We start from the raw sequence: 567,817 nt of genomic DNA, 5'->3' as shown, positions 1-567,817 counted from the left end.
CACTGTTTTGTTACAAATTCACTGCCCCATCATAAAACCCGATGAGAACCTTCCATTCGGGAATCACTTTTTTTTAACCTGCTGACTGTGATTTTCTTCCCCTGGCATTTCTTAGTGATGCCATCTGTATGATCACTGGGCTTCTGTTTCTCCAGATTCCATCAGCTTGTATAGCTCATGTCTAACCCAAAGCAACTTGCAGAGCACTGTGTGCAAGTCTCCTAGCAGCTCTTTGCCTCAGTTTCTCCATCTGCAAAATTGGGATCATAATCATTCCCTGTGAGAATTAGCAGATGTGCCCCCAATGCATTCATGATGCAAGGTGTTATACAAATGCTAAGTATGGTGGTAATGTGTGAAGACCAAGGGCATACATGCACAAAGCTGAATTGTTTGTAAATTCATTGTTATCTCCACACACCTCAGGAGATTTGCCTAAGCAGATTTGTAAATGTCATGAGACTCTATCCGCTTGGATCCCTTGAGCAGTTCGAAGCGGTTGTGGTCATTTCTTTTCCCACAGATTCTCCTTTTTAAAAAAAATTTGCACTATGTTTTGATTCTTGTTTGCTTTATATCTCCTCACAAGCTAGTTACATGCAGTAGATTTCAGAATTCAGTGCTAGCCTTTTTAATAATTAGCAACCGCAACATGGGTGCTTAGATTGGTCTATCTCGATCAGTGGACTCCTGAATAGCCTGCTTGCTTTTAAAGCTCTCTAAACAATTCGTACTCAAAAAACAAAACAAAACAAAAAGTAGTAAGATGTTTTCTGAGGTTATATTTTTGTTTTGTTTTTTTTTAAATATTATTTGGTGCTTGTTCTTAATTGCAAGCTGGGCTTGCAAAAATATTTATCTTTCTGTTTATTTGAAAGAGATCTGGTTTAGAAAAATTTATTTTGTTTTATTTTTTTATTTTTCTTTTGTTTTTTTAAAGATGAGCTCGATCAACCCAATGGTTTTATTTTGTCATTGCACAGTACAAAACCAGGGTGTGTTCAGTGCTGCATAGCAGCCCGTGTCCTGCCTGAAGAGCGGTTAGGTACAAGTGATTCCGGCTGGAGAGCTACTTTCAAGGCAAAATATCTCCAGGCCAGATAAAAATTTGGGAAGAGAGGCAGTGATTTTTGGTTGGAACCTTGCTGGCCCTCCGTTTTCTTGTTTAAACAGGTTTGTGTTATATATTCCCATACCTCTTGGAGGCAAGGTAAAAAGCCAAATATTGTGCTTGGTGGAAGGGCGTGATTCTCTGCCGTTGGAAATCAGTGGGTGTCTTTCCATTGGCTTCAGCGGGCATTGGTTCATCTCCTAAGGCTGGAGTGTGATTTTTAGAAATAGGAAAAAGCAACAGCCATAGCTAATTTAAAGAACCTCTTCCGTAATATTCGCCTGTTTGTGAAAGTGAATCTGCTAAAAGGAAATTTGGGACCCCAATCCAGTGTATGGCATGGTTACCACTTTGTACCCAGAACTTGGCTGGCTGGTATTTTTGAAGGATCCCGTTTAGTTTGTAGGAGCATTTGCCTGTGTAAGTGCATTCTTCTGCCCCAGTGATACAGCTCCTCTCCCCAGAGCCAGCACTTCTTGATCTTACAAAACAGCACACCTAAATAGAGGCACCTCCCCCAGGGGCAGTGGGGCTGGATTGCTTCTCTCTCTAGTCCTATTGTAAATAGAATGGCATTCAATGCACTGTATAAGCTCAGTCTGGATTTCACCAAGCGGCTGGCTGCCCATGTTGTTAAAGTTATTTGTGTTTGTATTGTCATGAACAGAAACCCTTTGTCATTGGAGGATACAAATTGCTGTGTGATTTGATTATATTCGATTAAAGTCTGTAGTCCCGCCCTCCTCTTTCCTCCATTTTTTCATTTTTAGGGAACTGAACATTGTTTTTTTTATCCGTTTTGCTCAAGTTTTCCTTGAAAAGTTGGAACTGGTCTGTGGAGATGGATTCCCACCCTGATCATCCCTGCAGATTATCCAGCATTACCCAGGTGTAGTGTTAAGTGGGTCAGTTTCAGCAGCACCGATGTTTTATTTTTTTCCTTTCCTGGCCTTCATTAATGAATTATGCTGTTCCATTTCCATGCTTGGCATCTAACTCGTGTTTCTTGAGTGCACTTTATTTCTTAGCACAAACCTGACATCCCACTGGGCTTCTAAGGCATCGGTCCTCTCAAAAGTCACCTGCTATGTGTTGCGCTTCTGCTGTGCAGGACAGCAGAATTCACAAGTGGCTGCATGAATTCCTTACTGGTGCAGGGAAAAGAGTCATTTGCAAGGAGCTGCAGTTTGAGCTCCCTTTGCTAGTTTGTCATTGATGGGAGCGTCAGATCTCCCTTAGGCTTGTGGCGAGGCTTGGCATGGTGGCTCTTACTCCATAGTAGGAGGAGCTTCAGAGAATAGCATAGTGAAGGATGCTATTTCAGCATAAAATATATCAGGTGTCAGAATTAGGGAACTTCTGGCCACACCAGCAATCTATGATCAGACTGCAGCTGTAGCAGATGGTCCCTAGAATCAAAGGGATTGCCTGGGATTTGATGTCATCATCTTTTAAATGAAGTGATCATCTCAATATATAATTTTCTGTGGTGTTCGATGCCATAAAGCGCTTTAAATGGAATCTGTCTTGTCACTTCCTTTGCTGATTTTTGGTTATATTGAGACAATCAGGTGAATTCCTTCCCCTCCTCATCCCTAATACAGTCTGGGAAGGAGGTTAGAAGTTACAAAATATTTAAGTGTGAAGTCTGCATAGTTTAGGCTTTGAAGAGAAGAAAAGCCGTGGTGGGGAAGAAGCTTTCCATGTCATTTTTTTTTAGCCCAAAGTTCAGAATGTATTAATTTTACCACTGTCCTCTTCTAAATGTAGTGAGCTGAGAACCCTCTCTTTCCTTGTGGGATTCATCTGTTACTCAGCCTTTCGGTTAATCCCTTCAGAAACCTACCCCAACTCCCCAGCTTGGAAAACTCATCTTACATGTGACGCTGGAGGAAAATCAAGAGTAGCAATGCTGCCAGAGGTTTGAGGCAGGTGCAGGAGGGATTGGCTTCCCCCCCCGGGTAAAGCAGAGACGTGGCATTGGCATCAGTATCACCTCCCCAGCAAGGTTGGAGAATGCTGTATAAAGAGCAACACTTCCATTGAGGTCTTACTAGAGAAAGAGGAGATGAAAAGTAAGAAACCCAGAGTAAGGACTGTAGCCAATGAGTGAAGTGCAATGAGGCTATTTCCATGTACTAAGCTCTTTACAGTACCTCCATGAACCTCATAGGCTATGTCTCTGGGATAGGAACACTTGCTTTCAGTTGAGATGGCTGGAGCTTTTCACTACCGATAGCTCTTGAAGTCTGACCACAGGTCTAAATTTAGATTGGTCTCATTTATATTTTCTTTGACGGGTATTTGTAGAGTCTGGTAATCTTCAGACCTTCTTTAGGTTCCTAAAACACCCCTGATGCTTTCACTGATCCAGTCCACTATGCCAGAGAGCCTTGAAGACATCAGGCTAGAGAGAGCGTAGTGGGTGCCAAATCTCATTGGAATTGTATGGGATAGATGGGCAAGAGAAGACTGGTCAGAGGTGGCAACAAAGGATTTGACTGCCCCTTTAAACTTACCGTAACATTCCTTGTTAACCAGAACTCTGGAAACTATTCTGCCTGCTGGCCAGGTTTGTAAACTTAAAATAATTTAAGTTAACCTATGAAATAAATCATCCCCAAGTCCTTGTAATTCTTATTTCATTTCTCAGAAGGGGCAGCGATCCGTGATTAGTTCTCTCTCCAATGATCTAGCTACGTTTTAAAGATAGGCAAGCTGAACTGGTGTAGTCTTGGGCCTCTCATGCTCTTGAGTAATCAGAAGACCACTATCAATATACCTTTTAGGACCTCATTGCCTTTTCCCTGCGCATGTACTTCACTGACATTGAAGTTCTGCCCTAAAATATTCTGCTTCATTTGGGGGAAAAAAAGGATGTAGTTCGCTGCTTTGCATACAGCAGTAAGCTTTGTATGTATTTTTAAAAGTCTATAAATATTGATCACATTCACTCTCTGATGTATTTTAACTCTATTCTTTATTCATAATAAACACTGACTCAGAACATCTATGTCCAGTTCACTTTGCCTATGGTTAAAGTTTAGCCTGGTGTTTATTTTGTACTAACATGGAATGCACTAGAGCAATCTACAGACTGTTGAGGATGTGCATTACAATAACACTCTATACCTCTGCATCCAGTTCTTGGGGTTTTTTATGCTTTGCATTCTTTTGTGTTGAATCTGTAAAATAAATAAAAATAAAAAAGTTAAAATGTTGCAAAAATAAAATTTAAAAAAGAGGGTAAAACAATAATTGCTGTATGTTAATTTGTAATTATGTAAAAAGTGAGCAGGTTATTGACTGTAAAATTCTTCATTTTTCTGTAATTTGCCAGAAACCATCAGGTTTTGTAACATTTAGCTTTTATTTATCTTCCTTTCTAGTTAGCAGCAGCAACCTCTTGTAAAGACATTTTTTTTCCTCTAAATAAATTTGATTTTAAGTCTGAGCACTGTGTCCGATTCACTGCCATCCCTGTAGTTTTCCTTTTATTGACTGGATTTATTGCAGTGAAGGAGAATGAATGGGGAGGAAAGAGAATTGACCTTACTAGTAATGAATATTCCCAGCTTTAACTTAAGAATCCCTACACGTATGTTTGAGGATGTTTAAAATATGTGAACATTTATTTCCCCCTCTGTAAAGTTTAAATTTTCTGGAGAAAAAGGAATTGTCTTGATTGGGATGAGACATCATGTGGGAGGCAGATTATCCCACATCTGCCCACTTCAAGGTTTCTTGCACTTTCCTCTGTAGCATCTGGTGCTGGCCACTATCGGAGACAGGATATGGGATGAGATGGACCCCTGACCAGATCCAGTCTAGCAATTGCTGTGTTCCTGTGTCTACCCTGCCCTTCAGGGATCATCAGAACTGAAAATAGGTCTGGTTGTATCCCTGAAGAGTACAAGCAGGGCCATAAAGCTGTACACATCTTTGTAACAATTCTGCGGTCATGCTGGTCATGAGGAACAGAATCGAGATGTGGACAGGGAGGCAGGAGAGTTGGATTCTGTTCCTAGCTCAGCCAATCAGTAGCTATGTGACTGAAAGTAAGTTGCATTTCCCTCTGTATGCCTCAACTTCCCCAACTGGAAGATGGGTGTAATGATATTTGACTCTGTTTGATTCAGCTTTTTGTCCATAGATCTCGGCTCTTTACAAGGCAGGTAAGTAACGTTACCACTACTTCAGCACCTTCAACCCCAGAAACACAGACTTCTACTGTTACACTCTGATACATGCTATTAGCTGGGGTAGGCTGTCCTATGGCTTATAGCAAGGATCGACAATGTTTGGCCCATGGCCCAACAAGGAAAGCTGCTGGAGGGCTGGGCCGCAGGCCAAAGGTTGCTGATCCCTGGCTTATAACTTCTGTAGCCCATTGGCCATTAGAGGGCAACATATTACTGTATAATGGAGCCATAGTTGGCATTGCCTCCATGGTGGCATCGTTTTTAGCAATCCAAGAAGGTTATTTGTCCCAATCCTATGTTTGCTCCACAAACTGAACTTCAACATACATTCTCTCCAAGTGTAAGGACAACAGAGCCTGCACCACCTGTCCTTTTACTTTGATTGTGGATGCAGATTAATTGCTTTTACTCAATGTATGTTATTTTACCTGTCTTCACATGGGAGCTATGGAGACTTTGATCAATATACTCAATATTCGCTAAGTGCCTCTCTCTCTGACTTCGGCTGGAATGTTTGTTAGTGGCTTCTGAGAGTCACATCGAATCCCAACATGTCTTCCTGTGCCACCTAAACCAATAGTGCACAGCAGGAACTACTTGTTCTCTCCTCTCTATCTCCGGGTGGGTGTACAGTATTTTCCCCAAAGGCCATGTCATGTTAGGGCACTAGCCTTTTCTGAACTGATCCCATTGTGGTGAAGTGCTTATACGAAATTCGATTTCCCCAACATCCCACCCCGTGGTCAGCTAGTTACAAGCAGTATAGCCAATTTAGTCATTGGTTGGAAATGTGAATTGAAATTGAAACATGAATACACACTTTGAAAGCATATGCAGTATATGATAAAATACTTTTACCTGAAAAAGCATAGGTTTGAAAAGTATGAACAAAGACTAGCTTCCTCACACAGCTGTTGATTTTTCTGACAACGCTGATGCATTCATTCTGGCAATGCTGGTCAACCTAATAATTTCAAATTATGATTTGCAAGCACGGTTTGAATGAGCTCTCCCCTGACAGCTGGTGATGAGCCGGGGTGGAGAGGGAAGTCTTCAGGACCAGTCTGCAGAAGAGACTTGCCCACCTTGCCCTAGCATTGAGGTTCCCCCACTGAGAGCTAAAATCACTGAGAACTGGTGGAATCTCAGGAGACCAACTCCCAGAGGTCACAGTGGCAGGGGGCAGCAGAAGGTGATGGCACAGGGCCATTGGTAATGGAACAGTGGAGTGAACGGTGGGTGGCATGATGAACAGTAGTGGCCAGGGTGAATGGCAAGCAGTGAGCAGCTGGAGGAATGAGCAAGGTGCCTTCTCCCTACAACCCAATGCAAAAGCACCTCTGAACTCTGGGTCTCCATTGACCAAGGATAACAACTCAGTGCAGCGTCGTGCAGGGAGAAGGGAGGAACACGTGAAAGGAACATCTGTTTGTTGGACTATGTTTTAGTGACTTTGCTCCAGAATTAGGGTGCCTAGACAGCAAATGTGAAAAATCGGGACTGGAGTGGGAGGTAATAGGAGCCTATATAAGAGAGAGACCCAAAAATCAGGACTGCCCATATAAAATCTGGATATCTGGTCACCCTATCCAGAATGCTAGATTTGTGACTGGGAAACTGATTGAAATATACATTTCCTAGTAGGCCAAGATTTTAAAATATATTATTTGCCAAGGTTGTTATCTCACATTGTTGCCATCTTGGGGAGTTTCTGTACTAAACATTTTATTATATTATAATTACTTTTTACATAAGAACAGCCATCTTGGTCAGACCAATGGTCCATCTAGCCCAGTATCCTGGCTTCTGACAGTGGCCAGGGCCAGGTGCTTCAAAGGAAATGAACAGAACAGAGCAACTATCAAGTGATCCATCCCCTGTCGTATACTCCCACCTTCTGGTGAACAGAGGCTAGGGAAACTCAGAGCATGGTGTCACATCCCTGCCCATCCTGGCTAATAGCCATTGATAGACCAATTTTCCATTAACTTATCTAGTTCTTATTGGATCCCTATTAAATTTTTGGCCTTCACAACATCCCCTGGCAAAAAGTTCCACAGGTTGACTGTGCATTGTGTGAAAAAGTACTTCCTTTTGTTCGTTTTAAACCTGCAGCCTATTAACGTCATTGGGTGGCCTCTAGTTCTTGTGTTAAGAGAAGGAGTAAATAACACTTCTTTATTCACTTTCTCCACATCAGTCAAGATTTTATAGACCTCTATCATATCCCCTCTTAGTCGTCTCTTTTCCAAGCTGAAAAGTCCCTGTCTTTTTAATCTCTCCTCATTTCAGAAGCTGTTCCATACCGCTAATGATTTTAGTTGCCCTTCTACGTACCTTTTCCAACTCCAATACATCTCTTTTGAGAGGGGGCGACAAGAACTACATGCAGTATTCAAGATATGGGTGTGCCATGGATTTATGTAGTAAAAGTAGAGGAACTTGATTTGCCAAACTGATCAGCAAAACCAGTGCTGACAACCTTTGTGAAAAGGTTACAAAACACCAAGCCTCTGGACTGACCTCCCCGCACCATGCACCATTGCCCCCATGGGGGCCCACAAATATGTTTGGCACTGGGCCCACAAAAGGTTAATCTGGCTCTGGTTCCTAGGCGTGACAAATTTTAAATCAAGATTGGATGTTTTTCTAGAAGATCTGCTCTAGGAATTATTTTGGGGAAGTTCTGTGGCCGGTGCTATGAACTGGCCAAAGGGAAAAAGCTCATCTTGTCCATCTAGGGAAAATCTTCACAGCTGCAAATCTCTGAATCTGGGCACAGCAGCTAGCCAGGAGTGGGCTGATACTAGAAGCCTCTGTTCACTCAGCTGTGCCTGTGGGATCCCCTTTCACAACAGTAGCTGCAGCAGGGCTGGGGATTTTTCCAAGTCCTTGCATTGTGGCCCAAAAACAATGGAATCCTCTGCCTCAGGGAACATGAGCAATTGCTGACAAGGGGGAAAACAAAAGTATACACAGGCCTGACAGAGCTGATTTACTGAGGCTGCTGCAAAACAAGAAGCATCAGCAGAGTGGTGGTGGGTGAGACTGTTTGATTACATTTCATATGGTAGTAAACAGAATTCTCAGGGAAGACAGCATGGGCTGGGAGGGGAAGCGTCTCAGGGGGAGCCTAGTTCTGGAGCCCATTCTGCAGTGTTGCAGCCTTTAGCATCCAAACCAAATCGCACCTGTCTCTGCAGGAAGGGAGTCTGTGTTTGTTTTCCCGGGGGCTTAGTGTGACATAAGGGGTTACCCCTGCAGAGCAGAAAACACCCAGGAAAGGTGGCATCCTCCACGTCCAGGACTGTATGATGTGGTGGGTATATGTGAGAGGGGTTCACTGACCAAAATGAACCCATTCGTTTACAGCACATGGTCTCTCGGGAGGGAACGTGTGAAATGGCTGCACTGGGGGCTGGAACAGCTGCTTCTAGAGTCCAATAAGTCCATTTTGCTCCAAGTTTCCTCCGGTACAAGGGCGAGGTGTTTCATGCATTAACTGTGGTAGTTAGTGGCTCACCGGCTTTCCCTGCAACCCTGGAGGTAATGGAAGGTGCAGCAAAACCACCATGTGATCCCAGCCTGGCCCTAATGGTGAGATGTTTGCTAAAGTCATTGGGAGCTGATTGGTTTTGGATTCACCTCTTCACTTATAGGCTAATAGGTCTCAAAGGGGGAATTTTACCGTAACTGGCAAGGACCCTAAAAGAGCGACATACTGTACTGTACTGGGGTGGATCCTATAGGAGGGCCATCCTAAAATGCTGCTGCAGGATCCATTTACTTATGCACTAATCACATTTTCTGCAACCTCAGCTTCCAGATTCTGTGCGAGTGGGCTCCATTACCATGATAAGTGCGAGGAAACAGTGGGGCTGTGTGGCAGCCCCAGGAATCAGAAGGGATAATTAGGGTGACGCCTCCCCCAGCCTGCAATGGCTCAGACCTACCATTCCCCTTGGTCCTAAGTGCTTTTATGGCCCCCATCACCGTAGTACCCAGATGCCACTTAAAAAAAATCTACAAACAATTTCCTGCTCTTCATTTCACGCACCTGCCTTCCCCCTCCTACGTTCCCAGCTGCTGCTTTGCCCCTGGGTGCTGCTGTAGGCTTAGCAGCTGTCCCACCCCATGCTGCTTGCACAGCCACGGCCCTTGTCCTTTTTGCACTGGGGGCTCCTGCCGCCTTTCATAGGGTAATTGCTGTTCAGTGGGCCTAGACATAGAAACCTGTCTTCACTGGCGGCTGAGGCATCATCCCGGTGCCTCAGACAGATATTCCCTAAAGAGTACAAATCCAGGGATTGTTTTCTGCTACCCTGCTGGCAGAGAGGCTCCCTAGACAGGATTCTTCCGAAGCGCCTGCTATTCCCTGACCTCCGGCTGTAGCCTGGTGTCTCTTGCTAGAGGGCTCAACAGCTCCAGACACTTCCAGCCCCCCACCCCCCCTTTTCTCCAGGAGCTGGTTCACACTGGTCACATTTTTGCAGCCAGGCTGTTGAGTCCCTGACTGCAGCGTGAGAGCTGTGAGGTAGGAGCGGGGCCTCAGGGGCAGCCAGGGAGCTGTCGTGGAAAACCTTAGCCCAGTGTGTGGAGTGGTGCTGTCCTGACAGCTGCGCCATCACTCAGGAAGGCGGGAGAGCAACAGCGAATGCTGAGAAGGGCTGATGTGGGTGAAGCCAAAGCAAGGAATGTGTGGGGTGGAAACGCTGCTGTCTAGGGTAGGGAAGCATCAGCCTGTTGCTGTGGCTAATTCTCCCAGACGACGACCCCTAACAAAGTAATGGGCGTTTGCCAGTTTCGTGCACTGAGCTCACTTCCTGCATCTGCCCGTAAGAGCCAAGCAGGGACACTCCAAGAGTCACGTTGACTCTCTGAAATTCATTCTGCCAAGTTGCACCTGGCCAGCTTTGGGGAACCTGGACACCACACAGCAGAGTGGTGTGATGAATGCAATGATGCACTGGCACGACCTGCAAACCAGCACACTAAGGATTAAAGGGCCTTGCAATGGCTCTTTGCATCGCTCCAGGCCCAGGAAGCAAGCAAATCTGAGCAGGAGTCAATCAGAGGGCTCCCGCATGGCATGGTGCCTGCCTGAGCCTTTGGCAAGGTGCAAGAGGATTCTTTCACTCTGCTGACAGCCTGGCATCTATGTAGTGACTGGACAGGGGTGCACAAGAGGGGTGGGCACTGGGTGCCTGGGCAGCACAGAGTTGAAGTTAATCTAATTTTCTCTTCATATTTCTAGGGTTTGCTATAAGCTGACCTACAACCACCTGGCAGAATGTCAGTTCTCCACCCAGCACTGCCAGGTGGGTGCTGATCACACAGGGTTAAAGTAAGATTGATCTGCTCTGAGGTCACAGCCATGTGGAAATTAAATGACTAGCGACTGAAGCCTGTTGCTGTGGCTGACCAAGCGTTTCCTAGCAAGTCAGCCATCAGCTTTTAGAAACTAGAGGGATTTTCCTGGTACTTTTCATCCTTTTCCTTTTTCATTATGAAAAAGAGGTCAGTGTCGGCTGAGTGGAACTGGAGCAAGAGGGTCGGATTGCACAAAAGACCTCATTTGGTGTGACGGCAAGGGCTGAGATTCGCAAGCTTGGCCATACCACCTTAGACATATGCTGGCCTCTCCGTAAAGATCTTCCCCACCACTCTGCCTGCCTGCAGCATCCCTCGTTGCTAAGGAAACAGCCAGCATGGCCCTAGGATCAGTGTCTGTGAGCTGCAAAGCCAGCAGAGGGAGCACAAAAGTCTTATGTAGTGTTTATATGTAGGCCCTTCGAAAATAGCACGCGTGGCCTTTGTGTGCTGTCTCTTGATGACAGAGCAGTGCGTTTCCACTTTGAGGCTCTGTCCCAGGAACACAGATGAGACACCCTTTCCCCCCAGCTTAACTGCCACGTGCTCAGAAAGAAGGGATGCGGGGGTGGGGGAGTCCCTTCATAGTCTGGTAAAACTGCTCTTTGGCCGAGGAAAGGGTCTTTGTGTTGTGGGCTCAGCAGAGTTGCCCTCTCCTGCGTAGGGGCCGCCCCTCCAGCACGGCCAAACACTGCTGGTGTGAGAGTGAGACAATCAAGCAGTCGGGTTTGGTTTCCACTCCTATTTAGACCCCAAAGAAGGATTCTCCCTCCCACCCTGAATTTGCCCCCCTAATTTTTGCAAACGTATTTTTGGGCTAGGTCCAGCTCAGCATCTTTGCTGAAGTAGGGTGACCAGGCAGCAAGTGAGAAAAATCAGGACAGGGTGGGGGGTAATAGGCACCTATATAAACAAAGCCCCAAAAAATCAAGACTGTCTCTATAAAATCAGGACATCTGGTCACCCTATGCTGAAGGGACACGCCCCTGTCTGTTCCTAAGGCTGCTGCAACCCCAAATTGCATTGTTCCCATCGGAGATGGGGATGCTTTCCAGGGAGAAAACTAATTGGACATTTGGCATCTCAGCCACCCATGAAGACACCCTCAAAACCCTCACCCACATACCTCTTTCAGCCTCCGTAACTCTGTGACTGGAAGGCATCATTTTCTGTGTATGGCATCTGTAAATATAAAGGACTCTCCTGGCTTGCTGCAGGGTCTGCTTCCACTTTGCATTTCAGCTGTTGTGTGTGTGCGAGAAAGAGAGACAACAAAAGCACAATAGCCAAAAAAGTTGTATTTACTAGAGTGCCGTCCATCCCAATGGAGCCCAGCCTGCACAGCCTGGGCTCGCTCACTCACTCACCAGTGCGCTGTAGCCCCATCTGGGGTGGCTGGTGGTCGTAATAATGCACAGTAGTTTTAGGAGAGGAAAAAAATGGAGGGTTTTTCCAGCTGCAACAGCTGGAGCGTCATTAGGTGGTCAAATGTAGTGACCTAATAATGGGCCCCTCTGCAAGCTGTGTTAGCACCTGTGGCCTGGCTAAACTGCTGCAGGATTTTTAATGAACACAAGTGATCAGGACTCACTTTGCAACTCATCTGAAGGCCACCACGCCCAGCAGCACGCTGGCCCCTAGTACCACACTGTGGCTAGTCATTTGGAGGCAGTTCCAAATGCATGCCAGTTTGTTTGGCTTCTCTCACCCTTGTAGTGACCCAGGTCAGATTATTCTTCAAATGTGACTAGATCAAAAGCTGAAGTGGGGGAGAAGTGCAGATCTGGCCCAATGCATTCACCCCTAGTGAGCTGTTCCTCCACCCCAGGTGTGAAGGGCTCTGCCTGATGCAGGACTTCCCCAGCCAGCCAGAATTTTAAACTACAGCAATTTGATGGCTGAGCTTAATGATCCAAAGAGGAAGTCAGACCTGTCAGGCGCAGCTGTAATGGCAGGAAGCCAATACAAGTGTGACTGCATCTCCCCAAGGAACAGCTCCTTCCCCGTCAACACGTTCCTGGGGAAATCTCAAGATACGCTCCTTAGTGATGATGTTGGGGAAAATCAAATAGCTGGCGCTGTTGCATGCACCAGGGGAAGAAAGTGAGGCGTCCGTGTGTCGAGTGAATGAAAGCCAAGCTTTCTTCCATCTAATCAGGTTTGTTATTCAGCTGACAAACTCCAAATGGATTTGCTGGGCTCCGATCTTGTGATTTTAATTAGAAAGTCAGCAAGAAATTATGAAGGAGGTCACCCTTTGCTGGGCTAGGGTTTGCACAACAGCCGATGAAGTTATTTAGAGGTGGTGAAGTAGAAAGAAAAGAGAGATTGTCAGGAGAGAAGGAAAATAAGCAGAGCCCTTGATGCAATGCAGTACTTCAGAAGCCTGCCTTCCAATCCCTTTCCCTCCTGACTCAGCCCCGGTGTGTTCCCATACAGCCTCGCCAACCCATCCCCAAAAAAACCAGTGTGGACTAGGAGTATAAGAGATTTGAGGCCTCACTCAACCATTCTGCTGGCAGTTGTGTGATGTTGGCCCCAATTCCTCGCACTCCTACCTGACAAAAAGAGAGTGTAGTTCTGTCTAATCCAGGGATCGGCAACCTTTGGCCCACAGCCCGCCAGGGAAAACTGCTGGCGGGCCAGGCTGGTTTGTTTACATGCGTTGTCCACAGGTTTGGCCGATTGCGGCTCCCACTGGCCGCAGTTCGCTGTCCCAGGCCAAAGGGGGCTGCGGGGAGCAGCACAGGCCAAGGAATGTGCTGATCGCTGCTTCGTGCATCCCCCATTGGCCTGGAACAGCAAACTCTGGTATAATTAGTAGCATGAGACTCTTCGGGCTTCAGTTGCTGTCACTGCGGCCTAGGATGTTGGTCCTTGTATTTAGATACAAAAATGACAGTTGGCACGGAAACGCCCTGGGAATGCAGTCATTTGGGGGGGGGGTCATTTTTGGCATCTGAAAACAGTCACCCCAGTCATTTGGTGTGCTAGAGAGGAAAGACAGTTTACAAAAAGCGCTTTCATGCTCCTTCCCCTCCCCAATTTCAGAGCCATTGTAGCATTAGCTATTGTTTTCTAAAGAGTTCACCACCACCACCCCTATTTTACTTACTGGTCTCCTTTTGCTGCTTTTAACTAAGACTCTTTTGTTGCTGGCATCACATTTAATCCCCTAGCAACAGGTTGCAGCTGTCACAGCCACTGTAGCTCTCTTTTGAATCGCCTTTCATGCCAGAGCAAAAATAAAGACAAAGGGGAACTTCTTTTGTTTTGCTTTGATCAAAACGATCAACTCTCGAATCCCCCCCCCTTGTTTTTAAAGTGCCAGAGCCATGGGTAACATGCGAGCTCACAAACATGAATGGGGATTTCTATTCTACAGTTTAATGGGAATTGCATAGCCTTAATGCTGAAGACAGTGAGCTGGGCTTCAAGGGGCTCTTCTGTTAGCCAGCTCTATAGACTCCCGCACCCTAGTAGCTTAGCATCTCACCCATATGAGAGTGTTTATCCTCACAACCCCCTGTGATGTAGGGCAGCGCTATTATTCCCATTTTATCCATGGGAAACTGAGGCACAGAGCCACTCAGGCCCAGCTCCTCAAAGGTATTTAGGCACCTAATGCCTGCAGCCTTGTCCAGCATCACTCAGACTCTGTAGTTGGGCCGGACTTGAACTCATGTCTTTTCAGTCTCAGTTAAGTACCTGAACCACCCTATCCAGCAGTGGTAGAAGAGCATCTGTACACATCGTGCTGCATTGTCGGATGCTCCTGGAGACCAACTCACAAAATTCCTCAACTAGAGCGACCGCCTCACCACAATCCTGACCCTGGGGTGCGTGAGGAGCAAAATGAGACTGACCTACTCCAGTCATGAGGGCCAGCTAAGAACCTACAGAGAAAAGCAGGAAAGCTAGTCAGAGTAGCACCATTAACCTTTCCCTATGACAGTCTAGAGAAGGGGGCGGACAAACTTTTCAGCCTGAGGGCCACATCTGGGAATAGAAATTGTATGGCAGGCCATGAATGCTCAAACAATTAGGGTTGGCGTGTGGGCTCTGATTGGGGGTGTGGGCTCGGGGTGGGAGCAGAAATGAGGTAGGGGTGTGTGTGTGTGTGCGCGTGCGTGCGTGCATGGGGGCTGGGGGGTGTTTGTAAAGGCGTCGGCTGGGGGGGTACAGGCTCTGGGGTGGGGCTGGGGATGAGAGATTTGGGGTGCAGGAAGGTGCCACGGGCTGGGCTCAAGCGGTTCAGAGGGCAGGAGGGGGATCAGGGCTGGGGCAGGGGGTTGAGGTGTGGAGAGAGGCTCAGGGGTGCAGGAAACAGTAGCATGTCCCTTCTCTGGCTCCTGCATGGAGGCATGGCCAGGTGGCTCTGCACTTTGCCTTGTCCACAGGCCCCCCCACCCTCTTTGGTGCACTGGAACAGGTCATTGGAGTGCATAGGTGCCAGAGGGAGGCCATGCTGTGGCTTCTGGGCTCCCCCGTGGGAGCTCGAGGACTGGCTTAAAATGGCTGGTGGGCCGAAGTTTGCCCACCCCTGGTGTAGAGCTACAGTGGTCACTCAACATTCCTCTCAACACCACCGGTTCCCCAGCCACCCGTGCTGTAACGTGGGCTGGCCCCCAAAGTCCACTTGACTCCTCTAAGGCCAGAGTCGGGCTCTGAGGTGTTCATGCTTGTCCCTTATTGCTCTCCCTGATCTCTGACTTGCAGACAGTGGCAGGATAGCTGTGAGGTGTGTGCGCATTTTAGTGTCTTCAGAGGTTAGTACAGCCCCAGCTCACAGAACTTTATTTCCATTCCTGCCACTGACTCATTGCCTTGACCTTGGACTTGATCCCTAACATGGTACCTCAGTTTCCCCAACTGTAAAGTAGCAAGAATTACAGCTTGCTACAGTTGTGAGGCTAGTTGAACTGTGTAGGGCTGAGGCACCACTTGGTGCCAACGATACTAAGAACCCTGTTTTTAGTCATAAAGCCCATTGGTTTGGGAAAGAAAACTCACACAGCCTCCCTCCCCCTCCACATGGCTTCCCAAATTGTTTTATTAAAGTTCTCAAACAGCGGGGGAGAAACAACATTTAAATCAATCAACAATTCAATCCATTAGTGAGGCAGCTGTGTAAAAAGTGTGTGCTCATCTTTACAGAGAAGGGAGCGCTTCCCTCCTGAAAGGCAGCTGTGTTTGAGGCCAGGTCAAGGGTTTCCAGTACACTCCACTATTTGGCTGGCTGGGCTGCAGCTTAAGCTCATCTACTGAAAACTCAAGCGTACGCAAAGGCATGCTGGAGCCGCTAGGCCTGCGGCCAGCAGTGGTCGGGCTAGGTATGGAAGAAGTTGTAGTCCATGCTGTAAACAGTTATCAAAGAGCCCTAATCCATGATGAGAATAAGGGGGGGGTCACTCAGAATTAATGGGGTCTTCATGTAAAGCAAAATGCAGGCAGAGCCCACCGCCAAGTTGACAGCCCTGGCCTGCGGAGATCAGCCACTGAAACTTCAGAGTTGCTTATGGGTAATTTATGACCAACCACCGCGGCAGCTCTGCAGGCTGGCATCAGGGTACAGTAACCACAGGCATCACCTAAGGGTAGGGAATGGATTTTTTACCAGTACTCCCCTTCCATAATTCACCTTGCCAATTGTGTGATGCTTTACCTTTGAAGCATCATGTATTAGGCACTGTTGAGGCAGGACACCCTTCTCAATGGACTGAAGATCAGAACTGGTACGGTAAATTCTGTGGTCCTGTTCATTTGCTGATAACCCCCCCCTTCTCACCTACACACCCAGGATTTAGGGGATGTAAAAGTGCAGAGGAGTGGCTCAGAGACCTGCTCTGAATGTGCAGCGAGTATCATCCAGCTTTATGTCAGCCCTTTGCAACATAATTAACCCAGATCCTGACACGTTGACAGGTGTACAACGCCTCTCCCCAGCTGCTGTGGGAAGGGAGCTACCAGGCCTCAGACAGACTGCAGTAGAATGCAGAAGGAAGATGTTCTGATGTGAACACCGGGTCCCTGCCTTCTTCCCACAAGTTACCTGGCTGCCTGGGGTGTCGGCTTCCTGGAATTTTTTTAGCAACATCAAAGGGCTACTGATTTAAGTTTCAGCAGCCAGTGTCCCTGCCCGGGAACAGGAGCAGGTACTTGGGTCACGCAGGAGGATCTATGCACGGGGCTGGCTCTCTGCTACCTTTCCAGTCTGTGCAAAGCCCAGACTCGGATTCTCTGATCCTCGCCCCACTGGCAACAGCCACTCGTCCCACAATCCCCTGCTGTTTGGATCACTTTGAAGTGTCCTAAAGACCCGGGATCACCAACATAAAGCACGTTGCAAAATTAACCGGTTTTTAAAAGTGTGGCACCCTCTCGCGTGCCCCAGTACAAAAAGCACCTAGTCGGGTTACTGTGCTGTGCGCTCCTAGGACTGCCAAAAACCCTGCTGGGGTCCTAGCACAAACTCCAGAGGAATCAGGTGGCAGGACAGGCCCAGCGCACCCACTGCGCTCTGTTTAATTCAAGCTTGTGCCTTCTTAGGTAGTGGCAGCAACATCCATCTCCTGCATCTCAATAGGCTTAATGCAGCGTCGATGAATAGTTCATCTTTCTTACCCTATTAAAACCAATTCCCCTCCCTCCTTGCTCCCACAAACGAGAGCCCCGATGGAAAATGGCCCTGACACAACAGGCCTCCACACCAACACTAGCTGCACCCGCTCCCAGCCCGAACGGCACGGCTTCATTCTTAGGCCAGCCCTTTTCCCGTGTCCTGAGCCAGGGAAGGGCTGCAAAGGCCCCTTTGCAGGCTTTGGGTGGAGGCAGTAAGAGCACGGCTGGTAGCATTCCGTCACTGTGCAGACTCCAGCAGAGAGAAAGAGAGATGAATTTGACAGTGGCATCTAGGGAGGAAATAAGAAAGAAAAAACTCATTAATACCCAGGTCACTCATCTACCACAGCCATGAACGTGTCCCTCCCACTCCTGGGGGATCACGTCTGGGCCTAATGAATCCCCAAGGGAGACAATGGGCTCCACTCTCTCACTTGTCTGGAGAATCTCAAAAGGCTTTGTATTGTCAGCCCTTGTAATTCCTGCTTCACTGCATCCCATTACGGGGCCACTGATGTAATGACAGCCCTGCCCTTGATGGAAACGGGGTGGGGGACGTGATGGAATGTACCTGGCTCCACACCCTGACGCTATTGTAATAATCTCTATACTACGTATGCCTTGTGCGTTATCATCTGAAAACACATAATTTGCTTGTCCTGATAAAATGTGTGGGGGAACATTGTATGTGAAGTTATAGGGTGGTGGTAATACATGTTCCAAGCTGAGGTTGACGGACAGGTCTGTCTCAAACAAAGAAATGTGTGCTCTGCTAAATTTGCATTTATGCAGTAAATAGAGTCTTCAAGCAGGAAGGGAAACAAAGGATGCTCAAACCAGGTGAGGAAAGAGCAGCAGGGAAGATCCTTCCATAGAGACTCTTTGTCTCAGCTGGAAATGTTTTTCAAGGTGGGGGGGACTGATACTATAAAAATGAGGAACAAACACCCCAAGACGACTCCTCTCTCTCCTCCGGCCCATTGCATTCATGGCACCAGAAGTGACTAAAGAAGCATTCGTTTAACTCTGAGAGAAGGGATCCTGACCTAAAAAGTTTGGCCAGTAAGACTCCTGAAATCATGTGGTGAGAATCTGATACAGTTTGTTAAGTTAGGTACCAGTTGTGTTTTAATTTTATGAACTACAAAGAGAGAGATTTTAGGTGAGTACAAGTAATGAGGCATGTAAGTTAGAAATGGTTACAAGAAAATAAACTTGTTTTATATGAGGCATTTGGGAAACTCCATTTGGGGTGGCTAGTTGAGTGCATATTATTTCTATTAAAACGCTAAGAGACTTTATGTAAACTTGTACTGTCCAGGAGAGGGCTAGGCAGTGCAGGACATACATTTCTGGGGGAAATCTAAGGCTGCAGTATAAGTAAGGCTGGTAAGTGCAATAGGTGTAGCTGGCTGGCTGCAGCACACACACAGACATTGCTGGGAGTGATTTGCACGCTGGAGGCTGTTTGTGAGCCATCCAAGCTGGAGGCTACAGCAGCAAAGCACTGCAAAGGGCATCCCAGGTCACACAGCAGAGGTGGCCCAGGTACTCATTAGTCTAGAACAGTGTTTCCCAAACTTGGGATGCCACTTGTGCAGGGAAAGCCCCTGGCGGGCTGGGCCGGTTTGTTTACCTGCCGCGTTTGCAGGTCCGGCCGATCGCGGCTCCCACTGGCCGCGGTTCACTACTCCAGGCCAATGGAAGCTGCTGGAAGTGGCACGGGCCAAGGGATGTACTGGCCGCCACTTCCCATTTTCCCACCAACCAGCTCTTAAAAAACCAACCACACCAGTTTCCAAGGGACTCATACATATAGCCTGGGGCCAGATCTCAGGTTCTGCATGGAATGAACGAAGCAGGTGTTTGTCTACCCAAACCCAGGCTTAGGAAAAGCTTGATTTTCATATGCCTGGCTCTGCAGGCCAACCACTCCCTTCTGACTCTGTCCGAAAATAGGCTTCAGAGACAAACATCTGCTTGTAAAGCGGCAGCAAGCTGCAGCCCCTGCTTGTCCTGCCTTTGCAATCCAGTGGAAGCAAATTAATTTCTTCACGAGACACTGACAAAAATTATCTGTGACTTGGTTACTTTAGTAATTACAAAATGCTCAGCTGCTGTAAAACTACATTAAGGCCTTGCCCATAGAGGGAGTTAGCTACAGTAGTTTAGGAATAGTACATTTTTTAAATTGATCCTGTGTAGCCACGCCGTGGGCAACTTTTATTAAGCTTTTGCACGTTTTTGAACTGTGGTTTCTAGAGGCCCAAAGAGTTCAAATAGGTCAGTATAAAAGAGCCAGTGTGAAAACCCAGCAATGTCCATTAACAAGGAACTACAATCGGCCTCACCTAGGACTCTTGAGCTTGGAAAAGAGGAGACTAAGGGGGGATATGGTCTATAAAATCATGAGTGATGTGGAGAAAGTGGATAAGGAAAAGTTATTTACTTATTCCCATAATACAAGAACTAGGGGTCACCAAATGAAATTAGTAGGCAGCAGGTTTAAAACAAATAAAAGGAAGTTCTTCTTCACACAGTGCACAGTCAACTTGTGGAACTCCTTACCGGAGGCTGTGAAAGCTGGGACTATAACAGCGTTTAAAAGAGAACTGGATAAATTCATGGTGGTGAAGTCCATAAATGGCTATTAGCCAGGATGGGTAAGGAATGGTGTCCCTAGCCTCTGTTTGTCAGAGGGTGGAGATGGATGGCAGGAGAGAGATGACTTGATCATTACTTGTTAGGTTCACTCCCTCTGGGGCAACTGGCATTGGCCACTGTCGGTAGACAGATACTGGGCTAGATGGACTTTTGGTCTGACCCGGTACGGCCGTTCTTATGTTCACCAGAAGATGAAACTGACTAAGTTGTTTCACTGCCCCCAGCAGAGAGAGACCAGAAGGGACGAACAGTAAATTATATTTTATAAATGCTTGTCTTATGACTGAGATCCATTAAACTATAGCATAGCTTTTGAATTGGTATTTAGATACCACCCTGAGGTTCTCCTCACATAGGACAGATCAATTGGAGAGCGAGAGACTCCTGGTCCTATACATTCTCTCCTTTCGGTGTTACCCACTGAGAGAGGAGCAAAGTTCTCCTTATTTGGTGTTGCGTTTGTTTAATGTTGACTGCTCCGCTTGAGCTCCATTTCTATTACAGCACATTTCTATTAAGCAGTTAACCCAGCTCCTGATTTGCATTTATACTGGACGTTTTTGGAGTTTGCATTTGCCTCTTTGCATTGATTCTGCTAGTCATGATCTGATTCCTGTAGAAGTGCCAAAAGTTGGCTAAACTAATTTTATGTTGTCTTAATCAGTGTGTTTAATACAGAAAGTTTCCATAAATATAATTGCGGGGGGGGGGGGAGGTGAGGGGAGAGGAAAGGTGAGAGTTTTGTCTTAAAAGAAGTACTTGATTAAAACTCATCTAAGACACCAAATGGGAAGAGGATTGATTCCCATGCCTATATAGCCCCTTTCCGCACAGCACTGACAAAAGTCTATTATTTCATGGGTCACTGACCCTTGGAGGCACACAAATCAGCTGGAGGGCTGTGCGGCGGGAGAGATTAGGCTTTTGCTTTTTAAGCTGCTAATCATGGTTGAGCCCTGGAATTACAGCTTGCGATCAGCACTAAATTAATGTCACACTGTATTCTTGAAGGGAGCACGGAGATCCTCGTTGAAAGGTAGACTGATGCCAACCACCTGGGGCTTAAACATGGCCATATTGGAGGCCAAGCCTTCTGCAGGAAGCAATTCGTTGTTGTTAGGTTTGTTATATTTTCAATTAAAGCAGGGTTGGAGCTTTTGGGCCAGGCTTTTTCAGGTTGCTTTTCAAAGGTATAAAGGGCCATTAGGTATCCAAGTCCCACTGTGCGTTAGGTGCCTAACTTCCCTTTGAAAAAACTCCCAGTCATGTGTCGGCACCTTCCAGTTCTTAACACGTGGTTAAAAAGCCTGGTCCTTGTGCTTTACAAACCCCTGGGTTTGATTTCTGGGCTTGGTCTCACACCCCTGGATCAACTGTGTTTGACAGTGGAGAAAGCACATTGTGTCCCTATAGGGTCACTCAAAACCACCCCTCCAGAGCAGTGTTTCCCAAAGTTGGGCCACCTCTTGTGTAGGGAAAGCCCCTGGTGGGCCGAGCCGCTTTGTTTACCTGCTGCGCCCCCACGTCCAGCCGATCGTGGCTCCCACTGGCCGTGGTTCACCGCTGCAGGCCAATGGGAGCTGCTGGAAGTGGCAGACAATACGTCCCTCAGCCCGTGCCGCTTCCCGCAGCTCCCATTGGCCTGGAGCAGCGAACCGTGGCCAGTGGGAGCTGCGATCGGCAGGACCTGCGGACGTGGCAAGTAAACAAACCAGCCCAGCCCACCAGGGGCTTTCCCTACACAAGTGGCGTCCCAAGTTTGGGAAACACTGGTCTAGATGAATAAGGAGTGGTACAGATGGACTCCTTGCTATGCTTTCCTTGCTCAGAGTAGGGGTGACTGCAAGGATGGATTGTGGGAAAATCCTTAGGACTCCCACAAGGATCACAGGGAAACCTTCTAGACAAATAAGAGTTAGCAGCCAAAGATGGCAAAAGTTCTGTTTGGCCTCTAAAGGACAAACACGGCTTAGCCTTTGGTTTGGTATGTCCGAGGGTGGAGAGAGAAGGACCGGGGGTAGTTGCTTCTTACTGAGAACTCTGGTCCATGGGACAGTATAAAGGGCAGTAGCAATCAAACCCCTGCTATGAAGTACAGCAGAGAGGTGACTGGGCCAAAACACTCCATACCTTCAAGAGGATTAAAAGTCTATGGGTGGCAGGTTCTTCCCATGACAGAAAAACAGGAAGTGCCTCTGAACAGAGCTTTCCAGAGAGAATGGGTCAGATTCTCTGGTCTATCTTGCTCCTGTGGAGCAAAGGGAGTGGAATGCAGCTGGCTCTTCCTTGCACTTTCCAGTGAGCCAGAATAACCAGCCCCTCATCACTCCCTACCACACTCTGCTTCTCCCAGTGTAGAGCATGGATCAGGGAGGGGGAGGAATTCAGAGGGGGTACAGTGGAAGAATGCTGCATTCTGGCTGTCCCTGCTTGGTGGATGGTCCTTGGGGTACACAGCCAGCTGGCTTACTTTACACCCCAGCTGTCCTAATCTATACTGGGGCTGGGGACAGCATAGAATCCCATATTCAGGAAGCTACAACTGACTCCCATGAACCCCCACAACGTTTGCAGGGGGAATATGGACCAACACATGTAATGTCCTGGAGACGTCCTCTCCAGATTCCTAACAGCATTTTGGATCAATCAAATTAGAGACCAACTCCCAGAGCACCCTTCCCAGTGTTTGCCCAATATAGATCAGGGCAAAGTGTACAGCTGATGCATTGCGGGGTACACATGCAGGGCACCTTTTCCAGTATGGGCTTCACTCTCAACGCTCAGTGTGCTTTGATTTACGGAGCTGTCAGAAACCCAGGCCAGAGGACACAACAACCAATTAGTTAAAAAATAATGGGATGAAAAAGCTAAAATATATCAGGGACAGGGACACCTGGTTAGCATGCCTGCGCTTTTAAATGTCTTATTTCTTTGGGTTACTAATAACCCATCAGAGGTGAGCCAAAAACCTTTAATTCTCTACATTGAATTTACAGTAGCTCTTTGCAGATCACTCATCTTGAATAATGTGACCGTGCTAGTCATTTTCACTTCCTGGTTTTCATGCACTAGTTCAAGACTGCAGACAACCGGGGAATGTCTAAACCTAAAAATGGTTCTGTCTAGAAAGTCTTAAATTTAATTTTAAAAAATCTGCCCTTGTTAGTGGATTTGGCGCATGCAGGACGTAAACTCCCTATCCCTTGCAGAGATCCAGAGACTTGAGCAAAACTGAATTCAGTAAATGAAGCATCACAGTCTACCCAATGCAATCCCTAGCCCCATTCCCACTTGGGTGGCTGGCATGGTGGTTTACTGTTCACCAGCTCAGTGAGAAAATTAATTTTCAGCTCTAGGATGGCTCTTGAGGGGAGGCCCCATTGACCCGAGCTGAAAATGATGGAGTCCTCATACTCTTTGCTGTGATATTTAATAGCTGAGTGGCAGTTAATTAGATTACTGAGCCACCGCGACAGATGCTAGGCAACCCGTGAGGAGGGGAGGAGAGGGTATTTGGAAAAGCCATTATCATTCAGTGCAGGGAATGCACAGTACAATGCCATGTTAACCCCTCACATCCTTGCTGTGCCCTACAAAATGGTGCAGCCGGGTCGAAGCCAAACGTGTCTCAGAATCCTAAGCAGCTCAGTGTTTTGGGTGCTTTTTCCATTATGCACCAAATGTCTATGAAAAGCAGGCAGCGGGCAAGTGGGGCAAACTGTATACAAAGGTGCTAGCAGCTCCTTTGATGCCAGCTGTACAGGCAGAAGAAGTTGAAGGGGAAACACTGGAAGGCTGCTGTAATACCACCCTGTTGCATTTTCCCCCTGACATGTCTGTGACACTAAGCGACAGGGGAAACAAGAGGGCGTTACAGGGGCTGGGCATTATTCTTCTCTCCAGCTGTAAAATGAGCTTCAGAATAAAAGGAGGATTTCAATGCAGATGAAGATCCTTTCTGGAGTCCCTCATCCACCTTCTTGGGATTAAAACTCTATCGAGGAAATCTGCCAATCCCCCGTCCACCCCAGGAGATGCTTCCAGGTTCTCTCATTTGGCTCTTAACAGGCTTTCAGACTCACACGGAGGGATGCAGACATCCCAGTGGTAGAGGAATCTGTGCAGTCCGTGTCAGAAGTGGTGCTAGATTTGCTGCAAAGGCAGCATTATTCCCCAGGGAGTGATGCCCAGATCAATACTTGGATCATAACATGCAGTGGGAGGGATTTTAGGAAGTGCCACCTTTCACTGGGGAACTGCATCCTGGCACAGACTGAGCAGATGCCGATATATACAGGTTAGTGATTTTAAGGTTAAACCATAGACCAAAATCTTGCAATCGGCATAGCAGCCAAAAGGCCCACTGTAGATGAGTGGGTGGGAGCCAGATGCCAGGGTTCCTGTCCAAGTTTCCACTGCGCCTCATTTCAAACAGTGCTTTCCCTGTTACTCTGACCAACTGGGGAAAATAGACTCAGAATTTATGTACCTGGGGTCAAATATCAATGTCTTTCACAGCCCATCTCTGTATGCACACACAGCAGCGCAGCAAGTGCATTTTTCTTCAGGTTATTACATCCCCTTCCCTCCCAAACAGGAGTCTGGTGGTTTTCGATTTGATAGGGGACCGCTCTGGTGACAAATCTACATCTGATCCATGAAAATGTGTCATGTCTTCTGTGCTTTTCCTGCCCTATCCACTGAAGGATACACACAATATAATTTGTTTTACCCCTCACTGACATCCATGCCCTCCCTCCCAGCATGGCAAGGGTTAAGTCATTTTAATACCTACCTATCAGCATGAAATACTTACCCAGATGCTAGCACAGGGACAGACTATCTATGCCTTTCTTAAGTGCTCATCACCACAGTGTCTACCCTATCAGAAGGTGTTGAATAGAAGTATTATTAGAGTCATGATTGGAACATATTCTCTGTCTCACCCTGGGATACAAGTGGATGAGTTGCACTCTAAGCCTCCAAGAAACTGAAGGGGCCAGCTTGAAATAACTATGGTATGAGAGCAGAGAGGTATCAACATACAATGCCCTGGACCTGCTCAGCCTTCTATCTGTTCACATCTCTCTGTTTCAAATGTAAATGCAGGGAAACGTTGGCTTCCCAGGAGCAAGTCTAGATCCAGCTGTCTTGACATGGGGTGTGGCTGCAGATTTTAGATGGTGGAGGTGAAGTATCACATTAAAATATATATATATATAATCTTACCCGGTTAAGCTCCTGAATTCTGGGCCTGAGCCAATGCCTCTCAAGCTGGCAAGTGCTTCCATGTGCTGATGAAAGCCGTGGGGATGAGTGAGTACGGCACTGTTGTTATACAGTTCCACGTGTCCGAGGTAGGGTCATAACAATCCAGCGTTTTACACCTCTGCGTCCCAAAGTAACCCCCCACCACGTAAAGCTTATTCCCTGAGGCCAAGGCGTGGCACGACATGCGCTTGGCAGTCATGTCCCCGATCCGCGTCCACTGGTCCGTTTCACAGTCAAAGCGGTAGGCAGATGCAGCTGTGAATTCAGTGTCCCCGCCCATGATGAAAATCTGGCTGCCTAGAACAGCGGCGGCAGTGTAGCGCCAAGGTTGGGGGCACTCTGCTTTGATCGCCCACCGGTTCACGACAGGATCGTAGCACTGGACTTTGGACACCATGTCCCGGTGGATGCTGGTCCCGCCAAAGACAAAAAGCTTCAGCCTAGCACTGACGACTGCAGCGTTGCTGACTCCATCCCTTAGAGGGGCCACCATGGTCCATTTGTTGGAGGCAGGGTCATACTTCTCTACCTGCTTCAAGGAAACAGAGGGAGACGCTGGAAAGACACCGGCCACGGCAGTGTGTCCACCCACCACGTAGAGGCAGTTCTCCAGTTCAGCTGAGCCATGCCCAAACCTAGCTATCAGCATGGGAGCAGCTTTGGACCATTCCTCATGAACAGTGTCATACACCCAGACGTCTTTGGAGACCCCATTCTCTGAGCCCCGCCCGCCGGTGACATAGACTTTGCAGCCAATGGCACAGGCACTAAACTCTTTCCTTGGGCTTGGCAGGTCTGCTTTGGGGATGATCTCTTTTGCCTTTTGATCCACCTGGTAGATCTTATCACACATAAAGGTCTGCCCGCCCAGGATCAGCAAGGTGTGCCCGGCTTTGCGGGGCCTGGCACAGGGGCTGGTGACGACCCCATCATTCTGGAGGATCTTCTTCTTGCAGTGCACGGCCTCCTCCATGATGAGCTTGTTCCTCTCATCCGTCATGATCAGGTCCTCGCAGCCCATGGCTTCCTTGAGGCACTTGGAAGGCAACAAGGCCAGACGCACGTTCCTCAGCAGCTCTGGGAGATGCACCTTCCGCTTGTCCAAGTCATACTTCACCCACTGAATGATGGCCCTGAAGACCTTCTCCTCATCCTCTATCTCCAGCTCGTCACTGGAGATCAGGTCCAGCAGGGTGTCCTTGGAGAGGTTGTTGAAATCCTCGCTCTTGTGCACGGTTTCAAAGTTGACCAGGCACATCCTCCAGGACAGCTCATAGAGTCTGCGGCACTGATGAACATCCGAGAGCAGCATCATGCCCAGGCAGTTGGAAGGGTAGAGATTCTTCTCGAGGAACTCGGCCGCTGCGTCGCGGACGTCGTGGAACTGCAGCATGTCCCCAGCCTCCAGCAGGGACTCTGCGTTCTCCTCATTGATGATGATCTGGGAGGAGTACGCAAAGTCGAGCAGCAGCTCCAACACCTCTGGGTGAAGGCTGTCATGAAAATTCACCTCATCATCCAGGCTCTCCCGCAGGCCATTGCTGAACATGGCCTCAAAATAGCAGCTGGAGGCAGCCAGCACAGCCCGATGGCATGGGAAGGACCTGTTCCCGGCCCAGAGGGTGACATCAGTGAACACGCAGCGCTTCCGAAAGGTGTTGAGATGGGACAGGACGCAGTCTGGGTGGGAGGTTTTGTGGAAAAGCAAGATGTTCATAGAGCCGGTGCTCGTTCGGGATTTACGATTCTCGTGGACGCTGACCGACATGATGACAGTGACGCGGTCTGCTGAGGAGTGAACAGAAAATAAATGAATTAGTGGTGCTTATAGATGAGAGAAACCGACAGCATTAGCTAGAGCCAGCAGTAGAGTGTGGGCATCTGCTGTGCTAAATTCCTTCTCCCTACTGATCTGCCAACACATCTCAAACCTACTCTGGTGTCCCAGCACTGGGTCCTTCCCAATTCTGCCAGTGCTCCTGAGTCCTGACCTGCAGCACCCCCCAGCTATTCCAGCCACAGAGCACCCTGTAACGTCTCGCTTATTCTTCTAAAATTTAATTTTGGGTAGTCATGGCAGAAACAGAGAATACTGCACTTTGGCATCAACAAGGAATAAGCAAAATACAGCAACCAAAGCCTCAAACTAAATGGCAAATTTTCTCAACAGCCCCTGGAGGGCAAACACACAAACCACGCAATGTTTATTTTTCCTTCTTAAAGAGAATGGTCTATTTAGGGTTCTGGCCTGTTCTTGGCTCAGTTCATGTCATGTTGGCTCCTAGTGCCGAGATTATTACAGGTTTAGAAAAGGCGATTGCAACCGTATTCATTTATGGGGTATCTAGCTATTAGTGAGAACCAAAGATTTCAACAGACTTTGCAAAACCCTTCTAATTCCAGTTTCTGGCTGAAGAATCCCAGCAGACTCTTCCACGTGACTTATCTACTTTGTAGAATAGGCAGGTTTCAGGGAATATGACAAAGCTCAGTGTCGACGTTTCTGCTTGGGCTGGAACCCAGGCTCTGAGACCCAGTGAGGGGGGAGGGGCTCAGAGCCTGGAGTCCAGCCTGTGAGAATGTCTACTCTGCTCTTTTTTGCCCCATGGTGCAAACCCAAGTCAGTTGACCCGGGCTCTGAGACTCACTGCTGCTGGGTTTTTTGCAGTGTAGACATATCCACAATGGCCTTTAGGGGAGAGAAACTGAGTTTGGACGATGGAATCTGGTAAGTTGCTTGGCCTAAAATATCCAAGGCTGCATTTTCAGTCAGTCTGCATTTTTCCACGTGCATCCAATGTGCAGGCACAACTATGCAAGTGATCCTATTCTGAAAGTGTAAATCAGGTAATTGGTATGCTGACTGATTGATTTGTATTTTGTAAACATACAAAAAACAGAGGCTAAGACTGGAAAATTTAGTCCACAATTTACAAAGTAAATGCAGAAGGCACATCCATCAGCGTTGCTGGAAAATAACATGTTTAAGAGAGAAATTGCAAGTCACTAAAAGCCAGTCTGTCAGTTGCAAAGAATATAAGAAGAGCTAAAGAATACAGCTGGGAAAAGAGATTTAGAGAGACAGACAGACAAGACTGCAGCCACACAGATGCAGCTACAGTCTGACAATCCCCTCCCCCTCCACCCTTTACCTCATTGAGCAACCAGATCATAGGTCAAAGCCCCAAAACAAAACCCCACAACTGCCATCCTGGTGTCATCCCATTACAAACATCCTGTTGCTACAGCACCCCACCAGTGTCTGATATTAAGGGCTTGTAACAAACATTAAGAGGTGACACTGTCTTACCAAAAGTCAAGCATTGTTTTATTTCATTTTGCAAAAAACCAAAACACACACACAGCTAGAGTCTGGGTTTAGGGAGCAGGCAGATAAGTCCAAACACGATAGATAGAAATGGGGCCAAGTTGCAAAGGTCAGATGCAGATCTGGGTTCAAACTGCTCCAAAGTACAGGGATATTTGCTCTTTAAATGCATATCCACAGGCTGTGTCTGACAGTGGTTGCCAGACTGTTGGTAAGGGCTGTAAGGACTGCAATGCAGTGCAAATAGATTGCTCTTCTTCAATAAGATTTTGCTGGGAGTGAAGACAAACAAACTGGGCAAGTGTCAGGATCTTGGGAAGGCAGACCTCATTCAGAAGCAAGCTTGTTTACTTTAAAGTAGTGTCCAACTATGACCAGCCCCTCACCTCCATACCAGAGCTGCTCTTCTCTTTTTCACCTCTTTCGCTCTAAAAACCTCTCTGCCATTATTCTGCTTTTTTAGCTAGGGACAAGGTTATACCATAAGTCAGGCCCCAAAATCAAGAGATTCTTTAAAAATCATGAAACATAAAAAAAATGTTGGTTTAAAATAATGATTTGGGGAGCTTTTTATTTGCCTTCTAGTTGTATGAGCCTTGAGCATGCACTCAGCTCACATTTTCAAGCTTTTCTCTGTAATCACACAGGTTAGAAACTTAGCTTTCATGGGAGGAGAGGGAGGAAAGAGTGAGATTCTCATGACACTCCTCAATTCCAGCAGTTGGGACATTAAGAAAAAGCACCAAGTATTGCAAGAGTTGGAAAAACACTGAATTAATAAAATCCTCTGTTCACCATGAAGCCAACGGGTCCCTGCCCCACCAAGTCAGCTAGATCAGGGTACGGTCTCAACACTGCTAATGGAGCTCACGGTTCCGAGGTAGCTGCTAGGCTCTGAGATATCCAACCCAGGGGAGACAGTCAAATCTGCACCTCATGTCAGAAGAGTCAACAAACCCTGGATGACAAGTGGGTCGTGTACTCATGTTTTGCTGGCTTCATGAGAGGGAGAGTGAGCACACCCTGTGATTTACAGGGCAGGAGTCAAGCAAGGAATTCTGAATAACTGACCTTGGGTGAGAGGCAGTGATCTCTCAGAGGCCAATGGCAGGTTAGCAGCCCCACAGAACACAAAGCTGAGACACTGACCTCCCAGAAACCCGAAGCAGTACAATGCTCCCATGCTTCACAGAGCCTGGCTGCAGATAAGCCAGACACAGACTCAACCACAAGCTGCCCAGACACTTGCCAACGCCTCAAACAAAACATAAATAAATCCTAATCAATAGGAATAATTCTGAGTTGTGTGTTTTCTGCATCTCCCCACCTCCCTTACAGCGTTCTGCAGGGCAGACATAAATGGGCCAAGTTATAGGCCCTGGGGAAGCCTCCCTAGACTTCCCAGTCCCCAAACAGTACAGCGTAAATAACGCTGAGTCGCTGCAGCTGTGGGATCTTTGACATTCTCAGACTCCTAGCAAATATCCCCAAGGTCCCAGGCTGAGACTGCAATACCCACTTGACTTGTGAGCAGAGGCAATCTTCAATGCAGGGCTCCAGAACTGGGCAGGAAATCACATTATTAACTGGTTGAGCTGAGCTGCAAGGGGAAATGTTTCTAGCATCATCAGGATGCTTATTCTACACCCACCTCAGGGCTAGTACAAATTTCTAAGGGTTAATGTGGATTCTGGTGACAATTTTACAGCACCAAACTCAGAGGTGCTGAAACTAGCAGTGCTGGAAGCGGATTCTATTATATGCCGGGTTTATAGTTTGGTTCAATGGCTCTCAGCACCCCCACAATACAAATTGTTCCAGCACCCCTGATCAAACTGAGGAATACACATGAAACATTTATGAGTCTGCTAAAAGCTATTGATTCCAGCTTCCATTCCTCCAACCTCAGAAAACACCCTCCCAATCTACTGCTTCCTTTGAAGACCAGACCCGAGTAGTGAGTGGATGTGTTAATTTTCCACAGATAATCAAACCAAAATATTAAGCAATTCACACAGAACAGCCATAGAACCAAACAGAAGAGCCCAGAAGGGGAAAGGGACAAGGATAACTTTTCCTAAGCCTGAAGGAGGAAAAAGCACCACTCAGAATAGAAGGGGTGGCTCATTTATAAATTAAAAACACCTACATAAAATACAAAAGCTGCACCAGGACACAGGGTTTTTTAAAATCCCATATCCGGCAGTTCTTAGGTGGGTAGGTAGTGGGCAAGGTACATTTCCATCCAATTGCTGCTTAGTGATGTCACCGTGAAATGAACTGGTGGGTTTCAGTCCAGTTCCTAGAAGGCCTGGTGCCCATGATACAAACCCACCAAAGCTGGCACTACATGGTTCCCTTTGTGGCAGAGAGGCCAAAAGACTGAATGGGCACTGGATCATCCTTCCACCCTTAGAGATGGTCCCTTCAGCCAGGTGCAAGGTTCTGACATCTACGGTCACCTGGCCTTCTCACAGACAGCTGGGCTGGCCAATAATGAGGCTGAAGCAGGCTGCAGAATTAGTGAGGGCCATCCCTAAGAAGCATCAAACTACTGTACACTTAAAAAAAGCCTGTGGCCTGATGCAGCTTTTATATTGTATGTAGGAGTTTTTAGGAGGCAAGTGTTATAGTGGGACCTACTTACCTGCCCTCCTTTTAAACTGTAAAGGCCTGAAATCTTCTCAAAACACCTAGGATTGAATCCTACCATGGCTGAGTAAAAGCAGAAATGTGGAAGTTCTACTTCTTGCTCTCAAGCTGGGTGTAGCTCAGACTACCACAGAATGTGGCACAATGGACAACCCTTGCTTTCCCAGGACTTTCCCTAGCCCACCAGTAATGTGGGATAGTCCCATGTACACATCAGATGAACAGAAATTGCAGACAATAGCAACTTTCCCCGATTAATTTCTTCTCAAATTCTGCAGCCGTATGAAATTTCAAAAGCTGTAAGTGAGGTGATTTCCTCTGCTCCTTAATCAGAATATGCCCAGGGCTAGTCTTTAGTCCTGATTCAGCAAAGCACTTAAGCATGCGCTTAACTTTAAGCACATGTTTAAATGCAGTACTGAATAGGGCTTGACGTAAGAATATGTAGGGTGACCAGATGTCCCGATTTTATAGGGACATTCCCGATTTTTGGGTCTTTTTCTTATATAGGCTCCTACTACCCCTCTCCCAATGTCCCTATTTTTCACATTTGCTGTCTGGTCACCCTAAGCATATGCTTACTATTAAGCATATCCTTAAGTGCTTTGCTGAAGCAGAAATGTATAGAACAGCATTTGGCCCTAGGTTATGACAGAACATTTCACTGGCTTTCCTAATGAACCTTTAGAGCTACCAAAGTAAGATGGGGCACTCCAGATTAGGAATATTTTGCAAACAGAAATCTGCCGTGTCCTTTTCCAATCTCCCACCTGCTACGCAGAGCTCAAAGGGCTATCTGAGAGCATAGCAGCCAGCATCCTCGAGGTAGGACAGGGGCAGTCATTTGAATGGAAGCTACAGCTCAAATAACAGAGGACCTGACCTGAGCACAGTGGGTCTGGGATACACTCATATGTTGCAGTCATTTTGTTCTTTTAAAGGGAGTTATAAAAAATAAACAGTGATGGCACTGCCTTTACAGGATCTCAGGGCAGGTGGAGGCAGACGGCAGCCCTTCTTCCACATAGATGAGGGCCTGGGAGCATCAGCCTTTTTGTCAGATAGCCAAGGCTGTCTGCTGGCTAGAATATTTCCCTGGCTCTAGTCCATCTCAGCCTAGTAGACCTAGGAGAGACAGAGTTCTTACAACACAGCAGCATGGGGAGGGGGCTTCGGACAGCCTTTCACACACCCGTTCAGGGAGGAAAGCACAGACAAAGATGAAAGTTCACTGAGTCACGGGGAGGGCAGGCGCCTCTGATCCCAGAGCACAAATAAAAGTATCTCAATAGCCCCTGGAGAGGACTAAAGCCAGAGTAGAGAACAAGGGAGAAAGGTGAGACCTAGAACTCTGATTCTCTCACCAGCTGTGGCTACTTAAAGCTGCTATGGTGGCATCAAGAAAGTGAAACTGTTGTGTAAAGGGGCTTCCCTGGTGGTGCCGGGATAATGAAGCATCCCTACATCCCACCTTGCAACCCCTGATACTACAGGTGACTTGGGGATGGAGGCATGACTGGAGCTTACTGAGTTCCAGCTATTCCAGGCTGGCCATGTAGCCTGTAGGTATCTGAGGGAAGCTGCAATAATTTAGAGCCTCTCCTGATTATGCTCTAAGTGGGGTTGGGAGGCTCTTGGTGGGGCCAAGAAACCAGGAGGCACAAAGGTACCTTAGAGCTACCTTTGCTCTCTATCCCTATGTGAGCTCTGCATTCTGAAAGGCCAGCTCAGAAGCAGGGCCAATGCTTGTAGTAAATGTAGCTTGGTTTTGTTTTAAGCCAGCAGGTTGTCCATGAACTTTCCAACACTTCCAGTATCTGTAAGAATTCACCGAGCCATATGAACAAATAGCTTTGCAGCCCGAGAGCTGTTCAGAAACAGTTCGATTGCACAGTTCATGGTGCACGGTTGGTCTAATAAACCACGCGATATAGTTTCTGCTCCTTGATTGGGCAACCAAGTTTGTTTATTCGGTATTCTCCTGTAAAATAAAACAGCAAGTAGCAAGTTCCCTGCTATGAATTTCTGGTCCAACAACTGCTAAAAAGTGTGAAACGTCATTCAGAAATGTTTTTGCCAAACCCTGCCTGGTAGTTAGCTGAACACGCATGGGGAAACCTGACCCTGTGAACCAAACCCTGTGCTTATAGTCCCAATACAGGGCTTGGGGGAGTTGTTTAAGGGTTGCTTTCTATTTGACCGTCGCTACAGAAAACTACCTACAGCATTAAGGGTCACTGAGGTCTGATATTCACTTGGTTCACAACTCCTGGGGACAAACAGCCCATGCAACATTGGAGGCTAGAAAAACGGGGTTCTCATAGCAGGGTTCTGCTCCTCCTGGCTTAGGGAGGGGCTTTCATTAGCAATTAAATGCTAACCAGGCAGCTTTGGGATCAAAGGCATTGGCTTCAAAGAGCTCGATCTCCCTTTTAATATATTCTATTTTGTTTTTGCTGCCTCTGCTGTTCTTGTCACCTTCTTTGTCTCTTTTCACATGGGCTGTGGCAGATGCTCTGAGTTTAAAACCTTCAGAGAAACAAGGACAGGGTCACCGGCACATATGTTTCTTGGCAAGGTGGTAATGGAAGCAGCAGCGCAGACTGGAAGGAAACCGCTGATCTGTAAAGGCAGCGCACTGGTCGTATAATACCACTGGTACCCCTGGGAAATCTTCTGGGAAACCCATGAGTTACTGGGTCAGGCCACAGCAGTATCCTACATGGTGTTTTACTCTCATCTCTGCACCAATAACCACAAATCATCCCACTTCTCACAAACCTGGGGGAAGCCTTAAGGAGGGATAGGGAAATTCAGCCACCAGTGTATAAATACAAATGTGCAGATCAGTGGTCAATAAATACAGCTACATGGGCCAGGGCAGTAAATAGCCCTAAAGAAAATGCCAGAAGCATCTGGCCTTGGGCACCACAGTTTCAGATCTATTACTGGGTACAATGTTCTTCTCGGCTACAACTGTACATCTGTAGTGTAATCAAGGGAGTCACACCAGGAGACCTGTAAGGCGATGTGGACCTTCCATATCCACTGGGCTGTCTTGGAGTAGCACTGGCACCCAGGGCAAGCAGGAGAGCAGAGTTTCAGCATCTGGGCTATAGCGACACAAGGCTCACCCACGTTGTACCCAAATCTGCTCCCACGGAAGTCAACCACACTCCTACTGCTTTGTGTTGGACCAGGATACACACAGAAGCCTTTCTTTCCACATCGGAACAGGCCTGCCTGAAGGGCCAGCACTGGATTCTTCAGAGGAAGACATAAAACACCAGATAATCACCCAGATTTTGCAATACAATCCTTAGGGGAAATTTCTTCCTGACCTCGGCCGAAGATCAGCTTCTCTTTCTAAATGCTATCTAAATTACACGCTTCTTTTCCACTCTCCCATCCTCAGTGTTAGGTTCCTAGGCTGTTATTCTCTGAGTCTAGGACCCACAGATTAATTTGGATAGTGTGTTCTTCACTTCCTGTCCTGAACAGCTGCACTGTTAAAAGAGTTGCCCACTGCACACCAGACATGGCTGCATTTCTGCATTAGGGAAACTGATTCCTCCTGTGTATACACACACACACACACACACACACACACACACACACACACACACACACACACACACACACACACAATCTGTAAAATGGGTTAGGATGATGTGCATCTTTAAATGTGAGGTACAATTATTCACATAGTCCATTACTCAAGAAGACCTGGATCAAACATTTGGACAGGAATCAAAAATAGCAGACACAATGGGGAAGACAAATCTTGCTGAGAAAGACAGAAGGGAGATGGCAAATAGACAAGATAGGGGAATAAATCCTCCCTTTTGGAGATGTCAACAGCAGCTCTAATTGGAGTTTTGAAGGTTTGGTGCATATATGCCACTTTCACGTCAATTCACATAAACAGTTCAACATCTCTGGAATATATACTCCTCCTTGCAGGTTCCAAACCGCTGTTCAGTAGACACTGGTCTATCCCTGCACATACTAGGGGATCTGCCTTCGACACCAAACTTTCACAGCTCCCTGTGTTCTGGCTGCAGCAATACACTCCTGTCCCCTTAGGCTGGCCCCAAACAGACACACTTGTTACTAATTACATCTTCCAGGAAATAGTACTTGAGATGAGAGGAATAAAAATAGTAAACCACACTTAGTGCAATACAGAAAATGTTGACAGGGAATCCTGGCCAGTTGCCAGATAGAATGGAAAGAAGAAGTATCCTGCCAGGTTAAAGAGAAACAACACCTGCTTCCAGCCATGGACTTTCTATTAAGGTGTCAGTTCACAACCACTGAGTCATTGGATGCTGTACTCCAGGGGTCACATTCTGTTCTCAGCTACAGCTGGGTAAATCTAGAGTAACTCTACTGAAGTCAGGGCTCTGCTCCTATCTGTAAATTTGGTTCCCTCCCTCTCTTCTGTCCTAAGACAAGGACTAATCCAGAGAAGATGCAACTGTCATTTTGCACCCTGTGATTCAGGCAACATCACTCCCTTGCAGACAGTGGAGTTACTCAGGTCTGCTCTACACTAACGAGAAAAGTCGACCTAAGTTACACTAGTCAAGTTACATAAGTTATGCAACTTAAGTTGATGTAGCTTAGATCCGTGGTTCTCAAAGTCGGGCTGTCACTTGTGTAGGGAAAGTCCCTGGTGGGCCGGGCCGGCTTGTTTACCTGCCCCGTCCGCAGGTCCGGCCAATCGCGGCACCCACTGTCCGCAGTTCGCTGCGCCAGGCCAATGGGAGCTGCTGGAAGCGGTGTGGGCTGAGGGACGTACTGGCTGCCGCTTCCAGCAGCTCCCATTGACCTGGCGCAGCGAACTGCGGACAGTGGGTGCCACGATTGGCCGGACCTGCAAACAAACCGGCCTAGCCTGCCAGAGGCTTTCCCTAAAAAGCGGCATCCCAAGTTTGGGATAAACTGCACTAAGTTGACGCTGCTGCATTGATTGCAGTGGTGCCAGTTTAGCCAGTAGTGCAGACAAGCCCTTAGGATTCACACCTGTGTAACAGAGCAGAAACTGGCTCACTGGCACGCTACAGTACCTTTCTTTTATAAACACATCCCATTCAGAAACAGGCACCTGAAGCAGGAAGGGCCAACCAGACCAAAACATTTAAGCTCTGACTCAACTCAAATCTTTGCCATCTGAAAGATCCTCATTGACAATTTTTTCCTCCTTCTTATTTCATGTTTTCATGGCAGCCCTGCACTCCCTGGATGGGAGGCAATAATATCAAGAAAAATGCTGTTCCGCTTGCACCAATTAAACTCAAACCGCAACAATGTGGTTTTCTAAGCCCAAATCTGCAGGGATTGTCTGGAGAAAGTCTGGGCAAGCATCTGAACTTCTGCGTGCTTATGCACATGGATCTGAACTCGGAAATGTGCTCTGGTCATCAATATTTCATATTCCAGCCTGTCCAGAAACATGCTGTATCATGTTGTACCAACCTTCCCTCATGCCTTGCAGTGACTCCAGTTCCAAGGCTATCACAAAGACTTATTAAATGCCTGGGTCTCAAAAACTATGAGCTATGTTACAGGCGGTACTGAGCGGAAAGCAGAATTCTTATTGCATCTGGCAGGGGAGGAGGAAAAGAGGATTCTGGTGCTGCCTATAAAAATGGATTACGCTAAACCAAAATAAGCCCCCTTCAGACCAAAACAAGACTGTCTGTAGACAAACCTGGTTTAAGAACACACCTTCAGTTAAACCGGTGCAAGCCTGTGTGTAGACCAACCTGCTCCCCACCCGCCACAGTGAATGCTCTGTAAACTTACTTATTAAGCCAGCTCCAGAGGCAATAAAGATGGATTAGTCTATGCTCATTATTAAACCCTCTGGCTTTGCAGTGCTGGTGATACCCCTCCCCCTATCCTTTAGCCATTATCCAACCAGGAGAAATCATGTTTTGAGCAACAGTTAAGGCTGTGGACAAAAGCTTTTTAATGTCTCAGCCCAGCAGATCTTTTCAAAGCCTGGAATACATTTCAGGAGCTGCTGTGAGCTTCCCCCCATGAAACCTGCCTTCCAGATCAATGAGTGAATGAATCCATCAGCTAGATCCATCACAATCTATTTGTGAAATGAGGCAGAGTGGTAGATGAAACTAGAGCATGTCTCCATCCCCCCCTGCCCACCATCCAAGTCAAGCTCACGGGGGCCTGGAATGGAAATGACCCATTTGATCCCAGCGTCTATCACCAGGAGAGAGTCCCCTGAAAGAGAGCCTAGCTGCTACTACACTTAGAAAGAGAGGTGTTTACTTCAAATGCCCGCACATGGTACCGAACCATGCAGCTCCCAGTGGATGTGCACTGGGCGAGAGGTGGTCCATTGAGGTGATGGCAGAGTGACTGCTGAAGATGCTGCAACTTTAGGGGGCAGGCAGATATTCCCGCCCTCTGCTCACGGGCCACCCCTGACTACCAGCACAAACAAATTTGTTGGCAAAATTGGGGGTTTGGCTGATGGTGTCAATCAGAGCCTCTACCATGTATTTTCTTATCAACAAGGCCCAGTTCTCCTCACAGCTTTCAATCCAGAATTTAAATTCAGCTCCCAATCAAATAACCTGATGCTCTGTATTGCTCTGCCAGAAGATCTTGGTACAATTTCCAGACACTGGAAGGGGTTCAGCATCCCACGCAAGTCCGTGAAGATGGGAGGACCTCGTGTCTCCGTAGATGATTACTCGCTGGTGTTGATAGGCACTGGAGGGAATTCAGCACTGGCCAGCAAAAATGCCAACCCCTGAAGGAGATTAAAGACTTTAAGGAGAACAAGAAGGGACTCTTCCCCTCGCCTCCCAGCCAGAAGGGAAGATTTAGAGATTAAAAAAACATTCTTAGCAAGGATTAAAGGAGGTGGGAGTGTTACTCTGAGAGAAAAAGGGCTCTGAACTAACTCTTCAGGGCTACATGTGGCATCTACCCATGAATTACTGGGTCAGCAGTATCACAGTTGCTCATGTTACCTTACATGGTGTTTTACACTCACCTCTGACCAATCAACAATAAATCAAAGGGACTTCCAATGGGCTGCAGTATGAAGTTTGCCTGGCCTCAGGCTGATAGGTTATCAGATAAAACTGGTGGTCTCTCCTGAGTCTAAGCATTTGCAAGCAGGCAAGTTGGGATGGATCAATCACAGTATTCTAGGACAAGCGAAGCAATGTACTCAGGCTCCAGTGGAAGGGATGATGCAGCAGCCCTTGCTCACTGGACTGGTGCTAACAGCCACCATGGGGATGTAAAATTTGATGAGCAAAGATACATTGATGTGATGATGGTTAAAGGGCCCACCAGGGGGGCTGACGCAGCTTGTTACTGCTAAATACATCCTAGCAGGCATTCTAGCAGCCACAGTTTAAGCAATGTTGACTACATTTGCCTCAATTCAATTACAATCTATAAAGAATGAGAATATATCTGCCTCTTGGTAATAAGCTCTGACATTTGTATTTCTAACCTGACCCTTTCAGCAACCCATCTGTCCAGTGAGCAATTCCAACACCACAGACCCATCAGGCCAGGTCTGCCCCTCCTGCTGCACTTACGCATACACATGGCCAGGACCTGCCTGACCTGTACCCTTGTGTCCTGTTCCCATCTCCCTCCACATCTGACTAGGCTCTGCCTGTGCTGTTCCACCCCCACAGACAAGTTGCCACCACATAATGCCTCTCCTGTTCCATTCCATCATCCAATAAACGTTTCCTAAAAACATTACTGGCCACCAGGGAAGATTACTTTGTGTCCCAATGAGTTTGTATAGGAGGCAATTTCCCCTGCAGGGGTAGTAATACATCCATCACTCAACAAGAAGAAGTCATACTCCTTCTTGACCTTGACTCTACATGGCAAGGTCATGGTCCTCCCTCCTGCACCACGAAACCATATAGCACACACAGCGTACACACAGCACACAGAATAAAATTTGCCCCAAGCCGTCTCTCTCATACACTTAACTACCCTGCTCCTTTGCTGGTATGATATTAAATTGGCCTCCTCTCTTCCTTTCTACACATGCAGTGAAGGTTTCTTAGGTGCAAACCCCATCACGTGGGCCATTTAAAATTGGGCTGCTTCAAGTCATGTATGTTTACACTACGGTTTGATTGAACTGACCTCGTTATCTCTAGCTTGCTTGCTAGCACACATATATATACCTGCCCCTGGATATTTCCATTACATGCATCTGAGGAAGTGGGTATTCACCCACGAAAGCTCATGCTCCAAAACGTCTGTTAGTCTATAAGGTGCCACAGGATTCTTTGCTGCTTTTACAGATCCAGACTAACACGGCTACCCTCTGATACGGTTTGGATGTTAGCCTTTTGGAGTGAATTTGGTGCTGGGTTTGGCCACAAGAATATTGTTTCTTTGGGGGCAAGGACCCATCTTTTTGTTCAGTGTTGTACAGCTCCCAGTGCAATGGAGTCCCGGTTCATGACTGGGACTCCTCTGCACTCCAATAATGCAAATAATGACACAGTGAGACTACTTTAAAGAGGAACGCTGCAAGCCGTCACTACTCCATGCACCCTTACTGCACACTGCAAACCTCCATACAAATCTCATCCCAACACACCTCATCAACAGAGATAAATGGCAGCAAATGGCAAGAGAAATTAAAAAAGATGAATGAGACATGATTTGTTTTCAGATATGATTCGATTTGAACCAGCAAACAGAGGAGGGGAAAAGATAATGGGAGGCTCTTCCAGAGCTGCACAAAAAAAAAGTTCCTATACCAACAGCAGCCAGGTTCTGGGGAGAGGAGACCCAGGATGGGCTAACAGGAGTAGGAAGGGGAGTATGAGAGAGGGGCAGGTAGAACAGGCAGCACAAGTTTCTCCCACATCTTCTCCCCGCCTCCCCCCAGCATGCTTTATGCCTACACTGAAGGGAGCACCAGTAGGATGGCAATCACTAGCACTTGTGGTGGCTATGTGCTCCTATTTATACAGCACTGTACCTGATGCTTTACAGATGAACGAGAGATTTCTCTTCCTGTGTCTTGTGATGTTCAGCAAAGGGCTGGGGTGAGGAAGAGAAGGGAGGTTTAGACAGTAAAAGTGAAGTCACTTGTTTTTTCTGGGACCATGTGTCTGTGCTGGAGTGAGAGAAGTGCATTTGGAGGAGGGATCTGAAGAATAGTAAATGAGGTTGCAAGGTACACAGGATCCAGGAGGTGACTCCAGGTATACAGTCACAAGAGGAGAAATCACCCAGGCACTCATAGGAGGAGGAGAGAGGTTGAACAGACAGGCTATCACCATATGGATAGGGGTCCATGATGGACAGATGTCTCCTCCTGAAAGGAGTGATTGTACTGAGCTCAGAGTTTATTTTCTTTGAAGTAAAGAAGACTGAAATCAAACAGTGTTAATGGGCTTATGAAAAATATAGCTGTAACTTTTGAAGTACAAGAGGGCCCCAGGGAAGGCCAGAGTTACATGGGAGATGCTGTCCTAACCGAACAAGGAGCTGTAACAGCCAGTTTGAATCAGCCATTTACACACAATTGCAAACTTTCAGAATTGTGTTGCTGCTGCTATTTCTGCTGCTCATCATTTTATCAGAAGGATCACTAGAGCAGGGTCCATTGATCCATAAGTAGTTTTACAGAGATTATATTTAGAGTCAAACAAAAAATGAATAAATGTTGCTGGATTCATAGGCTAGGTGTAAATGGCAGCTTTTTGTTTTATAAAGCCAAATATCTCAAGCATTTGTTAAATATTTCACTGCTAATGTTCTAAGTGTACACAACCTGCACCGTGCTCCAGGGTTACAAGGGAGCAATATATCCAAGTATCCACCGACAGCATGCTGGGATCACGCTATCACCGAATAGTCTGACACCGTATTGTTGGGTCCTTCCATGCCGCAGCTACACATTTTAATAAACGTGAATTTAGACCTATTAAGAGAGGATTGTGCCACTATCCTGGTCCTGGGCTTGGCAGACAAAACCTGATCATTCAGGTGCGCAGACACAAACATGTGCACAAATACGAGCGGCTGTTGTAGCAAATTCAGTACTACAGGGTCAGTCCAAGAGAAAAAGGATTTTCTTCCTAAACCTCCCCCCAGCCTTAAACCCCAATCTGTAAAACTAATCTCCATCCAGGCTCAATAAAAAGAACAACAACAAAACACCCCAGGAAGTGTTCTTCCAAGATTATCCAAACACTCCTGAAAGAGGGAAAAGACACACCCTGGCTCTCATCATTAACTGCAGATACTTCTTAGAGCCTCTTGAAATGATTTACTGACTGGAACTGAATAAGAGAAAAAGCTGGGAAAACATCCTGCCCTCACCTCCAGCGTCCCTTTGCCATCAAAGCTCTCTCTACCACTTAGGGTGACCAGATGTCCCGATTTTATAGGGACAGTCCCGATTTTTGGGTCTTTTTCTTATATAGGCTCCTATTACCCTCCCATCCCCTGTCCTGATTTTTCACATTTGCTGTCTGGTCACCCTACTACCACGCACTGCATGCAGTAGAGAAGGGACTGTCACTGCCCCGTTCTCTCCCCTCCTCCCGAGCTCAGATCTGCCTCGCAGATCCCCCCTCTTCAAAGCACTTTGCAAATGACATGTTCGCAACCGCACAGACAAGAGTTTGCTGCAGCTATCCCAGGCGCTGGGAAGTAACTCTCGCAGCCCGGAGTCTGCATTCGCCTCTCTCCACACACTTCAAGCAGGACTGGGGATGGAGATGAATCTACACAGATACTCACAGGCCAGCGATCCGCCCCAGGGGGCTGAGCGTGTCCCCAGGTCACTGTAGATCCCCGGCGGGCTGGTGCCCCAGGTAACTCCCACTCGCTGGATACAATGTAACACCAAGAGCTTGACACTCACTAGTTTCCAAGCTGGAGGAGGAGACACGAGCCAGCAGGGCAGCCAATCAGAGCTGCGGCATTGTGACTGATAGGGGGTGACAGCCAGAGGAAGGGAGGGGCGGGTGCAATAGCGAAGCCAACCAATGGGATTAGAGGAAGCTGCTGCTGGACGGAGTTTATAGGGCTGTTCTGAAGCAGTTGGGGTCCCGCCCCCAGCTGTGATTCTTAAAGGTAGAGGAGCCTTTCATCAGGCTGAAGGGACAGGACGGGTCAGGTGACCAGATGTCCCGATTTTTGGGGGCATTTTCTTATATAGGCACCTATTTCCCCCCACCCCCGTCCTGATTTTTCATACCTGCTATCTGGTCACCCTAAGGACGGCGCACCCAAGGGAGTTGTAACACATAGTGAAGCATGGCTGGATTTCAATCCTAGCCTGCACCTAAGCCTAATTCCAGGCTTGTCCTCCGGCCGGGTCCTCCACCACAGCTCTGCCAATGCACCTGCATCCTGACCTTTGCACCTTCCCCTTCCCCTTCCTCCTTCTGGGCTCCCCTGGAAGCACTCGCAAAGCATTTCTAGCCTGCTCTGCTGCTCCCCTGCTATTGCACTTGTGAAGCCCCATATTGCACTGGTATAATGCCCCTTAATCCCCACCCTGCAACAGGCCCTGCACTTCCCACACCACTCTGCCAATGCACTTCAGTCCTGGTGTGCAGCCCGTGCTACTCTGGTCCTGGGCTTCCCACACTGTGCTGTGGAGCCACTTCAATCCCAACCTGCAGAGCCCCGCTGCTCTCGTCCTAGGTGTAAAAAAATGTGCTGGGGAGCAGGACCGGCGCTAGGGGTTTGAGCGCTCTAGGCTGCCGGCAATTTCGGCACCCCTCGCGCTGGTCCTGTGGCTCCGGTGGAGCTGCCGCAGTCGTGCCTGCGGGAGGTCCATCCGAGCCGTGCGAGCAGCCGGCCATCCGCAGGCACCACTGCAGCAGCTCCACCGGAGCCGCCTGCCGCCCCCTCCGGCAAAATGGCGCCTACCAATTATTCTGGCGCCCTAGGCAATCGCCTAGGCTGCCTAAATGGTAGCGCTGGCCCTGCTGGGGAGTGAGCGCCACCAAACCTCTCCAGTGCAGGTAAAATTATTGAACCTAATACGCCCCTCACTGGCCTCCACTTAATGAAGGAGAAATAGCATATTGTGCCCTCCTGGTGTCCAGCACAGCCACCTCTGGTCCAGCACAGTAATCACAAATACAAGGTCAGAGAGGTAAAAGCCTCAGCCAAAATGAGTACTGATTTCTTAAATTGCCCATGTTTGCACTGAAATTTCTCAGCTGCTTTAACGTATGGGACATTTAATGTAAAACAAAACTTTAAAGGGCCACATCTGCTTCAAAAATATGCATAGCACGCTGGAATGGGATGCTCGGTTCTATTCCTGTCTCTGCCACTGGCCAGTTGAGTGATCTTCATCAAGTTGCTTCATCATTCTGTGCCTGTTTTTCTATCTGAAAGATGGGGATAAAATAGTTACCTCGTTTGTAAAGTGCTTTGAGATCTCTGGTGAAAAGCACTTACACTGTATACGACCATTAATTGATCATTAGTAGAAGTAGTGTGGCATGCCATATTTGGGCTAGAGTCTTTTGAAAAACTGGCATTTGAAATTTGCTCCACAGCCTGGATTTTTTTCTCTTGAAAAATAATGTACTCTAATTCTAAACAAAGTGCACCTCAGCTGAAAAGGTGTGTCTAGGGCACAGGGGGAGGACTTCTCCTCTCTTCTCCCATCACCTCCTTCACTTCCCTAGGCTTATACCCTTCTGCTTTCAGTAGGTAGCTTACAATAAGGGTCAATATTACAGTGAAGAACTAGCAACTTTATTGAGCACACCCAGCTGGGCTAGTGACCCACTGAAAATATCCTGTCCCCAAAGTGTGTAAGGCTTCTCTAAAACCAAGTCTAGAGTATTGAAGGCTGCCTGGAAGCCCTTTGCTCTAACCCAGAAAAGTTCTCTGTGAGTTTCCTACCATAGTTATTTATGCCTCTGCTTGTCCCTGTTTCATGCTGTTGACTCACAAGGTGGCACTGCCTGCAGGGCCCACTCTGCAGAGTGTGGGGAGAGGAGGAGAGGAAGATTTATTGAAGCACAATCCCAATAAAAAGCTGCATGATAAAATACAGTCTCATACTTCCTCCAGATTAGAAATGGAATAACATCTTTTCACTACAGTTAACAGGGACTATATGCACTAAATAATAGCTATGGTACATCAAACTATTTTAAATCTTTGCTCCCTGGATTTAACATAAGAAAAGCCATACTGGGTCAGACCAAAGGTCGGTTCAGCCCAGTATCCTGTCTACTGACAGTGGCCACTACTACGTACCCCAGAGGGAGTGAACCTAACAGGTAATCTTAGAGTATCATGGTCGGAAGGGGAGATTATCTAGTCCAACCCACTGCTCACCGCAGGACCAAACCCTAGATGGCCCTTTCAAGGATTGAATTCACAACTGTGGTCTTAGCAGGCCAATGCTCAAACCACTGAACTATCCCTCCCAATGAGTACTCCCCTACCATCCATCTCTCCCTTTGACAGAGGCTAGGGACACCATTCCTTACCAATCCTGCTTAATAGCCATTAATGGACTTAACCTCCATGAATTTATCCAGTTCTCTTTTAAACCCTGTTATAGTCCTGGCCTTCACAACCTCCTCAGGCAAGCACTTCCACAGGTTGGCTGTGTGCTATGTGAAGAAGAACTTCCTTTTATTTGTTTTAAACCTGCTGCCCATTAATTTCATTTGGTGGCCCCTGGTTCTTATATTATGGGAACAAGTAAATAACTTTTCCTTATTCACTTTCTCCACACCACTCATAATTTTATATACCTCTATCATATCGCCCCTTAGTCTCCTCTTTTCCAAGCTGAAAAGTCCTAGCCCAGGGGTCGGCAACCTCTGGCATGCAGTTTGCCAGGGTAAGCACTCTGGTGGGCTGGGCCAGTTTGTTTAAGCGCCACTGGCCGAGGGATGTGCTGGCTGTGGCTTCCCGCCTCCCACATTGGCCTGGGACGGCAAACCACGGCCAGTGGGAGCCGCGGTTCGCTGAACCTGCCAACGCGGCAGATAAACAAACTGGCCTGGGCCACCAGGGTGCTTACCCTGGCAAGCCGCATGCCAGAGGTTGCCAACCCCTGTCCTAGCCTCTTTAATCTCTCCTCATATGGAACCCGTTCCAAACTCCTAATCATTTTAGTTGTCCTTTTCTGAACTTTTTCTAATTTTTCTGAGATGAGGAGACCACATCTGTACACAGTATTTGAGATGTGGGCGTACCATAGATTTATTTAAGGGCGAAAAGATGTTCTCCGTCTTATTCTCTATCCCTTTTTTAATGATTCCTAACATCCTGTTTGCTTTTTTGACTGCCGGTGCACACTGCGTGGACGTCTTCAGAGAACTATCCACGATGACTCCAAGATCTGTTTCCTGATTAGTTGTAGCTAAATTAGCCCCCATCATATTGTATGTATAGTTGGGGTTATTTTTTCCAACGTGCATTACTTTACATTTATCCACATTAAATTTCATTTGCCATTTTGTTGCCCAATCATTTAGTTTTGTGAGATCTTTTTGAAGTTCTTCACAGTCTGCTTTGGTCTTAACTGTCTTGAGCAGTTTAGTATCGTCTGCAAACTTTGCTACCTCACTGTTTATCCCTTTCTCCAGATCATTTCTGAATAAGTTGAATAGGATTGGTCCTAGGACTGACCTTTGGGGAACACCACTAGTTACTCCTCTCCATTCTGAAAATTAACCATTTATTCCTACCTTTTGTTCCCTGTTTTTTAACCAGTTATCAGTCCATGAAAGAATCTTCCCTCTTATCCCATGACAACTTTACGTAAGAGCCTTTAGTGAGGGACCTTGTCAAAGGCTTTCTGGAAATCTAAGTACACTATGTCCACTGGATCCCCTTTGTCCAAATGTTTGTTAACTCCTTCAAAGAACCCTAATAGATTAGTAAGACATGATTTCCCTTTTCAGAAATATGTTGACTTTTGCCCCAAAAGTTATGTTCTTCTAAGTGTCTGACAATTTTGTTCTTTACTATTGTTTCAACTAATTTGCCCGGTACTGATGTTAGACTTACCAGTCTGTAACTGCCGATCTGTAATTTGACCATGCTGTACCAGACGAGTGAAAATTAACCCTTAAAACTCTGCCATTTTCTAGCTTCCAGCAAAGCTGCTGCTTCAAATGGATGAAATACCCTGTTAATTAGTTTAATGAGTAGCGGCGGATGACAAGTGGAATCTCAAGCAAGGTGGCTGCTGTGGCACCTAGAAAACATCTGTTGAACAACAGCAACATTTAAAGACAAAACTAAATTGATTTTTCCCTTTTTGGTTGAGTCTCATCCAGCTGCTCCGAACTATAACAGAATCATTGAGGAGTGTAATGAAGTAATTGTTAATTCTCAAAGCAGTTTCCAACTGCTACCCGCTCAGGCTGACAAAGTCCTTGTCTCCGCAAGCTGTGTGTGAACCCAGACTGACATCCATCCTTTTATAACTGATCCAGAGAAAGGGGAGGGGTAATTCGTATCAGTTGTCACTCACAGAAGGTCTGAGGGGAAGGGTTTCATCCCCTCTTACAAGGGATTCCCCCATTTCTTCAGTTTTGTTCAGAATAGCTTTTTGCAAATTCATGTCTTGGAAGGTGCTTCTGTCCCTCATCCAACACATGAGGCCTAATGCTGATCTCTCTTATGCCAGCTTTACATTGGTGTAACTCAGTTGATTTCACTGGAGTCACTCCTGATTGGCACCAGTGTAACTATGAGTAGAATCAGCACTTAGAGTGCAATCCCCAATACAGGGCTGGCCTTACCATGAGGTGACCTGAGGCGGCCGCCTCAGGTGCCAGACTGTGGGGGGTGCCACTAGGACCCAACGTGTAGAAAATTGTGTCTGCTGCTGGTGCACATGTATTCTCTCTGCTCTAGATGCACAGAGATGGGGGAGTGCTGTGCTGGAGGAAGGAGGGCACAAGAGACTTACCAGGCAGGCAGGAGAAAAGGTGAGAGGGAATAACAGAAAGCAGCAGGCGCTGCAGGGAGAGAGAGGAGGAGGAGACTCTTATGTACCTCTCTAGAACCCCCAGGAGCCTGGACTGATTCACACCGGCTTCTCAGGGAGCTTCCTGTGTCTTGCTGCTTCCCTGAACCCACTTGAGGAGAACAGGCAGTCAACTGAAGTAGTAGGAGCCAGTTAGGCCCTTAAGACGTTGATATCTTCCCTCACTCAGGCCCTGCTACCAGCCTGCTTATTTATCCCCTTCAACTGAGTGCTGAGAGCCACTCGAGCTGGCACAGAACAGCAGTCATGAGTGAAAGAAGAAGACGCCCCTCTGGGGCAGCATTCAGAAAAAGAAAGAAAGCAAAGGAAGCTTTTCTATCTAAGCAGGAAGGAGCTCTCCTGAGATACACAGACACAAATGTTCATGGTGAGCCTTCCAGCCCTAGTGAGGATGTGAGTGGTGAGGAGATGCCTGATCTTCCAGTTGGTCAGAGTGCAAGTAGCCTGGCAGCTACTGCAGCATCCATATCTCCATCTCAAATGGATGTAACCATGCACATTCCTGAAGAAAAGTGTAGATCAGAGAAGAGTGTGGTGGAGGCTCAAGAAACAGCTGCTGCTGAGTTTAGTTCCTCAAGTCTAGATGATCCAGGACTGTGGACCCATTTGAGCAGTAGCCCGAGGGACTTCCTTGTACTGCATGGGCCACAGCAAGTGAAAAATTTCATGTTCCCCAAAGACAATGACAATGTGAAATCCCCAATGGTGACAAAGTGGAGAGGCCAGGGCTTATGTACTCAAAAACCCAGAAAGCTGCATACCGTTTTTGTTGCAAACTCTTCCAGTCTAATGTTTCAGCCACATTGGGTTCTACAGGAACAAAGGACTGGAAAAATCTGGCTAGAAATCTGGCATGCCATGAGAAGGCAGCAAATCACCAGAGAGCATTCCACAGGTGAAAAGAGCTTGAGATGAGATTAAGGTGAAAGGCCACCATAGATGATCAGCATCAGGAGATTGCATCAGAGACTCTTTACTGGCAAAATGTTCTGAAAAGGCTCATTGCCATTGTGAGAATAATTGCTATCCAAAACCTAGCACTGCATGACACTTCAGATCAGCTGTATGTGTCAAACAATGGAAACTAAAATTTTGGAGCTGATGGCTGAGTTTGATGCTGTACTCCAGGAGCATCTAAGAAGAGTCACCACCCAAGAAATGTACACACACCACTACCTTGGAAAAACAATTAAAAAAGAAATCATACAGTTACTGGAAAGAAAAGTCAAACAGAAATTTGTGGCAGATCTGAAATCAGCAAGATATTACTCTGTTATTCTGGACTGCACACCTGACATCAGCCATATGGAACAAATGACTTTACTGGTGCGTTTTGTAACAACAGAACCTAGTGTGACAAAGTTCCTCCTCTACCTTGGTGGGTTCTGTACTTATTTGGCAGATTTGCTCACCTCAGTGATCTTCCCCACAGTCTGGGTTAACTTCTCGTGTGTCTGATCAGGAGTTGGGAGGTTTGGGGGGAACCTGGGCCCGCCCTCTACTCCGGGTTCCAGCCCAGGGCCCTGTGGATTTGCAGCTGTCTATAGTGCTTCTTGTAACAGCTGCATGACAGCTATAACTCCCTGGGCTACTTCCCCATGGCCTCCTCCAAACACCTTCTTTATCCTCAGCACAGGACCTTCCTCCTGGTGTCTGATAACACTTGTACTCCTTAGTCCTCCAGCAGCACAGCCTCTCACTCTCAGCTCCTTGCACCTCTTGCTCCCAGCTCCTCACATGCACTTCCTCTCCTCTGGCTCACCCCTCCCTGACTGGAGTGAGCTCCTTTTTAAACCCAGGAGCTCTGATTAGCCTGCCTTGATTGGCTGCAGGTGTTCTAATCAGCCTGTCTGCCTTAATTGGTTCTAGCAGGTTCCTGATTACTCTAGTGCAGCCCCTGCTCTGGTCACTCAGGGAACAGAAAACTACTCACCCAGTGACCAGTATATTTGCCCTCTGCCAGACTCCTGTACCCCACTGGCCTGGGTCTGTCACACTAGTGAAAATGTCCCTGCAATGGTGACTGTCAGAGAGCATTTTCTAGAATTTATTGACATTTTGATGATACTACAAGAGCTGGTATGACAAATGTGCTTCTTAAAAAGCTGGAAGATACGAGAATTGTGATAGCTGACATGAGAGGTCAGGGCTACGATAATGGTGCCAACATGAGAGGAAAGAACAGAGGAGTGCAGACACGGATCTGAGAGTTAAACCCTCAAGCTTTTTTTGTCCTATGCAGTTCTCATTCATTGAACTTGGTGGTCAGTGATGCAGCATCATCTTCTAGTGAGGCTGCTGAATTTTTTAATGTAATTCAAAGCATCTATGTATTTTTCTCTGCATCAATTCATCGATGGCAAATTTTGAAGCAACGTCTGGGAACATCCTCTCTGTCACCGAAACCACTGAGTGACACACGATGGGAAAGTCGAGTGGAGGTGATAAAGCCTATCAAACACCAAGATGGGAAGATTGATGATGCCATAGTTGCCATTATGTAGGATAATGCTATGACAAGAAGTGGCAGAGGAAGAACAGTGGCAGAGGGTAATGGAATCACCAGAAAAATACATAACTTCAAATTTCTGTGTGGCTTAGTGTTGTGGCATGATGTATTGTTTGAAATAAATGTTGTAAGCAAGAGACTCCAAGGTGTTGACCTTGATATACCTGGAGCAATGGAACAACTGGACAAAGCAAAGTCATACCTACAGTCTTACTGGTCAGATGAGGGATTTCAAAATGCTCTGAAGGGTGCACAGAAGTTGGCAGAGGAACTTCACACTGAAGCTATTTTCCCACCCATTCAAGAATACAAGAGTCACCGAAGAAGAAGACCTTTTGATTATGAGGCATGGGATAATCCGTAAGAGATCCCAAACAACAGTTCAAAGTTGAATTCCTTAATCAGGTGCTAGATTGTGCAATATAGTCAGTTGAAGAATGTTTCCTGCAGCTCACGGAACACAGCAGTATATTTGGGAAGTTGTATGATATTCCAAAACTCCTCACTATACCTGAAGAAGACCTAAACCAGCAATGCAGGGCACTAGAGACAGTGTTGACACATGATGACGTGCGCGATATTGATGCGAGTGATTTAGGTGATGAACTGAAAGCCCTTTCTAGATGCATTTCAGCAGGATCAACTCCAAAGGCTGTTCTGGAATATAGGCGCACAAATAAGCTGACCATCCTCTTTCCAAATGCTTTTGTTGCTCTGCACATTCTTCTAACACTTCCTGTAACAGTCGCCAGTGGAGAACACAGCTTCTCCAAGCTGAAGTTAATAAAAACACATCTACTCTCCACAATGACACAAGAGAGGCTGGTTGGCTTTGCAACCATCTCAGTAGAATAGAGCGTGAGCTGGCCCAGACTGTGGACCTTCAGGAAGCAGTTCAAATCTTTGCAACCAAGAAGGCACGGAAAGCACCACGTTGATTATTCAAACAGATAAAAATGCCAGTGTTTACTATGCAGACAAGAAAAGTTACATTTCCTGTTCAGGCGTTTGAAAGTTAAGTAAAAAAAATGAGGAGTCCTTTTTTTTTTTTTGCTGATACAGACAAACATGGCGACCACTGAAACTTGAAAGTTAAATGTTACTTAAAATTTTTGAACAAGGCATTTTAAATTGTTAGTTCTCCTTTATTGGGATAGGTAGAAGAGAAGTACGATGAGAGGACTAGAACAGGAAGAAGGCAGAATTGAGACCTTTCAAAGTTTTGGCCCAAGCGAGGGGGCATGGGGGGCATCATCTGAGCTCCCCGCCTCAGGTGCCAAAATGTTGTGGGCCAGCCCTGCCCCAATAGAGCATGTGTCTCTCCTCATCCTACCCTGCTGCGTGTCATCCTCATTTGTTCCATCCCTTCGGACAGGGAGACTGTAGCCCACTGGAGAATGGCACGTAGAGTTCTGTGTCTGCTGGAAATCACCTATAACGTATTTGAGTGCTATACAATAATCAATGCCAGGCCCTGAAAGGACAGGGCTACGGAACAGGCTAAGACCTATGTTTTAAAGGAAGTACCTCCCAGTCACGCACAGCATGATCATAAACTAAAGGTGTAGCAGCCCTGAAAACTGATGGGGAGGAACTTGCCTACATGTATGGTAGTAGCAGTGGGGAGCATGAGCTTGGCAGGCAGTAGCCCTAGACAGCATGGTGATGGGCACAACACAAACACACAGACAGGCAGATAGCCTGACAATAAGACAAACTGCTGGAGCGAATCTGACATCCAATGAGGCAGAGGGAGCTGCACCTGAGGACACTTGACAGTAAGGGAGAGAGTGAGGAGGGAAGCAGTGGGAGGAAACAAGTGGAAAAACAATCCATCTCTCTCCATACAGAAATCAGAAGATTTTCTAAGGACTCCAGCTGGGGAGGAAAACAAGAGCAGCTCCTCCCTAAGGGAAGAATGGGACACTCCTGGAGATGGCTTCAACCATTCCATACTTTAAAACCAGCACCTCGGACATGATCTAGAGTGGAGAATCCTGCCAGCTGGGGAGAATTCTCCTGCACTATTACAACACATCATACCTGCCATGGTCTTCCTTTGTTTTGCCTATTGTATGGTCAGCATTCAAAAACCAACCTGACATTTAAAAAAAGTTATTAAAATGTTGACATTGGAAAAAAAAGTAGGAAAAAGTTGGCTAAATTCCCCTACACACACACACACACACACACACACACACACACACACACACACACACACACACACACACACACACACACACACACACCATTTTTTGAGCAGCTATGCAATGGATTGAAGTGTTTTTGTTTTTCAAAATTCAAAAGCCAAGAAGCAAAATTTAAAAAAAAAATCCTTGTAAAATGTTTCCCCCTCTTTCTCGACCAGCAGTAATCATCTCTGCATTTGTTCAGTTTAATGTTTACTTCAGATGGACCCAAGTCACAGACTTTGGAGCCAGTTAAAACTTTTCCCAAAGTTCAAGGGGATTTGGTCCTGCCGGTTATGGAAAATGCTCCCAGTTACCAACTTCCAGTCTAGATCCTAACTTACCCAAAGTTTGGTGTTTTTCAGATATAGGGTTTTTTTCTAGCCCATTTCCCATATTTACCAGTTTGTGTCACCTATCTAAGTAGATCTTGCTACCAAGGAAATAGATTACATCGCCATTTTTTTCAGAAATAGCAGGAGAGGTTAAAACTGGCCCAGAACCTTTGTTGGCTTCCTTGTATGTTTTTTGTTTTTCCTGCTTCTGTTTTTCACTTAGCATTTCCATCCTGGGAAACTCCACTGCTGAAGGGGCTAAGTAAAGGGATTCAGTGCCTTTTTCCTCTAGGTCATCGATCTCAATCCACTTCAGGTCAAGAGTAAACAAATGTTATGATCAGTTGATGGCTCTTTTAGTGGTCTGCATGAAATTCATTAGTGGGTCACCACAAAAAAGCCTCCTTGTTGGCAGTCACAGCACATAAGTCAAGGCCTGAAGAGGCCATGGAAAATAAGCAGTTCTCTGGAGCCACGTCTGCACTCGAGTATTTGGGGAATATTTTCTACAGTTGCTATCACCAGGGGAGCTCCAGTGCTCAGAGAAGGTAACGGCACAGTAATACAAACAGCAGTGGCTGTGGGAGCTAACTCTGCATTAACATTCCCAGCATTGCTACCGCTGGAGAGCTGCACTGCCATTAGCAACGGCAGAAAATTGTTCTGTAGACACAGCCCTTAGGTCAGAGGGGAGGCTCATTGGCAAAGGGAATTGTGGTGGAAGCTTGCATTGTCATAGCTCATGCTGCACCTGTGCCGTGGAGAGAGTAGCGCAGATTCCTGAGTTGTCAGTCTTGCAGCCTTCACGCACATGAAATTGGCATTTGACAAAGCGAAGAAACAAAACATCGGCATGTTTCCTTCAAAGAGGAAGAGAACGCCCCCCCTTGCCAAATGTAAACATTACTTTTTCTGGCAGTTGCAAACGTCTGCTATTAAATATAGAACCCAGAGCAGACTTTCAGATGGAAATTACAGCATGGGAACAACAGATGGCATTGTTTGCTGGGATGGAAAGGCCGCATCTGCGCTCTATAAGAAATGCTAATGAGAGCTTAATTAGGCATTCAGAAGGAACAGTTCCCCAGTCCCGGCGACAATGGCCATGTGTACATGATCCTGACAAACACCAGGAAGGATGTAGAAAGTCATCAAAGATCCTAGTTGGGATCAGTCCAAATTAAGTGGATAATGTGAGAGCACAACATTCTGAATGTCCTCACTTTGAAATCCTCCCAATCACCCTACAGCACAAATTCAATTTGCCGAGGCTTCCTTTATTTTGTTTTCAAGGGGCCAGCGACTGAGTTGCTGCATTCAAAGGAAAGGATTCTAGTGTTAAAAAGCTACAGCAGATCACCATCCACCTGCTCTCTGTCTCTGTGAAGTGTGGTGAGACTGGAAGGAGGGTTGAGATCTTTATAGGAAGCCGTGAACATAGGGTGGTTGAACAGAAAACAGAGTAATGTGTTTCATTTCTGGAAAAAAGCCAGGAGCAATAGTGAAGATGACATTATGGAGCAAGGGGACAAAAAGAAAGAAGATTTTGGAGTAGGTTCCCTGGCTCATCCTGATCAGCCAGTGTTTAGCCACAAAATGGTTCCCCAAGAAGAGTGTAGAATGAAGCAAAGTAAAGAAGGCTCTTATTCCCTCTCGTAGGAAGGCTTTGCTTTGATAACGTGCCCTGGAGATGGAGGTGATAAGACAGAGCATGGTGTCCTTCTTACACATTTCAGTGCTGTCTGTGGAGCAGCCAGCTCTACAATGACAAAAATCATCTATGAAACATGTCCAACGTTTGACCAGGAGCTGGGCCCAAGCTGCAAAGTTCAGCTCCACATCTGAATAGCTACAAAGCTAAGAAGGTTCCCATTTGGGGTTCAGATTCAGGCTCATCTCCAGATTTAACATTCTTCTCCTCTTCTAGCTGGATTCGCCACCGCCAGTCATAGCAGCAGCTGCTAGGTGCTGATTATCGATGCATTTTCTAATAGGCGTGGTAAGACATTGAGAGCACAGCTGCATTTACTAATTAGAAACAAAGCCCTGTATATTTGAAGGGTGTCCAGAAATGAGGCCTCTTGTCCATTTTGACACTTGTACTCTCTGAGAGGGCCAGAAAAGTCCTGAGAAATAAGAAAGGAGAACAGAGGCAATTGACTCAGAGTGATCTTAAGGTAAGACCGCCCTTGGACTCATGCAGGCAATTCCCTGAAACTTCAGAAGCTGAAGGGTTGGGAAGGGCTATAGTCTCTAGCGTTCTCACATGCAGTATAGTCTACCCTCATTGGGATGTTAAACCATGGTCTGCAACAAATAAAGAACCAAGGCATTTTGAGGAGAATACGATAGAGGAAAACCCTGATGTCTTGGGAAATTTCCAGGTATTTATTTCTCATTGGGTTGACTGGTCACTGCATAGCTGCTATGTAATGCTCTCTAAGATGCTTAGAGGGTGGCTTCGTGCTGTGAGCATGGAAGGCGCTTTAGAAAACCAGATTCAATACGCCACCAAATATCATTACTTATACTATGTCCCTCTGGAAAGAACTTTGTTCATATACATTCTCTGACTCTCTTGTGACCCATTGGCAGCTGATTTGGTGCCACCCTGCCTGGAAGGAGGGATCCATTGGGGATCATGTCAGTGGAATCCCTGAGCATGCAGTCTGCTTGGTGTCATCAGATCTGCCTTTCCCCCATGCACTGTATTTCCAGGGCAGGAGCAGCAGGTCTCCATATTCAGCACGAGTGGACAGGGGAAACAGAAGCCAGGAAATGTGGTCTGCAGCTGTACAGCAGAGGCATTGCTCATCTCCAAGGGATTAGATGAAGCTTAGCGGGTGCCACTCTTTGTTAGAGGTCTCTGTGAACTGGTCCCTGCAGTTCCTGGTGAACAGAGCGCTTTGAATGCGGCAACTGTCTCGTTCACCCACAGTAACTTTCTGTGGTTTGGCTTTCTGTGCACAGAGGGGCCATATTGCCTGCTATTTAGTGAATTATTGGAAACGCAAAGGTGACAAGGGGTCCAGCACTGCAGCTAACCTGAGTCTTAGAGTCTATCTGCATCACTGCCACTGGGGGTGACACAGGGCACACCGGCTGGGAGTGGGACTAGATGACCTAGAGGAGGGGTAAAGGGACATACTGTTTTTCATATCTATGGGAACGGCTAAGATCTAGCCAAGACCCTAGATTGTTACCATCTGCTGAGCATGTGGTGGCCTCTGAACAGATGGTCAGTCCATAAGTCAGTCCAGTTCCAGTGGTGCTATAATAACAGCCACCCTAATTAGCATGAACGGGCACCCTTTTTCGTTTCAGCTGAGAGGCAAAGAATTGAATGAGCCAACTCTTCCCTTGCCCTATAGGTAACCTCTCTGAGTTATGGGTATGGTACGTAGGCAGTTTGGGTGGCAAGTCTGCACTGCTGAGGCCTGTGCCGTCATTGTTCTGTGGCTAGAGACAGAGCTTCGCTCTCCAGGGTTGTTAAGCCAACACTTTTCACCATGGTGCAATTGCTAACACCTCCCAAGAGGCTGGGAATGGGATCCTGCCTGGGCTGCTGTCCCACTGTCATTTGTTACCAATGCACTGGTGTGTTAGGAAGTTGTGGAAGCCTGACTGAAGGCAAGAAGTCTTCACGAGTTCCTTCCAGTTTAGGCCATCCCGCTGCTCCAACAATGAAGACAGGTGGTTTGTGAGAGCAGATCCGGTGTAACCTCGTTACACAGTCCATTCCGTCTGGACCACAGCAGGCAGCCTTCAGCCCTAGGCTTGGACAATGGCAAAGGTGCTCAGGTCTCAAGGTCACCTATGAGGCCTGGTTCTAGCTCACCTGCTCACCCTATAAGATGGGGACTCAAAGCAGGGAGGCGTTTAAAGAGGCAGGTTTATTCTGGCCAGAGTTCCGCCCTGACTCCTAGACCTAGCTGGTGTTTGGATCCCAAAAAATGTTTTTATTTCCCTGTCATTGGCATTTTCTCTCCCCTCCAGTAACAGGAGAGAGGAAGCCATCCAGGTGCCTGAAAGGGGAGGGCAATGACTTTTTGGAAGCCGCCATGAAATGTGCAGAGGGAGAAGGTAGAGCAAAGGGGTAATCCCCAGGACACCTGCCTCAGAATAAATGCTGCCCTACTTCTGCTCCTTCTCTCCATTAACCATGGCCATGGGGCCCTCTAGTGGCAAACTTGATTCACTCATGATTTCAAGCCAAGCAGACTTGGTGTCAGGGGATGCTGTCAGGTGAAACTTGGCCACAAATGTAGGCTTTGTAAAAAATATAAACCTCAGGTCCAATACAATTGGGCCAATAACCTCAAAGGATATAGTTGAAAACTCAACCATCCAACCCCGTCCAGTGTTTGCAGCCAAACATTGCAACCTCATTCTAGTGCATGAGAATCTGAGCAAGAAACCAATCAGGAACTCAGCACAAAACTGACTAGTCTGCTTTTGTTGTCCCAGATGAGAAAGACATCAGAAGTAAAGGAACAAACTGTATAAAAAGTGAAATGTACATTAGATTTGTGTATGGAAAAAATAGAGCAGTTACTCTTTTAGATTGAAGACATGAGTCTGCTTTATTGCTGCAGCATTTAGTTAAAGAACGCAGGTCAGTCAAGCTCTCAAAGCCGCCTTCTAGTGGGCTTATGTGAAATACAGATAATTGGGGTCTAGTAGGATGGCTTGGCAGGTCATTGGAGAGAACTGGTGCAGCCAGGGCTCTGAGTGCTAAGAAGACAACTCTTTCTGTCTGGAGCTGGTGAAAGTGGCTTGACTTTGGCCAAAAACTTCTAATTTTGAAAAAAAATAAAAGAAAAAAATTGCAATATTTACACCCTTCACCGCTTTTTTTGTCCATCCAGCTTTATATCTGTCTCCAGAGTCTTTCAACCAGTACAAGACATGGCCTCAGCACAGCCAGAGACCGTGCAAAGCATAGAGGGAAAGGAAGCTCACAGAAATTTCAACAGACACATGTCAGGGAAACTCTAGTGCCTGGATTGGTTCTAACTTCCTGAGGAAGTAACATCTTCCATCTCCATCGTGGTATAGGCCATTTTACCCTCCTAATGAGATCATCAGGTCCAGCTGACCTTAGCCCCCTTCTCTTCAGGCCTAGTGGCCTATCAGTGAAGACAGACACCTCCTTGAATGCTTCTGCTGAGAGCTTGGGCTTTAACCCTATCCCTGCTAAATACTATGCAAGATGTGGATAAACTCTGAACATCATTGTTGATTAAACTGACTTGGGAAGTGTTTATTGCAAATATAAACTGGCCTGCTAGCCTGGCATCGATCCTTACTGGCTGCATCAATGTATATTTCTCACCTGTGTCCAAATCAGTGATGATCAATAATATTAATAATGGCTTCATAAAACTGAAGTTATAGAGATTGTTATTTCTGCTGTGGAACTGAGCCCCGGGAGTTTGCTCCTTTGGCTAATATCTGTGGTTGCTGCATCTCATAGGAGGATTTCAAAGCACTTTCAAAGTGCCTTTCTATGAGAGAATTGATAAATTTACCCTGACAAGGGCCCTGAGAAGCAGAGATTATTACAGCTGGTCAGGAAATGATTCCACCCCTCGATGGAAAATTTTGACACCGCTAAATTTGTTTTAGTTTTCATTGAAATCTTTTTTGGAATGTTTTGGGTGGGGTTTTGTTGAAAATGGAAATTTACTAGTTTTTGGCAAGCAATTTTAAACAAAAATATTTGTTTTGATTCCCTGTCACTGAAAACCAAAATATTTTGGATGTGGGTTTTTCAATGTCCCAATCCTCCTGCCCCATCCCCCAAAGATTTTTGACAATAACTCATTTCCATCAGGAAAATAGTTTTGATGGAAAAGTTTTGGCCAACTCTCATTATTTCGTTTTTGCAGATGCAGGGCTCATGTTTGGAGAGGGAAGGCACTGGAGCCCAGATCCTCAAAGGTATTTAGGTGTCTAAGAGTTACACACCTAAATACCTTTGAGAATCTGGCCCTCAGAGACTGTGGTGATGGGCGTGAACTAGAATCCCTGAGATCACATAGGAAGTTCCGGACAGAGCCTAGATTGAGGCCACGCCTACACTTATAAGCTGTGCCGCTGTAAAAGCACCTGTGTAGCTGTGTTATGCCAACGGGAGAGAGCTCTTCCATTGACATCATAAAACCAGCTCAATGAGAGGCGGAAGCTACGTTGGAGGGAGAGCGTCTCCCTCTGACACAGTGCAGGGTGCACAAGCGCTAATGCCAGCAAAACTTAAGTTGCTCGGAGGGTGTTTTTTTCACACCCCTGAGCACCAAAAGTTTTGCCGACATAAGATCTAGTGTAGACATGGCCTAAAACTCAGCTCTTGACTCCCTTTGAGACCCCACTTCCTCCACAGTAAGCTGCGTTAGTTCCAACACATCCCAAACACAAGAGAAAATCATATTTTTTAAAGCACTAAAGAGTGGAGCCAAAACAGTGGTTGGTATCATTTCCAGTTCCTGGCTTCTCACATCTTGTTCTTACAAGACCTAAGAAAGAGACTGGAAAGTCTGTTTCCAGGGGGATGTGAACCAAAGAGATTCCCCTTTACAAGGTGAAGAAGGACAATGCCGCACTTTGTCTTTCTTATATTTTCTTTTTGAAGGCATCAGCTAAGGTGGTTGTGAAATGCATGGCCTTTGGAGCAAGTCCCAGCAAGGCCTTCCCTTTGGGGAGCATGGTAGAGCTGTTGCCTTCACTTCCTGCCTTCTACGAGTAGCACAGTTTCCTGCTTAAACATTTTGCCCTGGGTTATAACAGTTTTTTCACCCTCTTCTTCCTGCCCCTCCCCCCGATGAGACATAAAGGAAAAGAACAGCAGAACTCCCACTCCTCCCTCCCCTCTCTAGATGTTAACTGTTGGGGATAAGTTTTTAGGTCACGGTCAGGGTTACTGAACTTAGTGCAACCTGGTGATATCTGCAAACCTAGCACACACAGGGCTGCTCAGAGTCAGTTATCATGGTGTGTCTGACTTAAGACAAGGTTGGCAAAGCACCTTTTTTCCACTTTGCAGAGCTGCCACTTACCATTCTCCTTTTGCATCATCATGCTTTAAATGGCCTTCCTGCATGTCTGACTTGAATACCTTAAAGGCCCCTAGGATTGGGTGGTCAGTCACACTATACATCACTGAACAGAGAATTTCCCCAGACAGGCAATACATTCTCAGATGTGACCTCAAAGCTTCACGCCATGAAGGATTAATGATCTCTGTGCTTTTGCTCTGAGATCCCTTGAACTCCCACTGCAGGAGCGGACGGGCGGTGTACAGAGCTTAACACCTATTTAGTCTTGAACCTGTCTATGGCACTCCTAGGTTATGGGGATGGGCACTGAAGTAGGGACCCACCCCATAGCCCCTTGTCCTGCAAGGAGTCTCATTAACTCCTAAGGGAGTTTGGGTTGAGATGCTCTGCCCCACCCCGCAGTTAAACCAATAGAAGAGGACTTGGGTTCAGGGTGGAAATTGGAAGGCTTCCCTCTGGAGTCCTCTCTGATCAGACTGCCAGGGGAATGGGATTTTCTGTATATGGAATGATGCAGAGGGCCATCCCCAAAGCTTTGCTGATCACCAGGGATGTGGATAAGGGCAGAGACGGTCTACTCCTCTGTTTGTGCAATGCCTGGCACAATGGAGCCCTGCTCTTGCGTGATCTTTCTCCACTGCCGTAATAGACATGACCCGTCTGAGGCCAAGCCTGTCAAGGATGAAATGTTGTAGCTCAGAGCAAGCACTGTGCCACCAGGCCCTCCCCCCCTCACAGCACCCTGTTCCAATGGAATTGCTCTACCAGGGATTACCCGTGGCTGCAGTTCACCCCCTTAAAAAGGAAACCCCTATCATGCAGTTGGCTCTGGAATTACCTTTCTCAGGTAAGCTTTGCAAGGTTGGAGGGAGGATGAAGGGCGTTCACCCAGTCCCACCTAGTGCAAGCCATCACTCCCTGTCTCCACCCTCTGCACAGATCCCAGTGCCATGAAGACCCCACCATGAGCTCACAGACAGTGGGAATGGCCCTACAGAGGAAGCTTCCATCCCTCACTTCCATGAAGGAGGGATGAGATCCAGGTGCAGGCAGCACCCTCGCTACGTGGACTGTGGGAGTGGGGAGGGTGTGGCATGGCCTTGATTTGGCCCTTAGATGGTGCCATATTTACTTTATTATATGTTGACTCATAAAATATTTCCATTACTTATGTTAAATAATTTTCATGTTATAGGGCTGAAGCTTCTACCTTACCAATGTGTGTGATCTCAGTGATTTATTCTTAGTTACTCTGTAATCAATGTGAGCGTATTTGTGTCTGTTCCCCTCTATTGGGCCCTTTTCAGAGAAAGAGAGAGAGAGAAAGAGAGAGAGGGAGGACACAGTGATAGGATCTCCAGGGGCCGTAGGGGAGGGAATGTTGTAGAGTGGACAGGGAAAGGAACAAAGGCCCAGATTCTCAAAGGTATTTAGGCACCTAATTCCTATTGAAATCAGTGGAGGTGCCTAAATAACTTTGAGAATCTAGGCCTAAGAGCCAGGGCACTGTTTGCATTGAAATCCTGTTCTCACCATTTGGATTGTATTGTTTTCCCTATGGCCCCAGACAAACACTGAGGGTAGATTTATCCTTGCTCTGGAGCAGGTGCAGTGCAGGGACAGAGGGAAGGTCACTTGTGCCTCCCATATTCAGGGGCTTGAGGGGCCTGGGGTGGCCCTTAGTGCCTGCTAGGGCCCTAAATCACACCTCTGCTTCACTGGCCGCTATGAGACTTTGCAAGAGTGTAGAATAGCTGCGGCACAAATCTGACCAGGCCACACTTCCTCTTGCCCCCCCAACTTCTCCCCTTGTTTCACCTGGCCCACACTCTGCCCCCAGCCGATCCCAGATTACCCACTGCGTTGAGATTGTTCCCCCAGTGGGGTTTATGGCAGGCCTTCATCCCCTTCGCACAGAGGGGCCTTAGGGCTATGATCAGTTGGGCCCAGGATGTTCATTATTAATTGTTTCAGTCATAATCTATCTATCTATCTATCTATCTATCTATCTATCTATCTATCATTGTCATTCCCAGTCTTAACACTTTTCTTCGGGGATTTCCATGCTCAGTATACTGTACAGTTATCACATTACATTTTTTTCTCAAAGCTCTAATTTATCTCCATGGCTTATGATTAATTAGGAGGCACATCCCCCTCCCTATCTCGCTGTCCACACAGCACAGCAGCAGAGGGCAGGAAGATAATGAGCCCTCAGTAGTCTTGATTTACATGTTTACACATTAGCTCTTTGCAGGCACACTGGATCCTTTATTATTCCACTGTTATTAAACACAAAAGGAGGTGTTAGAAGTAACAGAGCCATTAGCGATGCTGATACTGACAGGGCTGCCTCCTCTCAGAGCTAAGAGATGTTCTCGTCACAGCCAGTATTTGTGGGTAGGAAATAGGGAGTTTGGGGGAAAGGGTTCCACAGTTACATTAGCAGAGTTTGAGGGGTTTGTTTTCCCAAATGCCTCCAGTTTTGCAGTCCAGAGTTTGTGATGGCAGAAGCAGAAATTTCCTGCAACTCTATCCCACGGTAGGCAGCCCTTACTGCTGAGATGCATTCTCCCTCGTGGTATATGCTGTTGTGCATGGGTTTCCAAAACTCTGCTGACTTCAACTGAGTTGTGAGTGATCAGCATTTCTGAAAAAAAATCAGCACAGGTGAAAATGGAGGCTACTCCATTGAGTTCATGGAATGCCACAACGATGGCTTTTTGATCCAGTGACGTGTGACAACTAGGATGTTGCCATCTTTTCATTTTTTAATCTTACTTTAAAACGATTTATTTAGCTTCCTGGGGTTTTGTTGTTTTCATTCAAATTCACGTCATGTGCAGATGGTAAAAATAAATAAATTTAAAAAAAGGAGAAATTTCACAGTTGGAAATTTGACTCCTTTCTTAAAATTTGAAAATTCAACATTTCAAAATGCAATACAGTTTGATCTGCAGAAAAGAAAAGGGGAGCAGGGGAGAATATTTGTCTTAACATTGTTGGGACGCTTCCTGGTTTTACTTTTCAAAATTTCAAAACACAAAAAGTTTCCACCAACAATATGATCATGTGTTTGATACATTGGCGATGGAGCCTGTTTCATATCTTCGGTCGGAAAAAAATGGGACATATGCGATTTATACAAATTGAAGAACTCAGTCAGACAAATTAGTACTATATTTTTAATACTAAACAGTGTTAGCACTTTGCACATATCTAGCACCAGTCCTCTGCGGATCCCTAATTGCTTTACAAAGATGAATCAGTTATGCCTTATGATGCACCAGCAAGGTTAGCCAGAGTTGTTATCCCTATTTTACAGGCTGTAATCTTGCGAGAACAGCTCAATAGGTTTTTGGCATCATCGACTTAGAACCTGGACTATAACCGTGAGTCCACCTCAAACCCTAGCACTGAACCAGACTTGAAATGGGGGCTATTGGAGGGATCTATATGTCGAGGGGTGGGCAGGGATGTAGACAAATCAGTGAGTCAGAAAGACAATTTTGAAAGAGCTCTGTGCTTCTCTCTCTCTCACCAACAGACGTCAGTCCAATAAAAGATATTACCTCACCCATCTTGCCTCTCTAATTTGGGGAATTTTTTTTTCAGATGGACTAAAGGGGAGTGAAGGGAATTTCCAAAAGACCAGAAGGAAGAGGTTGCCGTTATTAAGGTGGGGGATGATTGAATCACATACTGAAATACTGGGCGTGATCCTAACCTCACCTACACCAGGTTTAGGCTGGAACTCAACTGACTCCCGTAACATTATTCCTGATTTGCAGAGGTGGAAACAAAACCAAAATCAGCGTTATCACATGTGTGCATGCAGTTGATATATCTGGTTTGGGCCAAATTCTGTCCTTTGATGCATGCCTGTGACTCCTTTGAAGCTGGTAGAAGCCCCACACTCACTGTTGAAGGAAGAATTAGGCTGTGTGCTGCACAAGGAAAATATAAACTTTTTACAGTCTGGGCTCTGCAACATTTATTGCCAGAAAAAAATCAGGTTGAGAGTGAGCATTCCCTTAGGAACACAAGGTATACTGTCTGTGGCCTCTAGGTGTCACTGCTGACCTACGTTTGGGGTAGCCAGTATCTAACTGTTCCTATGGCAACAAGTTTATTAATGAAGGCAAAGGCTTTATTTTTTGTTTTCTCCCTTCTTTCATCAGTCAGTGAGTGTCTGCTGCCTGCAACCAGATCCGTTGAGATACAGCTGTCAAAGAAAGAGAGTGAGAATCACCCAGACATGTTCACACTGTGTGCTAGGAAATAAGAAACTTCAAACACCAGAAATTGCAGCTTCTCACACAGTGACAAGCACCACGATTACACGACGAGTGATACTCCGACTGCTGAGTAGTCAAAGTAGCCTAAATAGTGTGTTTCCAGGAGGCAAAGGGATGCAAATCCCACTGATGTTCTGCATGGAAATCAGGTGCTCTGTGGAGCGAAGAGGAGCAGGAGGAGGGCGCCATGGTTATTTTGGTATCTGGTGTGATAATCAAAGATATTCTGAGCCTAATTCTCCCAGAGACAAGGGTGGACTGGAGATCAGGATTGAATCAGTCTGAATGGAGAACAGGCTCTTAAAGCAAACAGAGACAGAAGTCTAGATTCTGATCTCATAATAGCTATAAACTGGGAAATATTAGGAGATCATTAGGGACATTCAAGGGATGCTGAATTATACACACAACCTCCCTCACCCATTCTCAGATGTATTTGCTGCACTGTTGATCAGACAGTAATTATCTCAGATTCCTCAGGCCTCTGTTTCTTTTTATTAGCTACAGTGTACTTTATGCTTAATTAAAAGCAGAGGCGTCTATTCCCCTCACAATGCATGCACATAACTCCCTTGTTCCAAGCTTATCGGAGATTGGAGGAGCCCTATTGCTGTCTCAATGCTGACTTTTGTTTCTTCTTAATTGCCAGTAGGAAATTTTGCCAGCACTGCACTTGGGGTTAAATTAATTAGAAGCTACTGGGGAGGCAGCGTGCTCAGTCCTAAAGTAAGGGGTGCTGTGGGAGAGGGAGGCCTTCCTAGCAGTATAGACTAAGGGACTATTCTCATGAGTAAGGGCATGCCGGGTCAGGTCCATAGGTAGATATCTATAGGCATTTTCCTTTCCAACCTTAACTAAGGCATTTGCCACCAAGAGGATGCTGTAATATTAATAAATTATACACATACACACCATATATGTGGAGGTGATACTCACATGATATCTTGTGGAGCCATGTGATAAACTGCAGAGATACGTGATAATATTTCATTAATCATCTACCTTTGACAAATGTCACCTGCACTCTGCCCACTGATCTACCTCCTCCAGACTTAGTGTAACATTCCACCCACCTGAGCAGCTTGCACAGCCCCCAGTTCTTTTATCTATCAACCTGCCAGGAAGATGTTTCCTCCTTCTCCCCTCCAAATGGGGAATGCACCCCACCTCCAAGTAGCTTTGCTCAAGCTCCAGGAGAGGCAAGATTTAGCCCTGCACCAGTACCAGACTGTACATAAACAGGTCATGACTTTAAAGTCTGCTGTCTCCCATCCCTGCTGGGCTTGAAACTGGAGCTCCCCACCCTCCCTTACCACCCACTCTTCCTACATTATTATGTATAGAAAAGTTATTTTAGGTCATTTTTAGATGTTTTCAAAATGTACTGTATTTTCCCCCTCTCTCTGAATCCAGCAGAGTGGAACTCATGGTAACGAAGGCACCTGGTTTTGCAGGCAGGAGGATAAAATATAATCCCAATACAATTTTAAAAAAAATCTCTCTCTAAAGTAGCTTCTCTGGAACATGTCTGGCATCTACAGATTCCGTGACAGGCTGGGTTGAGATACAGGCTTTGATGGCTCATTTGGGATGAGCTGCATAACCCACTAGTACCTTTGTCACTCGAGCAAAGATGAAGTCATCCAAAATTCATCCTAATGAAATCTGCCTACCACACCATTATGCACAGTATTCATATATGAAGATTTTCAAAGGAGATTAGTGGTTTAGACCATTACTTTTGATAAATAATATATGTCTAAATCCCAAAACCTGTTCTGAAAATCTTAACATGTGGGTGTATACCTAACTGAGATCACGGCCCCATTATGCTAGGCGATGTACATATGCATAGAGACAGTCCTGCTCTGAAGAGTTCCCCATCTAAGCAGATATAACAGACAAAGGGTGGGAGAAAGGGATATTATTATTCATATTTTATAGCTGGTACAGTATATGTCTGATTTCAATGGGACTACACAAGGGTTTTCAGGAATATGCTCCATTTATCTGATGGCTTCAGGAGGGGGGCAGTAAATCTCAGAAGAACAGCTGACCTCCTAAGATTTCCACCATGTTGGCCAAAGTCTTGCCAGAACAGGTTGAATGCAATGAAATTCCAAACCCCAGGGATGGCCTGGGCTCAGCCCAAAACTCAAAGCCCAAATCCTTACCTAAACTTAATCCAAATCTATTGTTCAGACGAGCCTTGTCCTGATTAGATACCAACAGAGGGAGATATCTGACTGACTGATATAGTTAACATTGTGATTATCAGGAGATAAACACATCTTATAGTCAGACTGTCTATCTATCTGGAGATGCTTTTATCTCTCCCTGTACAATCTGGACACTGCTCAGCCATGGCACCTGCTTATCAATTAAGGAGGGAAGATTCATGGACTGATAAACTCAGCAAGTGCCTCCTGAATTCTAACTGGCAGAGGTGATCCACAATCATTGTATTAATAACTCCACAAGGTGTCCACTGATGTTATCATCTCATGTCTCCTCCTTTCATTAATCTCCCTGCACCCGCCACCACTGAAATTTTCCACTGTGACAAGCCTAGCGTTGAGATTTCATTGACATGAAAAAATGCCTGCCTTGTTAATGGTGTAAACGGACTAGGAGCTGTGCCTTCAGCTTCATTCAAGAGCACTGTAGGCATGAGTGGGTTACAAAAGCTCTTTCTTAAGTTAAAAGACAGCTTCCTGCCAGAAGCAGCTCAAACATCTTTATGACATCCTAGCACAGAAAACAATTGAAAAGAATCGTCATAAAGGGAACCGTGTCAGTAGTGAACTTTACTGAATTGAGCCTAATGCAAAATTCATGCTGAAGTGTCACCAACGAAAGGCAGTTTATTAATTCAACTTATCTGGAGCTGGGAGGCAGTAGTCATGGCACATTACCAGCATATGACTATTCCTCAGGCTCATTTAGGTTTCCATGCATGCTCCCTCTGCTAGGTTATACAAAGGGGCTCAGAGGGGTCTTTTGACCAGTAAAGCAGCATTCTCTCCTTTTCTCCTTCATGCACTTCTTCATATTTGTCATATGCCGAGTGCAGAAGGCCTAAGTAAAGATTGATATCTCTGCTGTCTGACTGATCAGAATACAACACCGAGATAACTATGTGTCATCCTTTTTTATTCCAGACAGGCATTAGGAAGCATTCTATTCCTCCATTATATTTTGTACCTTCTCAGGCTAACTTTCCTTATTGTGGAAGGACACAGGGAATTCAAAAGACTCCCTTTTTTATGTGATCTCACCTTTACTTAGTGACTTTGTCCCTGGAGACTTCCCAAACTGACGTCCGGACTGTAGGAATAGAGGAATCATTGAAATGAACCCCTGTGCCTAAAGAAACCACCAATGCACCTACAGAAAGCCCATTCGATTCTTCACAGGGAGAGCTGTGAGTGTGGCAAGTTTTCCCCAGAGACAATTGCACACATCCTGAAGAAGCTGTGTGTGTGGGAATGAGGACTTTCTAAAGAAGAAGAAATTGGAATGACTTGAATTAAAAGTAGTGCAGGAACATAATCTGTCCCCATTGTCTCTCTGCACAGCAGGACAGAAGCCAGGACAGATATTGGATGAGACTATAATATATTGCTTAGAGCTGGAAGGGACCCTGACAGGTCATTGAGTCCACTCCCCTGCCTTCATTAGCAGGACCAAGTACTGATTTTGCTCCAGTTCCCTAAGTGGTCCCCTCAAGGACTGAGCTCACAACCCAGGGTTTAGCTGGCCAATGATCAAACCACTGAGCTATCCTTCTGCCTCAGTTATAGATATGTAAGCAGATCACAGCAACCCTGGCAATCTACATCCATGACCTAAGGACTTGTCAAATTCAGTGGGTTGGATCCTGCCCCTTTGAAGTCAATGGAAGTTTTGCTATTGACTTCAATGAGGCCAGGATTTCACCCAATGTGTAGGGAAGGCGGGAAGGACTTGTCGGTCAATATTATGTAGTAGATCAAAGGTCAAATTCACCCTTATGTAAGCAGGCTCCACTCTGTTGAAGATGATGGATTTTTGCCTAGCTTAAAGTAAGGTTGAATTTGTCCATAAGTGAATGAAAATCGGAGAGGAGACGAAGAGCCTACAAAAGATGACAGGGGAGATGCTAAAGATGATTGTGTGATTGGGAAGTTGGATACAGCAAGATGGCAGCTGTAACATTCAGATATAGAGAGTGAATCAACTTACTAAGGCCTAAAGAGTCTTTTGAAAAGGAAGCAGTATTTCAGTTCTTCGAGACCAAAGAGAAGAGGATTCTCCCAGAAAATCTGAGCCCTATGGATATAGCAGCCTGGTGCAGATCTTTTTAGTAGAAGACTTGAACACACATTTTAAAAACTTTTTAATGTTAAAAATTGTTGTCATATTGATGGATGTTACCCAGAGTGGCTTTTATCAGTTGTGCATTTGGCTTGGAACTGAAGCGTAATTGCAGCTAAACAGTCTATAAAAAGAGACACACAAATGCTGTAGCGATTTAGTGGGCCAAAAACTGTCTTCATGTACAGCCATGTAATCCCATTGGCTTTAATTAAGTTGCATGGATATCATTGATGGCAAAATTTGGTCTGGAGTATTAAGGAGAATAGAAGGGAATGTATTGAGTGATTATGGAAAGGGTCTGGGAGTCAAGACTGGTGGGTATTCACTTTGTTACTGACTCATTGCCTGACTTTGGCTACATCACTTAATCTCTGTGAGTCTCAGTTTACCCATTGGTGTTACTCATACTTACTAGCTCACAAGGGTATTATGAAAATTAATTAATGCTTGCAAAGCTCCTTGGGCATGGTATATATGTAAAGCAGTGATAATAACCAGTAGGAACAAGTGAAAATTTGCAAACCAGTCAATGTGTGAAACTTAAAATACCACTACATTGCTTAACTCAGCTCCACTCAGTGAAAACGCTGACAGATAGGGGAAATTCTGTTGTGTTACAGAAAGCAAAAGCAAAAGACCTGGCATGTTAGTCTTTTTGGGCCCCAATCCTGCAAAGACTTATTCATATGCTTAATGTTATGCACTGCGAGAAGTCTCATGGACTTCAACGGGACGCCTCACAGTGCATAATGTGTAAGGTTTTGTAGGATGGGGCCCGTTGATTGTAAGTGCTCAGGGTCAGACACTCTGTCTTTAAATGTGTTAGAACAGCACCTAACACACTGAGGGCCTCAAACTGATTGAGGTCTCAAGGATGCAATGGTAATCAGTCATCATATTGGTCTCATTGGTCTCATTGGTCCTGACATTAGAATCCAAAGCGAACAAATTAAACTCCCAGGTTCTGTTCTCTCAGCCCATCCATCAATAATATGGAGTGAGATACAACTGGTCAGATCCCTGGAACTGACCATTTGACAACCTGTGCAGCCCAGGCTGGAATGCTGCAAAGGTACCTTACTGCCATCCTTCCTCTCTGATCTTTGGGCCGCTGAGCCCCAAAGAGTGTGAGAATAGCGCAGCTTCAGGATGCTGTACATTGCACTGCATCGATGCCCCCCAAAGGGCAGTTCTGAAAGCTGGGAATCACTGAAGTGCAAGGATATACCACATTTTCCTCAGCCACACCCCCTCTGCCGGGTGCGGGATGCTGTGAAGGGGCCTGGAATGAGTCGGCCAGGCCAATTTTCCACCACTGGAGGATTTCTCTGCACGACAGGAATTCTCAGCAGTCCATTTAAGTCCACTTTGCACCATCAGAGCAGGACAAAGCCGGCTTAACAGGGCCGAGGAAATGTCCCATAGTTATATTGCTTTCCTTCCTCACACTGTTGCATAGTTTTAGTTACATTTATGTAGATAGCTGTTTTGATCTACCACTAGATGGCAGTAGCTGCTAATGCATCAGTCATCTTGCGATCCGGCTGTTTACTACGGTTGAGTTCAATCACAGATGGGCCCAAACTGATTAGCTGGCATTTAGGTTAATTTGACTAATAGACACCAAGAAGCTCCAAAGGCTGTCTTTGACTTAGAGTTCAAACTTCATCCCTCAAGTATCTCCCCAAATTGGATCTTTCTAAGTGGACAAACTGGGACAGGAGAGACTACAACCCCCCACAATCTGATATAACTTCTACCCCTCTGGTTTTCTCTGGTGACAGCTCTCCCCACATGAAAGCACGCTATAGCCAGCACATTAAAATCTGTGTGCTAAATTCAACCTGACGTACATGGGAAGTTACTAGAAGCTGCCCCTGCTTACACCATCTATGAATTTGTCCCTTTCTTGCAGTTATGTCCATCGTATGAGTTCAGTAGATTTAAGCTGTAGTGGTCATTGCAGCTTGGGAGCCTCCTTTGACTGAAATGCAACTGTCAGATTGCCAAAGGAAAGGATCTCTTGGCCGTAGAATGGTCTATTGGCTGTAGCATTGGATAAGAAGCCATGCCTTTTAGTTTCCCCCACAGACCATAATTTGGGAACCATTGCTCTACTAAACGAATAGACCACACACCCCAGAAAAACACAAGCTAACTCACTGGCTTTAGTTCCATTATTATCTCCGACCCTGTCAAGCGTAAACTCCAGTGGAATCTGAAATGAAACCAGGGTTTAAACCCTGAAGAGGTTTCTCTATCACTAAAAATACAAATAGATGCCTTTCTTAAAGAAAGAAGCTACTGACTCAGAAGAGTCACTGAGGGCTGAAAGCAGCAGCCACCTGCAGTAGCAATATCTCCAAACCCTCCAAGTGAACATATGGGACATAACTTTGCTACAGTCTCTCCAGAGGACCATCAAGAAATTACTTTATGAAATGAGATATCCTACGTTATTATACTCATCATCTGATATTGCAACATTACATCTCAAAGTTACATACATAGGTGCAACTCAGTTGCTATTTGTGCCTGTAGGACTTCTCTCTTTGCTATAAAATACTCACTTCAAAAGAGAAAAGAGATCAGGATGAATTTGGTTTGTGGGGCAGTACTGTGGGGAGTGGATGTCTCAGGAGATCAGTGTTGGAATATGGGACATAGTAGCAGTGCAAAGACTTCATGATCCTTATTCTCCTCTCATGTTAATGTAAATCAGGAGAAACTCCATAGAAACTACTACCCCTAAACTGGTATAAAATTGGAGTCAGAGAAGAGTCAGGCCTCCTTTATCTGTGATCAACTTGGAAGCACCTAGGATCCTTTGAATTGCTGTTTGGTAGCTTATGTGAAAGGGGTTGGGGCTCCCGTCCAGTTTCTACTTGACAGATTCCATGCCCCAAAAACACATCATTTGAATTTGCACCATTGACATTTCTCAACTAATAGGCCAAGGACCAAGTGGACACAGAGGCCAAACTCTGCTCTCATCCTAGAATTGATTTCTTTATACTGGAGTCCCTTCAGGACAACTTATACTCTCACTGTCCTGATCTGGGGCAAACAGAAGTCTTTGATCCCATTTGGTATCCAACGCCTTTCACCATTAGTCCTTACTCATGTAAGTTGTGCCATTGAAATCAATAAGACTCCTTGTATCAGAGCTACTCATATGAGTGAGAGTTTGTGTAGTCTCTCCCTGATAGCACTAGTCTGATAGCTCATCTAAACAGGGGCACTTAGGAAAATTAATCCAAATGAACTTTTAAAGTGGATTTGTTAAACCTCGTTGAATCCCTATGTGAATGCTATTATTCAGAATTAAAGTAGCCTTAATTCAGTTGAATTTAATTCGCTTTGGAAGTGAATAAAGCTAAACTGAGTTAAGGCTACTTTAATTCTGATGAGGTTGTTCACACAGGGATTTACTGTGATTTAATTAGCCCACTTCATATCACACCATTAGTTAATTTGGATTAACTTTCTTGCATGTCCCCAAATAGGCAAGCCTTGAACGGTTAGCCATACTGCATTGTCTTTCCCTCCTCACTCAGTCCGAAAAAGGGCTAGAGGGGAAACTGAACTCTTCCTACGAGGGATATTAAAGAACTGGAGAACTTTTCCCACATTTTTCCCTCTTCCAGATTTTAGCTCAATTCCTGATTGTGTGCAGTTTCCAAAGCCAATTCAGTTTTGATCGAGTTATGTTAAGTTTGAAAAGCTGACTGACTCTATCTTAAAATGGATACACTTAAAGGTGGATGAAAGGTCTTTTTTATTGGTGTTGAGAGAAGTAGTTCAAAAGCAGAGACAGCTTCTTTCTGAAGACAAAAGAATCCCTTTCTCACTCCTCTTCTGCCATGAATGGGATTCTTTGTGAGAGTAAAGTTGTGCATCAGAGAAGAATCAAATACACTGGAGGTGAAGTAGGAGCATATCAATGATTTTATTGCCAGCCATATAATATATGGCATTTAATTTTTATCTGATGCCCATCCATGCCTGTTCTTATTCCCAAATCTCTCTTGTCAAGGAAGCTTTTTTGGATAGTGTCTTTTCTATACCTCTTTTGAAATGACCACTGGATGGTTTCGTGGCAGCCGGGTTGGCTACAACCTGACGGAATTACTGGCTCCTTACCAGTCTACTCAGAGAAAAAGTCTAAAAATAACCCCTAGGATGGATGAAGAGAGAGAGGAAAAAGACAGAGATGGTGAATTCTGAGTCCCAGTTCTACCAGTTTGTGAGGCCACCAAGATAAGACGCAAGGAAGCCATGTTGCAGGGTTGAGTCCGTTGTTTGGCAACTTGATTCTAAACACACATTTCATTTTGATTTCCTAGAACACTCATGGCACATTGAGGAGATGGTGTGAATGTTGCTGGGTCTGCTGCCACACTCTTGGGCTGTTACTGTCTTAGATCTTAACAGCTCAGTGGGGCCTCAGTAGGAGAGACCCAAGAAAAAGCCAGTGTGCTTCCAGAGGTGTTGCTGATGACTCGGTGTGGGACATTCTTCTCTGGAAGTCAGTGCTAAACCTGTGACCTGGCATTTTGTTGGGGGTGCTGTGCTGCCGGAGGTGCTGTCTTTAGGTTAAGATGGAAAAGAAAGGTCCTGATGACTTGGGGTTATTAAAGAGCTCAGTGCTCTTTATGTAAAAGCAGGGGTGTTAACTCTGCTGTTCTGGTCATATTCCAATTCAAGCAATTAATTTCTACTTACTTACTTCCCCCTCTTCAATTTCTAGTAGATACAACATTCTTCACTTTCTCCCTTGAACTGTTACATTGTGGTGCTGTGTGCTGTTTAAAGGCTGCTGTGTTCTACCCCACAGGTTGTTGCCACTGAGGTGCGATCATTTCCATTTTCATTGTGTTACCTCCTTGGACTCAGTTTGAAATGTGCATCATACTGTGATGGGGTTTACAAACCCCACGCTAAACCAAAGGCATGGAGCAGTACTGGGCCAGGGAGGCCCTGCCCCTCAACAGTTGCTGGGAATGCTCCAGGTGGACTGGCAGATCAGTGAGAATGAGTTAGGGGTCACAAGCTGCACCAGGAAGTGAGGCTGACACCTGGAGCTGTGGGCAGATTGACTGCAGCCTTGCTAAAGCCACTCTGGGAGCAATGATTCATATTTCTCACATTTTGGAGTCAAGAACCCAGGAGAGTCCCCGAAGAACAGGGTGTTGTCCGTCGACAGACAAAACAGGTACTTCTAAGACTCTGACCATGCCTCATATGTACAGCCACCACCAGGTAGGAAGCAACTGGTGAGGAGTGTAACTTGGCATGGACCAGAGTGGTCCAGACACCATTACATCACTTTAGAGCCCTGAGTTGGGACCTGATAGAGTGGGAGGGCTTCGTACACCTCCCTTTGCTCCCCCTTCTTTCTGTTGTTACAGAATCTGAAGGGGAGAAGAGGGGCACACAGGAGAGGTGGAATCTGCTACATCTGATCTGGCGCAGCCCCCTCCAAGATGGACAGACTGAAAAGAAAGGTGAAGCCACCTCCTGATCGCTAGGCCAGCTGGCAATCAGACTGACCTGCTACACATACCCTTCAGAATCCTCCCCTGAGACAAATGTCAGTCATTCATAGGTGTTTTTCCCACTGTACATAGTGTTCTTGTCTGCTCTGCTGGAACTCACAAAGCAGGAGTTTGGTTCAATGGACCCAAATATGCTTGACTGAAATTTCTGTTCACTCTGCCAAGAAATGACACCTTTCTCGACATGGGTATTTAAAGCAAATCACATTACTGAGGGGTCTCTCTCTGGGTTACATTTCTCCTTCTTCATTAAACGTGCAATGACAACTTCATCTCCCAGCTGAAGCATCGTATAAAGGATTTCCATGCCTAGCTGGCCTCTAAAATGGGAAAGAGACAACACACACATACACACATAGCATCACATAAGCATATTAAGCATGCTCATATGAATTATTAAAGACAATATCACAGCAAAGCTGGCAGAAATATAACCTACATAATTGGCACCAGCGGGCTGCATGTGTCAGGGAAAAATAACCAAGAATTAAATGGGTATCAGAGGAAATCCAAAATACTTTCTTAGTCTATTTTCTCGTTGACAACTGAATTCTGTTCAGGGGTGTGTGAAGGACTTGTAAATCTAGTTAACCCTTTGGAGACTGCATGTAGGCAGGCATAAATATCCATGCACTGAGAGTGCATATATCCTCTTATGCATTCGTTTTTGGCCTGTAGTCAGGAATATGTCAGCATTCTAATTAACAATATACTTTCAGTAGAAAAGTGATTCAGAGTGTTGGTTTAAGCATGTGAGCATTCAGAGTGTTTGCATTTTCTAAACCCTCCCGAATCCTGGACAGAGAGAAGAATATGTTTCTCTTTGTCTGGATTTCGACATTTGGGCTTGACAACTCCAGAACGGCTGGCCTGGGTCTCACTTGGAGTTACAGAGATTGTAGATCATGGGAGAGGGAAGATTGTCAGTCCTGTCTGATGCCTGCGAACATGCCAAGTTCCCAGGACCGGCGCTAGTGTTTTTAGCGCCCTAGGCACACAGCCATTTCACCGCCCCGTGCGCTGGCCCCGCGACTTCGGTGGACCTGCCGCAGGCGTTCCTGCGGAGGGTCCGCTGGTCCGCGGTTTTTGTGGAGCTGCCGCAGGCATGCCTGTGGGAGGTCCACCGGATCCGCGGGAGCAGCGGACCATCCAATGCCTGCGGCAGGTCCACCGGAGCCGCCTGCCACCCCACCCCCCAGCAAAATGCTGCCCCCCAGTAATCCTGGCGCACTAGGCGATTGCCTGGGCCACCTAAATGGAAGCGCCGGCCCTGCAAGTTCCCCCTGAGACATTCCCCCTGAATGAACCAGAAACGATGCACCTTGCTTCAAAGCTCAACTGCTGTAACATCCAATCAACTGTCCCTCATCTGTACTATGACTCACCCCCAGTGAGCTGTGATGTGTCTCCCCACAATTCCCTATTTTCCCAATCTGTCAGCCCTCTCTTGTCTGGGTCTGTATCACCCCTTTTTAGTACAGTTAAAGGCAAAAGTATATGTCTAGAAACAGAATGGGGGACTAGAGCCTGGAGTGCCGTGACTCTGAAAAAGATCCAAGGGACATGATGGTCCCTTCTGGCATTAAAGTCTATGAGTCATAGTGGACAAGCACCTGGCCATGAGCTCCCAGTGTGATGCTGTGGCCAAAATGGCTAAAATGGTCCATGCATGTATACACAGGGAATGGCAAATAGGTGGCGGGAGATGATTTTACCTCCATATGTCATTGGCAAGACTGAAACAAGAATCCTGCATCCAGTTCTGGTGTCCACATTTAAAAAGGGATGTTGAAAAATTGGAGAGGGGAAAGAAAAGACCCACAACAGTGATTCGAGGGCTGGAGAAAGGCTCCTACAGTGCCAGCTTCAAAGAACTAAGGAGATGGAGAGGTGACTTGATTACAGCATGTAAATACCTGCATGGGCAGAAAATGGCGGGTACTAAAAGGCTATTTAATTTAGCAAAGAAAGGTGTGGGAGAGAAGAACCAAGAGCTGGAAGCTGAAGCTAGACAAATTCTAATTAGAAATTAGACACAACTATAGCAGTACTATCCAGGGAAGTAGTGGATTTTCCAGCTTGATGTTGTCCAGTCAAGTCTGGATACCTTTCTGGAAAGTATGCTTAAGTCAAACCTAAGCTGTTGGGCTCCATAACTGGGTGAAATGTAGCAAACTGGAGGTCAGACTAGATGATCTAATATCTTTTCTGGCCTTAAACTCTATTATTCTCTCCGTCCTTCTGCACTGATGTCCAATTTAAGGCAAATGATGTTGGGGAAAACTGGCCTGCCAAAGAAATGACAAAGTGCGTTTGACATTGGAACACAAATATGTGGTTCAGCATGAATCCTTGTGTAGAGATTCGGCCCAGCTTTGCAAGGTACTGTGTTAGGGGAGAGGACCAAGACCTATGGCACACCTGGTCGAAAGTGGAAGCCATCCTGACAAACACAAATTTCTGCAACTCAGGCTAGGTTGCTGGATGGTGTACATGTAAGCCCTGCTTGGTGGGGAGGGAGGGGCTCTCTGATTGGCTGCTGTCCCCACTTGCACCCCGACCTCCTGGGGTGTAAGCAGTCAATCAGAACTGCTGCAAGAAGCAGGCAGAGCTCTCTCACCCTCCCCTCAGGAGCCCGCACTCTTCTCACAGGAAAGGAAGCATGGGAGTAGGAGGATAACAGCCTACTAATGTCGCTGGCTACTGGAGTTTCTCCTTTATCTCATATGACACAGACTTGTGTTTTTGTGCTGTTTCTCTTAGATAGCAGCATTTCAGCATACTGTTAACTCTAAGCAAGAGTGTCTCTTGCTACCTGGGTTTGATATTCTTCAGACTGCGTCCACTGGCAGATCCAATATACTCCACACTCGAGATGTATTTATGTTATGTCTTTATTTCCTTTTGGTGTGTGAACAGTAAAAATCACCCACGCACAAGGTCTGAGTGCCCTGCCAATTATGTACAAGTACACACCAAATACAGTTTAAGCAGCTCACGCCCCCTCTCCAACAGTGGCTCATCATTAAATGGTAACACCCCCATTCATCTTCAAATCCCCCTTCTGCTCTTGAAAAGCCAGGTGAAGCAGATGGGCTCTGCAGCCTGCCCTGGAAGTCAATAAATCAAGCTATTTTGGACCAGGGGCGAAGGGAATTCTACAGCCGTAGAGTTCTTATGAAGAAAGCCCTGCCAACCACCCCTTCGCTGTCATACTGAGGGCTATCTAACCTAAGTGGCTCCACTGACCACAATTACGGCAGTGTGCCATGGGGAGTGAGGTGGTCTCTCAGATGAAATGAGGTGAAAATCAGGGGCTCAATATAAAAAAAAGATCATCACTCTCTTGATTTCAGAGGTACTACTCCAGTTTACAGCAACTGAGGATCTGTCCCTGGAAATGGAAGCACTGCGACATGAGAAGAAAGGATGCTTTCATGGCATCAACTTCTCTGACCACATGTGCCATCTCCTCAGATCCCTCCGCTGACTTCTTTGCTCTATTTCCACATGCAGGTCAAGCTCCTTCAAATCCCTGCCTACCTCACTGCTTGTTTCCTCCTATGTCCCTGGCTCCTGCCTGTGATCCACCAAGTCCGCTCTTCTAAATGGCTCCTGTTTTCTCCTTCTCTCTCTTTGTGCCTTTTAGAAGCAGGAGGCTGTTCCAGACATAGGTGGCAGCAAGAGCAGTGGGGGATGGGGGAACAAACTTGTCATGAGAAGGAGAAGGTGATCAGAGATATAGGCGGAGCCTTTAAGCTGAAGTCAAAGGTCAAGAATCAGCTGTGCCCTTCTCTCTGAATCTGCAGTCCAGTTTTTTTTGGGGGGGGGCGGGGAAGGGAGGATCTTTCAAGGGATATACAGATGCCTCTAAACTGCTCACCAAGGTTAGAAAAAGACCAGAAGTGCTGCTTTTCCATCATATACGTTTTTTCCATAACCCAATAATCTAGTTAATGGCAGCAAATACATCCACTTATTAATAAAAGTACATAGTTTTCAATCTGAGGTCAAAATGACATGCTTAATGGTAGCTTTCAAACCTCTTTAATACTCAGTGAGAAGTTGGTCGTGACAATAAGTTTGCATAATAAGAATGTTGGTCCTATGTTAAGGCATACATGCTGCGCAGTCTGCATGCGGCTTAACAAAGGAGGAAGCCCTTGCTATTTTGTTCCTCTGTCTCCCCAGCTATAATAGTGCATAGTCCAAAAGGGTCAATTTGTGCATGTGCAAACCCAACATTTATATATGCAGACAGGTATATGCACACCTGATTCACCTGAGTAAACTGAATTTGCGGGTCTGTAAATCAGGTAGTTAGTTCCCAAATGCTGATCTGTGCACTCAGATACAGGGTCTGTGTGTACACATGGGTGCAAGAGTGCATTTTACACATGCACTGAGATTAAGAAGGCACTCTGAGAATTAGACCTCACAATTTGAAGGTTAAAGTGACGGCATCAAGAATAAAATAATAAACAAAATCCTTCCTTAAAGTAATTGAACTAAAATCATTTTAAAACTTTGATTTATTTATCACCATGTTCCTTTATGCTAGGCATTTCACTTAGCTTGGACCGTGAAATAGGCTAGTCTGTTTCAGTTTCCGTTTCTAGTCAAATTTATTTTCTGCTCTTCATGCCCCATCACAAAACTTTTGAATTTGGGTCTCCATCACTGCAGGTGAATATTTAAATGCCTCAGAGAATGGGGGAAGTGTGTGTCTGTGTGTGTGTGTGTGGGGGGGGTTAAAGTATATTTCATAGCAGTTCTATTCAAGTTACTGTAGATTTTGTGCAACTGTTTTTATTTTTCTTTAAAAATGTATCATATTAAACTACTTAACTGTGTCTTCTGAAAACAAAAACTTGGGACATTTCTTGCTATTGATGGGTAGTGATAGGTTCTGAAACACTCATTGAAGAATACCCCCTTGACAAAGAATAAATTATATTTCATTTTAATAGAAAACCCTCCAAAGCTTAGCATTGCCTGCATGTTTATTAAACCTTAAATGAAATGTGAGCCTTACAGCATGTTTTATGGCCTATTTTAACACTAACTACTGTTTTACTTTAACTAAATGCTTTTGTTTTAATGCATGTATTTCAAAACCTAATAAAAAGAAGTCATAAAAAGGAACTGCACAATACAGTCTAGCTTCCGTTGTTCCCATCTGTTGTAAGGTCTGATATCTGGAGAGAAGCTGAATTCACCACCATTTAGAAGCATGCTAGACTCTAGAACATAAACCAGATGAAAAAAATATTTTGAAAAAAGCTTGTGTTTGATCACCAGTATGAGGAGCAGGGCAGCTTTCCATCCATTTTCTACTTTTAAGGCCAAAATTCTCCTCTTTCATTGTCCTCACATTGCAGATCTCTTTCTTGTATACTGGATTTTCTCTATGCATAGAGCTGCTACAGGAATTCTGCATAGCAAACACACATAATACACTAGTCAAAGGTGTGTCATTGTTCACTCTAGCTGCTAGTCCCTGTGGAGGATAACAGCCTACTAATGCTGCTGGCTACTGAAATTTCTCCTTTATCTCATATAGCACAGACTTGTGTTTTTGTGCCAATTGTCCCATGTTCAGGGTTGTATTAGGTGTTATGATGCACACACAAACTATGCTAGGAAGTTCCACTGTACAGAAAAGAGGAATATTTTTGCTTGGATATATTTAGCTTACTCACAAAGGGACTGGTTTCCAGCAGTGCTTCTTTTGCACTGAACAGTTTATTATCTAGATCTAATGAGAGTCTAAGGATGTATAAGCACATCCAGAATTTATCTGGCCCCACTTACCCTTGTTACTGAGTGTCTCACACTCCTTAATGAATTGTTCCCCCTTGAGGTAAGGCAGTGCTATAATCCCCATTGAACTGAGGCACAGAGAGGCTAAGTAACTTACCTGAGGTCATGCACGGAGTCTGTGGCAGCACCAGGGCTCAAACCTAGCTCTTCCAAGCCCTCTGCTAGTGCCCTAAACCCTAGACTATCCAGCTTCTCTTCCTTGGGAAAACTGACCTGCTGTTCTGGTGAGGAGTTGTAGGTGCTAATTTTCTTTCCTAAGGTAGAATTGTATGGTTGCTGCTCCTCCATCATATTCACCAAGACCCTCCCCCACAGTAAATGCCACAAGGCTGTTTGATAAAATACAGCTTATTATGACTCCTGTTTTGTGTACCCTCCTCTATACAAATTGTACCTCAGCATCTCTACGTGCTTTTTAGGACTGAGTAATAAATAACTGGAGAGGGAGAGAGAAATTAAGAGGCAAAGGCAAGGAGGGAAGGATGGATCCTCAGCTGAGATCTGAAAAAAGGACAAAGTCAATGTGATGGGGAGGTATGAGGAGACAGTTCTAGATGGTAAGAGCTGCAGCGGAGAAGGCTCTTGCTCCCACAGTGACTGGATTTTTCTGGACGGTTTCACATAGCAATCTGTGCATAACTGTCTGTGGGCTAAAGAGACGCTATTTCCTTATTAGCCCATCCAATGTTTTGCATAATAATTTATTGTAACTGATCTTTTTTCCACAAGCATCAGCTCTCAAAGTGCCCCCTTGAGCTTTAGGTTTGGGGCACTTGCAAGGGACACAGAAATACTGCCCCACTTGAGTCCTTTTGCCCACAAAGAGCAGAGAGCAGTACTGGGAGCAAATTGTCCACTTGGGCCATGGGCTAGAAGCAGATGCCAGCATGTTGTGAAATAGATTAATTTTCATGATTGGGAAAGGAGTCTCCCAGGGTCCATCACTAGCAGTAAGTCTTGCCAAGGCTCTATGTTGTATTCTAAGCCACCTATCTCTCTGCACACAAACATCTTATGGAAACCTCACTGTCAGAAATACATTGGTCAACCTCAATGGTAGGAAATGAACGGAGTTGTTCAGGGAGCAAACCGTCTGGCTATGTCAGGAGTACAGAACAGTGACTCTCTGGTGAAACACCTGTCTTAAATGTGCACAGGGACTGGTGAAACAGCTGTAGCCAGATGTGCACAGTGACTAAAGAAGACTGCCTTTGTCCTCTTTTACCATCAAGTAATGCCAGCCCAGTAATCGAGAATGAGGATTTCCCCCCATCTGGGGATTTGTTATCATGGGTACCACATTGGCTTTTGACATCAGAATTTCAGGCAGGGCCGTATTGTGATTTGATAGCCATTTTCCCAGCTGGGCAAATGGCATCTGGGCAGGAGCACCATTAATTTGTGCATGGGGGGGTAGGCAGAAAAGTGGAGTATCCCAGTAGCTACTGAGTTAACTTCAACCCCTGTGTAAGAAGGTGCAAGTCCATTGGCTTCAACAAAGTGGTGTCCAAGGCTGAACTTGGTCCATTATTTGTGGGAGCTGGGAAGGAAGCTGGAAAATGTGGGTCACCTGCTCTTGAATTTAGTGGCAAAGCTCCCTTTGATTTCAATGGGGCAGAGTCATGCCCTTAGGGTTGTGAACGGAAGTGCGTTCAGCCAGACTGGAGTATCTCTGAAGATAAACTGTCATGCAGAGGTCTCTGCAGGATTGCAGCTCTGATCCACTCTTTGCATAGCAAGGCAATAGCCTGGACCAGCATCCGGCATGGCAATATGTCAGCTAACAATGTTCCAGGCAGCTCTCTCCAGTATTAATACACGTCTGTCCTCTTGATCTTTGCTTAATGGAAAAGAGACCTTAGTGTATGCAGAGCAGCAGCTGATGAGTAATGTAGTTCTGTGCAAGGTGATGTGCTTTGGCATGGGGAAAACCCAGGGGGGCCGCACTGCAAAGAATAACAAGCTGTTGAATTGCAGTGAATTAATAGATCTGAATCTGTCTGCTGACTTATTCATCAGAAAAGCTTGTATTATGATTGCCTCAACTTAAGATTTCCCCATAGGTCTCAAAAAAGATTTGTCTGGGGTCTGCATTCACCGCATCTGCACCTTATGGTAGGTGAGACACAGAGGCAGATCAGCATCAACAAATAGAGAGGAGGGCAGCCAGGAGGATAAAGACATGAAAATCTAGCTACTTATCTGTATTGTTTTCACATTCACCTAGTCTTCCCCCTGCCTCTTCAGCACTCATGGGAATAGCCCAGTGCTTCAGGTCTCCTGCTTCTGGTTGTCGCCTGAGTCTAGAAGGCTGAGGTAGACCTGAGCTTTAAGTATAATGTGTGAAAAGTTATTGGGACTTTTCTGAACCTCCCAAAGGATCTCTGTGTGGAATGATAGGAGTGTGGGATGCCGGTTTGTGTTAGTTCACAATCTGTCCAGACCAGGGGTGGACAGAGATGCAGCTTTGAGGATTCAGCCCTCCCCCCACACTTTTGATTTTTCCAATGCCACTCTCCCACCCCAACTCCTCCTCCCACACCAGTCCATCCCCCCAAGGACGGACTCTCCTTCCCATCCACATGCAGTGTAGTCTTCCTTCATCTCCTGTCTTCTTGAGTTTCCTTTCATAAGGCAGCCATCCTAGCCCAGTCGTGTGCTGCTTGCTGTTCTGTCTTGACTTTTGTTCCTCTTGGACCACAAGCTTGGATCTCAAATATTTTATATTAATTTGCCTTTGATCCACTGCATTGCCCATCACTGTGAATAAGCCTTGGGGAGCAGGGAAAACACCACCACATGACTCTCTGGCTAAACAAGTCTTAGCTGGCAAAACGAACCCACCTAGATCTTATTAGTGGTGCTAGTGACCCAGAATCAAAATGGGCCAATTTTGCGGGGACTGGAAAGTTCAGGAGGTTGGGATTTGGACTCTTCAAATCACTGATTCAAAGGCTGTCCAGGTTGACAATCATTCCTATCATCTGACAGCCATTGAATGAACTATGTGAAATCTGTTTCCCTAGCTGGGTTCTAACACAGTGACCATCACCAGAGTAACTGAGTGACCCCATGTATGGAAAAATAGAAATATAAACAACACACTTCTCTCTCTTTTTCCTCCCCAGCCAGCAAACTGCCAGAGTAAATAGCTTGATTTAGGGCGTATGAGGATTTTTGTGAAGGTTTTGTGAGAGTTTATGAGAGAGAGGGGCTAGCGGAGGCTGGTCTGTATCTATAGGCCTGATCCAAAGCATGCCGTAGTCAACAGAAACACTCCCCTTGATCTCAGTAAGTCCCTAGTGGGTGGGTGCATGCAGCCTATTCTGGGAAAGCCGAGTCTCTGAACGCAGCAAGCTGAGGTTGTGGCTTCATCTCTTCTGCCCGTAGGGTGACCAGGTGCCCCGATTTTATAGGGACAGTCCTGATTTTTGTGTCTTTTTTTTATATAGGCTCCTATTACCCCCCACTCCCTGTCCTGATTTTTCACAGTTGCTGTCTGGTCACCCTATCTGCCTGTGAATTCATAGGAAAGAGTTGGTGGGTCTCAGTTTAGTTCTTACAGGACAAATTGCCCACAATACAAACCCCATCACCAGTTAGTTAAGCCAGCCCTTCTTGCAGTCCCCACAGTCCTTTTCTGGTTCATGGTGTTTTGTGTATCTTTGTGTGAGTAGTAAAACGATGATTTTTGTCACAAACAGTCACAGGCCCATCCTGAAAAGTTCAGAACTGGATGCAAGCTTTCCTAGTGTGTGGGGGTACCGAGATGTGAGGCTTTGGTTTGACTCCTTATGGAGATGGGACCAACTGTGAATTTCAGATCATGGTCCAAACATTCCCAGCGTTCAAGGGTGCAATGAGCCCTACTGAGCACCCTAAAACGGAATGAGACAAACAGTAATATGCTGGGGAAGCACAATCCAGGCCAATGAAGAGGAGAGGAAAGCTCCACAGCCAAACACAGTGTAACTGACACAGAAGGGCGCTCCACATCTGGAGCTCGAAGCCGCAAGTAAAGAAGAAGGAGGAGGGACTGCTATTCTGAGTAATGGGAAAGCTGACTCTGTCCCTGGGAGTGGAAGGGGGATTTGCACAGCACCAGAGGTCAAGGGAAGCTGGCGCTTGGAGTTTCTCATTCCAAGTTGCTAATCTGAGACTAAATAACCCGCCACATCTTTTGTACCAGGGGTTTTTCAGTGTGAAGAGATGGGATTTTAAGGATATTAAACTCAGCCCCTAGTGCAATTACCAGGCAGCTGGCGGAAAATAGGCCTTGGCAGATTTAGTGTGAGTGTTCAATGCCCCGTAAAGCTTGTTTCTGCTGAGGAAGCATTGGGCAAACACCATGGAATAAATCTCAGTTCCTCCACGGCTCCAGAACCCCTGAAATAATCAGAATATTCAGAGTGGCTGCTTGGATTCTTCTTTTAAGTGTAAAATATCCAAACAGCTCATCTCTCTTTCATATATATATTATCTACAAGTATTAGTTTTGGGATATATTTGGTGACTTTTTGCTCATGGAAGGGAGATGTTGATAGCATTCAGAACCACACAACTTTGCTGATGTGCAAACCCACGAACCACCACCACAACTCTGCCAATAGATTTCAAACCGGACCTGCAGAGTTACCTGCTATTCCGCAACAGGTCCCTACACACAGCTGTGCCAATGCCTCTCAATCCTCACCTGCAGAATGTCCTTTTATTCCAGCTTCGTGCTCTCAGTGCACCTCCCTCCTGCCTTTCACCACCCTCTGGTCCTCGAGTCCTCTGGCTCTTCTGTGCAGACATTGCTACAAACTGAGCTGTGCTTAATCATAGTGTGGATTTGTGATATGACAAAATAACATCTGAGGGGCCTGATTTGAATTCAGGACTCCTGAGGGGAGAAGGTAATGAAAGTTCTTACCCTCCTTCCACGATCTATGAAATACCCTTTGCTTAGTTTATTTGTTTCTCGTGTCTCTTAACAGATTGCTGCAAAGCTCCTACATGGATGGTTTCACCAGTAGATGGATTTAGCCTTTTCTATTGACTCCTGCTCCACAACGGTTACACTTGCTGGGCAGCCTGCTAGTGTGAACTAGCCCCTGCTTGAGCCCTGTAGCGAGTGAGTCAATAGTCTGGCTGGTATCTGGGTAGCATTCTCCAGTCTTTATTAACTGGAGCCAAGAAGATAGATAGCCGCTCCTTGGTCCCCCTCTGTCAGGTGCAGCAGCGCTAGATGAGGTTTGTAATGAGTTCTTCCACCAACCCTTCCAGTCTAAATGGGTAATTGCATCACCTAGGATTAAAGCACTTTCTATCCCCTTGGAGCATGGCTGCTCCCGGGAAGTAGACATTCAGTGGCCATGCCTGTAGAAAGTGCATTAAAGCCCAGTCAAGCTCAGGTCTGCAGTTCAGGTTCAGTGCTGGCATAAAACCTGAGGAGGAAAAATACCCCTCCGCCTAATCCCCCAGAGAATAGAGAAAGACAACAGTGGAGATTTGTTACAGACACAGCGCATTGCTGCAAGTGCTCCCAGTGCCTCACAACATACAGAGCGCTGCAGAAGTGACCCACTTTCCTGCTATTTCAAACAGATTTAGTTGCTGTTTACAGTGCACTCTGGGATATTGCACACTTAAAGGAAAAAACTGAGTGAAATTTATGCTGGGGAAAGTTGCTAGGTGGTTTGATCTCTGAAGGAGGGGGGAGCACCAATGGTATCTCACGAGGAACAGGGAGGGGCCACAAAGAAACAGAGGCCAGCTGAGAGCAGAAGAAAGCAAAGGGGAGATGAAAGATGCCCCATTGACAGAGCTGGAAATTGATGCCTAATGTTAAGCTACACTGAGTACAGGTCGGGCAGTGACGGAGCAAATTGCCCCACTCCCCAGTGCTGGATCATCAGTGTGTGTCATGCCTGACATGGAGGGATGTTACTTGGCAGCACGGGTGAAAATGAGTGTAGTAGTTTCTGAGATGTAATACTTGGACTGAAACCCACCAGCTCATTTCACATAGATTGATGGATGGCCATCAAGCAGACTTTTATAGCTCAGATAACGTGAAAGTCTGTCTCTCCCAGAGGCGATGCCACGCTGGTTTCTCCCTGTAGGACATCCTGTCCCTTGCTCTACCTCTCTCTCATCTTAGATAGACTTCTTAGCTTTTAGAGTTCTAAGTTGAAGCTAATGAGACCAGTCTGATCTAGCTGCCAGGATGAGTAAGCAGGACAGATCTGCACCTGCAGGGTTTTAATGCCTGAAGTTCATTCACATGACAACAAGAGATCTTTCATAAACCTAAATACTAACTGATATCAAGTTTTGTAGTTTTTTTCTACACCTGGAAGGAGAAACTTCCTGCAGCATCATGTCTGGAAGTTTTGCTTCCAGTATACCATGTTTCTTCCAATCATAAGATGGGATGGAGGTCAGACCAGGCATTTCACTTTCTCTGTGTGAAGAGATATATATGCTGCATTTTAATAAGAGATAAGACAAACTGGATCCACAAATCTGAGCCCTTTTGAATTGTGGATGTGAGTCCTTCTCCATTGTTTGGTTCTTGGTCAGATCCAAATTTATAAAGGACCTATTTTCCAGCTCAAGTTCACATGTAGCCAAAACCACTGAGTTCCTTCTGAAGTAAATAAGTAAGTCAAGGCAGCAGGTTTAAACTGGAAACTTTATTCAAGCAAACCCAGGCCACGTCCACACTATAGAGTAAAATCGAAATTAATAAAATAGATTTTATAAAACAGGTTTTATAAAATCGATTTTACGCGTCCACACTAGGGCACATTACTTCGGTGGTGTGCGTCCATGGTCCCAGGCTACCATCGATTTCCGGAGCGGTGCACTCTGGGTAGCTCAGTAAAAGAATGGGACCAATAACTTTGATTTCCGCCCACACTAACCCTAAATCAATATAGTAATATTGATTTTAGGATTACTCCTCTCGTTGAGCAGAAGTACAGAAATCGATTTTAAGACCCCTTAAAATCGATTTTAAGTGCCTTGTAGTGTGGACGAGTACAGCGTTAAATCGATTTAACGCCGTTTAAATCGATTTAACGCTGTAGTGTGGACCAGGCCCCACAAATGTAGTATCTCCACTCTGGTGTCTCTTGCCTCCCATTGTCCTCCTGAATGTCTCTAAGCCCTCTAGTGTTCCCACTAGGTATTGCACATACTCCTTGCCATTTTATTGAATCAGCTTTAGATCATAGCAGAAATTTTGACTCAAATTGGCTTAAATTTCATGCAACAAACTCTACCATTTTGAGCCAAAACTGGAGCCTTAATGACAAACTCAGGGACCTTTAGAACCAAAAGCACTATTTGGAGGTTTCTTCCTCAAAAGGAAGAAACAATAGGGTCAAAATATAGCCTGCTTTCAAATTGTTTACAATCAGATGGGAGATGAACCACGAAATGTTTGTCTATTAAATTTAAATCCTTCTGTGTGAGAGAAAGATCTCTCTCTCTCTCTCTCTCGCACACACACACACACATACACACACACACAATATTGGCTGGACCTACCAAAAATATCAAAGCCTACCCCTTGCTGACACACAAGTGCTATAAAAAAGGAATATTCTTGTCTTAAACTTCACGTACTATTTCCTTCCCTCCCCCTCATCCTCTTCACAGATTCCAAGGCCAAAAGGGACGACTGTATCATCTAGTCTGACCCTCTGTATAACACAGGCCCTGGAACTTCCCCAAACTAATTCCTAGGACAGATCTTTTAGAAAAACATCTAGTCGTGATTTAAAAATTGCAGTGATGGAGAATCCACCACAACTGTCAGTAAATTGTTCCAGTGGTTTATTACTCTCACTGTTTAAAATTTACACCTTATTTCCAGCCTGAATTTCGCTAGCTTCAACTTCCAACCATTGGATCCTGTTATACTTTTCTCTGTTAGATTGAAGAGCCCATTATTAAGGACTTGTTCCCCGTATTACATATTCTTAGTCAGTCTTACTCGTTATATCACTAATTCATATTGACAGAAATGTTTACATTCTATGCAGGGTCGTCCTTACCCATACGCAAAGTACGCAGCTGTGTAGGGCACCAGGAAATTTGAGGCATTTCATTTCCTGGTGTCCTGCACAGCTGCGTGCTGCTCCAGCCACTGCTCTGTCTCCTCCTGCCCCTGCTTCACCCTGGCCCCACCTCCACTCTACCCCTTCCCCAAAGCCCCTGCCCCTGCTCCACCCCACCCTGCCTCTTCCCGCCCCTGCCCTGCCCCAGTCCTGCCCCCACTCCGCTGAGGAGTGCAGCAGGGCTGGGCCTGCATTCACTGGTGGTGGGAAGTACAGTGGCCCGGCCGCAATCATGCCACCGGTGAGTGCTGGGGGGTGGTTCCCCCCTGTTCCCCAAGCCAGCCTCCTCCACCCCAGTGGAGGCCTGGGGCCAGCCTCCCTCCCCTTCCCATGGAGACCTGCCACCCCCCACATGGGGGGACTGCATAGGGCTCCAGAATAGCTAGGGATGGCCCTGATTCTATGACAGGAAAAGATTTAGGAGCTGAGGCCCGGATCCTCAAAGGTATTTAGGGTCCTAACTTCTATTGAAATCTACAATTTAATTATATTATTATAAAGATGTCCAAACAAAAAGGAAATCCTTCCATGGCCCTCAAGAGGCCAGGCCTTCTTCCTTGGGTAAGGGAGAGGGAAGCAGTCTGTCAGACCCCGAAGGAAGTCTAGGCATCCACTCTTCTGTGTGGTTGAAAGCCAGGGCTTGGGCCTGAGCGTTTCAATAATAACAAAGCAGCCTGGCCTGTCTTGTTCCTCAAAGGGCTTGAGTGGATGGCATTCTCAAGCCATATGTCAGTTAGTGCCAGACAGCCCCAGGCTGGGGGTTTTGGGTCCTGGCCCACGGAAAACCTCTGCTTTTGTGGCCCTGGAGCTGGGCAGCCCAGCCCCTGCTAATGGTATGCACCATGCATAAGATGCATACAGCTGTGGGCACCACTGACTTCAAGGGAGTGTTAGATTCACATTCCTGTTGTAGGAAACCCTGAAAGTTATGGAAGTGGGATACATAGGTTCAAGAAAGCAAATTTTAGAGTGGAAAACTGGAGCAACCTCTCACTTTTCACACCTTTTCACTGTTTTACTGTTTTCCAACTTTTTCCAGTCAGAAAAGGAGAAAACATCCTATCTTTATCACACGGGTCTAACTTTCTTCTCTTTGTACAGTGGAAAGAAAGGGGTAAAGGTAATACAAGGAAAAAGCCCCCTGAAAATCCCAAAAGTGAAATGGATAACAAATATTTTTGCTGAAAAAAATCAAAAGAAAACACAAAATGTTGAAATGTTTCATTTTGACATTTCCAAATTGAAATTTTCAGAACTTTTCAGTTCATTACAATTTTTGATACTCCAACTTTTCATTCTGAATTGGGATTTAAACACATGTTAAATTACTGAAACTGATTGGTAGATTTGACTGGCTTTGCTGAGATTTGAGGCCTGCAGCAGGAGACTTCTGGGAGATCATATGCTGTCATTGCTTGGGGGAGAAGAGAAAAGCAGTCATGGTAGATGAGATTCAGTAGTGCCTTGTGTACACACATCATTCCTCTATGATGCCTCAGTTAATACCATTCTGCTACATCAGGATTTGGAGACATTACTCCTCCCTTCCTCGGCTAGATCCAGGGCCAGTGCAACCATTTAGGCAAACTAGGTGGCTGCCTAGGGCACCTAGTGGTTGGGGACGCCTAAAAGTCCCCTCAGGTGAGGAGGTGGAGTGGAGGTGAGGTGGGGCGGGAGGGGGGCACAGTGCACAGGGGAACAGCTCCCCGCCCCAGATCACCTCCACTCTGCCTCCTCCACTGAGCACACAGCCCCCGCTCTAAGTATCCTCTAATTAGCACCGCAAGCCTGTGAGAGGAGAAGAATTAGAGTGTTAGGGTGGTCTGTACAAGCCCATCTGGGACCCTGGGTACGTACTCATATTATTAGCCTGCACTGAAACCTATGCTGCCGTTTCTTCACGGCTATTTTTAGTCATGCTAGTTAGATTAAAGATAGCAAGGATATGCCAACCCATACTGCCAACCCATACTTCTCATTGCAGTGTAGATATTGGACAGAGCTCACAGCTACAGCACACCACTCTGTTCCTCCTCCTTCTGTGCTGTGCTTCATCGCATGCCGCAAGCATGGATGTGAACCAACGGAGAGTTCTTATTTGCTTTACTTGTTCCTCACTTGGCTTCTCTTTCATTAGCTTCCCTTTCCCTTTCTCTCTGAATCTAATTTATCGCTCTACTAAAGTATGTCCCCTCATTTAACAGGGAGAGAAACCTGGCATTTTGCGGACTAATGGCTCAACAAATGGTCAGGAAGACTGGGGTATAGTCGACACTGCATGGATGCTGAACAGAAGTCCTCCGTTTCGAGAAGAAAACCATCAAAATAGCATCAGCTTGGCTTTGCGCCGAGCAGCCTCTCAGCGTCAGTGGATGATGAGCTCCTCTAAGTCCTGAAACTGAATAATGTGCAAAGAGCAGGAGGGTAACAGAATATTAGCTGGCATCCCTGGGGCATGCCACACCAATATATTTATATTTATATCAGCCCTCACTGGAAGGGGCTAAATCTGCCGGGCCATAGAAGGACCTGACTCTAATGGTCTTATGGAGGAGGAGGGGTTTGTGTCTGAGGTGCCTTCATCATGCCCTATTCCTAAAGCTGTGGGATCTGGGCTTGGCTCACATTTGGAGGTGGCTGTTTATGACAGTGACAATGGCCATGATTTCCTTGGGAGAGTCACCTTGGTTACCATCATGTGAGATAGGGAAAGAGAATGACCTCAGTGTATGTTCCAGCTCATGTGGTGATGCAGAATGAGGGGACATATTTAGGGTTGGGCCTCAATGGAATCTGATAATTAGACTCGAAAGGGGCATCAAAAAATCAAAGGCTACTTTTGAAAATGTGGACCCAAACTTTGAGAACATAAGAACATAATTTGTCCCTCCCTTTAGCCTCCATGCCAAGATGTCTTCTCTGGATTTTCACGGCTCAAAATATCATGAAAGTGGAATTGAAAGGAGGCCATTCAGCAGTCCACATGTTGGAAGGCTCAAGTGACTGGAAATGGGAGATAATGATTTAAAGTAAATATCTCGAGACATTTTCATCTCTAGGTCATCAGTTCAAAATCCAGATCAGATTGATAGTGAGCAAAAGTTGTTACATTCTGATGGCTCTTTGGTAAGCGCAGTAGGGGTTTTCTGTTCAGTTCCTAGTGGGCACATGCCCACATCATAAAAAGCCTCATCAGAGCTGGTATTAATTGCCCTCTTGTTGGCAATCTCAGCTGACAGGCTAAGGCATGCATGAGCTTAAACTGCCCTCTCAACCCTCCAAGGGGTCCTTTACAGGTCGGAAGCACTTTGGCCGCAAGCAGGATGTATGGGAAGTCTGCACTGAAACTACACGTTCTGTGAATAAGCAGAGAAAGAGTTCAACTTCCAGGACGGACATTCTAGTATCAAGTTCATTCAAAAATGTTCAAATAATGGAACCTTCCTGACTACTGAGTGGGAGCATGGGCAAAGAACATCAGCCCTTACTGCAATATTTATGGATGTTGTACGTAATTTCTCTTCAAGTTAAGTTCTGTAAAACTGCTTTTTTAATATATATCCCAAACCTAAATTGTGGGTTTAAACCACTTGATACTTTAAATGTAAATGTCTTTAAAACCGTGTGCTGTATGAAAGATTTGGAAAACGAGTATTTCTAAAATCTGTGATACAGTTATAATATTGCAATGAATAACTAGTAGAAGTGTTTCTTATTAGAAATGGAGTCAATTTAGTTGTGGAAGAAGGGTTCCATATAAAGTCTATGAGCCAAGAGAAGCTTAGCTTTCTAAATCTCTTGCTATGTATTATTGCATATCCCAGCATTAAGTCCCAAAACTGATTTCCATGTGCACTCCAAATTGCTCATGAAATCAGTGAGAGCTTGGGGCAAACAAGGAATTCAGGTTTTGGTAGTTAGTCTTCAGAATGCTTTAAATATGGAAGACTTGACCATCAGTATTAAGACCTTTGTCTCTCTCTTGGCTCCTGGATGTCATTAACTTTGTCTCTATCACTGTTTCCAATTGATATGTTTTCAGCGTTCTTCCATAGGTGGCATTAGTTGTCAGAAAGATGATCCTGTGTCTTGCAAGCAGGGCTTGCATGTCAATTCAGCTGCCTCCAAAATTGCTTCTAGGGTTGTGCAAAATTGTGACATCGTGACAGTTCATTGTGATGTGATAACACTGTGCATCATGGCATTAAGAAGAGATGGCATCACAACATGATGAATTTTTTGGTGATAATATGAAGATGTTTCATGGTGGTGTTGCATGATGCAGTGATTGCAAAAGGCTGCAGCCTTAATAACATTAATGACATGTTTCTTCATGCACCTCTAGGTGGCAGAATGACTGAGCTTTTATTTAGAATTCATCGGTGAAATTCTCCAGCCTCAGCTGTGTTATACAGAAAGTCTGACTAGATAATCTAATGGTCCCTTCTGACTTTAAAATCTATGTATACATGAAAATCACAGCACAGCTAGTGCTGAGTGAATAACTCACAATAGAAAAAATATATTTAATTCAGTTCTTTCTCCTGATCATGAATGATCTACAAACCGACTGAATTTCATAAATCAGCTCACTGATGGTGATTATTCCATAAATGTTCAGTGCAAATATATTTCAGCCTCTGGGCTGCTTGTGAACATTTGCAGTGAATATTGTTTTGATATTCATAATTTACTGTTTAGGTTGTTTGGATTAGATATAGCGCTCACATGGTATATACCAGCTCTTCATTGAATAATCCATCCTAACGAAGTCAGGTTTCTGGAGTGAATACTCATCGCAACAAATTCAAAATCCACTTGTGGAGAATATTCTACAATACTTGCTTTAGGAACATTCCTGCTCCTATATTTGTTTGCTAACGTGCTGTGGAAGGCAATTGCAAAATGGGCACCAACACAATCAAAACAAACACTCAAAAATTTGACAATAGAAAATGTTCTACCTAACTCACCTCAGAAGGATCCCAAGATGACTCAGAAATGCTTCCCATTGGTATGCACACTGTGGTATGTCATCCAGTAATAAACATGTTTCAAATGGGACAATAGACACAAGGATTCAATTTAGGATGATGAATGGATAGCACAGAATCTATGGAATTTCTGGAGGTCAATCCCGGGCTAGAGAGACACATTATACATCATTTTGAGACACCCAACCCTTATAGTGTTCTGTATTCTTGCATTCCACATTCATGAGAGAAGGGATCTCTGTAATTGAGACAGTAACTGAAAGACATCAATCATTTAACTTGGAACTTCTAGCCTTGGGGTTATGTCCAGTGGAAGCTGATCAGCAAGGCCTTGCTTTATCTGTACTTGGAGCATTTACTGTACTAAATAAGTCCCTGATAACTTTAACCCTCCAATCCAGAATACCAGCTGAATAAGGGCTGAAAGCTACCTTCTATCTGTGTAGCACTGATGTACCGGCAAACATCCACTTTCTTTGTATAGAATGGAGGACCTAATCCAAAACCCATTGAAGCTGGTGGAAAGTCTCCCATTGACTTCAGTGTAAATTGGACCAGACCATAGATTTTGTGGCACCATGGCTCACATTAAACCTCCCTCCTCGTTGGAAGTGCCAGCAGAGGAGGAGGACTGGAACTTTCCACTTTTAGAGGTGGTCTCTTGAGATAAGGAGTGAGGCATAATGGTGAGGCGTTCTAATGCTGTGTGTGAGAAAGGCTGGTTCTTCATCTTCCTGTCTGATACTTATTCTGTAGGGAGAGGATTTCAACATCTAGAGCTCTGACTCAAGGCCACCTTTCACTATCGCTTCATTCACACCAAAATGTAAATGCAACAGTGCAAATTCTCAAAGGAGAAAAGCTGTGTGGGTTCTGATCTTATTGTTCCATTCTCCTCTCCCATCTTACACCTCTGATTTACTCGGGAAGCCTAGGAGCATGAACAGATGCCTGCTTCTGTGCTGCACAGCACAACCTCTCACAGTAGCAAGCTTTTTAAAAGGGTTATTCAATTAGACTCAGACAATGGAGTAATCTGATTCATGGTGCTGTAGCAAGCCTTTTGTGCCCTGTGTGCTGTTAACAGCTACTACATTCCCTCCCAGAGGTGGCTGGATATAAGTGGTATTGGTGGGGGTGGTTAAGTGAAACGACTTCTGTATGTGTGTGTGCGTGTGGGTGTACGCAATCTCTGAAGCACTTTTTAATCCTTCAGCATGAAAGAAGCTATGGAAATGTGAGATAGTTTTACCATTACTTTTATCAATAGTACAACATTGTTCCCTCACTTACTTCATTATAGTCCCATTGCAATGCTGCTGTTGTTACATGGTCCATTTTAAAATAAATTGGAGTTTAGTTTTATCTTTTGCTGGGTTAGAAACCTCGCTGAGAGATCGAGCTACTTTACGTCAGAGCTGCTGAACAAGCGTGTTTTATGAAGCCAAATAAAAGTTTGCTTCATCAACCACTGCAGAGTATAAACAACTGTCAGCCGTCTTAGGGAACAGACATCATTTTATTTAATTGCAAATTAAAAAACATAAACCACCTTAAACACAGAGCTAATTCCACATCAAATCAATACAATAATTGCACTCAGGCAATTTTAAGGCACACACAGCGCTCAGCACCTTGCATACTAAAATAAGTCAGTTATCAGAGCAATAGGCAAGCCTTATGATATATTATATGTTGTGGAGAATTAGCACATTTTGTATTGTATGACTGACTTTCCCTCATGCTCTGGGATACATTTAATACTGAACTTGTGATCAAAAAGTTGTTAATGGCTCCTTTTGTACTTGTGAATTCTTGGTAAAATGAAAGTTGCTGGAATAAAACAAGAGATTTTCAATTTATACACAACCTCCAGTATCTCCCTTCACTGTCTGAGAATGAGTTATGTTGATTTATTGTTTTGTATGCTGTTGAAGTATTTTTTTTTGAAACAAGGGATTACGTTTAAAAATAATTTTAAGTGATTTTAGTCATTCTGAAGAAAGGTCTTGGAGACTGAAGTCCTCTGTCTGTCAATCTATTTGTCTGTCTGTCTATGGCAGAGGTCCCCAAAACGTAGGACATGGAGGAACATCCCAGGAGGAGGGCACAGCAGGACCCAGGCCAGTCCCAATGGGAGTGGGGAAGGAGCGCAATCCAGCCCTCCACACCACCAGCTCTGCTCTGTTCCCCCACAAGCCCAGCTGCTTCCCTGGCTCCCAGTCCCACTCCTGTCCCTGTCCCCAGCCTTGGTGCAGCTCTGCTCCTGGCCCCAGGGTCAAGGCTGGGAGTAAAGCTGGGAGCAGAGCCGCACCTGGCTGTCAGCCTGGCTGTTGCTCTGCTCCCACCTCCACCCCTGGCTTCTGTCCCCAGAACCACCCTCATCAGCTCTTACCCCTGTTCGTGTCCCTCCCCCCACCCCCTGGAGCTGCGGCACCACTCCCGGCCCCTGCTCCAGGAGGGGCAGGAGGGCATGGACAGAGGTAAAGGGGCCATGACCCTCAAACATTTGGGGACCGCTGGTTTACAGAGAAAATATTTCATACCTAGAAACAGTGCAAGCTTGCTCCACCCCATCCCACTAGAAGGCCTTAACTGTGACTAAGGGGATCACCTCTAGGAGCAAAGGAAAAGTTTTCATGAGTTATTCAATACCTAATATTCAAAAAACCCACCTTCACGCTGTCTCTCATGCTGCCCCTCTTGCTTGGCAGGTGCTTCTTGTCAACATCCACAAAGCTACCTTCACATCCCTCCTCAAAACTCTCCTTTTTAATCAAGCTACAAAAAACTTGACAACAGTTAGGCAGCTGGTGTGCTGAGACCACTGCTTACCATGCGAACCAGTGTTGTCTCATTATTTCCTTGGGCTCCCCATTGATCTGGAGCCACCTGTTGTCTCTTGTCTTATGCTTAGATTGTCAGTTCCTTTGTTCTGTGTTCCTACAGTGATTATCCCAGTGGGGTCCTGGTCCATGACTAGCGCTGCTAGGCATTATGGTAATATAAATAAATCATAATGCTTGGCCTTTCTGCTGAAACCACCAACAAAGGTTTCATTAATTGCTCTGATGTTTGTGAGGAGGACAGCTGTCCACCAGCAAGGAGTCTGAGACTCACATAGCTGTGAACCACTGTGGTTTGAGAAAGACTTCTCCAGACCTCGCGATCACTGGAAGTAACCTCACCTCAAGGGGTCTAACAGCATCATCTTTATTTAAAGGAACATGACATGTGGCATCTCAAGTAATATTGGGAGCTTAGACATTTCATGGCCTAGTCATGAAGGCCAGAGTCTTCCCCTGTAAACAAGGCCCAAGGTATAGACAGATGTGTAAGGTCCCCTGAGATACAGCTGTTTACAGGCAGATTATGAATGGATGAAACTAACTAATGTCTTTAGCCAGTTCCTGGTGTGACAAGAGAACATGCTTTGAATTCCCTAGTTGTCCATATCCTAAAGCCAACATATTGTTTTGCATGACTGGAACTCTCTTTTTAAGAATAGCCCAGGACTGGAATAGCAGAAGATACTATGGGACAAGTGTATAACATGCACTGGCAGAGCTGTAGGGATTCCCCAGTTGGAATAGCAGTGGTGCTGCAGAGCAGGATTGATGTGAGTTGATATAGCTGGCGGAGCGGGGTGAGGAAGGACTGCAATGGCAGCAGCGGCTGCAAGGCAGGATGGGTGTGCATTGGCAGAGCTGTTTGAAAGCCCAGAAGTGGGTTACGAGGAAGATGTCTCAGGTATCTGGATTAATGTGCCCAGCATCTCTAAAAGAGATCTCTAAATCATGACTGAATCTCTGAAATTGATCCTTTCCTAGCCATCACTAGCCCAAGTTTTGGCCAGCTTTTGACTTGACAACGGCAACTTTGATCCATGATCATGGAGGGAGTAATGCTCTTTCAGGCAGTGAGGGCCACTGCCATGAACAACTCTAAATATCAAGACAGAGCCCATGAACTACTAGACTTTGCATTCAGTGGAGAGCCTTGAACCACTCTCAAAACCTTACAACACCCTTCCTTCAATACCATAAAGTCTATCAGAGATAGCTCACTTCACCCTTGCATTGCACCAAAATTCACCCAGATATTTCTGTATCAGTCTTGGAAACCTCTGGTATGTCAAAATTGGAAAAAACCACATGGGATGCATTTTATTGTAACCAGCGAACTATAAAACTATGAACAAATTAAACTTCCCTAGGTTCAGAAACACACCACACAGTACTTGTGTTGGGGTCTAACTGACCCCAGGCTCAAACATTTTTTTTTAAAAACTACACACTAGACAAGTGCTGGGGGTTGAACTGACCCCGTGTTTAGACTATGACAATAGATAGCAACAGCAACCAGACAAAGGGCACAAACACAGCAAAGTGGCAGTAAATGGCCTGCTACTTTGGACAAATGGAGCAAACAGGTGACGTGTTCTGCACATACAAAGTTTTTACACTTTGCATATTTTTTATGTGTTCTTCTGTCTTATTTTCTAGAACATCTTTTCCGTTCCTTAGTCTATGGGTCAGTGCCCAGCACACTGGACACTGTTTCCCTAGGGCCCTGAGGCAAGGTTGCAAAAATGGTCCTATCCTGCATCAGGAGTTTCACCATTTTTTGTCCCCAGGTCCCGAGAAAACGCCCATCTCCTACTCAAAGATTTACTGTTCCACGTGTGATTCAACAACATCCAAACAACATATGCATTCAGACATGCAATGTGCATGTGCAATGCATGTCTTTGCCCCAGCAACAGGGGGTCTTTACTCAGCAACTGCATCTATCAGCAAATGTATTTGACAATTGCGGTTTCCTCAGAAACTCTTTCTAGCAAGTGCAAGCTTCCCAGAAAATCAATCTGACAGTGTTATCTTCGAAGAAACTCAATTTGCTAGATTGTGGTGATACATGAGAACAAAGTTATCGTGGGGTCACAGATCTCCAGGACCCTTTGGGTGAAAACCAAAACCACTGAAACTCTGGTGATAAAAACAATACTGAAAGATTCAAATAATGGTATCACAACTGCTCCCTGAAACTAAAATAAATCTGCTGCTCGACTGCCTGAATAATTAGGTTTGATATAGGAGTGGATGGGTGAGATTCTGTGGCTTGTGTTGTGCAGGAGGTCAGACTAGATGATCATAATGGTCCATTCTGACCTTAAAGTCTATGATTCTATGAATTAATTGAGGGTCTGACTGACCCCAGTATGCTTTGAGTGACTTTTTTCGCTATACTAAAACAGCAACAGGGACTCCAGCAAAACCAATGCTAACAGCTGGTCTCAAAGTAGTTTGCGAATACGTAAAGAAAGAAGAGGCAGTGGTTTTCCTTTCATGTTTGATTTAATTTTTTTTATGTGTTCAGGGTCCAAGAAACAGCCAAAGAACTTGGAGATGTAGTACTTTCATTGACTAAGCTTGAAAGGTCTAACTGAACCACTACCTTTTTAGTGACTTCTTTTGCTACACGAAAACCACAAGAGGCTGGATGATAAAACCGGTGTGGACTGACCTCACCCTGGTTTGAGAATACTTAATGTTGGAAGAAGGACAGGTTTGGCACAGAAATTTGTATTTTGTGGGCATTGGAGTCAGATAGATACCAGGACATTAGGAGGGTTAAAAAAAAAATCCACTTCATAGCAAGTCTGCACTATTGTCTGCTATATTGCTCATCTTAACCTAGCTGTCTGCCTAGCCTAGATTGTGAGCAAATTGAGAGACTGTGTCATCTGCACTGTGCAAAAGCAAGCAGGTGAGCAGTGAGAAAGAGAGGAAGAAGGCATTTCAGCTACCTTGCTAGCCACGTCTTGCTTCTTTCCTGCATATTGAAGAGGTGACACTTTTGAAGAAAGGATGGCTCTTGCCTATTCAGACTGAAGCGTTCAGACTTGGAAGAACCCAATCTCTACTCCTTTTCCTCATAGTCAGAGAGTGAGCATCACTTTTGGGACTAGAGGTCTGAGTGAAGGCACGGCTGATAGCTGTTTCCATAAGACAGAGGTAAATTAAGCTCAGGATCTAATTTGAGGATCTCCCTTTTGTTGTACCCAATTGCATTTTGAGATCTCTTGTTGCCTTTTAGGCTGCTCTGTTGAAGGAGACACTTCCTGTGATATGTAGCACTTACGGATAGGGAAGATGATAGTAGCTGCAAGTTTTATACTCCATGGATGCCTCTTAAAGGAAGAAATTGTTTTGCTTCTGTCTGTCTCAACTGCTTCTCCCATACCCAGATCTCTCTGATCTCTCTCCTCTGATCTCTCTCTCTCAGCAAACTTCTCATTGGCAAAGACAGTAAAAGGGCAAAAGGTCTGTCATTGAAATGGTGGATTGCTAGCTTTCACAGCTGTGCTGCTGTTTTAAAGCTGGTCCAAAGATTGATCTAACGCTGTCGCTTTTTCCCCTCTTTTCATAAATAAAGCTTTAGAAGTGCTTAGTGCAAATACTCGGATTCAGCAGCAAAGCTCTCATCCCACCAGTATGTTTTTCATACAGCTCTTGCCTTTATTTTGCCCTCTGTTTGCTCTTCCTACTTCTGCTCTTTCGCTGCTATTACCAGGAGGTTAGAGTTGGAGAATAGCTTGCAGTGAGGGCCCATGTGTAGAGCTTTGAAGACCTCACACCATAGCCTTTGCTCTGAACGTAGTGCAACGTCTTGCAGCCACGTGGGGAGAAAAATCCCATCTCAGTAGGGACCAGTCTCCTGTACCTCTCCACGAACTGGCATAGGAGGGGAATTTGTGACAACCACTAAGAGAGACTCAAAGGGAGATTAAAGAGGTTGAGCCTGAGAAGATCTTTGTGGGCAGTACCATATTACAATAAAGCAGACCATCCTTCCCTATGATGACCGTAAGTGTAGCCTATGTCTCTCCATGTCAGCTTTCTAAGGGCTCTTATTCACTTGGGTGTCCTGATCTCAGAACCTGGCTATTGCATTCAGCCTAATATTAATACTTTACTTTTGTATAGCACTTTTCAACTATAGATCGCAAAGCGCTTTGTAAAGATGGCTGTGAACATCCCTGTTTGTAAGACACAAATGGGTCACCTCGCAGGTCAGTGGTAATAGACCACAGGTCTCCCGAATCTCTATTCCACATCCTAGCCAGTGGCTGCCCTGCGTCCTCAAATCCTAATAGCCTTCTTTCACTTTCTGTTTGTAGCTACAGCTTCTAGGTCCAGACTGGGGGAGCTGCCATTGAAAGGGAAGATGACATTGAGCTATACCATAAGAAAGCAAGACATGACAATTCGCTGCAAGCAGAGATTTACGGGGGGTGAAAGTATTACCTAGCAAGCAAAAGGCACACATAAAAAGTCCCAGAGGCATTTGGCAGTAGGCCCTGGGCTCTTCTCCTAAGCCCCTGTCACCCTACACCTTGCCTTGGTGGTACCACATAATGATAGAAGCAGTTTATCCATTCGATACCTGAGAGAAGTTAAAAAGGAGTCATCAATTAGCTCTGGATACCAGTGTTATGTAATAGGAAACGTACAGCTATGCAAGGAGCTATTTGACAGAGAAAATATAGCACGAGGTCAAACACTGGGACCACAGCCGGGCTTCAGTAGTGACTATTTCAGTCTCCTTTGCCATGCTAAGCCTCTCGGATACAATATCATCTATCACTCCAGCTAGCGACGATGGCCAAGGAGTACGCCTTCCCACATTAGTGGCTGGTGTCTTGTTTGGAAACAGACAAGATGCTTTTTCCATTAGGATTGAGTGATAGGTGGCAGCGACCATTCTGTAACCTAAGCCAAGTTCGCCTTAGTTCAGAAAATTAGGCCACTTGTTTCTCAGCAATAGGAGGGTGTTCACGGAGGAGGAAGGTGACAGTGGGCATACTCTGATCAAGGAGGCTACCCTGTAGAACCGAGCCATCTGCCCCTGCTGATCTGGAGGATTACAGGTCAGCATATGAATCTTGTACTAGCCAAAAAGCCATGAGACAGCAAGAGGAGAAAATTTCAACCCGAGTGACAGTGGTGGCATCTTTTTATGAGCCTGTGTACCAATGGCAGATGTCGCACTCAGCATTATTTAAGCCTTAAGAGACCTATAATTGGAGACTTACGTGTCCTCATCATAGCTGACCTTATTTATGGAGGAGCTGACATCTGAATGTCAAATTTGCATCACTGACTTTTCTCCCCTAATAACCACTTTAATATGTAAATAACTGCATCTGCAAAAGAATAAAAATAAATAAAAGAGCTATTTTGGTTATCTCTGGGAAGATTTGTGTTTGCTGTGACTGTGGAGACTGGGCTGAAATTAGGCTCTGCCACTTAATCAGGAAGAAAGTGAGAAAGAAAGACATTTACGGATGCAGGGATATGTGAATTCTGAATTGTAAATAACCTGCAGTGCAATCTTAGGCAAGAAGAGAGTATAAAGCACATTACAGGGCCATTTGCAGTTCTTTATTCAGGCATAACTGACTCTTACAGTTATTTTGCTAAATCATCTATTCACGGGTATATGTTTTTCCATCCTGGCTAGGTAGCAATCCCAATCCCTGGAGTGAAAAAGATTTACAAAATACCTGAAATTACACATTCACGTGCAGACTCAAGCTATTCGTGGAACCATGAATCTAAAGAGTAAGGCATTGGGAGGGAGAGAACTGAGAGAACAAACTTTGTGGTGGGTGATGTTGCTAAGGAATTATGCATTGTTGAGAATAAACAGAACCACTGTAGCTTGCCATGCTTTGGGCATAGGGCCTAATAACTGTGCTATTACTGCAATATGACTGGTTGTTCCACAAGGTAAGATTTATGTTTGTGTGGGGCACCTTATTACTGCCATAAAGACAAGAGAAAGATACACAACTTAACCCCCTGGCACGGGGGTCTGAGTCTCTCCCAGCAGGATATGCCAATAGAAGTTACTTGTATCTGAAAGGAAGAGGGACTGTTATGCTCATCTGAACTTGGTTAATCCTAAAGGGAATGGAGAGATGTATTAGTCTGTACAGTGAGACAAGCAACTGACTTCACCCTGCTATTCACAAACACCTTTTCCGCTCAGTTCACATGAGCTAGAGTGGGGAGATGTCAAAGGACCTGCTGGGAGGCTCATTTATGGAACTGAAACCTGTCAGCATGTGATAAATTGTATTAGTCTAGGTTTAGCATTCAGAGTATCATTTGCAGTTGTTCACATCTGGGTCTTAAGTCGTAAAGGAGAATGAGACACTTCTTTAGATGGGTCCTGAGAGCCCTGGAGAAACATGCCTGCTATCTCCAGGATGTTTGCTGCTTAACTTCAATCGATGCAACAGTTTATGCTGGTGCCCAAATACAATGCAGAAAAAAGGACCATTGTAGTTAAAATCTGCAGCTTGCCAGGTACAAAGCTGTCCATTCACAAATTCCTCCATCCTATGTTCATCAATATATCATCTAAGTAGCTTAGTTCAGCTGTGCTGGTGTTGGCTTTAAGATGATCTTGCTAAGGATCAGAATCCTACACCAAGACTGTGGGGAACTTCGAATCCAGATCAGGATCCATACTTTATGGCTTTGGCCATTCTCTAAAACCAACTCCTTATTGAAACAAAAAGGTCTGCGCCAACGCCAGCAGAAGAAGCTTCTTTCACACACAGCCCCCAACCAGTGTTTCTCAACATTCCTTTGGAGAGACAAACTCCAGGGATCAAGGGGAGTTCAGGCTCCATGGTCCATTTAATCCTTGGCTTCTTTGCTGGCTTTGATTGTGTTGGTGGAATTAGAGATACATACACCTGGTCACCAAACAGAGACAAGAGAATTACCAAAACACCCGGTATGAGTCACGACAGCTGCCAGAAAATAAAGCTATTCTATCTGTATTGACTCGGGCCACACGGTGACCCAAAAGTAACAGACTCCTTTATCTCATTCTCCATCCAATTCCTCAGTTTCGAACAATTTTAGAGCAGAGATACAAACAAGTAGAGAAAAATGATAATTCTGTGTATATCATTCTATAGAGCTCCTGCTCTGTACCCAGAAGATACGAATTTAAGCACAAATCAGACCCAGACAAGAAAATAAAATAATCATGTATAACCATGTTGCTGGGGCAGCTACTCTGTGTTATCATTCAGGGCACAACTCACCCAGCTGTGGGTCTCTGCTGGTATCTCTCTGCTTCTGTGAGGTCCAGAGGTCTGTCCAAAGCATCCTTCAGTTCTACTTCTGGGCCACTAAGTTTCAGATGTACAAAGATGGACCTCTGGAACAAAACAAATGCAACTCAAAAACAGGGTTGTCCCTTGAACCTTCAGTGAAGCCCCACCCTTCTATTGGGGTTTCTCCCTGGGGTGTGGTCTTTTCTTCTAGGGAGGGTGATCCAGCTGGCTAGCGAGCTCTCGCTCAGGGCTGTAGCCAGGCTTCTCTCCCATCAAGAGAAGTTGAGCTCTGTCAGAAGGTAGTTCTCATCCTTTTCTCCATGTCTGACATTGGCTGCCTCTTTTGCAGGTAGCAGATGGAGCCACAGGCATATCTTAATCCCCTCATTGCCAATGTGGGGCCTTTCTGGCCCATCTTACATGGCAATGCTAAGGGAACTGCCATGATGGTTGAAGAGGCCAGAGCACTGGAAGAGATTAACACTTCTTTCTTTCTTTCTTTCTTTCTTTCTTTCTTTCTTTCTTTCTTTCTTTCTTTCTTTCTTTCTTTCTTTCTTTCTTTCTTTCTTTCTTTCTTTCTTTCGCAAGAACAAATTTCTTTATCAGGTTAGTTATGAAACTAATTCCAATAAAATGTCTCCATGAATTCCAAGAGGGATGTTGATAAACTGGAATTGACATTCAAGATGCAGCAAGATGCTGTGATAAAGACTATTTTGTCCATAGCGTACAATAAAACTTTTACTGTAAAGCACCTTTTATGTAAGCTGGATCACAAAACATTTTCTAGAATTAAATTAATGTCAGACAATATATGGTATAAATTACAGAAAACAGTGGTCGTAAAGACATTGTATGGTGAATAAATTTAAGCACTTAGAAGATTGATCGCAGAGGATGAGTCAAATTAAGAGGTAGAGTCAAGGGAGAACAGGAAATATACATTTTAAAATGAGAATTGAAAAGAAATGGAGAGTTGATGAGGCAGAGAGATACAAGAGGCTGTTCATTACAGATGGCAGGAGATACAAAGAAGTAGGGCTCTTGCTCTGAAACTGTGGGGGGATGAAGAAGACAAGAGAGGAAATAGATCTAGATGGGTGAAGGAAATAGGGAAGAGACAAGGTCTATGACGTTGGGTGTAGCATGTTTCTACTAATGACGTTCCCAGATATTTAATATTGCCAAAGTGGAGCTCATTTTAAACTAGTCAACAAAGGCCTTTGAAATGCTGCTCACCTGAGCAAGCCCCCTAGCAGTTTCTGGCTGACAATAATGGAGTGGAAGGTAACATCACATTAGATACCAAAGATTCTCAAAGATGTGGGCATCTATCCTCTGGGTGATGATATTCAGTGTGTGCATGCACACTAGGTATTTGTGCTAGCCTTTGGGCATCTGGATGCCTAACTAGCCAGGTGTAAGTGCAGATTTCCACAAGTACAACAGGCACCTGACAACATTTATTAGCAGTGTGCTGAAGTATGTGTGTGCAACTGTGAATGTACATCTTTGGAAATCTGCCTCTGCCTATGTCATTTCTCCCTGTGATAGCAGGTATGTGGAACAAAATGTCCTTCTAGGTACCAGGTATTAAAAGAAGCAGTAAGTGATGGAACATTCTGAATTTAATCACCCAACATTTGGTGTCTTTGCCTGGCTTTCTATCCTTGGATGGAGAGGTGGGACTATGTATAATTATATCCTTTGGCGCAAAGAGTCATATAGTTGGCTTGAACAGCCAGCTGGCATACTCCTTGGCATAGAGTCTATGCCATCTTCCTCCCAGACCCTAGCATAGGGAGTGTGTCAGGAATGGGTGGAGGCCTGGCCAGAGCAGCCGTACCCTGCAGTCCCTGGCTAGCAGATGGTCCTTTGGGGATCTTTGCGACTGAGGTGTAGTTTACAGCAGCTGCTGGCTCTAACTGGCCTCAGGTTTGGGGAACAACTTCCATCCCCTTTGTGGCCCCTCACCTTTGTGGTGCCCAGGGGAGACAGGGTGCAGAAGAGAACTGAGCCCAGACTTACACAGCAGCACCACAAACGTAAAATCTTTTTGTGGGTCAGGGAACCATAGCAGTAGAGACGGCAAATATCCTTAGGTCATTCAGTCCATACTCCTGCCAGCGCAAGTTACCTCCACCAAGCACTGCACTCTGCAGGGTGGATTCCATGGAGCAACACTACAGGACATGAAGAATTTCCTGGTATATATGTGTTCTGTTGCTTTGTGTAGTCTAGTTTTAAATGAACAAGCTTGGGAGACTATTTTACAGTTTCACAGGTCTCAGATGTATTCAAAGTAAGGGCAGAACTGCAAGATCAGCTATCAGAGAGTCCATATTATTTATTAATAATTATTTTCCATAGAATTGGTCAATTTTTTTAAAATCAGAAATCTTTGGAAACAAAGTTTGCTGATGAAATGTTACTGTTTTGATGAAATTGGAAAACAGAAATTAGCTTCTCTTTGGTTTTTCGGTTTATTGTTTTTCTCCCTCTCATCCTTCCCCTCCTTTTCTCACTTTTTTTCTGTGACAAAATGAGAAAAAAGGAGACAGGAAGAAAAAGTGGGTTGAGGAGCATGGAAAATTGAACCCTACCCCAAGAAATATGATAAAAGTCAAAGCTGAAAATTTTTGATAGACATTTTTATGAAAAAATTCAAAATGACTTCAAAGTTTTTTGCGATTTGGTTTTTCCTGTTTTCCACCATCTTCAGTTTAGCACCATGTGAACTGCAGAGAGACAGGATCACCTAATGCAGCCTAGGCATGGAGAGAATTCAGAAAGGAGTGCTGTGGAGTTCATTTGCTTGCTTATCCTATTGACCCTCTCCAGCAGAAACACTGAGCCAATGGAGTTATGGGGAACATTTGCAAAGTGAAATGATTGGCCTTTGAGCTGATTTCCATCTATAGTCTTACCAAACATAAGAACGGCCATACTGCGTCAGACCAAAGGTCCATCAAGCCCAGTATCCTGTCCTCTGACAGTGGCCAATGGCAGGTGCCCCAAAGGGAATGAGCAGACAGGTTATCCATCCCCTGTCACCCATTCCCAGCTTCTTGCAAACGGAGGCTAGGGACACCATTCCTGCCCATCCTGGCTAATAGCCTTTGGTGGACCTATCTTCCATGAATCTATCTAGCTCCCTTTTGAACCCCGTTATAGTATTGGCCTTCACAACACACTCTGGCAAGGAGTTCCAGAGGTTGACAGTGCGTTGCATGAAAAAACCTACAAGATTGTGTGATGTCACCACACCATGGCCCTTGTGTGTTTCTAACATAACATAAGAACTATGGAATAAAAGTCACACAAAATATTTTTTATGTTTCATATTTTTACATGTTCAGAACTTAAAGTCTCAACCTAGATATTGCAAACCATCATGTAACTGTCTCACTATCTGATTATGTTGCATATTTTAAAGGGAATGTATGTTCTTATATAGCACAGATGGGCAAACTATGGCCCGCAGGCCACATCCGGCTCACAGGACCACCCTGCCTGGCCCTTGAGCTCCCATACGGGGAGGTTAGCCTCCATCTCGTCCCCTGCTGTCCCTCCTCCCCTGCAGCCACGCTCTGGCCACATGGTGAGGCTGCCAGACATGCTTCTCTGAGCGGCATGGTTAGAGGGCCGGGGGGTTGGATAAGGGGCGGGGAGTCCTGTGGGACAGTCAGGGGACAGGGAGCAGGGGGCAGCTGGATGGGGCAGAGGTTCTGGGAGGGGGGCGATCAGGGGACAGGGAACGGGAGAGTTGGATAAATGTGGGAGTCCCAGGGGCCTTGTCAGGAGGTGGGGGTGTGGATAGGAGTCAGGGCAGTCAGCGGACAGGGAGCAGGGGGCTTGGATGGGTCAGGAGTTCTGAGGGGGGCTGGAAGTGGGACGGGGCAGATAGGGGGTGGGAGCCAGGCTGTTTGGGGCGGCACAACCTTGCCTACCCAGCCCTCCATACAGTTTTGCAATCCCAATGTGGCCCTCGGACCAGAAAGTTTGCCCACCCCTTTTATATAGGTTGGTAGAAATTCTAGGTTCAGAGCTTTGTTGGACTTTTAGTGGGATTTGGTGGAATTTTTAAAACACTAGGTACTGAGCTCTTTTGAAAAACCAGGCATTTATTTTGGCACCAAAATGCAAGCAGAGCTCTTTTACATTACATTACAACAAAAACTGCTTAGAAATGGGTTGGTTTAGTTCAACAGCTGCATTACTGCTTTTGTAGTTAGCAACATTAGTCACATTTATCGATTGCCTTCACCTTGTACAAATGACGGGAGTGGACATGAAAATTATTTATATTTCATCATGACAAAGAGACTGAATGGGCACACATGGCCTGAGAGGGGAATTTGGGGACTATAGGACTGGAAAGGGAAGGAAATATAGATACAAATACAAATGATCTGTTTACAATATAAAAATGTTGTAAATCTGGTGCAATCTGATTTATGAAGCTTGTGAAGAAGCCACAGAGCTAGGGGATATGAAATAAATGAAAAGCTTAGTTTTTGAGCCTCTGCAGAAGTAAAATAAAAGGCCTGCAGTCTGGAGACACACACTGATCATCAGAGTTGCTTAGCAGCGGCGCCTAACATGAACCTTCTGTGCTTTGAAGGAGTCGCTAGTTGAAACCTCCTGGAGAAAGAGGAGCCATGTGTGAATCTGTGTCGGTATGGAATAGGTGATAGTAACAGGAGGCCAATAAATGTTATGCAGCATTAGAGGATACAGAGTTAAACTGATGTTCGTTTTGCTTGTCAGGTGTTCAGTGATAGTCCTAGCCCCTAGAGCATTTGATATCGTCTTTATTTGTACAGCAGTAGCACCCAGGAGACCCAGCAATAGACCAGGACCCCATTGTGCTAGGTACCGTACAAACGAAGAACAAAAAGATGGTCCCTGTCCTAGAGACCTTACAGTCTGTTTTTTGGGGACAGTGATGCTCTCTCTCTCAGTAAAGTAGGTTCTAATGTCTCTTGCCACATGTGAGCTATTCCTGGGCACATAATAGCTGTAGCGTGTCCATATACAGCCATTGCAACGACAGGGTCTTATGCTGATCCAAGCACAGTGTTAGACCCTGATTCAGCAAAGCACCTAAACATGGGCTTTCCTTTACTAGAATCAATCCTGATTTACACTGGTGTGAGAGAGAGGAATCAGACCCTGGGTATCGTGAGACTGGCTTTATAAACCATTGTAGAATTCCCAAAGTACAACACTCCATAGAAATAAAACAATATTCCATTATAGTTTTGTCCTGTTGCTGCATGATCATCTCCACTCATCAACAGAGATGCTGTCAAAGCTGTCAAAGAAACTCCCCTTTGAAACTGAGTTTCTCCAGCAGAACCTACATATGACTGTTCTGAAGGGATTTGGGTTCTGACTTTCAGAGGATCTGAGCACTTAAAATTCCAGACAATCAATGAGAGCTGCAAGTGCTCAGTCACCTCGATAATCAGCTCCTTTGTGCTGACCCAACCATGCAGCAAGTGGTACTGATTGCTAGAGATGTGGGGACCAGGTTGCATGCATTAAAGAGACCCCATAATCTTCACAAAATCGCAAACAAACTTTTTTTTGAGCATTCTGATATATTTGGAGAACTGATTTTCACTTCCAGTTTTCACCCAGAATTGGAACAAACAACTACAACAAGGAATGCCAAGCTACCATGAGATAGGCTGTTCTTCTTACAGTATATTTTAACTGAGACTTGAAGCCGAGGTCATGAAAATCTCACAAGAAAGTTTGCTTTCATGCAAATGGCAGCCTGGTTTTGCACATTTCAGAGGTTCAAACAGCTCATATAAGCTTCTGAAAAATATCCACATTTTGTGATGGTTATCTGTAGTGTTTTGAATGCAAACCATTTTGAGCATTGCCCATTTATTCTCAGGGCTGGTGGTCATGGGACTTGTTCTGGAGCTAAACAACTGGGGTCCTTTAGTAGGGTCTTAAGGAAACTCCACAGAGTAATTGCACACATTTCCACACTGAGTAGAACGGATCTGGATCTTTAGTGTAATATGTGGTATCATTCTGATTTCTGAGGCATTTAGGACACAGCATCCTCCTAACACACTGCTTTGTCTTCATCCGTGAGGGATGCAACAGAACATGCATGTTGATACTCACCAGCTATGTCTTCTCATCCACTCTGTTAAATTTCAACACCTCACCCTACAGAAATGGCGGGGTACCTCAACATAGGTGAACTACCTGCTACAATCTCACAGCAAGTTTTAATGTGGAGAATTCCATATGTCCGCACTGCTTTGCCTATATCTGATTTAAGGTATTATCCCAAGAAGCACTGAATGCCTGCTGACTTTAATGGGGTGTGTGGTGCACTATGTTTTGATGGGGCAGGGACTTCCTCTTCTCATAGACTTATAGACTTTAGGGCCAGAAGGAACCATCATGATCATCTAGTCTGACCTCCTGCACATTGCAGGCCACAGAACCTTGCTCACCCACTCCTGTTAGAGGCCCCTAACCTCTGGCTCAATTACTGAAGTCCCTGAATCATGGTTTAAAGATTTTAAGTTACAGAGACTCCACCATTTACTCTAGCTTAAACCTGCAAGTGACACGTGCCTCATGCTGCAGAGGAAGAACACCCCCACTCCAGGGTTTCTGCCAATTTGACCCAGGGGAAAATTCCTTCCCAGCCACTAATATAGGGGCCAGCTGGACCCTGAGCACTTCAGCAAGACACAACTGCTAGACACCTTGGAAATAATTCTCTGTAATAACTCTGAGCCCTCCTTATCTAGTGTCCCATCGCTGGCCATGAGGGATATTTGCTACTAGCAGTCACAGATGGTCTACATGCCGTAGTAGGCAGTCTCATCATACCATCCCCTCCATAAATGTCTCAGTCTTGAAGCCAGGTAGGTTTTTGCCCCACTGCTTCCTTTGGAAGGCTGTTCCAGAACTTCATTCTTCTGGTGATTAGACACCTTCATCTAATTTCAAGCCAAAACTTGTTGACGGCCAGTTTACAGCCATTTGTTCTTGTGTCAATGTTAATAATAAGTGCCAGAATATGATGGAACCATCCATACAATTCGGGTGCTGAGCAGTAAGGCATGATCATTACCCTGGTGAAAGTGTGGTGTGATGGGATGGCAATTATGTATCCATATTATATTTACCTTAACAGATAATGTACATCTGTTATTTGTGTCCCTGTTTCACAGCTATTAGGGTGAAAAGGACCACATGGGACATTTCCCCCTTTTAAAATCAATTATTATCTTTTATTTCTGTTTTATGATACCCATTGTCTGGTCTGTATTCATAACCTTGTAATTGCTTTTACTTTGAGGATCAGGTTTTTTTTTACTTCCCATGTACACAAGATGCCCCTGGTCCTTGGCTCTAATTCTGCCCATGACTCAATGCAAAGGTGCATCTTTATCCGGCAAGTTCCCAGACATAAACCAATGAATTTCTGACTCTCATTATTTGCTGTAAAAGTCTATGAATTGAAAATATAAAGAGGCTGTTTATCAAAAATGCTGAGTTGTTAAATCAGTGAACTATGCAACTACACATTTGTTCCTATTAGGTCTTGAAAATGTGAAAATGTTGTGTGTAGTAACTGTGCAGTACATATTTCGTTCACATAAAAATCCTGAAGGCTCGGCAGCATCCCTTCATAGATATCTATAACTTGAAAGAGTTACCCTCAAAATGACAGTGCTCATTGGTTTGGTGATACTAGAGACACGGGTTTAGGAATGCTCTTCCATGACCACTGTAGAAATAGGTTCTGTCCAGCTGCTCGTATGGCCCCATCACTGGCCTATTTAAGCACCTCACAATCATTCATGGATTTACCCTCACAACACCTTGGTGTGGTAGAGAAGTGCTGTTATATCCATTATACAGATGGGAACAGAGACAGGGTAAGTAGATGACTAAACCCAAGGAAGTCTATGGTGGAACTGGAAAGTGAGCCCCAGTCTCTTGAGTCCCAGTCCAGTGCCTTACCCACAGGGCCATCCTTCCTATGAGATACTTGGCTTAAGGTTGGGAGCCACATCGCTCTTCTGTGGCCACCCAACTTGGAGAGAGATTGTTGCCAGCTGTAATGGTAAGGGTCTCTGCTCTGCTTCTTAAGCTGGAAGATGTGAGATGGGCAGATGGCTCTTATAGGAGTACAGTGGGGAGGTGTTTGCATCAGTGTTGGGAGCATCATCTATGTTCCGCTGCTTGACCTGGGAAAACAGGGATAGCATGAGTCACCCTGCCCTCTTCCCAACACACAGTTGATGAATGGATTGAAGAATCCCTCTCCCTCCACTTCTGGGACTGAAATTATCCTCTCTCTGCCCCTTTTAGTTTTATTTTCTTTTAATTTGCTTTCTCTCCATTTCCCCCCAAACTTTTATATTTGCCCCCAGTTTTTTAAACTATTTTGCATGTTTTCAAATGTATTCCTACTTTCCCCCAGAAGGTCCCCTTCTTTCAGCCTTTTCCCCAACTTTTTGATCACTTCTTTTTAACCTTTGAAAAATCTTTACAAGCGCTAAACCAGTTTGGAGGCAGGAACTGTGCCTTCCTGTGTGTTTGTACAGGTTCTAGCACCGCAGAGCCTGGGGATGGATTCTTAAGGGGCCTGGTCTACTTTGGTTGTTTCAAATCCCAGAAGAGGCACGCAGAAAAGATCATTCCAGGACATTACAATGAGGGGATAGTCATAGGCCAAATCAACAAGACCCCAGGCTGACACTCCCCATCACAGCAGGCTATTTTCTAGCACATTTACATGTGCGTGCAAAGTTTGATGCTTGGAAGCTGATCAGCAGTTGTTTGACAGTCGTGTGATTAACTGGAAGGGAGTCCCAGTGAAAGAACATTGCTGTCATGGCATATGCAGGCTTCCTCATAGGGAAAAATGACTCATGCAAATGAAGTTATATTTTCCATGACAGCTGCACGGAGCCGACCCTTCTATGGGCATCCCAGGTAGAGCTCTTTATTCTCACTGCCCTATTCAAAATTTGTGAGCGCTGCCACGGTTATTGCAAATAACAAATGGAACCAGTTCTCCACGAGCATGTTTTCTTAACTGAATTCCTCTAGCCATGACCCACCACCGTGCTGATTCTATTGTATTGGAAGCAAAACAAGACCAAATGAGCATTTTGCATCACAATCAGTCTTTAGCTGGAATAAATTAACTTGACTGGGACTGTGAGACGGCTCGAGTGTGGAGTGCATGTGCATTCACTTGTGTTTGTATGTGCACATGAGCAGATATGTGTGCAAAATCCATCTATCATCCTGGCTGGCCTCAGAACACTGGATGATTGAAAACAGCAGGACGATGTGTAAATGAGCCACATATAATTCTGTTAACTGACCTTCCTCTTGTGTAGTCATTGTGCAAAGTAGGTGTACAAATAACACCAGTCTGAGCCAGTGGCATTTTACACCTGCTTTTCCTGGTGTAAATGACAGTGCAAGGTGCAGAACAGCAGAGAAACAAACCCAGGAGCCATAGGCTCATCGATGTTACAAGAGGGAAAAAGACCTGTTAGATCAGTAAGTGCAACTACACAAAGTGAGATAAGCCTTGTAGAGCTGTCTATTGCATGATGTGAGTAATACCTCAGCTTTCCCATGCAGCCTATTGGGACAGGATTGTTTTGGCACTTCTCCACACAGCACGATTTAAACCCATGAGTGTAACAGTGCACAGGGACTGAGGCACCAGCCCCAGAGTGGCCAGCAGTTTTGCTTATAGTAAAGGGGTTGGAGTGGTTTTCAAAGTCAGATGGAGAGGACCAGCTGAACCAGGCCAGTTGCCAAACCTGTGACTTCCTTACCATACTAGGTAGAAACTGTCATTGACAGCAACCACTGATTCAGCATGTGCTAAGCCAGAAACCTCAGATCAAGACAACCAATGCTTATCAAATGCCTGGCATAGCTTTTGTGTGTGGATGCAAAAGGGCTGTTCTTAGGTCTGATGGGGTTTATGCAAGCAATATGCAACTCTCTGGGCAGAGTGGAGGTGTGTGCACAATGGTGCACATTCTTGTACCCCTAGCTAGTGTGTCTGTCCAGGTGGTACACTCTCTGTTAGCCATTGCTATAACTTCCAAAGACCCTATGGGATGCAGCTGATATCCTAGCTATATCTAATAGGGTCCCCATCTTTGCCTGTTTTGGTAGTGTATCAACAGCACTGCAATCTGGAATGTGGGATGCTTACTCTGAGGATGGTTTTGTTATGATTATATTTTATTTAACGTTGGTATTGTACTAGCACCCTGATGCTGCAGTCCAGCCCCATTGTGACATGCGCAAAGTCAGAGGCCCTGCCCCAAAGAGTTTATAATTTAAAGTTAAATTTAACAATTCCACTTTAAGCCGGCTGGGAGTAACTGATAATCTAGAGACAAACGGACAGCTGGCCGCTCCATCTCCTCTCCCAAGGCTGCTTCCTCTCTTTGAGAAATTATTTCTCTTCTTTCGAGTTACCCTTTTCCCTTCTAATTGACCAAATCTCTTCTGGAACGTCGAGTCTGTTTTTCCTGCTCTATCTGGGAAGCAAATAAGACAGATTTATGGCTCCTTGTAAAAACCCAGCCTTGTTTATAAATTCCTGGTGATTGATTAAGTAATAAAAATGCTTTTAAGACAGGGAGGTAAATCTCCCAGCTAATTGCTCAGCACTTTACATTATAACCTTGTTACACTGCCTGCCTCACTCTGGGGCTGGACGGCTTAGCTATTTCCGTCTCACCAGAATGTCACACTGGAAATATCACCCACAGCATTCTACTATATCTTGACTATTAAAAGATATAGACTGATACTTAATGGATCAATAAGCAGAACTAATTATATATTTGAAACACAAGGAACAAATCTTTTCTTTTCAAAGTTAACTCCCTGTATTGAGATGATTTCACATAAAGGAACCTTGCTAAGTTCAATGCCTGACCTGGATGGAATTCAGTGGAAAGTTTACCATGTACCTTTCAGTAGCCTCTCACCTATTCCAGCTGGGGGACCTCAAGCAGAAAAACTGTCAATGGTGCTGAATTGCATCCATCTTGCTACATGGATAAAACAGAGACAAGCCTGGTGAGACTAGCATGGTTAAAATGGAAACTACTTAGCCTGTGAGCTCTTTGGGACAGGCACTGGGTTTGTTCTGTGTTTTTACAGTGCCTATCACGATGGGGTTCTGGTCCATCTGGGATTCCTAGGCACTACAGCAATATAAATAATACATAATAATAATAATAGTCTGGGCAACATAAACTACTTGTAAGCTTTTCCTATGAACCCAGGCCTCCAGATGGAAAGGAAGAGTTGGGCAGTGCCTCTCTGCATTCCCTGGGTTCTTTGGCATCGTTCTTGCAGTTCTGGTAGCAGCTGCTGGAGCCCTGGAGCGAGGAGATGAATGCGCATGAGCTACTTACAGCAGAGTCTTTCTGATGAGTGAAATCCAATAGACACGTGTTTGGAAACAAGCACACACGGTGTTGAAGTAATGGCTAGCAGAAATATCTTTCAATTAATCAATCATTCACTTAATACGTATAAGTCTGGTCTCATCTGCCTTCTTCTGCCCCCTTCTTGAGAGGCAACAAAATTAGACTTCCAAAAATAGCACCAAAGTGGCAGGGAATCTGCTGCAATATTGAACTCCAGTGTATCTTTTCCTCAGCTCACTTGGGCGGGTCTCATCAATCTAGCGAGGGCTGCTTTGCTGACAAAGAGCACCTGATTAACTCTCATAAGCAGAGAAAGTTTTAAGATTTCTGGCCCTGTATTCACACCCGCTATGTTGAGAGGCCTTTTCCTGTTCTCACTGGCTTTACTCACATAGCTATACCAGCTCTGGAGTTAGACTTACAGAGTGGGTTGACACACAAGAATAGTGGACAGCCGGAGAAGAATGACTGTGCAGCTGTTGGGACAGAACTGGAGAGTTAGTTCGCCATCATTGAATACACCACGGAGCCTGGACAAGATTATTTCTCAAGTGCTCAAAGACTTGCCATCCTAAGAGAGGAAGAAAATCTCTGCATAACTCTAGAAGAAAGGAAAGGAATGTCAGGAAATAGCATCAAGCTCTGCCACCAAATCAGAAATGGGCTACAGTGCTAAACAGACACAGGGGATCCTACCCCAGGCACCCCTGCAAAGCTATGCACCGATTCTTCTGATGGCTACTCTTTGCTACTGTCTTCTAGATATTTGGCAACACTTAGGTAGCTTGTGTCATAACCTAGTCCCAGATTTGGACCTTAGCATCCAAAATATGGGGATTAGCATGAAAACCTCCAAGCTTAGTTACCAGCTTGGACCTGGTAAAGCTGCCACCACCCAAAAAATTAGAGTGTTTTGGGGCACTCTGGTCCCCACAAAAACCTTCCCTGGGGACCCCAAGACCCAAATCCCTTGAGTCTCACAACAAAGGGAAATGAACCTTTTCCATTCCCCCCTCCAGGTGTTCCTGGAGAGAGACACAGAAGCAAGCTCCGTGAATCTAAACAGAGGGACTCCACCCTCCCCGTTCCCAGTCCTGGAAAACAGAAACACTTCCCTCTTCACCCAGAGGGAATGCAAAGTCAGGCTAGTAAATCTAACACACACAGATTTCCCCCTGACTTCTTTCTCCCACCAATTCCCTGGTGAGCTGCAGACTCAATTCCCTAGAGTTCCCCACTAAAGAAAAACTCCAACAGGTCTTAAAAGAAAGCTTTATATAAAAAGAAAGAAAAATACATAAAAATGGTCTCTCTGTATTAAGGTGACAAATACAGGGTCATTTGCTTAAAAGAATATTGAATAAACAGCCTTATTCAAAAAGAATACAATTCAAAGCACTCCAGCAACTATAGACATGTAAATACAAAAGAAAAAAAACAATAACCCCTATTGTTTTTATGATCTCTGTACTCACAACTTCGAAACAGAAGATTAGAAAGCAGGAAATAGAAATCCCCTCATAGCCGAGAGAGTACAGGCAGAAGACCCAGAACAAAGGACTCACACACAAAAAACCCTCCACCCAGAGTTGAAAAAATCCTGTTTCCTGATTGGTCCTCTGGTCAGGTGTTTCAGATACTTCTTTCCAGGTGAAAGAGACGTTAACCCTTAGCTATCTGTTTATGACAGCTTGTCATGCCCATAAAGCTTTTGAATCTGAATGGAAATCTTTGGAGTCAAGCTGCTCAATTCAGCACAAGGGTTTGTGATGCTACGACAGCTTTTTTAAATGTCACCTTTCCCTGTGTAATCCCTACCTTCTGAAAATGGCACTTTTCAGTCTTTCTTTTATTCTACATCCCAGAGTGGCTCTCACTCTGTGCAGCAGACAGGTGGTGTGGAAACCTCCCTTGTCTCCTTTTCACCCCAAATACCATATAGTAGCTGAGAGCATGATGCAGACCTCATTGCTTTGGGTGCAGAGCTGCTCTTTCACTTCCGCCCTTAGGGTAGCAGACATGGAGCCCTCTTTCATCTGAACTGCTCGATGTAGACCAACCTGGGCTACTCCATGCCCCTTGCTTGAGTAGGGGTAAATTTCAAGTGTGAGCTGAGTTCCCTGATCTGTCCCACAGAAGCTTCAGACGCACATAGAGAAAGAACATAACAGGGTCCAAAGGTCAGACATGTTGAGTCCTAGCACTTCACATCGCTTGCCACCCACATGCCCCTTAAATCCAGGTTTGGGTTGAGTCTGAGACAGTTAAAGGCTGGATCAGGCTCTGAAGGCCTGAGCCAGCAATCAGATAATTTCCCTGGCCTCATGAGCTACCTCAGAAGGTGAGGGAAGAGATGAGCTTTTTTCAAAAAATGACAATGTTGTCTCTTGAGTCTCCCCATTAATTATCTTGGCCAGAGGTAGGTGTTTGATTGCCAGGGCTGGTTACAGTGTCTAAAGGGCTGACTGCAGGAAGATAATTGCAAAGTCTAATGGAAGACTAAAAATGGAAGACTAAAAATGAAACCCATTGGGGAAAATGTGCCCAGCTTCCGTGGAGAGTTTGTCAGTGTGAGGATAAATGGCTCACTCTCAGAATGCACTCTGCCTATCTGCATGGGAAAGGCTCATCTCAGAAAATACCAGCTTCCCTGGCAAGCCTTTTGGGAAGGGAAGGACAGTCATTCAAAGGAGGTGGTTTGCTCACAGGCTCCCATGCAAGATCATTGTCCCATGAGAATAACAGAGACAATGTAATTTCACATCTCATTGCTATAGTGGGGTGTTCAGGAGGCATCAACCTTATTGGGTGGAGGGAGACTTTCTGTGTGACCAGCCTAGATCCCAGGGGCAAGGGGACAGATGGGGTGGTTACAGGCTAACTTAATAAAACTTGGCTCCATCCAAGTATCCAGTCAGATACAGACTAACATGGCTGCTGCTCTGAAATCAGTCACTGAGTGCAGAACACTTGCAGGATTCCACTTTACTTCCAGTCTCTGGCCTCACACATGCCTTTGAGCTACGTGCACACAGATCACAAGGCTTTAGCTTGCCAGTGCTGGGTTTTCTTCCCCTTCCTCTGAATATTCATTAGATAAGAGCTTGAGCTAATCAGTCAGTGATTTAATAGGCTGCAAGAGAAAGGTTGGTTTTCTTAGCCCCTATCCAATGCACACTGCTCCATACAATGAAATAACCTCTGTCAATCCCTTAGGATTGAACTGCAAGGGAGGAAGCTCAGACAACAATTTCAGGCACTAAGCCTGACTCCAGCTACAGGATCTGCCTCCCACTTTCTGAACCACCTACAGAAAATTAACTAGAATTCACACTGGGGCAAGGGGGGGGGCATAATATATTTTTTTGTTGGCATTGTGCACTTGTAATAAAAGTGCCTTCTTTAACACAGATCAATGGTGGCTTAAAATACACACTAAATGTTGCAACATTCATAAAACATGCTACCCATTAAGTTAGACTTTGCTGTGCGACTAGCACAGCCATTTACAATCTTTATTTCAATCCTTCTCATGCTTCCAGTGGAGAGTGAAATGGTCTAAAGCAGCTGTTCTAGGAAATAAAATTAATACAGCTGCAATGTAAATAAAATGCAACAGACTCCTTATGATTTCCAGACTCTGAGCACTGAGAAGACTCCTAGATAAACAGAGTATGAAGGGCCCATGTGTGGAACTCAAGCGCTGATTAAAGCTGATTCTAGGTAGCAGCTGTTTAGAGTATTGAAGTGCAAAGGCTGCAAGCAGCAGCAGGGGCAAGGGCAACACATAATAGATCATTCTAGCTGAAGGACCTTAAAAACATTAGTGGGTTTAAGGCCCCTCTTTTTGTGCCCCTGTGCTTTGTGACTCCACCCCCTACACTGTGCATACAGAAGTAGGTTTATAGTTTAGAGCCACATGATATTGGTCACTTCACCCTTTTAGTTTTAATCCTTCCTGGCTCCAGGAGCTTGCATTGAGGACTTTTGGAGAATTCTATTCTCACTGCCACTAGAATGCTGCTGATTTACGTGGGATTACTCTTGATATACACTGATGTTAAAATCTGGTGCCAGATTTCCAGAAAAGACAGGCATGTAACTGTATGTGCAAAGAAGATATATAATAGGCAGAAAAATCTCTTTCTTAATGATGATCAACTAACACTGTGGAAGTAAATAAGAACATAAGAAAGGCTATACTGGGTCAGACCAGTGGCCCATCTAGCTGAGTATCCTGTCTTCTGACAGTGGCCAGTGCCAGTTGCTTCAGAGGGAATAAACAGAACAAGGCAATTCCTGAGTGACCCATCCCCTGTCATCCAGTCCCAGCTTCTGACATCAATCCGTAAAGCACTCACTATTCCTTGGAAGGACTCACTGATGTATCCATGACTATTGGAGAAGTGAATCCGATTAGGGTGACCAGACAACAAGTGTGAAAAATCATTGTGCACTAGATTGCACCTGCAAAAGTGTCCAACTAGGTAGAAAAACCTGACAGACACACAGACAGACAGGTTGCGTCAAACAGTCATGCTTAAGTGCATATGACTGTTTGCGTGTGAAAACTGGATACGAACCCCCCCTCCTTTTTGTGGATGCAATGTTACATGTGCAAGAATGTGCATGCAAACTTGGAAGGTGGCTACGGGTTAGCTAAAAATTTGGCCTCATATTTTGGTAGCAGAATTAGCAGGGGTAAATCCAGACCTGGTGTACATGGTATGACTCCACTTAAGGAAATGTAGCCATATTACTTACAACAGGTCTAAATCTGGCCCACTGACTTTATATATCATAGCATCACAGACATTAGAAATAGAAATGAGGTCATCTAGTTTATCCATCTCTCCACATCCTTCCAGTTCAGGAAGATTTGATAGTTGCTTCTCCTGTCTATAAGTTTAAATGCCCCAAACAATAGCTTGCCATAGCAAAGGGTGGAAGCACTATCTCAGAGGATACATCTACACTGGATAAAAGACCCATGGCATGGCCGTGTCTGACCTGCATCAGCTGACTTGGGCTCGGGGGATTGGGTTGCAGAGCTAAAAATTGCTGTGTAGACATTAGGGCTTCGGCTAGAGCCCTCTTTCCTCACAGGGTCCCAGACCTCAGGCCCTAACCTGAACATAAATATCTACACCGCAATTTTACAGCCCCACAGCCTGAGCCTTGCAAATCTGTGTCTGCTGACCTGGGCCAGCTGCGAGTGTATAATTGCTGTTTAGACCAGGGGTCAGCAACCTTTGGCATGTGGCTCGCCAGGGTAAGCACCCTGGTGGGCCAGGCTGGTTTGTTTACCTGCCAGGTCCGCAGGTTCAGCTGATCGCGGCTCCCACTGGCTGCGGTTCGCCGCTCCAGGCTAATGGGGGCGGAGGGAAGGGGAGTGGGCCAAGGGATGTGCTGGCTGCCTCTTCCCGCCGCCCCCATTGGCTTGGAGCAGCGAACCATGGACACTGGGAGCTGCAATCCGCCTAACCTGCGGATGCGACAGGTAAACAAACTGGCCCGGCCCACCAGGGTGCTCACCCTGGCAACCCGCGTGCCAAAGGTTGCTGACCCCTGGTCTAGACATATCCTGAAAGGCCTGATCTAAAGTCCACAGAAGTCACTGGGAATCTTTTCATTTACTTCAACGGGCTTTGGATCAGTCACAGTTTAATGTATTTAACTTTCAGGAGGAGTTTCCTGATACATGGCCCATATTTGCTTTCTATTAATCCTGTTCCTCCTAGTTATCTTGGGACCACTCTAAATAATTTCTCTCCATCACTGGTATTTACAACACCCCTTCCGATACCTAAGACTATTATTATGTTCCCCCCATTAGCATTGATTAGCCATGTTGGGTATTTTTAGCAATTGTAATTTTTCCTCATAAATCACATTCCTTCCAGCTCTCTAATCATTTGTCCATCTTCTCTGAGCTCCCTACAACTTGTCCTCAGAATGTCTTTTTATATTTTTGAAAACACACTTTTATGTTTTAATTTCAAGTGGCAGGGGAGATCATGGTAGTGATGGATAGACAGAGTCAGTGAGTCACTCAGACGTATGGATGCAGGGCCCAGGGGTGTAATCCATCCTCCCAATGCACAGGGCAATTTACACATATAACCCCTTAGCATCAAAGGGATCAAAGACAGCAGCTTCTCACTGCATGGCAAGAGAATGGCACTGCTCTTAATGTTTTAAACAAAACCCAAAGCTACACAAAAGTCACCCACTTTTGGGTATTGTCAAAAATTCTAACGTGAGTCCAACAGACTCTGAGCAGCAAAAGGGCTTGCGCAGTTTATGAAACTTGCAAATGAACTTTGGCTGCTTTATGGATTTGCATTGAAATAATGTGAAACTGATGCATGTGAAATTCACAACCACACATGGTTTTGTGTGATCTGAACAAGCACAACAAATCCAGCTGCAGTTAGCTTGGGGAAAGTTCAGCCCCAGATCCAAGCCTGAACTGTATAGCTTACCTGGGTCTGTCTCTAGTTTTTACTCAAACTCAAGGTAAAACTCAGAGATCCTGAAAAAGTTTTGTTTTGAGATTTCTAACATCAAGCTCCAAGTGAATCACAATGGGACTCCTTCAAAATAAAAGCACCACACGTGTCACCCAACTCTCGAGCAGTCACCTCTCCACCACTCCGACCCCAACCTCGGTTCAATGGATTAGGGTCAATTTAATAAATACAATCTGCTGCATATTTTCATCTTCCTTTCTTCCTTAAACAGCTGGAGGCGAAGAGCAGCCCTTTTTGTATTTTTCCTGTGGAGAGAAAAAAGGCCTCAAACGTTGCCTTTTCAGACTTCTCAAGTTATTCATCAATCGGAAATATAGACCAAGCTGTATGGCCAGGTACATTGTAGGCACAGCATAGCCAGAAAACATCCCGCCCTAGGCACTAACTCAGGATAAGTGTTCTCTGTTCAGAATGAGACCATGCACAAGATCCAAGTCTCTCATCTTAGGTCAGCCTCTGTAATGGACCCTAATGAGCACTTCAGATCTGAGACGTATGGAACTCTGAGAGAATTTGGATCTGAATCCACTTCTGGGATGCAGCTTGGCCCCGTCTCCAGAATAAAGGCAGGTGGGAGTGGGAGATTAGCGACTTTACATCTCTTTTTTTCCAGTCTGAGTACTGGTCCATACTGGCCACCGACATGACCCTGGATTTGCCCCCCAGCATTGCTCCCCTTTCTATTTAGAAATGAAGAATGATATAATGGGTGCTTGGTGCCTAAGAAACCGACACAGCCACGAGTTAATCTCCACTTGCATAACTTCACCTGAACCCAGCAGGATTTATGCATATCACTCCTCATGCTGAGAGGAGCAGAGCCAATGTCATCTGTCTCTTTTTTATTGTCCCTCTTAAAGTTTATGTCTCCAAATATGGTCTAGTTATGAGTTAATAGTACTGGAAAGATCAATACCAGAGTCTGACTAAGGGAGCTCGAAACATGTTCGTAAAAGTTAAATTAGAATCATAAAATGATTATGGGCTCCAGTTTTTTCCTTACTGGGATTTGGCTTCCTGCCAGCAGGAAGCTGGTCACATCTGCACTTGCTTTTTTGGCTTTGGAGTAGCTTTGGAAGCACAAGAGGTCTGATCTAGTGCCCACTGGAGTCAAAGGAAAGACTCCCAATGACTTCAGTGGGCCTCACACCTAACCTCTAATTTTTATAGTCCTGCCTCAGAAGCAGGATTTTAAATGTACTTTTCAGAGATGAGCTCCAAGAATCACCAACACAAAATCGAGGCACCCGTCATGTGCTTGATCTTCAATAGAAGAAAGCTGCAGACAGTGCCCCTGCCCTAACACCTTCAGGCTAGGCTGAGCTCTCATTCAGTGCCCTGGAGGGACACAATTCCTTCCCTGCTCTCTCCTTGCTCCCCAGCAAGCTTTGGTTTACTGCCCCCTCTTGTGCTGGCTCAGCTCTAGGCAGGGTGAGTGGGGTGGGGGAAGGACAGAGCCAAGGCTGTGCTCATTTTTCAACCACCTTTGCTGGAGGGAGTACTAGGCATGCATCACCTGTTCTCCTCCCAGGCAGCAGCCATGATCCAGGGAGCACTAGGTAGTAGGGGTGAAAGCATATGCTCTGCGCAATCGTGTTAGGCTGGTCATAATCTGGCAGAACAAATCTGTATTAACAACAATATATCATTGTCTATATACCCCTTTAGAGATGGGTGTGTGCAGAGATGTGTTTGTGTGTATAAGCAAATCACAGATTCACAGACACACACACAGACACACAAACACACACACACACACATCAGTGGGTGCCATTAAAATCTGCGCTACTTTGCCATTAACATCTCCAGTAGTTTGCCTTTTCAGATAAATACCATTATGGGGGTATTGCTGATATCTAGCTATGGTACTCCTATGGCCCACATTACCGTAATATCGGAGCACCTCAGATTCTTTAATGGATTTCTCCTCACACACCCCAGTGAGGTAGGGAAGTTCTAGTATCCCCATTTTACAGAAGGAGAACTGAGACACAGGGAGACCAAGGGTACGTGGCAAGACAAAGAACCTGGGTCAATTGAGTCAGGCCCGTGGGGCTCGGGTTGTGGGGCTAAAAATAGCAGTATAGACATTCTTGCTCAGGCTGTAGCCTGGGCTCTGAGACCTTCCCCTGTCGCTGGGTTTTCAGAGCCCAGGCTCCAGCCTGAGCAGGAACATCTACACTAGTTTTAGCTCTGCAGCCAGAACCCCATGAGTCTGAGTCAATTGATCCAGGTTCTGAGACTCAGGGCTGCAGGTTTTTCTTTGCACTGTAGACATACCCTAAAACAAGTGGCTTGCTCAAGGCTGCATGGGAAAAGCAGGGGACTGAACGTAGGCCCCGGCTTGCACATAATCACAGGAACTACCTTCCTCCTAATAGTTGGCATAGTGACCCCTATTCAGTAATAGTAAATTTTTGCCGAGGCATTTGCAAAGACAACCACACTCTGTGTGTGTATGTGTGTGTGCACGCATGCATGCAGCATGTGTGTGTGTGTGTGTGTGTCTGTGATATGCTTACACGCACACAGAGATCATGGTTGTCTTTGCATTTGTGTGTGTGTGTGTGTGCATAATGTGAAATTTCGAACCACCTTTTAGAACTACATGACATAGCTTCACTCTCTTTCAACAGAAACACTGCTCAGTGATTTACATTCCTTTGTAATCTCATGCAATGATTAGAAAATCACTTCATTGTAGTTTTTCCCTTTAATGTGGCAACTGGCGACCCTTCCATGAATCTGAGAAGAAAATGTCACCTCTTTATGTGGAAATGAGTCATCTGAATGTCAAAGACCAAAGTGAAGAGAACATGAAATTGATTTTAATCTGATCACTGGCTTTGGTTCTTGGGAAGGGAGGTGCATGCTGGAAAATAACTAGAAGAGACTGGTGGTCCCCATTTAAGGAGGTGTAGACATGTAAAAGGGGGTATCATAACCTTAGTCCCAGATTTGGACCTTAGCGTCCAAAATATGGGGGTTAGCATGAAAACCTCCAAGCTTAGTTACCAGCTTGGACCTGGTACTTGCTGCCACCACCCAAAAAATTAGAGTGTTTTGGGGCACTCTGGTCCCTCTGAAAAAACCTTCCCTGGGGACCCCAAGACCCAAATCCCTTGAGTCTCACAACAAAGGGAAATAATCCTTTTTCCCTTCCCCCCTCTCTGTTCCCAGTCCTGGAAACAAAAGTACTTTCCTATTCCCCCAGAGGGAATGCAAAATCAGGCTAGCAATCCAACACACAGATCTCCCCTGATTTCTTCCTCCCACCAATTCCCTGGTGAGTACAGACTCAATTTCCCTGAAGTAAAGAAAAAACTCCAACAGGTCTTAAAAGAAAGCTTTATATAAAAAGAAAGAAAAATACATACAAATGTTCTCTCTGTATTAAGATGATACAATACAGGGTCGATTGCTTAAAAGAATATTGAATAAACAGCCTTATTCAAAAAGAATACAAATCAAAGCACTCCAGCACTTATATTCATGCAAATACCAAAGAAAAGAAACCATATAACTTACTATCTGATCTCTTTGTCCTTACACTTAGAAACAGAAGACTAGAAAGTAGAAACTGCTTCTCCAAAGCTCAGAGAAAGCAGGCAGACAGACAAAAGACTCAGACACTCAATTCCCTCCACCCAAAGTTGAAAAAATCCGGTTTCCTGATTGGTCCTCTGGTCAGGTGCTTCAGGTGAAAGAGACATTAACCCTTAGCTATCTGTTTATGACAGGGGGACACTATGGAAATACTGTATCATAATATTACTTCCTATGATCAGAAATAACACCACAACATCTTATTACTTCCAATTCTGATCTGTACGATCCCCTCTGCTTTTTACATAGAAACATAAAATCATAGAATATTAGGGTTGAAAGAGACCTCAGGAGGTCATCTAATCCAATCCCCTGCTCAAAGCAGGACCAACCTCAACTAAATCATCCCAGCCAGGGCTTTGTCAAGCTGGGCCTTAAAAACCTCTAAGGAAGGAGATTCCACCACCTCCCTAGGTAACCCATTCCAGTGCTTCACCACCCTCCTAGTAGTGTTTCCTAATACCCAATCTAGACCTCACCCACTGCAATCTGAGACCATTGCTTCTTGGTCTATCATCTGCCACCACTGAGAACAGCTGAGCTCCATCCTCTTTGGAACCCCCTTCAGGTAGTTGAAGGCTGCTATCAAATCCCGCCTCACTCTTCTTTTCTGAAGACTAAATAAGTTCTGCTTATCACTCCCTGCTCTCCTTGCTCCATCACTCCCTGCTGTCCCACAAACTCTGATTTCCAGAGAGGGGATGTTATCAAACTGCTCTATTTAATTTTTTTTTAAATTACACTTTTAAGTCTTCATAACCAGTCACAGGCAGTGTTCCAGATAGCTCTGTCCAAATCCACCCTATAGCTTCTCCTGCCCCCGGCTTCCTCCTTGATTGATCTCAGAGACCTACCTTTCGCTTGCATGCATTAACTCACCAAGCAATACCACTTTCATCCAGTATCCCTAGTTCTTGTGTTATATGAAGGGGTAAATAAAACTTTGCTATTCACTTTCTCCACACCATTCATGATTGTATGGACTTCTATCTATAAAATCATGAAAGGTGCCTATTCATTTTCTCACACCTTTCATAGAATCATAGACTATTAGGGTTGGAAGGGACCTCAGGAGGTCATCTAGTCCAACCCCCTGCTCCAAGCAGGACCAATCCCCAGATTTTTACCCCAGTTCCCTTAATGGCCCCCTCAGGGATTGAACTCACAACCCTGGGTTTAGTAGGCCAATGCTCAAACCCCTGAGCTATCCCTCCCCCATGATTTTGTAGATAGAAGTCTATACAATCATGAATGGTGTGGAGAAAGTGAATAGCAAAGTTTTATTTGCTCCTTCATATAACACAAGAACTTGGGGTCACCCAGTGAAATTAATAGGCAGAACATTTAAAACAAACAAAAGGAAGTACTTCTTCGCACAATCCACAATCAACCTGTGAAGCTTGTTGTCATGGGACATTGTGAAGTATAACTGGATTCTTACAAGAATTAGATATTTTTCATGGATAGGTTCATCAATGCCTGTTATCCAAGATGGCCGGGGATGCAATCCCATGCTCCGAGTGCTCCTAAATCTCCAACTGCCGCAAGCTAGGATTGGATGATAGGGGATGGACCGCACAAAATTGCCTTGTCATGTTCATTCTCTCTTAAGCATTGGCCACTGGCCACTGTCAGAGACAGGATACTGGGCTATACGGACCTTTGGTCTGCCCCAGTATGGCTATTCATATATTCTAATGATTTGCACTTCTATATCACCTATGATCCACAGACCTCAAATCAGCTTATGGACACAGGACTCACAATGTTTTCTGAGGTGGTTTAGTATGGGCAACAGACAGGGAAACCAAGGTGCAGAGAAGTTAATGGACTTGCCCATGGACATACCAAGTAATTCAGTGGAAGACCCAGGAATAGAATCCTGGAATCCCCACTCACATTCTCCTTATTTCTCTACACATCTAGGTATCTGAGTGTTTCCCTTCACCATAGCATCTGAACACCTCTAATCACTGATTTCACTCATCCAAAATGTCTGAGGTTGCACCAATGTAACTAAGAGCGGATTTTGGCCCAGCCCTGTTTCTTAGCCCTACAATATACCTACCAGGTCTTACAGAAGTTCCACCCCTTTTGCGCAATGTTTAGCTCTGTGGCCTGCGGTTGATTCTCTCATTCTTAGGATGTCTCTTCCTTTTTCTAACTTGATGTGTTTAAGGACAGTTTTAAGATGTAGTGATCCCAGTTAGGGTTGCCACCTCGCCAGGTTTTCCCAGGATTACCCCTCTTTCAAGGTAGCTGACTTGAGAGATCTGTAAGAGTGCTCAGTACACACTGAAAGATATCCAGATTAATGATCTCAGAATCATCCTTGATGTCCCAGTTTTTTGTACCTCAGAGGTGACAACCCGAATCTCAGTGTGGCTGTAAACTGCTGGCTGAGAGAGAGTCTGAAAGTGAGCTTTAGTGGGCAGTCAACCAGGCTGAAAAAATTTTACTTTCTTTAGGCAAAAAAATAAAAAAACCAAAATATTTCACTGCTGCTAGGGTGAATCATGGGAGTTGCAGCTTGTGTGCCTCATGCTCTTTTCTATGTGCTGGAACGCATGGTTGGACTACATCTCCCATAATGCACCACTATCTCACTGAGGAGAGATGGTTGCATCGTGGGCATCATTGACTGTGTTGTATCCTCAGAGATGTAGTTAAGAAGCGCTGCCCAAAGAAGAGAACGAGGACAAGAGGAAACTAAACTATAATTTAACTGGAGTATTGTGTCCAGTTCTGGGCACCGCATTTCAAGAAAGATGTGGAGAAATTGGAGAGGGTCCAGAGAAGAGCAACAAGAATGATTAAAGGTCTTGAGAACATGACCTATGAAGGAAGGCTGAAGGAATTGGGTTTGTTTAGTTTGGAAAAGAGAAGACTGAGAGGGGACATGATAGCAGTTTTCAGGTATCTAAAAGGGTGTCATCAGGAGGAGGGAGAAAACTTGTTCACCTTAGCCTCCAATGATAGAACAAGAAGCAATGGGCTTAAACTGCAGCAAGGGAGATTTAGGTTGGACATTAGGAAAAAGTTCCTAACTGTCAGGGTAGTTAAACACTGGAATAGATTGCCTAGGGAAGTTGTGGAATCTCCATCTCTGGAGATATTTAAGAGTAGGTTAGATAAATGTCTATCAGGGATGGTCTAGACAGTATTTGGTCCTGCCATGAGGGCAGGGGACTGGACTCGATGACCTCTCGAGGTCCCTTCCAGTCCTAGAGTCTATGAGTCTATGAGTCTATAATTCCCATGAGGCACCCTGGCAGAATAGCTGAATCAAAATATTTTTGGTTTGTTGTATTTATTTTTTGACAGAAATTGAAATTTCCCGCCTAAAGCAGACGTTTTTGACAAAAAAACCAAATAAACAATTTTCCATCATAAAACAGTTTTGGCAGAAATTCTTTGACAAGTCCCACCGGGTATGGTGGCAGGCAGCAGCATAGCAAAGGAAGCATCCGCTCTAGCGCATACAAATGGTAATGTTAAGAGGTTGTCGCGCTTCTCCAACTTGATTGAGAGGGATATTGGCTCACATCTCCTAAGGTTACCAACTGATTCGACTCAAGCTCTGGAATTTAGAACTAAGCCCCAGCACAGCTTACAGAGATGTTGGGGCAGATTCTTGTTCTGTTCTGCTCCCTTTATGCTACTCAGATGACAGACCCTATGTCACCTTCCCCACAGCCCACTGAGCAGGGCACATATTACGGGTGGCCAGGAGCGGCGCCAGGATTTCTGATGCCCTAGGTGGACGGCCATTTCACCACCCCCCGCGGGTCCGGTGGAGCTGCTGCAGTGATGCTGGTGGGCGGTCCGCTGGTCTAAAGGCTCCGGTGGACCTGCCGCAGGCATGACTGTGGTAGGTCCGTCGGAGCCTTTAGACCAGAGTACTGTCCGCCGAAATGACTGCGGCAGCTCCACCAGAGCCTTTCCAGCAGCGGACCGTCCGCCAGCATGACTGCAGTAGGTCCACCGGACCCGCGTGAAGCCCCCCCAGCAAAATAGCACCCCTCAAAAATTCTGGCGCTGTAGGCCATTGCCTAGGTCCCTAAATGGTAACGCCGGCCCTGGGGGTGGCAAGGGGAAGGGAGGGAAATGGAGGGTTGGGAACATGATGCACTCCAGACATCTCCAACCAGCAGAAGGCACCAATAGGCTGCTCTAACCTGTATCCAGAGCTGGACAGAGCATCAGGGGGTCTCTAAACAGCTCCCTAGATTTACTATGCTCATTGTAATCAGGAAACAACATATAACCTGGCTCGATGATTTTTCACTGCCTCTTTCATGTATCTAGGGGGGCTATGGCACAGCCACATGCATGGACATGTATACAGGCATTAGAGTAGACATAGCCTATACCACCAGGGGGATCCAGTGGATATAGTGAATTTAGATTTTCAGAAAGTCTTTGACACGGTCCCTCACCAAAAGCTCTTAAGCAAAGTAAGCTGCCACAGGATAAGAGAGAAGGTCCTCTCATGGACTGGTAACTTGTAAAAAGATAGGAAACAGAAGATAGGAATAAATAAATGGTCAGTTTTTAGAATGGAGAAAGATGAATAGTGGTGTCCCCCAGGGGTCTGTACTGGGCCCAGTCCTATTCAACATATTCATTAAGATCTGGAAAAAGGGGTAAACAGTGAGGTGGCAAAATTTGCAGATGATACAAAACTACTCAAGATAGTTAAGTCCCAGGCAGATTGCGAAGAATTACAAAAGGAGCTCTCAAAACTGGGTGACTGGGCAACAAAATGACAGATGAAATTCAGTGTTGATAAATGCAAAGTAATGCACAGTGGAAAACATAATCTCAACTCTACATATAAAATGACGGGGTCTAAATTAGCTGTTACAACTCAAGAAAGAGACCTTGGAGTCATTGTGGATAGTTCTCTGAAAATATCCACTCAATGTGTAGCAACAGTCAAAAAAGCAAACAGAATGTTGGGAATCATTAAGAAAGGGATAGATAATAAGGCAGAAAATATCATATTGCCTCTATATAAATCCATGGTACGCCCACATCTTGAATACTGTGTGCAGATGTGGTCACTCCATCTCAAAAAAGATATATTGCAATTGGAAAAAGTCCAGAAAAGGGCAACAAAAACGATTAGGGGTATGGAATGGCTTCTGTATGAAGAGACATTCATAAGACTGGGACTTTTCAGCTTCAAAAGAGATGACTAAGGGGGGATATGAAATCATGACTGGTGTGGAGAAAGTAAATAAAGAAGTGTTATTTACTTCCTCTCATAACACAAGAACTAGGGGTCACCAAATGAAATTAATAAGCAGCAGGTATAAAACAAACAAAAGGAAGTATTTTTTCATACAACACACAGTCAACCTGTGGAACTCCTTGCCAGAGGATGTTGTGAAGGCCAAGACTATAACAGGGTTCAAAAAAGAACTAGATAAGTTCATGGAGGATAGGTCCATCAATGGCTATTAGCCAGGATGGGCAGGGATGGTGTTCCTAGCCTCTGTTTGCCAGAAGCTGGGAATGGGCAACAAGGAATGGATCACTTGATGATTACCTGTTCTGTTCATTCCCTATGGGGCACTTGACCTTGATCACTGTCAGAAGACAGGATACTGGGCTAGATGGACCTTTGGTCTGACCCAGTATGACCATTCTTATGTTCTCATGTTCACTGGCTGTGATATTTGTCAGTCCTTATGAGATAAGCAGGGCACCAAATCTGAATGTGGATATTTACTTTCTGTCTACTTAAATTTCCCTGTGTAATTTCAATTCACTTTTGCTTCACTTTCTGCCCTAAAACTTGTTGTGTAGTGTTTCTCTGCAGTAAGTACTTCTGTGCTCCACTTCAGAGGCAGCTGCATTTCAGCAGTGTGTGAACCACTCCTATACAAACAACTATAAAGTGCATTGGCATTCTTGAGCATAAAAAGCATTGCATAGAAACACAGAGATCATTCTAGGAGAGAGAGTTCATTTCCCCACAGCACCCTTACCCCTCCATGCATATAACTTTCTCCTTCATTCCCTCCTCCTATACATATTCAAAAACCTTGCTCAATAATCTAAAGGTGGGTCTGTTTTGGAGAAAGAGCAAGAAGTGCAATAGTCAGGTGGTCAGATACCAAGCTGAGAGGTATCTTAAAATTAAGATAGATAGATCAATAGATCCATCCCATCTAGGTTATAACTTCTCCACAATGCCGGTTGTTCACTAACTGCCCTGCCCCCAGATGAAATGAAACAAAACAGGCCTCCCTTCAAAGACTCTGGTCTACGCGTTTGGAGAAATCCACCTAGCTGTGCTGCCGTCACACACAACCAGGGCCGGCTCCAGGCCCCAGCACGCCAAGTGCGTGCTTGGGGCGGCATGCCGCGGGGGGCGCTCTGCCGGTTGCCGGGAGGACGCCCGTGTCATAACTTTCCTACTCAGATCTGAACCTTAGAGTTCAGAACATGAGAAGCTAGCATGAAACCTCCAAACTTAATTAGCAGCTTGCATCTGATATCGCTGCCACCAGCCAGAAAATTCCAGTGTCTGGCTCACTCTGGTCTCCCCAAAACCTTCCCTGGGGGACTCCCAGACTCAGATGCCCTGAGTCTCACTACCAAGGGAAATAACCCACTTCCCTTCCCCCTCTTTACCTCCTCCCAGATTTCCCCGCCCTGGGTACTCTAGGATATTCCCTGCTTCAAGTTCTTGAAACACAAGTACCGAGAGGTCAAATCTCTCCCTCCCCTCACCCAGAGAGTATGCCAAGTCAGGCTTAGTAAATCTAACACAAAGAGATTTCCCCTTCGTTTCTTAGTCTTAACCAGTGAAAAAACTCAAACAGGTCTTAAAAAGAAAGCTTTATATAAAAAGAAAGAAAAAGACATAAAGATGGTCTCTGTATCAAGGTGACAATATACAGGGTCAATTGCTTAAAAAAAAAAAAGAATAAACAGCCTTATCCAAAAAGAATACAATTTAACACATTCCAGCAACTACACACATGTAAATACAAAAAAACAATATAAACCTATTGTCTTACTATCCTTGTACTTACAACTTGGAAACAGAAGATTAGAAAACTTGGAGATAGAAAGATCACTCTCAAAGCCGAGAGGGTCACCGAACCAAGACAAAGAACTCACACCCAAACTTCCCTCCACCCAGTTTTGAAAGTATTTTGTCTCCTGATTGGTCCTCTGGTCAGGTGTTTCAGGTTACTGTTTGTAAACCCTTTTATAGGTGAAAGAGACATTAACCCTTACCTATCTGTTTATGACAGCCTGCGGGAGATCCACTGGAGCCGCGGGCCCGGCGAGCTGCAGAGCGCCCCCCAGCGGCATGCCGCCATGCTTGGGGCGGCAAAATGGCTAGAACCGGCGCTGCACACAACAATAGGCTTTATCTGACTTTGAGAAGTAGTGGGGGAGGCTTGGCACAGCAGCTCACCACAGTGGGTGGCTACCTGCAGCTTGGAAGTCTGACAGCTCTCCAGGGACAAAGGAGGCAAGGCAGCAATTAGTCTTGCAGCTGGAGTATCACTGCAAGATTGTTGGCTCTCAGGTCACTTCCCCGAGTGCTAGTCGCTAGTCTGCTGGACATGAGGAAAGCAGAGGCAAAGAAGTTTTCTGCAGCCTGGATCTTCCTCCATGAATGAGCTGTCAGGGGATGTTTGCAGCAGTTTGCTCACTCAGGCTGTGATGGGTATATGTGATGATTTTCTTTGCTCAGATCAGAGTCTTCCCTTTGTTTTCTGATTATAGCTGATAAATGATTTTTAACTGCTGACATAAACACAGATACTGCAGCTAGACAATGGGTAATGGATACTTTTTATTGTAGCCACATTCCTCAGTAATATATAATTATGTTTGCACTTACAAGGCCCCTTTCATCCTAGGAGTACAAAGTGGCCAAGTTTCATAACTCCCTTGTGATGTAAGTCAGCGTTCCGGATGGGAAACAAAGGCACAGGGAGCTGATATTGCTAATCCAAGGCCACAGAGTGAGTGAGAGGAACAGAATGCAGGAGTCTTTATTTCCTTTACAAGAAGGATATGCTATAGCATAAGCACAGAGCATCTGATTTTACAAATGGCTGAAGTCAGTGGGTGCTCTGAAACTCAGGCCACTGCCAATCTAAAATATCCAAATTAAAAGGTGATGGCCAAGTCACTCACTAAAAGGTCAACATGCAGGTTCTCCTACACACACACACACACACACACACACACACACACACACACAGATCTGTGCTGTATAAAGTGTATACAGCATGCCTGAAAATTAAAGATTCCAGGTGGAACCGCAGAGGTGTAACTGACTTTGAACATGGCATGCCCTTTCTCCAGCCCTGCACTCTGCGTCCACCTACCTTTTGGCATCAGTGGATGGAACTGGAAGGATGACAGGTCAGTGTAGGTGTTCACATCAAGGTCTGTAGGGTCACTCTCTCATCTGAAAGTCTGCTTACTTCACTTTCTCTGGACTGCGGTGTTAGAGCTGTAATCTGAAGATCACAGAACCCCATAGAGATGGTTGTCTAGGGTCTGATTGCAAATAAAGGAGACAGCATAAATTCACCTGGAATTACTAGATTAAAAAATATTTGCTCCTCTTTCAGTCCTCAAAACCCCTCCTGCATCCTGTGGCAGCTTTGCTTTGTGTTCTACAGCTCATAGGTTTTGAACCCCTGGCATGAGCTCTCTATCTAGCTATCTAGGGACTGTATTTCTGAGGTACACCTCTACCCCAATATAATGCGACCCAATATAACACAAATTTGGATATAACACGGTAAAGCAGTGCTCTGGGGGGCGGGGCTGCGCACTCCGGTGGATCAAAGTAAGTTCGATATAATGCGGTTTCACCTATAACGAGGTACGATTTTTTGGCTCCTGAGGACAGTGTTATATCGGGGTGGAGGTGTACCTATCGTTGTAATATCTAGGTGTCAACATCACGAAAGGGCCATAGAGTGCACTTACTTCTCCCAAGGAGAAGGGACTCTCATGGGCCAATGGTGGGGATCCCAGAGGTGTTGATCATCTAATGGATTGTGTGGGCCACATTGCTGAATACAACCAGCATCTCCAAAGTGCTGGACATTGGCACTTTCCCCTTTTATTGTTTCACTGGCACAAAGAGGAAAGTGGATGATACAGAAAGATCCATGACTGACTGGTTCGAGGATTGCAAGAGACTACAGAACTTCACACCTCACACCCTGGTCAAATCCAGTCTGGCTCAAGGCCTATATACCATTCCCATCTAATAGCTATGGTTCCCATCTGAAATGAGCTGAGGTGTCTGTGTCTCAGCCTGGTTTCCTACAGGTGCGGGTGTTTCCATCACCAAAACCACTTCCACCTGTGACAGTAATTTCCCCCATGCTGGCAGCCTCAACAGGGAAGCCAGACATGGAACAGGCCTTGGAGACTAGACTGTTTCCACAACCCTAGAGGAGGTGCAGTCAGGTTAGGACATAGGCGTATTGGAAGGACAGTGTGGGGGAAGTTTTCGCAGTCGCTACCTTTCCCTGAGCACAGCAGAGCAATCGTCAGCCTCCGGGGCTGTCAGCTTAATGCCTTTAACCAGGACTAACTTCACTTTGCAATGTAAATAGAATAAAGCAAAACTTAAAAAAAAAAAAAAGGCTGGCTAAGGATTAATTAATCATTCAGAGAGTCCTGTCAGCACTCAGACCCCTTCCACAGGGCACCCAGTGCATCTGCTCTATGTGCTTAAAGGCAGCCAATGAGCAGGATCTGATTCACTGCTTGAATTAATTTGTATGAATGGCTTTGGGATCCATTTCAAAGCCTTCCCGAGAATTGGTCTATAAAAAAGGCAGCCCAATTTGTCTCAGAAACTACAATGTGAAATGAATGAGGACTTTACAATCTCCTTCAGCCATAAAAAAATGTACACATCTCAGACCGCTGTGCTCCCATTTTAATTAAACCAATAATTAAATTTTAATGAAATGAAAGCTTTCTTTATAAAGAACCAGCACAGGCATTTTTTTCTAATGGATGTGGGAGGGGGAGTAGGTACTGGACCATGCCACCCCCTTCTCCAACCACCCCTAGTACAGGTGAATAGATGAGTGGGCCTCAAGGCAATGAGTAGAGCAGAGAAACAGACACTGACAATGGGGGAACTGGGGTGAGAGGAGAGCCTCATTTCAGACTTTTCTCTCTGCCAGTGTATTCCTATCCCTAGTCCTCCATTGCAGAGCCATTGGTCATTCACATTCCTTGACTTGCACCCACGACTCAGCGAGGCTGTAGTTAAGCCACAGGTACCTACATAATGTGATATGGCCGTTAAAAAAGCTAATGCGGTTTTAGGATGCATCAGGCGAGGTATTTCCAGCAAAGATAAGGAGGTGTTAGTACCGTTATATAAGGTGCTGGTGAGACCCCACCTGGAATACTGTGTGCAGTTCTGGTCGCCCATGTTTAAGAAGGATGAATTCAAACTGGAACAGGTTCAGAGACGGGCTACTAGGATGATCCGAGGAATGGAAAAACCTGCCTTATGAAAGGAGACTCAAAGAGCTTGGCTTGTTTAGCCTATCCAAAAGAAGGCTGAAGGGGGATATGCTTGCTCTTTATAAAGATATCAGAGGGATTAATATTAGAGAGGGAGAGGAATTATTTAAGCTTAGTACCAATGTAGATACAAGAACAAATGGGTATAAACCGGACACTAGGAAGTTTAGACTTGAAATTAGACAAAGGTTTCTAACCATTAGAGGAGTGAAGTTCTGGAACAGCCTTCCAAGGGGAGTAGTGGGGGCAAAAGACATATCTGGCTTTAAGATTAAGCTTGGTAAGTTTATGGAAGGGATGGTATGACAGGAGAGCCAAATTTTGGCAAATTGATTATCACCAGATAAGTATGCCCAGTGGTTGGTGATGGGATTTTGGATGGGATGGGATCTGAGTTACTGCAGAGAATTCTTTTCTGAGTGCTGGCTGGTGAGTCTTGCCCATATGCTCAGGGTTTAGCTGATTGCCATATTTGGGGTCGGGAGGGAATTTTCCTCCGGGGCAGATTGGCAGAGGCCCTGGAGGTTTTTCGCCTTCCCCTGCAGCTTGGGGCATGGGTCACTTGCTGGTGGATTCTCTGCAGCTTGAGGTCTTCAAACCACAATTTGAAGACTTCAATAACTCAGGCATAGGTTAGGGGTTTGTTATAGAAGTGGATGGGTAGGGTTCTGTGGCCTGCTTTGTGCAGGGGATCGGACTAGATGATCACATTGGTCCCTTCTGACCCTAGAATTTATGAATCTATGAATCTATTAATTGATAAAGTCATCGACTGTGCTCCATGAAGCCTCTGGATAGAATTCAGGATAGTCAGAAACACAGACCTCTCCATTTCCTTTATCACTCAACACAAACATAGATTCCATCTCTATCACCCCGAGGAGGCAGCATTGCACAGCTTGAGTTTAGCATTGCAAGGGCCAGGAGTTTCTGACAGACCTGCCGCACACACTTCCCAAGTTTCTTGCCACATGAATTCAGATATGAGATGGTGATCTCCATGCTCTTCCCTAATGGAAGAAGTCAGCATGCCTTAAGAGATATTCTTGACCTCAGCTTCCCTAGGAGCAGTTAGGGTACATCTACACTACAGGATAAATTCGAATTAGATTAAACCGATTTTATAAAACAGATATTATAAAGTCGATTGTGCACGTCCACACTAGGCACGTTAATTCGGTGGTGTGCGTCCGTGGTCCGAGGCTAGCGTCCATTTCTGGAGCGGTGCACTGTGGGTAGCTACTGTAAAAGAATGAGGCCAATAACGTCGATTTGCGTCCACACTAACCCTAAATCGATATAGTAATATCGATTTTAGCGTTACTCCTCTCGTTTTGTAGGAGTACAGAAATCGATTTAAAGAGCCCTTTAAATCGATATAAAGAGCAGTGTAGTGTGGATGGGTGCAGCGTTAAATCTATTTAACGCTGTTAAAATCGGTTTAACAACGTAGTGTGGACTAGGCCTTAGATCTTCCTCTCCTTGGACCATTCTCTATTTAGGCACTTCATTTTATGGTAAATCTCAATAAAATACTTTCAGGGGGGTCACATTTCCACTAGAAATGGGTCCAAAGCACTGGGTCTAGCCAGCCTGCCCTCATAACTTCATATTCAGTAGGTGTGTTCAAAAATGATGGCTGGCTACAAATCTGTCCCTAAAGGACAAAAGGATGTGAAAATTCATCACAAATTAAGACAGGTTCACCAAAAATTGGACAAATACATAATCAGCAACAGTCTCTTTAATTCTAGTGAGGAAAACCCAGAAGTGAAATGAAGGAACTGATTTCTTATGTCTTCTAACTGCAACTACCATTGAGAGCTCTCCTGAGATTTCAGAATTTGTGGGACAGCATGAAATAGAGTCATGAGAATGAAGAACTGCTGAATTCTATTCCTGGTTCTTTCATTGACTTTCTGTGTGTTCTTCAGCAAGTCACTTAATATCTCTGACTCAGTCTCCCCAAGTGTAAGCTGGGGATAATAATACTTACCTAACCCATGGAGAGCAAGTTGTATGGATCATTTGATTAAGGTTTACACAGTGTTTTGCAAATGTCAAGTGCTATGCAAATGCTAAACATTATTCGTTTTCTTTGATGGATTTTTTAAATGAAAATGGAATTGAATCATCACTTTTCTAAGAGCAGTTTTGTTGCATACAGAATTTTCCAAAGGGCTGCACTTTGACACAAGAATTCCTATTAAATTGTGTTAGATCAGTTTTCTTCTGCAGACTCTGAGAGATGCCTCAATCCATTCAGAAAGGGAGCCCAGGGATCAAATTAATGAAGTCAAGAGAAGTGGATTCTTGGAGGTCGAAGTAGGAGGTCCTATTATTTAGTGTGACTCTAGTTACTGTATTTAATGTGTTAGCATAAGCGGAAGAACAGGCTAAAACCACTTTTCTGCACAATAGCTGGATCAAGTTTGTGACAAACTGGGAATGTTCTTAATGTTTTCTCTGAATACTGTGTTGGCGCCTCAGTGTCCCCTAGGCAGTTCTTAAGTGTCTGGCAGAGCAAAGGGTCAGTGCACCTAAATGCCTGAGACTCTGTCTCCTAGCAACTGATGGCCTGGGCCTCTCCCCTGCAAAAGTGCCAGCTGAAGGTGTTAGAGACAAAGGGATCAGGTGACCTCCTGGCCCAGGAAAGGAGCTGAGCAGAGAGGAGGGGCTGGGAGGGGTTGTTAGTCTGGAGCTGGCTGAGGGCAGATGTGGGGGTCTGGCTCACTGTCCCCCAGAATGGACCCGGCCGAGGAGTCTGGTTCGCTATATCTACAAGCTCTGTTTTAGACCCTGTTCCTGTCATCGAATAAACCTCTGTTTTACTGGCTGGCTAAGAGTCACGTCTGACTGCTAAGTGGGGGTGCAGGACCCTGTGGCTTCCCCAGGACCCCGCCTGGTTGGGCTCGCTGTGGGAAGCGCACGGAGGGGCAGAGGATGCTGAATGCTCCAAGGAGAGACCCAGGAGGTGAAGATGGGTGAGCTTCTTGCCCTGAACAAGTCTGCTCCAAGGGAGAGGAGGCTCCCCAAAGTCCTGACTGGCTTTGTGGGGAGCTGTTCCAGAGCATCGCCTGGTGACTCCGTGACAACTGGTGGCAGCGCTGGGATGTACTGCACCCCGTGAATAGCGCTTCTTGCAGTAAGTGACTGGGGAGCAGTAAAACAAAGGAGGGATAATGAGGACCAGGCGTGCTGAAGGCTCAGAGAGGGATGGTTTCAGGGGGCAGTTAATCTCTGGGAGTGTGTGACCTGCGAGAAGGACTGTTGGAGTAACGGGGTCCCCCTGAGGACTGCAGCGTGCAGTCTCAGGGCGGAGGAGCTTGCTGCTCGACCCTGGGAAAGAGAAGGATTTTTGCAGTAGCAGGATTCCCCTGGGGATTGCAGGAGCAGTCCCAGGGGCGGAGGAATCTGCAGCTCGACCCTGGCAAAGAGGTGGTGATCACGAGAAGGGCTGGCACACCAGAGGTTCTTCCTGGAAACCATGGAGAAGCCAAGAGCACACAGGCCTGTGAGTCCAGAGCCACTTGGGAACAGTGAAGTGATGGCCTATCACCATCTCCTTCAGAAGGACTTTGTGATCCTGTGCACAAAGAGAGGGTTACGCATGGGGAAGTTCACCAAGGCACAGTTAATCGTGCAGTTGGAGGAGGAGGACCGCTCTGAGGAGCAGATTCCTGACCCAGATGGGGCTACAAGAGGATCTGGGAGCAGCTGGAGCATCAGCCAGGCATCCCCAGGAGTCTGGTCCCCAATCAGACTAGGGTCTTCATGACTGGATTCCCCATCAGGAGATTGGAGACGGATGGGATGGGAGCAGAGCCTGAGAGAGCGAGAGGACCGTGAGAGAGAGCAAGAGCCTGAGGAAAAGCTGCAGGAGAAGCAGCAGCAGCGTGGACTGGTGATGGTGGAGCGGAGAGACATAGGGGGCTGCCCAGGGGTCAGTGGGGAAACACGCCTGGGGGGGGCGAGACCCTGGGACAGAGAGAACTGTGGTGGTGCAGCCCCAGATGCTGAGGGACTGCGGGACCTGGGTGAAGTTCCCTGGAGTGAAGCCCCTTGCCCTGCCTATGGCCCAGATCCCTGTGCAGACCCAGGAGGGGTCCTGGCTGGTAGTTGGGGTTCTCCAGGATATCGGCTCGAAGGCCCTGTTGTGGGGTGACTGTCTCCCCTTGGGACAGGATCCAGGCCCCACTCCTGTAACGGCCGAGGGTTTTCAAATCCAGGGAACCAATTGGCTAGGATGGAAATGGTCAGTGAAAATGCAAATAACCTGGCTGACAATGGGGAGGGGCTACTGGGCTCAGGATACCTGCCTACCTGTAACCAGCCCCCTGGAGCTGAGTGGGAGGGAGAGATGCTCCCCGCCCCCCTGCACACTGGAGAGGGGGCTCACGCTGGCTCTGATGCTGTGACCAGAGCAGAGAGCTCACTGCCTGCCCCCACTGGGACAGCAAGGGCAGCGCTGAGCATGGGTGGAGCTGAGACCCCAGCTGAGTGGGGGGACACCCAGGCAGGGCAAGTCAGCTGCCAAACAGCTTTGCCTGGTCCAGATGTGCTGCTGGGAAGTGATTACACAGCAGAGAGGGAGCTATCAGGGATAAGGCTCAAGGGGGCTGTGACCCCAGGCCCAGCCAGTGAGAGGGAGCAGGTCCCACTCCCTGCCCCAGCAGCTGAATCCCAGACCGAGCTGCAAAGGGATCCCTCCTTGGAGAAGCTGAGGGAACTTGCTGGCCACAGCGCTGCAAACCCCTTTGGGGAAGGCTGCAGGGACAGAGTCCTGCAGGAGAAGGGATTCCTGTACCGGGAATGGGCTCCCCAAGGGGAAGTAGAACTGGGGGGAATCGGGAGGCAGCTGGTGGTGCCCCAGGAATCCACAGGGTTCTTCCCATTTGAGCTGCTGGATGGGAGGAGAGTGAGGGGACCCCTGGACCTGAAGGGGGAGGATTGGATGGAGAAGGGGGAAGACCCCCTGGGGGATCTCTTCCCTGAGGTGGGAGCCAATCTCCCCTCAGATGTTCCCCGTTCAGAGTCACTGGGAAAGCAACCCAGATCGTGGAGAGAGAGGTCAGGAACATGCTGACTTTAGATGGGATCCAGCCGTTTTACAGCCCATGGGCCTCACCCATGGGGCTGATCCCCAAGGGAGACAGGATGATCTGGTTTTATGGGGGCTATCAGAAGCTTAAAGCCATCACAGTGTCCGATGCCCACCCCATGCCTAGGCCTGGGGAGATTCTAGACAAGCAGAGGGCGATGGAGAACTTGGCCCTGGCAGACACTGATAACATGTGCATCTTTAGCCAGACCTGGGAGGAACAGGTGTCCCAGGTGAAGAGGGGGCTGGGCTGCCTCAAGGAGGTGGGACTGACATTAAAAGCTGGAAAGTGTAAGTTGGGGATGGCAGAGGTGTTGTATCTGGGCCACAAAGTGGGAAGCAGCTGCCCAAGCCCAGAGCTGGCCAAGGCCAAGATGGGGGCTCTTAACCAAGGGAGCCTGAACTGCAGTCCAGAGTGCTGGGAGAAGACCCCATCCCTGTTTGAACCCCAGGGGTATTGGATATAGAAAAAGGGTTCAAGCCGCAAAAACCTTCCCACATGCGGCCTCCAAGTGCCATCAAGCACACCCAACCTAAGGGAGGGCGTGAGACTGGACTGTCCTGGTGTAACTCACACCGAGGAATGGGAGAGATGCTGGGGCATCCATGGGAAAGTTGGTGGGTTCAAACTTCCCCAGGTCACTGGCTGGAGTGACCTCGCTCAGTTCGGTCTCGAAGGGGGGAGAGATGTGACGAACTGGGAATGTTCTTAATGTTTTCTCTGAATACTGTGTTGGTGCCTCAGTGTCCCCTAGGCAGTTCTTAAGTGTCTGGCAGAGCAAAGGGCCAGTGCACCTAAATGCCTGACACTCTGTCTCCTAGCAACTGATGGCCTGGGCCCCTCCTCTGCAAAGGTGCCAGCTGAAGGTGTTGGAGACAAAGGGATCAGGTGACCTTCTGGCCCGGGAAAGGAGCTGAGCAGAGAGGAGGGGCTGGGAGGGGTTGTTAGTCTGGAGCTGGCTGAGGGCAGACGTGGGGGTCTGGCTCACTGTCCCCCAGAATGGACCTGGCCGAGGGGTCTTGTTCGCTGTATCTACAAGCTCTGTTTTAGACCCTGTTCCTGTCATCGAATAAACCTCTGTTTTACTGGCTGGCTAAGAGTCACGTCTGACTGCAAAGTGGGGGTGCAGGACCCTATGGCTTCCCCAGGACCCCGCCTGGTTGGGCTCACTGTGGGAAGCGCACGGAGGGGCAGAGGATGCTGATTGCTCCAAGGAGAGACCCAGGAGGTGAAGACGGGTGAGCTTCTTGCCCTGAACAAGTCTGCTCCAAGGGAGAGGAGTCTCCCCAAAGTCCTGACTGGCTTGGTGGGGAGCAGTTCCAGAGCATCGCCCGGTGACTCCGTTATAGAAGCGCACGGAGAGGTAGAGGATGCTGAATGCTCCAAGGTCAGACCCAAGAGGCGAAGACATGTGAGCTTCTTGCCTTGGAGACTGTCTGCTCCGAGGGAGAGGAGGCTCCCCAAAGTCCTGACTGGCTTTGTGGGGAGCTGTTCCAGAGCATCGCCCGGTGACTCCATGACAAAGATGGGGAATGTAATTCCCTGAAATGAAGAGCAGATGAAAGTCAGGACACATCATTCTAAGAGATCCTCTTGTATTGTTTCCAAAGCCAAAGCTTTGGGAACGCTCTGTGCTTCCACTCAGTCAAGCCAGAATGTGGGCAAGTACAATCCTTCAACCTAAAATTTTTCCCCTGGTCCTGGAGAAGAGCTCATTACCTGCAATGTGAATTCCACTGGATGAGACTGAGTTCCTGTTTGCAAAAGAACACTTCCTCCATTCAGGATGGGTGGAATTTTAAGGGTTCATTATGATTAATACCTGGCCACCCACTGCATTTCCTACACCATCCTCAGAGAAGCTGTCCCCTTCCTTAACATCTCTAGAACTGCTGAATTTAGTAGGTCATAAACTGACGTTCAGGTTCAGCCTTAGCCAGTTCTGAACTTGCATCCTGAATTTCCACCAGACCTGAAGAATACATTGTAGGCTTCAGGATGTCTTTATAGAAACCCAGGCTAATGGGACCCAGCAGCAGATATGAGGAGATTTATCTGCTTGAAAGGAATGCTTTGTTGTCCTTGGAAGGGCTACAGAGATATGGGGCAGAGTGAGAGTTCATGGAGAGTGCATCAAAAGCATCATCATCATCCCCACTTGCTGCCTCACACCACATGGCGAAGGAGGAAGATCCTCTAATCCTCTTGGATTTCATTGGAAACATCCCGTTACATCAGGGCAGGGAGCAGGCACTTCCATGGCTTGTGATACACCAAGTAGATAGGCAAGGGCACTCAGGATTGACTTGTGGGAGGTGCACCCAGCTAGCCAAGGCAAATGCTATAAAAAAGAGACACAATTTTTAAACTCCAATGGCCTCGCACTGGTGGAGTGTTAAACTGGATTGGTTAAAGTGCTTGAGAACAGTGAGCAGGCTTTGTTACCAGTGATGGCCAAGATTAAGTATCTAGTGACCTAAAGTAGTTCCCTATTTCCCTAGAGGTTCCTTATCCCTAATTTTCAAAGGGTCCCTTCAGTCACTTTCTCTGATAAGCTACTTTGCCTAATACTAAACATGAATACATGAAAAGGACTAACGTCTTCAACCTCAATGATAAATCTAAGCCACTCCCCTTCGCACTAACCCATATCCTTGCTCACTGATAGAGAGACAGAGAGAGCATGCATGTGTTTGTACCCTTGTAATTCAAGAACATCCGAGGGATACAGTTTTACCTTCTGTAGTAAACAGGAACAAAACCAGCATAATTCATTCATTTTCTTTCCTGCTGCAATCACAGAAGAATAATAGGAAGGAAGACAGGCTGCTAACCTGAATGTTCCTGGGTCAAAATATTCACAACAGGCTGGCATTCCATGATCTAGTCACTATTTGGTCTCTGATGCTGATTAATACCATATCCATCAGAGAAAGCTGTGAACACCCGTAAGGCACCTTAATGTCTTGCCTGTTCAGCTTGAGTTCTTGCTCTCCTTTTCCCACATTTCTCACCTTTCAGACCTAGTTTTTATATTACTTCTATGTATAATGTATGTGCATCTAGCCGAGTGGTTAAAAAAAACCTGATAGTACTGAAAAGCAGACGCAATGCAATCTCTTCCTGTTAATGGGCAAGTCAGAGTAACATGCATGACGTTTGTCTGGCCAGAATGTTGTCCATTTCCTAAAACACTCAATTAACCTGATTCCTCAGTGTCTTGCATTTTATGTTGACATTTACACCTATGCAAAACACAACTCAATTGGAATGGTAGCATTTTGCACTTTGCACAGATGCAACTGATGACACGAGGTGCAAGAGATTGAAGATTAAGGGCATAAGAATTCCGATAGTTGTCTAAGCATATGAAAAATATTACTATGATTTACTGAAAGAAAAGGGGATGGCTGACATTTGTGTTAGAAACATTCAGAGAGCCATAAAAGGAGGAACAAGGAATCCCTTTGTTTTGTAACTATTTCATTGCTGCTCCACTATTGCACCTACTGTTGAGATCATGGAATATTAAGATATAAATGCAATGTTCATCCCCACGGAATGTGGGTTCTACCCACAGATATCCAGAGAATTCAGCAGCACAGCAAGTGCCTCCCACCTGGATGCACCTAGAGTATGCAGCAGTGCAACAGATGAGTTGTACTGGGATGAACAGCATTCAGCAACATTGTAGGTCAGTGGTGGGCAACCTGTGGGCCATGGGCCATATGCCGCCCATCAGGGTAATCTGATTGTGGGCCACAAGACTATTTGCTGACATTGACCATCCACAAGCACTGGCCCCAGCAGCTCCCAGTCACCATGGTTTGCCATTCCCAGCCAACGGGAGCTGCAGGGACGTGCTGGCTGCTGCTTCCCGCAGATCCTGTTGGCCAGGAACAGTGAACAGCAGCTACTGGGAGCTGCGGGGGGAGGGAGGAGGCTGTGCCTGCGGGTGGTCAACATCAGCAAAATGTCTCGCGGCCCACAATCATATTACCCTGATTGGCCTCATGCGGCCCATGGGCTGCAGGTTGCCCACCACTGCTGTAGGTGCACACTACATGCATCCAAAGAAATGGGTATTCACCCATGAAAGCTCATGCTCTGTTAGTCTATAAGGTGCCACAGAACTCTTTGCCTACCTGAATGTATCTGACGCATTCATTGAATGTACCTGGACCAGTCAGTACAGGATTGGTGTGTCTGACTTTCATGTAGGATGACCAGATGAGAGGAAGAAAATAACGGGACACGTGGGGGAGTGCCGCGAAATATCAGGACAAATTGCATCCTGACCAAACATCGGTTGGAATGTAGGACAAACGCCTAAATATTGAGACAGTACCGATTTTATTTTATTGGGATATCTGGTCACTCTACTTACATGCACATGCAGGATTAAACAGAGCAGGTATTATCTCCCTACATGTATCTGAGGCATTCTGGGAACATCTGATAGTAGTCAAGTGGTTAAATAAATCGATTTCAGTCCAAGATATGTGTTTTTATAAGGCCAGGCGTATCATAAACCAGAGGGGAACATGATCATAACAAAACATATTGCAGAAGCATTTGACAAACTGTCAAGGTAGAGGAAGCATACCTTATTCTTGAAAAAAATGTTTATTTTAAATAAACACTATGGAGTGCAATCTAACCAGTGCTTTTCTCCTCAGTGTCTGGTAGGGGTGAACCTACATGCCTCTTTCAGTGGGAAAGCAAAGTTTCTGAGTGATTTCATAAGCAGCTCAAACTGTCATTTTCCAACATATTGCCATATATCTATTCCAAAAGAGATTTAGAGACTGGAAGGACCATGTGAAAGTTTTGAGAGTCTAGGCAGGTACCATATGCAAAATCAGTTATTATCATCCTACTTGCTGTCCTGGGATCTCTGGGTTAGTAAGTCTCTTGATGGGAGGCAAAACGAGGTCTCTTTTTTCAAGTCTCTTAACATTTGTTTTTAAAAAGTGTGAATTTGATGATCAAGAAAATAAGGGACTGATAGCATCAATGGGGAAAAATGATCAGAGCCAGGCATATGAAACAGAAGTTCTGTACAAAAATACCCCTGATCTCCCAGTCCTGTGTCCCTGCACAGCCTTGCTAATGCATTGCAGTCCTGACCTGCTGTGCCAGTCCTGCGCTCTCACAGAGCTTTGCCAGCCATTATGAAGACCTCATAAAGATGAACCATATAATATATCCCCCCAGTGACTGCTCCACAGAGCATAATAATACAGCAACAACACGCTGCAAGGCAGATGTTATCGTGACCTCTGATGGGAAACATCTCTAGACTAAGCCAGATTTCTCCAGCCTAGACTGATACTTGATACAGTAACAGCTTATTATTAGATAGTAGTAACATCAAAAACCCAGTGTGTGTGTGTTTCAAAGCCAGAAGATGTTAATTTTCCCTTCTGGTGGCAGCAGAATCCACTTCCATCAACATCTCATTTTCACCTGGGAGTGATTTCATTTTCATTTGAATCCTTTCACTACTCCAGTGTGGTAGTAGTTTCCAGCAGGAGATCCAGGCAAAGGAATAGGGCCTGAGCTGGGTGAACGGATTTTCTTTTCATTTTACTTTACATATTACCCACAACACTTGTTAGAAAGACAATGAAGACAAAGTGTATGTCACTGAAAAAGTTTGGAGGAAAAAGAAACAATATCCCCATTCTTATCTTGGATACACATAACTCTGACATGGGAAGTGGGTGCATCTACTTAATACACATGAAACTTGGACAGATAATCAGGTGTTTTAAAAATGGATCTTTTCCAAATCATTTATCCCAGCTCAGGCAGAACTTTGGAGGGAATAATTTATTAAACTCCATGTACTTCTCCTTTACTTGTTGTGTCTCCTGATTCTTCTCTTATTCTGGGGTAAATCAGGAATAACTCCACGGAAATCAAATGTGACACACTAGATAGATCCTTGTTCTGTTTCTGCATTTCATGGAGATCAGATTGACACTGCACTATTTAGACCATTCATCAGTCTGTTTTTATGTCCCCAGATCAGCAAACACTTAAGGGTGTGCTACAGTCTAAGCACTTACTTAAGTTCCATTGACATGAAAGCTAAATGTGTGCTTAAGTGTTTTTCTGAACTGCGCCGCCAGTGGATGATGGGATTACTGGACAATAAATATCATTGGTCTTTTCTAAGAACAGATTAAAAAAAATTATTAAAGTTAATGTTTAAAATCAAATTTACACAAGTCAAGAGAGAAGTAGTACATCAGAAAGCAGGAAATCAGCTACTGTGCCATTTTTTTTATGTGGTGCAGTAGGAGATGGGACCCGCCAGGCTACCTGGGCCATTGATCGGCTCTTATACATCACTTCTCATTTTCTTTTGAAAATTCATGCAGCAGTTTCACACAGCTCAGCTGACAGGTACCACTGTCACTAGGAACAGAATGAGAGACAATGCAAAACAGCTTCTTTAAGCTGCCTTTAATTAGCCCTTAAGTCATTTTCCGTTGATGGATTAATCATTCTAAGGCACGAAGTGCTAGCAGTGCTCATAAAAATGTTTTTGAATTTCTTTCCAACTCATCTGAGGACGCTGCTTCTCCCTCATTTCTTACACAAAGTTCTGTTATTAGATTTTATTGGGCCCCACTGATATAAGACAAAGCTCCAAAGTCTGGCCCTGGGAGTCAATTTACAGATATGTTAATTCTCGGAGACTGATTCCTTTAGGATCTGCAATGTCTAAGTACATTTTTTTAGGATGGCGTGTGTAAATCTTTCTGCTTGGGGAAGTGAGGGATCAATAGAAATGAAAGGAGTGGAATACAGTGCAGGCTGGTAGAGCACAGTTACCACACGAGTAGAACTCTGCCATTTCACCTTTCCAATACCAGTGGCAGCACCCCTGCCTTTCCAGTCTTAGGTCTTCATAGGGCCAATGTGCTTCAGTCTTGCTACACAGGATCCCTGCTTTTCCTGCCATGAGCACCTGCGTGGCTCTATCAATGCACCTTCCAGCTAACTGCAAGACCCACACCCATTCCAGGCCTTGGTGCTCTCACAGCTTAGCCAATCCATCACACAGTAACCCATGGTAGGATTAAATCAGGTCTGCACAACATGCAGCTGCGGCCCGTGTGGGCTCACTGTGAGGCCTATGGGCAAACAGCGGGGTGGGGTGGCTGGGTTCGCCCTCTGCCGGGGGGGGTCCCCGCCTCACAGCCCCACGCGTGCACCGTGCTCCGCTTTAGCAGCCAGAACAGCAGGTCTCCATCTCCTGCTTCCGCTGCCTGGTGTACAGCGGGCACGTCACTTCCTCAGCGCTGGGCACGAGGCAGAGCCCGTCAGTGGGGAGCGAGGGGAGGGATGCCCTGCCTGGGCTTAAGCCGCAGCTCTGTGTGTGTGTGTGGGGGAACGGGCCAAGACTCCCTCAAGCTTCCCTCCCCCTTTGGTTGGGGACGGGGCAGCTACTGTGCTGATTGGCCCCAGGGCAGCTTCCGTAGTGATGGGCGGGGGGGGGGGTTGAACTGTCTGTGGGCAGCCAGGAAATCCCTGTGTGTGTTTGTGTGTGTGTGTGCGTGTGTGTTGCACCTGCCCTGCCCCGACTGCTGCCCCCTTCCCTGGTTCAGGGACCTTCCCCCTCCCTGGCCCCTATCATACTGCCTCCCTCCCCGGGCTCCCTGTGGCCCCTGTGTTTGTGTGTTGGACAGTCACATCCAATCCCTTCACACTGCCCCCCTTTCCCCTCCCCTTAGTTCATAGCTGCAGAAAATCCCTTCAAACTGTCCCCCTTTCCCTCTCCCCTTATTTCATGGGGGGATGATTCATAAAAAAAAAATTAAAATAATTTAAAAAAATATTGTTTGCTTTAATTGAAAAATTCTTAATAAAGTATCACCCCACCCCTCACACCTTCTTTTTTGGCCCACAGCTGTTTCGGCGGGGCGGCGTTGGGGAAGGAGGATTTGTTTCCATGGGGTGGGCGGCGTTGTGGGGGGTGTTGTTTCTAGGGGCTGGGCGGTGCTGGGGTGGGGGATGTGTTTCGGGGGGGCTGGGTGGCACTGATGGGGGGTGTTTCGGTGGGGCCAGGGGGTTTCAGCCCTCAGCTGTTTTCTTTGGAGTAATATGGCCCTCGCCGCTTTATGAGTTGTGCAGGCCTGGATTAAATCCACCTCTCCAGCCCTGTTGCCCACTGCCCACATAAAAGAAAGAGATGCTTGTGTACTTTGAGAGATCCAGTATGTTTTTCTTCGGTGCCGAGTTCTGTAGGTTGTGTCATTAGCCGTGTGGAGGGGTCTTTTTGCCCTGGGAATTGTCAGCAACGAGGAGGGATGTGAGGGTAGTATGTGAACTTAATGATGGGTAAGTGAATGCATAGTATTAGATGGGTTCCTGTGTGTAAGTACGAAGGGGTTGCAAAAGGGGTGGGGGTGGGGATTGTAAACTTTAGCAAATGCAATATTGTTTTTGTGGAACAGGCTAAGTGTTTGTACGTAGGGTCAGTGTAGGTAGCTCCTGGTTCAGTGCAGCTCACCTAGACCCAAGTTTTGCCTTAGCAAAAGAGATAGCCTCAGAGTGTCATTGGGCGGTCACATGTTCTATTCTCTGAATGTTCTGTGCTATTTGCAAAGGCAGACTTCGAGTATGTCTGTCTGTTGGCATATTAGGCTGTCTCTGAAGAGGGCAGTTAAGCTTGCATCAATGTGTACTTAACTCTGTATTTTCTGGTTTTCAGAGGTTTGAGTTTTGCTGAACTTGATGTTTTGGAGGACTTGAGATACCACCAGGCAGCCTTAACTCTTCAGTAACTAAGTTTTTTGTCAGTGAATGTCCTAAGTTTTCGAAAAAATGTTTTTTGTAGACGTCTCTACTAAGAAGCTGCCATCCTTATTTTTTTAATAAAATAATATAAAAATAAAATGGACCATTTTATTATGTCATCCTCTGACATGTTATATTATGCATTCCTATTACTACTGACATGTCATGAAATAAAAATAATATCACAATGCCCATAAAATCAAATACATTTTGAAAGGCACTTCCATTTTGAAACAAAATTTCAGTTTTCTTCAACATGAAATTTTCCAAAATGACATCTGTTTTGTTTCAGGAAAATTTGTTTTTGTGACAAATTTCACCAAAATCAAGGTAATTTCACCAAAATTGTTCATTTGTTGGGATGGCATTTTCTGATGGAAAGCTGTTTTGACGAAAAATTTCCAACCCACTTCCAATATACAGATCATTAACAACATAAGGAAATCAAGTATCACGGGGTAGCCGTGTTAGTCTGGATCTGTAAAAGCAGCAAAGAATCCTGTGGCACCTTATAGACATGCATCAGACGAAGTGGGTATTCACCCACAAAAGCTCATGCTCCAAAATGTCTGTTAGTCTATAAGGTGCCACAGGATTCTTTGCTGCTTTAACATAAGGAAATGTTTCCTAAACATTTAAATTGGGGGAAGGGTTTGCAGTTCCCCTAGAATCTCTCCCCATTTTACTGTTCTTCCCCATGTACACCTCTGCCTAGATATAACGTGACCCGATATAACAGGAATTCGGATATAACGTAGTAAAGCAGTGCTCGGGGGGTGGGAGGAGGCTGCGCGCTCTGGTGGATCAAAGCAAGTTTGATATAATGCGGTTTCACCTATAACGCAGCAAGATTTTTTGGCTCCCGAGGACAGTGTTATATCGAGGTAGAGGTGTAGAGGCATTGAACCATGGGGAAGGACTTCTAGGTGAAGGAAGCCCACAAAGGAGAAGAACCCTAATATGATAGTAACTAATAGATATTTCCCTTTAGTATCAATGGCAGGGGACTCGGGTTGGGGGGCAGAAAGTCCAGAATTCTTTCTCACTAAGTAGTATGGCATTAAATTAATTAATATAATTCCAATTAAGCTACAATTCACAATTTGCACCCTCAGATTGCACTTCAGTAGAGTTTGCACACCAGAAAGTGAATCAGACCCAAAGTTACAAAAGTTACATAAATAAAGAGGACCATGAATCAATACAGTGAAAATATAAATAGTGCATTAATGTTTCAGTATTTGAGATGAAGCAAATCTGGCTAAATAAATACCAGGAGGCATGTCAAGTATTTGAACTGAAATTTGCAAACTTCAGCATTTGAAGTTTTTGATTACATTGCACATTTGCAAAAAAAAATTCCCATTTTGGAGTGAAAACTGAGAAAGTTTGTAGTTTTGCACCCCCAGGAATTGGCCCAGTTTTTTAGTGAGAACCTCCAGACGTTCAAGGAAGCAAAATTTTGCATTTTGTGCTGACAAAGACTAATTTTTGCAGTTAAACATAAGAGAACAAGAATGCTTGCATTTTCTGATGCAAAACTTGGGTATATAAAGAAAATGTCACAGGAAGTAACATTTCTGGGTTGCAAAATAGCCCAGGATGCATTTTCACAAATTGACAAAGTGCCTGTTGTGCTTGCTTAATAAATAGTAACAATATCTGTTATTGCTATCAGTCATCGAGGTAATACACATACTCCTCTCCCCTTGAACCATTCTAAATTAATTAAAGAGCAGAATCTCCTGCAGACCAAACTTATCTAAGTGGAATGCCAGGAACTTGTATAAATACCAGGGATCAAACGAGCACACACACAAGGCAATACATTAGCAGTGGGTACATCTTGAAATGTGTGAGTTTCAATTAGCAAGCAGAACCCTGAAGTCTAGACACTTCTCTAAATATACCCAAAGGAAAGCCTAGATCTGACTGGCAATCTTGTGACAGCTTTTTTGATCCTTTGCACTTATGGTTGGAGCCTGGACAGTCAGAATCCATATAAAACCTAATGAGGGAGAGGGAACATGTTAACCAAAACTCTTCTTTCATATCAAGAAAAGTATGGTTTGCGTTCTGGCAAGTGTAGGGTGTTGAGGATCTTCCCATCCTTTATATTGATCAAAGAGTTTATATGGAACACACACACATACACACATACACACATGGTGACACTGGTAGCAACGCATATTATTAAAATTGTCTGACCCTTTTCATATTAAGAACCTGTTTTCAGTAATTTATAACTTTGACAGATTTGACTGTTTGGGATGAAATTTTCCATTCAACCTGTCTGCTTCATTCTGAATTATTCTGGAAAATTTTAGCCAAAAGTGTTGAGCTGTTTCCGAGAATGAGGTTAGGAGAAAATATGTGGTTTTGCCCATGCTAAAAATTTCTGGTGTCCTTCTCTTTAAGAAGTTCTAGTGTCCCCATGCTTTGGAGAAGGGATTTGAAATTCAGAAGGATAGTTGCCTTTGCATCAGGGATGTGCCAAAGTCATCCACATGAAAAAGTGCCCAAATTTGGCCAAATTATAAGCTTTTGAAAAATCAAAGTTTGCACTTGCTCAGTAGAAACTTGCTGGACCTGATTAGGTCCATCTTGTGGGATGAGGGAGGGATCGGGGTGGGGGAAGAGGAATGTGCTCATGTAATTAAAGGCTATCATCATACATGTGGTGCACAAGGGTGCTATATTAAAGTTGCAAAGGCAACTTTAATTCCGGCATTTCCTAACGTTTGACTGCTTGATTTTGCAACCTTAATGTTTTCTCAACATTGTTGCTGTGTGCGCAGGGCTGCCCAGAGGAGGGGGCAAGTGGGGAAATTTGCCCCAGGCCCCAGGCCCCACAGAGGCCCTGACAGCCCTGGCCGAGAATCGCTTCCCTTGCTACTCACCCGATGGTGATCTGGGTCTTTGGCAGAACTTTGGCGGCAGACCCTTCACTCGCTCCGGGTCTTTGGCAGCACTTCGGCGGCAGGTTCTTCAGTGCTGCCGAAGACGCAGAGCTAGTGAAGGACCCACTGCCGCTGAAGACTCGGACCAAGTGAAGGACCCGTCGCCACCAACTAGGACCACCGCCCGGTGAGTACAAGCCCCGCAGCGGGTGGAGCCTTTTTTATGTCCACTCCCCTGCTTTGCCCCAGGCCCCCTGAATCCTCTGGGTGTCCCTGTGTGTGTGTGTGTGTGTGTGTAATATATGAAGAAGAGTTTGACCATTTAAAGAACCAACCAGTCCTCATAGTGATTCCATCAGTTTCATCTAGACGCTTAGGGTTCACTTGTTCCACTGAATTTTTGAGGCTTACCATGTTCTATGCCCTCAGCTGTTGGATGTACTGGATAAGTGATCAGGTGAGCGAGCCTAGAACATTAGGGAGGGTCCCCTGATTCCATTCTCCCTGTTCCTTCTGCCATCCTTACATTTCAGTTCATTGTCAGCACTAGCTAATGTTGAGTGTATCTCTGTGTATGTGTGTCTCCAATTTCATTAGGACAGAGACAGACAAGTGTCCACTTAGGGCCTTCTGGAACTGATCAGCAGGTCAGCTGGGAACGTCTGTCAGGAAGCCAGGGCTATAGCTCTCCCTCGCTTCTCCCCAGGCTCCTGTGAGGTTCGTGGCTCTCCTCCTTTCTCTTGTTATCATTGCCACCCTCCTGACTCCCCCTGCCACACACCGAACACCCAGACCTTTTCTGAGCCCTTTGCTTAATCCCCGGGATTCTTTATTTAGGAATTAATCTCCCCGTCACAGTGTGTGTCTGGAAGTGGGTGGGGGCAGGGTGGGGGGTACATTTATCTCTCCCGCTGAGGTCTAGAGTTGCATTGCTGTGATTATTAATGGTAGCAGCATGCCTGTCTCTGGGATCTGTGTTTAGTGTCTTCGTTTCTTAAACAGGACGGGGGCCACGGCAAGGCAATTTGGCAGCTCTGTGTTCCAGCTGCATTGTGTCTGCAGCTGAGAGGCAGAGAGTGTGAGTGGCGATCAGCATGGCAGAACAAGAAGCCAGTGGCTTGCAGCTCCTTCTCTCCAGCCTCCAGGTAAGAGGAGCTTGAGCTAAGGGGACAGACACTTGGGCTGGTTTCCTTTGTAATGGACAAGCAATGACTTGCAGAGCTGAGGTTGCTGATGAGCTCCCTGCTGGCTTGTCTCAAAGGCATCAGAGAACAGGAGTCCTGCACTGCATCTCCCTCCCCCCGAAAGCTTTTACAAACTGAAGTTTCATTCTTCAGAGATTAACTCTGGTGATTAATCACTGAGCCCAGTTTGAGGGCAGTGTCTCAGACCCTGGATCTGTCAGCGTGCAGCAGGGATAGAAAGAGCCTGGTTTGCAGTAAATGGGACCGGTCAGTGCTGTCGGCTTATGAGTCAGGCTGGGAAGGCAACAGCAGATCTTTCTGAGATGGGCAAGTCCATACTGTGCTTTTCCGTACTTAGAGACGTGGCTGTGCAAATTCCTAAGGACAGGACAGCAGAGGCTCTTCAGACAGGCTTTGGCGTCATCTGCATGTACCTAATAGATGAGAGCTCAAAAGAGCAGAGAGGGGGAGTTCTTGTGAGATCCTCACCCAGGATCATCATCAGCTAGCTGCGTGTGTCCCACACAAACAGCTCCCTGCAATTGTAAGGAGCCGCAGACCTTGGAGCATCTTTTTCTAGCATTTGTGGTCAGGCTCCAAGGTTCAGTTCCCAACAGAATTTAATGCAGAGGAAGAGGGGCACACACATCTTCGACCTCACAGCCCCGTGCTCTCATATTTGTGTGATGTTGTGCCATTTGCATGATAAAAGCTCCCACTCAAGTGGACAGAGTGCTCCATGGCCATTCCTGTTGCATGCTCTGGCCAGGGGAGCCTGTATTTTTTACGAACACAGTGTAGGTGCAGTGATTGAACCTAAGACATCCATATTTTGGCATTAGGAGCAGATTGGAGCTTGTGCTTCATTTAGACAAAATTCTGCCAAAAATTGGTTTTCAGAGTTTTTAAAATTCCAAGGCATCCAAATCTTTTTGTGATTCCCTGACTTCCAAAGTCTATAGCTGAATAGAAGCAAGCATGAATGAGATGCAGGTAAACAGTCTGTTTCACTCACATCCCAACACCTTTGAAGGCAATAGCAGCCTGTGAAGTAGACTGCCCTTGTTAATTGTGTGTGTCAGAAACCCGCATGAAGACAAGTCCCAGAACAAGAATAGCAGGGGTGCTGTATTAAAAACATGGGAATTTCCTTATGGGATCAGACCAATGGCTTATCTATTCCAGCATCATTTCTCTGACAGTGAGCAGAGTCACATGTTTAGAGGAGAGTATAAAACCCTACCATCTAATGATTGCCATTTACACTGCAGCGTGGGGGTTGACATTTGTTATCCAAGATGATATAACTATGAATATTTTGATAAAACACATTGATGTCTCATCTTGCTATCTTGTGGCAAAGAGTTCCACTGGTTAATCATGTATTGTATTTAAAAAATCTTGTCTCATTTTTCTGCCTTTTAATTCCATTAGATGTCCCATCATTCTTTTATTATGAAGAAGAGTAAATAGAAGCACCCAATTTACTTTCCATATCACATTCACTCATTTGTGTACTGCTCTTATGTCCCTTCTGATTGGTATTCTCTCTAAAGCAGTGTTTCCCAAACTTGGGACACCTCTTATGTAGGGAAAGACCCTGGTGGGCCAGGCCGGTTTGTTTACCTGCCGCGTCTGCTGTTTCGGCTGATCACGGCTCCCACTAGCCGCGGTTCGCTGCTCCAGGCCAATGGGAGCTGTGGGAAGCAGCACGGGCCGAAGGACATACTTCAGTCTTCATTAAAAAGGTAAACTGGGACCAGATATTTAACACAATCAATATTAACAAGGGAGGAGGAGCACAAGCCATAATGGAGAAGAAACAGTTAAAAGAATATTTAGATAAGCTGTATGTTTTTAATTTTGCAAGGCCAGATAAAATTCACCTTAGGAACCCACTGAAGCAATATTGGAACCATTAACAATTGTCTTTGAGACTTCCTGAAGGACAGATGAGGACGAGAGGAGGACAGAAGGGTAAACTTTGTACCTATCTTTAAAAGTGGGAAAAAGAGGACCTGGAAAATTATAACCTACTCAGCCTAACTTCAGTACCTGGGCAGATATTGGAACAAATTATTTAGGAATTAATCTGTAAGCATTTAGAGGATAATAGGGTTATATAAGTAATAGCCAACATGGATTTGTCAAGAACAAAGTGTGCCAAAACAACCTAGTTTCCTTCTTTGACAGGTTTACTGGCCTAGGGGATGGGGGAAGCTGAAAACATGATGTATCTTGATTTTTAGTAAGGCTTTTGATGCAGTCCTACATGCCATTCTCATAAGCAAAAAAGTGATGTGTGCTCTAGATGAAATTACTATAAGATGGATGCATAATTGGTTGAAAGACTGTACTCAAAGAGTAGTCATCCAGGGTTCCCTGTCAAAATGGGAGGGTGTATCTAATGGGATCCCACAGGGGTCTGTCTTGGTTGGTTACTGTTCAATATTTTCATTAATGACTTGGGTAATGGAGTGGAGATTATGTTTATAAAACTTGTGGATGACCCCAGGCTGGGAGGGGTTGCAAGTACTTTGAAGGACAGGATTAGAATGCAAAGAGATCTTGATAAACTGGAGAACTGGTCTGAAATGAAAAAGATGAAACTCAATAAAGACAAGTGCAAAGTACTTCATTTAGGAAGGAAAAATTAAAGTCAGAATTACAAAATGGGAAATAACTGGCTATGCAGTAATATTGCTGAAAAGGATCTTGGGCTGATAGTGGACCATAAATGGAATATGAGTCAACAATGTGATGCTTTTGCTAAAAAGGATTCTATCATTCTGGGGTGTATTAACAGGAGTATTGTATGTAAGGGACGTGAGGTAATTGTCCTACTGTGCTTGGCACTGGTGAGGCCTCAGCTGCGGCATTGTGTCCAGTTCTGGATACCACACTTTAAGAAAGATATGGACAAACTGGATAGTCCCCAGAAGAGTAACAAAAATGATAAATGGTATAGAACATCTGACCTATGAGGAAAGGTTAAAAAAACTGGGCATGTTTAGCGTTGAGAAAAGAAGACTGAGGGGGAAACTGATAAGTGTTTAAATATGTTAAGGGCTGTTATAAAGAGGATAGTGATCAACTGTTCTTCATGTCCACTGAAGATTGGACAAGACTTTCTAACTATAAGGACATGTTAGCACTTGAATAGGCTTCCAAACGAAGTTGTGGAATCCCCATCATTAGAAGTTTTTAAGAATAGGTTAGACCAGGGATCAGCAACCTTTGGCACACGGTCCGCCAGGGAAAGCCCCTGGCAGGCTGGGCTGGTTTGTTTACCTGCTGTGTCCTCAAGTTTGGCCGATTGCGGTTCCTACGGGACGCGGTTCACTGCTCCAGGCCAATGGGGGCTGCTGGAAGTGGGGCAGGCCGAGGGAAGTGCTGGCCGCCGCTTCCCGCAGTCCCCATTGGCCTGGGACAGTGAACCGCAGTCCGTGGGAGCTGCGATCGGCCAAATTTGTGGACGCAGCAGGTAAACAAACCAGCCCAGCCCTCCAGGGTCTTTCCCTGATGGGCTGCATGCCAAAGATTGCTGATCCCAGGCAGGGCCAGCTCCAGTCATCAGGATCCCAAGCAGGTGCTTGGGGTGGCAATCTACAAGGGGCGGCAGTTCCTGTGTTTTTGCCCCAAGCAGTGCATCGAATTGCAGCTGGGGCGCAGCTTCTATCTTCCGGCTGAGGACAGAAGCTACCTCTGAATTGCTACTGCTGCGGAAAAATACGTGCTGCCCTAATGGCATACGGACTGCCCCTGCCTTCTGGTGGCAATTTGGTGTGCTGCTTGGGGTGGCAAAAACAGTAGAACCGGCCCTGATTCCGGGTTAGACAAACACCTCTAAGGGATGGTCTAGCTACACTTGTTCCTGGCTCAATGCAGGGAGCAAGAACAAGACAAGACGACCTCTCAAGGTCCCTTGCAGCCCTACATTTCCATGATTCTGTGATTTCATGTTTTACGACAACCCTAATAAGCTGATGAAAAGCATTGCAATACCTGCGCATTCTGATTTTCTCCCAGGAATGACCTCCAGTGTAACTCAATGATGCCATCACCGAGCGCTGTTCCAAGAATCCAGTGATAAAAAGACCATTGCTGGAACTTAAAATAGCTGTAAATATTTGCTCTGCTTTGGCAGCACTCAGCTGAGAAATGATGTCTTATGTTGATGTTTGCATTTCTTCATGGTATCTCTCTGCACTTAGTTATTTTCTACAACAGCTCCCACACAGCAGTCTCTTTGGTTTTGTATCCTGCTGAATTGTCAATATCTGTTTCTGTTCTTTTAGTGAGCACTAAAATCTTTGCTCGTTAGGTCCAGCAAGCAGTTCTGCGGGAGGTTTTAGTCACTGCGTATTGTTCTGGTTGTTTTATACCATAAAACTGCCTTTTTCACAAATATGGTTATTCCAAGAATTTGGGCGCTTTCCACTGTCTAGCACTAGGGCAGACTTCATTAATTGCAGATCCAGGGAGCCTTTTCCCCTTCCAACACCAGCTCCTGACTTTATTAATCTCAGATGGAGTGAACCCTCCCCTTCCCACACTGACACAGGCTCTATTTGCTTCGGCTTGAATGAGGAAGCCCTACTGCTCTCTTTCCCCAGTGAAGGGAGTTCTTTCTGCATCTGGTACCGGCCACAGACATCCTTACCTCTAGCCTGAGGGAACCCTGTCTTCATTTGACGCTGCCCCAGACACCATTGCCCCCAGCCTGAGGGAACCCTCTCTTCATCTGACACTGCCCCAGACTCCTGAGGGAAACCTCTCTTCATCTGACACTGCCCCAGACACCATTGCCCCCAGCCTGAGGGAACCCTGTCTTCATTTGACGCTGCCCCAGACTCCATTACCCCCAGCCTGAGGGAACCTTGTCTTCATCTAACACTGCCCCAGACTCCTGAGGGAAACCTCTCTTCATCTGACACTGCCCCAGACACCATTGCCCCCAGCCTGAGGGAACCCTCTCTTCATCTGACACTGCCCCAGACTCCATTGCCCTTTGTGGCAAGCTGGGCTCAGCCTTGCCCATGACTTGGCAGCAATCCTTCCACCTCACTGATGAGCTGGCAACAGAACGGCTAAATAGTTAACCCAGTGGGGTATAATGAGGCTTAATTAGAAAGACTGACTCCAACTGCAGTGGTGAAGCAGGGAAGCGCTACTTGAATAGAACTGGAGAGAAGAAGGGGGTGGTGGTGTTTCTCTTTAGAAAGAGCCTGAGGAAGTCAGGCTGAGGCACCCACAGGGAGCAGAGTAGGCTCTTGTCGGGGAGCCTTGTCTTAAGGCCTACAAGAAGCTGGGAGATTCCTCAGAGAGAAACTGCTGGAGTGCTACGTGAAGGGAAGCAGTGGGGGAATCCTGCTGGGGAAGAAGTGGTTCAAGAGAATGTCTGCAGGGGCCAGGAAGCAGAGGATTTCAGTCAAGCCTGAGTGGCTGAAGAACTATATGTTTGGACGTGGCTTGCAAACTTTAAGCTGGACCTTTAGATACCCTAAAAAGGGAGTGAACTGTTATGTGACTTGTCTGGAGGGTGGTGATATAGAAGAACCAGAGAAGGAGTTGGGAGAAGACATTGACTGGGACTGGCTATTGTGGAGCCAAAGAAGTGGCCACCTGTGAGGATGTGAGAGGCTAAGTCCCCTGCAGTGCTGCATCTGGACACAACGGGGTGTGTTAGAGGTGAGGATGTGTGCTTACACTGGGCTCTTCAAAAAGTCACCTCAGTGCAATTAGGAAAGTATCTCAGTATCTCTAACCATTGAACCTCATGGGGTTTATAGAGGTCTTGGGACTGGGGAGTTGCTACGGAGAACTGACTGGGGCAGCAAATGGTTCTGCTACCATCTTCAAGGCTGTGACAGTCCCATGCCATGCCCCTTCTCCTCTCCCTTTCTTATAGTCCAGTTATCAAAGAACGGAAGTGATGCCTCCTTTCTAGTCTCTTCCCTCCTTGTTAGGCCCAGCAGTGAGACTCTACTTAGGTTACAGTTCAGGATGTCATATGAGGTATACCAGATTGCCTGCCCACTCTCAGACCAGATGGGAACTGTGCCCACATGCCTCCCAAGGCTGAAGCCCCTGTGCACAGTTTCTGCTTAGCTGGCAATTGCTGGGGCTGTTGGCAGATCTCTGGGCTTGAACGCTCTCCCATTGTGCTGGATCACAAGGTTCACGACTCCCACACTTAAAAAGGAAAGGAGTGAAAATTTTACATATCAGTGGGACACATGTCCAGGTGGATGGATTCCTGTCTAAATGACACTGATGCCCAGCAGGAAACAGATACAGGATCCACTAACTGCACACATGGACCTCCCTACTCCTTTGGGCCAGGCTTTTTAGAGATGCTTTGCTGGCAGGCTGACCAGCCAATTCTATTGGTTTCTTTAAGTCAAGTGGGAAGATATTTGCTGCTTTAGTGACAAAGAATATCAATGTATTTTGCAGAATACTTTTGCCTCCGTTGCATCCTCCTTGCACTTATCCAGTTGGAAAAGCACGGGGGTTGCTGGGGTTTGTACAAAAAGGGGTTGCTAAGGTTTGTACAAAATATGGGCTAAGTCCTGAGAAGACCTGAGCAACAGCAACTCCTTCTATCTTCAGTGGAAACTGCAGGAGCTCAGGGTTTGGGTCTATGTTAGTGGTGGGCATTCTGAGTCCCATGAGCTGCATGCGGCTCATCAGGGTAATCTGATTGTGGGCCGTGACACATTTTGCTGACATTGGCCATCTGCAGGCACGGCCCCCCACAGCTCCCAGTGTCCGGGAACGGCGAACCACGGGCACTGAGAGCTGCGAAGGGCCATGCCTGCCGTCGATCAACATCAACAAAAAGTCTTGCAGCCCGCAATCAGATTACCCTGCTGGACTGCGGGTTGCCCACCACTGATCTATGTGTTTGGGAAGAGAGCCAGGCCTCTCAGGCAGGATGCATTGAGCATCTCAGGGGAAAGGAAAAGCAGAGCTCAAAAGCAGATGCCATTTATTGTGCAGATTTGCAAGCTTGGGCCCTGAATATTTTCCAGCTTGTTGCACCTAAAGTGGGGTGCAGCCTTCAATTCCCCCAAAGCAGTCCCCCAGCATCAGAGCATTTAATGTTAGACCGGATGAAGCATATGAGAATAGGCTCACGGGAACTGGGAAAGGATGGGTGCTCCAATAAGTGTTTTCATTCGCTAATTTCTGTGCTTCTCTAATCACAGACATTCACTTCATATTTTAATTGAGGAGGAAAAAGAAATTATTTCCCCCAGACTGGTCTGAGGACATTCCCCATTTTAATCACCCATCTCAGCCTTCAAGGGCACAAGTCCTGGTCTCAGTTGCCATCTCCTCCGCTATCAAAGGAGGACTGGGTCGGACTTTATGGAGCCTGTAATTCAATACAGCTCCTTATTCAATTATAGTGGCTGCTAACAGAGACTCTCCATCTCCTGCTGGGGCACAGAGTGCTGGCAGCAGCCCCACATTCCTGACAGTCTGCAGAACAAGGCCCTGAGAACAAGTACTCAGACCTGCAGCTCCTGCTACCCAGTATGGAACACTAGACTCTGCAGGAGAAAGATTTGGTCTATTAACTCCCATTGACTTCAGTAGGGCCAGAACTTCAGTCCATACACCCAGCTGGCTTCACTTGCAGTCCTATGTTAATGCCAGATCCTTCCCAGATCCTCTGGAAATGTCTGATATTGGATTGATGGAGGAATCTCTCTGACCCCAGTGCCTAAGTTGCAGGACCTTAGTGGTGTGAAGTCTACCTGGAGTGGGGTCATAGCAGCAGAAACTAAAACTGGGCTGAGCAACTGATTCTATGCCACCTCAGGGCTGAGAAGGACTTTTCCTGCAATTGTTTCTCTCAGCTGCTGTCGGCCGCTCTGGCATCAGCTACCAGAACTGAATAACAGGGAGATTCTCTCCTGTGCTGTCAATACTCAATACTGGCAGGAAACCCAGGGTATGGGAGAGATTCCAATGTCGAGTGGTGAGGAATGGCATGTGTGTGTGTGTGGGAAACCTGCCGAGTGGAGGGACTGGACAGGAGCTCTGAGGGAAGGAGGGAGGATAAGTGTCTAAGGGGGAAGGAATGGTGGTGATAGACAGGAGCAGAAGAGGCAGAAGATCAAGGGAGGAGGGGGCAGGATGAGAGGGACAGTGGAGATGAGTAGCAGCTGGGTTGGGGGAGCAGGAGACAGGGTTGCAGAAGCTGGTGGGCTGGGGCAGGAGTCAGGCAGTAGTGGGGCAGAGGGATGAACAGGAGCCTGGGGTGGGGAGAAGCAGAAGAGAACTGGACAGAGGCAGGAACTGTGCAGGAGGAGACAGGGACAAGAAGAAGTTGGATGAGGGAGGAGGTGGCAACAGACAGAAGGGTTTATAACTGCTGGAGAATAATTCTGTAAGAACCCAAAATTAAACTATTTAATCCTGAGTTTTAATGTTATTTTACTGTATAGGAAATAGGTGTGAAACCCACTGGCAAACTATATAGCTCCATCCCCTTTATAGTGGCAGGGCCATGTAGGAGGAGATAATCTTCTACTGCTACCAGTAACTCCATTAGCTTTGTGTTGTGGGTTTAAAGATTCCCAACCCTGCTGATGATGGGTATATTTGGTGTGGGATGACATAAGGTCAATATTGCTCCATGTGATTACATTTTTGTTTGTTCAATTTCTGCATTTTTTAAACATGTATTTAAGAAATTTATGTTTAAAAAACCAACTACCTTAAACGAATGTTAAACTTTAAAAGTCAAGCACTCAAAAGTTACAGAGTGCTATAATTAAGGTTGCCCATGCAACCTTAATTCAGCCCACCCCCTTGTGCATAAGTGTTATGATACAGTCTTCAATTGTGTGATCAAATACTTTTTTTTTCCACAGGACCCCTTCCTCATTCAGTGCACAGGATGGACTGTGCTTTAGGAATGAATTAGGACTGTATGGTTAAAAGGCTGTTGTCTGTCAGACCCCCTGTCTCATTTGTTGCAGATGAGGGAAAGGTGTGTTGTCAAGGGGGCAGTGGATTGCAAGAAAAGAGAAGACGATCTTGTGGTTAAGGTAGATGAATGCTGCCCTGTAGAATTAGTCTGTCCTTTCCTCTGCCATGGAGTTCCTATGGGATTCAGGGCAAGTCAATTATATCAGACTTTTCACTGGTGGTCACTAATGGTGCATTCTACATCTTCTGGTTGGGTAACCTGAGCAGCCTGCAGTTTGATTTACAGACCTCCTGAGAGTTAACAACTGCAGCTGACATCAGTGGTAGCTGTGCTCTTCACATGCTAAATTATCTGAAAAATTAGGCCCTATGCTTCTTGAGTTGGTCACCCCAAATTATCTGATACTTTTGGCTCTAGTCTCTGTCTTAATTCCCCACATGTAAAATGGGGACAATGACAGCATCTTAACTCACACGGGTGTTGTGAGATCAGTTCATTATTGTTTGTAAAGATGTAAGATATTACCGGGAAAGCACCGTTGAGAAGCTCAGGACTAAATTAATAATTCCTGTACTGAGTGCCAGGTTTGGCTGTTGTACAATGAATACTGCATGGGGCACGCAGTGAACAATGAGGAAAAAATGGAATATTGAAGAGCTTACTCATTCGGTGAGCACCATCCATCCTGTGCATGGAATGAGGCAGGAGTCCTGTGGAAAAGAATGTATCATAATGCAGATACATAAGGGGGCTGAATTAAAGTTGCATGGACAGTCTTACTTCTAGCACTGCAGAACTTTTCAGTGCTTGACTTTTCAACCAGTATATAGTATAAAAAATGCACATGAAATCTGCCTGGAAGCACAGAACAGTGATGCATATTTATATGCAGGTGCCCTGTATAAATATATATATTTATCCATCACATCAGCTCCATCAGCTCCATTGTCATATGTCATCTGAAAACATCTAATTTATCCCTTCCCTCAGCTTCGTATTTTCTCTTCCCCTCTATCTTAGGATAGATAAAACACCAAACAAAACAATACCTGACTGTGTAGACCTATCTTGCCTCCATTTATACATAATGTGATCATATTTGGTTTGTTTGGCAATATTTTGTTGGCATTTTTTCTGACTCTTTAGCCAGACTCCCCTGTCATTTACACTGGTCCAGCCCCATTGGCTTTATCTGCACTAGGGATATGGGCTGTGTTAGAAAATGTTAACAGAAAGTTTTAATTGTTAAACATCACTTAGTACCTAGTGCAAACAAAGGCAGCCATGTTCTAAAACTGTTAGCAAGTCATAGCTAACTCTGGGGGGAACCTGCTGACTTGAGCAGACTTTCACTGGTGTAACCTAGAGCGGTAGTTATCAAACTAGGGCCACTGCTTGTGTAGGGCCTACTCTGCAGGAAGGGTGGCCAGCATATCCCTCAGCCCGTGCCACTTCCCGCAGCCCCCACTGGCCTGGAGCAACGAACCGCAGTCAGTAGGAGCTGCGATTGGCTGGACCTGCAGATGCGGCAGGTAAATAAACCAGCCTGGCCTGCCAGGAGCTTTCCCTGAGCAAGCGGCGGCCCTAGTTTGAGAACCACTGACCTAGAGTGTAGGTGTCCTCTGGATGTAGGTCTTGGCGTGTGGAGTTAAGGGACCTCACAGTCTTTAGGCTCCTTTTTAAGATCCCAGCCTAAAATCCTGTGCTCTATTCACTTGCCTAGGAGTTGCCTTAGGACCTGGGCAGTGTGCCAGACTCTATCCCCCTGACTGCATTCTCCTCACCAGGGCAGGAGACATAAAAATTCACTGCTGCCTATCCCTCTTCTCCTAATAAGTGTGTGTCTCATGGATAGTCTATGTGCACCTGTTACACAAAGAGCCAGATGGGCTGTGGAGCAAAGCATGACAGACACATCGCTCTCTCCCAAGGAGAGGGACGAATGGGGAGTGTGAATTTCAAGCAGAGAAGATTGAGTTATAACTCCTTCTTGCCATGAAAACCAAGTCTATCCCAGAGGGTGTGAATGCGGATGGCAAGGGGGAGGTATGTGCCACACAACTGCTCAGGCAATTACATACTAATTTGCCCACATAATCAAAGCAATTGTGTATATATGGTTTAACTGTGCCTGCAGTCCTGGTAAATGTGTGTGTGTAAATTAGGTGCAAAACTGTGCTCTTATTTTCTGGGAGAGTATAGTTACTGGAGATGAGCTTGAATCAAGACCATGAACCCAAACACTCAACATTTGGGAAATTTGGCTCCATATTTCTTTTATGATCTTTGAGGCTGAACCCATCTTTACAAGGGGCTGAACCAGAATATCAAATGAACCAGAACTTTGGGGAAGTCTGGATCCAGGTTTGAATTTTGCAGAATGGGCTTATTTCCCATCTCTACGTGAGCAGGGTGTGCATGGGGGGGAATCCTTGTTCGTCCATCTATAGCTTTGATGTTAAAGGTCTAGTGCAATGAAGGATGCCCCTTAAGATATGGGAAAACTAGTCACCCTATTGGTCTGCAGCTCCACATTCCTCTACTCTGGACTACTTTTAGAGAGTCACCATCTTTTATGGCAATTAAGGTGTCCTTGGAAGCCAGGAATTTGTTCTTGGGTTTTATAATAAGGTGCATTTAACTCCTCCTTCATGTTTTCCAAAGAGGACAGAGAATGAATGACATAATGGAGAATCTCCTGCACAAGGTCACTGCCAAATAATGGGTTTGTTCATTTCCAGAACTGCTATTGATTCATAGAATTGCATCTGCCTGAGAGGAAATTCAGAGGGCAAAGCTAACCCTTCATCCTTTAGGGGGTTTGAAGAACAATGCGGCTGCTTTTAATCATCACAGACTATTCTCTAGGAAGAATGCAGCTTGTTTTTTCAAGAGGTGCTGTAAGTTGAAGTGGAATTAATGAGAGTTTCAAAACTTTTATGATGAATATCTTTTAAAAATTGGGCAATCCTGACACGAGAGGGTCCTGCAGGGAAATAATTGCTCTTGGTATGTTCCCCTCTTCCAACAGAGGGATACTTTGACAAGAAAATGTGTGTGTGGGTTTTTTTTTTTCTAAAACACCAACCCTCTGGATGCTGCTTTAGAGCTGTGTTTTCCTGCAATCAGTTACTGTGAGAGGTCTTTCATAGCCATTAATTGTCAATGCAGTTTTCAGAACTGATGCTGGTTCTCAACTGAGCCCAATGCAAATTTGACCGTAAGTGGAGGTAAATCTCACCCCACCTTTTTTTACTGGACCCAGGCTTGCAATTATTTTCTCATCCTTGGAACAATGAGGGCCAGACTGTTTTCGTGGCTTAAGACCAGGACTGAGAGGCAGATCATATGACCTGGGATTTGTTCTCAGATCTGTCAGAGACAGAAGTTGGTCCAATAAAAGATATTACCTCACCTGCCTTGTCTCTCTATTCATCCTGCTGTAACTTGTTTAACCTGTGTGCCTCCACTTCCCCCTCTGGGCAACGAATGGGGATGGTATTCATCTACCTTGTTGGGAGCTTGGAATCTTTAGTTCATAAAAAGGATCTAGACTGTCACCCTGAATCATATTGATAAGTAACTTTTATCAGCCCCACTCCCAGCATGTGTGAGATTGGCTCAATGTCAAAAAAATGCGTTGAAATCTTTGCATAGAATTCACTCTAGAAGAATAAAGCAGTAGTAGTAGTATAATGAAGATAAAGCTATATCCTTTCCTCTCCTTCACAATTAACCTGGGAAATATGAGAGAGAGATTTCCATTAAGCAGCAGCTTGTTTGGCATACTGAATGCCCCCACTCCCCACACTGCAGATGGAGGAGAGAAGGGGCAATGGTCTGTCTACCTGACCTTTTCTTGTGATTAAAATTCTGAGCTGCTGAAGTCACAGGAACAAACTGACCCTGCTCCTCCAGGCAGAATCTAGCATCGTATATCCAAACTGGGATAGTTGCTGGAGCAGGTTGGGGAGAGGAGAGCTATCCTCCCAAAATTTATCCTTGGGTAGAGTTCCCCTTTATGGGAGTTCTCATGTTTTGAGGGTGCCCTTGCCTCAAGCTAAGTTCCAAGAGTGAGCATCAGTGCTTCAGATGGAAAATAAGAAATGTATGTGCCCTGATCTATGTTTGTCTGGGACAATCTCTCCTCAAATGGGTTTTGGATGCTTGTCTCCTCAATAATGGAAAGGCTTTTCGAGGACAGCTGGTGGAAGAGAGGCATTAACATGATGCATGCTTTAAAAAGGAAAAATTTGCCTAGCAGGTTGTTCTGAAGGTATCCACTGTGGAAAGCAAATTTAAGTGTAAGCTCTGGAGAGTGGTTATCTGAATAGGAGGCTGTCAGTGCTTGGCTGAACAAAAGGGATGGCCATGTTCCTAGCTGAAACTGGCAAGACTGTCCCTAGTCTTGTCAAGATAAAGTGTTCAGGACAGTGACCCCCACTGGACATGCCCATTTATAATTCTAGATGGGAACAGACAAAATGGGAGAGAATAATACTTTGCCTTTGTGGTGGCCTCTCCATATAAATGGTAAGTTCTGCCCAGGCAGGGACCAGTTTTTAGCATTAGCCAAAAACCACTACCAATTTTTCACTAGAATATGGACCTGCCTCTCTGAGACCAGACCAGACTGCATTTGCTCAGAGCTAGGGCAGAGAGAAGTTGCTTGTCCCTGCCTTGCTGTTTGACCTGATTGGCTGAAAAATAGATGGCTTCTGGAATCTGCAAATAGTTCCCTCTCTTCACAAGGATCACATTTTCCTTCTCACTGCTGAAACTGCATTACTTTGTGGACCACTGTGGCCTGCAACACTGTGGCTAGGAAGAAACTATCAATAGCAGCCATAGACTGGGCCAAGACCAGCACACACTCAACATCTCTTTTTGCAATGATTCCTCAGAAGTTGATGGATGCACAGTTCAGCTTCTGTTCCCTTGTCAGGTACCCACACATGTTATAGGAGCATATGTAAATCCTCAGCCCAGTGAACTTTGAATTCAATCAGAGCATGTAAATTGATGTAGTGCTCATTGCCTTTTTAGGTCTGTACATATTGGGCCAATGCTGCCCCTCAATTTCCTGTGGGCACAGAAGGCCTTAAATGCAGAAGCAGTGCAGTGCTGCTGCAGAGGGTGAGGCTAGCAGGCTAGGATGTGTGGCTTCTTCGCCTGGTTTCTGGCTTCCATTTCTTACTTTGCGGTTCCTCTGGAACCACACGACCCAGAGGTCTCATCCTGGAGGCATGTCAACTAGGACAGCAAGCTGGCGTTTCTAAGTTTAACTCCTGTCACATTTGCCCACAGCTTAAGCTCAGTGATGATCTCATTCACTTACACGGGGCTAATAAAATGTCAGCTGACCAGACATGCTCGGATTGAGGTCAAATGTGCTTATTGTGAGCAGCCAACCTGGCATATCCATGGCTGGGAAAAAAAAAAAAAAATCCTTCTTCCTTTTACATGGAGGAATCCGCTTTCTGCTGCTGTATATTTTGTGCATGAGTCATAGATTTTTTTTTAAAGGCATTGTTATAGGGTGGTCTCAAAGCTAAGTGTCCAGTTCAGACCCTTCAACAACTTGGCTTCCTTTTAAGGGAGACAGGTTTTGATTTTCAAAGGAACATTGCCAAAATCTAGATGAAACAAACAGTAGATATTGTCCTTTCCTGTATTACTAGTCCTAACAAGTTAGATCATTAACAATTTCAAAATAGAATTTATTCTTCATTATGATGTGGAAAGGTTAGGGGCCTAGTTCAGGAGTACATGAGGGTCCATGGCCAGAAGATCAGACTGGACCAGGGGTAGGCAACCTATGGCACGGGTGCTGAAGGTGGCAAGCGAGCTGATTTTCAGTGGCACTCAGACTGCCCGGGTTCTGGCCACCAGTCCGGAGAGCTCTGCATTTTAATTTAATTTTAAATGAAGCTTCTTAAACATTTTAAAAATCTTATTTACTTTATATACAACAATAGTTTAGTTATATATTATAGACTTATAGAAAGAGACCTTCTAAAAATGTTAAAATGCATTACTGGCACACAAAACCTTAAATTAGAGTGAATAAATGAAGATTTGGCACACCACTTCTGAAAGGTTGCCGACCACTGGACTAGACGATCATAATAGTCCTTCTGACCTTAAAGTCAATGAGACTTAGTTTTCAGGTCATGGGATGGTAATGCCTTTCATGTATTGATGATGTTTGGTTTTGGTAGATTTTTTTCCTCACTCAGGTTGGACAGGAAATTTAGACTAGTCATTCTCAGGATCTGTCTACACTAGGAAAATGACATGTTGCTAACAGTTGGCAGCAATTTGTCTCCACTACTTCTGCCTTTTGAAGTGTTAAACAGTTTAGCAGCTAGTGTTGACTGAGTCAAAGCATTGCCATTGTTGTCCCACAAAGAAACAATGATACTGGGCTAGATAAGTGCAGAGGGTGGGGCACCACAGCAATTGAAAAGAATGGGTGTGAAACTGTATTAGGATATTCCTTACTCACTGCTCTAGCATGCAAAGGATAAGCAGGTTAATGTGTAGCAAGGGAGTATTACCATACTGGCATAGTTTTGTGCTGCCCCATCAACCACAAACTAGGCCAGCACCATTATAATATTGATTGAGAAAAGGTGTAGTTGTGCCTTTACCTTGCCTCATCTGAGCAGGAGCACAGAGAATTAGGCCTTGCAGTGACTGCATCATCTCTATTTATTATGGATAGCTTATTTCCACTAGCACATGCCTGCACTTGCTGTGGGGCATTTCCAGAGGACTGAAAATGCCCCATCCTAGAGACTGTTGTTACCTCAGAGGCTATGGTTTTATTTACAAGTACACCTGGAAATCATAATGGATCCCGGAGATCATTTGGACTCTGACAAATACTATATCTGGCAAAGACTTCTTTAATTCACAAATCTACTTTTTTTGGAAGGCTGCATATTCCCTGGAGTGACCGCTATAAAGTCTTCTGAACGCAGATTATAGCATTTGTCCTGCTGCTTTTTCATCATCACCATAAAAATCAACAGTCATATTGCTGGTTTTCCTATGTCATTATTAAACTTAGTTCCCAGCTGTGTCATGTGAAGGCTTAATGTTTGAATCCAATAGTTGTTTTTTTAAATTCCTGTAGTTATTTTATAATTAAAAATACAGTAACAGCACAAGTATAAATCAAATAAATACAAATAAACAGTAGGAGTCAACATACATAGAGGAATCATTATGCAAGAATCTCTAAAGCCATATAAAAAGCTTATTATGAAAGAGTGATGACAGAATAATGGCACTAAACAAGCTAATTCTGCATAAATGTAGAAAATAGATTAAAAAAAGGAAGACGTGAATGATGATAACATTCAATCCGGCCATAGTCCCTAAATATCACAAGCAATTTATTGTGAAATAAGAGATTAACCCTGAGGGGAAATTATCTGTGGTACTAATTACAGAGGGAACATTAAATAAAAGTCTAAAAGCCTCTTGCAAAATATCAGGTGTTTTGATTTATCTCAAAGTTTCTTGATTTTTTTTTTTAAAAACATTTCCAATTTGATAGAAGCAATTTAAGGTTATATACTAATGTGTTTTACCACTAGTTCTGCATAATACAATAATTGCTCTATTAGATATGCATTAGTAATAGAAGGAGGAAGTGACACAAAGGAACCTAGTGTCAGGAGGAACTTTTACAAAAGGACATATCTGTTTATAAAAAGGAGAAAAAAAACAGGAACCAGGAAATTGCAGGCCATCAGTCCTAATTGCTGCAGCAATCTATATTTGAATAAATGCGTCTCTTCCCTGACAGCCTGCAGAATTACCCTAGTATGCAGCCTTGCAATGAAGTTATGTAAAATGCTTGTACACCTTTTCAAGCAGTGTAGGTGAAGTTCATCCCTATGCAGAGAGCCAGGTCAAGGTCTGTGCACTACTTACATTCTATGTTGATGGATTCAGTGGTGAATAGTACTTGTATGCAGGGATGAATGTCATTCTCCGTAAACAAGGGCCGGATTCTGCTATCCTTACTCATGCTGAGTAGTGCTTTTACTTTCCGAGAAGTTCCACTGAAGCCACTGAGCCTCTTGGAGGATAAGGTACTACACAACATGAGTGAGGGTGACAGAATCAGGCCCGTAATGAATCATACTAATAAATGAATGATACGTCTTTGCTCATGTCACAGGGCACTGTCACATGGATTCTTTTAGGATATGACATTCCTCTCCATGACTTCCTAGCTAGGTGGGAGGAGAAGATGGGTTCAAAGGAGGAAGTCCTTGCTCAAACACAATAAACACTTTGTGTTTTATTAGTACTTAAAGAGCAATAGGAAAATGCAGTGATCCATAATCCTGCTAATGAGACAGATGCATGTGTTTGACTAAGTTAGTAATTCCTTCACCATACGAAGGTCTTTCACCAGATCTTATTGCAACTGATATCTGGGCCCTCTTCCTGGCTTTGCCACTAATTCACTGTGGGGCTTTTGCTTCACCTTCCTTTTCCTATCTGTAAAATGGGGGTAATGTCTCAAAGTGACCTACTTCATGATGTTGTGAGGCAACTGTGTGTGAAGGGCTTTGTGATTTTCAGGTGAAAGGTGATATATTAGTGCAATCAATTGTATTTTATACTGTAAGTTTCCTTGGGCACATAGCATATTCCTAGACACATGTGATTTCCACCAGTCCCATATTGTTCGCTTTTGTAAAAGTAATTTTGGTTAGAGATGAGTCCAGACTAAAATGCTACATTTGAACACCCCCAGATTTTGAGGATATTCAGATCTGGGTTTGGACTTTGCAACTGAGTTTGGATCAGTTCTATCTTACAGTGTGCTGCATTCATTACTTCCAATGAGCAGAAGTAAAGCAATAGCAGATGCCACAGAGAAAATCACTTTGATGTAATGGCTTCTGTCCAATTGTCTGGACAGCCCACCTCCCATTGATCTTGAATGGAGTCTAGTCACCGTAGTCAGTGGTGATCTGGTGTGTTTTTGGGAGACTCCTGCAAGTTATCACATTCAGTGGCAAACAATTGAGAGGAAACCAGAGCTTCAGGTTCCTGGGTGTTGTGAACCAAACACACCGTGTTTCAGTTGGACACAGAGATGAGACCTTTTCACCACCATATGCTATATACATGGTATAAATTCTACAGCTGCTTCTTTTGGGATGATGAATAGCACCTGGCTTGGTAGTTAGTTCTAGTGGGAATGGAGACTGGTGGGGCATACTTAAGCAGAATGCTGGTCTAAGTGGTGCCTAAGAGAAGCATTCAGAAGCGAGAGGGTATTAGTTCCAAGATTTGGGAACTGGAGCAAGAACTTGTCAGACGCTTTTCCTGTTTGAGGAAGGCCCCCTTAGATACACAATGTATAATTTGAGGACTATGTGATTCTCCACAGGTGTGGCCACCTTTCTTGGAGGTTTAAAGATATTCAAGCAGCCAGCGCCTCCCCTTAGCATCTTTAAATAGGCCTGTCACCAGGTTCACTCACTGTTGGTGGTGTCTTCTCCTGGCTGTCTTGCAGATTAGTTGTGTATGCCCCCACTCCCCCATCAATTATGTCTCTTCTGTCATCTCACCCTGCAGTCCTTCTTGCTCAGGAACCAAAGTCTCCTCTGGAGACTCAGCCCTTTGGCCAGGTCACTGTGTGGTTTCCCTTCTGGAAAGTCCTCCTGCACAGTCTCAGACAGTCTTCTTCAGCACTGCAAGTTCAGTAGGGGAACCCAGGGCTGTCCACTACTCCGGGTTCCAGTCCGGGACTCTCAACCAGCAATTCTGGGCTTTAATGTCTCAGCCCTCACTACTCCTTCTTCCTACAATTTCTGGTTCCCTCCCTTTCTATGGGTAAACCAGCTCCAAACCCTCCTTCCTCTTCCCAGCAAGCGACTGCTGCCCCATCTATTTCCAGTTTCCTGGCTTTATAGGTCCTGCCTCTTCCTCTTCAGCTGGGGTCCCAGCCCTCTCTGGCTTCTTCTCCAGGTACAGCTTGAACTACCAAACTCACAGGATTTGCCCTATGAAGCTGATGTCACTAGCTGATCTTTTATCATTGTTCCTATATCAATGGCTGTATGATGGGGCATTTTTTATGCCCTCCTGAATCTTGGTCAAGTGGCGTACCTCTGCCAACTTAACCAAAGCCAGAGGGTTTCAGAGGTTGATTCCCAAACTGATGTCAGATGAAGCTCGGGGTGGGGGCCACTACCAACTGGGAGCTGATTAAGCACAGCTGAATTTAACTGAGTTCTATTCGCAGTTCAGAGGGACAGATGGGGCTGTGTTGAACAGAAACCAAGATGAAGAACTCTGGGCAGGCATAAGAATATTGCTGGGTAGTTTGGATTGTATATGTTTTGTATTTTTTAAGTTTGGTCCTCATACAACTGCATGCCATGAAGCACAGCTAGATACTGTTGTCAGTGGGTGACAATTTGGCTTAAACTCAAAATTCTGTCAGTAAAACCCTTCATGGAGAGGGTTATTTTGTGTATATGTTATAGCAGATATCTATAAATGCTGCAGGAGGAATGGCAAAAATTTAACAAGAGGAATTGTCCTTTTATCCTTTTTCTGTGTCTGAATCCTTCCTGTGCCATCAAATATTGCTTTAAAAAATAAATCTTTATTTTACCCAGAACTGGGCAAGTAATTAGCACTGAATAATTTATTCTATGTATCTTTTATAGTCCTGGCACAGATTGTGTTTTTCTCAACTGTATTTGTTATTTAAAATTATTTGCTAAGTATTTTTCTTTGAATGAATTCTTTGTGGGTACTTCATTCGCAAAGAGCTTGTGGCAAGTACTAATTAAACTTAATTTATTTTAATGGGAATTAAGTCTTTGACAGCTTTGAAAATCTCAGCCTAAATATACAAAATTTTTGCAGCCTCCATTGGACACAGAAATCACGACAGTTTGTTTTCTTATTGCATAAACATAACTTTTTGACATCAGTTTCTTACACTGACGATTATGAATTCAATATTTGCTTTTCACAAATATTCTCCAATACTCACTTGTTGCAATCCTGGCACCAGTGAAGTCAAGGGGTGTTTTGCTATGGTTTTGGATTTGGTTAACCATTGTTGTTATGGCCTGGTTGGCTGGCGCCTTGCATTCATGGTAAATGTGAAGAAGTCATTGTAAAGTGGCTGAAAGGATAGCAGTAGTACCCAAAACACCAGCGCATGAAAAAGCTTGACTAGACGCTGAATCATATTGCCCATATGGTTTCAAATGCAGGGCCTAGGGCTTGGATTGGTGGAACTGTTTTATGTGTGTGACTGAAGGAGTAGAGAGAGAGACATAGTCAAGGAGACGTAGCCCAGAAGTGCACTGTATGGCCCTGAGAGAAGCTGCGAGGTGGGTGGCTTTGGGTTGGGATGCCAGCTGAAGGAGTCTTGGACCTGAGAGCAAGGCCACTGTCTTCTGCTGTTTGATTCCTCCTGCGTTCCAGCAAACAGGACATTCTTTGTAAATAAGCAAAATTGAATCAAAGAAATACCTGACTCCCAGCAATTTCTCCTCCTAATTGCAATGACCTTTAAGATTCTGAATTTTTGGCTAACAGCTCAGGTCAATAGGTGACTTTGTTGGGACCAGTTTGTCATCCATTTGTTACACAAACACACCTGCCAGCAAACTCCATCACTAGTGCATTGATGTCAAGCAAATACAAGGATCATAGACACAGTCCGAGTAAATGTGTTTAAATATTCAGGATAAATGTTCAGAGAATGTGTGGCAGTTTCTGCTGGCTCAAATTTTAACATTTTTAAGTTCGCTCCCTCATGCCCCTTGCATTCCTTGTCCATTTGAGTCCCTCAATAAAGCACAGAGCAACTCAGAAGATACCTTGTGTCATCACTATTTGTGTTAATGGCTTAGGAAACCCGCAATCCAATCAGCTAAAATAAACAACCTAGTGTAATAGGAGCATTAATCAATGAAGACTTCACTGCTGAAACCTAAATGTGAAATCCATTCACCTACAAGATAAAGGGATACTGAGAGACAGCAAGAAAAAAAACGGAGAGGACAATGATTTTTTTTAAAGGTGCTGAGACTCACATCACTAGTTGGAGCCCATGAGTTTATGGGTGTTCATCACCTCTGAAAGTCAAGACAAAAAGGGCCAATTCTGCAAGGTCGTGAGCACCTGCTGTGAATTGGGTACTGGCCTCTTTTCTTTCCTTTTAAGATCAGTGAGTGTTGAAGGGATATAGTGTCTCACATGATTGAGCCCTGGTAAAAAAAAAGAAATTAGCAAGAGAAGCATATGATCTAAGCATATGTCACCTAGAAAGAACAATTTGCAGAATTGTGCTGGGATTCTGCAGACGTTTTTCTGAGTGGCTCATGGAGCCAATACTGTGAATTTGGACCCAACCTCAAAAACAAACCCAGGGGGGACTTCAAGAAAAACTGTTGTACCTTGGGTTGTTCAGAGGACCCAACCACATCAGTTATACCATCAGGGGCTCATTCACCTGCAAATTTACCAATGTGATATACGCCATCATGTGCCAGCAATGCCCCTCTGCCATGTACATTGGCCAAACTGGACAGTCTCTACATCAGTGTTTTTCAAACTGGGGTTGCCACTTGTGTAGGGAAAGCCCCTGGTGGGCCAGGCCGGTTTGTTTACCTGCCCCGTCCACAGATCCGGCCAATTGTGGATCCCCTGTTCTCTGACTGCCCCGAACCCTATCCACACCCTGCCTCCTGTCAGCTCCCCCCCAAGGACTCCCAACCCCTATTCAACTGCCCTCTGCTCCCTTTCCCCTGACCACCCCCTCCCTAACTGCCCCACAGGATTCCACCCCCTTATCCAACCCCCTTCCCGCTCCCTGTCCCTTGACTGCCCTCTGGACCCCTATCCACATCCCTGCCCCCTGACAGGCCCCCCGGTACTCCTATTCCCAACCTTCCTTGTTCCCCATCCCCTGACCACCCCCCAGAACCTCCACCCCATCCAACCCCCCCTCCTCCCTGACTGCCCCCAGGACCCCCCACTCCCTTACCCCCTTACCAGCAGCAGAAGCTCACAGCCGCAATACCTGGCCAGAACCAGCTGCACTCCCCATGCTGCCTAGTGGGAGCCATGGTCCAGAGCACGGCCCCCATGGCGACATGGCTGTGGGGGAGGGGCTGGGGACTAGGCTCCCTGTCCGGGAGCTCAGGTGCCGGGCAGGACGGTTTGCCCCGCGGGATGTAGTTTGCCCACATCTGGCCTAATCACTGGTTTCCCTCTCCCCAAGTACAGCTTAATTTATCTGATTCCCTTAACTACAAGATTTGATTTGGGTCCACTATACATTTGGAATCCGCATAATCTACACCGGATAACGTTAATTTAGTCCTCATTAAAAATATGCCTAGAGAATCTCTCGTCTTGTGAAAATTCCTGTCTGCTCTGTTGCTGTGGTTGCCAGGCTTTGGAAATTCCATTATAGGGTACAAAACAACATTTAAAAGAGATGAGATTGGGACACCGAGTGATTTTAAGAGGTGCCCTTGCTGCAGAGTACCCCAAACCCCTATTTTTTGTGTTTGTGAAGTACGTCTCCTTTGCCACTTTCAGAATGGTAGGTGCGGATTTAAAAAGGAAGAGCTGGCCAGACCAAGCTGAAAAGAAGAAATGAAGTTTAGAAAAACAACATACAACCTCAACTCCATCATCAGCAAATGATGGAATCTCTGGGGCTGGCTAATCCCAAAACACTTGGATACAAGGCGTTAGACAGCGATCAAAGTTGTTCCATATTTCACCTCTTCCTGCATTTTTTCTCCTTTGTTAAAGCTGTTGTTAATCCACTGCAGACTCCGGTTCATTGTTTGTGCTAAATTAAGTTGTGTGTTGGGGATGATGTCAGCCCAGGCAATACAGTGGAAGGGTGTATAAACTGAATAACATTAAAGCAGTAAGGAAATATGTAAAGTAGCATTGGTCAGGCTGGCTCATATGAAGAGATTTCTCCATGGTTTCTTCTTTCCCATTGCTATCCCCCATGTCTTAAACACTACTTTTTATGTGGTATGAGTAATATGACACCAGATGGCCATTAAAATCCATGAATCACCTCGGACCACCCACACTCATTGCCCATATGGGTCTAGGAGGACCCATTATCCAAGTGGGACAGCAATGCCTCTGGTCCCCGGAGACCTCTGCTCTCTAATCTAGCCCTGCACAGCATTGAATGCCTTGGAAAGTAGACTGCTTGCTTCACTATATTGAGTTCATCCATCAAGATGGGCATTTGTGTTCCTCTTGCAGAGCTCCCATGACAAGGATGTGATCCTCAACATTCTCAGCATTCTCACAGACCTACTGTCTGTCGGTAAGTACTGATGCCTTAGTGTCTCATTTTAGGTACTTATATGGTCGTCTTGGTTTTAGACTCTGAGAACCTCACGACATTTGAAATCTCTTTACAATCCTAACACCCCAGGAGACATGGCAGTGCTATTATCCCCATTTTACAGATGAGGAAGTGAGACACAGAGACTAAGTGACTTGCCTTGTCATTCAGGAAATATGAGGTGGAGCTGGGAATTGAATCTGAGTCTCTTGAGTCCCAGTTAACACCCCTGCCACTGAACCATCCTTCCTGTCTTGTAGAGTGAAGATGGGTGGACTAAAACAGGGCACAGAACATACATCCACATATCTCTGTCAGTGTTTGCTAGATCAATTCTGCCTAGTTTGTGTGAATAGTCCTTCAGCTTTTCCCCCTATTTATATGGAAGAGGGGGAGGGGGGTTCCCTTGCTCAACTCCTCTCTCCCCCACTATATAATTTTATAGCATGGTGAAAGAGGGGAAAAATGTTTCCATGGTTTTCAAAGGTGACCATTAATTTAACTGCTTCTCAAGATGTTTCAACCTTCCCAGGGAGCTGAATGCTGGAAACGTTCAGTCACAGGCCCATTGGAAAGAGAGAACCATGAGCTATGATCAGGAGACAGCCTCCTGGGTTGCAGCAATTTGATTCTGTAGCGGATTTCCCCTCAGAAAGAAAAAGTACTTGGAACTGTCAGGGGAATGAACAGCTTCTACTCAGCTTCACTTCAGTGGTATGAAATCTTCTCCATGGGTGTAGTAATCCTACCCCGCCCCCCTCCCCGAGACTACATTATTTTCAAAGTCTCCTCTATCTGCAAGTTCACAGTGAAGATGATTCTTCAAGGTGTCCAGGCCACATGAAGGGAAAATAAGTTGCCAGCAGAGCATTTAACCTCAATTTTTCATCAAAATTTCCTTTAGTTGAAATTTTTCCAACTAAGTCTAGTTGCCAAAATGCAGGGCTTTCTCTCTCTGTGTAGTTTTTACATCCCTAGTGCAAGCCTCATGTGCTTCTACTTTACACTCTTCTCCTCCTCCCAACTCCATCAGAGACATCATAACCGCAGCTGTGACACTGTGTTGGAGTCTATATCATTCTTCAATCAGCTAGACAGATTCACTGTGGATGATATGAGCCCCTCAGGGACTGAATGTACTGCTTCTACAATATTCCCAGCCTGTGTTTGCAGTAGAAAACTTCGCAGCTGGCCAAAGATGCCTCTGGATTATGAGCTGTTGACACAGTAGGGCCCAGAGGATTAGCACTTGGTTTCTCTGGAGACCTTATTTGTTTGGAGGCTGACAACTAAGTTTTCCTAGGATTCATTCCCCTATGTTAGGCATTGCTGAAACTCTTTTCCTTCACTTATTTAACTTACAATATCAAGGGAAAGATCATGGAGCAGTGCACTCCTTTGAAATCTGTCAGTGTCTCTGTTGATTCTTTTCCAGCCCATTTCAATGCACACTGGAAGCTTCAGCAGGTGGTGGCTTATATAGATAATGGCAGCTGGCGAAAGAAGCAGTATCACACATGGTTTTAATATAGAGCAGAGATGGGCCTGAACCACAGCTCCAAACTCTAGAGGGTGTTTGCAATCCAAGTCCAGATGTACGTTTTGCAAATGCCCTTATACTTATAATGGTCTGAGCAAGAAAACACCAGAGAAGGGTCATGCAACAGGCTTCTTTAGGTTTGCTAAGCATTCTCTGAATCATATAATGTTCACTTATTGCTATGTTTAAAGCTCTGCGACAGGAAAGTTATTGACTATGCCTCCTTTTTAATTTTCTGCCCTTAGGAACAGACCGACGAATTCACTACATAATCAGCAAAGGGGGGAGTGAAGCTTTGTTGCAGGCTCTGATGAATGCTGCACAGACAGCCCAGCCAGACTACAGCATCCTTTTACCTCTGCTTCGCTTGCTGGCTAAAGTAGGCCAAAGAGGTATTGCTGTGCCATTATTGCTTAAAGGATGGGGAGGGAGGAGCAGAAGGCTCCAAAGGTCACAGTAAAGGTTAGTACTGGAATCTGCAAGTCTTTTAACAAGTCAGGACACTTTGCACTGAATGCTGGCTTGGTGGGACAAAGTGTTGTAAGACCTCATAATGGTTTCACCCTCTAGTGGCTAGAAGTTTGTACTAAGCCTATAAACACAGCTGATGGAGATCCAGGTCAGAGAGATTCTATAATGGAGTTTATTCTGAGCTCCTGAACAGCATTTTGTGTCATTGATAACGCCCAGCTGGGCAGCAAGTGATTCCCATACAAAATATGGTCACTTACAAAGGCTCTTTCTCTTGTGACTTGCTTCCTGTAGCCCAATAACACATTCAAAACCATATTTCACTTGCTGCTGTGTCTCTATCATCAGAGAGATTGTTGTTCAGTGTTTGCAGCACAGCTAGGCTGGCTAACCTAGTAAGGAGGGCTTTAAACTAGGTTCGATGGGGACAGGTGAGCAAACCCCACAGGTAAGTGGGGAACAAGACCTGGGAGATGGGTTGGAAACAGGAGGGAGCACAGGTTATAATGGCAGAGAGGAAGGAGGGTCAGGGCAAAGCTGGGAGGCAAGATCAAACCAGTATCTTAGATGCCTATACACAAATGCAAGAAGTATGGGTAATAAGCAGGAAGAACTGGAAGTGCTAATAAATAAATACAACTATGACATTGTTGGCATTACTGAAACTTGGTGGGATAATACACACGACTGGAATGTTGGTGTGGATGGGTATAGTTTGCTCAGGAAGGATAGACAGGGGAAAAAGGGAGGAGGTGTTGCCTTATATATTAAAAATGTACACACTTGGACTGAGGTGGAGATGGACATAGGAGATGGAAGTGTTGAGAGTCTCTGGGTTAGGCTAAAAGGGGTAAAAAACACGGGTGATGTCGTGCTGGGAGTCTACTACAGGCCACCTAATCAGGTGGAAGAGGTGGATGAGGCTTTTTTCAAACAACTAACAAAATCATCCAAAGCCCAAGATTTGGTGGTGATGGGGGACTTCAACTATCCAGATATATGTTGGGAAAATAACACCGCGGGGCACAGACTATCCAATAAGTTCCTGGACTGCATTGCAGACAACTTTTTATTTCAGAAAGTTGAAAAAGCTACTGGGGGGGAGCTGTTCTAGACTTGATTTTAACAAATAGGGAGGAACTTGTTGAGAATTTGAAAGTAGAAGGAAGCTTGGGTGAAAGTGATCATGAAATCATAGAATTTGCACTTCTAAGGAAGGGTAGAAGGGAGTACAGCAGAATAGAGACAATGGATTTCAGGAAGGCGGATTTTGGTAAGCTCAGAGAGCTGATAGGTAAGGTCCCATGGGAATAAAGACTGAGGGGAAAAACAACTGAGGAAAGTTGGCAGTTTTTCAAAGGGACACTATTAAGGGCCCAAAAGCAAGTTATTCCGATGGTTAGGAAAGATAGAAAATGTGGCAAAAGACCACCTTGGCTTAACCACGAGATCTTGTGTGACCTACAAAATAAAAAGGCGTCATATAAAAAATGGAAACTAGGTCAGATTACAAAGGATGAATATAGGCAAATAACACAGGAATGCAGAGGCAAGATTAGAAAGGCAAAGGCACAAAATGAACTCAAATTAGCTATGGGAATAAAGGGAAACAAGAAGACTTTTTATCAATACATTAGAAGCAAGAGGAAGACCAAGGACAGGGTAGGCCCACTGCTCAGTGAGGAGGGGGAAACAGTAACGGGAGACGTGGAAATGGCAGAGATGCTTAATGACTTCTTTGTCTAGGTCTTCACTGAGAAATCTGAAGGAATGTCTAGTATAGTGAATGCTTACGGGAAGAGGGTAGGTTTAGAAGAGAAAACAAAAAAAAAGCAAGTAAAAAATCACTTAGAAAAGTTAGATGCCTGCAAGTCACCAGGGCCTGATGGAATGCATCCTAGAATACTAAAGGAGTTAATAGAAGAGGTATCTGAGCCTCTAGCTATTATCTTTGGGAAATCATGGGAGACGGGGGAGATTCCAGAAGACTGGAAGGGGGCAAATATAGTGCCCATCTATAAAAAGGGCAATAAAAACAACCCAGGAAACTACAGACCAGTTAGTTTAACTTCTGTGCCAGGGAAGATAATGGAGCAGGTAATTAAAGAAATCATCTGCAAACACTTGGAAGGTGGTAAAGTGATAGGGAATAGCCAGCATGGATTTGTAAAGAACAAATCGTGTCAAACTAATCTGATAGTGTTCTTTGATAAGATAACGAGCCTTGTGGATAAGGGAGAAGTGGTGGATGTGATATACCTAGACTTTAGTAAGGCATTTGATACAGTCTCGCATGATATTCTTATAGATAAACTAGGAAAGTACAATTCAGATGGGGCTACTATAAGGTGGGTGCATAACTGGCTGGATAACCGTACTCAGAGAGTAGTTTTTAATGGTTCCCAATCCTGCTGGAAAGGTATAACAAGTGGGGTTCCGCAGAGGTCTGTTTTGGGACTGGTTCTGTTCAATATCTTCATCAACGATTTAGATGTTGGCATAGAAAGTACGCTTATTAAGTTTGCGGACGATACCAAACTGGGAGGGATTGCAACTGCTTTGGAGGACAGGGTCAAAATTCAAAATGATCTGGACAAATTGGAGAAATGGTCTGAGGTAAACAGGATGAAGTTCAATAAAGATAAATGCAAAGTGCTCCACCTAGGAAGGAACAATCAGTTTCACACATACAGAATGGGAAGAGACTGTCTAGGAAGGAGTATGGCAGAAAGAGATCTAGGGGTCATAGTAGACCACAAGCTTAATATGAGTTAACAGTGTGATACTGTTGCAAAAAAAGCAAACATGATTCTGGGATGCATTAACAGGTGTGTTGTAAACAAGATACGAGAAGTCATTCTTCCGCTTTACTCTGCGCTGGTCAGACCTCAGCTGGAGTATTGTGTCCAGTTCTGGGCACCACATTTCAAGAAAGATGTGGAGAAATTGGAGAGGGTCCAGAGAAGAGCAACAAGAATGATTAAAGGTCTTGAGAACATGACCTATGAAGGAAGGCTGAAGGAATTGGGTTTGTTTAGTTTGGAAAAGAGAAGACTGAGAGGGGACATGATAGCAGCTTGCAGGTATCTAAAAGGGTGTCATCAGAAGGAGGGAGAAACCTTGTTCACCTTAGCCTCCAATGATAGAACAAGAAGCAATGGGCTTAAACTGCAGCAAGGGAGATTTAGGTTGGACATTAGGAAAAAGTTCCTAACTGTCAGGGTAGTTAAACATTGGAATAAACTGCCTAGGGAAGTTGTGGAATCTCCATCTCTGGAGATATTTAAGAGTAGGTTAGATAAATGTCTATCAGGGATGGTCTAGACAATATTTGGTCCTGCCATGAGGGCAGGGGACTGGACTCGATGACCTCTCAAGGTCCCTTCCAGTCCTGGAGTCTATGAGTCTATGAATTATCTGGGAAGCTCTACCATTTTTATGATTTTGTTTTCTATGTCCGGCATCTCTACATTTCTGGCAATTGGCCATCTGCAAAAACAGCTGCCATTTTGTGAGACAGAGCTCTGAGACAGCATGTTACAGAGGAAATGCACCCACATAGCTCTTTCTTGTGGAGACTTTACTTTAGTTCTGTCTTGTTTCCCTTAGCTTAAAATAGGTCATTGAAACTGAAATTACATGGTTGTTCTTTGCATGTGAAAAATGTGACACCAGGCAAGTCACCAGCCTCCTCTGTGCCTCATCTTACCTATTTGTAAAAGTGAGGGGGAGAATACTGATTTTTCTCACTGGGGTATTGTGAGGCCTTAGTAATAAATGCTGTTTGTAAATGCTTTGAGATTTTCCTCTAAAACTCCTGTAGAAGGGTTTGGTGTGATTACGCCACAGCATGCAGCATTTGTGTCACTGTGAAAGCCACTCTTTATTTACCATCCTTTCATTCCTGTTTGCTTTCACAGATAGGAAGTTTGGGTTGAAAGTGCAGAAACTGGAGGCAATTGATGTGACACTGAGCTTGGCAAGGAAAAATCTGACTCACCACCTGAATCTCATCCACTGTCTCTGGGTCCTGCGGGTTTACGCCTCTAGTGGTAAGTGCTCCTTTCCATTTATCATGCCAGTGAGAGTCTGAGCTCCTTCTGCAGTTGCTACAATGCAAGCTAATGGTCCCTCTGGTACAGAGATGTGCACCTATAAGCAAGCCTATTGATAACAGATAGGACCATATGCAACAGCTAACATAGTTCTAGGTATGCTCTCATAGAAAGGTAACTCTTAGAGGGATCTTTCACTGTAAGATTCAGTGAACTTACTCACCCAAAGACTATAGAAGATAGAAAACAGCCATGTAAAAAAAAAACCAAAACAAATATTTAGTCCAGATGATGCAGGATCCTTCCCTTCAATCTATTCTAGATGTCTTAGGCGCTCACATGGCCCCAATACTATCCTCCTCAGAATTATTAATGCATTTATGCTCACAACACCCCTGTGAGTTAGGGAAGTACTATTATCCCCATTGTGCAGAGTGGTAACTAAGGCACTCAGAGACAAATGAGTGATTCAAGGTCACACAGGAAGTCTGTTATGGACTGAACCCTGACCTTCTGAGTCCCTGACTAGAGCCGTACCCACCGAGCCATCCTCCCTCTTATATTCTCTAGTGTTCAGTGATTCAAGAATTGGGATTCCTAGCTCATCCCTCAAAAGACCACTGTGCATTCAGATATTTCCCCAGGGGGAAACGTTTTCTGAGAGGCAGTACAAATTTTCCTTTGCTCACTTTCATCCTGTTGCATCCCTTTGCATCTTCTAACCGCTTCCTCTCCCTCCTGGCTACTTTCCCCCTGCAGATGACTCTAGATGGTTGTCATATTCTCCTCTCCTCTGCTATATACTCACCTCACTGGCTGGCCAAGCTGTACACATCCAGCTTTCCAAATCTTTCCTCCTAAGATTTAACATTACTGGCTGGCAGCCCTTTAGGTCTTGTATTTACACAAGAGCTGGCCTTACGCTATGGGCCCTCTCAGGCAGGCAGCCAGCTCCCAGCGTTCTATCCCTTTGCCTGAGATAAGCAGCATTTGAAAGGGTGAGTGTAATAGAGACAACAGTTGAAATGTGTCTTAATTTGGGTTACAGAGCTGCAGGTTCACCCAGAGCTGCCTCCCACACTGAGCCGCTTTCCACACTCCCTCTGCTCTCATTAAGTGCGCTTGCATCCCAATTCAGAGACATTAGCCCATTGCACCGTGGCCTTTAACCCTTTCCATTAATGTCAGGACGTTAAGCCCTGCAAACACACTCTCTAGTTCATTAAAGTGACCCTAAGCTCCCACTGCAATATATCTAAGCATCTCCATAAGAAGCTGGTGCAAAAATGCAAAAGTTTTGTTCCCAGTCACCACTGCCCCTCAATTTCATAGTCAAAATCTTTCAAAATCTCTCCTGTCAGTGAGTTCCTATGTCCCACCAAGGGCCTGAGGGGAAATTCATTACTGTGCTGTGCCGTGTAGGCCTAATCCTTAGGATCTGCACAACGTCCCCTGGTGAACCCCACCCCAGTGCCTCAGAACGTCCTACCTCCTTCACCCCGTGCAGCACTGGATCTGTTAGTTCAGTGCCACATCTGCACACAGCTGGGACATAGGCGTTGTTCTGATATAGGCCTAGGCTTTTACTGATGGAGGGAGGGAAATTCTCCAGTTCTTCACCACAAGTCATCTAATTGACTGGAGCAGTAGAGAACCCAGGAGCATATAACACCCTGAAGGCTCCTTGGGGGTAGGAGTCTAAGCAGCCAGCCTGGCCTCATTAAGATCTCACTGTAGCTGCTTATTGTCCTGGGTTGCTCCTTTCCCAGCATGGGCTGCCAGCCCTGTGTGCAGCATGCCCCCAATCTGCAGGGAGCGGCATTTAAGCAGCCTTGTACGCTGCACTGTCCCAATGAATAGTTTGCTATTGTGAAAGTAGCCAGTGAGCCTTCCAAGACTCTTCATCAGCAGGATGACTTGGCTGAGACCCGCATAAGCTGATGGGCCCTTTGGCAGCTTTCTGGTCAGTGGGGGACAGTTAGTTACAAAGCAGCCAAAAAACCCAGCCTTGGATAGGCATCCAAGACTCCCGCTGGCTGCTGATGGGGATGTTGATTTCTCATTCTTTCCCCCTGTTAGGACAATAAACTGTCCTTTTTCAAAGCACTTAACTATTTTGGGCTGTATGCCCTCCCTGCTCACCTAGAGAGCCCCCATTATTAGCTTCACGCCCTCGAGCCCCTGCTCTCCCCTCTCCATGTGAGGTTGGAGGTTTGATGATGGACTGTTAGCTTTAAAGCCAAGCAGCCAATTTCTGTGCAGCCCTTTCCCACTTCTTCCTGCAAAAGTTAACAGCATTGCCAAGGGAAGAATTAAAGATAGCAGTGGCTGAGGTGGGGCTCCATCTGCACTCTGGAATACCTCTCCCAAGAGCAGAAAAAAAAACCCGGGGTTAGTGCAGAAAGGAAAGAAATCCTTCTCTCCTATTTCACTCCAAGCCCCTAGGAGATATTCCATGTGCATGGAATTGCCCCTGGAAATTGTGAGTGGATTGGTTGGCCCCATTTAACCCTAACCTGTCTTTAGAGAGTGCAACATCTTCTGCAAATGATGAAGCAACTGTGATCTACCTGAATAAGCACAGGGCTAAGAGTTAGGAGAATGGGGTTCTAGTCTTGAATCTGCCTGTGAGTCATTCTGTGACCTTTGATCTTTATGTGCCTCAGTTCCTGCATCTGTAAAATGGTCAAAGAGACCCATTTGGAAGCCCAGAGAATCTGCTAATAATCCCAGCAGCTCCTCCTCTCTTCACTGCTCCACCTGTAACTCCAGCAACCCAACCTTACTGCTCCAGATCTAAACTCCCTGTCTCTTTTGTTGTCACAGTCTCTGCAGGAACCAAACTGGGCATTAATGGCACCATGGAGCTGCTTTTCAAAGTCATCACTCCTTACACCAAGAAACACTCCAGGACAGTCAGGTAGGCAGCAGCTACAAAGGTCTGTCAGAGTGTAGTTAATATTTCAAATATACAGATGGATGAACAGGTTTAGATCAGAGCTAGAACATGCTGCACTAGTCAGAGCCAGACATGGAGCCAAATGATTCTAAAGTTCTAGGGCTGTCTGGAACTGAGAGGTTGGTGCTACCTGTAAAGAAAATGAAATCAGAACTGACACAACTTCACTTCAAATGTGAAATGAACATGTTTAGAGGTACAAAAACATTCAGCGAATTGCCACTGGGCCCTGGGGATTCCCGGTGCATCACAGTGCCATGCTGGGGAATGGAGTTCAGGTCCCAGCATCACTCCCTAGCTCCCCAGTGTGGTGAGGCATTAGGCGTAAGGTGGAGACAGCCCCTCTCAGCAACTGATGGTAACAAGCCCTTTGTATCACTCTGCAGCAGGGTTCTGCTCCACTTGACGTGAAAGATGCAGTGATTGTCTTAAAGCAGAGCTTTGCCCAGCCGTTCTCAGATGGAGAGTAGTGATTGGCCCAATGTGGGACTTTTAATGGGCTGGGACCCCTGCCACCTCCAATAAAATCCTAATGTCTGGGTCTATTTTTAAGCACATGGCAAATGTTGTTTCAAAGTGACTTTTTTCTATAGAGACTAAACCTGCTCTGCTTCTCCAGCTTGCCACTAAAATTAGCCATGCAGCTGTCTGCTCGGGCCCTGTCCCCAGCCAGTTCTCAGGGTAAGATTTATGAGGCCTGCACGCCTGTAATGGGAAAGGAGTACATGGTTGAGGATAACAAACACCAACGGCTTTGCACCAGCCCAGCCTGCTACAAACAATAGAGAAAGAATGCAGGCTGCTACTATGCATGTCTGTGCAGTGCCCTGCACTCACAGCTCACACAGCCAGGCACACAGTCACGAGCTTGCTCGTGTAATATTCAGTATACAAGTCTGTGCAGTGCCCAGTGTGCACAGTTCACACGGCCATGTGCTTGCTCACATAGTACCCGGTGTACACAACTCGCACACAAAGACACATGCTCAAATACTTGCTTGTTGAACACACGGTGTTCACTCACTCTCACAGGTGCTCAGCCTCCTAACGACTTCAGGCCCTGCCTCCATTCCAGCCCTCCCCCAAGGCCCCACCTCTCCCTGCCTCTTCCCACCCCACCCTTTCCTCCAGGCGTGCCCCGCCCTTGCTCCATCCCCTCACTGCAGCACCTCCTGCATGCCATTGAAAGCAGGAGGCGGGTGGCACTAGGAGGGAGGGGAAGGAGCTGATTGGCAGGACTGCCAGTGGGTGCTGAACACCCACTATTTTTTCCTGTGGTTGCTCCAGCCTCAGAGCACCCATGGAGTCGGAGCCTACGCTCACTCTCACTTGTCTCAGCAAGGGTCATGGATGATAGAGAGGCAGTCAGGAGAGTCTGTGGTGTTTGAGGGAGGGGATGGCCCTTGTGTGGGTGCTGTTAGTTGCCCTGTAGTTGGCAGGTAGGGTGGGTACATGCTGGGCACTAGTTATAGGCCGAAAGGTCTAGAAGGGAGGAAGAGCAGATGGACATGCGTGGTCTTGGAACTCTGATACTTGCCGAACCAACTGGGTCATCAGTTTACCATGCTGAATGAGACCATTGGTCAGTCAGGCCCAGCATACTGTCCCTGTCAAGGGCCAATACCTGGTATTCTAGGAGAAGGTGACAGAACAACCAGCCCAAATCTCACAATAATGCACCTGGCCAATTATACCCTTTTCATGGGGAAGTGATTTGAAGGTGATCAGCTTACACCTTGACTCGTGATGCTGTCATTCTTTAAATACAGTGTAACAATGGCACACATTGCTCCTCGTCCTACATCTGTCAGGTTTTCTGGAATCTGGCTGAATTGCTGGCTTTGCCAGCTGCTTGGTTCTTAAGACCAAGCGGGCCCGACAGATGTACAGCTTCCTGCAGCTGCCTTGTTAGTGAGACTCCATTAACTTCTGCTGTGGCTGCATTTCCAGCCTTCCAACAGTGTGCTAAATACCTGGAGCTGCTTTTCAGCTTCTGTAATCTCCATGGAGCCTGCCTTTGAGCCTGGGAGGAGTGCAGGACATTCTCTGTGGAGTGGTTCTGATACCACTCACTCTGAGAATACTGTCTCCTACTTTCCTAGGCTGTCCGAGCCCCCTCCAAGATTCCTCTCAGGCCTTGCATTGTCTTCAAGACTCAGGTTCACTGGGGAATTGGTTAACATGAAGCTGTGGGACCCAGAATATGTTCACTCCAGAGCGCCTGGGCTCAGATACTGTAGCAATTGGAAGTGATTGATGTGTCAATGCCTATACTTAACTGAGTAGGCAAATTCTCCTCCCTTCCCGTCCCCCGTCCTTCCTCTGGAATTGCTGTCTCTGATTAGAATAGTGTTAGTTATAGTAGCACAATTGTCTAACTCTGCACTTTCTAGCTCAGAATGTGAGTGTAATAGCACTTGAACTCATATCAGTTCAGTATGATAGAGCATGGCTGGTGAATTTTGTACCAGTGAAAGCTGGCCTGGAAACTGAACTCTATTTACCCACTGCACAGATAAGGCACAAGTGAAGGCAATGAAACCTTCCTCCTTTGTCCTCTACCTAGGGCTTCATGGGGAGTTCAGTCTCAATGGCCTTGTTTAGTTACTAGCTCTCTGCTGACAGCTGCTCACAATAATACATACGCGTGGTTTTTGTGAGGAGCATTATGAAGTAGGCTGAGACTTCACTTTAGGAGAAGAAGGGCAAGCTGAGGACCTGCCAATAAACAGTGCATTTCTTTCTGACAGCAATGATTTGAGTTCGTCATCAGCAATACTTTCATCTTGTTTTCCTTTATCCTGCTCACTAATGCTGGTTGGGAACTTTTCCGTCTGTGTTTTTTGATGGAAAACACAGTTTTGATTTTGGCTGAAATTTTGTCATTTTTTCTGTTGGAAAAATCAAACCCAAGCATTTGAGTTTGGTTTGGATTGAGCCTAATCAAAATGTTTCATTCTGAGTCAGTTCCACGTTAATCTGCATCTGCCTGAGCTGCCGTGGTGCCTTGTGGGAATTGTAGTCATCCTATGATGACAGGTGAATGTGGCATCTGGGTCCTGGAAGGAGCAATCCCCATGCTCCAGCCCTCAGCCCTTGTGGTGAGACACAGGTTAACCAGCAGGACCTGAATCAGCAGAAGCCTTTTAGCCTCCCAGGGAGCCAGCCCGGAGCACAGACTTTGAATTACGTTTTAAGAGCAGGGAGATAGGAGTGGCTGAGCATCTCCATGGCTGGACTGGAGACAGATTGCTCTTCTCTAAAGGAAATGCTACTAACTTTGGCATAAACCTGTTTTGGTTTAAATAGTGTGTTTATTCACAGCTTGTTGAAAGGCTTTATTTTCCTTTTGTTCAGAAGAGAGAGAGGCTGCACCTGTTTCCAGCCCATTTGAAGGTTTTGCTCTCACTTCTGTTCCATAGAGAAGCAGAGACTTGGTTTACTGGGCCGTGGGCAGTGCTCCCAGAGACTACTGGCATGGATTTAGAGTCCAACATTGGAACTCCAAAGTGCAAGGAGGGTTGGAGATTCCCTCTTCCCTCAGCTCTAAGGGACTCCTGGGACAATGATGGTCTGAAAATCTCCAGCATCTTTAAATTTAATCAGAAATTGGGGTATGGGCGGGTGTGGGGAAAGAGTGTGAAAATGTTCTGTTTTCTGGTCAGCTGTAGCTAGAAATCTCTGGAGAGGCAGAGGGAGACTAGCTTGCTATGGTAGAGCTAGCTGAGCAAGAGAGCATAGGTTTGTTTTTGGGTTTCTTTCCAGCTTCTGTTTGGAACCTGAAGAGGGACAAAGGGGGTGGCCTGGGCTATTTGGGGAGGTTTTGCTCACTCTCATATTCCAAACAAGCCTCTGATCCTCCCCTTTTCCCTGCCCTTGACATTTTCATTCAGTTTTATAGCTACATGCCACCAGGATTTGCCCTGCTGCTGGGAGGAAGGAACAGCTGGCATCCCCCGGGGGCTGATGTTACCTTTACTTTTTGATCAGCTGCCAGGAATGCATAATGGAAAATACACCCACTCCAGTTACTATGTTCTCTCTCATGGATGTACTCTGATTCTACTAGCTCAGGCAGTAGAAGCACCAAGGTCATTTTAAGAGTCCGGCCTGTAGAGCCCTAGGATCAGAGCTATTTATTAAGCCAACAAAGATGTGGAAACAAGATACATAGTGCTATTTATTTTTCACAGTGGCAAAGCTATGAGTTATTTAGACACAGGCTCTTCCATGCCCCAACTGACCTCTACCAGGGTATATACCAAGTGGCTTTAATTCCCCCTTAGACTGTAACTCATGGACATTGTTGGTCTCAGTTGGGTGTATAAGGTACTTACGTTGTTATGCCATGATTGTGTGGGTCTACCCAAAAGTAACCATATTTGGAAGAAAAGGCAAAACTTTATGAAAAAGTCTTATAGAATTCAACAAACATCTACAGGGTTCTATAAAACTTTGATAAGGCTCCACTGAATTTAAGTGAAACTGAAGCCCTTTCAACAGACTTTCTTATCCATCTTGTAGTGTTCTATGACAGAGATAATTCTCTGTTAAATTTTATAGGATTTTTTAAACCCTGAAGAGTGGTTCTCATTTTCTGTAAAAATTACGTGGGCTTCTTCCATGGTGGAAGGACTAGTGTCCTAGCAAACAGTAAAAGATGATGCCAAATGTACCTAAGTAGCCCAGTCTCTTAGGAAGACGTGAGACTGAAAGAGACAGGGTGGAGTTTATTGAAGGGGAAAACAGCACCGCAGAGGTATCTTAGGCCATGAGGGGGCAGTTGCATAGTGGTCAGCCCTGCCAAAGCTAATTCAGTTGAACATTTGATTTATACAAATTCTTTGAGTAGTATTTGACCATTGCTATTTTTGCCAGCTCTTGTGATTTTTAGCTCCTGTAAACATGTTTCTGAGAATTTCACCTTCTGTTTGTTTTTTTGGTCTTTTTTTTTAAATGAAAGCATCCAGCCCTCATGATTGCTGAGGAAGGCTTGAAAATGTGATGCCTCCCCCCAAGAAAGCTCAAAAATCAGAAGACAAATTTAAAAAAAAAACTAAAAAAAATCTTAAGACTCTTTGGGGGTTAACACCTGGTTTTTGAAAGCTTGGGGTTGGCAATACTGTGGTGCCAGAAAGTAACTCATGTCAGAATGTGAGAGAAGTGGAAAACCTTCACTGGAGCTTTGTAGCCAGAACTTCTTAAGAGTATGATGGGTTGGATCACTGAACGCCCCCCTGGGAGCTGCCACCTGATGTGCCAAAACTACTACTACCTCTGCCTTCCCTTCCAGCTCCAGCACCCTGTGTTGCTGAGCCAGACACTCCTGTCTGCTCCAGCAAAGACCCAGGGTCTGAATTACTTGCCCCAAAGCCGCAGGTTTACCTGAAAGCAGCTCACAGAAGTGTTCATGTCTTAAACACTCAGGGTATGTCTACATCTACAATTTTGCAGCGCTGGTTGTTACAGCTGTATTAGTACAGCTGTATAGGGCCAGCGCTGCAGAGTGACCACACTTACAGCAACCAGCGCTGCAAGTGGTGTTAGATGTGGCCACACTGCAGCGCTGTTGGGCGGCTTCAAGGGGGGTTCGGGGAACGCGAGAGCAAACCGCAGGGAAGGAGACCTGCTTGCACGGGGGTTCGGGGAACGCGAGAGCAAACCGGGGAAGGAGACCTGCTTCCCCGCGGTTTGCTCTTGCGTTCCCCGAACCCCCCTGAAAACCACAGGGAAGGAGACCTGCTTCCCCGCGGTTTGCTCTCGCGTTCCCCGAACCCCCCTGCAAACCGCAGGGAAGGAGACCTGCTTGCACGGGGGTTCGGGGAACGCGAGAGCAAACCGGGGAAGGAGACCTGCTTGCACGGGGGTTCGGGGAACGCGAGAGCAAACCGGGGAAGGAGACCTGCTTCCCCGCGGTTTGCTCTCGCGTTCCCCGAACCCCCCTGCAAACCGCAGGGAAGGAGACCTGCTTGCTCCGGGGTTCGGGGAACGTGAGAGCAAACCGGGGAAGGAGACCTGCTTGATTACCAGAGAGGCTTCCTCAAGTATGCTGCGATACCTGCTTATTCCACGGAGGTCAAGAAAAGCGCTGGTAAGTGTGTACACTTGATTACCAGCGCTGGATCACCAGCGCTGGATCCTCTACACCCGAGACAAAACGGGAGTACGGCCAGCGCTGCAAACAGGGAGTTGCAGCGCTGGTGATGCCCTGCAGATGTGTACACCTCCTAAGTTGCAGCGCTGTAACCCCCTCACCAGCGCTGCAACTTTGTGATGTAGACAAGCCCTCAGATACCCAGCTCCCAATGGAGTCTAAACCCAAATAAATCCGTTTTACCCTGCATAAGCTTTATACAGGGTAAACTCAAAAATTGATCACCCTCTATAACACTGATAGAGAGATATGCACAGCTATTTGCTCCCCCAGGTATTAATACATACTCTGAGTTAATTAATAAATAAAAAGTGATTTGATTAAATACAGAAAGTAGGATTTAAGTGGTTCCAAGTAGTAACAGATAGAACAAAGTAAGTCACCAAGCAAAATAAAATAAAATGTGCAAATCTATGTCTAATCAAACTGAATACAGATAAGATTGTCACCAGTTCCAGAATGCTCCCTTTTACAGACTGATCTTTTAGCCTGGATCCAGCAATCAATCACTCACACCCCTTGCACACAGTCCTTTGTTCCAGTTTCTTTCAAGTATCCTGGGGGGTGGAGAGGCTCTCTTTAGCCAGCTGAAGACCAAATGGAGGGGTCTCCCATGGGCTTAGATAGACTTTCTTTTTGTGGGTGGAAACCCCCTCCCCTCTCCTATGCAAAGTCCAGCTCCAAGATGGAGTTCTGAAGTCACATGTTCATGTATGACTGAGTTCCTTACCAGCCAAGCCACATTCCTGGGAAAGCCCAGATGTGTATTGGTGTCTCCAAGTTCATTGTTGGCTTAAGTGTTTCTGGGTTGGGCACTTACTGAGAATAAACTTTTCTCAGGAACCTGGCCAACTGCTTCACTACAGCCTACTTAGAATCAAACAAGTATGCAGCCAATATTCATAACTTCAAATATAAAAATGATAAATGCATACAAATAGGATTAATAGATCCAATAGATCATAACCTTTACAGAGATATGTTACATAGCATATGTAGTATAAAACACATTCTAGTTATGTTATATATATATATATACACATTCATATGCATATTTCCATAAAGCCTTATGGGAAGTACCATCACAAAGAGAACTGATTCAGTCACTTCTCGAGTCATGGAAATCAGATTCTCAGGTGATTTGAATAGTTTGGTAAACTGGTTGCAAGTAAACAATATGCTTTTTAATAGGCTAAATGTAAATGTATGCATCTAGGAAAAAAGAATGTAGGCCATAGTTACAGGATTGGGCTCTCTGCTGGGAAGCAGTAACTGAAAAAGATTTGGGGGTCATGAAAAATATTTGGGGGTCATGATGGATAATCAGCTGAAGCATGAACTCCCAATGTGATGCTGTGGCCAAAAGAGTGAATGTGAACCTGGGATGCATAAACAGGGAATTCTTTCTACTCTTACTTGAGGTTATTTTACCTCTATATTGTGCATAGGTGTGACTGCTGCTGGAATACTGTGTCCAACTGTGGTGCCCACAATTCAAAAAGGATGTTGATAAATTGGAGAGGGTTCAGAGAAGAGTCATGAGAATGACTGAAGGATTAGAAAACATGCCTGATAGCAATAGACTCAAAGAGCTCAACCTATTTATGTTAATAAAGGGCAGATTAAGGGGTAACTTGATTAGTCTATAAGTATCCAGCTGAGTAACAAATAATTAATAATGGGCTTTTCAGTCTAGCAGAGGAATGCATAAGATGATCCAATAGCAGGAAGCTGAAGCTACCCAAATTCAGGCTGTAAATAAGATGTAAATTTTTAACAGTGAGGGTAATTAATCATTGGAACAACTTACGAAGGGTTATGGTGGTTTCTTGATCACTGACAACAGTTAAATGAAGATTGAATGTTTTTCTAAAAGTTACGCTCTAGGACTTATTCTGGGGAAGTTCTATGGCCTGTGTTATACAGGATGTCAGACTAGGTCATCACAAAGGTCCTTGCTGGTCTTGGAATCTATGAAATATCAAGCTGAACAGAAATTAATGCCTGCAAGTCACTCTGTTGGGTTTGGGTTCAGTGATCCCACATGTGTGACTGGCCATCCAAGAATGTCACAGTGGGATTAAAACACATGAAGTGCTGAGACATAGAAGTGCAAGCACTGATGGTGGCTTCACAATAGTCTTGAAATAGACACAGAACAGTACTTTTCTATAAGAGAGATTTTGCTTGCACACATCACAGTGACTTTGGTTTTTCCTTCTCCTGCTCCAAGCAGCCTCCCACATCCCTTCTCAAAGCATGTTTCTTAAGACAAGATAAAGGGATGATGTTGCATTCTCCTGAAGGATGACCTGGTTAAAAAGTGATCGGGTGCCTACTGTAATAAGTAAAGGAGACATCACAGTGGCTTCAGATCAATGTCCACTTTGGATATAAGGAGAAAAGATATGGGTCATTCAGGTAGAGCAGAGAGGGTTGACTACAGTATTGGAATTATTCCCGAGCTCTTGGGCAAAACTTTTGTTACAACTAGCGAAATGATACATGAAAGGCACCCAACCATTGGAGGAGACACTTTGGCCACTGTAATAGGGCTGGCTGCCACGCAAGTGCCCCCTCTATTCGGCTTAGCACTTGACCTAGTGAAGGCAGTTTGAGCTCCCCATCTTTAACTCTGCTAATCATAGGAGCTATGTTCTACCACTGGTTGACACCTGTGTACATTTGTAGCACACTCCATTTCCCAGTTGTTCTGAAATTCCAGTGCTCTGGTTGAACAGAAGTGGGAAGCACATGTCTGCCCCACCTCTCTCTGCCCACCACCAGCCAATATTTTGAGCATGAGAAATGAACTCAGCACGCCGACATACCGATTAGTTCCTCGGCAACCTGACACAGCTGCTGCCATGACTGATGTGTTGTGAGGAATAGCCAGCTGACAGCTTTATGCATGTGTTTTATCTGGCAATGGGTTTTGATAGGAGTTTGGAGGCGAATCATCCTTAATTCCTCTTGTTGGTCTGTGATTTCTTGTTAATCATGTTGAGCTGTTTGGGTATTTAATTGGAGGATAACACATAATTCTGCTGGAATGTGATCAGAATTAATCATTGGTTAATTCCCACTTATTTGAAAGTTGCTATTTGGCTACTTGGCCCCTGTTGAAAACTCAGAGGAAGGGCTGAAATATGTCTCCTGGACTATGTCACTGGCAGAATTACATGCTTTCTTTCCAGGTCTGATTGAAATGGGATTTAGTCTAGAACATCCTACTAAATAAACTGGTAGATATTGTTTGGATGGATACAGATGGAGGATGTCAACAGAAGATGGAAAAATGGTCCATTCAAGATTCTCCTTTATACCAAGTGGCTATTCATTTTGGTTAATATCTTAGATGACATGGAACAGAGATGAGTACATCATTGGGATAAGTAAATAAAATACAGCATTTGAATGTAATGTAATGAGTCCTTGTAATAGGACAAATGAGGTCTGAGCCAGAGGAGACTTTGTTTATGCAGTTCCTCATCCCAGGTTCTCCTTGTACAGTCTACATTGCTTCCCTGAATAACCTGCTTTAATAATAAGTAATAACATTTTATTTAATATCAGTGCTAGCTCAGAAATAGAAATGCTTTGCAAATATAGTTACACAGAAAAATTATCTGTTATTGGCCATGTACTGTTACTAACAGAAGGAGAGAGAAATTGAAAAATTAAGAGGCAGAGTCAAGGGAGAAAAGAGATTCTTTCTGATGAGATTTGAAAATAGATGGAGAGTCAATGAGGCTGAGAAAAATAGTGCACAGGAAAGTTGTTCCAGATGGCAGGAGCAAATGAATTCGTACAGAAAGCCTGGTGCCATCTATTGGTAGCCACAAGTGTTTTGCAATTACCACAGTTAAAAAGCTCTGAAAAAAACATTGTGTACAATATTTGACAAACATAGAAATCCATTTCCACATTTAACTTAATTTCTATAAAAACGGATGGGAAAGAACAAGTTGACTAGCTTCATTAATAGTATTATTCCAGAGGAGAGAAGCTCATTGTTGATTTTGCTCACAGAGATCAATGGCCATTTCATTTCTATTCCAGAAATGGAATGGTTGGGGTTAGAAAGACCTGATGCTTCCTAGTCAAGTGATTTCTTTGCTTTCCCATTATATTGTCCCCTTTGCTGGCCTATTGGGTTATGTTTGAAAAAATGGCATCAGGACAAGGTCTTGCTATTCCCCATGTCTTGACTTTCACACCCAATGGTTATAGCTGTTGTAATTCCCAGTTGACCTTGCATGATGTCTTTTGAGGCATGTCTTCCATCCAACCCAGACATTATTTGCCCAGTCTAATGAGATATTCAACTCTATTTCATATAGTATCTTTCATGCAAGCTGAATACCGGGGTGCTTCCCAGAGTTAGATAATACGTAAGGAATAGGTGATGTACTAATTATCAGAAGGATGAGGGATCAGGAGGTACTTCATAGTAAAAGGAGAAAAGAGCCTCTGAATAATTTCTGAAAATAGATGGATTGTGGATGAGGTGGAGCAGTGGAGGAGATGGCTCTCCCATTGTAAGAAGTGGAAGTCAAGAGTCTGGTGTCAGTTGAGAAAGGATAGTTGTATGGTTACAGCACTGGTTTGGGATGTGGAAGGGGTAGGCTCAGTTCCTGATTGTACCACAAATTTGCAGTGTGACCTTGGACAAATCACATGGAGCCAGGGGCTCAGCACACACAAATGGGGCCTGGTTTCCAAAATATCTTAGAGCCCATTTTGGAACCAAAATAAGGGCATGATTTTCAAAAGAGCCCCCAGCAGTCTGATGTGTTGAGTTCTTTTGAAAATTGGACCCTTAGTTCCTCTGAGTGTCAGTCTTCCTTTTTACACTTGAGGTAATGATGCTTCCTACCCCACAGGGGTGCAGTGAGGAAAAATCCTTTAACATTTGAGGCTCTCAGATATTATGGTGTGGGGAGAGGAGGCATCTGAGCAGGTAGAGACAGGGATGATCCATGTGGCAGTCAGTAGAAATCTATGAACGGCTGCTGCTTTATGCACAGGAAGGGCATCTTTTCAAGTGGATTGTGGAAGGAGCAAGTGAGGGAAGGGTGATGTGCTCACACTACCTTGTATGTGTATGAGAAGGGGGTCAACAGCAAAGCTCCAGGAAAGCAGAAATATTGATTAGCAAGAGTTGTATGGAAAGCCAGACTGTCGACTAGCTATAGCTGCTGCGGCACTTACACCAAAGGAAACCATAGGCTGTCAGATCTTTGTTTTGTTTATAACCTAACTGAGCAAACCCCCCTCCACCCCGCCCCATCCCCAGGGGGTTGTGATGGATGGAGGAAGTTTCTATGTGAACCCTATCTGAATTCTCGCCACTGAGGAGATAAGCAAGCATTCTCCCTGCCTGTTTGCTTGGTTCCATTCCCATGTGTCAACGAGAGAAAGGAAGAATCCTCCTCGGAGAGTGCTGAGCTATATGATGACATGTGTTTCCTGATAAGGGGCAGGAAAAGCGTGAGCAGATAAAACTCAGACCACACACTTGGATGTCAGCACATCCATGTTGGTCCAGTAATCTGCTCCCAGGGTAGAGATATTGATTGTATGTATTTTGGATTTTTATTGGTATGACACCAAAGTGTGTCAGGTGCTTCACAGAGCAAAGGAAAGCATAGTCCCTGCCACAAAGAGCTTACAATCCGAATACAGATAAGGGTATCAACACATGATAGGGTGAGGAGGATCAGAGGGAATAGTTATAGCAGTAAGATCCCACAGTTATTCGATTAAGGCGGATCCTTTTTACACTAGGAAATGTTCCTAAAGAACTTCCCAGTGCTGCTATGTCTGTTCAGCCCTGCCTGGCAGAGCAAGTGTGACTAGGACTTCAGCTGCCACTACCAGTTTCAAACACTGTATTGTTTTGTACACAAACAGTAATGTGACACTGTGTCAAAGTCCTCAGCAGCAGCCCATTTACACTAGGAATCCTCATGCTGTTGGCGTTGGTGGAGCTGAACAAGGGTTAGCAACGGTGGGTACTTATGAGAGCATTTCTCTGGTGCAGATATGCTCTTTGGTTTCGTGTATACAGTGGACTAATAAGTATGACTGGCTCACTTCTGGAAGCCATGACTAAAGAATAGTCCCCAGCACTCAGTGGTTGACCTGAGGCCCGGCTCCCAACATTGTTTGCATAGTTAGTCTGTTGACTGGGGATGGGAAGGGAGTGTTGAATAAAAAAGCAGCTTAAACATAGTAATGTTCAGCCCAAGTCTACGTGAAATGTGGTAAGGTGTGTGAAGAAGAGGGTTTTCTGATGGGTGCTGCTGCAGACACAGCACGAGTCCATAGCTTGATAATGCTGTCAGTGCTCTTCTTAGCAACATTACCTGCAGGGCAACACTCAGGATGGCAGCTACAAGAACAAAACATGTAAATAACCCCTGAGCTGTGTGGCCCTAGGCTGTGTTCAGAGAAGTGGACTGGAACACATGGAGGAGAACCTGAAAACTTTGAGGAAGTGGCTGGTGAGGAAGACCAGTTCTTCACTGACTCCAAATATGGCAGAGGCAGCAACTTTGGCAATGAAGCCTCCCTCTATTCTTGAAGTGTAAACCCTGAAACTGTCATGGCTCAGAGATTGGGCTTTACAGCAGGCTGCAGCAATAGCTGGGCCATTTAGGAAGTCAGATAAAATCATCAGATGATTTTGGCTTATGCACGGAGCTTTCCCCTCCTGTTAAATGGAACAATGTTGTTTGGACTTTGCGCAGGCCATATGACATGCACTTCAATAACATGACAATGCCAGCTGGGTTCACCTCCCACTATCTTGTTGGGAGTGGTGGTCTGCTGATTTTGTGTGTGTGGGAAGTTGTTTAAAATCACACTTTCAAGTCTGCAGTCATGCCAACTTTCGCTGCTTTCCAAATTGTTCTGTGCAGAAAAACAAGGGCACATGGTTGAACCAGCCTGATAACATTTAGATTTTGACTGAGCTCCTATTAGCTCGATCGATTTATTTTTATATCTGCAGCTAGACCCTGCCACCATGGGCTGTTATCTAGCTTGTTCTTACATACTGACCAGAGTTTGAGTGGGGTGGTTGGGAGCTCTCCAAGAAAAAAAAATATATATATATATACACACAATTCATAAGTTATAACTTACTTAGGTTTCTGCAAATATTGGTCAAAAATGTCCCCTCAGTTATGCCACTGTGACCCCACTAATCTCAAGTGGCAACTGTGCAGTGTAACCAAGATGAGAGCTTGGCTTGATATTTGCTGAGTTCTGAATTAATAATTTTCCTTCTAAATCTCCCATCCAAATACAGTACTGATCAGGCCTGGTTCTATGTAGCTGTTGAGATCTGACCCGACAGCTGATTCCCAGAGAGTTGTACTGGCATACCTGAGAAGAATTGGACTCATTTTGATTAATTCAGGAAGTGGCTTTGGTGAGTTAATAGGAAGCACTCTTCTCTCTGATTGCAGGACTAACTGTCCCATTGTGGTGCTAGAGAAATACCAGATTTGTTTGTGCAGGACACCTGCCTGCATCATCCCGACTGGCGTCTTCACTGACCCAGTCTTCATTCTCCCAAGTGATGATGAATTTCTTAGGGCATCTGTTCCACTGCCTCTGCGCTTACTATTAAAACCTCTTTCCCAGACTTCAAGTCCAATAGATCCCAAACTGAGGTCTCTGCATCCCTCAACAGCGGTCTGCAGAGAACAGAGAGGTGGCATCTAATTTTTTTACACCTGCTAAATTGAATTAAAAGGAGCTTAAAACGGTTTCCTAACATTCCTTTTCCCATGTAAGCATCTGCTGTTGATGCCAAAAGGACTTTATATGTTTCAAATGGGAGGAGAGGGGTCAGGATGAAAGGCGAGGTGCCCGTGGGGCTAACTATCTGTTCAGATTTGGCTCATGCTCTGAAGAAGTATGAACTACTCCCCCCCCCCCCGATCTAGAGTGATATATTTCTTTCATGTTCATACTCTGCACTAACACTTTGAAGAGCCAGCTTTCAGCAAGGTGCATGGAGAAATGAGCAGGTAGATTCAATTGCCAAGAAAAATAGACTCTGCTTTATATTGGAGATGTGTTTCCATCCATGCCTGTGATGGGGCTGTCTCCCCACTTCTCTGCCCTGCAGCTAAAAGTGATTCCCTGCCTGGTGGCCAAAATAGCTGTTAGCGCATACTGCATGATGTTGTCTGAGACCCTCCTATACAACATAGGCATCATTTTATCTTGGGGGCCAAAAGGGAGTCTCCCTCTTGCTGAGACACTATAGACCAGATGTTTAAAGGCAGTTAGGCCCCTCAGGGGCATAGGAGTTTTTGAAAATCCCACTAGGCACTCATCTGCATTTTTTGGCACCTAAATAACTTTGGTGCCCAAAATGCATCTGTAAAATAGAAATATTTAGCATTTCTCTACCACCTTCATCCACTGATCTCAATCTGTGATTTATCAACACTAAATAATTAAGTTTATAGCATCGCCCTAGTGGGGCAGGCACGTACACATAGGGAAGTACAATAGAAATTCTTGATCTGCCTCAGGCTACACATTAAGGCAGTGGCAAAGTCAGGGGTGGAGGGTTGGGACTGACAATTTCCACAAATTTTCCTCCCCATTTTTGTTGAAATTTAATTTAGATGAAAACTTTCCAACCAGCTTTAATATCAGCCCACATTCAATATCAGTGTATATAACATGTATAAATTGCATAATCCTCATCTAAAATGGGGATAATATTACTTACCTCCTTTTGTGCAGGGTTTTGATATATACAGATGAAAAGCACTGTACTGTTACTAATCTTTCCAATTACTCCCTAATGCAAATGTGTGTGCACTGGTCATAATGATGTTTCCTGCATTGTTACCAGCTGCAGGCAGTGCATGTGCCCTACTTGCAGTTAAACAGTGATTTGGAGGCTTTTACGGAGTCACAATGCGGCTCTAATGCCCCAGTCGGACCTGCACAGTTGGACCCCAGTGCCCGCAAATTCAGGGTTGAAGTGTGTAAACTGGAGGATTGAATCACGTGGAATTACTACTTGTTTGCACACATTTCTTCATGCAGTACAGGGAAAGTGATTCCGAGTATGTCTATAATGCAATTAAAAACCTGTGGCCAGCTGGCTTGGGTTGTGGGGCTGTTTTTGTCAGGTAGATGTTTGGGCTCAGGCTGGAGCCAGGGCTCTAGGATCCTGAGCAGTGGAAGGGTCCCAGAGCTCAGGCTGCAGCCTGAGCATGAAGGTGTACTATACTGCAATTAAACAGCCCATTAGCCCAAGTCACCTGGCACTGGTCAGCTGTGGGCTTTTAATTGCAGTACAGTAGAACCTCAGGATTATGAATACCAGAATTACAAACTGAGCAGTCAACCACACACCTCATTTGGAACTGATGTACATAATCAGGCAGCAGCAGAGACCAAAAAAAAAAAAAAAAGAAAAAAAAGCAGATATGGTACAGTACAGTACTGTCTTAAACATAAACTACTACTAACAATAAAGGGAAAGCAGCATTTTTCTTCTGCATAGTAAAGTTTTTAAGCTGTATTAAGTCAATATTCAGCTGTAAACTTCTGAAAGAACAATCATAGTGTTTTTAGAGTTACGAATATTTCAGAATGACGAACATTCCTCAGACATACCCTCTATCAGCCATGTTTGCATGTGACCACCAGCTGCAGTGGTGTATTCTAGAAAGGCCTGCAAGCTAGCTCTCCTCTTTAAATCATTATCTTGAACACTTTCCTTTGGCTGGACTTTATAGATGGGCTTCATCTGAACAGAACCAGAGGGGAAAGTGAAGTGCTATATAAAGCTATTAAACTGATGTATCTGAGACTAGCAAAATGGCAACATTTTTTTCACGATTCCATTAGATTAAAAAGAACAAACATTTTTGCCTTCCAGTTCCAGTATCAATCAGTCGTCTTTTTCTTTCTTTTGCGACAACCAGAGTGTCATCAGAGAAAGGCTTACACAAATTAACTCCATTTCCAGGAGCAAGGGCCCTGTACCGTATTCCCCCCACCCTCATTTCAGTGTTGCATCTTCACATATCTAATTCTTTCCATATCTATTAATTTTTAAAGATTTTTTTTAAAAATAGTTCTTTTAAAATTTCTTTTTAAGCATACAATGCAGGTATGACTGCAATCAAAGCCATATCTCCCATCCGTTACTGCAGCCTTGTCACATCCAGTAAAGGATACTTTTTAGTGAATAATATTTTACAACTTTAGAGCATCCCAAAGTACTTTATCAACATACAGTGCCTTGGAAATGCTGCCATCTCTGGGATGGAAGGTACTAGCCAATGAGTTATGCTGTAGGAAGAGAAGGAGAGCTTTGGCTATGGACCTTGATTACGTTGAAACCTGCCTCCCATTTTGTACTCATAAATGACTATGGGCATAAATAAGGTGGGCGAGGTAATATTTTTATTGGACTAACTTCTGTTGGGGAGAAAGGCAAGCTTTCAAGCTTACACAGAGCTCTTCTTTGGGTCTGGGAAATGTATTCAGAATGTCACAGCTAAATACAAGGTAGAACAGATTTGTTTAGCCTAAGTAGTTAACACACATTTAAAGGGAGCATCCAAGGTAAAGTAACCCGTTAACACCCCTCCTGTCATGGCGAGGGAGGCAGTTGGAGGGGGTTGTTCATTGCTTATAGATTGGATTTATGGCTTAATACAACAGTGTCTCTACTCAGTCCATAACTTTTGGTGTCTAGAAAAGTTATGAATTTACATTCTCAAACTCATCTTTTGAAAGTGCTATTCAGGTTTCGTTTGCAGATGAGGACTGATAGGTCAGATATAGAGTGATCACTTTGTGACAAGTGTTCACCCACAGGTGATGTGGTGTTTTTGTCTTTTATCATTTTCCTGTGTGAGTTCATTTGAGACTGTAGTCATTGTCTAGTTTCACCCATTTAGTTGTTATTGGAGCATTAATGCCTGGGAGCTTAAATTCATTACTTTGCTAGACACTAAAAATCATGGACTGAACAGAGACACTGGATTTATGGCTTCTTACAACAATCTGTAACCCATTAACTTCCCTTTCCCCGCTGCTTCCCCCCCTTTTCCTTTCCCCCCTATTACTGAAGCAGTGTTAATGGGCCACTTCGCTTTGAATGGTCCGTTGAAATATGTATTAACTACTTATGCTAAACAATCTGTTCCACCTTGTATTTAGCTGTGACATTCTGAGTATCTTTCCCAGACCTGAAGCAGAGCTCTGTGTAGCTTAAAAGCTTGTCTCTCTCACCAGCAGCAGTTGGTCCAATAAAAGATATTACATCACCCACCTTGTCTCTCTAATATCCTGTGACCTACATGCATACAACAACATGGCATAAATAATGACATTTAGAAGCCCTGTTACCTGGTTTGCTGGCACAGCTAGATATAGCTGGACATCTAGTTGCTATCATTTTGCTCACAATTAACTGCACCCCCAAAACTATGCATTTGCAATTACTTGTGGGCAAAACTTTGTGAGTACAGTTTGGGTGGCTGGTTTTAAGTGCCAGGCTCTAGGTATCCTCAGAGAGCACTTTGTCTTTTAAGAGCAAGTCTGAAAGGTTCCCATGTTGCAAAGTTCCTGGAAATCAATTTATCCTCCTCAGAAGGCTGAGTCTGTCTCTGCCAAGATTTGAACTTGTGCTTACAGGGATTTGGCATAGGTGTCTAAGGGCTTGTCTATATTACCCGCTGGATCGACAGGCAGTGTTCAATCTAACAGGGAGTTGATTTATCGCGTTTAGTCTAGACGTGATCAGTCGACCGCCTAGCACTCTCCCTTTGACGCTGGTACTCCACCAGGGTGAGAGGCGCAGGCAGAGTTGATGGGAGAGCATTATTCACTCAGCTGAAGTTGCGTAACTTAGATCAACCCCTACACCCTCCACCAGTGTAGACCAGGCCTCAGACATGCTCTTCAGCTGAGTCAGTGACACAATATACCGGTTTTACTTGGCAAATGAATTGTCTGCTTTTCTTGTATTGCATTGAGTGGGTTTAGTCCTCATAAAAGTGTGAATCAGAGAACTGGCTAGAAGTAAGCATAATGCAGGCACAAATGGGGCTGGATCTCTTCCCCCATATCACTTTGCTGATTCACCTCGGTCTTGATGTGCAGCACAACGTTTTTGATGTGTCTGCTAGTTCGGGGCTGTGAGTCCTCCTGAGCATAGGCTGCCGGTCCTAGTAATCTGATGTGATGTGAATAAGTATCAGCTAAGGACTTGGCTGAGAAACCACCAGACTCATTTCCACTGGTGACTTAAATGAGATTGAAAGGGGGAAAGGGACAGATCAAACCTCCTTGACTGACACATTTTAATTACATATTGGATGATTTGGGCCCACATTATGCCAACATGCTGTACTGGCTTTGTTTGCATATGGTTGTATGATAATATGTTAACACACCAACCTAAGAAGAGCATTCCTATTCCCTGCCTTTATAGGTCTATTAGGGATAACATCAATGCCTCTCTCTCAGCCTCTCCATGCATGCCATTTGGGTGGGGAAATTGGGTTCTCATATGCTCAGACTGAAGCCGCTGTGGGTAATTAATCTGTTAAGAATTCTATTGGATTGTGATCCTTCCAGCCCTTCCATCTTGATGTGAGTGACAAGGTGTCACAGCCTGCCTCAGCCATACTGGTGACACCTGACCCTGGAGAAGGAGTTGATAAGAATGGAAATTATCGGATGTGATTTCAGCCTTCAGAGGTGGTGCTACCTCTGGGCTGCCCTGAAAAAGAGCCACTAGTGCTTCGTTTGCACATGAATTAAAATGTATGTCCTTGGCAATGAGTAAAATCAGTCTCTGATGAGAACTGTATCCTGGGGGCTAAGAGGTTGGATGGCTCAGAGACCACCTGATTCCCTCAGGCTTTGTACCACACACACAGATGTAGTCGGATTATGTGGATATGAAAGAGACAGAGAGAGATGCTTAAGCTGGGACTCTTTGCAGCAGCCCTTTTTAAAGCCCAGTGATTCTTCTTTTCTGCCAAAAACAAACTCATTGTGGCACCATAAAATGCCCCAGTGAGGGGTGGGTGAGAGGCAGGATTTGTATTGGGAGACATGGGGGATGAGACAGAATGAGCATCAGTTTAATCACTGCTTTCTGGCTCTCATTCTTCTCTGGCATTGGTTTTACATGGGTGTAGTTCATAGGTTTATGGCCAGAAGGAACCATTTTGATTATCTAGTCTGACCTCCTGCATCGCATCCTCTCTTAGTGACATCTGGATCATACCCATAACTGCAGCTTGAGCCAGGGAATATCTTTTAGAAAACACTTAGTGACTTTAGTTCACCATGGTGTAAGTGAGAGAAGAATTGGGCTTGATGTCCAATGAAGGCATTTAAAGAGCAGGGGCCCAGTATATTTTCGGCAGCAATGGGTGCTCTGTGCTGTTAACAGTGACTTGGCCTCCATCTATCTTCTGACTGCATCCTTTTCTCTCTGATTGTTAAAACCCATAAAGCTGCAGAGAAATATTATTCTTTAAACAGGCGTAATTTCTGTATCACTTATTTGTATGTGGGATCTCTTGCTTGCTAATTACATCCAGCAGAACGGTTAGAGTCACAGAAAAGATGTGATTTTTTTGGATGAAATATAGGGCTCCCTTAAAAAAAAAAATCCTGGTAGCTGGAACTAAAGCAAACATTAGCAAATAACTTGCTGGTAGAATGGGAAGAGAGATTAATGTTCAGGGCATCTTTGCTATCCTTCAGCATTCCACCAAACCCACTTCTGTGCAGAACAGCTGGAGTGCCACCTGTTGATGTCAAGGGGGTTATTGCAAACTGTAAGCAGGCTGGAATTAAAGAGATCATGATGATGGTGTTTGTGTGTCAGTCTTGGACTAGCATTGGCATGAAAATGCCAACAGCAGCTGCGGCCTTCCTCAACCACATTTTCAGGATCCATAAATCAGTTTTTAAATCTTTAAACCAAATCTTTATGCAAGTGCCTGCATGTTTATGCTTGGTATTGTTGGGCCACCAAGGAAATGATTATTCAAGGCATTTATCTCAGATGAGATCTACCTCTTGTACAACACACCTGTTCTTACCCGGGGTTTTTTCAACCCAAAGCTCTTGATAACTTACTCTGTACGAGGAGGTGTCAGGAAATAAATCAGAGGAGACATGGCTGTCCGACTGATAGATGGCTGCACAAACAGGACAACACAAGAGTGCTTTCACTTAAAGCTAAACTTTACTAGACTCAAGCACTTACACATGTCCGCAACAAGATTAGTAAAACATCCCCAACCTTTGATAATTACCAAAGCTGAGTGTGGCTTTCGAGTGACACAGCGGCAGGCTTCCAGTGGCCAAATCTTCCATCTGCCGGTGGGGACCACAAGATGTATCCAGAGGGAGAGTCCAAAGAGAATCCAAAAGAGTCCCCAAATGAGTCCAACTATCAAGCTTTTTCCCCTTATTTATACATTAGTAACAGAATGACATGTCCCTTAAAGAAACCTTATTAAGAAAGCAATTTCAATGATCCAGCAAGAGGTTCCCTCTGATTATTGATTAACCAGGTGTGGGTCTTTCCAGGGTTTGCAGCCTTGAGACCCCAATAGACATTCCTGAGGGTACATCCTGTTCTTTTAAAATGCATGTATCAGCAACTTCAACACAATTCTTATCAGGAAGGACACGGGGTCAAGCTGCCCTTGCTGTGGCACCCAAACCCCTCTCCCCTCCTGCCTTGGTCAAGCTGAGATTGCTGAATGGCCAATTTACAGCCTGCTGACTAGGCCGCCTTTAACAATAAGCCATAGCAGTTTTAGGCACTTTACTGGTTTGCCGAAGTCTCCTCGTACACTGTTACCATGGTGTCTAAGTGACCCTTGTAGCTAAGCGCTATGTATCTAAATGACCCTTAGCTGTCAACTGTGAAACTGTATTTTTAGCAGGATTCTCTGCTGACTATATAAACCCCGAGAGTGAAGCATGAGTCCCTAGGGTTGAAGATAAAATACAACCTGACAATAGGTATAGCTTGAGTGTAGTTTATTCCCTTTGCTGCTCTGGGAAATGTGCTTCGAGTCAGAAAATTGTTTGTGGCAGCACCCAAAGGGCCCAAGTGAGTGTAAAGAGCAATAGGAATGTGGGGGGGAGAACAGGAGGGGGGCCATGATAAGATCATGCCTTATGCTAGCTATGTACAGAACCTCATGGTTGCCAATCACCTTTACTTTCCTTCAATAAATCCTAGGAATCTCCTACTTAGCCATTGTCAGTGTGCAGCCTTCTCTAGGCATCATGGCAGAAGGGACTCTGGAAGGGCATTTGACCAACCAAAGGGTAGAGGCTTTATGCACTAGTTTGAGGTGGGTGTCCCATGTGCAAGCATGGAAAAAGCGCAAAGACGTCCATGGGAGAGGTGGTCAAGTGCGTGATTAAAGCTATAGGAGTTGGATTTGCAGAGATCTCTTGGGTAGTTCCCTGCCTATCCAATCTTTGGCCTCCCTGCTGTCTCAGGCCAGTTGTAAGGTGGTTCTGAGATGTGGACACCTACCCGGTAGAACTGGACTATGACCTTTCAACTCATTTCACCCAAGCCATCAAATAGGCTTCACGTAGTTTCACTTTTCGTTTTCAAAGTGCTGTACAAACATCAGTTTAATCCTTCTGTGTTTGGTTGTGATGGGTTACTTGCTATGGAGTTAGCTCAAAAGGGGATATTAAGGGAACCAAACAGGAATGATAAAACAATGACACAGATAACTAAGAGTCCTTGAGAAAACAGTGGGGGCTTCACTCAGACTCAGAATGGTTTCTTATCAAGGCTTAAGCTAGGATCAAAAGGAGGATATCAGACATTAGAGGAACCCCTGGCCTAAAAAAAGGATGGAAGTTGAGAGAGAGGTCAGAGTGTCAGCAAAAGCAAAAGCTGATGGACTGGCAAGGAGACAGACAAAGGCAGAAACAGCAGCAGAGGACTCTGCTTCTCACAACCCAGAGATGGAGGTAACTGAAACATACCAAAGCTTGCAAGGAAAGTTTAAGGATTGGGTAGAGGGAAATATGCATTAGATCTTTATTATTATTATTTTTTTTACTCTTCACTCTGTGTGCTTCCCACATATGAATACATAACGCTTTGTTTTGAAGAAGCTGTTGTTGTGTCATTTTAACCACCTCGCTGGTCTAGGGTTGCCAGGCCTCCAGAACTGGAATATTAATCTTTTAATTAAAGATTATATCATGTGATGGTATCTCCAGGAATTCATCCAACCTAAGTTGGCAACCCTACTTTGGTCACAGGTTACCAGACTGAAAGTCCTTAAAGATGCCAAACTGAGCTGGGCCTGTGGCATTAACACAGTTGATGAACTAGGGAGCTGCGGCCCAGAAAGTCAGTTTACGAGAGGGTGGACCATGTGGTTCCACCCAGAGTGAGGTGCAGGTAGTCAAGGTTGTGCTCAAGAGGCACTGAAAGTGATTTGTTTCATTTTCCCCTGTACCTATGACACTGGTATGAAGCACAGATGAATTATCTCTACTTTAAAGATAGAGGGACTGAGGCACAGAATTAATCAACAGCTTGCCCAAAGTCACACAGTCAGATAGTGATGGATGCAGGCAGTTCGAGCTCTAGGTACTTTGCTCCTTCCCCTAGACCAGGCTGCATCTTCGCAGAAACTTCCAGCCAATGCCAATGTAGTGGCTTGGATCTACATGGGTGACCTAGAAATAAGACTTCTTTTCTTATAATTCATCTTCTGGGGTGTCCAATTGTGCTGGATAATCCAATTTTTATTTGGCGCAGAAAATAGGGGAATTTTTCTTGTTTGTTGTTTATGGTTCCTACACACTGAATTTGCAAGAAGCATTTGTCTATCTGTTTTAGTTGTGCTCATGCCCTGTTATCAAACCTGCTCATTTGGAAGCACTTCAAAGCCCTTTATTCTTCAGAGTGGCTGTCTCTGAAGCCATTGAGGGGATTTTTTTTTTTTTTTACGTTTTCTGATTACAGTACAGCATTTATTATTATGCCTTTTAAGACAGGGTAACTTACTTTATATGTTTTTTACTGAAAGGTATAAATGAGCCCCCTTTGGCAGGGTTGTTTTTTAAATTCCAGTGTATGATCTTAGTGATTTATTACTGCAAAGAGCAGAGAATTAGTCAACAACATCTGGACAGGTCTGTAAGGCTTTTTTTTTTTTAAATCTGTTCTTTCCTGAGACAAATGTAAAGTTTTGCACTGGGCATGCTATCAAGTTCTCTAGTGTAGCATATGCTCACAGCTTCATCTTTCTTGAGCTTTGCAGCCTTTCCCTCCTGTTTCTGTCTTTTTTGTTCTCTTGCGCATGCACGGTTTATTTTTCATTATCTCTTCATTTCCCTTGTCTGAGGTTTTTCATCTCATTATTTCTTCTGATGCCAGAAAAGGGGCTGTTGGTTTACCGTATGGTGTTACTAGGTGACTGTGTGGTACCAATACCGGTTGTCTTGCTTGCTAAAGTTCTCTCGGTGTATCAGTCAGCTTGCCCTCTCCCTCACTCAATGTCTTTCTCTCCCTCCTCTATACAACTTCAGGTTGTGTTTATTTCTTTCCCCTTAGAAAGTTTTGGGTGTTTGAATTTGTTCAGAGCCCCAGATATTGATTATATTCTGTGGAGGCTTCACTAGCCATCAGCTCAAAGACTCTCTGTCTCTTTTACTGGTTTACTGCCTCATGGGAAATACTGCATCTAAGCCCGCACTAGCATAAATCAATGTAGCTCCATTGACTTCAATTTATCTGAGCTGAAATAACACCAGCTGAGGATCTGGCCCAATATCTTTATTTTCCAAATGTCTTTTCTTCCCTTTGCTTGTGTTGTACCTAAATTTAAAATGTGTGATCCTATATGGAATACCTGTAAAGTAGATGCTATGTGACACACAACAGACTATATATTTCGTTTTCTAAAATCCTTTTGATTGTGGTATTTTCAGAATGGAAATTGAGATGTTTCATTCTACTCAAGTATAATTACAGTCACACACCTCCAGGTACCAGCTGAATTTGGGCCTGCTTAGGGTGCCAGCCTGGAACTCAGGAGACCTAGGTTCAAAACCCTGTTCTGCCACAGACTTCCTCTATGACTTTGGGTAAGTCACTTAGTTTCTCTACACCAGTGGTTCTCAATCTAGGGCTGCTGCTTGTTCAGGGAAAGCCCCTGGTGGGCCGGGTCAGTTTGTTTACCTGCCACATCTGCAGGTTTGGCCGATCGCAGCTCCCACTGGCCACGGTACGCCGCTCCAGGCCAATGAGAGCTACAGGAAGCGGCGCGGACTGAGGGATGTACTGGCCGCTGCTTCCCGCAGCCCCCATTGGCCTGGAGCAGTGAATCATGGCCAGTGGGAGCTGCGATCGGCCGAACCTGTGGACATGACAGGTAAACAACTGGCCCGGCCTGCTGGGGATTTCCCTGAACAAGCGGCAGCCCTAGTTTGAAAACCATTGCTCTATACCTCAGTTGCCTATGTATAAAATAGGGAAAGTAGAACTCTCCTGCCCCAAAAGGGTATTGGGAGGATAAACGCATAAAATAATGTGAGGAACCGGATGCTACTCTGATGGCAGCCATACAAGCATCTTAGCTAAAAGGAGCGTGGAGCGGCATGTGGGGCCGTCCCGTGCCCCCCTTTAGCTGGTCCCCCTCTGACATGGCAGTGGCATATGTCTGTGGAGGTTCCTTGCGAATGTTCAATACTTCATTTTAGATAAGGCCTCAAAAGTGCGTAAGTGAATCCAATGCCCATTGGAACTACTCCAACCTCTTGGATCCGCCGGATGGAGCCAGAAACACTGCAGGCACAGCCTTTCTTATGATATTCTGGGCTTTGGTGTCTGGTTCAGGAATCACCCAGGAAATGCAGAGGCCAATGCCCAATATATGTATACACGTAATGTCAAACCCCATTCATGACTCATATTTGGATCTGAGTTCTGGATGACAGTTTGAGCTGGGTTGAGATTTGCTTGGAAGTTGTTTTCCTAGTCTCTAATTGAAAACTTGGGGGAAAGGGTAAGTAATCGTTGTGTGCAGTACAGCCCCTTCCAGCAGGCGGCAGTCTATCACACTGAATGGTTGCATGTCACACTGAACACAGGGCCAGTGCAACCATTTAGGCGACCTAGGCGGTTGCCTAGGGCTCTGGGATTTGAGGGGCGACATTTTCTTCGGCAGCGACTGTGGCGGCCGGATCTTCGGCCGCCCTGGTCACCACTGGCATTTAGGTGGAGGGAGCTGGGGCAGGGGAGCACGGGGAGGGCCGCCTGCAGCAAGTAAGGGGGGGGCAGCATGCAGGGGAACTCCCCGCCCCAGCTCACCTATGCCCCACCTCCTCCCCGAGCACGCCGTGGCTGCTTCACTTCTCCTGCCACCCAGGCTTGCGGTGCCTAAGCTGATTGGTGCTGTAAGCCTGGGAGGCGGGAGAAGTGAAGCAGCCACAGCGTGCTCAGGGTGCTCATGCTCATGCACAGAGCAGGGGTGAGCTGGGGTGGCGGGGGTGCCTCAGGGCGGAGGGTGGGGAGGTGCCGCAAGGGGGGCGACTCAGGGGGGCGCAAGGTGGAAGTTTCGCCTAGGGCGCGAAACATCATTGCACCGGCCCTGACTGAACCCCTTCCATCAGCTGACCGGCTGTTGTCTAATTCCTGCAGAAATGACTATGACTTTCCTGCTTTTTAATTGGTGAGACCTTAGTTGCTGAAATGCTGCCACATTGACTTTTTTTGCCCTGTTTGCTGTTTGTGTGTCTGACAGATTAATTCTGAGAGGGGTAGGTTTGTGAGGGAAATTGGCCTGGAATGTCAGGTGCTGGCAGGAGTTGGTTCTGGAAGCTTTCATCTTCTCAGCTGTTGAGTGGACACACAATAAGTAGTAGTTTGGTGAAAATAAAATATTTATTTCCTGCTGCAGGATGATAATTGGCTCAGTGTGGAAGTTAATATGATTTATTTGGGGATTTGTTTATAAAGAGATTATATTGTAATGAATCTGTGGGCATGAAGGGCTTTATAGATGTAGTTATCTGACATGCAGTCATCGTGTAGAACTTCGCAGCAACAGTGGGGCTGGAACTCTAGTCCTTCTGCTCCAAAAGCACAGGCTGATATAGGAGAATCTCTTCTGCTGCTATTTATATGGTGCCTATGCCACACAGAGAAGTTGCTCTGATTCCATCCATTTGAGAGCAGAGGTGCCTATACCCACCAGCCATGTCATTGCGATATGAAATGAGTGACACACTGAAGCATTTGATTGTCCTTAGCGTGGATTTCAGAGTGGGCACAAATTGATCCAGCTCCTGTTTAAATCCAGACCCAATGACCTGCTTTGACTTGGCAGCCGCCGGGTCAGCAAATTGTTTAGTCTCCTCGCACAGCTCACCTGAGCACCAAAGAGCATCTGGTTCTGAACCCTTATGAGACTCCCTAGCTATTCGCTTTCTCCCTTCTCCTAAAGCACCGTTAGCCCAGCAAGAGTCGGTGGAATGCACTAGATGGTATTTCCCTGCGAAGAGAACCCAGTGCATGTTGGTAAGGGTATGTTTTAGCGAAGACAAGCCAAAGTCATTGCTAGGAAGAAGACACAGCAATCAGGGGAGGATAAGGAGTGGGTGAGATTTGGGTTTCTCAGTGGAAAGTAAACTCTAATAGAAGTTTAGTCCATTGTGGCTTCTCTGCATTGTGAATCTAGCACGTGATTGCTCTCCTATCAGTGACACTCTTAGGTAAAATGACCCGTTCTTTCTTTTGAATTATTGAGCTGTCAAAGGCTAGCAGCTGGGAGCTTCGGCAGTGATGGAAGTTCAGAGACAGGGCAGTGATGTGGGGACATGAGAGGACTGATGGATGTTTTCATGCACTCCCCATGTGGGTTTGGGACAGTTGCAGGGAGCTTGGCTTGACTACATTGGCACATTTAGCCCTTTGTGCAGTGCACTGTATGTATGTGTATTTCATTGTTTTCCTAAGGAGAGGGAAACAGTTAAAGGGAAAGATCAGGAGCATCTGACTCCATCTCTCCCTTCCACCTGTATTTATTTAGCTGAGCAAGAACACACATCTAAGCATGCAGTTTCACTGCTGGCACCTAGTGAGGCATAAAGGTCAGTGTCAAGATCCCTCAGCAACTGTCAGAGTGTAAAAGGACCTTTGTCAAAGTTCTTAGTTTTACAAGTATATTTTGTTACAATTTTGTATCTGTTGCCTATAGAATCCTGAGCAGCATGGGATTGCTCACCCTCTGAAATACAGCTGTCTCTGAGTAAGATGCAGCAACTGTTCTGCCTCAGCAAAGTTACAGCAATTTCTAGCAGGGAAAGAATCAAGAGGCAGTGTTGTCTAGTGGATAGGGCACTCATCTGGGACGTGGGAGGCCTAGATTTTAGTCTCAGCTCTGCCACAGATTGAGCTGTGTGACCTTGTGCAAGTCACTTCATATCCACCTACCTTGTCTATCTAGATTGTAAACACTTTGGGGAAGGGGTTGTCTCTTATGTTTTTTTCAGTGCCTACCAGGATGGGGCCCTGATCTCAGCTGTGGCTATGGTAATACTAGTGATTGATAATGATAAAGGGAGAGGCTGCTTTTCTTTTTAAATTGATGCTAGAGGGGGGAATGTTCAGTTTGGCAAAATGAAATGTCTTAAGTTGGAATTTGGCCAAAACCCTGGAGCTGACACGTCTTATGATGTACATGTGTCTGATGACCCAGGCGGCAGAAATATATCCCCGTGTCTGGTCTGGATTTGTTCTGAGTCTGTGATGCAGACGGAGGGCTGAAGGGAAACAGTTCAAAGGCTGAAGACTTGTCTCATTTCTTTTGATATGTGGATGTTTGTTTATTTTTAATGGTCAGTATAGATCAACGTAATGTTAAGGCTAGAGGGCTAACGCTGGTCTTGTTGGATAACTGAATCAAACATGGAGGGCCTGATTCTCAGCTGCTGTTATTAAGTGTAGCTCCATCAATGTGAGTGATGTCCTGCCAAATTATACCAACTGGGGATCTGACCCAGAGACTGGGAAGACCAAGGTTAAAAACAATTATTGAAGAAATTGATGATATTTCTCCATTGTTTTTCTCTCCCCAGGGCTGCCATTGAGGTTCTAGCAGCTTTGCTGAAATCAAGTAAGCGCCTTCTTTTTATATTCTTACTGTCATACCTGTCTGTGCTGTGCACCTGGATAGACGTCCCATTAGGAATGGATACGTTCTTCTCCAACTCAATGTGCCCCCCCCCACACCTCTGAAATGCAATAGACCAGGGATCAGCAGCCTTTGGCACACGGCCCATCAGGGAAAGCCACTTGCGGACTGGGATGGTTTGTTTACCTGCAGCATCCACATGTTCGGCTGATCGCAGCTTTCACTGGCCACGGTTTGCCGTCCCCGGTCAATGGGGGCTGCCGGAAACTGTGGCCAGCACATCCCTTGGCTTGCGCCACTTCCTGCAGAACCCAATGGCTGGGAACGGCGAACCATGGCCAGTGGGAGCTGTGATCGTCCGAACCTGCGGACACTGCAGGTAAACAAATGGTCCCGGCCCGCCAGCGGCTTTCCCTGAAGAGCCGTGTGCCAGAGATTGCCGATCCCTGCAATAGACCAAAGCAATCTGTGTTGAGAAATTGGAGGGGATAGTATGTAGTATTTATTGTATGTCTTGCCATGTTTCTTCCTGTGTGTCTGTGATGATGCAGGTGGGAAATCATAACATACACATAAAGGTGCAACCTCCTTAAGAGAAATGACCAGGGTGGTCACTTGTTCTGATTTTTTGGGAAGGGCTTAGAAGAATTCTGCAGACTGTCATAATGACACCACTTTTACTTTATTCTTCCCTGGCTAGCATCTCAGGTCTCCACTTGTGCTTGAAGCCTTGTAGATCTTAAAGTTAGCCCCGGTACTTAGAGATTGCCATGTTCTGGCAGGGAGTAGCTAACACTGGCAGTGTCTGGTTCATGGGGGTTAGGGCTCTTTTAGCGCGGGTCCCCTTGTATGTACTCCTAGCCTGAATGTTCCTGAAGTGAACGTGTTACCCTTTTCTGCCTTTATCTCATCCAAAAACACTTAGCTTTTTATTACCAGGATTTAATAAAGCTTTGATTAAGAAAGAGTGCTCTACTATTGCAGACAATCTCCTCTCCAATAAATCACAATGGTGTATTGTCCTCTCTCTCTTCCCCCTCCTCCCCACGCCCTTTACTCTTTCTCTTCTCTGTCCTTTTCGTGAGCATTAGGAATAAATGCATTTGTGAAAAATTATAGGCCTGGAAGCAGTACTTAAATGAGCGCGCTGCAATGGGATCATGTCTGAGTCGCACCAGCTCAAGTGATGAATTCTCAAATAATGCTCTGGTATTAACCTTGCTGCCTAGATTTAAAGGTCACGTTATTGCAACAAGGAAACACCTTCTGGTTCAGATACTAAATCTTAATAAGCGGGTGATGGGGCCACTCCAGAGCTGCCTTCAACTTAAAAGCAAAATTAGCATTTAGAAAGGGAGGAATTCACAGAGAGGAGGGGAGCTGCAGGGAGAGTGGAAAACTCAGTTGGCAGCACAAGGCTTTCTACAGCACTCCTGCTTTATGGTCAGCACCTGGGACTATGAAGGGAGATTCTGCTGTCTCCCTGGTGTTGATGGAACCAGGCTTTCTGTTCTAGGACAGTCACCCACCCTATCTGCAATTGCACAGTGTTGATGCGGTAACTACAGCAACCACTTAGTGGAAAAGTGACATTAGGAAAATAAGGGGTGGAGTTTTAGATGTTTTTTAAAAATGTGATATGACTGGAACCAAGGAGGCTGAGCCAGCATCATGTGATCAGCTAGCTCTGCCCAAGCCACCAGCAGCGGCTCTGTGGTTCATCAGTGGTCCACAGTTAGAGAATCACTGGTCCAGAACATGATTTGGGTTTCTTCTCACTCTTACTTTCTTCTAGTAGCCTACAAAGACACTAAATGTTTACAAGCATTAGGCATTGTTGTGTGGGAGAATTGCTTATGGAGACACAGGCTAAAATCAAATGTGGTGGACCTCACAGATGTTGAAAGCTGTGGACTTTGAGCTGAATGGGAAATGGAAACCCTGGTGCTAGCTGCAACAATTAAATTGGAATGTGCATCAGCACATGAGCTATTCTGAGCCTCATCAGGGCCTTGAAAAGTGACCTGCTTGTGCTACTGCAGTGAGACTTGGGCCATGTCTACATCTAAAGTTTTGCAGCGCTGGTTGTTACAGCTGTATTAGTACAGCTGTATAGGGCCAGCGCTGCAGAGTGGCCACACTTACAGCAACCAGCGCTGCAAGTGGTGTTAGATGTGGCCACACTGCAGCGCTGTTGGGCGGCTTCAAGGGGGGTTCCGGGAACGCGAGAGCAAACCGGGAAAGGAGACCAGCTTCGCCGCGGTTTGCTCTCGCGTTCCGCGAACCCCCCTGCAAACCGCAGGGAAGGAGACCCGCTTGCTCGGCGGTTCGGGGAACGCGAGAGCAAACCGGGAAAGGAGACCCGCTTCGCCGCGGTTTGCTCTCTCGTTCCCGGAGCCACCCAGCAAACCGCAGGGAAGGAGACCTGCTTGCTCGGGGCTCCGGGAACGAGAGAGCAAACCGGTAAAGGAGACCCGCTTCGCCGCGGTTTGCTCTCTCGTTCCCGGAGCCACCCAGCAAACCGCAGGGAAGGAGACCTGCTTGCTCGGGGCTCCGGGAACGAGAGAGCAAACCGGTAAAGGAGACCCGCTTGATTACCAGAGGCTTCCTCCTTCCACGGAGGTCAAGAAAAGCGCTGGTAAGTGTCTACATTGGATTACCAGCGCTGGATCACCAGCGCTGGATCCTCTACACCCGAGACAAAACGGGAGTACGGCCAGCGCTGCAAACAGGGAGTTGCAGCGCTGGTGGTGCCCTGCAGATGTGTACACCTTCAAAGTTGCAGCGCTGTAACTCCCTCACCAGCGCTGCAACTTTCTGATGTAGACAAGCCCTTGATCTTGTTAGGAATGAGGATGAGATCACCCAGAAAACAGAGACATCAAGAATGCATCCATTCTTGGTAGTCCACCTTCAGGGTTGCATTCAGTGTCTCCAGCTGGGATGTTGCTCTGCCTCTGGCTACACAGATCATATTTGCAAGGATCTGTTAGGCCAGGAGCCCCTCTTCTGCTTTTGGCAGGAAGTCAGAAGGAGAAAGAATCCCTTATAGTTTTAATAGGAGCAGGCAGATGGCAATGCCTCTCCCTAATGTTTTCATGGTGATAATCTCCCTGCCCCTCAAGATTCCTCTAGTCTTCACTGATACTTTGGCCAGCTGCTGAGGAAAGGGCTACCTGTAAGCTTTGATCTGTGGCTGAAATCTCGCCTCTCTCTGTCCAAACAGACACTGATGGGAACTGCTCAACTGCAGCTGCTTAATACTGGGGAGCTATTGGGGAAGTAGGTGGGAACAAAATCAGTCTGGGAGCCACTGAAGGCAGCAGATTATGAGGAAATTACCAGTCTGTCTGGAGCTGGGAAACTGTCTTGACTGGTAGCTGTCTTAGAAGTGAAAGTACCAGGTTTGCCAGTGAAATGGCTGCTGGGATATCTCATGGGGAACACCTGCTCACAGGTCTGGAGATCACTGATTATTACCACCTGTCCTGCAGCACATGGTCCCCTTCACATGCCTCATGAACATGACCATGTTTCTCCAAGGTATTTGCAATGGGACACCCTCAGCCTGAGGGATTTTGGAGGTGAGGCCATTCTGCTTACTGTTTTCATAACCATATCCCTGCTCAAACCTGCCTAGGGCTCCCATAAAGGACGCTGCTCAGGCAGCCAATGTGTGTTTCTTGAAATTGGTGCTTCATCCACAGCTGGGAAGAAAAGACCTGCAGCCCCAGAACATGGCCAGAGGGAGCCTGATGCTTTTCTTCTTGAAAATGTGAATAGAAAGGAATTATAGACATTTGGATGACTATTAATGTAGGCTCAGAAGCGTGTGTCATTTATAATGCTGCAATAACGACTATATCCTTTTATAATTAGGATTGTAGATTACGTATACAAAATAGATTTTCCTTCCCTGACAATCAGACCATCTCACTCTGCTCTTGGAATCTCAGTATTGCCAATGTCAAACATTCAAAAATCATGAATCAGGCCCCAGAAAATCATTAGATTGGCTTAAAAATCAGAAAGTTAAACATTCCAAAAAGTGGGTACTTTTAATTTGCCTTCTGGTTTTTAAGCCTTTAGGTGGCACTCACGGCACATTTTCATATTTTATTCTGCAATCCTGAGGGTTACACATTTACTTTTTTTTTAATATGAAAGCTGAGATTCTTCTATAATCACCTGACTCCAGGAGTTGGGACTTTAAGGGGAATACCAAATACTGCAAGACTCATGGAAAAATCATGAGAGTTGGCAACACTGGCAACTCTCCACTAGCTTCCCTTGCTCACTGCATTGACTTTAAATATCTTGCCTTTACCACCAGCCGCTGCACTGCTCCACACTGGCCTATATCTTGGACAGTGTTCTCAAACAGGAGTCTCTGCTTCCGTAGGGAAAGCCCCTGGCAGGTCGGTGTGTTTACTTGCCCCGTCCTCAGGTCCGGCCGATCGCAGCTCCCACTGGCCTCTGATTGCTGCTCCAGGCCAATGGGAGCTGCTGGAAGTGGCGGCCAGTAAGTCCTTCAGCCTGCGCCGCTTTCAGCAGCTCCCATTGGCCTGGAGCAGCAATCCGCTGCCAATGGGAGCTGCGATCAGCTGGACCTGTGGACGGGGCAGGTAAACACACCGGCCTGGCCCGCCAGGGGCTTTCCCTACAAAAGCAGAGACCCCTGTTTGAGAAACCCTGATCTTGGATCTCATTTCTTAGCATGTCATTCTCTCTACCCATGACTCCCGTCTTGACATCCCCTTCATTTCCTTCCCCCACACCTGCTTTCATGCTTTCTTCTGAGCAGCTCCCTTGTGCACAGAATGATCTTCTAACTGCTGTGTGCCAGGCTTTCACTGTCTTCTCATTCTGATGCCTTCATATGATTCATTACCTCTGCAGTGTCCACAGACAGAATAAGCAAACACAAATCCCATATTGGCTCCTTCCTCTGTTTTTTTTCCATGCATCTCCTCTGTCTGCCTTCTAGACTGTAAGTTCTGTGGGGCACTGCCCTTCTTTTATTTGGATCTGCTATGGGCTCAGCCATATTGTTGGATGTTAGCAATTAACAGTAGTTGGGAGGCTGAGTGATACAGGAGCATCAATAATTCTTCTGTAAGGACTTGGGTCTGAGTATGTCAATGCCCTTCACTAAATTAATGAACTAAACCTCCCAACCCCTGGTGAGGTGAGTATCGCCCCTCTTGTACAGATCGAGAAACTGAGGCACAATACTGCAAAGTATCTTGCCCATAATCATGCAGTAAGCCAGTGGGAGAGATGGAGACAGAACTCTGACCTCCTGGCTCCTGAGTGCATAGGCAGAGTGGCAAGTGTGTGGAGGGAGGAGGGACGGGGGAAGGGAAGCTGTGCTGTATGTGACTCCATCCCGTGGGATCTTTTGCTTTTGTCAGCGCTGAATTCATGCCAAAAATAAAATAACACAATGCAATTTTTTGAGGGTAGGGGAAACAGTCAAGCTGAAGAAACAGGCTTAGGCAGCTGCCTGTTTGGGTCTGTAAAGTTTAAATTGGGTAATTCTGAACATTCCTCTTGTCCCGCACCCCCATGACACAAGCCAACTGCGTCACCCCAGCACCACATGATGGCACTGTTATTATAGCTATCCCAGGTCCCATCTGTGCTTAATCCAATATTTATTTTTGGTGAGTAATTTGTTTATCAGCAGGTTCTTTTAATCTAATTTTGGTCATATTTGTTATACCCGACTATCTGTACTTCCCAGTGTTAGCAGTTTGCGTGTCTTTAAGGAAATTAGCTGGAGCCAATCTTGGAGGCATTTGCTCAGCAGTTATTGAGGGGAAAGGGCTAGGGAAACAGACAGAGACCTTGTTGCATTGCTTGCCTGGTGAAATTGTAATGAGCAATTTAAAGAGACAGGTTGCGGTGACCTCCTGAAATTGTCTCTTTTATCAAGAGGATTCTATGGTGCAGGCAGCAGTTATTGCAAATGACCTTTTCACCGATCCCCCTTTCCTCTCTTCTTATCCTCTTGCCTTACCTATTTTCCTATTTCCTCCCAGCCATACTTCTCCTTCCCTGGTCCTCCCCCCACCCCCTCCTCCTTTATTTAACCACTCACATTCTTCCTTTCATGAAGGCATGAGGATTGTGTGCCCAGTGGGATAAAATATCCAGTGTGATTCCCTCCCATACAGACTGGTTCCTCAAGGGGACACGTAGGCTCCCCAAGGAAGAGAAGAGGGGAGTTCTATCAAGCAAACATTTCATAGCCTGCCCATCAGGGATGGGTGTGCATCAGAACTGCCCATATTTTGTGGAAGGGTCAAAATTAGAAACTGGATCTCAGTTTAGCAAGAGATGGCCCCACCTTTATAACACTGTGAAGCAAAACCACTGATCCTCCCCTTTCCCCTCTGAACTTCAGGATGTTTATAATCCCAGTTCCAGTTTTGAGGCTGTATCTTGTCTCTTCTTCAGAGCATAGTCATTCAGTGTAACAGGGTAGGGTGCGGGGGGAAAGGAAGGGTGGGAATGGATGTCCCTTTCATTTCTACTCCACAAGATTGTTCTTCTCTCAGAGGGTTCTCAATGCAGATGTACCTACTGTCCCAGAGTGGAAGGATGGTTTCAACTCCCACATGGACAGCTCAGTGCCTCTCTCTATTTTGTCCTGAAGGATGAAATAATGGAGTTGAGATGTTGCATCATTTTGTTTGTCTCTCTATTAGTGATGCATTGGCAAATGAGGCATGCTTATCCTGATGGAAGGACAGTGTTTGTGTCCCCAGTGATGGGTGGACTTTAGAAAGTTCAGAGATGGAGTTTGGAGAAGTCCTTCAAATTTCTGGATCCTTGTCTGAATTCTCCAGAGCACTTTAGTCTGAAAAACTGGATTGGAAATTTTGTGCAAACAGTATTTTTCATGGAATTTCAACACTTTGGCTTCCATCCAAGAACACAAAGTATTAAGAAAATGAAACATATGGGAGAAAAATTAAACCTTTTCAAATTTTAAGATTTGATTCCCATTGGGGATAGTTCTGTAGCTTAGTGTGGCATTGGTTTGCCCTTTCTTAATCTTCACATGTTGATAATGCAACAATGGACAGTTAGTGGAAGGTTCTCATGTCATGCCATATCTTTGTGTGAGATACCATCTTGGCTAACATCAGGGGACTTTCAGAGCTGAAGGACTGAGTCACTATAGCTGGAACTAAGGCTGATAGCTGAAACAGATTCATCTCCTCTGTGGACTGGGCACAGAGGGAGACGTGTACCACATCCTGACCAGTGAGATACACTTGTGTCCTCTGTCTTCTCGCCCTGGTGTTGATACCTCAGTGACATTGCAATTGGATGCAGTTGTCCCAAGAGATGAAATAAACATTGGGTGTCTTTAAATGTCATCCTGCAGGCTGGATGCACAGGATGTGGGGCAGAATCATGGCTGCCCCCTGAATTCTGAGATGGGTGGAGAGTCACCCGGGGCAGCAGGTTTGTGTAATTTTTGGTGGTGCCCAGAACAGGTCCAAGTCCCAACTCACCACACCTACCTTGTAAGCTGATATATATTTTTAAAAATAATGTAAAAATATGAGGGGTCTGGGGTGGGGCTGGTGATGAGGAGGTTGGGGTGTGGGAGAGGCTCAGGCAGAGGGTTAGGGTGCAGTGGTTAGGGCTCTGGGGTGGGGCTGGGGAAGAGGGGTTCACGATGCAGGAGGGGGCTCAGGGCTGGGGCAGAGGGTTAGAGTGTGGGGGATGAGGGCTCTGGCTGGGGCTGGTGATGAGGGCTTTGAGGTGTGGGAGTGGCTCAGGGCTAGGGCAGAGGGTTGGAGTGCGGGGGGGGGGTGAGGGATCTGACTGGAGTGCAGGCTCTGGGGTGGGGCAGGGCTTGGGATGAAGAGTTTCAGGTGCAGGCAGGCTGCCCTGGGGCTGGGACCAGAGAGGAGGACTCTTCCCAGGCCTCTTCCCGATAGTAGCAGTGAGCTCTGAGGGATTGCTCCCTTCTTCCCCCCAGCAGCACACACTCACCTTGCACCACTGTCACTACACGTGCTTCTAGGGCCCCTTTCAGGTCCAGAAAGCTCCCTCGCCTCCCCTGTGACGGGTGTCAGGGAGGGGGGGCTGCCATCACATGTGTGCCTCCTCCCCTGCTGCTGCCCCTCACTGGGGGTGCGGGGTAGGGCTGCCCCTTGCCCAGCGTGAGGCAGGAGTGGTGACTGTGTGTGAGGGGTGAGGGGGACTGTGCTGGTGGAGGGTCCCATCAGAAAAGGGAAAGGTCCAAGGTGGAAGGTCAGGGTCAGGGCAGCCTGCCCTGCCACTAGCGGATGGGGGAACTAGGACCCAGCAGCAGCGGTTGATGCCGGGAGTTAGCAGAGCAGAATGCAGTGTGGAGCTGCAGGAGGCAGCCACGGGCTTGAGGCAGGGGCGCCCAGCGGAAGGTGCGCGGGGGGCAGCAAGTGAGGGAGGCATGCGGGGGTGGCAGGTGGAACCGAGGGAGAGACCTGACCCCAAACATTGGTGGAGCCGGGCCCTGGAGTCACCTTAACAGGGAACCCACATCAGTTTCTTGCTGAAACCACTTAGACCACTAGATCTAGGCTCATCCTATTGTTCACTGGAGGACTAGGCTCGTCTTTCGGGAGAATTGATCCAGTTCCCATAGGGAAACCTGATGTATCTCTGGAGCAGGAATGGGCTCCCAGTGGCTCTTCCCTTTAGAGGTTGCCTTATACTCAGTATTTCTCAGGAGCAATCACTAGTACATAGAAGGGAACAGGAGGTCTTCTTACCGCTTCCAAGCTCTTGGAGACTGCAGGGTTAATTTAGCAGAGCATCTTCGCTTCAAACCATGTCCTTGGCAAAATGAATTGGCTGACTCAGATCAACAAAGAGACTACCAAAGAGATTTAAATAGCTAGACACAAACATCTCTTTGTTCCCCCTGGTAAGCAGTGGCTTGCTCCTCATATTTCAGGTTGACTGTAATCCAGTTATGTGATTGTATAAGCCAGGTGATCTCCAGTAGTCCCATGTGTGCAGCTTCAGAGGGGGCAGGGGTGGAAAGGAGAGGCTTCGTGAGCATCCCCAGAAACAGCAACAGCCCTGAGGCCATAATGACAGCTGACTGATGACGTTTATCTGCTATCCTCACACCCTGTTTTGGGGTCCCCCACCTGCCACGCAGTGAACAAGCCAGGGTTCCCCTGAAACTGGAGACTTTTCTTTTGTGTGAGCTCCTGGCTTTAGATGCGTCTTTAACCACGGTGGAACCTCCAGGATGAATGTACCAGATATGCTGGGGACATCCAGGCAAAGCATGCCTGTTGAGCAATCAAGCTCACTTGGTGTGTCCAGGCAGAGAAGTGTGGTCCAAATGTGTCCTCATTATCCATTGACTGCAATGGACTAATAGTGGAAACCTGTAGCACAGTGCAAGACCAACAGCAAAAAGGTTGAGAGGCAAAGGGTATTCTACCACCTACCACACAGAATACGCAAATCCACTCCAGGAGGATCTGACTTCTTGCTGCTTACAAGTGTGTACAGGGCTGCTTGTATCTCTGTGACTCATATCCACCATCTGTATTTTAGCCAAAATACAGACATGCACAGACAGGTGCATCACGTAGATGGAGAGACCAACAAATAAGAGACAGGTGGGTAGGTTTCTGTTTTCCTTCCTGCCTTCTGGAGATTTTGGCATTCCTCCTTTTTTTGCTCTTTCTCTGCTTTGCTGACTATAAAACTGAAAAAGGAATGGAAGAATAGAATGAGAGAGACCTGCCAATGGGAGGAGAACAGGAGAGGTTGATGGGATGGTCCAGGAGAACCAACCAAACTGAATATCTCAATGAGACAACAGCATTTTGGTTCCTCATCAGTAATTCTCATCTCTTGTAATCAAAGTGATGCGGGTATGGACACAGAATGATTCCCTCCTGTCCTGTCCTAGTAACCTTCCTTTCCTCTAGAACAGACTTCCCTACTTTAATTCATAATGCCAATGTTTAGATGCTACATTGATAAGTGCTACAGGAAACCTAAGAGAAATAAATAATAAATATCCTCAGCATTTAGACGGTGTCGTGCTTTCTATTCATAATGCACAATGGGAGGATTGGAAACTGAGGCACTGAGCGATCAAGTGACTTGCACAAGGCCATATGTATGAGTCACTGCCAGAGTCAGGAACAGAAGCCAGGTGTCCTGACTCCCAGCTAGAGCTGGTTGAAAAATGGGGGAAAAATCTCCAAAAAATTTTTTACAGGAATCTTACTTTGGTTGAAATTTCTAACTAGCTCCACTCCCAGCCCCTTCCACTGCCACTATGCCCCATGGGTCCTGACAAATGGGTTGAAGTACTACATGGTGTGGCTCTGGCTCCATTCCTATTTCATTAGCCTCTGTACAAGGCAGGAGGCCACCCTGAGTCCGATTCAGACTGCCCCCAGCCTGAGCTCCCCAACTCTGCTCTGCCTCTTGTCATGTGCATATACTTGGCAGAATTCCCTAAGCAATTCTTCACAGAAGATTGACTGATTTGAGGGGTTAGTCATCCTGTAGGTTAGCAAACATGACATCTGGTGGCGGATTAACAGGAAATTGTGAATCAAACCATTGGGACTGATAAGGGATTCTCAAGCAATTGAAGTTTTCTAGCATGCACGTGCACACCAATAATGAGTGAAGGTCAGGCTACGTCCAGACTACCCGCCGTATCGGTGGGTTAAAATCGATTGCTCGGGGATCGATATATCGCGTCTCATCTAGACGCGATATATCGATCCCCAAGCGCGCTTATATCGATTCTGGAACTCCATCAACCCCAACGGAGTTGCGGAATCGACAGGGAGAGCCGTGAACATCGATCCCGCGCGATGAGGACGGGTGAGTAATCCGATCTTAGATATTCGACTTCAGCTACGTTATTCACGTAGCTGAAGTTGCGTATCTAAGATCGATTTCCCCCCGTAGTGTGGACCAACCCTCAGAGAAGTAACATGTCTGTGGTCTCATATACACAGTTGCCAGAACTGAAAACATGAGATATATTGTCAGAGCTGTGTGGAGGCCAAGAAGTAAGACAGCAGAGGCTGCTGCAGGCCTGGATTGAGGTGCAGTGGCTGAGCTGCATGAAGGACCTAGGAAGGGAATAACAGAGACGGCAGATCAAGCTTGAGGTGCTTCCGCAGATTAATGTGGTAGCCCTGGATTGGTATAGCAATGGGGTTGCAGGCCAGGATTGATTTGCATTGGCAGACCTCCGGGGGGCTTCCCAGAAATGGAATGACAGGAGATGCTGCAGATCAGGACTGAAATATATTGGCAGACCTTTGTGCAGAGCTCTTTGCTCCCATCAATCCTCCCTGTTTGTGCAAGATCTCTGTGTGATGTTTCCAAAGAACAGATAGAGAAGACTTGCCACACCAAGAGCTTTCTGTTGCAAATTGCATACAGTAATTGGGATTCAGGGGACCCAAGACATGGTTCCTGGCCCTGTGGGTTGATGAGCATGCTCCTGGCAGCTTCTGAAGCAGGTCAGAATGAGGCATGTGGTGGACCAGCCAGGAAAAATACATTCATTCAAGGACTGGTTTAAGGGGGAAAGAACAGCTTGGAGCTTGCCTGTACTCGCACATGCTGGGGCAGGGCAAGGAATGCAGAGAAAAAACACTTCAGAAATGTTAAATGGCAGTGTTACTAGCTTTTGTGATTTTATTGCGAGTCTTGCAATTTTATAAAGAACTTTTAAACCTTTATGGTTTTGGAGTAAAGCTTGAAAATGTGACCTGAGCACACACGAAAGGCTCAGAAACCAGAGGGCAAAGAAAAAAACCAAACGTGGTGGTTTTTTTTTTTTAAAAGTCACTCATGATTTTTAAGTTAAATCATGATCTTTTGAGCCTGATTTATGATTAATGATTGGATTGGTGGTCCTGAAATGGCAGAAGGAAGGGGCTGTGATTTTATAATCTCTGTTGTGCAATGGCTTTCATTACAAAGGGATGTGTGAGCATGCATCACATCTTCCAGTAGCCAAACACAACCTCATTGTCTGGGGCAGGGTCCTGTGACTGAAAGGTAAATGGCTGTGTTGCCCACTGTCTGTCAGTCTCCTTTGGATCCATACTACTGTATGAGGATCACAAGACCCTCTCCCAACCAATCATATTGCGTCTCTCTTTTTTTCCCTCAATGGCTCCACCCTCTTCCATATTCATTTTGAGGAGCATAATGGGTGTCCTGGGTCAGACGGAGGCAGCCACAACTGCTGCTGCCCTGTGCTCCACTCGTAGGGCTGTCAATCCAGTCTCCAGGGCTGTCAATCCAGCTTCTCCTGCTTGTGCCAAGCATCTCATTGCAGGAATTGTCTTTAGTTTTTGCTTTGCTTAGTGCTATGCCAAGCACATGCCCTATGCTTAACAAATAACAATGAAGGTCACACATGCAAATTATTAAAATCAAGTTAATAAACATGTCTGTGATTGTGTGCACAAGACCAAATGGATGTGCCAGTGTGTTCATGTGAGTGTGTAAGCATTGTGCATATGTGTGACAATGATCAGTCAGTGCTTGTGTGTGTGTGTGGATGGGAAGGTTGCAACTCAGCCATTCTCCTTTGGTTTCAGAGTCTAACAGCCGACGAGCAATCAACAGAGGCTACTTGTGTGAACTGCTCAGGCTGTACCAGGACTGGCACCGCTGTGATACCTCCAATAGGTACATCCACGTCCGCAGGGGTCTCCTGCTCTGCCTCAAACACATCACCAACATCCAGTCTGCCAGGGAGACTTTCCTCAGTGCCCGTGGCATGGAGATCCTCTTCACCACTGCACAGGTAAACGCGAGCTGAGGCCAGCTCAGCAGCTGCTTCTGGATTGTTCTACCCTTGCAATGTAGAATTCTTCTTATGTTTTAAACGGAGCTGATTGAAAAATGGAATTTCCATCCTGTAGAAAATTGCGATACTTTGACTATTTTTTTTTTGTCCTGAATCAGGACAGAAATTCAAAACATTAAAATTTCTCAAATAAATAAATAAATAAATAAATAAATTCAGTTCAGAAATGTTGAAACATTTCATCTTATGGATAATCTCCATCTGTCTGTGCCTCTGCAGGGCCTCATGGGAATTGTAGGTCCAGGTCCCACATGCCGCTATTCTTCCCATGTACCCTACTCCCTGGCTAGCTTGCATTTCCCAAGATGCTTCACAGTCTCTCCCTGTGGCTGAGCTGTTGCAGCATCTCAAGGGTGCATGGGACATGCATCCTAATGAGAAGGCCTTCCTCTGGTGCCTGAGGAATTGACCACTGCTTCAGGTGGGGCTAGGGCAGGGATCAGCAACTTTTGGCACACGGCCCATCAGGGAAAGCCCCTGGCGGGCTGGGATGGTTTGTTTACATGTAGCGTCTGCAGGTTCGGCCGATCGCGGCTCCCACTGGCCGCAGTTCACTGTTCCAGGCCAATGGGGGCTGCGGGAAGCAGCAGGAAGCATATCTCTCGGCCCGCGCTGCTTCCTGCAGCCCCCATTGGCTTGGAATGGCGAACCACGGCCAGTGGGAGCTGCGATTGGCCGAACCTGCAGACTGCAGGTAAACAAACTGGCCCAGGCCACCAGTGGATTTTCCTGATGGGCCGCATGCCAAAGGTTGCCGATCCCTGGACTAGGGGATCAGATGTAGCAAGATTTCGATCAGATATGGCTCTTGTGAACAATAAGTCCCCAATGCATGTGGTGAATGGTGGAAGCTGTGTGAGGGCAATGTCTGTGACAGCCGATCATGGCTTGTTGCCTTTATAAGCCTTTACCAGTCCATGGTGCCTTCTGAGCTAATGTCTCCTGATAGCTCAGCCTGGGAGCAGCACCCTGAAAAGTGCAAACACTGGGTCACCTTGGGTGAATAAACAAGATACAACACACCAAGGATCCCGTGAAGAGTGAGGATGCTAATCCTTCCAAAGGTCGGAAGTGGAGCAGAAATGACAGCTTCAGGGGGTTCCAGTTTGTTTTCTCTATCACTTGCCATGGGAGATCTGTTGGCAGGGAAATCACCAAGGTTAATAAGTCCAAAATATCACATACCCTGACCCCTAAAAAGTACGTTTTTGGTCTTACGTTGTCTCCCTGAGAGATCAAATGATGTTCTCCCAACCACCTGCAGGAAAGGTACAACTCTGTGAGGATCCCGCCCAATTCCCCACTCACGACTAGAAACCACAGATGAGTGTGTGCACATCACACTGCTGCCTCTGCTGGGACTGTTCAGCATCCTCATGATAAACAGATCCAGGGAGAGTGTGCTGGCTGCAGTGAGAGACCTCCCTGCTCTGCAAGACAGAATCTACTGAGAGTCCCTGTCTAGATGGTGTTTTAACCCCTTTACAAATATATTAGTTGGTGGTGATTCGTCCTATGACCAGCTAACTTGGTTTTAAAGATGTTAAATTGATCTGATTGAAAAAATTCTGACAAAATGTTCTTTCATAGGAATTAGCTGCATTTACTTGTGTTACTTGAAACTGAAACATTTTGAGACAATTTGATTTTGACCGTGTTCTAACAGAACCCAGGAAAGACTCATATGGAATCTTGCCTGTCAGGTAGTTTTCTGTCAGAAACCTGCCTGCTTCCCTCGATCACCTTGAATCCTCAGCAGCTCATCAGGCATGCTGACAGGAAGCTGAGAACCTGGAAACCTTGGGAATCCTGACGCATGGCGCTTCAGCAGCGTGGGCTTCTCGGGTCCCCTGCTCTGTGGCAACTCATCAGATAGCCTGCCCCAGAAATGGGGCTCCAGTCTCTTTTGTGATAAATTAAAAAAAAAGTGGGTTTTTGTTTTGAATCAGAATGGAAACAAATGTTGAAATATTACAAGTCTCCAAGAAACCGAAATTCTTTTCTCCACCCAGCTCTAGAGTTAAACTCTTTCTATGCTCATGTTTAAATGTGCTGGTTAAAACATGCTAGCGAACACATCTTTAAACACGACTTATTGGCCTAATCTAACTCAGACAGAGCTCGCAGGCCTGGGAGGCATGCAGGTTGCAGTGAGACGAGAGAATGTTCTCTGCCCCGCAAGAGTGTGCAGGAGACGGTTCCATGCAGCACCCTCTCTGCTTCTTTATTATTTGCACATCTGATTTTTTTGTTTAGGCTCAGCTGGTATCTCCTCAGTCTCTGTGCCTTAGCCTCTCCTCTCAGTTAATATTGTTATAGTCTCAACCTTTCCTGCACTGGCATCAAATAACTCTCAAATACACGGAGTGCAGAGTCTAAAGCACAGATGAGTTGAGTTCAGGTGAACTCTACTTTGGATTTCTGAACTAAGAATTTGTTCCCTTATCTGCAGCAGTCCACCACAAAGCACGCATGCACACACACACACACAGACACCACACACAGCTACAACAACTTTACTCTCACACCACTGTTTGCGCATACGTGAGAACGCACCCTGCAGACAGATGCCACCCTATTAAGTTGCATGCCTTCAGCAACTTTAACTTCACCGTACTCCTTTGCTAGCATTAGCTCTGTATGCTATGTGGTTTAATCTCCACCTGTGGACTGGATCCAGAGGACTCATGCTTTATGTTGCGCTGTGCTTCACAAACAGTTCTTTGCACACTTACAGACCACATCATGCGAGGATCTCAAAGCATTTACAAACATTAGTGAACATAGGCTCACAAAAATAGCTGTGAGGTAGTTAAGTGTCTCTTACTGGTAAGGAAATTGAGACAAAAAGAAACTGAGTGACTTGCCCAGTATTAGACAGTGAGTCAGAGGCAAAGCTGTGAATAGAAAACAGTTCTTCTAGGCCTTTGCTCTTCCCTTCCTCAGAGCTGATTTCAGAATTGTCTTTTCTCCCACTCTTATTCCTAACAGCCAGAGATCTAGAAACACATACTTAGATTCTTGTAGCTGAATCTTGTAAGCAGGTAAGCTTAGATAATGTTTCTAGCCTCCCGGTAGGAATCCTGACTAATTCCGCAGACTCTTATAATGCCCTTCATTCATGCAGGCGGAAGTGGAACAAGAGCCGGTATAAAATACAGCCATTTTCCTTTTATTGCGTATTACAAAGCACTTCAGTTTGTTCACCAATCACTCTGCTGGACTAGCTGAATAGCCCCAGCCCTCCATATTTTCCACTGTGGGATGCTCAGGCCGTGGCACTAACCATTTATTCTGTCTTCTGGTTTGTTCAATTTTCAGTGTCTACTGAGAGGGTGTAAACATTCTGAATGGTAATAAAAGATCATTTTGATGTTGCTCTTTCATGTATTGGTGCCTTTATGGTGCTTTCTGTGGCTTCTACTGATATTCTGGTGTGTAAGGGCTCAGTCCCAAGTCACCAAGGATACAGACACTCAGCTACTATGTTAGCAGGCATGGTACAGCATAAGAAGCTAGCTAGACAGATGATAGCTGTATTAGCTTTGCAGTCCTCTTCTCCCCTGAGGAGGCTGTGGTGTGTATATGCTCTGTAGCTATGAAACGACAATTCCTTTGTTTTCTCTGTATTGCACATATAAATTTCTAAGAACTCCACCTTTGTGCAGAGGCAGCAACCATTTTGTTCTCAGAGCTGCTGCCCTTATTACAGAAGAGGTACTCACTATTGCACCCTCCCAAGGAGACTTCCCTTTTTATTCTTGCTTGTCTTGTTTTCCTTAATTTAAAAGAAGTCCTTCAGCCTGGAAATCTGTGGTTCCACTGTGCGTGTGTGTGTGTGCACGCCCATGGGAAAAAACTAATGGAGATCTAGGAAGCTGTCCCTGCACAGGATATGTCAGAACCACTGCGTGCCCGGCTGAGGCAGAAGCAGATGCAGGCTGGAACAGGGGCAGGCTAGCGTGGAAACAGGCACAAGTAGGCTGGAGCTGGAGCAAAAGCAGTCTGATGAAACTGTTGGCAACGGGAGTGTTCCTGGCCAGATAGTGACGTTGAGCAGAATGGAGAGATTGTTTCCCTTAGGAGTCTATGTGCCTGAGGTGGGATCACCTGGGTGTGGGTTCTTGCCTGTGGATTGACTATAGCCTTGCTAAATGGCGCAGGGCCTGTTACTAGACCTGCAGGTAGTTGCTTCTGATGGCTTATCACTAAGACTCCATTTTTGTCACAGATATTTTTAGTAAAAGTCATGGACAAGTCATGGGAAATAAACAAAAATTCACAGCAGCCCGTGACCTGTCCCTGATTGTCACTAAAAATATCCCTGGCAAAAGGAGTAGGTGGGTTCAGCACCCACTGCTGCCGGGGCTCTCGGGTCCCCCACCAGTGTGGTGTATGGGAGCTCTGGGGTCCCCCGGGGACTGGGCTGCTGCGGGGTCCCCTTGCCCTGGACAGCTGGTAGCTGCAGGGTCCTCCAGCCTCTGGCTGTGGCAGCAGCTGTGGGGAGTCCCCATTGTGGCTGGGCAGATGCAAAGGGTCCACTGGCCACCTGCTGCAGCTGGGCAGATGCAGGGGGTCTGCCAGCTGCCATGGCTGGGCAGCTGCAGGGTGCCCCCACCAGGTCGGGGGCTGGGAGCTGTGAGGACAGGGCTGGCTGGAATAGGGCCGCCCAGAGGATTCCAGGGGCCTGGGGCCGTCAGCGGCAGGCGGCTCCGGTGGACCTCCCGCTGCCGTGCCTGCGGAGAGTCTGCTGGTCCCGTGGCTCCGGTGAAGCATCCACAGCCATGCCTGCGGGAGGTCCACTGGAGTTGTGGGACTGGCAAGCGGCAGGGTGCCCCTCGCATGGCGAAATGTCTAGAGCCGGCCCTGTTCGGCGGCGGGGGGCCCTTCCGTTCCGGGACCCACGGCGGGGGCCCCCCGCCAGCGAATTACCCCTGAAGCGGGACCCGCCGCGGAAGTGCAGCCCGCTCTTCGGCGGTAATTTGGTGGCGGGGGGCCCCCACCGCCGGTCTTCGGGGCACTTCGGCGGCGGGTCCCTGAACGGAAGGGCCCCCCCACCGCCGAATTACCGCCTAAGACTGGGTTGCACTTTGGCGGCAGGTCCCACTTTGGCGGTAATTCGCTGACGGGGGGTCCTTCCGCCCTGGAGTGGAAGGACCCCTTCGCTGGCGAAGACCGGGAGCGGAAGAAGCTCCAGGGCCCGGTCCCGCAAGAGTTTTCTGGAGCCCCCAAGGGAGTGAAGAATCCCGCTCCAGGGACCCCGAAAAACTCACGTGGGGGCCCCGGCAGAGTACGGGGCCTGGGGCAAATTGCCCCTCTTGCCCCCCCCCCCCGGGAGGCCCTGGGCTGGAACCTCCAGTCCCAGGACAGAAAATGTCAATGGAAGTCATGGATTCTGCGACCTCCGTGACATAATTGTGTCTTACTCATCACACTCTGGCTCAGGAATGCTGTGGGTGGCTAAGTAGGAAGTGCTGTCCCTTCTGAATCAGTACTGAGCCACAGTGCAGTGCTGAAGGGGACTGTGTTTTATGTAGCCTTCCAGCTCGCTGGCAAATCTTAAAAAAAAAAAAAGGTGAACTGACAATAAAATGTATTGCAATTTTGAGAAAGTGGAAAAGTGAAGAAAAATTCATTTCTGGTTAAATGAACCATTTAATTTGGATTTAGACTTTTTTTTAAAAAAATGTTTTTAAATTTGAAGGAAATTTCTGAATGAAAAGTTCTTCTCGAAACATTTAGACTTTTTTTTTGGCATTTGTTTTAAATGATCACTTCGGTGAAACTGACAAGAATTCACAAAATGTTTTGGTCGCTGAATCAGCATTTTGTGCCCCCCCAAAAGCGCTAGCTGAAGAATTTCACCCCACGCTAGCTGTAGGGAGGTGTATGGATAACCCAGTAGCAGTTGCTCTTTTTTCTCTGAGACAGTACTGACCCCAGTTCCTTTGAGTGGTGCTAGGGGACCCTGTGCCCTTTAGATGGGTGTATCAGCAGATAGTGAATGAGCTGTAGAAGCAGATAAACTATTGAAAAACCAAGATGCTGTGCTCCCATGTAGACTTCTCTCATGAGATAAGGAAGGGAAAGGATGAAAGAGAAACACAGGAAATATAAGAGGTTGATGCAGAACTGGCTGACTATTATTCAAATGCTGCTTTTTAAGGCTTTCAGGGAAGCATCTATTTTAATGTCTGGTGGATCTGTGCAAGAGGAAGGATGCTTCTGAATGGCAAACATCACTGAATATTCACCTTCATTACTGCTTAGGATTGCCTGGATAGCAAGTCCCTGGATCCTATAGTAACTATAATGGCCCAGATCCTGAGGAAGTGCTACCCCAAGGGGCCTCTGCCGTTGGCTACAGTACACAGCTCCTATTCCTTCTCTCTTCCTGGGAGTGTCAGCTCCAAACCTCCCCATGCAGAGCCTGAAGGTAAATTGCTGACTGAAGGGAGAATGTGTGTGTGTGGGAGGCAGGGACTGATGGGGAGAATGGAAGGTGGGGGCCCAGGTAGAAAGGAATCCAGTCCTGAGCTTTGCATTTAAAACTTGCATGGTGGCCCAGACTGTCATGCTATAGAACTGAGTCTGAATCCCTCACTCCAGGTGTTTCTGTCAAGGCCAGCAGGTGCTGTGTGGAGAATGGAGATGTGAGATAGTGAAGGGGAGGGGTAGTGAAATAATCCTTATGGCTTTAAAGTGACCAGAAGGAATGGCCTTGGCAAAGGCTGGAACTACTGTTGCTTCATGGCAACTGGGAAGGGAGGGTGTGTGTGTGTGCGTGTGTGTACGTGTGCGTACACATATGTGTACACATGTCCTTGCTTGCAACTTTTTCAGTAAATTGATGCTGTTAACCAGCAGCCTTATTTCCTTCTGAAATAATCTGTCTGTGGCTATGCTACATGAGTGGAAGTTGTGAGCACTTGCAGGCCAGTAGGCTGTATGCCCAGGCAGGTGAGCAGCATACATGTAAGAAGCATGCCCAAGAATGAAACACATATGACCTTGTGCACAGCTGCCTCCTGCTGCCAGCCTTCACACTCCAAACCAGCATCATTATGGTACACGCCAAACAGAACTCTGACTACTATTTCATCTGTGCAAACATTTTCAGCAAAGATTGTGGAGCTTCTACTCTATACGTCCAAATTTCTGCCTCACCTCTTTAGAAGGTATTGATCTTCAGGACTTTTCTTGATTTTCATGGGACATTTCTCATTTCCTCTGGATGCTCCTGCTTCTTGTAGTCTAGGCATGCAGGATATACCATAGCAAGAATAAAACCCACCACCCTTCTTGCCTACCCCACCTCCAGCAAAGCTAAATCAAGCAATACAATCCATGCCCAAGAGAATTTTTATCCCCAAAAGGGAGAAGAGCCAGAGATGCCATAAAGTCCACTAGGGACTTCATTATTGCTATTGACTTTTACATGGAAAGTGCTCAGATACACCAGTAATGAGGATCAGACTAAAACCCTCAGGTAGATATATAGATTAACAGCATCCTATAATATCTTTGCAGTGAAGCATACAGTCATCACATTGCTTTGTAACAGAACATAGTGCCACATCGTGATGGTGAGTGTCAAAGTGCTGAGATTTCATCCAGGAGAACAAAGGTGGAAGCCCTAGGTCCCATATGCAGCTGTATCTGATGGAACATATGGGATCTGATCTTTATTCTAAGTCTTACATTCAGCTTTGTGGTGGTTATTAGGGACAAAGCATGTGTGCTGCACACAAGAGTGGCCAGCCTTTTTGGGGAGGGTTAGGGAGAAGGATGTTATGATGGAGGCCACCTGCTCCACCTCTTTTCTACTTTTGCAGATGACTGTGAAGATGATGGTGAGGAAGAGGTGGAAAAAGACCTAGATAATGAGGATCTGGAGCACAAAGAGGAAGTAGGTATATGAGCGACAGCTTCCTTTAAAACCCTCAATGTTTTGTGAAGGGAAGGTTGTTTTTTTTTTCTTCCTGATTTGGAGCTCTGATAGACAGGGTTGCCATTTCAGATTGGGGGCAATTTTAACTGTGATTCCAGAGGCTACTTGGGCACCTGAAAACTCTTTGTTTTTCAGATAGTAACTTAGATAGAGTGCTCCTGTCAGATAGCAATTTCTAATTCCTATATAAAGAAAGAAAGAAAATTAAATAAATATTAGACCTACTTAGCTCTAATACTAACATAGAATATCAGACTTGGAAGGGACCTCAGAAGGTCATCTAGTCCAACCCCCTGCTCAGGGCAGGACGAATCCCCAGACAGATTTTTGCCTCAGATCCCTAAATGGCCCCCTCAAGGATTGAACTCACAATCCTGGGCTTAACAGGCCAATGCTCAAACCATTGAACTAGCCCTCCCCCTCAAGTTCTAGAAAAAACATGTTCTGACATCTTGTGACAATTCACTTAATGGACACTGGTTAGGTTGAAAAATGTAATGTGTATTCTTGCTTTGTTACTAATTCTTGAAGACAACAATGGCAGGATATTTTGGCTATATACCTGGGCCCCAGTCTTTAAAACAGCTTGGCTTCTTTAAGCTACAGCTGGAGCACCCACTCTTAGCCACTTTCTTTTACGTGTTCCTGGTCATGAACAAATAATTTAGCTAATTATTCAGAACATTGTTTGCTCTCTCTCCTCACTCTCTCTCCCTGCCACACCCTGCTACAAAAGGCACAAATCAAGGATGCATTTGTAACCCTTCTGCCAGGTGGAGCCGCCAGCAACCAGGGCCAGGCTCAATAACTAGAGGATCCTTTTCAACAATACAGCACAGAACCGGCCCAAGCTCCCACCCAGTAACCTGGGAAAATTACACAATACCCCTGGGTGCCTCTGAGAGGCAACATTTCCCCACTCTCAAGCACAGAGTCTGAGTGTAGAAAAGAAACTTTTAATGAAAGGAGGGAAGTCACCCGACATTAATTAGGGAAAATGCCACAAGCAGGATTCATAATCATAATATTGTGAGCAGGACACCCAACCCAGAGTGCTTCCTCACCATACCCCATTCACAGTGGTTGTCCTTGGTCAGTGAGGACCCAGAGTTCAGAGGTGCATCTGTGTGAGTTCACCTGCAACCTGGGGAAGAAGGCACCTTGCTTGCACCAGCATCTGAGCACTTTCTCTGGCTGGTCGCCTGCCAGCCATGGTTCCTCTCTGCTGGTCGGCCCTCCAGCCATGGCTTCTCTCTGCCGGTCGGCCCATGAGCCACGGTTCCTCACTGCCTGGTTGCCCCACCAACTGCTTGCCAGCCATTCGTTTGCCGGCTGACTGTCAGTCACCTTCTACTGCTACCTGCCTCTCTGCTTTGACCTCTGTAGTTCAGTCTCTTAATGATTTTCAGCTCTTGGCAGGCTGGGCAGAAACACTTCCCCACCACAAGAAATTTCAGCTCTCATTTGAGCACTTTAACATAACAAAAATCTCCTTTGAATAGTGAGGAGAAACAGATTAAACTAGATCAGGGCCCTTTAGGGAGAGTCCACACCTCCTCACTGGGACACCTGTCCCCACCCCTCTTACTTTAACAGGGGTCTGGCATTTGAGCCCCTGGCTTAGCGAGTTCCTTTCAGCTGAGGGTGACCCCTCAAATGGGACAAGCTCAGCACAGTTCTACTCCCCTTTAGTCGTACAATGAAGATAACATTGATAATAACATTTCACTACCCCACATTCAATATTAAAAAAATATATAATAGGTTAAGAGAAGAGTGTCTGTACATCTGGGTATAGTGCTTAGTTTATCCACAAATACAAAGTTTGTTTTAAGTCGTAAGATACATATCGTGCATAATCAGCAAAGCTAAATTTAGGTGAATACTTGTAAGAACACAGTTTAGATATTAGCATCCAAGTGTTCGGGTACATCACTCATGAAACGTTATACAGAGTTGGTTGTGGAAAGCAAATATAGCAATGAGTGAAGATTGTCCCTCAATAATTGAGCATTTAGGGTAGGATGTCCATTTAGAAAATACAATCCATCAGGGAAGTATTTCAGTTACTTTCCCGACAGCGCTTCTCATTGGCGCTCCAGCTCATCCCTCCTGGTATTGCTGATGTCCGGTGATGTGTTCTATGTAGATATCCCTCGACCATCTGATGGCTTGATTTGTAACCCAACACCAGCCAAAGCTGATCACTTGGAGCAACACAACTCCTGTCTGCTAGATACCTACGCAGAGTAGTGTATTCATGTATATTCAGTTTGCTCCTGAAGTCTCTCCCCCTCCCAAACTAGCTGTCAGGGGAGAGTTCATTCAGACCCTGCTTACACATGCAGATGTTTCTGCTGTGAAAATGCATCTTTGTACAAACACATTCTAGCATAAATGAGTTTTCGCCCTCTCAGACATCTTTGCAAACAAAACCTTGTTCCTACAAATGTTTGTGGTAATCAAATTCAAAAAAGCACAAATGCCATGTGATCTGATGCAATTTAGATGTGAATTGAGTGTTCTTTTTGCTGTTTGCCTGCTCTGCCTACCTGAACATTAATATGTCACCCAAATGACAAAAAGAAAAGAAAACAAATGGGCTCAGTGTGCTAGCCTGCCCCTTAGTGACTATTTATTTTCATCTGAAAACTGACCAAACTGTTCATTAGAAATAATGTTCTTTGCTAACTTAACCCCTTTGTTGTTTAGTGTTCATTCCCAAACACATCCTAAAATCTGTAATTATGGTCATTATTCATGAGGATTCACTGACTAGTTGTGAACAGTTTTTAGTTTATTTGGTATTTGCCAACACTTTGCTTTGAATATAAGTTTTATTTATTGGTCTCGTATGATTGGTCTCAAAAGTGTCATGCTACCCCGCCTTCTGGCTGAACTTTTACACAGATTGTTAATGGAGGATGAATAGTGAACTTTCAGTCCAAATTTTTGTGCAAAGAATCATTTGTGCTCAAATTCCTGATACTTTTGTGATTGAAAACCTTTTTCACAGCTACCTGGCAGGTGTCCAAATATTCGTGAATAATATCTAATACTAATCATAGTGAACTTAGCACACCACTTTTATTGGTGAAAATATTTGTGAATCCTCTCTTTAACTATTTGATCAGCTCTACCAAAACCGGAGTCCCCATACCAATCTATCATCCAGTCCTGTCACAAAGCCCTTCCCCACCCCCCAAATCATTAAAACCCACACCTACAGCTCCCACATAATTCTCCAAACAGTCAATCCCTCCAAACCAGTCTTCAAGAGCCTAGCAAATCTCCAACACTCACTGCTGACTCTCGTGTTGACCAGTCCCAACCACCGGCCTCAAATCAACACTAGTAACACTTTGTAGAAACAGCCAAGCCTATCAGTACTGCTGTGGCTCAGGGTTTGAACTACTGTTGATACCCTGGTGTTCATGGGAGTTTGTTGATAAATAGAATCATTTCTGAAGTTATTATCAAGAGCAAATTGCTTCTTTGCTGTGATTTGGTGGTGAATGCTTGCTAATTGCATGCTGAATTATTTGAATTATGCTGTCATGTCACAGCCATTCATCAATGCCGTTTAGCCACCCAACCCCCCCTTCCCATTCTCTTATGCGGTGACTAAACACTTGACACTGCATGTCTTTGACTCTTGTATCTGATATGGATGGAATGCATGTCAATGCACAGTTGCCTTTGGATGGGAAAGTTTCAGGCATGCTCTTTGTCCTTGCTTTATAGATAACTGCAAACACAAAAGATTTTTTTTTAAATGAACAGATGATGGATTGGTCAAGAGACTAAAAGCTATTCATCAACAGAGTAGAAAGATATAAATAAAGTAACAGATGAGAAATCGGTGCTTGAGAGTTCAGTGATGTGTGTAGTAGAGGGATGGGGATTTGGGTTTCGAAGGCAGAGAGAGGGGGCCCTGATGAGCGGCAGTGAGCACCAAGGCGATCTTGGTGTGAAGAGGCAGGACACTAGAAGATGCTAATTTTGCTGGTAATCAACAACACTCATTTTTCCTGTGATGTGCTGTGGGATTTTCTTGTTAAATCTAATTTGTTTGATTGTTGGGTCTCTGAATCAAAAGTATTTTCTCACTCCTTCATTCAACACCGGAGGCAGTATATCTCCTGGTTACCTCAGCACATCCTGGATACTCAGGAGACTGGCTAGTGGCTTTGGGTGCCACAATTTTTGGGTGGCCAAGTTGAGACACCTTTAAATGGGCGTGATTTTCAGAGGGTGAGTCTCAGCACTTTCTGAAAATCAGGCCCCTATAAGGTTTCTCAGTTTGGGCACTTGAATAGTGAGGCACCCAAACCCACTGCTCACTTTTGAAAATCTTGTCCTGGACTTCTGAGTTACTTGCCAGTGGATCATTCTATGGCTGTGGGCAGGTGACCTAACCTTTTGTGCCTCAGTTTGCCCTTCCATAAAAATGAATGTAATTGCTCTCATCTAGTGTCAGGGGTGGCTGGTTTACTTTACGTGTGTCAGGTGCTTAGAGATTCCCAGATGAAAAGCAGGATGTAATGTATCATTTTATAACTATCAACTCAGACACAGTCCCAAACGGGTTGATAGCACCTTTAATTTATTTCTTTTCCTACTTTGACTTTTGAAGGATGATGATTTGGAGACAGATGTGAACAAACTGAGCTCAAAGTCAGGTCTTGACAGGCCAGAGGAGGAGCTTGAGCAGTATGAGGCAATGTGTCCTGAAATTTCCCTTACTTTCCAGGTAGGACATCATTGTGGCTTCCTTTATCTGTGAATGCATGTAGGGATGTGCAGTACTGGAGGTGCTGATTGAGAGAAGGTGGGTAGAAAGACATACTGCAAAGGGGAGCACTGGATGACTTAAGGTATCAGAGGATCCAAAATGTATATGCATCCGGAGCTCATTGGATTGACTGCAGCCCCAGATGGTAGTGGGTGAAAGGTGTTAACATCTGAGAGTTGTTTGGTGGCATTTAACGAAAAGGCTGGGTCTCAGTTGACTAGGGCGCAAGTGGCTAAATAATTAAATATCCACTTGAGAAAAAATCCACATCCACTAAAAATGGACATTAAGTTGTATCCTTGTTGGCAGTTTCAACGGAGATGCAAAGAACCAAATGGAACATGGAGATTAAACTGGTTTATCTACCCTAGTGCTGGTTAGTCAAGATCAGGGTTGAAGCACAGTGATGGGGAAGCTTACATTGCCACTGCTTAAAATTCAGACAGTTCTGGGATAGATCAACCCAGCTGTTTAACAGTTTGGGACAGGAAGTGAAGAAGAATATTGTACTGAGTACTAGAGGCAGAGGAATTTAGGGAGGCAGAATATAATTTTTCAAATTTAAACAAGACACCAGGGTTCATGCTTCTCCTATCATACAAAATGCAGTGGTATTTGTAATGACTGCAAGTGGCCAGGAACTCGGATTAACATTGCAGTCCTGTACTTAGGAATGGCGGAACTTTGCCTGGCAGACTCGCCCCATTGCATCATGCTGGAGCATCAGTTCAAAGAGAAGCACATCACTTTGTCTCATGCAATTTCCTGTAACGCTTTAGGTTTTGCTTGGAGGTTACCCAGCCAGCAGCTGATCCAGCCTGACCTTGTTTAGCTCCTTGGAACTGATGAGAGATCAGCTTGCGGGAATAGGAATGCTGGCAGGTGGGTTGTGGGTTTCTATCTCTTTGGGTCACTGAGGCGAGCAGATTTTTAAGAGGCCTGTAAATTAAATGTTTTCCCTTTTCTTTCTTCTATTTCCTTCTGGAAGGAGACACAATCTGTCTTTATTTCTTTTCTTTCTTTTATTCTTTAAATCTAAAGGAGCTGGAAACAGGATCTGAAGATGAGAAGGGCTCTGAGGATATGCCTGGGAGCCTGCCAGGCACTCACCTCCTAGTCATTCCAAATGCTGCTTTCATGAAGCAGCAGCATTGCAGACACAGGGACCAAAGTGCCATGGGGCCAGAACCAGAGGAAATGGCATTCAAGACTCCAATGCAGAGCTGGGCAAAGAAGGATAAATGCACTGGGGCTCCAGCCCTTGAAAAGCAAGTGATGGGAGAATCTGTCCAAGATGCAGATGCTCTTGGTGAAAGAGAAGATCTATGCAGGAGCCATGCACCCACTCTGCATCCTCCCCTAAAAGAAGCCTCTTGGCGCACAAGAACATTTCACACTCACTGTCCCAGCTGCTTCGGTCCCAGCCCCGTGTGTGGAGTGGGAGCCTCCAATACAATGACAAAGCTTCTGGAGAGACACCAAGGGGATATCCCATTCCATAGACCCCACTTCTACATGGCCAGGGCTGGAAGCACCAAGTCCATTCCGGATTATAGGGTCTTGGCGTTCCCTGATTTTTGGGGCCACCAGCCCCCTCCTTATTACCAGTCCCTGCTGGAGCGGAAATATGGAGTTCAAAGGTGATTCTGCTTTATTATCATCCCAGAGGTAACTGTCCGCAGCTGGGCAAATAGGGACTCACTTCTTGTCGTACTGGGTACTCTCATGTCTTACTGCCTTGCTTTTGATGGGTGTTGATCATCACTTCTTGTCAAGTTTCATAGGTCTCTGCAGTCCTCACAGAGACCTACACAATGAATTATTACAAGAAGGGAAACTGAGCTATAGGCTTATACTATTCAGATTTTTCTCTTGAGGTTGAAGACACTGGCATCTAAGATTTTCTTGGCACAGATGGGGAATTAGGAGGCCTAATTCCTGCCTCTGCCAGTGGCCAAGTCATGTCACCTCTCCACTTTCCTTATCTGGAAGGTAAAAGTGAATAAATACTTCTCTGCCTCCCCTGCTAAAGCAATTAAATAATTGTGAAGTGTGTTGGGATCCTCCCATGGAAGGCATTGTGCACCTGGCAATTAACATTAATGCTCTTACCTCATTTACATTGTAAGAAAGTCGTGTAACTTTAGCGCCCTCATGGCCAAGATTGAGTCTGCTCTGCAGGCAGCTCTGACCAAGAGAAGGCACGCGCAGGAATGCAGCAGGAAAAATTCCTTCCACCCCAGGGGCACCTGTTCCAACCCCCCAGAGTGAACACACCTACCCACAGGAAAAGTACAATGGATATAATAAAGGGAGATATTTATTTACGAAGGGATGAGAGGAGAAAAACAACAAGGGGAAATATACGGGGAGCAGTAGAACAGGGCTGCATTCAAACCAAGATCCCACAGGCCCAGTGGTAGCACAGTCTGGAAGGACAGATATTGAGCCAGCTCCTCCTGGCTTCTGTCCTTGGGGGTTCCCGATCCGCCACCCTGTTCTTCCCAGGCTTCAGGCAGGTTCTTTGCTGCTTCACTTTGTGAGGACCTGTGGGCTGCAGCCCTTCTCTCCCCCAAAGCACCGGAGCCACACCCCCAAGTTTCCCTCCTTTTTTTACTGCTTCCTCTCCCCCCCTAGGAAAAAGATTTAAAGGGGCCATGCTTTTTAAACTCCAAAGGGTTGCAGTAGATAAGGAAGTGTTTATTACTTCTCATAACACAAGAACTAAGGGTCACCAAATGAAATTAATAGGAAGCAGGTTTCAAACAAATAAAAGGAAATATTTCTTCACACAACATAGTCAACCTGTGGAACTCTTTGCCAGAGGATGTTGTGAAGGCCAAGACCATAACAGGGTTCAAAAAGAACTAGATAAATTCATGGAGGATAGATCCATCAATGGCTATTATCCAGGATGGGTAAGGAATGGTGTCCCTAGCCTCTGTTTGCCAGAAACTGGGAATAAGCGACAGGGGATGGATCACTTGATGATTACCTGTTCTGTTCATTCCCTTTGGGGCACCTGGCACTGCCCACTGTCGGAAGACAAGATATTGGGCTAGATGGACCTTTGGTCTGACCCAGTAGGGCCATTCTTATGTTCTTGGTTCAACTGAGGAGGATACATTGTGTGTTGGAGTGTGGGGGGTACTGTGTTGGCAGAGAGGATTCTTCTTAGGACTACCCTCCCCTGTCCTGCCCCATGCATGTCCCTCTGCAATTCCTTTAGAGGGCATTTGTTCTTAGTAGCACAAGCAATGCCTACCAGACCACAAACAGGCTGGGTGATTCTGATGTCTCTTGAACTAAACTCTAGGACTGAATGATACTAATAACATGGCATTTACCAAGGCCACAAGTTTCTGAGCTATTTTGAACCTCTATGCTCTATAGGGATGGGAACTCTTCCTGTTGCAGCTAAATGCCTGGAATCTTATTCACAGAGGCCATCATTCTCTCACCTCTTCCCTGCACTAATGTTCTAAAAGTCCCGCTTTTATGACCATAATAACATATGTAACTATACAGTGAAGACAGGGATAATCATGTCATGCTTCAGTGTTTACGTTGATTACTGCAAAGGTCAGGAAGGAAATCTCGAGAACACATATGGCATCATACAACTGGTCATTACTGGGGGGATTGGATGGGCTCATTCACCACTGTTGGTGCCAGGAGTCTGTAATAGATAGACCAATAGTCTGATTCCTTGTGACAAATTCTTCATTGCTAGGTGTACATGACTCATTCACTGAGACTGAATGAGAAGAAATGGAGATAAATCCTACAGAATGTGAATGACAAGTCATTTAGCTCTAAAGGTGTCTTCCAGTCATGCAAAAGCCAAACTGGTGAACGGCAAAAAGTGCTAAGGGATATTTTTGTTTAGTTAGAACAGGTGTATAATTCTTCCCAACTCCCTGGAAAGAATATCATAAGCCTCAGTTCACTTCCTCAGCAAGGATCCTCCAAGACAGAGGTATGTGTCTGCCTATGGCTGCAGACAGACTCACAATTTTTTTTTCTTTTCCAGGGCCAAAATATTTGAGGATGTTCGTCGTCTAATCGAGCCAGGTGATGTGATAGACAGAATTGTCTTTGATTTAGATGGGCGCAGGTAAGTCTTCCTTGTAGTGTATGTGACTGAGGGCACTACTGTTACTATCAGTAATAGATTAGGTGACTAGGCCAACAGATGGTGCATTTGATTCAACTTTGACAAATGTACAAAACATAAGACTGGTAGATAGGATCTAGTGTGAGGAACAAGGTTTTGTGACAAGGTGCGCCACTCACGGCCAGGATGGCACCTACTCATGGCCATTCTGGGGATTAGCACTGCGAGGTCGATGCCCCTTCTTGCAGTTGCATGCTGTTTCTCTGCCTCTCTTACTAGGTCTGCAGCAGCTCTCCCCTTGCTCAGTGAACTGCTGCTGCCTCTTCGTGACTCAGCCCTCTGGCCACGTTACAATACGCATTTTCCCCTTCCAGAGTACCAAAGTCTTCCTTCGGCCATCCTAGGCATCCTGACCTTCCCATTCACTCCCTCAGTGGCTGGCAGGGAAACCTGGGCCTGCCCTCTACTCTGGGTTCTGGCTCAGGGGCCCTCTAGCCAGAAGTCAAGGTCTGCTCCTTCTTGGACCTTGCTGTCTTTCCCTGAGCCCTTTCCTTACCATCTGGCACTCCACCTCCCCTGAGGTTTGTCACCATTCCCTCCTCCCAGGGAGCAAATACAAGCTACATTTTTCTTCAGCCTTCAAACACTCTTCCCAGGGAATGACAGTAACTTATTTCTCAGCAGCCACCTCAGCTTCCAATTTCCTGTGTTTATAAATCCCAGCCCAGCTTGTTCCCTTTCGGCTTGGCGCCCTCCTTCCCTCAGGGGATTAGTTAGCCACCTGATTCCCCTCAGCTGTTACTTGTTGGGTTAATTAGCCCCCTATTCTATCCACATTAACTTTTTTGGGGGCAAGTGTGAGGTAAACACCCCTTCCCAGTGTCTCTCAGCACATAGTGGAGGGAAAGGATCTGCAAGCTATTGTGGAAGGGTCCCTGAAACCACCAGCCCAGTGCACAGCAGCAGTAGGAAAAGAAAACCAGATACTGGGTGGTTTTAGCAGAGCAATGGAACCTAAAACTAAAAGGGGTGGTACTATGATGCTGTGCAGTAATGCAGCTGTGAGACCCATCTTGGGTACTCTGACCCAGGCTGGGCACCATTTCCTGGCAAATCATTATTGTCCTTGAGAAGAGACAGCACAAGGCAATGGAGAGGATCTCAAATCTGAAGCAAGTACATTCTGAGGAAAGGGTTAATGGGTCTGAGATTGTCCTCTTAGGAACACAGGACACAGGAGAGTTTGAGGTGACCTGGCGGGGGTTTGAAGAAGGAGGAGAGAAAATTTTAAAATTGCTCAAGGTGAATTTAAAGGCTCCAAAATTTAGGGGGGCAAAAGGTAAAAATGGGAGGAGTAAATGGAGAACTTGGCCAGAGTCACTTCACACAAAGGATAATAAACCCGTGGAATAAATAAATGGGAAAGATGATTGGAACAAAGAACCTAACTGAGATTGAGGAGTATATGGATCTGTTCCTGGAGATAGGAAAATCGAGAGGGAGGAGAAAGTGGGATTTAGAATTACCCCATAAAGGCTGCTGCTTTGAGCTGGATGGCTGGGCCATAGCTGCTCTTAAATGCCTTCTGTTTGTAAGTCTAAATCACTATATAAATTATATTGGAGTGGTTACTCTTCCTTAAGGTAATTTTTGGTAGTAGACATATTTCTGTGTTTTGCTCCAGCCTCTCAAGCACAGATGCTCCAGACTGCCTGAGATTCTTCTCCAAGTTTGAATCAGGAAACCTCCGCAAAGCCATCCAAGTGCGCAAGTAAGTAGCTTAGGTCTCAGCAGTGGCTATGTCCTATCCGGCCACACTTGTGATGTCTACTGTGTAAAAAGGTGAAGCACCGTGGACTTTAGAATGGTCAGCAAGGGGAGCAGAGCTTATGAATCACAGGTGTTAGGTGGTGTGAAGTTAAAGGAAGGGAGAAACCAAGGCATGAAAAAACATGACACTGTGCTAGGGTAGGACACGAGTGCGATGGCACGCTCGGCTAGTATTGGCTTTGATGGCATCCTGTGGCTCCCCCTGCCATTGTCGCCAGTGGCTGACAGCTGTAGTGTTTGTATGAGGCAGCTGCAGCCGTGGGTTTGTTATATCCCACCCTGTCAATCTGCCTGGCCCAAGGTGACACCATCTCATGCCTTGCTCTCCAGATTTGAGTATGATTTGATTATGAACACCGATGTGAACACCGTCCAGCACCACCAGTGGTTTTACTTTGAGGTCAGCGCCATGAAGCCAGCCATTCCCTACCGCTTTAACATCATCAACTGCGAGAAGGTCAACAGCCAGTTTAATTACGGTATGAGCCTTCGGGTGGGCTGGGATTCACTGGGCAATGCAAAGGACTACACTATTGATTCCATGGGGGCTTCAACCTTCTTGTGTCTGTTAGAGTCCCATAGGTCATGGCTTGCTTACTTAGTCATAAGGTGCCTTCTGAACCATGAAGCAGGGGTGTGAACCTGGGGGCTTTCAGAGTGCAATACCTTCTTACTTCTCTTACTTTCTCTCCTTCCCATCTGCATAATTAATATGGGTTCCATTCCCACCCTCCACTCGTACTACCAATTTCCTAGCAGCTAAGGTATCCTGTCATCTCATCCTCTACTGTTAGGTCCACCTTCTGAATTAGTAGAGCTGGGTGGGGTCCCTCTTTGGTGCACAGCAGCTGCTTTGAAATCAGCCAGAAGGGGTCACTACAAGGCCTCAAAAGGTGTTCTCTCTGTCTCCTCAAGGGCACACAGGAATGGGAGGAGGGATTTGGAATTGAAGAGTAGGAGTTTGGAGACTGGGATATTTAAAAATGGGACTGTGGGGGAAAGGAGGAGGATCAATTTGGACTGAACGAGTAGTGAAGAAGTGGAGAAATCTCATAAGGTTTGAATACATTTGGCTAATCTTCAAATAAACATCCACAGTTTAGGAGGCTTACTGAGAAATTAAAATCCACATCCAGACCTTCTGAGGTTTCTGCCAACATTAATAATAAAAGATTCTGTCTCTATTTTTGAGCTTCAGTTGCAGTCTGTGGTTCAGGAAGGATGTGATGCCATAAAACAGGCAGGCAAATCAGAACTTTCAATGCCCATTTTAGAAGAGAAATTGTTTATTTTACATTCAGACTGTGTGTCGAATCCTCAGCTGGCATAGTTTGGCATTAGCGCCAACCATTGCTTTCCATGAAGCTATGTTAATTTACACCAGCTGAGGATCTGGCCCAGAATGTTTAATAAGTGCACAATGTCAAACACTACTTCCCTTTATAGCTGTGTAGTTACATCTGCACAAATCAACAAGGGAACTACTTCAGGAGCAGTGTACTCACAACAAATAGCAAAGGGACTTAGGGCAGGTCTACACTACAGCATTACTTTGGTATAGCTACGTTGCTCAGAGGTGTGAAAAATGCACACCCCTGAGGGACATAGTTTTACCGACCTATAATGACCAGAGCTTCTCCTGCTGGCATAGCTACTGCCTCTTGTGGAGGTGGATTAACTATGCCGACAGGAGAGGTTTCCTGTTGGCATGGAGCGTCTTTATTAACGTGCTACAGCAGCACCGATGCAGCCTTTTAGGTGTAGACCTGCCCTGAGAATGGCTTGCTGTTACAGTTGCTTGCTGAGTGGTGCAGTTCATTATAAATCATTTGCCCTAAGGACCAGAGTTCAAGTACTGAAATAACTCACAAATGAAAATGAATTTGTATTGTGCTATTCTACTTTCCTGAATCACCAAACAGTTTGGCATGACTGGGTAATCCTCTCAATGGCCTAAGAGTGAAGTACACTGAGGAGGAGGGGCAAAGAGGATGTCAGAGGCTGATATGGTACCTCTTGAAACCTATAGAGTATCTCTTAATGATATACTCTGTGCAGTAGCTTCAGTAGGGTAGACTCAGGCCCTTACTGGTGGAAGGTTCTCCAGCATCTGCTTCTCTGAGCATAGCCAGCACTTATTAGTCCCTCATTTTTGTGAGCTTTCAGTGGACAGGAATCAAATTTTAAAATGTGCAGTTAAAATATGTTTGAAAGAAAAATGTGAAAATAATATCCTGTGTTAGGAGGCTAGCCCCAGGGCCAGCTATTGTGTGGTCTCTGTGTGACTACATGTTGGGGAAATTCTTGTTGGTTGCTTCTGATGCATTGAAAATGCATTGAAACTCTAGCTATCTGAATGGAGTGAGGCCCATAGCGCTGTTAGCAGCGCGCATGACATTGACTTCCACATATGAGAAAATATGCTACTTGCTGCTCCATGCACTTACCAGTGCTACTGTTCACCTCACTGAGCTGGAAGTTTCAAGTCTTGCTCCTGTGCAAAAGTGGCATGGGTGACAATGTGCTATAACATGGGTTGGCTGTGTACTGTGGCTGTCCTTCTGATCTCCCTGTCAGGTAGATGGTGCTGTGTAATTTTCAAATCAGTGAAAGCACATCTTAAGGAGCAGTTGTAGTCGGCAGCAGAGCGGGTAAGAACATGGATTTCTTTCCCCATAGAAAATGTTGAATTTTTGTCAAAAAACTGAACAGTGTTGCCAAAAACTAGACTTTTCCATTGAGGAAACGGAAACAAAATATTTTGGTTTGTCTAAGTGAATTGTAAAGTTTTGTTTGGAGATAGTTTAATATTAAACTGTCTTGCTGTGGTGCCTCATGGGAGTTGTAGTTCTGGTGCCTCATGTCCTCATTGTCTCTGAAAGGCCAGTCTTCGGGATAGGTATATATCTCTCATGATTCACCATGGTGTCCCCTGTTAGCTGGTCTGTGCAGAAGCACTGCATGGATACATATAGATGCTGGAATTAGGGGTGCTGAGGGTGCTGCAGCACCCCCTGGCTTGAAGTGGTTTCCATTATATGCAGGGTTTACAGTTTAGTTCAATGACTCTCAGCACCCCCACTGTAAAAATTGTTCCAGCTCCCACGTAGATACATGAAGCAAAAATTGAAAGGTTAATCCGTGATGTGACTGAGTTTGTATTTTAAGTTCTTTCCATGTTACCTTCCTGTTGAGGTATAGGACAATCCTGTGTCTGCTCAGAGATGTACTCCACAGCTGTTTAAGTGCTGATGAGTTACACCAAAGAAATCCAAAGGGAGAAGGCAAAATGCTGTGATTTTATAACCCTTTTTTTAGTGTGATGCAACTAATCCCCCCGCATTAATGACACCAAGGAGTATCCTGTATATCTTAGATATTAACACACATCGGAATCATGGACTAGATGTAACGAGCAGCCTAGAGAAAGGCACTAAATTGGACTGGATGAAGGAGACAAAGGCAGCAGAAAGAGAGGAAGGGAAAGAAATAGATGGGGAAGGTGCTATGGAGATTGTCAAAGATGAGGACAAAAAGCTTGCCCTAAATGTAGAACGAGAGCAAATAAATTGTATACCCATGTCTCAGTGGATAAAAATTCCTGCAAAGGAGCTGGACTCATGCAACTGTGAATAATGTTTGCATAGTTTCTCTTCAGGGCATAAGGTGATAACATGGTGCAGGTCAAGAAGAAGTTGCCTCCCTGATATCATACAGTCCAATGAGGGATATTATTGTTACAAGCATTTTTAGGGCATCCAGCTCTGTATGTTCTTATGGGAGGTTTAATACCTTCTTATGAAGCATCCAATAGTAGCTGAGATTAGCAAAAAGTATTAAGCTAGATGCAGCATCCATTGGTTGCTTCCATTATGGCAGGAGGTAGGTTTCCAGACTACTAGACTGACTATTGATGTATTACAGTGGGACAGGGGACAGGATAGTTGTCTAACCAGACCATTGGTCTGTCCAGTGTACTGATTCTTATGTTCTTCTTTTCCTCCTCTTTCCTTTCCTCAGTCCCTGCATAAGCAGAGTTGCTTAGAATCTCTCACCTTGGAAAAGCCAGTAGGGCTGGTCCGTTTACTACTCATTTCCCTGTAGCTTCCCCTTTCCATAACTTTCTATAGAGAGTTGGCTGCTTTGAAATCAAGTGTAGGATGGGGAATAAGTGTATCTGCTCTTGGTAAAAGAGCTGCAAAGAGCATGCATGTTCATGCAAAGGAAGTCATATCACCTGAAACTACCTTTGTTTTATGTAGGCATGCAGCCAGTCATGTATTCAGTGAAGGAAACTCTCCAAGGCAGGCCTCACTGGATTCGGGTGGGCTCTGATATCTGTTACTACAAGTAAGTGTTTCGTTGGTGCATTCCTTTTGGCTTCCCTTCCCCTCCTGCTAACCGTATTCATGTCATTAACTTTCAGCTGCCAGTGCCCCATTTCTCTCACACAATAAATTTATGCCAGCCTGCTGCATTCTGCACTCCGACAGCAGGGATTGGATGTGAGCGAGACCCTGTTAGTTGGTATGCAGGGGAGAGAGAGGATGCATGCAGAATTCTCTCTTCTGGAGTAAAGTGGTAGTAGAGAAGGGAGAAGGGGGGAACCCCATGGTGACAACATGAAGCCCTCTTCATGTGTACACAGAAGCACAAAGGAGTGGTACCCAAATAGTTTTAAGGCCCTACTCCAGTGATTGGCAGAGAGGTGGACTGGGCAGCCTACCTGTTTTTTGTTTCCATCCCCAACTTGTATCATTGGTGAGCCAAATTGAATGCAGCACGCACAGGGTTAACAGGGTTTTAGTCACCCATTCTCCTTACCAAAGGGTGAGCTGTGATTTCAGATGGATTCATCTGGATGTTTCAGGGTGGTGGTCAGCACAGAGGACAGAGCTCCCTGCTCTACTTCTCCCATCACTGCCACATTTTCTCCAGAAATTAATGTAATATATGGGTGAAACTCAGTCCTGTCTTGAGCAAGTACAGACCTGCATGAGTTGTACCTGCTAACCTTGGCCCCAGTGACCACCTGGTGCTGTGTTGGCATGAGAGGGAAATTAGTTTTCCCAGAGTAGGATGGCATATGAAAATGATCCCAAGGCAGACAGTGAAGGCCTGAGCAGGGAGTGGCTTTGCTCACTTCACCTGTGAATTTGGAGTTCTACCTGAAGGTGGCAGACACGTCTGCACCCTGAGCCATGCTCACTGGGTCTGTGGCATTGCCTTCACACTCTGCTTCATCGGTAATAAAAACAGGGCCAACAATCAGAGAAAGCAGCAAAGAATCCTGTGGCACTTTGTAGACTAACAGATGTTAGTCATGCATCTGACGAAGTGGGTATTCACCCACGAAAGCTCTTGCTCCAAAACGTCTGTTAGTCTATAAAGTGCCACAGGATTCTTTGCTGCTTTTGCAGACCCAGACTAACACCGCTACCCCTCTGAATCAGAGAAAGCAGGCCCTAGATTACAACAGGTCAACCAAGGACCTACCTGCCTTGAAGACAGGTAATCCTGTGGGGATCCAGCCTTTAGAGAGTCTCCAGAAGGAGTAGACTAAAGGTGCAGTGAGGGTTGCACTGGCACCCAACTCATATGAGGTGATTATGCAAGAAAGAAGTGATCTGAAGGGCCAGGGGACACTTAACGAGCGAGCAGACACAAAATCTAGATAGAACCTACAGAGAGTCACCGAAGAGAGAGACAGAGAACCATCCAGAGGCCAACCCTACACGAAGGAAGGAGACTCCACAGAGAGATGGTTTTCTAGATAGGGAGACAGGGATAAGTCACTCCCATTGTGGTCATCCGTTGAGGAGACCAGGCGATCTTAAAGACTGTGTAACCAGTTGAGTCTATGGTAAAGATAAGACTCCAACTCTGCAATGGGCTAGCAACCTAGAGTTGTCAACCCTCCAGGATTGTCCTGGGGACTCCAGGAATTAAAGATTAAACTTTAATTAAATATCATATCATGTGATGAAACCACCAGGAGTACGTCCAATTGAAATTGGCAACCCTATAGCAACCTCTGGACAAAGGGACATGGGGTGGTGGTCTGGGCATCAATTATTGCTTTTTAATGTTTATATTAAAATGTTTGTATAATAGGGAAGATGTATCATGATCAGTAGAACTGGAGGAAGAGGGCCCATGTTCCCTAGAGGGACTGTTATTGATGGGAAACCAGGAATGCAGGGAGTTAGGCTGGAAGGAATTCAGTCACATGGACAGAGCAGTGCACGGGGTTTAATGAAGTTCCACTTGTTCCAATGAACCTGTGTTCCATTTCACTCTCTGCTGATGGACCACATGTGTCACAGCAAAGGGCAATCTCATCCACACATGGCCATGTGGTTTAGGGGCTTGTAGAACCCCAGGTAGAATTAATGCATTTCTCCTTGCAAAATAAACTGGGTTTTGTTTGGCTTTTTGCTGTTGTTTGTACATTTGGCCTAGAGGATTAAACATCATTGTTCTCACTCGCATGCGCGACATCACAATCAATCCAAACACTGCCGGGTGCATTTACTGTGATATTATCACCTTGCAGGAGAAACACAGAGCCCCAAACTTATGTCATGACAGCAGTAAAAAAAACCTTCCAGTTCTCTGTGAAAACAAACCCCAACTCCCTAAATAAAGCTCACTTGGGGATCAAGGGTCATGGTTCTCTTACCTCTAATGGGTGCCTTGTCAGTAACAACTCAAATAACCATTTACCTTGCCCAAATAATGTCCCCACACTCATCTTTGTCCAGCTAACCCTACTCCTCCTGACACTGTCCCCTCAGAAGCTTATGTGCTACTGTTGGACAGCTGGCCCCCACATACCTTCATTTTTATTAGTAATCGTGTTTTCTATGGTAGTGACTAAGGGCCAACCAAGAGTGGGGGCCCCATTGTGTTAGATGCTGCACTAATCCTGTAGCCTTTGGCTTCTGTGCGTGTGCTCATGGGTGCAGGCAGAATAGGCACCAGCAGATGCAGGACATGCAATGCTTACATGCTGATTCTGATAGTAATGGCTCCTAATGTCATGAACAAGGCAGTTATTGTGTGGAGATTCAATAAAAGCTGACTGGTAAAGTTAGGCCATGAATGTGCAATTAAATTCTTAATCATATCCTGGACTGGGATACGGTGGAGACATTAGCATAGATTGTTTTGTTTTGGAGTATGCAGTGTCTTTCAATTGTACATTCAGTTATACGTCAATATATTTTTATATAGCCATCTATCAATCTATTGTTCTTTCTGGGTTAACACACACCTCTTGTTCTTTCACCAATGACAGAGCAACTCCCCAATCATTGGAGCTTGTAGTATTTCAGTCTGTAGGCAGCAAATAGTTATATCTAGGAGTATTCAGAGTCTGTGGTTCCCCAAGCCGGTTGAAGATGGGAGCACTGTGAAGACAGCATGCTCAGTGTGTTTTGGTGGAAGAACCTTGTATCCTCCCCCAGCGCTTTGCTTATGCTGGTGATGGGTTCTGGAGGAAGCCTCAACCAACTCTCTTTGCCTGGAGGAAGGTTAACTGTGACCCCAGACCTTGAATGCACAAGTAAGGGGAAACTCAGTGTGGTTAACATGCCCACTCACCCACAAATTCCCATCATTTCTCATCTTCCACAGCTCAGATCTAAAGCAGCCTCTGAGCTGAAGGACAGCGGGAGGAGAGGCGCATACATAGGTTGTCTGTGTAATACATGACAGCTGATCTCTCCTGACATTCATCTTCACTGGTGAGGGGAGATGGGAGAGCTCACTCATGAAGATGGATGTTGTAGCACCGCTCTGACATTATATACCTTTCCCATACATCTCTTGAGAGAGATTTTATGTTATGGAGAATATTAGCAACTCAGCTGTCAAAAGGAATCTCCGTGACACGGCTGCTCTGTTTTATTGCTTCCTTGGGTGAAGTGCCAGGATACACCCATGATGAATAGTCACAGTTATTATAAGATTGTCTAATTCACTTGTCGTCTTGGCAGCTGTTTATGTTAACACACAAAATAATATTCCTTTCCAGCAAATTATTTAAAGAAAATGTCAGCATATTGAATTGGTAAGAATGCACTTGGGCATTCAGTTCCAGAGTTTGTTTTCAGCTCATTGTTTAAACTGCAACTTTTCTGGGCGTCAGATGCCTCAGAGGGTTGGTAATGGGGTATGAAGCAGTTTGTCTCTAGCCCACCAGTTGGAGTCCTGCCTGGGTCACTAATCACTTATTCATTCCCATCTGGTAGGTGTTTTGGGGACCTTTGTGATGTCAGAGAAAGAGTTTCACCTCTCTTTCCAGGGACCCTGTGTTCGCACTATAAAAATTACCATCACAGTCAGTGCTACCTGGTCTTGTTAGTTTCCAGGAGAGAAGTCAATGCTTAAGTATGGTATGGAATGGCCTCTCCCCTTTCAGTCCTAAGGGTGGTCTTGGCTAGCCAAAGTTAAGACATTGATGCGGTGGTAGGTGGGCATGGGCCCTACTAGCCATTTGACCACAAGAATGGTTCCTTTCAGTCACTAGGGGGCACTGCTGCTTTCAACAGATTCGAAGTAGAGACTCAAAAATTAGAACACCCACACAGGGTCTGGTCCTTGGAAAGGGAACTCCACTGCATTGTGTTCCGTCCAGCCACCATTTACCAGACCCAATAATACCAGCCATCTCCTGCTGTCTGGTTTTTGTTAGTTTTTTCCACCATACCCTACCATATAGACTCAGGCACCCTCTGTTTCCTGCGTTTGCTAAAAGAGTGTGTGTCACATACACCTGCCACACTAGAAGCCTAAGAATACGTTCACGTGGGGAGAAAAACATGGTTAGATCCCAATGGGGTTAAAAGGTAGCAGGACAAAGGGGGTCCTTTGGGGAGGGACAGAATAGAGAAAGGGTAAATATTTCATCTTTATATTAGGCCCCATTTCCAGTGGGTCTAAAGTTACGATATATATGAATTTTCCTCTACTACTTTAGTCTAAGCTGATACCCCACCGTATTCCATTTGTCACTTTTCCCCTTGCCAGCAGTGCTATTGGTCAAATGCTGCAGGTGGTTAAGGGTGTCAAAAGCCCATTTGAGTGAGTCACAGGCTACTGCCTGGCTTGGAGCCTTTGAACTCCTAAGTTCTTATCTCAGCTCTGCTGCTGATTCACTCCATGGCTTTGGACAAGTCTCTTCACCTCTCTTGTAATATGAGGAAATTATTCTGATTTCTTTACCTTGTAGGTTCCCAAAGAATGCTAGCAGATAAGGAGTTTGTGCGGTTTTATTAGCTAATGTTGGCAAAGGGCTTTGAACATGACAAGTGCTTTACACAGTAAGTGATAAGTATTATTATAATTGTTAATTAACTTGCAGTAGCTGCTGTTAGAGGTAAACTGCTTGGTACACAGTAGATTTGAAGGACAGCAGCAAGCTTTATGATTTGACTATTATAAAGTGACTCAAAGGGACAGCAGATGTAGCTTTCATGCTGATAAAGCCATCACTGGGTCTTGTGTATCCTTTCTAAGAACCAGTTGCTTAGCTTCTGGAAAGAGTGCAGAGCTTTGGGCACATTTTGGGAAGAGAAGATAAATGAGGTTGCGGGGACCAGAGGTTGCTGTAGGTGAATGAGTGATCTTTTCCACCTCGGGGGATTGCACAGATCAAATGTGAAAATATATTTAGTGGACTTGTCACATGACTCATCGTAATATCACATCATATTTTGGCATAATTTAGTAAGATTATTATTTATTGTTTGTATTCTAGCAGTGTTCAGGGACCCCAACCAGGATTGTCCTGGGTTCTGTACAATTATGCAGAGAAAGACCGTTCTAACCCCAAAGTATTTACAAGCTAAGTAAGGCCAGGACATAACAGGTGGGTGTGCAGGAAGCCATGGCTATCAGCTATAGGAACACAGGGATGTGTCAGCAAGCTACATGCCTAGGTTACTTTTTTTTATGAATCAGTAATGATGAATAAAACCCCCGGGGGTCACTAGCCATGTAGACTTGCCATTGTCGCTAGGTTGTTTGCTGTAGGCACTGGAGTAGAGATGAGTTTTGAGAAGTGATTTGAAAGAGGACGGATTAGAAATCCCTGTTCAGGGGATGCCCTTTGCTGATATAGGAGCGAGTGCTGCAGATCAGCCCTGAGGGTAGTCAGAACTGGAATAGCTGAATGCCAGGATTTCACTAGTGTCAGAGCTGTGTGGTGGTGATGGACTAATAGGATACTAATAGGTCAAGACTGACCTGCATTGGTAGAGCTATGGGAGTTGGTGGAGGGGAAACTCAGGACTGCAGCGTTAGCTTCAGACTGGAAATGCATTGGCAGAACTGTATGGCAGAATACTGGATAGCACCCAGCATGCCACACCCATCTCACCTCTCACCAGTGACCTACAGGAGATGTCTCAGGACTGTCTCAGAAAATCTCAGGGCTTGTGACAGCATCTTGAGTCTGAGGTTATTGTGACCGTAAAAGTAAAAATGAATAGAATAGAGATCTGGAGGATACATCCTATCCATGTAAATCACACAAGAGATGGCTCCTGACCCCGGCCCCCCATTATCCAGATTCACTGGAAGAGAAGGTGATATGTTGTCTTGATTTTTAAGAAAATGGGGGTGAAGTCTTGGCCTCACTGAAATCAAATCCATTGACTTGGAACTGAGTCAAGATTTCACTCTAAGTTTAAAATTATTTATTTCCTGTTTTTTGTTTGCAAATAACAGAGAGAAATGTATGGGTGTGGGCATCAGCTGAGCATTAAATCATTGCCTTTTCACTGTGCCAGGAAGGCAGGAATGCTGCCTGTGTGATTCCTTGCTCCAGCCAGTGCCATTCACCTCACGTGTTCGTAACTACTAAATTCACATGCTTTGAAAGGAAACGTGCGCTTGTGCTGTGTGTTTCTTGTGACGAAGAGCTGATTGTTCTGGAGGATTTGAGAAGAATAATTATCTCCTCTCTTCACCTCTTTGAATAAAAACAACAGAAAACTAAACTGGTATTGTAAATTTCAGGAGCTAAATTTGCATCTTTTGCTCTCCTCCACTATTTTGCATTTTAATGCAACATTGATGATAACATTTGTCAAAAAGCCTCACAGTCTTTCAGAATCAGAAGGTTTGGCAACAGCATAATTGGTGCAATGTGGGAAAAATATTGTTTGAAATATACTTCTGGGTGCAATTTACCATGATATTTCTCTCTAAAGTGCATGAATTGGCTCTTCATCTGTGCTGCAGGAAAATGTTCCTTCTCATCCAGAAGCCACATCTTTATTAGAGTTAATCCCCTGCAAGGGAGGTTGTGCTGAAAATGTGAAGGGAAATTTGTGGAGTCTTGAAGACTCAGGTGCTCTAGTTACTAAAAGGGAGGGATCTGGTGGGGGTGATTGGGCTGACCGATGAGTTGCAAGTCTGCATGAGGTCATCTCTGCTTCCTCAGGAAACTCCTCTCAATCCCAGCTCCCTTCTCTGCTCAATCTGAAGTTAAGCCTTTGATGGCATATGGAGTATTTTGCCCATGTCCCTTCACCTCACTTTCCCCCTATCCTTTTATGTGCTGTTCCAGTTCTACCTTTCTTACAGTGCACTGACTGGACCCTAACATCTACAATTTCTACTCGTCCAAAATCTTCAAGTACTCTTAGACAGCCTCTTCCCATCCCCCCATCCGCTGCTGGCTCCACCTCCCCACACTAGATGAACTATTATTTTCCCACAAGGCAACCCTGCCCTGAAGGCACAGGACTGGTAGGGTCAAACTATGCCCAGTGCTGCCACCAGCTGCTCTGCCTCTAACTCACTGCTCCCCGCTGGCCCGCTCTGACTGTTGGATTCCAAGTAACTTGCTTGAATCCAGCTGTGCATGCTGGCACTAACCGTCACTGTGTTCCCTGTGTCTCCATATCTGCTGCTTCCCTCCACTCTCTCACCTACCTGCTGTAACATGGCCCTTAGCTGTATGGTGGAGACTGTTCAGTGGCACTGTGTTGCATACTGCATTCAGTCTGTCACAGAACTGGGTCAGCTGCATCTGAATTTGGCCCACTTAGAGTTTGCACCATGCACAGTTGAGGTTGGAGCTCCGCCACAGCTCATTCAGGTTGGATGAGATCTCTCCGATGGTTCAGTTCTTGCATGAGCACACAAGATGAGGACCCAAAAGCTGACTACAATCTATTCCCCCTCTTTCTCTTCCTCTAGAAACCATTACCGCCGTAGTGCAGCCGCAGCAGGAGGCGCACGAAGGAAATCCTACTATACGCTCACCTTCACCGTCATGTTCCCTCATGGGGAAGATGTCTGCTACCTGGCCTACCATTACCCCTACACTTACTCTGCACTGATGGTAATGTTGGCATGTCCCAGGAGGAGACTGATGGGAACAAGGGAGGGGAGCGGTCTTGATTACGAGTAGTATTTTATATGGCACATGTGTTACCCTTTGTAGCACTGCTCACCGGATGCTAGCTATTTTTCATAATGCTTTCATTGCCTTGTCCACAACAGTCCCTGACCACTCTGGAGATCAGGAAGAAGTTGAAGGATACCCATGAATGTTAACTGCATGGAGCAGGCTGCATTAAGGACCAAATTTTTTTTAGTATTTACTAGCCAACCCAAACATGTCCAGCATCCCATCCTTAGAGTGTGGGCTGCTCTGGGCTAATGGCAAGCTGGGAGGAAAAGGCTGACTGCTTCTCCTATGTGGCTAATCCTTTTCAGCCATCATGTAATGACTCGCTATTGGCAGAGCTGCACTGTACAATACTGAGGTGCAGGGCCTGTTTCAGATTTACTCTGTTGGCTGTGCACTCTGCCCCAGTTAGACACCCCCAGTTGTGCTCCCAGTGTATGCATGGAAAAACAAACCAACCCAAAGCATAAGACTTTACTGTCCCAAAACTGGATTGAAATGGATGTTAATGTTTGCCCTCTGGGGCGGGAGGGATTCACTTACATGGCTTCCTAGAGCCTTTCATTGGCAAGTTGGTGAATAGTGTTGAGAGGTCTGGGGAAAGCTGTATCCAGCTCACCTTCTGAACCATACTGGTGGGACAGCCCCGAGTGAGGCTTCTAAAGAAGAGAAGAATAAAGAGAGAAAATGGAGGATCTCAGGCAGCATTGCACTTCACCATTAAGCGTGAGAGAGAAACCTTTCCAAAAGTGAAGATACTGGACATTCAGGCTGCCTCTTCCCCCTTTAATTCTCTTTCCATTAATGCCTTCTACCCAATCCCTGTTTCTATGGGCAATTGATGGATGGATGGAGCTATTTTGTGCCCCCTGTTGACTATTTCTAAAGTTCAAACCTTATTAAATGTGCCATTTTGCCCTTGAACAAGAATGGAGAAGCAAATCATCAATGAAAACAAAACCTCCTTTCTTATGTAACACAAGCCATGTATCTGTGTGTGAATAGCATGATAATGTAGTCCATGTTAGGTTCATTCTCATTCTAAACCACAACACGTAGTTGACTGGTTCGCATCCCACTACAGATGTTCAGAAAAGCTGGATTCAGTACCTGCGATCTCTCAGGTCAAGCCCTGGCTGTCCAAAACATGAGTGCAAGCCTATCTGCACCAGGCCCCTGGGACCCAATTACTTCCATGAGCTAATGTGGAACGCGGAGAGAGTTCCAGAAGTTGACGTGGCATATACTTAAGCAGTTAATACAAAGGCAGGTGTGTGCTGCAGCCAGCAGGAGAGCAGGGGACTGGGAGACTGAGGGCTGGGAGGCCTACTGAATTCTTTATTACTGAAGTACAGTACCTAGTCATGATTTCAGTATGTATTGATTCCTTTTGTTGGTATGCGGGCATGCAAGGCTTTGAGAGTTTGCACCCTGTGGGAATCCCTGAGTATCTCGCCTGAATGAATAGAAGCGAGATGAAAGGATATTGTTATTCTTAGATTCACAGGGCTAAATCCTGAACTGTTTACTCATTCCTTACTCACTGCTTACTCAGGTAAAATGCTCCTTGAAGTGGATGAGAATTTTGCCTCAGCAAGGATTGAAAGAATTAAAACTGAATGAAGGACTTCACGGTTTGGAGATTGAGTGTTAGAGGTGGAAAAGAGCTGATAATTATGTCCAGCTGGTGGTCAGAGTAGGATTGCTGCCTACAATATATTCTCCAGAGAAACTTTGACCAAGCTAATTTAAAATGACGTGAGTGATGGGACTTGCACATTTCCCTTTGGAAGATTATTATACTACTGTAATTTGCATGATGAACAAATTCTATCTCAGGTCTGTGCACCAGTAGGTTTTATTTTAGAGTATGTGTCTGTGGGTGAAATATGTCTTTTCCTACAGACGAGTAATAAAGTAAATGTGATTAGTAATCCAAGGGCATTTGGGAAGATGATAAACTTCTATGTGGAGTTAGTGATTTGAGAACATTTCTAATAATACCATATATTTTTAATAATTTGCAGACACATTTACAGCATATATACAGAGGAACTTCATTTTTAGTGGATGCACTCACTAATGCGTTGCTTTTCAACCAGGAATAATCAAGTGTACTTGATGAGGAGTAATTCATTTTTAAAAAATTCATATGTTAAATGTTTGCATGTGAAGCTATAATTCAACAGTCTGTTGTGTGGTGTCTATGGTAGCAATTGTTCCACTAAGATGCATTGGTTACCATAGCATATAAGAAATTGATTGTAACAAATCCTCTATATCTGTGCAAGATAATTTAAATAGGTATAATAATTGCACTTACTCTATACAGTAAATTTGTTTATGAAGTAGATCATCATAGGTATCCAGCTGCATTTGTTCAACTAGACACTGGATGATTGGGGTGCAATCAACAGATGGATCAAAGGCCTGGAGATAAGATTTGGAGTCTTTTGTCTTTAGGTCACTGGCTGAAATTTAGGCTGGGTTGGTAGATACCAAAAACTGTAACCATCTGGTGGCTGCTGGGTGTCCTGTGTGAACTGAGTTGTTGGGTTTTAGCCACGTTCCCTGTGGGGTAAGTGTTCATATTGTAATGAACTTATTAGGGCATTCACAGCAAACATCTTGAGGGAGACAGTTCTGACTGACAGAAGAAAAAAGAGGGTAAAGGAGTGGGTAATAACAGAGGAAATGACCACCCAGATTCTAAGGTGAGGGCATAGTTTAGATGCCTGAGACCGAAAAATTATGAGTTTTCAACCAGTATGTGCTCATTTGTAAAGTTGGTTCCTTGCTTCTTTCTCAGTCCCACCTTGACATCCTGGAAGAAACCAGGAACCCCAAGAAGGTCTACTACAGGCAGCAGACACTGTGCCAGACTCTGGGAGGAAACCCATGCCCACTGCTCACCATCACTGCTATGCCAGAGTCTAAAAGTAGTGATGACCTGGAGCAGTTCCGTAAGTACCGACCTAAGATCTATAACTAAGGTATTGGCTACTTGTGGGCTTCAAGAGATCCTATGTCACTTTTCATAAGAAAGAGGGGTATAAACTGCACGTCTCTCAGCCAAATTCCAACTCTTGTAATTCTACTCTGTCTCCACAGATGCTTACCTTAGATTCAGTTGGACACAGCATTCGTCCTCACTGTCAGTGCTAACCCATGGAGTAATGTTTTCATGCTACATATTATTAAATATTTAAGCTGCTATGTTGCACCCCAGAGGTGGCTGCAGTGGGTGAAAGAATTCCTGTGTAAGATTTGTGAACTTCATAAATTGCTTTGGGATCTTTTGGGGAGGAAATGTGTAACAGACATGTAGATCTTTACATCACTGAGATATCCAGCAATACAATTCTATGGAGGTTTTGGTTTCTGAATTTGAACCCTATCAGCTATGTGCAGTAATATATGTTTGGGAATCCCACTGACATCAACATTAGATCCATACATAAAGGGACCACAAAAATATTAGCGTTGAGTACTACTATGTGGACTGGAGAAGAGAAATTTGCCTTTCTGCTTTCTTCCCTTTCTAGGGCTGGTGAAAGTTATGGATTCCACTTTGGTTCCAGTTTCTAACAGAGTGATTGTAGTTACATTGACATTACAGTGTAATTACGTTTTCCTGTCGTAAAGTGCCCATCAGTTTTCATATAGGGAGTATTTACTGTAGAATTATCACCATTTCTGATCATAAATGAGCATTTCAGGGTGAAATTTTCAAGCAAAACCACAGTCTTGCCAAGTTCAACCTTGCAATTAAACAGCTTTATAAACTGGAGGCATTGGTGAAGAGGAAGAGAACTTGTTTGTTGGCATGGATGTTATTTTTATTGCTGCCACTGTGGTTCAAGCAATTGGCTGCTACTCCATATGAGTCAGGTATTTATTTGGTGCAATCCTATTTATTTACAAGGAGGGAACGTGAAGTCCTGTTTCCGAACATAGTAGAAACACACAGCAGTCAGTTTCCTTGATCACAATTTCCAAGCCTGCCTTTCTAGCCAGTCCTGTGCCCCAAGAAACTCTGTCCCTCAGCTCCCTCTCAGGGCCATGCTCACGACTTCTCCTCTTGCTTTCTGCCACTCTCACACACACATGTCCCCAGCTTGTCAATCTCATTATCCCTGCATTTAAAATCAGTCCCAGGGAAACCCCTCCAACCATACAGCTTACTTCTGCTCAGGCTTTCCCATGTGGCCTAGTGCATTGGGTGGTGGCTTCCTGTTGTGTCCAGTTATCGCTACCTAGAGGAGTATTTAATTGTGGCTTCCAATTAGCCTAAATGAAGGGTGATCTAGCACAGGCATCAGCTTTCATGAGATGTGTGATTGTCTACAGCTGAAAGACATGCATGATGGCGGCCATTAACACTTTCCAACAACATTGCAAAAATGTCAAACTAAACAGTTCTGATTTTGTTCTGAATTTTTGTTTTGTTTTCTTTTCAAAACGAATAATCTGATGAAATTAACATACATTCACAAAGCACTTCAGTATCACACTGAAAAATATTTTGTTGTAAAATCTCACTCAACTCAAGTAATGGACTAATTGAACTATCGAAATAGTATCCTCTGAACTCATTTGGAAGTTGTTTGGGGCAGGGATGGTGGGGGCAAGACTGTCTCATTTTTTTGTATGTCATGGGCACCTACAGCACCCTGTATGAATGGCAATAATGACAGTTTTATGTGATAGAAAATATTTATTTTATCTAATGAAAGAGCAGAAAAACACCATACTGTGTTTTGTGCCATATTCTCCCTACAGACAACCCTAAATTATCATGTATGTGTTTATTTCATTTAAGCAGCTTGGTTAACAATGGCTTTTGGGGGGTGCTCTGAGCTTAATTTTTGTTGCTTTGCGTTGCTTTGATCAGCAGTTGATTCTCAGTCTACTTGGCTTGTGAGAGAAGCCCTCCCTACTCTGAGGTAGTTTGGCTGATGCTAAAAATCCAATATTTTTCACTGTTCTGCCATGCTAGCAACCCAGCCCAACAAAAACAAGTGTACAAAGAGCTGAATCCTGCAAGACCCAGGGCAGAAGACTTCATGGGAATAACTTCCATTACTAGGTGCAGACCTGGCAAACATACATTCCAGCTCAGGAGGTGATGTGGAGCCGCATCCTGGGAGGAGTCAACCCAGGGAGGAATGACTAGAAGTTGTTGATGGACTTTTTCTTTTCTAGGGCTCTGGGCTTTTCATGTCTCTAAGAAGCCTTAGTGGTTTTGTTTGCCTTTCAAATTTGTTTTCTCCTTATCTATTTTTTTTCTTGAGAGATTTTTCAATAACAACATAGATAACTCACAGTTTTTCAGAGCTGAGCAATTGTTGGGCTTGATCTTGTTTTAATCCCTATAAGCCTTTTCTGTTTTCTTTATTGGAGACACAGGGGGTGGGGAAGAAAGAGATTGCTTCACAAGGGTGCACTAGGCAAGCATAGCAGGGTGCTGGGAGGGATAGGGGCATCTGTATGGAAGGATAGATTTGGTGGGGAGGAGTTACTCTGAACACAAGGATACTGGTATGTGGGTGGGGGGCAGGAGATATGGAAAATCAGTGCACCACACCCTCTGTGTTGGCTATGCTTTATTTTCCTCGCTCAGCTCTTTAGATCGGTCTTGTCCGGCTTCTGATTAATGTGGTCCAAGGATGATTACATTTTTCTGAGTTACATTTATTAATGTGCAACTTCTTAATGAGAAGCACAAGCCGTGCATGTTCCCAGAAGTTGCACATTCGCAGCATGTTGAAGGAAAAGGGAGTTGTGGGGGGTTTTAGACCAGGTCTTCCACCTCCTGCTCAGATTATGAGGGCCCCAAGGTTCAATTTCAGCACAGTTACGTTTGCCCCCTCCCCTCCACCTCCCTGTTGCTTGCTTTTGCTGTCATGCTGGTTTTCCCTTGTGTTGTTATTATTACTGACATATTAGAGTAGAAAGACAGCAGAGGCTGGACAAGTTTGATTTTAAGGAAACCATAGGACGCTGGGTGGCAGGGGCAAAATGCTGTGCTTTCAGTCTCTTTTGCTTTGCGATTCGTAACCCTTTCCTCTGTCTGGAGTCCGAGCATCCCCTGGGTTATGGCCTCTTTGCCCTTTACCCCAACGGCAGGAGCGGCGCCAGGGTTTTTGGCGCCCTAGGCGGGGGTCCTTCCGCGCTCCCGGTCGTTGGTGGCAATTCTGTGGCGGGGGGTCCTTCTGCGGCTCCCGGTCTTCGGGGCACTTTGGCAGCGGGTCCCGGAGCGAGTGAAGGACCCTCTGCAGAACTGCCACCGAAGACCCAGAGCACAGAAGGACCCCTCCCGCTGCCGAATTGCCGCCGAGGGTGGCAAAATGCCGCCTAGGTCGCCTAAATGGAAGCGCCAGCCCTGCCCAATGGTAAGGCCCCTGCTTGTCTTCTGACAAAAAGAAAACCACTTGTCCCCCATGCTGCTTGCATGTGGGATGCTCATTCAAAGAGCAGGAGGATTCTTTGTCTCGCTCCTCTCCTTCTTCTACTGCTTCCGCCTTCCACCCCCCTTTTTTGCCTCTCACAGAGAGTTGTTCTGTGCAGATTCAGCCTGCCAAATTATGCTAAAAGCTTTTCCTTGGAAGAGAATAGCAGTTCTTAGAATACTATAAAAAAGCAGGTTTCTGCAAGCTCCCATGGGTGTGATGAGCCACTGCACTGCAATGGCCGTGGGTTTGATATTGTCACTTCTGAGTGGTTTTAAAATTAACAGCATGGAGGGGAAGAAATATAATGGTTGTGAGAGAATCTCCCCTTTGGAGTCTTTTCTCCCAGGTCTTCCGACCCTAGTCTTTCACCTTACTGGGTGGAGGGAGGAAGAGGGTCTCCTGTGGGGTGGGAGGGTGGTGGTGGGAAATTCTCGAATGAAGCAGCAGCAAGAACAGCAAAGGGCCAAATCCTGAGAGGTGCTGAGCTGCTCCATCTCCCAGTGAAGTTTCAGGTGCTCTGCTCTTCTCAGGTTTGGCCCTATGTTACCACCCCAAATGAAGAAAACGGTCCTCTACCCAATAGTGGGAGCACAGCATGCAGCCATGTTCCATTCCACTTTGCATATTCTGAGCCCATAGCATTGCACATTCGATCTGCCTAGCAACCTGTCAGGCATGGAGCTCATCAGGCGTGTGAAAGCTGTTGGAGATGCCCTGTGCCAGGCTGAAGTGGGGGCAGACAATGGGCCTGCTGATGCATTGCTATCAGGTGTCCAGGATTTTCAACAAGGATGGTGCATCTGTCTGTCTAGTTACTTGTGTGACCCTCATCCCCATGAGCACCTGGCAGGCATTTATGCATTTATCACAACATCCCTGTGAGGCAAGGAAATATCATTATTCCCAATTTTCAGATGAGAAAATGAGATTCAGAAAGACCCAGGGTATGTCTGCAATGCAGCTGGGAGCATGCCTCCCAGCCCCATAGACAGACTTGTGCTAGTGGGGCTCAAAGTAGCCTGCTCAAAATTGCAGGGTGGACATTCTGCCCCAGGTCGGAGCATATAATATACACGTCAGAGATGTTCAGACACAGGAGATATGCTGGAGTGAATTTTTTCCCCACTATTTCTTTCTCTGTTGTTCACTTGGTGATAAGTAATGCTAGGAAGGAAACTAATAATCTCAAAGAGTCCCTTTACAGGAAACATGTATCTGAAGAAACCTTGGGAAAGGGACATACACTCAGTAACTACCATAATCTACCAGTGAGAGCTTCTGGTTCAAATTAGTTGTTTTTCCAAGCAAAGCTGAAATTGTATTTGTCAGGCATGTTACTGTAAGTAGGATCCAGTGGCTTCATGAAGGAATGCCTGATTAGCCCCTATAGGCCACTGGAAGCTATGGTAAATAGCAGAATGAATGGATGGATTAGCCATCCGAAAATCTATAATTAAAAGATCCATTCAGTTACACCCAGGTAATGATGAAACTTTCCTCTCTAAACTAGAGCAAACACATCAGTGCCTTGTCACCATAACAGATGACTAAATTAAAACCTAGTAACTTAAGGAGGCTGATGAATTCATGGCAGCTTAGGTTGTGTTATGTGGAGGGAGCTGAGCCTTTCTTCCAGTGGATTTAATTGGCTTATTGTCAGAGTGGGACAGGAGCAAGATTTTGTGCATTTTGGGTTTTTTTCCTTTCCAGAATTGAACGAAAAAAAATTCCCTTGAAACAAAATTTGTTTTGGGTCAATTGAAATGCTTTGATTCGATAAAATCAAAACATTTTCCTGGAGGATAGGTCCACTAATGGCTGTTAGCCAAGTTGGTCATGGATGCAAACTCATGCTCTGGGTATCCCTAAGTCTCTGATGGTATGCCTATACAGCAAAGAAAAACCTGTGGCTGACCCCTGCCAATTGACTTGGGCTTTCAGAGCTTGGGATGTGGGGCTGTTTAATTGCTGTGTAGACTTCTGGGCTTGCTCTGGCACCCAGGTTCTAGGACCCTGCAAAGGTCCCAGAGGTCGGGCTCCAGGCTGGAAGTCTACATAACAACGAAACAGCCCTGCAGCCTGAGCCCCTTGACCCTAAGTCAGTTGGCAGGGCCCAGCCATGGATGTTTCTTTGCTGTGTAGACATACCTTGACTGCCAGATGTTGGGACTAGATGTCAGGGGATAGATCACTTGAGAATTGTTCTGGCATTGGCCACTGTCAGAAGACAAGAGATTGGGCTAGATCAATGTTTCCCAAACTTAGGATGCCACTTGTGTAGGGAAAGCCCCTGGTGGGCTGGGCCAGTTTGTTTAGCTGCCACGTTCGCAGGTCCGGCTGATTGCGGCTCCAACTGGCCACGGTTCACTGCTCCAGGCCAATGGGAGCTGCTGGAAGTGGCAGCCAGTACGTCCCTCAGCCCATGCCGCTTCCCTGGTAAGATGTGCTTACTTGACTACTTCTTAGAATACAGCCTCATTGTGATATCTACGCATCTTTGTGATCAACATCTGTGCACTTCCTTATGTGCGAACACAAGCTAGTTAGATGGCATATTATCTAGTTTGATTTTTTTTTAAGAAAAAGAAAACAAGACACTTTACCTTTAAGTACTGATGTTCAACTAATTTTCAAGAACAATTTCTGAGTGAAGAATAGCAAAGACACCACTTGTACAGGATACTGGGAAATAATGATTGTGTAGAAAATGTACATAGTTTAATTAAGCACATTGATTAAATCAATATGATTCAAACAGCTTAGCGCTCCAATCAGTTTAATCTCGTTAAATGTAATTCAGGCCTCGATAATTGATTAATAATGCATTATAGTTTATGAATTATTGACTCCAAGTTATTATAATTGTGCCCGCGGAAACCGGCGCTGCATGTTAATTATGAAAGGCTGGTGCACATTTCTTTTTCAAAGCTGGAGATGACGTGTCTCCTAAGAAAACAGGGATCAAATCAGATCACAGCTTTGCTGGGGTTAGCCCACCCCAAAGGGAAATGTGCTCCTCAAATAGAGTCTAATCCAATAGCATTAATAGAGAGGCAGAACACCTGCTTGTGTTAGCGAAGATCTTTCCTGTGGCTGGAGGAGTTGGCTGTAGAAGTCCTGCTGGAGCTCAAAGTTGAGGGCACGGTGCTATGCTACTCTGAAATAGTAACAATTCCCAGAACATCTGTCATTCTGATAATGACATCTGTGCACTAGACCTCATCTTCCACAAATACATTCAGTACCACCAATGCCACTGCACTCTTCCATTCCATATGCCTAATGTTTACTCTGAAAACAGTCCTGTTTCCAGAAATTCCTTCAGGAAGTTCAGTGGCCAATGGTGGAATGTGCTGATGGTCTCTAATCCAGTGCCTAGTGGACATGAGTCCATGTCACTGAAACCACTACAAATACCGACACCCTATGTTGCAGTTCAGGAGAGAGACCACAGACTGAATAGAGAGTGAATGCTTCCCTCAGCCCCAGAGGTGGTCCCTCCTAAGTCAGGGCTGGGGCCCACTGGCAAGGCATTTTGTCCATGTTGCACTAGTTCTGTAGGGAAACAAAGAATTTCTGTTTCCAGGACTAATTGTCAGTCTAGCTGTCGAGGTATTTATATGGGGTCCTTATCATTATAGTTTTTTGGAACCTTTCACCAGCACTAAATTTCTTTAGAAATGTATTTTTAGTGAATGTGTTCTGCTTCCACTCTTCATCTCTTTCCTCTCTTTCTTTATTCTTTATTTCTGAAGATATTTGCCTGGAAAAAGAAAAGTTGTTTGTCTTCCTACTTTTCCATTCAAATTTTGGGCCTGATTCTGCCTTCCCTTATACTGGATTTTGAACAGCTATAATTCCATTGTTCATTGGAGTTACTCCTAACGACACTGGTGCCAGTGGCAGGAAACTGTAGTCCTTACTTTGGACACTACAGAGTCCCCTGGCTTTGGATGACAGGAAGAGACAAGATGTTGAGAAAACCGCAATCCAGAGCCCGTTTCTGCAAAAAACTGGGGGCTCATCCCAAGTTGTTACAGAATTCAGAGCCTGAAGTTTCTTTGCACAAATAGCTAGTTATCAAACACGTAAAGCTGAGGGCAGGGGTGCAAAGAGGACCCTAAATGGAAGTTGGCAAAATTTGTTCAAAATGTCCCAGGAAATTCCTCATTATGCACATCTCCAGTCCCAGTCCTTTGCGGGTGACATCCCAGTCATCTCCACAGCAGCCCATGCTCCAAAGCATGGTTTGTTGCTTTCCAAAGAAGCAGGCAAATTCTTAAAAAGCTATACTCCTGCTTGAATGCAAACGTCCTCGGCAGTAGAGGAGGAGGCTGGTTGAGTAGAACAGAAATTTGAGAGAGAAAAGCAGGGCTGCTTGCAAACCAGTGCTCACTGAAGTTTTCCATAATGCATCGGCTGCTCTTTGAATCCGGGTGCCTTGTGGGGGTGGGGAGCTGACTCAGCCTGTACAGCCGTGAGACTGCAGCCAGCCTGCAGTCTGGCGAAATGCATATTAAAACACCGAATCCAATTAGTCAAGGCAACCAGCAATGCAGGGAGGAAAGTGAACTAGGATCTGGAACTGCCTGACAAATAGGCCCTGGAATAGGTGGAACCAGTGGAATGTCTTTGCTGATTGAAAAGGTGCATATGTTGTATTACAGGACACTTTAGCAGACACAACTGCCAACATGAGGTAAGATGTTTGTGTATTATAGTGGCTGTCCTTCTGCAGTCTGCCTCTACTTTCCCGTTGAAGCTTGTGGTCCTGAGGGACTTCTACCTTTTGCATATTGTGCAAAAGCCTTTCTGTTTCCTTTTTGGAGACTGTGCATTTTATTTTCAAGGTTTTGGATATTGGTGGTTCTCTCTGGCACTGCATATTGGTGGTGCCTTCTTAGGTCAGGATATTGGTGGTACCTCCTTAATGCTGTGCAGGCTCTGGGGTTTCCAAAAATCTTGGAGCCTTTTCCGTCAGGTTAATTAATTGTCTTGAAGATGTAAAACACCATATAACTTATTATTATTGGTTTTTTGCTTTCTTTCCACAATGTAAACTCCCATCCTAAGTGCCTCAGAGGCTCCAGGGCGCTACTTATAAGTGTGTTATAAATCATTAAAAATTATGAATGAAACTAAAATAGGTCCAGTGGAGTTCAATGCGCATTACTCACACTGCTGGGGAAATTTACAGCCTGCTCTCTGCAACACACCTGTCTTGAAAAGCACTGCCCTGGACACACTGCAGACCTGGATGGCACTGATTGGTTACCTAAACTCTTCCCTTCCTTGGGAGGAGCAGGGAGGGGTGAGAGAAAACCCATCTCCCCTCTCTCAGAGAGGCTTCAGAATAAGCTATGCATGCTGCACTTCCAATCACCTATCTGTTTGGTAGAGCTATGAAAGATAGCCCAGGAGAGCCTCCAAGCTGACTTTCCTTTCTCAAATGGTAAATGAGCATTGAGCTGCTACTAGGTTTCTGGTATTAAGCTCAAATCACAGCCTGAAAAAGCCTTATTTCACCCAGCAACACATTTCTGATGTCTAGCAGTAAATTCCAGTCCCTCGTGATGCTGTGGGGCACACTCTAAAAGGTCAATGTGGTTCTGTATAAATTAGCCATAGAGGCATTCAGATTGAGCTAAATCTACTCTTCCTGTGACAAAGGCAGGCTTAACAAGGGAGGGCATCCATTAGGGCTGGCTTGATTGCAGAGGCTGAATTATTTGATGAGCAATAATAACCTGCTTGCTAATATTGGAATAATCAAAGGCCATGCCCTAGGGTGTAAACTGACAAAACAGAATCAGGGAAGAATTCCTTCCACCTGTTACAGCATTGATCAATTGGCCAGGTGCATTATTAGGGAGGTTTATGCTTCCTCTGAAATACAAGGTGTTGGCTGCTTCTGGAGGCAGAATACCAAACTGTCAGAGGGTGGGCTGGCACTTTAAGGGAGTTGGACATAGCCCTCAGCTGTGACTAGTTAGCTGCCTCCCAGGTGATAGCTCTGAGGCTGGGGATCAGATGATAGCCTGCAGGCCACCTGGGCCTGAGATAAAAGGCCAACAAACAGCTCAATGGAGAGAGAGACCTGCAGGGAGCAGACAGGCTACTGTAGGCAACCCTGAGTCAGAGCAAGGGAGCTGGTTTGTCTGTTTGGTTTATCATAGAATCATGAGCCTGCTGCTGGGAGGAATAGTTGATGTACTGACTAGTTTTCCTGACCGCCTCTCTGTCTTTGTTTCTACCTCCTCCATCTTTGTCTACCATCTCAAAGGCAAGTGAAGAAAGATTTCTCCCCCCATGGCTAAAATGGAATTGAATGCTGTGCTGTCACAGGAACCAATCCTCTTCAGTTCCTGGTGGGTTCTAAGCCCTTTTGGGCACCTGCTAGTGGGGGAAAGGCGGTCAGGGAAGAATAGTCACAGCAGGACAGCTGGCAGGGTAAGCTTTCTTCATAAAATCACGCACACTGTAGCTGGCAAGTTTCTGTTATGGAGTGAATCAATCTATGCTGGCTGTTGCTGAAACCCAGTGGAGGTCTTTTCTGCCATTGAAAGCAGTTTCTGTCTCTGGTTCAGTAGTTACTCCCCTCTCTGTTCTAGTCATAGCACCTCCTTTCCACTGCAAATCTTACCCATTGGGCGTTTCAGGATGTTATTATCCCACTCAAGTAAATTGTCCTTGAGCATGTGGAGGGGAATGGAAGGGCAGAGCAGGCAAAAAGTGGAGTGAAGACTCAAGCTTATGTTCTAATAAATTGTCAGGTTTGTTGTGGGAGGGGTGTTCCTCCAGAATATTAATCAACTTTTCCTCCATTTTATTTCCCACTCCCACTGCCTCCAAAAGTTCCTTTCCGTTATTATTATTTGTATTATGGTCATGAGAATGTGAGTTAAAGATGTTTGCTGTTTTCATCAACTTCATAAAGCCATTTCATTCAGTTTGGAGGGAAGCATTCTGGAAAGTAACAAAATCATATAGCATTCCAGAGAACATAATTGCAACTATAAAAGCGATATACAAAGACTCCTGCAGTGCCATAAGCACTGGTGGAAAATTAAGCAACTGGTTCAAGTCAAAGACTGGTGTAAGGCCAAGGGCTTGGAGTCACTGTCCCTTTTCATCGTGTTCTTCAACACGTTGTCGGGTGTGACATTGGATGATCTAGAGTTAAGCTCCGTATCTTATGCAGATGACATTGTGCAACTGGCACACACATTTGAATGAAAGATGATGCTCTTCACTGCCTTGGTAAATTGGTGTAGTCAATCCGGGCTTACAATACATGCCAAGAAGACAAAGCGGTTGCATCTTGGAAAACGGACAATAGATAGTGTTGAAATGTAACAGAAATGAAGTCGCAGAACAAGTCAAATCTTATCTGAACCTAGGAAGTTTTATCAGTGCCATCAAGGGTGAGGTTAAAAGGAGATGTGCCAACTGACAAAATTATGAACGGATAAAAACATTGTTTGGTACCAAAGTAAAAATGTGTCAAACCAGTGGACTAAGAGTATCACTCTGTGATCTGGAAGCAGCTGCATTAAATGAAGCAGACATCAGAAGGCTGGAGGCGGTGGGTGGAATGATTTTAACACAAACGAAGTTAAAGGAGAGTAGGATGTGAAATCAGGGTTCAGGCCTTGCTGCAAGGGAATTACAACAGCGGAGACACTGCTGAAGATGAACAGATGCTAGGATGCCAATCATGCAAGTACCACCTAGGTCAGTCCAACCTAGGGGCTGACCACTGACTAGGTGGTAGGATGTCATGCACAAGGATGTGGTCATAATGAAGGAGCAAGCCATGGACAGGAATGAATGGCTACACTGTGCTGTTCCCTATGTCTGCAAAGATGATCTGGCATGAGAGAGAGATTATGGTAAGCACCAGGAGCCACAGTCAGGGATCAAGACCCCATTGTACTAAGTGCCATACAAATATCCTAGAGATTACAATGACATAGTCTTGTGTTTAAGATGACTAGGGATACGTGATACCTGGGTTCAGCTTCTTTCTCTGCCACAGACTCCCTGTGTGACTTTGGGCAAGTTTCTTCGGTTTTGTCTACTCTTGGAGCTTGAGTTGACATACTTGCGCTAGCTCTCATCAGGCTAACTTGCTAAAAATAGTAGAGTAGCCATGGCAGCATAGGCAGCGGCACAGGCTAGCTGCTCCCAGTGCAACCCCTGCCCCCGCCCCAACCCTATGGGTATGTATTCAGGGCAGGTAGCCATGCCACTGCTTACTGCAGCCCATGCTACCACGGCTACACTACTATTTTTAGCATGCTAGCTCGATGCGAACTGGCATGAGTGTTGTGACAGATATGGCAATTTCCTGCAATGATCTTGCTGTATTAAGTTTATGTATTATTGTAGTCCAGGATTGTATGTAACCTCTCTAGCAGGGAGGATATGACAGATGTAAGACTTGGGAGTTTCAAAGACTATATTGAATAGATGTCAGACAAATCTGGACTTTTGGGACAATAAGCATTAAGAGGATTTCCTGGGGAATCCCTAGAGAGAAGTTAATGCAAATTCTCCAGCTCCAGTTATGCAAAACCCCAGCTTTTTGAAGCTATGCCCTGAGGGAGAGGATCATTGTCTGCTGATTACCTGTAACAGAAGGCCAGAGGAAAAGCCTGATGCTGTATAGAGGACAGCTGATCTGTCCAGCCTGATTTCTGGTATTGGGAAGATCAATTCTTTAATGACTGGGAGGTGCTCAGATTTTACAGTGATGGGAGCCATAATAGTACCTGAGTAGACAGGCAGACAGGTCCTCTATCAATAGTATTGCTGGGAGTTTGTGAGATAGACAGGAAGCTGTTAAAGACTAAGAGCAATACAAAGTGTTCCCCACTCTCTGAAAGCTAGATGTGTTGACTCTTCATCCTTTTCTGGATTGGGGAGTTTGGTGCTTCCCCATCTTTGAAAAATCGCCTTCTATAGCCTCATTTAGGTAATCTGGACTCCTCTTGGAGTTTGGTAACAGAGGACCCAATGGCTGGTTGGGAAAGGCAGTTCTCAGTTTCTGGATTTGATGTTACAACTTATGCATTACTGTCTTATCCAGGCTGAGCTAGCCAGCCCAGGATCACTAATGAGAGGAGCTGGTTGAGTGGTGCAGAACTGTGTTGTTGCACATTTGTTGGAATTACGAACTGCTGTTTGGTTCATCTATGTTCATACCTCTTACTAATTATTCAGGACTTTGTTCAGGTGTAGTTTTGGCCTTTCCTTTTGAATGCTCCATGTGCACAATATTAAGGGTGATTATGGGAGAACGAGTGTATTTGGTATTCAGTATTTGCATTTATTATTCTCCTGTTTCTGAGCTGGGTCTGAAGTGCTGAGCCCTTGGGGCTAGATCCACAAAGGGGACTGAGACTCAGTGTTTAGTTTAATGTTCAACTAATGTTTAGTCACCCTTACACCGAATAGAATCCACAGCCCCGAGTTGGGTGCCAGGGCTCCCTGTCCAATGCATGGGGAGAGTTGGGTGCCTAAGGATGGGATCCACAAAACCCAGGAAACTGAACAGGAAATCATCTAAGATAGCCAATAGGAAACACCACGAAGAGAGGTATAGCCTAAACGGCACCTTTCCAAATGGACTTAGGTGACTAACTCCAGGTCGGAGGAAGGCTTCTCCTTCCCCTCAGGATTCACAGGCATAAGCCCTGGCCTGGGGTTAGGCACCTCTAAGCCTTTTCTTGGGGGGGAGGGAGGGACTTCCCCTTCCCCTTATAACTTTTAGTCCAGTGGTTAGAGCACCGTCCCAGAAAGTGGGAGACCTGGGATAACTTCCCCTCTTTGCCTTATGCGGAACAAGGATTTGAACCCACATCTCACCCTAGCCATTGGTGAGTGCCCTAATCAATGGGCTACTCTGGAACGGGTCTTTCTCAATAGAAGTTGTTCCCCTTTGTATGTATAAATAGTCATTAGGCCAGAGTGAAATGACTCTCTAGCTCAGTGGTTAGGGAACTCACCTCAGATGTGGGAGACTCAAGTCCTTGTTCCAATGGCTATTTATACAAAGGGAAACAGCTTCAGAAGGAGAGATTGAGAGAGACCCCCGTCTCCCAGAATATCACATAGCTGGGTTAAAAATTGTAAAAGAGGTGTCTCTTCTTTGTTTCGTACAGGACCAAGCCGAGAATTGATTAAGCCCTACAGGTGAATTAGGCAAGGAGGATACTGCTGGGGCATGAGCTAGGCACCTGGATGGTTGCATCCAGGCCCAGCAGCAGTCTTTTAGGCACCTAAGAGATTTTACTGACAGAAACGTAGGCATGTAGAGACTTCTAAATTTGGACTGTAGGTGCCTAAAGTGGCAGTTTGACCCCTAAATCCTCTTGTGGCCTGGTGTGTCTATCTCCAAACTGCAACTCTGTTTCAATAGGAGTTGTGGGAGCTATGCAGGATCAGACCCTTTCTGTTTCATTTAAAAGTTTCAGTTATCCAATTAGAGAGCAGGACTTTTACCATGTGACTTAGCTGACTAATCGCATACCACGAATAAAATATAACAGATAGTTGAGGTGAACATTTTGCAAACACTCCACTGACTGACATTTGCTCATAAACCACTGAGGTTTCTGGTGAGTAAGGGATGCAGTCTCAGAAACCAGAATTAGTTAGCAACTAAACAGTAGCAGTTATACAGCAGTTAGGAGAACTTATAAACAAAAATAAGACTAAAACCATTGGATAAATTAATTGAAATGGAGCTTTGCAAAGGAGGCAGGTTTGTCCTCATCTACATCAAAATGAGACACTTGGAAGTTCTCTGAGCTCACCTCTTTGTCTCTGATGCAGGAAGAGTGATCTCTGTAGGTGAGAGAGGTGTTAATTTCCATGTCCAGGTCTTGGTCTTTCTACTGAGATTATCAGCATGGAAACCAAATGCTGTGCTGGATGTTGTGATGTGCATATGTATCTACTAGGAACTGGATTCAGATTCCCGAGTCACTCCAAAAGATCTACCATGCAGCTCTTCGCTGCTCACAGGAATCCATTTCTGTTGGCTGGGACTTGATTCAAGGTCTCATGTACCAGCTGAAATGCTCTGTATCCTGTTTCTCAGCTCCCAGACTAGAGTGACCTCCAGAGTTAAGAGTAGTAGCAAAAAGACTAACATCTGTCATTTCAGGTTACCATTCCATTCCTCCCCTTTGCACAAGGGAACAATTATATACAAGTGTTTCCTTTCAGGCTATCAGCTACCTGCTCCCCCCACCCCCACCTGCAACACTCTTAAGCATTTGCTTTTCCTATGGTTAGCCTTGTATTTTTTTAAAGGAACACTGTACCTCTGAATAATTGTGTTCTCCCTTCCTCTCCTTAACTTTGTGAATAAACTCCACATAATTGAATCAGGTCCCAGAACTGGCAAGCCTTGTTCTGAATCTTAACTCTGCTTCCCAAAGAAGACATTTTCTCAGTAACACTTAGTAAAATGATATCTATCCAATCACCAGTGCATTTAGAATTTAATTTGCTCTATCAGTGGCAATTGTCATGCTACTTAGCTATGGGGAAAAAATGTAAGTTCCCTGCCTCTTTGTAATTCCTTTTACAAGCCTTTCTCTTCTGTTTTCACTGAACTCATTGAACGAGCTGTTGTGAGGGGTTGCCAGGTTAGTCCTGGAGCTGCTCAAGCTCCTTGGACCAGGCATTGAGTTAGCTAGAGCAAAGATGTCCTACCTTTTGCTAAAGATCAGTGGGTGTATGGACAGGTGAGTGTGTGAAGGGGTATGAGTTTGTGAGTTTGGGTGGAGGGAAGGTTGTGCGTGACAAATGTGTGTATGTCTTGGAGTGAAAGCATGAGAAGGTGTGATGATGAGGTTGCCTCTCTTCCATCTTCAGTTCCCTTCCCCGGTCTATGATCTTGTCAGGTTTTCTTTTACAAGTCTGAAAAGATCTGCTGCAACCTTTCTTCTCTCCCTCTGGCCTCCCACCTTCTCCTCTAGCTCTTATCTTCAGGCTTCTCTCCTACTCTCCAAGTTTTGGTGCCCAAAACAATTGTAATGGGCAAGGGTGGGTGCAGATCTTAGGATTGTGGCACCTTGTGGAGGTGCATGTGATAAACTGGGTGTGTGGGTTTCAGTGCACAAACGAGTAGCGGGGTGTGATTTTGTCTCCGTGCAAGTAGTAAGCTTTCCAAGTCTTCCCCTGTAAAAAAAAAACAAAATAAAACAAAAAAAAACCAAACAAAATAAAACAAAAAAAAAACAAAAAAAACAAAAAAAAAACCCAAAAAAAAAAACCAAAACTGACACTGCTCCAGTCTATAGCAATGGTCTAGCACGGTTAAGTTATGTGAGAAATACTGCAGCGCTGTTTGATGGTTGCTGAAGGATACTGAGGTACAGTATTCTTTTAAAATAAGGATGGAGCCCCTCAGCCATGTCTACATTGCCCCACAGTTTGGCGTACGGGGGTGTGAATAGCTGTGCACACCAAAGTGGTGTGCTATAGCTCCCCCATGTGGGCATTGTGGGTGTGCACTAAAAGGTTCTTAGTTCACATTAATGTAGTCCTGTTGGAAGAAGATTACATTAATGCTAGGACACTTTTAGTTGGCTCCCTGGCATCTCACAGGGGAGGCACAGTGCAGCACTTTGGCGCATGCCCCTGTAGTCTGTGGGGCAGTGTAGACAAGCATTAAGTCATTGGCCAGGTAGAAATTCAAACCCCAGCTTGTAAGCAGTGGAAAAAGGATGATCTTGTGGATAAGACACTGGACCTGGCACTCAGGAGATTGATGCTCAGTTCTCAGCTCACTCCTGACTCCCTGTATCTATTCAATTTCTCTGTGTCTCAGTGTTTCCTTATCTTACAGGTGCTTTGAGGGTACATTCATAAATGTCTGTGAGGTGCTCAGATGTTGCAGCAATGGGGTGGATAGATGGAGTTAGTCACCAACTGCATCATAACACTGACAGGACTCCAGAAATGACATCTAGGCCAGAGGTTCTCAAATTATGGTCTGCGGATGACCAGTGGTCTGTGAGCTCCATTCAGGTGGTCCGCGGATAGTTCCCTGTAAGGTGAGCACCTGGGTAGCCGCCCATGACAGAATGAAGGGCCACCCACTTAATTAGGTGCCTGGACTCTGGAGAAGACACATGCAAGGTGAGGTGGTGGCCTAGAGATAATAGGGGGTAGGTGGGAAGGGGCAATGGGATGAGAAGAGTGGCTGGGGGGAATTTGGAATGTGAAGGGCTGTGGCGGCCAGAGAAGGAGGCGTCTTTTCCCAGCTCCAGGGCTGCGGCTGCCGGGGAGAGATGGCCCTCCATCCCAGCCTCAGTTCTGTGGCTGCTGTGGCGAGGGAGAGAGGGCACATCTATCACATTAGAAAGGTAAGGCTACTGATATTAAAATATGAATTGTGTGCTTTTATCTGTAGAACAAAAAAAGTTAATAATTAAGTTTTTTTTATATAGTGCTTTATCCAAAGCTCTTTACAACAGATAGCTAACGGTACAGAAAACATTTGGAAAGACCATTAAGGGGTCCACTGAGACCCTAAGCAATTTTCAAGTGGTCCGTGGAAAAAAAAGTTTGAGAACCACTGATCTAGGCCATTTGCTAGGCACCCAGATACTATGGTGTTGAGCACAGTATAAATGTCTAGATAAATAGGTGGATGCTAATAGGCACAAAGAATCTGTGTGGGCGAGAGGAGAAAAAGCAGCAGAAGGCCAGAGGCTGAATTGGGAAGGAGGTGACAGAGAAAGGAGGGGTGTATGGATTGGAGAAGGGGTTCTTCATCCAAGGGAGGATAGAAAATTATAGAAGTACCTTGGTGGTCCTGCAGACACCAGCTAGATGTGAAGGAACAGGCGGAAAGAAGGGTAAAAGTGTCCTCCCATAGGAGAACAAAAATGGAAATGCCTGAGTGAAGCATTTGGAATATTGCAAAGATAATGATGTGGATAATATTCAGGGTGTCAAAAACTTCTAGGACTTGATCCTTCCCTGCTTTTCCTCTTGTGTTGTCACTTACGTCTGTGCAAAGTGGAGGAAAACACTACCCTCTCAGTGTGGTAGCCTTCTGTGCCCACTTTGCACAAGTGCAAAGGCTACCAAGGTCTAGGTTTGTGGAGAATCAGGCTCTTTGCCATTCCTTTCCCTGCGGCTAGCAGGAGGCAGGCTGCTATTTTCACAACACTGGCACGAAGTCTGCCCTGATAAATCAGTGTCTCAGGCTACTGCAGGTTGCTCCATAACTCAATAGGGAATTTGTATTGCAGCAGGGTAGGAGAGTTGGAATTGAAGGCCACTCTAGGAACACAGTTGTGTAAATCCTGGCCTTTGGCAGCCCTAGCTGTTTAGCTATGTTTCATAAATCAGGTCATGTCGTGTCTGTCACAGCTTCCAGATGCCAAACTCTTTCTATGGCACCTTTTGTCAAACATTTTAAAAGGGCAAGAAAATCAACAGCCAGGAGGTCACGATGAAGCACAATCTGACTCAGGAATTGAGCTTCTGACTGAGGAAATAAATGAGAGCAGCCGGTGAATAAGTGAGCAAGAGGGTGTCTATGGAATTCTGGGATCTCATAAACTGCATTCTTTGGGTGCATGTTGTCTCCAGCATTCGGGCTGCGTGATACATCTGACTGCTTCTCTATTTTCACTGTGCCTCATGTTTGCTACTCCCAGACCATCAAAGATGTAACGTACCCGCGTCCACCCTTATGTGCACATGCAGCACAGTATGCTGTGCCATGAACTGGCATGTACACACACTTGTAGAGATGTGCTTAATAAAGCAAAAACTCTCATTCAGATGAATTGAATTATTGACCAGATTGCTTTGCTAACGAACACAAGCTCTGGTGGATGTCTCTTCCCTAGTACAAGACCCACTTCCTCGATCCTCAACCAGTTTTCTCCCCAGTTTGAATATCCCTTGCCATGCAGATCCCACTAACTTATTTACTAGCTTTTAATTTCATCTGCCTAGGCACAACTTGCAATTAAAAATTGTGCCCAGCGAGGGGAAACCAGCTATTTACCACCAAACAGCTCATATTTTCTGCATTCATGGAAACTGAAGTTCTATAGGCACAGGGAAGCACTAGCACAAACTTCCTAAAATGAACCCTGCCAATATGCCCCAAAAGTTATTCCAACAGCTAATGCATGAGAACCTGAAAATGAAAGTGGACTATGAACTGAGAAACTGACTAGCTTGCTTTCATCATCCAAGCTGAAGGTGTTAGAATAGTAGGCAAGGAGTTTTTCGTTTAACTGTATATGGTTTTTATCATTACTCTAAACAGAGATACTGGTTTCATGGCTCATTACAACAAATTGTCACACACCATACTGGCTGCTAACCTTTAATTGCTCACTTCATTTTAATTGGTCTTCTACAGAATGTTTGAACCCCTTATGTTTAACAACTTGTATTTAGCTCAGACACTCTGATTAGCTCTGTGAAGCTTCAAAGTTTTATCTGAACCCCAACAGAAGTTGGTCTGATAAAAGATATTAGCTCACCCCCCCTTGTCAATCTAACTCTTTAAACAGTTAAAAATGGATGTCACCTTAAACCTTGCAAACAAGGTACTGGCATAAAAAGCTTTCTGGGGAAATAAGTCACAGCATGCAGTGCTAGTCATCAGCCTGTCATGACATTGATTGACAAGGATCATCTTATTTAAATGCATGTTTTATATTTTAAAAGCATTTTGATAGTTTACAGACCTGAAGATGAAGTGGCTGCAAATGCAATGCAATAATGACTTAAGGGCCAGTGAACCTCCAAGGCAAATAGGTGGGTACCAGCGCTAGCTCTTCTTAGGTCATGTAGAGCGACAGGCCCTTTGGCAGCATTTGTTGGAAATCTTTAAAGCTCTGCCAGTGAAATGTGGGTTAAAAATGCAGGAAGGCGCTGGGATCCCATCAGTGAAGCGTGGCACAGTAGTCAGCTGCACTGAGCCGATGGATGCACTAAATATGCCAGAAATTCAAGCTGAACAGCAGCAATTGCTCACAGCGCCACATTATTTGACAAATAGAATCTTCCAGCCAGGACTGATTTGAAAATAATTTGGGAAACTATAGTCAATGAATGCTGGAAATGCTGCTAGAGTGGTCAAAAGCTATAAATCCAGGAAAACCCTTGAATAAGCAAAGTTTAAGAACCTACCTTTTTGGGTAGCATCTGCACTCACTCATCAATTCTAAAGCTCATCCCAGAAACTACCTCCCTTCCAACACCACATACACCACTCTCATCCCAAAAAAGGTACCCTGGGACTCCAGCCACAAACATAAGACATCAGTGCATAGATGTGCTCCTCTTCTTTCATATGACAACTTGAAAAGCAAAATAAAAGTTGAAGTCCAAGTTTGTCATCCACCCTCTGGCATCCAGTGACATGGAATGACTCAAGGCTGTCCCTCTGGAGAAAATTTTTTAGAGAAGTGCAGTTCACTAGGTGTTCCATGGTTTGGATGTCTTCTCCACATTAGCATATAGGGCTTCATTTTCCATTCATGTACTAGGTAATTACAATGCCCACATGAGATTCTGATATGCTCACACTGATGCATATCTTATATGGCATAGTGAAGCAAGGGGTTTGGTTTGTAGGATCCATAATCAGGTCTTGATTGTTGACCCTGTTATTTTCACAGTCTTTGCTACTTGTCTTTTGGTTGCAGTCCTGGAGTTTTAAGAGCTTTGGCCACTAACTGGAAAGGGTTCCTTGAGTTAAGTTGACATCTGGGAGACCTTGATAGATGGGAAAGTCTGGTTTCATTATTGATTGCATGGTTATATTCTTGTATTATTATTATTATGCTTTTCGAAGGGATGGTGGTAAGATATGTCTGAGGTCAGAAAACTAGACTTGCCATTTTCTTCAGCACCCCTGTGACAATTCTCATAATAGTGTTCAGTTGCACAGTGACAAGTTTTGTATGTATGCTATGTGATACAGCATGGCCAGAGGGCAGCAGGAGAGTGTTAGCAGGAAGCCTTATTCCCTGCAAGGGGAGGAAGGATTGCTATAGATTAACTAGAGCACCTGAAGCCAATTAGAGCACCAGCAGTCAGTCGTGATAAAAACCCCTGCTTCAGTCAGACAGTGGGGGAGTTGGAGCAGGAAGGTTTGGTTGGAGCAGAGAACACTTTGAAGGGATTGGAGAAGAGAGCAGTTTTGAAGAGAGACAAAAGGAAAGTTTTGGAGGAGTGCTGTGGTGGGTTGAGAAATCCAAAAGAAACCCTAGGTAAGGGGCACCTGGCTTGTGTAGAAGGAGGGCAAGAAGCCCCTTCACAAACTGAAAGGCAGGAGAGGGAAGTAGCCCAGGGGAAGGAACCGCTAGTTCAAGTGGTTCACCACAAACCTCGGGGCCTCTGGGTTCGGACCTGGAGAAGAAGGCGGGCCCAGGTCCCTCTCTCTCCACTCCCTTCCTCAAGGACACTAGTGGGGTAATTAAAATACCGGTTCAGAGGCAAGCAATGGTGCCCTGAACCTTCCCCAAAGAAGAGAAAGCGCCAGACCCAGCATAACAGTACCGGCAATTTGCCACAGCTACAAACCCGTACTGGCACACACTATTCAGCTACTGAGAAGACGAGAATGTGGCTGTGTGATAACAAACCCAGACTTTCCCATATACGAAGATCTCCAACATCCCCTCCCCCCTTAAGTTTAGGCACATTGATAGTAGGTGAGGCTACAATCCAGAACCACTCTAAACTATACCTGGAGGTCCATGCGCCTTAGTTTGGTGCCACAGAAAGCAACATTCAGGCACTTCTTTGCATGTTGGTTACTCAGATGGAACTTGGAGAGAGCTGTTCTTTGAAGAGACGTGTTCAGATTTCTACATAAAAAATGAATTCAAATGGATAACAATCACTAACAACACAGATCACCCACTGATGTAACTAGTCCTAAGCATCGCAGAAAAATGTAGCCACCCTTTACAGTCTGATTCTATACCTCACTGTTCTTATCTGCATCAACTCAAAACCATGGACAGAACAATGTCGTTTGTGGGTGAGGTTGTCCCTTGCTGGAGCAGAAGCTTAGGATATTGTGGCTGCCCCATTAGGGTGCTGGAATTTCACCTTCTATTCAGAGTCTCCTCCTAATCCCCTTCCCTGCTCCTTGCAGCATAGTCCACTAGAGGATGAAGTACTTTATGGTAGAAGTTCACCTCCTTCCCTGGGCCAACAACAGCTTCATTCCCATGAAGCAACCCAGCCCTCTGCCCAAGGACAGAAGACCCCATTGGTTGCTCCCTTACCTTGCTCAGTGATATCTGGAGCTCTCTACTGAGTCATCAAGGCAAGCTTCATTACTGAAAGGTGGAGACGGTTCTACCTTGCCAAAGTCTTTTAATATGGAATATGAGGAATGTTTAGTCAGTGCTCACCTATAAGGTTGGACATTAGGAAAAAGTTCCTAACTGTCAGGGTAGTTAAACACTGGAATAGATTGCCTAGGGAAGTTGTGGAATCTCCATCTCTGGAGATATTTAAGAGTAGGTTAGGTAAATGTCTATCAGGGATGGTCTAGACACTATTTGGTCCTGCCATGAGGGCAGGGGACTGGACTCTGACCTCTTGAGGTCCCTTCCAGTCCTAGAGTCTATGAGATTATTTTAAAGACTAGAATCAGACTGGGACAGCAATGTGCCAGGAGTGAGCGCAATCATAACACCAAGGAAATGAACCTACAGAAGGCCTTTGCTGCGATGGCTTTGCTGCTGTGAGGTGTTAGTAGCTGCTGTTCAAAGATTTTTTCCCCCTCTCTTTTTTACTTTCTGCCCTTTCTTCCCTCTCTCTTTCTCTTTTTCTATATCTTGCACGTCCATGTATGGATACAGTCAGAAACCCTTCCAGTTTGGTTAGTGTGGGATGAATGAACATTTGTTTTAAACATGTCCCGACAGAACATTTCTGGGGCAAAAGAGTGATAAAAATCAATTCAAGTGGAGACCAGGAATTTAATTTTTCCTATCAGAGCCAATCTGTGATGCTTTGTCTCTTGATAAAAATTGATATTTTATCTCTCTGATAATGGGAGACCGATTGCACTGCTGCCTCATAATTTTTTGTTTGTTAAAACTCATCACTTCAGGATGATCTCAAATCAGAGGCAGAGATGTTGCTGTGCCTCTCTTAAAGATGTAGCATATGTTTAAGAATGAGCATTTCCTTATTGTAGGTGGGATTCAGCAGGAAATGGATCTCCATTCCATAGAGACAATATCTGAGACCAGAGTGCACTCTCGACTTCAGAGCCATCCCTTCAGATAACAAATTGAATTTTTCTCTGCTACAAATGGTTGGTCGTTCCCCTGGGTATCGTGTCTTCCTGCTGCATCTGATGCTTCTTATTCCCAGCTCTGACTGGAACACTACCCCATGCTTCATTCTTCATGTCGCCCCTGGAAAGTAGAAGCTAGAGATCTAATCTGGTTGGATCCAACTTGATTTTAACCTGCTGTTACAGAATGATTGGGCCAAATCCTGAGGACTTTATTCATGTTTTTCCTCATTCTTCACTTGTCCAGACTCCCTGGGAGTTTTGCCTGAGTAAGGACTTCAGGAATAGGTCCATATAAATTAGTGAAGGAAACACCTGTTAAGACATCTCCTCTCGCCACTGGGCAGCTTAGGAGTGTTCTGTACAAAATAGCTTTTAGTGTTTGGGCAATCTAGATGTACCTGAGCTTCTACCACTCCCTAGCAGAGTCTCTTCCTCAGCCTCACAGATCTCACTGATATTCAGCCTAAATATTCCGTTGCTAAGTTTCATCCCATTAACCCCGATTTCACCCCTGTGTAGCACTCTAAGCAATTCTTCTTCCTCCTTGCTGTTATGCTCAGAGAGCAAGCAATGTCAACACAGGAGACTGGGGATTGCACTGGGGAAAAACTGTGTTTTTCAGAGGCAAAAAAGCCCCAGGCACCAGTCGGAGCATTGCACACAGTATGAACAGCAATTTGCAATTCCCGGTGAATACTCTGGGGGACCCTATCTGCATTGACCTCGTCTGCAGTCCCTCCCTTTGGGCCACATGTTACCTTTTATACATGGAAAGAAACCCCGACTAAGTCAGTGGGGTTGGTAGCTGTAGACTGAGAGGAGTATATGGCCCTGAGTTCAGAGAAAGTCCTTGGGGCAAATTCACTGCTGGCATAAGCAGGCACAACTCCGTGGAAGTCAATGGAAGTACATTGTAATAGGCCAATGGTACATTTGGTCCCTTGCATGTGTGACTTGCCAGAGAAATCACTGGAGGGTTGCCAAGCCTTTGCCCTTTGCTGGTTGAAGTCTGCACTGCAAATTAGGTAACTACAGGTACCTCTATGTATGAACAGTGAATAAGCAGCATGAAATGTTGGTGCAATAGGTTGCAATATTACCGTTGTGGAGTTGGAGACTTATTAAAGTTCTATCCCTTTCAGGTTCACTTTTTATAAAGTATCATATGTCACCCAGAACCCATTACACTGTCACATAAATTATCAGGGTTTCCTTTCCCCGTCATTGTAGATTGACAAAGGAAACGTTCTCAGCCTTTTTCTCCTGCCCGATTCATTTCAGGTGAAATCATTTTCTTGGGGAAATCTGCCCAAGGATTTAGCAATTCTCTTCGGACCTCTGTACCGGACTTAAAGCACTAGATACCCAGGCCTGGGAGACATGTGAGACAGCTCAGGGGAGTTGTGGTCCCACAGCCCAGGGTCAGCATTCAGACTAGTCCCATCTGTGGGATACACTTTGACTGTGCTTTTGCTTAAATGCCCCCTGCTTTTCCTGGCTCCCACTAACTGCAATTCTTAGTTGCTCTTACACCTGAGTGTCCGGTACCATCACAGCAGGACTCATTCACAAATCTATCCCTCCAGGAACTAGGGTTGCCACTTGCCCAGGTTTTTGCAGGATCGTCCGTGTATTGAGGTAGCTGTCCTGGGAAATCTGTAAAGGTACTCCATACACAATGCCAGCTGTCCAGTTTATGGTATCAGGATCATCCCAGATGTCTTGTTTTTATTGTACCTAAGAGGTGGCAATCCTACAAAGCAATAGCACCTTCATTCCCCTTCTACTTGCCATGCCTCAGATTGGCTCAATACAACAAGGCAACCTGTGTTGCTCTCATCCCAAGGCCTGACTTTCAGAACGCACAGAATGAAAATCGGTGATTTGCAGTACAAAATACTTGAGAACATCTCAAATTTCCTACTGTCTTTAGAACAAATTCAGGCCATGGTGTGCGTCGAAAGTGAGCTATGAATGATAGATACTCATATTCCTTTAACCCTAACCCAGTGCCAGCTACGTCAGCCAACTAGATAATCTGTTGAAAGGACAATCTGTGAGATCAATGTTAGTGCTAACAGCAGCATAGAGACTGAGGGAAGGAGGAAAAGGGGATGCTGTGGCAAGCCATCCTCCATGCTCTGTAGGCAAAGTGCCATGTCCATGCAGAAATAATGCATGGCAACTTCTTCCCACGGCTTTCAAATGCCTCAGAATAGATCTAAAACCATATTTGACAGCTCCTCGAGTGTAAAGACCAGCAGTGGCACCGTGTCAAACTGCACCCAGCCTGAGCAGCGTGTGCCTATGTTCTGACTGGCCAATCATCTCTGAACCTCTCGGATTCAAAGGTGAATGAATTCAAATGACACAGGCACAAAAGGAGGTTGCCAAGCAACCTGGAGCCTGTAACACCCCCACCAGGGTATGAAAGTAGAGAACAGGCGGTTCACAGCCGAGACAATTACACTTGTAATGTTCCCTTATTGCCATTTGGAACAATAATAATACATGTATTATGTACTTGTTCTGAATAATGCAGGGATGGAACGGGAAGGAGATTACTAGGTCTTGCGGCAACTGAAAGAGACTGACAGCTCTGTATCAGTGTCTCGTGTCTCCTGTGATATCTGTAATCGGTGGCCTCACGGCCAGCTGCTTTTATATATTCATCCCATACCGTGTTCTTGGAGCCTTGTTGTGTCTGCCTCACACAATATAATGTCTACTCTCTGGCTTAGTGTAGCTGTTAGGCTTTGGGTTGCTGAATGTGTGTGTATTAAGTGTTGCACAAAATAAAGCCGTATCATGCTTTGGGGCAGGCATGAAAGAAAAACTTGGGTTGTCCAGCCCTGAATTTCCAGAGAGCGAGAGAGAGTGTATGTTAGTAGATGGGGAGACTCCAAACCCATATAGTCTGAACTCAGCAGGCTTTGGATATATAACATCTATAGGCTCCCTTGAAAATTCCAGTCCTATATTGGGTCAATACCGCTTATCTTTACAGTGGAAAGAGTGAGATCCAAAGAACCCTGGAATTTGAGGAGCTCAGAATCTCCACCTTCATCAGCCCCATCTGGAACTGTGCTTAACTCCCTCTCACGTGTTCTTTATTCTTAGGGACAATGGGATTTTGTTGGTCTCTCACGTTTCTCTCTGCCTCTGTTGCTAGCTCCCCCATTTGCTGTCATAATCTTCAGCAACATCAGAATTGCCTTTGCATCAAGCCTTGATGATATCATAGCCAGAGGAGCCTGACAACAGGTATAAGATTAAGCAGCAGGTGCAGGCAAGCTGTACTGAAGAGACACAGCCCCTGTTTTCATGCAAATACCCAGAGTCATAATGAATGAAGGGAAGAGAAAGAGAGATGGGGAATGTGTGATATGTTAGCAGAATTCTTACTTCAAAGACCATTTTTCAAAGTTTCCCAGGAGGTGTTGGTGTCTCTTTAATCCTTCACCTCAGGATTCTTGGCGTCTGTTGGCACCGCGTTATATTCTGGGCATGTTGAAATGTAACACAGTGTAACAAGACATGATCAGTTGGAGGAGGCTTTATGTAGCATGAAAAGGTTCCTGTGCTTTCTCTTTTTATTGTTTACATTCCCAGAGAAGGTTATATGCCATGTGGGCTTTGCAAAGATAAATGGCTAACCCGAGCCTCCTGGCAGCTTCCCCAGAATTCAGCAAGGATTCTATCTAAGAGCTAGTCTAATACTTTTTATATCTGTTCTCAAATTTTAGCCTTGAAGGACCCATGTGAGAAAGAGATCTCGAGTGACTGTGCATGTCATGAAACCATGTGCAATTGGGCACCACTGACAATTAGGAGACACTCCAGACTGGAACAGCAGAAAGAGAGGCTGAACAGGTGTCAAGTGCACTGGTCTTGCTGTGTGTGTAGCCCAGTCGTGGCATAGCAAGGGGTGAATGGAGTCAGGAATGTGGTGCTTCTGCAGAACTCTCTATGGAGCCAGCACTGCAATAGCAGGGGGAGTTGGAGGTCAGGACTGAGCTGCATTTGTTGATTTGTGTCTAAAAAGCTCTCACTGGGCCTGTCTGTGCTTAGCATGATTGGCCAGAGTTGCTGTCCAGCACTTTCGTGTGCAATAACATTCGTCACCTTTACTGAAGCAACATTAATGCAGATAAGTGACTGAGTGGTTTAAAGTACAAAATCAGCTCACTCCTAGGCTCCTGCTTACCACAGAACTAAATCCGTTTCTGGAATATTTCAGTGGAAGGGAGTTTTATGGCTGTGTCATCAGCTCTTTGTTCTATTTACTGCGTGTCATTAGTCTTCCTGCAGAGTGCGATCCAGGGAAGCACAGCAATCCTGCATGGGATTTATCAGTGACTGCTCGTAGGGAGAAAGCGTGTGCTAACAAGGTCTCCAGTAGCATGCAACACACTGGCTGGCATGCACCTGTATTGCAGCTCTCCTGTGGATTGAATGTCAGAGCTGCTCATGTGTAAGGAACTCGTTCTGTAGGGTCTGCGTATTTTGAAAGGAGGCTTCAGTTGATGTACCGGAGGCCTCTCTATTTGGAGCCAGAGGTCATGTGTTCCACCCCAGCCATACCATATATCAACTGTTTGCTGATAAACTTCAATAGCATCCATGTGTGAAGCCAGGAGAAGAACCCCGAATGAATTTACTGGAACCCATTGACCCAATATTGCAAGGTGCTGAATGCCCTCAACAACCCATTGTCTTCAGTGAGGGATGCGGTCACTCAGCACCTTGCAGGAGTCCTCAGAGAGTCCAGAACCCAGGCAAGTGAAAAAACTCAAATAACCTCCACTGGGTCTCTGGAAATAAGTTCTGGACATGCTCCAGCCTCTTTTGTAGCATATGGTCCCGCTGAGACAAGGGGGTTCTCGGGTCACCCTGTGAGGTGAGCAGGATTCAGGCCTATTACGTCACTGACAAAATTATGGCAAAGCCTTCCTGGGCTTTTGTGGATAGCACGCTGACCCTGCTCTTGGTTTTCCTTTTGGCTGATGGCAGAAATACATATGCTGGAACAAGGCCTCTCAATTAACATGCTGCACTTGCTCCCACGCAGAGAAGAGATAAGAGTTGTTAAAGCTGTAGTCATCAATTGCAAAAGAACACATTTTATTTTGCTTTGTGCTATTTACAGCTGTTGTCCATTCAGAGTTCTCAGGAGCCCCATTCCCCAGTACAGCTGCACAGTCCCATAAGTTTAACTGAGCAGTGAGACTGAAAAACAGCACTAAATCATGGTGATGAGGGAGAGAAGAAAATGTCTGGAAATGGGAAAATGCAGTTGATGTCTTTGCAAAGGCTAAAGTTTTTGCTTGTTGCTACTTTAAAGTGCTACAGACAGATGGCGTAGAGGCTGGAACGGAATAGAAGCCTCACCCTCTGAGACTTGCAAAATGCTGCTAGTGGCTTTGCAAAGGCCAGGGTGATCCTTTCTTGCAGTTTTTAAATGCTCAAGGCATTTTCTGTATTTTGATCAGTGTAACACACAGCAAGTTATAGTATGCGAACAACGTGGGACTAATATAAGGCTATTGGGAAATTGAGTTCTAGTTCACGTTGCTTTACTGGACTCATGATACGGCAGCTCTGTGTGAGTTCTCAGATCATAGGTATAGCTTAGTCGTAGGCAGGAGGAGAGGGGGCTGGGGAGGAAAAAGGGAGAAAGAAAGAAAGAGAAATTAACTCTAGATCTGAGTCTGTAGCCCAGACACTTACAATGAGGAATAACTAAAGAACTGCATATGCAGTTGTCAAGAAGAAGCATGGTCTATGGGTTGATACAAATGAGTAGGAAATGAGAAATCTGAATTCTGTTCCCATCTCTGCCACAGTCTTGTTTTGTCAGGCAAGTTACTAGCCCTCTCTTTACTATACCTATTTTTTTTGAACATGGACATTATGAGGATTAATCCATTAATGTCTGTAAAGTGGTTAGAAATCCACGGGTGATATTGGGATCCTCAGGAGGCGCTATAGGAGAGCAAAGTATTATCATTTGTTAACTCAGTATTTATTTACAATATTATTGCTTACACAGTAAAGTGCGGCTGATTCCTTTGGCAGGGGCCACAGTTTCTACTTGGTACTGCCTCAAAGGCTTGTCAATCAGGGTCCCCTTGAGCAATATAGGTACAGCAAAATAATGTTACATATGTTAGAAATGATCTGATAGAGCTGGACAAAATCATCTTGGTATTGGTGTGACACTAACAGAGGCTGGTTTGCACAAAACCAAAATACCCAGTCATGCTCAACATTGTGAATGCTCAAAACAATATTATTTTTAAGCAAAATAATTCTTCTTCTTTAACTTTTGTCCCCAGTTCTTGCCCACATCCCCGGTCCTGTACTCTTCTCCTCCGTCCCAATACTCCTCATCCCCATTCCCAGATCCTGTCCCTCCCTCCCTCCCTGGAGCATGCTTAGTGAAGATGGAATGTGCAAACTGAGATTTTTCAGAGGCTTATAACTTGGCCAAGTTTAGACATTTTTCACAGGAACCGCAAAAGACACATCCCGGATATAATCGTGACTCTCTCTAACTCCTGTCGCGTTTCAACTCCCTTCACTACAGCATGAAGGTGCCAGAGTTTCTCAATGTAATAGTTGTAAGATTCTTTTTTTAACAAACGCAAAACCACATTTTTAGCTGAATTTTCCCAAAATATTTCAGCTTTAGGCACTGGCACTGAAAATTTCAACCCCAGCAATTAGTTTGGCAAAGTTATAAGCAACTGAAAACAGTGTCTTATAATTGAATGTGTCAGGCAATAGTAACTGTAAGTGTCACTAGTTGTACCGTCTATATTTACTTAAATCAGGGAAATAATCTCTCTCTTACTTTAAGTGAGTATGTAGTGATGGTTGACCTCAGAGACTGTCCTCTTTGCAGCCTGCCTAGATAAAAGCTATATCTCTATTATTCCTTTATTTTGTGCAAAGTCACTTGCACAGTTGTAACACCAATGGGTTTGATTCCCCTAGCAGTGCTAATATTTTGCATCTCAGCCCCAAACCCTAAGGGCAGGGAGATGCTTAGGGGCTTGGAATGTTACCAGCTGCTCAAGGAGAAACACAAGGTGAAGTTGGCCCTTAGCAAATGAAATCCCCGTTCTGTCACCTTTAAGCATCAGTGCAATTTGTCATTAACTTACAGGGTCAAACTTTCATAAATGGCCTTGAAATCTGAAGCTGTAGTTTCATGCAGAAAACCCTATTGCTGTGCATGCAGTTATCTGTGCAGGCAAATTCAGGGATGGTGGGGTTCTATGTGCAAAATCATGTGTGCAAATTTGAAAGCCAGTATGAAAATATGACCTTTAGAGTTAGGAAAATGTCAAAACCAAGGGAACGCTGCCTCTCTGTTGGCTTATTGTCAAATTATTCTCTCTAGGGATTAAAAAGCAAAATGCCACCCACAAAGATAAAATACAAAACAACGGCCTATCTATGTTTTACTTTCTGTTTTATAGGCAATCGTCCCTATGTGGTGCTCATGGCACGTGTTCACCCTGGGGAGAGCAATGCCAGCTGGGTAATGAAGGGGACCGTGGAGTTCCTCGTGAGTGGTGACCCCATTGCTGACCTCCTGAGGAAATGTTTCATTTTCAAAATCATCCCCATGCTCAATCCAGATGGAGTCATCAATGGCAAGTAAGTTGTGACAACCTTTGTTTACCCTGGGGCTGTCTGAGGCCTGGTCTACACTACGCTGTTAAACTGATTTTAACAGCGTTAAATCGATTTAACGCTGCACCCGTCCACACTACACTGCTGTTTATATCGATTTAAAGGGCTCTTTAAATCAATTTCTGTACTCCTACAAAACGAGAGGAGTAACGCTAAAATCGATATTACTATATCGGATTAGAGTTAGTGTGGACGCAAATTGACATTATTGGCCTCATTATTTTACAGTAGCTACCCACAGTGCACCGCTCCAGAAATCGACGCTCGCCTCGGACCATGGACGCACACCACCGAATTAATGTGCCTAGTGTGGATGCGCACAATCAACTTTATAATATCTGTTTTATAAAATTGGTTTAAGCTAATTCGAATTTATCCTGTAGTGTAGATGTAGCCTGAGAAGCCTTCCCTGGGCCTATATGGGAAACTTTACCTCAAACTGGGCAGCAAGCCTTATCTTTGGGAGCTGTTGGTCAGGAGAACATCCTTCATATGGATCCTGGCATTCCTGTGTTAGTCACATATAGCCACACAATAGTCACTTGTTTGGTGTCTGATTTCACAACTGTGAAGAGCAATAACAGCCCTCAGCTGTCAGGGCAGAGCTCTGCCACAACCACATGGCTTAACTGGGCTCTAGCTGGCTAAACAGAAATCCATCTGTCCCTGCTAAATCATTCTGTGCAGACGTCACCTGCAAGACGACAGTGCTTGGGAATAACTTGCTTTAATTGATGTTTTGCATAGCCTGAGTCAGGGGAAGAGGATTACAGATCTATTTTACCTTTGTGTTTTCATTTAAATACTTCCACCCAGTGGCGCTCCCTTCCTCTCCCCACTCACATTTTTTGATGAATTTTGAATCCTTCTGGGCCTAGGGAATGCTGATCTGCTCTGGATTCCCTTAGGGGATGTCTGTGTAGAAAAAGTTGTGCGTGGGCTCGCCTACCTGAGCTAGCCTGGGTAACAATAGAGGCGAAGACAGTGCCAGGAGGACTGCAGATTGGATAGTGAGCTGAGTACATACCCTGGGTGTCTGCTGGGCTTGTATTACCTGTGCTGCGGTGCCCATGCTGCATTGTCTTCGCTGTTATTACCCTTGCTAGCTGGATTCAAGGGAGCTCAGGTAGGCTAGTTGTACATGGCTTTTACTGGGCAGACATACTCTTGGAGACTTCTTTGCATGCCCCCTCCTTTTCCACCCCAACATATGCACACATGGTCACTCCCTCGCTCTCTTGACTGAATTGAAGAAAGCACTATCCTGCTTCTGACATAGAAACTTGAAATACAAGGTAGCCAGTGAGTTGGAGAGACACCTTATTTTAGAAATGGGCTAGATGAGATGGGCTTGTGTGATATTTGGGGAAACCCCAAATGCTTCCAAACATGGAGTTTGCCCACTTGCAATGGGTGTTTGGTAGTGGAACTATAATAGATTCACTGTCTTTTTTTAGGGTGATCATGTCTCCCCTTGGTGACAGGCCTCAGCAATTATAACTACCTGCTGATTACAGCTAGAGGAGTTATTCCTTTTGGTCAGGTGTAAGGGCTTCCATTTTTGGTGCTGAAGGTGTTAAGTTTTTGATCCTCACTGGTGACGATGGTTCATGTGTGTGCGTGGCCACAGTTTGTTATAATAGGCTAATCTCAAAAGTCTGGGAAATCGGTTTAGGCAAGCACTCAGAAGTCTGGCTGCTCCTTCAGACATCTTGAGTGTAAAACGGTGTTGGGATCTTCTGGGAGCACGCTTCCTTGTGGCCTGTGGACTCTTCTGATTTTGGTACAGGCTGGATGAAACCCACGGGTGCAGAGACAGTAGCAGAAAATGAAAAACAATGAGAGAAACTGAACAGAACTTTTTCAAACTTCCCAAATTAATTCATTCTGAGTTGGTGCAAAAGCTTCAGTGGGCAGATGCTGGAGGTTGCTTTGATATTCCCCAGCCTGTCACAATGCTATGAACCATCATGTCATTCATGATATATTACCTCCAAGGAAGCTGGTGCAACAGCAGCTTGGCAGCTCCATGTGATGGAAAAAGACATAACCCCCTGAGTGTTCCAGGTCTCTGCAGGCATTGAATGCCCTAATCCTTTCAGGCAGCAAAGGCAAATGGAAGGTGAATGGGTTTTTTTGTTTCTTCTGCCTCCCTTTCACTGTACTTAAAATCTCCAGCAGATGGAGGACTGGAGGGAAAGACTGACCTTTCTTTCTCAAGCATTCAAGAGGTAACTCTTTAAGGGTGGGACCTCAAGTGGGGAGGACAGAATTCTGCATGGCACTTTCATGAAGTGCCACTTCTGTGCTCATGTCACCCAGGAGGAACTCCGCCTCACCAGGCGCACAGGAGCTCAACCCTGACTCGGGTGACAGGAGTACCTCTTGCTTGAGAGATGAACCAGGAGATCTTGGTTTTATTCCTGGCTCTGCCATTGACTGCATGGCCTTGGGCAAGTCAAGGCTTGTCTAGATGACCTGTTAGCACATGGCAAGTTGGGGTGTAAATCTATGCACCCTAGCCTGCCACGCACTAGAGGTTCCCTGCTGTGCTTTGATCTCCTCTGCCTTGGAATGGGGGTAGATAAGTGTGCATGCACAGTAGGGAACTTCTAGTGTGCAGTAGCAGGGTCTGCATGTCTGGTTAGTGCATGGCAGGCTAGTGTGCTTTAGATCTACACCCAGCTTGCTGAGCACTAATCGTTCATCTAGTCAAGCCCTCAGTTTGCCTTTTTGTGCCTCTGTTTTCCCAGCTGTAAAATGGGGATAATCATAGATGTTAGAGATGGAAAAGACCTATCTAGTCCATCTCCCTACAAATGCAGGATTGCTGCCCATGGTATATTAATGAGTGTTTTACCTGGTCTAGTTTCAAATGTTACATTGACTATTCCACAACCTAACACATAGTATAGCACACACAGGAAGGGTTTCTGATACTCAGTGTATATTTTTCCCATCTCTTAATTTCATCCCCCAGTTCCTGGTGACAACCTTTATAATTATGTTGTGAGGCTTAATTAAAGTGTGTAACATACTTTGAGATCTTGAGGTGGAAGGCGATAGATAAGTGCCTAACTCTGTCCATCCACCTGCTTTTGTAGCTTCCAATTTATTACACAGTGAGAGAATGGAGATGCCAGTGTTAGGGGGCAGGAAGATATCTCTCTTGTGACTTAATGTGGCTTCACCCTTCTGAGCCCCCTCTGCGCTGGTGAGATATCCCCGCTCCCCAGGCTCGCTCCTTTCTCATAATTCCATCAGAAATAATAGCTGGAGAGGCAAATGATCTCAAAACCTCCAGTTTTCATACCGTTGAGATACTTCTGTGTCGGCCTCCACTTGGGAGCCATAAATGAGTCAAGGGAGCCATGTACTGGACTGTTATTAATTTGTATTAAAGTCGTGCACAGAGGCTCTGACTGAATTCAGAGTCCGATGGTGTTAAGCCTTGCACATGTACATACTCAGAAGTGGTATCTGCCCCAAACTGCTCACAGTTTAAATAGACAAGGCAGGCAAAGTGTAAGAGGAGAAACAAAGGTACAGCGATAAAGTGACTTGCCCAGGGTCACACAGGTTAGTGGCAGAGGTGGGACTAGATCCCTGACTCCCAGTCCAGTGCCCGCTCCCTGGAAGCAGCACGGGCCAAGGGATGTGCTGGCTGCCCTTCCTGCAGCCCCTGTTGGCCTGGAGCAGAGAACAGCAGCCAGTGGGAGCTGCAATCGGCCAAACCTGGGGATGTGGTAGGTAAACAAACTGTCCTGGCCCGCCAGGCGCTTTCCCTGATGGGCTGTGTGCCAAAGGCTAGTGATCCTTGCCCTACTCCCTTCCTCTTCTGGGCCAGGATCCCCCCCCCACACACATCTCATTGCCTCCCCTCCCAGCCCCATGCCGAAAGGATCAGGAGGAAATAATGCCCTCGTCTTCTCTTTGGGAGGCTCTTAGAGGAGCCAGCCAGGGCAGTTTGATTGAGATGATTACCTTGAGCATCCCTGCCTGGCTGTGGCTTTTTAATGAGCAGAGTGATTGCAAATCTCTCCCCTTTAGAAGCACAGACTTCTATCAATCTCTCCCTCCCCCCCCCACACTTTGTGCCGTGGATTAATGCTGCTCTAGTCCCCCTATCTCAGCATCTTTCCTTATTTAAGAGAGGATTAATTTTTCTTTGTTGGCAGTGCTTTGAAGCTCCTCCTCCCCTCATCTTCCCTTGGTGCCAGAGCATGCATAATACTTCATCGCCAGTCATGGAGATGGATGCCAGTGTGTGGCATTTACAAAGGGCTCCTGCTAGCAACCCTGTCACCCCCGTGGCTCCCAGCCATACCCAACCCAACGGAAGAGCACTCTCATCCCAGCAAGGCACTTCACAATCACACTCCAGAAGCCTCGTGCAGTAACAAGACAAGCAGGGCCTCGCTGTTTGCTTTGGCTAATGTGAGCTGAAAGTTACACGTGGCAAATATTTCTCTAATGCAGACATGAGTGCAGTAATGTGATTACACTCCAGCAGCACACGGCTGAGATGGGAAACATCTCTCCTCCCGCCCCGACCTCCCCAGCTCTTCATTTCTTTCAATGCTTTTACAATCTATCCCCATCCTTCAGCAACAGAAGGAATCACAGCTCTGGAACTGATTATAAATGAAGTGTGTGTGCGGGGTGCTTTTCATATAAAAACGTAGCTCATCACCAGTCATCACAGCTGAACTTGGCTTTGTTCAAACCCAAAAGAAATTGTGAACATCACAGTGTGATTGTTGTGTTTGACTGAATGCACTGGTCCTATACCCTTTCCCAGAGAACAGCAGCCAGGCATGTAGCCAATCAAATGACAGATCTGATTAATTTTGTTATATATGTTAAGTAAAGTATTAGACATTCCTTATCAGTGCCTCTCCCAGCTCTAGTCAAGAGGTGGGGATTGTATATTTCTAAGGGCAGGGAGCAGTCTGAATGGCTTTAAAAAAATTAGCTAAAAATGAAACAAAGAAATAAAGAACTAATATAAAGACTCTTATTTGACAGACAGCGAGAGCACAGTGTGTGAGACTCATTCTACAATAGCAGCCATCTTGAACTGGTTAGCAGAGAGTGATCTTGCAGGCAGGCAGCGTACTCCTTTTATTGTAAAATCTGGGTCTGGAGACCTGAGTTTTATTCATGGCTCTCCCACTGACTTGCTGCGTGACCTCTCTGTCCGTTAGCTTCCTCCCGCCTAAAATGGGGATAATTATGCTCTCTCACCTCTGGAAAGCATTTCAGATCTCTGGATGAAAAATGTGTAGATGTGCTTGGAGACTTGGTATATTCTCTCTTCAAAACTGCCAGCTTCCATGTTTTAAATAGTTTTCTGTGGTGTGACTTGTTTAAAGGCAACAAGCAACACTCCCACAGAAAACCAGGCAAGAACCATGCTAGATTTAGGGTTATGTAACTTAAAATAGGCTGGCTGGAACTTTTCAAAATTGCTTAAAAAAACACTTCCATCTGTCACTCGAGCTGAAATCTGTGCTGTAGCCTCAAACTAGATTTTTTACAGTCGGAGTTATGCAATACTCCCTGAATCAGAGTCTGCAAAGGAAATTGGAATAGACTTAATTATGACAGCACAAATGGAGCCTTTCTGACCAAGACACGCAGACAGTGGGCTGGTACATAGAATTCCATTTACCCACACATTCACACATGCGTTTATGTGCAGTGGCAAAGCCACTCACAAGCTCCCTCCCACGGACACACATCCTGACATACAGTTGCACACTATGTTGACATCTTTGTATGACCGTATGCCATCTTGCATCCATGCTTGTGATACTTCAGTAAATAGCCCCCGCCCACAACTCATGTACACTCGCACACACCTGCTTCCCTTGCACACACACTCACTTTCTCTCTCACTCACTCACAACCTTCACACACTCACTCACACTCACAAAGAAGTAGTCAGCATTTTGTGTTCTTGTTGGTCCTCTCCAGACACTGCAGTTCTGGATAAATATTGCTATTTACTATACCTACATTTAGGGTTATTAATTATATCAGTATAAACCTAATTTATATCACCATAAACAGCTATAATAAATGCTGCCAAATGCTAATACCCAGTGCTTGCGAACTGTGCCTATGCTTGATGGGTTTTTTCCTCCCCACTTCCCAGAAGCATTAAATTAAAAATGATTCAGAGTTGCAGGATAATAGCTCAAGCTATGGGTGGGAGCTCTCAGGGAAATGCACTTGTTTTAAAAAATACTCCACACCAAACAGCCTGTGGATTCTTTGTGCATGTTTTATCTCCTTGTTTCCCCTTCCATCTCTGCCACTCACAGAGCCCTGCTTGGGTGGTGTGGCTAGTATTACCAATGTGTGGCCAGTCCTCGCCAATCTCCAACGTTGCCACCCTCTTCTTTCTTTTCCTTTCCTCCTTTTGTACTGCCTGTCTCTGTTCTCTTCCACCTGCCCCTCTTTTTCCCAGTGTTCTCCTCTCCAGGGCTTGAATCGAAGAAGTAAGTGAGCACTTGGTTTTTCTGTGACATTGTCCGTTTTAGGAACACAAAGCATTATACAGATGAGTTAGCCTTCCCAGCTGTATGAGTCAGGAAGTATCATCTCCCATTTCAATGGTAGCAAAACTGAGACATGGAGAAGTTAAGTGATTTCTTCCCAGGTCACAGAGTAAGTCAGTGGCAGAGGTAGGAATAGGGCCCAGGAGTCCTGATTTGCTCTTTTAGGTTTTAGCCACAGATCGTCCTTTCTCTGTTTTAAAAAACCCAGACAAACCGAACCATAAATGCTGATCTAGCATTTCACAGCCTATAGTTATAGGTTCAGTTGAGGTCTGCTTTAACTGAGGGTGTCATTATTGGTTGGGTCCTATTTTATTCAGGCAGCTTTCTCCATCCCAGCTGAGTTATGACTCCTCTTCTCTGAATGTTTCACTGAAGCTAAAGTGGCAGGGTTTAAAATCCTTGATAATCATAGGGCTTTTCCCTCTCTACCTTTCTGTTGGGTCACATCCCAGGGCCAGTGCAGGACTGTTCCCAACTGCACATTTTCTGGGTCTCTAAATATCCCAAATGATGGAGTTTCTACCCTTCCTTTCAGAGCCTGCCCCTTGATTTAATAGCAGGGTGCTCAGAAAAGGATAACAGAAGCACATCTCCCCTCTTCCCCGAACACTGCCTCCTCTTCTGGCAGGGGAATTGAAGAGGAATTTATTTCCCTTAATAAAATATTGTGTGAGCAAATGGGTGACATGTGCTCTGCAAATATACTCTGAAGGCTCCCAGCAGTTGGTCTATCTATGTTACATGTGCATGAGTGTCAGTGGGTGTGTGATGGCATATGGGTTGGGGGAGCAGCTAGGTTTCTGTAGTGCTGGATCACAAGGGGCTGTTTAGAGCAAAGTCATTAATTAGTACAGTGAGAGGGTTTCTCTTGTATCATGAAGAAGATCCCCAGGTAGGGGAAAAAGGAGGGAGCATACAACAGGATTATTTTCCCCCTGCACTTTGCCATTTACCATATGACACCATCCCCCAAACCATCCCAGGGAGCCAAGCATTGAAATTGGCACAGCCAAGGTTTTTTTGCTGTCCAAGCCAGCAAAAGTTGTGCTAAACGCCTTTGCAAGCCAAGGTGTATCAGATCCAAGAGAGAATTTTGCCACAGAGGAACTTGTATAGATGATACAGATATGCTGGTATAGCAGGAGGCTATCTTAAGTATTTGGGAGTATGGATTAATGTGCTCACTTGCTGGAGAACTAAGTCATGTATTAGGTTGTGTGCATATTCACCACTGTCCTCTGCTAGAAGGAAAGTGTCCAACATGGAAAATATCTATGATACAGTGACTTGGTTGGAGGCATAAAAAGCAGATATTAACTCTATAGGCTAGAGTCACCCTGCAGAGGGAAGATTTGTCATGGGTAATGATATCCCTGCTGCCATTCCCCAGGGGTTCTACCAAGAAAGGACAGCTTTAAAGACCATCTAGAGCTCCATGGGCTCTCCTCCAGTGGAGGCTGCCCAGGAGAGGCACTGAATCAATGTATTTCCTAGGCAGACTGGTCCTGCCCCCTTTCATCCTGTTCCCCCCCATTCTAGGTGACTGTATCAGCCAGCACCAGCTCCCCTGGTGGAGTAGGGATTTGAGGGCAGTTTGCTGATCTCCTGTGGAGTGAAATGGACGCTGTTACTGCTATTGACAGCTAAGAGGGATTCCCCGTTAGATCACCGGTAGAGGTCTGTTTGTTTGGAGCGATAGCCAGCAAGCCATGGGAAGCAGCTCTGCTTAAACCTTTCCCTTTGCACTGTGCTGAGGTCACAGTCCACCCACAGCACCTCACAAGTAATTCTGCCTTTGCAGCCAATGGCTTTGGGCTGAAGATACTACAGCCACGATACTGCCTTCTACCTGTACTTCCAGCAACATGTTATTTATTCTGTTGTTTATCTGCTGGCACTGCCTTGCCTCTTGAGTTATTAGCTTTATTTGCTTATTACCAGTGTTTCCTCCTCCGTCAGTGTGTTCCCATACATCTTTGCTTCTCAAAAATATGCTTTCCTCTCTATTTACTGCTTTTCCTGATGCCTCCCTCCCCCAAGCACCCTTCTCCCCTTTCCTGGCAACCCAGTAACCGCCAAGGAGATAAATAAGGAACATAACTCTTCCTGGCTATTATTTTTGTTGTGGTTGCTGGGAACAGTAATATATATAATAACAAGGAAACAAATCTTATTACTAAAGTAATTACAATAAATAAAAAGTCAAGAAGGGAGATGAAGGAAGGGGCTGTCAGGGGAGTGATTGCAGCATGGTTTTTAAAAAATTTAATTTCCGTGAGATGTTCTCTGCCACTCTGGTGATACTCTATCGAGGGAGGTTGTGACTAATTAGCAGCCAGTTGTTGTTGCTGTTGTAATATACCCTTACCTAATGTATTTGTGTGCCTGTGTCTGTAAACAGTAGCTTATCTATGTATCTGCACCTGTCACACATCAGCAGTTGGTTTTATTGCCTGGTGCTTTTGTTTCCTTTAAGGTATGTCTACACTACCCGCCAGATCGGTAGGTAGTGATCAATCTATCGGGGATTGATTTATCGTGTCTAGTGTAGACGCTATAAAATTGATCCCCGATCGCTCTGCCAGCGACTCCGGAACTCCACCGTGGTGAGAGGCGGAAGCAGAGTTGACGGGGGAGTGGTACCAGTCAACTCGCCGCCGTCCTCACGGCCAGGTAAATCAACCTAAGATACGCCGACTTTAGCTATGCTATTTGCGTAGCTGAAGTTGCGTATCTTAGGTCGACCCCCGCCCCCAAATGTAGACACAGCCTAAGTCACTGAGGTTTTGGGGACTTGGCCATTCTTCCTTTTCTTTTCTAATGTTGTGAACTTCCAGGATTTGAGGAATTTTTTTCCAGGAGCTCATGGAACTGAGAGCCAGGAACAATTGTGTTCTAATGCCTCTTCTGAAACTGAACTTCTTTCTCTGCTCTTGGACAGATCACTAAACCTCTCTGCCTCAGTTTCCCCTTCTGTACAGTGGTGCTAACTAAACTTACTGTAACGTAATGAGGACTAATGAGTTAATGGGCCAAATTAAGAGCACATGCGAGCAAGTGCCTCTCCCCTCATTTCACTAGACTTGCACTGGCTTACAGCCAAGGCTGTCACAATGTTTGTAAAACTCTCTGAAACTGGGAAGTACTTGGTAAATAGTGTGGCCATTGACTCCTGTGAGCTCAGTAATAACAGTATTTGGGACCACTAAATGCTTGGAGTTTGTTCAGCCTAAGGTATGGTTTTAACTTGTAAAATGGGAAGTACCTTCAGGTTACCATCAGTATGATGAGTTGAAGAAAGAAGATTGGGCTGTATTCCATGATCTCAGAAGGAGAGTATTTTGCTGTACTTCAGTGCCCATACTTCTGACTGACAGTAATTTACAATCTGGTTTCCATGCTTCTTGGAAGACAGTTCTGGGAGCTACGAGACTGGTGCATACAGTTGTAACTTCTTAGCTCTAAAGAGTAAATTGAAAAATATCATTACTGTCATTATCTATCTATTATTACAGTGTAAAGAGGTTATTTTACTTCTGTATTTGGCACTGCTGTGACTGCTGCTGGAATCTTGTCTGGTTCTCAGGCTCACAATTCAAGATGGATATTGACAAATTGGTGAAGGTTCAGAGAAGAGCCATGAGAATGATTAAAGGATTAGAAAACATGCCTTAAAACAGTGTTTCCCAAACTTGGGACGCCGCTTGTCTAGGGAAAGCCCCTGGTGGGCTGGGCCAGTTTGTTTACCTGCTGCGTCCACAAGTCTAGCCGATCGCGGCCAGTACGTCCCTCGGCCTGCACCACTTCCAGCAGCTCCCATTGGCCTGGAGCAGCGAACCGCAGCCAGTGAGAGCTGTGATTGGCTGAACCTACAGACGCAGCAGGTAAACACACTGACCCAGCCTGCCAGGGGCTTTCCCTACACAAGTGGCATCTGAAGTTTGGGAAACACTGCCTTAGAGTGATACACTCAAAGAGTTCAGTCTATTTAGCTTAACAAAGAGGGTGATTAAGGGGTGACAGTCTGTAAGTATCTACATGGGGAACAAATATTTGATAATGCGCTCTTCAATGTAGCAAAGAAAGGTATAACACAATCCAATGGCTGGAAGTTGAAGCTAGACAAATTCAGACAGGAAATATGGTGTACATTTTTGACAGTGAAGGTAATTAACCATTGGATCAATTTACCAAGGATTGTGGTGGCTTCTCCATTGCTGATCATTTAAAATCAGGATTGGATGTTTTTCTAAAAGATCTGCTCTAGGAATTATTTGGGGGAAGTTCTATGGCCGGTGCTATACTGAAAGTCAGCCTAGATCAGGGGTCTGCAACCTTTCAGAAGTGGTGTGCTAAGTCTTCATTTATTCACTCCAATTTAAGGTTTCACGTGCTGGTAATACATTTTAACATTTTTAGAAGGTCTCTTTCAATAAGTGTATAATATATAACGAAACTATTGTTGTATGAAAAGTAAATAAGGTTTTAAAAATGTTTAAGAAACTTCATTTAAAATTAAATTAAAATGCAAAGTCTCCCGGACCGGTGGCCAGGATCTAGGCATTGTGAGTGCCACTGAAAATCAGCTCGCGTGCCGCCTTCAGCACGCATGCCATAGGCTGCCTACCCCTGGCCTAGATCATGGTCCCTTCTGGCCTCGGACTCTGGAATTATGTTATTTTCAGTTTGATTGGGTTTGATTATATCTCGTGTTTGTTACAGTTATTGAAATCTCATGGTGTGTATTATTTATTATTCAGGTAGCACTCAGTATGCTTGGCAAAGAGGCAAGAAACAGAAGTCTCTTGTTGCGAATCTACACATTAGTCTATGACACTGTAGTTGATCACACTAAGGTTTTCTGAGGGTTGGCTGGTATATCTTATTATTGAGCTAGATCCATCATGTTGAAACTCTCCACCCTCATCCTTTAAATCTCCACCTCCAGTCCTACCTCTCAGCTCTGGCTGCGTCATGGATCCTTACTCAGACCCTGCCCATTCATCCCTCCTCACAGCTCCTTGCGTTCACTTCTCCCCTTCCAACTTTGAACCTTTTGTCATGCTGTCCTCTCTCAAAGCACCTCATTACTATCCTGCTTCTTTCTTCAGGCCTCCTATCAACGATCAGCTATGACCGTCTGCTGCCCCTTTCCTGATTGTGTCTTGAACTGTTTGCTTTGTATCCCCCTAGGTTAGACTGTTCACTATTTGGGGCAGGAAGTAAGACCATAGTTAGCTGTGTGTATCTGTAAAGCACTATGCACATCGATGCTGCTGTATCAGTAACAAACAGCAACAAAAACTGGCACAAGTGAATTGGAGCTCAGCGAATCTAGGGCATTATAGGCCAGTAGAAATCACCACAGCTGGTCACTCAGGCCAGATAACCCCTTTTAGATTTTCATGTAGGCCTCTGTAGGTCACAGTTCGTATATCCAGTTCATTGTATCTCAGCCATGTTTTGTATGTTGCTGTTGTGGTCCAAATCATTACACAGTAGAGTAGCTTAATCAGTTATTTGTCTGCTAGGCTTCCATGCAGCAGCACAAGTCACTGGACATACCAGTTGATCTTGGAGGCCAGAATTTCTTCACTAGTAGTTCTAATTTTACTCCATCCAGTTCTAGTCGACAATGCTAATGCAGCCATATTTGCATATTGCTGTGTCCCATCAGTCATGATGGATCAGTGTATTTGTTGCCCTGATCTGACATTTAAATATTGCCCACTCCATCTAAGGATGAGAAAAAACTTCCCTGACTCCTATATCTTCATTCAACTGATCAAACAACCACTCAGATGACCACAATGAAAGATCCATCGGAGGCAAATGACACTGAAAATCGAAGCATTGTATAAAAAAATCATGTTTCCTTTCTCACTCTCTTGTGACTGCTGGGTCTGTCCATGGGCCTCAACCCATCTGCCCCGAGATGAATCACTCATCGTAGTCTTTGACTACTCATCATAGTCATTGACACTGGCCTGTGCATTGTAGTTCATTTAACGGAGCATGACACATCTTCTCAGACACTGGGGCAAATAGCTGGCATCCTTCAGAGCCTAGCCTGTTAGGGTCTCTTGGAGAATAGTCAATGACATAGTAGCTCATGAGATGACTGGCAGTTATTGGTCACCCCTCGCCATTCCAAGTCACATGTCAAAGTCCATGCCAGTGTCTGGCCACAGTTCTGGAGCTGGAATCATTTATTCATTGGACAGGAGAAAGAAAATCCACAAAATGAAACTGCAAAAACTTAACTTTAATAGATGTGATGAGGAACTGCCATGACTTGACTACAATATCCACGCTACCCAGAAAGCTGAAATTGCAAGGGACTGAAAGGTTATTGTCTTTCATAATACATCTTACTATATTACATTGTGTCATAAATTAAGCAATATTTCTATCACTCAAAACTTGGGCATCCCTAGAGTTCACTGTGACATTTCCAGTTTTATAGGACTATTCAGTTCCTTTTAAGTATTAAAACATATCATTTCATGTAATATATGCACTGTAAAAAAAAAAAAAAAAAAGAAAAAAAAAGAGAGAGAGAAGAGTTACTGGCCTATAGTTATCCCAGTCCAGAGCTGGACGAACTCTTTGTTTGATTTCAGCAGTAGTGAATTCTGCAAAGGGTTGGCTCTGTTGTGGGTTTGTTTTTTTTACTTATGTGTTCTTTAGATATTATGTCTATCTCTTCCCTCCTCCTTTCTCTTTGGGGATCTATCAGTTTGGAGGCTGGCAAAATGCTGTGATGGAGAAGAGTAAAGAGCCCTATGTAAGGTAGAACAAAAAAGGGGAGAAAATAGAGATTCACAAACTAAAACACTGTCTGTGGTGAGGAAGACTTTTCTGCAAAGTATGCTACAGTCATAGGCTGAAAATTGCTCTGCAAAAATGCGCATGCAAGTGATCACCTAGAGATCAAAGTACATACCGTGAGCATGACTGCATATGCAATTGTTATAAATATACAGGCAAATTTTGCTACCACTATTTTAGCAAATAGTCTAATTTAAAGAAATAGATAAGTGTTCCAAACAAACAGCAAGAATTCAAACATGAAATAAAGCGAATCAGTGTGGGAATAACTGAGGTGAGGTGAAATCAGCAAACAGCAGCGTTTTTTAACTGGCAGTGCTCCAAGAAGGAAGATACATGGAGGTGCAGTTGTAACGCTACAGAGCAAGTCTGAGCCTTGGTGGGGGGAAATGGAGGAATTCCTGTAAAGATAGGGAGCAAGGCTGAGCTGGGAAGCAGAACAGAGTTGGAAAAGGAAAGACGGGGAGCTGCTGTAATGGTGCAGCATAGATTGGCCCTTATAGCAAAGTTCTATGGAATAGGGACCATGTCCCTCTCTGTTTGTGCAGCATCTAGCATGGTGAGATCCCAACCCTGACTGGGACCTTTGATAGCTACGGTAACATAAATAATAAAATAGGAATAATAGGGAGGAAACCAATAGCATTCTGTAGAAATTACTCTAAAACCCTGTGGAATTAAATATAAACAACTTTTCTATAGGCTTTTGGAACCAGTCTGAGGAACTGCCTAGGGAATACAATGAAATTTTATAAAATGGGTAAGCATTCTACTACAATGTATAGGATTTTCCCACCTGCATTACTTGGGGAAACAGAGCACAACGGAAGCAGAAGAAGTGTAAATAGTACAGTCTGGATTGTACACATCTCAGATCACAAGGCAGGGATTTGGACTGATGGCTTTTAGCTGTCCGAAGGCCACTGTACACACCTGAAGCATCTAAGAATAATAAATGATTATCAAATAACATCTTACTGTACTAAATAATATATTTAAATATATCAACAAATATAATAAATACAATAGATTGCCATAATCCAGTCAGACCTTTCACATAATAGTTTTCTTCTTCCTTTTAACATTTTGTTTCCTTTAACTTTTTATTTATCTATTTCTTTTCCAATCTTTTCATCTTTTCCTTCCTTATATGCCATTAATAAGCCACCATGGGGCTCCATATGGGTGCAAAGATGCACCTGTGTAGATCCAGGTGCAGGATTTGCAATAGATATTTTGTTTAGCTTTACTTCCCATGATTGGAAGTTCAGTAGCTCAACTCCTGCTGGAGAAGAAAGTGCCAGAGCGTCCAGGGAACCCTTGTTCCCTTTGAACAGTACTTATAAGCAAGGTGAGAAGTAGCAACTGACTCTTAAGGCAATATTGCCTTCTGTGACTAGTGAAAATGTCCTTGTTAAAAAATAACAGTTCCATATTCATTTTTTTGTCTTCTAATAATTAACAGACATTGTTAAAATCAGAAGACCAAGGTAAAGAAAGCAGTGTGGATTTTTCTGTGTCCCCGTAGTGGTTATGGTACATAAGAGAATGCAAGACACTCCGTAGCTGAATAATCATAAACTATTTAAATACAGATAAGAAATATGAAGGAGAAAAAGAAGCTGAGGTGGCGAGGTGTTTTGCTGCACTAATCAGTCACCTCCGCGGAGAACTATCAGAGGACATTTAAATCCTGTCTGCAGTGACACGTGAAAAGGAAAATGGTGGTCTCACTCATCAAAGTCTCTAATAGACATTGCTCTACATCACAGGACCACTAAGCAACGTGTCCCAGTTAGCAATGAATTCTCCGCTCAGGTGGATATAACATTGGATAATGCAGATCGGGACTGAGTTATGATGGCTGAGCTGTGTAGCGGCCTTCAGTTCCGGAATAGTAGGAGAATTTACAGGTGAGGACTGAGATGCGTTTTGCTTTGTGTACGCTGCCCCACACCCCAGGATTGGATTAGCAATTGTAGCCAGTGGTGCTGCAGGTCAGGGGAGGGGCAGTGGCTGAGGTGTCTGGGGAGCACAGGACTGGAATAGCAGAAGGTGCTGCATTGGGAGAATTGTACATAGACATCAGGGCTGGAATAGATGGGACTTGCTGTTGGTCAAGATTAAGGTATACTGGCAGAGTTGTGCATGGGGACCAGAACTGGTGCTACATTCCATCAGGATCCTGCACTATTCCTTTTTCCGTCTATTGCCATCTCTCCTACAGTTTCATGCACATAAAATTCACACACCAAATTTTTAAAGAACATTTTAAAGAGCAGCATCACTATTATTACTCTGGTGGTTATTTTAGTGCCAACAATATGCTCTGTGCTTCACATGAACAATGCATGAAAATAGAGACTGCCTCCTCCCCCAAGAGTCTATGCTCTAAAGATGTACATAGCAGATAGGTCGAACTGGGAAATCTAGGAGTTCGGATAACTTTGAGATTGATTTTGTTTTCTCCCCATAAAACTCACTTATTATTAAAAGAGGTTTTGCTCTGAAATGGCATCATGTTTGGGGAAGATCATGCCAAACACTTTTTTACATACATTAATTCTAGATCATCATGAGATGAGTGTTGAAGAGCAGATTCTTTTAAGTCCCATTAATACTTGCCTCTTTCCCTAAATGGCACGTGAGGGCACTCTTGAACAGTGTGATTTCTCCATCTCCCATCCTACAGATTTGAGCAGCATGTAATCTCATCTAGCATATGTTCTTTACAAAACCAAATAGAGTCTTTATCAAAATCTGTGAGCTTTCATGCTCACAATGCTGTATGTACATAAAAAGGAGGATATTAAGAAAAAGCACATGTTGCTGTAAGTAGCAGAAATTATCTGAACTAAGTACATCCCTCCATCACACAGTCTCTTAGTAAGACAGAAGTCCGGCTGATGGCTAGTATTTGCAAAGAAGTAGCTTTGTCTGTGTGCATACATTCCCCTCTACTGGAAGGAATGTGTCAGACCTGATCTTATATACTCATTAATAATAGCTCTTTTTATATATGGCACCTGTCAATTCAAAGGATCACAGAGTGCTTTATTTATTCTATATATACAGGTTTCAATTAGCAAAGTGCTGAAATGCATCCACCTCTGAGGTGCAATATGGCAACTTTTTTGCAGCCCACATGAATACTTACCAGTTGCCTCTCTGGGCTGAGCTAGTGCAACTGTTGGTTTTAAGCTGAAACAAGATAGGTAGACAGCAGATTTTGTGAGGTGGATAGTGAAACGTGCACCAGAAAGTCTGGAAAATCATCTGAATCCAATCAAAGGCCCTATGTCTCCATATCCTTCTCTAATCATTTTGACCATCTCTGAAAAATCCATGCAATGGGTTTGAAAATGTACTCAGATTTCATATTACAAAGTAATGTTATGGAGAATATATTTTCAGTGGTAACTTCTGATTCTGTCCCACAAAAACTGTGCATATGTTAGCACGCACCAGATTGTATGCACATCTGGTATGCACCTGATTTGCATGAGCTAACGGAGGTATATGTGCAATTCTTTAATCGCTAACCCTTCCTGAGCTTTATTGTGATCAAAAATACCAGGAGTTTGTTTTGAGGCTAGCCATAAATATGGTCCAATTGAGACAATGCTCTGTGTGCATATACACCTAAAATATAATTGCTATAGTATCATACATTTTGGTCCATATTTTCATAACTGAAGGGATGTGCTTGAAATAAGTGTGTACATTTGCAAGCACAATTACCCTAGTTGCATGTTAAACATCCAGGTGGCCATTTTTGTGTTCATTTCCTGTGGTTGTGCTCACAAAGGAGAGAATTGCTTGTGCAGATTCGGCACACAAATGTGATTGCATTTGTTGTGGACTCTTCTGACAACGTGTTGCCTTCATATATTTATGAAATTGGATTGATTTGTTCTGAAATTTCTATTTGACAGGCACACCCAAGGTATCTGGTCTAGCAATCCAAGAAATATGAGCTGTTCTATCTCACTGCATGTATTTTATTTTTTTCCCTCATGCTTGTTTCTTTAATGTAAGCTAATGTCTCTGGCAAATAATTATTTAGGTCACTGGCCTTGCCAGTCACATGACAACCCAGTGGCCTAGGAGTCTGAGTGAAGACCGTGATATGTCTCTAGCTGAGTTGTCATTCTAAACTGCCCTCTTTGCCTGCATGCATAGGGACAAGCTTCATTTCAATGCCAAGCTTGGAACAACTACAAAGGAAAGCGGAAATGATATTGCTGTCTCAGAGCTCCAGTTTGACAGCCTCAGAGAAAGAGTTATAAATGGGGGCTACTCAAGCCAATGAAGGGCTTGTTAGTGACTTGGCCTGCAGACTTTCTGGAGACTAGCCAGCTAATGTCACTTGTATCTTTCTTCAGTGTATCTGCGTAAAGCACCCTTTGCAAATCCTCAGCAGAAGCTACAAAGAGAACCGACCTGACCTATAGTTGACAGACCATTCTTACTGATGCTAAACTGCTGCACTGTGGCACAGAGTATGCTCAAGCTTGCAGTAGAAATGAACATTTTAAAAAGACACCTTAGGCCCAACCCTGGAGATACACCATCCTGTTTGAATCCCCATGGACAGGAAGGTCCAGCTATGAAGATGACTAGTATGAGCCAACACCACAAAGCTGTGGAGTTTTGTTAGTAAATCTTTGTCTAGGAAGAAATTAATTTTAAGGTCTTCCACATTAATTAACCTGTGGAACTCATTGCCATGGGATGCTGTGATGGCCAAAAGTATAATTGGGTTAAAAAAATAACTAGGTAAGTTCATGGAGGATAGGTCCATCAATGGTTATTAGCCAAGATGGTCAGGGATGTAACCCCATGCTTGTGTGACCTTAAACCTCTGATTGCTGGGAGGGGCAGATGGAGGTGGATCCCTGTTCTATACACTTCCCTTGATGCTCTGATCCTGGCAACTATCGGAGAGAGGATACTGGGCTAGATGGGCCATTGGTCTGACCTAGTGTGGCAGTTCTTATGTTCTTCATAATAGTGTAGAGGAGTAGTATAATAAAGGTTTATTGACTAATTTTCCAGCTGTAATTTTCCTGTGATTCCTTAGCAGCTATTTTATATTTTTATGAAATGGAAATGCTGTGTACGTACTTTCATGATAATGACATAATAAAGTAGCAAATCATACTTTAAATATCACTTGTGATCCGAAAGGCATTTCAATTCTTGGAAATTAACACAGTTCTATCTTGAGTGATTTAAAGTAATATGGAAATCTGTCCAACTTTGGAAATGCTCAGAAGTAAGAAATGAGTCCATGAAATGGCTCATATAAGTTTGGGTCTGTAGTACTGCTGGGAATCCATATAAAATGCTGTGAAAACATCGACAGAGGCTATAAACTTGGCTCTTCTAGGGATAACTCATGGGCACAGAACAATGGGCAATGTGGCAGCTTCACCTGGTTGGCGGTAGATGCTGCACTTTATTTGTTCTGTGATTGTTCAAGGCCATGGAGGTCTAAAGTGTGGGCTGTCAGAAGTAGGAGGAATGCTCTGCAGAGGGGTGCAGGCGCTGGGGGCTCCATGCATACTGGGCAGACCTTGGGGCTCTGAACGAGTCATGCAAAGGGGGGATTCCAAATGCAGTGTCAGGGGAAAGGTCCAAGAGCAAGCGCTGTGGGAGTTCGGGCACTTCCTTTTCCTCACTTGGAAGAGGAAGAGGCTGTGTGGTGTATGTGATGCTGCTCGGGGCACTCAGGGGTGAGAGTCATCTTGTTATCATTGCTTCCAGCACGAGGGAGTCTTACCTGTACTAGCTGGGTGTTAGCTCCTTAACACAGCCAGCCTGTCAGCCACTCAAGCATTCTTCTTTGAGCTACACCAACCCTGCCTTTGCCTTGCAGGTCAACAATAGATGCACCCCAGCTCTGAGTCACTTCAAAGTATCCCATTGTGGTATCCAGCCCCTGGTTGCTGGATACCCACAGAAATTCCAGATCCTCTGTTCCCAAAGGAAGTATACTCCAGTTTTACCTTAGACCACGCTTTCTCTATTATGCACAGCACTTGAGTTCAGTTATAAAACAAAAAGAAATGTATTTAAGAAGGGATAGAGATTCAAATGAAAACCAGTGTGAGAGATGGAAACATATGATTACATACAAAACAAAATCATCACACCCGTTCTAGAGCTTCAACTTAACTAACAAGTTATCCTCCTGTCTAAAGAAGTTTCTCATCCAAAGTTCTTCCCAGTATTTTCAACCAAGCCTGGCTATGAGATCCCTCATTCATGAAGGAAACCTGCTGTCAGTTTACTTTCTAGATGAAGGATGCCTGGATGTCTCTTTGCACCCACAACTATACCAGAACAGACCTTTGATAGAAGTTTGTCTCAAGATGCTACTTTTGAATGCCCTGCTTTTAACTACTGACCTAGAGAACATAATTTTGAGTGTGTGCATGTATATAAATATAAAAAGCTCTCCACGTATTTTCTGTACATACATCTCACAAAGATTAAGATGACCAATGTGACACTGGCTTTCATTAGAGACCTTATGTGACATTCTTTTGGTGAATCCAGGGGATCACTGTACACTTAAATGCCCCAGTACTCTCTGCGAGTTTGCATCCAGTTGGGTCACAGTGTAACAAGGAGCAAATCAGTGCATGTGCAATGAGTAAATTCTTGACATTCTTGTGACTCTGGGTAGGTCTACATGCAAAAAAATGGTGTGTTCTTAACTCAGGGTAGCTCACTTGTATTGAAAACAACAGTGAAGACATAGTAACTTGGCTTTCAACTTGGGTTGCCTCTTGCATTAAAGCCTATAGGAGAGTCTGGGGGTGAAGCTGAGGTTCTAACCTGAGTTAAAAGCTGAGCTGCCATGTCTTTGCTGCCATTTTAACTAGAGTTAGTTAACCTGACTTAAGAACACACCTTTTGTTGCACCAGGGTGAACTGATTTAAATCAAAGTGATTTAAATCACTCATTTTAATCATGATGTAAATCAGCAAGCAAGAACCCTTGTTTTAAATCATCAATTTGAATCATGTTTTGCATTTGCACCTTTTAGTTGTTTTCCAAAGAAAAGATTGATTCTTATTAGTTGGTAGCCATTAAAACACATTGATTTGCAACTAAACGTAGCCTCTACACTAAATTTGGTGCATCATTTTGCTACACTATATCTATACACATTTATTTAAGCAATTATGTAGCTTAACTTCCATTTATTCAGATTCTTAATTTTTACATTTTGTATTATGTTAGAAGATAGTGAATGATGCATTTCTTATTTACTAAATGATTAATCTTTTACTCATGAGTCGCTTCAAGTCTCTTTGAATAGAAATTGAAATTCAATTAAAATGCATAGAAACAGCATTTTAATTTTTTTGTATTAAATACAAAAATACCATAAAAATCTTGAATACATAAAAAAGTTTCTCAAAACATTTTACATTTAAAACCAAGTGATTTGTTTCACAAAAGAAAAGTTATCTGTAGCTAATGACTTAAACTGATGGTTTCTAGTCACCATATATTTCATGATTTTAAACCGAGTAGATCTCACGCCTAGTATCCCTGATAACCAGAAATTTCTATGCTTAAACTCTGTACCATTCACTTTTTTTTAAACATCATCTTAATAAAATTTTTAAATTCATTCCAAGGTTGGAAGAGGAAAACAAGCTGTATGGCTTTTTCAATGCCCAATTGATTTTTTAACTGTGAATAAACTAGTCATTGAACTGAACTAGCTGAATAAACTGAAATGAAGAAAATATTCTTTTGGCACTTCCTGAGGAGGCTACTGCTGTCAGAAGCTGGTTTAACACTTTAACATACTCCAGTTCCAGGGGCTTATCTGGTGACTTCCACCAGTTCAGTGGTTTGACTTCCTTTAAGACTTGGCAGCAAACACGTGCTGCTTAGTATGCTTTCTATTTAATTTAAATGATTTTCATAGCTTATAATAAGTTTAGGCCTTAATTTAAGTTGTCAATTTTAACCTTAAGTTTCAATAGGTTTATTTTTAAATAAACCTGTATTTAATTCAAATAAAAAAACGGACAAAGTAAAACAACCTAATATTTTATTAAAAATAATCAGTTGTTATCCATCCTGTTTGGCAGGATAGACATACCCTCAGACAGTCCAAGTATAGTAAGTGCAGTACTGCAGACAGAGACTCCTGACCAACACCAGCTTGTTGAAGTCAGGCTCTACACCGGCTCACCGATTAGGGCTGTTGTGTGTAGATCCCAAACAGGCCACTTTGATTCTCATCTGTGCTAACCTGAAGGACAAACAACATAGTGACTTTGGTGAAGTACCATTGGTGTAACTGAAAGCAGAACTAGGCTCGAGCAGTCCTCTCTTGGTTGCATTTTTAAGTTACAGCTGGGAGCAGAATTGCCAAAATACTGCAATAAAGCCAGCTTCCTGGTAATTCTTGTCCAACCAGAAGCTGGAAAGAGAATCTTGTCTCTCATATGATTCTCAGCCTGGTTTTGCAGATTTCAGATGTTTGGATAGTTGAAATAAACTTTCAGTACTTCAGGAAGCTTAGCTGCACAGTCTCCAAGCTGTTCCACCATCAGCCCATAATAGAACCCTCTCTATGTCAGGCTGGCACAGAGGTGTGATGTGGTGAATCTGCCTGTAATTAGCCCATGGCTAGTGATGATGTTTGTGGGCTGCGTTCTCTGGCTTCCTTCTGAGATGCCCCATTTGATTCTCAGAGGAATTAGTTCAGTAATTTTTATCTCTGTCTCCTCCAGCCCTTGTGACTTTTCACTGATTTCTTTCTGTCCTGACCTCGTTGACAAGTTCATTTAATGTGAGTATAAGACAAGGTGAAAATTGAATAAGTGCGTAGATGGAAGAGAACTTGATAGCTGCAAACCTATGATGAGCTGTGACTTAGGAATTACAGCGCTTCATAGTCAAGCATTTCTTTTTGATGCATTGGGGCGGTGCAGGAGCCGACAGTGACATATGGAGAAGGCCCTGTTAGTGGGATTGAGGCTGTTGTGTGATAAATGACACAATATGTCAAAGGACTTCTGTTATCCATCATGTTGGCTTCCTTCGAACGCAGAGAAGGCAGGGGCGAGAGAGTAACTAAGAAAGGGAGCAGCCACACAAACAGCCACCACAGGATATAATTAAGATCAGCCCTATCCACAGTAGAGTAAGAGAACTGAAAAGTTCATATTCACTTGGGATTTGATGTCCCTTGAGTTTTGTACCTAAAAGCGCTGAGTGAAACCTGGTTGAATCCTCTATGTTATGCCTGGATTACATCAACTCTATAAACTAGTCCCAGGTTCTCTTGAAGTTGTCTCTGGGGTCATTTGAAAGTTTGTTGAACTCCTCAATATTGAGTTTCTTACTCAAAATGAGGCCAGGTGAATTTTGCCTGGCTTGGAGTTCTGGAATGAAAGGCACAGTTCTACCCACTTACTGTCCCCATCCTCTTCTTCCTTCATTCTCCCCAGTCTTTCATTGAACTGGGTACATCTGTGTAGTCCAAGAGGGAAAGTGCTTGGATTTATGCTATTAAATGTTTCCATTCTTTTCCCATTGTTATGGAGCCTTGATGCAGATGGAGCATGCAGGGAATGGGCAAACGCAGTGCAGGGATGGGACTTATTTTGTCAAGAAAAGAATGATAGATGTTGGTGATGAAAAATAGCTATTAAGTCAGTCAGCTCTCCAGGGCAGAGCATGTGCTTTTAACCTAGCCTAGTCTCCCAGGACCCAACACAGGCTGCTCCCTACAGGTAATTTTCTAGCATTTTGTCCAACCTAGCTATGAGAGTATAAAAAAATACTGGGAGAATATTCCATAGTCTAACACGGTGTTTCACAAACTTGGGACGCTGCTTATGTATGGAAAACCCCTGGCGGGCCGGGCCGGTTTGTTTACCTGCCCCATCCGCAGGTCAGGCCGATCGCAGCTCGCATTGGCCGTGGTCTGCTGCTCCAGGCCAATGGGAGCTGCTGGAAGCGGCATGGGCCGAGGGACATACTGGCCACCGCTACCAGCAGCTCCCATTGGCCTAGAGCAGTGAACCACGGCCAATGGGAGCCGCGATCGGCCGGACCTGAGGATGCGGCAGGTAAACAAACCGGCCCAGCCCACCAGGGGCTTTCCCTACACAAGCAGCATTCCAAGTTTGGGAAACACTGGCCTAACACATCTCCTTGTCAGGACGCTTTTCCTGACACTCTCTCCCTCCCTTCCTCATCCTCTCCTATGTCATCTTTTAGTCAAACGACCTCTACTTATAGCTTTCTAATCTTTACTCATAAGTATTCACACCCCCATGGTTGTTTGGAGGGGAGACAAGAGGAGGCCTCAGTGCAACACAAAATGGAGATGTGTTCCCGGGAATCTGGGTTAATCTGCCCTTCTTCCCAGCACCACGATGGCAATCCTTTTGCTGCCTTCCTGCACTGAATTATTGGATTCTCAACAGCTGTGTAGCCTGGATAGCGAATAGAGATCTGACTCCAGTAATCTCAGGACTCATCCAGCCTGGCTCTGATTCTCCTTAAGAAATGTGCATATGTGCGTGCACTAATAGCCAGCATGGAACAGCAAATGTCACCTTCAGGTTACTGATTCTGATCAGTAGTGCTGAAAGTCAAGGCCAGTTGGTGAGCGTTTGGTCCATGTGAAATGGATTCGGGGTCCATTTTACAGTGTGCAAGACTCAGTCAGCAAAACCACCATCACAATGGGCACAAATTGCTTCTCTTGTTGGTAATTTAATCAGAGTTCAGAACTAAATAGGCCCATGAGGTCTAAAATTCTAGAACTGAGGCCCTCCAGATCGACACTAAGGCACATTGGTGTGGCTGGAAGGTTGCATTGCAGCTGCCTGAGCTTCACCTGTTCTGTGGTTAAATAGAAAACTTCAGGCTCTAAGGCTGTCAATCTGGCAGCTTCCACCAGCATGAAATTCATTAAACACAAACCAACAAAGATATATATAGACAACTCAGCCCTTTCCTTCCACCCTCTTCACTCTGTTCCACTATATTAGGCAGCGTGGCTTTTTCTTCACAAATTCCTCATATGATGAGACACTTATATCAGCAGTTGACCCCATCAATGACCTCTTGTTGAGGGATCAGGTGTGGAGAGCCAGACTATTATCTGCCTTCCAGTCACATATTTCTGATCAAAGCAGCCAGTTTTGCGAACACCTTCAGTTGAGCTCATGGAGAAGGAGACCCTTCAGAGTTCAGAGAGGAGAGGTGCTAGGAACAGCAGAACCATGGGGCGAGGAAATCTGGGGGTGAAACAAAAAAACCCAAAATGTGTCAATCTGGGAGGGAAAATGAGCGGGTAAATCAATGGGAAACAAAATTCCAGGTGCACAACGAATAGTAGAGGCAGCAAGAATGAACGAGCATCCCCTAACCTGTCAGAACATTAGCTTCTGATGGACTTCAATCTAGTTTCAGTCCTCCACTACCTCAGTGTATGTCTCCCTTTTCTCCTCTTACCATCTCTTCTTCTACTAAATATGCTTCTGTCACACTTCCACTCAGCTGAGTGTTTGAACTCACTAAAGCTCTGGTGTCGTACTCCAACTGCAGTGTCTGAGCTAGGGCCTGGACAAGGCAAGACATGCCCAAAAGGCTTTGCACTCAAGACATCTCATCAGACCCGATGTAACAAAGGTGAATGTTTTGTCCAAATATGAGCTCTATTGATCCTTTCTGCCCTGCATGCCTACCCAACCAGCACTCACTAAACTCCCAAAGTCATGAGCCAACGTGAACTGGGCTCAGTACAAAACCTGGGATGGATCATCACAAGGCAATTTCTGCTTTGGTTGCTCAAAAGCCCAGTCAGGTGTATGGACGGAGTGTTCCCACGATATTATAGTTTACAGGCATCAAATATTTCCCATAAGACATGCAAATCGCTAACATCCTTTTATGCTGGTGGTGTGAAGACAGGTAAAAGGAACAGCAGGAAAGTGTATCAGTTTTCTCAAAAAATACATTGTAAAGCATGTTCTTTGATATTATTTTATTTATGATTTGCTGATTTCCTTGTTTAAATGCAAACAGCAATGGCTCCCCGCCCCGACACATCCATGGGACCGAGTCTGCTTTGGATCAGTGTGGTACCCAAGTTAGTGCTAGGGAAAGGCCTGTACTGCTGGAAGTGCAGTCATTTGGCTGAGACATAGAAGGTAGGCCATGACCATCTCTGCCCATTAAAAGTCCAGAGGTTTATGTGTATATTTTTGCACAAGTGGGTGGTTAACCTTGATGATGTGGTCAAATTCCAGTTTCATTCCCTGAATTAGAGCTTTAGTTTCAATTGGATGCAACACCCTTCACTTCCTGTCCTAAACTATGGAGTTATGTTGCTGTGCATCATGTTCTAACCCAGAAATAGCTGCACTTCATTAGTGGGCAAAGCGAATCAGTATCTTACAACCTTGCAGGGCTGGAATTGAATGCCGTATATTGCCACTGAAAGGCTGGTAACCTCAGCTTGCCACTGGGACCCAGCATTTTTTGTAGTTTTAGTTGTTCTTGAGCTGTCTGGTCATTAAGTGCCTTAAACTCAAATTGCTCTTAGGACGGGTATAAGGACTTAATATAACAAGTCCTGGACTCCAGAACAGTATCCTCTTCATTCCCTGTATGGATGTGTATATCTATATTATAGAATGTGGTTCATAAAATGCTTTTGGATCCTTGGGAGTGAGGAGTATTCTATAAATAAAGGATACCCTTATCACTCCTTGTGTCTCTTTGCTGAAGACAGAGAGAGACAGGTGAGCAGTGCAGAGTGGCAGTAAGAGGATGCTTCTTTTCTCATCTTTTTCATTTTTTAAGTGAGTGTGATTGTGGCATTTTCTCCAATACTGCAGACAGACACTTAACCAGTGCTGTCTGGATTTACTGCAGGGACTATCAGCTAAAGCCATCATGTTTGAGGTTTCTCATGCATGAGAAACTGGTCAATTTATTTTATTAACATCTTTTCCAGTGTCTGGCCCTAAAATAACTAATTCCTCTGTTTACTGTCTCAGCAGGGGAGCTAATGAAGATGCTTTAGGGAAATTTCTCTATATTTATGCCTAAATTAACAGCAGCAAAAACAACCCTGGGAAACCCTCCAAGGGCCTTTTTTGACTTTTTTCTCCTTGTACATCTTATCAGTTATGTGACTAAAAAATGTAAATAGTTTCCTTATTAGTCTGGGTGTTTAGTCTTTGCTTCTGAGAAACACAGGCTTCCTCCCCATGCAGCCAAATTGAGATTTAGATCCTCGCCTTTGTTCAGTTCTGAATCTCTGTGTCTTTCACTTTAATACTCCCTCTCTCTCTGTCTCTTTCTCTGCATTTCTGTCTTTTTTCTTTCTCTGTCATTCTTATTTTGCTGCAGAAGCTTGCTGCTCTTTCGTTTTTTCTTTCGTTCTCTCAATCCTTTGGTGGGAAAACCTCACAAAGTTCTTGTGCAGTGAAGTATGGATCAAGGACTATGGCGACTTCAAAGTCCTATGTTAGAAATTGTGGAGATCACTCAGCCCTGTACCTAATGATGCTCCCCATTAAAAAAGAACCGGTATGAAGATGGTTGATTTCACCAGATAAGGTTTGTGGAGGTTATAACAAAATGTTGCAGTGTAGAGAGTCTGGCTCCTACTGAACAGATGGAACAATTTTCAAGTTTCTGCAGTGTTCTCTGTAGACAGACCTAGAAATCCCAGTGTATAGCTTTGCTTCCCAAGGCTTAGTAGTCATTCTGGAACTCATGACTGTTAGGGAACTGGAGCACTCGGTAGAGACAGGTGTAGGCAGATTAGGTGCCTTGACTCCAGCTCTGTCAATGTGCTCAGCTCAGTCTCAAACTACAAAAGATCTGCCATTTTCGTTCTACCCCAGTCCCCTATACTCTATCTCTGCCAGTGAATTTCAGTCCTGACCTGCAACATCTTTTGCTATTCCATTCTTTGCCCAACCACAGTGTGTTCTTCCAATACACCTCAGCCTTCGCCTGCAGATACCTCCTCTGTCTGCAGAGATTAAAAGTTAGTCCAATTAACCACCAACCCTGCCCTGAGATCCTGCCTGGATACAGGGCCGCCCGGGGTGGGGGAGAGCAAGTGTGGCAATTTGCCCCAGGACCTGCAGAGGCCGCCACGAGAGTTTTTCGGGGCCCCTGGAGCGGGGTCCTTCACTTGCTCCGGGGGCTCCGGAAAACTCTTGCGGGGCCAGGGCCCCCGGAGCTTCTTCCACTCCAGGTCTTCAGCGATGGCGGGTCCTTCCGCTCTGGGGCGGAAGGACCCCCCACCGCCGAATTACGGCCGAAGACTCGGCTGCACTTCAGCGGCGGGTCCCGCTTCAGCGGTAATTCAGCGGCAGGGGGCCCCCGCCATGGGTCCTCAGGGCACTTCGGCGACGGGTCCCGGAACGGAAGGACCCCCCGCCGCTGAATTACTGCCGAAGCGGGGGTCCCCCCTGCCGAAGACCCCAGGTCCCCTGAATACTCTGGGCAGCCCTGCCTGGATATGTCTTCCATTGGTTGGTAAAGTGTTTCATCCATTCATATTCCATAGGACCAGCCAAACAACATTCTATTGGCCCCTGTTGGTCTATGCTCTCACCTTATATATTTTTTTCCTGTGGGTTATTTGGAACCAGCTGCTTCATACTGAATAATAAAGAACGTTAAATGATCTCATTACCAGCATTGAAAGTATCTTTAGTGTAGCTTAGACTCTGCTCAGCTCTGAAAAAAGCAAAAATCCCATTAATAATGTTTCTGAGTTTATATCTTCCAAGCTGTAGCTTTTATTTCCATGGCAGTTTCCCTTCGTCACCAAAAAATAATGAGCAAAGTTTGTAAATTCTTTAGCTAATAATTCAGTGATTACGATATTAACGGCATATTGTTCAAAACAGATGGGGGAAAAGGAACTAGAAGAGAAGAATTATCAATCTTGAAAATGGGAGCAGATTTCTTTGTTTCTCCTTCTTGAAACTCATTTGGCTAAGTGAAGTGGGGAAGACAGATTGGGTTCATTTTAGTCATTTAAAAAATCATGTTACTAATGCTCCATTTGTCTGCGGGATACGAGGGAATCCTGGATTCCACAACTCACTGTAAACATCTCTGCAGTTCCACTCACAGCATCTGCATTTGTTGCCATCATCCCGACAAGGAAAAAGGTGCCTCAGCATGATAGGAAAATAACTTGAAATCATTTAAAAGCCACTCTGTGCACAAAAATATCATGTGCAGGAGGCTTCTTTTTTTCCCCAGAGTGGTATTATATGAATAAAACATTGTGTCTGTATGCAGCTGTTTGTAATACTTCCTGTTGCTTCTATTCGGGATTCAGGAAGAAGGATGCTGTTATGGGTGGTCAGGTCTGGAGGTTAAAGAAGGAAAGGTTAAGGTGAGATATCAGAATAGCTTTCTTTCCCAGAGGGTTATTGAACACTGGAAATATTCTGCCAAAGGCATGGTAATGCATATACTTTAAAGGAAAAGACTGATGTTTACCTGGATGATCTAATAGGACTTTCTCATTTCTAGTTTATGTGATAGGTAATAATTCATTTCATGTTATGTCCAGGAGTATGTAGCTGGTAGATAAGTTAACCAGCCACGAGTAGTATAGATTTGGTGGAGCAATGGTTTTCTCCATCTTTAACATATCGTGTTTCTATATTTTTCAGTTTTACTGGCTTATTATCTCTCTTTCCTGCAAACTTCACAGTCAAGTTGACGGTTTTGTGTAGTCTGATTAATAGGTTCGTACATTTTCAAGCCAGAAGGGATCATTATGATCAGCTAGAGTGAGCTTCTGAAACAGAGGACCTCACCAAATAATTCCTTCATGAAGCCCATAACTTCTGTATGAACCACAGCATGTCTTTTAGAAAGATATCTAGTCTTGTTTTAAAAGACTTCAAATGATGGAGGATCCACCACACGCATAGATAAGTTATTCCAATGGTTAACTACCCTCATTGTTAAAAATGTGCCTTTCATTTCTAGTCTGAGGGTTAGTCTACACTGGAAGTCCTGCAGAGGCACAGCTTCACCAGTGCAGCTACACCACTATAACGCATCTGGTGAAAATGCTCTATGTTGATTGGAGAGAGCTCTCCCGCCGGCATCATAAATCCACCTCCATGAGAAGTGGCAACTATGTCAGCAGGAAAAGCTCTCTCTCTGGCATAGTGCTGTCCACACAGTTGCATAAGTCTATGTAACTTAGGTTGCTCAGGAGGGTGGCTTATTCCCACCCCTCAGTGACATATGTTATACCAACATAAGTAGTAGCATAGACCAAACCTGAATTAGTCTAGCTTCAGCTTCCAACCACTGGATCTCATAATGCCTTTTTCTGCTAATTTAAAGACTCATTCACTGTCAGAAATCTCTTTCCCATATAGGTACTTGAAGACCACGATGAAGTCACCTTTTAATGTTCTCTTGGATAAACTAAATACGTTGAGCATTTTCAGTCTCTCACTATAAGACATGTTTTTCAGATCTCAACTAATTCTCACAGCTCTTTTTGTGTGTGAACCCTTTCCCATTTATCAACATCTTTTTTGATGTGTGGATGATAAGAGCTATATGATTAAATTAGCATTGTTTGGTCATGTGACATGTTTGAGTGATGTGGTTTGTGTATTTTCCCTGGGACTTTTTGCAGTTGTAGAATGCAGATAAATTTTAACTGAGATGTGTGCATATAGTTAATGGTGAAAACAGGGATCGGCGACCTTTGGCACGTGGCCCACCAGAATAAGCACCCTTGGCCCGTGCCGCTTCCCCAGCCCCCATTGGCCTGGAGTGATGAACCGCAGCTAGTGGGAGCTGTGATTGGCCGAATCTGTGGATGCGACAGGTAAACAAATCTACCTGGCCCTGGCGGGCCGTGTTGCTGATCCCTGAGTCAAAACAAAGGTGGAAAAATATAGTTGACTAACTCTGGATAAATATCACATTATAACTGTCCTCCCCAAGAAAACCAAAGATCCATCTCTATCAGTATCCTGTCTCCGACATTGGCCAATGCCAGCCTCAGAGGCTGACATGACACCAGTTTTCCCCTCAATCCTGCACTTCATGGACAACACTATTCCATTTTGACTGGGGTTGGTGATAAGGAAGAAAGAATTTTTTTATTTATCTAGTGAAATCATTTTTTGCCCTGAGATGTGAGAATTGAGAATCCTTGTAATTTTTGTCATAGATAACTTACTTATATTGGCTACTCTTATTAATACAAATAGTTTTTTTTAAACTTGCACTAAATAATATAATGATAACATCAGTGTTTTCTGGCCTTAAAATCTCTGACTATGAATGTCCTGAAGCTGCAGATTCTGTAGGTTAATGATGCTATCCATTAAAAACAATATTTCCTTGTGTCTTTTTTAAATTAGATGCATTTTCATTTCATTGTGCATTCTCTTGTTCCTGTGTTATGGGAATCAATAAATAGGATCCCAGCTGGCCTTCTGAGTAATACTCTGTGAAACATCTCTACACTTCTCAGCTTGAAGGTCAATTTGGTTAGAGGCCACCCTCGTTTAGAGCCGGATTCTGCTTTCAGTTTCACTGCTGCAAATCCAAGGTCATTGGAGTTATTCTGCATTTACACTGGTGTAACTGAGAACAGAATCTGATCTTTAATGTGTGTCTTACTTTACTCTTTCTTCCTAAGAAGACGCATTCAGCTTCATCTATCAGCCAATCAGAACCTGCCAGTATAACATCTGGCTTAAGCAGCTGCCAAAAGAGGAAACACACTTTGCATTCCCTCAAGCAAGCAAACCTGTGTAATTGACAGACTGTAATTGCAGGGAAGCACTAGGAACTGTAGGAACCATAAGAGAAAGAGACAAAGACACACTTACATACAAAGCAGATAGATAAATAGCTAAAACCTGAGAACAGCTGGACAGCCAAGAAGCAAACACAACAGGAGCAGTTCCAAAAAATCTCTGCGGAGATACTTTCAAGTACAATGGAAAAATAAAACAAAATCAAAAACCAAAATAAGATCAAACCATTCACTTTTCTGAATACGATTAAGGAGGTATGTCCAATCAGTCATTACAGGAATTTTGCATTCAATGAAATCCTGAGCAGTGAACGTAAATATTATTCTGAGGGTAAAGTTGACATGAAGGTCTCTAGGCAAGGATGAGAAACATGTTTTCAAGTCAACTTCAACTCAGTTCACTGAATCAGGATTCCCAGGGAAGTGGTTCCTTCTTTTACAGCTCTGGAAAGGAAAAGAAATAAAAATATGTTCAACCTATCTGTCCTGAGCTTTATTGCTGTTGTTTCTCAGTTTGGGAAGATTTACTGACCTCCAGGACAGATGCTTTAGTTGAATCAGCTCCTAGTATTTCAGCATTCCAAGAGCTTCTCCCAAATTGCTGCTGGGCCCACATTGCCTTTCTCAAGGACAGTCTCCTCAACTATCAATACTAGGATCTCAGTAAAGAGCCCACTGTCTTCAATGGGCAGGTGTCCTGGCTTCCCTGGAGATGGTATCTGTGAGAAGAATATAAAATTACTAGCAGAATTTGTAAGAGATGCCAATTAATTTACCCTGGAACCTGCTCTGGAGTCATCATTTCTCCAAATAACATTTCAGCTGAGAGGGTAGCTGGTTCCGGATAACTCAGTGGTTTGAGCGTTGGCCTGCTAAGCCAGGATTGTGAGTTCAATCCTTGAGAGAGGGATTTGGGGATTTAGTTGGGGATTGGACTAGATGACCTCCTGAGTTCTCTTCCAACCCTGATATTCTATGATAACGCACTAGGCAAATTGTGGAAGTGGAAGTTGGCAAAGAGAATTTACAAGAAAGCAAGACCCCCTGAGGCATTGTAATTGAAGCAGTGATGTAACCTGTCACTGAGCTGTGTGAGGAACTGTTAGACAACCTGCTCTGCACCCTGACAGATAGTCCTTAGAGGGCCGGGTAGGAAGAACAGAAGGAGTTGGGAAGAAATCCTGCAAAAATCAGGTTCAGTGGGCTGGTGTTGTGCATAGTGTGTGTGGATTTTTGCACGTATCCTGATGATGCTGTTTAAATGAGCTGACCACAGTTAGATCCTTCTCATGAGTAGGGCAATAAAAGGGCATCTCTTTAGACTAAGTGGGGGCATTAGGCATGTATTCTAACCCTAGTAATTAGTACCTGACCCTCATTCCTCCTTGCTTACACTGCCCTTTATACACCATCAGCAAGGTTCAGTATCCAGGCTAAGTCCCCTTTGCCCTGCCCCAGCAGCAAAGGGAAGAGTTAAAGTTGCCTAAAAGGGGCAGCTGAAAATTACCTGGGCATAGAGGAATTCACCAGCTCCCCTCTAATAGCCACATTGTGTTGTTGGCAGGGGCCAGCAATGGTGAGGAGGGCTGGAGTGTGGTGTCCCCCAGCAGTCCTGAACGGGCAGAATGGTCACAAGGGGTCCCAAATGTGCCATGTGATAGTTTCAAAGCACTAACCAGTTAATTAAACTTCTTCTACAATGTGACTGCAGACCAGGTCACATGCAAACTCCTAGCAAATGACAGTGCACCAAACAAACAACCCAGCTAGGGCTTAAGGGGCAAGAAGACCAGGAGACGCACTAACTTGCCTTGTGGAACTACTACAACACAGTAAGTATCCTAGGGTGCAGTTTAGAGCAGAGGTTGTCAAACTAGGGGCGCATCCCCCTGGGGGGCATGGAGTGTATTCAGGGGAGGCATGAGAAGCTTTAGGGAAAAAACACCCTCACTGCGCACATTCAGAGCTGAGTGGCTGGAGAGCTGTGACTGCTGTCTGGGTGCTGAGCCCTGAAGGCAGCACTGCTGCAGTGCAGAAGTAAGGGTGGCAGTACCATACCATGCTACCCTTACTTCTCTGCTGCTACTGACACCGGTGCTGCCTTCAGAGTTGGGTACCTGGCCTGCAGCCGCTGCTCTCCACTCTGCCTTCAGAACTGTGCGGCCAGAGAGCGGTAGCTGCTGGCCGGGTGCCTGGATGCAGGGCCTAAACCTCTACAGACACAAAGAATGGGGGGAGGGACGCACAATCAAATACGTTTGAGAACCAGTGGTTTAGAGTCTGAGGGTTAAAGATTTTTTGTATTTGGTGGCTAGATACAATGGTTATTTTTGCCCCAAAATTGCCAGACTGATTTCACTGTGAGGCCAAGGAAGATGAAGAGGGGATAGGGCCAGAAACAGATAGTCCTTAACATTCAAATACCACGAATAACTAGAAAAACTGAGAAAGAAACATATAATGGGGCACATTCTGCTGAGTGTAGGGTTGTTCAAATAACTGAATATTGAGTTCGGGTGCAGGTCTGAATTTTTTTTTTTATACTTTGCTTCAGGTTGACCCAAACTAAAAATGTTTCAAGTCTTTTGGTGAAATGAAATGTCGAAAAACTTTTATTTTGTGTTGATAAAACATTTTGATTGAAACAAAATATGTTGTTTCTAGTTTGAGGTTTTTAAAACGCTACATTTAAAAATATAAAATTGAGGGATATTTGAAACAAAACATACTTCTGAAATAAGTCAAAATGTTTTGGTTGTGGAAATACTGAAATGAACTATTTCAACATTTTGGGGGGGGTGGGGGTGTTTGTCTGTATTTTCCAACCAAAACAATCTGCAGATTGATCCGAATTAGCAAATTGTTTAGGCCAGTGTTTCCCAAACTTGGGATGCCGCTTGTGTAGGGAAAGCCCCTGGCGGGCCAGGCTGGTGTGTTTACTGGCCTCGTCCGCAGGTCCGGCCGATCACGGCCAGGAGTGGTGCCAGGGTTTCTGGCGCCCCAGGCAGAATTCAGGGGCGGCATTTTGCGCGCTCCTCACAGGGCGCGCGGGAGCTTCCGGTTCTGCTCCCCTCGCGCTGCCAAAGAAGGACCCTCCGCCGAAATGCCGCAGACTACCGTGGCAGTCATTGAGCTGCTCAATTGCCTGCCACTGTTTTCCACGGCACGTTGGTGGAGGGTCCTTCTTCGGCAGCGCAACGGAAGTGGAACCTGAAGCTCCCACGAGCCCCATGGGGAGCGTGGAAAATGCCCCCCCCCCCCGAATCCTGTCACCCTAGGCAATCGCCTAGGGTTGCCAATGGAAGCACTAGCCCTGATCACAGCTCCCACTGACCGTGGTTCGCTGCTCCAGGCCAATGGGAGCTACTGGAAGGGATGACCAGTACATCCCTCAGCCCGCGCCACTTCCTGCAGGTCCCCTTGGCTGCAAGCGGCGTCCTGTTTGGGAAACACTGGTTTAGGTCAATGAATCTGCATTTGTCAGCAGAAAAAGGTTTAGCATGTAAAATATTATCCAGCTTTATCTCAGTTACTCTGGAGCAAATCCACTTTAATTGCACTGATACATTTAAGGGTGTTGCCCCAGATTTACTCCACTGTGACTGAGATCAGAGTTTGTCTCTTTTCATTTGGAAGCTTGATGTGCTTGAAAGTATCCACCGGTGTGAAACTCTCACTTTAAGGAGAGCATGAGTTGTGTTGGAACATAAGGATGTAAGAATTGCCATACTGGATCAGATTTTGGGCCACATAGTGCAGTATTCTGTCTCTGGGTATTTCTATACAGCAATTAGCAGTTGAGTTTACAACTCAAATAGACATATTTGTGTTAGCGTTAATCAACTTAGCTCAGGGCTTGGAACAGCGATGCTGTGGCAGCACACGATTCTGTGCTGGCTACTCCTTGAGTAATTACCCAGAGTTCTGAGCGGGCTTGTACAGCTCATACTGCTGCAGCTTGACTACTCCAGGATCAGAGCTAACTAGATTGAAGCTGGCTCAGATATGTCTGCTTGAGCTGTGATCACACCCCGTGATCACAGTATGTGTGTGTGTGTGTATATATATATATATATATATATATATATAATCTCTAACAGTGATCAACACCAGATGCTTCAGGGGAAGATGCAAGAAACCCCATAGTTAACAGATGTGAGATAACCTGCTCTTCATGGAGGTATCATCCTAATTCTTAATAGTGAGAGATTAGTTTAAACCTCAAATCATGAGATTTTATTTCCCTTCCAAATGTTCTTGTTTTGTATCCAGTTGACTCAGGGGCTGTCTCAAAACTTAGTGTTTAGGAGGTTAATAATCGCACATCATGTGATTATATAAAAATTCTGTTTGTTGTTTTTATCTGAGCAAGTCCTATTCACCTGGCTGAACTGAGCAATGACAGAGCAAACCCTCGCTAAGAGGGAGAAAATATCAGGACACATGGGGCGGGGGGAGCAAAAAAAAAAAAAGCCAAGTGCTGCCGGTGGAGCGAAATATTGGGACAAATTGCATCTTGACCAAAGATTGGTCGGGATGCGGGACAAACACCTAAATATCGGGGACGGTCCCGATTTTATTGGGACATCTGGTCACCCTAGCTAAGCAACAGCTGGGTGCTGATGGGGGACTAGCTGCAGTCTGCCATAGCCAGCACTAGAATTGCCTATATATACAAAAAAAGATAAAATGTCCAGCCCTAGGTTCCTAATTGCAGCTCGGATTTTGCTCAATTAAGAAATATATTCAGTGCCACAATTCAATGAAAAAGCATTTCACACCAACAAAACTGCTCCCTGAGCTGGAGAAATAAATATATAAACAAAACCAAAGCAGCCTTACAGACTCCATATCAGCTTCCATTGGAACCCTGGCAACAACCATCATGAGAAGTGGGTTGTTTTTGCCATATCTAGCTTGTGGCCTGCATGCTAAGGAATAGATGAAAACATCTATCATGGCATAAGTCTCTGATGGTCAGGAAGTAAACCTTTCCCTCCCTGTTTATGACATTGCAAAGTTGACTTCATGAATTACTCTGAGAGCTTTACACCTTCCTCTGTAGCATTTGGTGTTGGTCATTGTAGGAATTTGGCCTTGATATATCTGTGGCTTGAAAACTCATTGGAAAACCCTGAGATCATTGGAATTGGCTTCCTTAGCCACATTCCTCTTCATTTTAGATAGAATGGTCTTATTGTTAAGGCATGAATCTGAGAGTCTATTCATGCTTCTGCCACATACTCAGACAAGTCATTAAACCCTCTGTCTTACTTTCCTCATCTATAAAATGAGGATAATAATTCTTGTTTACATTGCAGGATATTGTGGGACTTAAAGCTCATCAAAATGTTTCATATCAAATATTTTTTAGACAAAGGATAGTTTTTCATCAGAGTTGAGATTTCCTTGGGAAATTTTCAATATTTTTTTTGAGGATTTTAGTTGAAAAAAAATGAACCTCAGAAATATTTTTGCCAGTTTTTTGGCAATCAAAAAGTAAAATTTTGACCTTTGGGGCAAAAAAATTCAGTTAAACCAAAATGTTTGCCAGACTGGTACATTGTTTTTGGTTTTTGGTTGCCAAAAACAAAAGAAAAAATGGAAAACATTCTGTTTTCTAGGAAAATATTAATTTGTTTAAAATTTATTTTCAGTTTTTTGGCAGGTGGAGGGGGAAACACTGTTTTCCAGCCCAATCAAATTTATACTCAGGGCTACAGGCAAAATGTTATAACTGAGTTGAAGTTGTTGGTTATGTAGGTGTCCACTGGGCAACAAGTGACTTCTAACTTCTTTATATTTATTTCTAATACAGAAGGGAAGGTATTAAGCTAAGCAAGAAGATGCACTAATGAACTAAATGGAAAATGTGACCATGAATTTATGCTGCTTATATTGGGGAGGAAGAGAAGTGGGGAGCACTTAGAACCCAGATTTATCCCGTATGAAAGCTGGACAAAATTATTCAAATGAATACTTCGTTCAACAAAAAAATACAGTTTCAGTCAACCTGACAAAGGGGAGGAAGTGGAAATGGCTCTACCATCTACTTTTATTATAGCCTTTAACCCAGTGGTTGAGGCACTCACTTGTGATGTGGGAAATCCAGGTTTGAATCTCCATTTTGGAACAGATTTAAAATGACTTTTTTTTGATTCACCAAAAATTCAAAAAAACTTCAGATTCAGTTCGACCCAATTTTTTTTGGATTTTTCAGAACTACCACCAAACTGAATAGGCAGGTGAGATAATATCTTTTATTGGACCAACTTCTGTTGTTGAGAGAGATGAGTTTTCAAGTTACGCTGTGTCTACACTTCACTTTCCTTGGTAAAACTTTTGTCGGTCGAGGATTTGAAAAAAACAGACCCCTGACTGACAGAAGTTTTACCGACAAAAAGCACTGGTGTGAACAATGCTTTGTTGCTGGGAGACGCTCTCCTGCTGGCAAAGTGACCGCCCCTCATTGAGGGTGGTTTTATTTTGTCAGCAAGAGAGCTCGCTCTTGCTGTTGTTCTGGCAGGGTAAAAAAAAATCAGTCCCTTACCTCTTTCTCACTCCTTTATGTCTCCCCCACATTTAGGGAAAGCAGTGAGTGTGTAAGCAGGAAACTGGTGAAGAAGATGGAAAAGGGTGAGTCAGACAGGAAGGCTGGCTTAAAACGTACTGCTTTAAAAAACTACTAAAGCCTTTTAAAGACATTTGATGTGCATGCACATGCTCACAGAGCAGTTCCATTCAGGGATACCGCACTTCTCATGAAACATTCATAAAATAGCCAATTATCCATTGAATTGCGTGAAAATTAGAACTTACTCATATTTTGATGTGACTATTGATTTTTGTTCAACCAAAGTTTAGAATTCCTTAGCTCAGAATATTGATAATTTGTGTGGCTTTTGCTTGAAAATAGGACCACTGTAAGTGAGATAAGACCTAGTTCAACTACAACATCGTATTAATTTCAAGAGAATGTGGCTTTATTTATTTTTTCTGCAGGAAATTAGGTCATTTCCAGGAATTTGCAATGAAATGAAATATTCTTCAGCTGTGAGGGCTTCAAAAGTATTGGAATATTCTGGAAAAGGCTGGTTTAAATCCTTTGGTCTTTATTGTGCCACCTTTAGTCACATAGCTGAGAATTACTTACTTGAATTGTCATATTGATTTTATTCTGACTACTTTAATGAACCCACCTATCTGAATAAAAGTTGTACAATTATATTTTTAATAGAGCTAAGCAAAATTTTTTTGATAAATAGATGTTTTTTGGTTGAAAAACACATTTTGGGGTTCTCTGAAACTATTTATGATTTTGCATATTTATGCATAGCTTCAGCCAAAAAAAACTGAGGAAGCTGAAACATTTATTTTTTACCCATTTGAAAACATTTTATTTTGACTTGTTTGTTTCAACTTTTCATTTTGAAAGAGTGTTTTGAGTTCAAATTTGGTTAATTAAAACACACACCTACACACACCAATGGGGAAAAATACAAGAATATGGATGAGTCAAAACAAAAATCTCTCTAAAAAAAGAAAAAAGAATTCCTTTGAGTCTACCTGAAACATTTTGGCCAATTCAAACATTTTTGAGTGTTTGAGCAATAATTTTTTTTAATGATTTTGGTTCAAATCTAACCAAATTTTTTTTTTGGGGGGCGGGGTTTCAATTCAGTCTCAGATCTGAAAAATCTATTATTTGCTCAGCTCTAGTCTTTAATGTCTTTGAAGTCTTTAGGGAACAGGGTATGTGGAAGGGCACAGAATCCTAAAGATATACAAAAGGAGAAAGCCTTCTGTGTTATATGGTAGGCGATGTCCCCAGGGTCAAACCTACCTCCCTTTTTAAGCATTGTTGTAATTCCAGTCAGGCAACAGAGTCGTTTCTGGGGAGCAGTTGTTTCATATGGCAACAGGGGTATTTCTCTGAGCCATGAGAGCTTCACTCTTCCATATCTCCCCCTGCATGCCATTTTTTTACATTTCTGGAGACAATATGGATACAGCTCTGTTGAAAGTAACACAAATAGGTAGCAACCATTGCCTCTTTTCATCACCAGCAGAGTGTGTGAAGACTGCCTTCTCTGTGGATGCTTTACTTTCTGAAAGTATCCTTGCTGCAGTGAGTGCAGAGATTTACACAACATCTCCTCTGAGCCATGGGGCACAAGACCCCGTGCCCGTGCCTGTTTGCAGCATTACCATTCTTTGTTCCTGTATTTTAAGTGTTACAATGTGTCTGGCTCTCTAAGAGACACAGATAAGTACATCCCCTGCCCAAGGAGTTTACAGACTAGAAAGAGTGTTCTAGAGGGGGCCAATTGTGGCCTTTAGTCGCTGATCTGAGTAAAGGCAGATAGTGCCACACAGCTCCATTGGGATTCAGCACTGTGAGCCAGATCCTCAACTGGTGTACATTGAATTCAATGGAGCCATACCAAATTACACCCACTGAAGAGCTGGCCCTGTAAGTGATGAGACTACAACCATGGCTAGTCCTTGTGTAGGGCTTTCAGGTTGTGGTGGAGATGAAAACCCGTGCATAAAGGAGCATGAAAATTTGGACCTGGGACAGAGTGCTGAGAGTTAGCACTTACTGAAGTCCTGGGGCCTAACAGGAAGAGCAACTGAACTCAGGGCTCAAGCAATTACTGGGGACAACCAATGAGAAAAACAGGGACAGGAGTGAGGGTCACAGGTTCAAAATCATCGATCCAGAAGGGGACACTGAGCAGAGAACCTGGAGAGTGCCTGCTGCTCCTTGAAGGTGTGTAGGGAGCCAGCAGATGTGGCCCAGATGAACTCTGCCAGGATACATGAACCAAGGGAGGAACGGAAATAGGCCCCACAGTTGCAGTGCAACTCCCATCCAGTATCCTCCTCCTGGTTTTATAGATGGCCACCTTGGCAAGTGCCAGGAGGAGGTTGATGAGGAGGTCTCATGACTGCATGGGGCCATGGACAGGGTGTGTATAAATCAGGAGTTGCAAGGAAAAGTGCAGCCAGAACCTGAGGAGAAGATTCTGGAGGAGCCAGAAAAGGGGCTGAAAACTGGTGCACTCTAGGTAGACGTGCTCCAGGGTTCTCCCTGGCACTGCAGAAGGGGCAGGTGTTGGGGAAAGGGGGTGAACCGTGCCAGGTACACGCCTGTGCTCACGGCCCCATGAAGGAGCTGCCAGCTGATATCCCTGGCAGGCCGTGGGACCAAGGTGGAATACAGGCCGGCCCATGGGGGCCGGAGGTGGGAGGTCCTCACTCTCCACAGGTGCCAGCACTCTGATTACTCTGGCACTAATTAGTTTCTCCAGAAGACTAATTGAGGAATGGAAAGTAATTAGTTCATCAGGCTGGGTAAAGGATTAATTAACCCATCAGCTGAGGACTGATAAAAGGGTACAGGCAAGAAATGCAAGGGAGAGAAGCAGAGCTCAGTGTGAGTGTGATCATGATCTCAAGGAAGGGCATATCTTCTCCTCTTGGGCCCTGGGAAAAGGGATGGTAATACAAGGGGTTCTGGAAATAGTATTGCTTCGTGAAACTGTAGAGGTGTTGGTGGAGGGAACTTAAATACCCTGCACAGTGTGGGTACCTAACTGGTAGAGTCTGAGTGTCCTGTGTGATGCTTGAGGGCAGGAAAGGATCATGCCCTGTTGTAGGCCCTTATCTTTTTTCTGAGTTGTACCAAATGGTTCTTCTGATTTTGCAATTTTTTCAGAGGTGTAAGCTAGAGGTCTTGTAGAAGTGGCTGGAAAAGTTTGTGAAAATGTTCGTTAACTTTATTTTCCATACAGCTTTGGAATTTTGTTTTGATGAAAAAATTCCTGCAAGATAGAGGGGTCCTAGACCCCTCTAGCGGGTGGCATTTATCAGGCTCTGTTTGGTAAGACAGTCCCATGAAGCTCTTCAAGACTAGCCCTGCACCTAAACTTTTTAAATGAGCAGAGTGGGACAGTGATTTTTATCTGCAGGATTTTCAGACTCCTTGTTCTTGTGACTCTATGCAGATCACCAGTCTTTTTTCAAAATCTCCTTGAACCTGTCACCATTGATCACAACACACACACCATCCTTTCTCTTCTGATACACGTCTCCTGAATTATATACTTTTCAAATCTGGAGAACCTTTGGCCCATAGGCTGTGCTCCTGGCCTTTGGAACTCTGCCACAATTCTCTTCACAATTCAGGTAATGGTTCCCTGGTTCACTTTAAGACAGTGTAAAGATGAAAGCCAAAATGTTCACACCTTGGTGCATAAAGTTAGGGTCCAAAGTCCATTTTTAAATAGCTAGATAAGAGTGGTCTGATTTTCAAAGGTTCTGACCACCTGTAACATTCACTGAACTTTAGTGGCAGCTGCTGGATAACTCAGTACTTTGAAAAATCAGGCCACTGATGTAAGTATTTAAATAACTTTAGGTACCTGGTTTGAAAATTCATGCCAATAATTGTGCAAAACCAGCTGAGTTTTGCTCAGACAGGCCTCTGTGAACCATTTTCTTATTTTTGCTTCCATTTGCATGAGATCACATTGCCGTAGTTGTTTTGCTTTGGATTTTGGGTTTGCAAAATTCAAGACTGCCAAAATTACCAAGTTTGGCCTGGTTTCCAGGAGAAGCCATTCAGTGCCAAGGAGTTTCAAGTGGTTCCTATCAGGAACCATAAATAACTCCCTGGCCTGTGAATCTCAGCCCTGGCTTCACTCAGCACTTTGACACAAGCTTTCTCAAACCTCAGCTGAGGTTTGTGCTATGGCTGGGAGCCCTTTGGGGGACTCAAGTTTCAGGTTTGCAATGATTTTGCCTGTTCATGAAATTTTATTTATTACAAATGTTTTGCAGAGCTCTACAAACCCATCAGGTTTCTCTAGCGGATACTTTGTTCTAATAAATGTGTATTGAATGCTTCGTTTAACTTTACTGTTGTGAAGTGCTCAGAGATGCTGTGCTTGGATGAGCAGTTATGTAAGTGCAATTTGTTGTCATTTTTTAGTATCAGAATTAGCATTCAGTCGAGGTCGGGAGCCTCCCAGTGCGTGTGTGTGTGTGGGGGGGGGAAAGCAAATAAATGAAAGAAAGCTTAGTGCAGGGGTCGGCAGCCTTTCAGAATGGTGTGCCGAGTCTTTATTTATTCACTCTAATTTCAGGTTTTGTGTGCCAGTTATACATTTTAAAGTTTTAGAAGATCTCTTTCTATAAGTCTATAATATATAACTAAAGTATTGTTGTATGTAAAGTAAACAAGGTTTTTTAAATGTTTAAGAAGCTTCATTTAAAATTAAATTAAAATGCAGAGCCCCTGGAGCAGTGGCCAGGACCCAGGCAGTGTGAGTGCCACTGAAAATCAGCTCGCGTGCCATCTTTGGCACACGTGCTATAGGTTGCCTACACCTGGCTTAGTGCATCCTCAAGCATTACCCAAACCTTTTGGTTTATCCCCAGCTGTTGGTTCTACTCACTTGCAGATCAATCTCCTGAATGTCCTTTTAGCAGCTCCCAGCCAACTCCTGGTGTCTCAGCTCTGACAACACACTGAAAGCTTTGGGCCATATGAGTGAATGGCCTATTAATTCAATTTGCTTGAAGTTACAAAATGTAGAACTGCTCTCTCTTTTCTTCTGTGGTGAGGGTTAACATTTGTTTTAATTAAGTATCATTTGAAATGAATGTACTGGTGAGAGGTGCCCTATTGACAGCCCTGGAAACTGAGGTCCTCCAGTTATCCACAGGATGGGCACAGCCCTGCAGTGTGGTAGCGTCACATTCACAGACATGAATCTATCACAGCTAGCATGGCTCTCCTCGAACATGGGGCTCTGCACCCAGGGTTGTGAGGAAAGTGTAGTTTCCTTGGCCCACTCAGTCCTTAACCTCTCAGCTACAGTTGTCCATCAAGGAGTGATGATGAGGTTTATGTATGTAATATTAGTATCCTATTTGTTAGCAACTGGACTGGCACTGTCTCCGTAGAAGTTATCCTGTACTAACAAGGGGTTCACATGGAAAGAAGTATTTAACTGAATGGAAAATACATGCGTCCCAAATTTGCTTTCCGTTATGCATCTGTAACATCTCTTGATGTCACACAGTACAGAATTGCCCAATAGCCTTTTCTGTTTTCTGGTTCATAGGCTCTGTTACACACAGGCCTGATTCTTTGATATTGCTTTTCTCCCACAAAAGAAAGTCTGTTGGGAGAAAAAGAAAAGAAAAACATGCTTTTTCTGGAACTCATGATTATTCAGTGGAATTCACCCTGCAGAGGTGGAAATCCCCTGCTGGACTGGAGCAATATTAACAAACCAGGATTGCTATGTAGAATTACTAGTTTGGTTTTACCCAGTAAACTACAGGAAAGTATTATTTCTCTGTAGTGAGAGAGTATTTGCCACTCAAAGAGCCTATGTATGCTATATGAGGTTAGCAAACGAGGTTTGCTTCAGTAAAGCACACACCAGTCTGGGAACGAGAAATTCCAGTGACACTATAGATATTAGCAAAAAGCTAACCACCATTATAATACTGATTTCACATAATGGCAGATGGAAAACCCCACTCTCAGCCTGGAGCAAAACTTGGTTTTTCTGCTTTCTTTATGCAGTCTCCCTGCCTTCCTTGCAGATGAAGAGTGTGGGCAAATGATGCACTTCATTGATTCATTTTATTTTGTAAGATACCACTCAGCATATTTCAGTTAACGCTGCCTTGTCAGAGCTATAATTTACTTACAGGGCTAGTGTACTGTGTCTTTCTATATGTCAGCCAGTGGCTAATTCTGCTATAAATCACATCACAGCCCCAAATACATCTCTCTGGGAAAAACGGAGACCCTTTTTTCACTCCAATACTAAGTTGGATAACTGACCAGCAAAAATACAACAACAGAATCAAACCACCGCATGCCTATTCCTGCTTTGAGAAGGTAGAAGGCATCTGATTTGACTTATGGGCATTGATATCTCATTACCCTCAATATTAGATAACCTATTAGAGCTTAAAAGGTCAGGCCTCTCCATGAGTTCAATAAAAGTTTACCTATCCGCCATCACAGCCTTTCAGTCCAAGGTGATCAACATTCTATCTTTGCTCACGCGCTAACCAAACGTTTCCTCAAAGGACTCAGCAACATTTACCCAGAACTATGTGAGTCTACTACACCATGGGACCTCAGCCTGGTCCGTAAGGCCCTCAACCATTCCCCATTTGAACCTATGGTAACATGCTCACTACTACAGCTTTCCGTGAAAGTGACATTCCTTGTGGCAATTACATCTGCCAGATGTGTAGGAGAGCTGGGGGGTCTCATGGCAGATCCCCCATACACAGCCTTTTTTAAAGACCGCACCTGAAGTTTTTAGTGAACGTCATCTCAGTTTTCCATCTTAACCAACCCAATTACCTACCAACATTCTACCCCAAACCTCACACACATAGAATGCAGTTCACGCTTCATACTCTTGATGTACGGAGGGCATTGGCCTTTTACATAGACAGAACAAGGCCATTTTGTAAATCACCCAGGCTGTTCCAAAGGGAGTGCCATATCTAAACAAGGATTCTCCAAGTGGATCTCTGATTGCCTAAAACTATGCTCTCATCAGTGTGACTGCCAACCCCCCAAGGGGATTCACATGCATTCCACCAGAGCCCCATTAGCCTCCACTGCTTTCCTGAACAATGTACCCATCATGGACATTTGTAGAGCTGCTACCTGGGCATCAGCCCATACCTTTACACAGCATGATGCATTAGAGCAACAGGCAACATCTGATACCTTGTTCGGACTCTCTGTACTATCATCTGTCATGACTTCAACTCCAAAGCACTCTCCTTCCACTGGAGGGCACTGCTCTGAAGTCACTTAAAGGGAAGCATCCACAGGGCCAGCACTCAAGTAAGAAGAGAAAGTTACTCACCTTGTGCAGTAATGTAGGTTCTTCGAGATGTGTGTCCATGTGGGTGCTCCTCTACTCTCCCTCCTCCCCTCTACTTTGGAGTTTCTTACTCAGTCTCTGCAGTAGAGAAAGAACAGAGGGGGCATTGGTCGCACAGCGTCAGTTAACTGCCTGAAGCAGCATGAGATGGGGACCATGCATGTGTGACCCAACCTGGCACTGCTACCAAAAGTCTCTGAGTGCAGGGGTGCACGAACACCTGAAGTGAAGCACCCACAGGAACACACATCTTTAAGAACCTACATTACTGCACAAGGTGAGTAACTTTCTCATCCCATGTTCCAGAGCTGCTTCTGGCCTGCAAGTTGACAATGTACCCCTGGGCTGGACAAAGGTTGGCTCTCCCTCCGTTAGGTCATTTCTACTCTGCTACCTAATCCAGAGTAGTTGCCAACAAAAGTTTTGAGAAGGGGGATGAACTTGATGGCTTGGAGTGATACTACTGATAAAGTTATCACAGTGCATGACTGGGCTTACCCAGTTGACAAGTGGTGACTTTAGCTTCTCCCACTTCTGTCTCCTCCTCCTTCCTGGTCTCTCTCTGCTCTGTTGACTGTTTTCAGTCCCAGTTCACTGCCCTGCTCTGTTGTGGGATGGCATCTCTCATAACCCACTGACACTTTCAGTCAGGTTGCAGTGCAAACCCTTGGGGCACCTATTGAGAACTGCAGGTTTCCAATCTGTGCTCTTCTATTGGGTGATGATCGGGATGAGAGTGGGCTGGTACGGCATATTGGTAAGAAGTGGCCTCCAGTGCCGGCCCATACGCAGCTGACGTTAAAGTGTTGCCATGACAGCGCTTTAATGTCGCTGCCCCTTTTGCCCTCCCCTCCCCCTCCCGTCATCGACCCCGCCAGGGGTGTGTGTGTAAGGGGCAGCTGCTCCAGGACCTTTTAAATAGACACTGGAGCCCTGGGTGGTGTGGGCCAGGCAGTATGGCTGAGAGAGGCTGACCTCCCAGACCCGCCCCTTCCGCCCGAGGTCCATCCTATTCTGGGGGCCTACAGTCAGGCTTCCTGTACCGGTAAGTCCTTTGTGCTACTTTCACCCCTGTGGTGATTATGCTTAGCCTCTGCTGGATCATGGAAATTAGAGATAGGACAAAAACATGCTAGGTCACACCTAGCGCATCCCAGCAGAGGCCCATGAAGGAGTTGGTTCTTGCATATTTCTCATTGTTGTGTTCTGTGCAGTGTCTTACCCTTCGCTGTTGAACCAAGGACAGGTTCTGACTGATGTTGACCCATGTATATGCTGAGATATTCTGGCCCTGTGGTTTAGTGGTGGCACATCTTTAGAGGTCTGAGATTGAGCTTTGTGGTTCCCAATAGCTGCTGAGAGAGCTTTGTTTCCTTTCCAGTGACCTGTGAAACGCCCCAAAGAGGATTAATGATTAGGTACTCCAGAGGGAGTCATGCCTCTGGGGCTTCTTGGCTGGTTTGAAATTTTTGATCGAGTGAAATGAGATCTCAGCAGAGCTGTCATCAAATCCTTTTTTTTTTTTACATGACTTTAGAGTGTAGCCCTTTTCCTTTGATCTCCTGTATACCTTTGCTTGTTCACCTTTGATAGACTGCTTTTCTTTTTTATTTGTTATTTAGTGTGGACTAGGATTTAAATTAGGGGTCTAGGTCTCACAATTCTTAGGAATTATCTACACACACAAATTAAACTGATTTAACCAATAGGTTTTAAAATTAACTCAGTTAAATTGGTACAACCCAATGTATGGACAATTTAGCTTAAGCCTGTTAGGAATCATGTAAAGGTAAATGGATATAAACCAGCTATAAATCAGTTTAAGAGTATCCACACAGGAGTTTGCCCAGATTTAAGTAAATCTGTTTAAAAACACAATCCAGGTTGAACCTGTACAACTCTGTGCTCCCTGGTCTTAGGTTCTGTTCCTAGTTTTATGACTGGCTGACTTTTGAACCCTGTGTGTGTCATTTGATCTCTTACTACAGCCATCTGTAAAACTGGGTTTTGCTTGCCTGTCTTCCATGGGGGTTAGAAAGACAAGTTGGGTGAAGTAATATCTTTTACTGGACCAATTTCTCTTGGTAAGAGAGACAAGCTTTCGAGCTCAAGAGGAAGAACTTTGTGTGGCTTGAAAGCTTGTCTCTCTCACCAAGAGAAGTTGGTCCAATAAAAGATATTACCTCACCCACCTTGTCCCTCTAATATCCTGGGACCAACACGGCTACAGCTACACTACATATTCCAAGAGGGTTATAAGTAGAGCTGGTTGGAACATGTTTTTGGGTTTTTTTCATGGAAAACTTTAACTTCTCAGTGAAAAACTGAAAACTTTCAGCTGAAAACATTTGGTTTAAATCCAAACATATCTATTCAGAAATGCCACCATAATGCCTCATGGGAGTTGTAGTTTGGATGCCTCATGCCCCACATTCTCCTCTGTGGGCTGGGCTCCCGAACCAGGCTACATCTGTGATGGTGCACCACAATCTTCTCTCCTGCTGAGCCATGATCATAGGAGTCCCTGACTGTGTGATGTATCATGGGAGATGTAACCCAGTCAGGAACTCAGTTCAGAGAAAATTGGAGCATGAAGTACCTTAACTACAACTCCCATAATGTACCATGGCAGCATTTCCAAATCAATTGTTTTGTGTTTGTTTGTTTTTTCAACTGAAATTTTTTGGGGTGGGGTGTTGAAGGGGTTGGACAAAAAACAAAAATTATTTCGGTTACAGGTGTTTAACTGTTTCTCAGTTAAAAGTCAGAAATTTCTGCAGAAAGCAGACACTTTTTATGAAAAAAATTTGTTTTCTCGCAAATCTAGTTTTCTGTCAAAAAGCAGTTTTCATCAAACACTTTGTTGTAAGGCTTTTTCAGTTATGATGCAATAAGCACTTTGTGACCCTGAGAGGAGAGGCAGTAGAGAAGTGCAATGTCCAGTTATTATCAGTGGGGTTTTTTGTGTAGCAGTTCAGCTGCATGGGAAGTACAAGAGATGCATGTATGGAGCTTGTTTCACCATTACCCTACATCTTGTATTCTCATTTTCACCCCTGGAAAGTGAGTGCTCAGTGAATGTAACACCTTGCCACTTAGATTTGGTAATGATTTGCAAATTCTTTGTCCAGGGTGCTGAGCCCAATGCATGAATCAGCCCCACAGTGTTTAATGCTCAAGACTGTTGTCCATCATTCAGTGAAATAAATGTGAGTTTGATGGACAAATCTTGTGACAACATTTGCGTGGGCCTATGATGTAACATTACCAGTCTGTATTAATACTGTCAACTCACCTTTTTAGCCAATCAAATCATCTGTACTGTTGCCTCATTTGATTATGACCTTGCTAATATTAGCTGGGGGTGAAGCAGATCTCATTCTGTATCCCTAACTGGTTTGTAACAAAATCCGACTTAATAAAATGTGTCCATCAAGTCCAAAGGAGGGTTCATAATAGAGGAAGCTGAACAAGGACAGTGACACTGTTACATGCACCAAGCTGAAAGAGCACAGATTCTGTATCATTTATCTTAAGAAGAAAGGATTGTCCATTGTGACAAAATCAGTCAGATGTAGAAGATGAAACACTGAAGGCTCATTAAGCTAATTAGTGGCAGTGCTTAGTTGTAAGGAGGCAAGTGGAAGCTGGCAGAGTGCTGCTTTAGAAAAGCATTTGCCCAAGAGGAAGCATTATGCATAGTGAATTCATTAGTGTGTGCCGAAAGGGTAAAATCGTGCTGCTGCTGCCACCCCAGCTGGGAAGGAGACCTTCAATGGCATCATGAAACGGTTGGCAGCCAGATGGCACAATTGCCATTCAGGAAGATAAGTACAGATTTGTTCACGTGTCATGTAATATTGATGAGAAGGGAGCACAGAAAATCTTCATCCTAAAGGCCTAGCAGTAAACCAGCATGTCAACAGGAGGTCAATCTCATAACCGGCCTAGAAGAAACAGGCACTCTGTGTGAATCCCTTAACTGTCCATTGTAACTAAGATAAACTGGGTTGCCTCTTAGACTATTGATGGTTGCCAACAGAGGAACTAGAGAATACTGAGGACTATTGAGAAGTTACATTCACTTTCCAGCCTTTGGTTTCATCACCTATTTCCTTAGTGTTAATCCTAGTCCCTAAACAACTATGAAAGTGAGTGTGATTGTTGATCATTATAAAAGCGGGCCTGACAGTAGAGTATGCTGCAAGCTGGTTTAAGGGACATTGCAGAGCTGTAGGTGGTGCTCCCAGAAGTGGAATAACAGGGTGACTGCAAGTGAGGATTGAGATACATTAGTGCACTTATAAGGAGAGCTGCAGTTTAGAATAACAGGGGATCCCGCAGGTAAGGACTGAAGTGCATTGGTTAGAACTGTGAAGGATCTAAGCCATAACATAGAAAAGGGTGCTGAGGGCCAGGTTGGAGGTTTGTTTGTTTAGCTGTGTGTAGGAATCTGGTACAGTGGCTGCCTAAACTAGGAGTGCTGAAATCTGCCACCTTTTTCAGCACTGGAATTCACTGATTTCCCCAGGAAAATGTAATGCTGAAAACAGAAAGGAAGAAGAAAATGCCTGACTTTCCTACGGTTCCTGTTGTATTCCATAAGTAAAGGTTATCCAATTTTCTGACTCCTCCTCTCAGTTGACACTAATTTGACATCACACTATGTCAGGGATCGGCAGCCTTTGGCACATGGCCCATCAGGGTAATCCCTGGTGGGCTGGGATGGTTCGTTTACCTGCAGAGTCCGCAGGTTCGGCAGATCGCAGCTCCCACTGGCCATGGTTTACCGTCCCAGGCCAATGGGGGCGGCAGGAGGTGGCAAGGGCCAAGGGATGTGCTGGTCGCCCTTCCCACAGCCCCCATTGGCCTCGAGTGGTGAACAGTGTGAGTTGCAATTGGCCAAACCTGCAGATGCTACAGGTAAACAAACTGTCCTGGTCCACCAGCAGAGTTCCCTGATGGGCTGTGTGCCAAAGGTTGCCGATCCCTGCACTATGTGTTGCCATGCTAGCCCTATTAAAGCCAATGCAAACTGAAGATGTGATGGGAGGCATACTCTGAAGGTCCAGCTTGCCCCCAGAATAACCTGGGCACTTTCTCAAGCCAGGATAACAATGAGAAGGGCTATCAGTCCTGGAGCTTCATGATACAACTGAACACCAGACAAGGTCAGGAACAGGTCCTCTTTCCATCTGCATAGGTCTATCAGGTGTAATGTAGGGTGTGAGAAAGAGGGGTTTTGCCTTTCCCTAAAATATCTTTCATTGGCCACTGTAAGAAACAGAATTTTGGACTTGTTGCAGTATGGTGACTCCTGTATTCCACTTCTTATGTCTTTTGAGCACAATGTCTGTTTTGCCAGCCATGTTTCCAGGCAGTACTCTGAGCCCACACTGTGTTGGTTGTTTGTCCTGAGTGAGAAATGAGTCATCCTTGCAGAATCATTGTTAGCTGCCTCTCTATTATCTGCTGTGACACCCCACAACACACCTCTGTCTGTCTCTGCAGTGCATTTCCCTGCTGCTTTAGCAGTGCTGAAATGACTAGCCAACTGGCTTCTTTTTGCCATGATTATGTAAGGACATTTTATTACTCTCATTTCTTTGAGTTAGAAGGAAAGTGAATGGTTACTGGTGAATTGCTAGCTGCAATAATGATGAATGGAAGGGATTCATTCAGCGGTGTCTTTATTCATGCCCTGAGGCTTTTCATCTGTGTTTTTATTTCATTCAATCTAATGCACATTGATATCTCTTGGCAAACTGAGAGCATCACCTTCTGTACTCCTTGGACTAGCGGGAGGGGCGTCACCCCATGGCTCACTCCAGTGAAGCTCCCTAGCTAGCCCAGGTGCAGCACTGATGGGTTCCATAAGGAGCTGTAATCAGCCCACCTACTTGGCTGGAAGGATGGTTTTCCCAATGGAAAGAAATAATGCAGTATTATACAGCGATGGCCCAGAGCACAGCAGGAACACCCAGATCAAACTGTCAAGTCTTTGATCAGAAAGGTTCCCCCCCTCACGTTCATGGGACACAGGAACCTCAAAGCACAACCAATCAATTGTCACCCCATACTGGACCTACCAAAACACACCCAAATACCTGATAATCACATACTCTGCTGCGCGTCATTTAATATAGCTCTGCACTGAATTACTTTCAATATAAACATTCATTTTTTTCCTCGCTATTCTGTGACTTCAAGGCACAAAGATCAAGGTGAATTGTATAATTAATCACCTCCCCTGCTCTATGTGATTGCTCAGATGCACATACAACAGCCCTCTGAGGGTATGTCTACACTGCAATTGGACACCCGTGGATGGCCCACACCAGATGACTCAGACTCAGGGGGCTTGGGCTGCAGGGCTGTTCAATTGCAGTGTAGACATTCCAGCTCGAGCTGCAGCCCAAGCTCTGGGACCCTCCCACTTTGCAGGGTCCTTGAGCTAGGGGTTGCAGCCTGAGCCAGGATGTTTATGCTGCAATTAAACAGCCCCACAGCTGGACCCCCGTGGGCCTGAGTCAGCTGGTGTGGGCCAGCCTCTGTTTTTTAATTGTGGTGTAGACATAATCCTAGAGACTAGAAGGATGTGCCAATCCTACCCTGCTTCTAACTCAACATAAACACATGCGATCTGGTCCAATCTCAGTTCCTGGCTGTTATTTGGCTTTATTGTTAACTTACCAGCAAATACAAAACTCCATGTAATCTTCCTGAGCATGGGTGTTCCTAGAGTTTTTCTTCCATCCCCAATTCCTTCTGCTTCAGAGAAACCCTTTTGTATTCTTAGGTTGGAGTTAATAGGATCCACCCACTTGGGCTTCCTGGGTGTCAACAGAATAGCTCTGCATCTCTGTGCGGGGTCATAGCGCCTGACCACCCGTCATAGTCAAGTCAAATAATGCAGGCTGACCTTTGAGTGTCAGCCATCCTGAAATATGAGGATTTGTCCTGGTTTCCTCAGCCCAGTCCCACTTCCAGTCTTGCAGGATAATGAAAGAGCCCTGAAGTTAATTGGGGCTGTTGCATGGTGCTAAGTGACATCTCATTGCACCACCAACACACAGCATCGTTGCAGTGACACAGCCTCACAATGCAGATGCACAAATGTTGAAGACAGTTGTGATCTTCCTTGTGTGGAGACTTAAAGGGAGGACTGGGAATTAGAGCGAAAGAAAATCCATGTCCTAACATATTCCTCAAGATCATGAGCAACAGTCTTACTGGAGATGCCCCTTTCCTCCGATTTCTTGGGATCTGTCTCACTGGAAACACAACGTGGAAATCTGTCAAGCAGAATTATGGATTCCTGCATTCACGGCAACAACACCAAACCACCATAATGCAGGTTCTGTTTTTGTTCTTCCTTCTTGGCAGTAGTTATTTATAAAGCCCAAGATGCTGTGCCTGGTTGAGGCTGTCCCATGCTGCTCAAAGGCATCCTGCTTTTTATGTGCATCTACTTCCCTTTATAGAGATTCTTACCCTATATCAGCACTGCCTTCTGTTATTAGGATGTGCAATGAATGGTGTTGCTGCTTTCTAAATATCAAACACAATGCGTCCCTTTAGATTTTATAGCTCACTGTGCCCCAGGTGTTGTTATTATCGGTCCTGACATCATTCACTCGATATACTGGGCCCTGTCTTTCCAGTTATCTGTAATGGACAGGAGATTTTGAGTCATTTTATCTTGAAATCGCAGCAACATTTTATCTTTAAAAAGTGACTTGTTTCTCTCCCTCTCCATTTCTTCCTCTCTCACCCATTTAATCTCTTTCACTTTATCCCCATGTGTCTCTTTCTTTCATGTCTCTATATCTCACTCTCTCTGTATTTTTTCTTTTCCTTTCTTCCTTTCTCTTTACCTCTCTCCTTCTCCATTTCTTTCTCTGTCTCTCCCTTTCTACCAATAGACCTGATCCAAAGGCCTATTAGTGTCAGTGGAAGGACTTCAGTGAGTTTTAGAGTGGAGCCTGTGTATCTCTCTGTCTTTCATAAGAACATAAGAACGGCCATACTGGGTCAGACCAAAGGTCCATCTAGCCCAGTATCCTGTCTTCCGACAATGGCCAATGCCAGGTGCCCCAGGGAATGAACAGAACAGGTAATCATCAAGTGAATCTCCCCATCCTTCCTCTCCATACAGCCACAATGCACTGCAGTTAGAAGCCAAGGTGCTTAATGGCTTTCTTAAAGAGAAAGATGGTTTAAACCAGTACAGTAGACATTAAGTACCTCTGCATATGGGGTGTGTAGAAGAAGGTTTGATCATACTTTAGTTTCTGTGATTGCCCATCAACATACGTGTCCAGCCATGGTAGGGCCATGTTGATTTCTAAACGTATTACCCTACGTCTTTATGGCCCCCAGGTAGGACTTCATTCCTAAAAACTTGCTGCTCTTGAGGTCAGCATGAGTAGGTTTTGCACCTGTGGCCATGTCACTTCCTATTCCCTGGTTTCATTTTTCTGTCTGCTCATCCGCTTGAAAATTTCTGGGATGCCTAAAGAAGAAAATCTGGAACCGCTGCCCAAGAGCAGACCCTGTGATTGGTGTGTTGTGAGGATGGAGAATGAACTTGTTCAGATCTACCTTTTCCCATGGCACCTGCCCTTTTCTTATTTATCAAGGAAACAAGTTAACTCAGCACTCTATGTTGAGGCAAAGCATATCTGAGAGATAGGAAGCTGTGGCTACTGGAAGCTTTCTCATGTTATGTGTCATTGCGCAAACACCTTTGCATTATGTCTTATATCCATTCACAGACACCTCCATAGTAGGAACCAGAGGATCTCTTATCTTCAAATGCCTCCATATCCTCTGTTGTATAAATTTTCACTTGTGCTTTCTCATGAGTCACATAGATACCCCTACTCCTCTTACAGCCCCATTGGACATTGGGGACGATGAGGAGTGGGTTTTGTCCTTCACCAGTGGCATGAGCACACAATTATCACAAGGGGGAGGAAAGGAGAAATGGTGCCTCTGAGACTGTCTTCTTTCCCACAGCACCTTCTGGTAGCTACGCACTGCCCCTTATTCAATGGCTCTCTCTAGGCCAGTGCTTCTCAAAGCTGGTCCGCTGCTTGTTTGGGGAAAGCCCCTGGCAGTCTGGGCTGGTTTGTTTACCTGCCCGGTCCGCAGGTTTGGCCGATCGTGGCTCCCACTGGCCGCGGTTTGCCACTCCAGGCCAGTGGGGGCTGCGGGAAGTGGTGCGGGCTGAGAAGCACTGCTCTAGACCATAGAGATTCCCCAGTATTTAAACATAGAAGAGCTAAAAGAACCCGGATCTAAAGCCAACGCATCACATAGCATCAGGTTTGTGAAGAACAAAAGTGCGTTTACCAAGGATTTAATGTATGGATAACACATCTGATTGAAACTCTAACAAATAGCTGAATTACAGCTAACCTGTACAAAGACACAGAGAGCAGACTTTTCTTTTTCATGTTGGAAATCTTTCAGCAGCAAATGCTTTCGCTGTTTCCATTAAGTTCCAGCTAGTCTTAGCCAAAGTGGCAAGGACTCTTGCTAAGGGAAGAAGACACAAAGCATTTACAGCAAATCTAGTAGCTTGGAGATGCAAGGTAACGAACACCTTTGATCTGAGAAGCGAATTTCATTGAATCCTGGCAAACACTCAAAAGCCAATCTTGACTTCCTACTCCTTTTATTTGTTATCAGTACTTGAGATCAGCTTAATATTTTACCTTCACCCTTGGCTGCCGAGCATAAGCTACAAATGTCATTGGTAGTAGGAGAGGGAGAGAAGAAAGGAAGAAAATAGGGAAGAGAGATGGCATGAAGCAGTCACTGAAGTAAACATGCTTTAATTTAATTTAATTAAAGCTTTGCAGCAACCCAAAGGCAGTGACTATGGACTGACAGGCAATAGTGCTAATATTTAAAGACGGTTTAAAAGAGCAAAGATAGTAATGATTGAAAAGAGGAGACTGAATTCCACTGTCCCACTCCTGTCCCCATGCGCAGGCCCTTATTGGTTGGCAATGTTTTGTTTTACATACTCATGGCATAACGATCACTTTGTAACTAACTACCATGGAGGCGCATGCTATCCATTGAGAACAGTCGTACTGAGGAAGGACTTCTGGATTCACCAGGAGGGTTGTAAATTTGCTGAGCTCAGATAATCTTGAACTCAGATCTAAGAAAAGCCCTGACTTGTATCAGTGCAAGACAATTTGTGAGTTGCAATCTTGGTGAGAGTGAAACCTCCGCAAGGATGTAAGGATATTCTGAACTAAAAGGAATTCACTGCAGGAGGGTTAGCTCAGAGCTGTATATTTGAACTGAAATATACAAAGTCTGCTCCACACAATCAAACAGCTTAAGCGATATATTACAAACAAGGTCCTGTGTACTCTGAGTCACAGTGGGACCAGATTCCATGGCAAGAGCTACTAAATTCTGTGGTTTTGTGTTACATTCTCTCCTTGGATTTGGCGAGCCGCTCCCACTGGTAGAAGTGATTGGGAGTTTTTCATAGAAATGTTTTTTTTCTTTCAATAGAAAATGTTATTTCCATTCAACTGAAATTTTCTGTAAGAAAAATGTCCATTTTGCAGAATGTTTTCTGACAGAAAAATTGAAACAAAATATTAGTGTAGAGGTGGTTTGACATTAATCTCTGCAACTGCTTGAGCAGCTTCTTTCCTTCCTGGGAGTAGTAGGTCAATTGTATCATGATCCCCTTGTTCCTTATGAGCTGAGCTCTGCTTGTTGGACTTCATCTTCCATGATACACTATGCTCATGGGATTCCCTTCATGCACCATGGTGGCTCAGCTAGAGGAAGAGACTATGGCAGCTCAGGCAAACGCAGATTATTGTTGACCCAATCTGAAATGAAAGGTTTTTCTTTGGGAACTTTGAAACATTTTGTTTAGACTGAAAAATTTGAAACAATATATTTCAATATTTCTACATTCAATTTCTTTTGGCATTCTGTGAAAAATTGATTTTCATGTGGATTCGGAATAAAAATAAATGTTCAAAATATTGCTGTTTCCTATAGGATGGAAATTCTATTTTTTTTGTATCAGTTCTACTCATTGACTTAAGTGGTCCATGGGAGGACATGCCACTCAAGGAAGAATCTGGATCTTATTTTTCCACAGTCACCTGCAAATTGAGTGAGTACCATGCCGTGCAACCGGTGACTTTTGCGTGGTGATATCACTCTTCAGAGGTAGCCTGCTAGCAATGCATTAAGCACCCAGGGGGAAAGTGTGGTTGTTCCTCTTGGCAGAACTGCCACTGTAGAGAAAATGAGGAAAGGTGAGGCTTGGGTTAACTTTATGTGTAAGGCCACAAATAAACATTACACTAGATTGCCAAGTTTTGAGCTAGAAGTTTTTCAGCAGCAGTTATCACACCAGCAAATTCTCACTTCCAGGGTGTTAGCTATTGCAAATGTTTTGCAAATTGCAGAATGAGTAGCAAGGGAACTGTGAATTCAAGGGAAAGGGGAAGTTAGGTGACAACAACAGCAAAACTGGAATGGATGTTGTGATGTCACTAGAAACCCCAAGGTGGCATCAGAGCCTTGTTTTTCTACATTGTATGTGTGTATAAATATAACATTCTCTGTGGATTCTACTATTTCTATACTCTCTTTCCTGCTGTCAGACTTCCATTGCTTCTGCTCCTCTCCAAAGTCTCTGAACAGACTTTGGAGCCTCTTCCCTCCAAACATGTTCTATCAAGCACTGATGGTGCTGAAGGTGTGTGCAACGCAACCTAACCGGTGAACTTTAACAGTGTAAAGTCTTGCCTGTGAATTATGAAATCTCATTCATACACACGTGATGGTAGTGTGTTTCTACATACTGTGTTGTTAGAGGGCTGGAATATTCAATGTAGTGGGAGAAATGGCGGAACATGTTATCTCCTGTTAAAGTCAGACGGAGTTCTGTGGCTAAAATTCCATATGATGTTTAGAATATATACCTTCGAGCACACTCCATCTCTAGTTTACTAAGCTAACAGTAAGTCTTCTACAGTAGATGTGGTTGATTTGAATGTGGTAGCTCTTATCATGAATGTAGATCTAATGGAGGGCCTAAACTTTATCAATGCATCACAATTTGCGAATTGCAATCCCAGTTAGAATGAAGCCTTTGCGTACAGTGAGGTTGCTTGGAACTTAAACAAAGTCACTATAAAGGAGATCACTCAGATATGCATAATTGCATTAAAATATGCAAATTCCCCTCCATGCAATCAAACATCTAGCACAGTATATTAGCCAGTGAACCAGAACCAGAGAGGAAATTTCGACTGAGGTAAGGTAAAAGTCTCTTTAGTCTAAACCCAAAGTCCTTACTTAGGTTTTACTCAGCACTTACAGTGAAGTCAAATTCCCACTAAAGCCAATTGTTTTTTATAACAGTGCTGCATAGCATAAAGAACTTATTGGTTCTTGATATGTGTTTGAGATGGTTGCATTTATCATGACTGGAGAAACCATGCATGAGATATTCTGCTCATCTCATGCAGGTGCCTATAGATTTTCAACAGGGCCTGACTAATTTTCCAGTTCCAATAATAATGACTGATGTTTGGGCATTCCTATGCCCCATGTTGGCTTTGGAAAACCCACCATTTATACCTCCACAGACCATGATGGATTCTATATGTGACATCAGACTTTAGCAATTTTTTAGAGAGTTTAAAATAAGAGTCTTAGTCCTGTTTAATATGAGTGCGTGTGTAAATCAAAACTGCGTTGGTTACCTAGAATCTAACTGAGCAGACCCTGTAAGGAAATGAAATTGATAATTAATACTTTGCAGAACCCTCTAAAATAAGCTTCTGTGGAGTTTTAGTTCATTAAGGCCCATCTCTGAAATCTAGGTATATATCTGTGAATTAGTCTCACAAGCCAAGCCTGTCCTAGTACAGGGACTATCCAGAAACAGCAGACATTTTGAAACCACGGAGTTGTTTTGTTAGTTTAATTGGGGTGTGTTTTGTTCCGTAATTCCAGCCACCGGTGCTCCTTGAGTGGGGATGACCTGAATAGACAGTGGCTGGCTCCCAGCTGCCAGCTCCATCCAACCATTTACCACACGAAAGGCCTCCTCTACTACCTGTGCAATGTTGGACGGGCTCCACTGGTGAGTCATTTCTGTGTTCCTTTGTATTAATTCCCCTGCACTGCTCATTTGTTGAGCCTTCCCACAAGACTCCTGTGCTACACAGTTCAGGAGAGAGAAGGGGTCTGGGAAGATCTGAAAACATTCCAGTGCTGCATTACTCAGGAAGTGGGGAACAGCTTGGAGACCATCACTTCAGTGGGATATTTTACTGCTTATCAGCCGTTCTAACCAACAACCCTATGTTCTGATGCCCTTGCCCAGTCTGGAGAGCACACTGGCTTGGGGGTGGGAGAGGGAATTAAGGTTAGGAGAGCTGAAGTTGGGATGTAGTTTCTGGAAGTTCTGTCCCCAAAATCCATGCTATCTGGGATAGCAGAGCACTGAAGTAACAAATTTCCTGATGACAGGATGCCACTTTGTACCAGCCTGGGATCCCCTAAGTATTTTAGAGGGTTCCTGCAGTGTTTGCTGTGGAGACAGGCATCTTAGTGCAGTATTTAAAGCAAGGGACTGCGAGTCAGGAGATCTTGATCTGATTTCTGGGCATGCAACTGGTTCTCTGAGTGATGTTGGGCAAATAACCTTGCCCCTCCGGGCAAAGTGTTCTCCTTTGTAAAATGGGGATTACAATGCCCACTTTTCATAAAGCTCTTTGAGTCTTCAGGTAAAAGTGCTAGATCGGTGCAAAGTATTATCTGCGGACCATTTCTGGTGGAGTAGGGAGAGAGTTTGCAAAGATCTCATGACAGCACAGTAACCAGCTCCAAAAGGGAATGAACTTCTGTGCTTCTCTGTCTTGGGAAGGAAGTCTCCTCTTCTCCCCGTTGGCTGAAAGCCCTCAGCATGAAACACAGCAAGGAGTGGAGAAGAAACCTCCACCAGACTGGCACTCAGACTGGGCTTGTGATGAGTAAACCAAGGATTTCGGCTTGTGCTCCAACAGCCCCTAGTGGAAAAGGAAAAGATTTATGTGAACATATGACAAGTGGAAGGCTTGTTTAAAAATATAAATAAACACTAATTAGCCATAAGTATGGCAGCATGCTCTGGTTTCCAGCTGGGACCATCTGAAAGGCAGCTGAGAAACAGCTGAATACTAAATGTTGCTCATAGAGTAACAAAGTCGTGGAATGGGCCACTACGTCATCTTCCACCTGCCTAGTGTGATACTGGATATTCAGCCCAGTCATGTCGTCGGCCACGCTGTCATCTTTTACATACCTCATCTGATTTAGTCCCTGTTTCAACACATCATTTTTTCATGTGCATAATTTTATGCACAAGTTTAAGTCCCATTGGTTTCCGTGCTTTTCTGAATCCAGGGCCAGCTCCAGACACCAGCATTCCAAGCTGGTGCTTGGGGCGGTATTCTGCAAGGGGCGGCAGTCCCTGTTGTTTTGCCCCTAAGCAGCATGCTGAATTGCTGCCGCAGGCGGCGGGGCCAGTCCGTATGCCCTTAGGGCGGCAGGCGCGTTTCCGCGGTGAGAGCAATTTGGCAGCAGCTTCTATGTTCAGCTGTCCGGGGCGGCTTCAGCTAAACATAGAAGCAGCCACCGAATTGCCGCCGATTCGGAAACACGCCTGCCACCTTAAGGGCACACAGACTGTCCCCACTGCCCGCGGCGGCAATTCAGTGTGCTGCTTGGGGCGGCGAAAACTGTAGAGCCGGCCCTGGCTGAATCAGGGCCAAATGGCTCATCCTGCTCTCACTGAAGTCAAGGATCATTTTTGCCATTCACTTCAATGGGAGCAGGATGTTTCATAGTTAACAACCAGCCAGTAGCTTTGGGACTCTGGAAGGGTATCGTTAGCTCAAAACTCATCTGTTAACCAGAGACTTAAGCAGCTCTTCCCAAGCCTTATCTCTACAAAGAGCTCTGTAGATGAGTGGAGAAACTCCTTTGTGATGACTTTATGGAGGAGTATAGTTCATGACTTTGCAAGCTGAAAACACACAATCCCCACAATTGCACTGCACATGTGTGTCTCTGGTTAGTCATCTAACTGGGTATTTGAATATGCAATCATGGTAACTACAGATGCATTTTGGCATGACAGTGAATAGGATGCCCTAGTGCAGTGTTTCCCAAACTTGGGACACTGCTTGTGTAGGGAAAGCCCCTGGCAGGCAGGGCTGGTTTGTTTGCCTGCCGCGTCCACAGGTCCGGCTGATCGCGGATCCCACTGGCCGCAGTTCGCTGCTCCAGGCCAATGGGAGCTGCTGGAAGTGGTGTGGGCTGAGGGACATACTGGTTGCTGCTTCCAGCAGCTCCCAATGGCCTGGAGCAGCGAACCGCGACCAGTGGGAGTCGCAATCGGCCAGGCCTGCGAACTCAGCAGGTAAACAAACTGGCCCGGTCCGCCAGGGCTTTTCCCTACACAAGCAGCGTCCCAAGCTTGGGAAACACTGCCCTAGTGTAAGTGCTTGATTTTCTAAAGTCCCTGGTAGAGATGTGCTAATAATTGATTTTTCAGATCAGTAGCTGAACTTAACTTTTTTATTGTGGGTCAAACAAAATGTTTCAGTTTTTTAACCTATTAAAAAAAACTGCAGTAAAATTTGAAACAAAAAGGTGTTTCAAACTGAAAAATCTAAACATTTTGCTTAGAAAATGTCAACACATTTGTATTATTTCAGATTTAGTTTAAAAAGGTTAGTCCAAAAAATTTTGCCCAGCTCGTCCCTGGTTCCTCCTCTCCTGTGGTTGAGGTACTCAAGCTAGTTCATACGTAAGGATTTTGCATTGATTTTTTTTAAAGCTTAATACTCCAATCACCAGAGACTCAACTCCAATTGATGGATCCCTTGTCCTCTGGGAATAGTCTAATTATTTTGCACTGTGGAATTCCTTTTCTGCTCATTTGTCAGTCAAGCTATTTTGGTGAAAAATTGTGTTTTTACTTTTGAGAAAAAAAGAATTCCTTTTCTGCAGGTGGCAAAAAACTCATGAGACAGCTGCAGCCCAAAAGGATTCTGGTCCTCTGTGGATCTGGGAGACGTTTTCACTCTTCCCAGGGTCACTGACCAGAAGAATGTGGAGATGGGTCCAAGACCAGGAGGAAAAAGTGCAAAATGGTTCAAATACTACCAAACAGATCTAATGCAAATTCCAGAATGATCTTCAGGCTGCAAGAGCCTGATGGATAGGCACAAACAACCTGATGGGCAGGGAGAGTTGCAGGGTGGAAGATTTCCCTTGTGCTTCATGAGTGGAGTCCAACGGAGGAGGCTCACAGCAGGTAGAGATGAAAAAGTCTGCAGTCATCCTGACAATGAAACTCCCTGGCTTTCCAATATAGGCCAGAGTGCTGGAGCTCAGCAGCTGGAGACATTGAAACCTGGGAGACTTGAAGGACACCCAGGCCCTAGAAGCTCACTTTTGAGTTAGCTCGTAATCATTTTCGGTGGTGTGGCGTTGCATGAGCTATCCTAATCTAATCTAATCTACTTTTTCATTATCATTCCCAATCTTATTCAAATATATTTTTATCTATCTATCCTTTCTTCTTCTCTTTAATCTGTGTTTTTATCCCTTGCCCATCAATGTGGTATCTGGATCCTGAGGTTGCGCCCATATGCACTGCAAGCTGTTAGTATTCTTGAGTTAGGAGAGGCTATTGATTCCATCTTCTCTCTTGCTCTCGGCCTGAAGTATGACAGGCTGTTGGTAAACTGATTTTTCTCTGTCTTTGAAGAGCACATTGATTTTAGTTTACATACATTCAAAAATAGCTTTCCCTGCTCTGAAAGTAAGCTATGGAGTCAAGTTAGCTGATAGCCAAATGATTTCTATGGAGCGATTTGGTCTCATTTATGCTGGTGATCTGTGAGCAGTTTCTTCAAAGCAAGGCATGACATCTTGAAGGAGAAAGGGACAGAGCTTTAAAGCTAATAGCCTTTCAGACCAGGCCAGTTTAATTGGCAACTGCTTTTCCAGTAGAAAACAGTATGCAACTGCGTCTTTCTTTTCCTTCTTCAGCTAGGAGAATCGCATTAGAATAAAGAACAGCCAGATGTGTGTCTTCTCTGCCCTCTACTGCGTGGAATTAGAATAACTCAGCTGTGTGTCAAAAGCCATCTATTGCTAACAGCAATGGGAGATTTAACGTTAGCTCGGTGGCACGGTCCTGTGGTTTTGAAGCAACAGGATCTGCTCTGTATCCATTCTGTCACTGTGAAGTTCGAGTAGCCCCTTGTATTCGGACAGCTGTGGCATCCAAGCTGGGCATGAATTTACTACAGTATTTTATATTTTAAGTGATTAGAACCTTCAGTCCCAAAGAATCTCAAAGCACTTCAGAACCTATAAACACACAAGTCCCATTGGAATGCAACCCCTTCTCAAGAGGAGATTGGCAAACAGATGGAAGGACAAATGTGTAACAAGGAAGCCAAGGCAAACGCCATCTCTAAGGAAAAGTCCCTCTGGATTTCAATGTCCATGCAGTGGGGATAGGATGTTGGCATTTAAGTCTCATGTGAAAGACCTCTTACTAATTTGATTCAGGATTGAGTCAACTCCAGAGGGGGTTCAACCAAAAACCTGGTACTCACACTACTAAACCAGCCCCTTCATCTATACTGTTGTGACAAGGTCGGATGGGCTCCTTCTAGGGCAGGCCCTGACTCCTCACGTTAGCCTCCAAGAGCCCACAGGCTCAACACTCACCATGTGTCGTTTCAGAGGAAGGATGCTTTTATGGCTAATGTAGAAGAGTAGCACTCGAGTTCAGTTCCTATCTCTGCTACAAAAACAGTGTGTGACCTTGACAAGTCATACAGGGCCAGATTTTTAAAATATATTGGCACCTAACTCCTAGTGTTTTCAATGGGAGTTAGAGCTTAAAGACCTTTAAAAATCTGGCCCGTAATCTCTCTGGAGTTAATAGTACTTCCTTCCTCCTGCTCTGTGCCTGTCTTGGCTCTTTAGATGGTAAGCATCTCAGGGCAGGGATTGTCTCTTACTGTGTGTTGGTCTAATGTGGTTCTGGTCTCAGCTGGGGCTTAGAAATAATAACAAATGGCACTGGAGTCTGAGCAGTAAACATCTCTCTGGCATCACAGCATCATTGTCTCAGCATACCCTGTGCAAGGCCTCACTCTGCCCTGAAGGAGCTCTGCTATAGAGCTACTCAACATTATTCAACTATAGAAATGAAAAATGATCTTTTTGTGAAAATGTTTTTGATTTTCTCTTGTTGTTTGCAGTGTCAGTGTAGCCACGTTGGTCCCAGGATAGAGGAGAGAGAAGGTAGGCTAGTTAATATATTTTATTGGACCAACTTCTGTCGGTGGAAGGGACAAGCTTCACAGAGCTCCTCTTCAGGTCTGGGGAAGGAAACCAGAGCGTCAGAGCTAAATACAAGTTGGGACAGATTGGATGAACACTTTTTACAAAGCAATTGCTCTATATCTGACTGCTCAGTTCTTCTCTTCTAAGGAATCTGCACACCTTCAAAAGATGAATTTGGGAACTTAATAATGCTAGACACTAAAAACCATAGACTAAAGAGAAACACTGGTTTTATGGCTCATTACAACAATTTGTGATACACTCTGCTGCTGGCAAACCCTCAGTAGCCCACTTTATTTTAAGTGCTTTCCTACAGCATATCTGAACCCCTTTTGCCTAACAATCTGTCCCAACTTGTATTTAGCTCACACGCTCTGGTTACCTTCCCCAGACCTGAAGAAATGCTCCATGGTGTTCAAAAGCTTGTCCCTTCCCCCAGCAGAAATCAATCCAATAAAAGCTATTACCTCACCCACCTTGTATCTTTTTGATTTTCTCGATATTTTTCATTTTTTGACAAAATTGCTTATTTAACATTTTTGGTTTTAATTTTCCTCTTAAAAAAAATTGACAATTTTCATTGGTCTTTTAATCACAGGGCAGGGGGGTTTCAACATCAAAACCAAAACTTGGGAGATAGAAAAAAAATCACTTTGAAAATTCCAACCTTTGAAAATGTTTACCAAAAAATTAGATAAGTTTTCCCTGTGGAAAAGTTTTGAAGAACAACAAAGAATTGGCCCTTTTTGAAAAAAGCCATCTGTGAAACTTGGTTTCTGTATTGTGCCCAGCTGTACTGTGCTATCACCTGGCTCTCCCTATGAGCCTACTGCCAGAGACCTGAATGGGAGAGTGCCCAGGGTGGGCGGGCTGGATGAAGGTAGGGCTGTGAGAAAGGGTTGGCAGGAGGCAGAGATACTGCAGTGCTTTGGCTCCTTTCTGAGCCCCAGAAGGAATTACGGAGGAGTAAGACATAATTCTTCCCTCTCCTTCTAGCTCTGCTGCTTCATGGCTCCTACCACCAAATGTCTTAAAACCACAATCTGAGCCTTTATCATTCTTTGAAGCCACTGGGCTCTGCCTGAATTTGATTGAGTATTGCCAACCCAAGTGCGATGAGTCAGGCTACCCCAGCCATGATAATATTTAGGAGTTGCCTTTTTATTTGCCTCTGGTGTCACATTTTCAAGATTTTCTGTGGGGCCACGAGGGCTAGAAACTTTTCTTTTTCTCTCTCTCTCTCTCTTTCTCTCTTTTTTTAATGAAAGCTGAGAGTTGCAGGGAATAGCTTGACTCTGGCAGCCAGTGTCGTAATAAAAATATAGTGAGACTTGTGATAAAAGTGTGAGAGTTGGCAAAAGTGAGTGTGCTGCCAATTCTTACCTTGGATTTGAATAATTCCTTGAGGGGTGAGAAGGATGACACGTTTTGGAGTCTGATTGTGTAGCATGAGTTACACTGTTCTAGCTAGAGCAGAGGCTGGTTGCCTCATAATTCCAGGTTCATTCTCTGTCCACTCTTAGATGCCTCAGTGAGAGCTCTGCTGTCAGGCTACAGAGTCCAGCACCTGGCTTCTATGTTGGCTGAACCAAGAAGGACACCCCTGTGATAGAAAAGGTGGGACCATCAGGGGGTGATAGGAAAATGTTGTAAAGTCACAGGAACATAGGCGGGAAAAAAAACCCGTTGAAATCACAGGACGAAGTGAGTTTAATCAAAATGAAAATAAGTTTTCAATGCCTTCTGTACAACTTTCAAATGGAACTGCCCATAAATAGCTACAGTGATACTGACCCTGCTGCCATTGGAAGCTAATGGCAACAGAAGGGGATAAGGCTCCGTGGGCAGATACTGCAGACAGTCCCACAGCAATCGGTGTAGATGATAATCTTGCACTGATGCAGGTGGGTGGGAGTGGATCACCTAGCAGGCCCATTTCAGCCCTACCAATTAGGATTCATCTGTGGGATTCTCTAGAAGCAAAATTATAGGGCTAGCACCACTCAGGCAATGTTTTTGTCTGACTAGCTCCATATCCCTCAGTGCTTTCTAATATGTAAAATAATATTTTAAGCAGATAATGTACGTACCTTTTGCACATTAGTAATATGCAGGTAATTGATATCCAATTGAGCTTGGAGTTCTGCCTCAAAATAGGATGGAAACTATAAAATCCTCTTTGATATTCATAGGAATAAATTCCACATAGTACCTGTGGTTAACCTAAGCTATGACTGAATGTCGCTGATAGCTTAGATGAAAAACTAGCTGGAAAAGTGTCTCTCTGTTATTAAAGGAAGTAGTAAATGCAGCCATTTGGATAGGGCCATTTTAGGGTAATTGAAAACATTGCAGATGGAGTTACTTCACAGTGCATGGGTTACATATAGCTCTGCAAAACATGTGAGCAATCTGAGCGGGCTGTGTGTCCAGGGTCTGTGCAAAACTGGGTTTGTTTAATTGGAAATGCTGCTGTTTGTGGATCTGCATCTGATTTCACAGTGCCCATAGTCCTCCCCTTGCCTTCATCATCTAGTGAGAATGGTGTAAATAATGCAGTGGACTCACTACTGGGAAGCAAGCTGATCTCCATGTGTCAGGAATGAGGGCACAACACTCTGAGGACAGGCGAGGGTAGGTGCAAGCAATGAAATTCTGTAGGCAGCAGAATCAGGGAATGTACAGGACATGAGCAAGCTTTGGCTAACAGACCAGCCATATAAGTTGTTACTCGGCACACTACATTTAATAAGCCAGATAATTAGGGGCTGGTTGAGGGCAGCTGGGTGTGGTTCATGCATATTTACATATTAACCCACCACCCCCAATGTGTGCAAGGCTGGGCTATTTTAAGGGGCTGTCAGAGGGTAGCTGGCCCTTTGACGGGGCCAGGGGCCTACCTCTGACAGGCTTCACAAGGGAGAATAAGGCAATTCCAGGTTCACCTGGGATTGGTCAACTCATTGGGTTACTGAGAGGCAGTTAGTTAGGCAGGGAAGCACCTGGCCAAGATAAAAGGAAGCTGATCCTGGGGTGTCTTCTAGGGGAAAAGAGACTGCTAGGGGAGAGAATAATTCCCAAGATGTAGGAAGAGAAGGTTCCTATGGTAAAGGCTTCTCAGGGGGAAGGTGGTGAAGGGTTCACCAGCAAAAGAAACCAAGGAAGAATGCTCCCGGGTAGGAGCATTTCCAGAAGGCAGGGACTATGAATGCTGAGTCTCAGAGAATCCGGGCTCCCAGGAAAGAATTCACCAGGCAACAGCAGAAGCCTTAGGAATAACAGGAATGATATGCTGTCCTGAGGAAGGATTTTCATGATTTGGTCTCTGTGGGGACTTTGGCCCAAGAGGAGAGAACCTTCCCCAGCTAGTCACAAGAAGTCCCTGGCTCCAGAAGAGTGTCCTGGCTCATGAAGGCCTCGCTGGTAAGGGACCTTAGGCATAACTGGGGTTGACACACTAAGGCTGACTCAGCCGCTTCTCCGTCCAGTTACAGAGAGATACGGACTCTTTGTGTGATGTTCTGCCTTTGGAGTAGAGTAGACTAGACCCCTGAAGGGATGCTGTTCAATATACAAGCCTCACTGGACTTATTAAAATCTACTCTCTCAGAAACTGAGGCAGAGATGCAATAGCAAGTGCTGCACCAGACTGCTAGGGGGAGGGCCCCCATTCAGAGGCCTATGAGAATTAGGTCCCCAACTCCTACTGAACTAGGCTCCTTTGAAAATCCCAGTCATACTATGTGTAAATACTGCATGCTTTATTTGTATCCTCATTGCCTGCTCTTTGTAGGCTGCATGTTGCCATAGGGCTCAATCCTGTGAGGTGCTGAATACTCTGGCCCTGATGCAGCAAAGCCCTTAAACATATGAGTAGTTCCATGTCTCCCTATAGTTTAGTACAATGGAATTTAGTAATGACTCGGTCCCCTGGACACCACTTTATGAGAAATAGTAACAAAGTCGTCTAGTGCTGGATGCTGGAAGAAGGAAGTATTGGAGGTCTGGTTGAGGGTGATGGGATCAGCAGCACTACTGGGTGGTGTGAGTTTGGTGGCCTGGTTGACATAGCAGGGAAAGCTGCATAAAACTCTAATGGGGGGTAGATATTAACATTTTGTCTTTGCCATATTGTTAAATCCTGGCTCCTCACTGGCTGAAAACATACCTGTGATGAGACATAACAGTAGGCACACAACTACTTCCATCCTGATAGTAGTGAGCTCGGTTGTTCCATGCATTATCCACATTATAAACTGGGGGAATGATCCTTTTACTTAATTCCCTGCTATTGTACCTGTGTGCACCAGGTGTCAGCACTATTGCTATTTCATTATGGATCTGAGAATATGCTTCTAGATTCACATGTCCAGGTAGGGTGACCAGATGTCCCAATTTTATTCGGACAGTCCCGATTTTGGGGTCTTTTTCTTATATAGGCTCTTGTTACCCTCCACCCCTTGTCCTGATTTTTCACACTTGCTGTCTGGTCACCCTTTGTCCAGGACATGCCTACTTTTTTAGGGCTTGTCTACACTGGGAACTTGCACTGGAAAAATCTACCCCCCTGCTCCTCAGACAGACATGGTTATGAAACAGAATCAACCAATAATAATAATAGTAATAATCCATTCCAGTAGAGCCAAGCAATCCTAATCAAGGATGGCGGCCCTATTAAGATAGGTGCTGTACAGACATGTAACAAAGACAGTCTGCCCCAGAGAGCTTACAATTTAGGTGTTAAACAGGAGGCAGCAATTGGATGAAACAACGATGTTGGTGAGAGTTAGGTAAATAGTTTACCTGGAAATCAGAAGTTGCAGCTTGCTGCTTAACTAATCAGTGCCGGAGGTAGCAACCTGTAAGCTTTATGGCAGAATTTGGTGTTAAGTAGAGATTGAAAGAGGATGAGGTGGTGAGTTTAAGAAGTTTGATGTGGAGTTTTTATCATGCATGGGAGGAAGTACGGAGGTGCTCATGAGAGAAGCAGATGTGGGAAATTGAAGCTGGACTGGCTAGCATAGCTGACAGAACCTCGTGTGCAAATAATTGCATTCTGAATGGCTGCAGTTAAATTCAGTAAAATGTAATTGTCTCTAAAGGGCCAAAGGTAAATAAATGATCAGGTAGATAAATATACTGGGTGAAATTTTGGCCCCTTGAAGTCAATGGCAAAACATCACCCACTGTGATTGCATCCACTGCTTATTTCTTCCTCCATCTTCCTGCTTCTGTCTGTCTGCCTGTCTATTCTAAAGTTTCTCTTCTAGTGGTATCTGGATGCTCCTCTTTGCCTTCCAGTTGGCTTATCAAAAGTGAATAAAACTTTGCTGGACCGCCATCTTCTTCTGACAATTTAGAACGTTGGCTTAAAAAGAACTATTGCTCTTCTTTTGAAATTCCTTTCCTCATTGGATTTTCCAGTATTTCTGATGAAGACATGGAGAATATGTATAACAGTAATGCATATCTCGCCAAGCATCAAGACTGATTATTCTGCAAGGCCTGGGTCAATATTTACTTCGTAGGTCAATAAACCCTGATTTTCATTTGTAGAGGACTTGATATGTGCTTATAAAAGCAATCTAAAATTCCACTGAAAGTGGGAATATGCTTAACGCCTAGCTACCCGAAGACTGATGCTAAAGAGATGGATTAGATTGATTGATTAGACTATGTAAAATAGGTCAAGTATTGTGCTTTGCTTTAGGGGGATATATACAATGTCATAACAATATGCAATAACTACTAGTTTAATAGCATGGATGTGTTTTTCTGCAAATTATATAGTACAGATTTCAAACTTAATAAGATGAAGATTGATTGCCTGGTAGGGTGCAGGTTTTAGATCTCAAGAAGATAATACTGAAGTTTAGAAGTAAAAGGAATTTGACAAACTTCCCTTCGATTGAATCATAAGATGCATATAGGATCCTGAACTGCCATGGATGGCAGTGAGTGGGACACAGTTCTTTGTGTTTCAAACAGAGCAACAAAACCTCCCTCTCTTCTCTGAATCCTCCAGGATCAGGTGGACTGGTAAAGCCTGGGAGGTCTGATCACAATTGATTAACAAGGTTTGGCGTTCATTATAGGCATGCCCCATAGCCTGAGAGCCTCTGAGAAGTTCTGAAAAATGGGTGTTTTTTTTAGCAATTGGTCAACCCACTACTGTTGCACATTGCCATTTAAAGGGCTAGAATCCTTCCTGTTTTATGGTCAATGTTGTTCCTTTTTCTGATCTCCAGGTATTCTGCGACTATCATGGCCACTCCCAGAAGAAGAACGTGTTCCTCTATGGCTGCAGCATCAAGGAAACCTTGTGGCAGGCAGGCTGCACCGTCAACACAGCAGTTGTCACAGAAGATGTTGGCTACAGGGTGAGACTTCACATTACAGTACACACATACTGTGCACATGTGCACACACGCAATTCATTCTTAAGATCGTACTCAGAGTTGTTATAGTTTGACAGCAAACCATTGATATCTAGTGGGATCCCACAAGGGTCTGGTCGACGTCTGGTATGATTTAGTATTTTCATGAATGACTTGAATAATGGAGTGGAGAGTATGCTTATATAATTTGAAGATGACATCAAACTGGGAATGGTTGCTAGAAATTTGGGGGACAGGATTTTGAATTCAAAATGATGTTGGAAAATGATCTGAAATCAACAAGGTGAAATATAGTAAAGACAGGTGCAAAGTAAGAAATAAAAATCAAATGCATAGCTACAGAATGGGAAAAAACTGGCTGCATAACTGAGGAGTAGTACTGCCCAAAAAGATCTGAGGGTTATAGTGATCACAAATTGAATAGGAATCAACTATGTGCTGCAGTTGCAAAAAAGGCCAATATCATTCTGGGGTGTATTAACAGGAGTGTTGTATGTAAAACACAAGAGGGAATTGTCCTGCTCTCTTCAGCACTGATGAGGTCTCGGGTGGAGTACTGTGTCCAGTTGTGGGTATGACAGATTGGAGAGTCCAGAGGAAAGCAACAAAAATGATAAAACTGATCTCTGAGGAAAGGTTAAAAAACCTGGGCATATTTAGTCTTGGAAAAAAGACCGAGGAGAGACCTAATAACAGTCTTCAAATATGTTAAGGGCTGTTATAAAGAGGATGGTGCTAGATTGCTCTCCATGTCTACTGAAAGTAGAGCAAGAAATCATGTTTAATCTGCAGCAAGAAAGATTTTAGGTTATATATTAGGAAAGTCTTTCTAACTATAAGGGTAGTTAAGGTCTGGAATAGGCTTCCGAGGGAGGTTGTGGAATCTCCATCATTACAGGTTTTTCAAAACAGGTTGGATAAACACCTGTCAGGGCTGGTCTAGGTGTCCCTGGTCCCATCACAGTGCAGAGGGCTGCAAGAGGTGATCACTTGAGGTCCCTTCCAGTCTTATATTTCTATGATTAGAAATGGGCTCAATCTACAAAGTTTGGAGCTGAGTCTGAACTTCCCCAGAGTCCAGAGCCTGGAATGCAGTCCTGGGAGGCTGGACCCATCTCTAAAATCTAGATGAACTGAACATTAGCAGAAGTATCATCTGAATGAACGTGCCCCCTAATCAATGGCCACAAATAGTTTCCTACCTGGGCAGCTACCTTTTTTTGTGTGAGTAAACCACACGCATGCGTAACATCATTCATATAACCTTTATGCACCATATAATAATGGTAAAAGGCCACAGGTCATGTTGCCATGTTGAATTCAATTGCCTTATTGTTAAAAGCACCATGTCAAAATAAAAATCAAGAGCCTAATTCACCACTATGCTACTTCAGTTTTACCCCAGCATGACTTCATTGAAACCATGGAGTTACACAGGTGTCGAACTGGAGTAATGTAGCATTGAACTTATTTGACCTTGTATTTTTAAATAATATGTTTATGTAGAGAGCACCTCCATGAATAGATGGTGCTATAGCTTTATCATAGTATTAAATTGTTGCCTTGTATGTTGTTTTGTTGTTGTTGTGACCTGGGGTTTTAGCAGGATGTTCATTCCTGCCTGTGTGTGCTGGACTTGGTACTTGCGGTGTCCCAATAAATCTGATTCGATAATATTACAGTTTTCTTCAGTGTTTTTCCTGTGACAGGATTCTTAAAATAGAACCCATTTGAAACTCCTACTCTCTTTAACAGACCATTTGTTTCCCATTTCTACTTCATTCCTGTTAGAAAGTGAAACTAGACTAAATTATTTTTGCTCTGTGTTTAGTTAGCCTCGCTGTCTGGCTCTCAGGCACCAGCATCTGGCTGCTGGTTTGTAGTTTCTGACAGTTAAAGGGAATGAGTAATAGTTAAAAATCTCCCATTTTCAATGAAACTTTTTAAGTGTCTTGAAAATAATTCTGTTTGTATTAGGGAAGGAGAATTGTTTAGTGGTTAAAATAGGAGACTGGTATACAGGTCTAATAGGTTCTATTCCCAACGCTGCTGGATTTGTGTGACTTTAGGCAAGTCACTTCACCACCCTGTATCTGTTTCCCCATCTGAGATGAAATTATCTCTAATTATAGTTTTAAAAATTAATTTTTACGAAACCTAAGAAGTATTCCTAAACTGGTTTAAGAGGCACAGATTAGTGAGATCTGGCACAGAAGAGGTTAAAATATTCTTGTATAGTTCTTCACTGTTGTATGACTTTCACCTCTCCAAGACAATCTGCAACTCCCTCCCTTCCTTTAGATTACCACATCTTCCTCATTCATCTTCAGGCATCGTCCCAGTAGTATACTTTCCCAGGAGGAAAGTGCTCCATCCAGGAGTAAAAGTAACTTAAGGGACTTACCGGTAAGCAGGGACGGGGTCCTGAGCAAGGTATGGGGGTACTCAGGGGGTGGACTCTTGAAATTCCCAGGCCCTTTAAATCACCGCCGGAGCCCAAGGGCTCCTGGCCACTGCCGCTAGCCTGGGGGCCAGCTTCCCTGGGTTCTTTTAATTGCTGCAGGAGCCCTGGGATAGCAGCAGCGGCCGGGAGCCCCAGGGATCTGACAGTGATTTAAAGGGCCAGGGCTCCCTCTTGTCGCTACTGCAGCCGGACCCCCGGGCCCTTTAAATTGGCACCGGAGCCCATGGTAATGGTAGCAGCAGCCAGGAGCCCCAAGGCTTTGGCAGTGATTTAAAGGGCAAGGGGCTCTGGCCGCTGCCGGGAGCCCTGGGCCATTTAAATTGTTGCCAGAGCCCCAGGGCTCTTGGCTGCCACTACCCCATGGCTCCCGCAGCGGGGCTCTGGCAGCCCGGGGCCCTTTTAAATTGTTGGCCTGGGGAAGCTGCCCCCTGCTGGTATGGTCGGCTGTGTATCAGCTGTGTACGCTGTAGTGGACTGTACTGGCTTACTTTCACCTCTGGCTCCAGCACTCCTTGCGAGACTGACCTTAGCCAAATCTCCCTGTTTCACAAGCGGAGGAGAGAGAGTGCTCATAGTCAGCACAACTTTTGAAGTTGGGTTCCATTTGGATTTCAGAAGCTGGAGAAGGCTGGGGAGAATCAATAGATATACAAGCAGAATTCAAACCTCACCTTCAGGCATCCAGAGATTGTCCGGAATCTGCAATTAATCAATCCTAAGCAAGCCTCTGCTGCCATCCAAGAACGTGCTGCAGAGGCATTCTTCAGTCCACAGCCTGCATGTCTATTCCCCAGATGATAGGTGTTCATAAGTCCCTTAGATGGTATCATACGGGAAGTTATTCTGCTAAATCAGAGAGATTGGCATGTGGCTGCAGGATAAGACAGTGAGGTTTGGCTTTTCAAAGCAGAATAAGAGAGTTAGGTGCCCAAATCCCATTAAAAGCCAGTGGAATTTGGATGCCTAATTCACTTAAGGCTTCACGGAAAAGTAAATCTAAATGTTCTCCAACACTGGATTCCCCTTCTAGAATTCTAGAAAGCTAGGCTTATATCCACAATAGGATCAGGTATGTGGACCCGAGCAAATCCTTGCTTTTTTGGTTCTGTAACCGAATCAATAAATTCTGTGTACTTCAAACGGAAACTACAGTTTTTTAATTTCTCAACAAAACAAGAAAATGAAAAGTTCATTTGGGTCAAATGAACGGTGTTGAATGGCAATTCAAAATGAAACGTCGAAATGGTTCATTTACAAATGACATGAATTGTTTTGACATTTCCAACATTTTTTTCAGGTTTTTTTCACCTGAAACTATTAGCTGATAGGTTGGATGCCCTGAAAAAGGTGTTTTTTTGGCAAATTTACTGTTGGCTGAAAAAATCTTGCCCAGCTCTCGTGTAGAGAAGCTAGCGGGTAGTGGGACTGAGCATTGATTTGATGGCTGACTTAGAGCAAAGCTTCCTCTGCTCTCGTCCCCAATGCCCCTACTCTACTTGCGCTACACTGATGACATCTTCATCATCTGGACCCATGGGAAGGAGGCCTTGAAGAATTCCACCAGGATTTCAACAATTTTCACCCCACCATCAACCTCAGCCTGGATCAGTCCACACAAGAGATTCACTTCCTAGACACTACAGTGCTAATAAGCGATGGTTACATAAACAACACTCTATACCGGAAACCTACTGACCGCTGTAATTACCTACATGCCTCCAACTTTCATCCAGAACACATCACAAGCTCTAAGATGCAACCACATTTGCTCCAATCCCTCAGAGAAAAGAAACACACAGAGAATCTCTATCAAGCATTCTTAAAACTACAATACCCACCTGGTGAAGTGAAGAAACAGATTGACAGAGCTAGAAGGGTACCCAGAAGTCACCTACTACAGGACAGGCCCAACAAAGAAAGTGACAGAATGCCACTAGCCGTCACCTACAGCCCCCAACTAAAACTTCTCCAGCGCATCAAGGATCTACAACCTATCTTGAAGGACGATCACTCACTCTCACAGACCTTGGGAGATAGTCTAGTCCTCGCTTACAGACAGCCCTCCAACCTGAAGCAAATACCCACCAGCAACTACACACCACACAAACAAAATCACTAATGCAGGAACCAAACCCTGCAACAAACCCCGGTGCCAACTCTGTCCGCATATCTATTCAGGGGACATCATAATAGGACCTAACCGTATGAGCCACACCACTAGGGGCTCGTTCACCTGCACATCTACCAATGTGATATATGCCATCATGTGCCAGCAATGCCCCTCTGCCATGTACATTGGCCAAACTGGACAGTCTCTATGCAAAAGAATAAATGGACACAAATCTGACATCAAGAATTATAACATTCAAAAACCAGTAGGGGAACACTTCAATCTCACTGGACACTCAATAACAGGCTTAAAAGTGGCAATTCTTCAAAAAAACTTCCAAAACACACTCCAATAAGAAACTGCAGAACTGGAATTAATTTGCAACCTGGACACCATCAAATTAGGCCTGAATAAAGACTGGGAGTGGATAGGTCACTACAGCAACTAATTTCCCCCTGCTGATACTCACACCTTCTTGTCAAGTGTTTGAAATGGACCACCTTGATTACACTGAACTCATTAGCACTACAAAAGTGATTTTTCCTACCTTCTTGTCAACTGTTGAGAGTAGCCCACTTCCACCTTAATTGAATTGGCTCTTTAGCACTGCCCGCCTCCCCCTGCCACTTGGTAAGGCAACACCCATCTTTCCATATGCTGTGTATTTATATCTCCCTACTGTATTTTCCACTCTATGCATCTAATATGGTGTGGTTTAGCCCACAAAAGCTTATGCCCAAATAAATTTGTTAGTCTCTAAGGTGCCACAAGGACTCCTGGTTGTTTTTGCTGATACAGATTAACACAGCTACCCTTCTGAAACCCGGATTTCTTGTGACATTGCTGCAAGGCAAACAGCACTCATGGGTGTGTCTACGCAGCAAGCAGAATCCCATGGCAGCGAGTCTCAGAGCCTGGGTCTGTGAGCCTGGGTCTGGATCTGTGGTTGTTGGTTGGTGGTGGTGATGGTTGTATGTACAGATGTAATGTTAATGAAGATATAATCCAAATAGTTAGGCCAAAAGTTTATAGTTTCTCTAAACATATTTTAGAAAACCTAATAAGTCTTTTTTTTTCAGTTCCAGTTAAGCCAAATATTCCCCTACTCAGTGTTGTGAACCCAAGCCCAATAAGACTGAGCTATAATAGTTCAGAATTGGACAGTAAAACTGACTTCTAAACAGAAGGTGAAAGGGACTGATAAGATTTCACTACCCAAACTGAACACAATGGAAAGTAAATGGCATCAGTGTAGGAATCTGTTCAATTCAACGGTTTAAGGTGGTGACAGCTATACAGGCAAAGAAGATGTGCCCTTTATTTTTATATTGTATGGGCCAAATACACTGCTGGTGTAAATGGTGCTCATTTACATTAGCATAGAATTTGGCCCATAATTTCTAATTTGATGGTCCAACGCTCTTTATTTTGGGCAGGGGGAGGAAATGTATACATATCCAAAGGTCCAATTCTAGCCAAGTGCAACTCTCATTGAACTCAATGAACCCATTACATGTATGTTTTTATGGCACATTACCTCATGGGATCTGTAGTTCAGGCCTCCATTTTCTCCATGGTCTGGAATCCCTGAAGAATTATATTTCTCATGATGAAACACACTCTCCTGTAGCCGACCTGCATGGTGCATCATGGGAGATGTAGCCATCCAGGGAACGTGACTCAGAGGGGACCCTGGCACATCAAGCTATCAGATGAAGTATTTCAGGTCAGTTCAAGAAACAGAGACTCAGCCTTTTGATCCATGAATGTCAAAATGTTTCATTTCAATCGAAAATCTTCAAATTCAGTATTTCAACTTTTGTTCCCCATTTGAGACAAAAACAAACAATTAAATTTTGGAATTTCCCAAGGGATGGAAATTCTGAATTTTGCTCAGATCTACTGGTGCTCTGTAAATAATAACTATGTAACTGTCTGTGATGGGTTGGATCACAGAAACCCACTTGGGGCAGCCAGCTGATGTGCCAAGACTACTTCTGCCTCAGCTTTCCCTACCTTCCCTGCTTGGGACTTCAGTGCCCTGCCTGATTTGAGCCTGACCCGCTAGCCTGCTGAAACCCAGACCCAGGTCTGAACCATGTCTCCTAACAGCTGTAGGGTTAATTGAAAGCAGGTTAAGAAGCGTTCCTGTCTTTAACACTCAGATGAGACTACTTCTGCCTCTGCTTTCCCTGCCAGCTTGGGACTCCAGCACCCTGTCTTGTTGAGCCAGACACGCCAGTCTGCTCCAACACAGACCCAGGGTCTGAACCACATGCCCCAAAGCTACAGACTTAATTGAAAGCAACTTAAGAAGTGTACCTGTCTTTAACACTGAGATGTCCAAACACCAATTAAATCCGTTCATAAATTGTTCACCCTCTGTAACACTGATAGATAGATATGCACAGCTGTTTGCTCCCCTCCCAGATAGTAATACATACTCTGGGTTAATTAATAAGTAAAAAGTGATTTTATTAAATACAGAAAGTAGGATTTAAGTGGTTCCAAGTAATAGCAGACAGAACAAAGTGAACTACCAAGCAAAATAAAATAAAACGCACAAGTCTATGCCTAGTGCAGTAATAAAACCTAAATACAGATAAAATCTCACCCTCAGAGAGATATATACATATATGTACCTGACCCTGGAAATTTCCACTACGTGCATCTGATGAAGTGGGTATTCACCCATGAAAGCTCATGCTCCAAAATGTCTGTTAGTCTATAAGGTGCCACAGGATTCTTTGCTGCTTTTACAGATCCAGACTAACACGGCTACCCCTCTGATACCCTCAGAGATGTTTCAGTAGGTTTCTTTCACAGACTGGACACCTTCCAAGTCTAGGCACAATCCTTTCCCTGGTACAGTCCTTGTTCCAGCTGAGGTGATAGCTAGGGGATTTCTCATAATTGCCACCCCCTTTTTTCTGTTTCACACACTTTTATATATCTTTTGCATAAAACGGGAATCCTTTGTCCCTCTCTGGTTTCCCACCCTCTTCTTCTCAGTGGAAAAGCACCAGGTTAAAGATGGATTCCAGTTCAGGTGACATGATCACATGTCACTGTAAGACTTCATTACCCACTTGCCAGCATACACATATACAGGAAGACTTACAAGTAAAACAGAGCCATCTACAGTCAATTGTCCTGGTTGATGGGAGCCATCAAGATTTCAAACCACCATTAATGGCCCCTACTTTGCATAATTACTGTAGGCCCTCAGTTATAGTTCATATTTCTAGTTTCTGATACAAGAGTGCTACATTTATATAAATAGGAGGACCACACTCAGTAGATTATAAGCTTTGTAATGATACCTTACAAGAGACCTTCTGCATGAAGCATATTTTAGTTACATTATGTTCACACTCATCAGCATACTTTCATAAAATCAAAGAGAGTGCAATGTCATTCTCTTTATCTAATTCATGTTCTTATTCTTGTTTGATTCTTTTTTTGCAGACCCTCCCAAAAATCCTGGATAAAGTGGCACCTGCATTTGTCATGAGCAGCTGTAGCTTCCTGGTGGAGAAGTCACGTGAATCGACAGCACGGGTAGTAGTGTGGCGGGAGATTGGTGTGTTGAGGAGCTACACGATGGAGAACACCTACTGTGGCTGCAGCCATGGGCTCTACAAGGTGAGTACCTATGTCTGGGAGCCTATTCTTATCCTCTCTTCTCTTACAGAGCTCGCTTAGACCTGCAGTGCAGGGATGAGCAGTTGTGTAATGGTGGGGTACTGTTTTACTGCTCAAGAGCCTTTGCTTTCCTGAGCCCTTCAGTGGAATGAACTCTGAAACATTTTGCTATAATTTGTTGCCACTGCTCCTGAGAGTAGAATTGCCTCCAAGTTTGTACTATAATAGTCCCATCAGACCTCAGTCTGCTGTCTACAGTGATACAATAGTCATAGTGTATCTCCTATTTTGCAGCCTCATTCAACAGTGGACCGAGGCCTGATTCTTCTAATTTACCCTAGTGTAAATCAGGACTTGTTCTGTGAAGGCTGTGGAGTTATGGTGGTGTAAAACTGCTGTAAGTAGGCCTGGTTCTCCTTTCACACAATAAACGTTTCCTTGGTTCTAATTTAACTAAACCAAATCTACTCTGTCCTACAGAAGCTATATTAAGGGCAATCAGGTGTTCCAGAGAGATGTACGCTGCCTCTCCTTATTAAACTTTGTGACCTGATACGAAGCTCCATTTCCAGCAGTTGTAAGCCTGCATAACTCCATTCGCTGCATGAGACTGGTGTAATGGAGTTCTGAATCCGGCTCTGTGGCGCCAGTGGTTAGCATGATGTGATTGAAATGATTTGACATCTCTGTGCTATGTATTATAATCTTACTGTTGGCAAGGGATTTCTAACAAACCAGTGGGAAATAAAGCCATCATATAAATCACGAGACATTCTCAACTATATTATTAATGACACCCACAGCTAGAGAGATAAATGTATACTCCGCTGCTTGCTCTGTGCTTACACCCTGCAGGTGTCGACGAAATAAAAGACCCTGAGACAGTGGGCTCTGTCAAGGGAAGCTGATGGGCTGATTGTTTAGTTTACTGTGAGCCTCCCTAACTCAGGGAGCACCAACTGTTTTCCCTGCCACAGTCTGTAATGACTCTTTGTACTTGCTGAAGAAACTCTCTGCCTCCAAAGCAAAACGTGCAACCTTTGAGTTTGTTCCTAGAGCACAGACATCCAGCATCCAGTATTAAATAGCTGTAAGATGAAAGAGCATTCTGGGTAATGCAATGCAAATGAGAACACCTGACGTGTTCTTGACACACATGGAGACTTTTGTTTAGCATTAGACACGCTGTAGTGAACTCCTCCTGATCATGTCAGGCCCATGCGAATACCCAGGGCTTGGTCTTATAAAGATATTTCCTCTGGGATACCTCAAGAAAACTGCAGCTTGCTGAAGGTCTGGCAGGAAGTGGTGGGGTTGGGTCAGTCAGGGGTGCTCTTTTCTCTGAACCTGTTTTGCTCTAATCTCGCAACATGGGGCTCAAAGGGGTGCTATACCAGAGGAAGTAGTGTTACTGATTCAGTAGGGAGACTTTTCTTTCTAAGTCAATACTGACTAGTCCCAGACAGCGTGAAGGGGGTACTCGTGTTGGAGGTGCTATGGGTTTTGAATGAGACACACGTGCTCTGACTACTTGTGGCTGTTAAAAATATTGTGGCATTTTTAACAGGACTAAGGTTATTAACCCCAGTAATTGTACTCTGCTGATCTGAGCTCTCCGTTCAGTGTCAAATGGTGAATTCTTTCTCTCCAAAAACAAATAGGGAGTGTTGCTAGGGCAGAATGGCTGCCATGTTTCAACCCATTTCTGTCGGAGGGGGGTCAGCGCCCCTATACGCAGAGTGTTAATAAAGCAATTAGGGGTCCTAAAGGTCCTTCAAGATAATTACTAATTAATTTATTTATAGTAACACATTGCAAATTACTCTCTGAGCAAAGAATCTCAAGGATTTTGCAAACCTTATACACTAATCACTTTGCCCTCCAGTTAAGTGTAGTCAGAGGAACTCAGCAGCTGCTTTACCAGTCCGTAAACATATAAAAGTCCAGGGCAGGAAGTGAAGAAATAATTGCAGAGAGAATTTTAGGAAAGAGAATATGATTACCCAGATTGGCCAGAGCCGCACAAATGATACCTCCTTCTCCTGAGAAAAGAGCTAATGGATTTTTAATAAGCACCAGAGAGCAGAATTTTCATCCTACATTTTATCCAGAAAGACAGTGGTTGGAACCCTGACTCCAGGATGCCAAAACTCCTATGGATTTCAGTGGGGCCAGGATTTCACCCAAATACCTCTAGCAATACAGTGCGCCCTAGCACCGTGCTGGAGTATCAGACTCAGGATCATTATCCACTCAATCACTATGCATATCAGCTGTATCACCTAGGTGGTCCTTGACCCAACACTGCTTAGTTTGTGAGGTCCGATATGATCACAACTTGAGGTGGTAGAACAGTAATGTGAAAAGTCCTGTATAAATGCTTTATTCAGGGAATAGCTTCAGTGCATTTCTTTTGTTTTCTCAATGCCTCTTCTCTATTTTGGAGATCTTAAGGGATACACAGAAATATCCCATGTGGCAGGACCTGGGCTTTCTTTTACCATCCTTTGAACTATATGAAATGCGTCTCTATTTTTCCCTCTGTTTTCTTTTCCCGTCGTCCTCACATTCATCACTGAGCAACTAAGCAGAACTGTAGGCAGCCAACAGGGGAATTGGAGTAATTTTACATGTGGGCGCCTGTTGCAAGAGAGAGAATCAAATCCACGTTTTTTGTGACCCAGAAGGAAGTCTATGAGCTATAAAGCAGGATAGAAATTTCCGTTCTGAACATATTGCAAATGATTTCTGTATGTTGGAAAGCTCAGTCCCAGTTGGATCATGAGGTTATTATTCTAAGGTCATCTTTCCATTTTTTGTTTATCATTACCATTTATCCCAAAGACAGAAGACTCTTAAATATGCCCGCGGGGGCATTTCTTCCTTCCATCATACGAATATAAATATTTTTGCAGTTTCTCAGGTTAAGGCAGCTTTAAAGTAGTTCCAATAATTTATCCTGCAGTACACTAAGTACCTGATTGGTTAGAATTGAAATGATGTATCATTTCTTACACTGACATTTATTTTGGAGCTGCATAAAAGATCATAAGCTATTACCTTCAAATAACTGAAATCAATAGGAGATTTCCCCTTCTATTTAGGAATCTTTAACTAGGGTACTACTTGTTTTTGTTCTTTTGGATTTGGGTTCCTAGGAGAATATTCTCAACATAGTAAGGCAAAGATTCCATTGCATAGTTCCATGTAATACCCAAGTCCCACCCACCAAAGACTCTCTCTCCTTAGAATCTGATAGTCCTGAAGCTCTTGGGTATAAATCATTTTTATAGGGCCACATTTTTCAAGAGACCACAATTTAGATACTGGTTCTGGGGCTACAGTTTTGGACCTTCCAGCTCCCATGTATGAAAATGACATAATTTAGAGAGGTACCTGATTTGCGGATGTAATCTGTCAGTTAGATCTCTTCATCCTGTGACCTCTGCTCCCAGTTAACAGTATCTGCAGTTTTGCACCCACGTTTAATTATAATTAGAATCTGTTTTTTAAACCATACGACAGCAACCCCCTACAATTATATCCATAAACTCACCTGGACAAACAGGCCCTTTGATTTTTTTTTAAATGCTTTTACTTATATAGCTTCTTAATGCACTTTACAAACAGCAACTAAGTCTTCCCCCACCCCATTTTACCAAGATGGAAACTGAGGCTCCGATGACTGAAGACATTTGCCTGTGGCCATATCAGTAACTTTTCGGCTACCAGTCTCCCCATCTAACAAATAACTCATACTTCCTTCCCTGTTGCAAACATTACGGCAACACATTCTGCTCTCCTTGTTCATGCAACTAGTCCCTTTGCCCACTGTGCCTGCTAACTTAGTTTGTGTAGTTACACAGAGAGTTACTAGGGAGATGATAAAGGATTGGGCAAAAACAAAAAAGCCCTGCTAGATGCCATTAAAAAAAGCTGCCCTAAGCTACATGTCAGTGGTAGGTGTGTCCTATGACATCAATGTGGAGGAGGGCTGAATTAAAATAAAACCCAGTACTTCCTGGTACTGCTGAATCCAGCCAGAAAGAGTTTTCAGGGAATGTTGCCTGGCTTGCATTGAAATTTACAACCCCTCATTTTAGAAATGGTTCATTGTGTCAAAAATAAGAGAGATGTTTGGCACTTGTGATATTCTAATAAGAATCAAGAGTGACCCCAACCTCATTTAAAAATCATTTGACTTCAAAAGGCTGGGAATATAAAAGATGGTTTATCTCTGTTGAATCTCTGTCTCTGTAATCAATGGAAATACAATAAGCCAGTCGCCCTTAAGGAAGAGAAACATAAAACCAAAGAAACTATTGATCTTATCTGAGATTTTATTCAACCTAAGGAAGATGAAGAAAAAGCCAAACCCCAACTCAATCTCATTTCATCTAGACTGCCTGATGGAGTCTTACAGGAACTGTGTCTCTGTCGTAAAGTGTTGCTAAAAAAAGGAGTAATGGATTTCATTGGGGAATTCTCCCTCCCACTCCTACCTCTTTAGAAACCCTATGGTCGAAAGACAAAAACAATCAGAAAATTGAAGAAGCTCACAAGTTCGTTGCCTCTGTGAAGGCTGAGTGTTTGGTGAGCTGGTGGACTAAATCAAACACTCTTCCAGCCCACAACATGGGTTTTATTGCAACAACGTCTCTGATATTCAGTTTGTTGAGACCATCTTTTGTTGGTGTGAAAATGAATTCTGTGTGGCACCTTTTAAAGAAGTTTTACCCATTCTGACTAATTTAGTCTCCAGTGAGCTCTCTTTTGATACTTAAGCAAGTTTCTCCTGGGTTTCATTTCCTGCCCTTATATATAATATAACTTTGCCATGACCATCCAGTACCAGGCTATTCAATACCATGCCATATAGTATCATATCACAATTTATTATACCATACTATTCTGTTCCATTCCATACCATACTGGAGAATATTTAGTACTGTACTGTACCATACTGGGTTAGTCCGTTCCATACCATGCTGTACATAGGACTGGAAGGGACTTCCTGGGTCACTGTGTCCAGTCCTCTGCTATTGCAGCCAGTGCTCTTAGATAATCATGTTCATAAATTTATTAAGCTCCATGTTAAAATTAATAAGGTTGTTTGCCCCACTTCTATTGTAAAGTGGTCATAGAATCACACTTTTCTGATGTTTGGAAACTTTCTTCTTATTTCCAGCCTAAATTTACTCATAGTCAGTTTATACTCATTCATTCTTGAGCCAGCATTGTTCTTTAGCTTAAATAACTCTTCTCCATCCCTAGTTTTCAGCCCTGTGGTGTATTTATAAAGAGCTACCATATCCCTGCTAACCCTTCATTTTGCTAGGCTAAACAATCCAAGCTTTTAAAGTAAGTCTATACTGCATGCTCCTTTTGACAGCATGTAGAATATACTGCGCATACCTCTAAGCATGGGTATAAATAGCAGTGAGGCACTGTTTAGACAAGTAAAGAAACTCCTGAACCCTGTGGATATGTACCCTACAGGGCTCTCTACATGCCCAAGCAGTGCCTCCTCTTCTGCACTGCTATTTTTATCAGCACAATGTCCCACTGCCTTCCTGCTGCCGGAGTCTTTCCTTGCTCCAGGGAGCTGCTGGAGCCTCTCCCCTCCCCTCGCTGGAGTCTTTTCCTGAGGCAGGGAAAGCTCTGGTAACTCCACATAGCTCTCAGCTGCAATGGGGAAAGGTTCCAGCAGTTGACCACTGTTGAGCCTTTCTCCTCTGCCTCTCCCCTGCCAGAGCTTCCACTAACATGTGTAGCTGCACACCATAGTGAGGACACAGTGTCTACATGTCACCACAAGACACATCCTCATATGCTACATGTCTCCACAAGAGGTGTGCAATATAGATGTAGCCGTAGGGCTAGTCTATGCTAGAAACACTGCAGTGGCGCAGCTGTAGCATGTCTGGTGAAGATGCTCTGCCAGCAGGAGAGAGTTCTCCCATCGGCATAATAAAACCACCTCAGCAAGAGGCAATAGCTATGTAGGCGGGAGAAGCTCTCCCACCAACATAGCGCTGTCCACACTGGCGCTTAGGTCTGTGTAACTTACATTGCTCACACCCCTGAACGACATAAATTGTACTGACATACAATTGTAGTGTTTACAGACCCTTTAGTCTCCTCTCATCAGATATGTTCTCCATTCCTCTGATCATGCTAGTAGCCCTTTTCTGCACCTGTCCTGCATTATATTATTCAGTACCCTACTGTATCATACCACTGTTCAATTCATATACTGCCCTGTATTTTTCAGCTCCATCCCATGCTACACCTTGGCTTACCATTCTGTACCGCACTATGCTTTCAGTATCATGGTACAGAATTTTGTCCGGCATGTGTGCATGATGGAGGAAATAAATCAGTAAGGAAATAGATTTTAGCCTCATGCTACAAAGGGCTTATTATAAACAACAAGGAGTAACACAAATGAGTTGTAAAATGATTACAGATACTTTGACAGTGCCCTTTGAAGTGGATTTTACTGGTGATATAGATCGTTCTTTGAAGAGAGCCTTTGGGAGTGGAGAGGGAAACAGTTTTTTGTTGCCCAATCTAATGCTTCTAACTTGAAGAAATTGAACAGTCCTGATTTTCTCATCAGACTTGAGTGGAAGAGGGAATAACCACCACTTCCCAGATGTCTTTGGGTACAAGGATAGCAGTATCAGGCAGAGTGTTAACAGACAAGTGCTCGAGACTTTGTCGACAATCCTTCAAAAGCTCTCTGTCAAAACTAAGATCCATCAAAGACCCAACATTTCCATCACAGTCTCCCACTATAATAATGTTAGTCGCTCAGCTCACTGGGTGAAGTCATGAAGCCAAGTATGGTGGGTGAACTACGAGGAACATTTTAGGGTAAAAAGGGGTTTAAAAGACTCCGATCCTGATTCTCCACTTCTCTGCACTGGGTGGAGTCATTTACACTGGTGCAAAGTGAGTGTAAAAGGCCACTGAATCAGAATAGCAGTGGTTTTCCCTCGCTTTGCACTGTTGTAAATAAAAACCTAGAGTGCTGGCCAATATAGAATCAGGCTACAGTAATTTGGAAAAAGTAAAAGCAACTGGGAAGCTCAGCATACCTCAGTTAAATCCCGGGAGTCTTCAATAGTTACAGATGGCAACCATCCCCCCTCACGGTGACACCAGGAGCCACACACAGTGTGTACCATTGGCAGGACTGAATTAAGGCATAGGCAACCGTGGCACGTGCCTAGGGCCCAGTTCATGGGGAGGAGGGGCAACCTGAGCTTTCGCTGGTCTACTTCAGGAGCTGGCCTTGTGGCTGTGGCAAAGAAGAGCAGCACTGGCCACCCCCTGAACACTCGGGTTTGGACCTGCTCCTCTTTGCCACTGCTGTGCGGCTGGCACCGGCACCAGGGCTTCCTGATCAGAGGCCTGGCCAGCCTTCTCTGTGACTTGTGTCAGCTGAAATGTTTTAAGAAAGTATCATGCTGGTGAATGTGGCAGAGTTATGGGAAGAGCATCATGATGAGCAGGTCTGCCCTTCCCTCAGATAGGGACTTCTTTCATGACGATTCTCCTTTTTTCTGCTTTTTTTTACGACCAGAGCTAGCCAAATGATTCATAATGAATAATTTGTTCAGTGAATGTTGCCTTTTTTTCTTTGTCGGTCACCTGTGGGCAGCTCCCAAAGCGTACCCGTTATTTCAAATTACTCACTGCATAATTTCTGTGAGGAATTCTTGGTCTGATTGTTACAGGTACTTGATATTCATAATTTGGGTTGCTTCAATAGGTCACATGGTTTTGTTTTTGTTCCCTGATAAGATGGACATTACTTTAGGCTTCTGGGTGCAGAAACCGGATTTATTCATTTGAAATCCTCTTTTTGCCAGTATCCTGCAATATTTGCCAAAAAATGTTGTTTCAGCAATGTTCATGCAACTAAATGCCTTTGCTCAGTATCTGTGGGAATGGAGGCAAAGAGGATGGGCTTGAAATCTAAAACTTCAAATGCACGTTTTGTAGAAAATGTTGGCAATGTTCACACAGCTCTGTGACTACCACAGTTCATATCACAGTTTACTTTTGTCTCCCAAAGCCTGTATTTATAGCAAGTAGGGCTGTCAAGCGATTAAAAAATGTAATCATGATTAGTGGCATGATTAATCGCACAGTTAAACAGTAATAGAATACCCTGAATTTAAATATTTTTTGACATTTTCTACATTTTCAAATAGATTGATTTTAATTACAACACAAAATATAAAGTGTACAATGATACTTTATATTAATTTTTATTACAAATATTTGTGCTATAAAAAACAAAAAATAGTATTTTTCAATTCACCTCAGACAAGTATTTTAGTGCAATCTCTTTATCATGAAAGTTGAACTTAGAAATGTAGAATTATGTATAAAAAGACCCCTGCACTCAAAAACAAAACAATGTAAAACTTTAGAGCTTACAAGTACACTCAGTCCTAGTTCTTGTTCAGCCAGTCATTCAGACAAACAAGTCTGGTTACATTTGCACGAGATAATGCTTCCCGCTTCTTGGTTACAGTGTCACCTGAAAGTGAAAATAGAGGTTCGCATGGCACTGTTATAACAGGCTTTGCAAGATATTTGTGTGCCAGATGTGCTAAAGATTCATATGTCCTGTCATGCTTCAACCACCATGCCAGAGAACATGCGTCCATGCTGATGACAGACCGAGGCATGTTTACTTTCATCATCTGAGTCAGATGCCACCAGCAGAAGGTTGATTTTATCTTTTGGTGGTTCAGGTTCTGTAGTTACCCCATCGGAGTGTTGCTTTTTTAAGACTTCTGAAATCTGCTCCATACCTCCTTCCTATCAGATTTTGGAAGGCAATTCAGATTCTTAAACTTTGGGCTGAGTGCTATAGCTATCTTTAGAAATCTCACATTGGTACCTTCTTTGCATCTTGTCAAATCTGCAGTGGAAGTCGAACAACATATGCTGGGTCAGCACCCGAGGCTGCTATAATATGAAATACATGGCAGAATGAGAGTAAAACAGAGCAGGAGACATACTATTCTCCCCCAAGGAGTTCAGTCAAAATATAATTAACATATTTATTTTTAATGGGCGTCATTAGCATGGAAGCATGTCTTCTGAAATGGGAGCCAAAGCATGATGGGACATACAAATGTTTAGCATATCTGGCATGTAAATACCTTGCAATGCCGACTACAAAAATAAGAAGCCAGCAACATTATCTCCTGTAAATGTAAATAAACTTGTTTGTCTTAGTGATTGGCTGAATAAGAAGTAGGACTGAGTGGACTTGTAAACTCTAAAGTTTTACATTGTTTTGTGTTTGAGTGCAGTTATGTAACAAGAAATCTACATTTGTAAATTGCACTTTCACAATAAAGAGATTACATTCTAGTACTTGTATGAAGTGATTTGAAAAATACTATTTCTTTTGTTTATAATTTTTACAGTGCAGATATTTGAAATAAAAATAGTAACATAAAGTGAGCATTGTACACTTTGTATTCTGTCTTGTAATTTAAATCAATATATTTGAAAATGTAGAAAAACATCCAAAAATAGTTGATAAATTTCAATTGATATACAGTGCAATTAAAGCTGTAATTAACCATGATTAATTTTGTTGAGTTAATCCTATGAGTTAACTACAATTAATCAACACCCCTAATAGTAAGTGTGGGGGACTCAGAGGCATCTTTGAAACTTAAACTGCCAAAATGTCAACTAAAAAATTACACCCTCTACAGGGAAAAGCCTTAGTAAGCAGCTAGACCTTGAAGGTCTGCTAACTATGCTTACCAATAGGAAAAGCAAATCCCAGAGCTGTGGGATTCCACAGAGAGAGTCATGATCCTAACAACCTCAGGAGATATGGGAATAGCCAGTGGGTGTATCCTGAAAGGTCTCAACTCCCATATTGGTGAAAAAGGAGAGATATCACTATGAGTCATGACCCAAACCACATAGGGCTTAAATGGTTTCTTCATAGTCCACAATTCAGTGATATTTACTAGATGTATTTCTAAGATGCTCACCACTGTTATGTCTGAGCACCATTAATTTAAAAGTCTGTATATCTCAAGACAAAGAAATAAGACTCTCCATATTCCTCCCCCCACCCTCTGCTACCAACCTCTCTGCAGATAACAACCTCTTATTTAGGAGAGATCATAATTGGGTGGTGTATTTCTTCCAGGTTTCCCCTGGATCTATTTTAGGAGAAGGCTCATAGAAAAAAGATGTCTTGTATTACATTGCACCCTCCGTGCACAATAGTCATCTCTGGCATTAGTGTATTCTACCATCCCAGACCTTGTGCTGAGAACACTCTGCCCCATTTCCTGTGATTTTGAACCTGCACCGTCAACCTTAAATGCCCCCTCCAAGCCTAACCATTCTGTGAATGAATCCGAAAACAGCAGTGCTCTTCTTGTAAGTTTGCCGCTGTGAGAACAAATGGTCATTTCCCCAGGGGTGCCAAATATTTCTGATTTCTTCCGGGAAGTTAGTACAGGGGGTAGTTGCTTGTCAACTGCCAAGCAGTGGCCCATCTGTTGAAGTGTCCCAGGGATGCCTCCTTGAAATGCATTTTGGAGAAAGTCCTCCCTTGGCACCTGCTGTGGTGGAATTCAGCTGTCACTCGATCCATCTGCTTCCTGTTGCTGCGTTGAAAGATTCAAGTGCTGGGGGACTGGGGGATGTACCGTTGTGTGTGAGCTCAGTGCTACTGTGGGTGGAATAGAATGATACCTAAAAGAGAAGGATGGCATTTTAGTCTTCCTTTCCCTCCCTCCCCCAACACGCTCAAGAAACAAATAGAACCAAAAATTAGAACTGTCAGAAAACACAGGGCAAAAGTATTTGAATCTCTCTCCATGGCAGTGTCCCAAAAAACATGACATGCTTAAAAGTTCCAGACATTTATGTAAACAAAAGGAAACTGTTGATTCAAATTTGAATCAAGACTGAGTGTATTTATTTTAAACTACATTTGAGTTGTTGAAAACCTGTCTTGTTTTGTTTTATTTAGTTTATTTCCTCTGAGACATTGAGTGGAATTCACTCCTGATTTCATTTGTTGACTTCAGTGGAGTTACAGCCAGGATGAATATGGACCTATAGTTTTAGGAAGATTCTCCAGAGACATTCCTGTGCTCCAAGATCTGTGCATGAGGAAGGTCAGAGCAAGGGCTTCAAGCAATCAGTGCACAGGGACTAGATATGTCTCTGGATAGAGCTTGTATGGAAGGGAATGGGAACCCCAATGCTAGGTCCCTGACTGATGACTAGATATCTAGGAGAGACAGTAGGTTTTATCCCTAGTCATGTACTACCATAAATGGTTCCAGTAATCCATATTCAGTTAAATAGCGTGGGAAAAACTGTGTGAAGAGGAGGTTCCAGTGGGTGGATTTAGTGGTCATCAAACTGAGAGGTAGATGGCTTTGGTTAGATCCAAGTATAGTGCGGGCAGGCTCTGGGCGTGCTTCCCATACACCGCACTATCACTCTGCTTAAATATAACCTGCAACATACTCCTGTCCTGGGTTACCCACAACGATTAACCAGTGTACTTCACTCCTGATGTCTATCAACCTCTGGTGTTCCAGTTCCACATTCCCCCCCGCCAGTGCAGCCGAGTCCTGAGATGCTGCATCTCTGTATGGAGTGATCAGGCTTTACAGAGCAGAGCTGTGCAGTCATCAACAAATGATGTCCAAACTGTATGGTTTCTGATATGGACAAGTAGCATAATGATTAGGCTGAAACTACTGCATTCAATTCTTGTTGGCTTGTTGCTATGTAACTATGTGCTGTGACCCTCTTAGATTCCACAAAGCAAGATGAGGATCAGGGTATGGCTTCAAGTGGTGCTGATCCTACGATGGAATTCTTTCCTCTGAGTCAGTACTAACATTGGCTTCCTGCTAAGGTCAGTGAAGATGCTGAGGTGAGGATGGGATATAAAACTGCTGACCATTTGTGGTTCTAAATACCACATGGCCATTGTTGTAACAGTGGACTAGTCCTGTGTAGTCCTGTATGTAGTCCTGGCCAAATTCCAGTTTGGATAATTATAGTCTACCTGCAACATTCCTTCCTCACTTTCAGTTAGATATGGGAGTGCTCCTCATAACCTACCCTGTACTCTTTTGTAGTGTTGCTGCAGTTGGTGTAAGAACTCATGTATTTTACTGCAGGAGTGACTGTATTTTACTGGTAAAGGAAGTGAATTCCTATTTACTCTGGACCTGCCTCAAAGAAGTATTGTGGGGCTTCATAAATGAAGTGCTTGCCAAGTGCTCTCTTCCCATTAACTGAACAGGTGAACCCAGATCCCCAAGGAAGCAGCAAAGGTCACTGCAGGTTTTGGAACACAAATGACAGGGAACAGATACTATATCAGATGCTTCTTTGTTGAGCGTTGTGCAGCAGTAGCCATAGCATTTTTTGGCTGTGTTTGAAATGATGTCTCTTCACTGGAATGTCAGCACCTGAACAGATGCAGCAGGCACGCAGGACGGAAGTGTGTGTGGGTTTTGCAGATGGCCGGTGGCTGCCATTCCAACCCACAAGATGCAATAACAGCTGAGGAGAGGCTGCATTCACCCCCACAGCCTGTCTCTGGGTTTTCATGGGGCTGAATTCCACTGGGCCCCTGGTAGTTCAGCTACTCAGGCTATGTGCTAGGATGGAATGAATTTCATCCAAAGAGGGCAATTGGTAAGTAAGAGGACAGGGGTTTCTGCTCACATTGTGACATAGCAGTGGGAAAAGAAGGTCAGGGTCAAGGATGTTGATCAGTAGCACATGAGGTCTAGACATCACTGGGTTTGCAGAACCCTCCCTCTCTGTTCCAAACTAAATGTTTTTAAAGGGTGGTACCTATAAAAACTGATGTAGATTGTAAGCCTCTTTGGACAGAGTCTGTCTCTTCCCCTTTATGCAGTTGTAATGCTGACAGACCCCGGTCGTCAGTGGGCAGGATCGAACCTGGGACCTCTGGAGCTTAATGCATGAGCCTCTACGGCAGAAGCTAAAGGCCAGCTGGTTCTTAGCTAAGGCTGTTGAACAGACTCATTTAACTCTCTTGGTGCCACTAACTGGGACAGAACACCACACCCAGGAGATGTGTGGGTTACACGGTGCAATGTGTGTAAGGTTGGCATTCAGCATGAATGAAGATGCTCTGTTGTGAGGATTGACAATGAATTTTTAAACTCCACTAATACCTAAGATGGGGGGAAGTGAATTACCCTCTCCTTGATTACTGCACAACCCTGGGGTAATACAAAGTAAAATCAGGGTACCAAATGGATCCAAGTTCAGAGTATGCATCTGCAATGGCAAAGCACAGTCTAAAGTCAGGGAGAGTATAAAGCAATCCTAGAAACTAACCTAGATGTAAAGCCCAAGGAAGTGGGGTGAGAGGGAAGAGGTTCTCATGTCATTTTATGCAATGCACCCCAGCCTTCCAGTTTCCTGCTCCTTTAGAATAAAGATGCACATCATAAATGTGGGTGGAGTGGGAAGGATAGTGTCTGAAGTACAAAGTCAGACAAAAGCCAAGAAGGCAGCAGCCTGCTGAATCCTAACCAGGACGCATTGTGGGACCTCAGGTCAGCCACTTGTCCTTTCTGTGCCTCTGCTACTTAATCAGTAAGCTGGTAAATAGGATACAAATCAGGCCTTGGCTGAGAAGTGGGTGCTGCATCTCAGCCTGGCTTTCCTGGGTAGAAATATGTTACGAAAAGAGAAAACAATGGTCCTGAACCACAAAGAGATACAAACTCCGCTGGCTCTGCCTTTTGGAGCCAACTTCAAAGCTCTCATTAAGTGTAATCTCAGGACCTCTGCTCCCCTTGCTTGCTAAGCAAAAGGCCTGACCCAGCAAAGACCCCTTCAGTGGGAGCGGCACATCTTAAATCAGTTCCTTCGGCTCCTCTGCTGATGGGTTCTTGGGTCTCGACCGGCCTCAAACTAGAGAATGAATCTCCCACCATATGGTTAAATTACAGCACAATAAACCACGACTATAGGGATGAGATCATGATAGATGTGAATCTGCAGGGCTGGGAAGCCTCCAGTGCTGCTGGGGTTCCAGCATGCTTGGCTGTATTCAGAATAATGAAGCAGCACTCTCCCCCACGCTGATTGGAATAGCTTTCTCAGCATTGCCGTCAGCCCCTCCTCTTTTGGAATCAATCTCTGGGCTCTCATTCCAGCAAATCCCTTCAACCTTCTGCTCCCCTTTTGTCCAGTAAATGCTGTTACTGTTTGCTAGTGGACATTAGGCTGCAGGACACAGTAAGCCTCTTGTGGGCAGAGAGGTGGGAGAGGGGCATTGCCTCCGCTCCTTCCTGCCCTTGAATCCTGGAGGATTTTCTTCTGAACTGAATTTTTTTGTGATTTTTTTGGGCTAATTTTCACATTGAAACAAACAATAAAAAATACTAAAAGCTAAACGACTTACGACTTGTATATCTTACCAACTATTGCCCGTTTCCCAGGGATTGCAAATACAGATATGCAATTATGCACCCTTACACCTTGTCAAAGCTGCAAGACTAGACAATACAAAAGCTGGCACTATTATGCAGACATTACATATTAAAATGGGGATAACAAAACAAAAAGTCACGTACAAATAGGCAGAAAAGAGTGAAGGCCGGTACAGGAAGAGGGAGGGAAAAGGTGGAGAGGACAGGAGGAATGGAAGTTTGGCATTATCTGAGGTATCTCAGCATTCTTTATCCAAATGTATGAATAAACAGGGCCCAAATTTCTTCAAATTCATATAATTGCTCTTTATGCTGATAAGCTATTATTTCTGGCGCTGCTAACTCAGACAGGTCTGAATGCTGTTGCTCTGCTCTGGGCATAGGCCTGCTCCTCCATTTTCATAAAATCATACACTTGGTCATCATAGTGGCCCTCACAAACCAAAGTCCTAGTGGTGAAGTTAAACCCAGCACAGTAGGTACATAATCTAGGATATAATTTTCACCTGAGGTTTGGTTACTGAAGGGAAGCACTGACTCCCTTTCCCACACTTTCACAAAGAATTCCAGGCCAATAGAGTTCCTCTTTATTACCAAAGCATCCATAATGGACAGGGGCCTGGGGAGTTTATGAAGCGTTTCCAAGATTCCCAGTAGCTCTCTGGTAGTCTAAGGGCATCTGGACCAAACTGATACATTAGCAAATGTCACTTGTAAATACTGCCACTCCAATGAGGGCATGTTGCTTTAGTGTTAGAAAAGAGACAAAGCTCACATCCTAGACTCATTGGGAAATCATGTGATGCCCTGGCTCTGCCAGTTCTTCCAAATTATAGGTTCCCCCTCCCCAATTTGCAAGTCTGGGTTACCCCAGATAGATGATTTTGTATGACAGTGAGGATGAAATTGGTACCTCCTAGGATAGCTCAGACCTTTCATGCAGCCACCATTGAGTTCACCTTATTTTTCTTCATTAGACAAAAAGAGGCACAGAGTAGACCCGCAGAGGGAATTGGATGCATTAACATCTGTTCCATTTCTACCCATGTGGGCATACGGTTTGTAACATGCTGGAACCAGTTTGACATCAGTGACATGGTAAAAGGGATAATAGTAATTCTATAGGTTTGGGAGCCCGCACACTGCCTGGGCTGTATGGAGGTGGAGGTTTTTAAGTGATAGTCATGAACATTGACCATGGTCGCACAGAAAGACACTAACACAGGTAGATCACTTAGAATATAGAGAAGCGTAGGCAGAATATTCTTTTTTATTTTATTAACCCTTCTGCACAGGCTCAGGGACAGAGGATGCCACCTATTTGTATCACTAGTTATTTGAGAGAGTACCAGATCTATATTTATCTTTACTAGTTTGTTAATGTTTCTTGGTACTTTTATACCTAGGTAGTTCATTGCATCATTTGCCTATGAAAATTCTGTTAAGAGAAAGCCCCACTACATGACAACCAGGAGATTTCCAATAGTTCCAGTTTTTCCCAATTTATTTTGTATAAGACGTTGCTCTGAATTTTTGAATTAGTGATCGGAAGGCTGGAATAGTGGTTTCTGATTTGGAGATAGACGAAGGGGCATCGTTGGTATATAATAACATCAATTAATACTCCATGGAACCAAGTTGTGTGCCTCAGATATCTGGATAGTTGTTGCCAGGGGCTCAAGAGCCAAATCAAAGGGTGGTGGAGACAGCAAGCACCCTTGCCTAATGCTCCAGAATAAGCTGAACATATCCGAGGTCATATTGGTTTTTCAGAGAGGTTTGGTGAGAATATCACAGTTAGATCTAAGAACTAAGTATGGGTCCAAATCCAAATTTTTGTAGGGTATCAAATTTATATGGCCCGCCCTCTCTATCGAAAGGCTTTGGGCATGTAAGGCTAATATGCATTGTGGATCAGGGTTATCATATTTCGCTCCTGTAACATGAACAAGTTGTCAAGGGCTGTCAGAGCCATGATGGGCTCTGACAAACGGGACTTGATTTGGGTGTAGGATAGTACCCCAAACTTTCACCAGTCTCGTCGCCAGAAATTTTGCTATCATTTGCCATCACTATTAAAAGTGAAATTGGCCTGTAATTGGACCATAGTGTGACCTCTCTTCTGGTTTAGGAATAACTGATGTTAGGGCTTCTCTCCTTTTGAAATGTATGTTAAACAATAATGTCTTTGCATCATTCTAAGGCAGTGTTTCCCAAACTGGGGCCGCTGCTTGTGTAGGGAAAGCCCCTGGCAGGCCGGGGTGGTTTGTTTACCTTCTGCGTCCACAGGTTTGGCTGATCGCGGCTACCATTGGCCTGCACCGCTTCCAGCAGCTTTCATGGGCTGTGGTTCGCCACTCCAGGCCAATGGGAGCTGCTGGAAACGGTGGCCAGTATGTCCCTTGGCCTGCACCGCTTCCAGCAGCTCCCATTGGCCTGGAGCAGCGAATCACAGCCAGCGGGAACTGTGATCAGCCGATCCTGCAGACACGGGAGGTAAACAAACTGGCCTGGCCACCAGGGGCTTTCCCTACACAAACAGCATCTCAAGTTTGGGAAACACTGCTCTAAGGGCCTCCTCCCTCAGGCTCCTCCTTTCTGCCCTAGCTGGTCATTTACTGCAAGGGCTATTCTACCTTTTGACATGACAAGCTGGTCTCTGGGAAGAATGCATCAGGGATTGTCTTAGAGCAGAGCATGGAGCTGGATCCCTAGAAGCAGGGCTGGCTTTAGGAAGTGTGGGGCCTGATTCGAACAGTTTTGACGGGGCCCCGGCACGGATGACTCACCCAGTGGTGCTCTGGGTCTTTGCTCCGGGTCTTCTGTGACACTGAAGGACCCGCTGCCGAAATGCCGCCAAAGACCCGGAACGAGTGAAGGACCTGCCACCAAAGTGCCGCCGAAGACCCGAAGTGCCACCAGGTGAGTAAAAATTAAAAAGGCACCTAAGTTAAGCATTCTTTTTTAGGGTGTGGGGCCCTCTTAGGCACAGGGCCTGATTTGGGGGAATCGGCCTAAAGCTGGCCTGCCTAGAAGGTAGTAGAAAGAGAGAGGTGAACGTGGAGAGAGGCTGAAGGGAGTCAGTGGTGTTGATGTTTAATAGATTCTACTGATATGGAACAAGAAGGGCCACAGTTTATTAATCAAAACAAAAGGTTCCTTTCCATCTAGGGACTTAGCACCCAATCTCCCAACTTTGCAAGTATGAGAGACCAGGAGTTAAAGAGCAAATCCAGGTACCTTCTGCAGCACTGTAGAGCACTAAGCATTAGGATGCTACATCCCCAGAAGAGTAAGAGTGTGTGCATTGAATCCTGGTTCCTTGCTTAAATGGGGTCACTTAAAGCAGATCCAGGAGGAAATGCATTCATGGCTCTGTGGAAGAGTAAATCTGTGAATTAGGAGAACAGAGGTTGTGTTTTGCTGGGGAATAGGACAGGAGTTCAGGGTGGATTATTAATTACTCATAACCAACATTTGCATGTGCAGTCATTCAAAATCAATAAATGGTCACACTGACATGATTGAGGAGAAGAAACTTAGCATGCACATGAAGAAAGAACATTATCCTCTGCTCTTAGATTTAAAAATGTTTCCTTGCAGTGCTACGAGACCAGACTCATCAGAATTGTGCTAGCACCTAAAAAACAGAAAGTGAAACTGACTACCATTGACTCATTGGGCTTGTCTGAGTGTAACTGAGGGTAGAATTTGGTCACAAATGAGAAACTGACTATAATTAAATCTAATTTCACTGTCCAGACTGTTAGAACAAATGTGAAACCAACAGCATAAATGAAGCAATTTAGATGTTAAATATTACTTCAGTTTTACTAACGCAATGTGTTAGTAGTAACACAAGAAACATGTGTCTGTGTGTTCATGCATATATATTATTTATGTGTATGAAATTGTTTCCAGCCTACTAGATTGGTTTGAATGGCATGACCTTGAATGTCATTGGGTTTGCATTCTACTTAGGAGAGACTATTGGGAAGGTGTAAGGCACAGAGAGGGGACAAATTAATTCTAATGGAAAAATTAACTGCTTTATTTTGAGTGTCCCTTTAAATGTCCAAATATCATTTCACATCATCCTTTCAGGTTTCCTGTGGAATTACCACAGCTAGCTTTTTGATTTCTGACGTCTCTCTTGCTCATTAATCTGGCCTCGTGTGGATTTATTGTACAAATCTATTTGGCAGCTGAAAATTGCCCTTTGATGAAGCTCATAGTCTAATCATGAACTCCTCAGGCATGAGAAATAAGAATGGTGAGGTGGCAAAAGCAGAGACTAAAGGAACAGCATTCGTGTTTCACTCTGCCTGGATTTTAGAGGCATCTAAATTTCAAATATCAGAGGGGTAGCCGTGTTAGTCTGGATCTGTAAAAAGCATCAAAGAATCCTGTGGCACCTTATAGACTAACAGACGTATTGGAGCATAAGCTTTTGTGGGTCAATGCCCACTTCGTCAGATGCATGCATCTGACGAAGTGGGTATTCACCCACGAAAGCTTATGCTCCAATACTTCTGTTAGTCTATAAAGTACCACAGGACTCTTTGTCGCTAAATTTCAAAGTATTTCCTACATATAATTTTCTGAGAGGATCAATTCCCCTCCTCTTAGGGATCTTAGAATTTGCCAGGCTGGATCACACCACTAGTCCATCCATCCAAGTATCCTGCTTCCTCCAGGGGCCAAATACCTGATAGTTCAGAAGAATCAATACTGTCCATAACACAACTCATTAATTATGACAAGACATGGGAGGGGAATAATCCTTCCTGTCCTTCCTATTCACTTTGTGTCCTTTGGTGTGAGACTTGATCATCACTATCACAATTGTGGACTAATAAATTACAGGCATTATTAGTGGCTGTGCAATGATCTTGCCCTTTTATAATCCTTTCAGAGGGTTGACCTTGTGGCCCCCTGCAGCTGTGAATTCCACAGGTTGGCGTACACTATGCAGTTAACTTTTATTTTCGCTCCCAGCCTGTACAGCCAGACCTGGGTACTAAATTGCCAACATTTTCTCTGTGTGAGTAAACCTTGAGTTCTCAAGGATGTTTATGGATTAGATCTGAGGTGAAAGGTCATTGTTTCTGCTGATGGATGTTTCTCTTGTCAGCAAAAACACCTCAAAATTCTCCATCATGATTCTGCTGCGTGAACAGTCACCATTTTAGCAAAATCGCCATTTCTTCTCTTCTGTAGAACTGGTTCCTTTGCTTAAAAGAAAAATGTGAGGGAAATCAGAAATAGTTTTCCTTCCCCCTGAACGTTCGCATGGATGATACAGGCTGCACTGACAATGGTGGAGATGAAAATGCTCTAGCTGAAGAGCAGATGGGCAAGGGCACTAGCAATGTAGGTCCCTCCTCAATTCTCTCCTGCATGGATACTGAGCTCCTCTCTGTCTCCTCATGAAAGCAGGTCTACCCAGAACATAACTGAGGCACAGTGGAATTTGTGATAACTTTCACTAATGTCAGTCTTAACAGCTTTCTCCAGCTCCAGCTTTCTCCCAGCTTAAGCAGAAGGGGAGGAAATGCGAGAGAGAGAGAGAGATCCTATTTCACATGACTTCTGATCAGAAAGTTGTGGGGAGCTGGTGCCTGATTCATGTGCATTTATGGGGCACAGTTTCTCCTTTGGGTTAAATCGCCAGCCGTTCTTTCCATGTAGGCACTGTCAAGTCTGTCGAAGAAACTTCTTCCTGACTATCTTATATTATTGAGCTGGGTCTTCTGACAGATGCATCCTTCCTGTCTGTTTCTTTTTAAATGACACTCAAGGAAGTATATTAAAAGAACTTTATGAAGGTGGCAAAGTCAATGACTTAAAAGTTGGGAAATGCCAGAATTAAGGTTGCCCATGTAATCTTAATTTAGCCCCCTCGTGCTTATGTGTTATTGTGAGGTATTTAGTTACATGCTGACATCCTGTATTTTCCTGCCTCATTCAGTGCACAGAATGGACGGTTCTCACTGAATGAACAGCTATTCAATATTTTGTTTTCTTCTCATTGTTTATTGTGTAAGTCCATTTTTTATTTACCGCAACCTGCTCTGAAGACAGAATTATTAATTTTCTTGTGGGTTTTTCTGTGGTCCTCATCACCATAGTGTTTCAAAAACATTAAGTAATTTAATGTTAACAACATTTCAATGAGATGAGAGGTATTATTCCTGTTTTACAAATGAGAGTCTGAGGCACAGAATGATTCAAGTAAAAAATATCCACTAATTTTGGGTGCTTAATTTGAAACACTTAGGACTTGATTTTTCAGAGTAATTAGCATTATGTACAACTTTATGTAGTTTCAAAGCACTGCTCCCATTGATTTTAGTCGAAGCTATGTGTGTTCCTCCCTTCTGCAAGGAACTCTGGGGCAGAGGCAATAGATTCTTACCCTCAAAGGCAGCATTGAGCTGCATTAGCTATGAGACCATCTTTTCTCCTACTCCAGTTCCCTGCCTCTTTCGCCACACACCTTCTAACTTCTGCAACAATCAAGGCAGGGATCCTATAGACACTGCACAACCCCGATTCATCTCCCATGCACCATCCATCCTGGGCACTGAATAACACAGTGGTCCCGTGGAAAAAATATGTGATCATGTCATGAAAGATTATCACAACATGAGCACAAGGAGGCTGAGTGGAGGAGATTCCACAGGCAGCTTTAACTCTGGCATTTCCTAACTTTGGAGTGCCTCATTTCCCCAGCACCTCCCCCTTTCATAGCTCTTCCTGGCTGCTGTGGAGAGATGCCCCACACACTTGGGGTTCCCTGAGCTTGGCTCTCTCCTCTCTGCTGTGCCTGCCCCAGAGGCTGGAACCCTTATGCTTGGGTTCCTGGAGCTCACAGGTTTGCTGCTAGTCATGTGCTCTGTGACTGTAGCTGCCAATTTTCATGGGCCCATGGCCAGAACTGACACACTGTGGATCACGCATGCCCCCAAGGCCCAATCCCCGTTACAATTTTCTGTTGGAGTAGTAATAATAATAATCATTAGCACTTATAGAGCACCTTCCATATGAAGAATTCAAAGCACTGCCAAGCCCTCGACCTTTCTTCACATGTCGGCTAAGGCAGAAATTTCCCAGTGGGGGCTGGGATTAAAGACTGACCTTGAAAGGAAAATTACACCAATGATTTAAGATAATAAACAAGAAAAAATGAAAGTGGAGCTCCGTGGGGTGAAGAAGATGATGACAGTGACTCTGAGAAAGCTTCTGCCATGTGCAGCCAGGGATGGGAGCCCAAGGAACTTTGTCTGATTTGCAGTAGCCTGTTCTGCTGGGTTTTTTGAAAGCAATCTAATCAGAAAGCCAATTTACATTTAAGTGAAGGATTTTTTTTTAAAGGCTGACATTCAGCAGGCTGCAGCCGACAAGGTTTGTTCTCATTTGGAGAGGAAGCCAGTGGTTTGTAAAATGATTTCATCTTATAGGATAAATGAAAGCTGAGCAAGGAGAGCATTTGGTTTGAAATGCTAGCTCAACAGAAAGACAAACTTAGAAGAGAGAATCTGGAATTTCCTAGTGTGTTTACTTTCTCATTCCTTTTTTCCAATCGATTGTCTCTTTGAGCTCATCCTATGTTTCCTTCCTTGGCTGTTTCTTCTTGGGCTTTACAAACAACATGGCACATCATATGTGATCTTTGCACCCTAGCAAAATGGCCTGGTGGCCAGGTGAATAGCAACCTTGAGTGGATTTCCTAGCTTGAATTGTTAAAATGATCCCTGAGATTGGGAAGCTGCAAAGGGGCAATTTGATGGAACTGATGTTCCTTCTTGCAATCTGACAACCATATGGATTTCAGAGCCAACAGCTGGACGCTGATTTCATGGTGACCTTTAAAAGCAGCCATTTCTTCTTGCTTGGAGTGGGGAGTGAAGTATACAGGAGCTGAGAGCGAACCCAAGTCTGCTGTGACAGACTGACAGAAAGGTCATTTCTCTGACCTTGTGATTGGAACGCTGTCCAAGAGTGAAAGTACTGGAGTTTTTTATCAGCAAAGTACACACTCGTAATGCACACACACAACTTTCTTTCCCCATGCCCTTCTCGCATAGCTGATGAGCTTTATGCATGCGTGTAGACCAAATTTCCATCCAGTCTACAAAACTGTATGTGCACATGCAAATCTCACATGTACACAGGAAGGTGTGCGATTTATGTACATGAGGGGAGGGTTTGTGCTGGGGATTGATAGTAAAAGTCAGCTTTAAAAATGTGTCCCCTCATGATTAATGCAAAATTTGCTCCTTTGGCAAAATAAGTTAGCTAGACAGAAAGACAATCAATACATATATTGAGCAAACAATGTTATTTATATTATTGTTAGTCTCTACCCAGGACAGGTTCATGCTTGAAATAACTGGATGTGTTGGCAGTGCATTATTGAAGTTCACGGGCAAAGCTCTGTGTGGTGGGCCCAAGATTGAAAGAATGAGGCATGTTGCATGTCAAGATTGAGCTGCACTGGCAAAATTGGATGGAGGAGGGTGCGAGACTGGAATAGCAGGTGGCGCTGTGGGCTGGGATCTGAGGTGCATCATCAGAGCTGGGGAGGGGGCAGCCTGGGAATAGCAGGGCTGGGTGCTGCAGGTCAGAACTGAGGTGCATTGGCAGAGATCTGGGTTGACCCCAGAGCTGAAATACCGGGAGGTGCAAGGCAGATTTGAGGTGCATTGACAGGGACAATGAGCACTACATTTTCATTACTAGTTACAGTGGCAATAAAACGCACTGATGACTTTAAAAACCAGCCCAGTGAGAATGGAGAGGTGTCTGAAGTATATTTGGTTTCTTGCCACATAGTCTTCATGATATGAAATCAGGTCACTTTTATGCAGAACTGAACAAATCACATGTCTACAACCTACATGTGCAAGATCTTTGCACAGATGTAGGGAAACTGTCTGCTTGTCCCCTCCGTCCCAGGCCCAGTTCTGCTGGCTGAGGGGAACGGCCTGTGTAATTGCCCTTCCTTGTTCGATGTAGTGGCGTGGCATTGGTGTTCTGTGAATAAACCAGAGGGGGCTCTGCTCACTTGATTGCAGGACTGCAGCGCCAGACTCTGCTGGACTCTGTGGCATCTGTCTGTTTTTTATGCTAACACAGTGTCCACCTCACCTCTCCTGCATACTGATGCCCCCCATCTGTAGTCAGCTTGTCTGTCACCATAAAGAGGAAAGAATGAAATGGACAGTGTTGGATTGAAGGGCTGTAAGTGGTTATTGATCTTAGGCTCCTTGTTTTCTGGAAGGCGGGGGTGAGTAAGGGTGTGGCAGTGGCTGTCTGATTACTTTTAAGGATAGGGCTCCGCATGAGTGTGTGTGTGTAGAAGGCAGCGGGTGTGCATGTCAGTGTCTGTGTATAAGGGGATGTGTATGCATTTAAGTGTCCATTTGTACAACTGTGCAGGCGAGAGTACTTGTGTGAGTGCATGAAGGTGAGCCGGTAGGAAGGTGTGTGTGTGTGTACAAGGGTGTGTGTAAGGCTGTTGTGTTTGTGCAGCATTAAAGGTAGGTGGTTTGTATATATAGTTATATAGACATCTATACACATAAGGTGCACACATGTGAGTGTGGGTAATGGGGCATATGGGTGTGGGTGTATGCAGTCTGCACATGCATGTGTGTAGAGTCTGCATAAATGTGTGCTGGGGAAGAGAGAGAATTTTTAAATGGAAATAGGAAAGGAAGGGCACTGGGTAATGATAAAGTTCAGATTTGATTAGCTGTGGATAACTCTGTTCACTGAAAATAAAATCACACTTTCTTGGTGACCTTTTAGCTAATGCAGAGTTGGGGGGAATATAACCATCAGTCTCTTTTCCATTTGCAGCTAATTAGAGTGGAAGGTACTGTACAATACTGTCGTCTGCCGGAGTGCACTGCACCACACAGCACGTCACCAACCGGGATGTGAGCGTTCAGGCCTAGTGGTTGGAGTGGGAATCAGATCTAGTATTTGGAGTCCTGAAGCCAATAACCAAAGCCCAGGGGTCAGAGTCAGGAATTCAGTAAGGAAGCAGGTCTGGAGCAGACAGGGACAGGACAGGAGCATGGCTGGGAACAAGGCAGAAGCAGAACTGGAGCAAGGTAGGCACAGGAGCGATCACAGGAGCGATAATTATTGAGCAGCCAGAGATCAGTTGTTGCTGCTGGGTTAAGAGCAGGCTTGCTGACTTCCTAGGCCAATCAGGCTGAGTGGTTAATCAGGTGGCCATGCTGTGGCTCAGCTGTGCTCATAGGGTACCCAGTAACTGGGGAGGTGCAGCTGCAAGTCCTCATTCCTGTCACTGCACTGTCAAGTGCTTGCATGCATGTGTGTGTGTGTGCGCACATGTGTGCAGGGAGTGGGGAGGAGATGGATGACTAGGTTTTGCATGCTGAGGCCACTTCTTGCCTCCTCTCCTGTCTCTGCTCAGACAGGCAGGGGAAGGCAGTCTCCTCACCCATCCAGTTCAATTCAACAAGACATTATTGGTGTTACAATCTATACAAGTGTAGCCAAAATGAAACCAAAAGGCAGACTCATCGCTTCTCTTTCAGGGGCAGGCATGGCCCTCCAAGGACAGAGTTCTGTGTCCCATTTGGGGTTTGATCCCCTGTATCCAGGGGCGGCTCTAGACATATCGCTTCCCGAAGCATGGCGTCATGCCGCGGGGCGTGCTCTGCCGGTCACCGGTCCCGCGGCTCCGGTGGACCTCTGAGCCGTGGGACCAGCAGACCCTCCGCAGGCATGCCTGCGGGAGGTTCACTGGAGCCGCGGGACCAGCGGACCCTCCACAGGCATGTCGCCAAAGGCACCCTGCCTGCCACCCTCCCGGCAGCCGGCAGAGCGCCCCCCGTGGCTTGCCGCCCCAAGCACGCACTTGGCATGCTGGGGCCTGGAGCTACCCCTGCCTGTATCCTTTTGGCATTATTGTCCATTCCTGATTCAGTAGCAGGTTACTACATAGCATGATGTAATTTCTTCTCTTCTTTCTGCTAGGGTTCTGCACTTTTGTTTTTGAAATATCTGATTGTTGCACTGGGCTCAGGCCAGGGCCTCCCAGAGGATTCAGGGGGTCTGGGGTCTTCAGCAAGAGGGGGCCCTCATCTCCGAATTGCCATCAAAGACTCGGCACTTTGGTGGCAGATCCCGGGGCAGAAGGACCCCCCGCTGCGGGTCTTTGGGCACTTCGGCGGCAGGTCCCAGAGTGAAAGGACCCCCTGTCGCTGAATTGCCGTGGAAGAAGCTCTGAGGGTCTGGCCCCCACTAGAGTTTTCCGGGGCCCCTGGAGTGAGTGAAGGACCCTGCTCCAGGGGCCCTGAAAAACTCTCGTGGGGGCCTGGGGCAAATTGCGCACTTGCCCCCTCCTCTGGGCGGCCCTGGCTCAGGCTGCCTAGTGAGAGCTTGAGGGTCATTTCAGGCCTGGGTGACTTTTGATCTAAGGCAGTGTTTCTCAAACTGGGGTCACCACTTGTGTAGGGAAAGCCTCTGGCAGGCCGGGCCGGTTTGTTTACCTGCCACGTCCGCACATCCAGCCGATCGCAGCTCCCACTGGCAGCGGTTCGCTGCTCCAGGCCAATGGGAGCTGCTGGAAGCGGCGTCCAGTACATCCCTCAACCCACGCCGCTTCCTGCAGCTCCCATTGGCCTGGAGCAGCGAACTGCAGCCAGTGGGAGCCGCGATCGGCCAGATGTGCGGATGTGGCAGGTAAACAAATGAGCCCGGCCCACCGAATATTGACTGACGCATCTTGGGGTGCTCTCGATTGGTGGGACAAGACTGCCATCTTCTGTGGGCTCAGCATTTAGAAGGGGGAAAACCTAAAAGACATTTCCTTGTCCACTTGGAGCCTATGGGAGGAAAGAGCCCAAAGTGGATTTTTGAATCCGTCTGGAACAGGCTTTGGAAGAGCTGCCCTGGAAGGAGAATTACCTGATTGCTGTGCACTTGGCATGGCCTTTCTGATGACTGGAAATGGGCTTTCACTATTGCCCAGATGAAATCTAAGGGCAGGGTGACTGCTATATTGGATCCTTAGTGCGTAGCATGAGTGGGTAGGGCTTGGAAAGGGGATTTATTTCACAAGAGGTGTCTAGTGGGCATTTCAGTCCTGGAAGAACTTTATCCAATACACTCCCCCACTCCCTCTAGACAGACCTGGGGAATTCATTGGAGAACACAAAGAGGGAATAAACTGAACTGACCACAGGGTATCACAGCTGCTCTGGAGACTCCACCATGGCACACGTCATCCAGGAGAACCTGAGCCTTAAACAAAGAGTTACCAAGAGCCCAAATCTGGAATTCAGGTCCTTCTCTCTGAGGTGGTCTGATTCCTCCACACATCCTCCACAGTCATTTAAAATAGAATATTGCTGTGTGACAGCCTCAAAGATGTGGCACAACCCAACAAATTCTCTTTCTCTCTGAGATTTGAAAAGAAAACAATATTGAGGGTTTTCAGTCTTCTGTGGTGCTTGAGCACCACATTTTCACTTCCTCACTGGGCCCACAGTAAGACAGTTTATCTATCGATGGCAGTGTTTCCCAAACGTGGGACGCCGCTTGTGTAGAAAAAGCCCCTGACGTGCCGGGCCGGTTTGTTTACCTGCCACGTCCACAGGTTTGGCCGATCGAGGCTCCCACTAGCTGCGGTTCGCTGCTCCAGGCGGTTCCAGCAGCTCCCATTGCCCTGGAGCAGTGAACCGCGGCCAGTGGGAGCCTCGATCGGCTGAACCTGTGGACACGGCAGGTAAACAAACTCGGTCCACTAGGGGCTTTTCCTACACAAGCGGAGTCCCAAGTTTGGGAAATACTGATCTATGGTATTTACAGGGCACCAATCTACATAGGATTTGGCATCAATATTGGTGGGAAAAGAAACCTTTTGTGAAGGCCAAGCCCCAGCATTAGTGGGCACTAAATGGATAATTCCACATGCAAGTAGTGTAACTGCCTGGGCAAACACATTATTTGTTTCCACCATCACCTGTTTTGAACATACAGATGAACTTGCCCACAGATATCATAGACCCAGTTAGAAAGCCTGTTAGAATTTGGTTCTGAAAGTCCAAAGTGAAAGAATGTCTTTGCGGACTGTACATAATACCTTGTACCTTCGAGGGGCTGGATTGTTCTAGGCTAAAGAGTGTGGGAGTGAAAAATGTGCAAGCAGAACTGTATTCAAATGTTTGCAGATGCTAAATGTTTCTGTTCTTTGGTTTAGCACTAGTTCAGGTGCTTTGGCATGACTTTGGGTGCAGGGGGAAAGGAAACGGAGGAATGGAATAGTAAGGAGAGCTGCAGGTTGGGATGGAGGGTCACTGGAAGAGCCGTGTGTAGCAGTCCGGGACTGGAATAACAGTGGGTGATATAGATCAGGACAGTGGTACGTTGTCAGACCTTTGAACTCCATGACAAATTATGGATTGGATTAACTGGGGGCTGCAAGAGACGACTGAGGCACATTGACAGAGCTTTGGGGTGGAGCCCATCATTTGGACAGCAGGGGCTGCTGTAGGTCAGGATTCATTCAGAAGCTTTGGCAGAGCTGGGGAAGGAGGGGCCAGGTCTAGAATAGCAGGGTGCTGCGGAGCAGGATTGAGGGATATTGCTTGAGCTGTGTGCGTGTAATGGAGTAGCAGGAGGTGCTGCAGAGCTTTGTGCAATGCATGACTGTAGCCTGTGCTATTAATCCCTCACTGTCTTGAGCTCCACATTCACATGCACACAAGCAAAGGGGAAAAGAATGAGGCATCTATTTTCCAAATCATTTGCAAATCATTGTTTGCTTTCATTAGAAATCTGGAAGGGGCTGGCGGGTAAAGCTGCTGCAGCCTGGCTCTGTGTAAAAGTCTTTAATTTTTATGTTTCCATTTAGTCATTTTTATTGTTCTCTTCCCATCTCCTTGCTGAATAAATCCATGTTATACTGAAGCAAATGCTCAGGAAATAGAAAAGCAATCCTTTGCTATCTCCTCAGTATTTATTGGGGGCTGACAAATATGGCATTTGCTTAGTTACTGGGCATAATGAATTCACTTCCAAAAAGAGAGATTTGCTTTGGGCTCCTGGATAGTACCCTCCTGTTATAACTCTAATTACCAACGCTAATTATGATTGTGTTAATGTAAGAACACCATGTGCATGGGTTATAAGAGACACAGATATCTGGTCTATCTATAACTCCATTGGCTGTAAATCTGTGGCCTCCTGAACCCCTCCTCCCATTCTTCAGTGAATCACATGTTTTGTGAGTGTTAGCTTAGAGGTACTGTTGCATTAAGGCACTGAGCCTTAAACACAGAGTTTGGTGTTTGTGCGTGTGAAGCACTGCAGTTGTTGGTGGAAGTGCACCATATGAACGATCTGTCGGTGTATGGGTCTGTGCACGTCTCTCTGTGTGAAACAGACAGATGCACACACACCCTCTCTTTAAGTGGGCCTCTATACTGCTGAAAGATGAGGTGCATATGGATGTGAATCAGAGCACTTAAGTCTGACACATGCATACGCTGAGATTTTGGCTGTCTGAAAATGTGTATGTAGATGCATGTGTGTTTGGATGTGTGTGTTAGAAGTGTGTGTGTGTGTTGGGGTGTTTATATATTTAGAATTGTGTCTAAGTGGATTTGGTGTGATGGTGTGTGTATGTGTCTGTGTGTGGTGTGTGTACTTAGCTATGTGTCTGTGTGAGTGTACTTCATGTGTTGGCATGTATATGTGTGTGGGGTGGGTGTACACGGCAGGCATTCCAAATGAGAGAGCGTCTAACGTGAGAAGCTGGAAACTGCTGTAAAATCCCACCTTGCTCTGTCTCTTTAAGGCTCACAGTTATTTTGCCACTAAGGAGCAGGAGCTTTTCTGCTGGGCAATGAGAGAGGCATACATTGGCCGAGCATGTGGGCATGGCACTGGTGCAGTGACGGTGAGGGCAATTGTTACTTAGAGACTGGAAACTTTCCACCTCCTCCTCATGCTCCCCTTGATCCTCCCAGACGTGAGTCCTGCTAAAGCCGCCAATGGAGCCTTTTTGTCTTTTCAGAGGGTTCATTTTCAGAACGCGCAGAAGCGCTTGGCAGGAATATTTCTTGAACCACGTCTCTAACATTTACTCCCCTGGGGGCCATTCCTTCCCCTACTCTCCGAATATAGGAGCTACTCATAAAAGCCCAGAAATAGCGTCTGTCACTAGAGTCACCCTTTGTTGCTTATAACTGAGGAGAGGTGGGGAAACCACTTAGTGAGCCAGATTCTGGCGTGAAGTAACTCCACATCAGGGATGGATTTGGTCCCTGGAGTCCGAAATGTTAGGGCTGGGAAATATCTTTGGGCCAAATTCAGAGGAGATGTGTAAGGAGGGGACTGTGATAATTATCTGTTGGCAAATGGGTGTGAGTCTAAATGAATGTAAGTAAGCGGGTCTAAGGGAGTCTAGAGGGAATTCTGAGCTAGTGTAACTGACACAAGAGTGGGGCTGGAGGAAGGTGTGATTTTTGCCAGTTTAGTCTCTCTCAAGATCTCTTAGATTCACGTCTGAATTTGACCTCTTGTGTCTGAGGCTGCCCATGAAAATCATGCTGTTGCTTTGAGTACTGTCAACAGCTGCAGAGAAGCATATTGGGCATAATGAGCATCTGGCTCCACTGCACATCTGGGGCTATGATAGCATTTAGGGATGTCTGTTCTGATGTTAGGACAAAGGATGGTGGTGGAGGACGAGAATGGAGATGTTAACAAGTGACCTGTCCTCGTACCTCTGGAGACCTTGTCAATCCTGATTAGTTCACTAGTGTCACCAACACCTGCCCTGATTTTTGTGGGAAAGCACCAATCTTCATACTGTCTACCCTGCGTCCCATGTGAATATCCTAATGTGATCATCCAGCTGTGATGGGATAGCATCTTGATACCACCATGCAAGCTCCAGGAACCTATGACAACAGCCAGGGAGCCAAGCATGAGTGTTGATAAACTGTCATCCACACACTAGACAATGTTATAAGCTGCATCCCTATGGTCCAAGTCTGTACTGGCAGTAGGCTAAGACTCACCAAACTAATTTCATATCATATCCAAAGATAAACTCTCTCTCTGTTGCACAGCAGGATTTTGGAACAACTGAAGAAGAGTCATCTCTGAAGAATCTAGCCCAGACTTCACATAGGATTCCATTCATGCATGAGATGGGATATTTGGGAATGCTACTCAATTCTGTACAGACCTCTATCCCAGCTGGATATGCTCAATAAAGTTGCCAGTTGTTTACCTTAATATTGCATCTAAATTGGAAAAGATGGGGATCAATATGAAAATTGAAAGGTGGATAGGGAACTGGTTAAAGGGAAGACTACAACAGGTCATAATGAAAGGTGAACTGTCAGGCTGGAGGGAGGTTATTAGTGGAGTTCCTCAGGGATCAGTTTGGGGACAAATCTTATTTAATCTTTTTATCACTGACCTTGGCACAAAAAATGAGAATGTGCTAATAAAGTTTGTGGATGACACAAAGTTGGGAGGTATTGCAAATACAGAGAAGGACCGGGATGTCATACAGGAAGATCTGGATGACCTTGTAAACTGGAGTAATAGTAATAGGATGAAATTTAATAGTGAAAAGTGCAAGGTCATGCATTTAGCGATTAATAACAAGAATTTTTGTTATAAGCTGGGGACATATCAGTTGAAAGTAACAGAGGAGAAGGACTTTGGAGTATTGGTTGATCACAGGATGACTATGAGCCACCAATGTGATATGTCCGTGAAAAAGCTAATGCAGTCTTGGGATGCATCAGGTGAGGTATTTCCTGTAGACATAAGGAGGTGTTAGTACCATTATACAAGGCACTGGTGAGACCTCGTCTGGAATGCTGTGTACAGTTCTGGTCTCCGTTGTTTAAAAAGGATGAATTCAAACTGGAACAGATATAGAGAAGGGCTACTAGGATGATCCGAGGAATGGAAAACCTGTCTTATGAAAGGAGACTCAAGAGCTTGGCTTGTTTAGCCTAACCTAAAGATGACTGAGGAGAGATATGATTGCTCTCTATAAATATATCAGAGGGATAAATACCAGGGAGGGAGAGGAATTATTTAAGTTCAGTACCAGTGTGGACACAAGAACAAATGGGTATAAACTGGCTATCAGAAAGTTTAGACTTGTAATTAGATGAAGGTGTGAAGTTCTAGGGAGCAGTGAGGGAAAAAGACATATCTGGCTTCAAGACTAAGCTTGATAAGTTTATGAAGGGGATGGTATAATCCAGTGTTTCCCAAATTTGGGATGCCACTTGTATAGGGAAAGCCCCTGGCGGGCCGGGCCAGTTTGTTTACCTGCCCCGTCGGAAGGTCCAGCTGATCGTGGCTCCCACTGGCCGCGGTTCGCTGCTCCAGGCCAATGGGAGCTGCTGGAAGTGGCTCGGGCTGAGGGACGTACTGGCCGCTGTTTCCAGCAGCTTCCATTGGCCTGGAGTGGCAAACCGTGGCCAGTGGTAGCCGCGATTGGCTGGACCCGTGGACGCAGCAGGTAAACAAACCGGCCCGGTCTGCCAGGGGCTTTCGATAAACAAGCAGCATCCCAAGTTTAGGAAACACTGGTATAATGGGATAGCCTAATTTTGGCAGTTAATTAGTGTTTGACTCTTAGCAGTAAATATGTCCAATGGTCTGTGATGGGATGTTAGATGGGGGTGGGATCTGAGTTACTACAGAGAATTCTTTGCTGGGTGTCTGGCTGGTGAGTCTTGCTCACCTGCTCAGGGTTTAGCTGATCGCCATATTTGGTGTCGGGAAGGAATTTTCCTCTAGGGCAGATTGGCAGAGGCCCTTGGGGTTTTTCACCTTCCTCTGCAGAATGGGGCAAGGGTCACTTGCTGGAAGATTCTCTGCACCTTGAAGTCTTTAAACCATGATTTGAGGACTTCAGTGGCACAGATATAGGTTAGGGGTTTGATACAGGAGTGGGTGGGTGAGACTCTGCAGCCTGTGTTGTGCAGGAGGTCAGACTAGATGATCACAATGGCCCCTTCTGTCCTTAAAGTCTATGATTCAATGATAATGCATTAATTTAAAACTCCTGGCACATTGTAAGTTGTTAAATTCTTCTAACCCAGCATCCCTGCAGCTAGAAGCTAGTGCACTAATCTAAGCCACTGCCCCACGTTCTCTTCCAGGCCTTCTCAGGAAAAGGCCTTAACCTCCTCTTTCCAGAGAGGAAAAAAAAAGGTCCAGGTGCTCAGTTGCTGTAATAACAACTGTCCTGTCAGAGGTTACCACCTTCTGACACTTCCACTGCTCTCTGCCCCATCGTTATCCCTTGAGCTGCTAAATGTATTTGTATTCTACCAGCTGCCTGCCCCACTGCTGTACCCAGGGCTACTGAGCCTGTTCAAATTCTATCAATTGTCTACCTGCCTCACCGTTTGCATTCTGCCTGTCAGCAGCACCCCAGAAGGCTTTGATCCTCTCACTCACAGTGGAAGTGGTGCATAAAGCCCTCTGGGGCTGGCAGTCCCATGGAAGGCAGGTGAGCAGCTGTAAATAACTGTGGTGCAGGAGTATATAGGAACGCAGAGGGACTCCGGGCTCAGAGGGGAGTGGGGATGGAATGTAGTTCTGTGTGGGAGGAGGACTCTGTCTCAGGGTAGGCATAAAGGGAGAGGGAGGGTGGCAGCTTTGGGGCTAGAAGCAATCTTGCTCTCCTAAGCTGCCTATCATTTTCTCTGAGTCTCCTAGTGGTGTTCTTGGAGGGGAGGGGGGAGTTCTAGAGAAGACAGTTCTGGGTCTCACTGGAGCGAGCCTTGGGATTATTACAGTAGTATAGCCTCCTTTTTTTTATGAGGTACCCCTTGAATTTTTCTTGAAACTCAGCTGTTACTTCCGGCGACGCCTATGATATAAGAAAAGCACCCCAGCACTCCAGAGGAACGGCCCCTAACGCTACAACTTCCAACAGTATTATTGGGGTGGTTGAAAAAGAGAGGACTCCAGGGTCCTAGACCCAGCTCTCCTACTGACCAGTTGTGTGACCTTACCTTGGTCACTCCCCCTTTGTGTGACCTCATTTGCAGTAATGCTCCCCTACCTCCCAGGAGCTAGCTGTGTGCTTCCTCTAAGGTGTTTGTAAAAGATGTTATGCTGTGGGATGAAAGACACAGGGGAAGGTGCTGTTATTAGGATAGGAATAAAGGTCAAGAGCTGGCTGATGGAGTTCTCCTGATTAATTACAACACTAAGTTTTCCAGCTCCACCTCAGCAAATATTATCTGCCCAGTTTCTTGTTTCATTCATTGTTCAGTGACTGGGCACAGAGAGAAGAGGAGGAGAAGAGCTATGAGGAAAGCACCACTCTCCTCTGCATCCCTCCTCCTGAGCCGGCACCATGCATATGGGAAGTGTCCTTTGCTTTCTATCCTTGCCCTTGTTTATGTCAAGTCCTTCCAGAAAAGAGCCCAGCTCTTGTCGTCCAATAGCCAGCTAAGAAACCCATCATCTGACACCAAGAGCAGGCTCCTCTCTTGGTTAGGTATTTCAGAAGATGTGGCTCGGTTTTTGGCTGCATGGAAATCAATAGTGATATGAGTTGGTTTGGGGGCTTGGAGTTTTCCATTTGTTGTAGAGTAGATTTACCTTATCGAGGAAATGATCCTTTATGTCCCATGGTGCTTTCAGTGCTGCAGGACCTGAACTCCCTATCCCATAGGCCAACTTTTTAAAGGGTGGAATCCTCCTCCCTTCATTTTGTTTTTGTCTTGCAAATTGAAAAGCAAACAGGTGTTAGAAAGAGAGAGAGTGCGTGTGTGGGTTAAATCAAATGGGGCCAGGAATCATCCCATTTTCACCTGTTTCCCTAAATATGCCCTTCTAGATGGACTCTTTTACTGCTGCCCACACCCTTGATCATTGGTAGGTGTATCTTGGTAGCACTTTCCTGTGGCTTCCTATCTGGAAAGATGCAAGGCCAAATGGCTTGAAAATGCTACTGTCTTCATGTTCCCTATACCTGCTCTTAGGCTGGGGGAGATGAGCACCAACCTATGATTAAGGCAAAGAGAAAGACCTGTTATGTGAGCTGGTTCGCCTGCTCTGAGGCTGTTCCTTGGAACCCCATGTTTCATGCTCCCAGATATTGGATGACATCTTCTGAAGAATGAGGCTGGATTCTAGTGCTCCAGAGATCATGTCTAAATCCACCAATGTGAGAGAAGGAGGTGAGTGAATTTGTGGGTGTTGAAGCCTGGTGATCCATCCATGGAAAAGTGAGCAGATAGATTCCCTCTAGGTCAGTGCACAGTGGGAAATCAAAGAAAAGGGGGAAAACTTACCTTGTTTCCTCTCTGGCTTTTGGTTCTGCTTTGTTGTGTTTTCAGTCTTCATGTGATTGTGTCTGCACATCAGTCAGGAATTGTTTTCTGCTTGAATTGGGAACATTCCCTTAAGCTCCTCTGAGCTCACACTCTCCTTATGCTCTTTCCCCAGACCAATTTCAGAATGCATTTTGGCAGATTACAAAAGTGCTGAATGTTTATCGTCTTGTCTTACATCATCATTTTGCTGTATCATTTATTTTTCCTTTGACAGGTTTTTACCACTGTCAGTCTAATATGCATGAGGGATTGAAGTGTATTACCATAATGCAGTGTATTATGGGTAATCCCATGCAAATTGTTCTGTGGAGAGTCATGCTGAATTATGTTCTTGGAGGGGAAAAAAGAGGCAAAACAAAGGTCTCTTTTTTTTTTAACTCTTTGTTCTATGGATTTCAGAGCTGCCGCCACAGGCGAAGGTTGAAACCAGTTGTTTGACATTCAGAAACATGTGCAACTCTTTTCAGTGGTGTTCCCCCTCATTGAATCTTGTGCCAGAAGGATGGAGTTATGCATGAGGAGCTTTTTTATTTGTCTGTGATATTTCATTCTGAAAATGTTGCTAGTTTGTCAAAGAAGAAAAAACAGGGTGGGAGGCACCACCTGTTGCTAGTTTTCCCAACACTCTGCTGTAAATCTCTCTGGGAAACATCAGTTGTTATGAACTTAAAGAGCATCTGATGCCTCTTGGAAGCAGCAGATCTGATCATATGTCATGTAGTTCTGCATTTCTCTCTCTCCTTGTTTTCTGTTACCAAAGACATTTGCACAAAAGCTGGTTCTTTGTTCCTCCTGAGTCCATTCAGCTTCCCAACCTGAAACAGTAATCCTCTTTGCAGGACATAACACTCAATTGCTGTGGGAATGATTGCGATGTCACTAACAGAGGATTAGAGCTTTAGGGGAAAAGAATAAGCAGCAGGTTAAAATGGACTTGTAAGGAAGAAGTAGCTTGTGCTCATGCAAATGTCCTTGCTAGTACAGTAATTGCACTGGATACGAAATCCAGGAAGTGTGTCATCTGGAGTCAGCGATGGCTCTACTTCCATTTGTTTTACCTAGTTTATTAGGAATAGTCAGTCGGTCTTCAAAGAAACATTGGCTTATGGTTTATTGTTGCAAGACGTGTCTTTCTCACCTGTTGCTCCAGGAGGCACTGAAGTAATCAGCTAGCATGTGTTTGTCTCCTGCTGGCCTCTATCTCTGAAAAAGCCAAAGTGGAAATATCTACTGCGGAACAAGGGAATTGTTGGCTGCTTTAGCCTTCCTCTCCCCCTGACCTTGTCTCTCTGACCTCATCTTTTCCTGTTCCTTGGTCTGTTCCTTATGTAACTCTTCTGCTCATCAGAGTTGGCAGCAACAAGGGCTGGGTTCTAGGGGTTCCTTTTCAATAATGCAATGCAAAACTGGCTTGAACCCCCACCCAGTGACCTGAGACAATTACATACCACCCCATGGGGGCCTCTAAGAAGCAATACTTCCCCTCTCACAAACACAGAGTCTGAGTGTAGCAAAAATCTTTTAATAAAGGAGGGAAACAATGTGGCATTATGTTGGGGAAACACCACAAACAGGATTCATAACACAAACCATGAGCAAAAGACCCACTCCCAAGTAAGTTTTGCAGTGTCCTTTTCCCCTCAGGGTCTTAAGTCCAGCAACCCAACAGTCACCGCACCCACAGTTTCTGACCTTGGTCAGTGCAGTCCCAGATTGGTTCTTGAGTCTTGATTTTTGCTGGTAGTAGGGGGGCCTCAGTGCTGGTGCACCACTAGCCCAAAGTAGGTCAAATGTTTAGACCCAGGTATCAGCGATTTCAGCTCTGTAGCATGTAGCAAGACTCCTAATGAAGTCAAAATTAGCTCTGTTGTTGAACAGTGGCGGGGCGGGGGGGAGAGAGAGAGAGAGAGAAGAGTGATGTTTAGGACCCTCAGAAGGCAGCCCATGCTACCAGGTACACATACCTGTCCCCAGCCTCTCTCAATTCACTGGGTTTTGATGCCTGGAGTCTGGGTTACTGTGGCCTGGCACATTGTCTAGCCATTTACACCAGAGCAAAGGGAGGTATGTGTGATTGTTAAAGGCTGCCAGATCAGAACAGCAGCATTTTGTACCCACTTTGCATTACACGAGGTGCAGAGCAGTGGTGAATTGGGCCCCAAGAGCTACAAAATTCCATTTCATAAACCCTAGAGAGCAGCAGATTCTATTCAGCTCCATTATTCTCATCTGCAACACTGGCTCCTTGACTCTACTAATCCCATCTAGAAGTATGCCTTCTACCTAAGCTCCCCAATGAAATGGTCAGAATCCCACTGTGATGGATTGGATCACAGAAATCCCCTTGGGACTGCCAACTGATGCGCCAAGACTACTTCTGCTCCTGCTTTCCCTGCCAGCTTGGGACTCCAGCACCCTGCCTTTCTGAGCCAGACACGCCAGTCTGCTCCAACACAGACCCAGGGTCTGAACCACATGCCTCAAAGCTGCAGACTTAACTGAAAGCAACTTAAGAAGTGTTCCTGTCTTTAACACTCAGGTGCCCAACTCCCAGTGAGGTCCAAACTCCAAATAAATCCATTTTACCTTGTATAAAGCTTATACAGGGTAAACTCATAAATTGTTCGCCCTCTATAACGCTGATAGAGAGATATGCAAAGGGCTGGTGCTTCCATTAGGCGACTCTAGGCGGTCGCCTAGGGCGCCAGGATTTGGGGGGCCTCACTTTGTGTGCTCCCCACGGGGTGCACGGGAGCTTCCGGTTCCACTCCCATTGCGCCGCCGATGGAGGACCTTCTGCCGACGTGCCGCGGAAAACAGCGGCAGGCAATTGAGCAGCTCAATGACTGCTGCTGTCGCTTGCAGCATTTCGGCGGAAGGTCCTTCTTCAGTGGCACGATGGGAGCAGAATCAGAAGCTTCTGTGTGCCCCGTGGGGAGCACACAAAATGCTGCCCCCTGAATTCTGCTGAGGGCGCCAGAAACCCTGGCACTGATCCTGGATATGCACAGCTGTTCCCCCCCCCCCGGTATTAATACATATCCTGGGTTAATTAATAAATAAAAAGTGATTTTTATTAAATACAGAAAGTAGGATTTAAGTGGTTCCAAGTAGTAACAGACAGAACAAAGTGAATTACCAAGCAAAATAAAACAAAACACACAAGTCTGAGTCTAATACAGTAAGAAAATTGAATACAGACAAAATCTCACCCTTGGTGTTCCAGTAAGCTTCCTTTTGCAGACTAGTCTCCTTCTTGTCTGGGTCCAGCAATCACTCACATCCCCTGTAGTTACTGTCCTTTGTTCCAGTTTCTTTTAGGTATCCTTGGGGGTGGAGGGGCTATCTCTTGAGCCAGGTGAAGACAAAATAGAGGGGTCTCCCAGGGGTTTAAATAGACTTTCTCTTGTAGAAGGAGACCCCTTCCTCTCTCCTATGCAAAGTCCAGCTCCAAGATGGAGTTTTGGAGTCACATGGGCAAGTCCAATGTCCATGCATGTCTCAATTTTTACAGGCAGCAGCCATTGTTTACATGTTACTCTGAACTTCCTCAGGTAGACTTCTTATGTGGATTGGAGCATTCCAAGATTCATTGTCCTTTAAGAGTTTCTTGATTGGGCACTTAATTTGCACATTCCTTTCTCAAGAAGCTGACCAAATGCTTTACTAAAGCTACTTAGAAATCAAGCAAGAACATAGTCAATATTCATAACTTCAAATACAAAAATGATACATGCATATAAATAGGATGAATATATTCAGTAAATCATAACCTTTGCAGAGATAGGTTACATGGCATATACAGCATAAAACGTATTCCAGTTACGTCAGATATACATTCATAAGCATTTCTCCATAAAGCCTTATGGGGTGCACCGTCACACCCACTTCCTGAGTCTCCCAGTTAGCACCATCTTCAAAAATTCCTCCCTATAATCTGGTAACTGCCCTAGCTTTATCATACATACCCTAACATCATCTGCGAACAAGGTCTTTAGAGTGCATTACTGTAACTCACAGGGGTCACCTGTATTTAGGTGTATGGATTGCTCTCCATCAGGGGGTCTGTAGGATGCTTTTGGTATGAATTACCTTCTACAGAAGTGAATTTTCATCCAGCGTGAGAGCCCTTCTGAACCATGCTCTAGTTTGCAAGCACAATTGTACTTGGCATGAGGAAGAAGTTGAAAGGGAAAAAAGATCTCCACTGTTATTCTTGTTTTTTCTGTTAAACATGACAAGCAGCAAGAGGGATGAATGGGAGTCTGCATAACAACTCCGAAACCTGTAAGAAAACAAGACAACACACTCCTTGCTTGTGATTCCATCCAGCTTCTAGAAAGATTGGGAGAAACCCATTCTGCTATAGGTCTCTTTTCTTTCTGATCTGAGCTGGGGTGTTGATGATTTTGGTTTTGCCACCTGCGTTTTGCTTGGAAAATGAATGTGTCCTTTGTTGTTTCAGACGCACTAGTACAATAGATTGCAGAGTCTTAGTAGCTTCTTGATACTGAACCTTAGTCTGTTGTGAGTAATAGATGGAGAAGTTAGCTTTGATAGTGTAAGCTGAAGAAGACCAAGCAATATTAGTGTTTCTGCTACCGGCTGAGCAGTTATACATAATTCAGGAGGAAAGGACGAGGTGGCTCTTTGGGTATTGCATCAGGATAGGAGATAGACTTGTGATGCGTGAACATTTAAAGTAATGAAGGATGTAATCAGTGGCCGAGAGTTAGAGCTTTAGGTGGCTCTGCACACTTGGAGAACTGTGTTCAGATTATATTTTAAATTAATTTGTGAAATTGTGTTGAGAAGGTCTCTCTAATCTTCTCTGAGCAGTTGTGCACTTTTCAAAATCATCACAGAGTTTGGCATGATTGCCAGTAGCTACCAGCAAGATGGGGAACTCGGGATTGAGGTACATTAGCAGAATATATTGGAGGCTCAGGAATGGACTATGGGAAACATGTACAGGTCCAAATTGATTTTATACTGGTATAGCTCTGGGGAGAGGGTGCAGGATTGGAATAGAAAGGGAATTTACATGTCAGGGTTGAGATGCTGTGGCAGAGCAGGTGGCAGACTGGAATGGCATGGGATGTTTAGGGCTAAAATTTAGTTACAGCTGAAGAAACAGCTCAGGACTCAAGTATGTTGGTAGAGCTGGTAGGGAAGCAGGACTGGAATAGCAGGGACTGCTGTGAATCAGGACGCACTGGCAAAATTATATGGCAGGAGCAAAGGTTTGTGTGCTGCCTGCATATGTTATTTTACACTCAAGCCATCACTGTTAACGATCAGGACCAGATGACATTCCTCTCGGAATTCTGAGGGAAATAATGAACAAAGGAGCAGAGCTACTAACAAAAATATGCAATTTATCATTACAAACAGCCAGAGGACTAGGTGGCAGTCAGTGTCAGAACCTTTTTTAACAAGGTGCTAAGTGTGATTCTTGGCATTTATAGACTTACTTCAGGGGCTGAGAAAACCATTGAAGACAGAGTTTCAGGTGAGTATAATAACATAGGGACAAGGCAACATAGTGTGTGAGGTGAATTTTGATTCCTTGAAAGAGGCAAGGAACTCAGTGGCTGAAAGAGAAGTGGTGACTGAAATGTAATTAGACTTTCATAAGGCTTTTGATATAGCCCCTTGCAAAAGACTATTAAGGAAATTTGGATACCCTGAGGTGAGAGGTAAAGGAACTTTCATGTATTCAAACCTAGTTAAAAGAGAGGAATAAGAAGTAGGAATAAATGGGCAATTCTTAGCATGGTAAGAGGTGAAAAGTGAGATGACCCCAAGTATTAGTGCTAGGACTGGTGCTGGTCAATATACTAATTAATGACCCAGATGATGGGGAGGAGAATTAGGTAGCAAAATTTGCTGCTGCTGCTGCAACTGAATTATAAAATAGTGGGGAAGATTGTAAGGCCCTAAAGAAATAATGAAATTGAATAATATGATGGCTGATGAAATGTAGACAAAGGCACATTAGAAGGGCCAATTTAAAGCACCCGAAAATGTGGATGGGTTTTGAATTAGTTGTAGTCAGTGAGGAAAAATAAGCCACCATCACCTAGAAAGCTAGATGAAGATGTCTGCTCAGTGTGTAGCAGCAGCAGCAGCAATAAAAAAAAAAAGTGAATTAAATACCAGACGATATGAAGCGAGGGATAGGAATAACACAGCAAATATTATAATGCCGTTATGGACATTAATGTTACTGCCTCTCCTAGAATACTAGGTTTGGACTGGATTAGTTCATCTGGAAAAAGACAAAGCAGAGCTAAAGAAGGTCCAAAGAAGGCAAATGAAAATGTTTAGTGGCCTGGAAGGAGCTTCCGTATGAGGAGAGATTAGGAAAATTAGGACTGTGTAGTTTGAAAAGGGAAAGCGTAAAGGACAATATGAAAAGGGGCTTTACAGTGTGTGGAAGTAACCCTGAGCCCTGCCTGGGGGGATTCATCACTATGCTCTGCATGCTTTGCACTAGTGTAGTTGGCACAGGGGGGCTCCCCAGAATTCCCTGACACAGAACACCCCCACACAGTGCTGAGCCAGTTCCACCTATTCTGTCCCATCTCTGCAGAAGCACCGGGGACAAGCAAGGGATGTGCTGAGGGAAGCTGGAGGCAGACTGTTGCCAGGTCAGAGCAAGTAGGAGGAAGTATGTGTCCTGGGATGGACCTGTACCATGCTGATTCCTCACCGCCGAGGAGCTATGGTAGCATGAATGCAGTTTGCGGCAGTCATGACCCTCCCTGGCTTGTGCCAGATCGTGAACCAGCTCCTGCAGGCCGCAAATAGGGGAGGCACAAGTCCTCCCCTCAGTCCCTGGGTTAGTGGAATAATGACTTTTACAACCCTCTGGTGTAGTTCTAGGATTTAGAACAAGAGTCATGACTCTTGGGTTTTATTCCCAGGAGCACCATACTTGCTGTGTAACCTTGGGCAAGCAGCTTCCCTTCTCCATGTCTCATATACATGACACATAAAATGGAGATAATAGTAAACACCTGAGAAGAGGGTTGTGAGACGTCACCCGTCACCAGTTACTGTTTGTAAAGTCCTTTGAGACCCTGTGCTGAAGGGTGTTGTGGACTGTTACTGCAGTGAGATTAAGTGGCATGTAGAAGGCCCTGCAGGTGCTATGCTTTACCTTGTAATATAATACCAGGATAAGAGGGCACTCCATGGAATAATTAATCTGTGGAACCCAGCAGTGGATGGCATTATAAAGACAACTAGTTTATTAAGATTAACAAAAAGAATTAGAGACTTATAAATAAAAGTAGCATCTGCACTTACATTAGCTGGACTAAAATTACAAGGGCCTTATGTTTCAAGGTATGTGGTGATCCCCATCTGGGATCAAGATGATATTTCACTCCCATGGTGTAATATTGCAGAGTTAGGTACATTTTACATCTTCCTCAGAAGCTCTAGACATGACATTGGACTACATGGACTATTGGTCTGGTTATTCTGATGTACGCTAAAGTTATTGACACATGGATAATAGCCCTGTGCTACCACAGCGGGGTGCTTTGAAGATAAATATATTAAAGATTGTGTGAAGTGCTCAGATAATATGGTAACGGGGCCCATATGAATACCTGTAAATTTGCCAGTCTCCGCATGCAGGGGTGATACTAGTTTGCCTAGTACTTATACGGGATCCATGGGGAGGAAGGATAGTCTTTTGGATAAGGCACTGGGCTGGAATGTAGGAGACATGAATTCAGTGCCAGGCTCTGTCATAGACTTCCCTTGCTGCGTCTCAGTTCCCATCTGTAAAATGAGAATTCTTCTCTGCCTCAGCATGAGGATAAATTCATTAGTGTTTGTGAGGCGTTCACTGACTACAGTGACGGGGGCTGCAGAAGTAACTAGATCAGGTGTCAGCAACCTCTGGCACGCGGCTCGCCAGGGTAAGCACCTTGGTGGACTGGGACAGTAAACTGCGGCCAGTGGGAGCCGCAATCGTCCGAACCTGCCGACGCGGCAGATAAACCTGGCCCAAACAGGTGCTTACCCTGGCGAGCCGCATGCCAGAGGTTGCCGACCCCTGACCTAGATAAGCCGACGTATATGAACCCGAGAAGCACAGGGGTCCTGATTTGGCAGTTTTTTCTTTAAGAACACACTGGAAATGTCCAACTATTTGTTTACATTAATTTTTGGAGACTTTCCCTCCAAGTTTCACTACAAAGGGTAGAAGCACTGTTGCTTCACCTCCCCTCTTTCTGAGCATACGGAGAAGCAGACTGCTCAGTAATAGGAGGCCTTCATGTGCAAATAGTACCACAAAGTTAACCAGCCAATATGTACAGAGGAAACTTCCTTCTGCTGGAAATCTCTATGGCAATCAGAATCAAATAGGAGCTTAATGCCGCTCCAGGCACTGTCAGATTGAAACAATGCAAGCTCCTACAGAGTACTCAGTTTTGGCCTGGCATAGCACCCATTCAATCCGTTCCACTACTTAGGAAACAGAACCGCTGCTTACGGGAGAGACAAAGTGAGACGGGGTGAAGGACTGTTCAGGGTGTGTGTGGACTAACACTAACATAATATGTTAGTGTTAGTACAGGTGCCATCCAAAGCAGTTGATCAACCAAAACACACATCCTAAAAACAGTTCATTGGCATGATACGTGGTATTTAAATGAATGGAAAAGCGAACCAATGCATGGCTTACCTCTGCTAGAAGGTGAGAGCTCCCAGGGAGTGGTACCATCGCAACTCTAAAGACTGTTCCCTCCAAGGGGAGTATTTCCTCCTCTCTATTCTTCTCTGTCTTTCCTCTCCTTAGTGAGCATTTGAAAAGATCTACATTTTGAGAATCTTCCCCATATAGAAACCTACTTCTTCCTGGCCCTTATCAGGAATGGCCCTTGTAGAGCCTGGTTTTCCATTGCCCTGCACCAGGTGCAGTCATTTACAGTAGTGACAAGTGGGTGTATAATGCTACTGGCTCAGAATAGTAGCATTTTATACCCATTGCAAGGAGATGCAAATGATGGCACAAGATGTAGGGCGATGGTGAATCAAGACCTACATCCCTGTCCTGAAGAGTTTACAACCTAAGGACAAGGAACAGACAGAGGAAGAGAGAGTGAACCATCGCAGCAATGTGGTCAGTTACAGTTGGAGAAGGTAATATTGGTTCTGTGCCATTCACTGGTTTGTTCTCATGTATCAGGGCAGCGAGCGCAGGGTGCTACCTGGGAGTAGGTGAAGGAAGGAAAGGTGAAGGATATTGAAGGAGGAGGAGAGAAAGGGGAATAAGGAGAGGAAAATTTGGGGAAGATGGGAAGGTTTGAGAGGAGCATGGAGGGCTCCAGGAGCAAGTCTGCTGTGGAGAGATTGTGGGGATGAGAAAACTGGGCAAATAGCCAGTGGATGTAGAGGAATGGAGGAGGAAGTGATGCCAGGCAATCTTAGTTTAGCATTTTCCCCACAGTAAGTCTGGAGAATTCAAAATTCAACTTGCTTGAATGTTTGGCTAAAGTATTGTCCCCCACTGAATTCCCAGTGTGCCGCTAAACAGATTTAGAAGACAGCTCCCCATGTGGGTCCAAGGGGAAGGAGTTGTCCCTCCTTGTTTGCCTTCCTCTCTTCACTTCCTGAGCAATCCTGGCGGTAAAGTACATGTGTTTAACTAGGGAAGCACTCATTTCATCACAGAAAAATGACTCCGAACAAAAGCACCCCCCGATGCCCTTCATGTCTGTCTCTGTCTCTTTATGTATCCATAGTGTGACAAAGTTCCCCCTCTACCTTGGTGGGTCCTGCGCTTATTGGCGGATTTTGCTAGCCTCAGAGATCTTCCTGTGTTGGATCAGGAGTTGGGAGGTTTTGTGGGGAACCCGAGCTCGCCCTCTACCCCAGGTTCCAGCCCAGGGCCCTATGGACTGCAGCTGTCTAGAGTGCCTTCTGGAACAGCTACACGACAGCTACAATTCCCTGGGCCACTTCCCCATGGCCTCCTCCCAACACCTACTTTGTCCTCACCACAGAACCTTTCTCCTGGTGTCTGATAATGCTTGTACTCCTCAGTCCTCCAGCAGCACGTCCTCTCACTCCTAGATCCTGATGCACATCTCACTAACGGGAATGAGAGCCTTTTTATACCAGGTGTCTTGATTAGCCTTAATTAATTCTAGTAACTTACCAATAGGCTTCAGGTGCCCTAATTAACCTGCCTGGCTTAATTAGTTCTAGAAAGTTCTTGAGTGTTCTGGAATAGTCCCTGTTATCTTACCCAAGGAAAAGGGACCTACTTAGCCCGGAGCTAATGTATCTACCTTCAACCCCTCTCTTGTAGCCATTCCTGTCACAATTAGCTACTGGCCAAATCTTGATGTCCTTGCTCAGTCGTGACGCACGCAGTACTCCCATTGACTTTGTAGGACCTTTGCCTGAGTAACGACCATAAGGTTCAATCCTAGAGAGACAGGCAGTGATGTTACTTCACTTTGTGGCCAATGTCCAAGATAACAGTGGCAAACTCCTATAACAATAGGCTAGGCAGATAGGTTCCATGAGTTTTCTCCTTGCTTCCATTCCTCTGTATTGACCACCACTGGCTCCAGCAGCCTCCAGTCCTCTCTTCCATATCTCCCATCCTCCTCTCTTCTGTCTGCCCCCCATCTTCCTCTCATCTTTCATTCTAGAAGTTACTTTGATCCTCCCTTGCACACCTTTTCCCTGCATCATTGCCCCTTCCTGCTCACTTAATCTACATTTTTATCCTTGAAGTCTTTTGGCCCAAACTCATTGCTTTGTCTGTAATTTCTTCCATTTTGCATGATGTCCCTTCTATTAAATACACTGTTGTAGCTATGTCAGGGACTGTGGCACGTGAGAAAACGTAACTTTCTCCTCACTACCACCCAGTTTATAAGCACCAGGTTCCTACAGATGTGTGCCTCTGTGTTTTCATTTGGGCTGGGGCTATGTGTGTGAGTGTGGAGAGACAGCAATGTTCAGGCATAGTCTAGGCTAACATTAAGGCAGGAAACATCAGACACTGAATGTTACATTCAGCTCTCTAGCTTATCCCCTGCAGCTTTCAGATGGTTTCTATTAGTATTCTGACTGAGAACTCACTGATGGAATTAGTGGGAAACCAGACTGTCAATTTATTTATACCCAGCCTCAGGGCATAACCACTGTGCATGTGTAAAGCCATTGAGATGCACAGAATACTCTCTGTGTGTGTATATATATATATTGACTGCAGGTGAGTTTATAGCTGAGAGCTGTTGCCCCAAGGATTGAAGAAGTGGCGGATAGTAGGAGAGAACACCTTCATGGCATTATTGCCCACCGAAGGTCCCTTTTTTCAATTCAGGGAGCAGTCATTTTCCCTAAAATCTCCAGTCTACCTGTGGGTATGCATGTCTTTTGGCTTTTAATTTTGCTGCACCTTTAGTGTTCCTATGCTAAGTCATCTCCAGTTTAGCTCACAAGGTCCTGCAATCCCCTGTGTCGTCAGGTGAACATGGCGAAGCCATGTTGCTTGCAGCTGTGGGAGTGTTTAATGCTGCCTTTTTGCCTCCAGCAACATAGCTATATCATTAGTCCTGCGAAGCATTGTGAGGGCAGTTTGTCTAATGACGGAAACATCTATCTGTGGATACAGCAATGCTGAATATGAACAAGAATTATTTACCATGAATTACTCCACCAGCTCTGGTTTGGAGATACCTGTTATCATAGTTGTGTCCTGGCCAGATTGTGGCTCAAGCAATTACTGTCCTCCTGCCCCAAATTCCCCTCTGATTGTGAGACAGTACGTGTTGCTGGTTCCCAGTCCAGTTCCTACTGGACACGTGTCTGCCTCAGAAAGCCCACCCTGACTTCAAGCACTAACTGACACCCCAGCTCACAGTTTCAGCAGGGGCTGAACTGGTCCACAGAGACATGACAAAGCTTTTCAGCCTCTCGTGATAGCTATGATCTACTCTACCTCTGATCAACTGCATAGATTTCTAGATTTTGTGTGTTCTTATATAAGAAAAGTGGCCCAAAAGCTTGAAATGGAATCTCAGGTGGGGTCTCAGTGCAGCTTTCTGCAATGATATGAGAATTTGGAAGAGAGAGTCAAGAAATCACAAGTGTGGTTGCCAAAACATGTGCAGCTCCCCTCTGCCCCACAGTGGCCAAGAGACAGCTCCCCTGTCATCCCATAACAGGATATCTGCAGAAGGCAGCACCCTGACAAAGGACCGTGTGAACCTAGGATGTCTGAGGAGGCTCAGTGCTGTGTACTAGAAAGGTAAGGTCTTGGAAGACCCAGCCTGAAGGACACCTTGAACAAAAATGCAGCGAGACATGGTTGCCTAGTTCACTGACCTGTAATGCTGTGGTAACCAGACCACATTTTGTCACTGGGTCCTCAGCCAGTGCACTTCAGTGCAGTGTGGCCAGTGTCTCCTACCAGCCACTTACCAGACCCAGGCACAGATTGGCACTTCTATTGCATTCTTCCTCTGTCTTCTGCATTTCATACAGCAGGTATGTGTATGGATGCAGAGATCTACATCAGCAGTTCCTGACACTGCTGTCAGGCGCCATCAAGGACATTAGTTTTGTATCTCAGTTCTGTCAACACCTCTACTTCCTACTGTAGTCATGGCACACCCTTTCAGCAGTGGGTGGAGTTGGAAGGGGAGGGAGGGGAGAGTGAGAGAGAGAATTATGTGATCTAGCTGAGTTAAAAAATAAAAGTCTCTCTGTGTTTGAAGTGAATAAAGTGTGTTAACAAGTAATCCTCTAGCTGAGATTTCCAGCTGTTACTCCTGAGCTGTCTGATATCAAAGCAATATGGGACTATGGTACGGCAGCTAGCTTCAGTGCATGAGCAATTACAGCCTGATGTTTCTCAGGTATATTACAGTTTTATTATTATTATTTCTCCGCTCATAGTTTCTTAAGGCCTCTTCATATCCTGAATAAAACTCTGGGGAATCGTAAAGCCACAGGCAGAGCTTTAGCACAGTCGCTGCTTGGCATCTCTGGGATTGATAAGTATTTAGTGTGTTGCCTTGATCTCGGAAGCAGGGCCTTGTGATTCACCCCAGAGGAAGCCTCAAGGTGTTCTCTGTGTGTTCTGCACCTGAGAGAAGCCCTTGTCACTGTATAAATGTCAGACTTTTGCTTCTGCTCTCTCTGCTTGAGCCAGGCACCTCCATCCTTTTTACTTGGACATAAATCAAAAACTGTCAAAAATTATTTTAGAATAAAATAAATAAAACATTTAAAAACTTCTTCAGAGGCACCAAGCACTATTACTGCCTTGTGTTTATAACCCTTGTTTCCTGTGCCTTATCTCTCTGGTTTCTAACTATTATGAATGGTTTGTATTGCCATTGAATGCAAAGCTCTATTGCAGGGATCGGCAACCTTTGGCACGTGGCCTGTTAGGGAACTCCATTGGTAGGCTGGGATGATTTGTTTACCTGCAGCATCCTCAGGTTTGGCCAATCGCAGCTCCCACTGGCCATGGATCACCGTTCCAGGCCAATGGGGGCTGTGGGAAGCGGCGTGGGCTGAGGGATGTGCTGGCCGCCCTTCCCACAGCCCCCATTGGCCTGGAATGGCGAACCGTGGCCAGTGGGAGCTGTGATCGGCCAAACCTGCAAATGCTGCAGGTAAACAAACCGTCCTGACCTTCCAGCAGATTTCCCTGATGGGCTGCGTGCCAAAGGTTGCCAATTCCTGCCATAGCTCATTATATCTACACATTTAGTCCCTACCCTGAAGAGTTTACTGTCTAAGAGATTTGCCCAAGGTTTTATAGCAGGTTACTGGGAGAATGGGGAGTGGAACCCAGCTTATCAGACTCTCAGTGCACAGCCTGCTTTGTCTTTGCATTTTACATTACCGCTTTATTTCAGTTGGGCAGGTATTTTTTCTTTTTCTTTGTCTCTTGTGCCTGGTGTATTTTTGGTTGCTGTATTATTTTATTTTATTATTGACGATGATGATAATTGCAAATTTGTAGTTTTGTCTCAGAAGGAAGGAGCAAGAATTTCAATGTATTTACCATGAAAAGCTGCATTTACCAGGACAGCTTTAATCCCAAGTGACATTTGTACATACTGTACCTGCCAAACCATAAGTGGTGGTTTTCTCATAGTCCTGACTGGCCTTGTGGGCCTGACAAACTTGGCAAGAGTGTTTGCAAGAAGTGCAGTAGTTTATGTGAGAAATCTCTCCTTACTTCCATCTAGCAGGCACTCTTAGCTCAGAAATAATCACAGCTCGCACTTACAGAGGGCTGCTCGGTCCCCCAGGGTCCTGAAGCGCTTTACAAATCTGACAGAGTCTATACAGGGAGAAAGCCCATGAGATCAGAGCTCTGCCTCCTCTAATGGATTAATGGAACTTTCGTGGCTCTGTTACCCCTAAGACGTTCAGTAATAATACATAGTAAACATCCAAGCCCAGAAATAAAGGCCGTATTGGAACGGAGCTCACACCATTTACACAGCTGTTCTCGGGAAAGTAAGTGAGAGCTTTTGACCGTTAATAAGGAAACAATCTTTGGTAGCTCATATCAGAGGAGGGGCTACAGAGAGGTTTTGTGCTAAGGAGGTTTTGTGCAAGAGTACAGAGTAGGGTTGATACTGGCAGAAACAGCAAATGGTCAGTGATTGATTCTGCTTCCCCTCCCCCCGGATGGGGTCAATGAATGCCAAAGTTGAGGGGAGTTTACAGACACTTTCTCACTCTTGTATATGTGGGCTTCATTCTGTCCTGCTCTTACACAGCATATATGGAACTCCCATTGGTTTCATTAAGAATTACGTGCAGCAGGAGAATCAGGCCCCTGATTTGTTTCATTTTAGTTGTTGCACATTTTTTGAGGGAAACAAACAAACATACAAAATATCTAGAAATGGTTCCGAATTTGGTTTCTTCTGGGATCAAGACCTAAAAGTTTTCATACTGTATTCAAGCATTACAGTCCATTTAGACCCATAAAGCTGCAATGAAAATGTCACCGGAACCGGCTTTCTTGTGAGGCTTCTGGCCTTTTCTGCTTCTGGTTGGATTGGGAAGCTCGTGACAGCCTCCCTGAGAGCTGTAAGCACAAAGATACCATTTAAAATAAAAAATACAAGGTGTGGGGAAGGGGAGAGTCATCTGAATAGTTCAGTTCAGGGTTAATATGAGTAAATTCTAGTTCTATCTGGATCATTGGCTTTCCAAGGGAAGTAGTGGGGACAAAAAAGTCTAACTTGTTTTAAGACTGAGCTTGATAAGTTTACGGAGGGATGGTATGATGACATTGCCGGCAATGGCACATGGCAGGGATCGGCAACCTTTGACACGTGGCCCTTCAGGGAAAGCCCCTAGTGGGCTGTGCCAGTTTGTTTACCTGCTGCGTGCACAGGTTTGGCCGATTGCAGGTCCCACTGCCTGCGGTTTGCCATCCCAGGCCAATGGGGGCTGTGGGAAGCAGCGCAGGCCGAGGCATGTGCTGGCCACGGATCTGAATTACTACAGAGAATTCTTTCCCAGGTGTCTGGCTGGCGGGTCTCGCCCACCTGCTCAGCAACTAACTGACTGCTTTATTTGAGGTGGGGAAGGAATTTTCCTCCAGATCAGATTGACAGACCTGGGCGGGTGGGAGTTCCTTTTCCTCTGCAGCATTGGGTACAGGTCTCTTGCTGGTTTGAACTAAAATAAATGGTGGATTCTCTGTAACTTGAAATCTTGAAGTCAAAATTTGAGAACTTCAGTAATTCAGCCAGAGGTTATGGGCCTATTGCAGGAGTGGATGGATGAGGTTCTGTGGCGTAAGATATGCAGGTCAGACTAAATAATCACGATGGGCCTTTCTGGCCTTAAAGTCTTTGAATCCATGAGACCCTGTTTAGGTCTTGACTCAGCCAGGTACTTCAGCATGTGCCTTACTAAGCATCAGAGATGTACCAAACCTTTGTGAATTGGCCTCTATATGCAAGCTTGACCAGGACTCCTTTGATACTGGACCATCAGCTAGGGTTGCCCAAGAGGAGCTGTTCCACCTTATTCAAAGTCAGAGAGACTTGACAAGGTACCAGATTAGAGATGGGTCTGACCCAAACCCTGATCTGCACTGCTTACCAAATCAGATACAGAGCCTCCCAGACTTTGCAGAGGTTTGCAATCCAAACCAGGAACCACATCCCCATATTTCATAACAGGCAGGACTCCCCTGAATTTTGAGGTGTTGAAAATCCAGCTCCACAGTTTGCAACCTCAGCCTGCCTCTGCCAGGGAGACACCAGTGTTTAGTAGAAGGGGAAGCTCCTCAGGGGTGTTTGTTATTTTGTAATTACTTTGTTATTGATTTTTGTAAACTATTCGTAACTTGTTAAAGATCTTTTTCCCCTCCTTCCTTTTTATCTCTGCCACTACTGACAGCTTACAGTGGCACAGCCAATTTGCCTTCCCATGGCTCAAGAAGACAACTCTTGCTTTAACAGAGAGGAAGTGTGGTCTAATGTTCTGAGTGCAGGGCTGGGCGTGGAGCCAGGAACTCATGGAGTCTGATACTTGCTCTTACAGTGGCTCACTGTGCAGACATAGTCAAGTCCTTTGAATTCTCTGCCTCAGTTTCCCCATCTGTAAAATAGAGGCCAGGGGACCCTGTTAATGACTGTAAATCTCACTGCAGGCAAAAAGACCTATGTGGAGCAAGTGCAAAGTAAAAATAGGTGTTTGCAATCTTTGACCAATGGAGTGAGCATGTGGGTTCAACATTTTGGGGTGTTGTCTGGTTCCTTTCATTGTCCTGCCTCTAGACTTTCCTACCCGGAGGAATACTCCAGATAGCAATAGCCTATATGAGATGGTGACTCTTCTACCAGGAGCTGAGTGATTCCAGACTCATCACTCCAGGCTTCTGTTTTTCACTGACAGGGCCTGCAGTTTGGAACGCGAGAGCTGGAGGAAATGGGAGCCAAGTTCTGCCTGGGACTCCTCATCCTGCAGCTCAAATCCTTGCCCTGCAGCAAGAAGCTGATGGCTCAGGCAGCAGCCCTGCTGGATCTGGAGGAGGAGATTGCAGACTGTTGGGCACAAAGGTCAGAGTGAGAGCATTACTAGAGGGTCCTTCTCAGGAGGGGTGTTGGCAGGGAATAGTCTTTGTTCCACATTTACAGCACCAGCCTCAACCACAGCCTGAGATGCTCATTATCAATGGGGAGACAACTAATTCCTAGAGAAACCCATGGTGGAGGCAGCAGTCCATGAGGTTAGCAGTGCTGCCCTGACCTGCACCCTTCCAACTGGGTAAATCAGATAGAGAAGGAAATGGTCCTCTCAGACTTTCCACTCACTTTCCCTTCTGTTCCATTCATCATAGTGGCACCACCCCGAAGGATTCTCTGTCTGGGGTGGGTGGTGTGGGTCTCACAAATCCTCTTCCTACCTGTTCGAGGAAGGGACACTCTCCCCATCAGAATCTGTTTCCATCACCAATAAAAGGCTCCCTGAAGAGTCTCCCACAAGGAAATAATTCTCTGAGAGCTGCAGGGAAGGGACTGAGTACAGCAAATTCAGAAAGGAGCTCGTCAGCAAGCTTTAGGAATTCTAGGCTTGATTCTGGAAGGGGCAAAGAGCTCACAACTCTGCACCTCAAAGAACTGGACACTCTTAGAGAGTCAGTTTGTGGGTCTGTGACCCACACAGTGAAACCTTGACCCTACTGATTATTTTGGAGAAGCTTCTCTTTTGAAAGTGCTAAATTCTGCTCTGACTATCTTGGGTGCAATTCCATTGCACTCGATGTCAGTGAGGTTGCTTCAGTGTAAGTGAGAGGAGAGTTCGACTTGGATGTATGTCAAAGTACAAAGAACATAAACTCAGGTGTCTGAGGAGATAGGGAGATTTCTATGCAGCATCACCATTCTCACTTGCTAGTGACATGTGCATGCATCAAACTAATGTTTTTCAAAAAGTGATGGCAAAAGAAAACCCAGTGACTGATACGAGTCAGCGCTCCCCCTACGGGTCTTTTATCAACAGATTCTTTTGCTCTTACCAGTGAAAAAGGCAAGTTGTGTAGCAGAAATACCCCAGTAATTTATAGTGGATTTCCAGTCTTCTCCTTCAGGGATACTTAACAGCCATTAGTACCACCTGTTCTCCATGCTGGAGACCGTATTTACAACCTTGTTCATCGTTTTTAATGTTTATGGAGGGAGGAATGAAAAAGTCTAAAAAATAGAGATGCTACTTTGGATTAGTTATGCTCACTTGTACATGTGAACTTGAAGCAATTACGGTGTATCCCAAACACTGACTGTGCCGCGAACAGCGCTCCGACAAGCAATCAGCATGTCATTAGAGAGAACCGCTCAAGCCTGGCCAGACAGACAGATTCCAGGCATTAATCAAACCCTGACTTTGGAACTGGAGCTGCATAAGCCTTTGAGATACAATAACTTCTCAAATGGGGAGGAAAAAAATCCAAACACCTACTGAAGCTGGGCAATGAAATAAAGCCAGTAGGTCAGGTGGAACTGGTTAGGCCAGAACTGATCCTGGCCTTTTTGCCTACAATTAAGTGGAATCTTTTTGAGATGAAAAGATTTAAATTTCTGTTATCATTTTATTTGCTTGGTTTTATTGTGATGTTCATTCACCTTTGCCCGTTACAATCTTGGATGAGAATGGAACTGGGTGTACCAAAATAATAGGAAGCATACTTATTCACACACAGTTGTTTCTTATTTAGCCATGTGCAGGGGGGTCGGACTAGATGGTCATGATGGGCCCTTCTGGCCTTAAAGTCTATGAGTCCGTGAGTTTAAAACAAGTTGTACTGAAAATTTCAACTGATCTTGCAAGATTCCCATAACACAGAAATCTAAATCCATGTAGGATAAGGACATGAACTGTTAGGTATCTACCCAAGTGGAACCAGTAGTCCCTTTGAAATTTGCCTGGCATTAATTAGTATGTCACCATCATCCCGTGATGTAATGTCACTGGCTGAGAGTGTTAGGCGGAGTGACACCTGCAAGTACTCATAGAAACTATCTTTGGGCTTGGGTGGGCAGAACAACTGGAATTGTTTGCAAATCAGGTAAGTCACTGAATTTTGAATTCCACCAGTGATATGCCATTGGAAGAGCTTGTTGTGGGAATGTGGAGCAGGAACACATGAAACAGAAAGTTTGATAACATATAAAGTTCGTTATAAATGATCAAATGGAAATGATTGTTCAATGTAGTGATTTCAGTTCAGCACATCAAAATTCAACTGCAGAGTTGATGTGACTTTAGTTGAGAGACCTGCCTCATGCACTCCAGAATATGAGTAGGAACTTCACTGTAAGCAGTGTAAAAATGCAGTGAGCAGAATGCACATTGTATACAGACAGGAAAATAGCTCTTCCCAGGTCTGATATACACTAGCAATGTATTCAGGAATGATTTCCCACCAGAGCAGCTTCAGTAGTAGTAGTAACAATGGGGGAAGCTGCAGTGAAGACAGGGTGCAGGTTTTTTTACTGCCCCTGTACTCCAGTCTTACACAGTGCAGGGTTAGATGACAGTGGTAAGAACACGAGAGTCCTACCACAACTAGTGTTTCCAGTGTTGCTATTAACAGTGGAGTTGCACTAACAGAAAATTGCAGCCATGAAATTTGCTAGTGTAGATGTATGCTTTTGGGCTTGCAAGAGAGTAAAGTTTTGATGGTTTAATACCTATGCTTAATACCTATACACCATTGTCTTTTGATTACAACAAAGGTGTGTTGCATTCTGCGGTCTGTTATACTCTCTGCTTCTGAGAGTATAAATAGGGTGGAGTGAAACTACCGACAGTATTTTTGCCCCTTTGGGCAAGTGGTAGTAGATTTTGAGGCCTTGCATATTGGTTTCCCATTGGAGAAGAAATCAGCCAGGCAGGGTCTGGGTATTGTCTGAGTGCAACTTCTTTTATTTATTCTATATACACCAATCCTGGAGCAGGCGTGGTTACAAATGAAACCCAGCCGAACTTGTCTTCCAGAAATCTCAGGAGCAACACCAGAGCCCAATTCCCAGGAAGCAACTCTGTCCCAAGAAATGTTAGATGGCGTGGGATCTGAGTTACTATAGAGAATCCTTTCCTGGGTGCTGGCTGGTGAGTCTTGCCCACATGCTCAGGGTTTAACTGATCACCATATTTGGGGTCGGGAAGGAATTTTCCACCAGGGCAGATTGGCAGGGGCCCTGGAGGTTTTTCACCTTCCTCTGCAGCATGGGGCATGGGTCACTTGCTGGAGGATTCTCTGCAGCTTGAGGTCTTCAAAGCACAATTTGAGGACTTCATTAACTCAGACATAGATTAGGGGTTTGTTGTAGAAGTGGATGGGTGAGATTCTGTGGCCTGCGTTGTGCAGGAGGTCAGAATGGATGACCATAATGGTCCCTTCTGACCTTAAAGTCTATGAGTCTATGACTGGAGGTAGAAAGGGAAAAGCAGGCAGCAAACTCTCCGGCTATTTGTGACAGCTTTCCAAAAAGGAAACTACATCACAAAAGGAACAACAACACAGCATGTCTCCAAAGACTGTGCGCTGCTTCCACACTAACATAAGAACTTGTAAACATATGTGTAACAGAACTGCCTGGTGATTTCTGCTGAAACAGTTTGCACCTGTGACACTGGAGAATTTTCAAGCATCTTTGGGAACTGATGGATTCAAACCTTGGTGAAAACAACACATTTTCTTTGACACATAACTTTTTGCTGCCAATAAGGTGACATTGTCCCCTGAGCTGAATGAAGATTTTTGTTCCAAATTTGTTCCTGGACAATTTTTTTTTTACCTTCACGTTTTTAAAGACAAAGGTTTTATTCCTGGCCTTTTATTTTCACTAGAACTAGACCAGTGTTTCCCAAAGTAGGCTGGGCCAGTTTGTTTAATTGCCGCGTCCACAGGTTTAGCTGATCGCAGCTCCCACTGGCCGTGGTTCACTGCTCCAGGCCAATGGGAGCTGCTAGAAGCGGTGCAGGCCAAGGGACGTACTGGCTGCCACTTCCAGCAACTCCCATTGGCCTGGAGCAGCGAACTGCAGCCAGTGGGAACTGCAATCGGCCGGACGCAGCAGGTAAACAAACTGACCTGGCCCTCCAGGGGCTTTCCCTAAACAAGCAGCATCCCAAGTTTGGGAAACACTGAACTAGACAAAAATTCAAAATGAGTCTACCCAATTTTGTGACATGTCAAAAGAGGATATATGAGAACTACACACTGTTACACCCACTATAAGGAGATAAATACACTCCAAATGAGAAATAAACATCTGATTGTGCAACAACCCGTACTCACAATGGTTGGCACTTATTCACATGCATAGCGTCATTGAAGTCCTTGGAACTACTACATGAGGGATGGTTCCTCCATCAAGTCCTCAGTTTGCATATATTCATCCATGCACACCTGTGTGCACACTCACATGTATACAGGGCTATACCTGTAACTGATATGACTGGCCATTCAGTGACCAAGGGGTTACATCCGTGTCACTAGAAACACTGGACTAAGACTCAGGGTTAAGGTAAAGGATTAGTAGCCTTCATTTAATAGCCCTTGCTTTTCTGATGGTCTGTCTGGAGTAGCTAAGCAATCCCAAACTGTTGTGTTTTAGCTCTGGGTCTTGCATAAAACCCAGGATGGATTATTCAGGGACTGTGTCTGCTTAATTTGTTCCAAAGAGCTGGAAAGGAGCATAGAGCCATTATGACAGTGCTCAGCACAGACTCGTTAGCAACTAGTAAGTTACAAACTAATTCCATTACCAGACTATTACATTTTATGTTCCAGTACAAAGCCCCTTATTTATTCTGGGCTTGCCTCTGGTTGCACTTGCACCAACTTTCATCAGAGTTACTGGTGTGATTCCTTTGACTTTAGTGTAGCTCTGGGGTAATGAAGGTCAGATGAGACTCTCTACTGGTACCAAAGGAATTAGACACAACTGGGTTTGGGTTTTGTTCCCTCAGCAGTGGCACATCAAAGAGGTACGTAAATGAAATCTGTCTGTGTCTGTCTAACTTAATCTAGTCTGTCTCCTGTATACACATTCCTAAAGCGCTCATCACCACGGTACTCAGGGTGACAGGGCAAACCATAAAACAAAAAACTAATCCAGCACTGGGTATAGTTCTATCCCAGACTTAATTAACTGAGTGGCTCATGTGAAACTCTTGTAGGTCCCCAGTTAGTGAAGTCAGATCTTCTAGTCCTCACAGATGTCTCTGTCCATTTCTTTTATTTTTTAAATCCCTGCAGTTTGTTTCCTGCACGTTTGCCTTTGCCCTGGGTGTCTGGTGTGCTTGCCATTGACTTGGCATGTCAGCCCCTGACAGCAAACATTTCCACCTGTCAGGGCTTATATCTATACATGTCTTTTAATCCTCCCCTTCTCTGAGTGGTCTCTTTCTTTCCCCACTGCTGGGAAGGGGACGACTGGGAGGGAATAGACTGTTTTTGTGCACTTGATCCTGCTCTGTCAGAATCAATGGTCAGTAAATTGGAACAAACCATAGCAGTCCAGTAAGCAAGTTTTCTGATGGAAGGTTGCCATATGAATGTGGGATATGTCACACCAGATTAGACCGGTGGTCCTTTGCATCCAGTGAAGTGCTTTCTTGGTAGCCAATGAGTGGTGCTTCAGAGAAAGGTGGAAAGAAACTATGCTTGGCCTCATCTAGGGATCAGCAACCTTTGGCATGCAGCCTGTTAGGGAAAGCCCCTGGTGGGCCGGGCCAGTTTGTTTACCTGCAGCATCTGGAAGTTCATCTGATCGCAGCTCCCACTGGCCCTGGGTCACCATTCCAGGCCAATGGGGGCTGTGGGAAGCAGCATGGGCCGAGGGATGTGCTGGCCGCCACTTCCCACAGCCCCCATTGGCCTGGGACAGTGAACCGTGGCCAGTGGGAGCTGCAGTCAGCTGAACCTGCAGATGCTACAAGTAAACAAACCGTCCCAGCCCGTCAGGGGCTTTCCCTGATTGCCAAAGGTTGCCTATCCCTGGGCCCTAGTCAATAGTTTGGTATAGTACATGGGCCATCTTTTGAAGATATTGCACTGTGTAATGAGGTAGTGTTTACCCTGTGAGCTTTCCAGACTAACTCCAGGGTTCTTTACTCAGGCTTTACTCAGCCCTTCCTCAGAAAAACCTTCAACTGAAGTCCCTGTGTGTTATATCTGATTAAGGACTAAGGAAAAATTGAGTAAGAGCCTTGAGGTTTAGCTCTGTGTATGTGTGATCAGCTTATTCCCTAAAGCATGAGCTTTGGGAGATTCGGTGGAGTAATTCATATGCAGTAGCAGAGTAGATAAGGGTAAGTCCCATGTAATGGCAGAATTAATACAAAGCAAGTGCCTTGTAAATACGTGGTACTGAATCCTACCCCCATCCTTCGCACCTCTGCCATCAGCAGCAAAATCAGCTGGATAGTTGCCCTGTTAGGGTAGCCAATGATTACCCCCAACACAATGATTCCCACCTTGCGTGGCACAAAACCACATAGCAGCTCTGTGCCTTTCCAGACTCTCCCTGTGCCTTGTAGTTAGCTCAGACCTTCAGGAGCTCCCAGCTGGGAAGATGAAGTGCCAACACATGTTTCGGACATCATGTTCTTTTGACAATAGGTTTCATGCCTCATTTACCGTAAAAGCGATTAGGTTTTAGTCAACACTCTCCGAGTAGCTTTACATTTGTCATGGCCAAAAAGGGGATGGGAATTGTAACTATTTGCAGCAAGTTCAGGAGAGAAAAAAAAACCTGTTACAATTTTCCACCATCACCTTCCCTCCACTCTGGATGGATGGGGCTGGTCTCCCTTCCCTTCCCCTCCTCCCTCCAGCTCATGTCTGCAAGTGTTGCGTATGTGCAGCAGGCATGCTGAGTTATTTTTGTGAGACACCTCTACTATGCTGAGGCTGGCATTTGCAGTGTCACTGAGCCTTTTTGATGAGTCAGCAATGATTCATCTCATGTTCCTCCACTGTCTCTTACCCTTCTGCAAGGGAACAGCTGTATCTCCCACCCCTAAGGGCAAACACTCCTGTTTCTGCTGTTAATGGCAAACAGAAAGCTTAATAACGGCACCTGCCCCTGGTCCACTTCCAGCTGTGATTTTCTCAGCTCCCACATCCTAGCCAAGGGTGGGCCAGGTGGAGCTCTGTCCTTTGACCTGTACTGAACCAGTGCATCAGCATGATGATAGGAGTTGCTGGTGGAGGTGCCATCATTTGACTGAGATGTACAACTAAGGTCCTGACCATTCAGTGGCATGAAAGACACTGTTGCACTTCTCATGAAACTAGTTTCTTGACTCTGCTTTTTTGGACAAATTCCACTGTGGCTAAATGCATTCAGACCCCTCCCATCCTCTGAACATCTCTGGAAATAGAGACGTTTCCCTTCATTGCTCAGATGTTGGGTCGATGAGTGCTATACAATTGTCAGTAGCTTTAATTAAATTCAGCGTGAAATGCTGTGCCATGTAGCTGGTGCAGAATTTGTTGTGAAGAGCAGTTTCTTATTTAAAAATACTGGCACAGTGTCTTTGCCATGTGGGTTGATCTGAATATGTGCTCTGAGCTGGTCCCTCACTACGCTGGCCAGCTATGGCTGGAAGCACAGGAAAGGCCCCCAGCCCCTTAGGGCCATGTATCACTCTCCATTGACGTGCCTCCCCAAGAGGAGAGTAATACACTCTTGCCTTATGGGTAGGGCCCTACCAAATTCACAGCCATGAAAAACACGTCATGGACTGTGAAATCTGGTCTTTTGTGTGCTTTTACCTTATACTATACATATTTCACAGGGGAGACAAGTGTTTCTCAAATTGGGGGTCCTGACCCAAAAGGGTATTGCCTCCCTTACTTATGCACAGCCTTCAGATCTGGGCAGCTGGAGAGTGGCAGCAGTTAGCCGTGCACCCAGCTCTGAAGGCAGGGCCCCACCAGCAGCAGCGCGGAAGTAAGGGTCGCAATACCATACCATACCACTCTTACTTCTGCACTGCTGCCTTCAGCGCTAGATGGCTGGAGAGTGGCGGCTGCAGACTGAGGGCCCAGCTGTGCAGGCAGCAGCCTAGAAAGGTGGCAATACCATATCATGCCACTCTTACTTCTGCACTGATACTGGCAGTGGCTCTGCCTTCAGAGCTGGGCTCCTGGCCAGTAGCTGGCACTCTTCGGCTGCCCTGCTCTGAAGGCAGCACAGCCTCCAGCAGCAGCGCAGAAGTAAGGGTAGCAGTACCGCAACCCCCTCCCCCTCCCTGACAATAACCTTTCGACTCCTTTTTGGGTCAGAACCCCTACAATTACAACCCCATGAAATTTCAGATTTAAATAGCTGAAAGTCATAAAATTTACGATTTTTAAAATCTTATGTCTGTGAAATTGGCGAAAATGGACTGTGAATTTGGTAGGGCCCTACCCATTGGATCTGAAGACACTTGATCTGCCACGCTGCCGGTCCCTGGCACCCAAGGGAGCAAGCTTACACCCTGGGTTATTGGTTGGCAATGCAATTTGAAATGAGAAGCTGCACCTCTTTCCTGCCATCCCTTTCACCTGCTCACCCTGTAAACTGCAATATACCTTTCTTTCTATTACAAGAGTCCTGCCCATTGACTTCTTTGGAAAGTCAGCCAAGCAGTACTGCCTGTAATTAATACATTTGATTTTCCAGCATACTTCACGTAGGCTTCCACTGGTGGGCCATTGTAATACAGCAGCTTTTCATTAACACTATCCCTGTCTCCCTCCCCTTCCTCCTTTTCATATAATCCTATTGATTTTTTAGATTAGGAAATAACCTGCGAGCTGTGTGCCCTCAGTGATCGTTATCAAACAGCAGCCCCAGACGTGCCAAGGAGTGTTCAGACCCTACACACGTGCCCGAGAGGTGGTTAATGTATCAAATAACATCTAACAACAAAAAGGAAGGAAATGGAAGAAATGAAAGCTGGGAACTTCAAACTCACATGGAAACATTGTTTGTTGATGTGTCTTGATGAGGTTGTTCAAATTACCCATGTGTATAGACTTGACTGGGCTACAGATAATGAACTCAGATATTTCCAGCAGACACATAGGCTCCACATCACCTTTTCTGCAGTGGCCCTGCTGTGAGGTATATTGGTAGGATCTTATCTGTTATTAGACATTTTCATATCAATCACTTGTGTCTCTGTCTGCATAACTAGTGTAACAATGACCAGAGCTCTGGACCCTTGTGCTTTAGGGCATCAGATGAGATATCACACCTATAGCAACCATATAAGTACCTAGGCAGATAAATAAAAGCTGATTGCTACCAAGGGTCAGGACGATGTCTCCCTAGTGAAGGAGTATTACCCAGTAAAGTGCATTATGGGGGATATACGCTGTCTTCTGAAGCATCCTTCCTAAGCTAGAGCAGCAAAGAGTCTTGTGGCACCTTATAGACTAACAGACGTATTGGAGCATGAGCTTTTGTGGGTGAATACCCACTTCGTCAGATGCATGTCGCTAGGATAGCACTTTAGATGGAACAGAATGGGTGGTCTTTTCCAATGGGGAATGATGAGGTATAACAGGCTAAATGGGCCATTGGTGTATTCCAGTGCAACAGGCAGTGGTATTTCAGACCAAACATACCATTATTCTTTTCTGCTGTGGAAGGAAGCAGAGTAAAGGACTAGGTGGTCTGTCTGTCTATCATTGCTGGTGGAGCAGAAGGCATGAGACCAGTTTATTTTGACCATTGGTGTTTTCTGGTACAGCAGGAATTGACATTGCAGACTAGATGAACTATTAGACTCTTGTAGTGTTGTAGGAGTAAGGACACCACTTTATCAGTACTATGATTGTGATCGTCCGTGCCCTTTCTTTTCAGCTGCTACAACCACACTCAGGGGAAGGTGTAATGGTGAACAGTGGATGCATGGAAAGGAGAGGGAAATCCTCCTGCGTTTTGCAAGGTTGGCATATTCTGGCTGATTGGACATGGTGAGCAGCCTGGCTAACTGCCAGCAACAGACCACAAGGTCTTGGTGCACATGTGTTTGCACGGGGTGCAGTTGAAAATGGAGGTGCCTGGATTCCGAGATGGACCCCAGAGGCACGTAGTAGTTAGGGGATTGGCAGAGTCATCACACTGGTGTGTATTGGAATAGTTCCCCAGTGAGCAGAAGAAACACTGTAGTGAGGGGGCGGCTAGACAGGAAAGTACTGAGAGGAAACATACTCCCATCCCCTCAGAAGAAAGCACATTTCTGTGAAATCCGAGAACTTATCCTCCATACCCCCTAGTAAGTGGTTCTGTTTATTATGGTTGTCATACAGGGTGACCTTTAATTTATCCTTAAGTCCCAATGGAGTCTCCAGGAAAGACAATCATGTAAGAGAAAATTAGACTGGTCAAGAGTCCGAGTACTCCCCAGTCCCCTGTGGGCTCAAGAGGTAAACATGGAACACTAGAGATGGGACCAAGGCACAACATTCTGATCTGGATTTGAGACATTTCAGCATACAGGATTGCCAGCTCCAGGGCTCAGGCCATGAGCCCAAAGTCAGATGAGCCAGCCCTAGGTAGCAAACAGAGAAGAATCCAAAGAATGCATGAAGCCAAAGTGCCAGGCCATGTGGATCATAATCTCTCCCCAGTCTGTCAGTGGCATCAGATCTTCCCATTCTCTTCCTGTACAGCAGCAGCAGCAGTGCATACACTTACACTGACAATAATCAAGGCCCATGGGAGTGTCGGCTCCTTCTAGCCCTACACTTTGTCCATGAAAATACTTCCTAGTGTCCTGTGAAGACGGTATCCCGGGGCCCGATCTTTCCCAGGACCAAAAGGATGCTATCTATGCAAGTTAGGCAGACAACAAGCTTAAGGATGCACCAAAGAGCTTTGCTGTTATCATACTCACAGGTAGAGCCGTAAGCCTGCTTTCAGGGGGATCAGCTCACTGCAGCCCCTTTTGGGATGTGCCTGGCATGCAAATGTGAGGATGAGCAAGCCACTGGTGCCTTGGTGACAATAGACTACTACTACATGGGTAATTATTGAGGGACAAGGGGAGGGAATCAAGAGAGCCTAGCAGGGCAAATGAGAGAGTAGGTGATCAAAGGAGGGAGAAAGAAAGAGAGATTCATAATTTAAGCTGGTGAATTGCATCTAAAGGAGGTTATTGCCTGGAAGGAAAGGGGGTGAGTGAACAACGTGTCATATTTGGAGTTGAAAGCTGGCATTGAAACAGCATTTTGAAGCACTCCGAAGCCACCTCTGCTGACATCTTGGCTGTATTGTATATTCTGTCAGAGGCTCCAACTGCTCAGTGTATTGTGACTCTGACTCACACACAGACTCTGACTCTTGCTGCCACTCTAGAGATTGTTAAGGGAGAGACGTGCTGGAGAGAGAGAGCCTGAGACAGGGAAGAAATATGAGCAGGTTGTTCATTGCCTGGCACATGCATACACACGAATATGAGTGCACACAGATGCACACATGTAAGCTGGCTCACACACCCACTGGAAATACGTATGGTCCTTTGGATTTATTAGGATAAATTGGTTTAAATTTAACATTAGAACAAAGGCGTATAAGAGTTGGGCTGGAATGGAGATAGCACAGTAGGGATGGAAAGGCACAAGTGAAATGAGCATGTTAGTCTTGTGTTCTAGTTTTTATTTCTCTGCATCCCAGTAGAAATGGGCTCAAATCAAAACTGTAGATCCAAGTAGTTGGAGCCTGTGTAAAGCTTAGCTCTAGATCCAGATGAGGAGCTTCACTCTGTGGCCCAAGCCAATCTGTAGTACTGAACAATCCATTATGAATATGGCTCTCTAGTCCAGAGAGGTCCAAGAGCATCAGCATCAAAGTGCATAGGCAGAGCTGTGTGGGAGGGAGCCCGGACTAGAATGGCAGTGCTGCAGTACAAGACTGAGGTGTGTCGGCACAGCTGTGTGTGTTGGAGTGTGAGGCTAAGAGTCACATAGTAGAGGATGATGTAGGCTGAGGTGTGTTGGCAGAAGTCTGTGGAAGGACCTGAAACTGGAATAGTAGTGGTGACTGCCAATCAGGACTGCAGGACATTGAAGAAAGAAATGATACCTGGCCTTACTTACTAGATGAGAAAACACTTTGTTTTATGCTCTAGCATTCCCCATCACCCAAGCCTTTCTGCATAGGACTCCTCTGCCCCTTTGGTGAGAGACCCACTTACTAGTGAGAGTGCAGAACTGTCCAGCACATGGGTGCTGAAAAAGCGAAGAAGTCAGAGTGTGAGTCCATTGTCAGGACAGTGCAGGAAGGAAGGAGGCAGCCCTTTCCCATTACGGCTACTGGGGGATGCACAAGCCTTGATATCCATCCTACTGCAATGAGAATTCACTGCTACACAGCTGCAGCCTTCATTCCTGATTCTATTCATTCCACTTAGAGCTCTTGAATTTACACTGATAAAAACTTAATTCCTGGAAGGCTAAATTGAAATCTTAAAGCAACAGATGGCTGTTTTATGGTCAGCCTTTCAAATATGTGCTTAAACCATTTTTAACATGCATAATCAGTGGCTTTATCTAATGCACATTATACACCTATTAGACCATAACAGCTTCCCCTTAAGTGTTAACAGAGTGTTACTGCCTTAAATCCCTGCCTCGGTGTGAGTCACAGTGTGAGGCTATGGGCTTCAGAGGAGGAATAAACAATAGAAGCAGTTGCATGCCAGGAAAAGACAGATTCTGCTTGCAGGCCAATATCCTGAGTCATAAGGAATGAGAGGGAGAATACCGAACATTGCTTCTGTATCTATTTGTCTGTCTTATCTGTCTGTTTCATCTGTCCAGCCTATCTAACAAATGTTTCTATTACACCCATCACTGAGGTGTCTTATATGGGTTTGGGATTTTCTCTAAAGAGGCAGTACTATAACATCCTTAGTAAAGTATCCACATCCCTTTAAAAGACAGAAGACCATTTCTGGTCGAAGTGTGAGTAAACCTTATTTAAAATTACACTGTGTTGCTTCGTCCTCTTTTTAACTGCAAGGGGCACTTAACAATTTGTGTAAAGCATTGGCATCTGGATTTATCTTGTCAGGCCTTCCCTAGCATTTAATCTTATTTCTCATTCTCACACATGATTATTATTTTTCAGCTGTGAATAAGTGAATCATAAGAATGGGGATTGCCATAGCAAATCAGTGCAATGGTTCATTTGGTGTAGTGTCCTTATCTCTGACAGTGATCAGTACCAGAGGCCACACAGGAAGGTTCAAGAAATTGCCATAGCGGTCAGAATTACCTGCCCCTGTGGGAAATTTCTTCTTATCCTCTGTTAGTCAGTGATTTGTTAATACCCAGAAACATGAGGATTTATAAACTTTCAAAACAAACTTAATAATGAAACTGTGGATATTCTTTTTCAAGTGATGGTCCCTCTTATGGGTTGTGCATGCGCACCATGCATCTGGAGCTGGTGAATTTGAAAGTAGTGTCCGTTGGTCCATGCATAAGCTCTGGTTCACCTTATGCCTCCAACTGAGGTGATAAAGGGTGGAGCGGACCAACCGTCTCTCCAGTTCCTTCTCACCACTGCATGGTCCAGGTTGGAACCTCCAGTTTCCATAGCTTCAGCTTCATTCTACAAAAGAATAATTCTCTAGTTTGTAAATAGTTTTAACTGTTTTAACAGTCTTAATAGTTTTACAGTTTAGTGTTTTTTAGCTCTTTTAGTTTTAGATTACTCTCTCGGGAGACATCTCCCCCCCATGTCCCATTTGGGTACCGGACTATGCCCAGGACTCCTGACTTCAAACTCTGCGCTTCCTGTCCAAGGTCCTTCTCGGTCTGTGATGACCACCAGCACTGCCTGCTCTGCTTTGGGGAAGCCCACATCGTGGCAAGGTGCAGTATATGTGTCACTCGTTCCCAAGCTGTATCTGAGAAGGGTGGGACCTTTGTATCTTCAAATACCTGATGGAGAAAGCCATGAGGCTCCAATTGGGACACATTCACCTAGCCTCATATGTCAGCCTGATTCAGCAAAGAGTCCACTTCCTGCTGTGAAGTCCAACTCTGGTACAGGAGAATCTAACCCCTCAGACCCCACGGTGGGGTCTTGTTGGGAAGCCAGAAAGCAGTCTTATAAGCATGATATTAAGTCTTCCTCCAAATCCACTTCAAAGAAGTCAGATTCAGTTCTGAACAAAGCCATCATTTCAGCCCCATGGGGACTTAGTATGTCCTAAATCCCAGAGGGCATGACAAGAAAGACCATAAGCATTGGGCTCCATCAATTTTGGACCGTGTTCCATTGGGACTGTCATCCCTAGCTCCTTCCAAACTGCGGGATCTATTGGCACCAACGAAGTCCAATCACTGTCAACTCCAGATACCATCTTCCTTGTTGGCTCTGGTGGCTCCAACAAACAGAACCCCTCTCACACTGGGGAGATCTGATTCCATCGCTGCCCCACAGGATATTTTCAGTCTTCCTTCCTCCATTGAGGCCTTCCATTTCCAGGGGGATAATATCACCTCTGAGGGAATCGACCATTGGAAGGAGTTTATCATCCATTGCATATGCAGAATACATCTCCCCTCCGATGGCACTGATGGTGCTGCCACTGGAACTGGAGTCAGCCTTCTCTTCATTGGGAGATTTTGAGCCACCTGTTGAACCTTTCTTTCCCTACCCTATGTGTCCTCCACCACTCAGAAGACCAGCACCAGCTTGGGACCAATCTCCGCTGCATCTAACTCAGAGCCACTGGTACCCCATGCCATGGGAGCCCCCACAAACACCTACCGACCCCTCCTACTGGCCACATTGGCGGATGTGGGACCAGTACCCCCTAGAGAGTTGATCCGATCTTCCAAGGAGTCATCCCATGCCTCCTCTGTAAGAGGACACTCAGATCTGCCCCTGGATCCAGTAGAGGAGGAGGAGGAGCATTATGCTACAGATCCAGTGGTTCCATTGGAACCAGCAAGCTTGCCATTGTCATCCCCGGACAAAGCAGGGACTATTACATCTCCTTCTCCCCTCTCCTACTGCCCCTCTCCCTGGATGACTTCAGACAGTCCCAGGACTTTCTCCATAGAGTTGCTGGAAAGCTTCAGATTCCTCTGAAGAAGATCCAGGACTCCCACCACAAACTCTTGGACATCCTCCACACATCCAGTCCCATCAGAGTAGCTTTCCCCATTAATAAGGCTATACTGGAGCCAGCTAGGACAGTTTGGTGCCCCCCTACCACCTGTTCCTACCACCAAAGGGGCAGAGAAGCATTATTACATGCCAGCCAAAGGAGCAGAATTTTTATTTCTTCCCATCCATGCTGCTTCTGAAATGGCTAGACAGCAACATCCCCAGTCTACTCCTGCTGATAACAAGGGAAAGCACCTGGATCTGTTGGGGAGAAAGGTCTTCTCATGTTCCAACCTCCAGCTGAGGATAGCCAGTTACCAGGCACTAATGGCTATATATGATTTCCTGAACTACGCCAAGTTTGCGGTGTTTACTAACAGCCTTCTGCCACAAGACAGACCTCATTTTCAAGCTCTGATAGATGAAGGCAAACTGATAGCCAAGACCACTCTCCAATCTACAGTCGATGCTTCTGCTACCTCCACTAGAGCTATGGCCGCTGCCATTGTCAGTAAAAAGATAAAAGAACCAGTTAGGTGGGTAAGGCCATGAACCTTTCAGCTACTGTGCAGTGCACAGCGGAGAGCAAAATGTTGTGATGCTCCATCACAAGTGTGAGCGGCAGCTGTGCATAGGCACAAGTAAGTTAGCCTGCACACTGGACAGGAGTGAGTCTCACGATTCCTACCTGCCTGCTTCCTTGTTCTCAAGATCATAAGGTTAAAAATAGAGAGTGTGGGTGCCAAATGGAGATGTCTGAATAAATGGGCTTAGGCATTTAGCTGAGTGCTCCTGGTGTAGGCCTCACTGCCACGGCTGGGAAGAGTGATGAGGAGGCACAGACCGAGCTCCTGTTCATCTCTTACTTTCACCTGGCACTTACTCTGTACCTCCTTGTGCAGGATCAGACCTTGTATTGCAGCAGATGCAGGGCCCTGGAGAGTGGGGATTGAAAGCTGAACCTGCAACCTGTGTTTCTGTCAGGCTGTTTACTGGCTGTACTGGTAAAGTCTAGTCATGCCTGACCCAGCATTGGAAGAGCCAGCAAAGCTGAGAATGTTCCCTTCAGCATCTACCTATAGATCCTTGTTCTCTTTGCCAGTTTCAGCTGTGTCCATGGTCATGACCGATGAAGAGGTGATCCTCAATGGCATCAAGGTTCTGCAGACTCTGCAATCACACAGCTTTCACTAGCTCCAAAAACTTTTCAGAAGCTGAATGCCATGGCACGTGAGCAAGAATTCATTTGGCCGGGGATAATGCGCCAGGATCCTTCAGAGGATCTTCCGACTTCAAAGCATCACTTTTCCCACTTTTCATTTCAGGCACCTCCATACACATACAACATATCCTTGAATAGCCAGCAAGTTGGGAAAAAACAGTAGAAAAAGATGCTTATTGAACCTTCAGGGATGTTTTCCCTGCAGGTATGAAGGTACTAGCCATGAAAGCAGGCTACCTGTTTGCATAGAAATCTCCAGTGCCTTGTTGTGCCGGCCTCTTTCCTGTCTCCCTCATGAGATGCTGGGTTGGGTGCTAAGAAGACGGCTGTTAACACTGTTTAAACAAATCACCACACAAACAGCAAGCAGTGTCCTTGATCTCTCATTAAAAATGCCCTTGCCACACGGTGCCATCAGCTGCAGGGCCTGCTATGCTAATCACTGGCATCCCTATTCTAACTTGGATGTCATATAGAAGTCCCTGATAGATTTTGTTTCTGTTTTTTTTTATTATTATTACTTCCCTGGCGTAGGGGTGTTGGGATGCCTGGAGCTGGGGAGGAATCCTAGACAAGATAGAGTCTTTCCCAGTCATAAGCTGTCCCAAGCAGTGCATACAGTAGAAAGTTACCGACACAGATTGCAACCTTTAGACGATCGAAACATTAGCAAATGTCAAGCCCAGAGGAAAAGAACAGCCTAGCCAAGATCAGGATCCAGAATTATAAGGCTGCAGCCTTGTGCTCATTCCCAAAATTTATTCCAGGTGCTTATTAACAGTTTAGCATTGTTAAGAAGATGTTAGCCTTACTGCCACCTTCTTCCTCATTTGCATATCACTACTCACAGTTCTGTTTGATTTTTTTTGCCTTGAAAAGCACACGATGACTTTTTCTGCAGCAAAGTTTCTATTCCAGCATTTTTCAATGCGGAGGGAGAGTGACTTTCACCAGAAAGGTGAGAGGGAGGGGGAAACAAGGCCAAGTTTCTTTTTGTTTTTAAAATGTGGTGGAAGGCAGGAGGCAGAATGGAATCATTCTGATGTGAGTCATGGTCATTTCTGTACCCCCCAAATGAGGTTAAGGAAAATTATTCTGGAAGCATTTAAGGGAGCCATAAAGACCCAACACTCTGGTGAAACCTGAAGACCTAGGCCTACTTCATGGAAAGGATATCACCTGAGATATTGGGATAGAGCTTTTATCTTACCTCTTTGTCACTGACAGGCATGCCTACCCAGTTTGCAACAACACTGTGCTGTCCTGCTGGCTTCAGATCAATGGGCCAGATCCTCCACTAATGTAAATTGACATAGATCCATTGATTTCACTGGAATTACAGGAGTTTATACCACTTAAGACCAGATCCTATATTTGCAGAAGCAGGCAGCATCCCCGCAAACTAATTCTAGAATGAAGGATAAGTCCTGAGAACATTTACATAGAGCCCAAAGGATTCCAAAGTGTTTCAAAGAGCCATAGGAGATGAAAGTGCTCATAAGAGACACTCAGCGCTGCACAGAATAGCAGATCCAAATTCTGCAAAGGATTAGCTAAATCTAGAGCAGTATCTGGAGTTCCCGCTGAAGTCAATGGGTCTGGATTTGTCCTATTGAAGTCAGTGGGAGTTTTGCCACTGAGTTCAAGAGGAGCCTTAAATGGAGTTGGGAGTTCACAGCAGGTGCTCAAAGCCTCTCAGGATTTGTGTGTGTGTGTATACACACATGCCCACACATAGATGGATATGAATCATTTCACGCATTGCTGAAGTGCAGTCTTTTCTGTGGAGGAACATAGCAGCACAGGACAGCATTACACAAGAATTTGGGACAGCAAGTGGACACTATTGTATTCCACTGAAACAGTAAGAGGAGATTATGCCAAGTGACATTCATGCAGCTTGTGTCCAGGGACATCTAGCGAAACCACCACTCGCATCTCTACAGTGCACGATATAATAAAGTGAATTAATCCTTGTCAATTCCAGGTTCATGGAGTAGGAAAGGAGATAGTGTGTACTCGCCCATGTACTTCTTTTGAAAGACTCCATAATGCACTTTGCTAAGAAAGATCCTCCTCTGACCGTCAAAAACCCTCTGTCAAGTTGACTAGTTCATCTGTGACTTAGAAGGGGGTGGAAAGCCTGGGATCAAAGGGAGATTCTCCCTACTCCCATAATCAGAATTTGGTTCATTGGTTGGCCAGAAAATATCATTTGAATTTGGAAGAATGAACTTGTTAGGGAAATCCCACATCTCCTGGATAGTCTGTTTCCGTGTCCTTTCTAGAGGACAAGCGACCTTGAATGTGAATGCTAAGTTACCTTTCTTTCCTTTTCCCAGCTCTCCAGGCACTGGGGTGGAGTTGCTATCTTTTTTTTTTTAACCTAAAAGATTTTTGGGGATGGCAGAAAGAGTCTGGCCATGTGTGCAGGAGAGAGAGCCGTCATTATCATGGCCTGCATACACAAGTGAGTGGTTGACAAATGAATCTGCTTGTAGAGATATATCCCTTTGGAAGGCTTGACACATTTTTAATCCAGCTGAGGTCACTACAACACCAGTGTCTATATCATCCTGTAAAGTCTCTTTTAGGATGTATAATTCAGAGCTCAATTATTCTTTGTGCATTTACCATGACACATACTGTCTTTAAATGGACAGGGAGATATGATAGCTAAACTCCAGTGGAAGGTCCAGTATTGCAGTCATCTCTTCTGCTTGAGATGCTATTTGCAGTGTCTTTAGAAGAAGTTTGTGATTCTACAAGTGAAGCCTGGGAGTGCAAGTATTCATGGGAAACCTTCTCAAGCCCACTTCTCTCCAGCAGAAATGCCCTGTGTGCTGTAATGGCTTTGGAACAGAATGCATGGTTGAATTCGCCTCCATTTAGCCCCCAGCAGGTGGGTCAAAAGTAGAGATTAATAGGATAGGAAATGTGTTTCTACTCTGCAGTCAGTAAAGGAAATTCACTGGAACTAAATTAATCATGAAACAGATACAAAGAAGAGAATAGATTAACAGGGAATTAACTCATTAATTAGGCTTGTGCCAAAGTTCAGAAAGAGTTTCCACCGAGATAACTACTGAAGTCAGGATTGGTATGGGCTGCTTTGGGGGCACGCAGTTCTGTTCCCCAACTCCAGTGGGTTTCTCTCCAGTTCTGGATTTATCTGGCAACAGTGATATGCCAAAAAGGCTGGTAGAATTGGCACCACAGCTATCAATGTCTACCACTACATACCTGACAACAAAAGTCGTTCCTTCCCCATTTGCATCCCCAAGCCAGGACTGGTGGGGCTAACTCAAGGATGGGGGCTCTTTCCACTGTGAGCAGTTGAAGCCTTGCTCTTGTGAGTCCTGGTGTGGGGAGCAGCAGTGTGTGTAAGGTTGTTTTGTCCTCTGCAAGGGGGAGTGGAAGGTAATGAAGATAAAAATAAGGCAAAGCATATTGTCCTCCAGGCTGTATTTTTCAGGCTCCCTCATTCCTATAAGGTAAGAAATGGGTGAGGGCTCAGGCAAGTCAGAGTGTGTCTCTGAGGAGATGTAGATTTAAATGTGATCCTCATCATGCTAATGAGACTCTTAGCTACTTTCTTCCCTCTTGAGCCTCACTCCAGCTAGCAGGCTGGAATAATTTGGCAGCCATGCAGTAAAGTGGGATTAGATTCTTATGCACTACCTGTCCTGTTCATCATGTTTTACCTTGTGCTTCAGTGCTGTTATGCAGCACTTGTGGTGTGGAAGATAAATCCTTCCATCTTTGTTATTTATCCAGATGTTATGGTGATGGGAGCATAGAACAAAATTAAAGATCTCACTTGTGCAGGATCCTGGCATTGAATTTGCTGTAGCAGTGCTACACAGACTCTGTTGCTGACTGGTGTCACCATGTTTCGAGTGTAAAGTGATTCTATGTAGCAGGGTGTGAACTATAGCAAACTAACACACTGCAACACCATAGAGCTTGTGATGAATCTGGAGGAGAATGTATTTTATAATACATTTTTAATGGACTAATAAGCCAAAGGTAAGTACCAGTGGAAACGAGCAAATCCTTCAGAGAAAGGCCCCCTGCTCTCAGAGGTACCCTTTTCCTGCCCTCGCTTTTCAATATTTCCCAGCATGAATGCAATCAAACCACACTCAGAAACATTTTGAGCTCTATATTCATCACTTAGGACTGTCTGGGTATTCACATTTCAGAGTTATTTGAGTGAAGTCAAGTGTTCCAGTGGACATTTTTCACCTTCAGTAAATACCTACTGCCCTCCAAAATTATCAGATTGATTAGTGAGACTCTCAACCTCTGACTTTTGAATTATTGGGTTGCACCAACCCTGTTACACTTTTGCCTGTGGATGGAAGGCTAATGCAGAGAGGGTGTTTTCCTATGTTGCAAGAGGCAAGAACCAAAGAAATGAAAGTATTCTCTCGCATGTCAGATGCTATTCAGGGTGGCCTTTGATGGTTTTAACAAATCAGTAGGGGAGCTGTAATATATGAGAAGCAATCTCTCAGTGGCAACAATACCATTTCTAGGAGATATGAAGTAGCTACACTACATCTACCTGTCCTCCTGCATACAGACAGCGTATCTCCTCACTCACTTTGCCAGTAAGCTTTCACTGTTTTTACAGCAACATGGCTAACTTGAGTTAGCTGTCTTGATGTAAATTCCTAGTGGAAAGCAGGCACGGGTGGTTTTTATTTCAGTGTAGTTAGTCAAGATCAATACCATGTCCCCGATCTGCGATTTCCTTGAGGTAAAAACGACAGCTCCTTGTCTCCACTGTGATTTTACAGCGAGATAGCTGTCTTCCTATCAAAGCACACCTTTTTTGGCAGTGAAGACATAGTCTATGACTGTAATCTCCTCTCCCTTTCATTCTTTGAGTCTAACCCTTTTCTGTCCAGACACGGTTTAATGACACTTTTTAACAATCCTACGAGAACGTATAGAATGGTAGGGAAAGGTGGGAACTCTGGTTCCATGAACTCTAAAGTCCACTCCAGAGTTTGTGCCTGTCTAGTTCAATGAACTATATAGTCCTCACAAGAGTGTGACTAGCAACTCTGCATGCCCAATGAGCCTGATGCACGTCAATGGAAAGACTCCCATTGATTTCAGTGGACTTTGGATCAGGACCTTTGAGAGTGCAGACCATATAAATTGTGCAGGCAGTAGAACAGCTCCTTCCATTGGCTCTTAATAAAGTGAGTTAACACATCCGCTGTTTCCTTCTTTCAGTCACAACAAAGAGGCCTTACAAGTGGCTGAAGGGAAACAAAGACTGGTGAGGGATTTAGAAAGAGGGAGATTAAGTGAGAGCAATGAGAGAAAGGGCTTTCAGGCTCAGCCAGAACCCAGCTCAGCCTGCTGTAGGGAAACACTTCTCCCGGTCCATTGTCATTCAATGATCAGCTCTGCTAAAGGTGGTCTCTTGCATCTGTACTGTTATAAACTAATATTCACTGATAGCAGCTCTGCCAATGCCAGTTATTGCTGATGCATTGTGCACAGGCAGTCATTAATCGATCTCTCTCTAACAGCTTATCAACGAAAGCTTGTCCTAATTCCTTTCTGTTCAATCTTTTGTGAGCATTTTGTGCGGGGGAGTGTGTTTGTGAAAAGTAGGGACCCATAGCATAGCAGGCAGCATGGGCAGGTTTTATTCAAGGTTCCCCCTCTCCCAAATCCCAGATCAGTCAGTGCACGCCGGCACTGACAAGGACCCCATGCTATCCCTGTCCTAAAGCCCTACGTGGTTCTATTATACTTCAATCCAGTCTTGCAGCAGCTGTTGTTTCAGTCCTGGGCCCTTGTCCAGCCCTGCCAATTCACCCCACTCCCTGATCTGTGGTATCCCCTGCTGCTGTGGACTGGGGCACATGCAACACACACACACACATGACTGTTGTAAACCAACTCAGTCCTGACCTGCCACACCCCTGTTATCCCATTCCCAAGCCTCTGTACTGCTAGCCAGTTGGGCCTGATGTTGAAGGACATTCTCATGAATGTTGTACCAATAGTTGTTCAAAGGGCTCTTCAAACACCCACATTAATCTATTACATTTTATTTTTGGGGGGTGGGGGCTTTTTGTGAATGTGTGCCTGAGTGCATATGAGTGTATGGGGGTTGGTTTTTATTATTATCAGCAGTGTTTATTAGCTGCAGATTGCAATCTGTAACTGGTCATGTAGGATCTGTCTCTCCTCTAATCGCTGTCACTTCCTGCTCATTCTGATTTATAGCTTGCTAAAAAATGAGCATCCTATAGGGTAGAAAGCACAATCTGCAGTTTTATATGGCAATACAGACACCAATGAAAAATAACAACCAATCTTATTTGGGCTTGGGAAATGGCAGAGGGAGATAGGCAGAAGGTATAAGCCGCAACATGGCAACAAAAGAGGAGAAATGGAAGGGAGGGGAAATACCAGAGTGTGCTATGACGGTATTTACATGCATTTTACTTCTGAGTCCTGTAGCCGGCACCAAAACTGTTTCATGTGATGTTCTGCAGCACAAAGAGAAGGATTTGCTGAGTACCACTGACATGTTTATACAGTTGAGTACACTGTAGTGCAGCACCCTTGAGTGAAACTTCAAGCCCAGGGCTGAGCAGCTCAGCATGCTTCCGAATGTCTCAATTCTCATCAAAGCTAATGTGTCCTATGGAGTTCAACATCTGACAGGATCAGGTCTTCTATACCTAACAGTTTGGGCCACCCCTATTTTATATAGCATCCTTCATCCAGCTTAACGGTGGTGAGATCTTGAGAGGTGTGGAGTACCTGCTGAGCACCTGTAATTCTCATTAACGACAATGGAAACTGAAGATCCTCAGCACCTTGAGTATTTGGCCCAGTTAGAAGAAATAATACGCTAGAGAGGAAATGGGACAGTGTTTAGTTATACGTGAAAAATAGTCAAGGCGTAGAAACCATCACATAACGTATAATTAGCCAACACAGCCCCAGTTTCAGAGTCTGAATCTTGATGATATGTGAGCTATCCATATCTGAGAATTACAAAACCTGCTCCGTGGTAATTGGCAAACAGGAAAATGTGGTCTAATGAATTATTTGCTGTTCACTAGTAATGATATTTATATATCAATCATTAACAATAATATTAGTTTGTGTTTCAGTTGAGGGAAATTTGGGAGTGTTGCAATATTGTCAGTCAAAGCTGGACATTATCCTGTCCTCCTTCTTGACCCTTACTTGCTCAAACACTAGGAGTGTTTCCAAAAGGGTGGGGTGAGCACCTTAGGAAGGGCACAAAGGACTGGCTGAGAGGAATGTACAGGTCTCTCAATTGTCCCCCAGAGTATCAGTTTTCCTTCTTTCTGAATAAGACACAAGCCCTAAATCTCTGTGTCTTGGTTCCCCATTAAAATAGGGATAAAACTATATACTTTCTTCTACCATTTATGTTATTTCTTTAATTGTAAGGTCTTTGGGGCAGGGACTGGCTTCTTATTATGTGTATGTACAAGGTACATGCTAGTGTAATACAAATGAGATATAATAGGAATTCCAACCCCCTTGAAACACCAATTGTTACATATCCGAATGAGGAAGTGGAAAAGTCGCCCGCAGATCCAAAGCTCATTGAATACAAAGCTCTATTGCAGGGATCGGCAACCTTTGGCACGGGCCAGCCAGGGAAAGCCGCTGGTGGGCTGGAATGATTTGTTTACCTGCAGCTTCCACAGGTTTGGCCAATCGCAGCTCCCACTGGCTGCGGTTCGCCATCCCAGGCCAGTAGGGGCTGCGGGAAGTGGCGCTGGCGAAGAGATGTGCTGGCCACCTGACAAAATGGGTATTCACCCACGAAAGCTTATACTCCGATACGTCTGTTAATCTATAAGGTGCCACAGGACTCTTTGTTGCTATTGACTTCAGTGAGCTGTGGGTCAGACCCCAGAAACATAGGATAAAAGACTGCAGTTCCGAACAAGGAGATTTAAATCCTTTCATATTTTATTTTTCAGCATATTTGTCTCTAATCATGTTTTCTATCTTTTTTGTTTTTGGCATGAAACATGCTCTGAAGTCCTGACTTCAATCTGGAGAATAATAATTATTTCTGAGATGCAGCTTGTTAGCTGAACGTTAAGAGGCAGGAAAAGATAACTGGAAAGAAAGACTAGTAATTTTCCTGGGATCTCATTCTCCAGGAAAGCAGCAGACACATTTGTAAGGTCAATGTGTTGCCAAAGCAAAGAATAACAGTAGGAAAGAGACTGTGGGCAACAGATTCAAGGAAGGTAGATGGATGAAAGGAAGAAAGGAAGAAAGAAAGAAAAGCTTTGTCGTGAGTTTCTGATTCTCTCCCTGCCATTACTCCTTGTGCCTTCACAATAATTTGGCTAAGCTTTACCCATTTACTTTGGGTTCAAACTGGGTATCAATTGTAATGTGGGGTTTGGAAGTACTGTTCTTAAATCGGAAGGTACTTCAAATGCTCTGGGAAAATAACTTGTTTCATTTCACATGACTGCTGTACCTCTAGTGACTGGAATAGCATAGGGCAGAGGTGGTAGGTGAGGAGGGGCGGCGCAAAATTTGAAAATGAGGTGCATCAGCAGAACTGGAGTAGGATTGGAAAAGCAAGGAGGTAATGCAGGTAAGGCATGAAATGCATTGGCAGAGTTGTTTGTGGACTCAGGATTAGAGCTGCAGTCAGGCTCCAAGTTTACACTGAAGTGTGTTCATTTTGTGTGTGTGTCAGCCCAAGGCTGGAAGCACAGAGGGCTCTGCACATCAGGACTCTGGGCGATGGACATAACTTATACATCAGTTTTTCACACTCTCTCTGTTCCTCACACATTTAAGAGAAAAGAAAAAAGGCAATGGTAATAAGAAACAATAAGTCCACCATTGAACTCAGACTAAATAACCATGTGTTCAAGAATCTGCATTCACATGCAAGCCTGATCTTGCTTGCAGACGTGTGCTGTTGCATGTGCAAATGAATGCTCTGAACACCCAAACAGCTGCTCACAAGCTCTGTGGCTGATTTCTTTTTTCTGGAGGTTCCCTGAGAATTTGATTCTGAAGCTCCAGAATGTTTGTCTCAGTTTTCTGTTGCCTTCTTTATCCCATGTCGTCGGCCTTCTTTTTCATGCGGACTCTCTGATGCTGCTATGGCACTTGGTGCTTCTTTTCCCTCCACTCTCTCCATATCATGGGACTCCAGGCTCTTCCAGTCTGTGTTCAGTAATACATATCAAAGAGGAGATTAGGTTGGAAAAGAGAGTCCAAAATATTACCTGGCTCACTCAGATAAACCCAAGACAAAGCCAGAACACTGCTGATCTTTATAGAGTCCTGGTTGTTACATTGAATTCTGCTTGACTTTTACCCCTACCATTAAAATACAGTTATAGTTCAGAAAAGTGACAATAAAGATTACCTTGCCTGGTGTCATTTTCAATCTTTGTCAATAATGCCCAGATCCAGTTTGCTCACTTTAAAAGTCAAAGGATGATTTTTTCACCTCTAAATCCAGCACCATGTCTTGCTACCAAACTGGCTATTTTCTGCCTCTTATATTATCACCAATATAAAACAATAGCATCTGAGCACAGTATTTCCCTGTCAGTTCTTGAAGAGTAATGATTTTGCTTGTGTAACAGAATCACTCCTGGGTTTTTATTTCTGATAGTTGCACCAAAATTCAGTTGTGTTAATTAGTTCTTCCTATCTTATGTGTTATATGCGCCATAACTTTTGGCATAATGGAGACAGGCTACAGAATATACTACTGCCTTTCCTTTTCTTTAATCCCCATAATTGGCATTGCCTGCTTGATGTTGGATACACTCTTTTTGTGACTATCATGACTAGACCTAGGCAAACAGTGCAAAACATTTCCTGGGAATATGAGTTAGAACTTTCACAAACTTGCTTTGATCATGATCTTATTCCTTTTGTGCTGACTTTCCACCAAGATTCTAGCTGGAGGAGAATTTAATCATAAAAAAGAAAAGTTACCTCTGAAATTCATTTTCACATAGGGAATTTCAGAGTAACAGAGAACTGGAAGCGCAGATTCCAGAATATTCCGGAAAGCAAATGCAGAACTTGTAATCACATGTATTCTCAATTCTGAAAATTAAACTCCTCTGGGAAAGAAACATACACTGTGCCCTACTAGTGCATAACAAAACCGTTGGAGAGACATACAATCTATTCATGAATTGTTCACCAATAAGAAAGGAAGCAAAACTTACAGAACAAATTATTTATCCTTAGTTATTCTTGTTAGAGTGAGGGGTATTTTACGAAGAGGGAGTTGCAAGGGAGATACCAGTGAAGTTGGACACCTTCTATAAGTTGGTAGCCTGGGACCAACAGCCTTACAAAAGTGGGAAGAACACAATACTCACATTTATGAGTGTTCAAAATGGAACCAATGGAACTCATGTACACCATCCTTTTTCATAGATTCATAGATTTTTTTTAAGGCCAAAAGGATCCATATAGTCAGACTTCGGACCCAGATAGGCTGTATAAGAATGTCTGCACACAGACTTGCAAAAGGAGAGATGAAAGGAGTGAGGTAAAACCCACAACAACTTCAACAACCACCACCAATCCATTAAACTGTTTCTAGGTGTTCCACCACCCATCCATTAAACTGTCTCGAGGTATGGAAGTTGATTCAATACAAGATATTACCTCACCCACCTTGTCTCTCTCCTTTAGTCATTTCAGCACAAATCTGTGTATGGCCACTCTTAGTTCTGAATAAAAGTGGCTAAAGTCAATTTAGCTAAAGTTGGTTTGTTACCCATCTTAGTGAGTTAACTTCAGACTCTTTTAGTTTGAAAGAAGAGTGCTCACACACAAGCCTGCAGTGAAATCATGAAAGAGGTTTTAGGAAACTGATTCAGTTAAGGATACGAGTTTGTGTTTAAACCAGCATATAGGGTTTGGCCCATCTCCCAATGAAAATCATAGAATATCAGGGTTGGAAGGGACCTTAGGAGATCATCTAGTCCAACCCCTTGCTCAAGGCAGGACCAATCCCCAGATAGAGTTTTGCCCCAGTTCCCTAAATGTCCCTTTCAAGGATTGAATTCACAGCCTTGGGTTTAAGCAGGCCAATGCTCAAACCATTGAGCTATTCCTCCCCCCTGTTGAGTTCAATGTGGGCTTGATAGGAGTCTGAAGGATGCATGTGGCAGTTTCTACACAGATCTTTAAAGATGAAGGGCTGATGCACCAACTAAAGCAGACACACCTGAAGGATTCATTCTCTTAGGCCTACTATCCATTTTGGCTCTTTCAGGCCTCTCCTTCAAGCAAGGAAATAAAAAGAGAAACAAACATCGAAAAGTCTTTTTTTCCCTCCAGGAAAAATATGAGGAGAAGAAATTGTTAAGAGCCACTGAATACATCTTTCACTAGGGAAGCCGCAAACACTTGATGCATCTTGTTGGCATGAGCTTTGCTCAAGCTTTATGGTTTCCATCATCTAGTGTTTTTATTAAAGAATAATTAAAATAAGGCACAAGGCCTTTTTCTCTCCTCTGTGCCATTCTTCGCCACTGGACACAAAGGGAGATAGCACTTTTCAAGGAAGAATAACAAAAGCATGAAAACAGAAGCAAAGGCAGGGATTCTGCCTGCATTCATGTTGCCCAGCACTCTTCTGCTGAATCGAGCACTTCTCCAGCTTTGCATTTTGCTCACACTCTGATCCTATTGATGCTGAACTTTCTCTGAAATGAAGCTATTGTACCTTGGCTTCTAATTAGATTAAAACTCCCTTGCAAAACAGCCTCTTAGGTGGATCAACAGGCTAAAAAGAAAAACACACAAGTGTTAGGGATGGGGGGAAAAAAACCACAACAAAATAGAGCTGGGGTGAGAAGCAGTTAGGGCTGAAATGATGCCATTTAACCCCACTTGATCTGCTTGACTTTCCAGAACATGGGGAAATCTCACCACACCATGGGTATACACAGAGTTTGGCTTCAAGTCCTGGCCCTATCAGATTTCTAGGCCTGATATGAGACTTGTCAGGGTGATGTTCCTACCACTTTGATGCAGCATTTACTCACCATGGCTGAGCCAGAAGAGCAGAAAGGCAGCACCACACGTGGCCCCACTGTGGACCAGGCTCAGTGCAGTGTCTCCGTGGTCTGGGACTGTACTTACACTGCTGGGCTTATTTTGGAGAAGGGGATGGGATTCATTGCTTCAGAGTCGGGGGTAATGAAGTGACCAATATGTATATGGCACCTGGGATAGAATCAGAACTTCCTCCTCTTAGTGTCATAGACCCTATATTGCTTGAAGTAATAATTGGAGATATACCAATCTCCTAGAACTGGAAGGGACCTTGAAAGGTCATTGAGTCCAGCCCCCTGCCTTCACTAGCAGGACCAATTTTTTGCCCTAGATCCCTAAGTGGCTCCCTCAAGGATTGAGCTCACAACCCTGGGTTCAGCAGGCCCATGCTCAAACCACTGAGCTATCCCTCCCCCCATATTAGCTCAAATAGTTGAAGTGTCATGGACTTTTGCTTTTAGGATGGCTGCTTTGTCATATGTGGCAAAGGCCTGGGTGAGTTATTAAAGTCAACCCTCACAGGCGCCAGTAAAACTGACCATCATGTTAAATGTAAAGACAGATGGTTTGGTCACCAAGGGTCCAACTTGTACAGGATAGTGAGATAGAGAAAATTACAATTAATAAACCCTTTAAAGATTCCCCAAAATAGCCTTTCTATATGAGTGTCATAGCTTTAAAGTCTCCGTTCTTGAGCCCTTCCAGGGCTAGAAACAAATGCAGCCTGTCACAGTGGACATCTGGGACTTTCCCTTTTCCAGTGATATAAAGCTCCTATTTCTAGGGCCTAGTCTACACTTAAAATATCAGCATTGCTATCTCTGTCTGGGCTGTAAAAAAAACCCTCACACCTTAGTGACATCGCTTGGCTGTCAAACCCCCAGTGTAGAAACAGCTATGCCAACAGAAGAGGGCTTCTGTCAGCATCACTAATGCCATTTGGGGAGGTGGTGTTCCTATATGGCAGGAGTTCTCAAACTGGAGGTCAGGACCTACCAGGGGGCCCCGAGGTTATTACAGGGGGTCGTGAGCTGTCAGCCTTTACCTCACACCCCACTTTTCCTCCAGCATTTATAACAGTGTTAAATATATTAAAATGTGTTTTAATTTATAAGGGGGGTTGCACTCCAGAGACTTGTGATGTGAAAGGGGTTACCAGTACCAAAGTTTGAGAACTACTGCTATACGGGCAGAACTCTTCGTTCTGTCGGTGTACCCTGGATCTACACTAGGGAGCTTTGCTATCATAGCTATGTTGACAGACTCTGTAGGGAGGAGTAGCCTCCCTCAATGAGTTGAGATATTTGACCTTAAACTTCTCTCAGGAGCAAGGCTTACCCATTCTGGACTTAACTACGGTCATTTCAATAGGAATATTTTACATGTAGGATTAAAAAAGGAGACATATTTGTGGCAGGTTGATGATTTTAACAAAAAGTGACAACAGTTTGAAGCTCCATGGGTTTGGAACGTTGGAACGAGTCCTGGCAGAGATGGATTAGTGGGCAGACTACAGGTGAGTTGGGCCAGACGTGCATGATAAATGCAACGTCTCTGAGACTTATTACATGGATGTCACCATTGCTTATGTAGGAAGAATAGAGAGATAAAGAGATAAATAATGACCTCTTCTACTTCCATATCACTTTAATTATTGTGTCAGTTTTGGTGCCTCTTCACTCATTGCTCAGACTTTTCAGGTTCACGCTAGGAAACCCCAAACAGACGTGGTTAATATTGTGCATTCTGTTCTCCATTCACCTGGCTTTGTTTACACCCTGAAGGCCCCTTATGTATTTGTATCTCTGTGGAGTCCCCTGCCACTGTAACACCTACATACCATTTAGTATGTACCCCTCAAAGATATTGGTAAGTGTCTCCCAGCGCACTGTGGCAACCTTCTACTTTTGGCTCAGAATCTCCTGCTGCTTAAGGATTCAAGCCACTCCCATTCAGATTTGGGGAGCTTCCTGGTACAAAGAGCTGAAATCCTCTAACCAACTGGATATCAGTTGGCCCAGGGCTGAGGCAGGGGACTACTGTCTTCTAATTACTCAACTGTACAGTGATCCAAGGCCCGTGGAGCAAAAAGGTGAATGTTTCCAGTGTTGTGTAATACAAAGATTTACGGTCACCTCCAGGAAAAAAGGGGTTGAAGTAACACATAATTTAGTGTCCCATTAAAGGGAAGGTTTACAGGTTTACAGGTTTCCAATAGTGTCTATGTTTCCAGCTGGTTAGTCCAGATAAGGCTTTTAAACAGCTCCTTTTACCCCGAAAGCTTGCAACAGTCAGCGCCTGTGTACTGTTCAGGGAGATATATGGCTGTAAAGATAAAGCAAACTTTAAAGAGGTAGCAGCTAATTATGAAAATTAATTAGTGAGCTTGCATGGGCTGGATCACTAGCTATTCATTCAATAAATAGCTAACTACCTGACCTAAGTCAGTAATTGAACACTAGAATGGCCCATTGCAGAGTGAGCATGGGCTAGGGTATTTCTGTCATGGTCAGAGTTAGTGACAAAGGCTATAAGCGCCTACAACGCCAGGGTATAACAAACCTGTTCCAACACTAGGGACATGTCTACACTTGGAGCTGAGGGTGTGATTCTCAGCTCAAGAAGATGCACCTATCTTAGCTCTGATCAAGTTACTGTGCTAAAAATAGAATGTAGCCATGGTGGCATGAACAGTGGAAGGGGTAGCCACCATGAGTATGTGCGTAGGATCTCAGATGGGTATGTACTTGGGGTGGCTAGCCCCTCCCATTGTCCATGCTGCTGCGGCTACGCTCTATTCTTAGCATGTTAGCTCGATCAAAGCAAGCAGGAGTAAGTCCCCTTGAGCTGGGAATCACACCCACAGCTCCAAGTGTAGACATAACCTGAGTCATTTAAATAGGTTCCTACAAAAGGGCTGCCATTTGCCTGGCTGTCTGTCTATGCTGTCCTGCGGCACCCTTCGCCAGGGTATGTGAGCACATAGAGAGGATTGGCAGGGTTCTTTCTAGGTTATTCACATAGCTCTGCTAAATTCCAGGATGTGCTCAGAAACCTTGTGGAGGATTACAAGATGGTGGAATGACTCAGTGGAAAAGGCTAGGTGAGGTCAGTAAGGTCTTTCCCTGAGGGGTTAGACACATGTACAGTGAATGGCCAGAAGGTAAACAGGAAAACTCTCCAGCTTGGGGTTCAACAAGGTCCCGTGACCCTCGAGTGGGGATCCCAACCTTCCGAAAGGAAACTGTCTTCTTCTAGCCTTTCCCCTGATCATCTCTGCATGGGGAGCAGAAGCCAGGTAGAGATTAACCCCTTTTTCACCAGGAGCCAGATAGAACACCCGCCCCCATGACAATGCTGATTGTGCTTTCCTTAAGTCAAATTGTAGAGAAAGAGCATGTAGGCCAGGCCTGGCACAGCTGGGAAAGGATGACTACCCACGGTCTGGCAGAAGCCAAGTGTTGACTCCCTGGTAATCTGATCCCACACTGGGAAACTCTCATTGATCTGGCTCAAGCATCTGTATGCAGTGGCCTTGTCATATGTTTCTGCCATAGATTTGGCCATGGTAGGGTTAGAAACATGGTGGAGATATGATCTTTCCTGGTGTTATAGAGCCATAGAGTTTTTAGGCTAGAAGGGATCACCAGATAGTCTAATCTGACCTGCAGTATATCACTGGCCACCAACACAACCCAGCCACCCTCACAGCAAGCTCAACAACTGGAATTAGACCAAAGTACTACAGCCTTCAGGAAACCAAATGGTTGCTCTCTTAACTTCTCTCCTAAAGTATTGCTCATCACTAGAAACACTCAAACACCTGGGGTTCCAGAGTTTCAATTGTTTTTTTTTTATGGGGATTCACAACCCAGGCTTTGCGAAAAGGAACAAAGAGGTGGGATTGAGAAGCAAGTCCAGTGGAAAATATACAGGTAGGAATGGGTCAGGCTGGCTCCTAGTGTAAGCTAGAGTGGCCTCAGAGCTACCTAACTTTGTGCCAGCTACCAATGGCCAAGGTTAGAGAGGCATAGCTATAGCTTGGGTGCATACACCCTTTCTCTTCAATGTGCCCCCTCCATATGGGAGTTCCAAAGGGGCCATCAGATAGTTGCTACAATGGCCTGATGCTGTTAGTGGATTTCCCTCTGGAATGCAAAGCAGCTGGAGACTGGGACAGGACCTGGGCATGTAAGTTTAAATTACAGAGGAAGAAAAGGTTTGTGAATTAAAGTGAGTTATAGGAACTTTACAAAACTAGAATAAATAATCTGAGAGGTTCAGCAAACCACAGTGTCCATGAGAGTCCCCAGTCACTACCTAGTAAATACAAGTCTCTTTATGTTGATTATAGAGTACTGCCTGGTTTAGATGCTGGGGTCTATTAGACACCAAATTAAATTTTATATAAGTAATAGTCAGGAACTTTCAGGTAGCTTCGTTCAGCAAATAATGAAAAGCAGCCTGAAAATCAACTTACCTAGCCATTTAGTTTATGGATAATGCAGGAGAACGTAATAATAGCAATAACTTGAGATTTATATAGCTCCTTTTATTACAGAGAATCCCACAGGGCTTTACTCATGGCATTCTAAGGGATTGCGCACTCCCTGCTGAAATGCAGTGATTCTGGGGTGGAATCCAGCCACCATTCTACATCAGCAATAACAACATCAAGTTTTATTAACAGAGGAAAGGAAGAATAACCCCAGTTGGAACTGCAGTGGGGTTGTATGTAGGCAAAATGTAATCATCTTAACTGGAATTAATCCAGTCTACCAAACTTAACAAATCTTCTTGGAAAAATGGCTGAGGATCATCAAGACCTTGATTTTACATTATATCTGAGACAGCCCCAGGCTGGGGTATTGAGTGAGATCGGGTGCACAGGGAAGAGTACCTTCTACTAGTCACCAACACCACTTCCTGGCAATATCTTGTTCTTTGCTGAAGGCTCCTCATCCAGTCCAAACTTGCTTAGTGTAGGAGAGAGAATGAGGTCACAATGCAAGTAGTTGCCAGTCCCAGCGTGTAACTGCATCACTCTCAATCAGTGCTGGACTTTCCTTGCACATATCCCCCCAACAGAGGTTCAAGTAAGCCTTGGTGTTTTTTATTCTTAGATTGTTAGACTTAAAAGGAGTGTTTGTACAGCACCTAGCACAATGAGGTTCCAGTCCTTATTTGGGCAGCTGGATTCTACTGCATCCTGCTGCTCCTCCTCCTCCTCATTATCATCATCAATACCATTCCAGAAATGTTTGTATCTCTTTCCATTAATTTCAGGGTTAGATTACTTTGTCTTTAGCAGTCCATCCTAGGCCTTATTTTTTTTTCTTTCTGAGCACTGACAATACAGAGAAATAAGAGAAGTACATGGATGGGAGCACCTACAGTACCACACTTGTCCCTAAAGAGGGCATTACAGGGAAGCCCCACCTCCCACACTTTCCCATGCTGCCTTTCCCCTTCCAGACATGTTCTGGAAAGGTCAATTCTGCAGGTTAGATGAGAATTGATTCTCTGATGTCCACTGAATTCTAGGCTTCTCCGTTGAGATGGCCAACAAGGGTGCTGATCAGTGTGATGCTAGTTTTTATGTGTGGAATGGCTCTGAAGCCACCAAATGGCAATAATTTAAAAACAGAATGGGTTTTGGGGCTGAGCTGTCCCCAAGTCCAATGAGCGGGAACCACAATTCTTGCATTTGTCTCCAGGTGCCTAACTATGGGCTTGGGTGCCTAAGTTTGAGAAAGTTGACCCTTTGCCTCTCTTTGTATTGGTTCCCCTGTTTGTAAAATGGGAATAATAATTACTGACCCACCCCACGGGCTGCTAGGAGAACTAATTAGGTCATATCTTCAAAGTGTTGCAAAGTGCTCTGTGCATTACTGTTAATTATTCGCAGTCACCATCAGCCTGGGCTGGATTATAACTAGTGACCTAGAGCTGGAAGGTTCCATTTCTAATCCCTCCAGGCAGTTACACCTTAGGCAATGTTAGGCACAGGGTATGCTAACGGCTGCTGAAGAAGAGGATTCCAGGTACCCATGTAGGGAAAGACACACGGTTTGCACCTGAATTACCGAAGGAAAAAATGCCTCGTTATCCAACTAGTTTCCCTCTTCTTGAAACAAATGAGGATTTTCAGTGACTCCCCACTCCCAACCCCTTCTCTCTTACACATACACAATTCCCAAGTCTGTTACAACATGGGCAGCTGTGGGTTCAGACCACACATTGGTACAGTGTCTGAAACTTATGCGGGTGGCATGGCCAAAGCTCTGCATACCTATGCCAGAACATCCCCAGGTGTTGAGCACACTGTCACTGAAGGGTTTGTCCTCTCCCATGAATGAGCAGCAGAGGGTGCTGTCCATCTGAGCTGAGCTTCATCATTGTAAGCTCACTTGGCACTGTACAAAGCTGATGTGAAACTTTAAGCAGCTCCTTTCTCAGAAGCCACACGATCAAAGCCTAGCTGCTCTGGATTTTAATAAAGCAGGAAAGATTGGCCACTCAGTGTTTTGGGAGAAGGAAAATCTGTTTCAGTTACATTCATATAGTGTATAAACATAGATGGGTATATATGTAACATTTGAATGTGTAGTATCCATCTTTCCTAGAACAGAGAGGCTAATAGCACTACCTAGACTAAGGCAGAGTGGAAGGCAGTATGTTGGGATCTTTTACTGGAGAGCTGTCTGCGCACCCCACTGCTGACTTGCAGCACCTCCACTGTTCCAGTCCTGGGCTCCCTACACACCTGTCAGTGCCCCTCAGACCTGACCAGCAATGCCCCAGACTGTCTCATTCTTTAGCAAATTGCCAGTTGCAATAATTATCTTTAATTAATACCCTGCTGGTGATTCATGTAAATACATGATCGACAGTTACCTGTGAGTATGGTAGAATTACTGAGTACTTGTCATGGAAAAGCCGGGGTATAATAATCAGTGTAATTGTAGTACCTCATGGAAATGTTGGCTGAGGAAGGATTTAGTGGTCCAAAATATTCTAAGACCATTTTTCAGTTTACCCTAGGACTCCAAACCTAGGCAATACTGACTATTTGAATGCATCTTCTGCTTACTGAGATGGAATCACAGGTGTTAGTAAAGTAGTAGCTCAATATTTCTTATTGAACTTACTAGAATGTATGCAGTGTCGTAAATGCTCAGACGTAGTGAAGCAGTTACTGTGATTATAAATCTAGTCCATGGTTTACACAGAGTCTTGATTTCAGCTCAATTAATGTTTGTATTCTCTACCACTCCAGGTTTTCAGTTTTACAACTTAGCAATCTGGTTTGAACCAGTGTTGACAGTCTGTGTGCCGCATGCTGGAGTGATGAAGCAAAACAGACATATATTTGAAATGTGTTCTAATAAGACACTAGTTGTAAGTATAAACTGGTGTTCATTTGGCACTTCCCAGCTGTCCGGGCCCTGATATGCTGTGCCACAAGATCTCAAGGCACATCACATGGTAATGAAATAGATACAAGGAATACCTCGGCTATGTAGGCAAACGTGGGAACCTTTATGCACTCAGCTACAGCTTACACATTGGCTTTGACCATCACAACTCATGAATGGGCAAGACTCAAGAGATCTTAGGCTACCCTATCCATAGCCCCTGTTGATGCAGGATTGCTCTCCGGTGATTTGTCCCATCCACTTTTAAATTACTCAGTTGAGGGCGCTTGTGTAACTCCTCCTGAACTTTAAAACCTGTTTTATTAACAGAGTTTTTCCAGGACTCTAGGATTGTCTACATCTCTTTTCAGTATGGATGGCAGATCTTGAATTTCACATTCACAGCAATGGGGCAAAAGGGGCTCCCTAATGTAGCCAAAAGAAACATTAACAGTGAAACACTATTTCCTGATGGCACAATCCTGCCTTCACTGAAGTCTGCATGAACTATGCTGTTGATTTCAAAGGCAGCAGGATTAGACCCATAGTGCTGTACTGTGAAGCTAAGTCCTGGCATTAATCTTGTACACAGTCTCCTGATGCAGAGTGGGAAAACTACTAATTGAGCCACATAAATATACATTATTTGCAGTTGCTCATACATCCACTTTATTGTTTATTATGATCATTATTATTATTATTACTATTTTATTTATTATTGTGCATAGTGGTCCCAATTAGGATCAGGGCCTCATTGGTATGGATGCTATGGCAATACAGAATGAGATGCATTACTATAAATATAAACATCCATTCCTTGAGTTAACTGCACCCACTGAATGTCACTGATTCTTCTAATATAAAACATATTGACACCTTTTATTTCAATATATGTGTTCAGTTGAATGTCTCCTAATAGTGTTAGTATCCCTGGGCAAAGTGGTTCCTTTGTTGCCTTCCTCTTAAAACTTTTTTATTTTCCTCGAATGCCATAGTGACCTTTTGGTCAACATGAATTTCTGAGCTCTAGAGAAATCCAGCTCTGCCCTTTTCATTGTTCAAATCACACACTGTCTCTGTCTCCCCTCACCTCTTTGGATTTCATTTCTCTGTAGTACATTCCAAATGCACGAGCCAGAATGAGGGGGATGGACAACTTTGCAATTTGAGATTTATCAAAATCTTTTTGTTCCAAAATGATGGCCTGGGAAATTGCATCATCAGAATATCTGTCTGGGGAAGAAAGAGCAGACAGGAAAATATTTCTGCAGAATGATAAACTCTGATGTTGGTATCTGTTACATGGAAGGATTAAAAAAAAAGGGGAAGAAGAAGGAAAAAATAATGCTGGGGAGAAATGATCTAATGCTTTTTGGCTGCTGTTACTGGAGAGAAAGTCTAGGCCAGTTTTTTTTTCTGCCAGTTTAAAATTAAAATAGAAACATTTACTATATCTCAGGTGGGAAATCAGAGAAATTCTGCCCTTGGTTTTGTCACTAGTCGTCTCCGACAGCTCTTCCCAAAGCTGCAATTCTAACTCTAAATCAGAGCTGAATCATGCAGAATTATCGAGCCAGATCCTCAGTCGGTGTAAATCAGCATAGTATGTGGAAGTCAATGAAGTTATACCAATTTACACCAATTGAAGATCTGACCCATTGCTATTGTTATTTATTATTTATGTTGCCATAGTACCAAAAGCTCTATCCACCATCTGATCCGTAAGAAGGTTTTTCTGATGGCTACATCTCTGCCAGCAGAGTGAGTGAGCTTCAAGATCTCATGACTGAACCCCCAACACATTTGTTCCATGAGGACAGCATGGTACTGACACTTCATTCGAGGTTCATCCCCAAGGTGGTTTTGGAGATCCACTTAAACCCATCTACTAATTTACCTGTGTTCTTCCCAAAACCACATTCTACACAAGGGAAGAAGCAGCTTTGTGCTCTAGATGTATCAAGTGCACTTTGGTATTACAATGACAGGACTAAATATTTCAAACTGTCACCCTATCTATTCATAGCTATAGCTGATTACTCAAAAGGTCAGACTATTTCATCACAAAGACTATCTAAATGGATAACATAATGTATTTCATTGTTCTACCAGCTGGCTGGTGTAACTTTCTCACTGATTATCAAGGCTCACTCCACCAGAGTCTAAGCCTTGGCCTGCTTCTCAAATGTGCCAATAATTGAAATCTACAAAGTAGCTACATGGAACAACCATTTCTCATTAGTCCAGCACTATGCCCTGGACATAGCTGCTAGATCAGATGCCAAGTATTCCAATTTCTATTCAGCTGATGCACCCGATACTCCTCAGTCTCACCATCCTGAGAGGCTACTGCTTGCCAGTCACTTACAGCGGGATCCACCCTAACACATGCTTAAAGAGGGAAGAATGGTTATTTGTCTTATTGTAACAGTTGGTCAAGATATTGCAATCAGTGTGGATCCCATGAGCTGCCCTCCTTTGCTGCTTTTGGAGTTCTTAGCCAACACAGACTTTGAACTGCGAGGGAACTGAGGGAAAGTTGTGGTTGCTCCACCATGTATGCCCTCACACAGCACCACTAAGAGGCACATGAGGTACAGTACAGGCACACCTACAATGGGATTCACTCTAACTACAACATCTCAAAGAGCCGTAGTTACTGCAGGGTAAGGAACTGTTCTTTTAAACTGATTTTTTTTGGTGAAAATGGATGGGTCACAAGCCTGGTAATTAAATATGCATCTTTGTAACTGTTTGAATCCACCCCGGCTTGGATACATGACTTGAATTGCTCCCATCCAGTAGCTATTTGGTGGTCTTTCTCCCACTCTTTCTCAATCTAGTTCTATAAGCAACCATCATTAGTATCTAGAAGACAGTTATATGGCTAGCAAGACTATCACGAGTTCAAACTTTTTTATAAAAAATGTCCTTTTTTTAAAAAAAATGAACATTTTCACAGATTTTTTTAAATATATAGATTTTTTTTATCAATTCTGAAAATTTTAAAACTGAAATGTTTGGTTTTCCCTTTCTCTCCCTTCCCCTTTTTGCTATTTTTTTCCATTTTGCCACCAAAAAGGGGAGTGAAAAAGCAGAGTGAAAAGGAGAAAAAAATACCAAAAACCTGAAAACCACAAAAATTTTGGTTTCCATACTTGCTCATTCAAAAATCAGAATTTTGGAGAATTTTCATCCCATATTTTTGAGATGTTTTCCCCCCAACTGGTTCATGAAAAAGAACTTACCATATGTTAACCACCTGTAATGATATGCCTTCTTGTTAGCAGTCTCAGCTCAGAAAACAAAAGACAGAAAAGGCACAGTGACCAAACTGCCTTCCCAGTCTTAGATATATTCCTATGGGGTCAAGTTGAGGCACATTAGTTTTGTTGGTTGGAGCAAGTTTCCAAGCTGCCTTCCATGCTGTTCTTCTGTGTGGATAAACTGAGAGCTTCACTCTCCAGGGTTGTTGCTAGCACTAAATTGACTTTTACATAAACCACAATTTTGTCTGCAGTCCTATCATGCATTTGGAGAGTCCCAGCCATGCAACGGTTGAGTGCCAGTCATTGATTATTGTTTCAAAATAAAAATCACTGTGCAGTTAAAAGCCATACTCTTCCTATTGTCAAATTAAGTAAGGCACCGCACAATTTAACCTTCCTCTGCTCTGCTGTTGATGTTAGTAACTGTTATTATGTGTATTACCATAGCACCTAGGAACCTTAGTCCTGGACCAGGACAACATTGCACGAGGAACTGTACAAACATAGGCAAAAAGGCAGAAAGTTTCTGCCCTAACTTCGTTGGCTAATCTAGTAACACGGAGCTGGAAACTGACTAGTATTCAGATGCCAATTCCTAGCCTCACTGAAATCAACAACAGGACAATTGCACATCTTCAGGGTCAGACCCCTTACAAGGAATTGTACTGCTGTACTCCCGCTCATGTATGGAGCCCAGTGCTGACTTCTGCGTGGCTCTGCCCAGGTACAGGGTTCTAGTCGCACCTTTCTTTTTGCAGAATTGAGGCCTGACTTTCTAAAACACATTAAAAAGAAAAAGGCCAAAATTTCCCAGTCCTCTTTTGTCCTAATTTTTCAAGAGCTGTCTCGAAACCTGTAACTTTTACTGGAAAGAGGCTAGTGGCAGGCGCCATGGCATTAGAAAAAATGAGGTGTTGGGCTATTTTTAAACCTACTGAAATAGCATCAGATGGTTTCTACTTATAGGAACTTGTGCTCATCTTCTCCTGTGCCTGGAAAAGGATAATGATTTCTATGAAGTAATGATCCTATCATAAACAGGATTCTGAGTGATGAGCATAGTTCCCTCCCCTTCTTTGGTTTTTGCATTAGGCTATTTTGACTTATTCCCAGTTACTTTTATTATTATTATTATTTAAACAAAGACAATTTAATATTTTTTTCACTCTTTTTCTTCATAAGAAGAAAATTAGAAGCTCTGAAAAAGCCTCTTGCTCTTCTAAATTGTTACTGACTAATACAACGACAGGCACCTTGCGTAGTGGTTTTCCCCATAAATCAGCAATGGAGAGAATTAGGTGGCGAGTGAGGACGATATTTAATCAGCACTTGTAGGAAATCATTAGCTGCACACCCTCAATCCGCCGCCAGCTCATTCGTCATTCCCAAATGCTGCTTTGCCACCAGGCCATTAACATTTTTCAATGACTTTCTAAATGCAGTGAAAAAACCACAGATAGGGTGAAATATCAGTGGACGTTATGGAAACACGAGGCTGAACGATGCATCTGCTGCTTTTTCTCACTCGCTCTCTCTTTCGAATAGAAATGTACCTAGTGGGGAGAGAAGTGATAATAGCCTGGGAAGCCATTTCTCTCCCCTCTGACAAATAAAAAAATACACGTGATTTAATAATAGCCCAATGCCTTTGTATCTTGTTTTGTAAATGTAATGGCTGTTTGCACAATCTGCCGTTGCTATCTGATCTCTGCAAAAGGGAGCAGAGATTAGTTTGAGGTTTTCACGTTAAAGGTCACTTCTTCTGATCCATCCTGGGTGGGAATTTACTGATAATATTCAGCATCTCATTGCTGATGGATGAGCCATGTGTATGGAGCTGTTATGTGTCAATCCAGTCCATAGACTGGTGTCCGCATCACAAAACCTCCCACCGCAGTTGCTACCACCCCTACTAACTGATTCCACTCGCTTGTTGGCAATCTCATCTTGTGGGAGAAAAAAGGGGCTTACACCTCAAAAACATCCAAAAGTCTTCATTTTTCTTGCAATAGTTACTGATTTGAAGTATATGTACACACTGTAAAATTCATTGTGCATATGGTTGATTGAGATAAGGATGGTCTAGCCTTTACATAGAGCTGATTGATTGTATTCATGTGTAGGTTTTTAATAAAATGATTCATGCAAACATATAATTTGTTTATTTTACATGGACCTTTATTTTCCCCATTTCTTTGCTGCGGAGTCAGGGCTATGGGCTGAATTCTGCTCTCAATTAACTTGAGTGCAGCTCCCATTGAAATTAATGGAGTTGTATCTGTGAATTTGAAAGCAGAATTCTTGTCTCACTGTATCTGAAGTAGCCATGATAGGTCCACTCCTGCAATATTTACACGTGTGAATCCTTTTAAGTTACTAATACAGTGTTTCCCAAACTTGGGACGCCACTTGTTTAGGGAAAGCCCCTGTTGGGCCAGGCCAGTTTGTTTACCTGCCACATCTGCAGGTTCGGCCGATCGTGGCTCCCACTGGCCGTGGTTTGTTGCTCCAGGCCAATGGAAGCTGCATGAAGTGGCGTGGGCTGAGGGACATACTGGCCGCTGCTTAAAGCAGCTCCCATTGGCCTGGAGCGGCGAACTGTGGCCAATGGGAGTCGCAATTGGCCGGATCTGTGGACGTGGCAGGTAAACAAACCGGCCCAGCCCGCCAGGGGCTTTCCCTACACAAACAGCGTCCCAACTCTGGGAAAAACTGTAGTAATGTATTTGCAGCATAGAGCTCCATAAGCCTATCACCTTTATGTATCAAACTGTATTTGCAACTTTTTCTGGCTGAAAGGGATTTAAATGAAGTCTAGTTAAAAATGAATATAAATAGAAATGGCATAAAATACCTTTTTTGTCATTTTCAGAGAGATTTGCAGGTAACTAACAGGTGTGGACTATTGTTGTAAGACTTTTTCACAGGGAGACCCATGACTGAATGTGCCATGGAGACAAAACTCCTCTCTCATTCCTAGAGCGATAGTCCTGAAGAAGGGTTGAGGCTTCTTTGCAGAGGTCACATTAAAACGTCCACTTTCGCTGCCTGTACTTTACCTGGAACTGAAGAAAAATAGTTCAGACTTCAGGGGTGAAATCCTGGCCCCAGTGAAGTCAATGGGAGCATTGCCGTTTATTTGAGTGGGATCAGGAATTCATCTCAGGGCACTAATATCACTTTAAAAGACTATGTATAGATGTGTGTGTATATATAGAAATAGAAATGGATAACTGCTTTGATACACACTCATACACAGTTTTATAGTGTGTGTATAGCAGGGGTCGGCAACCTTTCAGAAGCAGGGTGCCAAGTCTTCATTTATTCACTCTAATTTAAGATTTCGCATGCCAGTAATACATTTGAACGTTTTTAGAAGGTCTCTTTCTATAAGACTGTAACATATAACTAAATTACTGTTGTATCTGAAGTAAATAAGATTTTTAAAATGTTTGAAAAGCTTCATTTAAAATTAAATTAAAATGCAGAGCCCCTTGGACTGGCGGCCAGAACCCAGGCAGTGTGAGTGCCACTGAAAATCAGCTTGCATGCCGTCTTTGTCACGTGTGCCATAGGTTGCCTGCTCCTGGTGTATACGTATATGAGGTGATGTCCATGTGATAACTTGCAGAGCCATGTGATGAATTTCCATGCACCTTTAACCACTTCACCTGCCCTTTGCACACCAATCTCTCTCTCTTATGGCTATGTCCAAGTTATAGTCCAAGTCTCTGAGCCGCTTTCCATAGCTGCCATTCTAACGCAGCTTTAGTGGCAAAACAGGAAAAATACAAAAATGAGTTCCAGTACATTTAATAAAACTGTAACCTCTTTATTTTTTTCTGTACCATCTGTGGTATCTACAGACTCAATTAACAGTGTGATATAGTATACAAATTTTTACCAGTATTCGTGTATGATTATCTGCCTAATTCACTTGTGGCTTTGCAGCTTGTAAGTATTGCACCCACCTCTAACTCCTGTGGATTAAGCCTTTATAAACACAACATCTTTACATTCTTTACTCCATATATATAAAATTAATCATTGTGTCCATCACCGAAGATCAGTGCAGCCACCTCTGGCTAGAACACATCAGCTGCCTAACAGTGCTCAGCAACACTACAAACCAACTTCTAATGAGAAGCAGTGAGGTATAAACTGATTCAGTTGAAATGCAGTGGGAATTCTGCTAGGCAGGATATAATTACTCAAGTTGGAATTTTGACAGGGGACCTGGTAAACATATCTACCCCTTGGAAATATAACTTTGAAATCTTTAATCTGAATCTTTAACTGTTTTATGTCTGATCAACCCTGTGCTACAGGATTGGTTCAGTCCTCACTCCACAATTCAAAAGGATTATTCAATCCTCGTTCCATGATGCCAGAGGACTGGCTCAGTCCTTATTCAGCAGGAGGCATATCACTAATCCCACTTCTTGTACCTCTACAAGTTTTCCTTGGCAGTCTCCTATCTTAGCACTGACCAGGCTCAGCCCTTCTTCTCTTATCTGACAGGATCAGAGCCTAAGATTCCATGCCTGTGACACACCTTAGCAGCATCCCTTTCCTGCTGAAAGACACAGATTCAAGTGTCTTCTTAATGGAGTCTAGTGACTTGTCAGGAGGAAGTTAGGCACTCTGAGGTCATAGTTTGACAACTGTGTACAAGTTAGTGCTTCTCTTTTTCCTTCTTTTCTTCTGTAGAATTCGGAGACTCTTTTATCAGAGCATTTGCCAGAACTTGACAATACATTAACTATTTACAGTGTGGTATTTGCAAATCCCAATGTGAAACAGGGAGCAGGGCTGAAAATCCTTTTTAAGAAGCAGTGTCTCGCTTGTCAGACAATGAGAGAAATATAGAACAGAATGATCAAAATGTGCCTGCATCTCATGTCCCTGATGCTTTTTTGCTTCAGCGAACTGAAAAAGGAACATAAAACGAGGGGATATGTTGAGTGCGTGCACCCAGCTTTTATCAGCTGCTGCTAGAAGAGCTGGTCCCAGTCCTGACAACTTCTTGGTCACAGGGGGCCCAATTCATAACTTCGTCTTTGTGCTCGGTGGAGAGGGGAGAGTAAAAGTGGCTTTACACCATCTTTGCCTTCCCTGAATTCTGGGGCAGCTAGGGCCCTACCTAGCTTCTAGCATTAGAATAGCCTCAGGGCTGCTCTAACTTATGCTCTGCTTCTCATGCCCTCTGGGAAGCGGAGGGTAGCTATAGGGCAATATATTTTGGCCATGATCCCTCGCAGTCCTTAGCTCAGTCTCTCCTTCCCACATGACACCCCTGGCCTGCCGCCTATATACTACTGTGCTGGGGACTGGGCTCACAGTGGAAGCATTGTGTGTGAGCTGAAGAGACCCCCTGCACAGTGGATATTCTGAGGAGGGCCTTTCTCTCTCCCTCATCCCAAAGTCCCATTGCCCCATGAGGATGGTGTAACTGAGTCAGCCCAGGCACAAAGTAGTGTGGAAGAATGGCTCGTGGACTCAGTCCAGTCTCCACATCACACAGCCACTACTAGATAGGCCAGTATTTGAAAGGCAATACTGCAATCACTGAGCTCTTCGTCAGGTATGGAGCATTAGCTGTGTGCATTGAGGAGATGAGACTCATGACCCAGCTGTCAGGCAGTCAGCCAGCCCATGGGTTCAAGAGGTAATGCTTGTATGCATTGGCAGCAAAAGCAACAAACCCTTCTGACATGTTCTAAGCCAGAGACCGGCAACCTTTGGCACATGGCTCACCAGGGAAAGCCCATGGCAGGCCGGGCTGGTTTATTTACCTGCCGCGTCTGCAGGTTCGGCCGATCATGGCTCCCACTGGCCACAATTCACCATTCCAGCCCAATGGGGACTCCGGGAAGCGGCAGCCAGCGCGTCCCTCGGTCCGCGCTGCTTCCTGCAGCCCCCATTGGCCTGGAGCAGCGAACCGCAGCCAGTGGGAGCCACAATTGGCTGAAACTGCGGATACGGAGGTAAACAAACTGGCCCGGCCCACTAGGGGACTTACCCTGGTGGGCTGCATGTCAAAGGCTGCTGATCCCTGTTCTAAGCGATGAGGGAACCATGGGCCAGCTTCAGAAATGAAGGTGAAAAGCCGGTGTGTGTAAAGTAGGTTTTAAGGGTGTAAGCCCAAATTGGGATTCAATGGAGCAGTATGACAGGGCCTGGGACCCTTGTTCAGTAAAGCAGGGGCTAAACCCTCTCCATATGGAGTGAGGAAGGAGCCTGCTGTGAATATATAGGGCTAGGTCAGCTGTGGGGAGTTAGTGAATTCCCCTGCTCGTCCGACACACATTATAAGAGGGACGTGCTGTAGGCAACGGTGGGGATGGGTTGTTTTTCAGACTTCACTTTATCCTGAGTGGAAGCCACGCATGCCTTATACCTTGATTTTGGCTGAGGGAAGCCCAGTTGTATTTGTGTTTGGCCCTTCAATGTGCAGGATGTTCTTTACGTTGCTATTTCAGTTTTGCAACAACCGCCCGCCCCACATTTTCCATCTAGACACACAGCGCTGGTCTACACTGGGGACGGGTGGGGCGAGGTCGATCTAAGATGCGCAACTTCAGCCATGTGAATAACGTAGCTGAAGTCAACGTAAGTAGATCAACTTACCGTGGTGAGTCGACTGCTGTCACTCCCCTGTCGATTCCACCTGCGCCTCTCATGGCGCTGGAGTACAGGCGTCGACGGGAGAGCTCTCGGGGGTAGATTTATCACATCTAGACTAGATGCGATAAATCGATCCCCGCTGGATCGATCACTGCCTGCCAATCTGGAGGATAGTGTAGACATACCCACAGAAACCTTTCCTGCTCTAACTGACCTGTCCTCAGCATCATGTGCAAACTAAGAGAGGTGTAAGTCTCTGAATGGTGAGATTGGCAAGACATGAAGAAAATCTGCTTAGGGACACAACAGACAATGTTTCCGACTGGCAGGCAGTGAAACCCAGAGGCACTGAGGGGAAAAGAAAAAATCAACCATGCAATTTCTCAGGCTACCACACAAAGGAACCCCACAAGCTCTATCTACACTAGGCTTTTTCTTAAACTTTCTTAATGCTGTTACTGCCAGCAACAATAGGGACCGATGTGCCTTCTTAGAGCTCCCACCCTGATGCAATTGGAGGGAGTAGATGCTCCACTAGAATTCCTGCCTTGATGCAGGAGGAGGGACTAATGAGCACCACCTGACTGAGTTAGTGGCAGCAGAGTTTACACTCTAATTCCTGAATAGGACTATATGCTCCACTATATATTCCACCCAATTGCAGTGGGTGAAAGCAGGAAATGGCCTCTGCCAACTGAACAAGTATGTGTTCCACTGAGGTCATTTCTAAAAGGAATTAGAATTTTTAAAGATCAAATATGTCTTACACTCTTTGTTGTTTTTGTTTTTGTTCTTGGCATGAAAAGCCCAGTTCTCAAAGTAGAAACAAAAATAGGTCTTCTGTATGTGCACAGCAGGGATGGATCCTGATTGCACCATCCCCCAAGTTTTGCAGTTATAGAGCACATTGCAGAAATCCACAGTGAACACACACCTTAGAATTGTTCCAGAAGCTGGGAATGGGTGACAGGAGATGGATCACTTGATGATTACCTGTTCTGTTCATTCCCTCTGGGGCACCTGGCATTGGCCATTGTCGGAAGACAGGATACTGGGCTAGACAGATCTTTGATCTTACCCAGTATGGCCGTTCTTTTGTGGAATAGGACTCGTTCCTTGGGCGTCTCTTCTTTCTCTCTCCTGTGGTCCTTGTTTGATTCCTGTTACCAGTTGCTTTTTCAGTCTTTGTAAAAATTGACCCTTGTCTCCGTAATGGAGCCCTGAGATTCCCCACCTTGAGACTGACTTCTGTCCTCTCCTCCATTAACCTCCAAAGCCTTTCATCTTGGTCACCGAGTCGTCTTGGATTCCTTCTTTGTGGCTGTAGATCCATTCTTCCCCCTTGTTCCGTTCAATCCTTTTCTGCTTCTAACCAGCCCTGTAAGTGACAGGAATATTGATTTGCTGGAGGAAACGAGACAGGACAACATTACAGTTTAGATATAATGCAATGTGCTTATTTTCTTTGTCTTCCTTTAGTGAAAAATATACCGTGCCATGTACAGTATGACTCAACAGGAATGTCCTGCAGTGCATGTTAGAGCTTGGACTGATGGGGAACTGTGGGAAACACACTGTGCTCCCATTGATAAAATTAAAGCCAGTAATTCACTCAGCAGGAGAGGTGGCAGAAAAAGGAATAACCCTTGTTAGATGTTTTCCAGGCAAGCCCTTGTACATCTGAGTGGGTGTGATGTGGCACAACTGGCACACCAGGTAGACACAGTCCTTCCTATAGACTTTAACGGCAATATACTCACAATCACTGAGTGAACAAAAGAGAAAGGAATGAAGATAAAAGTGTGCAAGAAACTGTAATTGGAAGTTATGAGACAACCTGCCCCCAGATTGCTCCTAAAGGCAGACTGGGATGAAATAAGAATGAGCTGATGCGGGCAAGTGATAGTGAAAGCAACCATTAAACGATATAGTGAGCTGGTATCTCCCTCTTTGATTAAGGATGTTTATCTGCCACTTAAAACTCAATTGCACAATCTGACAGGCAGGGCCGTCCTTACCCATACACAAACTATGCAGCTGCATAGGGCACTAGGAACTTTGGGGCACCAAATTGCCCCAAGTGTCCTGGTGCTCTACGCAGCTGCATGCTGCTCCAGCAGCCAGCCCAATCCTCCGGCCGGCTGAGTGAACCAGGAAAGCTACTCCTGACCCGTTCTTCCTCTTCTTCAAAGCCCCCGCCCCTGCTCCGCCCAAGCCCCACCTCTTCCCACCCCTGCTCTACTCCAGCCCACCCTCACTCCACCTGCCCCCCTGAGCTAGGCCCCGGGGGACTGCCGGCCTTTCTCCCTTCCCCCGCAGAGGCCCAGGAACGCCCCCTCCCCCCCGCCTCGTGGAGGAGCTGCGTAGGGCCCCAAATGTTTAGGGATGGCTCTGTTGACAGAGTAGTTGGATCCTCAGCTGCTTTGCAATGATCATATAACAGCAGTGTCCAGGCATGAGCTCCTGGAGATTTAGAGAATTACTTTAGGATGCAGACCTCGCTACAATGATCCAGACTAGATTGCAGCAATGCACTTTCAGTTGGGCTACAAATGAAGTCAATCCAGAAACTCAAGCTGGTACAGAATGTGGCAATCCAGATATTTGGCAGTGTGATCTGTGAGCTGCATTGGCTCCCTCTTAGTGTTTGCACTGAATTTAAGGCATTGATTTTGACCTGTGGTTTGAGACCTTCCTGCTAGAGAGACAGCTTCTCTCCTCATGCCACACTGCTATTAGTATGATGATTACCAGGGGCTTTTGTGCTGCATTCCTGTTCATTTAATAGAGAGGGATCCTGTGGAAGACATTCTTCAGAGGAGCCCTCGGCTATGGAAAAAGTTCACAACTATGGTCTGAAATAGCCTTGGTATATTGACCTTCTGGGCAAAGGGCATCTATGTGTGAGAGTGGTTTCATGGGGTGAGCTCTGTGTGAGGAAGCTTAGTTCTCCTAGTTGTTGGGAAAATCTGCTGTTTAATTTTATTTTTAGTTTTGCAACAGAAGCTTTTTCATATTGGAGAAATCCAATAAACACAATAAATAAATTCTAGCTGCAGGCTAGATGTAAACAAATGGCAGAATTCAATATCCAAGGGCTGGACTTGCTTTTTGGTGAATCCCATATTACCCTGAGCCTCGAACCAGGAATCTTATGGTGTGTGGGCAAAGGTGAAAGCCTCAATTGGTCTAAAACAGTGTGACTTAAATGGAGCTACCACTGTTTTCGCCAACTAAGAATCTGGCCCATAAGCCTCCCTACAAGGTGAGTCAAAAACCGCCCTTGCCTCAGGTAAGCCTGAGCTGGTATCAGCTGGGAGTTGGTCTTTGCAGAGTTTGAAGGCTCAATATTCCCCTTGTAAAAAAAGATATGGGTGTGTAAGGGGATTTAGACACACGAGCCCCATTTGTTTAGGCTTAAGGAGCAATGGTCATGGATAAAGACTGGGATCTGTTGAAACTGCACTTAGGTGGTGCCTAAAGAAATGTTCTCCTCACCCTGAAGGTCAGCAGTGAAATGTTTTATCAGTTAAAGACAATGGGGACATATCTGCTAACGGTGACAAGTGCCAGAGCATACCATTTTCCTGTCAGCTTCTGATTAAATTGAAATTAGCTCTAACGTGGATTAACAAAACCATTTTGTCTTCCCTCTCCTTCTCTGTCTTTTTTATTATTATTGTTATTATTATTTGAAGCTGTGTTACATCTCTTCAATAGTATGTATAATTAATTAGGAGACTCAGGAAAACAGCTATCTCCCACAGGAATGGCTGTGAAATTGCCTGATTTTCTCTATAGTTCCCGGCCTTTCAGATTGTTTTAAGGGAAGAAAGATTTTCCTCCATATAAAATTACTTTTATTCTCCCACCCCTTCTCCTTCAAGTAATCTTCTTAGATGCATGTTCTATTCTGCCTCTGTGGGACTCCTGTGATTCCAACCATGCTGTATTTTTAGATTTTTTTTCTTCATTTCTCCCTTAAAATACATGTATTCTGTATCTCTTTCTACGTGGAAGCCAGTCACCTCCTGCAACGTTCGAAAGGTCCAGAGCTCAGAGAAAAAGAATAAAAAATGCCTTTTTTGCCCCTTTCCTTTATGATTGATTGCGAATTTCATGCTGGCAGGAGGTATCAGATTGACAGGCCTGGAAACTGAAAGCCTCTTTATATTCACGAGATAGGTACAGCAAGAACAGTGACATGACAAGCTTCCCCACTGTGCCCCATGCCATGGCCTCTCAATATTGACTTGGAGGGGCCACCTCTAGGTGTTAGAGGAGGGGAATTCAGACTCTGTGGCCCACGCAATCTAGACCTCTGTGCTATAAGACTGATTCCAGGAACGGTACACTCTTTATGGTGCAAGCATATAAAGCTCTGGTGGCATCCCCTCCAGATTCCTGGTCAGAAAAGAGTAACCCTCCCTAGAGAATCCATCTGAGGCTTTGTACTGAGCCCAGTATATACTGGGACAGGATCTTAGGAGTTTCCTCAGGGTTGTGGGATACTCAGACAGTATCTAAAAGCGGATTCCAAACATTCCCAAAATTTAGGAGTGGTCAGTTCCAGAGGTTTGGTTTTGGACTCACCTTACTTATATACACAGTTTCCATGGCAGAAGAACCACTGTGCACATGCAAGTGAAATACCCTGCCTTATGGCAATGGCTCTTTCTAAGGGCTGCTCCCAGTGACTCTAACAGCCTGCTATAAGATTTTCATTTTTATCTGAAATGGTAGATTATGGTGATTTAGGTGCAGAAGGGTGCCATGCTTTATCTTGCTGAGGACACTGATGTCTGTGTGTGTGGGGCCAAGGGTCATTATCTAAGGTGTATAGCTTTCTGCTTGACGTGCACAATAGCAGTGAAAGAAGGCCTCATACAAGGATCGATGAAACAAGGACATAAACAAAGGTATGATGAAAGGAGTTGAGTGCAACAGATGGAACCTAGTGACATAGTTGATCCCTGTAGTACAGGGATCGGCAACCTTTGGCATGCAGTCCGCCAGGGAAAGCCGCTGGCGGCCTGGGCCAGTTTGTTTACCTGCAGCGTCCACAGGTTCGGTCAATCGTCCTTACCGGTACGCAAAGTACGCAGCTGCGCAGGGCACCAGGAAATTTGGGCACCAAATTTCCTGCGTGCTGCTCCAGCCCCTGCTCCGCCTCTTTCTCAGGCCCCCTGCCCCTGCTTCACCTCACCCTGCTTCTTCCCCACCTCTTCTTGCCCCTCCTCCGCCCCAGTCCCACCCCTTCCCCAAAGCCCCCACCCCTGCTCTGTGGGCAACTATCGTGTATTTTAGGCCGCAATTTGTCAAGTCAGTCTGGAAAAATACTGGGACCCTTGCTATAATCATGTGACTGTCTGAGTTTTATCTGACCTTGCATAGTACAGTAAACAGGACCTTTTATGGTGCCTACAGGATTGTTGCTTTGTGCATGCTGCGCGCGTGATAGTATGCTTTTGTCCAATTATATGATCAGTATGTATAACGTCAGTATGCATGGCTAGCCCTTATGTAACTGAAATCAACTATATAAGGAAGTAGAAGTAAAAATAAAGAAGAAGCTTTTTTACTTGCTTATAGCTGTGTTGTGTGAGAATTTTCTGTGCTCCGCATTGAGACGCCACAATTGGTGACCCCGACGTGATCCGATCCGGCAGGACCTGGTCGGAGTGCTCGAGAGAAGAAAAGCGGAGGTGGTGGCCGCGGCAGGAGGTACCGAGGGGATATCGGCTCCTGGTCGTCCGAGAGTGACGTTCGTGAGCTCACAGGTGAGCGGCCGCATATTATAAAGAAAATATGGGTTCTGCATTGTCTGTAGAGGAGAAGACAGTGCACGACTTTCTGTTACGCATAGCGGAAAAGCAGGGGGAAAAGATTTCTCCTGAACCGCTGTCTCGCTTGCTTAAATGGGGGCAGCGACGAGGCTTTTTCATCACCCCGAACACTGTCTTCGACCAGACTGTTTGGGAGCGACTTGGATCAGATCTGTGGGAGTCGGTCGCCCACGGCAATAAAGAGGCTGTCTCCCTTAGTCAAATATGGTGCAAGGCAAAGAAAGTAGTGGAGACACTCGCTGCCGAAGCAGGAGTTCAGGCCGCCGTGGAGGAGATTTTCCGATCGAAGAAGACGGACGGGCCGCCTGCGGTGCCGCCTGAGCCGCCCACTGTGTCCCCGGTTGGGGACAAGGATGAGTCGTCTGTGGTGCTGCCTGAGCCACCCGCCGTGTTCCCGGTCGGAGCTAAAGAATTTTTTGCACCCGGAGAGGACACAGTTATCCCTACTGCACCTGGTTTTGACCCTGATGGGACTGACATTGATCCTTGCACGGTCCCTCTTCCTCCGGATTCGGACAATTCTTTTGGTAAAATGGATGTTGATTACCCTCCCTATTTGGAGTCCGCGGAATTTCGTGAGGAGATGAGGCGGCAAGGATACCAGTTGCAGGAGATGTTGAATCACTTGTCCCGTATGGCGGGAGAGCCTGTCCCTCCTCAATCTCATCTTTTAAAGACTTTGCAGGACTATGAGAAATATAAGGCCCATAAAACTAAGCCACCGGATCCCACCTTGCATACGGGCTATGAGAAATATACGGCCCATAACACTAAGCCACCGGATCCCACTTTGCGTACGGGCGGTGCCGCCGTTGCCTGTCGCACCTGTGGAGATTGGGATTGTGGTGTCCACGGAACTCCATCACCGGATACTTCTTGTCCTCGTTGCGGTCGTTTGGGGTGCCGTGGAGAATGTGGGCGATTACCAGGTCGACCTTTGACCGCGCCCCCGGGACCTTTGCAACCTCCGAACCACTCCAATCCTTTTCTTAATCAGCCGCCCGCGGCCTCCAGCCGTGCCCGCTGCGCTTTTCTTAATCAGCCACCCGCGGTTCCGCCGCGTCCAGCAACTGCGCCTGCAGTCCCGCCAGCCACCCGGCCGGCGTATTCCTCTGCAGGCGCTGGGGCGGGCTCGCCTGATCCGGTCCGACGATGGCATGGACTTATAAAGGAAGCACGCATAGAAGGAGAATTTTTACCCAGTGCCTTCCCGGTTATTATGCCGGACCCAAACAATCCTGCCCGGCGACAATGGGCACCATTGGATTGGAAACTCATTCGTGAGGCACAGAAGGCTATAATGTCTTATGGCATGAATAACCCATATGTGCAGTCTCTCGTGGAGCAGGTATTTGTTGGACAAGCTATGTGCCCTTACGATTCGTCAAAGTTTGCAGATATGCTTTTAACACCTACTCAACGGCTGTTGTGGAAGGATAATTGGTCAAAGCGTGTGGAGCTGGCTATGCTACAGAATATTGAATTGGATATAAATAATCCGTTACGTTTTGCTACTCAAGATATGCTTATGGGAACTGGTGCTTATGCCGATCCACAACGACAAGCCCGCCTTGACCCTCGAGTATTACAGCAATCGCAAAGACTGGCTTTGGCCGCTTTTAAAGATGTGCCTCAAATTGGTAAACCGATTCCACCGTATGCAAAAATTGTCCAAGGCCCTTCAGAGTCTTATTCTACATTTCTTGACCGACTTCGAGAAGCAATAGATCGCTCCCCAAACTTGACAGCCGAGGCGAAAACAGCCGTTGGACTCGATCTTGCCACGCAGAATGCCAACGCCATTTGTCGTCGTATCCTAGCCACCCTGCCAAAAACTGCTTCCTTAACTGAGATGGTGGAGGCCTGCAGCAGAGCGTCAATATATGAAGAGACAGATAAAGCAGAGATACATGCAAAGGCCCATGCATCCGCATTGGCGGTAGCCCTTAAGCCTTTGGTGAGAGCCGGTAAGCCTTCCCGCCCGTCCGGAGTTTGTTTTGCATGCGGAAAACCGGGGCATATGAAAAAGGATTGCCCAAATAAGAGTGCGCGGGCGGGGACCGAAAACACGACAAAGGCTTTTGCGGGAACCTGTAATCGCTGTGACAAATTTGGACACCGTGCGTCCGAGTGCCGGTCTCGTTTCAAGAAGGACGGTACACCGCTTCAGGGAAACGGGACGCGGAGCGCCCGCCGGGGGGGCGCGAAGATACAAGTATCTCCCAACCCCAAGCCGGTTGTTTGGAATACCTCACAGGAGCAACCCGAGGAAGTGCCGGAGTGGACTTGGCCACAGCCGCAGATGTAACGTTGGACAACGATAAGGTGCAAGTCGTTCCCTCGGTAGTGAATGGCCCCCTGGGATACGGACTTAGTGCTCTTCTGATCGGCCGTTCCTCTATGTCTAAACAAGGAATCTTTGTGCTGCCTGGCCTTATTGATGCGGACTATACTGGAAGTATCGGAATAATGGTCCGGGCCCTCTTTCCTCCAGTTAATATTGCAGCTGGCACTCGTATCGCTCAGCTGATTCCATTTCGCAGTTCCGTGCCAAAGACTAAATCAACGGAACGTGGCCCTCATGGATTTGGCTCTACAGATTCTCCACAGGTAGCTTTTGCCATGACAGTAACTCAACGTAAACCTTCCCGGATGGTGTGTCTACATGGCCCTGATGGCCGACAGATCCGACATGATGCCCTTTTGGATACTGGAGCTGATGTGACTGTTGTCCCGATTCAGTTTTGGCCCGACTCCTGGCCCTTACAAGATGCCGCAACCTCGGTTAGGGGCATTGGTGGAACCCAACCCACTCACATCAGTACGTATTATATCACGATTTGCGACGATGAGGACCCTGCTACAACTGCAAAGGTGCGTCCTTATGTTCTTTCTGCTCCCGTCTGGCTCTTAGGCCGTGACTGTTTAAGTCAGTGGGGAGTCGTTTTACAAAACTCACCTTTTGCTTAGCGGCCATTGAGGGGCGGCCGATCCTACGGTTAGAATGGTTAACCTCTACTCCAGTGTGGGTCGCTCAATGGCCGTTACCAGCTCACAAGCTCGCCCATGTACACGAACTGGTCCAAGAACAACTTGCAAAGGGTCATCTCGAACCCTCTTTGAGTCCCTGGAATACTCCAATTTTTACTATCCCCAAAAAGTCGGGAAAATGGCGTCTACTGCATGATTTGCGAGCAATAAATGCAGTTATGAAGGATATGGGGGCCCTCCAGCCAGGCTTACCTACCCCTACGATGCTTCCGCGCAACTGGCCTCTACTTATAATTGATTTAAAAGACTGTTTCTTTACAATCCCTCTTCACCCTGACGACAGGGATAAATTTGCCTTCTCAGTTCCTTCCGTAAATAAGGCTGAACCTGCTCAACGATATCAATGGACAGTGCTTCCGCAAGGCATGAAAAATTCACCCACCATCTGCCAGTTTTACGTGGCCTGGGCATTACGGCCCCTTCGTTGTGCACATCCCGATTGGCTTATTTATCATTATATGGATGATATCCTTTTTGCTGCAGCAACTCTTAGTCCTGAAACAGCTATTTCGGAAATTACCTCTGTGCTGCAGTCTGCTGGCCTTATAATAGCTCCGGATAAAGTTCAGCGACAAGCGCCTTATTTCTACTTAGGCATGCGCATTACGGATTCCATCGTGCGACCTCAAAAGCTGACCTTTAATCTCACCGTTCATAATCTGCATGATGTTCAACGTTTGGTCGGCGACTTACAGTGGGTCCGTGGACTTTGCGGCATTTCTAATGAGGACCTTGCTCCCCTTCTTCAACTTCTTAAAGGAGGCCGTGATCCAGCTGAACCTCGATCCTTGCAACCACACCATAAAGCTGCTCTTCGTATTATTGCCGATAAGATCACCCTTCGGTATTCCGGTCGTATTTTTCCGGGATCGCCTGTGTCCCTGGCAATACTTTCCAGAGATACCTCCCTGGAGGCGCTACTTTTTCAATGGTTTCCTGATCTTTCTGATCCCCTTGTTTGCCTTGAATGGATTTTTCCCTCTTCCCAACTTTCCAAGACGGTTACCACTCGACTAGAGGCTATTGCATCGCTTCTTATGACCGCTCGCTCCCGTACCGTTGCAATCACGGGAGCTGATCCTGATGTTATTTATGTGCCTTTTAATGCTCCGTTATTGTCTCACATTTTTGCCACTGATGTTTCTTTTGCTGTTGCCTTATTGAGTTATACTGGTCAACTTACCAATCACTATCCCTCTCACCGCCTTTTATCAGTGACCATTCCTTTGGAAAAGGCTGTTATGCGACAATCTTCCCCTGTCCAGGGACTTACTGTGTTTACTGATGCGAGCGGTAAAATGGCTCGCGCCGCCATTTTGTGGTATACTGCCGGTGCCTGGCATCATGAAATGGTGGTCGCTGAAGGATCTCTGCAAGTTTTGGAATTTCAAGCCATTATTCGTGCCTTTGCCAAGTGGCCTACCACCCCCCTTAACATTGTCAGTGACTCCCTTTATGCTGTGGGTGTTACGAGCCGCTTGGAACGTTCTCTTTTGAAACAAGTGCCTAATCCTGTCCTGTGGCAGGCCCTTTTAAAACTTTGGCATTTACTTGATGCCCGTTCCTGTCCGTATTTTATTACTCATATTCGCAGTCATTCTGGTATTGTAGATGGTCTGGCCCAGGGCAACGCCATTGTTGACCAATTGGTTGGTTCGGTCCATGTTCCTGATTCTTTTGCTCAGGCTCGTCTCTCACACGACTTTTTTCATCAGTCCGCTCGTGCCTTAGCCAGACAATTTAAGCTTCCATTATCTACTACCCGTGCCCTTGTGGCCTCTTGCCCTAGTTGTCAGCAACATGTTTCACCCCCTTCTCTTGCCTCCGGTGTTAACCCTCGCGGTTTGTCCTCCTTGCAAATTTGGCAAACTGATGTTACCCTTTTTTCTGAGTTTGGCTCCCTCAAATATGTTCATGTCACAGTGGATACCTTTTCAGGATTTATATGGGCAACAGCACTGGCCAGTACTGGCTCCCGAGATGTTATCAAACATTGGCAGGTTTGCTTTGCTGTTATGGGCATTCCCGCGTCCATTAAGACTGACAATGGTGCTGGATATATTTCTCGTCGTACAGCTCACTTTCTTTCTCTATGGGGAATTTCCCATGTTACCGGTGTGCCTGGCAACTCCACCGGCCAAGCTATTGTGGAACGCTCTCATGCCTCCCTGAAACTTCTTTTGTTAAAACAAAAAGGGGGAGTTGCCCCCGAAGCTGATCCATTGTCCCGTACACCCCATGCTCGCCTTTTAAAGGCCTTATATGTGCTTAATTGGCTACAGGTAGGATCCCATAATGTCCCACCAGTTATGCGGCACCTTGCTGGTGCCACGGGCCAAGATTGTCAGTTGCCCCGTCCACAAGTCCGATGGTTTGATTATACAGATCAAAAGTGGCAAGGTCCCGCAGATTTATTAACATGGGGAAGGGGTTATGCTTGTGTTTCTACTGTTACAGGTCCTAGATGGCTGCCCGCGAAGTGGGTTCGACCGTGGCTTGCCCGCAGTAACCCGGAGCAACCACCGAGTGACCCGCCGAGTGACCCGGAGGACACAAACCAGGACGACGATACTCCAGACCTTCGTTTTCTTTTCATTTGAGATCAAGATGTGTTGGATAATTGGACTATTGTTTTGTGTGATTTTAATGCCTGCTGTAGCTGTGCCGGATTTAGAACAGCGCTTGCGCTATAATATTTGGGTGCGACTGGCTAATGTGCTTAATCAATCTGAATTCTGCTTAACTGTTGCACCCGATATGCATGGCTTGTTGGGCACATGCCTTGTGCCTGTTTGTAAAGCACCGGAAGATTTGCCTATACCGAAAACTTCTGGCTTGTGTAATTTGCAATGGTATCGGACGGCGTCCAATGAATCTATAATACAATATGACCAGCTGTTTAATTGGGGTGGTACCCCCAGTTATTCTCTTCCCCCGGACGCTGTGCAACTTTATACCCCCTTTGTTGCCAATCATCCCAATAATACGTGTGCGCGCATGGTAAATTGCTCCAATCATCGCCCAGTAAAAGGCTGCCTGCGCACTGGGCCAATACGCTGGAATTGTACAACCCCTCAAAATGTAACCAGTAATTATGCTCATGTCCCTTTGCCTAGTGGGTGGTTTTTTACCTGTGGAAGCCGTACATTTAATTATATTCCTGCCAATTTGTCTACTACCCAATGTTGCCTTAGTCGCCTGGTCCCTATAATGCCTTCAGCAACCTTGCTTGATCGAACCACCCACTCACGAGCTAAACGAAGTGCTTCCCCTTTAACCCCTGAATGTAATGGGAATGTGACCCTGCTTAGTAAGGCTGAATATGTTTCTTTAGCTGCTTCATTGGTGGGTCTTCCGGGCTTGGCAGTAGGATATGGGAGAAATTTGGCCGAGCTTGCCTGTCTATTGGCTAAAACCATTAATACCACATCTAGTGCTATTGGATTATTGAACCAGGAACAGCAGGAATTGCGGCATGCTGTCCTGGATAATAGAGCAGCTATTGATTTTTTGTTGTTGCAAGAACATTTGGGATGTGAAGCTGTAAAGGAAATGTGTTGTTTTAATTTGACTGATAATAGTAATCGCATTCAACAGCAAATTGCTATGCTTAAAGCTTATGCGCTAAGCATAAAACAAGACAATGATCCCCTGTGGGCTTGGCTCGCAGGTTTTGGTTGGCCCAGCTGGCTTGTGTCTTTGGCTCATACATTTATTATTGTTTTGCTGGGCATCCTGTTATTGATACTTTTTATTCCTTGCATAATTCAGTGTATTCAGCGCAGCTTGCAGCGCCTTGTAGACTCTGCATTTAATAAAAAGGGGGGAATTGTGGGCAACTATCGTGTATTTTAGGCCGCAATTTGTCAAGTCAGTCTGGAAAAATACTGGGACCCTTGCTATAATCATGTGACTGTCTGAGTTTTATCTGACCTTGCATAGTACAGTAAACAGGACCTTTTATGGTGCCTACAGGATTGTTGCTTTGTGCATGCTGCGCGCGTGATAGTATGCTTTTGTCCAATTATATGATCAGTATGTATAACGTCAGTATGCATGGCTAGCCCTTATGTAACTGAAATCAACTATATAAGGAAGTAGAAGTAAAAATAAAGAAGAAGCTTTTTTACTTGCTTATAGCTGTGTTGTGTGAGAATTTTCTGTGCTCCGCATTGAGACGCCACACTGCTCCACCCCAGCCCCGCCCCCACTCCCCTAAGGAGTGCAGCAGGGCTGGGCCAGCAGTCGCTGGTGGCGGGAAGTGCAGCGGCCTGGCCTCAGCTGCACCTCTGGTGAGTGCTGGGGGGTGGTTCCCCCCTGTCCTCCAAGCCAGCCCTGCCCCCCTCCCCACTGCACAGAGGCCTGCCTCCCATGGGGTGGTGAAGCTGCATAAGGCCCCAGAATAGCTAGGGATGGTCCTGCAATCGCAGCTCCCACTGGCTGCAGTTTGTTGTCCCAGGCCAATGGGGGCTGCGGGAAGCGGCAGTCAGTACATCCCTCAGCCCGTGCCGCTTCCCGCAGCTCCCATTGGCCTGGAGCGGCGAACTGCAGCCAGTGGGAGCTGCAATCGGCCGAACCTGTGGATGCTGCAGGTAAACAAACTGTCCCGGCCTGCCAGGGGCTTTCTCTGGCAGGCTGTGTGCCAAAGATTGCCGATACCTGCTGTAGTATAAAGAAAGGAGGTAGAGTCAAAGGGATGTTGTCTGGCAGTGACATGGGGAAGTTGGCTCAGATGTCAAAATAAAAGCTGTGCATCCCATTAACCAGAGCTGCGCAGAAAAATATTTTTATCAACAAAACTGGTAGGAGATTGCATTTTTAAGGGCGAAGAACATTTTCCATTCTTACCACAAAATGATTTGCTAAAATAAAGTCGGGTTTCCAACTGGCCTTCGCATGTGAAAACTCATTAAGTCAAAATCAGCCATTCAGCCCTCCCTCTGGATCTGAATAAAACCAGGGTCAAGGTTAAGAAGACAAACTCCATGCTCTGCCAGTCCTAGTTGCAGTGTCTGAGTGAGTTTGCTGCTAAGAAATAGAGCTGGGCCAGAAACAAGAGGCATTATGGAAATGAAAGCTGTTTGTTGAAGCTTGTATCTCATGCTGGAAGAAAGTGATCTTCGTCCTCTTAATCCAGACCTTCGTTTATTGGGATCCTGCATTGCAAGGCATGAACATGCCCAGGGCCAGTGCAAGGATGTTTCGCGCCCTAGGTGAAACTTCCACCTTGCACCCCTGCCCCCACGCCCCCGACCTGAGGCACCCCCCCAACCCCCGTGGCAGCTCCCCCCCTGCCCTGAGGTGCCCCCCTTGTGGCAGCTCCCCACCCCCCCTGCCCCAGCTCACCCCTGCTCCACACACGAGCACAAGCACCCCGAGCACGCCGTCCGTGCTTCACTTCTCCCGCCTCCTAGGCTTGCGGTGCCTAAGCTGATTGGTGCTGCAAGCCTGGGAGGCAGGAGAAATGAAGCAGCTCACCCCTGCTCCGCCTCCTCCCCGAGCATGCCATGGCTGCTTCACTTCTCCTGCCTCCCAGACTTGTGGCACCAATCAGCTTAGGCGCCGCAGCCTGGGAGGCAGGAGAAGTGAAGCAGCCACGGTGTGCTCAGGGAGGAGGTGGGGCAGAGGTGAGCTGGGGCAGAAAGTTCCCCTGTGTGCCGCCCCCCCCCCTTACTTGCTGCATGCGGCACTCCCCGCACTCCCCTGCCCCAGCTCCCTCCGCCTAAATGCTGGCGGCGACCAGGGCAGCCGAAGATCCAGCCGCCGCGGTCGCTGCCAAAGAAAATGGTGCACCCCAAATCCCAGTGCCCTAGGCGACCGCCTAAGTCACCTAAATGGTTGCACCAGCCCTGAACATGCCAGCAGTAGCACCACAAGATGGAGAATAAGTGACAGAGGGAAATGCCTGGAAAGCTGATAATTCTCCCAGGAAATGTGAGTGGAACAAAATGCAGGCTTCGAACTTGAGAGGGAGTTACATAAAGCAAATATCAGAGACTATTCCATCAATTCTGTCTCTAGTTTTCCAGTCACTGGCTGATCACTTTAAAGCAATTCAGAATAAGCCAAGCATTTTCATTACCTAGTATTTTATGAGGTTTTGTAGACTATTCTGTAGTAGAACACAAACAGCTGATTGCAGATAGACTAGACTCCAGCATTTTTTCCTGCTCTCACAATGACAGGTAGGAAGCAAGCAATGAGCCTTTAAATTACACCACTTCAAAAGTGCCCCTATTCTATGCAAAACTGCAATCAGGCCCCAGTCAGCTTTAATGGCGGTGGTGCCTGTTTTGGCAGTTTCCCATAATCCATCACCTCACAGTTCCCTTTCAAAAATATGTATTTTAGGCAGTCTCTGGATAACTTAACTGCCTCTCTATCTCCTCCTCAGAGAAAGAAGTGCTTGAATGACAAGATAATCACTCCTCTGGCAGCAGGGGTAGTAATGCTGTGTGCTTCACTGTGGCTCCCGTGGGCCCAGTGGAGTCATTAGTTACAGGTCTCATATTGCTACAACTACAGTGACAGGTTTAATGGCCTCTAATGAAGAAACAAGCCATTCTGAAACTCAGAGATATTTTGCCTTTTTTAAACTAAGGATCCAACCAACAAACTGTATGGCCCATTTAACCAATAGTGGCAGCTTTTCCAGGTACAGTACACTGAAGGGCTGAGCCAGGTTTTCATTACTCTGTGCCAATGTTTCAGGCATGGCATATTTTGGGAGAGGTCACTCAGGCATGGATCTTGCCATTAAGGATTATTTTTAACCCTAATATATATCACATAAAGAGGCTGTTATTGCATCCAAGTGTCTGGGTGACACTGTAATTTGAGAGAATGAGAAAATGACATGTTTTATTAATATCACCAACTGCACAGACAGAGCTAAAGTGTGGTTTGTTGTTTTCATTTTGTTTCCAGCAGGTTTCTTGGAGTTTTCTCTCGCTTTGCATTTTCTCCCATTGCCAAATCCGTGTTCAAATTGTTCCTGCTGGTTCTTCCAGTGCCTAATCCTTGGAAGTCAATGGGGGGTGAGGGTGCTCAGCACCTTGCAGGATCAATTATGGGACACAGGATGGTGCAGAGCATTGGGAATGGGAATTGAGATCTTTCTCCTCTAGGTCACCATTTCAACTTCAGCCCAGTTTCACAGTAACCAAACACAGTAGAACCTCAGAGTTACAAACATCTGGGAAATGGAGGTTGTTCGTAACTCTGAACAAAATGTTATGGTTTTTCTTGCAAAAGTTTACCGCTGAACATTGACTACATAGAGCTTTGAAACTTTTCTGTGCAGAAGAAAAATACTGCTTTCCCTTTATTGTAGTAGCTTATGTTTAACACAGTACTGTACTGTATTTTTGTTGTCTCTGCTGCTGTCTGATTGTGTACTTCTGGTTCCAAATGAGGTGTGTGGTTGGACTGATCAGTTCATAACTCTGGTGTTCTTAACTCTGAGGTTCTAATGTACTGTTATTAGAGAGCATTTTGCTGGCCTATGAAAAGTGATTTGATGGGTCGCTGGCTGGTTTTAAGCAGACCAGTGTCCACATTTGCTAGTAATTGGCACTTGTCAGCTGTCTCAGACTCAGAGGCTAATGAAGTGAGCGTTCTCTAAGGACGTCAGACATGGATGTGATTCTCGGCTGTGCCAATATCATGCCCAGTGCAGATAAGGATAGAGGGAAGAAATGGTGGCTCTAAAAGTCGTTTCTGTATTCCTTGATCCTGGAGTTGGCCAGATTCTGGACAGAGAGTTTCTCTAACTTCAGTCAGCTAGAGTGAGCTCCTACTTCCTATTCTACCAGCCCAGGATTGCTGGAATGCGACTAACTTCAGCCTTCCCTATCACACCGAGTCTCCGGCCCTCTGAGATTATCAGAAGTTTGCTGCAGATACACATTTTGGAGGTTATCAGACCTCTGCTACAGATGTGGTTCCCTAGGAGAAAGCCATGGATGTAGTTGGATGCTCACAGTAGAAAAATGTGACATTCCAAACGTTTTGCCCAGCAATGGCAGAAATTTCAAGAGCCTTTTGCAAACAAAACTGGAAAAGGGAACTGTGCAACTGGTGAGAAATTTCCGGTATCTGGCTCTTCAGGTATTGAGGAAGAAGTGAGAACTCTATTTCTATCAGAAAAAAACCTTCCTGCTAATTCCTTAAGCTTTAGCTGTTTGCTACTTAAACACATCTAAAAGGTTTCTAATTAGTTGGCCACATGTAGCAAACAGCCTGCCAGAAAAGAAGACTGAGAGGCTAAAGGATTTGGCAACTCTGCACCCCGAGGATTAATTTCTTCTGCTCCTGAAGTCATGGTTGGTCTTCCAAAGGTCAGTGGAAGGGCACAACTATTGACAGACGGAACTTTTACATCTCCTGTGATGGTGCCCAGGATCCAGTACTGTCAGTTCAGCTGATATTAGACTTGCTATGTCTGTAGATCTCCATGTCACATTGTCAATGATCATTGACTTCCAGTGGTTGGGTGTAAACAAGGGAGGAGGGGGAGAAGGTATCTGACTTAGTTGAGGTTGACATGAAGGGTCCTACTGCAAGTCCTATAAGCCAGCACACATTAAGCTCTTTATTGGCTAAGGAGAAAGAGCTGAAATTTCCCTAAGAACTCAAAGGTTTTGTGTTTTGCTAACAAAAGCATCAGTTCCTAAATGAGCCCTTCTGATCCCTGTATCTGGACTGAGTAGCCTCATGCTGTGCTTGCCTGACCATGGGTTAATTCAGTCATAGGGCAGGGAAGCCCAGCCTCTTTGGATGGGTTAAGTAGCAGACATGCAGGCAACGACATCTGAAACATGGGTTGTGCCCAGTGCTTCCTCTGGTGATTGAACTAGTGCAGCGGCATGTAAGTCTTAGCACACTGCTCTTCAGGGAGAAAATTACATACTGGACCTGCGCTTGATGTGCAAGTGACATGGAAGAAAGAGGTATTGGGTGGTAAGGGACAGACAGAGAGAGGGTTGCAGAAGAAGAGAGGGAGTGTGTATGTGAGAGAAAACACTAGGCACTGGGGGAAACTAATGATACAAGTATCAGAGGGGTAGCCGTGTTAGTCTGGATCTGTAAAAGCAGCAAAGAGTCCTGTGGCACCTTATAGACTAACAGACGTTTTGGAGCATGAGCTTTCGTGGGTGAATGATGCAAGCCCTTTTTAAATTCCATCCCATCTCCCTCCCCATAGAGTCTTCGCCAAATTTCAGATGAACACTAATGCATTCCAAAACTTCAAGCAATCTTGTCTCAAGGAAACAGAGAATGCCAATGGAGCCAAAGCATCTGGGTTAGGTCTTACAGTTAAAACAACATTTTGAAAATCAGTGCTTATTATAAGGTGTATTGGTTTTCCTATGGAAATGTTTCGGTGTATTCCATGATTTTTTTCCGTTGCTCCTGAAGGGGAAGGAAGAATAAGAGGTTGCCAGTCAGAGCTGAGCAAGTTTCCATCACGCAGCTCTGCACTGCAACTTCCTATTCCAGTTCTGGGCTCCCAAACTGCTCCTTTTTCACCTCACTCCTGCCTGCATATTTGCAGCTACTCTCATCCCAGCCATTTCACAGAGCTCTGCAAAGGTATCTCAGGCCTTGATCTAGCCCTGTTTTTCCAGGATATTGCCCCATAACAACTCTGCCAATGCAACTTCATCCTGGCCTGCAAGAATGTCCGCTATTCCCCCCTCAGAGACACCTCTGATTGGAGAGTGTCAGCTTGGCCAGTGTGGGCAAATCTGGGTCTTAGAGAGGGCTGGGGAAATAACTGGTGGTTTGGTTGCATGGCCAAACCAAAAAATCCTAAAAATGTTTTGTTTTGGGTTGACCTGCAATGATAGTGTTTTCTTTTTTTCCACCAAAATGAAAAAAAAAAAACGAAGAAAAGTGTTTAGTTTTGGGGTGTTATGACCCTTTTTTTTTAAATAGATCTAGTTAAATTTTGAAACAAAATGTAATTTTGAAATGAAAAGTCAGAAAGTTTCATTTAGAAAATGTCAAAACAAAACATTTTGACTTTTTCAGAAATAATCCACTCTTCCCTTTTTTGGGGGGGTAGAGAGGGGAGTTTTCTGAATTTGACCTTGTCATAACTTTCCTACTCAGATCTGAACCTTAAGTTCAGAACATGAGAAGCTACCATGAAACCTCCAAACTTAATTACCAGCTTGGATCTGATATCGCTGCCACCAGCCAGAAAATTCCAGTGTCTGGCTCACTCTGGTCTCCCCAAAACCTTCCCTGGGGGGACCCCAAGACTCAGATTCCTTGAGTCTCACAACAAAGGGGAATAAACCATTTCCCTTCCCCCTCCTTCCCTCCAGGTGTTCCCTCCCTGGGTTCCTGGAGAGATATACAGATTCAAGCTCTGTGAATATAAACAAAGGGATTCCACTCTTCCCCCCCCTTCTGTATTCCTGTTAAGTACAGACTCAATTCCCTCGAGCCTCAACAAAAAAAAAAACCAAACAAGTCTTCAAAAGCAAAACTTTATATAAAAAGAAAGAGAAAGACATAAAAATGGTCTCTGTATCAAGGTGACAATATACAGGTTTAATTGCTTAAAAGAAAAAATGAATAAACATCCTTATCCAAAAAGAATACAATTTAAAACATTCCAGGAACTACACACATGTAAATACAAACAAACAATATAAACCTATTGTCTTACTGTCCTTGTACTTACAACTTGGAAACAGAAGAATAGAAAGCCTGGAGATAGAGAGATCACTCTCAGAGCCGAGAGGGTCACCAAACCAAGACAAAAGAACAAAGAACTCACACCCAAACTTCCCTCCACCCAGTTTTGAAAGTATTTTGTCTCCTGATTGGTCCTCTGGTCAGGTGTTTCAGGTCACTGTTTATTAACCCTTTTATAGGTGAAAGAGACATTAACCCTTAGCTATCTGTTTATGACAGACCTGAATTCACAAACAGTTTTGGTCCAATGGAAAGTGCAGTTTTTGACTAGTTAACATCCCCCAAAATGTAACTAGCTCTAGTCTTATGAAAATAAATTTCCACTAGGCACTATACTAAACCCAGCGAACTTATGCTACTTGTGCCCTGATTCATGACTCCACAGGTGAAAGGCTAGCACAGTAGCCTGCTGTACCACCTGGCCCCTGCCATAAATCAGATGTATTTGTAATGATCTTGGGATGTATAATGCACACAGGGCCATATGCCTCCAAGCTGTTAGAATCCAATGCAGGGAAAAAAGGTAATTTCCAAAATGAACAGTACCATCTCTCCTCTCTCTTCCTCTGTATGTCTTTATGTACTGGGGGCCTCTTATCCCTCAGGCATCTTGACTTGCCCACTTCAATAAATAAAAAATATGTCAGGCAATAACAATGGTGCTAATTGCTGATAGCTCCCTATTGATCCTTCCATTTGGTCTTAATGGCTTTGATTACAGAGTGATACTGCCCTCTAATCACAGCTGCAACAGGCCAGAACAAAGAGCCCTGCTTTCATTTCTTTCTAATGGTGCAATGTCTTCGGCTTTCTACCACTTCTCAGGAGCGAGTGTCTTAGTGCAATGCCAGAATTTTGCATTGTAGGTTCCTTGAGGAGGGAGAGCATGATTGATGAAACCTAACTTTGGGCCAGTGTGAATATTGCAGAAAGCAGAAGAATGATGGGTGTGGGGACACCTTTCGTTGTCGCTACAGGTGAGGCATCCTCTGTGTGAGAATCTTGCATATATGTTCTTCATTTCCTTTTGATTAAAAAGATAGCGGTGTCTGGAGGATATCTGGGCCTGTGGGACTCACTTGGCCCACCATCTGGCTATAGTCTTTTCATGTAAGGGTTCTATTGATATCTATGGCTCAGTTACTAGGACTCTTGTCTCTAGCTCAGACATAGAGGTAGGCCAGGACCATTTGTCTGAACACCATGCACTCAGGGGTTTGAGTTAAATGACACTTGCATGCGAGCCACTCTTAATTTAGTTCGGCAAAATCAAGGCTAGACTGAGGAGCCTCTTTCAAGTATCTTCTGTTTTGCCCATATCTTGTTACAAGGTCACAGGGGCAAACCTTGCATCTCTACTTTGAAAAGGGCCTAAGAGTGGGTGATGAGAAATGACAGAAATACCCTATGGAGTGAGCTCTGTGGAGCCTACCAGAACACTAGGGAAAGTCCCTTCCCTGGCTTTCTCAATGAAATTCCATCCGTCCACCCATGCCACCACTTCTCTAGTGTGGAATAGGATGCACTGTATTCTTTAGAAGGTCCCATGATAATTCATGTATATTAAACAATGCAGCGCCTGTAAAACAGTACCCGGGCCAAAACGCTCAGTTGGGTATCATTACTGAGTGACTACTAGCCTAATATTAGAGGTCTGCTGGAATGTTATCCTACTAGTCTTTTCCTGTTGCTGTACTATAGTGCTGCTGGGCCCCTCTGTTGCTGTTAGCCTGTGATCCAGACAAAGATGTTCTCATTTCCAATACAAATATATATATTTTTTTGTCCTTTGGGATTGGGATGAATAACTAGAGCTAGTTGAAATCTTTTAAATGAGAAAACTGTGCTGGAATTTTTTTTTTAATGAACATTTTCATCAAACTAAAAAAAATTGTTTTGTTCTCAACACGTGTTCATTTTTAAATTTGGAGAATTTACATGGAAAATTTACCTTTTTCTTTCACTTTTGGCCTTTTTTTTTTGTTCAGTTTATGTTTGTGGCCATAATTTTTCTCTCTGTTTGCATATTCCATTACTGAACATCTATTCTTTTTCTCCCTTTTGCGTGTGTATATATTTTGTCATTTCACTTCTGATTTCTTTCTCCTTTTTCTGTGGTTGGTCTGCAGAACACGCCTCTTTTTTCGGTTTGGTTATTGAATATTTCCCTTTTGTGTTTGTTTCATAGCCAGCTGCTAGACCTTTCTTCATACTTCTAGGTTTGGTCATTGGACTTTTCTTCTTTTGTTCATACGTTTAGTTGCCACACCTCCTTTTTGTTCTTTGCATTGTTGGTCATCATTCCTTTCTTTTTAACATTAGCATTTTTTATATCCAAATCAAAACACTTTCTTTTAAAAAATGATTCATTCTTAAAGCAATTATATGAAAACATGAAAAATTCAATACTAAATTCTGCTGAAATTTTCAAACCCCCCCCCCCAAATGTTCCAATTCTAAAACTAATGGAATGAAGATTATTTTAGAGTGTTCATGACATCTTGGGAAGGTTTCAGTCAGTTTTTTGCATTGGCGCTCCATTTACTACTTTTCCCGTTTAAAGCAGGGCTGATTTTGACCCATTCAGCCAAATTCATAAGAGAATTTAATGGAGTCTAAGATGCTGTAATTTACTTCTTCTGGCCCTGTCACCACATAAGTAGTGGGCAGTTTATATTCAATTAGACTCATACACACTTACTGATGTATAACATACACCCACTTACACATCACCACTAAATTTGTCCCAGAGAGTCTAAAGATACCTACGTTACTGTAACTTGCACACTGAGAAGACTGGAAGAACATGTAATTTCCATCATTTTAGTCTGCTTTAGATTTGCCTCTGAATTTAGGGTCAGACTTAAAAAATTAGATGCTTAAAGATGCAGATAGGCTCCTAGTGGGATTTTCCAAAGCCTTTGGGCACTTAACTCCCAAAGGACAGGAAGAATAAGAGGGACAAGTAGAAGGAGAAGAAGAAGAAAAGGGAGAGAGAGAGAAGAGAGACAAAGTGGGGAAAGAAGTGGAAACTCCACTTATACTAGCCCATGAATTATTCACATGTGCCAGCTAGTAATTACTTATAATGAGTGTCCGTGTAGCACTTTGATATATCCAGATGAGTGACACTATAGAAAGTGTGTCCGCTGTTTAGATCTAAAGGATAAAGTTCTCATATAAAGGAGAGAACTACCCATGTAATTAGCCTCCTGTGATACGCTTGCTCACTGGCACTGTATCTAGATAAAAAGTTCTTAAAATACCAGATTACTTTTTTCAAAATGTGATCTTCAGAGGTAATAATCTTATTATAATGCAGGTTGAAAAGTGAAGTGGAACACCCATGACTCTTGGCTGTCCTGATGAGTATGGCATTTGTGTTATTCCTTTCCCAAGCAGGAGTGACAATGTCATAACTGTATGCAGTGGCGGTGTAGCCATGTCGGTCCCAGCATATTAGAGAGACAAGGCGGGTGAGGTCATATCTTTTACCAGACCAACTTCTGTTGGTGAGAGACACAAGCTTTTGAGCTTACACAGAGCTCTTGTTCGGGTCTGGGAGACTAACTAAGGCTACATCTACACTAAGGAGCTTACAGCAACACAGCTGTACCGATGGAGCTGCACCACTATAAGATTTCTAGTGTAGCCACTCTATGTCAACAGGAGAGAGCTCTCCCATCGACATAATTAATCCACCCCCAATGAGCGGCAGCACAGTGCTGCCCACACCGGTGCTTATATCAGTGAAGCTTATGTCACTCGGGGGACGGGGGGGGTTATTCACTCCCTTGAGTGACATGTTATACTGACATAAGTGATATTGTAGACATAGCCTAACACAACTAAATACAAGGTGGAACAGATTGTTTAGCACAAGTAGTTAACACATATTTCAAGGGATCATTCAAGGTGAAGTGACCCATTAACAGACCTCCAGTGAAGTGACCCATTAGCACCCTTCAGTCATAGGGAGGAAAGGAGGAGGGAAAACAGCTGCAGGATGGGGATGGGGAGGTTAGTGGATTATAGATTATTGTAATAAACCATATATCCAGTGTGTCTATTAAGTCCATAACTTTTAGTGTCTACAAAATTATGAATTAAGCTCCCAGGTTAGTCTTTTGAAAGTGTTGTGAAGGTTTCCTTTGAGGATGAGAACGGATAGGTTAGATATAGAATTACGGCTTTGTGAAAAGCATTCACCTACAGCTGATGTGGTGTTTTTGTCTTTTATTGTTTTCCAGTGTGAGTTCATTTGAGAGCATGGTGATTGTCTGATTTCACCCACATCGTTTTTATTGGGGCATTTAGTGCATCGGATAAGATACACCACATATTGTGATAGGCATGTGTAGGACCCAGAGATATTGAAAGGTGTGTTATGGGGGGTGTTGATGATTTTAGCAGCAGTGATATGTCTGCAGGTTTTGATCTGTTGTTCTGGCAAGGTCTGGTGCCTCTTTAAGTTGCTGTGTCCTGGTCTGTAGGGAGCTTGCTTCTGATGAACTTGGAGAGTTTGGGGCGATTGATTGAAGGCAAGAAGAGGGGGTTCAGGAAAGATTTATTTGAGAATGGGATCCCCAATGAGTATGAGCTGAAGTTATTTGATGATAGTATGTATGGGCTCCAGGGTGACAATGAGAACGTCTAACACTAACCTTTGTTGGACTTCCTCTCCTGCCCCTCCTCCACCCCATCCCACAACATACCCCATGTTCTTTGGATTTCTGGAGAAGTACTTCTCTTATGTATGGGATGCAGCTCCTCTAGGCCATCTGCTCAGCCACCACTAACCAAGTTAGAAAAGTTGGCCGTATGCAATGTTGAAAAAAGGACACGGTTGAAGATTAAGTTCAGTTAGCAATTGTGTTGTGTCGGATTGAAAGAGGATTCATTTGTTAGCCCAACAGTGGCAAGATGACTTGGGAATAGTGTTGTCCTGGATAATTTATAACTCACTCTTTTTTTGTAATATTAGAAATCAATTTTAAAGCAAAAAAGCAGTGATGGAAGAAAGACAAAAAGGAAGGAATGGATTCGATTGAAAAATAGCTCTTTCCTTTGTAGAGATAGCAAATGAATCTTGTTGCAGCAATAGGTTAGAGCAGGCAACTTTTCAGAGTTCTAGGTAAACAAGATACTGCTTGAAGATCAGCAACAGAGAACATTTTAACAGATATTTGGTCCACAAGGGAGCAGCAAAAAAGAAAAAAAAAAACCAAACAACCCAACCTTCCTCAGTATATGCTTATCATTGCAGAAGGAAATAAAACTTTCATGTTTAGTGTCTCTTTATGTTTTATTCTCAAAATGACCTGGGCATTCACCATATCATGGCTTCAAAGTGGACTCTTTTCTCCAGGAAAGATCATGATGGAGCTTTTAAGTTTCCATCTGGGGCTAAAACGGCTCTAAAAAAAAAGTGAATAAACGAGAACATTAAAGGAGTGCTGTGGTTTCCTCATCATCAGAGATGGACTGATAAATCCCCCTGCTAGTTAAATATCCATTGAGTCAGTACTAATATAAAAAAGAAAAGACACAGAAAGTACAGCATAGGCAGGACCCTGTGAAAATGATATATGTGACTCATATTCAAATGGGGAAATTTATAGCTTGTGTACATTTGTTATTTTAAAAGACTGCCAGATTGTACAACTCATGGAAATAGTTCCACTGGAGTCAGAGGGACTACTTGTGTAAGTAAATGCTCACCAACTGCACAAAGTGATGCAGATATTTAAAAATATATACATGAGTCAAGGCATTAGATGGCTCAGAGAATTGTAATGAGATGAGAGCGCCTTTGACCTCCTACTCTGCCAATCTGAATATGGCTCAAGGCTTGGATTCTGCTATGGATAGGATGTGAGTGGATTGCTGTGCTTGCACAGATCTCCACTGACCAACAGAGCTGTGCCTGGACCCAGAATCCCACCTCTGAGCTGTTGGCTGCAGGATCTGGTCCCACGTTGGTAGTCACCGAAAGCTGTTTTCCAGCCGATAACTGTTCCTTGGATGATATAAAATAATTTGATGATCTCAGCTCAGTTTCTGGTAGACATGTGTCTGCTTCACAAAACAACAACCTTCACACTTACCACCTGGGCAGTCTCAGCAGAGGGGCCAAGGTTTGAATGGGTCATGAGGGTGGAACTACTCTCTCACCCCTAGTAGTTTCCTTCCAAGGAAGAGCTGAGAGGATGTGTGGTCCAGTGGTAGAATGGTAACTTGGGACTCAGGAGAGCAGCATTAAGTTCCTAGCTTTGCCACAGGCTTCTTGGGTGACCATGGGCAAGTCACTCAGTTTCTCAGTTCCCCATCTGTTAATTGGGGATGGTAACACTTCTCTGCTTCCTAGGGATGTTGTGAAGATAAATATGTTACAGATTGCTCAGAGTTCAGAAACTATGGCAATGGGAGATGTGCAAGAACCCAAGATAAGTATCTAAAAGCACTATGGAATAGTGGTATGCTGAAGCTTGTATTGGCAGAACTGTTTCTTTAGCATCTTGCTGTGCTTCACCTGCTGTTGATCACAGTGAACAACTTATGCCCCAAAGCATGAGGTTTGATAGCCCTATTATTTTTTTATCCTATCCAGAGTAACCAGAGATGCTGTTCTTATTCACATAAGGGTCTAAGCCTTTTTGGACTCTTACTAAAGTGTTTGTCTAAGTAATATCATTCCAGAGTTCGACAGGCTAATGATATGTTTAAAAAGTATTATCTTTAATATCTTTAATATTTGTTAGCTTTTATTTCCAAGTGCCCTCTTGGTCTTGTATTGTAGGAAAGAGTGAAAAAAGTAGGAGCAACCAATTAGCCTTATCTATAGACCTCTGTCATATTACATCTTCTTCCTCTTTCCACTCTAAATAGCCCTAGACCTTTTAATTTTCTCTGTTATGGATTGCCTCCACTCCACCTTGATATCACTAATCATTTTGTGTTGCCCGTCATTGGACCTCTTCTCTTTCTACTCTGCCTTTTTTGAATTGAGATGATTAAACCTGAACACATATAGACAAATTGAGGCTGCACCATAGATTTACAAAAATGTCAGAATTATTCTCTGTTCTCTTCTTAACACAGTTTAAGATTGTGTTTGCTTTTGTTTGGTTTTATAATCCACAAGAAAACCTCACCTCCTTGGGATGGTGGGAATCTTCAAAGCACCCTGAAATACTAAAAATCATCAGGACCACCCTAAAACCAAAGCGATATCCTAAAGGGACCCTTGGATACTGAAAAGAGTTAGACATTCCCTAGGGGCATGAGACATACAGTAACATTCAAGAAGTCATTTAATTGGTGTCCCAAATACTGTGAATTTTCAAGGTATTCTCTGGGTACATTTTCAGGGGACCCCGAAGGATGCTGGAAATAAATCTGGAATGATGAAAAACCTGTAGGGCCCCATGATTTGCAGTCACGGCTGATGAGAGTCCAAATCTTGTCAGTTTATGCTAAAGATGCATAACTCCAAAAACCTGCCAATAGCTTATGGATGTTATTAAACTTAGGAAAGAATTAAACTTTATCTTCTTTGGAGATTAAACAGCTCTCTATCGTGTAGAAATAAATCCTGAAAACATTTTAGAGGATAGCAAGGGATTTAAATTTGCTGACTCCTTTTGTGAGGAGAACTAAATGTGCCTAAGAATGAAAGCATTTGGACAGTGTTCAGTGGCGCCAGGTCAACCCTATCATCCCTGATCCATGATCATTGCCTGAGACCTTGACCCATTCTCCTGCATATAGCCAGATAAAATCTTGGTGACATTTAATGGGGAATGTCGCCAGATCCAAGAAGCAGTCTCTGTTTTCCTGGATCTGTCCCACAGCTTGCCAGCAAAGTAGCCATATTTGGCATAATCATTTCTACATGAGTGACTCAGCATCGCTGTTTGTTGGGTTTGCATCAGTTCCTGATGTTGCGTATTGACACAAACACCATAATCCAGTTATACAGCATTATGATGTGCAGACAGAGACTCAAACCTCCTGTCTCCATTATGTTTCAATGTATTTCTTTTATCCCAGAGGATAATCACCAGCAGGTAACCTTCCCCCATTTTTAACCCAGAATTTATGATTCTTCACGGATTCCCTTTGGCTCTCGGTAAAGTATATGATGAAATTGTGTGAGTCTGTGTACAGCTGATGTATATCAGTGTAGCTGCATTGAGTTCAGTGGAGCCACTCCATCTTACACCAGTTGAGGATTTGGCTTATTGTTTTTCAAGCTAACCAAAACAGGGGAGCTGTGAGCTACTCAGTTTTGCTTTGCAACACATGGTAATCTTGTGGAGGTCTGGTCCTCCACAGTTTCTGAGAGATTTAGAAAAATTAGGGAAAAAAAACATATATAAAGCAGTGCCCCAGAGGGACAAGAGAAATAGTACGAGGAGAAACTAAGGGAGCTAAGTTTATGTAGTCTAGATAAGAGAGGTCTCAATAGGGATGTGATCAAAGTCTATAAGCACCTTCCAGAGAACCGTGTGAATAAAGGAAAGGAAATACTTACAATCTCTGAATTTGGTAAGACAAGCAGCAATGGCCTGAAGTGAAGGAAGGAAAAGTTTAAGTAAAATAGTTTGAAATAGGTTCTTAACAATTATAGCAGTTGGATAGTGGTTGCTAACAAGAGTATCAAATTTAAGGGAAGTTGTGGGGTGAACATGTTTGCCCTGTGGATATTTGTGCATTGGGCACTAAGAACAAAAATTTCAAACCTGGGTGTATAGAGTCAAGCTCCTAAGTCCATTTTTAGGAACCTGATTGGAAGTCACAACTTTCAAAGGTGGTGAGCACCTGCAGTTCCCATTGGCTTCAGGGAGGTCTTCATGGTGCTTAGCACTTTTGAAAATTAGGTTGCTTCTTCAGATGCCTAAATACTGATTTTGAAGCCTGTCTCAAGGCACCCTTTCTTCAAAAGCTTGGCTTTGATGGAGATCAACTACTCATTTCCCATAGGCTGCCAAAGAGCCAAGAGGTGGCAATGGCATTTGATCACTAATGACCTGACCTGGTTTCTTCTAGTGACCTAGAAGTGAAAAGTGCTAAGTAGAGATACCAGTCCCTTGAGCTATATAGTCCCCCTGGGTCCTGGTTTCAGAGAAGTTTTGGTATTTAGTTGTCTTTAAAGATATAGGGAACACAGTTGGAGAGGCTGACACATTGAGCTTTAAAACTCTTAAGAACTTTGAAACAATTGCTGCTGCCACTCTTCAAGTTCATGCCCAGTCTGTGTGATTTCTAAACAGTATTTGACATGTTGTAGGCAGAACTCATCAAAACATTCCAACAGGAGCAGTTCATAGAGTGATATTTTGCAGGAGCCAAGCAGGCATTACAGTGGGACCTCAGAGGAGTAATACTCAGGTCCAAGGAGGCAATTGGGGTCACCTCAAGCAGAGATTCAATCCTGCAAAGCAAAGCATAAATCAGGGGTAGGCAACCTATGGTATGGGTGCTGAAGGCGGCACACAAGCTGATTTTCAGTGGCACTCACACTGCCCAGGTCCTGGCCACTGGTCTGGGGAGGGCTCTGCATTTTCATTTAATTTTAAATGAAGCTTCTTAAACATTTTTTAAAAACCTTATTTACTTTACATATGACAATGGTTTAGTTATATATTATAGACTTATAGAAAGAGACCTTCTACAAACATTAAAATGTATTGCTGGCATGCAGAACCTTATATTAGAGTGAATAAATGAAGACTCGGCACAGCACTTCTGAAAGGTTGCCGACCCCTGGGGAAAAATCAACAAATATGGCCAAGGTTTTGAAAACGAAAGTGAAAGGAAGTGTAAACGTATCCCACTGTGGGGACACAAAGAGATGTTAGGGATTTTAAGCAGACTTGTGAGGTCACTGAAAAAGCAACAACAAATATCAAAGACTCCAAAAAGGCTCTTGGAAAGCAACCACAAAGCTCAGAGACTCAGAAAAGGCCCATAGACAGCGACAGTAATCCCAAACACTCCAAAAAGGCTCTCCCAAAATGGTTGGTCCTTCAGGACCCAGAAATAGGGATGTGAGGCACACTCCAGGATGTTAAAAGATCTGAGAACGCTAGACATCTGAGTTACTGCTGACGATGGTTTCACCTGTCAATGCCGAAGATATACTCCCCCAACTGTCACAACACTATCCTGGCTTCCACACAAGTTTTCACCAACCTGGACCCTGCACCCTACCCTCTTCACACGCCGAATAGGAAGAGTCAAGCTGGCCATTCAGAAGAATTGCAGGAGGTCGTTTTGGGTTTTTTTAGAGTCTCCTGTTTCAGTTAATGGGAATAACAGAGCTCAGAATCCATGTAGCACTTAAAAAAGGTGCTCCTTCAAAGCTGACTGGAGGAAAAGGCTATGCTATTCAGTGAAAGAACCTGGTTGGGTAATTCCAGACTGAAGGGAGGGAGCCTATGTCTCCATTCTCATTCTAGTTCACCGGGGAATATGGCCAGCCTCAGCATTGTGTCCAGATTCTTGATGCATTACTTTGGCCCCTAAGGAGCACTGATGGCATCCACAAAATCAAGACTCTAATGCATGCATATCACTATTTTACAACTTCCCAGTGACAAAGTATCCTTTCCACTAACTTCAGTTCTATGGAACTCTCCATCATTCTGGACTGTCTCTGAGCTAGGCAGGTATCCCTGGTTCCCAGCTATCATGGTGCTTGCTCCCACATCCAACAACTCTTGCTTTTTAAATCAGGTCTCATCTTTCTTGATGGAGATTATTTTGCTGGGAATCCTGTCCCTAACTCATTAGTGTTAAAAATAAATACATACATACATATAAAGAACAAAATTTTGAAACTGAAGCCAGGCTCCAGATGTAAAAAGCAAACCCATTAAAGTACCACATTAATTCAGTGCTGCATTCATTCCATCTTAAAGTGAGAGACTTAGCAGTGCTGTTCAATATGTCTAAAATGAGGTCAAAAGCACCTGCTCCACTCCTCTTGTAACAAGCTGCTTTTTGTTCTGCTGCATTCGGAGAGAGGTGGAGAGAGCATACAGCTTTTATATCTTAAATGGGGAGTTGAGAGTGGAGGCCCATCTTTTTATCAGGATCATATGTTTTGGACGGGACAGTGAATTTGAAAATAGCCAGCAGCTTAAAGAAAATGCTGCATTTCTCCTCTTGCCATTCCATTTTTCCTTTAAAGGGTCCCACAAGAAGAACAATCCTTAAGATTGATCCCACAGAACACCAGATCAGCAGTTGTCCCTTTCCTCTTCCTCCCAAAGGCTGTCAACACCCACTCCATTTTAATGGTTTTGTATAAACTACCTTGATTAGTTAGTGTCTCTGGAAGCCCAGTCACTTGACACATTGAAGACTATGCTGGATAAAGCTTGGAGGCCATAATGTAGAGAACAGTGCCCTGAAGGAGTGCTCTTGTGATTTCACAGGTCTTTTCCATGCAGGACTTTGAGGATGTTACCATTAATTAAGCCTTCTTTTTTCAGACCCCCCAAGACATGCCTCACTCTCCCTCATTTCGTCACATTCCCTCTTATTGGGTAGGACAAATTTTGTTTCTATTCACTGGCCAGCCACATGTGCTTTGAGCCCTGCCTGCTTTTTGGAAGAGCATCCCCCCAGTTGGTAGAGTTGTAAATTATATCACCAACGTGTTAGCTCATTAGATTTTGAAATGGACAATACCAAAACTGTAGAAAGTTTCTAGAGGCAGGCAGATTCATTCTGAATAAGAACTAGCCCCTACCTGTTGCTATCTGACTAGCCGGAGAGCTCATGTCATAAGAAGCCTGCAGATCACGCTGGGAAACCTAGAGTGACAGGAAATTTGAATCAAGAAGCAGAGAGGGTTGACAGACCTTCTGGGCTTCATGGACTTCAGACATAAAGAATTCATATTGAAGAGACTGCAGAAAGGGGAGAGAGCTGGGAAATAAAGAGAGGAAGGTCCATTGTGTGAGATCTGGGTGAAAGGTGGAACTGTCTCCAAAGACTTGGATAAACTTTGGTTGAAAATAGTTATTTGTTCAAATGGAATGTTTGGAGTTTCCTGGTTACTAGTCCCCATTAAGGGTTAACTTTCCTCATTATAATGAGCATTCTAGCAGCTGAGAAGTTAGTGAGCTGCCCACATCAGCCAGAGGTATGAGCACTGATGGACTCTATGCATTTCTGTAGGAATCATTAGTTGGCAAGCTGGCTATCTGCATCCTGCAGTACGTTAAACCTTATGAAAACAACACAGCCAACATGGTTGCCTTTGGTTACCACTGTGAAGATGAGATTAAAAGAGCTTGCAGAAGACAGGTTAGGTGGGGAAAAGGGAAAAGAGATGAAGAGAAAACAACTAGAATGGTAAAAAATGTTCCAACAGAACCGTTTTCTGTTGGAAAATGCCGATTTGACAAAATCAAATCATTTTGCAGGAATGCATCGATTTTGTCAAAATTTTTAACAGGAAATTATCAAAATGTTTCGTTTTGATATAAGGTAGTACATTTATAATATAATATTTGAAATGATAAAGTTGAAACTAAAGTTGAAACAAAATGTTTTGATAAGATTGTTTCCATGTTTCCAGTGTAACGGTTTTTGGAAATTTTGAAATTTCAACTTCATTGCCATTCGTGGTAAAAGGAAATGCTGAGTTGTCAAGATTTCTCACAGAGTAGAAATTCCGCATTTTGACCAACTCTAAAACAACACATACAATATATCAAAAGAGATAAAAGAGAGAAGTGATTAGAGTTTGGTTTGGGTAGGTTTGGTTGGGGTAGGTTCCAAGGTATCTTTGATTGTACTCAGCTTGTCAGCTTTTCTGTGGAGACACATGCAGTTTGCTGAAAATTAAAGGAATAAAAAATAAGAAAGAAAAATACTCCTGTATATTTCTCTTCACAATTTTATTGTCTGGAGAGCATTCCCCTCCTAACCGAGCCCAGTCATGGATACTCATATTTTTCTAACCATGTTAGGTCTTCACTCCTCTAGTTCACATTAACCTTGTATTCCTACCAGTCCCTGATTGGCAACTCATCTCAGCACAATCTGGAAACCAGGGAACACTGCCATCTCCATGATTAATGGTTTCCTCCATTGAATTGCAATTACAGGTTTTAATCAGTTCATTATTCCACCTAGTTTTGGGGTCTTGACAGTTATGCTGTGGAAACTAATTGAATTGGCTTCCCCTCAAGGCATTCCTATGAAAAGATCTTGTCTTGAGAATGGGGAAATTTTGGGCTAATTGGCCAACTCAGATCTCATTTTCCTTTTTTCCGGTCTTAAAAAAAAGTTCTAATTTCCCAGCCCCCAGCACCCAAAAGCTCCTGTTTTCCATTTCTCTCTCCCAATTTCTTTTCCTTTGAAATGCAAGATATAGGCACTGCTGAAAGTTCAACTTGAGACACCAGCTGGGAATCCAGCACTTTGAGCAGTGTTCAGATAAACACTACCATTCTTCTGAGGATAGTCACCCCACAGAGCTGCCATTTGTCTTTTCTCCTTTAGCTACTTTTTCACTGATACTAGACAAGTGGGTGTCTTTTGTATTAGCAGACTGCTTCCCAGTGACCAACAGGAATCCCATGCTCAGCTTTTGGTCTAAGTCACCTTTTACTTCATGTCTGTCATTTCACATGCATAGAGCTGCAAAGCAACAATACTTTCACACAGAGATGTGCACACGGCAAAGTTCCCCAAGGACATAAACTCTCAGAAAATAATTCAAGTTACTTGACACTTAATACCCTATAAATCTACCAAAACTCCCCAACTGGACTCTATTTAGCACACAGAAATGATCCAAAACCAGTTTCAGTACCAAGTGAAGTCAGATCCAGATGTTAGCGCAGCATCAGGAAGCATAACAGCAATAGTTGCTGCAACATTCCCTGGTTCAAGTAGTCTACTGCCTCCATATTTCACGGACCACCCAAGTTTCCCTTTGAAAAGTCCTCATTGCTTTTTTCCCTTGGTGCTTTGGATTGGGTGTTCTGGTCATTTAAAACAGCTGTTTAGAAATGTGCTTGTCCACTGTGATTGTCCCTTCCTTTTGTTTCAGTGGCATAGGGATTGTGGTCATTCTAATGAGGGACTTTGTGAGCTTTAATAGCCAAAGCATGGGCTACAGAGCAGGTATGGTGTAAGCTAAAGGAAAGGGAAAGGGAAAACAGCATTCAAGGTCTGTCCTAGTTCCACACAATCACCAGAGCACTTCAAGCAAACCCCACAACTCTCTTTCGCAAAGGGCTTAGACCAGAGGTCATCGCCAAAGGTCTGTTTTGCAGTGTTAGCTATTCTAAATGTGAGCTGAAAACCTCTTTTACCTGCCAAGACCTAGATTCAGGGTTCTCTGTTTCTCTTGTAACAGTCAGGGACAGTACAAGCATGTGAATCAGACAGAGAATTGCATTTCTCACATTACTTTAAGTCATAATGAGGTCATCACTAAGGATACGATTTTGTCATGGAAGTTAAGGAATCTGTGACTTCCAAAGACCTCCACGATTTCAGCCTTCAACTGCTGGGAGCTGCAGAGTCCTACCACCTCCCACAGGGGCAGGGAGCTGTGGGGTACCTCTGCCACCTGAGGCAGGGTGGCCCCTGAGCTTTGAGCCAGCACAAGCAACAGGGGGATCCCCACAACTCCCCGGCCCCCACGGGCAGCAGAGGAACCTGCTGCAGCTCCAATCCATGGGTGTCCGTGACCTGCCCATAACCTGTCCATGACTTTTACTAAAAATATCCATGACAAAATCTTAGCCTTAGTCATCACTCATGGCTTGGGAATCTCAGAACGATGAACTAAAGCTCCAGAGACTCAGTAAATGAAACAATTACTTTTAACACTGTTGTTTTAAAATATTAATTTTTTAAAACTCATTCAATTTGGAAATTTTAACCACAATCTTCTTCTTTTCGATAGGTCTAGACATAGCCAGGAGTTCCCTCTAGGTGCACTTGAGGTGTTTTTCTTTGTCCCCGGGGGAAACACCCCATTGACCAGCTTCAATGCTTTGGAGAACAGTGAAGTCAGATCATAGAAAGTTGGTAGGAATGTGTTTTCATGCAGGCTGGGGCAGGGCCGGTGCAAGGAAGTTTCGCCTATCACCTTGCACCCCGCACCCAGCTAACCCCGCCCCCACATGGCAGCTAACTCAGCCCCCCACCCAGGGAGCCCTCCCACAGCAGATACACCACCACCATGACAGCTAACTCCTCTCCACCCCGTCCCCCCACAGCAACTAACCCCGCCCAGGGAGACTCCCCCTGTTCCCCCACGGCAGCTAACCCCACCTGGGGAGACTTCCCCCCCTACCACGGCAGCTAACCCTGCCAGGGGAGACTTCCCCCCTCTCCCCCCTCGCCACAGCAGCTAACCCTGTCTGAGGAGACTTCCTGCCCCCGCCACAGCAGCTAACGCTGCCTGGGGAGACTTCCTGCCCCCACCACGGCAGCTAACCCTGCCTGGGGAGAACTCCCCCCGCAGAAGCTAACCCTGCCTGGGTAGCCCGCCCCAGCTCACCTCGGCTCCACCTCCTCCACTGAGCACCTCGGCGCTGCTCTAATTCTCCTCCCCGCTCAGGCTTGCGGCGCTGATTGGAGGAGACTTAGAGCTGGGCTGTGTGCTCAGAGGAGGAGGCAGAGTGGAGGTAAGCTGGGGCAGGAAGCTGTTCCCCTGTGCGCCCCCCCCATTACTGCTGGTAGCCCTCCCCGCGACCCCCCCCCACCCAGCTCACCTCCACTCCACCTCCTCGCCTGAGGGGACTGTTAGGCGCCTCCAATCACTAGGCGCCCTAGGCGGCTGCCTAGTTTGCCTAAATGGTTGCACCGGCCCTGGGCTGGCGGTGGAGATTATTGAAGAAGCAGATACACCATAGCCCTTTAGGGATCATTTAAAAAAATCCTTTCTGACCTTGTTTTTCGGTCTCTGCAGGAATCATTGGCCGATATAACTATCAGAGAAGAGGGGCACAGTAGCATGCTAGGGTCCATTTTCACTGGCACTTTGCTGTAATTAGAAGGCTTTCTGCATCGATGGGGGAGCCATAGTTTACAGGGCCAACATAGAAGTTGGGCACAGCTGCGCTATTTCACCTTGGGTTCAGATTCCTTCTATTAAATGAAGAAAGCCTAAGGTTTCATTACACAGTCAGAGTTTAAGGCTTCAGTTAGGAGAGAGAAGGTGCATCATGCTGGCAAACGGATTAAAAATACATGCCGTGTATTAGCAGAGCATAAATGGAATCTGTTTTTTTCTTGAGTTTTTCAGTTATTAAGATGTAAGGTGACATGAAAGGTACTTACCTTTTAACTGATGACTGCCAATCACCTCCTTTTAGGGGAAGTGATTAGTAATATTAGTATCAATAGTGCTTCTCTTGGTATCATTAACAGTGACTAGCATTCATCTGGCAATTTTCGGTGCAGTACCCTAAAGGGAGCTTATTAAAACAAGACTGCCCCACCTCTATCCTTTGTCTTAATTTCCTCATTAGTGATAATGCAGAATCCAGGAAATTACTTCCTTGTGGGTGCTTCGAAGATATGTGGTGGAATTACAGACACAAGTAAGATTGAGAAATATTTACGTGTTTTGGCTTCACAAAGGAAGATCAACTGTAAAACTGAGAAGCCTTTGGAGAGCAGGAGAGTCAGGGAAGTGCAGTATTGCTTGTGATTGCAACCATATTTGAGCACTTTTTGTGAGAAAAGTGCACTCTTTGCAAGCTTAAACGAAACAAACAATAACAGCTCCCCTAACATGCAAAAATAAGATCTGTTGTTTAAAGCGCATACAGCTGTATCCTTCCCATCATGATGCTTTTGACAAGAATCGCAGGAGCAGATTGGATCAGCAAAACTTCACTCAACCCTGACATTTTGATTGCACTGCTGTGGAGGATATGACAGATGTTGGAACAATACAAGCAACTTAAACAAAATGCTTCAAGCACAAAGCCAAGGCTTGGCTCTCCCCCACTTAAAATGATTTGCAAACACTGAGGGGTCAGAACGCTGGGGCCATGGTTTTGCGTGTGAGGGAAGGAAGGAGGGGACTGGAACAAGTGGGGGGAAAAATCACCTCCAAATGATGAAGTGCCTTTTGATATCTGACAGGTGTGTGAAACTGAAAACCTGCTGTTTGCCTTTCATGAAATTACTCAGAAATGAATCATAGCTGGAGAATAGGAGACTTCGAAGACACACAGCAAGGACAGAGAACAGATACAGTACTTACTGCATGAGCCTGTACAAAAAATAGACAACCAAAATATGCAAAGCCTGAAGTTAGGCACCAAAATCCTTACTCAGACACCTACTTATCAGTGACATGGGTTTCAGAGGTGCTGAACTCCCGCTGCTCTTACTAATTTCAGTGGAGTTTATGAGTGCTGGGAGAGTCAAGCCAAACAGGAATTTAGTTGTCTAACATTAGGCACTGAAGTCTGAAAAAGCTGTACACACACCCACAGCCCTTCCCTCACTTGGAGAGGTGGGGATCAGTACTCAAAGAAGACAAAGCCTTAAAGAAATTATGCACCACTCCTATCATGATAAAGACATGAGGTCAATCGTCCTAGCCCTCTCTCAACACTTAGACAGACAGTGGTTTATTTTTATTAATTTGAGTGTTAATATAGAACTCAAACTCGGAGGTGAATAGTATTACTAGGTAGAGGTAGGCACTAGTGTGTGCACAGAAGATGTATAAGCTTCCCCATATGGCTCTACTAATGCACCTCCATCCTTATGCCACACACCGCTTGCTGTTCCAGTCTGGGGCCCATACACACAACTCTGTCAGCATATCTCAGTTTGGTCTTCCGCCCTTTCCATTGTCCGTTCCAGACTCACCCTGAGCAGGGACTGACAAGTCACACCGCTGGTTTTGTGATGGGAACAGACATCTCTTTGGGACTGGTTCAAGACTACCATGACCACTTTCCTTAGGGAGCTAACCTAGGTTCAAACCCAATTCTTCAGCAAAGAAAGGCTGCTTTAATAACCGTTGTGGTAGGCCAATCAGAATGTTGATGCTATTAGAGATGGGGAACCTCCATTGGTTCCATTCAGACAAATGCCAAACCTTATCTGAGTCTTTCTCCAGTCCAAATAGGTATCTTGACCCAAACTCCATCCTTCTGTTTGCCCAAAACCTCCATGCCCATTTTGACTCCAACTGATTTTTCAGAACCTTGGCTCCAAGAATTCTCTTTCCCTGCTAGTTCCATCCAGCTCCTAAGGGGCCCTTTCCTTTGGCAACTCCACATGGCAGTTCATAGCTCTCTTTGATGAGATTTGTCTGGCTCTTTAGCATATCTAGAACCTAACCCTTTCTTTCTCTGCTGACAGCTAAAGCACTTACCTGTGCCCTCGTCACTGCCTTCTTGAGTATTAACACCTCCATCTCCCAATCCACCCCACATGTTGCTGCTAAAGCTGCCTCTCCCTGGATCATAGATCCTTTCACCGACTCCCCATTTTCCACAGCATCAAATTCACACAATTCGTCCTCACTAACAGGGTTGCCACCAATTCTGAACTTTGCAGGAGTATATAGTATATATGGTATGGGTCAGTCTTCTTCAGTGAGCGTTTGTAAGACCATTTAAAGCATTGTTTCCCAAACTTGGGATGCCACTCGTGTAGGGAAAGCCCCTGGCGGGCCGGGCCAGTTTGTTTACCAGCCACGTCTGCAGGTCTGGTTGATAGCGGCTCCCACTGGCTGCGGTTTGCTGCTCCAGGCCAATGGGAGCTGTGGGAAGTGGCGGCCAGTACGTCCCTCAACCCACGCCGCTTCCAGCAGCTCCCATTGGCCTGGAGCAGTGAACCGCGGCCAGTGGGAACTGCTATCATCTGGACTTTCTGGGGCTGGGGGATCTTTGTCAAGTCTGCCAGTGGGGTGGCGAGCATGGCAGAGTTGGGCACAAACCAGCGGTAATATCCTTCCAGCCCTAAGACTTGCCATACTTGCCTCATATTCATGGGGGTAGGATAGTCCTGTAAGGCTTGCACCTTTTCCACTAAAGGCATAGTTTTCCCCTACCCATGGCATAGCCCAGGTAAGTCACCTCTCGCTGGCCCAAGTGGCACTTGGCCGGGTTCGCGGTGAGGCCCGCGTCTTCTAGGGCTTGCAGCATGCTGGCGAGGTATTGGAGGTAGCAGGCCAATCGTCGATGTATGCAGCAATGTATGAATTATGGGGGCTTAATGTTTGGTTCATGAGCCACTGGAAGGTCATCCAAAAGGCAAACCAAAAGGCATCATAGTAAATTGGTAGAGGCCAAAGGGTGTCAAAGCCCTTGGAGGCTGGTGTCAAAGGGATCTGCCAATACCGCTTGGTTAGGTGTAAGGTGGAGATAAAGTCCATGTCGCCCAGCCACTTGAGTACTTCATAGACCTGGGGCATAGGGTATGCATCGAACCTGGAGATGGCATTCACCTTTCTGAAGTCAATGCAGAATCTGACCTCCGCCACTTACTCCTGGACTCCTCAACCACTTCCAGGGCTAGCATCATCTCTAGTTCCTTCTGCACAACCTCCCACATCTTCTTGGGGATGGGCGGTGGTTCTCGCTCATCTTCTGGCTGGGGATGGTATCAATGTGATGTGTGGTCACATTTGTTTTCTCTGGCCAGGCCGACAAGATGGTGGGAAGGTGGATACTAATCGCCTTACCTATTCCAGCTGATCGGGATTGAGCTCCTGGCTGATTGCCACTGGCCCTGACTCTGCGGGGTCATCGGCCAGTGGCTCCAATTTGGGATCCAGGGGGTATGGGGCAGTCATCAGGCTCTCACGTTCGTTCCAGGCCTTGAGGAGGTTCACATGGTAGACCCATGCATCTCTTCAACACTCTGGCATCCATATCTTATAGTCTATGGGCCCTACCCATCTGGTCACCTCAAAGGGACCCTGCCACTTGGCCAGCAGCTTAGACTCTGAGGAAGGTAATAACACCAGGACCTGGTCTCCAGGCTCGAAGACCCTTAGCTTCATTCCCCTGCTGTATTTGTTCTCTTGAGCGCATTGGGCCTGTAACAGGTTCTTCTGCGCCATGGTACCCAGCTCTTGGAGCTCTTTTCGTAACCATAGTATGTACTGGACAGACCCCATGACCTGGCTTTCCTGTTCTTCCCATGTCTCTCTTAGGCAGTCTAGGATTCCCCTGGGCTGCCTCCCATAGAGAAGTTAGAATAGGGTGAACCCAGTGGAGGCCTGTGGAACCTCTCGCACAGCGAAGAGGAGCGTGGGGAGCAACTCATCCCAATGCCAGGAACGTCCTCCATAAACTTTCTCAGCATCAACTTCAGAGTCCTGTTAAATCACTCCACTAACCCACCCCTTTGGAGGTGGCAGACTGAAGTCTTGAAGGCGATATTTAGCAGGCAGCACAGCTCCGCTATTAACTTGGATGTTACATTGTTCTCTTAGTCTGTTAGTATCTCACATGGTACTCCCACTCTCGTAAAGATCTGCAGGAGTTCATTAGTAATAGTGGGGGCAGTGGTGGTCTGCAGAGGAGCAGCCTCCGGGTACCACGTCACGTAGTTGACTACGACGAGGATATACATGTGACCTGTGCTGCTTTTCTCCAGGGGCCTCACCAAGTCTAGGCCAATATGCTCGAAGGGGATCCCGACCACGGGTAAGGGCACAAGGGGGCCCTCAGTACCCCTTTCGGGCCTGCCTTCTGACACTTAGGGCAGCAGGCGCAGTAGTCCCATAGTTCTTGATGTATATCAGAACAGGTGGAGCAAGCCTTGTCAGAACCGCCGTGGGACCAGAAGTTGGCACAGGTCTTCCTTCATCTGCAGGTCCTGGATCAACCAATAGAGAAGGTTGTTGCGGATCTCAAACCAGGGTCCTTCAGGAAGGCACGGAGGTTGATTCTCCTTCCAAGTGGAGCCCGCCACCTGCTCCCGGGCCTGGCTGAGGATTGGGTCTCCCCTTTGCTCTTCTAGGAAGTCCCCATCAATGTGCAGCCATCCTTGCCCTTCCCTTGTCGGAGCTTCAGCCATGGGGCAGCCTGCTAAAGACCCAGGAGTCTTTCTGTGGGATCATCTGGCCTTGCAAGGCCCAGCAACCCTCTCCTTGCAGGGTGTGCCCCCCTAGCTCCTGAGGGGTGTGCGCTCCACTCCTGAAGGAGACCAGTGAAATCTTGCCAGTCGCACCCCAAGACTACTGGGTAGGCTAGCTTCAGGGCCACCCAAACTAGGCACAGTCCTTCCTGATCGGTGGCCTCAAGTTGCACCCAGATGGTCAAGTACAGTTTCACGTCCCCATGAATGCAGTGCAGCTGTAGGGTGCTCCGACCAGTGGTCTTAACCAGACCGGCATGGATAATTGTTTGGCTGCATCCTGAGTCCCGCAGGGCTGTTGTTGGCATCCCATCCACCCGGGCAGGACCCAAGATCTTACTCAGCTCCCTCTTCTGGGTGAGGTGACTGGCCACCCAAACCTGCCCGTAATTGCAGTCCATGCAAGGGCACTGTCTCCGGAAGTGCCCTTCCTGTCCACACTCATAACACTAGTAGTGATTTCCCCCTGCGGTGGCCTGGGATGTGCTCCATCCATCCAGTGGGTCATCTCTGTCCCATGCAGTAGTTGTCCCAATTGGGTCCCAACCCGGTGACAAACCTCCTTCCCCACCAGCAGTCAGCCCAGATTGAGCTGCTGTGCTGGCTTTTATATCCTACTTCCAGCTGGAGCATGCCCAGCAGAGCCAAGGGTGTGTGGCCTCCTCAGTTAAGAGAGAAGGGTTAACCCCTGCCAAACCAGTGCGGGGCTAATACACCCTATCACATCATGCAACATCCTATTGGGAGGTGTCATTTAAATAACATATTATGTCACTGAAATGCAGATATTTCATTGCAATGACATGATACATCATGGCATATACATTCATCCTGAATGACAAGCAGCAAAAGGAAGCTGCTTTAAGTACCTGAAGTGGGGTTGGAGATGGAAGAGAAGTGGGGAGGCTCACACAAACATTTTCAAACCATAAAACCCACTAGGAGGAGTTAATTTACATTTGAAACTTGGGCTGAGATTGGTGGTTGTTTTACTTTTTCCCAAACCAGTTCTCCTATCTATACACGTCATTACATGTAAATTCTAAATTTGGCAAGGTTGTTACTGCTGCTGTAGCTATATATGACTGGAGTACAAACAACATAACAAGTTGCATCACCTACAGAAGCAGTAGGGCACAAATATACTCTATGCAAGGGAATTCAAATAGCAGTCTTGGGCATTCATTGACTCAGAAGGGGCTTGGTAAAGCAGAATGGGGATTTATGAAGATAAGGTTATGCCTTTCGATTATTTTCATCTAATTTATGCAAAAAGAAACCTAAGGATCAGAGCAGTGAGACACACAAGGCTAAAGTCTTTGAAATCCCTATAGGCCTTATTATGTGTATAAGGAGACAGACAGCACGTATTCCAGGGCCAGAGAAGCTATTGCTCTTGATTTAAGGGTAATTAAAGCATCTGAGTGACAGCAAAGATGACATGTGATGCATCAGGCAACTTTTTTTCCATTTGGTTTCCTGCTCAGATAACTCATCTGCATCCTGGATGAAAGATCATATCTCATACCTCTTTGCCTTCATCTTCACATGCACAGCAGGTCCTTCTGCTCCTGGCATTCTGAGATCATATCTGGGGCTCACTTCCTGGACAGTATCTAGGCCCCTGGTCCTTCTCCCAGTCAAGTGATTGGAAACACTCCCCTTGACTCAGTATCACAGGATCAAGCACTAGGAGCATAAGAATTGCCATAGCAGAAAAAAGTGATTGGACTTCAAAGGGAGACTGGTGGGGAAGTGAGTGATCCCCTTTACTGGAACACTTTCATTAAAGGATGATGCAGTATAAACATAGGGAGGGGGCTATGCATTCATTTTTTCAGCTCTCTGATGGCTCCTTTTGACTCAAAGGCCAACAAAAGTCAAAGCAAGTGTGAGTATTCATTAATGAATGGCCAGGTTTTAATAAGTGTGTGTTTGCACAATTGTGGGTACAGCTCCTGTGAGTTCATGCCCAGTTGCATCAATTGTGAGCCCAGATGAGCAGTCAGGGGTCGAACTGGCTGTTTGCACAGGCAGTTACTGTGAGTTTGCAGGCAATAACACAAATAAGTTGAGCAACTCAAGGCACACACGCTCCTGGAAATCTGGCCCTGAGTATATAGTAGGTTGGGGTGTCCACAGTGTGGCAAGTAAGCTGGTATGGTCAGGTACACCGTACCATTAAGACATTTAAGACATTTATTGTCTGTCTGCCGTACCAGAAAGACACATTTTCAGGAATGAATTGTAGAACCCTGCATGAATGCAAATTTATAACTGCAGATGCAGATATCAGAGGATAGAAATTGGTATCCGCTGAACTGCACAGCTCTCTCAGGAACCGCAATGGTGAAAGAAGCAGAATATGGGGCCACTGCTCCCAGGAGCCAGCGCCCCCCATTGGCAGCTTTTCCAATGCAGCTGTGTCACCCCCAACACCGCCCCCAGCCCTTCCACGCAGCTGCGTCTTATGTCTGGGGTCTTTACAGCCCCACCGGAGGATAGGGCTGGGGATGGTACGGTCACGCCGGAGGAGCTGCCGGTGTGGGGCGCTGGCTCTTGGGATTGATGGCCCCACATTCTGCTCCTTTTGCTGCTGCGGTTCCCGGGAGAGCCCTGCAATTTCTATCAACAGATATCCGCATCCACGGTATAAATTTATATCTGCGCAGGGCTCTAGTCACGGAACCTTTTTGGGGGGGGGGGCAAGGTCGGTACCATGCTGTGAAGAGTTCAAATCTACTTGCACCACTGGGTGTCTAAGCTTTGCATCAAACGAGGTTCACCCTTGGCAGCTTGCAAGGGACTTGGAGACAACCTCTGATTTGTCAATAAATGTATTTACAGTTTAGGAATAAAAGATGCATGCACATAGGGCTAATAATTGCTCGTATTCTTATATCTGCTTTAATAGCTGAACAAAATTACTTGCAGACCTGTATTCACGAGCAGTGAAAGCAAAATGCACAAGGCATTCCAAGGGCCATTTAGAGAGAAAGAATAGGCTTGGACATTGACATGTCAGAATCATTAGCCTCCGCTAGCTGCACCTCCATGTCAAACATTTGACAAAGTGGAAGGTGGTCACAGGTGGTCTGGCTCTCAGGGGGCAGCAATTGGCCCTGGGGGCTGCAATTTGGGTGCCTTACATTAAATGGATTTTCTTTCTGTGGCTCCTAAGTAAAAAGCTCTTAAGCAACAGAACCTTGTGAGGGAAGCCAGGGACTCCGTAAAGACCCTGTGAGGTGGACTTCAGCTTTTTTCTTCCTAGATTTATATGGTAAGGATTTGGGGTGAGGTAAAGATGGGGATCGTGACTGATGTTGGGCAAACCATACTGCCGAACTTCCCCATGTGAATTGAAATAATCAGTTATTCTGAAGCAAGAGGTTGTAGGGAAAGGAACGTCCAGTTCTCCCTCTGATAAGTGCCACTCCAGTTATATTGCTCTTGTCTCCTATTTCTGGAGGTGGAACTGAAGTTTGTATGGTAAAGAAAGGATTGGAAGGAAATTGAGAGCCGCAGACATGGGATCTATATTCTCTGACATAGCAAATCACACAAGATCAGATCGACTATCATGTCACAGAACCAAGCTTAAGATACCTGTATTGTTCCCCTCCACTACTACCTGTTGTAGAGCCCTAGCTGAGACAAGTTATTCATGAGAAAAACAGAAAATGTGTGAGGGAGGGCAGGAGAGGGAGTGAATATCTGCTCTTTGCAGAAACTGTGATCTGTAATGGTCAGTACGACATGATGAGATCAGATGGGCGCGGCGAGCTTTAATAGCCACTTCTGGATGCTGTTGTAACAAATAGTGCTTTTGTTTATATTGCATTGTCCTGTATTTACACAGGCCTTTCTGTGTCTTGCAGTATGAGCAGGGATTTTCTTCTGTGTTTAGTCTGTTGTAAAGCACCATATATATTTACCACACTATACAATTACAGTTATAATAAGGAATGATGGACCCTGAATCCCTTATGACCTCTAGTATGATATAAATAGAAGAGAATTAGGAAGGATTGAAGTCCTGTTAGATCAGGATAAATGTACTGGACTTGTTGAAAATTCAGCAGTGGATCAGCTGGTATAATACTAGAAGGTCATGTGCAAGATCCATCACACACCCACACCCACACACACACACACGTCTCCCATAGAGCTTTTAGCCTGACCTTGACCTAACACATCCTTTCTATTCCAGTCCTGTCAACCCTACACACTCATACATGCAACCTTGTAAATGTAACCCAGGCCTGACCCCCCACATTACTCTGTCCAAGAACCTCAGTCCTTACCTGCAGCATGCCCCACTATTCCAGTCCTGGGCTGCCCATGCAGCTCTACCAAAGCACCTCTACTGTGACCTGCAGCATGCCCTGCTAGGCCAATTATTGGGCTTCTTCAAGAGTAACACAGTATAGGGTGCAGTATCTGAGTGGTTGGAGTGCTTGACTGTTATCTTGAAGGGTGTTGGCTCAAATCTCCTAAGATCTCACACTGAACGACCACTGCTAATTCACCCAGCTGCAAAATGGATTCCTGGTCCCTTTTGTAAAGATAGTTGGACATGATGCTGGCCACATCACCGTCTTGTGGACTAGTGGCTATGAAACTGCACATGCCTTAACTGCATCAGCCTGATGAGCCATTGGCATGGGGACACTTTGAGCAGTGCCATACAATCACAATAGACTTACTGCCAGAAAGGAAATCTTTAATTTCATTTACTCTTTTTCCAATATTTGGATACCTGTAAACTCCCCCAACCTCTCCTGATCCCTCATCTAAATTGATCTAAATGGTAACAATTCAAAGTGATTCAGATAGCCCATCAGTCCCCTTCTCCTCCACCCCACGGGTTTGCCTTGGGGAAATTGCCCAGCAGCAAGGCCACCTGGTCTGTAACACTCCGCAGCTCCCCTCCCCTGGATGTAAGAAACATGCAGTGTGGGGCTCAGCATGGGTATTTAACACACAGCTCAATACTCCTGGTGGAAGGTGAGGTGCTCATATGAGGCTGTAATGACTAGCTGTCAGGGAGATGCATGGTGTCCTTTCGACAGCTGAACACAAAACAGATGAGGGTGATGGTGATATTTCTCTGAGCCCTTAATTAGAGCTCTGATATGGGAGAGGTACAAGTGGAGACATTTTCTATCATTGCTGTTGGGGAGGGAGGCTGCAGGGCACTGAAGTTGCATTAACGCTCACTATCCCACCTGCTATTCGCTGGGATTTGTGCTCACCTTCTGCTTTCAGCAGTTTCTGCCCTCTGTTCAAGTCCGATGTTTCCCTGCTTTCCATTCCCTTCCTGTACTGCCTTCAGGTTCATAATGGGAACCTAGCTTCAGACTTCAATAAGTAAATTCTAATGTCTCTTCCAAACCATCTGCCCTGTTTTAATGCCTGTCAGCTGAGGAGCTCAATATGCTTTACAGCACATTTGTAAAGGCGGTAAATATTATTATCCCAATGGGGGAAACTGAGGCACGTCAAAGTCTAGTGATCCTCCTTAAAAAGGAGGCAGAGCTGGGAATAGAACCCAGCACTCCTGACTTCCAGTCATGTTCTCTAGACACTAGGCAACACTCTCCTGCACACTCATGTGTATTTTAGTATCACTTTTAATATTGGCCAAAATGTGAAAAGGGAAAAAACCCATCAAATCTGTTTTCAGGCTCCTATGAGAAGAGGAGAGATGTCCATTTTACTTCCTTCATGTCTCCACATCTCTCTGCAGCCAATTCAGCACTCAGGAAAAGGTCACGGCCTTCCCCACTGTGGAAACATAAAGCCCCTCATCTCATCACACCAGGATGACCTGTGGAGTCTCCCCTACTTCTCCACCCTTCCCCCATCCGAGAAGACCAAGAAAACGAGTCCCATGTGCCAGATTCAGGCTTTGGCAGGTAGACAGCAACAACAGGAGGTAGCTACAGACAGCTGTGCAGGGAAGGAAATGGTGATATAAATACATGTTTAATTGTGGCTTAATTACAATTACTTACTAGGCTAAGTTTATTTAAATGCAGTGTAATTAGAGTGAGACCTTGATTTAATCACAGCCTTATCAGACATGGTTACCACCTTTTCTTTTGCTTCCTTCTCTGCCTCCTTCTTACATTCCCTTTCTCATTTTTCTCCTCAACTTGCCCCAGCAAATTAAACACCAACCCCTGAAGGAGGCAGAAGATTCAATAGCATGGTGGCTGCTGGCCCAGAATTCTCTCCTTGGAAATTGTGAAACCCCCACACTGTCCTGATGAGCTGTTACTCTTCCTTAGCAGCTAATGATAATGGATCCTCATTAGCTTTGAATGACTTATCAGAAATATAATTCATCACTGATGGCAGACCTCATAACCCAACTGCTCACAATGAGTAAATTATATAGGCTCAGTCATAAGAGATGGATTGTGCCTTATGATCTACCTTTGGAGAGATTCCACATCCTGTTTCAATCAGTGCTCGCTTTGTCTTCACTCTATGATCTAGATGAACACAGAGGGGAGTTGCATGGGTGAAACCTCTTGAACAGCTGACCGCAGCCCCCATCATTTACCGTTTTCCAGCCTCTTCTTCTTTTCATGGTTATTGCTCTGACCTTGGCGTGGCAGCGGCTTGCTCACTTGGCTTCCTTGAGAGACAATAGCCACCATTACAAGCTGCAGCATTCCTGTTATTAGAGGGCATTAGTATTTTCCTGCTCAGGTGCTGAGGCAGACCATGCATCCTCTGCTGACCCAGTCTGAGGCAATGCAAAGCCCCAAGGATGCATAGAGAATCCAGTCTCTGCACGCTCCTGAGCATAGAGACTGAAGCTGTGAGATGCTCCTGTATGAGGTGTGCAGGAGTGAGTGTCCTCCACTCCTCTGTAAGGACCAGAAACAATCTGGCCCGAAGTAATCCATCCTCAAAAAGACCCCTGTAAAACAGGTGAGCAAGTACAATTGTTCCCATTTTAGAGATGAGAAAAGTGGGGCACAGAGAACTGTAGCAGAGTTTCCAGTCTAAATAGAAAAGACAAACAAAGGAGGGAAGGAGAAACAGAGGCACCTAGATTTGCCCACAGTCACATAGCAGTGCTGGGATTAGAACACAGGAAGAGTTCTTGGCTCCTAGACTAAATGCTATGTTACCTGGACCATTCCATAAAGCCTACAGAGCATTCTGAGCAGGGTTGAGGTCCCATTGTGCTAGATACTGCACAAACATAAGACTGAACTGGAGTTGCACATGCCAAGGCATCTTATGTTCGAGCAGTGAGAACTGAGCTCTTTTTCGGTATGACAATGGTTAGATCACACCTGGGGCTAATTTGCATTTGGCTGTGGTCATGAATGGTGCCATCAAATGGGTGGAAATTCAGAGCAAAGTGATTGGGGATGCAAGAGGATTGAACTATGAGAACAGATTTTAAAAAGTAAATATGAGCAGGCTGGCTAAGCTAGTGGTTCTCAAACAAGGGCCGCTGCTTGTGCAGGGAAAGCCCCTGGCAGGCCGGGCTGGTTTGTTTACCTGTCACGTCTGCAGGTTTGGCCGATCATGGCTCTCACTGGCTGTGGTTCATGCTCCAGGCCAATAGGGGCTGCAGGAAGGGCGGCTAGCACATCCCTTGGCCCACACCACTTCCCGCAGCCCCCGTTGGCCTGGCGTGGTGAACCACGGTCAGTGGGAGGTGCAGTTGGCCAAACCTGTGGACACAGAGGGTAAACAAACCAACCTGGCCTGCCAGGGACTTTCCCTGGACAAGCGGCGGCCCCAGTTTGAGAACCACTGGGCTAAGCGATAGCTCCGGTGAGTGAGGTGGCATGATAACGGCCTCAAAGTATGTTAAGGATGCAAGCACCAAAGAAGGATGGGGATTGTTAAAGGGGCAGTTGAGGGGTATACATCTAGGAAAGGTGGAGTGGGATGGAACACAGGAAGATTTCGGTTGAATATCATGAGCAATCTCCTATCTCTGAGATGTTATGGAATCATCTCTAAGGTAGGGTGCCCAGACAGCAAGTGTGAAAATCAGGACAGGGGGTGGGGGGTAATAGGTGCCTATATAAGACAAAGCCCCAAATATCGGGACTGTCTCTATGAAATTGAGACATCTGGTCACCCTACTCTCAGGTGAGGTAGTGGAAACCCCATTGCTTAAGCTAGACTGAACACAAGAGTGGAGAATACACTGTAGGGAACAATCTTGAGTTCTCCCTCAGGTAAAGCGGCATTTAGCCCTTCTGTAACAACATTATTTAGCCTGCATTCTCTCACCATCTCCATCTCATACTTTCATCCATGAGCTCCAGCAGCTCTAAACAGTTAAATGTGGTCATAAAACTCTGAGGCTGTTCATTAAGGATTGATTTATAAATGTTTTACGCTGCCATCTAGCCAGGGTAGCACTTCATGACTGCAAATTATGGACTGTTACCAAGCTCTGCTGCAGGGGTCTGTGCTTAAGGATCCAAACTCAGGGAGATGTGGAGGAGGGGGGAATTTCCCCCCCGCTCTTCTTTGCTGTAGTTTTTTTCTTTCCTCCAGACACTTGTGACATTTTTAACAGGCTCTCTGATCAGTTCCAGGTGACCTGTGCCTCTTTTGTGCAGTTCATCTGGATGAGAAGAGGTAGAGAGGAAAACAAAATTAATGGTAGTTTTCCTTGCCCTTCCTCCCTAACCCTGAAAGTCCATCCCCATGTCAATCAGACTGTTATGTCTAGCGCCAAAGGGGGGCTTTTTCACCCAATCAGAGGCTCTTTAAGGGCTGAAAGTCATTGAGCCCTTCATAAGGGTGTGAAGTGGGTCACCTGTTTAACCCCATATGGTGGTGGTGTGCTCAGGCAGTGTCTAATCACAGTAAATCATGGGTTGCTAAATGGATTCCCCCCCCTTCTAATATTTATTTGGCAGTGAATTTTTAATAAGGATGCACCTTAACTTGTCATCTTGAGAATTCAGTGTGGAAGAAGGAGAGGGACAGACACAAATGGAGGGAGGAAGAGCTAGACAGGAAAAGGAGGGAATGGGATGGAGGTAGGGAAAGGAGGAGTTAGGAAAAAGGAAGGAGAGACAAGGAGGGATAATTGAGAGAGAGACTGTAGTTACTACTGCATCTTCTCTTTTCTCTGCTTGAAAACAAGAATTCACTATCCTATATCAGCTTTTTCCCTTGGTGCAGTTAACTCCATCAATTAGTGTATGTACACTCACAGTCCCTTTCAACAGGACATACAGCAGGAGACATTCAAGCTTTAGAAATAGACTTTAACCCTGAGTACTTGTGCCCTCACAGAGTTCCTCAGAGTTCATCTCTTCCCAGCAAGACAGACAAATTAATTGATGACTGTGGAACAAGACATGGCTAAAACGCAATGGAAAGGTTCGGATCCAAAATCCCTGGCTAAGCAATTGTGCTGTGTGACCGAGAGACTGCAGGAATAGTCAGCTGCTATGGAGAGATATAGTAAAGTGCTGTAGAGGGCTGTAGTCCATTACACAGTGTGGATATACAGACAGAATTAAAGAGATAGGTACTGTGAGTATACATAGAAAGGTACTTTGAACAGACAAATACAGTGGATAGATGTTGCAGAGAGAAAGATACTGTTAGATAGACTGTGGAAAGATGGATAAGGCAACGGATAATACTGTGGCTTGGTAAATAGAGGTAGATACTGTTGATAAATAAACCCTATGAATAAATATTAGTGATATATATTTCAGATAGCCTGCCAGTTATGAGTATTAGGCGCACACTTCTAAGAAGCTGCACAGTGCCTCATCCAAAATAAAAGTCATGAAGCAGCCAATAGGCTTTATCAGATCATGCAGTTAAACATTTAAGAGATGTTAGTAACTGCAGCAAAATCATCAAGTTATCGCTTTAGTCCTGATGGATGCGTCATTGGTGGCATAGCAGGGAGCTACATACATGAAGCCTGGCAGAAAATTTATCATAAGGAGCCTGTTAGCATGCACAACTTTAACAGTACGTAAGGGACGTCAGAGCCACTCTGTTACAAAGTAAATTATCTCCAGGTTCATTGGGAATTGAAGCCAAACTGGAAAAGTTAACTGAAAATTGAATTTTAAGATCCCTAAGTTAGAAACAGAAAACAGGCAAAGTCTGAACTTAAAATAGGGTGAGGAGGTGAATGCCAGTGAAACATTTCCAAGTCACTTCATCCAATGCTACCTACCTGGTTCTGAATTTAGAAGTCCTCTACCCCCAGCTCCTGCTATGACTTCACTAGCACCTGGCAGTGGAAGGGATTCAATTGCGTTCATTAGTGACTATCAATGGCCGCAGGAGAAATGCAGAATATTGAACTCAGGTCTTGGGTGCACAAAGCCTTTTAGTTCTTCTTTAAAACACACCAGGCCAAATTGTGTTCACAGTTCCATGAGTGCTTTGTCCCACTGTTTCTGGAATGTGCACATATATGCTTTGTGCATACTGCCCAAATTGACTTGGGACTGTTCTGAGTATGCTCCACCTGAGTGCCTGGGCTGATGTTCCGACCTATCTCATAGTGCTGCTGGAGGCCAGGGCATCTTCTGTTCACTGACACCATGCCTGTACTTATCACTTTTCTGGCATTTCTTCAGCTTTACCATGTTGCCAGCTTGTTCCTGTTTGCTGGACTGTGGCATTCACTTCATGGGCTCCTCTCTGTGGCTATTGTTCAGCTCTGCGGTATCCCTGCTGACTGTAGTAGGCTTCATGCACTGGTTACCCTTTTTCCACAGTAACATTTCCACCAGCTGCTTTGGCAGCATTGCTGTCACCTGCGCACCTCAGAACTCCTCCCCTCACTGGCTACACACCCTCATTTCAGGGGAGCTGGTCACAGGGACATTGTGCTCTGTGTAATTGTCATAAACAGATAGCTAAGGGTTAATGTTCTTTTACCTGTAAAGGGGTAACACCAGTAACCTAAGACACCTGACCAGAGGACCAATCAGGAAACAAGACTTTTTCAGATCTGGGTGGAGGGAAGTTTGTATGTAAGTTCTTTGTTCTTGTCTTGGGTCTGTACCCTCTCGGCTATGAGAGTGATTTTTCTATCTCCAGCTTTCTAATCTTCTGTTTCCAAGTTGTAAGTACAAAGATAGTAAGACAATAAGGTTTATATTGTTTTCTTTTGTATTTACATGTGTATAGTTGCTGGAATGTGTTAAATTGTATTCTTTTTGGATAAGGCTGTTTATTCATTTTTCTTTTAAGCAATTGACCCTGTATTTGTCACCTTAATACAGAGAGACCATTTTTATGTCCTTTTCTTTCTTTTTTTTATAAAGCCTTCTTTTTAAGACCTGTTGGAGTTTTTTCTTTAGTGGGGACTCCAGGGAATTGAGCCTGCAGCTCACCAGGGAATTGGTGGGAGGAAGAAGTCAGGGGGGGAAATCTCTTTGTGTTAGATTTACTAACCTGACTTTGCATACCCTCTGGGTGAGGGGGGAAGTACTTGTGTTTCCAGGACTGGAAACAGGGAGGGTGGAGTCCCTCTGTTTAGATTCACGGAGCTTGCTTCTGTATATCTCTCCAGGAACCCAGGGAGGGAACACCCGGAGGGGGGGAAGGGAAATGGTTTATTCCCCTTTGTTGTGAGACTCAAGGAATCTGAGTCTGGGGGTCCCCCAGGGAAGGTTTTGGGGAGACCACAGTGCGCCAGGAACTGTATAGATTCCTGGCTGGTGGCAGCTTTACCAGGTCCAAGCTGGTAACTAAGCTTGGAGGTTTTCATGCTAACACTCATATTTTGGACGCTAAGGTCCAGTTCTGGGAAAAATGTTATGACAGTAATGTGTGCACTTATTGCTTTGTGGCGAGGGGGACATTCCTTCTAAGGCCCCTGATGGGTTTGCTCTGTGACAGTCCTGCACCCCTTCCTGAGCAGAGCCTGCCAATCATTTTGAACCACATAGAGTCTGTAACATGCACCGAAGTCCATTTGGCAGATGCAGAGATGGGCTACTCAATTCATTCCATTTGTGACCTGAACAGGCTTGGAACACAGGTCTCCAGAGATGAAAGGAGAAGTGAATTAACCTCAGTGCATCTCCTACAGCAAACACCCTTGGCATAATTATTTCTTCAAAGCAATCTCTAACCACAAGCAGTTCAATTTTCCCTCTTCCTGTAACCGGCAGTATATTAACTGTATGTTTTATAAATCATTCTACCTGTTCCCTATGAAGTCTCATAGAAACAAATGTACACACTATTCTCTTCGCTCACTAGCAATGTTGCCTTCAGGGCCCAGTACCTGTTTGTGGGGAGAAAGAGAGACTTTATATATACATGGCTTTAAACACCAAATTAAATGTGAAATTAACACTGAACTGTTCAGTCTCTTTCCAGTAATGATGCTTAATGTAGTGGTGAGAGAATCAAGTGCTTTGCATGGTAGATGCCAATTGCGTCCCTTTCAGGAGGCATGAAGTCTCCCAAGGATGATTGGGCACCACATGCAGGGAAAGTAATAAAATCCTGTCAGGTTAGGTCAGAAGGGCTTGGTGGCAGGGGAGGGTTTAAGCAGCAACTTTTTATCTACATGGTTGCAACTTGTAATAATAAGGGCTTGTTATCAGTGGACCATTTCCAGTACAGTGAATATATCAAAAGTCATAATCTCCAGCAGAGGAAATGGATAGGTTTGAGTTTTAAGAGCAGTCCCCATCGCAGAAGAGCCTCGATTGTATGAAGTGAAACGTTATCTGTTTCCTGACTATGGGGAACAGCATGGGAGAAGGGCAATCCAGACTTCTGAGGGATGTGGAGCTTGGAAACTGTGAGGGAAGAGGCCACATGGAAAACTTTCATTTTACTCAGGAAGTATCTTTTCCTCTTCCTTGGTTGTCTCTCTGAGGATCTCAGGGAATGGAAGAAGGCAGTGCTCTCTAGTGTTTCGAGCAGACAGCTGGAATCAGTAGGTTTGTGTTATGTGCTCCTGGCTCCAGTTCTGCCATGTCATGTGCCCTTAGAAAAGTCTTTTGGCTTCTCTGTGCCTTAGTGGATTCACTTTCCCTGTGTGAAATGGGGATAATACTCCTGTATTTTGCAGTGGTGTTGGGATACTTAATTAATGGGGTTGATTCTCTGGACCAGTGGGAGGAAGACAGTTACATGGGAAGTTCATACACACACCATGGGAGGGTAGGCAGCAGTACCACTGCTGTCCTCTTCTTTGAGAGCCATTCCTAAGGGCATGAGTGAGGCTTCATAGAAGGGCTGCCTGAGAGATGCATTGAACAAGTTTCTGTCATGTGCCCTGGCGGCTCTCCAGCCATCTGTGGTCTTTCTCTGTACTGCACTAGTAAAGCAGCTCCAGTTGCAGATTACCAGCAAAGCAAGATGCTTTGCATCATTGTTACCCTTCTCCAGGCAGTTTCCATGAGTGGAATCCAGGCAGTGAATCAAACCTAATATCTGTAAACTGCCTAGAGATCCTGGCATGAAAGACACCAATGATATGTGCTGCTACTGCTGATGATGATGCAGCAACACTCCTCATTCATTGTCCGATCAAGGGATATCCTCAGAGTTCATAGTAAGGGTGTTAGTACATGTGTCCTTGCCAAATTCCAACTCAGGTAATTACATTCTGCCTCCATTAAATTCCCCTGAACAGTTTCATTTGGATATGGAAACCGTCCCTTCCTGTCCTAAAATGTCATGACCTGTTGCAACAACTTTTAAAGAGCTGCCGCATCCTACCATAGAGGTAGTTGCAGATTCATTGGTGGGTGGATCCTCAATTGGTGTAAATCAATGTGGCTCTATTAACTTTAGTAGAGCATTGCCAATTTGATACCAGCTCAGGATCTGTTCCTCAGGCTGTAAAACACTTTGGAATCCTTCAGGCTGCAAGGGCTTTCTGTACAATAAATAGATTATTATTATTTTATTATATATGCAGGTCCTTTGGGGAATCCAGAAGGCATTTGCTGGTAGTGGGCTATAAGAGTCCTGCTAACACTGCCCAGTAATATCATCTTTGATTCCTTGCAGGATAAAATATCATCCTTCCTGTCCCTTATGTGTGTACAACACTTCATATATATTAAGTGTGTTACCTTTTTCATCTAGACTGATATCTGGTCTGATCTGATCTTAGTGGATTTTGCTAGCCTTCTGCTGGAGAGATGTATGGAGTTTTCAAACAAAGTTTAAGGCTTAAGGTAACATCTGAAATATAGATTTTAGAAATCACCTTGGCAGTGTTTCTTGACAGGCTGCTTTTGGAGCTAAGCTGATTATCCATCTTGCCTCAGAGATGCTTTTCTCCGTGATACAGAACTGCCTGTATCACGTATCACTAAATCTGACACAGTTTATCTGCAGGTTGACCATGCAGAAAAGGGGCAAGTCTGGCACAGGCTTGGCAAACCAAATGCACTGTGATTCTGCTGCTCCAAATCTGTATTGCTGTTCCCCACCGCTACCAGAACAAACCCAGAACTGGCCTTCTCCCTCAGCAACAGCCATAGCTTTCCAGACGCTTCATGCTACAGCTGCAGGTGATGCTAGCTCATGTGGCACCAAGACAGAACTGACACAACAAAAAGAATCCCAAGAAAAAAACACATACCGATGATTTTATACTGAAAAGAAACAGACCCTGGGCTTCATCCCAGTGCCTGGAGTGCCACAGCTCTTCTTTGTACTGATTGCGAGGAATGGGTATAATCTATCCAAAAGATATCTCTTCTGTAAGCGGGTGCATAAGTTCTAGCGTTTATATTTGCATTCCAACTATTTGTGTTTGTATTTATGATTTTCCTGGGGCTTGCCAATGCCTAGGGGAACAGAATAATTCACTATCTGCTCCCCTCCTAGTGTTTCAGCTCCTCGATGACAGAAACCACCGCGAGAAGAGCAGATGTCACTTTATTTGGGTGCCATAAAAGGCTCCCTGGAGCACAGGAAAGAAATGAAGACCTAGGAAAACATAAATATAAAAGCAAATGCCAAGAAATTCAGGTTTCTCCAAACAAGGAAATATTTGGGTTCCAGTGGCACTGGAATGCACAACTCCTAACTCTTTCTAACACCTAAATGGATTTCTAGCTTTGATACCATGGGACATTTACAGACAGGCCAGTTAGAGAGTTCAAAATCACAGGGCAAGCTGGCCACAGAGACTGGCAACACGTTACACTTTTGGGCCATCTCCAATTGTTTGTCAAAACTGAAGGGGTTTTCCATGGCTGAATATTCTCCCCCTCACTTTACTGCAGCCAGATGTTTTCATCACTGTTGAGGATTACAGTATTTCCCTTTGAAATACAGCCTGAGGGAGGCTGAGCCGCTGTCCCTACTGTTTATACCAGTTGAACTCCTGGGTGCCATCACTTCTCAAGCTTCCATCCTACATTCCTGTCTCTGGTGAACTCATGAAAATTAACCAGTTTCTCTAATGGAGCTGGACATTTCCAAATTTCTGTACTAAAATCTTCCTTTGCTGGTGGGAGATTTTGTCCTCAGTCAGACCAGACTGAGGCAATCCAGGGTTTTAGCCACACTATGGCACAGCCTTCCTGCCCCCAGCTCGACTCCCATACCACAGCCCTGCAATCTATGTGGAGTGGTAGTGGCAGCTCCCCTTTCCTCTCCCACGGCATAAGGAGGCCTGGGGGCCTTCTTAACCCACCAGGAATTGGCACCATCTCATAAGGAGCAGCAAGATTGACATCAGAAATTGTTTTTCCCCAGAGAGGCAGAACTGGAAGCATGCAGGGGCCACACACACTCACCTCTGTTGGAGTGGTCTTGGCAAGGTTCTCCAGAACAGTGGGTCTTGGGGTTACCACCTCTCCAAGATGCATGGGGCAGATCACCCCCTCAAAGCTGTTGTGTCAGACTGTCTGCAAACTCAAGCAGATGACACTGCATTGGTTGTGCTCAGTCACATTTTCAAGGTTTTCTGTGCAATTATGAGAGCTATAATTTTTTTTAATAAAAAGGAAAGTGCAATCACATGACTCTTGGAGCTGGAGCCCTAGCCATGGGCCTTTAGGGCCTATGCCTCACTCTATTCCTGTCTTCAATCCCATTTGTGAATATATATACATTAGTCTTATCCTTACAGTAGCACCTAGAGGCCCCTTCCTAGATTGAGGTCCCATTGTGCCATGTGCTGTATACACACCTAGGAAGGGCCTGTCGCTGCCCTAAAGAATTTACAGTCTAAAAAGACAAGCCGGTCTAAGCGTAGAATAAAATAAGTATCATTCCCATGGTAATGGATAACTGAGGCCCAAACAGATAACCTCAGCTGACTGGGGTACAGCCAGGAACTGAACCACCATTTCTTGAATGCCAATTTAGTACAAGACTAATCTTTCTTCTTGATGCATAAATAGACACCCCTTTCCACCTCAATACTTCCTTAGCAAGACCAGACCTGTCAGCACCCATGTCTCTAAATCAGAGGGTGACATTATACGTCCAGGGTGGTTCTTCATGGAATGATTGTTTCGTTGCTACACAAGCTGTGCTTTAATTAGTTCCATCTATCCAAGTACATAGGCCAGTTTGATTAAATGAATACTTTTCAAATTCTCTGTCAGTTTGTGTTGCCGCTGCATTAACTCAGAATTTCCTTTCATTTGTGATTGTGCTAACATTCTGTTAGCATTTTTAGTAAGTGTTTAGTAAGCCATTTTTATAGCAAGAGTTAATGGCATAATGTAATTGGGATTTTAAGTTATGACTGATAAAACCCCAATAAAGTGAAAATTCAAGAATAGTGTTTGTAAAATATACATTGAAATTACCCCATCTTCTTTTTCAGTAATTGTCTCTGTTGGGAACTGATGGACACTAAAATTCTCTCCCACATGCTGGAAACTTATTCCCAGCAATGCAGAATTTCCATTCTGTATATAATCCAAGGAAAGCATTTTTTTAACAGTGATAAGAAATTATATCTACTCAAAAAAAGCCATAATTTACTTCACAGTAAATACAGAAAATCTGAAAAAACAATCTCTAAAGCCAGAAAGCAGAAATGTCATTTTTTTATTCACAGTAGCAGCAAATGCAAGAATTAGGAGATATAATATACAGATTATTAATAAATAGCAATGCCATCTTCAGTGGATGCTTTACCATTTGCCATTGATTTCTTTATGATGTAGTGCCATCTCCACAGACTTGCAGCAACATAGTTTGCTTTTCTCTTTCCTCTTCCTAATGGGAGACATTCACCTCTATACAGGGGAGCTATGCACTATGTAAATTCCACTTAAGCGTCATTGGAAAACTAAAGTAGGATGTAGGTGGAACTTTACCCATGTGCTAACCTTCTACACAGGGGTGATTTTCACCCATTGTGATCAATGACAGGCAAACATCAGACAGTATGGAGAAGCTTAAGTGTAGAGGCATGCAAAAAACTGTACACAAAAATAAGGTTAAGCAACTTTTTTTGTTTGGTTAAAGTTTTGGACAAAAAAAATAAATCAGGTTGAATCACTTTTGGGATCCATTGAGATTATGAGTGAAGGTTCAGGTTTTGTTTGGTTTAGATTTGGTTGATATCTTGAGAGAATATTTAGGGTCTGGTCATGGGCAGAAGTTTCATCCTGATCCCATTTTTAATTAAAAATATTTGCATCCTTGAAAATTAAATATTTGCATCCTTAATTCTAAAGTTATCTTCGATTGCAGAGACCTTGTTTTCATCACAAATCTGACCACCTTCTGCTCCCAGTGCAAGGCATATTCTTCTGATCCTGTGTTCATTATATATATACATATATGTGTGTGTGTATGTATATATATATACACACACACATGCACACATCACTCCATTGTACATACTTCTTACCCATAGGAGACGATGAGAGAACAAAACATGTTAGATATTAGTCATGTTGTTTCATACGTTGTTGGGTGGTGCTCAGACACTACAATTATGAGCACAGTATAAGAATCTATATAGGACAGAATAAAATAGAAGTTCTTCTGGGGCAACATTTCTGGCAGCTTTGTTGTGGATTCATCCTGAGAACTCCAAGGCAATATAAGGCCTTTTTAAGAGGAAATATGGTTATCACAGAAAAGACTCTCTCACAAAGAGAAATCAGTATCCATAGAGCTGCTTTTCTCACTTTCAGGAGCTGATTTTGAAAGGGACCTCAAAGCAGCCTCCCATTTGTTCTGCACCTGCAATTCAAGTATTTGTAGTGCAAATATTTGTAGGTACAATGGATGTAATTTAGTCATTTGCCTTAGTTGCTCGTGCAATCAGGTAGTGAGACATCTGCATGGCATCAGTTTCACCTGCACATATTTGCATGTGAAGTTATTCACTCCTGCAAAACTTGGGGCACAAAATAGAGATGCAGCTTCTAAAATTCAGTCCATCAGGCCTTGTCTACACTGCACACTTTTGTTGGCAAAGGGCAGCTTTTGGCAGCAAAACAGTGGAGGTGTACACACTGCAATGCCACTTTTGGCCACTAAACAAAACCACCTCGATGAGAGGCATTAACGCTTTTTGTGGCAAAGTTAAAACAACAAAGCATCAGTGTAGATGCTGCCATTTGTTATATTGCCAGAACTGCCTTCCCTCAGTATCCCACAATACCCGCCGTGACTGCTCTGCTCATTGTTTTGAACTGGGTTGCCCTGCAGGCATGCACCCGTCCCTTTTCAAGGTTCCCTGAAATTCTGACAGCTGAGCATGCTGCTCTGCTCTGGGAACAGAGTATTCTTGCTCTCTCCCACACTATGAACACAGAGGCAGGCAGGCAGGAGCCAGTGTGTGTGTGAGCGAGACCACTGTGCTGTCATGGAGGGAGGTGGGGGCTGATGTTGGGGATGTCCCCCCTCCCCCTGCCTCAGGACTGGTTGCTTTTGGTGGCTGTCTGAGCTTAGAGACAGCATGCCGACACACTTACTCTCTCCCAATACACACACTGTCTCTGTCTCCCCACCACACACACACTCAGTCCCTGTCACACACTCTCCCCCTTTCCCTCGCACACGTCAGTTGAAAAGGAGCTGCCAATCTAATAGGATGCCCATGGAAAGGTGGGATTGAGAAACCTGCATTGCTTGACAGTATACCTGCCCCATGAGGCATTACAAACCCTTCCCAAAACACCCTGCAGCCAATGGCACGGTGGGATAGCTACTCACAGTGCACTGCTCTCTGTGTCAATGCAAGAGCTGCTAGTGTGGATGCACTCTGTCGACACAAGGAGCAGAATGTGGACATGCAGCAGTGGTTTAATTAAAACTCTTTAATTGAAGTGGCATAACTTTTGGAGACAAACATCCGCAGTATAGACATAGCCTAAATGTCTTGGCCACCCTAAATCTCGTAGCTTTCAAAACCCCAAAAGCCTTTAAGCCATTCAGAGATCTATGGGTTCAGTGTGTGGAATTTTGAAATTAAATCTATGGGGCCAAATCCTCAGTGAGGGCGATGACAATGAAGTCACATGGATTTGCACCAGCTGAGGCTCTCTAGCCTAGAACAGCCTGAATGACTTTCGTTCTTTATTCTAGAAAGCAGGGAAATGTAGCATCAAAGCCAAAATCCTTAAACTTCCTTTATTTCCCCCTCACACACTCTGCCCGTGATTCAATTACTAAAAGCACCCATCAGCAATTATGAGAAATCTAATTATCTTACTGTCCCAGTCGGGATGACTACTATGTGATATCAAGAACATAATCATCATTTTTTAACAGAATCTGTTCTGGAACTAGACATTTTAACAAAGTGGCTGATACAAGCTCCAAAGCATATTTTCCAAAGCCCTAGCATTATTCAATGCCTTCATGGTTTCCAATATTTTTTAATAAATACATTCAACTCAGATGGGTAGTTGACGGCTCGTGTTTTTGCAAGCAGTTCAGTCCATACAAATTGGAAATGGCATTGACTCCGGAAGCACAGCCTCAGAAAGCACTACATCTGGGGGTGAAATCACAGCACTGTACATTTCTGATTGGCTGAAGCCAGGCTATGACATCCCCCTTGTCTACCCTCCATCCCCCAGATGCTTTCTTTAGTGATGATTTTTACTGAATGTTACAAGTTTGTGATGAGCCAGAGTCTGATGATACAGACTTCACTAGAGCTAATCATGGAGTTAAGGGACTATTCAAAATCTGGCCCAGTGGCAGCAGAATGGGTAAATTAAGCTTTTGTTGGTACCTCCCCAGCAGAGTTTGGGTATTCAAATGGTTTAGGCTGCTCATTCTGCAGACTGGGCCAGCTCCTCAGCTGCTATAAACTGGCATAGCTGCATTAACTTAAATATCTAGATTAGCACAATGTCGTCTGAAAGAGACTAACTCCATTGCACCCTGGCAACTGAGATCCATGCTGGAATCAGAACTCCAGTTCGGCTTTCAGCTGCCATACTGATGGTGGTGCTGTTGCTATCACTCCGAGTGCACATTGCCAGACTGACAAAAGTTTGCCATCAGGTCCTCTGTGTTTCAAAGCTAACTCGCCCAACCTAGCTGTCCTGAAGTGGGAAGAGGATATCAAAGAATGATGTCAGAGCAAAGCATAAGTTCACATCACTACGATGAGCAATACATGATTCCCATAGATGCTCTGGTGTAGTCTTTCAGGTGTTTGTGCTGAAATGTAATGGGAGTAAAAAAGAGAGAGTACGGAGAAGAAAAAAAGAAAGAAAATGAGTTAGCTGTGGGGATCAGTACCAAGCCTCTTGGTTCTTTGTTCAGCGGCTGACTTGCATCTGTTCAAGTCGGTTTGTTTTATTAATGCTTGCTAGCCTAGAGCTAAGGGAGCGATGTTAAAGATTCAACGTTAGCACAACACTGACATATAGATTTGTTTTCCATGAGAGAGAAATTAACAGTCACGCGTAAGATTGAACCCAGAGCCCTTGGCTTTTCTGTCCGCCCAGTTTAAGGATTGGCTCAGAGGTGGAGAATGATACATGTGGATTTATTGGTCTGTCCGATCAGCTTAGAACAGGGTGGAGAGCTTTGGCATGCAGGAAGGTTGGTTAACATCAAGCCAGTGGCCTTCATGTGGATGAATAATTCTTCTCTCCCTCCTCCCCAAACCTGTCCTTCAGAGAAGAGTTGCTGTAACCTTGGTGGCAACCTGCTGATTTAGGGACCGGAGAGCTTCCCTCCTGTGCACACGTACCAGTTAACCATCGCCGTGCTGGGAGTCGCCTTGCTGCTGCAATTCATTCTTTTAGTGTTGATCATTTCTCTTGGAAATGTGTATAGGGAGGAGAATCTCCCCTTCAAAGCACTAATGGGCTATTCCTCTTTGTAAAGAGATCTGCACACTGGGCACCTACCACCTATCTCCCTGTTCAAAGCTTTAAGACCATGGGTATGGCAACATATTGGGTTACAACTAGGATAGGTTAATAGGATAGAAAAGGGTAGGAAAACTACACACACCTTCAACCCTCTCCCTGCCAAACAACATCAACAAATCTCCCGACTTCTGACTATGCACTATTTCTTTATATTCATAAAAATGCACTTAACTTTTTTTTCTTACACATTTTTGCTTCTGCACCTGAACTTCCTGGGTCTAGCCAGAGCAGGAACTGGAAGCACTGAAAGGTCATAATTAAGGCTTCTCTGGTGCAATATCCAGCTGATCAGAAATAGCAAGTCCTGGAAAAACCCATGGAAAAAGCTATCATTGGGAGACTTCATTTCTATATTTGCAGACCCAGTGGCTTAGAGAAACACCAGAATTGTCAGGCACCTGTCCTCTGAACCTTGGAAGGGACTATCCATTATTCCCTTAACAACTCACTTCCCTCTCCCCTCCATTGCTTCCAAATCTGAATTATCTATACTCAGGGAGCGAGAAGGGAGAATTTTATATAGATTTGAACATTTGCTTTTCTTTAATGATTTAGGTGGGTGTTGCAATCCCACTGTGACTTTCCTGGATTGTCAAGTAGTGTAATAAATACATTAGCAAAATAATAAATTCATTATTCTTTAAACACTCCCAGTATCCTTGTCTATTTCCCTTCCTGTCCAGAATGTAGCTGTAATCCCACTTCAAGGGGCTTCTAATGGCGTTGTAATAAACAAGAGTGTTGCTCGAGTCACTGGAACCTCTGAGTTGGAATGGCAGCCTGAATTTATATATATCTTTGGGCGGGGGGAGGACTTTATTTAATATTATATACAATTTAAAAATAGTCACCCCCTGAAGTCTTTTTTCTCACCCTTCAATATTTCCTGCCCCACTCACCAGTATACCTGTTATCTTCTTTGTCAACTGATTTTGGTCTGGCCGGTCTCTCTCATTCCTGGTTTGAATTTTTATCCCAATTCATCATCATTCTCCTCACCATTTTGACTTTCAAGGCTATTTAACATCCCAACAGGGATGTAATGAGATTTGCAGACACTACTTTCCTGCTGTACCAATGACAGCGACCGGCTAAGAACCCACTCATAAGAAAGATGGAAACGGCCCATTTTTAGAAGACTATCACAAGTGTTTACAGGTAAGAATAAAATGCTTCCCAAGCCCTAATTAACATTAGGGGACAGTGTAGGCTAGGAGTCTGCATGCTGTCCCTGTATTGATAGTGTCCCCAGTCTGAACAGTCTCCCCTCCCCTCCAAACGATGAAGCCTCACATGCTCCACACTGATCTAACCAGTGCACCAAGCATCCATTTTTAATCTTGCCAAATCAATTACAAACATTACAGGCTGCAATTACCATGGGAACTCCTGAAAAACTAATTAGTACAAGTCCTAACGATGAATTACACCTTTCCTTTGGCTTTCTGCAGCAGGAAATCTGTGCTCTGAAAGAGCCCACGCATTGCTTAGCCACAGCAAATAGAATCTTGAGGCAGCTCTGAATTATGTTCCCAGGCCACAGCGTGCTTATCACAGGATGGGCCGCAGTGGGCTGAAAGCCAGGGCACCTGGCTTGCCCAGGGCTCAGCTCAGCATTTTAAGTAGGTGTTGTAAGATGTAAAAAGTCCTGGACAAGTGTCCCACTGGAATGGAGATTCAATGGGAACCGGCAGAGTTCTATCATTGTCATCTAAACCATGGCAATAAAGCAGGCTAACAAGATGGGTCTCTGTGCTGGAGACAGCTTGTATTGCTGTCTAGCTGACACTCTCATTCAGTGCTGTGAGGATTTAAACAGTCCTCCTTGGACATAGAGATGGATCAGTTTGACCCAGATCCATGGGGAACCAGGGAAATTAAAGGGAAGGAATGAGGTGATCTTAAAAATGAATTCCATTGCTGAAGCTGAAGATGAGACCATTAGTCAAATCCCAAAAGGTAGAGTTGATTCAGTAACTATCAAGGTCTAATTCTGGCATTGTATTTCTTTCAGGAGTGTATGTTCTTTAATTAAAGACTCTGTTGGATGCAAGTGTGTCTGCTTACACCCTAACAGAAACTCCATGAAAATGTTAAGAGCTGAAGTCTGCTCTTGGATGGCCACGCTCAAGTCTGAAGAATAATTATATTAGATTTAGGTTAAATGTATGTATGACATATATTGTGTCATGGATGTGCTTGTCTCCTTACAGAGAAGATAATGGCCTTGTCCCTGCCATGAGGAGCTTGCAGTATAGGTCAGGACTGGAACAAACGACAACAGAGGGAAGGCTTGAGGGAATGCAGGAGGATGAGGGCAAAGGCAGTGTGACCACGGAGAGGCTATTGCATGCATCTTGAGGCATGCAAAGATGTATTTGTTGTCACTTCCCCACGGGGAACCATTAATGTAATTATCATCAGTAACGAACCCTACTCTTCCTCCTAGTCTCCATTCTTGGTCATGGTTGTTAGCCATCATGGTCCAGCTCATGCTTCTTTGAAGGTAGTAGAAAAACTTCTGCTACCTTCAAAGGCTACTTTTGACTCATTAGAGTAATTCCTCTGAAAGTCCTGTCAGACTCAAGGTCAGGGAGCAAACCTAAATGAAAATCACCAAATGAGTAAAAGGGACATCTGCAAGGAGCCAGTTCTCTCCAGCAGTAGACAATAATATATGTTTTGCTTTTAATCCAGTCAGTTAAAATAGGGATGACTGGGTGACCTGCCAGAAAAGTAAAATGTGACTGCAACATCCCTAGAAATGCCCTGGGGAGCTCTCTTTTCCCCTTCTGCCTGCATGTATACATGCAGGTAAAGAGTAATTGTTTGCAGAGCCGATAGATCAGCTGTCACTTCCTTGTACAATGTGTGGCTGTATTTCATCAACAAGAATGAGAAGTCATATTTTCTTTTGTGGGATTTGGCAGGACAATTGACTTCTGAGGTTTGGTGCCCAGCTGCGATGTAACGAGGGCGGCAGCTTAAAATGAAGGGTGGGAGGCAACTGAAAGAAACAATCCCGAGTAAAATCGAAAAGCCAGAGAATGTTGACTTGAAGGGAAACGATGGCCTTCACCTCCTCTGTGTTAAATCATTGAACGTGCAGAATTCTTTCATGCAACACAAAGCTCCCTTTTCACAGAAAATAAACAAATACGCACGCACACAAAAGCAGAGCTAATTAAGATCAAGCCATATCTCAATAAATATGCAAATTAAAAATCAAAACAAAGAAATTCTATTTATCACATCATAAAGTTGCAAATTGCTGTCGAGGTTCCTGTAGGCTGCAGTAGATGAGGTGACAGGGCTATAGGTTTTAAATTAGTAGGCCAGCTCACACGTGCATATGTTTTCATTGTAATAGCTGGTGGCTCGCCCTCTGTAGCTACATCACCCCCTTGCTTCCTCTGTACCATGTCAGCATTCAGTGCTATTAATAAACTATATTTGCCTTTGAGTTCCCTAATGTAATATCATCAGCTTTCCCTTTTGTTTACCTTCTATAACATAAAATCATTATTCTTTAGTGAATCTGTCTCTCATCTCTTGCTTTTTCCAGCCCTTAAAAAATATGGGATAGGAAAAAAAAACAGTTCTCTGTGCACTAATATACATGCTGCCAGGGTTGTTCATTACCATGTCTCACGATTTGCATTCTCTCCTGAGGGAACAGGGCTGTGTGATAGGGAGAGCAGGTACATCCTAATCATTTTTGCCCCTTCGTTAGTGGGATTGTAACCTGCTTCCCAGCAGGCTACATGTTGCCATCTTTTCGAAGAACCTCTATTCTGCTTGTTTGAACTGATCCATTTGTATTGCTTTGTTAGTGGTATAAGACACCTACCATAGGTGGTGAATTACTTGGATGGAAAATTATGCATAGCAGAGAGATGTAAGGGGAATTGGCTCATTTGGGGGCATTAGAACATAAGAATGGTCGTACTGGGTCGGACCAAAGGTGCATCCAGCCCAGTATCCTGTCTACCGACAGTGGCCAACGCCAGGTGCCCCAGAAGGAGTGAACTTAACAGGTAATGATCAAGTGATCTCTCTCCTGCCATCCATCTTCACCCTCTGACAATCAGAGGCTAGGGATACCATTCTTACCCATCCTGGCTAATAGCCATTAATGGACTTAACCTCCATGAATTTATCCAGTTCTCTTTTAAACCCTGTTGTAGTCCTAGCCTTCACAACCTCCTCGGCAAGGTGTTCTAGTAGCTGGCAATGTGACAAAGAGCTTTTCAGCTCCTATGTGATTATCGCTTGTGTTGGTAGTGATCAGATGTTGGTACCATCTAACTGCTATTTGTTAGTGAATTGAGCTGGTGGTAACAGTCTATTTCCTTGTGAACATGTGCACAAATCACCATAGCTGTTACCAGAGGTAGTGCTAGTTGTTTGTTGGCCAGCAAAGAAGCCAAGGACTGAATGACCCACAGAGACAGAACACTTCTCAGACCCTCGGAGATGGACTATCCAAGTCTAGGTTGGAATATATCAGTGGTGGAAGCGTAGGGAAGCTATCACTGCCGCTGTCTTTGCTGTAGTTACTCTGTGGCTAGAGAAGGGGAAATTCAGTCTCCAGGGCTGTCAGTTTGTCTCCTTTCACCTGCACTAAAATTCCCAGGAAATAAAAGCAGGAAGATGTACATTCTGAAGTACCCAGAACCTGCTGTTATCCTTAGGCACTGCTATTTGGTTACCAACCTGCAGCAACTGCACTAATCTGAGAAAAATTACTTCAAATCAGTACTTATGTAATTGATTGAGAATTTGGTCCACTGTCTCCAAGCTCCATTTCCTTTCTAACAAGTCACCATGCCCTTATGCACTCATTCTCAGCTGATCTGTGCAACTGGTAGTACCTTCAAGTACCTGACTGACTGGGAAGGACCTACCCATAACAGCATGGAACACCACTCAGAAACAGTAGCTGGTGCAGAATTCAGAAGCATGCCCACTCGATTGCTTGGGCTGCAAGGAGCATATGATACCAATTATCCCAAAGCTGCACTTTACATTTGTTCCTGGGAGCAAATCAAATCATTGGCATACTTCTCTAAGGCCTTGGGTGCATTGGTTTGATGTGATAGACTGCCTGGCTACTCATATAGGGCCTGATGAAGCATGCGGCAGTCTATGAGAACCTTTCCATTGATGTAAATGGACTTTGGAACAGTCCTGTCTTGCTGCTGCCATTGATAAGTCTCCAGATGGGAACACCTAGTGCTATTGTCAAGGCGTTATCAATGGTAGGCTATCAACTGTGGATCCTGCTTTTATTTTGATTCACCAGAACCTGGGTCTGTAGACTATGAGAACATGTTGTAAGGGCTGTCTCTTTCCTCAGGCTTTTGCCTGTTTGGGAGTGATTATGGCAAGGTCTGGGGTTTCAAACTGGGGCAACGATCTTCATTGTTAGTATTACTCTGCACGTTGTGTATACAGATAGTTGTACAGATCCCATAGCCTATATTGATGGGGGCTTTTATCAACTGAAAAAGTGCATACAAATAATAAGGTTACAGAGAAATAGGTCGCAGAATTGGTGAGGGAGGAGTTCTTGAATATACAGGTACTGCAGGTGAGTCTGGGTCTCTTCTCTAGAACACAGGTGATTGAGTCATTGTGGGGCAGCTAAGTTCCATCACTACATCATAAGTGACTGAATTCCAGTGTATCCAAGAAACTTATTGAAACTGGATAAAGAATATTCAGTCTTTTTTTCTTTTCTTTTTAAAAATTTCTTTATTTCTTTATTTTGACAATCACAAAGAAGCAGCAGCATAGTTTAAAAATGAAAGGGTCTGATTTCCCCGGAGTTTTACTCTTTTTTGAATACTGTCATGGTAGACTGAGTAATTTGTGCCATTCCTGTGTACTTCAAAAAAAAATCAAAGTCCTCTGGCCGTCCTCTGCACGGAAAGCTGAGATGATTTTTAAGTCGTATGTAACAATTGTTGTGGGTTTTTTTCCACATCACATGCACACTTTTATTTTTGAGCTCCTTCTGACCCAGATTTCAGGGAAGGTTGAAGGGAAGCCAGAAACTATAGAAGTGCATAATTTTTCATTTAGTTATTTTTAGGCTACACAGACCTATTAAGCTTGTGGAGAATCCCTATACAGTACAACCCTGAAGTGAGCGAAGTCAAAGATCAGCAGGGGAAGGAGTGGGCACTGCTAGATAGTGTTTGTTTCTGTTTGCAAAGCAGCCCATACACGATTAAGATCTGGAGGCTCAAAGTGAGGAAAATCATACATTTTTCTGGAGTGATGAGCAGTGAGAAAAGAGATCCATACACCCAACAGCAACCCTCTAAACCTTCAGCATGTTCTAAAACCTCAGATGCCGGAACTGATGAGACAGCTGAGAGCTGGAAAAGTATTGTGGTAACTGACATGCAAATGAGCAGAGCACACATTAAAGCTATGTATTGTCCATCTGCCAAGCCATTCATTGCTCCCAACCTGGGACAGATTAGAAGCATTGACCTAGTGTGGAAGATTGTTATTCCTTTCCCAATCCCCCAAAGCAATCCACTCTCCTACCCTGAGTCAGATCAAAACCAATGACCTAGAAGTAAATGACTGTGTCCCAGTTCCCCTGATTCATCCAGTCTCCTGACCTGGTCTGGCTTGAAACTGCTGACCTAGAGATGAAGGACTGTATCCTGTTTTCTAACCCCCACAAGCCAACCGGCCCCCTTTCCAGAACTAAGGCCAGATTGAATTCAATGGGAAAGGCTTTCTTTCCCCCCAGCCATCTGTCTAGTGGTTACAATTCATTCAGAAATATTTCATTCAAATATTTTAAATACAGAACATATGAAATGAGCTTTGTGAATTCAAGTGTACAAATAGAACAGTTGTGGCCATTCTTGAATGCAAATTGCTAAGTAAGCCTATGGGGATCTTCAGGGAGCCTCAGTTGGTGTGATACATACTTTCAGAGAGTCAGAAGATGTAAGTGACACCAGCTTAGACTGTCTGTGGATTCTGTTAGACTCATCTCTGAATTTGGCCCTGCCTCACAAAGACTGGTTGCAAAAAAAGATCTGTCCCTTTTGAAATGACGGAGCTTCAGATGCTGCAACCTTCTTTGTTCTTGGCATACCTGTGGTCAATGTCCCTGGAGCCTCTACTTTTTGCTTACTTCTCCTCTTCCACATAACACTCACCTTTGCACAGAGCACCATACAAGGATGTCACAGCACTTTAACCCAAATGGATTATTAGGTCTCACACAAAATATGGAAAGAACAGGATGGGGATGATGGTTAAACCAACAATCTCTTTGTAACCGGATACCGTCTCTTCTCCCCTGTGCCTTAAGAAAGTTTACTTAACCTTGTAAGCTCTTCAAGACAGACACTATGTTGTCTGTCTGCAAAGCACTGGGCATGTCTACAGTGCAGTATAAACAATAATAATAATAATGTGTCTGTCCCAAGAGGTACGTAAATATCATTCTCTTCATTTTACAGGTGGGAGAACAGAACAAAGAAGTGATATGGCTTGCCTGATGCCACACTGGCAAAGCCAGGAATAGAATGCAGGAGTACTGACTCCTAGCCTCATGCTCTGACCACTAGACAATACCACCTCACTTTGTTGACATTCTGTCTCTTTTATGAATCCTTGGCAGGAGCAGCAGCACCACCAGCCTGGAGATTGACGATGAACCTCCTTGTGGGGAAGATGTCGATTACAATACTGACAGCTGCTCTGACCAGGAAGGGGACTTCTCTGAGCTAGACGAAGAGATCCGGGAAATCTCCCTGAGAGCAGAAGGAGAGGTGGAAGAAGAGGGGGCCAGCGAGGGACAGACATGCAGCTCCAGCGTTCTTGGAGGGTTTTACATTTCCAGCCACCAAACAACCAAGAGCAAAGCTCTCCCGCTACCATCAACATCACTCGATGTGTTTGCTGAGTTTGAAAGCAGCCCTGCGTGAACAGAGCTTTGACTTACCAAGCAATAAGCAAATGGGTCACTGCTCCTCTTTACCCATTTGCCGGCTTCAGCTTTGTTCCCAGATGTGTTGCCCCAGTTCTGCATGGAAAACTGACTTTATGTTTATGGAAAATATATATAGAGAGAGGGAGTGGTGAGCAGTCACTTGTCCATATGGTGCAATGTGAAGATTTAGGGCATTCTTATACATCGTCTCCAGTGCAATCACTTTCTCTAATTTAGTTGTCTGTAGCTTCATGCAGATTGTCATGATGGTTGGTCTTTTGAGTGCCTAAGGTATGGGAGAAGACTCCTTCACTCCAATTTCTTCCCTTACTGTCATGACTTAGAAAATCTCAGAAAAAGATCTTTTTTGGAAGATTTTTGGCCAGAGTTGAGATATTTGTTTCATTTTATTGCTCCAAGTTTTTGCTGCATGTATCTGAATTCTGATTTTTGATAAAAGGATGGCTCACAAGAATGGACACAAAGGAAGTAAAACACGTCCCTTGTTCCGCACCGCTTCCCGCAGCCCCCATTGGCCTGGAATGGCGAACCATGGCTAGTAGGAGCCGCGATCGCCTGAACCTGTGGACCCGGCAGGTAAACAAATCGGCCTGGCCCGCCAAGGGCTTTCCCTACACAAGCAGCAGCCCCAGTTTGAGGACCACTCTATTATGGTAATGCCAAGGAGCCCTGGTGGTTGACCAGGATTGCATTGCGCTAGGTGCTGTACAAACACACCACACAAAGACAGTCCATGTCCCAGGGAGATTACAGTCAGACTCACTGTTAGAGTGGATCAGAAAATGAAAAGATGGTTTCCTAAAAGGAATCGTTTTCATTTTGAAGGGTTCAAACTTGACCCATTTTTTAATCAGATGGCTAGTGATACCAAAAAAATAAATGGTCATCAGGAAACAGAAAAAGTGTAACCATTTCATGAAAAACAAACAAAAAATTCCATTAAAAATGAATTCTGGCAAAATAAATTGTTCTCAAATTTGTGATCAGTTGTGCTCGCTCTGCGTGTCTTTGTATGCCTTATGCAGATGCCTAACCAATCTGGAGTCCTCAAGAAGGCCAGGGGATTCTGCCTGATGGCTAATTGGTGAGAAAATGGTAATAAGACCACAGATAGATGGACTGGAGACAGACCTTGTGTATTGCTGAGTTCCATCTCTGGCTCAACATGATCTCTTGCAGTCCCAAGAACAGGACATAGCTCAGTTCTCCTAGTATTGCCTGCAAAGTCAGAGGCTTATTTTGTAGAGATTCCTCATTTATTATAGAAGAAATTAGGAAAAGCATGATGTGGCCCTGACTCTGCGATCCTAACTCTTTGCTATGCATTAGAATTAACTGTTCACCTCTGCGCCCCGGGCTTTGCAGAGACAAGGATCACCATTTCTTCCTGTGTCACGGAAACATTTAATATATAATAAAGTAATAATACAAAAAGGAAAAATCGGTAACAGTACAAGAGTACCACAGGCAACGAATATGCAGCTCCTGCTCTCTCTAATGTTTCTCAGGTCACAGTCAGCACAGTAAACGGAAAAGTGTAAGGTATGGGGATACAAGATGAGATTTATTATTAATTAATTATTATTTATTATTATTATAGTATTTATTATAACTAATTGTCAGGCAGCTTCAGTCAGTGGCAGCCAAATAGATGAAGAGTCTCAGACTTTGCCAATGGAATCTTCCCCCTTTATAAAAATGTAATACAGGAAAATTAACCACTATTAAACCATCGGAGGATAAGAGTAATATTTAGCACTTCTCCAGCATCTTTCATTCAAAGATTTCCAAGCTTTAACAGCTCTTCATGAATTAAGCCTCACAACACCCTTTGGGAGGTAGCTAAGCACTGTATGAACTGGCTGGTGTTCATCTGCATTGCTCCCTCCAGTGTGTGTCACAGGCTCTACACTGCTGATGGAGATTCTCCTTAAGTTCAACTGGCACAAGCCTGTGCCGGTCCAAGAGGCTCTGAGTCCTATCCCTGCTATCTCTGTGACATTCCAAATGGTCGCATGGTATGTAGCAGAGTAACTACCAATGCATCCTGTGTTGCCAGTGATTTTTTTTTTTTTTTTTTGGTATGGCTAAAATCAGCACCTGGCACCATATTCAATATGTTGCCAGCAAAGAAACTTCCCTGTGTGTGCTGAGGCGATTTTACAGTACGTTGCTGAATGACTTTCTGCCATGTGATCTGGACTTTGACCTTATGGGAATTGACTGTTTGGATTGATGTCAGAAACACAGCTCCTTCCTAATCTGCTGGGGTTCCAGCATCCTGGTTTCTAAAGTTACAGCCAGCACACAACATCTCTGCAAGTCTCAATCTCTTGTTCTAATGCAGCTCAGAAAACAGGCTGCCTGGGTCCTCAGAAGATGAGCTTCTTAGACAGAGCTAATTCATTAGTTATGATGTCTGCTATTACTGTACAGATGTCCTGTTCTGCTTGCTTCAGCACGCGGCTTGTTGCACATAATACTGATTTTTGATAAAAGGATGGCTCACAAGAATGGACACAAAGGAAGTAAAACACGTGTTCACATTATAATGGGATGTATAACATTGATTCAGAGCTTATTAATAAGAAAGATATGAGTACAGTTAACCTCAAAATCCAATGTTCATATGCATGACAAAGCATGCACTTTGTAGCACGCACAGCGTGCCATGCACACACTTCATTACAAACATACAGTACAACCCATGCCACAGGATGTTCAGCAAAGCTACAGCACAACTCCACAATACAATGCAAACATGCTACAGTACAGCCCCCCAACACAACACACACCCCTACGCACATACTATCAGCTTATACTTCATCATGGACACACACCACATACACACACTCTTTCTGCAGCGCAGAATATGTACCACCATGCATTGCAATGTACTGAAGCATCAGGACTTGTCAGTTGTGTGGGTTTCCAATGTAAGGGAGAAATCCTTCTGCATCACAACATTTTCAGCATTCTTGATAATCTGACACTGTTAATTTCGTGAGGTAAAGGCTATGGGCCAGATTCATTCCTGAAGCAACTCTGTGAAAGTCAGTTGAGTTACACCAAGGATGAATCCATCTCTTGTGGGCTAAATTCTGCCCTCACTTACACTCATACATTCTGTTCCCATGCCATTGACTTCAGTGGAGGTAAAATGAGGCAGAATATGGCCCCTCACACAGGTATAGGGCCAGATAGCTAGAAGCAGCCCAGAGGTGCTGGAACTAGAGGCGTGGGGGGTGCTGCAGCACCCCCTGGCTTGAAGTAGTTTCTATTATATACAGGGTTTACAGTTTAGTTCAATGGCTCTCAGCAACCCCATTGTAAAAATTGTTCCAGCACCCCTAAAGCAGCCCCATTCTGTGCTCAGCATTATGCAGAGGCCCATAGTAGGGGAGGCAGTTTTGCCAGTGCATTTGATGTCACTGAAATGTCTGACTGTCGCAGTGCACCAGCAAAGCTGACAGCAAGTTGTCTCAAGTATATCAGTTGCCCCTGGAACATTGTGGGCACAAAAACAAAAGTTGGGCTGAGACTTCTTTCCAATTCCTTCCTGCATGCCGAGCAAATGAGGAATTGTCAGTACATGGTTAGACATTGGTGGCAGACGATGAGCAGGAAACGAGGTGAGAATAAAGCACCACAAGAGCGTGTGGCGTTTTGTTGGCAGGAAGTGATGTCAGAAGGCATGGCAAGTCGGCCCCATAACTAATCAGCAGGGAATGGCTCCTGAAAGCCTCCCACGAAAAAGCACGGCCCTTTCTGCTCCTTTCCCCCCTCGTGCACAGCTCCAGCTTTTGACTTTCACAGGAAGCTGTCACTCCTTCCCTTAGCCAGCCTCTAGAGGTCAGGAGAGGCCCTCCATTGCAGCTCAGCCAGCACACTCCCTGTTATTAACATTCTCCCTGAGTCATGGTAATTAAGCGCTGCTAGGCTCCACACAGAGGAACGGAAATGCATTGACTTTAATAAAACAGAGTGTAAAACAACTTTAGATTAACTCCAGCCTTGTTTATTCTCGCGCACTTGTGATTCTGCTGTGGTATTTCTCCAGTGAATGGGACCGTTGTCCGCCGCGCTGAGTGGCGTCACCCTACTCTAGCCCAGGGAGCGCCGTCGGAAGGGCCTTGTCTCACGGTGGCTGGCTATTACCAAGAATTTTAAAGCAACCAGAAAAGAAAGGGAGGAGTGGAAAGTCTCCCTGCCCCCCCGAGGTTTTCATTCCTCAAGAGTCAGCAAAGCTGTCAGATAGAGAGAGATTCAAGCCAAATATTTCCATAACAGCCAGAAGAGAGGGAGAACTGGAAGCGAGCAGATAGCCCCATTAATATGCTCTTTTGTGCCCCTGCCAAGAGTGTATTAACATCTTCTACTGACTTTCTTTGTCTCGCAGCCACTTTCAATGGCCCCCTCTGCCCCGACACGAAGCAGTCAAAAGATGCAGCGTGGAGCAGCTCTCATACTGGACCCTCTGTTTCCTCCAGCCGCCGCTTTCTCCACAATGAATTTTGCACTTCTGCAATGATCCTGCTGACGCCCTGCCAGAGCCTGGGGAATTAAAATAAAACAAAATTAAATTAAAATAAAAAGCACCTCTGAAGACAGGGCTAAAAATAAATAATTAAACAATCAAAATAAAAAGAATCAAGTCAGCGAGCTAAAGGAGGAAATCAAATCTAATATGTTTTATCTGCAGTTTGTTATTGGGCTTTTGGGCTGCTTCGTCCCCTGCTTTTAAAGCACTCTGGAAAATAATTATAATAAGAAAAAAATGACAGTGTTATTTATGAAGCGAGCGGGCAAGGAGCTGAGCAGCAGAGAGAGAAGACAGCAGTTCCTGGCCCCCCCTGCCTTCTCATAGCTGGCACAGGGCACAGGATACAGACACAGAGATTCTGGGCTCTATTTCCTGTTCTCTCTGTCCTTGCCAGCCGGCCCCTGGTTAGGGTGCTAGCTTGGGACTTGGGAGGTGCAAGTCGCACTCCCTTGGGCAACTGACTGAAGCTCTCTGTGCCTTGGTTCCTCATCTGTAAAATGGGGATAATAATAGCACTGCACAGGGGTGCAAATTATTTTGTGTTGCGAGCCTCGAATGCTTTGAGATCCTTGGACGAAAGGTGCTAGAAAAGGGTAAAATACTGGTGCTTGTGAAGTAGCATGGCTGTTGCTTTTAAATAGATATGAATCAGTCGTCAGTTTAACAGCACGTGTTGACAGTGTTCAGTGACCGTGAGGGTTTGGTTGTTTTAAATAGCAAAGAGTAATTTTTTAAATCTCCCTCCCAGGCTGGTATCTATCAGCTAGGCCTCTCCTGATGCCCAATCCTGCACCACTCAAGCCAATGGAAGTTTAAAGCTGCTTTGCGTGAGAGCAGAATCAGACCCCTGATGTTCAGACTCCTGGCTTTGGTGGTGATTTGCCAGACAAACAGGTTCCAACAGAGCTGAGACGCAGATGGGTAGATGAGGTCTGCACCAGGAGAGGAGATGCAAAGTTTGGAGTGTTAGAAATATTGCATGAATAATAGAGGGGGAAATGAAGAAGGGAGGGACGTGAGGAGTTAAAGGAAGGGCAATGCCAGAGGAAAAGGCGTCAGAATAGAGGAAGGAGGGGGAAGATTGGGTAAAAGGAGGGGACAGCGAGGCAACTGAAGAGAAGAGAGAGCAATGGAAGGAGAGGGAGGGATCTGGAGCAGGGACGAGGACAGCAGCAGAGAAGGGAACTGGAGGACTGCTGTTTGCATAGCCTCTTTGTCCCCTAGACTTGTATCGGGATTAACACTAGCAAGAAACAACCCACCTTGCTGTAGAATGAATCTGCCACTGTCCTCCCTCCCACATAAAAGGCAGTGGAGTCAATGGCCATGCTGCGTTGTGTGTTCAATGTTGTATGGTGTGAATGCTTTGTGATGGTTAAACCTGTATCATCTCAGGGCTTCGTTTTCCTTTCTAGGGACTCCATTCTGAGTCGGGTTCTGGAAGATGCACAACATATTATTGTTGATGCAGTAGTTCGGGGCTATGGGGCTTTGTTTTGTTTTGCTGTTTTATAGAAAGAAAGAAATAAATACGTTGAAACCATGAACTTTATTAGCTGGTGAATTAGCTGGCAACAGCCCGTCCAATGGCAGTGAGGGGAAAAATCTAGTATGAAATAGCCCTCGTGCATTGTACCTTATGCCCAACCACGAATTCCAGGTGCCAGTGATTTGTCAGAGTGAACTATTGCTCCCATTGGCTAACCGAGCTCTGGGCACCGAAGTCTGGCCCGTAGTGCATTCATTGGCTGCCAGAACTGTCACCACTCTGATCCTGTACATCCTAACAAAAGACTATGATTATTCATGTGTGGTCTAGTGAGTCAACTAGAGGACTACAACTCAGGATACCTAGGTTCCATTCCTTACTTTGCCCCAGATTTTCTATGTGGCCTTGGACAAGTCACTTATCTTCTCTATGTCTCTATTCCCCCATCTGTAAAATGGAGATAATATTACCTGCCTCATGGGGGGAGACACTGTGGGACTTAAATCATTAATGTTTATAAAGGGATTTGAGATCCATGGAGGATATGGGCAAGGGATATTATTGATTATTATGTGGGCTGACAATGTGCTCATCACTGTACATACAAAGAATAAGATGCAGTCCTTGCCCCAAGGAGCTTATAATGTGCATCTACCACCAGTGCAGCTTAGACAAATATTAGGCTTTTTGCTCTGATCACGATTACCTAATTCAGATTCTCCTGTTCACTCTCTCTCCCCCTTGGCTCCAAGTTTAAGCACTTCATCCTCCCCTACAAGGCTCTCTGCATACCTTGCTCCACCCCCATCTCCACCTGTTCTCCTCGCCCCTCACTTACACCTTGCCTCTCCCTTTGCATCATCTTACTTTCATCACCGTGCTTCATTCTGTGCTACCCTGGAACTCCCTCAGGCTCACCCTGTGCAATGTATCCACCAACTCGTCCTTCAGATTCCACCTCATAGCACATGTCAGCCATGAAGCTTCCAGTCAAAACGGTGGTTTTTTATTTATTTAAAGTATTTAAGAAAACCCCCCACCAACATGGTGTGATAAAGCCACTCTCTAAATGTGCAGTACTTTGTGGATCTCTACTGTGCTGGCTGGCTTAGAGAAAAATCCTCATCGGGCAGGGCCCATGTCTCCTCCATATTCTGTACAGCACTGAGCATACTCACCTAGTTCTCAGTGATTGGGGCATGCAGCAGAGCCAGTCTGCTGTGCTGGCCTGCAGCAGGCGACCTGAATGCCTGCATCACCTGATTAGTCAGGAAGGGCAGCTCCTGGCTGTTAGCCCAGCAGCACCATCCTTCTAGCCACTCAGTGCATTCCTGCTTGCAGCTGTGATCTCCTCTGTTCCTGCTGCTCCTCTCCTGCACCAGCCCTGCTCCTAGTCCTGTTTGTGCCTTGTTCCTCAAGCTTCTTCCTCCTCAGTCCTTGCTGCTACAGCTTGCTCCTGGCTTCAGTTTCCTCACTCAGACTCTGGATCTGACCCTTGGTATGACTACTTGTTTCTCACCTATTGCCTGGCTATCACTTCCTTGTTCTGACTCTGACTCCTGGTTCCTGACTCTAGTTGTGGCCTTAGGATTGGATCTGCTTCCCAGCATCTGCTTTAATTGCTAGGTCTGATTCCTGCTCTGACCACAGCTTGGTCTCTACTACAGGGAGAGGGTTACATGTGAGTGTGCTGCAGTTTGGTTAATGTTTTTAAGGGATTATCTTTCTGGCTGTTTATTTTTGAAAGGCTTTATGGAAAAAGTGAGTTTTCACAAGGGAATGAATGAATGAATAATGGACTGCATGGAAAAAGGTGCAAAAACTCATGTGAAGAGGAGGAAGTCGAGTTGGCTGGCAGAGAGCAGCAACCCAGAACACTGTGGCCAGCTGTGCTGAGCACCTGGACAACTAAAGTTGGATGGAAAATGGGGGTAGGTTGGGCAGAAATGTTTGACTTTTTGTTGAGAAACCAAAAACCCAACTTGGGAGTAGGTGGGAAAAAACTACTCAAAGCTCCACCATTATTGGATTTCAGCCAAACATATTCAATATGAGATTTTTTTGGTTTTTCAATAAAAAAGTCAAACTTTGTTTTAGGAAATCAGACACTATCTGCAAAACCTTTTGCTTTCCAAACTCCTGCTTTTCTGTCAAAAAAACATTTTGACAGAAAATTTTCAACCAGCCCCATTTGGAGCTCTACAAATGTACCTCAATCCTGACCCACAGTGCTCTCTGCTATTCCAGTCCTGGACCTCCATGAAGCTATGACAATGCATTTCAGTCCTGATCTATCATGGATCCTGTTATTTCCAGTCCAGGCTTCACATCCATACATTTCCCAATAGACCTCAGTCCTGACCTGTAACATCACTGTCTGCTATTCCAGTCTTGTACCTCTCCAGAGCACAGTCTGCCAAATATATTAAATTGACTGGTGATTTTTGGGAGGTGGACAAATATCCCTCCTGGGACTAGGATGAGATCACCAAATGCATTTCCACTGGAAGCTGGAGCCAGGTTTGAAGCCAGCAACCTCTAAGAGGTGAGAGTGCACCGAAGCCACGATGCCAGCTGGCCTGCCTCCTCTCAGTTGCAAGAGTCGCTTTGTACTTCCTGGCTTTACTGATGTGGAGAGAACATTTTGAACCGTCTAAGCCTTGTAACCTTGTATCTCTGGCACACGAGCGGCAGCAGCAGCAGCACGCTGCCGAACATAACAACAAGAGGAAGAGATGGAATTAAATAAGAATTTAAATATTAGGGTTCTCAATTCAGCGCAGGGGGCTTTAGTAACATTATTTCCAGAGTTGGTTGAAACATATTTGAGAATAATGGATTCAACACATTTGTTCGCGTCTATGGCTGAACAAAGTATTTGCCAGTAAATTTTATTCATGATTCGACCACCTCTAGTTACTTTCTCTAATGTGCATGACTAAAGAACATTAGCTAGATCCTGCACTCACACTCCAGATGTAGAGGATCCAATCCCAGGCATCTAGCAAGGAACTTACCCTCCAAAGGCTGATTTCAACCAGCTTTACTCCAGAGTCACTGAGAGCAGAATTTGACCATGACTTTTAGAATGATTCATCTTTCACCTCATCAAATAGGAGAGGAGAAGGGGGGGAAACAGATAGAAAGTTATTTTGTTCCTCCTGACAAACATTTGTCTTCAAAGTCTCAGTTGTCATGGGGCAGTAACCAGTAGCCCACTGGAGGAGCACTATAAATGTTGCCTAGCAACACCATATCATTCAAGGGAAGGCTGTCAAAGGCTGAGGATCTAAGACAGTGAGAAAGAGACAGTGTCACACCAGGAAACTCGCTCCTGTCTGGCCCAGTTACAAGCGACACAGCACACATCTCAGTAATTGTGGTCGATTCTGGCCGACAAAGTCCTTTGTGATGAATAGGAGAATAGCTGCAGCTCATAAATGGTGATGTGTCACCCACTCGCTTCCCCTAAGTACAAAGACTCTCTGGAGCTATTCATATCCTGAAGGTCACTGACTCCTATTCAAAATTAGCTGGCAATGGGCAAACCTTAAATGACTCAAAGGTGCTGTTCAGATAAACACCAGAGGCCAGGAAGGAATTTACTGTCATGTGCAGCCCTGCAGTTTCCTAGCCACCTTCTTCTGAAGTATCAAGTCTTGTCACTGCTGGAGGTGAGATGCTAGGAATACATGGACCAACAGACTGGCGTGGCAGAGTACAACTACATTCCTGTTAGACTGACCCGTTTTGCCAGATTATTTTCTAGGCCTCCTCCTAGAGGACAATAACATCACTAGACTGTAATCTCATTCTGTGCACAAACAAAGTACAAAGAGCACCTCAGGCCAAGGGAGTCACTAGAGTCTTGGGACTTCAGCATCAAGAGGTCATAAGTAAGCTCTCTGGGCAATAAGCAAGCCTGGATTTGGGAGACCATAGAACATGTTGTGCAATGCCAGGAAAACTTCTTCTTGTGATGGAGAGATGGCAGTCTGTAGTCCTGGCAATGACCAGGCTAAAAGTGGTGTTTGAACCCAGGAACTTCCATGCTAAAAGCATGAACCTTGAGAGCTTGAGCTAAAGAAGCATCATCATTAACTTGTAGCTTTAATAAAGCTTAGAAGGATCATGTCTAATACCGTCTGCTATAGGGAGTTCTGCAGAAATAGATTCTGTGTACAAGAAACATGAGGTGAAGCACACAGGGAAAGTCCTGTGTGCAAAGAAAATCACATTGATCAGTGTTGCAGTTACTAGCATAGGCAAACTTGACTTTCATACCAAAGCCCAACTATTTACATGATGTGCTCTTCTGCAACACCAAAGCCACCTGTCTCCTGGGAGTGAGCTCAAGGGAACTGCACTACCACTACTCTCCAGTGTTTTCTACCAGAGCCTTGAAGTTGTCTGCTAGCCATAAGCTATGTAAGTCCTAAATCACAGGAACTAAGATAGAAGGAATTGGATATGACTGCTTTGATAGCCGTTTCCTGGATCAGACCTCTCAAGCATTTCCTTGTCTCTCCATTTGCTCCCAAGGTTACTTCTGTTCTACACAAACGTGGTGTCCCTTCACTTTCATTGCTGAAAATTTGTCCCCTCACAATTGCAGACTCAGGTGGCTGAGGTCATAGAAAAAGTTATTTGTGAAATACCCCCGCCCACCCAGTTAGTACATGTTACAGGGACTCCCAGTGCTGTCCAATCCACTGAGGATATGTGTCTGGAACTGCCCCCTGAGAAGGCATCTGAAGCTGCAACATTTCTTTTAGCTCTGAAGGGTCCCAGCTTAGTCCCAAGTGTGTTGGCCTAAATGGTGGCAGTCACATTTGCACTAAAGGAAGGACTCTCACGGTACCTGAAGATTCCTGCATGAAAAACGCTTTCGTATCCTTCACTTGGAGTTTTTCCTCACACTGTGTATCCTACACCTGGGCCATGGGAGGTGCAGAGGTTAATCCTGGATCCTGCCCGTTTCCAGCACCCCATTTGAGTGTACACGAAGCTGTGATGGAAATGTTGCTGAGTCACTGGATGTGGAACTACCTTGAAAAATCTGTATAAAATTCCCTCTTACGTCTACAAATAAATACATTCCTTCTTTGTTCTTCTCTTTATGTAAATAAGCCAATGTGTTTCATTAATAATTCTCATATCGTTCCTTTATTTTTTTAATTGAGGCTTTGCCTTTGTAAACTCTTTTCCCTCCTTTCACCATCTCTGTCTCTTTACACTAATTTAAACAATTAAACAGCATTTCCTGAGGGGGGTTTCTTTACTGTGTGACATGCTGGGCCCCATTCTGCTCTTGCTCAGTCAGGTTTTATGCTGCTTTCATGCCACATATCTCACTGGACTTACTCCTGATTTACACCAGATTGAGACAGGGCGCAACTGGGCCACATTCCTCCCTTCTCCTCTTTTCTGTCCCCTTTCCTCCATGTCTCTTTGCTTTACAGGAGCTGCCCCATCTCAAAGAAAACACAGTCCACAAAGACAAACTGCCAGGGAGACTGTCAGGCTGGCCTCCCAGTCAATCAACCTTCTTCTGGGTCTTAGGGTGAGGGAGTCACAATCCATCCCCTTCTATCCCCTGATAGCTGCTGAGCATCTGGCATTCCTGCAGGGATGGTGATTGAGAACTCAGTGTCAGCACCCTCCTTGGAAGGAAGGAGGTGAGGGAGGAAATTAGAGGCAGAAATGCTTCCCAGACTATAATACACCTTTCATGGAGCCACAGTGGGCCCAAAACTACACATCCAGCCCTTGGCCTTGATACGAATGGGAAGATCCATTTAAACAGACCAACGAAGGACCACCCATTCCTCACAGATGAACAGCCATACTTCCCTTCCTGCTTCGCTTCATAACAGCGGCTGCCTGATTGCAACTTTCACCTCCCCCACACCCCGTCTGGCTTCACTGCACCTCACACACACATCCCAAGCACTTGCTGACTGCCCTTCTTGACTCATCCCACCTCCCAGTGCTAGTTCAATGCCCCTCTCATGACTACTCCTCACTGCTGATTGATTATTCAGCTGGTGCCCCCTACTTCTGGCTGATTGGCCAAAATTAACTTTCTTCAGGCTGGACACGTAGAGGCAATGTGATGCACTGCCTGGGCCCAGCAGAGACTGGGATTTGGGTTGCAGCTGTATGGCCGAATTCTGTGACTTCCTACTGATCCCCAGTAACATTACTCCAGGTGCACCTTCTCTCTCAATGTGTCTTTCTTGCATTACACGGGCAGGAGGAAGCCAAGACCTAAAAAAAAATGTCACTTTTGTCTCTTAGCAAGCTGGTGTGACATCTCAGTGCAGAAGAGTCCATAACAGGGCCTACTCTTGCTCTAGAATGATAATACCATTTCATAAAATAATTGCCTTTGATTAAAATGTAAGGACATCATCTTTTTGTTGTTGTTAATGAGGGCTGCAGGCTATGGGTCTTTCATGTCTTTCCTTTTGACTCATCTGCTTTTTTCCAATTCCCCCTCCCAATTATCTGCTCTTTCCAGCTACAAGCAAAATTTGTTAATTTCCATGTGCATGCAAAACCTGCCTGGCACACACCAGGCGTCCTAGTGACCTCTGAATGGGGATCCAGCCTTGAGAGCAAGCAGGCACAGAGTCCCTCTCACTAGCTGTCCCAGTCCTCCACCTTGCCAACCCACAGGTGGAGAGAATTCCACACTGCTACACAACTCACAGCCAGAGTGCGAGGCACAGAGATTTGGTGATATGAACAAACATACAGTAGTGTCTAACTAAGACTATCCAAACCCTTTTCAGTGGTGAACTCAATCCAGGTCTCTGTAGGTTAATGGGATTCCCTGTTTCACTTAACCACATTCTGTGTAGCTCTCTACAATTCAATCTTTGCAAAGCCTTGAAGTTAATTTTCCTCTTCCAGTCTATATTAATCTAGTAGCAGCTGGGGCAAAATGGAGGCTCTTAAAGGGAGCTCAGGTACTTCCTCCAGCATGAAACTGCATAGCTGATTGCTGTGCTGGATAAGCCTAGTAATGAGATAAGGACAGGGCCAGCTCTAGCAATTTCGCTGCCCCAAGCATGGCGGCATGCCACGGGGGGCGCTCTGCCGTTCGCCGGTCCCGCGGCTCCGGTGGACCTCCCGCAGGCCTTTCTGCGGACGGTCAGCTGGTCCCGCAGCTCTGGTGGAGTTGCCGCAGGCGTGTCTGCGGCCTGGAGCCGGCCCTGGATAAGGAGTATTACTATCCATTCTTTGTGCAGTGCACTGTTATCTGCACTGAACACGTGGTTAAGGAGTTTCATCTGTTAAGCTCAAAAAGCTTTGCAAAGGCAGGTGAGCATTGTTATCCACAAAAAAAGAAGCAGAGGCCTAAAATAGTTGAGTGACTTGAGCAAGTTCATACAACAAATCAACAGCAGAGCTAGGATGAGACCCAAGCTCTCCTAACTAACAGCCCAGGACCTCCTCCACCGGACCACACTGCCCTTCTTATACTAGGCTTTTCACAAAAGCTGTCATACCCCCACGTGCCATGAGGTGGTTGACCTCTCCATTACCCAGAGTCTTTATAGCTCACTCCAATTTGGGTGGTTAATGGTCCTCATTGAGAAGATGTACTTTTTACAGTCCTCATCTCTAGTTATTTCTGATATATGTGCGGACATGGCTTCCATTCATCGCTACCACCCTTTCCTAACTGGGAATGCCTCCCAAAAGCCATGACACATCTCTAGGCAACCTTTGGCACCTCTTGCTTGAAACACTAGAATAAGGCTGGAGGACTCATTTCAGTCTCTTTACAAACAGTTCTCACAATTAGTCTCCGAGTTTCCTTTAGTGTGAAAAATGGAACCAGGGTGTTCCAGCCCCAGGAATAGGAGTGTTAAAATGATGTTTGGGAGAAAATTATTCTTCTCGGGGGACGTTCATTGCCCCTTTCCAGGGTGGGAAAACAGCATTATGCAGAAGGTCCTTGGTACAGCTGAAATAAGTGATCTCAACGTTCCAGTGTCCAAAACATCACAAGCCCAACCCATGCGCTCTCCAGCAAATTATAGCGCTTAGGACAGGGGTGGCCAACCTGTGGCTCCGGAGCCACATGCAGCTCTTCAGAAGTTAATAGGCGGCTCCTTGTATAGGCCCCGACTCCAGGGCTGGAGCTACAGGCACCAACTTTCCAGTGTGCTAGGGGGAGCTCACTGCTCAACCCCTGGCTCTGCCACAGGCCCTGCCCCCCTCCACTCCTTCCCCTGAGCTGTTGTGCCCTTGCTCCTCACCCTTCCCCCCGGATCCTCCTGCACACCATGAAACAGCTGATCGGGAGGTGCGGGGAGGGAGGGGAGGTGCTGATCGGTGGGGCTGCTGGTGGGCGGGAGGCGCCGGGAGCGGGTGGGGAACTGATGGGGGGCTGCTGACGTATTACGGTGGCTCTTTGGCTCCTTCTCAGGCTCAAGTTGGCCACCCCTGGCTTAGGAGATTTGGTATCATTAAATTATTTTGTAAATCAGCACAGAGCAAGAAGAAAATCTCTTTTGACAGATAAAAGCCACTCTGGAAGGGACTGGAATATCCCAAAATGCAAAACACTTATGGTGAAGCTAGTAGCCCTCAGGTTTTTCATCTTGCATATTTTAACTGGCCTTGCAATATAATGTTTGAGGAGTTTAAATTACAGCACCTTGGCTAACTAATTGCTCCCATCTAGACTGCTATCTCACTCCCCCTAATGGTGAGAAAGAGCCTTGCACAGACCCTAGCTCATCTGGTAACATCCTGGTCACTAGAGCTGAAGGCTGAGGAGCCAGTACAGGAACTGAGCCCATATGCAGTGTGGGGTCAGGCCAAGTCCGGGCTAGTAGTAGGTGACAAGGACTTTTGCAAATGGAATGACTACAGTCCATCCTCTTCTGTGGCATCTGTGGCTATGACCCCTATGGAGAATGGCAAGGGACAAGAAGGCCTGGTGATGGATTATGGTGAAGCTAAGCCCAACAGGGCTGTTGTTCCATTTCAAGGGCTCTCTTGATCTGCCTTGGGTTGGGTAGCTCAGTTATCAAAATGAGAATAAACTACAGGAGGAGACTGGGGCAATGACCATCTTTTTGCTCTGTTTTTACAGCGGCTAACACAATGGGGTCCAGGAACATGATGGGGGCTCCTAGGTACAACCACTATACAAATAAATAATAAAATGTGTGGCTAGACTGCACACATCCAACGAACAAAAGGAGTTGCAGGGTCTTATGTGTCAGATGGCCCTAAATGCAACCAGAAATTACTAACCCTGCATGTGATTCTTACCCCACCGTGGGAAGACTTGAACTAACAACTGACTGGGCCATATTTTTAATCCAACCAAGTCTACGATCTGACCCAGAAGCATCGCACTCTAGGCATGTTCACCCCTCACTGAAAGCAATCACTTGCTGTGTGATGTCACCAGCAATGCTACAGTGTGTCCTGTATCAATGACACCCCAGTTCTCTTCCTACCCTCCTTGCCTCTCTGCCTCCTGGAGGTTTCTTTGGGAATTGCAGTCCAGCCCATAACCTTGTCTTTCAGGAACCAGACTCTGATGCACATGAAGCTCTGGTTGCCATGGGGACACAGAATGGGTCTTGTGCTAGCAGGGTCACCTCCTGCAAACGCTGGGCACCACTAATACTAGAGACGAGATCAAGCTGAAAAATTCACATCCAGATTTTTAACAACCCAAAACTCAGGGTTGTTGGGATCTAGGGGGCTGGATCAAGTCCACAAAATTAGCAAGAGAGAGGGGAAGAATAGGTACACAGTCAAGAAGAAAAATGTGCTTGAAAGCTTAAAGGGCAACTACACGGCACTGGGGGGAAAAGAATAGTTAGAAATCCTGATGAAGATTACAAGGGTTCCCGAGGAATCCTGGAAAGCTGGTTAAACTGAATGCTTAGCTATTTTGTGCTATTAGAGTGGCTCCAAGTAGCAGACTGTAGGGAAGAATTGGGAACATTGGCTCCTCACACAGCTCTGCCAATGCACCTTGAACCTGATGTACAGCATCTCCTTGTACTCCACACCCAGCTGTGCTAATGCACCTCACTTCTGACTGGCAGGGTGTCTTTGTACCCCCATCCCACCTTAGCTCTGCCCATGCACTCGAGTTATGGCTGCCTACCCTGCTTTTCCATTTGTTTGAGGCTCTCCTGAGCAGGGTGCCAATTAAATGGGGTTAACTGTGTAGTGTTTTTGTGACATTAGCAAATCAACTGGAGCCTTTAGTAAGACCCCTTGGTAAGGGCACCTCACTGCCACTGGTACATGCTCCCTACACAGATTTGCCTTTAAATCCTCTTCTCATAGCATTTTACCAAGGCAGGGTTTTTAAAAAGGTTTTTCCAGGTAGCTTTGGCTGTAGCACTGAGGGTGCATTGCAGGATGCAGCTGTTGCAGCCCTGATTGAAGATGGGTTGAAGCTGCTGTCAATCTGTCTGATAGATGTGACAATTTGATTGGCTCCCAAGAGGGGAGGGTCTCCCAAAGGAGAGATAAAAAGTGAAGAGCAGAGGCTAGAATGGGGGAGGCTTTACAATAAGGAGCTGTAGGTAGAGTCAGTGCTCTGAGGGAGCAAAAAACAGGGAAGGCAGGTAGCCAGGTTGTTATATCATGATAAAATTGAATTTAGATGAATAGTTTGTAACAGGGTTAGCACTGGGCTCTGAGACCTGTCAAAGCTTTGCTGGAGAGTAGCAGGACAATAGAAATGAATTAGGAATGCAAAGTATGATGTTAGAAAAGCAAATGTCTCTGCTGTCTCTTAGAAATCATTGCTACCTCACCAGCTAGTCTGCATCCTGCATCCCACCTTAGCTTCCTCAAACAGGCTTACTGCTCCTATGCAGCCAGAGCATTCTAGTTTGAGTTCCAAATACTTATAATGCATTCCATCAAGTGCTTTCATGAGGAGAGTGGGAATCCTGCTACCTCAGATCTACACAGCAGGCTCCCACACCTCTTTAGGCTGTTTGCACTGAAGATGGGTTACTTCCCCGTGACTGAAATGCAGCCCACTCTGGGGTGGAATGGGGCAGCTGTCCTGCTCTAGCACCACTGTTAAGCTGGTATGTGATGAACCACTTTCCCAGCTGAAGCTATTGGGTGAAATTTAGGTAGTAAAAGAAATCAGATTATCTGCAGTGGATTTGAGCTAGGAGGCTAGAGTTATACATCTGGTCAATGACAATAGTTCTAGCAGCATTGTATCCCCTCACACCATATGGGAACACTGGCTTCTGTACTGATTCAGAGGGAAGAGCCCCACCTCCTGAATTCATACCACCACTGCCAGCAGTCCCTGGGGTGGGGGCAGTTTCTTGAAGGTCTCCTAGCTGAGTGCTAGTCTGTGGTAGCTGAGCCATTAAACACTAGTGAATGCTCCCTGTATTTCACCCAGTGCTTCTGTTCAGTTCTGGGTATGTCACTGTTATTTATTGCTCAGTGTGGGAAGGGGAGGAGCAGTTGACTAGCTCCTCGGGGGTCTCCTGTTCCTTGCTGTGCTGTTGCTGAGTCTGAGAAATGCATTGGTGGGTTGGGTGCAGAGGAGAGGTCTCTGTTCCCTACTCCTTTCCCTAAACTTGCCTCAGAGGATTACCTCACGCTAGTTTGTAAATGGAAAAGCTACTCAGCTGCTGCGTCGGGGGAGGGGGAGGGGTAGAACATTAACCAAGGATCTTTGAGAAATTGCTCGTTACTAGAAGTTAACAATCTGTTTATTAAGCAATGGCCCCATGTGGAAGCTCAAGCTGGCTCAGAAATGTTATTGCTGTTCAGAACTGTATTTAACAGCCCACTTTATTTAGGGGCTTGTCCTCCTGGGGAGCATTGCAGAAGGCAATAGCTAGATTTGGAACTGTTTAAATGCTATAGTGTAGGAAGTGCCCATAGGAGGCCTTAATCCTGTCTTGTGGTCCCTTTGTGCCAGTTTATCTAGTGCAAAGAGGCCATAGGGCAGGGATGAATTGGGTCCACTATAATGAGTCCCCCTCCTGGGAGGTGGGGAACTGGGAGGGCTAGGAGATGCTATCCATCCATTAATTGACAGAACCCATGGGTCTTTCCTGCATGCCATAACTCTGACTTTTACATGATGTTTAAAGAAGCAGTGATGTGTTTTAGGTTGGATGTTATATCAGGAGATTAATAGACTTTTTTCTTTTCCGTCCTCCCTGTGACCATCACATTAAATTTCCGGTGGTGGTGGTGGTGGTGGTGTCTCCCTTCGCTATTGACCTTTGGGCTGTACATAATGGAGACCTTAATCTGTTAGTGAGGGCACCTTCCCTGCAAACACCTTTCAAATGCAAGGGGAAACTCAAAGCACTGCTGGATATTAGGAATAACCGGGCTCTACCAAGAGTAGGGGTATTACCCCTGTTATCCTGGCCAAAATGCAGGTAAATAAACTCTCCTGAGCCAAATTCTCCCCTCAGTCTCATTTGGATGCAACAATCTCCTTCAGTTCCTGTCTCAAACTCTCTCGCCCTAATCTGTCTCTGGCATTTGTAGAGCTCCCATTACCCATCTATGCTCAATCTAGTCTCCTGCCTCCCCTGGCCAAAGCCTACTATGGTGTACGTGGCTGAGTGTTGGGTCAAACTTGCTCTAAATGTCCTGTATGGTGGGTTGTCTACCTCTTCCACTGGGAGACAAAGCTTAATCATGGGCAGGGGAATTTTTTTTCCTGCCATTCTGCCTAGTTTTTGTTTTCCTTTCTTGACTCCATCCCATTGCTCCTGGTTCCGCCACCTGGTACAGCTCTCTGCAAAGTTCCTCTGCCTCCTTGGCGTGTATGCCCTTCAAATATTCATAGACATTTATCATTATTCCCTTAGTCATCTCTCCGCCAAGCTAGACATATTTAGTCCTTTTAATGTTTCCTCATGAGTCAGTCCCTCCAGTGCCTGTAATTCATTTCTTCTTGATCTTCTTTGAATTCTCTCCAATTTGCTTAATTTGCTTCTCATTCTGTGTATTTAAGACACATGCTCGTCTAGGGGAGGGAAACTTCCTGAAAAGCATCTGGCTACAAACTGAAGGGAACATGTGGGTGGGTGGTGGTACCATAGCGGTCTAAGTGCAGGCTGCAGCTGGGCACCACCAAGGCATCACTATAATCCTGTGCCTCCGCCTCATGCAGCCACCCCCCCCCCCAAAAAAAAATCTCAAAGGAAAAACAGCAGCTAATGTCTGGTCTCTTTCTGTGCACTTGTACAGGTCACTCCCTTAGCAAAACAGATTCCTCTTATCCAAGTGCCATAAGGTTTGCCTCTTATTCAGTATCTCTCTCTGCTTGTCTCTGTCTCAGGCTGAGGGTTTTACATCTGAGCAATGCTGTTCTAGTGGCTTGTGACAGCCTGAAGAGGGGGTGTGAATGACCGTGAAAGTGAGCGAGGGGGATCTGGGGTGTGAGGGAGAGGCAGAGGGTTACAATTCTCTCGCTCTTCATTGAGCTGAGTCTCTCAGTCCTGAAATTTACTATCTTTAAACCCTGGAACAGATGATACTACAGGATCAATGAGAGAGCAGCCAGCCATACTTCATCCTCTGAGGGCTTTTCCCCTTTGGTCCTAGGTTGTCTCTGCTACCTCCAGGGCTGTGTAAGCAGTGCATACTGATGAGGACCTTTCTAGGGTCCCTGATGGACCCATTGCCTTGAAGTCTCCCCAACCAGGAAATTCTTTAGTCTACATCTCAGCGGAATGGGCTGGAGATGTTGTGAACTTTCCTTGTCTTGTGCAGAACTCAGCGGTGGTATTTAGCGGTGGACACTACATGGAGTGAGAATAATAGAAAGGGATGGAACTGAGGGAACTCTCACTGCTCCTCCTCTAACTAGAGCAAACTCCTGTACTGCTGTCCCTGAGAGAAGAGTGTTAGGGTATGGCTACACTTACAGTTTTGCAGCGCTGGTAGTTACAGCTGTGTAGGGCCAGCGCTGCAGTGTGGCCACATTTGCAGCACTTGCAGCGCTGTTGGGAGTGGTGCATTGTGGGCAGCTATCCCAGCATTCAAGTGGCTGCAATGTGCTTTTCAAAAGAGGGGGGTGGGGTGGAATGTGACAGGGAGCGTGGAGGAGACAGACAGAATGGATTTTTGGAGTTGACACTGTTCTCAGCTCCCTGCCTTGCAAGTTCTAAGGTCTTGTGCCTACCTTCAATCATTTTAAAAGTTCTAACTCCCTTCCCCCACTCCTCTCTCATTCACTAATTGCAAATTATGCACAGCTAAATACCCGTCAGACCAGATCAGCAACTACTGAACACGGACTTCCCCCTCCCCCTCTGCCGTGTGAGAGTGCTGTTTCTCTCTTCAAGCAAACAGCTGTGAACATTCCAAAGTAATTCCCCTGCCTGCCTCCGCTCGCTCAGCAAACAGGAGCTGTGTTTGTTTTTTAAATAAGTAGTTTGGCTGAACTCTGAGCTCTCCCTTCCTTTCTTCCGGTTTGTTGTGGACAGGAATTCTGGGATACCTCCTTATACCCCGGAGGTCAATAAAAGCGCTGGTGGGTGTCCACACTTGCTGACCAGCGCTGGATCACCAGCGCTGGATCCCCTACACCCGAGGCTCGACCGGGTGTACAGCCAGCGCTGCAACCAGGGAGTTGCAGCGCTGGCTGTGCTTTGCAAGTGTGGCCACATCCTAAGTTGCAGCGCTGTAACCCCCTCACCAGCGCTGCAACTCTGTAGTGTAGCCAAGCCCTTACAGTTTAATGTTCCCCTCCAATATATAGTCGTACACCACCTAGTGGCCAACCAAGGGACTGCTTCTTATTATTAAAGTGACAGCATCAAGGCTGCTAGAACCAAATTTGGACTCTCTTGATATGGTTTGATATAGCTATAGAAATAAATATTTGCAAAAACTAATTAAAATGTGGACTCTTTCTATCCATCCATAGCAAGTTCTACAAATTCTTCAAAATGTGTGGCATTTTAAGCCATTTTAACCATTTTTGCAATGAACATGCTTATATTTCTCTGCAAAATGGCAAATCTTTTCGCTAGGGCAAACGTATGACATGCCTGGAACTTCACAGCACAGTTCCACCTTAGATCAACTTTGAAAATTCAAAAACCACCTGTGAGTTCTCACAAAATATAACTTGTAGTTTTGCATCTGGTTTTGAATCCTTCTTTCCCATCTTCCCCCAAGAAAACTCAGACCTATCATTACAGTAACTGTCTTCTAGTTGCCTGAATCACAAGACAAGTAGGCATTCAGAAGGTGGAATTGTAATAACTATTATCTTGGTTACCTAGGGGGATTGAACCTGGGACCTTCACAGCTAAGAGCAAAAGCCTTTATTGTTTGAGCTGAAGGATTACATTCTACAAGTATCAGCTGTAGTAGACCTGGAGAATCAGGCATAGAAGGGGACACGTAACCTATCCTGAACAATGCACTACAGAAACACATACTGGATATTAAAAAGAGAGAGAATTTTTCTGCGGTGACTTGCAGTTTCTTTCAGCCTTCATGTCCTCATAACATTCATTTTCAGAAGCAGTAGACACTAAAGCATTGTCTACACTAGAAAAATGAATGTGTGCACCACAGGCTCTGCCAGCTATGGTGCAGCTGTGCTGGTGGTAGCAATGTTGTAAGAACTAATGAATAAAAGGGCTTTTGCACATTTACCAACATGTCCTGAAGACTTGCTCTGAAAATGGTGGGGAGAAACACCCAAACACCTTCTATTCTAGCAGCTTAGCACCACTGCAGCCATACTTTTCTGGCCATTGCTATAAAAACATACCTAGACTAGATGGACCCAAGTATCAATGATGTTCAATACGTTTCTCTCTCTATCCCATGCTCCCTCCTTATCCTCCTCCACCCCATTAAAACTGTTGTTGCAAAAATGTCTGTGGCCTTTTTCCTCCCACCTCTCTTCAGCTGTCGTTTCTGATCCTGGTTTGTTCTATTATGCCTTTCCCTCTGAACCCAGCCCCTTAACAGCTAACCTTCTTCTGAGCTTAAATGATTTGTGTATGGTCTAATCAGATTTCCCCAGAACCCAAGGTGTTCCTGCAACCCCTTCGCTCATTTCCATTCATTGTAAGGGAAAGATAACGAAACGCATGGCTGACTTCTCTAATTAGAGTCTTGTGTTCCCCAAGGTCTTTTGCTACTGCCAGCCTCAGCGTTCTGACTATGTTGGTTATTTCTCCCCCATTCCCTATCTTCCTCTCAATGATCTCTTTGGGTACCAATTTATATGTGGCAAAGTAAACATGATGAAATGCTCATTATTTAATTGATCAGTCTTTTTTGTTGCTGGTTTTTTATTTAATTTGTCTTTTCTTCCACCCTCTGTTTAGGTGGAATTGTTTAATTTTATTTAACATCCTCACTTATAGGGTTTTATTACACTCAAATGCAGTTGAATATTCAATCTAGCGTCCATGGGCTTGTTTTCTTGTTGACCATTCATCTCCCTTTCATTCAAACAAGACAAGCAGAGAAAAGGAAATTAGAATGGGAAGAGGAGCACTTGGCCATCCCATAGTTCCTACCGGCAAGGAGTGATAAGGGATGAGGATTTCCTCTTTTAATTCAATATATTATTCCTCCACTCTCAGATAAGCATTAATGAGAGGTGAAGAAGAAAAGGGACCCTGTGTCTGCAGATGATGGAATGCTGGAGCTCTCCTCCCCACATCAAAAATCAGCCTCTGAGGAGATACTGACTCAGACCTGGGATTGTTCGAGAGGAGGCTTATTATGCGGAATTGTGTCAAATGGCGAGGAGTGGTATAAAGAGATAATCGGAGTCCTCCACCACTAATTACCTGAACTCTATAGAAATCTCCAGCACTATTCAGATCGTTTAAAAAAAGGGGGGGAAGATCTCGGAGGAATGAATGAAGTCTCAGTTCTGCAAGTGCCAATTGTGGCGGTGCAGTTCTGGAAAACTGTGGATTAAAACAGCTGAATCTGAGGCCTACCATGCTGTTTGACCTTACTCCTCCACCCTCCCTTCTCCCTATTCATGCATTGGAATATAACAATAATCCTCTGCATTTCTTTAGCTGCTTTCACTCCAGGACATCTAGGAACTTCACAAACATTAACTGATTAAGCCTCACAACTTCCTTGTCAGTTAAAGAATCTATGTATCTGATTTCCAAGGTGCCCACCACTGCGGGTTCCTGCTGTACTGCATTCTTTTGAGAGGTGGAGATGAATTGACTATAATATAGAATCTCAGCAAATGAAAAACTCTCTCCAGGAAAAATAGGGCAAGGAAAAGATTCATGCTGTAGGACTGGGGTAGTGTTGGGAGGGGGAATATAGCTGTCAGAAGAGATGGGGTGTTGCATTTTAGATTTGATATTTGGGTGCCAGTGGGGTTGAGACTAGGGTGACTAGTTAGGCTACAGATCATAAACATTGTAATGCATCCTTTGCACTACAGAGGAAGAAAATGAGGCAAACCAAAGTTACAAAGGAGGAGGGATCTAGAGTAATTGTGTTCTGGAACGGGGCATAATTTAACTAAATCCTTCCTGCATGGCAAGGTGAGGGATGGAGAAATTCCAATCGGCTTTCTTGGCCCTTGCATTAGATAAATACCAATAAAGAAGATTCAGCAAAGAGTCCTGTGGCACCTTATAGACTAACAGACGTTTTGGAGCATGAGCTTTCGTGGGTGAATACCCACTTCGTCAGATCACATGCATCTGACGAAGTGGGTATTCACCCACGAAAACTCATGCTCCAAAATGTCTGTTAGTCTATAAGGTGCCACAGGACTCCTTGCTGCTTTTACAGATCCAGACTAACACGGCTACCCCTCTGATACTTAATAAAGAAAATTGTGTTGGGGACTTCCATTCCCCTGCTTCCGAATATGCTGCCGTAATATAGAGACACATATAGAGTACTCACATTAACTGAGCATCAGTAAGGGCCAGATTCTGCCATTCTGACTCACTGTGTAAAGACATCACAATCATTTTATTAGGAATACTTGAGAACTCCCAGAACATGTAAATATGGTTCACTCTGTTCCTAGTTCTGTGGAAGTATTAATGTTCTGTAGAAATTTTCCAGACAAGCAGGCCAGTGTATAGTCTCTTTTCATGACTGGATCTAGTTATCTAGCTTTGAAGTCTTAGAATTCTTTGAGGATGTCAGCAGACATGTGGACAACGGTGATCCAGTGGATATAGTGTATTTGAACTTGAGGGCAAGGTCCCTCGCCAAATGTATTTATGCAAAGTAAGGAGTCAAGGAGTAAGAGGGAAGGTCCTTTGATGGATCAGTAACTGGTTGAAAGATAGAAAACAAAGGGTAGGAATAAATGGTCAGTTTTCACAGTGGAGAGAGGTAAATAGTGGGGTACCCAAAGGATCCATACTAGGCCCAGTCCTGTTCAAAATATTCAAAAATGATCTGGAAAAAGGGCAATGAGGTGGCAAAGTTTGCAAACAATACAAAATAACTGACGATAGTTAAGTCTAAAGCAGACTACCAAGAGTTACAATGAATCTCACAAAACTGGGTGACTTGGGAACAAAGCGGCAGATGACATTGAATGTTGATAAATGCAAAGTAATGCACACTGAAAAACATAACCCCAACTATACATAGAAAATGTTGGAGTCTAAATTAGCTGTTACCGCTCAAGAAAGAGATTTTGGAGTCGTCATAGATGTTACATCTGATCAATGTACAGCGGAGGTCAAAAAAACTAACAATGTTAGGATCCATTAAGAAAGGGATAGATAAGAGACAAAATATCTTAATGCCACTATATAAATCTAACGTACACCCACACCTTGAATACTGCATGCAGTTCTGGTTGCCCCTATACAAAAAAGATATATTAGAATTTGAAAAAGTACAGTGAAGGGCAACAAAAAATGGAACGGCTTTCATGCAAGGAGCCGCTAAAAAGAGTAGGGCTGTTCAGCTTGGAAAGAATGTTTTTACTTGATGATTTATAGGGATGGAGTAAGCTAATAATGGCTTGAGAAGTAATGTTTAATTTCCAAGAGCGTCCTTGGAGATACTTCCGAGGGGCCATATGGGGGAGATATGATAGAGGTCTATGGAATTAAGAATAGGGTGAAGAAAGTGAATAAGGAAGTGTTATTTGCCCCTTCACATAATACACCAACCAGGGGTCAGCCAGTGAAATGAATAGGCAGGAAGTACTTCTTCACACAACGCACGGTCAACCTGCGGAGCTCATTGCCAGAGGATGTTGTAAAGGCCAAAAGTAGAACTGGGTTCAAAAAAGAATTAGCTAAGTTCATGGAGGACAGATCCATCAATGGCTATTAGCCAAGATGGTCAGGAACGAAGCCCCATGCCCTGGGTGTCACTAAACCTCTGACTATCAGGAGCTGGGACTGGACAACAGGAATCACTCAGTAAATTGCCCTGTTCTGTTCACTTTCTCTGAAGCATCTGGCACCAGCCACCATGGGAAGACAGGGTACTGGGCTTGATGGACCATTGGGCTGATCCAGTACAGCTACTCTTATGTTTATAAAACGCTGACAAGAGTCCAATGTAAACAATATTAATTTCTAGTTAGAGAAATCTGTTTAGAAGTTTAAACTGAACAGAGCTGGTGTAGTATAAGTATTATTACTTGCACTGTGATAGCACTGAGGAATCCTAATAACGGACCAAGACCCCATTGTGCTAGGTGCTGTACAAACAGAAACCAAAAAGACAGTCCGTGCCCCAAGGGCCGTTCAGTCCAAGTATAAGAAGAGAATAATACTGCTCCAGGTCATGCTGAATATTGAACTTTGCTCAATGATTCTTCTGCCACTGCAACTCAGTGACATGTTAAGACATACCCACACCAGCATGTGCTAATCCCTATCAAACATCCAGCAATGGTCAGGAGTTAAATAAAGAGTGATCCCCAAAACACTGGTTTGAAAGCTTTTTTAAAAAGACCCATAATGCACTGGACAAATTTGGAAAATAATTTGCATTTTAAATCTCTCACAGGTAGCTGTGTAATTTTTGCCTGTCGATTCACCGCTGTGATGTTCATTATCTGATTGTTACTACCTACAGTCTACCTAGCGCTAATGCACATTGTTTTCCTGGATCCTGAATTAGTTAAATGTGTCTGACAGTGAATTTGCAAGTAATTGCCATGGCTTGGCTCCATGAAGCATCTCCAAGGACACACTTGGAAATTAAACGTTACTTCTCAAGCCATTATTAGCTTACTCCATACCTATTTTATTAAATAATTATCAAGTAAAAACATTTAATTTTAAATATGCACACTATGTTTGTGAGATAAAAGCACTAGGCAAGAAATGCTCCCTGGGACGAAGCCAGGGAAATAGTTCTTCCTAGCCCCTCAAATGCACCATCCCCAAGGCTCCTGCTAGGACCTAGAGAGAATCCACAGAGTATCCCTTCAAATGACCGATGTTCAGAAGCATCAGTTTAGCTCTCTGCATGGCAGCTGCAGCCATATACCATTGCTTGGGTGCTCCGTGAAGATTGTTACACTCCTCTAGGAGAGAAGGGTGGATTCATAATAATACAAATAATAAATAATGGTTTTGTTTTCCACTGCGGTGTTCTGAAAAAAAAATCCCATCTACTTACTTGGGCACGTTTTTAAAATCACCAAATGGGAAACTGTCCCCAGTGTATATGTCTCCACCAGTGTAGAAGAAACGTGGCACCCAATACTCGATTTCATTGATCCAGTTTTATTCTTGCATGTCTCCAATGATTTGAAGGGAGTTACACTGAAGTACCACAGTGGTGACTCAAGCCCCACAGATTTATAATGTAGCTTTCATATGTACAAAATCTGTTTTCAATGTTTAAAAATATATTTTTCATACTGTAAAACTTGACCATTTCATAATACTGAAAATACATACAATGTTCAACACATATATGAGGCATGCTTATAGCAATATATGTAGGCAATGTCTTCAGTGCAGTTACTTCCGATTTACACTGGAATGGATGGGACTGTAACCTGGCAGACAGACCCTTCACTCAAGGACTTTATAATCCAGTTTCCAAATTTTGAGGTGCTTATTCAGAACTTCCTCAGAAAAATTGCCACTGAAATCAGACTTTAGCCCAAGAAAACAGTCTGGGATAAATTTACCTTCGCCCACATTTCAATTCATTTTCCTCTTGAAATAAATGCCCCTGTTTTTTATTCACAAAGGATTTTTTGGTTTCATTCTCCAGAGCTTGAGTCTTTCCTTTCCTTCCCTGCATCTCCATGGAGCTCTGACTATTCAGCTGCTCATTTTTATTGCCACTGGTAGAAGAAATTGAACGTGACTAAAAATGAAATTAATAGGTTTTGGTTTTAGTACATCCAGCGCTGCCACTTTGCTAGAGAAACATAATGGCTAAATGGTAAATATTTGCTCCTTAAAGAAAGGATTTTTCATGTTCTGACAAATCCATTTTCCTAATTCTTCTTTTAGCATAAAACCTTTTACATCCTCTAAGCCAGAACAAATCCTGTATTTCAGTATCTTATCAGCATTGTGCAAACAATAGAAAGCAGGATTCCAACTGTCACTTCTGCACTTGATTTATTTTCCTCCAGCTGAAACCTCCCTCCGTGTTGTTTGTTTGTTAGTTGATAGATTTGTTTTGTTTCTAGCAAAGACATTATTTTGTTTGACTGGATTCTGAAATAGCCAAGAGAGCAGGTTGTTGCAGTCCACAGAGGAAACTGCAAAAGGGAAATCCATTAATGGGATGGCAAGAGAGCCCTCCATGGGAAACCCATAGTTGCATTCAACAAGATAGCATGTCAGCTCCCATGTTTCATTTCTGCTATACCTTGACAAAAAAGGAGCCATGGAAAGTGTCAATGGGAAACTTGTTTTTTATTGTAAATGGCAATCTTTATTTCTTACATGAACGGAGAAAAAGCTTTTTTCTTATGTTACTCTTTAAAGTTTCTTTAATGTGGTTTTCTTTTATTTCCTTTCTATTTGCTGCTTTGGTTGAGCTAGTGGCATTTGCTCTTCTCCAGCTGTAGAATTCATGCAGCCAGTCAGTTTCAGTTCTGGGTTATGCTTGCCTCTTGTGTCTGGCACCTGGGAGCCAGATGCTGTGAGTACATTTACCAAATGATGGTATCACCCATCTGGTGTTTGGACTTGTCTGTGTCCTGTACATCAACAAGGTTGAGACTCACACTGGGAGCCTTGTGATCTGTAGGCTGTATGTCTACCTGATGAACCAAAAGGGAACATCTGTGCTGAGCTGATCTTAGCCAGAAATCTTCCTACTCATATCTTACATTGCCAAAGCAAAGCAAGAATGTGGTACCCATGGCCACTGCAGAAAAAAGCAGTTGCACAATTTGTCCTGGTCCTGGTCCTGGTCCATTACTTATTGAAGTCAATGAGGGTCTTTCCATTGGCTTCTATGATCACTGGAGTCATGCCCTAATGCAGTGCCCTAAGACCCTAACAGCACTAAATTACTTTCAGGGAGACAGGCAGCTCACTCATGACTCATACTGCATCAGCTTTGACTTGTGTGTTTTCTGGCTTCAAAAACTCAGGTTTTCCAGACTTTTTTCTGTGGGGTTTGTTGATCAAGAGCAAAATGTTCTCATTTACATCAGCAGATGTGAGGTTTTTATCACAATGTTTGTTTGGTGGGGAAGGAGGGTTCCACTAGTCTTATCTGGGGGTATCACACAACAGACGCACAGAAAAAGTGAAATGACTTGCCCAAGCTCGCTCGTACAGCAGTTCAGTGATGGGATTGGAAATAGAACCCAGGCATCCTGACTCCTAAGCCAGTACCCCGTCCAGAGTGCTTAATTTGTAATGAAAGTGATACGGGGTCTCAAGCACTTTTATTACGTTCTTAACTGGTGCAACAAGCCCAGAGGTGCCAAGGCTATGAACTGCCAAGCCTAGAGAGAGTCCTGGCAAATCCTGGCACAAATTAAGCACTGCTTGTCCACTAGACAAGACAATCTGTCTATGTGTTCTGTAGGATGGGAGTCTACAGGGGAGAAGCTTGAATTCAGACAAGACATGAATGAAATACATTTATTCTCTTAAACTAGGGAATGATCTAAAGTTGTGAACTGATAATCATAACCAACGAACTATGGGATAGAATCATGATTTGGTGCCAGCCTTAATAATTGACTAGTATAGGTCCTGGAGACCTGTGCAAGTTGTAAGGTCCTTGAAACCTCAACAGTAAGTGAACGTAAGTGAACAGGTCCTCTCATGAAATAAAAAGACAAGCTCGTTATTTTGTTTTTCAGTCCACTAAAGAGGAGCAGTTTCCAGCGAGAATAAAACAAATAATAGCACTATCTGAGACAACTTGCAACCAGTGGTGACATCGGATAGGCCTGAAAAATATTAGACAAAATCATCCAGTCTTAAGTACAACGACCTCCAGGAACTTTGCCATGAATCTCTCATCCTTAGGTCTTTTACCTGGAGCATTAACCTAGCTAGTATAACACACAAATATGGAGAATGTATTATTCTTGTGAAATGAATCAAACATCTGTGTACATGTGGCAATATAATAAAAATCAACTCTTAAAATATTCCAAAATTGGCCATTTTCTGAGCTATTTAAAAATATGGTGGGTACTTGTATGTATGACACAACATTCGGAATACAGTCAGATTCATCATGGGGAAAGCAGCTGTTTCCATATTAGCAATGCAAATGAATAGAATGTGTGGTGTTCACACATTATGTGCTTTTGGAATTTAAATACTGCCAGTATTATTTGTTACTGAATCTCTTTGGTTATGGCAAACGAGCATTGGCCATCAGATAGCTATTTGGAGACCCATGTGAAATGAGTTGGGAGCATCACTCCGTAACTTGGTGAACTCTTACCAACTCCATCCAAAATGGAACCAATTGGACTCAGTTGTTCTCTTTCACCTGTACAAGGGGACACTCCAGGTCAAGAGTGGAGCACAGTATTAGGAGGGTGGGCAGAATAAGGGAAATATGAACTGCCTTTCCCATGCTTAACTGAATTTTGGATAAATAGCTTACAGGACACTGTGAGACTGGAGTTGGCTGAAGGGCAGGAAATCTGAGTGTATTGGCTTTAGGTTTGTTTTGTTCTTCTGTGCCTCAGAACATTTTTTGTTCTGTTATGTACTGTGTGCTGTTGGATACATGTTTGAGTTTCTTAGGCAAGGGAGGATGTGTTTCTATGGCCAGGAGATCAGATTGAATATACCCCAGTTACAATATGTACAAACATACTGTCTGTTTTTGCCAGCTAAAATTAAATTTCATGAGGACTTTCAATTGGGTGGGCCCAATGGGATGTAATGGTTCTGGACTCATTACAGGTATTTGGCACAATAATCCAGACTTTACCATAAGAACATAAGAATGAACATATTGTGTCAGACCAAAGGTCTATCTAGCCAATAGCCTATGATGAATTCCATTGACTTCAGAGGCACTCAGTATGGGCAGCAGGGTCTTCGCCAGCACATCTTACTACAGGATCAGGACTTTAGATAACAAATGTTCACATTCTTAGAATTAATGTTGATGATGGGACTACCAGGGGATCATGGGTAGTAATACTTTCTTGCTTCAACCACACTTAAAGGATAATTAGTTAATGGACTAAATTCATCCCCAATGTGACTCCATTGGTCTGACCAGAATGATCTTTCCCTAATGTTTATTATTTAAATAATGATGATTCATAAAAACATAATGGGATTCAGAAGTGTGGTTTGGTTCAGATAAAAGTTTGGGATTCTTATTTGGAAGCTTCCCCACATGTTA

The 567,817-nt window shown here is 44.9% G+C and overlaps 2 protein-coding genes across 4 annotated transcripts; one reads left to right on the top strand and one right to left on the bottom strand.

The window, feature by feature from the left end:
- Window positions 1-17,319: 17,319 nt before the first annotated feature.
- KLHL25 (kelch like family member 25) lies at window positions 17,320-42,080 on the bottom strand. Of its 2 annotated transcripts, none has more exons than XM_050967408.1 (3): window positions 42,002-42,080; window positions 25,198-27,027; window positions 17,320-17,594 (listed from the first exon to the last, which is right to left on the bottom strand). In XM_050967408.1, exon 2 carries the CDS (start codon window positions 27,005-27,007, stop codon window positions 25,238-25,240), a length of 1,770 nt encoding a protein of 589 aa, XP_050823365.1. In that variant the 5' UTR covers window positions 27,008-27,027; window positions 42,002-42,080; the 3' UTR covers window positions 17,320-17,594; window positions 25,198-25,237. The 2 variants fall into 2 exon arrangements, with proteins under 2 accessions (XP_050823365.1, XP_050823366.1); XM_050967409.1 differs by having other exon boundaries at window positions 25,198-27,024.
- A 110,518-nt stretch (window positions 42,081-152,598) lies between these two features.
- AGBL1 (AGBL carboxypeptidase 1) lies at window positions 152,599-537,922 on the top strand. Of its 2 annotated transcripts, XM_050967394.1 has the most exons (23): window positions 152,599-152,749; window positions 176,046-176,109; window positions 177,916-178,062; window positions 182,062-182,193; window positions 185,023-185,116; window positions 213,471-213,508; window positions 226,144-226,352; window positions 232,686-232,851; window positions 234,251-234,324; window positions 239,003-239,119; window positions 240,203-240,801; window positions 243,195-243,278; window positions 244,963-245,049; window positions 245,439-245,587; window positions 249,371-249,458; window positions 257,322-257,466; window positions 260,345-260,498; window positions 290,802-290,982; window positions 349,216-349,345; window positions 360,870-361,001; window positions 369,062-369,238; window positions 421,062-421,225; window positions 536,640-537,922. In XM_050967394.1, the coding sequence occupies exons 1-23, from the start codon at window positions 152,699-152,701 to the stop codon at window positions 536,944-536,946; spliced, it is 3,489 nt and encodes a 1,162-aa protein (XP_050823351.1). In that variant the 5' UTR covers window positions 152,599-152,698; the 3' UTR covers window positions 536,947-537,922. The 2 variants fall into 2 exon arrangements, with proteins under 2 accessions (XP_050823351.1, XP_050823352.1); XM_050967395.1 differs by lacking the exon at window positions 421,062-421,225 and having other exon boundaries at window positions 536,640-536,767.
- The last annotated feature ends 29,895 nt before the right edge of the window (window positions 537,923-567,817 follow it).

Source organism: Gopherus flavomarginatus, chromosome 9 (assembly GCF_025201925.1).
Source record: "Gopherus flavomarginatus isolate rGopFla2 chromosome 9, rGopFla2.mat.asm, whole genome shotgun sequence".
NCBI lineage: Eukaryota > Metazoa > Chordata > Testudines > Testudinidae > Gopherus > Gopherus flavomarginatus.
This window is presented reverse-complemented; position numbering and strand designations above follow the sequence as displayed.

What these genes read in the sequence shown, in the direction of transcription:
- KLHL25 (XM_050967408.1), bottom strand. Translation starts at nt 27,007, where the DNA reads ATGTCGGTCAGCGTCCACGAGAATCGTAAATCCCGAACGAGCACCGGC.
- AGBL1 (XM_050967394.1), top strand. Translation starts at nt 152,699, where the DNA reads ATGGCAGAACAAGAAGCCAGTGGCTTGCAGCTCCTTCTCTCCAGCCTC. An exon ending in AAATTTCCCTTACTTTCCAG is followed by an intron (nt 239,120 to 240,202) that starts GTAGGACATCAT and finishes TTAAATCTAAAG; the next exon opens with GAGCTGGAAACAGGATCTGA. An exon ending in ATGTTGGACGGGCTCCACTG is followed by an intron (nt 349,346 to 360,869) that starts GTGAGTCATTTC and finishes TCTGATCTCCAG; the next exon opens with GTATTCTGCGACTATCATGG.